This window comes from Simochromis diagramma, unplaced genomic scaffold (genome assembly GCF_900408965.1).
Source record: "Simochromis diagramma unplaced genomic scaffold, fSimDia1.1 OVJJ01000205.1, whole genome shotgun sequence".
Classification (NCBI taxonomy): domain Eukaryota; kingdom Metazoa; phylum Chordata; class Actinopteri; order Cichliformes; family Cichlidae; genus Simochromis; species Simochromis diagramma.
The window spans coordinates 14083349-14656786 of NW_024386782.1; the positions used below are offsets into that span (position 1 = coordinate 14083349).

Genomic DNA, 573438 nt, shown 5'->3' on the forward strand with positions numbered 1-573438 from the left:
TAAGTTGGAAGAAAAGAGTGAAATGACAAAAACGGCTGTGTAAAATAGAAATACACAAACATGTCTGGAAGCATCTCCACACCTCACTGTCACACATGTGGTTTTACTGCTAAAGCTTTTCAGTGGGGTTTACTGGTAAGCGGTTTTACTGGTAAGTAGTGTTTGTAGTAAACCCAGCAGGAAATTAGAGTATCACGTGTAAAAGGTCAAATCCGTTCATATGCTCATGTGGTTCAAACACTGAAGTCTGTGATTGTCTATGTAATCCTGCGATTGGAAAACAACTTGTGTGATTCCATTGCTTTTTATTTTATTGAAGGTAAGGTTAAAAGTCTCAGGACTTACTGTTTAGTTTACTTTGAGACTCGAAAATGCACATAGTGCACTTAGCAACAAAGAAAAGAAGGTGTAGACAGAGCTTCTCCACATTGTAAAGAAACCATATGAAGAAGGAATATGATAGCGTGCCGAGAGAGGAACTATGGTATTGTATGAGGAAGGCAGGAGTGGCAAAGAAGTATGTGAGGGTGGTGCAGGACATGTATGACAAAAAGACACAGGTGAGGTGTGCGGTAGGGGTGACAGATGGGTTCAAGCTGGGGTTGGTATTAATTCAGGGATCTGTTCTGAACACCTTCTGGTTTGCAATGGTGATGGACAGGCAAACAGATGAGGTCAGGAAAGAGTCTCTGCAGACGTTGATGTTTGCAGACGACACTGATTTGACAGGTGGACAGGTGTGTGCGAATGAGAGGGAGACAGGTATAACAGTGAAGCTGCAAGGAATAGAGGTTGTTAAGAATAAATTTCTGGGGTCAACGATCCAAAACAACAGACGGTACACTGAAGAAAAGAGTAAAGAAGACAGGGTGGAGCAGGTGGAGTCAGAGGTGGTTTGTGACAAAAGGATACCAGCAAAAGTGAAAGGGAAGGTTTACAAGAGGATAGTGAGATAAAGAATCTCCAATATGGAGCTACCAGACTGGATGAAAAGAGGAAGACCACAGAGAAGATTCAGGGTTTATGTGAAAGAGAAGCATATTAGGAATACAGTAAGATTTAGACAGGTGATCTGCTGTGGTGGCCACTAAAGGGAACAGCCAAAGGAAGAAAAAGACATTTCTGTATTTATTCCTAGTTTTTGTGTTTTTTCCAGTTAAGGTTAGTTACATGTCAGTTGTAGAGTGAGCTTAGTAGTTTACCTCAATCTTTAACTCAATCTTTCCTAGTTCTTTTTTTTTTAATCTCTCCTCTCCCTGTGTAAGCGTGGATTTGCATTTCAGACAGACTATTGCAGTTTTGATGTTTCCTGTGGTTTGCCTACCTGTTTGGCCTGTTATGGATGTGTTAACATCTTCTGCGTTCGAGGCTTCTGCTAAAACAGCTGCCTCTTTATCAGATGAAGATTTAAGTTGATAATAGGTAGATTTTGATAATACAAACCACAGACTCAGTGACTGACTCTGTAATGTAGCTGTGCCATTTAACTATAGGGTTTATCATACAGTACTCTAGTTAACACCTCTAAGACCCTGCAGATGACATTTCTACAATTATCATAGCACAGACAGATAACATGCCATAATAGGACTGCTAGTGGAGATACTGTAGTAGGTAGCTGCCTTATCAGTGAAAACAAACACTGCTCATATCTCTCATAAGGACACCTCACCAAGGTCAGGGAGATAAATTCTTATCTATTTTTAAACAAACAAAAAGTAAAATAAAGTGTGTGTGTTTTTTGTTTTTTAAGCATGAAAATAAATAATTGCTACGTCATCTACACAGGACATCGAAATAAAGTCGGGCTGAATTCATAGATATTTTTAGAGCAGAATTCAAACCCACAGGTCTTTGTTGTTGTTTTTATAATGAACATTCTTTATTGATCTGTTCCAACAATGTGTAGCTCGGGGTGTCATCAAAAACTAAAGTGACAGTATTACTAGCTGCTGTGGTATTTGTAGTATGAGCAGTGGGATAGTCGCAGTAGTGTAGTACTTTTACTAACCGCAGTAACAGGAGTCTCAGAGCTGGCACAGGTTGATAGCTAAACCAATTTACCGGCCGCACCTTCTTTTTTCAAAGCGCGCGCTGTTTCGTTTCATTTTCCGACACTTGTAGCTACACGTCTGAGCGCGAGCGCTGCGTCTTGCTCGCTCACTGTACTGACGTCAAACCAGCATGGCGGTCAAGGTGACTTGTGGTTCGCTCTCCTAGCGTTTTTCAAACCTCTACTTTGCCGTGTTTGCATGTTTTCTGTTCGTTTTCTTGTGTAGGAGCTATCGAAGCTAGCCTTTCTGCTCCCTTCCGGGTTGGCTGTCTCGGGCTCGGTGTATACCGACGCTGTAGCATCCCTGCTAGCTGCCGCACAGCGGAGGCTGGCCTTGACGAGACATCCACGAAGCCCGGAATTAGCGAAGCAATGCTATACAGCTATCGGACTACTATTACTGCAGTGATTAAACAAAATCACTACCGCTAGCTGAACTCCCATCTTTTCACAGCAGTCAACTCTTAGTTTGCTCTCATCTTGTTGCTCGTTTTAAACTATAACAATGAAACTGTTTGTGTCCTTTTCACATCAGTAGAGTCTGCTTGCTAGCTGGCTACTGGATAACGGTAGTTTTGATTTTTGTAGAAGGGCTTGGCTTGTTGGCTGGTGGGCTTTCCTACATGGCTCAACTTAAATGTACGCCACGTCGCAGTTCTTAGCTTTTATGTATTTGCCGCAGTGGGTCGGTTGTCCTTCACGGCAGTGGACGCTTTCAAGGAGACATCACCCCCTAAAGCTTTTTTTTTTCTTGCTCGCTTTGCTTCTTGCTATGTCCAACTCTCCGCTTGCAAAACTTGCTTTTGCTTTGTTGGTGTTTTAAAAGCACTTTCGAAAATGTCATCGTTATTTTGGTGTCTGCTGTTTTAGGTGCAATCTACCAAACGCGGGGACCCAAGTGAGCTTAAAGCAATCTTCCAGCAGGTAAGCGCTAACAAAAATAGTATGTCATCTTATGCATAACTGCATATTAACTCGATATATCTGTTAAACAACTGTGTTGTTGCGTGGGGGGTAGTCTGAACTGGGGGGTTTTTTGGTGAATGAGCTTGTAAAGTTGTGTCATGAGGTTTAAGTTACAGCATAAGCCGGGGTGTATCTGAATGGCACATTCATTAGTTAGCCAAACAGAGCTTTATTTTTCCTCACTGAAGTTAAAGCATAAAGTCAGTTGTAGCTTATTCTTGTTTGGTCACTAACAGCGGATGTGAGTGGTTGATACAGCGTTGCAAAAGTGTAATATGTTTTTTTCCTCAGCTGTCTGCTCGTATTATCAATATGTGTCACGCTGTCATACTCGGTGGTTGCTCTCCGAGCCTGGTTACCTCATTTAAGCGATCAGGCTGAATTTAGTTGCATGTCCGAGGATACTGGTCCATGTTTGACCGTGTGATGCAATGAGAGACTGTGGTAACAGCAGACTTTGCTAACCTTCAGCTTCCTCCACTGTCTTCTGCGTGGAGAGTGTGTGACCTGCTGCGTGGTTGTCCTGCCGGTCAGCAGTTTTTAGCACACTGACAATACAGAAGGTCAAATAACTTGGAAACTCCTGCCAAAAAACATTAGTCCACGTGTGCCTGCTCGTGCTTGTGGAAATGTGTCTCTGACATGTCATGTTGTAGCTGCATGATTCGTGACCTTGGTGGTTCAGGTGCAGCATAAATAGTCATTACAGTTTGGTAAGACGCCAACAAGTGATGCAGGGTGGTTAACTTGATAGCGTTTATTAATGATCTGCAACTGTAACAAAGTTTGTGTAGTTTCCTGCTGTATAATATTTGCACCTCATGACTTGTGATTTTAATTTGAGGTAAACAGTATACAGTGTGTTACTGTCGTTTTCCACTGCTAGTGTCCCTGTGAGCTCCTGGGAGGAGACACCAATTCCTTTGGGTTTGTATGAAGGGCTTGTGTATAATTTAAAAAGGAAAAAAAACACCAAATGAAAACACGTGGAGCTATCCACTGTGACAACCCTTTGTGAAAGTAATCACTGTCATGCTCCACTTTTGTCTCCAAGCACTGTGGGCACGCAGGTCTTTGGTTAGGGTTAAAAAGCTGTAATGTCAAGTGTCATACTGGTGGATTGGGTGAACGTATGAATCAAAATGGCAATACCTGTATTTGTTTAGCATGTCTTTTAAGGCATCCAAGATGATGGTATGTTCTTTCTCCTCTCAGTATGCCAGTGTAGAGGGCAAGGATGGAGAGAGGTTCATGACCCCAGGAGACTTTGTCCAGAGGTATCTAGGACTACATACACAGATTCACCACAACCCCAAAACTGTTCAGCTCATCGCTGCTGTGGCTGACACCACAAAGGATGGGTATGTACTGATAAAAACACTGCATACACAAGCTCTCAGTTTATCAGCACTAATTGACAATTTATTGAGACATGTCTGATTGCTATTACAGCTACTTTAGATAAGATAAAATACACAGTGAAAAAAAAAAAACCCTCTGAAAAGTGTATCGCTTTATTCAGAAATGAAAGATGGTGTTTCTGTCAGTCATCGGCTTGCCTTCTAATTCATACAGAAACATAGTTTGTTTTTTTAATAGGGGTGATAAAACTGAGAAAATGTATTGTTCCTTGAACTAGTATTGCATGAGCTCGCCTTTGCTTCATTCCACAGTCTTTAATCTCTTAATGATGCCTTTAAACGTTAAACCTTCTTTTTTCCTCTCTCTCTAAAACCCACACACCTTTGCAGGCTGATTTCATTCCAGGAGTTTCTTGCATTTGAATCTGTGTTGTGTGCACCGGACGCTCTCTTCATAGTAGCTTTTCAGCTGTTTGACAAGTCTGGAACTGGAGACATTTCCTTTGGTATGTGTGCATTTATGCCTTATTTCACTTAATATTTGTAAAGACTGAGCTTCATGCAGTTTCAGAATGTTTCAGCATGGAGTTTATTGCGCTGCACTGAATTCATTCCTGTTTGTCAGCAAAGAAATTTTCATGCTTTGCTGCAGTGTAGAAGTAATTTCCCAACATGACATTGTTAATCAGATTATTCCTTAGGCTTAAGCATTACACATGGATGAGTTTATGTAATTGTTCCCATGCTGTCTCCCTTCTTTCCAATGCCACACACGCAAAACTCTGTTGTAGAAATGAAATGCTTTAACCTCAAAGTTTAAGAAAGTCCTGCTAAGATTTTTTTTTTTTTCTAATGTGTATCTGTGCTGCAGAAAATGTGCAGGACATCTTCAGCCAGACCACAGTGCACCACCATATTCCTTTCAACTGGAACTGTGAGTTCATCCGTCTGCACTTTGGACACGACCGCAAGAAACACCTCAACTACCTCGAGTTCACCCAATTCCTGCAGGTATATTGGGGGCCTTTTATGCTTTCATTTCTTTGTTTCACTTTTCCTTTCTCAACATATTGTGTGACTGACTTTATTTACATTATTTACACACTGTCTTGCGATGTCTTTTTTTAGGAGCTGCAGTTGGAGCATGCACGCCAGGCATTTGCCCAAAAGGACAAAGGCAAGAATGGTGTCATCTCTGCCCTGGACTTCAGTGACATTATGTCCACTATCAGACACCACGTGCTCACCCCTTTTGTGGAGGAGAACCTTGTCTCGGTGAGTGTTGCGGCTCTTCAGACTGGTATTGTAACCTGAGTTTGAAATGGGATTAACGTGATGTAAATCAAAAGCTTAATCTTTGCTGAAGTTTTGATCACTCACAAGTAGAAGTGTAACTAGAAGTGTAATCTGCTGTGAGGTACTGAAATTTACAACCTCAGCAGAGGTGAATCCTGTTTAGCTTCTCATCTGGGGTTATTAGCATTAAAGGATAATATGGTTATTTTGAACATGACCCTGATGTTTTTAAATGATCTTTTAAGCGTCACACTCAGGCTGAGTGTTCTCTTAGTCATCGTTGCTTTCAGACCTTCCCACTTTGAAGCATAACCTTTTTGGCCTAAAAGCGTCAGAAGTTCCCAATTTTTACAATATGTCAGTTATTTTAAAGTTGATCCTGTGACCTCATGAAGAGATTATTTTTAAAAGAAAAAACTTGCTGATGAAGCCGTACCTGATGTGCATTGCCTTTCTTCTTTCTGCCAGGCTGCCGGAGGAAGTACCTCTCACATGGTCAGCTTCTCTTACTTCAATGCCTTCAATTCTCTCCTGAACAACATGGAGCTTATTCGCAAGATTTACAGCACACTGGCTGGCACGCGGAAGGACACGCTCGTGACCAAAGGTGCACATATCGTTACATTACTGTGACGTTGTGGCTTTCTGTTTCAAATGACATGTTTCATGGTTGACAGTCATAAATGCTGATGTTTAACTGAAGTGTTTCTTCCTGACCTCTCTGATCTTCAGAGGAGTTTGTTCATGCAGCCAACAAGTTTGGTCAGATCACTCCTATGGAAATTGACATCCTTTATCAGTTATCAGGCCTGCACTCTCCCTCTGGGTAAAGACACACTCATGCCCAAATTCTTACATTCAGTATGCATTTGACTGATATTTGCATACAATGCTGATAATGGGGAAATGACCATGTTTTTCAGGCGCCTGAACCTTGCTGACATTGACAGGATAGCTCCACTAGAGGAGGGGTGCCTGCCCTATCACCTGGCTGAAAGCCAGAAACAGGTAGGATGCTTGTAACAGGCTGGCGACACATCCTGTTATTAATAACTGACCTAAAACCAGAACAAGATTTTACTGTGTGTAAATATTTTCAAACCTCAGTGCAATGTTTAATTTAATACAGTATGAAAAACAATTTAGATGATATTATTTGTGTTTTTCATCAGGCCCACGGAGATACTTCAAGGTCTGTGTGGCTCCAAATTGCAGAGTCCGCCTACAGGTTCACCCTGGGCTCCATTGCTGGAGGTGATCTCAACAGTGCTCTCAAACAGACACATACCAAAAACCTGGTATCTCATTTAGTGGATTCTAATCAGTCTGACTTTGTGTGTGTTTTTTGTTTTTAATAGCCACGGGGGCAACAGCTGTGTACCCCATTGATTTGGTAAAGACTCGTATGCAGAATCAGAGGTCCACCGGATCCTTTGTTGGCGAGTTGATGTACAAGAACAGCTTTGACTGTGCTAAGAAGGTGCTGCGCTACGAGGGCTTCTTTGGCTTCTATAGAGGTAGGCTCACCTCCTGCCTGTTTTATCCTCCTGTCTCTACACAGAACGTCATACGTTTCTCAACTTCTGTTATTTTCTTATCTGCAACACCCAATTTATCTTGCTAAAAAATCAGTGTAAATACTTTTATGTATTTTTTCACATTTCTGTTTGCCCAGTATTGCTAATGAAAGGAGGGTCTTGTAACCCAATCTCTCATAATGCCCCACAGGTCTGGTTCCTCAGCTCATAGGTGTAGCACCAGAGAAGGCTATCAAACTTACAGTGAGTACTCATAAAAGGCTTTTTATGACCAAACGGGTCCAGGGTCTCCTTCAGGGTAACTACCAAGTAGGGTGCTCCACCCTGCGAGAATGAAACGCCTTCAAGAGCTATTTGTATTTGCATTTCCAAACGCTTTGTGATTGGTGTCTACTTTGGTTGCTGTGGGGTTTTGTTTTGTTTGTTTTTTTTAATCCAATTTTGGTTTCATCATGTTCTCTCCACATTGCTTCACTGTAGTTTGGAAACCTCTAGGTAGTTAAGAGGAAATCTTACTGAATGTTTTTCCATTTCCTGTGTCACACACAGGGTTAAAAAGCCTGGACTTCACTTTTGGTACATTTCTGTGTTTAATGTTTAGAGCCGTCTTTCTATTTTTAGCTGTTTGTGCAGCCAGTGTCAAAGTCCTTCTGTGCTAATATTTACATGTCCTTTTTTTCCCTTTTTATATTTTTTGAAAACGTCCGTTATTTTTGAGGCACTATGTCAAGATCAATCACAGTTACATCACTCAGTATTTCCTAATATGCTGGAGAGTACCTGAACTAAAGCAAGAGCTTAAAGGGTTCACAGCAGGGTTGTAGGAACTCAGATTATTGTTAGCAGTTTGTAGTACAGAGAAACCAGATAATGGGGGACTTCCTCTGTAAGTGTTGAGATAAGGTTCTTGTAGTATAACAATACACTGGCTTAAGTAAACATCACTAAATACAAAAACGCTGCAAAAGCGCACACAAAACACAATGGAAAAGTGTTTTCCGTAACTCTTCCATCACGTTACCGTCTCCCCAAAAACATTTCTGTTGTGTCTTTTTCTGTTTGTTGGTGTTTCCTTAAGTCGCTGTGGGTTTGACCTCTCAGGGCCACCATATAAAGATGCCTGTACAGCATTTCAACAGTAGGGGCATTATGTTGAGGCAGCTCCACAAAAGTAAGATTAAGCTGATTGAGTTTGTCTTTTTTTTGTGTTTTTTTGTCCCACAGGTGAATGACTTTGTAAGAGATAAGTTTACCGAAAAAGATGACACAATTCCTCTCTTCGCTGAGATTATGGCGGGTGGCTGTGTAAGTACTGAGTGCCAGACTTTCCCTCTTTTCCTCTTTTTAATGAATGAATGTGTGAATGAATCAAAGAGTACTCAGTAAGAAAATGTGGATAGTCACTTAAGAGTGTGTGCAGTAACATGCATGGAGTCCTCTCGTTTGCTGCGTTAAGTTGCCTGCCGAGTCCGACTTGCATTACTAACAGTGGATGCACTGCTAATTTGCTCCCAGAGTGAACCGAATGTCCAATGCAACATGTTCTTTTTCTGTTTTTGTTTTTGATAGCGTTGTTCATCTTTACACACATTGGCCCAGCACTCCTTACCGTCCGAGGAAATGGCAAAGTAATTGATCGATCAGGATGTAATTGTTACTTTTGATACTTTTTCATGAGAAAAAAAAACTTGGTTCCCATCCCTGAGCTGCATACATGTGAGATGCAGAAGCAGATTTAAAATTGCAAGCGTGGAAAAGTCATCCGTTGCCTTCTTTCCTTGTGTATTTAGGCTGGAGCCTCTCAGGTGATCTTTACCAACCCTCTGGAGATTGTGAAGATCCGCCTGCAGGTTGCAGGTGAGATCACCACTGGACCTCGAGTCAGTGCACTGAGTGTGGTCCGTGACCTGGGCTTCTTCGGTCTCTATAAGGTAACATTCTTTGAAACGTATGAAACCCTCTCCTCAGACGGGAGGTTGTAAGAGCAGTCTGTAACCATGAGAGTAGCAGTACAAACGGTATTCTTTCCTCCTTGGTGGAGAAATAAATTCTTTCACTTAAAGCTTCTCGTATCTATGGACACTTGCCATCTTTACATCTGGTTTTCACTGTTGCATTTTTCTGTCTTTAATGTGTCTTTTTAGGGTGCTAAAGCTTGTTTTTTAAGGGACATCCCCTTCTCAGCCATCTATTTCCCTGTGTACGCCCACACAAAGACTCAACTAGCTGATGACCAAGGCAGGCTGGGACCTTTGCAGCTTCTCAGTGCTGGAGCAATCGCAGGTGATTATAATTCACAACATGAAGTCAGTCAGTGCTCCGTATTAGCATGCCATCTGATCTGTGCTACAATTTATAAAGGAAACCATGAGAGAAATATGTGCATACTGTTTTTCACTTCCACTTAAAGCACAAAGACCACATTCTCCATTAGCTTCATGACTCCCTGTAACTGTTTTCCAGGTATTCCTGCTGCCTCCCTTGTGACACCTGCTGATGTCATTAAGACACGTCTACAAGTTGCGGCAAGGGCAGGGCAGACCACCTACTCTGGAGTCATCGATTGCTTCAAGAAGATTTTGAGAGAGGAAGGTTTCAGAGCTTTGTGGAAGGGAGCTGGAGGTGTGTGGCTGTGTATCACTGGACAAGTAGATGCGCTGTGTCTCTGATTGTTTTGGTGTTTTTTTTTTTCAGTTAAACTAACCTAAACTGTTTGGGGTTTTTTATTTTGTTTTTCTTTTCTCCAGCTCGTATGTGCCGATCTTCTCCTCAGTTTGGTGTGACTCTGGTGACTTATGAACTCTTGCAACGGTGGTTCTACGTTGACTTTGGCGGACAGTAAGTTCTTTTTTTCTTTTAAATATGTGTGTCCAGCTAAGTCTTCTTCTTCTTCTGTTTTGTATCCATATAAGTATTTAAAAATATGTTTGGATAGTTGTCAGCGCTCCTGTGATGAGAGAGAGCAGTGTGCTGTAGCACAGTAACATTGCTATATTACAAAGCATTGTAACACATGTCAGTATAAAAGAGACTTACAGTGGTGCCACAAAGTATTTGGATACATTAGGTATAAATTATCAGAGGAGACGGCATTTATTTGAAATGAGGATATCACAAGCCCAGTTGTGAAAGGGGGGTTCCAATATTTGAAAACATTTTGAGTCATGTTTCATGTCAATCTTGTAATTTGCTGCTCTTTAAAGGCCTTAAATCAACCACTTTCCTTTGTGGTCTAAGTTTTTTTTTACTGCACTCTTTTACCCTATTTTATCTCTTTAGTGATGTTTTTGCCATGTTTTGCTCCCTTATGCAGTTACATTTTTTACAAATTCCCTCAGAAAAAACAAAGTGACACTTAGTCAACCGCTTTGGGGTTGATTAAGGGAGGCCGTCTCATTTAAAAACAGACCTTTTGAAGTCCATTAAAGTAGTTATTATGGATGGTTCAACCATAAAAAATACATTTTGATGCCTACAAAGTTACTAAACAACTTTGGTTGTGAAATGACTCGTCATGTCCTCTCCTCTCTGCAGTCGTCCAGCTGGATCCAAACCCAAACCCAAGTCTCGAATCTCAGAGCTTCCTCCCATCAATGTGGACCACATTGGAGGTTACCACCTGGCTGCAGCTACCTTTGCTGGGGTGGAGAATAAATTTGGACTCCACCTTCCCAAATTCAAGTCGTCCGGTGTGGCTTCCATACATCACCCAGCTCAAGCACCGTAGAGGTCTCGATATCCATATCATTTCATCATCCCTCTCCACCATTACCAGGAGCCAGACACTCAGATAGACACACAAATGAAGCACACACTCCACAAAAAGAGGTCACTGACTTAGGAACAAACACCACTGGCCCATTACTCTCTTCGGGGTAAAAGGTGTGCTTCAGTGGCCACTAGCCAGCCATAGAGGTGGAGAGCTGCCTGCAGCTGTACAACAGAGCAGACAGCGATGGGGACCAGAATCTCTGACTGTGTTCAATCTTCAGTGGCTGTATGCTCCTGGCAGCTTCATCTTTTCTCTTCTTCTCAAAACGGAGCCTTGGGCACTCCTCTGTCTGTCATGATATGATTTTCATTTTGTTTTCTGTCTGATACTCAGTATGAGCAGGACTTCTCTTCTTGGACAGAGGGTATAGGAAATATTAGATTGATCTGCACGGTATGTGGGGCTTCACTGTCAACCTGTCCTCATTCAGGAGGTTTGATACTGTACATATTGTATAACTGTACTGACCAGATGTTACGAGAGAGCTCCATAACATTCAGTCAACAGAACAGTTCAGTAACTGTAATGTTATGGCACTGTGGGGCTTTGGGCCCTCGCCTCTGAGAATCACTCTTACTGATGTACAGAACTTTTCAAGTGTTTTCTTGATTAAAAAGAAGAATCATGAGCAGAGAATTAGTTCTTAATAAATTAAGTGTATCTCATTTGAGTCATTGTATTTTAATGAAATAAATAATCCATATGGTTTTAATTTTACCAGTATGTCTCAAATTTTATTCCAATGGGAAAGTGCAACCATCCATTGTATCAGGAACAGAAATGGAGAAGAATACAGTACAAGTAGTGTAAGCAGAGCACTTGTCTTATTTTACATCAGGTGTGGTTGCTTCAGTGTGCTTTAAGCTTTGTTTTTTGTTTTAAATGTTAACTTTGTGAGGCAGGATGTTGAATCCATCAATCATGGAAGGAATGAAAAACAGGATGGACAAAAAGCGAAATAAAGGACTCCCATTTTGTGGTTAAGTTAGTTTCCAACTTTTGCTTCATGCCTTCATCTAAAACTTCATTTAGTTTTTCTGGCTCCTCTTAAAGAGGATGTGTCAGGGAACTGTTTCCAATAACATTAACCTTTGGTACAGGAAAAACGCATCCCCTTTTCACTGTACTAGTGTCAATAAATTCAAGCAAAGTAGAGTAGCATATTTTTGCTTATTAAGAAGCCTGTAGTGCTAATTTCAAGATTGTACAATTCAAACTTTTAGTACAAAGCAGCGTCTTTAAAATAATACACACAATATTTAAATAAGTACAACCACCGTGATAAATATTAAATATTGTAGTGGTTAAAATGTAAGAATGACACGCTTCTGCACAGGCCAGGTATCTATGTGTGTGAGTGCATTAGCTGTTTTAGTGCTTCTCAGAATAAAAGGGTGTTTTCAGTCTTTTCAAAATTTGCCAGCTGTGCACAAGCGTGTCTGGGAAAACATGTAAAAACACTCAAATGGTAATAAAAAGGTGCAAGTACAAAGGTTTGCATATTTAAAAAAAGAGCCGAGTCTGTTGAGGCCTCAGGAGAAGAGCAGTTTCTGGAGCCCTGAGGATGTTATCAAAGCTAGAAGTTCAGAGTGGACAGCCACATCTACGCTGAAAATCACTTTCCTCTATTCCTCTAAGCTTTCAACAACTTACTCTGGTTTTTGTGCTACTACTACACCTGACATTCATTGCTCCTACAAATGTACTCTAAAACTCTGAAAGAGACATTCAAAAACACATCTAAAGCTGCCACTTCTATCCATTCTAGCTCTGCACATCTCCTCAGGCCAAATGTAGAATGTGGAGAAGCTGGCAACCAGAGAGAGGCGAGCGCAGCTCCTCTGGCAGTACTGTGTAATGTACTATAGGTGTAGCGGACTGGAGAGAATTGTATGAGTGGTTGTGTGTGAGGGTGGGTGGGGTTTGCAACATCATGCATTGGCCAGTTCCTCAGCTTCATCTCTGTTTTCATTGATCTCAGCCAGCGTCCTGACGAAGCGGGTCCACTCATCCGCTTTGGGAACACAGATTTGCTGCAGGAAGACAGATGCATGTAAACGGAGAGGTTTGAGGGGGGGATTTGTGGCATTACATGAAAACACAAAAGGAGCTGACATCTCACCTCGCCAACATCGTAGACCTGAACCTGTCCCTCTGAGTCCCCAGTGGCAATCTCCTTTCCAGTGTGAGACCATCTGACACGGTTCAGTGCCGGAGCCCCATCCACATACACACTAGCAGTTGGAACCTAAAATACACACAAGAGCTTACCGAGAAGCAGATGCATACCTGCTCGGGTACGCTTTGGATTCTCTCTCAAATCCGAAGTCAATTCTGTAACTCAGGTAAAAAATTGGGCATACTTCGGTATCATTGTTGAGGTTCCACAAGTCCAGACGTCCAGCTAGGTCCACACAAGCAAACAGGGCAGGGTGTGTTGGAGACCACATCGCATCGTAGACGTAGTCACAACTGTCCTCAAAAGAGTATAGTGGACGGGTACTCTACAAGGGAAAGCGTGGGTGGAAGTGGCAGAGAGAAACAATAGATTTATGTCTGGAAACTGTTCTAATCTTGACTCATGCTAAAAGTGACTGATTCAGTCTCACCTTAGTGCTCCAGAGTTTGACGGTCCAGTCAAACGAGGACGAGATGAAGAGGTGAGAGAAATCGACAGGTCCTCCAGCACTGTGGCAGCTCAGTCCAGTAACCGGACCATGGTGGCCTTCAAACACTTCAGTGATGCCTGCCTTACTGTAACACACACAGGACAGCTCTGCTACCTGACCTTTTAACCCCAACATTGAGAGCTTTAACACTCTCACTTAAATGGGTACAGAGACTTTATATTTTATTATAGTAGAAATACAGGCATTTTACAGGGTCTTACCTGCCATGGCGACAGGCGGTGTAGACAGAGCCGTCTTCGCTCCCTACCACAAAATTGTTAACGTCACCCAGAGGAAACGCCATGGAGGTGACAGCCACCGCTTTGCTCTGTTTGAACACCAGCTCCAGACTGTCCTGCAGGGAATTTGCACAAAGTCTCAGACAAAACAGCTCATATTTACGTCTGTGTTCATTGTGGCAGCAAAAAAGGTCATTGACGTTATGTCTGCATGTCTGTACATGCGTCCATACATCTCGTGTACCTGTGGCTGGGAGAGCATGTCCAGGCTCCAGGAGCACATCTTGCCATCAGTGGAAATGCTGATCAGGTTGTTGGCATTTTGGGTTCCCACCACATTCACGCAGTAGACTGGGTGCTGCACACAGTGGTGCACAGTTCATAGATTAAAAAGATGCAGGAAAAGAAAAGTGTGTGTAGACAATGAAAGATTGTGTGGTCCAGTGCATTACTGTGTGTGCAGCTGCAGACAGGGGAGTCCTCTGCACAGGGGTGCGCTTGTTGCTCCTGTTGTCCCACAATACTATCTGTCCCGAGTATGTCCCACCCACCACAAGGTTGGGGTGAAACTTTGCAAAGCCAGCTGACATCACTTCAGACTGGGGAGAGACAACAGTAATGTCTTAAGTATTTCTTATTCCAAGTGGAATGAAGAGAAGCTTTCTGTACTTGAAATGCGTCTTTTACCTGGCAGTGGAAAATGTATTCAGGGGTGGGCTTCTTATACTTCATGTTCCAGACCAGTGCCACACCATCAGGCTCATGTGGAGCGTCCTCATTGTTGTTATATGAGGCCACCAGCAGCTCTGGATACTAAGAGAAATATAGCAGTCATTAGTAAGAGCAGACAGGGAGCAATGGTGCCTAGTAAGATTCATTCAGTAGCACTAATCTAATTAGTAGTCAGTCGCTATACACATAATTACAGTTCCTGAATTTTAGTTAGCTGTTACTTGTTAGATGTGAACCTCTGCGTGTGTGCCTGAATAACCCTGAATTCCCACTGAGGGTGCTGTTATGGACACATGAGCCTTCCTACCTGAGGAGACCAGTCGAGACAGGTGACCACTCTGTTTTTAGTCCAACGCTCATCTGCAAACTGTCTGTTCAGAACCAGCTTTGCCCCAGCCTGCAAGTCACTGAAAAGGGACACGAGGAAATGAAATCACTTCATTTCTATTTACAGCATTGACACTTTCTTCTGTCATGTGCCTCACCCCTCCTTGTCCTCTAGATCTCTGCCGCTGTAGTCGAAGCAGACATCCACATGCTCAGCCAGAGCTCTCTCCACAATTCTGCTGCCGCGCTCAAAAAATGATAAGAAATCATCCGAGTGAAGCAACTGCAGCTTCTCTTCCTCGGTCAGCTCCTTGGGGGCGTCTATGCAGAAATAAAGGAAGAGGAGTAAATGCTGATCATTAATGCAGATGTCTTATTTGCCATTTTAAATTTGTTAGGAAATACTGGAAAGAGTAGAAAAAGCCACTAAAACCCATAAAAGTTTAACTCTTTCCCCCCATAAGGACGATATCTGATGACGTTCCCTGTACACATGATGATATCTCAACAAAGATTTGGCTTGATGATCATTTCCAGGTTTTTCCAGGGATAGCTGCATAGGCAGAGACCACCCTCAATAACTTCTAATGCAAACTCAGTCGTTTTGTTCTATAAGCAGACCTGATATATGACAGAAACTGCTCAGTTCAGAAAAGAGCTTCAAGGGTTATGTCCAGTAGGCTTTGTATTTTTTCCATTAGCAGCGTTAACAGCCAGCTCACACAAAGTTTACATTCTACAAATGTCTTTCCTTACCTTCCTGCTGCTGTTCACCCTGCTCATCTTTGTCCTCCTGGTTGTCCTCTGCTGGTGGAGGAGCAGTTATCTCCTCATCCTCTTCCTCATCTGCAAAACACAGATTCACATTCTTTTTTTTCTCCCACCACTCACTTTTGATTTAGCTGGGGTGAAAGTTTGGGAAAGTGTTTCTTTACCTGCTTTTTGATCGGTGTGTGTCATTGCCTCGGTGGGTGTCTGCGTTTCTTTGGAGTAGGACACCATTTCCTTTGGCAGAAAGTCCACCTGGGTCACTTTGGACATGCCTAGCCTCACGGCTCCACGTCTGCACGTACATTGCGGAAATAAGCAGATGCACGCACGGGTTTGCAGTATGAAACAAAAGTGAATGCCAATTTTTTTCATGTACAGACATAAATAGTGATATATGCATGGACATATTTGGACAAATCTAAGATGAAACCACAACAAAAAGCACAATAAAAGTTGGAAGACAAGCTAAAGGAGAGAGGAGGTGCAGTACCCCATCAGCTCAGAGTCGGAGTGGAGTTGCAGAGTAGAGGGGTCAGGATCCCAATGCAATGTCCTTATACAGCCAAACCACCAGATATCGTTAGTAAGTGACAGAGAGAGAAAGGAGCAGGAAAACCGGAGAATGAAACAAAACACAGAAGACAGACAAAAGGTGAGCCATATAAGAGATGTTAAAGATGGGAGATATGGCAAAAGGAAAGCAAGAAAGACAGAGAAAAGTGCGTGTTAATTAAGAAACATCAGCGTGCTGGTGAAAAGGCAAAGAGCAGACAGGTCAGAATTCATCAAAGTAGAATAAACTTGTTAATACACACACCCACACGCACACTTAGCATGCACTTAATGCACACTTAACTGACTAAATCACATAAGAAAGAATGAGAATAAGCAACCAATCCCCATCTCTCTCGCTCTCTCTGACCTTGGTCCTGCGTTTCCATCGCCAGAATCTTGACTTCCTGCATCGCTGCCGACAGATTTGTTGGAGGGAGACATTGGGGCAGGGACTAGGTAGTGAAACAGACATGTATCTTCTGTTACTACCCTCAGGGGCTGAGCTGTGAAAGTGTGTGTGTGTGCGCGTGTGTGTTTGTCAGAGTGTGAGTGACAGGTGGGCGAGTGAGGGAGACAGCAAGTGAGTAAGTGAGTGAACGAGGGAAGGGAGGGAGGTACAGAAGAAGTGTGTGAATGAGAGGGTGAATGCATGCAGTAAAGAGGACAAAACACAAAAGGACAGACAAAAGGGGAGAGAAGAGAGAATGAAAATAAATGGCAGGCAGGTTTTAGGTGTCATGCGCAAAACATGTAAAAACATCCACATATTGTGTTATGGAGAAAGCCATGAGTGTGAGACCGAGCCAGAACCAGAGAGCTTAGAGAGAACTTTGGAAACGCTGCAAATCCATCAAGCACATGAGCACAAAGTTATGGCAGATAAGTGGAGGTGAATGTTAAAAAACAGGAGCATGGTGGCAGCACGCGTTTACCGTGGGGTACGTCGGGGGTGATGCCAACGCTCTGCAGCAGAGCCTCAGCCTCCCTCCTCTTCCTCTCCAGGTCTGAATCTTCATGGCCGGCTGAAGATCCACCCATTGCCTCACCTCCACGTTTAGAGTCTCCCTACAAAGCGCGGAACACAAACAACTTCAGTCTCTCAGTCTGACTGCTGCACTGCCTTTCTACAAAATTTATGTAATAGTTGCTATTACACACATCCTTCTTTTTCTTCTCTTCCTCTTTTCTTTTCTTCTCCTCTCGAATCTGGGCGATCCGTTGTTTCTTCCTTTCCAGCTCAGCCTTGAGTTCACTCTTGTCAGACATGCTGCAGGATGGAGCAGGTCGTTACCACATAACAAATTACTGGTCCACAAATATGAGTCCAGTCGTTTTACCTACTTGTGAACAGCAGACCTTCACTAGTTTAAAGGGGGTTTGAATGGGGTTACTACTAAGCTCTGACCTTAGTATGAAGACAAAAGCCAGGAAAAAAAATATTCTAGTAATGTGATACTAAGCTTGTGGAAAATATATGAACAACTACTTTAATAGCCAATTACTCTACCTGTCATTTTTCAAGCAAAGAAATCCTAAAACTGTCCCAAATTTCCAGACTCTCAAATGTGAAGATTTACTGCTATTTTTCTAGTATGTTGATACACAAAACTTTCTGACACATTTTGTTTTAAAATTGAATTAAAGTGTTTGTAAATGACATTTAATCCATTTTCCCTGAAATTGTTAAACATTCACTCAAAGAACTTGTTCATGAAGTTTTATTGGTAGTCCATATTATGAGCAAGTATTAGCTATTTGCTGGTATCAGTATTTATACCAGCTCATAAATTAAAATTTAAAAAGTAAAGATGAGACAGTAGAAACACCCTTCAACCGTGTTATGAGTCTTGATGTGGCACAGTTTGTCCACTAGTGGGCACTCTGTAGCTCCTCCGTTGGCCACAAAACAACCAGCAGTCTCAACAACCAGCTGATCTGAGCACAGTATAAATGCCGAGCATAAAGGAGTACATTAACAAACAAAACAACAACAACAAAAAACTATACATACATTTTTTTAGGGAAATCTGTCTATGTTACCTGTTTATGGAAGGAAAAAAGATTGGGCGATAATTTTGGAATTCTAAATCACCAAATATCTATACTGGCCTTAAGAAACCATGTTGTTAACAATTTTTCATGTTTTTTTTCTTAACATTTTTTTACATGAACCCTATCATACTATTACATGCCAATTACAGGTATTGCGCACGCTAGTTATATTGTTAACAAATATAATGAAAGCACTCCTATCTTCCATTGTTTACACAAATAAAATTAAGTTAATTTAAGCTTCCCCTCTGACTTAGAAACTTAACCACGGAGTGCATCAGTTTGGCTGTCTGAACTGAGATTTAAAGTAGCCGTGGGCCTATCACACTGCTAACATGTGAACACCCGCCAGTTGCTGATAACAATGTTCTCTTTATCTCTTTTCTCCATAATGTTACAGTCGAGCGCGAACGGCCGAGGTTTCATAAATAGAGAAACAAAACAAAATGCACAGATTATGCATTATCATCCCTTCAGTCAAAACTCATCCAAGAAATAATGGGTTGTTTTTTTAAAGTTTTCATTTATAAGCCTGTGAAAAGTCAGAGCTAGCAGCGTTTTAAATAATAACCTGCACACAAAACCTCCACACTGTGTCCTAATCCGAAGACATTGATTTCTTTGGTGACCACAGCCGAGATGCTCATCACTACTCCACCCAATGTCATAACTGCAGAATAAAACACAAAATTAGCTGCTGCGCCTCTTTTTTTTAAAATCTTTTTTCTTAATCCTCGTCGCGTAACTTGGCTTATTTTTCAGCATGTTAAGAGTTTACATGTAGCCCACCGTTTGTCAAACGCGTTTCTAATGTAATAAACAGCTGCGATGTCAGCACAGGCGGCTAGCTGTGCTAGCATGCTAATCTCCATGGCAGCCGGCGGGCCCGCTGTTACAATAAACCGACTAACGGAAACGTCCCGCAAACCAGCGGCCGAGCTTTTCTGCTTTAATGTCCCCGCATGCGTGTCTAATTACATAGTTATAAGAGTATAATAACGCACCTGCTATCAGAAGTCAAATTTACGTAGACAGACAACAACAGAACCCAGTTTGTTGGACGTTAACTGTGAAGGGAGATGATGGAGACGGAGGGGGGACTGATGATGCTGGAAGAGACAGCGCTTGGCTGCACTTAGCTCTTCTTCGGACACAAAGCTGTTAAAAAGCAACAGCATTACCGCCTCCTGCTGGCAGAATCCCCATATAACCGTCTCTTATTTATATTTATATGGTTATGGGTATAGTTTTTTTTTTTAAATATTTTTTATGCATCACTGTTGTTATTCACAAAGGCCTATAAAACAGGAACATATAACACAATAAAAGTCGTAAAAGATACACACAGTGCTACAGTCTATAAAAAACAAACTTCCTAACTAAGTTTGTGATCAAATGGTGCAAGAAGGAGACAGTGAGTCTGACGGTTTGTGACATCTGGCCAATGGTGAACATCATGCTCTAAATGCAAGGGTAAAGGTACTATTATATTATTATAATAGTACCTTTTAACAGTACCATACTAGTACCATTATTGTATCATATACTTAGAGTCTACCTGAACACTCAGACAAAGCTCCATGCAACATAAATCAGTCTGTTTTGCAGAGGGTGTAAGCTGGGCAGGAAACATGTATTTTTTAACTAAACAAGATGGTTCAGATGTAAGAAAAAGCAGTGGCTGCTTACTGCAGAGTCACTGGCCTAATCCATCTTCACCTTAGTGTCCTGCCCTGCCCCCACCCTTTCTCTAACTTTAATGCCCCTTAGGCACCTTAATTCTTCCCACTACTTGAAGGATTTTACACGCAGTATAACACAGCATAATCCACTCTGTACCTTTTACTTCAAGTCAAACAGTTTCATTGCACAACTTCAGCACTTTCTTCAAGGTATCATGTGTTTAAGGTTATTGTGGAAATTACACATTGTCTCTGGAGCTCTCTACTGGACATAAGAGGATCAGTTCCCAACTACACTAGTCCAAAACCTGGCATAAATGGGGATAAAGCACCCAATGTAATGTGCCATATCTTTCGTACTTTGAGGCCAGCTTGACTGTAATCATTACCAAATTTTCTGATGCAGGAAGAAATTTGCAACCGTTGAATAAAATAAAAAATCTTGCACCAATGACCCCCCCACAGTCACCATTACTCAGCCCACATAGAGCTAAAAAAAATACTGTTCAATGGAGGTTATAAATTACTTACCAGAATAGGACTGTGTTCAGTACACAGATCTTTTAAGCCTTTCTATAGTCATTCAGTGAATATCTAAGCTGATTAGATTGTCATAGTTACAGTATGCCCTGCATAGATCCAGACAGTCACTACCACATTAGTCACATGCCAGCAACAGTCTTGATAATTAAGCATATCAACATGATGTAAGAATAAATTTATATTGTTAGAGAATGAAAAGGCAAGGTCTAAAGATAATACCAGTGATGTCTGTGTTGTGTAATGTACTGGTCCTTGTGACTCATCATGGTAACCTATCTTACTGGGAGGGTTTTATACTGTGACAATGCTTTATTTACTTGAGTAAGAGGGTAAGTAGGAAATTGTGTAAGAATATAACCAGGGTAGTATGACAGTGCAGATCACACTTAAGCAAAACAAAGAATAAAATTTTCGCCTGCTAATTTGTGAATAGCAAAGAAAACACAGATATTCATATAAAACTGTCAAAGTCATTGGAGAGATGTGTAGATAAATAGCTGAAGTTACAGAAGGAGGTGGGAGAGATAAGAAGCAGGAACTCTAATCGGAAAGAACAAGAGATCGCTTGTAGGCTGAGAACAGGACGCAGTCATTTACACTGAACATTTTTTACTGCAGGAAAGCATCCTACTGGTTGTTGTAATCAGGAAAGAGAAAGTGTGCAATGTCTTAATCTTGTGCAAGAAGTTTTACAAAGCAAGAGAGCTGATAAGAGACATGCAAAGTTTAGGGTTATACATTATGCTTAAGTGTGGGACACAACAGAGAGAAGGAGAATGTTATTTATTGAAAGGGATCTTCTCATTAGGACGACTTAGAACGAAAGGACAATGACAAACTAAAGATATAGAAGGAGCGATGCAACGTAAAACGATGCCAGCTGCTGGCAAACACCAGAAAAAGATGAAGTAGAAGAATAATTCCAGTAGGTGGCAGTCGAGTACAGATACGGAAGCGCCCGTTGTTGTACCAGTTCCTTTAAGGATGTCCAAGTTTTGTAGTTCCTGTGTTGTTGACCTGTCAGCCTTGTAGTACAGGCTGTCACTGCTGAGAATTTGTCTGTCCTTCTGGTTGATGCGGTATTTTGACAGCGACACAGAAAATACTGGGACGTTGGACGCACAGGATTGTTCATCTTTACCGTTGTCACTTGTGCTAGCGAACTAGCGAGCTAACGGCTAAAGTTAGCTAATAGGCGGCCAACTTTAAAAGGTAGATTGGTAACTAGCAACTGAGGGTGGCTAGCAGCGTTAGCTAGCTTTCTTGCTTTCAGCCAGCTAGCCTGCTGGCACTGCGAGGGTAGGAAGCCGCCCACTTGTGCAAGGCAGCATTCCGAAAAAAAAAACAGCGAAAGGTAAGCAAGCAGAAACTTCAAACAGATACCTGACGTTAGCTAATGTTACGAGCCGGGATTTTTAGCCTAGTGAGGTTGGGAATTTCAGTGAGAGGCGAAAAAGTCGGCACAGCCAATTTTTTTTTTTACTGCTGTACTTCACAACTATTATCACCAAGCCCTCTGTCAGCTGTTGGTGTCTCTCCTGTCAATAGTTGAGGTTAGATGCCTGTTGCACTCTCTGTGTCAACTTTGCATGTGTTTGCAGCCTTACTGAACAGCATTATAACTTCCCAGGGATACTAGACATTGGGAACATTGTGTTAAATGCTGTGTGGTTTTCAAAGTGTGGTCGGAGGACCTTTAGTGAGCCGGGCCAGGGCCGAATAACTTCTGTGTTTAAACCTTACTGTACGAGCGAAGACAGCGTTGGATGTGCACACAGTTACTAATCTTAGATGTGACCCGAATTTGAACAGGTAACTTCCTGTAATCAATGATTAATCATTTGAGTCATTTGTGGAACAGTGCCGCAGTCAGTGTCTCATTTCAGTTTTTGATGTGTTTCTGGAAGATATGCAGGTTTAAGCCTGATAGTTGGCTTAAGAAAGATATCGAAAAGTCTCTTTTAGCTTTGAGAACGTAAAGAGAAATAAAGATGATTCTGTACTAGGCTAGCCAAGTATTTATAAAGCAGTTACAAAAAGAGCAACCAAAGTGCTGGACAAAGCAATAAAATACAATTTGAATAAAGTTTAAATAAATAAAAGGCTAGAAGGCTAAACTTATAGGGTTAAGGTAATCACTACAAGTTTAATACATTATATTGTTTTCTTGGATTTGCTGAGAAGCATTGTGTTATTTAATCATTTTACAGGTTTGATCATGTACCTCATTTGCACAGCACTTATTCACACAGTGCTTGGCACTGGCCTCTTTGTTGCGTTCTTATTATAGCAGTCAGTTTCAGTGATGATGACATGCGCTCTTCATCTAAATCTTCTCTGTCACTGTGTGGGAGCGCTGTAGGACTTCTCAGTCCCAGTGTTCAGCTGCTGGCAGGAGGGGGGCGTTTGTGCAAGTGCCCAGTGTTGGATCAGGTAGCTGTCACCACCAGGAATGTTGAGCTGCCATGTCCTTCACTCATTGTACTGAGTCACAGTTTCATAACTGACACAGCAGCAGATGTCCAGCCGGGGGCTATTATGACCTAATCGCAAGTTAAAAGAAACCTTTTCTTTTGCTTTTCCATTTCTTCTAAATTTATTGTAAAACTTTCAGATAATTAGGTCAGTTGTTAATGCTCTCAAATCTGGATACCAATGTTGAACTTTATTCATATATCACTTTCCAAAAACATAGTTGTGAAGTGCTTTTCATGACCCAGCAAAATAGATCACTATTAAAACTTAAAAAGAAAAGTACACACAACTATAAAAACAAAACAGCAAAAACATGATATGTACTTGAACAGTGTGTGAAATATGACGGGTGAAATAAATATATGCAATAAAGCATCAGGTTTTTTAAGTATTGGTGTTGTCTGCATGAATTTGTTAGATGAATTTGACATAAAAGTGGTCATAAAGGGAGAACAGATAAAAACTTGTTTAAGACACAACTAGTGTTAAGTAAAAGGATAAATTGGGATTATCCTAAACTATAAACAATCCACATCTACTCTAGTTTAATAATAATATGGAGCTGGATATCTGAGTATGTCTCCTTTAAGGAAGTGCCATGGTTAATCATAAAATGTGAATATCCACTTTAATGACGTGTGGTTTGACGGAATGTGTGGAATGAGGCAGAGCCTCCACCCATAACACTAGCACACTTAGATTATAGACTTGACTTTTTTCTATATTCTGACTGTCGGGGTGGTTGGAACGTCTTTGTTTTGAATGAGTCGTGAAGCTAAATGTCATGTGATGCTAAAGAGTCTCTTTTTTTGTTACAAGGGCACAGACACACTGCAGACAAGATACAAACACAAGACCTTCCCATATTTGTTCTCTTCTGCATGGTTGACTAATGAACATACACGTATTCGGTTGTCATTTTGGCTATGGATTACTCGTTAATCATTTTTGAAAGTAAGCATTTCTAATGTTTAATAACTTTTATAATGTGAGCTTGTTGGTTTGATAAGAGAAGCTGACTGAAGTCTCATGAGGGGATTATTCATCTTTGCAAGAAGTATTCCTTTATAGCTTCCTCCAAATATCTCAGGCTGTGCCATAAAGTTGTGGAAAGGCATCCAGCAGGCTCTTATGTGTATCACAAAGTCAGCTGAAGTCTATCAGCATAGAGTATAAAAATACGCCTACTTGTGGTGACCTGCTGACACTGGAGAAACGGGGCTGGGTTTAATGTTCCCACATGCGAGGCTAACTTGATCTCACACGAGGCATCAGATGTAAAGGCTGAATGGGGTTAATGTTCTGTATGTTTAGGAATTAACTATGGTATGTTGTAACAGGTGGTGTTTGCTTGATTTTCACTTGACCTGTATCTCTATGGATGTGAGAATCTGTCATGGTGGTTCATACTGTGTTGTCCCAGTTTCTGGGTCAAAGGTGACTCGGCATATATCACCTGTCATAACACGACAGCTGTATAAATTTACAGTCTGTCCGTGATGTATATTATATTTTGAGTGTGCTTGTGTGCTTTAATTATGTAATACAGTTCCTACCCCCAACATAAAGTGTTACTAATAGGGCTGGGCTATATCATAACGTTCACGGTAATACCGGTGTAATGTTGGGCAACGATAGGAAAATGAAATATCGCGATAGAATATGGGTAAAACGCGCATGCGCAGTGCCTTTGTTTACATACGCACATGGCGGCGATGCAGAATGAGAAGGGCGAAAGTGGATCGTTAAATGAAACGGATGAACCAGAATTGGTTTGTATAAATGCTGCAACTTCAGTGGTGTGGAACTGGTTTAGGTTTCATCCGTCAGATACACAACAAAGCACTATTTTTGGTAGCGCATGCTAGCAGGCCGTCGTTATTACCGTGTTTTTTGGAAAATACAGCACACTTAAAATCAATCCTTTGATTTTTCTAAAAATCGACAGTGCCCTTTATAATCCCGTGTGCCTTCTGTATGAATTCTGGTTGTGTTTACTGACCTCGAAACGATTTTATGTGGTACACGGCGCTCGAAAATCTGTCAAATGTTTCAGTACGACTTTGCTAAGCTACGAAGCCGCACTGCTTGATGATTGTCGAAGCATTACGGCTACCGTAGTCAGGCGCCTCGCGGAGTGATACGTACTGTGCTTCAACATAATATTACCGTATTGTGTGTATAACCTCTTTTTAAGTTTTGTGGATATTATACATGGTTATGCTGAGGATATGTCGGCCAATTTCCACTGGAAATGCCTTTTGGTTAAGCTGTCAGCAAGGAATTTGTATTTGCACTGTTACATTTTTATATAACTTTAATGCACTTTAAAAAAGCTGCTTGTTTAAGTGAAAATACATTGATGGTTTTTTTTTTGCACTAATAAAGTTGAGGAGTTGTAAAGTATTTTGTCTAGCGTCAATTATATCGTCAGTTATATCGTTATTGCAAATTTTCAAATGTATATCCTGATAAATATTTTTGGTCATATCGCCCTGCTCTAGTTACTAATTAACCTAGGACATGGAAAAGAGTTGAATGTGAAGTGTGGGGTGTTTAAATTGCACTTGTCTTAACCTTTGACCCAGATGGAGGCCCAAAGCTCCAGCACACTGCTGCTGTCAAGAAAGAGAAGAAGAGATGGCTCCAATGGGGAGGCCGAGGAGGGTGAACGGTTTGGGAAAATCCCCAGGTGTACTGTGGTGAGTCTTTGTGCTTTAACAGCACCGTATTTGCTGTGCAATCTTTGTGCGTAATGCTGTACAAAGTGCACACCAATGCAAAGAGCCCCAAGCAATAATACTGCAGTGTGAGATATCAGCTGATGTTTGCTGAGGAAATGTCATCCGTTCACCCTTGATGTCCACATCAGTTTATGCTGTAAGAGTCCAGGAAAGAGCAATTACATCATTTTAAAGATATGACGACAGTTTTTCTAGTATTTGTGAGGAAATTAATTTAAATAAAAAACAAAAATGCACAATTCATCCTTTATATCATCTCATTCTCCTCCAATGTCTCTTTCAGGGGCTCAGGCACCCTGTACCCTTTGCAGATGAGCTAGAGCCAGCTGATAGTAAAGCTTACAAAAGAGTCAGCATGGAAGAGGCCAAGAGGGGAACACCACGTGAGTCTGAAAACTTAAATCTCTCACACTTTGATTGCCTCTCTGGTGCCACAGTCTTCAGTAAATTCACAGATGTGGTCAAAATGAAACCATTTGATTCTCTCTGTCCACCTCCTAATATCTTATCTCATCTGTTCGTCCAGCTGAAAGACCTGTGAGGGTCTATGCAGATGGCATCTTTGATCTTTTCCACTCAGGTCACGCCAGAGCCCTCATGCAGGCTAAATGCCTCTTCCCAAATACACATCTCATTGTTGGAGGTAAGCTTGAGTGTGTGTTGCTGCTCTCAGCTGCTGGATGTTGTTCAATAGCTGGATATTCTTTCAGCGTTTCGTTTTTATGCTCTGTGAGCGTACGTCACATTCTGTTCCCAACTGTCTAATAAAATAAGAACAAACAGTGCGGTGGTGTTTTTAATGGCAATGCAATCAGAGATTGTTACATGATGCTCCTTGAACTTTAGTCACAGTAAATCCCTCAGCTGAAGTGTTCGAGTATTTTCTGTCTCTATGGCTTTCCCTTCTGTTTAAATCAGTTTTTCAAAGCCTCTTTTTTTTTTTTTGTGGAGAAACTTTAAATCTTCACTTCTTTAAATATTTCCTGTCAGTGTGCAGCGATGACCTGACTCACAAGTACAAGGGCTTCACAGTGATGAACGAGGATGAGCGATATGATGCTATCAGACATTGCCGCTATGTGGATGAAGTAGTGCGAAACGCCCCCTGGACGTTAACGCCGGAGTTTCTTGCAAAACATCGTGTGAGTACATGACACAGAATTAAAAACCACGACTAGAAACTTTCAGTCCCTTCACTCAGAACTTGGAGTCAGACTGTAGACATTTTTATAGTGCTAACTTTTTCCCTACTGTTTTGTTTGTTTTATTTTGTTTTATTTTTGTACAGCTTGTAGATCTGAATCTCCTGTGTTTATCTGTGTTGCTTGTAATGACCTCTCCAGATTGACTTCGTGGCCCACGACGACATCCCATACTCCTCAGCGGGCAGTGATGATGTTTACAAGCACATTAAAGAAGCTGGTGAGCAACAGCATAATGGAGATTAGGAATGTGGTATGCAGTCAACAAGGATCAAATTGGATAAGTCCAGAAACTCTTATCGCTACAGCTTTTTCTGCTTTCTTTAGGTATGTTTGCACCCACCCAGCGGACAGAGGGCATCTCCACCTCTGACATCATCACTCGCATAGTCCGTGACTATGATGTATATGTCAGGCGCAACCTGCAGCGAGGGTACACAGCCAAGGAGCTCAACGTCAGCTTTATCAATGTACGAAACGTTGCTTTGCTCTAACCGGACGTTAAACAGACAGCGGATGTGTTCGTTAACCTGTCTCCTTTGTCACGTGCACCCTTAACAGGAGAAGAAGTACCATCTCCAGGAGCGCGTGGACAAGGTGAAGAAGAAGGTGCGTGACGTAGAGGAGAAGAGCAAGGAGTTTGTCCAGAAGGTGGAGGAGAAGAGCATCGACCTGATTCAGAAATGGGAAGAGAAGTCCAGGGAGTTTATTGGAAACTTCCTGCAGATGTTTGGCCCTGAGGGAGCCTTGGTGAGGATGCTGGTTTTGTTTGGTCTTTAAACACTATTTAATGAGGAATTTGATTGGAAACATGTGCTTTTTGGCAATGTTAAACGTCTGGGAGACTTTTTCACTTGAAAGAAAGGCTTTATAGCCAGTGATGCACACATCTGCGAGGTGAGAGTATTGTTGGTGTAAATGAACAAAGCATAAACACGGTAGAAATGGTGAAGACTAAAATAACATGACTTTGTGATAGTAGGCTTCAGTCACACAGGACTGTAGACCAGTTACTGACAATGTAGGAACCACCAATGTGAGGGGAAACTGTGCAATTTCTGCAAGTGTCTGCTGTGCAGCCGCTCACAGTGACGTGGTATTGTTTTGATACAGGGACACAAAATATCACTATTTTAATAAATAAATGTAAATACTCTGGGAATACTATGAACAATAGGGCTCATCTTATGCATCACCAACATCAGTTGCCAACTGGTCGGGATTACACATTTTTCCTTAGCGACTAGAGGTTACCAGAGGATGGTTAAGTCATAGATGTCTTTTATCTTTATTTTAGGTTATTAGCTCAGTCGGTTAATTCCATTGTGCATAATATGTGTGATCTACAAATCAGAACATTTAATTTTGTCCTTCAGTTGTTTGAACTCACAGGCAGGCAAAGATCCAAACTTATTTTCACTTGTCTCGGCCAAGATCTTGCCTGGGACTTTTAAATCTAAGTTTTCAGCTCATAGTTCTGATATCAGGTCGGGGTCCCAAAACACACGTCTTCCCATATGTGACATGATGGTACTATAGAAATGAAATGCAGTCTTAGTGTTTTTTGATGGTGTCTGGGATTTAAAGCAAAGATATAAACTTGTAACAATGAAAAAAGCCGTCAGGAAATGAGACTCTTAAAGAGCTTTACTTTGAGAGTTGACTTCCTTTCTTTCTTGCACAACTTTAGCTGAAAGTAAATTATGTAACTTCAATCAAAAAGAGCTATAAAAGCAAGAGACCCACATGGTAAAATTATGCACTGTTACAAACAAGTTTCCTCTTTGCAAATATTTCAATGGCAGAAACCACCACCTGGACCATGTGTACTCTGTGTTTTTGTTACCACTGTATGTAGAAAAGTCACACTGACTTAAAATCACACGGCACAGCACATTATTCCTGCATTCAGCTGATTTGATCATCAGCTCATCTGTTCCCGCCTTTGTCTCGCCTCCACAGAAACACATGCTGAAGGAAGGACGTGGCCGCATGTTGCAGGCCATCAGTCCCAGACAAAGCCCCAGCAGCAGCCCCACCCGCGAGGAGCGCTCTCCCTCTCCCACCTTCCGTCTCCCCTTCTTCTCCAAGACCTCCCCGCCCCCCTCACCTCCCCATCACAGCGGGGCCCGCGGATACCTCATCAGCGAGGACGACGACGACGAAGACGACGAGAACTAGACTTCGTTCGCGCTCTCCGCTGTCAGGTCGCAGTCAGCTCTGCTAAACTGATAGCACTGTCGAGTAGCGTGAATTTCATTGAGCTCCTGCTTTAAATGTCTTTTTGTTTTATGGTTTTACTTTGACCTTTAGGACTTCACTGTCATTAAAACAGCCAGGTTTTTTTTTGGTTTGTTTTTTTTTTTAACAGCCAATTTTATCCTATTTGTTCCTGTGTAAGGATCAGTTAAAATTATGGCTGTAGTCACTTGAGTTCTTTACAGGTAAGTTTCATTTATCTTTCACTTTGTTTGCGTTGGGGTTTTTCTTTTTTTTTTGTGTTGTCTTTTTTTAGTCACTCACTGTCACAGATATTTCACGCGGTGCACTCGTCTACCACGGTATTATTAAGGTTAGCATTGTATTGCATTAGGAGTGGGTCCCCCCGCCATGGCTTTGACACCAAATTCGGTGTCGGAAAGGTCAGCCGAGGAATCACGAAGACACTGTTGGGTATCTCAGGCTGCAGGTTGTCAGAGCAGGTCAATTAATTGAAGTTTTACGTGCCCTGGCTCATGCAACGGGGCAATTTATATTCTGCTCATACTAACAAAACAAAGACCTGGCTCTTTTTTATTTCTCATTGTTAAAATAACCAGGAAACTCCAGATCCTGTGTGAGCTGAATCTGAGAGTACATTTGTTCTACTAAACAGCAGCGTTTTTCCAATGTGTGTGTGTGTGTGTGTGTGTGTGTGCGCCTGCCTGCCTGCCTGCCTGCAATTGGGCCTGTTTTTGTCAGTGTATGCGCATGTCCGTGTGTCAAAGCTCTTAAATTGGCATGTTTGAAATGTGTTCTGTCAATATTTGCCACCTGTTTACAGATCTGGTGTAAGCTACGACTTTAATGCATATAGTAATAAATTTGCTTTTAAATCGTGTCTGCAGACGGGAAATCGGTCTTTGAAAGACTAGTTTGGGACTAGACGCCTTTCAGTGGCGTAAACAGAGGAACAGCAACAGTTTAGATGTTGATGTAGATACTTAAATGCTTATTTTTGTAGATTTTGTTTTTCACCTGTGCTGCTTCATTTTGAGCAGATAATCAACATGAGCAGCGGTGGAAAAAGTAAAATACACAACAGTCTGGTTGCCCATCTTTACAAATAAGTATTCATAAGCACAAAACAGGTTTCTTTGCTGAATAAAGCCTCCTAATGGGAAGCACACTAACACAGCAAATCATAAAAACTTAAGACAGGACTTCCACTTTGAGCTGGGCTTGTGTGCACCACACTTATGTAGCTACCTCCCTCCCTGAACTGATTGTTTCCAAAGACAAGCACAAAGTATGGGCATAAGGTTTCCTTTCTAAACAGAGCCATTGTTCCTGCACTGAAGCAATGTGACTTGCTCAAATATTTAAGTCCAGCCTCTGTGTGTCTTATGTCCTGTATCTTTGGGGATAAATCATGTTTTTTTTCCTCCCCTCCTCTAACTGTGACTGAAACATCACAGGATATCTGAAGATGTAACGCAATACTGTTAAGATGACGCTAATATAAATGTTGACAGATGTCGATTGATATGCTCTAGGCTTGTTGTGGGTGAAATCTTAATTGGAACTTGAGGGAAACAGCTGAGCAGGACTTGAGTACTCACCCTGCATTATTCCTTGAGGAAATCCAGCCTAGTCTTTGGTGCTGATCTAGTTTTGGGAAGCCTCGCTTTGTTTCTTCTGGAAGCTTTTCCATTAAAAAAAATAAAATCAGTGAACTTCTGATTAAGAGCAAATCCACCTACAAGGTGGTGGAGGCTCGAGTGGCAAGCCAAGCCAATAATAGCCACTATTAATAAGAGGCATGTAAATGTTTTAACAGGAAGTGTTTTTAATCGTGTTATTTTGCTGTTTGGGGCAATTTTGTTTTATGTCCTGTATGTAGAGAAAGAGCAAGGCAGGAAAAATGTATTAAAATTGTTGGCCAAAGCATTTCTGGATCATGAGCCATCATTTGTCTTTCAGTATTTTCCATGTTAACTGAATTCTTTGGCATTGTATATAACCTGCATTGAAAAACCAAACCTGCTCCTGTTACAAAATCTGCTGTTCCCACAAAGAAGCCCATCCTTATTTCAAACAATGAGAAAAGGAAACTGGTACAATAGAATTCAGACAGCCTAAAATAACATCAAATGAAAACAAACAGGTGGGTTTGGTTACAGAGTCAGATTTAATTGGACAGAACGGTCACCAGGGCTACAAACATGAAGAAGCAGACAGGTGCAAAGCAAACGCCAGGGGGAGACCTCACCTCACTGCAAACACGTCTAGGGCCTCGTCTTTGAATCCCAAAGAAAACCAAGTGTGCCAAAGTTAAATTTGGGTGTGAATTTGGGTCACGACTTGCTTATCATGATGATGGTCAAGCTTAAAAACTGTCTGGAATGTTCCCTTATGTTTTAACTTCACTGACTGAATGCCAGGGAAAAAAAAGTGAGGGAGAAGTAGTGGAAAAATACCAGGGAAATCTATCAAAAAAACAAAAGGCTTGCACATCATCATTTCTGCTCTGCCTGCTTTTGAGATCCGAATGAGCACTCCTGAAAACACGGATCACATATCAGTCAATTCATTCAAAAGGGTAGATTCTACTGAGAGACGTTTGTATACAGGAACTACATCAGGATTCATTTTAAACCACAACAGCTACTAATCATCTTAGCAGGGATAACTCGAAGATTTGGGACTTCTAAGTGTAGAGTAGATAGTGGAACAATAACACTGAATAAACACAACGGGGGGGGAAGGAGGGGGGGACCCTTCAAGCCTCTAGTTCGCTCCCCCGGACACTCCCGCATCACTCGTCTTTTTCTTTCAGACACCGGCTGGTTCATGTTTACTCATCACAACGAGATATATACGATACAATGGTTCACATTTTGCATATATCTGTGCATTATAACATATTTACTTTTTTTTTTCTTTGACAATGTAAATTTCAATCTTCAACACCTAGTTAGGGAGAGGTGGGAGGGGGTGAGAGAGAAGTGATAAGGGTTGAGGGAGGAAGAGGAAGGAAAAGGAGGGGGGAAAAAAATCTTAACAGGATAGATGGGAGGGGAAGTGGTGAGTTTGCTGCCTGGCAGGGGGGAGGTACAACTTTAGCAGCGGGTTTCATAGATTCCAGAGCGGCCGATGTACCGCACCCATTTGATGACATCATGGTCACTGTAGTTGAGTTTGGACTCAAACACCTTCAAGTAGCGCACCTTCAGGCCGGATGGCGCAAAAGGAACCTGCAGGGACAAAGGAGGAATGTTACAAACGTGCCAAAACATGCAAGGTGTAGGTCGCGGGTTCTTGCAACAGGAAGTGTATTTATGTGGAAATAGTAAGCAGGATGTGATTTGCATGGAAGATAGTAGGATTTAATCCAAAGTCCATTTTTATGGCTAGCAGCTCTATAATAAGGTCCACTTAGCATTCAGAAAAGTAAGGCTCATGCGCCACTCCAGTGAGCAATCTCACCTCAAAGTTCATAGAGATGGGAGGCCTGGCCCATTTCTTCTTATCGTTGGTTGGCAGAAGCTCAATCTCAGCACTGATCTGAGACTCCTTCATCCCAGCCATCCGTTTGATCCTAAACAAGCACAGAGAAAGATGTGAGACATTGCATTTTCACTCCAAAAAAAGAGGGGAAAAAAGGAAAAGCAAAGAAAATATGAGGTTGTTAATCATCAACTTTTCAGAGAACATAAAAGCAAATTTGCTTTTCCCATGTGCAGCAAAGTTGATACTCACTTCCAGACAATGGCGTTCTCACTGGCCTTGTACTTGGCTTTTCCTTTCATACAAATCACCTGCACACCGCTAGTGTTGAGGGGTGTTGGGATACGCACCTGAGGAGCGACGATAAAACAATAAATAATTAGAGCAGGTAAACTTTTGACCCATAACTGCACATTTTCTCTGATTTAAGTTCTTAGAATTTAAAACGTATTTTCCTAACATCTTCTGCATTTCTGAGTAAAAAGCTACATGTTGAGAGTAACATGAAAAAAAAACAAACAAAAAAAACAAAAAAAAAAACAGCTGACCTCAATCTTCTGAGCCAGCAGTGATGGTTTGAAGTTGGACTTGATGACCACTTTCACCTCCAGTTTGGTGCGGCCCACCTCCCTTACTAGAGGAATAACTCGGAACGGCAGGATGATGTCCTTTGTAGTGCGATATCTGCAAGAAATAGCACGAGAAGAAACGGTGTAAATTAGTAAAGCAGAAACAAGCCTAGTCAGTGTCTTCAGTGTTCATCCATGCCAATTAATGATGCTTTTAATGTCATTAGAGCCAAACAATTTCTCATGACTTCACGATAAAAAAGAAGCTAAAAAAGAAAGAAAATTTTCATCTACTGACCTCATAAGCTCATACTCTCCATCAGGGGGGATGAAGCTGATGCTACGCTCAGAGTCAAACTTACTGAGGCGCACACACTGGTGGAAGGTGCAGTCATCGATGGCTATGGACTGCTTCCCACTACCAGGAAAGAAAACACATCAGACACCACATGAGATGAAAGAACAGTCCACCTGTTTATTACTAAAAACATACAGGAAAAACAAAAAAAGGTCCCAGTCTCCAAAAGCTAAAACTACAACTTTCCCTCAATTAAGGTTTATCATATGACTACACAAAGGGACACAACTGCTTAGTACCAAGACATGTGCACCTGGTTGAGGTTAATGTCATTATTCTGCACTTAAAACAAATCACAGTCACTGTTAGGTGTTTGGGTAAAGGATTAGATGTCAAGCAGGTAGGTGTGGGTGCAAAAAAACAAACAATTCTACCAAAAGAGGGAAAGCAACCACCAGGCAGCACACTCAAAAGTTAAAGACGTGTTTTGTTTGTGTTGACTGTGTGGGGAGCAACAGTGCATGAGATGTACAAATTCTTAATTTGCTAAAGGGCTGAGATGAGACGGGAGCTGGTGTGAGTGTGCGTTGAGGTGGCAGAGGGTGAGGACACTTGTCAGTACAGTACCTTCCTCCCCCTAAATCACTGAGGTACAGCACATAGAAAAGAAAGAGAGGGAAAGAAAGAGATGCATCCAAAGGAAAGAAAAACGAAAAAGAAATTGTAAACCCTGTGTCGTTGCAAGCAAGACAATATTAACACAGACAAGCATAACTTAGGGCTTTTAAAACTTGGACAATGACATTTCCTGTTGTGGTTTTAAAAATAAAATGCATATCACTCACCTCTTCCCTGCATCATCAGAAGCTCCTCCTTTGCCCTGCTTGTCGATGACGATCTTGTCGTTCATGCCAAATTTGCACTCGGGCATTCCACTCAGGTAGCTCTTCATCACGACTCGGCCGGACACGTGAGCACTCAGGACCTGCCCTGTATGGGAATGCTTATGTTAGGCAAAGACATCACATGAAGCTCAAACTGTTTTATTTGTGGGATCTAATGCTGCTCAATATTAAACTCTTACTTAGAAATTTATGTCTCAAGTATGAAAACAAGTAGCAGTGTTATCACAAGTTTAGAGTTTATCACTTTCAAAATAAAATACATGCATTTCCAAGACAACAGTAGAAGTCTAAACATGTTTTCTGAGTAATCGTTGTAAACATAAGGACCCATGTTTTGGAAATTTGTAACTGAGACACCCATCTCAATCATGAGTTGCAACTGTAAACGTTAATACCTACTGCTGCTGGGGAAAAATGTCTGATATGAGACAAGAAGACAAAAACAAAAATCTGCTTTATTATTTTGAATTTGCATGATTTGAACGAGAAATTTACAGAAAGACAGTGCACACTTTATTTTCATTGTCACTTTTTCTAAAGGCGCCATAAACGCACCTTGTGGTGACATAAGCAGGTTAACGCTTTCCAGTACGTCCAGGAAGAGCTCATTGCGGCGATACTTGATGCCCTCGCGACGCCAGCCAATCTGCCCCGTCACCTGGCTGGTGATCTGAGACTGCTCCTCTTTTGTCTGAGAAACAGGGAGGGAAAATGTATCACTACTAACAAAAGTCAAAAGGGGATCATCAGCTCAGATTATCAGCATGGATCAACACATTTTCAGTATGCCGTCACCTGGTGCTGAAGTGTCCAAAGGTTGCAGTTGAGGGAAAACAATGAGACAAAAACAAAACAAACAAACAAAAAGAAGAAAATTATTTACATTTTAAAGCAGTGGTCAGCAAGTTTCATTTTATACATTTTATTTTAGTATCGTGACACTGATTAACCGCTAACCCTCTATTTATTTTTCCTACATGACAAGTGGATACGCACTTTTTCATTTCTAGTGTTTCATATTGTGACACCGACAGTCTGGGAAATGGAGAGTGTACCCTTGTTCTGTCAGAGAGGGAGCATTCATTTATACTGACCTGTCCCTTAATGCCCTGCTGGGTTATGAAGGTCTTCAGCGCCCCAGTCTCTGAGTTCTGGGGGTAGCCAAAGTCCAGGATCTCTGTATGAACAAACACATAGCTTGTTGGGTAAGAAGGGAAAACTAGGACATGTAGGGCCAAACACAACCTGTTGACTCTGCCTTGACTTTAACCTGGACACAAACATAGTGAACAGACTAAAGCAGTGACCTCTTTTCCCAAAAATAAAACTATTTACACTCTACCATAACAGAAAAAAATATGTACATATTTAGAAAATTTAACTGATCTCTCACACGAGCGCTTGTCATCACCTACCATCCAGCAGCTCATAGATGAGCACAAAGTTGTTCTTGATGTTCTCCTCGCTGATCTTGCCGAAGTAGGCGGTCATGACGTCACACATTTTGTAAAGGAACTCAAACACCATGGCGGCGTTGACATTTTGCTTGGTGACGGCTGCCAACCAGATGTTGGAGCGCTTCACGTGGAAGAAACTGGTGCGGGCAATATTGGTTACCGGCGATCGAACCTGCTGCCTGGCGTGGATCACGTTCACGCGGAACGCATCCACAGCATTACGCCTAAGATGCAAGGATGAAAGATAGAAAGAGGAGAGGAAGTTGAGATAATTGTTTACAACAGTGTGACATCATGTGAAAGTACTCCTGCAGTTTAACTACAAGTTAAGCTCAGCCCAGACTCATAACAAACAACTTCTTAATACCTCAGGAACATATATATTCATTGAATAGATACCAGTTACCACAAACACATTCAACCAACAGAAAGGGGGCATGTTAAGTTGGTGTTGTTTTGTGTAAAGTGGGATAATTACCATGAAGAGACAACTGAGACATCAACGCAACAATGTCATAATTAACTCAACTTTCTAGGAACAAAAAAAAAAAAAAAACCTAACTAAATCACACAGCTAATCTTGCACAATCTGATCTTTGTTTTAATGTCTTTTTATTAAGGCAGAGAGAAAAAAAAAAAGAGCAAAATAATCTGAATTGCATTCTACATTAAGTATACTGTAGCTTATTGCCGAAACTCAACCATGATTAACATGGATTTATAGATGACAGGGCTCTGTATGAGGGATGCAGCAAGTTCTGACAAGAATTGGCAAATCCCACTGTCCCGGGAACATCTTCAGGGCCTTTTCCAGCCAAGATCTCCCACCTTTACAAACCCCAAAATAAGTAGATAAGAGAGTATCTCCTAACCAGGCAACATTGCAAATAAGCCTTTCAAACACTGATGTTCTACTTTTCTACTGTACAACAGCATGAAGGTTGTTCGATTTGAGTATATTTGCATATCCCCAAATAAAAAGCTGAACTCTAACGATGCCCAGCGCTGCGGTTAAGAGCTGCCTGTCAAATACAGGCCATGTAAAAATAAATGAATGATAACTAAACGCAATCTTGTCTTGTTGCTGCTGCATATACAAGCAAATGTTTCACTTAAACAACAAAAAACCAAACAAAAAACTCTTAAGGAATGAAGGGTTTGTAAAACGTTCTAAATGCGGAAGGGTTATAAGAAATGCGAGTATGTACTGTAGCATACTGACGCGGCATGTCGGAGAAATTCTAAGTCTGCAATTGTAGAGCTTATTGATGTAGATGCTAAAAAAAAAAGTTTGTTGGCTAATGTTAACCTTGCCTCATGACTTATTTCATGTTTAATAAGCAAAGCTGTGACAGCATGAGTGCAGTGGGTAGCAGGTTTAATCATCATCTGCGTGTTAACACAAATACATGTGCTCAGAGCAATAGCCTACTATTTGACAAAAACAACCATGTATAGAAACTCCAGTCACTACTCACTTCCATAACCACAGTGTAATGTAATAACTACTGGGGCAAACAGGAACACATGAGAACAATGCGTTTTAGCATGACAGTTGCACTGAACAAACAGAGGGAGTTAGGCCTGTGTTTGGCAGTCTTATTTCTGCTTTCTTATGCATTTGAAGTACATAAATGCCCCATCCACTGTTTGAGGAAATAAAATGGGGAGGACTACTTTTGCAATTCAAATGTAGCGAATTCCAGTTACATCAACTGTCAATTCACCCAGATCACAGTGTATTGAACAGCAGCTATATCACAGTTAACTAGACGTTCCACCTTATTAGATCAGCTTCAGATTTAAATCATTCCATCTATTAAAATTTATACACAAAAATCATTGTTAACATCTACAAAAATGCCATTAGATTATTTAAAATCATTTGTTCAATTTATCTAAAGGGAAGAAAAAAACAATAATTAGGGCAAAGGATCAGAGGACTATCTAACCATGCTCAGACTACATGCTTGGGCATCAGCAGAACTGACTGTGAGCAAGACTATTCACTGAAGTGGCCAAGTTCTTTGGCTATGACTGATTTGCTGTTATATTTCAGTATATGGTGGTTTATTTACCACTGTAATGGCATGACGGGTGACTCATGCTTGGAGAAAGTATCGGGAGTCTGACTGTGGAGTCAATGGGCATGCACTTTAGGGGATCATGGGGTCACTGATTGGTGGCCATGAGAAGGAGAGGTCATGCTTTAGAGGCTCGAGCATCTCTTACCTATTCCTACAGGGGCCAAGATGAACAGATGGAGGAAAATGGTGATACAGAGGATAGAGAGGAGACACGAATGAAGTAAAAGGACACGAGAGACAAAAATGCACAAGAGACATTTTCGTGCATCATGTAGACAGAGTGAGTAACACGGTGGTATTATGATGCCATCACTATAGCTGAATATGTTGGGAAAAGGTCAACAGTATCATACTGCTCCTTAATCTAGTGCTTTACAACACAACAGCATGGCAAGTGAAAGATTATTTATGCCACTGCATTACCGAATTGTTATTTCAAGAAAACCAAGTTGCATGACAGCTTCAACTAAAAACTCAGTTCATAATGTAGCTGTCAAAACAACAATACTGAGCAAAGCACCATGTCTGGTTTACCCTGCATTCTGCAACAGTGAGGATCACCAATAGCAACCGATGCTGATGAGTTCACACATCAAAGATAAAGGACGAAATGTGCAAGCAAGAACATGACATTAGAATTTTCTCCGGCCTTTCCCCCCCCCCGTAAGCGTAATACGAAGTCAATACCTTTCCTTATTCACTGCCATTCTGTAGGACACGCAGCGCTGCGTTTCAGAAAGCACAACAAGCAGCTGTGTTTGTGCTACAGCTGACAAGGAAGGAGCAACCATGAAAAATAAAGAAAACTATTACTTTACTGATCCTGCTAAAAACAGCACAGAATGAATATACAGATCCCTGCATGACACTGCATGTAGCCAACTCAGACCATTAAGTGGTGTCTGAGTGGCTCAGTTTTTCGAGGCAACAGGTCATACTGAAAAGTTCTGCAATGCAGCACACTGCTTGCTATTCAACCCATTTTCTCCCCGACTGTGTTTGTGGTGTCACCATGTCTTCAATAATTAGATTAAATGTTAAAAAAGGTCAAAAATGTATCTCTTCACCCCAAAACAGGAGATTACGAGTGTATCAGTTCATACACTTATCCCTCTACAGCTTGTCAACCTTCACTGTGTAAATCTACAAGGGCCTGATCTGCCAGTCCTGGAAAAGAGCCTACTTGGACTTCAAAACAATCAATGAATGTGAATACACAGAATTTAATAGGCAAATTTAGCTATTTTCATTGGTGACTCTTTCTCAGTCTAACTCTGTAGAGCTAAATATGATACTACAAGCACTCAGCCAAGTCATACCAGACGTTAAACAGCTCTTAGTACAAAATATATGTCATCCCAGGTGGCTCGGTGTGAGAACTGAGCGTGTATTTGTCCACCAAAGTGCCGCATGCTGCCTGATGGATGAAGAGCATCACCCAGGCATTGCTACCGAAATCAAACAGAGTAGGACAGCGAAAACACATTTCAAGCAGACCATCTCCTGCTGTGTTACAAATATACGATGAGGCAACTGTGGCTGCCTGATGTAATTTTACATGTATTATCTAGGGTGTTTAAATTGAGGAGGAGGAGGAGATGTGGCCAAATCTTCTGGCTACCAAGCAGAGCCCTTACATGGCACATTTGAAACCACGTAGGCAACCTGACACCTTCATGGACATTATTACAACATGGCGAGTATGCTGTCAAAGGTTTCTCTTTACAACTGGCTTAAAACTGCTGTGTTAGGATAAGTTATGGTCTTCCAATAACATAAAAGTTGCTTTGTAAAGGCTTTCACATAGAAAAAACTTTTTTTCTGGTATATATGTTCCACTCCTAATATGAGAATCAAACTTACTTTCTGTGATTTTACAGAGAGTAAGTTTGAGGAGGGAGAACATGAACTCACAAATGAGCTATGCAGTAGTAACAGATCTGACCTGATCTGCCTAGAGTCACACTTTATGTCTGTATAACAGTTTTCCACAAAATTTGCAAAATACATTTCAAATTGGGACTCCATGTTAGGATTAATTAAGGATTTTTAAGCAATCTACAGCACGAATTTCTTCATGGCTTTTGTTTTCCTAACATGTGCTAGATTTAACTGACCTTATGTATTGTTATAAGCAGCGAACATTTCAGTTCAGCATACATCAGATATTATGCATTCGGTTTAAGACATTTCCTGACCCCAGAGAGTAACCTTCTGTTTGATTGAAGACTTTAAAGTTAACATATGTGATCACTGACTAGTAAATGAATGTCTACAGGATATTAAGCAATCTTTATGGGGAGGAAAAGAAGGCTTCCTCTCTCTACCTTTCTGCCATATGGTAAGAATTAATAACTTGTGTCTTCAAGGGAGAGTCGACAGTGAATCAATTTGGAAAAGCTTTTCCCTCAGCTGCACTTAACCTTTTTAAAAACAAGGTGTGGTTGGATAAGCTTGAGTGAACCAAATGATTACCTCAGACAATATGGAAAAAGAATAACTTTTTTCCCTCTCAATTATTCTTCTCTGTATTTAGTCACTTATAAACCAAGTCTGTAATAAATATTTTTGTATCCATATATACATTTGAATATTTAAAAAAATAAAATAAAATAAAAAAATTGTACTACACAGAGGCAGTAACACTACTCTAAATTTAATCCTGGTGCAGGTTTGTATTTGGTCAACAACAGGAAAGACACGTGTGAACTTAGCCAAGAAGAGACATAATCCTCTCTCATCCTGGATCAACTGCAGGCTCTCCACCCACACTGCATCAGGACCTTCTCAGTGATCTGGAGTGTCTCAAAATCTGGGAACATTAGAGCAGGGTTTCTCTCAATTGAACATACCCTATGTCATCTCGGTAAACTCGGGAGATGAGGACCTCCCCCTTGTGGTTGTAGATGAACAGTCCTCCAATCATCGTGGCTGCTCTTCAATCCCAACCTGCCATGGTGAAACCAAAGCCCTCCTGAGAAAAGACAGAAATGACGACAGGATATGTGGGAAGGAAAAGGAGGAAGAGAAGTAGAGAAGTGAAAGCAGCAAAAAAAAAAAAAAAAAAAAAAAGTGAGGGAGTAAGCAATAGTACAGAGAGGCATTTGTCCCTCACATCCGCTTTTTCTGTCCTTCTCACTCTCTCTCTCTCACACACACACACACACACAAAAGCCAGATGGATACATCCTGCAGCTGCACCACTGTGGTGACTCATTTTTCCTGTAAGACACGCACACATGCATACATTATTTACTCCGTACAGGCTAAAAACCACTGCAACTACTCTCACCACAGACAGTTCCCCGTTTTCTTCTAAAGTAAATAAGATTATTGACGAGAGATTAGCAGCTACCAATCTGACGCCGGATGCCACCAGACAGCCAGCTAAAAATCTGATGGCCTAACTAAAGTGTCGTCTTACATGTGTTGTCCGAATCGGGTTATATTCTAAAATTAAAACATATCATCAAAATTATTCTAAAGACATTTTTGTCGTTTGGTATTTAATTCTTGCAGAAATGTGCCCTCCTTAAAGAATGAAGATTCTGGAAAACAGAGGATGAAGGACATGCCTGACATTCCTCGAAGATAGAATCCAGACAATTTACACACACAACAGCATTCAGAGGAAAACCACCGCACAGATATAAGCCCGCAAGTGAGAAAATATCTCCTCGTTAAAGCACCGCCGAGTCGTGACAGAATAAACCTCGCACAGAAGCCGAGGGCTTTAATCGCCCATTTATCGGCGAAGTCAAGATGTCTGCTCACTCGGGCCATTTCCTAACGTTCATACATTTTTCATATTTTTCATTTTTTCCCTCGGCCACCGCGCGGCCGGTTAGCTACCATTTTTTTTTGTCTTAAATATTATTAAGTGGCTTGACTGTGGTTAGAGGCTTGACCTTCAACTAAGATCGAAGTGATGGAGAATACACCGAGTGAGATATAAGCTAGCTAATTTAGCTCACGATAGCGAGCTAGCTGGCGGTGATATTCAGCGAACCGGAGTCGAGCCGTGCAGAATTTTAAATGGACTTCCGGTCAAAAGAAAACCAGTCAATTTGACGGGACCTTAAAGAGAACCATTAACTATCATCGACAACTTACGAGTTAGCCATGCAAATATACATCACGGGTTATTCAACAATGTTGGGTAATATATAACGTAATAAGAGATATTAACAAGGGGACCCTTGCTTGCTTTTAATTTGAAGGAAAAACGAGTCCTTTCCGTTATCAGTCTAGTTACTGCTAATGGATTGATGTTAGCTAGCGCCGCGGCGGCTAATGTTGCTACGTTAGCATCGCTCACGAATGAAACAGTTTCACCGGCTTTCCGTAAAGGTTTCCGGACTACAGTTACCCTAATTAACGAAAAAACTGCAGTCCTTTCGTCTTTAGTGACCTTACCCTAGTTCTCTCAAGAACGCCACCAGTCTTTTGCCTCTCCGTTCGGCCTCGGATAGCTTATGTCAGGATCCAGTAGGTTCCCAGTTCACACGCCCGCTAATTCCGCTCCTTCCTCCTGGTCCTCTGATAGCTGTCAGCTGACCCGCCGTCCTTACGCACAGCCGTTCCGCCGTGACAGGAAAAGGCGCGGCTGGAAAGATGTGTAAACCGCACCCAGGCCTCGATACGATAAGCGACATCGGTTACTGGCCAGTTATTTCAGTTATTCCGTAAAACATTTCACGTTTTACGGGAGATAATGGTTATGTTTAATAACCGGAAAGTGCGCTAGAATCCCTTAAACAATAGACTTGAATTGCGCTCACATGTATTTGTACTTGTTAAACATCGACAATTTCTCATTGGCTCCAGGAAGTTTAAGAAGAAGAAAAAAACACTATTGCATTTTGTTTATTTTTTCCATGGTGGTAGTATGGGTGGTCTTGTTCTACCCTGTCCTGCAGAGTCAACTTCAATTTTATTTTCCAAACTGAACCGAATCCCCTCTCAACAGGAGTTTCCGCCTCAAACCACAGGGAACGTTTTGCATAGAGTTGTTCAGTCTGGGGCAAGTCCAAATGTACACAGGGTGAACGTTTGCACACTCTCACAGCGCTCCCGCCCCACTCTCTCACTCACACACACACACACACACACACACACACACACACACTCACACATCTGTACAGCAGACTGCCCACCCTTCACATTCCTGCGCCTGGACGGTTTGCAGTCCACTGCTTTTAAATGCAAATATAACCTCAGGTACCATAGAAGGGGGGGGGGGAAAATAAACTCACTAGGTTTCAGTTTTTGGTTTTGCAGAAAGGTATACACAAGCAAACAAAACAGAAGCAGCAGATTTAAGTCATAAAACTATATTTATAAATAAAAAGACATTTTCCTTGATAAAAGAGTAGTGTGAAAGTCATGGTAAGAATTTTTTTTCCACTATACATTATCACAAGACAGTCTGAAGATTCGCTGGTTAGCAGATGAAAATGTAGTTGTGCCGTATAAAAACGACTCTGGAAACTGGATGCTCATATTAAGCATTAAAAAGAAAAAGAAACTAGTTGTGACCAGCTACAAATATAATAAAACAAATGCATTCTCAAAGTATGGACTGTAATTCTCTTGCACTACATACATTTCTTTCTTTCTCTCTTAAGTCAAGCAAATACTTTAAAAGTCTGAATAAGGTTAACAGTTAGTGTTCATTTCAGCTTCTTTCAGTCATTCTTTTTTTCTTGTTAGAGGTCAGCAAGTGGGAAAAAAAAAAAAAAAAAAACAGGAAGAGGGAAGAGGCTTCAGTCTCTCTCAGTTTTGACGTGGACAGGGGTGGGGGAGGACAGAGAACATTAGATAAGGAACCCAGAGGAGGGAGGGAAGAGTGAAAAGAAGAACAAATGAAAAACATCCATGTGGAAAAGCACTGAGTCATCTTCCCCAGCTGACCATTTCCACTGCCTCCCTCCCTTCTTCTGCTCTTTGTCCTTGCTAAAACTCTTCCCCACCATGGAGCGGAAACTGAGAAAGGCGCTTTGGTTCCATCTGGAGCAGGGTGGGGGGGTGTTTCTTCACTGAAGAAAGTATGACCACTACAACTACTAAGAAAAAGTACAAGAGAGGAGGAGCATTTTCTCTCAGCATACACAACAGGGTGGTTTCCATTTCTGCCTTTAGGTCTCTATAACCGGTGTCACATCACATCAACAAAGAATTCTCCGGCGTTGCCCACCGCCATTCGCAGAGACTGCCGTGACGCAGTGAGCTCAGGGGGCACCGAGGCAAGCTCTCTGCCTGGTGGGGCACCAGGTGCAGCTGTAGAAAGATGTGGTGGCTGAGGGGGCAGGCCAGGGGGGCCGTACACAAGACCAGGCCCATAGGCTATAGAGTGGGAGTTGGCACTGCGGTGGCTCACAGAGCTGCGGACGCTTCGTTCACTAGGGGGAGCCACTGAGCGCTCACTTGGTGCCCGGTGGCTCCTGATGTCTGATTCGCTGCCACTGCCACCGGATTTTCGGCCCTCATTCTTGCTACAGTTAGAACCGCTGCTCCCTGTGAACAGAAAAAAAGAGCAAAATTATTATGCAAGTGAGATGTATGTTTAAAAAAATAAAAATCACATCTTTTTCTAATTGGGTGCCAATGACATCACGAAGGCAGCGCTGACCCAGTTTGCAGGAGACTCTTGGGAGAGCTGCATGACTAATGCTGACATAGTCTAGGAGCATTCAGGCCAAACAGTTTAGCTATTCCTGAAGGCAGTCACAGGTCTTTATTTTATTATCCCACTCAGACTGCTTAATTTTAGGGCAAGTTCCTGAGAGTGATTAATTTAAACCAAAACAGCTCATCTGATTAAAAAGAAACTCGATGTGGAGGATGCTTTGGTCCAATGCATGTCATCAAATCCAAAAACATAGGAAAGTATTCATGTCAGTTTAATTTTGTGTCTACTAAAGAGCGCGAGAGAGAGGTATAGGATGTTACCCTGTCTTAGCACAAACACTGGAAGCATGGGGAAAAAAAAAATCTCTTCTCCACCAGAAATATTAAAGCAAACCCAAACCCCAACACTTTGTCTTTTACATTCTGCATCCTGCTAGTTTGTGCACTACTCACCCGTGCATTTAAGTTAAATGAGTACAGAGCATCTAAGATGTTGTCTCAGTGGGCCCAGCTGTTGTTGGTTAATAAATATCTCCAGTGTGTAAGGAAACTGCACCTTAAACCACTATGTCTGCTTTTCTAGTTCCACACACATTAAACACAGAAACACCAACATCTGAAGACTTTGGGGGTGATGGAAAGAGTCCTTTTTCACTACTCACAGAGCTAGGCTGTGTCCTTCAAGTTTTTGAAGTCAGCTTATTAAACATACACTGTTCCTATAAGTGAATTCAAAGTGTGGAGGTAAAACTCCACACCTCATACACTGCAGAGATGTTGTAATATCACTTAATATATCCCTTTCACACAGAATCTGTCTACAGGCTTATAAAGTCTTACAGTGAACTCTTTCACAAAAAAGCAGCTATAGCAAGCCCTAATGAACCTCAGCAGCAATGGCTGGTTACCTTCTTGTGAGCTCTGCATCTTTGTAGAAGCATAGTTGTTAAAAGTTTTAGGGAAACCGTGTGCTACTGACATGAATTTTGATTTTTCTTTGAGGAGAAACTGCAAAAATTAACATTGTAATTTTATATGAAGTGCTTGAAATTTATCTGTTGAGGACTTAATTGGTGGCCTCAGAATCTCATCTCTGATTTTTGCAGATGATGTGGTTCTGTTGGCTTCATCGGGTGAGGGCCTCCAGCTCGCACTGGAACGGTTCGCAGCCGAGTGTGAAGCAGCGGGAATGAGGATCAGCACCTCCAAATCTGAGGCCATGGTTCTCAGCCGGAAAAGGGTGGAGTGCCCACTCCGGGTCGGGGATGAGTTCCTGCCCCAAGTGGAGGAGTTCAAGTATCTCGGGGTCTTGTTCGCGAGTGATGGGAGAAGGGAGCCGGAGATCGACAGACGGATTGGGGCTGCAGCTGCAGTAATGCGGACGCTGCACCGGTCCGTCGTGGTGAAGAGGGAGCTGAGTGTAAAAGCGAAGCTCTCAATTTACCGGTCGATCTACATCCCTACCCTCACCTATGGCCACGAGCTGTGGGTAGTGACCGAAAGAACGAGATCGCGGGTACAAGCGGCAGAAATGAGCTTCCTCCGAAGGGTGGCTGGCCTCTCCCTTAGAGATAGGGTGAGAAGTTCGGCCATCCGGGAGGGGCTCAGAGTAGAGCATCTGCTGCTCCACATCGAAAGGAGCCAGCTGAGGTGGTTCGGGCATCTGACAAGGATGCCCCCTGGGCGCCTCCAGGGTGAGGTGTTCCAGGCATGTCCCATCGGGAGGAGGCCCCGGGGCAGACCCAGGACACGCTGGAGAGATTATATCTCTCGGCTGGCCTGGGAACGCCTTGGTATTCCCCCTGGATAAGCTGGAGGTGGCGGCTGGGGAGAGGGAGGTCTGGGCCTCTTTGCTTAGGCTGCTGCCCCCGCGACCCGGCCCCGGATAAAGCGGATGAAGATGGATGGATGGATGGATGGATGGACTTAATTAAACTGCACTAACCACTGTGCTGGCTCCCTGCGCTGCCAGCTCCTGGTCCACCATGGAAGGGCTGCGGCAGATCGTAAGGGTGCGGAATGGGGAACTGGTAGGGCAGGGCCATGGGCCAAGGGGCTGACCCAGGATGGGGCAGAGGGGGGAGGGTGTCCTGATCTGAGGCACCACCGCTGGATCCATCATGATCATGCAGAGACAAGTGGGTCATGTCTGAGGGAAAGAGAAGACAACTCCGTTAGATTTTCAAGTCGCATCCCACTTAAACTTTGGCGAAACTTGCTGTTACTGCTCACGCTCTAAGCAGATCAGTGAGCTCAAAGTCCACTTACTGCCACAGAGGTCTCCAAAGACATAGTAGCACTGTTCAGAGAAGGTGATCTTATTGACTGTGTGCCGGATGTACCCAGCCTTCAGCAAATTGCTGGCATATTTACGAGCTTCACGGCGATCTGTGAATCCTTCCACATGATGGAAGAGCCAGTCCACCACATCAGAACCTGAAGCACATGTTTTAGAAATCAAATCGTGAGGCTACAGCTTCACTGATCATATTTAAAACTTTTTTGGCAACTTTACATAAATCTGATGGTGGTCAATTTATCTATACTTCAATTTAACATTGATTTTTGTTGAGCTCTGGTAACCTGGTAATACACCTTGGTATAATAAAGGCAATTCGAGCTCATGCTGAATGTTTCTCAGTTGTTGGAATTTAAACATTTTTTTTCCAAAATGTAAAAAAGTAAAAACAACAACAAAAAAACAACTGAATTAATCGAAGCAGTATTTAGGTATTGCTTTGGCATCAGTGAAACACTCAATCTAAAAGCTGAGAAGATCTGTGTATGTGTGCGTGAATACTAGTGCGAGTAATTTTTAAAAAGCCCAGTCAAGCTCGCTTTGACAGACGTACCAATAAAGGCATTAGCGATGGTTATCTTGAGCCACATCCTGTCTCGCACCTCCAGACCTGATTCTGGGCAGGCCATCGCCTTAGCAACCGTTGCCATGTCACTGTGGATCGAGAGGTGGAAGTCATCGAATCCTAGGAAAGATGACATGAGCAAGTTAACATGTGGGCGGTGTTAAATCTTTTAAATCAGAAATTGAAACATTTTGGTTTAAGGAGGTCCGGCTCCATCAAGTATAAAACTGTTGAGCCACATTGTGTTTTGTTTCCAAAACATTTAAAATTAAAGAACTACTGAGTGCTGTTTTCTGGGGTTAAAGAAAAAAAAAAAAATGTTGGCCTGTTTTGGAATTTGCCTCAAAAATATTTGGTTTCCTGTGGTCTCGGCTGTTATTTGACCCCGTTCTGTTCTAATCGTGAATCAAGACTGGATTTGACTGGATCTTTGTTTGAAGTGGACTGCAACTGACTTGGATTTGATAAATCCCCCAGATGAGCCAGACCACAGTGAATTACATGTCCTCCCTAGAACACTAATGTATCTTACATATAATCTCACTGAGTTTCAGTCCATTCTCAGACCAGCTATCATGACTAAGCGTCACAGTGTCCCTTCTCATCTGCCTCCATTTCAATAGACTTTTCATTTCTTCTTTAAAAACAAAAAAAAATCCCTTCACAATACATTGTGGATATGTAATAAGATAAAGGGCATTCATATTTTCTATTAAGTGAATTATAGACATGTAACTAATAGGTAAAAGGCAAGTTAAACAATGTTTCAAGAGAAAAGGAAATTTTTCTCCCAAAAGAAAAGGCATCGCAAAACTTCCAAAGATTAAAGGAGACACGAAAGTTGTGAGTTATGGCTCTATTTGGACACGAGTTACCGAGCAGATGGTAGCTGAGGCTGAACACAGCAAAAGCTGGAACAGATAATAGTCACAGGAATGTAGTGAGAGGGAAGGGCCGCACTTAACACGGAGACTTACTAACAGAGGTTTGGTGGTCACAAGGAGGGAGAGCTGAATGTTCCAAGCGGTATGACAAACCTGGAGTTATTTTCTTCCTCAAATGCTCAAATTTATTTATTTTTAATAAGCAGGCTATAAAGAGGTACCAGGAAACAAAGGAGAAAACAAAAAAAAAGAGGAACAAAAGAGTAAAAAGAGGTAAATTAAAAACTCAAAAGGTGGTACAGTTTAAATGTGGAGACCATGTGGTGACAAAAAGAAAATGAACTAAAAACTGTGACTAAGAGTTAATGGAGGATGAAAGTTGCTTTGGATAAAAGTGCACTGATGACAAGCTCCAACGGGCAGCTTCGGGGGGTGATGTGACTCACGTTCAGTCTCAGGGATCGAGCTGCTGATTGAGGAGCTGGTGGAGGTGACTGTGCTCATGGAAGGGCTCATGCCATATGGAGGGTACACCCCAGTCATGGCTGCCGTGTGAGACACCCATGCAGCGGGGTCGATAGGCCGGATTGGCTCACCTGTTAAAGAGAGGGAAGGCAGCTGAAATTAATGAGGTTATTACAAAATCTTTCAAGTAAAAAATAAAAAATGTGTCACTGCGTATAGTTATTCCAGAACAACCACTCACTCCTGGGCAGAGCAAAGCAGCTCCGAGGGTTTGGGTCCCAGCACTTTGCAACTGTCAGAGTAATGGGGCTGGTAAAAAAGACACATAGACAGTTAATTATTGGTCTTTTTGCACTCCTGTGTTATAGATGCTGCTTTTGCATTCGCTTACCCCGGCTTGTGCACTATGTCTCTTAGTACTCGAACAGCATCATCATTGCTCATGTTCTCAAAGTTTATATCGTTCACCTAGATCAATAAAAACAGAAAAATATCCCAATGAGATGCCAAGTTAGAACTAATGTGGAACTAATACTTTAAAGGAAGCGCTCAGATAGTTCAAAGGCAAAGAGACTGAGCTGGTTTGGACATGTGAAGTGAGGTAGTGGGTATATTTAGAGCAGGATGCTGAAGACAGAGCTGCCGTGGATGTAAGAGAGGAAATGCAGGTGGATGGGATCACAAAAGAGGATACAGTGGACAGGAAGGAATTCTTCAGTGTGCTTGAAAGATATATAAAGAGAGATAAAGCAATATGGCATTAAGAAGTAGCCCCAGAACTACAATTTTTCCTATAAACAGAAATATAAAAATTTCACAGCCCCACAGCGATTCCAGTTCTACTGCAGAAAGACATCAATATGGGGTCCCAAATAAGCAATTTTCCTGGGAAGTATATTTTACAGTATGATAAGATTGGATTAAAAGAAAATGTGTATACGAAGAGTAAAAACACTAAGAATGATGTCAAGCGATGACATTACAGCCAACTGTATCTGTGACACATGCACAAGAACAGAAACCCTTGACATCATTCATTTCAGTAAAAGTGCTGGTCTCAGTTACAACGTGTACATCCACTCACACTATGTGTCTAAATTCCAGATATTCAACTGTAAACTGTTTTCATTTTGTGCGCATCAGTCTCCTACTTAAGACACAAACACAGACACACACCTGCAGCAGCATATCCCCGGGCTCTATGCGTCCATCTGCAGCCACAGCTCCTCCCTTCATGATGGAGCCGATGTAGATTCCTCCATCACCTCTCTCATTACTCTGACCCACAATACTGATGCCCAAGAAGTTATACTTTTCTGTGAGGTGGGGAGGAACAGAGTATATTCAAAGAAATGAAGTATTATTAACTTCATATGCTCGCTGAACAAACATCTAACTCCTGTGTGTGTGCAAATCACCTACCCATGTTGAGAGTCACAGTGATGATGTTCAGCGACATGGTGGAGTCTGTGATGCTGCTGAATGACGAAGACTGAAGAATGAAATAAGGACAAGAATTAAGAGTAATGCAAAAAAAATACATTAAGAGCAGAATCATGACTTATAACATGAAAGATAATTTTAGGTAACTTTGGTTGAGTTATTGTCCTTTACAACTAAGAGTGTTCTCACCCTGTCCATATTGGAAGCCTTGGGTTTCCTTCGCCGGCGTCGATGTCGTCTCATTAGACGAGAAGAGCTCTGCTCAGTGGAGCTACTAAACCTGAAGAGGAGGGGAAAAAAAACAAAAAAAACCCACACGATTTAAAATTAAATAAATAATAACTAAATAACAGATGCAGATCAAATTGTCTCATGGGAGTCTTTGAAAGTAGCCACGATCTAATCTTTGAAGTTTCTGGATGTAAACTTCCCCCTTATAAGCAAATATCTCTAATTTTCTACATACTAATCTTCACCAGTGTACCAATATTTAGTTATAATATTGCTGCAACAACTGAGGCTCTGATGTCCATCCGTTTATGACCACAGTGTACCCATTTCCAACAGGAAAGTGTGCCCATGCCACAAACCTTAAATCATCTCAAACTGGTTTCTTGAACATGGTCATGGGTTCAATGTACTTAAATGATCTCAACAGTCACCAAATCTCAATCCAACAGAGCCCCTTTGGGATGCGGTGGAATGGAAGATTCATATCATATCATGCGCATTCGACAAATCTGCAGCATCTGTGTGATGCAACATGAGCCACTATTGCTGAGGAATGTTTCCAGCACTGTGCTGTGCCACAAAAAATAAAGGTAGTTCTAAAGGTAAGCAAGAGTCCAAATGGGTAGTAGCAAGGTATACCTAACAAAGTGGCCAACAAGTGTATGTGCTTCAGACACAAAGAATACTTCCAATTGAAATACATTACTTACAGTCATGCTGCCTCATAGAAATTTGTTTCTATGAACATGAATAAACAGATAGCTTCATCGTGACCATTTCAAGTTTGTTACCAGGGCTCAAATACTCCAGTCTACAGTAAGAATAAATAACCCACTGCTGTTTAATTTTACCATATAAATTTAGTAATCAAACGCTAACCATACTACTACCTACTTAAAAGAAAGGCATTTGCAAAACTGCTGAAGCCTCATTGATCCATCAGTACTGGTCTTGTCCCAATCTTGTCCACTTCTGGACAGAGGTTTTCCATACCCTGTCCAGGATTCTCAGTGTGACGCTGGCGCCTGACCCCCTTCTTGCTTTGTTTGGCATCAGTGGGAATGAGATGCCTCTACCGGCCTCTAAAAGACAGGCGCTATCTTTCTGTTCCCTGTTGGCCAGGAGGGCAATTCTACTGAGGTGGCGGGGACGCTGCACCTCCCACTAACAAACAGTGGTTATATGACCTCATGTCTAAAACTGGAAAAAATAAGACACTCCAAAACTCTACTAGATAATTTCAAAGCATGTGCAGTTCTTTCCTTGATGCATTTCAAAATCTATAAGAATCTTTCAGGTGCATTTACTTTTGTCTGTGTGCAACTCCCTCATGTCAGGTGAACAGGTCTAGGGCAGTGACCTGGGTGGGAATTAATGGGATTATTTTGCAGGGACTATGTTATCTGGGGGACAAAAAAAAAAAAAAGGTTCTTTATTTTACCTTTTTTTTTTTTTTTTAACCTTAAGTGTATGGGCTAATTGCCCCAAATGAACAAATCATCCGTAATCCTTCTATTCTCAGAACCTTTTTTATATGCATAAAGGAAAAACTCTTAATAAAAAGACATTGTTTAAAAGGAAGCCATTTGAAAGCCAGAAGGAAAACAGTTCTACAAGTCAGAATGAGCTTTAACTATAAGACAGCATCGAATTACATTTGAAGGTTACAACATAATCAACAAAAAACAAAACAAAACAAAACAAAAAAACTCTGATTTCTTTCTGCGTCAGAATCCCCCCAAATACGTAAGAGGTTTTTAATCCAGCTCTTTTGAAGCTGATTAAACGGGAAAAACATCCCGTCAGATGCCTAAAGACTGAGACCAGCAGAGTCTCTGCAGTGGGCTGCAAGGATTACCGCTGGAGCAGAACCCTGAGGTTACCACAAAAACCAGCACACAATTAGACAGTACTAATCTTTGCCATAAACCATCAACTATAACTCCACATGCATTCCTGAAGCCAAATGCATTTCTTCTTTTTGCAACAAACCAGCTCAACAGCTATATAACACATCTGACCTGCTGGTTGCATCGTCATCATCTGAATCAAAGCAGGAAGTGGACTCCAGCTCGCTGCTCATGAAGGACGAGCAGCTGTCGTACTCGGCGCCTCCGCGTCCCATACCCCGCGATGAGTACCCGTTCTGCCTCCCACCTGCAGCAGGTTTTTAAATGAAAAACTTAAGCTAGAAAAATAAAACAATCAAAGGATACTGCATGTCTAAAGTCAATCACGCTACACTTACTTTTTACCAACAAGATAACTGTTATTCATAAGTTGTGAAATACATGGAAACAACACTGATACGTGCAATGAAAAACAAGAATAAGCAGCAAGTTTCTTTCTGACCATGGTCATTAGTGTGTTTCCGTCGCGGCCTCTCCCGCTCTCTCCTCTGAGACACCATGGAGCCGGTCTCTGTGTCATTGTCCAGGCTGTCCCGACCACTTGCTGCTTTCCCACTTCAGACAAGAGAGCGAGTGTTAAAGAGAGACGGAGTTACAAAACATCATGATCAGGGCATTTGAGCTTATTCAGCAGCCACTAAAACTAATGTTTATTTTAAAAGAGCTTTATAAGAATCAAATTGCTGGCTACTCTGGTTCACTGTGGTTAAGAAAGCGATCTGTACCTGAATATTTGGAAAGAATTGCAGATGTTGTGTTGATGGATTTTCAGTGTGGTGATAAAAATAGTCTCTTTTTTTAACACTTTACTTGCAGACATAGCATATTTCTTTAGATAGAAATATTTTTAAAAAACAAAACAAAACAAAAAAACAACAACTAGTAACCAGGGGCTTAAGTATGATCATAATAGCCTACGGATAAATGCCTGCAAGAATTAAGCTAGATTTTCTTTCCTCCAGGGCAGTCACAAGATATCACACTTTTTTGATTTAATTTGCTCTTTCCTGTTACTGTTCTTATTTGGCAACACAGAAGAACTCATTCAAGACACTCAAAAAACACACAGACACACACTAAGCACAATATATTTCATTCTCATTCACAGTAAAACAAAATATAAAGTATCAAAGTCCACAAAGTCTCGTTTGAGTTCACTGACTGGTAGGAAGGGGGTCTCGAGTCTCCAATGCCCCCGGTCCTCTCCAGAGGTGGTGTCGGCTCTAAACTATCCGCCACCGAGCCTGCGTCCGTGTGCGCGCCGTCTCCGGAGACCAACTGTCAACAGACAAAGAGTCGGGTCATTCAGGGGGATGAGTATCTCTCAGAGAGAAGAATTTACAGAAAGACACAGAACGAGTGAGCAGCAGACCTTCATTCACATCCACATTCAAAGGCTATACACTGTGTGTCATGTTTTACTCTAACTTCCTAAAAGTATGACACAAACATTTCAAAATCTCCTGCAGAAAGGGACTACAGTCTCTTGCTAAAATTCAGACTTAATCTGCCTCCTACTAGTTTCCTACTGAGAGAGCAAAGCTCTACAAAAGCAGCTGTGAATTCAGCAAGTTGAAAAAGAAAGAGCCCAAGCCAAGACTTGTGGTTTGTGTACCTGACAGTGTTGCCTAAGTTACCAAATTGTAGGGGGAAAAATGGTCTCCAACAGACCAGAACTAATGTTTTCTCAGAAATTAAATTACCGGTATGCATTTATTTCCACTTTTACCACATGCTAGTGTTTGTTAGCTTGAGACAACAAAACAATATAACTTAAATCCTGCTGTGGTTTTTGTGGAATCTTGGAAGTCATCCATATCAGAAATGAAGCATGTATTTGCATGCAAAAACAAGTTTCAACGATGACATGAGACCAGTGTGAAACTGTAGCCATCAACAGCAACCTGTGGTGCTGAAAAAGTTCAGATTCAGCAGCTGCTGACCTCAATCTTAAGGATCCAATGTAAAAAAAAATATTTAAAAAAAAAAAAAAAATCAGGTTCAATTTCACACAGCCATTATGTGTATGCACAGCCATTATGCACTTGAGAAATCTCTTTCGTTCAGTGCATGTTTATTAGAAATCAAGCTGTGACATCTAAACTAAATTAAATTACAGCAACAAAGTGAGTGTGAAGATGTTGGAAAGATAAATATGTTGTGCTGAAACAGGAAATCAGTATATCAAATCAAATCACCTGTACTGTCATAATAATTCAGCTATATTACTATGTGGCAAGATAGCTAAAATTAGTCTTCTGCTCTTAATCACAATCACAAGAGTCTACTTTGGTGTGCACTAAAGGGAGCTACAGAACAGGAGATACAGGGTGCTGGCTTGTTGTAATGAAATGATGTGCAGCCAGCCAGGCCTCTGGACCCCAGAGAATAATCAATCAGCTCACTGAAACAACAGACGAACAGCGGAGACAAACAAATGGACATACTCTAACAGAAATAACATTTGACTGTATGTGGAACATTGCAACAACCCTCAAGAGATAACAAACACTTTGGAGCAAACGCACACAAAGGGGAACTGGCTTTTAAACACATTAAACTAAACCTCCGCGCAGTCTAATGAAAACGACCACAACAAAGAGACGCATTAGGACGAGCACGCTGGAATATACGCTCCAGAATGGAGCAATAATGCCATGTTGATGATGCTCGAATAATTAAAACCACACTGTAGAAATTAAGCGAGTGCTTTAGCCTTTCACATCACGACACAGAGCAGTCTTTCTCTCTGCTTTATTCTCTCCTGCCTGTGAGATTCAATCTTCTTGTTAGATGACCTGCAGTGAGGCCCTTTGTTATGGAGTATTTTCCGGCTATCCTGTGATTTCACTTGCTCTTAATCCAATTTCAATGTCGAGAAGAGAGGAAGGGAGGCCGTGCACGAGCGCCAGATGTCTCGAGTGTTGTGGAGACAGGAGTATTATTGCTTAGAGGCTTTAAATAAGAAACTGCATGTAAGTACATGTATGTGCTACATGTGCCAATTAACCTGTGTGCTTAAAAAAAAAATTATATTTTACAGTGAAAAAGACAAGGTTTAGGAAAAGCAGTGTATGTATACTGCTCTGAGGATCGTTATGTGATGATGATATTATCACACAGATGTGCAGTGCCTCCCCCTACGCTTGAGCACGACTGGGGTAAGAGCCCAACAGATGGGAATCATTGTTACACATTCATGTACGCCACTTAACCACACAAGTTATCGCACACAAGCAAACAGCAAAAAATAAATAAATAAATAAATGTTATTGCAGCGTGTATTTTGGACCTACCCATGACACCACACGTCCATTGAAGCAGGGCAGCTTAGCATTGTCATCAGATATTTCTTCCTTTACCACCCTGTAAAGAGAACAAGGCTTTGTTTCAGTCAAACATTACCAACACAAAAGCACTCCCTGGGCAATAAAACATGAGGGTGCATTTAGAGGAAGTGGAGCTGGACAATATATTCCACCAAGCAGGACAGACACTGACAACTGGGGACAGTTGTACACATTAAGAATCAATGACAATGTTCAATATAACCAAATGTTTGAGACTACTGGCACACGCACAGAAAACTATTCAAAAGATGGCTCACTTGTCCATTTCATATATAGAAGTAAGCCTTAATGCGTTACAGACTGGTGCAAATACACGAAAGGCATGTGTAAATGTAACCATGTGAATTTCGCGCAAACCCTCCCATTCATTCAGTCCTGCTTGCAAGGATCAGATGGCAGGCAGATCTTAACAACACCTTATTACACAATGAAGAGGACAAATAAGGCATGTATCTAACAAGCGCCTCAGAGTATTGGAGATGTCAAGATTAGCCGGGTCTTTGACAGGGAGAACACTGATGGTCAGTGAGGCTTTCCTGGTAAAGATCACAGGCTCCAAACCAGTCTAACAAGTTCCTAAAACACCACCAGTCTAGACTTTAAGGCTTCAACAGTTAATTTAGTGCATGCACCTCCACTCTTGAAACAACACAAACAGCTGCGGATCCTTTCAAAACTCGTCCTTCCTATCTAGGTTGTTGCCCCACCCTTGTTTGAGTTTAGCCAGAAAAACTTTGGCAACCTGGCTCGAGTTTTAAAAAAAAACAAAACAAAAAAGTACATTTCTCCCTTTTATTTAACTCTGAAGAAGGTAAAGTGTGGAGGATCATAAAACGTCTACTTTTCTGGCCATGTTTTAACACAAAGGGACACGCTCATAAAGCTGCCAAAGTGATGAACAGGGCATTCCTGTGTCCAACTTTGCATTCCTTAGGCTAATAGACAACAACAGCAGGGGCCTTCTGGTCTCACTCACTCACCAAGTGTCCGGTTAGATCCATTCATTAGCCTGCTAGCATAAGCGTTTCATATATTAGGCAGCAACTGACAGCTGTAACGTCATTAACTAGTTAGTAACAGTATGAATTGCTCCTTGTTTCATTTAGTCTTCAATAAGTTTAAATGCGATTAAAGGCTTTCTCTTAGTGTTCGTGAAACTGGAAATGACCAAACTTGGTAAGACAGTACAGCATAAGCTAAGCACGAGCAATGTAAACAAACGGGGTCGGGACGCTGAACAGACCTGCTAACGATGCGACCTGGACGCTAGCAGCTAACAAAGGAACGGCAAAGCAAACGGCTAGCTGATGACTGAAAGACAGGTAACCTTAGAAGTGATGACAAGCCAGCTCCACGAGGTAACAAATATGTTACAGTTAATCTGAATGGACTGAGGTTAAGCAGTCCATGCCGATTCCACGTTAAACACAATGAACCTTTTAACAGTTACCCGAAGTCATCGTCCATAGATTTGAAGAAGAATTTGTAATTTGGTTTCTTGAGGACATTTTTGAAGTCTGCCAGCGTGACTTTGTCCGCCGGCACCGACAGTTTCACCAGATATGGTGTCTCCTGGTCGTCGAGGTGGTAGATAATTTTGGTCTCCCCCATCTCGGACTGCGGCTAAGGCAAGGCAGACTGGTTGCATCAAGCCAAGGGCCTGGCAGGCTCCCTCTCGGGCCCCGACTCCCCGTGGCGCTGGCGGCTGCGGCTTTGCCGTGGTCCACCCGGCTCTCTCTGGCTGACCGACCCTGTTCCGTAGTGCCCGGTTCTGCCTTTTTTCCCCCCTTTCTTTTTTCTTCACGGCAGCTTGCTAACGTTACGCCTGACTCTCTATTACAAAAACACCTTGCTGTTCCACAAAGCGTCCAAACACGGCCCCAGGACTGAATTGCTTTAGTTTCCGTTTGTGTAAAACGTACAATATATCACAAAAACCTTAGAAATACGTGAGGAAAAACAGTTTCAAAGCGGTGCAAAAATAAACAATCTCAGAAGGGTCCGTACTCCCTTCTCGCTAGCTGCTCGGCTTTACTTTGTTGCACACGAAACTGCATAAAATCGTCCAAGCCTGTCTCGGAGGAGCGCCCTCCGCAGGTGAGGAGGAGAGTGACAGCTTTTCGAGGACAGCTGGGGCAATTTAACGGCTCCCATATTGCTCTGGTAAGGCCATTAAACGGCCTTTAGCAGTTTTGGAGCCCCACAGACCCACAGTTATATGATGGTATACTTACACAGAGCTTCAATATGTTTATACTCCAATTTATAGCTGGAACCTTTATATGGATTGCAAAGAATAAGACCATCATTGTCAGTTATCATTTTACTCTCTTAGAATTTGGATCTTAATCACTCTAAAATTAAAAATTTCAGCTGTGACACGAAAGACAAATGGAAAATTCCACTTTACATTTTAAATTTGCAAGGACGAGGTTGGGGGTGCAAGAATGTAGGGCTTCCCATCATACAGCAGAGAACTGGCATGGAGGGAGAGGTTTTGAAATCAAACGACTCCTTCCACATTTTTATTTGTGTATTAATTTTGCTGACCCCTTGTAATTACTATCATAGCACCACTCAGACTGAGAAGAAGTCCAATCAGAGTGATTGAAAGGCAGAGTGATTTGTTTTTCCCACATCAGCAGGTCAAAGAACTTAATTTATGACTGTGGATCATGGTTAACATTCTTCAGTTTATTATATGGTCACTGATCACACTTTAGACAGGTTTTATAGCACATGAACTTGTAGACAGGTGTTACCGACATTGATGCCGGTTATGCTGTATTTAAGCACAAAGCCGTAATTAATGTGGTTAGTAACATCTGTGTTTACCTGCTATTCCAGATAAAAATGTGTCTTATTACTTTGAGGTGTGCAGTGAAATTTTACACACAAACACATCTACACTTTAGATAGCATACATCTGGCTGAAGGATAACATACTTTTATAGTCCTTTCTATACAGATGCATTGCATTTTGATAGAACAAATGCTGTAAATTGCATCTTTATAAATGTAACTGTCGAAATATTCCACCTTTACTTTTGCTACTTATCAAAATGTCATAAATAACAAAGCAAGATATCAAGTATCAAACACTGCCTTTTAAAAACTGAATTATGAACACAGAAAAGCACAATGTGGAAAGTGTCTGATTGGCAACAGCTGACTTTTTTGGCATGACAATGGCAAACACACTGTCAATGCAGTTAAAGCAACATGACAGTTTAAAAAGTCTGAAGCTACAGTTAAAGTACTATAAGATAAAAGTACTCTTTATGGGGAATAAATGATATCTTTTCATACTAATATTGCACCTTGTGCATGTGGAGCAAGTTTTAACTGCTTTCTGAGATGCCAGTTATTGTGTCAATACTCAGAAAACAACCTAAAAGAATGCACTTAAGTGCACTGCAGTAAAAATGTTTTTGTTTTTTAACATGTTTACGGGCATAAAGTCGTTTAACCTGTCCAAAACAGTTAGAAGATGCACAATGGGCCTTTCTCATACAGAGAGTAACAACTTGAATCTTAGTAAAGGCTGCATATTAGTCGAGTCTGACTTACTGCCACACCTACATGGTGCAACAGAGACACTATTAATGTTAATTACACAAATGCTGCTGGTGCCAAAAGACGTTTGTAGGTTTTCCTGTTTTTTTAAAAGCAGGTCTGTTTTTCTGACAATTACAAGACTTGCATCACTGGAACTTTCTAAATAATTATGCATTATTATGCTGTTTATTATGCAGCGATGCATGTGTGTCTGTGTAATTTATACAGCTGGCAGTAGAATGGGAGGATGGCATGGGTCAGGCCAGCGAGAGGAAGAGGCTATGATATCCTAAGTTGAAAACGGAGGTGGAACAGTGAGGTTGGAGAGCAATAGTTTGCACAGTGGAGATTAACAAACTACAAGTCTAGTCTGTTTCTGTTACTGTACTGGAGCATCTGTAACCCACATAATTTCCTTAGGGATTAATAAAGTATGCTGATTCTGATATAACCACCAAAACTCCTTAAAAAGTTAGAGATGCGTGGCCAAGCCGTACACCACACCATCTCAGGAATTGCTCAGTGCTGCAGTAAGTGGCTGCAGATGATGAGCAAAGACCCCAGCTGGACCCTGACACACTCAATGCTGCTGAGGAACTTATTATTGCTTCATTATTAAAAGCTGCATTTGTTAGTTTTTGCGATAACTATCAAGAGTAAGACGCTCTTTAGTCAAATGTGAATATGTACAGAAACCAGTTTATTGGACTGAATGAATGTTCACTTGCCACAACAGAAAAAAGCAAAACAAAAAGCAAAGAGTAATAAAATACAGCCCAGTGGACAGTTTTTCTGAAATTCTCAAACAATAAATGGTTTACAAAATGAGGGAGTCTGTCTACCTTTCTTCTGTGGATAAAACATCACTGATATCATGATCTGCCACTCAAACACTGCAGTAGGCAGATATGACAATATAACATTTTACGGACAAATACAAAAGAAAAAAAAAGTGGGGAAAAGGGATTTGGTCTCTCTTTTTCTTTTAAATATGCTCTATAGAGTGCTTGGGAGCAGACTGTTGGCAGGTCTCAATCAATCATCGAGAAAGTCATCATCAAGGTTAACATCTGTGGTGTCAATGTCATCCAACTCCATGTTGTCCAGGTCCACCTCGAGCTCATCCAGAGTCTAGGACGGAGAGACGCATACAAAAAAGGAAAATCCTTTTTTAAACAATGTTCCAGCTGAATTTTCATTTGATTTCACTTCATCAACTAAGAACAGTATGTGCTACAAGTTGTTCTGTATGAATAAAACCTAAGTCATCACTTCCACACTAGAAGAGGGATTGATTGTGACCGCATAATAAATCAAAAATAAGGAGCAAAAGTCTTCACCTTATCTTTCTGTGAGAATTCATCGATTTCAGCCTCTTTCTCTTTCTCCACTGCTGCAGGAGGAGCAGGCTCAGGCTGTGAAGGTGTCACTGCAGCAATGGGAGCTGCTGCCTCCTCTTCATCTTCTGTCTGCTAAAAAAGTGAATTAAATAAGGGAATTTTAAATTTTACTTGCCACTAATTTCTCCAGCTTTTATTCATTTTTACAGCCTACAGAAGCTACAGAACAATGAACAGTAATCAGGATAATACAAAAGTACTGAGATATTGATACTGTATGCAAACCTTAGAGACAGGAGGTAGGAAGGTTCCTTTGGGCTCGTATCCCTGGGCCTCTTCAAGAATGTTTCTGTCTTCATTGGGCTGAAAATGTCAGATACAAATTCAGAAGTGCTGCCATATTAGCAATAACACAGTTAATTCACCCAAAACTAAGCATCTTTTTTACTTAAGTCATCAAGGACTTTCAGTGAGTACTTTAATCACCGTCTCCTCACTGCATAATTTAAGTATTTTAACCAAAGTCATTCAGCTTACTGTAACAAGTGGATAGTCTTTAGCAGGCCTAGTGGTGCCCAAGCAGGTTTCTCTCAGGTAGTGTTCAGCTGCAAAGGCTTCTTTCAGCCCGGGGAACAGATTCTCATACTCTGTAGGGTCTGCTAGGGATTCAGCCGCCTACAATGAAGATGCAGGTCATGACCAAGAACAGATATCTAGACTGATGCTGATTGAGTTTAACAACTAAAACAAAAATCTCAAAGACGTAACTAACCTTCTGGTTGACCTTGGCCAGATTCTCCCTCCATAATTTGACCACGCGGGACACCTGGCTGGGTAGGTAAGTGCGAGCCAGGAAGGCAGCTTCAGGTAGTCTGTTTGTTCTGATCAGAAGCTCCAAACACTGATCCAGTCTGTGGAGAAAGCACAGCAGCAAGGCATGAATTACCCTGGTAGCCTTATTTTCAGCGTGAACAACAACATGGTTCTATTCCACAATTCGCCCCTGCAGGCTCGTACATCTCACACTTACTTTCCCTGAAGGAAGTAGGTCATGAAGGCTACATTGTTTTTGCCATCCCTTTCTGCTCCTTCAGCCAGCTTGCCCACCATGACAGCATTACCGGAGGCTGTAGCGAGGAGGAGCAGGCCACCGTAATCCTGGGCATGGTGCAGGCACTCTTGGGCCAGGCCAAACTGGCACTTACTGATAGCCAGCTCTGCTAGCTGCTTCCACTTCTGCTCTGACTGTAGAGAACAGAGTAAAAAATATCAGAAATGTACTGGACAGAAAACCTGATCCATTGTGACATCAAATTACAATTTAGGTCAAGCCTTTGATACAGAGTTTGCGTTTGCTTCTGTGTCCTTACCTCTGCTTCTACAGCCAGCTGGTAAGCAATCTTCAACTCTCCCAGCTGCAAGGCTAACTCAAACCTGTGCTCAGGGTCTGTGGACACTGCCAGGGCCTGCTGCTTGAAACCCTGATGAGCCAAAGAAATTGAAACCTTAACCATACTCACAACTCAAAAGACAACCATTAAAATAACCTCTAATAGACCAGTTTTCTACAGCTCATGTTTAAAGTCCAGTTGTGTTTCAAGATGAATGAATCGCCTTTGCTAACCTGTTTCTCCAGGAAGTGTGCCACCCTGGTCCTCTGCTCTTTAGGGATAGTGGGTAGCACCTTGTCAGCCATTCCAAAGTCCCGTCTCATTACAGCAGTCTGGTACTCCAGGACGGAGACCAGCAGGGAGTAGCTGACGATATTGAGCTCCTTGTCTCCCAGATACAGACGGTCATCTTTAGGTATGTAACCCAGTAGGTACATGGTCCTGCAGAAAAGGAAGTAGGTGTGAAAAAGCACCAAGGCTAATTTTAGAGGCCGCTTATTCTTTTTGTAGATTACATATTTACTGTAATCATCTGCTGAGTTTCTGCATTGCTGGACTGTGTTTCTAATAAAGTCGGGAGAGCAATTCTATTCAACTCGAGCCTAAATAGTCTGCATTCTTACCTGTCCAAGTGTGCAATTGTGACAATCTCTCCTCCAACGTAATAGTTGAGTCTGTTTACAGAGCTGGTGTAGATGAAGCAGTCTCCAACCCAGAGCCCAGTCTTGACAATCTCCTGGATCTCTCCCTGGACCTGAACATGTCATAAAAGGTCAAATATATTTCTTAGATCAAGTATTACATTATGCTAAGCTATTCTAAACACTGACTTCCAACAAAGGATGTGAATGCACTCACATCCACACACCTACCTCAAAGGCATCTTCAATACCATCCTCTGTCACTCCCTCGTTGTTCTCTTGGGAGGCAGCGACTTTATCTGCCAGGTAGCGCAGGATGAAGAAGGACTCCTCTGTGGCAATGCAGACCAGTTCACCAGAGTCTGACCAGAAGATCTGAAAAATATGAGAAAAAAGAAAGAAAAAGGTAACCCTACTAGAATTACTGGACAAGAGCTTCTGACAGTCACTCACTAACTTATTTATATAGGCCAGTGCTAAAAATAAGGTTAGAGAAGCACAAAAGTAATTTGTGGTGACTTCAATTAAAAATGCACAGAGTTTCCAGACTGATAAACAGGGACCAGGACTGAGAACAAATATCTAACTCAGTAGAAGAAAGCCAGTCTTACATGCTTGGGCTGGATCTCAATGCGGCGGATTAACTCTGTGTTCTCCCAGTCGTAAAATGCCAGGCCGTTCACCGACCTCACCCCAAGCAAGAAACCTCCATAGATACCTGTAGAGCAGAAATACAGGGAAAACGTCTGGTGAGAAAGACAGCCAACATACTTCCACTTCCAGTACCACAAATCCACCAGGCAGCTAAGATTTCATTACCTTCAGCTCCAAAGTCGGGCTTAAACGATTTCTTTTCTTTGAAGTTTTTAAAGATTTTGACGACACTGCTGCTTTCTCTGATGGCATATCTTTAACAAAGAAATACAGATGTTATTCAATAAGAGAGTAGCAAAGGATTAGGGCAAAGTTACGCTCAAGTTACGTTTTAAAATGTTCACTTACTCAGAAGAATCGTGTGCCCACACAAACTCCTGTGCCGAGCCGAAGCTCTTGTTTCTCAATGCCATAGCGGTGTAGATTATGTACTCTCCATCTCCACACACCACAACAAACCTGGTAAATGGAAAAAGTGCAAATGAAGCTCCTCTGATAGAAATGTTATTATAAAATGACCAGAAACAAACATCTGTGATGCTCATTTCTGTGGATTTATAAAAAAAAAAAAGAAAAAAAGGGCTGGACCAAGTGCATGTCTACCTTCCATTAGGGTTGTGCTGGATGGTTTGAGGGTAAATCTCACAGCTGCCCATGTCTTTGACAGCCAACGGTAGCCTCTCTCCATCCTTGATTTCGGCATCACCCATGGCCTTCAGGTTGGCCTGCTGTATTTCACTGTGTTTGGCCCAAATGATTTTGCCATTGGTGTCCATAGACATGGCTGGCTCCTCCCGACCCACCTACCCGGGAGTGGATGACGGAAAAAGAAGATAGATTGGAAGAGGATGAAAATAGATTTAAGTTTTGAACACATAATTCATTTACAAAACATGATAACCTTGATAAAATTCAGCTATAAATTAGTAAAGTTCAAATTCATAGTGAGTCTTTGTCTTCTTCCTTTCCCTCACTTTGATAATGATGCTGCCTTCATCGTAGCCCAGCGCCACATTGTTGGAGCCCCTGAGACCCGACACACACCACACTCGCTCCATGCCATAGTTCAGTGTGCTCTCAAGGCGGTAAGTGCTCGAGTGCCAGATACGCACGGTCCCTGTAGAGGGAGAGAGAACACAGTGTGAAAAGCAATAATTAATGAGATGGCAAAAGATGCATTTTGTGGGTGCACAGGTGAGGAGGAGTGGGATTCCTGCTCACCATCCTCTGATCCAGTAATGATGATGGGCAGCTCTGGGTGGAAACTGACGCAAGAGACATTTTGGGCGTGGCCCTCCAGAGTTTGAACGCAGGTCTTGTTCTACAACACACAGCGACAAATGGGTGAAACACTCACATGCACACAATGCTAAACCAACTCTTACCGCAGTAGCACAAGCAAATAATCACAACATTAGGAAAATCAAGGGAAATTCTCCTACCTGGTAGTCCCAGATCTTGACTTGGCGATCATCAGCCCCAGATATCAGGTAGGGCTTGTCTCCTCCACTGTAGTAATCAATACAATTTACTCCTTTCTCATGACCTTCCAAAGTGAAATTGGGAGATGAAGAGCCAAGCTGCCACACCTGTAAGAACCCCAAGAACATGACTACAAATACTTCAGGAACTTTTAACTACATATGTGTAATTTATAGTCATAAAGGAACCTACAATAGTGTATGACCCACAGTTCACAATCCACGGTGCAGATATACTATTCCTCCAGAACTTTCCAAAACATTTAGCTCCTAGGACTAATTTCCAGAAACCTTGAAGTGAAGTAAATATTGCTGTGGGATTTCACTATAGTATAAAACCGGAAAAGCAGACACTGGCCTGATGACATTTTAAAAAGAAAAAGCTATTTTACCACATAATTTCTGTGCACCATCACAAAATAATAAACATTTTACCTTAAATGCTGACAAGTTGTTTTTTTTTAAGAGTATAAGCTCAAATTCCAACCGGATACCCTTGTCTGCATAAATTCTTAAAAGATCATGAACCTTCTCAAGTCTTACCACGGGAAACAGGACTCAGCTTTAGCAGAAGCAGAAGTGAGAAAATACAAAGCAAGGGGCTCCTACCTTAATTGTTCTGTCCAAGGAAGCACTGGCAAACTGATTGTTGTCCTTGGGGTTGATGACAATCTGCATAACATAATGAGTGTGACCCTCAAACACCTGGCTGCATGACCACTTCTTCTCCCAGTCCCAAAGCTTGATCAACATGTCATCTGCAATGACACAAAAACACAGTCATGCATAAAGACAAGTCTTCATAGTATGATCTGTGAAGCATGTGTATGCAGAATGCCACAGATTTACAAAAAAAATTAAATGAAGAAAGAAATCATGAGTTTACTAGCGTACCGCTGCTGGTGAGGATGTATGGCTGGGTTGGATGGACAGCAATGCAACGAATGTAGTCGGAGTGTGCCTCAAACATGTGGACTCGCTCCAAGGTGTTGTAGTTGAACACACGGATCTGCATGTCATCCTACACAGGGATAATAAAAAAGCTGAGTTACTACTTGAAAACACATCATTTTAAGATTTTGACAACATTGGAAAACAGGATATGATCATGTGACTCCCTCAAAAACTTAGTGCACATAACATCTGAAAGATAACAATATCCTTAAAAAAATCATGTCATTAGTTTTTAAAAGTATTACTTAAAAGTTACTATTTGGCACTTCTGTTGCTTTTACTAGATGCAGGTGGATGTCTCCCTAGTGACCTGGTAGTTGACTATTTGAGTGGCAGACCACAGCATGTGTGGGATCAGGTAGGGTGATGAGGAACTATGCTGTGGCGGCAACTTTGTTACATAGTGTGAGCAGAACAATCTGCATCTTAATGTGACAAAAACTACAGAGCTAGTTGGGGAGGATTGGAACACTGATGATTCGTATTTCTATACATGAGATCTGGGCAGACACAAGGAATGACCACAATAACAAAAAACTGAACTTCAATAAAAATACAGAAGACCCCCTACAGTAAGTGCTAGAGGAATATCTACTTTCTGAAATGACTGAGCTCTTTTAATATCTGCTGGATGATGCACAAGATTTTCTAGTGGCCAGTAGCATTCTCTATTCTGTTGTGTTTGATGGGGCAATAAGCTGATCCACAGGACCAGAAATGTAGCTGATTTGGAACTTGACACTCTGAAAGCAGTTTTTCAGAAAAGAGGATGCTATCTAAGTTATCGAGAATACTGGTCAGTCTTTTAACCCCATCCATGACAGTCACAAGAGCATGTTTTCATTTACCATGTCTTGTTTATAATATCCATAACATTTTAAACTTTTTGGAGTATTTCATTTAACATACAGCACCTTTGAATTTGTCAGCTTTTTTTTTTTCTGAGCTGTGATCCCAACAGAAACAAGTAAATATCACTCACCGCTCCTGTGATGACCCAGTTCTTCCTTGCCACAAATTTAGAAGCTCTGACAGGCAGGTCGCAAACTTCGAAAGTCTTGACAAGAGTCTGAAAAGAGAGCCGGCTTATAGTTTGCAACATATGGATGCGACACATCAGTGTTCATCTATATGGATGTGAAGTCAGCAGTCTTTTTTATATAAGCAATTTGGCACGACTGTCACACTGGCTTCGTACCTGAGTTTCATGGTTCCAAACACAGACGCTGCCGTTGTACAGACTAGCCAGCATCCATGGCTCAGTTGGGTGAAGGTCCACACTCTTCACCCGGTCTGACCTGGCTGTCAGCCTCCGCTTAATGTCCAGCCTCAGAGGCTGAAAAGACGGAAAGAGATCAGTGTTTCCAAGCGCTGTTACAGGAGTTATATTGAACTTAAAGTGTATCTTAAAAGCAATGAAGCTTCAAACAACAACTGGTAGCAAAACCAAAGCATCGATTAGCAGCTAGCATTCAACTCAATACATTTCGTTTAATCAAGCTAAATCTGTAACTGTGCATCCGTTAGTAATAACTGCGCAACTAACTCAACACAAATGTACCCACATGCTAACACTGGAAAAAAAAGCTTAGGTTAGAAATCCTAAAAGGCCGTAAGCTACAAGCTCTCGTGCTAACTCAAGCTAATTAGCCGCTAAGCTAGCTGCAAGATATTATTATTTGACATTGATTCACGGCTCTTTTTAAAACAAATAAGTTGGCATGTATACAAACAAAAACACACTCTGGGATGTTTAAAATGCCTCTTACCATGTTTTGTCCCCGTGTTGTCACAATAAAATCAGAGAAATGTGTTGCGAACAGTTTCACTCGGGGTCCAAATGTTGCGTTTTTCCAGTGAACAGCCTAGTGGACACTGACGTGGAACTTCCTGAAACGCAATCTCGCGTGAGTTGAGCCGTGCAAGTGCTGACGTGACAACATCCGTGAGCTTTGCTGCAGTCAGTCGTCAAGCTGCCACGGTGTCATTCTATGCTGTGTGTAAAGACTATATCCTATGTCTATTTTTATTCTATTATATCAGTTGCTATGCAAATATAACTTCACCACCATCCATGGTTAGCCTATAAGATAAACAGAGCGCCTTTCCAATGTCATATTTTAAGATGAGTAATTTGTTGTCAATTATTTGTTTCGAAAGCAACATGAAAATTGTCCTAACCTTGTTGTCAGCTCAGCCTTATGTCCGTTTTATAATAAAAATGTAAAAATATGTAATTTTTTCTCCATTACTATCACATCATTGTCTGTTGTTAGATAGATAAATACAATATGGTTCTCAAAGCATCTTTATTCATCAATTCATTCTGCTCATATATTTAACAAAACATGTCACGTTCATTTAGAAGCATTGACTTTATTATTCTTTTTTCTTGAACACCTGACGACAAACTACACTTTCACATGTCAGCTCCTGTGGAGGAAGAGAAATCTGTTAATGTTATTCAGCAGAGGGATCAAAAGAACATTAAGCAATGTTATAGCTGGCCATTTTATACTTAACAGTCACATCCTGATTATGCAACACCTCCCACTAATGCAGTGGTTCCCAAACGTTTTTTTGCTAGGGCCCTCTTTGTTTTACAAGCAAAATGGGTTTAAAAACATAAACAACTGTGGGATACTGTTTGTCCGTGATTTGAACAGGGGGAACAAATTGTGGCAGAATCAGCCTGATATTATTTGTATCCCGCTGTAACTTTACTGTATAAAGAGCTAACATCTCCAAAATGTCAGGAGTAGTTAGTCATTACAACAAGTGTTTGTGAACTAAAAATCAAGAATGTGGGATACTGTTTGTCCGTGATTTGAAGAGCCCAGCGCCTGCTCCCGACGAAGTGAAAACCAATTTTGCAGGGGAGACCTACCTTGGCACTTGTGCAGGTGAAGCCAAAGGGAGGATATGCTTCATCATATTTTCTAGTCTTTGGCTTAGAATGAAGTTGGTTTGGAAACATATATAACTATGCTTCATCTCCTGCTTTGCGTGTGAGTAGGCGCCCCGTGCTAGCAGTGTCCAAGCGTTTTTTTGGTTTTTTTTTCCCTTTTCATACCGCGCCCCCCCCTGCAATGGCTCTGCGCCCGACCTAGGGGGCAGGCCCCACACTTTGGGAAGCTCTGCACTAATGGGACACATTTCTTTATTATCATTCAGCACACGCTCAGTCTCAAATCTTTCAAAAAAAAAATAAAAATCTAAATATCAGAAGCACTGTTAGCCCACCAGGTAGAGTTTGTCTCCTTCAGTCCAGTGCTTCCAGCCACGGTTGGCCTTCTCGCCTTTCTGAGTGCACACAAGCTTGTCCCCATCCCACTTCACCAGACTCTGAAGACAAAAGTTAAACAGTTAAGCCAGTTTTTAGCTGGCGTAATGTCATTTTGTCTGAACATTGTGATAAGGAATTTCATGTTCAGATAAGCTTATATCACTGCTGCTCACATGCTCGGATTTATAACCCGAAGGCTAATGAACACTAACCAGCTTATCCTTGCTTTTATGCTAGTTTTTTAGCACTGACTTATCATAGGCCTATTTGCTCATTTTTTAAAACATTAAAGCATCAGCTAGTGCAGAGTATTAAACGAAATTTGACACTGATAAGCTTATAAATCAGTCTGAAATATACAGGACTGAATACTAATTACAGATATATGAAATGAATCACCAGTGTGTGTGAATGTGTGTGTGAATGGGTGGATGACAGGTTGTGTAAAGCGCTTTGGGGTCCTTAGGGACTAGAAAAGCGCTATACAAATACAGGCCATTTACCATTTACCATGAAAGATGGATTCATTTTTTTAAGAACCTTTTGTTTCAGGTACCCTGGACACATATGGGCAAGGACTGACTTATCACATCTGGACTCCAGTGGTTATCTTACCTTGACATTTCTGTTGTCTAGTCCCTTGGTGTACTCATCAAACTCCACCCCTACAGTGAAGGCCAGCTCATAATTCCTAAAGGTGCTCAGTGTTTTGAAGTCAAACTTGTCCCCATCTTGGAAAACCACTTTGGTCTGAGATAGGGAGATGGCAATTTTCCTTGTAGCAAAGTCAATATCTAGGAGCAGATTACAGAAGATTGTTCAGGCTGTATCTGAAGAGGAACAGATGATGAAGTGCGGATGAACTGTGGTAACTCCTTAGTTACATATTAGTAATATAGCTAGCTGTGATTTTATATGTTGCGGTGATGTGAAAAAGTATTTGCCCTCTTCCTGATTTCTTATTTTTTCCATATTTTTCACACTTGTTTCAGATCATAGACAAAGAAAACCTGAATAAATGCAAAATGCTGTTTCTGAATGATGAAGAAAGAGGATAAGGATCAAAGCTGGTCCTATGTTAAATTAAATTTTTTGGGAAGGTTTTAGTCTCGTTACATTTGGAATAAAACTAACACAGCATTGTATTGAAAGTACAACAAACCAACAGTTAAACATGGTGGCGGTAGTGTGATGGTCGGTGGCTGCTTTGCTGCTTCAGGACTTGGACGCTGATAAAAACCATGGTTTTAAATGATAAAACCATGAATTCTGCTCTCTACCAGAAACTCCTGAATATCTGACCATTAGTTTGTGTCCTGAAGCTCAAGAGCACTTGGGATATGCAGCAGGTAATGATCTGAAACATACTAGTAAGTCCACCTCTGAATGTCTCAAACAGGCCATTCATGCTTGAAAATCCTCCAGGGTAGCTGAATTTAAACAATTCTGCAAAGAAGAGCGGGCTAAAATTCCTCCACAGGGATGTGAAGAGTCTTTGCCAGCTATTGCATTAATTCTGTACTTGCTGCCAAGCGTGGCACAACCATTTATTAGACTTAAGGGGCAATTACTTTTTAACATGTTTGGATGACTGTTTTTCCCTTAATAGATAAGATCATTTTTTAAAAACTGGATTTCATTTTTACTCATGTTACCTTTGTCTAATATTAATTATTCATTGATGATCTGAAACATCTAAGTGTGACAACTAGGCAACAATTTAAGAAATCAGGAAGGGGAGCAAATACTTTTTCACAGCATAATATGTATGTATGATGTATAATCACACTCAGTTTTACTCAACAAGAATCTGTAGTAAGTAGCTCAAAATTAGACTGTTGTTCTGTTAAGAAAAAGATTAAAAGTATTAAAATCTTTTAATCTTTCTTTAATCATATAACTAAGACATTTTAGTCTAAAATTGAACATATCAGGATGTAAGTTTTCTTACTCAGTACTTTCAAGTAATCCTCAAATTTCTCACTGGATTCCAGTATCCATTTTCCACTAAAGTCTGCTGGCATGGCTGCAGCTGGTGAAGCTGACATGTGACTGAAGAGTGTAGGGAGTGGGGAAGAGGCAGGGTGTCCTAATGCTGTGTTGCTTTTATATGAGTGGGGGGCACGGGGGCAGAGTGCAACTGATAAGTGAGTTTATAGCTTAAAGAGGATTGGCAGTGGCAGTTATTTCTGAGGGGGAGGACGTGCTTTCTGCGGTCACTGATGGAGGTTACCACAGGCACATCTGTGGGCATCCACGTTAAAGTGTACCATCACCATCGCTCTCAATGCACATGTGTAGCCAGGAGAGGCTATTCTGTTTTCAGTGCTAACACTGTTTGGTCTGTTTCAATGGCAAACTCAACCAGAGCATTTGAACTTATGAACAGGTTTGAAGGTTAATAAAGTTCAACCCAACCTTTTTGTTTTCCAGAGATCCCCTCCAGAAGGTTTAATGCTACAGTATAATCACATTGAGGCACATATAACTGAAACGCAGACTTGAAAAGAGCCCACCTTCAGCAGATGACCAACAAATTTATTGAGAATAAACACGCTTCTCTGGTTTTGTGTCGACACCTCACTCCTTCATAAAAGAACTTTTTTTAAACCACCCAAAGCAAGAGGACATAAATCAATAACAGCTCCTCTGAGGAATGATAAGTCAACAGAGCTTGCAGGTATACGCTGGCGAGGTGCCTGTGTGTGAATGCACAACAAGCAGCAGGAAGGAGTCAAAAGAGCAGCGCGATCTGAAGCAGCAGCGAAGAATGAGCAAGTGAGTTGCACAGCACGTATAGATTATGCCCAATTGGTAATGACATGGCACAAAGCGAGGTGACAGATTAAGTGATTCAAAGCTAAATGTGACCTGAGCTGTTTGGTTCATTCGCAAGAGGAAGCAAAGAGATTTCTCTCGCATGGGAAGAGAGGTATTTTCATCTCAAAAGAGCTTCTGGTACACTGGATGGTTTAGAACGGCTTCATTTATTGATTGATTCAACTTTCACAGCCACAGTCTTAAAGGAACTGGGACAAATACATGTAACATTTTTATTCTGGAGACTGAGCATCTCAGCCAAGTTCTGCTCTTACCATCGTCCTTCAGCTGTAATCATTTACAAAACTAAGTCAATACATTTCTCTTCACTGCATCCACAACATTCCCAGCTGGCTCGCCCATCAGATCAGCTACAGCTATGGCACTTACGCATGCGTCCAGCACATCTAAACCTGCTAATCAAAGCACCCACCTTGAAACAAATACACAGTATTGGATTTTGTGGTGTTATATGTCAACTTGCCCATTTGTGCTACAAAGAAATTCCTTTGGCAAAATAAGGCAACAGTATGATGGAACAGAAACATGTGTTTGGTGAATTCACTACAGTAACATGAACACACGGACAGGCTGGAGGGATAAAAGGAAAGTCGGACTGTATGTTAGAGGAAGAGGTTGTTCCTGATGTGTCTCTCTGAGCCAGTTTTTGGTGCGGGCACCAGACTGTTCACTGAAAGCTGCTTTAAGTCTTCTTGAAGACCTGCTTGGAAACAATTCCTGCAGCTCTCAGCTCCTGGAGAGAAAAATACATGTTTGATATGTTTATTCAGACATGTGAGAGACTCAGAAAGTAATGCTGACCAATGAGAACCTCTAAGCAGTAGATGGACAAGGATTAGTGTCATCATTAACCAGAAGTAAGTGGTGTTTCTTTACTTTAATCATAAAAGGTGATACAAAAAATTACCAACTTGCAGTTAGTAAGGGGGAGGGGCTAAAAACATCAGAGCTATCACAAACACTGGCATTCAAGGTCACATTGAACCCTGTTAAAATAACATGCATGTCTCAGGACTGTGGGAAGACGCAGGTAAGAACCCAGGCAGGTACAGGGAGAATGTGAAAAAACTCCACATAGAAAGGTCCCTGCAGGCCGGTGGATTCAAACCCAGGACCATGAGGCATCACTGCTAACCACTGCACTACTACACGCCCCCCTAAAAAAATTAAAATTTAAAAGAAAAGAAAAAAAAACAAGGAAAAAAGATGTTCAAGCTTTAAAAGTAAAAGAAAAATAATACCCTGTAGTTTATTTCATTTTAAAAAGACCTATCAAGTTCTGCCAAGATAAGCACGTAAACATGAAATATGGCAGCACTGTGGACTATTGCAAGATATAAACGAGAAGAACAAAGCGGTCTCTTTAATCACGACAAGATTGTTGGTTTGTGTCCGTTCAACCTTGTAACACAGAGATCACTGATGTTGTTTTATTTTATTGATCGCTGATTATTTATTTTCCCAAAGACATGGGTGAATCTTATTGACCCACAAAAGAACACTGAATCCTTCAAATGACCTGAAAAAAGTCGCCCCTCTTTACACTGAATTAATACACATTTCCAGTTGCAGTTCATGTGTCAGCCACCAGGGGTCTCTGTTGCTCTACACTCAAACCGGCTCTGGGGAGCTCTCCACTGATACTGTAACTAATTTCAGGGAAGCTGATTGAAAACATCTGCTAGCATCACTTAAACCAAATAACTTGGCAGATTATTTTTTGTTTAGCTTTGATGGCCGTAATCATACACAGGAAAATCTGATAATGCTGTGCTAATGAAAACACTAATGGGCTACTTATTGCGTTAATGTATTTTCAGATGCAAATGTGCTTTAACAGATTTTATAAAAGCATTTATGATGCATTTGTTGGCTAACTCGAAGGCTCTGCTCCTAATGACTGACAGAGGTGCCAACTACAAGAGTAGAAGAATTTGGATGGCTTTTAATTTCACAGTATGCACTTTTTTTTTTTTTAATCATGCAGTTTGCATCTGGAGGGAACACTTGGGAATCAAATATGTGAGCAGAGCTATTTAATTAAGTGGAAATAATTATTTGGCTGTGAGTCAGTTGTGTAACTGTCAGAAATCCTCCATACAGACTGTAACGTTACTGCAGCTTGAGCTGGTAGTTAATTCATACTAGAGTCCCACATAAAAATCAATGCTCTTCACATACAGCGCTGAGAGGCATTCTGGATTTGGATTAAAGTGTCTAAATTGAATGCATTAATATTCATGGCAGGGACTGATGTTTTCTTACCAGATGAAGCTCATCTCCCTCCACCCAGTGGGTCCAGCCTCTCCCTTCGATCTCTCCCTTCTGCACACACACCAGCCTGTCCCCCTCCCAGGTGATGGTGGTCTGCAAAACATCACAAGACAGAGAGAGAGAGAGAGTGAAAAAAGCATGAGGTATCAGGGAAGGATCTCTTACTATTCTTAAAACAGAGCATATTGATTTTAGTATGCAGAATACAATAAGCTGAATGAGTGACCCAGTTCTCACCATTTTCCATAATTATTCAGATAGATCTTTACACACAAACATGTGAATTTCCCTCTTAGCGGCACTCCAAACAGCTTAAAGCTTAACTAAAATCAGCCTATAAGCATACAAAAAAAGGGCTTTCGATGGGGACCACAAATAATCTGTGATCCTATTCAGCAGTCAGTGACATAATCTGATTAAATATGAGTTCTATCCTCGACCAGTTCTTTCCATGCAGCTTTTGACATTGTTCCTTTTTACAACAATTTATAAGAGTTTGTAAAAAGTTGGAGGAAACTTTTATGAGTGGGTAGATTTTTTTTCTGCTATTGTATAAAACAACCAGTTCTTGCAACACCATGTGCTCATTATGCTGAAGGGTGGAAGTCGTTTACACGCCCACAGAATCTGCACTCCTGTGTGTCACTGCCCAAGATCCCAACACCTGGCAGCAGTGTGGTTCATCTGTGATGTTTAGCTAAAGTCTCAGCAGGTTCCTAACTACAGATGCATTTAAGTACAAAAAGTAAAAAATCTTACCATGCATTTCCTGTCGTCCACTCCAGACAGATCCTCCTCAAACTCTTGGCCCACGTAGAAATCCATGTTGTAGTTTTTGAAGGTGCTGAGAGTCTTGATGATTATGTGGTCGCCCTCGTGAACGATGTCCTTGTCAGGCTTCAGCAAGGTGGCAATTTTCCTGATGGCAATGTTTACATCTGGCCCGTGAGCAAGGTGACAGAAAATGAATTGAAAACAAAGAAGCAGTGAGGTTTTATGCATATATGGACACACAAAGAATTGCCTCAGATTGTGTAAAGATCGGGTTTATAATGTCATCATTGCTTTTTCGAGCTGTACATTTGTGATCTGTGCCTTCCTTCTCTGGGCTTGACTCCCTGCTGAACTAATAAACTCACCCAGAGCTTTCAGATACTCCTCGAAGTTATCATTGAAAATCATTTTCCAATATCCGGTCAGATTAGGGACCATGTTGGCTGTTCCTCTGCTGGTTTCTTCACTTCCAGAGAATGAGGAGGTCTGTTGTGGACATCTGCTGGGGATGGAGTGCAGAAAATACTCTCAAAAGCCCCAATTTGAACCAAACTCATTTTAATCCGATTACCCTGCTGGGTTTCACTTCTTTTTTTTTTTTAACGGAAAATGTTGCTGGCACCTCCCACTTCCCTCCCAATGCCAACACCACGTAATCTCTCAATCCTCACCACGCTTTTACTGTGCTGGGAACCAGCGGTATGCATGTAAACACTTGTGTGCCTTATGTTGGAGAATGCTTACGTGTTTAGGTGGGATTAGGATCAATACGCCTTCTCTATTAATTGACACAGGCCTGTTTATTTATGAAGCCACGTGTGTCAGGCCTGAAAGCTGATTCTTTTGTATAAAATGAGGCCTGCTTCAATGATGTTTGAATCATTTTTTTCTTTTTTTTTTTAAATTAAATATCGGAGCCATCGACAGTCAGACTAAATGGGTACAAAAGAAATCACTCAGAGAGCAAGTGAAAATGGCTGAATGGAGCATGCTAAGAGGATAATATTCACAGCACAAAAGCAGAATCACCTGAGCTTAAAATGATCCAACTCAAACAATTATCTGTGGTACAATATGTCTGTCACATCTTCTGTCTCGCCTAAATAACTCAATTAATTTGATAATCTCTCTTTTGGGCAGCGCGCTGCAGCCAACACACCGCCTAAATCCTTTGCTGACTGAAAGACAGGCAAAGACACACACCATCATCATAATCGCCACTATTTAGTATCAATGGAATAGCAGCGCTTTCAGCCATTGGTCTCAGTGAGAAAACACCTCCCGTAACCGAGCAACTGTCAGGATTACTTTAAATCCTTTGGTGGAAGAAACGCGGGCCTCACAGACACAGTGTGTGGATGACAATGGTGAAAATGAATAGAGCCAAGAAGGAATCGCTGTTGTTAGGAGAGGCAGCTGCTGGGTAGAAACACCCACAGTGACACTCACATAAGAAATACGAATGAAAGAAGAAGAGAAAAGATGCAGATTCAAGTCTACTTACCTAGAAGCCTAGCAACTAAGATGTACACTCACTGGCCACCTCCTTTTTGCCTTCAGAGTTGCCTTAATTCTTCATGGCACAGATTAAACAAGGTGCTGGACACCTCAGAGACTTTGTTTCATATTGACATGAAAGCATCACACAGCTTTGCTGGCTGCACATCAATAATGTCAATCTTCAGTTCCACCACATCTCAACGGTGCTCTATTGGATTGAGATCTGGTGACTGTGGAGGTTGTTTGAGCACAGTGAACTTATTTTCACGTTCAAGAAACCAGTCTGAAATGATTTGAGCTTTGTGACATGGTAGGTTATCCTGCTGGAAGCAGCCAGTAGAAAATAGGTGTACTGTGGTTATAAAGGGATGGACATGGGCAGCAGCAATATTCAGGTAGGCTGTTGCATTTAAATGATGCTCAGTTGGTACTGAGGGGCCTAAAGTGTGCCAAGAAAATATCGCTGGCACAATCACACCACCACCACCAGCCTGAACAGGATGCAAGGAGACTGGAAAAACTGGTGAGAAAAGCTGTCTGTGTAACTGGAGCCACTTGAGATGGTTGGAAAGATGCAAACTAAAGATCTTAGAAGCCATTCTCAACAACTCTGATCGCCCACTTTACAACATCTCTATGGAAAAAAAAGATTCCTCTCCCTTCAATGTAAAATAGATAAAAGTCATTCGCACCCACAGCCAACAGGCTTTTCAATTCTCATACAAATAGCAGACGAGCCAACGCAGACATGCGAATTTCCCTCTGGGATCAATGAAGTTGTTCTTACACGTCTTATTCTACATGCCTAAATGCATCATGTAGCTGTCGTGTAATCGGGTAATAAGATATTTACATTAATGAGCAGTTGAACAGCCGTGAATCAAAGTGTATTCTTGTGATATGTGAAGCACATCATACTTTATTCATGATTTCTTTTCTTTTGTGTCTGAACTTGCGTTTAAAAAAAAATATAAAAATTTTCATATAATTGAATTGTCTTGACTTTCTTTGTTGAAGTGAGTGTATCTGTCTCTATGTCAACAAATGTTTGTGAACTATATAAACATCTGGCACATAGATGGGAAATAAGACTTCAATATAAAAGTCTTTTTAAATGTTTTAAATAAATAAAAACCCCAGCAGTCATTTTACAGCCTTTTTTTGTCGCGTGTGTGTTTGTGGGACTTGGGCCGACGAAAGCATAGAAAAATAAAATAGTCATGAGGGAATACAAAAAATATTTATTTGAATTAATAGAACTGCCATCAAGTCCAATGAGTAAAAACACTGAATGGTGAAAAATCTCTAGGAAAAAATGTAGGATGAAGATGTGGCTCAGTATTTGCATCACTTCTGAAAACACCATGTCTGTGTTTGGATGCTTCTTACTAAAAAAAAAAGAAAAAAAGTTAAAGTGATGCCTGGAAAACACACTTAGGCCAACAGAGCTTCCATTCCCTGAAGACAAGCACTCATCTGTGAGTGCATTCACCCTTCGAGGGCTCCATCAGTCATCTAGACTCTTTACCGGCTCTTGTGCCTGCTTAACGAGCGGCCTCAGCACCGCGCTCTTATTTCTCATCTCGCTGTCTTCTGTGTAAAGGTTGTGCCGGTGAATATATTCTATCACAGAGTCTGGAAGCAAGTACTTCACACTCAGACCCCGTCTCAGTGCCCGGCGGACCTCCGTGGCGCTCGTCTCGTTCTTCACCCACTCCCTCACGTGGAAAATGTTGTGCCTGCGGTAGGACAGCAGGTCCGACTCGTGCACGGCCCGCTCGGGCTGCAGCTCCCCTCGACTGACGCAGACGAGGCCAAAATGCCCGACCAGCTCCTCGACGTGGTCGTCCCGCCACAAACCGGGGATCTTGAAGGTGTCTAGGAAATCTGCCCCACACAGAAGCTTCAGCTGGGGAGACAGATCTGAGTGGGGTGGCAGAATAAAACAGAGAAGATGACTATTTACACACTTTCTAACCAGTTTTTATGATAAAACAAAAACAACGATAAAACACGGTGTGACAAATATAACGAACTTAGTTTATTTTCCCTCCAGAGATGGCTTAAAATATGCAAGGGTCTATTTCAACCCCTCCAAATTCATTGTTTTTATATCCATCTACACAATTTTAATCATCTTCCAGCACTATTGGTAATATGTTGTCCTGCAGCTGGATATGCCAGTCCTCTTTCTGAGCAATCACAACAGCAAAGAGTGACACAATCCTCATGTGCTCCTCTTTTTGAATACAGGGACAGAGTTCAGTGGGTTCCTGCCAACTGCCTAGTCCACAACCAAGCTTAAAAAAAGAAAAAAAAAAAGTACTTTACTGAACTGCCTCCTCGAAGAGTCCACACACTAATAGGAAGCAAAATGTAAAAATTGAAGGCACCAGTGATGTGAATATCAAAGTAAAAGAAAGTGAACATTTTGTGCCTGGACAGGGCAAATAAAATGCACAACATGACTAAAACGGACTTGTTCCACAAATTACACAACTTAGATATTCATATCGCTCGAGGCTTAAGAAAATTATAACAAGACTAATTATTCTAGGAATTCAGCTTTCACATTAAAAACTTAGAAGGTTTGCATAACCCTGATAAACTGCAATAAAAAGGAGACTGAAGCAGCAGGCTTTTTTTCTATTAGATATCACGAGTTTCTGTGTTCATTTTTATTTTTTGTTTCTCACAAAATGTGTCATCTTTATATAATGCGGTGTGCAAAAGCAGTAAACCCCAGAAGGCATCCCTGTACATGCACCGTTATAAATCAAAGTTAATCCATGAAAATGGGCTAAGAATTCTAATTGACTAGCTTTCATTTATAAGATCTATCTATCTATCTATCTATCTATCTATCTATCTATCTCCATTTCTAGTAGCAAAGTCAGCATACTAACAGACTGACAATAAAAAAATTCAACATCTTCATGTTTAACAGAAGAACACAAAGCCCAGCTGATGCAGAGGGCTGGCATGAATGTTTCACTCTTCAAAAATACTACAAGTTTCACTTTGAGCTGACGGTGGAAGAGTCTACGAATCATTAATACTACAGCATCACTAGTGAAAACAGTAGTGGGAGAATGCAGCATGGCCAGATTTATTGCAGTTAGGTGCAATGAACTTGTGATCTTGGTTGCCCCGAAGACGAGGACCGGGTCTGCAACTACTCACAGTCTACTGCCATCTTTCAAAGCAACTTTGGTCCGTCAAGATGGCAATAAAACAGCAATAAGACTGCTATCCATTTGTAACTGGATGGGCCCAAGCTTCACAATTAGATGCAATCTATTTTGACAATTTGGCAGTTAACTGTGATAAATTGCCAAAAATCACCAATCTGCATACACAAAAAATCCAATTAAACACAAATTCATTTAGAAAAGTCTTGAATGAAGGAGCAATAGTAGCTTTCTCACATGCAAGGACTTAATCGATCTGAACCCCTCCCCAGTTGCTGCCCGATGGCAATTTAACTGCAAAATGACATAAGCGCTCAGCAAGCTTTTATATAGGAAAATAACCACAATACAACCATCTGGCAACCATCAAGTCGAGTCCCCTATTGCGAAGAGTGTTGCAGACAAGTCGTACTCATTGATGTAGACTAAATTACGTGGTAATATATGCAAATGCTTCACAGTCTGTCTGAGAGTGACAACACTTAGTCCAAATGGGACCTCACTGTCTGGAGAACAGGCTGCCTCCCACCAGGTGACCCATGCAAATGTATTGGAACTGAAAGTAGTCTACCAGAGGTTGAAGAGGTTGCATGCTCAACCTAAGGGAACACGTTATGTTGGTTTTATGGTCCCACAAATGTGTTAGTCCACACACAAGATTTCAGTCAGAAAGAGGGGGGAAGAGATCTGAGATGCGCTCCTGTGCAGTCCTCCAAGACCTCGACTGTGCACCTGCTCTTCTCTGCAGCTGGGTGACTGACCAACAACAGCACAAACAAGAGTCGTACCACATACTTGACTTGGGCAGCCATGCTGGCCCATAAAAACAGCTTTTTCTCATGCTATTTTCACTGTAGAGTGAGGAGCCATAAAGGGACAAGATTTCATTTTCTGCAGCTGTCTTTAAAATGTGCATGTTTTGTGATAATAAAAACATCATATAAATACCTCTAAAAATCCTGATAACACTCTGTAGTCAAGAGTTTCTAAGCTGAACAATAAGAGACTCTTACTCGAGTTGTTGTGCATTCCCACGCTCCGCTCATACTCCTTCAGAATACGCCCGTAATGATACCTGACAACCAAAGGAAAAAAAGAAAAGATACTGATACTTTGTTTTTTTAAACAGTTATGTGGTAATACATGCAGTTTTCTTTCATTTGTGTTTGTGAATCCAACCATTTCCTCTTTGTCCTCAGTTTTTCTGTTGTTTTATTCATGTGCAGTGCATCATTCCTGCTTTGTGCAGTAACTTACTGTTCATGCATGTGCTGAGGTAATCCACTGTTCAGTCTAAACATGTCAATAAAGCTTTACTGAAGTGATTAGAAAAAGGAAAAATAGCCACGACTTATAGAAAAGCCTTTAAAAGAGATGAAAACCTTCACTGTTTTCAAAGCTTCTTAAAGTTGTTCTGTATGTAAAAGTGTGTGCGTTGAATAATGTGTGACGTGGCCTGCTCACAGACTCATGACAACAGTCCACTTCATGGCTTGATCAGCAAACATGGCTTACAGCAAGAATGAGACACAACTGGGCGTGTGCGTATAAGTGTCAGTTGTGGTCAGAAGTTACTATCCACTCATTGTGGGCATGAATTTCGTGGTAATTTGGAGCTTTTAATAATTCCTCTGAACTGTTCTTTTACCAGGGTGGAACGATTGTACACCGTACATCTTTAATGACTTAAAAAACACAAGAACTGGGTCCACAACTCTGAATTTTCTCTAGTCTACAAAAAGTCTAAATTATACACACAGGCTCAAATATATACATACATTTAATAAAGGCTTTGCAGTGTCTATTGACTTGACAAGGGCTATTAACTTCTCGTCGGTCGTCACGATTGACTAAAACTGGTTTCTAGTTACAAACATAATGGGATTTATTTGAGCACTAATTTGATTAACCAATACTCAGAACAATTGGAAATTCCAATGAATTCAGTGAAGATTGATGAAAGAGATTTGTAGATTTACACAAGTTGAGAAGGTCTCTAGGAGTCATTTCTACATAAATGTAGATTCAAGAGCATCAGTTCAAACAACTGTACCCAAGTACAAGTTATTTAGGTGGAACAGCACTTTGCCAAGGTCTGGGAAAAGATCTGGACTGTCACCATCAGATAAGATGAAACTGGTTTGGATGACCAGCCTCAATCCTGGTCAAGAAGTTGCTCACACCTACGGTAGGCTAACGCCACCCCCCCTCCCCCATCCTAAATTGGATAAGCAGAAAAGAACAGATGGATGGATGGATGGTTCTCTTGGGTCAAATAAATATGAAAATTCTGTCCAGTTAACTTATGTGTTAGTGAGCGAGCAAATACTCAGTGGGGCCTCTTTCCTATCCTTTCGCTCAGTGCAGCACCTCTCTTCAAACATATTCATCGCTCAGGCAGCCTTTTGCCACTAAACCGTTCCCAGTTGGCCAATGAATTTAACAGCCCGTGGTCCTAATTTCACCCCATGAAAAAAAACAGACCTGATATGGATCCAGTCTAGTCTAGCAGCCCCCAAGAGACTAAAACCATAAATTAGGCAGGAAACCTGGTGGCACTCTTACATAAACAGCACAAGCTTGCATGATAAAGGGCTCACAGAGGGGCAGCAAAGGACAGTGGATCCCTGCGAACTCTGCTGGTAAGACTAGGATGATCTGATCTTCTTGCACATTAAAAAAAAAAAATCATACATATGACATGATATGAGACTCTCTAGCTATAGAATGCAGTTATTATGACAGGAGATATAATATTTGCCTGGAAATACACAACACAATGTTTCAACCAGTTCAATGTTTCTGATTAACCATCGAATTGCCAGGGACTTACTGACTGTGCATGTAATTGTCTGTGAGGTGTGTTCATAAAGGGTGACAGGAAAGAGAAAGAAAAATTGTTTCAACCATTCACTTTCTTGCACAATATCGCAAGAATTTTTTTTATTTTATTTTAAAACTAATCTCCGGCAGTAAAGATGGTTTATACCTCATAGTGACCACTGTCTCCGTCCAGTCTGGCTGCTGGCTCTCCCATTCATCAACTGTGACCCAGTTGGAGCTCTGAAGCGCCAGCTCTGCCATAGCAACACGATGCTTAGCCAGTACTAGGCCTTGCTTTCCATAGCTGTCACTCACTGGGGACACAATGCCACCCACCACTTGGTACTGGCCTGAGGGGAGAGAAGATTAACAGAGTTTAACTGGGTCACGACAGAGAAAAAGAAATGCAGCTGTCATGTATAACAGAGATAGTGGCGTTGATACAATTAATGGTTCATCAGATCTCACATTTGAGGACAAATAAGACAATTAATCTCTTTATAACGGAGTGAGAAAGGTGGGTGATCGTGACAAGGTGTCTCAAATCATACTGTGTCATCAATTTTAGAAAAAGGTGTGTTTATTTAGCTGACAAAGTTGGAAACCATCAGACACAGGAGGAAAAACATCTACTGTGATTTCTGAATGTCAACCTCAAGCTAGTCAGCTGATGCCTTATAGGTAAGGGGGTCGAAGGGAAAACTGTAAGAGCATTAATGTTCCTGCATGTTGAAATGCTGCACTGTGCTCAGAGCATCTTTACGATGTAAATGTCCTGAATTTATATAAGGAGGCTGTGTCTGCTGAAGCTGGGATTGTGTGGCAGAGCAGATCAGAACATAAAGCTTAGGGTGACTAAGCGTTTTCCACACAAGAGCCTCCAAATCACGGAGACGGCCATATATTAGCATTGTTTGTATGATTGTATGGGATTCTTCGTACTGGGGTCTTAAAAGATGCAGCAATTGATTCTTTTTTTTTTCGGCCACTAGGGGGCAAAAGACCTCCACTGCCTGCTGAAAAAAAAAAGAGCCTAATTTCGCTTGCGGCAGACACAGAGCACATTAGCATTCGTTTGGAGTTGTGTTTATGGCAACTTGACATAGGTATTCAGCTCTCTCTTCTCCAGCTAGTCTTAAAGTTTGCATGTCTGCTCTTTAGCGCTAGAAAGGTCGTAGGGAGTTTTATCAGGGATTGGTTGCCATCGCGGCAAGGAACAAGACAAATGATAGGGCGACACTCAATCAAACAGTAGATTTAAAGGCCACAAGTGATAAACAATGAGCTAGTCTAAAGAGCTCTGAAAAGTGGCATAGTTGGGTTGTAATACATCACATATATAGTACTGTGCAAAAGTCTTGAGCCACCCCTCATTCCTTTATATTTTGCTAGGAAATTGTTTCAGGGATTTATTGAAATACATAGAATATACATGGAAATGCAGCATATGAGGCACAAACAGTTGGTACAAGTCTGATGAGCTTCAGAGTCAATGTTTCGTATGAACACTTTTATTCTTCAACACAGCCTGAACTCTCTTAGGCAGGTTTCTTTGTAATTTCTTTAAGCAGTCTTCAGGAATAGTTCTCCAGGTTTCCCGAAGAACTATAAGCTATTCTTTGGATTCTGACTGACTTTTGCTCTGTTTTCTGTCAAGATGATCCCACACTGCTTCAGTAATGTTGAGGTCCGGGCTCTGGGGAGGCCAATCCATGACTGATAGTGTTCCAACGTGTTTCTCTATGCAGGTATGCTTTTACTGATTTGCCAGTGATTTTTGGGAAAAAGAAACGAAGCGGTCGCCAATTAGACGCTATCCAGATGTTTATAATTCCATCAATTTTTACTTTTTGACAGTCACCCTTCTGCTGAGACCATTTCTGATGGGACTTCATCATGAACAGTAGATGGATCAACTGAAGGGTCAGGTGCATCTCTCAGGTCCTGCTATACTTATTCCTTAAGGACACGATTTTCAGATACTGTTCATCTGCTGTAGTTTTTAGGCCTAACATGTGTGGGTCTGGGCTCCACTTGTCCAGTTTCCTCATATTTCCTCATATTTCTTAAGGACACCATACACACCATATGCCAACTTTACAGCTACTTGCTCTTTTGGGAACCACCTTGTTGCAAACATAGTATTTTAGGTCTGTCTAACAGTTACATTTGGCATTTTTTGTAGAATCAGTTAAGAAAATGAAAACAAATGATCTGTTTTGCAACAGGCTATTAACAACGTACCTAAAGGCACGTGAGTGGGTGGCTCTTGGGTGAAGAGGTTTAACAATCAAAAAACATTCCTCTGAAATTGGGCAGGTACAGGGACTGGACTGAGTGAGTGAAAAAGCAGTCAGTGTCCAAAGAAAAACTTTGAAAGTCCTTCAGAGAGGCTGGATAACTATTACTCATTGCTTGATTAGTTGTAACTACAAAGTCTATTAATCAGTGGGCTTTATGGAGGAGATCTTACAGAGGCTGGTTTTCTTTGAAGTCAAACGATACAGCGATACACAAATGATACGGGGACGTAGTGTTGTCTGTATCTGACCTGTGCTGTGCATGTGGTCTCTGGCCAGCTCGAACAGCCTCATGTGCTGGTTGGTGATTGGATTAAACGAGCCGCAGGCTAACAAGACTAGTGGGACACGGCGGGCGGCCATCTTGGTTTAACCTCTCACACCGCAGTCAAAGAACCTTAGAGGAAAGTGAAACAGAGTATTAGCCAGAGTCACGTGATGGGACAGAAGATGACGAGACTCAAGGAAGACAGCAATGAGAAACAGTCCTCTTCTGGAAACCTCTGCATGTAATATAAAAAGAGATTAACACCACACACACAGATGAGCACAGTCTAACCCCAGAGAAGAAAAAAATAAACTCAGGTTCCGATCTTCTAACAATTTGTCATTGGGACACCAAATCCACTTCCAGAAACACCGAAAAGAATAAAGGATGCGGTGTTTTTCTGAGGCTGAGCACTGGACGAAGTAAACAGCTACAGTGCAGTTTTGTTTTACTGTCCGTGTTTGTGTGTGTAAAGAGCCCAAAGGGAAATTAACACCAGCCACTGCTCAGCCAACTCACCACTCACTCTGCCAGGAATCCAGCCAACATTTATTTCACTTTAAATTAACTTTCTTGACCAAATTCAGTGAGTAGTTTATCTCAACATTTAGATCTAAAATGTTATTAGTTTGGGATTTCATTCTAATAGGCATCTGTGTGAAATTGCTCATAATTAGGAAATTAATTCTTAAGTAAAGGTCAAAAAATGGTTTTATGAGGTCATACTGAACTCAACCTTTGACAATGAAAAGAGTAATGACTCTATCCTTGATTGAGTGTTTGAAGCGCTTACATGAGTAGGATGAATGTACAAAGACAACAAAATGCCTCTGGCCACAGTTGTTGGCAGCATAGAAGCAAATAGCAATCCTTCTGGATTTTGGGCTTGCCTGATACCACAAAGGTATGCACCACTCTACTATCTGTGCCTACACAAAAACGCACCGTCAGTGATAACACTAAAATCCGTTTTTTGTTTTTTTTTGCTTACCCAATTCAGGGTTGGGTTGGAGCCTCGACAGGCTGCCAGTTTGTTTCAGGGATACGCTCACATTCACATCTACACCTAATTTAGAATCACAGATTTCCTGAGCCCAGAGATTTCAAACATAAGGCCCGGTGGCCAAAGCCTCCAGCAGCTGTTCACAGGACGGCTTGAAGATGTGAAGCAGAGTGTGGATTTTTTACTTTTAGTAAGCAAGTCAGTAAAATGTATTATCTGTATCATCTTTTGAGACAAAGATAAAAAAACAACAACATAAAAATACATAAAAATAAAAAAGCAAGTCTAAAAATATAAGTTTTTAGTAGTTTCTTGAAGGTGATCACTGAGTCCATAGATCAGGTCAGAGGGAAAGATTTCCATTGTCTAGGGGGCCACTGTAGCAAAATCTCCATCTCATTTAGTTTTCAGCCTTGTATGATGCACAACAAGTAGGCCCTAATCACATGACCTCAGGGACCCACTGGGGATGAATGGGTGTAAATGTTTACTGATGTGAGCTGGTGCTTGTCCAGGAAGAGCTCTAAAAGTCAGAACCAGAATCTTAAAATATACTCTGAATTTAATGGGGTACAGTACAGCTGTTCAGCAACAGTGTGACTTGAGTACAAGTGAACAATGAATTACAGTAATCCAAATAAATCCATGAATAACAATCTCCAGTTCAGTGCAAACCAGAAAAGGCCAAACAGCAGCAGAGTCTGGATGAATCCTCCTGAGGTAGTACGGTCTCAGGCGCTGCGTATCCAAGCAGGGACATAGAAGAAAAATTCCTCTCCATGGAAACTCGCTAAACACAGGTAACCAGAAATGCTCAACGTCACTTATCAGCCAGTCCCTCACTTCCAAGAAAAGTCTTAACTTCATCTGCTCTTCTCACTCTCCTCTTCTGTGGTCTGTGTGTACCCAGGAGGGCACCAATGAGGACGCCAAATGAGGCAGTAGGGGATACAAAATGCAAACACAGGAGGTTGAGGCACATCCTGTGTTTTATTTTTCCCACTATCTACTATACAAATGCCTGTTTTTAAAACAGTGTGTCGATGGTTTAAAAAAACAAACATTTTTTTTCTGTAAAATAATATAAACTTTATATTTTATAACTACAGTACAGCCTGTGCAATGAGCTCCGTAATCACTCATCTGCCTGCTTTCCTAGGTGCTCGGCTGCTCTTCTATTCTTTACATCACTTCCACGCGACCTACCTCCTCCCTATCCTCACCTCACCCAAGTCACTCAGACTCACTCAGACACTCAGCCAAGCCTTCATCCTCATCTTCACCACAACCACCATCTACACATCCGGTGTGTCCTATCCTAAATCGTGTCCTGCTAGGATTACTTTCTGCCATGCTGGGTCACCTGATTCTAATTGCAAATTAATGGCGAAACAAAATTATTTCTCTATTTCACTAAATCATGTTCAATTCTTCTAAATGTTCTCTCCTTACTGTGCTTATATTAAGACATGTCAGGGATTGTTTAGCTTGTTTAGATACGTTTAGTTAAACGTGCACCATATAAATTGATGTATTTAACTAGTAATTGTAATTTTGCGTATGAACAACAACAACAACCATGTTGAAAGAAAAAGAAGCTTTTGAAACACAACTTCCTCTTTGCAGAAAGCTTTTAGTTTGGATGTGGACACTTACTACACCCTGCCTCACTCTGACAGAGTAATCAGACTCTTCTAGGTCATCTGACAAATTCATTTTCACAGTTAGTACACTTGCACGCATTTCTACAATATCAACTTTAAATAAAGCTATGCAAGCAGGATCTCACAAGCTCACTCCAACCCTAAAGTGTGTTTTTCTGTGAATACTCTACAATTCACATCTACTGGCAAGGCAAAATACGCCCTTTTTTTAAATCTAAGTTTCTAATGATGTTTTTAAGGCAGAATAACGTATGTGTCATAGATTGTAACATAATGAAGTTAATGAAGTAAGTTAAAACGCCATCAACATTTGAGGAAGCTGTGACAGTCCACCTTGACATTGAGCAGGCAGCTAACAGTCGCTAGCTTAGCGGACTAATAAACCAGGCGTAACGCGATTAATCAGTTAAAACAGAATAACAGCACAGTCAAGCAGGCGTGATACAATCCACACAGTGATTAAAGACAGTAGCGATAGTTCGTTTCATTACCTTCTTTTCACATTGTTGACATTTGGCGAGTGTGTCACACTGATACCACTCCCCCCTTCCCGTGTTTGGAGAGGTGCTTGTTTGAAGGTTCCGCAGATAAAACCTGGCTGAAGTGCGACCCCTGGTGGATGAAGGTTACAGCGACGGAGCTCTCCGTGGTACTGAAGTACGTGCAAGTTGTTACCAAGTCTTTGTAATTAAACGTAATAACGGTACCTTTTCATTTATTAGATGCACATTAAAGAGCAGTGTTACTTTTTTTGCGCTCAGTGCTGCTGCATCTGTGGGCAATGACGGCATCTTCCCAGAACACCTTACAATTAGAAGCTGACCTTTACAGCAGTGCAGCATCAAACACCTATGAGCTCCAGGTAACCTTTCATTCTATTGTTGTAAACTGCTTGTCAGATGAAAGGGGAGAGCACTGTACAACACTAACTGACTGTCTGTAGAGCAACCTGCAACTGATTACAAAAATGGCCACAAATCCCTTTTCCAATAACTCTGCTTTGCAGCGGAGGTACGAGAATAACTTTAAAAGAATGTAAGCTTTCAAAGAAGTGACATGGCATTTAGCGAGCCATTGTTATATATCACTATAAAAATAGAGCAAGCCCTTTCCTGTGGGGACAACTGCACCAGTTTCATATAGGGAGCAGTGTGTGTCAGTTAAAACCAACAATGGAGGCTTTCAGATGTGTTCGTGTTCACACAAATGGATGGAAGTTATCACTGATCTTATATTTATTGCTGTTTGAGGTAAAAATTAAGTTATCGCAGTGAGAATCCAGTCCCCTAATGAATGAAACAACTGTTTTCTTTCAGTTACATGAATCATCTAGCAGTGATAAACTGTTGATAAACTATTGAACAGTTTATCACTGCTAGATTATGCCATGACTGCTCATAAACAGGAAAAAAGGAAATTAATCCAACCTACTTTGTGTGAAACATTAAGATTAAAACGAGTATTTGTCAATAACACAAGAAGCAGTCTTTTAGTGATGCCACAGTGATTTTCTCCCTTTCCCTATACTAAATAATTGCTGACCTGATGGCTTCACAGCAATTAGAAAGACAGCCTGCACACCATCTTTCCCCTTGTCACTGCTCCGCTGTGACTTAGCTCCCATTAGCCATGGAAACAGCCAGTCAGGAGCATGTGTGTGTAAGTAATTGCATGTGCATGTAAATGTGGCCCTTCTTGGACTTGTATGTGTGTGTTTTCTGTCTTTGTTATCCTCTTAACTCTCCTGAGGTCTGCCCTTCTCTCTCTTGCTCCCTCTAATCCCCAGAACACACACCCACACCCAGCAGAAGAGGAAGCAGGAATATGTGTGTGTGTGTGTGGGGGGGGGTAATTGAAGAACATGTGGTCCTCGCAGAAAACCAGTGATTCTGCCACGGGGTGGAAAGTGAAAGACTCAAATCTGTGAGGGGGAGTATAGCTGTGCTCTTCAGAGGCTCTTGTTAGGAGGATACAGCTGGAAAAACATCTCACTGTGGCAGCTGGTTCATTCGATTATAGCTCTAAGAAAATACACTTTACTTCTTAATTAACATACATTTCCCAGATGTAGCATATCTAAGATAACTGAGATGATTAAGGGAGGGTAACTGCTAATGACCTCACTCAAAGATGCTCGTGGTTGCTCACTAATCTAAACACTTAAATGGTCAGCAGCAAGGTGTGGCAACTGACACTCCAGTGAGCCTGGAAACATGATGTTACATTTACATTGCATTAGTCACTGGCAGATTGCTCCAGGGGTTTCATTATCAATCCTCACCCCGTCTTGACACTAAAATACTAACACATTGACACTCTTCTCAGACAGATCCTCCCTGCATCCCTCCCTTCACATCTCCTGCTCCTTCTCTCTGAGAAACATTTTGTTTTGTCAAGTTTGTCAAATAAAAGCCAAACTGGGGTTTTTTTTTTCAACATAAAAGCGTGCAATTTTTCAAAATTTTCGCAAATCTATTTTTAGATCCGTGCAATAAAGGAAATGTTGTCTAAAAAAGATTTTCTACTCCATGTAATTACAATGCTGTTGTAGTATTTGAAATGCTTCAACCTTTACAGTCGGTTGCTTTATTTTATTTTGAAAAGCAACTCCCGGAAGTGTTGGCGCGTTGACGCTATTTAAACGCCAGCCTCTCTCTCCCTCTTTGCTTACATTAACACCGACTGTCTCTCGACCTGTCGACTATCTGTCGCGCGGCCGGCCAGCTGAGAACATCCACGCGCTCGGGAGGTGAGCGAGGATATTTGGAAGAGGACAGGACGCAGAGACATCTCCTTCACGGCTCGACAAACATGCACACACTCGGGGTCCCATTTCTGCTGTTTTGGCTTACCTGGGGCCACTCCTGCGCGCTCGGTGGAAAAGGTAGGAACAAAAAGGAAAAAAAAAATTAGAAAGCGTGAAAAAAAACAACAACTTGGTTTCGAAAATCTTTGCCCTCTTTTTTGCCTTTGAGTTGCACAAGTTTGCAATGCGAGCGACAGCCGTCCGTCCAAGAACTTCGCAGTCAGGTTTAGCTGTCTTGAAGTTGAGCTGCATTTAAATGATTTTTTTCTTATGAATTATTGGCCAGTGGTTAGCTGAGGTTTCCTGTCTTGGCTGTCAGTTACTGTGGCAGGTGTTCAGTTAATTGGAAGTTACCAGCGTTGAGTAATTTAAAAGAGAAATGTGTTTACATGAAACCACAACGTTAGCATCAGGGGGTCACATATGATAATTTTAATTTATGGCTAATGGATTTGCCTAATCGTTTGCTTTTATAACTCTTCAAATGTGTGTTTTTGTACAAACAAAGCCTTAACATTCATTCAATTTTTCATTCTAAAAGAACATTTAATCTAAAAAATGTTTATTATTGTGTTGTATCAGACATGACTTCAGTTACATTTTACAGGTGTTTGCATGCTGTTGAACTGGTCTTCACATAACCTCCTCTGTTCTCAACAACTGTACTTGGCCTGGATGCCTTTGAAATGCAGGACAAACATGACATTTATGGCAGTTATGTTTTTGGTCATGATTGGTTGGTTGGCCAGTGATCTGAAGATGATTTCTGTCTACAATTATCGATCAGTGCTCAGGGAGGGCAGCCATGGTTGGGATGCTGTATTCCATCACGTCTTCACCCTGTGATACTCACATCTTTCTCCATCTCTCTTTCTCCGGCTCTCTCCCTCTCCCTCTCTCTCTCTCTCTCACACACACACACACAGCTCTGGCTGTTGTTGCCTATGAAGGGCAGCATTGGTTTACAGTTGTATTAATTGGGTCTCTGGAGTGAGAGTGCTGGGCTGACTGGCTGTCTGCGCTCAACCAAACATTATCATTATTTTTCTTGTTTATAAAAGACCTCCATATGGCCTGGAGCCAGAAGGAACGCTAACTAGGTTTAGATTAAGTTGAGAGAATTGACTGTTTTCTGTAGAGACTTCAAAGACTCATTAAGTTTTCAAAGGTGAGTATAAAATGTGTGAACTCGGCTTTGATTGCTACGTATATAGTAAATCCGTCAGTCAGTGGTGACTATGCAGTGCATGCTTGGGTCGTAGCTCTCTTTTCTTTTTTTCATGCTTTAACACCATAATTTCACAAATGCATGTGAGGAAAAAAAGTAAAAGGTTTGAAAGGAGTTGTTGTCACACAATCTTGAACCTTTGGGAAGTGAAGTGTCAGCGGTTCATATCACTTTATTGCACACTTCTGCCAACAAATCTTCAATGCAAAGTAGACAATGGAACAGACACTCGTGCGAGCAAGAATCTATAATCAGTAAATTTTATCTTAGGGAATGTCCATACAAATACATTTTAATATCAACCCGTGTAGCTTTTGCTACATTATATGGAGAAAAGCTCTTAGTCTTTGAATTCAGGTGTTTTCAGTCCCTTTGCTGCAGGTGTGGAAAATCACATACATCAAATTTCTCATCAAATTGTGAAAGAATGGGTTGTCCTAAAGAGCTCATTAAGTTTGATAAGAGCCCAATGTTAAAACAAGTTAGTTTGTGATATCTCTTCCCTCTAGATATTCCACAAGCAGCTGTTAGTGGTATTATTGCAAAGTTTAGGAACCACAGAAACTCAACAGCAACTCAGCAATGAAATGGCAAACAATGGAAAGTTACAGTGCAAGATCATCAAGTGCTAAGGAGCAGAATCTGTAAAAGTCTCCAACGCTCTGCTGACTCAATAACTACAGAGTTACAAACCTCCTCTGGCATTAATATCAGCACAAAAACTGTGTGCCGAGAGCTTCGCGGCGTGGGTTTCCATGGCCGGGCAGCTCCTGGAGGGGCAACGTGTAGGTGGCCCAGTGTTTTTGTGTACATAGTGTAAGTTTATACCTGGTAGAAGTTTTGAAAATGCTTATGACACAACACAAAGAAAACACTCCCGGATTTGGTTTTAGCCTGGATTTGCAGAAACTAAGAGGTTTTGAAAGATGAAGCAAATATCTGTATTTTTTTCTTTTTGTCTGGGTATTTTTTCCACATTGCCCTGTTTTTTCTGGCAGTGGATAATATTCCCCATACAGCTTCAATATGTCATGATATTTTCTTTCAAAGCACTGAAAATCTGTCCTCTACGTATACTTTCAGTAACAGTTCCAGCTCATCATCTGACTTTGGTCCCAGCAAAGAAACCATGATGTACATAAAAGAACATGCATTTATATTTAAAAAAAAAAAGCTATTCAAGTGTAGAACCAGAAAGTAATATATCATCCTTTGGCTAGCTAATATAGGTATAGCATACCTCAGTTTTATTGTGCACTGCTCTATACCGCTCTTTGGCTGACTCATCTGTATCATTAGACCTTCTAGCAAAATATTCCCATTTTTCTCTTTTAAGAGTCCCACATTCCCACCGGGGCTTGGCATTTTTCTCAGTTCAGTTTCTTGCCTGCTCCAGTCGCTGTTATCATAAGTTATAGCGGCACATGTTTGGTATTAGAATATGAATCTTTGACAATCACAGTAATATTGCCCGACCTCAATGCAGTGCACAGTGACTGAAGGCCAAATATCGTCTACTAAACATTTAATGCAACAGCTGAAATGCCTTTAAAAATGGTCTCTAAATGTCAATGCGATGTCCTAACACGTGACAAGGCGTTGTATTGTGAAGTACCGTTTTGAAAAAGAATAGATCAGGGCCTGAGAGTGCTGGTTGGATGTTTGCTTGTTGTTTAAACAGACAAAGAGCGATTTTTCTTTTGCATTCTTGTGCGTCTGTGCAGCTTCTTTGTATTTACAAGCTTTACAAGCTCAGCAGAACACATTATATACATGAAACAAAGGCTTTCAGCTGAATACCTTTACATAAGAAGTCGGGGAGAATAGACCAGAGCAGACGAGCGCCAAGAGAATCTGAAGGGTGCTGGGAGAGAGAGAGAGGGAGAGAACGGCAGGAAGAAATTGAAAACAAGACCAGATTTATGGGTGTCTTTTCAACAGAGCCATCCAGCTGCATTATCCCCGCCAGAACATAAATCGTGAAAGCGATGTGGAACGCAGAAGCATAACTCAGGTTTTCCTCTTCTGTGCAACGACTGGTGAAACAATGACTAGCGGGAAGTGCTCTGCCCATCCTGTCGCTCTTTTCCTCTTTACTGTCATTCATGCCCATTCTATTCCCTTTAATTCCCCCTGTTTCTTCCCGGTTGTGTTTTCTCTGCCAGCCTCTCTCTTTCTTCCTTTGACTCTGTATCACTCTTCGCTGTTCTGCTCCGCTGAGCTGATGCGATTCAGAGGGCAAATGTCACAGAGAGAGAGAAGTGTTTCGTCATTCTCCTTCTCGCTTCTTTTTTCCATGCTTGAGCAGCCTTCGTTATGATTTCCAGAGGTAGCGCTGCTCCCTCGCTCTTTCTCTCTCTCTTTCATAGCCAGGATTCAATTCCAAAGGTTTATGGGCTCAAGTGAGATGTATAAATGAAGAGGCAGTCTTCTTTCTGTCTTACTTTGCCTTTTCTCATTTGGCGTGTGTCGCATTCTCACTCTATCCCGGCTACCTCTATTACTGGCCACCTCCTCGGTCCCATTTATATTTGCTCTCTTTCCTGTAGCTTGCACAGATTTGACTTCTGCTCTTTTATTTTCCCCTCAACTTTTCACCTCTCTGCTTTGCAATCATGTTTTCTAAATGAGAAGGTACAATATGTTTGCTGTGCGCAGTAACGGTTAGGTATTGACTTAAAAATGTCCTGAGCACCAACGTGTGAAGGAATGCTCGGTCCGACTCCTGCAGAGAGTATATGCAAATGAGGGTAGATATGCAAATAATGTCCTAATTTGGGTGTTAATTACTCAGCACAGCTAATTATAATATGTCTGATGAGGCGTAAGGTGGAGGAGAGGAGGGAAATGGAGGGGCTGCCATTGGATGATGTATGCACGGCGATAACAGTGTGTGTTTGCGGTGTGTTTGTCCGGGTGTGAGGGGAGAGAAGTGCTGGTGTTTAGCACTGTGTGTATGCCAGTATTACACCAGCTGGTCCAATGGCCCCGGTGGGGCTTTCTGGTCAACACGGCTCAATATGTGGAGGATAAACATTGCATGCAATGCTGACTTCTGAAAGACAACCTCCTGCACTCTTCCCCTGTTATTTCACTAATGAAGTGACACACACATTCACACACCTAGACACTCCTGTACTTTAAAAAGTACAGGAAGTAAACACTTTATTTTTTTATTTGCACACAGTAATTAGCAGCCACTGAGCTGGTGCTACAGAGGAGACTCAGAGTGAAAGATGAAAGAGGAACAATAATGTGCAGATGGATTTTCTACTGTAACAATAATTCATTTTTATTTTTCTTTCATTATCCTCTCAGCGTATGTTAGAAATAAGAAATATATGAGGCTTTATGACACATATAATCAACTTGGACCTCACATTTCACAAGATTGGCTTCATTTGTTTGTTGGCCTCAGTAAAGGCACCAGTTTGAGTAATTTGGACTTAATTACATCAAGCACCAAAGGCATTTTCGTTTCTCAAATGGTCCGAAAAATAACAATAAAATCCAAATTTATGTCAAATAAGGTAACACGATCATTTCCTTTGATGTGTCCACATTGATCGTTTTCACTGTTTACTGTTAATCCTCCGTACCCCCAGAAAAACCTAGATGTAAAGATGAAATCAATAACAAATTAAATGTATTCGAAAATACTTGAATTTCCTGGTAAATGATTCCAAACACAGGGGAAGTTCATGCTTAAAAGACTCAAGCTGCTTCTTCAAAAATAGCACAATGTGTGTACCTCAAGTCAGATGGTCATAAATCTTTTGGACATTAGCGCAGTGAACCAGAATGAAAGCTGCGAGCAGCAGTTATGAATCCTGTGACACTTTAGGTTCGTTCTGTTTGTGCTCATGTGTCACGTCTGCGTGGCAGTTTTCTTTGAAACAGTCCTTGCCAGCAGAGTAAGACCGAAGTGATACTTTTATCATCTCGGCTGATTATGACAGTGATTGTGTTTATATTCCAGCCAGAGTGTAGGATTATAAATCCTTGACTCTTTTTGTTCATAACTAAATAAATGGATGCATTTGTAATTTAGCAATTTAATTGCTTAAGTGCAATTGTTTCAGTGAGTAATTCTGTTGCTTTGATGGCTTATTTGTTCGTACTTACCTTTCAGGAAACATGGGAAACGTGGCTAAACATTTGCAGAAAGAGTAAACAAAGTTTGAGTTCAAGTAAGCTGTGTTTTTAGTGCTTAGACAGCCATGCAAAACTACCAGTATTGAAATGGCTTGTCCTCAGTTAACATTTAAATAGAGCAATGTTGAACAGCGGCTTACAACTTGAACTGAAATGCCGTGCCTTTGCTGTGTCCCACGAGCCGGTGTCAGTAAAGCGTTATCAATTGTCTCTATGTACACAGGCCTAGCAATCCCTTATTAAACAATAGACTGTGGTCTATTGTGACTCATGATAAAGCCTGAAGTTATGAAGACATGCACCACTGCGTGCTGTTTTAATTATTATTCCAATACAAACTTATTAGCCTGCAGTGTGTTTGCACACCTAATAAAATGTGTTAGCATTGTGGTGTGTGTTCAGTTCCAACCAAATATAATATAAACCCCCTACACACACACACATACACGGAGAAACACACACATGCATACCCACTCACGCACACAAGGCTCTTTTCATGTTACCCCGAACTCGACTGAGTCATCTCCTTCATCTCTCTTTCAAGTTGTCTTGTGTGGGTCTCTTGTACAGTCAATCCAAAGCATCGCTATATGCTTTGAAATGGCTTTATGTTTGATTTTTTTTATTGCTTCTGATTCCCTCTTGTAGAGACCGTGAAAGATCCTTGTATTTTCCTTTGTGAGTTATGACTGTGGGATACGGGTGAGGTGGGCTCAAAGTGAGACTGCACAGTTCAACATCATAGGTGCTCTGGGAAGCCATGCCAAGGGAAATTCTTTTAGGTTTTCTAATACTTTGTGTACAAGGCAGCTGAATGTGTGATTGAAAAACAAATCACTTTGAAAACAAAGAATACCTTGAGAAAAACCACAACTCTGTGTGTGTGCGAGAGAGAAGGAGAGACAAGAAAGAGCGAGAGAGGGAGTTTGTGGGCTTTTGCTCACACCTTTCGTCGGCATGCACGCACAGATGCATGCACCAGGTGTACCTGGAGCTACGATTGCTACTCAGTAAAAAGGGATCACAGCAGGTGAGGGGAAATGAAAGCATGTCGCTGAAAAGAAAGGTTTAATTTTCATGAGTCATCAGTCACAAGAGCTATCTGTTTCTCTTTATCGGTCTTCCACCATCCCACCTGTCTCTATCTGTATCATTGATTTTGCCACATATTCTCCTACTAGCAGCACATTATGAGTGAGTTTTGTATGTGTGTGTGTGTGTGTGTGTGTGTGTGTCATTACAAATATCCCAACTTCAGATCACTTTCAAATTCCATTTTCTCCTTCCTTTGTAAAGCTGCCAGTCTGGGGCCTCACCTCACTACAGAGAGGTTGTTTTTGCCTCTGTCGCTGCCTTTCTTGTCTCCTCTTTTGTCCTCTTCCATTTCTTCTCCATATCCCCCTTGCTTGCCTTGTCTTCGACTGCCATTATAAATCATTTAGATGGTGTAGTTATAAAATGTAACTGTGTTTTGAGGTGACATTGCTGTGTTCAATTTTGTGTGTTCGTGCATCACTTTTGTACAGTGTGTCTCTTTGTGTGTGTGTGTGTGTGTGTGTATAATAGATTGTTTATGCAGAATCCCTTTATAGCAACTTGCTATTTACCAGGAGCTCTGCCTGAGACGCCGACAAATTTTGATGTGCTTCTTGAGTTTTGGGCTTGGATTTGTAAGGTTTGACCTCACTGTGTAAAGTGCCCTGAAATAGCTTGTGATTTTGCAGCGCTTAGATAAACTCAAATAGACTGCGATGTTAAAGTTGCATGAAACAAAATGAACATTTCTCTTACAGGCACATCAAAAGTAGATTAGTTTTGTTACTTGAGAGTATATGTTCTCTTGTATAACAACCGAGTTTGCAGTTTTCCCACTTTAATTTTCTCCCATAAAACAATAACCTCTTTGATGAAATATCAAAGGATTTCTTCTTTTCATTGATTAAAGTCTTGTTGGGCAAATTTTTTTTTACTTAGCTGCCTAATAACACACTCAAGTTTCAAAGTCGTATAAAGAAAAATAACCACAGCAGTAAACATCAAGGGCCATTTTTATATTATTGAACAGAGATAGGTGCTCTTTAATTCAATTGCCTTTAAAATTTACACTTCAAAGAGTTGAGGACCCAAACCCGGGTCAAAGAAGACCAAGTAAACGTTCAAACTAGGGATGCACTGATACCGATACTGGTATCGGGTATCGGGGCCGATACTGTAAAATGTGTGTGTACTCATACTCGTAAAAGTTAACCGATACCATGAACCGATACTAACTTATTTCATTAATCAGAGGGTGGCTTGTCATTTTTGTTGTAGTTTTTTAGATTGGTCACTAGGGGGACATCCCGCGCTAAACAGGCACGGGGTTAGACGAGTCAGACTGGCAGCTCCAGATAAAAAAAGAGAAACTGGAGGCTGCTGTAGCTAGGCTAAACAAAATGTCAGCAGTGTGGACCGGAACAGCCAACTTTAACTCAGGTTTTGGAAAAGCGATGAAAAATGTCAAGAGAAAATCCACGGGCAGTTAAAATAACAGAGACTCTGACTCATTTTATCGCTCTGGATGACCAGCCAATGCCAGTTGTGGAAAACATAGGATTCTTTTCAGCATACTCGAGCTGCGATATGAAATTCCCAGCCGCCCAGGCATCAGGGAGATAATGGTGCCAAAACTTTCTAAAGAGGTAAAGACAAGCAGTGTGTGCGCGATGTCAGTCCTTGGTTTAACGGCACAGTGGACTGATGATCCACGGGCAGATGGGGAGTTCGTTCGCCAATGCCAAATACTTTCGTTATTTTGTTTGTTTGTTTACAATATGGACACTCTGCAACAATTTAAAAGTTTATTTTATTCTCAAACCTAATTTGTATTTATTTTATTCCAAACAGAAGTGTTTATTTATTATTCCGAAAGCTCGAGACAGTGCCAATAGTTCAGAGATATTTTGTTAAATTACAATGTGGAGACTCTGCAATAATTTAACAGAAGTGTTTATTTTTCACTTGAAATTTTTTTGTGGTCATTTTTATTAAGATATTATTTATTATCGGCAGAGAATAAAATAAAACCTGTCTTTCAATTCATTGCATTTGTGTGTGTGTGTGTGTGTGTGTGTGTGTGTGTGTGTGTGGTAGAAGTATCGGTTTTTGTACTCTGTATCGGCAAGTACTCAGATCCAAGTATCGGTATGGTATCGGTTTGAAAAAATTGGTATCGTTGCATCCCTAGTTCAAACCCTTTAATTTAAGGCTTAGAGTGCTACACAAATAGGCTGTCCATGAGGTAAACAACAGAGAAATATCAATGTTTTAAAAATGAATTCTGTACAATTATTCATCTAATGTTGAATAATAATGTTTTTATTACTTTGCTCCTCTGTGATTAGCCAAAGTGCCCATGGTTTCTGGGTGTGTGCGTAACTATATCAGCTGCTGCGTCGATTTGAAATTGAGATGTTACTGTTTCTGTTTCACTTGATGAAGATGCAGTTTAATTGAACACCATGTGTTTGTTTTAAAGCACAGTTGTCTAATAATGTACAGGTTGGACACACTCACTCTTATGAATGATTAAGTGTGATCAAGCTTTTGACTGTATTTATGATAAAAGTGTAACTTGGACAGAAACAAGATTCCTGATTACCTGAAAATGTTGCTTTGATCTTGTTGATTAATGCAACACCAAAAGTCCAGTGTCTGTAAAAAGAAGGTATGTTGAGTTTGTCTGAAAGGTTAGAGGAACAGTCGTGATTCAGCTGAAGCTGTAGTTGTGTTGACACAATAGTTGTATTGTGTTTAAGCAGCAAAGCCTACAAAGCTCAAAGGTAGACCCTTTCTAAATCGTAGCCACGTTAATGAAATATTGTGAGAAAGAGCAGCACAGCATTCAGCATTTATATATTTACTAAGGTTAGAGTCATTATGCATATCTTTATCTAACACGTGTGTTGTCTCTGTAATGGAAGAATTCATGGTTAAACTAGTATTGCGTTCTATTTCATTTAACAAGTTAATAAAAGTTAATAAGGCCGACTGGGACTCTTCCGTGTGGAGTTTGCATGTTCTCCCTGCGCCTGTGTGGTTTCTCTACGGGGACTCCGGCTTCTTCCCACAGTCCAAAGACATGCCTGTTAGGTTAATTTGTGTTTCTAAATTGGCTGTCGGTGTGAATGTGAGTGCAAATAGTTGTCTGTGTGTCTGGACAAACCCGGTAAATTAATGTACTAAGACACACCAGCAGGAATGTGCCATCCGGCAGTATTCATTATTGTCACGCAGTGGAGGTAGGTGGACTGCAGCTTACACATCATCTCTTTAGTATGATCATTCCTATTACAGGGAACAGGTGGTGTTTGTTCCATTGTTTATGTTTCTGAGGCATTGCAAAGCCCACTTTGTAATGCAGTGTTTGTGTATTATAGATATATGTATGTATTTGCATTATGGTGACTTGGCAAGTTCAAGCAGGCACACAGTGCAAACACAAACACACACAGAAAATGCGCTAACAGTGAGGAGGTGCAAGTGAACACATAAAAGATTTACAGGTTGAATCGAAGTAAACAGAGCTGTCTTTTATTGTGTTTACTGTATTTGCTGATCGACTCTGGAAACCCGGTCACAGGAAACTCTCTGTGTGCCAGAGGACAAAAAGACTGCACAGAGGAGAGTTGGGGCTGTGTCTTGTTTTAGGTGCATGCTTTTGCTCCAACCAAATGAACACTTATTGGGGTTTGACAAACAAAAAATGGCACCTGGTGTTGGCACCTGGACACACACACACACAAATGAATGATTCTGATTCTGCTAATAGGTTCGAGGCTATTTATCCACTAATGTTAGTTTTGGTTAATCAGAAGCACAAATATTTGGGTTTTTGACAATTCCTAGTTACTGTTTAACAAGAACATACATAATTACATAATTACCTAATTTCATCACTCACTTAATAGTGTGACGTTTCCTCTATTAATACACATGAAAGATGAAGTGTGGGCATAGGGTTTATTAGGCTGTTCTGATTTGTTCATTCTGCTGTTGGTTCACTTTCAAGCTCTCCTAACATTCAAACAGAAACTCCCTCTCAATGGAATAAGCAGAATTTTGACACTCACCACTGTTGTGTCAGCACAGCAGCATTTCTCATTGAGTTTTAATTTTTACGTACTCTGTTACATTAGCATTTTCTGCTGTCATTTTATTCTTGGTTCACAGCTTTTGCCATTAGAACTTTGTTCTCTGTCAGCAAAAAATCCCATTTTCTCTGCAGAATCAGCATTGTGTTTGCACACTCTGATAACGGTGCTTTATGTGTGTGTGTGTGCTTCCAACTTTTTAAAAGTCATCATTTTGAATCAATTTACAAAATGAAACAATAATTTTATTGTAAGAGGGTGTTATTTGCAGTTCACACATAGTAAGGCCTTTGTGTATGTGCTGTTAATTTGTTTTGATTGAAACGCAGTGAGGTGCTGGTGTGCTGTGTTGGACGAAAGCATGTTCTGACAAACTTTTTGTTATAATTTTGTTATTTATAATCTTCCTCCTTTAGAGTTTAGTGCTTTTTGTAATATTGTTAAAGCTACTTAGTGAAGCTTAGGTTGTTGCAACAATTTACTCACGGGCTACTTTGTGAGGTATACCTGTTTAACTGCTCGTTAATGCAGATATTTAGTCAGCTAATCACATGGCAGCAACTCAGTGCAATTAGGCATGTTCATATGTACAAGATGACCTGCTGAAACTCACACTGACCATCACAATGACGAAGAAAGGTGATTTAAGCGAAATTGAACATGGTACAGTTGTTGGTGCCAGATGGGCTGTCTGAATATTTCAGAAACTGCTGATCTACTGGGATTTTTCCACACAATCATCTCTAGGGTTTACAGAGGATAGACTAAAAAAGAGAAAATATCCTGGGTGAAAATGCTTTGTCAAATGGCCAGATCACACAGGGTGATATTCAGTCAGCTAAGAAGAGGTAAAGAGTCTTGATTTCTGCTTTGATTTTGAAGATAGTTCATTGTCAGACTCTAACCCTAACTGTACTCAAATGGCTACCACAGTCACCACATCTCAACCCAGTAGATGTGGATGTAGATTTGCATCCCATCCTGGATGCACAGCTGTCAAATCTAAATGGTAAATGGCCTGTATTTATATAGCGCTTTACTAGTCCCTAAGGACCCCAAAGCGCTTTACATATCCAGTCATCCACCCATTCACACACACATTCACACACTGGTGTCTACAGACATGCTATCATGTCAATATAGACCAAAATCTGTGAGGAATATATCCGGCATCTTTTTGAATCTATGCCATGAAGAATTAAGACAGTTCTGTAGGCAAAAGTAGGCCCAACCTTGTACTACCAAAGTCTACCTTGGTAAAGCATCCAGTCAGTGTATAAGTACTATTTATACTATTTTCCACTTCCCGCCTCAATTTGTGAAATTTTCTGATAAAATCACAAAGCATATGTTTAGATTTATTTTATGTTTTCATGAAACAACAAAATAATTCTTTCTTCATGTTAAAAAAAATATTTTTCTCCAGTCAAACTGAAGAAATGACTGTCTTGCAAAGAAAAAAGCCAGGCAAGAATTCACAATGAAAGTAAAGAATGTCTTCTATAGTCTACCTGACATAATCAACTGACGAGTGAACTGGCAGAAAAATGACAAAGCTTTGTGTGTGGATTTCTCACCCCTACACACTATCTATAGCACTTTTCCTCTGCAATTATAGTCAGTTTTCTTTGCAAGCAGACAATAATGTCATAGTGTGAAAAATATCTGAGAATAAGGACATTCTTAAAGCCGTTGACCTCTTTAGTGTGCGGGAAACCTGCAGTTAGCTGAGACTGAAGAAGTCACTTGGATGAGTGATGAAACGTTTTTTTCACTGAAAACACTATGTTCAGATGAACAGAATAAACTTTTTAGGATTTCCTTATTGAGCATGCATCAAGACATACTTGATAATAAACTCCTGAGACTTAATCACTGACCTTTCTCTAAAGTCAGAAGCGAGCTTTTCTCCTACGCAATATTGGTTGAGAAAATGAAACTCTTCAGCCAATAAAAACTTTATAGCAACACTTAAATTTTACAATTTATTGCAACATATTGAAATACGTTGGACATTTACTAAGCAGTAGGTTGACTGTGCACATTTCCATGATCAGTGTTCCAATTGTAAGTCTGTTATGTTGTTTTCAGCATCATTTTCCAAGCTGAAGTCGCTGCAGTTTCGAACCTGTACTAACACTTCATTACATATGACCAAAATGGACATTTAGAGAGAGCAGACTGGGGATTCTCTAAAGCAAATAAGGAGGTAGTTGAGGGGGATCAAAAGGTCACCGATGGAAAAACCAGAAGTAAGGTGTGTGAAAGTGAGGGCACTGACCACAGTGCATTCATTTGGGACTCTCTTCGCCCCTCTTCTCCTCTTTATGGCCACTCAACAGTTATACTTTATCCAAATTGCCTGGTCAAAATTTGGTTTTAAGATGCCATCAATAGTGTAAATGCAGCGATGCTTACAAGCTAGGCCTGTAAATGCTATTTGCCTTAATTGGACTTGAAAAAGTTATTTGTCTGCCTTGTGCTTCGTACTTTACCCTGAGACTGTCTTCTGGTTAAGAAAACTCAACAGGTTGTTTGTGCAAGACCCTTATTACAGCCTCCAGGTGCATACATTTTAAAACTAAGCAACTGGAACAGGTTTGTGTCCATGTTCTTTTTTCACCTAAACCATAATCTTTTCATAACTAAGTATCTTTAGTGAATAAATGTAACAATCGGTGATTACATTTAAAAATAGTCCTCCGAGAGACTTGAACCAAAGTCTGCTGGATGGAAGTCACGTGTGTCGTCCCTTTTAGACTGAAAAGTAGTCATACTGGTAGCGCCAAAGATGAAACATCATACAATATTAAAGATCTGCGGTGTTTACTTCTCAAGGTGATGTTTGCCTCTCCGGCATCATTTCTTTATTTAGACAGCAGCCTAGAGGAGCAGTGTGGAAGGGGGAACACTAGTAATTGCTTGGAAAGTCTTGACAAAAATTCACAGACTTGGATTTACCAGCTCTTACAGACCTTGTTTACTAGTATCATTATATTCAGGGTCTTATTTTAGTCCCGTGCTGTTTTTTTTTTCTGTCTTTGAGAAATGAGGTCAATTTTGTAGCTATGCTATGATTTAAGAAAAAAAAGGGGAGGAGGTGATGCTACCCTCTTCGTTATTGCAGAATATGTAATTCATCCCTGTTGTCAGATATTGATTTTTGGAGAAAAGTGATGATAAACAATGTTTTCTTTCCCACCCTGATCCCTGTGGTAGATTAAAACAAACTGCTGAGAGTAATATGACTTGGCTTAGTATTAAATTCTGAAAATGCCCTCCATGGTCTTCTGACTTATGACACTATGAAAGTGTAATACTCCAAATATATCGAAATCCCTCCTGAATCAACCTCACTACCCACATACTTTATGCTGAGGGGTGATGAAAACAAATGCCATGAAAAAAGTATTGGAGACTAAATAAAATTCCACATAAATATGGCTTTCCCGGCTTAGAATTACAGTTCAGATTGTCACTGGAAAGCAAAGTATTGAACTGTATATTATTAGAAGACGTCCAAAGGAGAACAAATAATGTTTAACATTCTTTGTCATTGCTTGCTGACATTTGCCGTATAGTCCTTTCAGTCCTCAGTCAATCCACATGTACAGCAGACTTGCTGAAATTGTCAAATAACAACAGACAAACTATCATTAAACTGTCCAAAGCTTGCACAAGTCACCTCAACTGTCCTTCTGTGTATTGAACCTCCAGGCTTCCTTTCTTTCTTTGGTGTCTGCCCCCTGTGTTTTGAAAGAAGAAATGAAGGACAGCGATGCCTCAGAAAATACCAAAGAGAAGGAAAAGAATCAGACCAACAAAGACGAGGAGGCCTAAAAACGAGACAGTGCGGAGAGCATACAGAAGGCAAGGACAGATGAAAGGCGAGATGTTAGGAGAGAGGCAGAGATAAGCAAAGGAATGAAAAAAATGCGAGAATCATGACAGAAAGAGAAGGAAGATAAAGGGGGTAAGGCTGCATGGTGTGGCCATGTTTGCCATTGCCACTCATTGTTTGGCGGCGTGAGCAGTCTGTGGTTGGTACCAGGCCCCAGAGCGATTTATCATGATTATGTGCTGGTAGGCAGGTAATGTCACAGCAGGCAGGGCCAGGCACACCCGAGGTGGAGGCTGCCGCTATTTCTGAGCATCTGTCTTTTCCAGCCAGGATCTAGTTTGTCGCATCAGCCTGTGTTGTGTTTCTGCCGTGCCCCCTGGATGCCTTTTCTCTCTCTCTTTCACTTTCTGTTTTCTTTAATTCTCTTTGACTCGCACACACATCTGCTTCGTGGGCTGTTATAGTTGTTCTACAGGACCACATAGCAGATGTGCATGTGTTGCTTTTAGATTAACAAATGGACAGAATGTTTTGAGCTACTCTGTGCTGATGTTTTAGGATTTTTCCCCCTCCCTAATCCTGTCTGGAGGAAGTAATTTAAACATACTTTTAAATGTTAGATTCTGCCTGCACCTGTTTGGCAATCACCTCCCCTCGTTTCATTCTCCCCTCCCTCTCTCTGCGTCTCGCTCTTTTTCGGTGACTTTCTATCTTGATACTTCTCGTATCGCTAAATTCTTCTGTGGCATTTGAAGTAATTTGAATTCCTAGCCTTGAAGATTTGCATCTCTTTTATGTTTCAGTCTTTACTTATCCCAGTCAGCCACCTTTTGCTTCTTCTAAAAACAGCCCGGCGTGCAGCGATGAACAGTAATGCTTGTTTGTTTAAGTGTTGGCAGTTTTGGGTATAATCCAGTTGGTGGTGGTTTCTAAGCTTGTGAAAGAAGTGCCACGTGCTTGTAACTTTTGTTTGTGTTTGCATGCTTGCAGTTTTTCATGTTCATCATACAGTTGTGGGTGTTGTTGGAGCAGAAAGACAAACACACTCACTCATACATAAACACAGTCTATGTTATGTATTCTTCTTGGCTTCCTGTACACCAAGTCTCTAATGCATTGTGTGGTGGCGGGGAAGTCTGAATGATTAATGGTCGAGTCTGTGGTGTGTCTGCGGAGGCTGCGACTACAACCAGTGTCATTCTCACTTGCTGCTGTCACTCCATGAATATTATATAGGTTAGGTCTTGCTTGCCTCAAAAATATGTCCACACCTGTTCGTCTACCACCAGTTGGACATGTTTTAAGGCAGTTTTAGGCAGTTGAGCCTTCACTAAGACAGGAAATTGCTTTAATAATAGTTTTGAAATATGGAAGAGAAGTTAAAAAAATCACTATAATATGGACTGGAGAGCTAAAAATACAGTGCAAGGCTATTTTTAATAGAAATGGTATTAAAGTCAAGGGAGTCAGCACCTGATTTGTTGACATTTTGTGTGAAGGAAAAACTTAGACATGGACAACATGTTCTTGCACAGCACGGTAAGTTAAGTTATCATTGGTAATAGGGAGGGTGATATGACCCAAAATTCATATCTCGATATTTTTTTAAGCCATAAGGTAAGAACAAAAAGAGAGTTCTTAGTCAAAGCTGTGTCCCAGATGTCACACAGGCACTTTTATTAACATACAGCGTAGATGTACATGAAAAAATTACTCAAAAATAAATTATGAGCATCAACTTTTGAGAAAATGAAAGGATTTTAGGCCATGCAGCCCACTGGGGCTGCATGGCGTTAGCGTGGTTAGCTCGTTAGCACGGTTAGCTCGTTAACACGTTGACGCCGTCCAGCCCCACACATGGGGCGATCCGCGGTAACTCGTTAACGGAGATCTGCCGTGTCCATCTTGTCGTTGCCTGCAGGTGAAGCGATGGGGGAAGGGGAGTTGTGTTCAGTGAAGGAGAGGCGAGGTAGAGTAACGTTGCGTAGAGACAAAAGTGGATGAAAGAGAGGCAAACTTGCGGCTCCACAAGTATAGTTATGACTTAACACAGACTATGTCGATATAAACGATATTGTCACATCTTATATCTCGTATAAAAATATATCGATATTTTTTTAAAACTCGATATATCGCCCAGTCCTAATTGGTAATGTTTGGTACAGATTTTTTTTAGCCTTCATTGTTGTCTGTTTAAAGTGCACCTGGCTAATCAATGCAGACTGCAAACCAGTTATTGTTTGATCCATATCTGACATCTGGCCTCTTCAGTTTTTGACTTTGTAACTCCCCTCAGCGACATAGCCAGGAAAGTCATTATGAAACACTATGTGAAAGTCTTCTTTACAAGCAACTTGTATATGTATAGGTGTCCTTCACTGTAAGCTACCTATTAATATGCTGCAGTACTTTATTCACTATTGGCTCATGAATTATTTCTGAAGATGGATCTGGCGTAGAACACAAGAAGGCTTAAAATAAGAGATGGAAATTACCACTTCATGTTGACTATGTGTGTTAAACCACTTGTCCAACCGGGGAGGTACTGTCAAAGTCATCATCTACTATAATCACTTAGTTGACAGTTTACATTACTGAAAAGTATTAGAGTGTCAGCGTGCTGCTATGTGCCTCCAGGTGCTCTGGAATATGATTACCTGTCTGTAGAGTTGCTTTGTCAGCAAAATCTTAGAGGGAAACGAAGCAGAACAACATTTAATTTTTTTTATGTCGTCACATCTTCCGCTTGGACAGCTTTTTAGCAGAATGTTTATATGTGCACTTCTCTCTTTGAAGTAGTAATACACGGTGAAAGCCAGTGTTGTTTTGATTTTTTAGATAATACTGGCTTCCCAAATGTTCATATTCTTTCCTTGTCCTTGGACAGCTAAACACATAAACAGAAAAAATAAGGCTCTGTGTTAATGATGACTTAGATTCTATACTTAACAACCACACTGTAAAAAAGAAAAAGTTGAGAAAACGTAAAATTTCAAGGCAACATGATGCAAGAGATTTTTGAGTTTTCTCAACTTTTGCAACTGTTGTTGACTTAACTAAGATTTACAAGTTCTGCCAACTTGGTTCTTCCTGTTTACCTAATTAGGATAATCCTGGAAGTCTAACAAAGAAATTCTGGTTTCAATGCCATGTTTTTCTGCCTTCACCAAACAAGGATATTCTTGTTGAGTAATCATACAATTCTTACTCCAGTGAGTTGAAAATGTACCTATATAAACAAAGGAAAATGTATGCTGTGATTATACTTGAAAGAACACTCAATAAATAGATATAGAATAAAACAAAGCACAATTCAATGTTATCTAAAAGCTTATTTATTTTGTTCAACAGTGCTTTCAGTACATTTCAGAATGTCATGGGCAGTAGGGTGAATTTCTGTTAAAAAAAAAAAAAAGAAAGAAAGAAAAAGAAATAACAAAAACATGTTGCCAGTTTCTTTTGGGTGCTTTGAGCACCCCAGCAGAGACGTTAAAATTCCAGAGTCCAGAACCAAAAAAGAAAAGTGTCCAGCAACTTAATAATTCACGCACACACCCTGACCGTCTTGTAAAAGCTGAACATAACTATTGCACCTTAAATAGGCAATCATTTGTGGAATTACCCTATGTACCCAGACATTGACATTTTACATGGGCTTACTATGATGAACTATGGAAGTTAAAAGTTATTAGAAATGTTACCATCAATGAAGAGGAAACTAACAGGTAAAACACCAGTTCTATGCTTCATGTGAAGTGGAAAACACTATAACAAATCTTTTAAAATACTACAAGACAAATTTTCACCATATATTCTCAACAATACAGATTCATCTGACTAAAATTTACATTTCAAATAATGATTTATCCACTTCACCTTCATAAAGTCCGACCAGGTCCAAATAAGATGGCCTCAATTGCTTTAAAGGTGTAACTCATCTGCTTTGGATAATCAATGTTGAGGGCATACAGAAGGCCAAAGAGGTATGCCAAGGCAGTAGAGAGATCTGGAATGTTATGTAGCACGATGTCCCCTTCCAACACAACTGCATGTTCTCGCACAGATGTATCGGCATCGTCATCTTGTAGGATGGTGAGGATGGCAACTGATACACCTTTCAACACTGGTTCCAAAATGTCAGTGTCCTGAAGAAAAGTAAAATATGAATTATTGAAAGCTAAGAAAAACTAAAGACCAAACAAATTTCTAAAGATTTTAACTTTAACCTCTATACCATGCTGGTCATTTGACTCAGAGGTTTTAAGAAGAAAAAGCTTATTTTCCTTTAATTAATGCCACCTTGTGAGTTTTGTACAAAAAATATTTTCTGCTATGGAACACCCACTAACAATGCCCAGCTGCTGCTCAGCAGAAAAAAAAGGAGTGAGAGTTATGACAACTGCAATCCCCACTATAAAATTATCTGGACTGCACTGAGGACGTGTACATTTCCATTTTGGATTAACTCATCCTTTTAAAAACATCTCATAGCAATTAGTTTTACTTGCATTACTTTTTTGTACTTACTAAGCATTTCAGGAAAACCTCTGTTGCATCCTCTCTGAGGAAAATGGGCTGGCCTCTCAGTGCCGGTGGGACACAATGTCAGATGCCTAAAAAGTATTCAGTGGAAAACAAGAATTCCAATTAGTGTAGTAACATGGTGTACTATACACAATGCAAAATCAGAACTCTCATAGTAATGAAAATAAAGCACAGGTCAGACCCAGCAACACACAAAACTTACAAAAAAACCCAACAACAACAACATCATGTTAACAATTTTACTTTCTATTTACAAATTAAATAGAAATACTGCCAAATAAGAACAAAGCAATGACTGATGACATTAATTTTTACTGACATGTCCACTGATGTGTTTTGTTTGAAGCCAACATCTTTTTCAGTTTCTGTTAAAAGTATACTCTCTTCTAAAAATGTCAGCTAAAGAAGCACTTCACTCACCTGTTCATCAAGTTTATCCAGGAGGTCTTCCATCTCCTCACAAAGAGCTCCCTTCTTAGACCGGTACAGTTTCAGCAGGCCAGGCACAAATTTGTCAAGGGATGCATTGAAGGTCCCCAGGAGATCTTTGCTTGTGATCCGATGAAATTTTTCAGATATCTAAACAAGACATTCACCAAAATATTGTCATTTATTCAGCACAGAAAATTCCTGGGTAGCGGTCTTGGACAGTCTGCACCATGTTATATGCCTGACTGTGTTATCAACAGCAAAACCTACTTCAAAAATCTCTCATGAATACGTATTTTGCACAGGAATAGAAATACTCTCCACAAAACCCAGTATCAATATGCAAATACATATTATGTTCTAAGTTGCACCAAAATCTGTGACCAATCAGATTCTGTGACCTGCCTTAGTATTCTTTCCCTAACCATCTCAGTCTATAGAAGTCCTATTTCTACCACTAAAAGAAAAACAACAAAAAACCCAAAACATGCCAAGTCAAAATTATGAGATTCACTTTCTGTTTCACAATTTCGATTTAGCATGGGGACTCTTTTCTTGAAAGAAATTTCTTTACACATTTTCTGTGTAAAGAAAAGTTCAGGGTAAGGATTTCAATGTAACACTGGCAAGGGTCTTGACTGGAATAGTAGCACAATATAATAAAGTTGGCCAATGCATTACCCCAGCAAATACTGCACTACTTCAGTATAGTCAATATAGTATAAATCATGCCCAATTTGAATAATAATTAAATTATAAATAAATTAGGACAGTCTTACCTCCTCAGAGTAAAACAGCGCAGGTCATCTCTCCTGGACACACACACACTGGACACCATAGGCTGACACTCCACGACCTCTCTCCGCCTGAGAGAAAATGTTTGCAATAATGAATAATGAATAATGCATGAATAATGCATTTCAATATAACGTAGAAAAAAAAAACCGAGAAAAAAACCGAGTTACGGATCGGACTCCCTGATCCTTACTGCGCATGTGCAAAGTCGGACCGTACAGATCGCGTCTACCCGTGGAATTGTACATAAAATCAATACTCCACCAACAAAAAGGTTCTCAAAACAATACAATACTTTCCACAGCTTTGAAGGATGGGTCAGGTGTATCCTTCGTGGCCCACCCTATGCCAGAATTCATAGCGCGGCCCAGCCGATTCTAGTCTCCAACAATACTGGTGTCAAGCCAGCCTCCAATTCGAGACTTGCAGTCAAGCCAGCCTCCAGTTTGTTTTACGTTCCCTGTGTATTCAAAGTATTACGGGAATGGATGTGGAAACCGGATTTCAAAATAAAAGCCAACTTCGAGTGAATTAACAGATATGTTAAGAACATAATAACATATAATTTAGGCTTTTTTTTTTTTTTACAAACTCTAATGTTAGATCTATATGACACAGCCTTGTACCCTAATTGTGCCCTGTCACTATCAAGGCCATCTTATTTTGGATTTCAAAGTAAAAGCCCTGTGAATCTTCATTTTTGAACTACTCTTTCAATGACTTCATAATGCTCTTAAAAGCAAAAGTCGTATTTCCAAATACTATTTGAACTTTATATCAACACTTTCCAACCACAGTCTTTTTCACAGTAATACCATATCAATATCAAGTCAGTCTGATTTTGCCTTTCATAGTAATGGCCCTTTGAAATTGCCGATATTTGACTTAATCTTCTAACGATTCAAAATGCTCTAAAATGAAAAAATCTTGTTTCCACAGGGTAATTCCACTTTAGATCAACAGTATACAGCCCCACAGTGATACCATATCAATATCAAGTCATTCTGATTATGCCTTCCAAAATAAAAGCCTTTTCAAATTGTCCATAATTGACCTACCTTTCAGTGATTTCAAAATGCTCTAAAATGGAAAATTCCTGTTTCCACAGGGTAATTCCACTTTAGATCAACAGTATACAGCCCCACAGTGATACCATATCAATATCAAGTCATTCTGATTTTGCCTTCCAAAATAAAAGCCTTTTCAAATTGTCCATAATTGACCTAACTTTCAGTGATTTCAAAATGCTCTAAAATGGAAAATTCCTGTTTCCACAGGATAATTTCACTCTGTATTTACAGTATAAAGCCCCACAGTGATACCATATCAATATCAAGTCATTCTGATTTTATTTTCCAAAGTAATGGCCCATTGAAATTGCCCATATATGACTTACTTTTGTAACGATTTTGAAATGCTCTAAATAGAAAAAAAAAATCGTGTTTCCACAGCATAATTCCACTTTAGATCAACAGTATACAACCTCACGATGTTACCATGTCAATTTCAAGTCAGTCTGATTTTGCTTTTCAAAATAAAAGCCTTTTCAATTTGCCCATATATGACTTACTCTTGGAGCGAATTCAAAATGCTCTAAAATGGAAAATTGCTGTTTCCACAGCAGAATTCCACTTTAGATCAATAGTATCCAGCCCCACAGTGATACCATATCAATATCAAATCAGTCTGATTTTGCCTTCCAAAATAAAAGCCTTTTCAAATTACCAAGATACGACCTACTCTTTTAAAGATTTCAGAATGCTCTAAAAATGAAAATTGCTCTTTCCACAGGATAATTTCACTTTAGATCAACAGTATACAACCTCACAATGTTACCATGTCAATTTCAAGTCATTCTGATTTTGCTTTCCAAAATAAAAGCCTTTTCAAATTGCCCATATACAACCTACTCTTTTAACGATTTCAAAACGCTCTAAAAATGAAAATTGCTGTTTCCACAGGATGAATCCATGTTAGATCAAAAGTGTACAACCACACCATGGTACTATGTCAATTTCAAGTCATTCTGATTTTGCCTTCCAAAATAATGGCCTGTTGAAAATGCCCATAACTTACCTAACTTTCAGTGATTTCAGAATGCTCTAAAAAGGAAATTTTCTGTTTCCACAGAATAATTTCACTTTAGATCAACAGTATACAACCTCACGATGTTACCATGTCAATTTCAAGTCATTCTGATTTTGCTTTCCAAAATAAAAGCCTTTTCAATTTGCCCATATACGACCTACTCTTTTAACGATTTCAAAATGCTCTAAAAAGGAAGATTTCAGTTTCCACAGGGTAATTCCACTTTAGATCAACAGTATACAACCTCACGATGTTACCATGTCAATTTCAAGTCATTCTGATTTTGCCTTCCAAAATAAAAGCCTTTTCAAATTGCCCATATACGACCTACTCTTTTAACGATTTCAAAACGCTCTTAAATTGAAAATCGCTGTTTCCACAGGATAACTCCACTTTAGATCAACAGTATCCAACCCGACAGTAAAACCATGTAAATTTCATGTTGGTCTGATTTTGCCTTTCAAATTAATGGCCCGTCGAATTTGTCCATATGTGATATACTCTTTCAATTATTTCAGAATGTTTTAAAAATGAAAATTGCTGTTTCCACGGGATAATTTCACTCAAGATCGACAGTGCACACTATCACGGTGATATCAAGTCAATTTGCCTTTCAAAGTAATGGTCCATTGAAATTGTCCATGTATGGCCCACTCTTTCACTGACTTCAGAATCCCATTAAAAGCAAAGTTGCTGTTTCCACAAGATCATTTCACTCTACATTGACAGTATACAACCCCACAGTTTTATCACGTCAGTATCGGAATTATAATTGTTCATTTGGTACTTTTAATAATTAAACGCGGATGCTGTTAACAGGACAATTACTGTTTCCACTAAGTAACTGGAGTTCATGCAAACCATACACAACCTCTACAGTGGTAACATCTCAATCTCAAATCAATCTCGTTTTGGATTTCAGAGTAAAAGCCTTTTGACTTTGTTTATAGGAGCTTCTCTTTCCACAACTTCAGAATGGCATTAAATGGAAAGTTCCAGCTTCTATGAATTAATACCAGTTTGTGCCAACACATATCATTGCATATAATCTAACAATGGAGTTGGTGACCATACTTTTCGGTGACATTAGAATGCTGTTAAATAGGAAAATCCCTGTTCCCATGCAATAATTTTTCTCTAAATCAATAATATACTCCCTCAAAGTTGTACACTGTGAAAATCAAGTCTTTCTTGTTTTGGATTTAAAAATAATCTGCCAACATCTGCCCTTTTGCACCTGTGTTGGCCAACAGCACAAGAGACAGTATTTGTGACACATTCTTGAAAACTTGGGCACTGAAAAAAGTAACATAATGGAGCAATAAAATTTTTTAATAAAAACAATAAATCTGAAGCCTACATATTTTATTGAAAGACCGCAGGTAGAGTAAGTCATTTTTTAATCAGGCTTTGTTTTGATCACAAATATATGCCTGCTTTTTGAGTGACTTTATATTGTTTTTCCTGAATAAACCAAGAAGCTATTGGAAGAAAAGAAGCTTTTTGGCTTATGAAACAACATCTGCGAAGAATGTATTAATTATTTCTTTATTATTTAGACTCTACAAAGGTAATATTTTAGAATAAACATGAGTAAAATTATATCTATGTCCATGACTTGTAATTTTGTGTTAAAAACCATTCAATGTTATGATGGTTAAGCTGACTCCAGAACAGTTTTGTTCTTTTACCATCCCATTAGTTCAAATTACCAATCTGGTTTAAAGCATATATGTCTTTCTTCTACATGTAATAGCCTTGTATTTCCTGATTTATCCTTAAATACATCTTTAAAAAAATAACTGGTCTGGTTTACATTATATGTAACTTTTAAAACTCCAATATCAGTCATCTTTGTTTATCCATGAACTTTCTCTGAGGTCTTTCCCAGATGCCTGAAAGCTACAGCTTTAACACTCACTGTCCAATATATCCATTATCCCTCCTCTGCACATGTGCAAATCATTTGAGGATTGCTTCTCTAGCTTTGTCTTCAAAATGCTCAACCTGAGCTGTCTCTCTGATATATTCATGTCTAATCCTATCCCTCCTGGTCAGCCAAGCTCCGCCTCCTATCTTTCTGTCAGAGCAACTGTCTCCAAACCATACATCATAGCAGGCGTCACTGCTGTCTTCAATTTCATTAAAGGGTAAATGAGTTAACATTACATCATTACAGTAAATGTATGATTTTAAGGGTAAAATGTTGCATATTTAATCTCATAGATGAAAAGAATAGGTTAGCTATAGTCCAATTAAAAAAAACTGCAATCTAAACTAAAATGGGATGTAGTTGAGTATTAAAAACAATTCTTGTTATGTGTTTTCCAAGCATGTTCCCGGAATCATAAAAGTTGTGCGAGGTCAAAGAAATGTTGAAGAAAAAAAATGTAAACGAGGCTAAGTGATTGTGTAATAAAACAGCAGATTTTAAACAAAGAAAGAAATCCATTCTAACAATCACAACAATGAAATGAAAAGGTCATAAGACTGATATTGGTCCCTCACGTTCCTGTCCACTTATGTCGACAATTCTGAAAAGTAAAGGCCTTACTCAATCAAGCAAAGACTGGTGATGGACGCCTTGGTAACGTGTATATCCCAACTAGTTGGCAAGTGGTTGCGGGAGGTTGCGTGCTTTCACTGAGGAAAAACTTGTTAACTACTTGCAAAATGTGACAAGTGTGACAAAGTGTGCAAAATTGGAAGCTGAGACGGTTCACCTTCAAAGTTAAAGTTTCAAAAGGTACAACTTTTACTTTGCAGTTGACTAGTCTTGATAACTTTTCCTGACTGGTTAGTCAGGAAAAGTGAACTTACATGAACAATCTGTATTGTTCATGTAAGTTACAGCTTGTGACCAAAGCAATCACCTAGAGCTTTTTAGTGTAGCATCCACTTTGCAACAATTTTACCCAGCCATAGCAAGCTACCACTCTCAAACTGGTCACAGAAAACATATTTTTCCATCCTGACCAGAAGTTGCCAGGGGATTGCCAACCAGTCTTGATGCCTGTGTGATTGAGACCTAAGATTAACATAATATGTTAGGCTTTGGATCTATCTCTTTCTCCTCTTAAAGATGGGTTCAGTGTATCTTACACTAAAGCAAATAAATAGGAATCATCAAAATAGCTTTTTTTTTTGCATTTAGATAATTCAACCAGCTCTTATCACAGTTGCCACTTAGATGCTTCCAGGTCATTTGACTCAGGAATCTTCCTAAGCTAAAAAGATTATTCAGCCTCAGTCCCAGTGTTGAAATGTATGAATTAATCATGCCCACAAGATTCCTGTACACGTCTAGTTTATCACTTTGGAATATTGGAAGTCAGCCATAGCCTTCTCTTCAAGCAAAGAACATAAAAAGGTCTAAGCTTATCAGAGTTTTTAATAGATGAAGCACATTTGCCTTAAGTGCCTTAAAACTGATTAGCTATTCATCGTGCTTCACCCCTGTTAAGGCTTCAAACACCAAGCTACATATCACTAATGCAAAACAGTGCGAGAGGGTGATCAAATTCAGGAATGGTAAAAACTGAAACATCTTTCAAGTCCTAATTTGAGCAGATGCTGAATGAAAAACATTGTCACCCCACTGCTTTTATGTCCATAAACACAGTAAGAAAATACAGAGCATCCTTCCTTTCACTGATAATGGCACCATTTTATTTCAAGCAGTTAATGGGCTATTTGGACATGGGAGTTGTTGTGGAGCATTGAAAGGAAACAGCTGTGATTACCTTGATTATAGTCATTTAACTGAATATTATCAGGATTTTTTTCTCTGTGAGTACCATGTCAACAAGAGACATTTACTGAACCTGTTCCTTCTAATACTCAGGTTAAAGGGGTGACAGTTTTCACAAAATTTGTTTATAGTGTCTTAAATATTGCCGTTGTTTATACCTATGTCTTTAAACGCCTTTGTGTATTATCGGAAAGCATGGTGTCCGTCTCACAGCAATTAACAACTTATAATCGGTGTCATACTCTCCCGCACATACTCATCTTCCTCTTTATATATTTAAATTCACAAGGCCATTTTTGGATTGTTACTCAAAAGTGAACTACTAACGTGGCTTTCCTTTCACTTCACAAGTGGTAATACCTGGTCCTTCAATTGCTCTTTCAAATTGTATTTAATTTTTCAGCTAATTAAAAAGAAAATAAATGAAGCTTAGCTTTAGAGGGGCATGAGGGATCCGTTAACGCACTACTTAAGAAGTGTGATCTCTTGCAGCCAGCTTATTGCTGTGTGAAGAGAGAAAACGTCAAACTTTCAAATGAAAATCAGTTTCCACTTATAAATGCTACATGAAAACTTATAATCAGAAACCATGAAAACCCTCTTTGTATATTTCAGATACTGCTTTGGTTCAGTGATATTTTTTGTACATCAAGTAGAAACTCAATAAAAAATGATAACATTATTAACTGCCTTAATAGTTGGACTGTTCTATGTTTTTAAATGTCAAATGTATTACATAGACAGTTTGAAACACAATTTCTGAACATTGTAGTTATTTTATTAGATATTACAGCTCTGTTGTACAGTATTAAATTAAATGTTGAGGAGGAAGAAAAGATAGTGGGCTTTCAGAAATCCTTCCTTGTGTGATTGTTTTGTGACACTAATGGATGATATTTGCAGCCTTATGAAAAAGTTCACCACACGATTAAACCACTTGTACAGCCAGCTTTAGCAGCAATAACTTAAGTAATAATTTTCTGCATGACTTTATCTGTCTCTCACATTCTTGTGGAGGAATTTTGGTCCACTCCTCTTTACAACATTGCTTTGTTTTATTGAGATTTGTGGCCATTTGTTTATGCACAGCTCTGTTAAGATCCCACCACAGCATTTCAGTCAGCTGGACTTTGAGTGGGCCATTGTAAAACCTTAATTCTTTCGTTTCTTTTTCAGGCATTGTGTTGTACGCTTGCTGCTATGCTTGGGATCATTTTCCTGGTGTAAGGTTAGATTTCAGTCATGCTGTCAGACAGATAGAATACTACAGGGTGGGCCATTTATATGGATACACCGTAATAAAATGGGAATTGTTGGTGATATTAAAGTCCTGTTTGTGGCACATTAGTATATGAGAGGGGGCAAACTCCTCAAGATGGGTGGTGACCATGGTGGCCATTTAGAAGTCGGCCATCTTGGATACAACTTTTGTTTTTTCAATAGGAAGAGGGCCATGTGACACATCAAACGTATTGGTAATGTCACAAGAAAAACAAGTTCACGCAGAAGATTTTGTTCAGTGATGAGGCAAACTTTTATGTGAATGGTGAAGTTAACAAACAAAACCACCGCTATTGGTCTGACACTAACCCACATTGGATGGATCCCTCCAAGACTGTTGGAACAACAAAAGTGATGGTTTGGTGTGGTATATGGGGTACAGCGATAGTGGGTCCATTCTTCATCAATGGAAACCTCAAGGCCACTGGATATTTGCAATTGCTACATGATGATGTGTTTCCCTCTTTATGCACTGAAGCTGGCACGTTCCCTGAGTTTTTCCAGCGAGATGGTGCACCACCACATTATGGGTGCCAGGTCCGAGCATTCCTAGATGAACAGTTTCCTGGAAAGTGGATTGGTCGTCGTGGGCCAGTTGAAAGGTCTCCCGATCTGACCCCCTTAGACTTTTACCTTTGGGGTCATCTGAAGGCAATTGTCAATGGTGTGAAGATACGAGATGTGCAGCACCTGAAACTACGGATACTGGATGCCTGTGCTGGCATTTCTCCTGCAGTGTTGCTATCAGTGTGTGAAGAGTGGGAGAAGAGGGTTGCATTAACAATCCAACACAATGGGCAGCACATTGAACACATTTTATGAGTGGTCAGAAACTTGTAAATAACTCATGAAAGAATAAAGTTACGTTGAAACCAAGCACACCATTGTTTTTCTTGTGACATTACCAATAACTTTGATGTGTCACATGGCCCTCTTCCTATTGAAAAAACAAAAGTTGTATCCAAGATGGCCGACTTCTAAATGGCCACCATGGTCACCACCCATCTTGAGGAGTTTGCCCCCTCACATATACTAATGTGCCACAAACAGGACTTTAATATCACCAACTAGGGATATCGGTCTCGATACCACATTTTCTAAAGTACTCGTACTCGTTAAAAGTCCCCCGATACCGAGGGCCGATACCACGGTCTGAGACCTGTCTATGTTTGAGCGGCATGTAAGGGGTTAATCACAGGCGCCGAGTGCCCGCCCCCAGGCCACGAGTGCCCGCCCCGGCTGCAGCTCAGAGCGGGGAGAAAGCGAGGCGAGACATATCAGCTGTGTGGAACTATTTCAAAGTGAACCAAGGCGCGAAAACAAAGGCGGACTGCAAATTGTGCTCAGCGAAATTGTCCAAAGGAGGCTCTAAAGGTTGCGCATTTAACACAAGCAATTTAATCAAGCACCTAAAATCCCAACACAACAACGAGTACAAAGAGTTTACCCACGCTCATTTACCCACGCTTATTTACCCACGCTTTTACCCACGCTTATTAGCACAGAGGAGCATAGCTGATGCTATAGCAGTGGGACGGAAAATAGTTGGGCATTTTAAACATTCCGCCTTAGCTTACTCCCGCTTCGAGGACATTCAGGGACAGCTCAACCAGCCAATAAAGAGACTGCAGCAGGACGTACAGACGCGCTGGAACAGCACGTATTACATGCTCCAGTCCCTCATTGAGCAAAAGCGAGTGCACGAACTCCCTGACTATCTCACCGCTCACCAATGGGCTCTTATGGAGACGACTGTTGCCATCCTCGCCCCCTTTGAGGAACTAACTAAAAAAGTGAGCAGCTACGACGCTCTAGCTTCTGATGTCATCCCAGCTGTGACTGTGCTAGTGAGACTTCTAAACAGAGAAACAGACGAACAAATTTAAAATTAAATTTTGTTCTTTTATAATTATTTATTCGGTAATATGTTGCATACAACATGCTTTTCATTTTGTGAAATGAAATGTGACAGCACTGAGCAGCTCCTTCAGTGGGAGACTGCGGCACCCACGGTGTGGGACGGAGAGATTTCGCAGGTCTTTCCTCCCCACTGCTGTCAGACTCCACAATAAAGACTTTAACTGATCAAACACACATACACACATGTGCAATAACACCAAGTGCAATAATCTTTTCTGGCATCGTTGTATTTTTACTCAGTTGTATATAGCATTTGTATTCTATTTTTATCTTATTGTATATTTTATTCTATTTTATTCTACTGTATATAGTATTTTATTTTATTCTATTCTGTACAGTTGTGTACTGTATTTATTCTTATTGTATTCTAATTTTTGCTTCATAACTTTGCACTGTCCACTTCCTGCTGTGACAAAACAAATTTCCCACGTGTGGGACTAATAAAGGTTATCTTATCTTATCTTATTTTAAATAAATGTTCTTAATTCCAAACTAGTCCCTTGTTTGTTTGTTTTTTGTTAAGTTATAGGACTAAAGCTGTTACCTGCAAATTTAAATCATGTTTTTATTAAGTACTCGGTATCGGTATCGGCGAGTACTGAAATGCAAGTACTCGTACTCGTACTCGTTTCCAAAAAAGTGGTATCGGTGCATCCCTATCACCAACCATTCCCATGTTATTACGGTGTATCCATATAAATGGCCCACCCTGTAGAATACTTTGATATACTGAGGGGTTCATAGTCAGCTCAATTACTGCAAAGTGTCCAGGTCCTGTAGCTGCAAAATAAGCCCAAACCACCCCTCCACCACTGTCCCTGAAAGCTGGTATGAGGTGTTTGTGCTCATATACTGTGTTATAACCAGACATCCCCACTTTAAGAAACAAGATTAGCCCTCATTTATTAATATTTTCATTGACAAAACAAGTGAATACACAAAATTACTGTTCGATTTTACCGTACATGGTGTGTATTTTTACACATGGGTGTGTTAGTGGATCAGATGCAGTCTACACCAACAGGCTTGTGCAATCTGCATACTGTATACCACCAGACTCCCATTTCTCTATATAAGGAAAAATGTTCCTCCAGGTAAAAAATTGAAAGTGGTGACAGTGTTATAAGTGAGAATTCTGCACCTCTAAGGCAAGAAAGCTGCAGAATGTTAAACTGGAGAAACTGAAACAACAATGTCTGAGGAGGAACCTACAAAAGGCGCACCTTTCCAAAGTGTTTCCACTAGAGTGATGATGGGTTCACAAAACAAACATGAAAACAAAAACAAAAAACCAGATAAACAAACAAACAAAAAACAAATGCAAAGTTCAGGCTGAAAGAATGGAGGTTCTGAAGATTTCTTTACCCGGAGACACTTCACTGTGGGTCAAGTAAAAAAAGAGGTTCAGGCATCAATGTTCATATGAGCATTACAGCCCATAAGAAAAAGAGGAAAACAGATGGAGGACAAAGGAGCACATGATCTATCAGCCCAAAGAATGATCAAGATAAGATAAAGAATATTAGAATATGTTTACATTAAAAGCTGACAGAGTAAATGTTAAAGACTTTGTGAAAGGGATGTCAGTTATCCAAGCTGTCCAAGGTATATATTAAAAAAATTAAAATCCCAAAATTGAAACTGAATACCCGTCAAACTAATAGATATTCTAATAGTCTTGGAGTCCAGCTCTTTCCAGCATAAATCCATTCCCCTATAAAGAAATGAGAACAACAGTTGCAACACTACAAAGAGAGACTCACATTCAGACTGAGACAGAGAAAGGCTAGCAGGTGGTGGGAAGACAGACAGCACAAACTGTGAGGATGGGAAGGGCATCCAATGTTTGACTTTCAAAGAGTCAGAAGGACAGAGATAGACAGCACAAGCAGATGAAACGTTGCTCTCAAAAAACAAGCACACATACAAATTGGCACACTTCAAGGATAAGAATTCCCATTAGAGTTATTTTTGGGTGGTAATTGCTTTCAGCTGACTGAAGATAATGACACAAAAAAAAGCAAAATATGAGCATTTAAAAGTGAGTTCTCTTTTGATCTTATACCAAGTAATAGAAATGATAATATTAATTTTTCTTTTCTACCAAAAAGAAGTCTAATCTTTTGAGGAAAAACTCCTAACATTAATCGTCTAATAGTGTTTTGCTGGGAATAACTTGAGTCCTGCATTTATGTGGATGTTATTTTGACATATATCATCCAGCTAAACACTGATGGAGGCCAAGAATTTCCCTCTAGCAGGCAGGACAATGTACCTAGCCACACTACAGACACTGCTTGGGGCTGTTAGTTTTTCTTGGGCTAGTGTTGCCACTCTAAAAGAAAATAAAACTTTCATTGTGGCTTATTTCCCAGTTTGCTTTGCTGCAAAATGCTGACTGTACAGGACTGCCTAACAAGCCTAATCTAGTTACCAAGTCTAATCTAATTTGCTATCTTTAAACTGTACAGGTAGCAAATATGATGCAATTTTCTAGGGGAAAACACAACCTGGATGGATTTGTAATAGAGTGAGGTTAATATAAGGGCAGCTGACTTTGGCAGTGCATTTGTTTTTATAACAGGTTCACCCTGATCATTGGGGTTTTTTTGTTTTTTGGGGTTTTTTTTTGCTGGTATATCTGATAGGGGAAAACAGCTTTGTGTCCTGTGCACATACAGTAGTTCAAGCCAAAAATATACAACAACATGTAAACCTCAGATTCCCCCACTGAAAAAAACCCTTTGATTTGTATATAAATGTCCCAAAGGCAAAATATCAAAATATGATGGTTGTGAATCTATTTTGGATGCAAACTACACACCCTTCTCTGTGTTCTTCCTTCCCTTTTCTTCCTTGTGATATTTCTCTGTCTGACACAAGATAAGAGCAAAATATATTATTGGACAACTGAGTGATTTCTGATTTGATTTCCTTCCTGGAAGAACGAGTTAGGCGGACCAAAACAGCACACGAGAGGAAAAGAAATAATCCTCTCCCACTCGTTGCTTTGCTTCCTTCCTCCTAAAATGCTGTTTCGTTTCCTTTGTTTGTTTCTTCACTCTGAATGTTGGGTTGTCACAGTTAGAATTTTGGTGATGGGTTGTCTCGCTGTTGTAGAGTTTGCAGATGCTCTGTTTATTTCACTCATCAGTCGAGTTAAAATTAAGAAAAATACAACAAAAAATCCTTTTCATCTCAGCATGCTGCCACTGCCTAACCACAACTTAATTTGCTTTTCCTTTTTAACTTTTAATTTGTTTTTATTAGTTTCCTTTTTATCACACTTTGCATAAGCTTTCTTTTGTGGATTTGATTGCCAATTAGGAATCTTTTGAAGTATGATCGAGCAGCTCTGAAACTTAGTATTAGTGTGTTTTTGTCAGCTCATGTTCATGAGTTATAGAAAAGTACAGAGTGTAATTTATCATCTCAGTCGTGTTTCATTGTTGGGGTTAACACATAGTCACAATTATTGATGCTCTGTGTGGAAACACTCAGTAAAGTTTCAGGTATTTTATAAGCCTAAATGAAAGACTGCTCCAAACAGCTGGAAGCAACAAATATTACCTAAGCTCCTATGTTTTGCCAGAACCAGATTATGCTTATTATTGGTGATTCTCATTAATAACCTTTTACAGACAGGTCCTACGGCATAGGACCTACGCTATGTGCATATTATGTGCAGGCAGGGTAGAAACCCTCGGAAAGATGGAGGAGGCAGTTGCCATTTTTCATTATATTAGAATCTTTAAGTATACCCCATTTGAATGTCTGTCATCGTAAATTTAAATAATACATCATCATGGTCATTGTGATCAAAGATTTTGGTGCCCTATGCAAAGCAAGTGATGTTGATCCGTTCCTTTACGGAGATTTACCTTCAGTAAATTGACTATCAATGAATAAGTTCCTTAGGCACATCAAACAAATAAAAAAAAATTATTTAGTATTTGTACACTGGACATTTTAACAAACTTGTCAGACAGTCTCTTCTGGAAAAGTTAATTTCCCTGATAAACCCCCTCTTCATTGCAGTGTTGATTTTTAAAAAGCCACGTTTGTGTTATTGATATCTTCCAGTATCAGAGGTGAAGGGTTGAGAGGAGCGAGGGAAAATTAATAACAAACTGCAGGAGTGCATAGCAGAGCCATTGATCATTTTCAACAGGCTACAGAAAAAAACATGTTGCCTTCTGCATAAATAAGTGATCTACAATGAGAAATACAACATTTACATAGATAATAAAATTACTTGTCTTGAGATAAGGCTGGAGCTTCCTCTTTTTTAATTTATGGCTGATTTCCCCCCCTCTCATGCTTCTTTATCTCTTGCTTTATTTCCATTCTCAAGTCTTCACTCACTCTTGTTCTCGCTCACCCTTACTCAACATCCTCATTGAGGCTAAAGAGTCGTTTTACATAATTTCCTTTGGAAAACACTGCCACAAGGAAGAAACTTCCGGTGTTATGTTAGGGATTTTAACTCAGAAATGGAATATTAAATTAAAACGTGAACTGCCACATTTTTCATTCAGTCTTTTTTCTCTCTTACTATAAAAAATAATCTTGAAATGATGACACAAATGTGTCAAAATGAAGCACTTTCTCCTTTAAACCTTTAACATGTTAGTGCAACATTTCTTAATCACTTTCACTGTAGCGCTTGGCGTCTTCATTCCTCTTATCAGCCCAGATTTCTTCCCAGAGTCCTTTTGTTCATTTATTTCTGCTGTGTAATTAAAGTAATATTGCTGGTTCCCTTATGTGGAATTTTTTTGTGCTTCTTACACCTCTGCAAACGAGAAGACTGTTTTCCGCTTGAGGGATAAAATCTGTTGTCTCGCAGCACTGATACCCATGAATGTCAAAGAACCTTGGCTGGACTTAACTGGTATTATAGAGACTTAAGACAAGATTCTCCCAGGATGCTCTGGGGACTGCCTTGACAGTCTGTCAACATTACCTCAAATGACCTCTTAATAATCTTGTCCTCTTCTTTCCTCTGTCTTTACCTCCTATTTCTTGTGATGATACTTTCAGCCAGGCACTGAAATTAACCCCTGGTGAGCACCAAGTATGGGTAGATTTCCTGTTTGGATAGTAGCTCTTGGAAGGCAATCCATTTTAGTCATTTAGTGATTTTCCCCGTAGTCTGATCATCCTATCATCCCGTTGTGGGATCGCAGATGACTGATCGTATTGCCAGCAAGGTGAGATATGTTATTAAAGTGCAGATATTATGGTATTGCCTGATTCCATAATCCACAATGCTCAAAAAAGAAAAAGAAAAAAGAAAGAAACTCCTGATGTGAAACACCATGAATTTATTTATTTATTCACTTTAGCATGAAGATACCTTGTATGTATATATTTTGTAAATGCCTTATCTCCTCCTTAACGGGTAGGCCAATCTGAAGGAATTTGTTTTTGCATGAATACAGTAAAGTCTATAGCAATAACGGGTAACTTTTAAAGATTTTTTATGAATCCCAATTTTTTTTATTTTCATATATATGTATCACATTCATTTTATCATCCCCCTGAAAATGCGATGTGACATTCTGTGTTTGTTTCAGGTGTCAGGTTCAGCGTACATCACCAGTCGGTAACTTAACCATCACCAATGTTTAATGAAGTATTTAAATAATGCCACATATGAGATCAGTAAAGAAAAAACAACTTGTCCGGAACTGTTTTTATCATTTAAGAAACATTTCTAAACTCAGACTACTGGTATCAAAGGCAGAACTTGAGATGATTATTCATGCTTTTATCTCTTCTCGTTTGGATTATTGTAACAGTCTTTTTACGTGTCTCAACAAATCAGCTCTGGATCGCCTTCAGTCTGTACAGAATGCAGCGGCTAGACTTTTAATTGATACAAACAAGAGGTCACACATTACTCCAGTTTTGGCTTCTCTTCATTGGTTGCCAGTAAATTTTAGTGGTAACTTTTAGAGCTCTGCACGGTGAAGCTCCCCAGTATATCTCTGACCTGTTGAAACCGCATGCTTCATCCCGAGCACTTAGGTCTTCAGGTCAGAGGCTACTGGTGGTCCCACGTACTAGGTTTAAAACACGTGGGGATCGGGCTTTTCAGGCACTGGCACCTAGGCTGTGGAACTCTCTGCCGTTGTCTTTACGCTGTCTAGACTCTACTGACTCCTTTAAAAAGCAGCTGAAGACATTTTTATACAAACAGGCTTTTAATTAATTTTAACTTGTATGTCTGATCTTATTGTGAAGCACTTTGCGATTTTCATCTGTGAAATGTGCTATATAAATAAATTTTGCTTACTTACTTACAAAAAAAGCAGTCATATTGAATTAATAACAATAATATTTTATTTTCCTTTTAAAAATATTATTATGGCAGCATGTTATAACAAATCACCCTGCTGGACTTGAACTAGACATGTTCATGGTGAGAATTTTAAGCCTCAAGCTTTGGTGGTATCCTTTTAATTCTGTTATTTTTTTTATGACTGCGCAACATCAACAAACTTGTTTCAACCAAAATTTCATCACCCAGCCCTAAATAAGCATGCCTAACACAAAACCAGTAATGTGTGGTTTTCATTTAAAAGAGCATACAGTATAGTATTTCTGCTGTAGAGCTATTTTGCCTAAAGACATTTTTCTTTTTCAACTTTTCAAAATATTGGGAACAACTAAGAATATGAACTAAAAACATTCATTCTGACTACAGTCAAAGTGTTTGCATTTGTATCACTATTCACCATTCACAGTCTCGTAAATGTTCCTCTGTTAATCAGAATTCATTGCACTGCATTGTTAGGAAGCAGGATGTTAAATCTGTGACTGTGACTGGGTTGAATTTTGGAGAGGTGTGTTGAACATGTTTCACAACAGCATGGAGTCACTGCGCATTAGAGTGTTAAGTTTCTGACTTCATTAAAATTTAATTTTTTCCCCTAGAAACCAGTGCTCCATTTTTACTTTTCTCTGTGCTCTGCACACACCTTCACTATCTAGGCCAATGCACCCCATGGCCCCGGACTAACTGCAAGTGTCGTATTGCAGGGAAACAAAAGACTCATACACCGTTGTGTTGGCACACCTGAAGACGTTTGTGCTATATTTGTGAGGTCCCTTCTAGTTCATATCTATTTTTTAAGACCAAAACCTTAATAAATAAAAACAAGTGAGAATCTTCAATGGGTGTAGAAGTGATGAGCGGCCCCAAAATGCCCTCATTTTGCTCTCAAGGCCTATAGCTTACATAAAACATATGGGCACACGCACACAACCTGCAGTGTCAGCTGTCCTGCTGGCAGTGCCAGCCAGACAGGGCCAGCACCTCGGTCTAGCTGTGTCCAAGAATAGCGGTGTGTACGTCGCTGTGTTTGTAAATGTGTGCACACGTACACTTTGCACCAATAGAAAGAGAATGTGTTCCTATCCAGGAATAGATTACTGCTGGATGCAGGAGCTTTATCATCTGCAGGATGTTTACTCAGAGTTGCCCATACACTCGATTCGTCTCCCAGAACCCCTAATATATCATGCTGGACTATAACGACACACGGGGTATTACAATAAAAATGAATGCAGTGCAGCATGTATGACACACCAATATTTTAATCCACTGTGCAATATATTTGTGTGTAACAGAGGATGTTCTCTTTTTCTGATACTGTCCTGCTAATATTATACTATTTTGCCATTTCAACCATTTCACTTTCACAGTATGAAGGGAAAACACTAGTAAAGTTGGGATGTGTTCAAATTTGGTTGAAACAGCTGCGTAAATAATGGGCAGGAATGCAGTGTAAAGCTTCCTCTGTACTGTGCTGCCTCTCCTACACCAAAAAAAGTCAAAACAGGTACAGGTTGTTGCAAAATGTGGCACAATGACCACCTCCACAAGTTGTACTGAGTTAATTTTTTGAAAGGTGGAGTTATTTTTTGGACATTTTGTTGACTGTTTAACTATTTGTGAGTTTTTGCAAAGACTTAGCGTGCGCTGACTTTATTCTGTACACATGTGTACGGAACAGAAACGATTTTTCATTTCTGCCAGCGATTTAAAAATTTGCTACTGGTTTTGTATGTGAAAGATAAAAACTGGGCAACACTGATATAGGTGAGTTAATGCATATAAGCAAAAACAAATGCATCACCACTGTAAAAAATTGCTATACTTGAAATGCAGGGGGATGTTTACTTCTAATACCACAGCCTAAAATATTTTAAGAAAGCTGAGGTGACCGATGATTGCATTGTTGCCTGAGGAAAGCAGGAACTGTATAATCACAGGAAAATACACACAGGAATGCTGTTGCAGAAATATTACACATTATTTCCTCATCCCTCCTCTCCTATGTGTTTTTATCTACAGCAGTGTTGCATACAGTTAAATGTTACCATGACAATAGCAGGTTAACTGTTTGACAAGAAAAAATCAGTGTGGCAGAAGCGCAGGAACGATAAAGACTATAAACATGTGCATGCACAGAATGTTTGCTAATGTAAACAGTGTGGTCCATCAGTTTTGGTTTATACACTATGTGGACAAAAGTATTGGGCCACACCTCTTAAATTTAGAATTCAGGTTTAATATAGAATTAAACACTTACCATTGCAGTCTTCCTTTAAAAGACTGTTATGAAGGATTCTGGGCCATTCTAAAGAAATCACTGAAACCAAATTAAAATTAAAATTATAAATGCTGATTATAAAGATGAAAACCTTGAAGCAAACCTCATTTTTCGATTTCTAATTAAGGTTTTTTTTCTGAGCTATGACAAATGTAGTTCAATTTGTTTCTTAAATCTTATATTTAAACTGAAAATTATTTTAACACAGGCAGTTGTTTTACTTGTGTGTACGATCGCTATGGACAGTAACCTTAAGCTAAAAAAACATTTACAAATTAGGTTTTTTCAGTTTTCTGTTAATTGCTTTTTCAGTTTCATTTTCGTTTACAAAACAGATCATATTTAAGGGTTGTATTAAGGAGTTAAGGAGTGTTTTATTAATATCCCATCTTCGTAAATCTGGAAACATTTAAATAAATGGGTTTTCTTTTCCACAGCCAGCCATCGTGCTCCTGCATTTTCACGCACAAACACACAGACAACATTGGCCATGGTTCACCCCTCAGGCAGCCATAGACTAAAGTTGATATGGCAGCTTTTAAGATAATGTCTTAGAACATTAGCCTTTATGAGTAACATCACTGCATGAAAGGAGAGCTATAAAGGCAGGTAGAGAGATACCGCACTGAAATCATCATCCTCTGTGAAAATCATGCTTCTGGAGGTATTTTCTCCAGTTTTATCTCAACAGGGAACCACGAGAAACTCTCTCCATTTCCCTGCAGGATAAAATCTAAATAAAGAATTATATCCTGTGTCTTTAAACCATAATGCTATTACTCCTACATTAATACTACATCTGCTGTCACTGATAATATCCTGAAAAAAAATCTTTGCAGCTCAGTGCACGTGCACCTCAACAGTAGACTGACAGCTCAAGCAGATTGTAAAACAATCTCATGGAGAGTGAAAATCTGGAAAAAACCCATACTCCAGTTTTTACTCTAGTTTTTATTTTTTTATTTTGTTTTTTACAGTACTGGGTTGACATAACAAATCGGTTTTGTGTCAAAAAAGTGATTGGAGCCATTCAGTATAAATCATGCATGTAAACTTACACACAGTTAATAGCTTCCAATCAAATGTAAAGTGGGATCTGTTAATGATGGATATTGATACTAGTGCAGCCATAAATTCAGTTTAAAGGTTTCTTTAGTGATTCCTGATTTATTTATTTTCCCACATGGGGAAAACAGTAAAACAGGTAGGCTGACAAGTCTCCAGTTTTTCAGATTGTGGGGGGAAAGAACAAAAAAACATCACCAGCTCTGTCTGTCAAGTGGCAGAGAACACAAAGCTGGATTTCTGCTGCAGGGGGAGGTTAATGGAGCACTATCCACCCGCAATACCACATACTGTGTGGTAAAGTCACAGCAGCTGTGTAGCGTAGGCCTGGATGCAGCTCTTGCTGATTTAGACTCCACTGCTGATGGTGAAGAGAGAAATCAGTGGGAGTCAGGGGAGAGAGGCTTTATCCTACCTTAATTAGGAACATAAGTGAACAGAAAGTGGCTGAACAACTGAAGGTAAAGGTTAAGTCATAACATGGATCCTTTTCCCCAATGCTCATGCCCAGCGAGGGGTTAGTTTGGTGTGGAGTAATTGAAATGATGGCTGGGAGTTCACAACCCATCTCGGCTCCACAGAGAGCAATTTACAGTCTGAGCCCTCCTTTGAAATATTTAGGATTTTTGGTCAGCAGATGGCCCAAACTGTAGAAGTTTAAGTGTGCTGACTGAATAATGAATTGTCTAGTGATAAAAGCTTCATGCAGCACAGGTCCTTGATGGTTTGATTATTTCCTATCGGTTGAGTAAAAGATAACTGTTGTTCCGTGTTTTTGCAGCAGAGCTGGATTATGGCATCAGATGTTTGTTCTGTGTAACCTAAACAAGTTATTTTATTGGTTTATTTTTAACGTATGTAGATGTTTTGCAAAGATCCATATGTTAAAATAAATGAGCTAATACCAGTAGTTCTATCTCTCATATGGGTTTTTCTGTTTTGTTGTAGACATTTTAATGTCAGAATGGTTTCCTGTGAGGAGTTTTTTTTTTTTTTTAAAAGAATAATCAAATATTCAAACAGTGCAGAGACAGAATACATTAAAGCCTTGCATGGAACACAGGTGCAGAAAAGCTCCACTGCCATGAGTATGACGTCAATGATTTGTCATTTGTAGCTATTAGAAAAACGTGCCAGCACTGATGAAGGGAATTGATAAGTTTGGAGACAAACAATTCCAAATGACAGATCACAGCTGGAACGTGTTCTTAAATCACATTTTGATTATTTTTCCTAGATTAAAGTTTACAAATTCACCAGCTCTTGGTAAATATTCAGCCTTTAGTGTGTCATCTTTCTCTTTCAGCTATTTTTTTCTTAAGACTTATTGGGTCAGTGTCAGATTGCATGAAAATACAAATATGTCTTTTGACATTAGAGAAGGTTGTATTGAGTTTAGGCACAGCAGCACACTGGAGACCTAGATGCATTGACAGTTTTCTCGGTATATAAACCGTATATAAACCATATAACCCTGGAAGCTGTTAGCCGTCAGTCTTGTTAAGGTCTCCTGAGGTAAATTGGTCCCTGCAGGTGGCCAGACACAAACGATTTCAAAACCCCTAATTAACTGCAACCTTTGGAATGATCAACCTCACCTGGACTAGTGGGAACAGGGCCCTCTGCTGGAGCCTGACTTGGCACGGGGGCTTATGAGTATGAGTGCCTGGGACTGTACCGCAGCCCAAAGGAGCAAAATGGAGCTGCAGCCATATGGGCACACCACCTGCAAGGCAAGGTGCTGAGATGTGTTGCATTGCCAATCAAGTGACAGACAAAAGCGGGATATTTGGCATGCTGACGCAAATCTCTGACAGAAACAGACATATCCTGCCGAAAACTGCTGCTTAGGATGCAGAAGCTTGCTACTGCCAAGTTTCAGCGCTGATTAATTGAATTAATACAGTAAGGAAGAAAGGAAGGGTCTACTAAATGATAATAAATTGGTCTGAAGATAAATAAGAAGCCTAAAATGAGTTCTGCTCAGCAGGGGAAAAAGAAATCTTGTTTCCATTTGCGTGTCCAGTTCTACCAGACTCTACCTGCTTATCTGAACCCATGGGCTACCTATTATGTTCAAACTGAAGAGTTTAGAGTGATTTATTCTCTTTTGATCTTGCATCATTGCTCTCTCCCCGTGGCCGTCGGTGTCAGTGAACAACACCAGGAGCCTGAGCGCATCAATGAGCTGCGGCCTGAACTCTGCTGAAGCGTGAGTCACCACGGGCAACAAAACTTTAAAGCTACTTTACACCTTTGATGAGATGCAAGAAAGCATGAGCTTAATAATCTTCTGACAAATGCTACACTTAAAATATTTTGGCTGTAAGCAGTATTTCATTTTAAAAAGCCTCTGCTCAGATTAGGATTACTATGACAATCAGAATAAACTGATGAAGTTTAGCATTTGATGAGAATTAAAATCCACAATTAAAGTAAAAAAAATAAATTCATTTAAAAGAAATGGGTTTCCTGATTAAGCCTGTCTGCAGCTTAAGCGTAGCAGATATCAAAAACATATCTGTCTGCTCATTTTAATGCCTCTGAGATTGAAACACACAGCACATTTAGACATATAGGAAAAGGAGCAACACATCTATCCTTTTCAACCAACATGAACAATGCAGGGGAACCGTGTGAGCTGGTGATAAGACTCTGCATAGATCTTCACTGCTGCCATGTGGCAGAGCCACTTACACTCGCACACCAACACGCCACCTCAAAACCAACCCAAAATGCACTGTAAATATCCCAAAAACACAGGCTGGGGATGTGCTTAAATAAATTAAAGAAATTGAAATTTAGTTTGGGGGAGGAAGATAACACGCTGTTGCACAAATCATCGCTGGTGGATATGAAGAAAGCGGTGTGTTACAATGAGGCTTTTCGCGAATGCACCAAGGCTACTGTCAAGTTCTTTTTTGTAGAAAATCCAAAGAACAAAACTTGATGTGATCAAATATTCAGTGCCAGAAATGTTTAAAAAACAAAACAGTGCAGGCATACCAAGATGCTTTTAAGCTAATTTGAAATGTCTTATTGAATCAAGGAGCTGGTGGCATGCTGCCAGGATGTAAGAGGATTCTAATTTGCTTTTATCATGGAGGAACATTTCTGTTCTACTCAGCATGGTGAAACTAAAACATCTGTCCTTTTCGAGGTTCCGAGCTGTGATCGAAAAGAACAGATTCTTCAGATTTTTAACAACATTGTGATGTTTTCGCTGCTTTTTGTGAAATAAAATGTCTAAATGTGTTGAAGAAGGAAGATCACTGGCTCTCTACATTTATTGCTGCTTGCCCATTAATGTGCTAATCATACACATCATGAAGAGCTCCTTCAATTATACATGCAGTAAACTGAGGAGTGGATAATACGTTTGTAATTAGTATGAAGTTTATTTAAGTTGGCAGGTGCAGTGTTTATACATTAAGAATAATTATTGCATTTTCATCTGCTGTACACAAAGCACCAGCAACTGAGACTGTGTGTAACTGCGGGCAATAATTCCTCACAGGGAATATTTCCCAACACATTCGCTTCCTCCCTCTCTCTCTCCATCTGAAAGGTCAGAGGATGAGAGCCATTTTCTTTTGCAGCTCTCTGCTTCCCGCTATTTTTGATCCAGACTTATGAATCCATTCTTTATCATCTCTAATAAAATTTGCCCGCGCTCCCTATTGCATTACTTTCTATCCCTGTCTGCTCTGTAAGACGACTCTGGTCTGATAGGGCATTATCAGACAACAGCTAAGCCCGGGACAATTATTCAACCATTAGACCAAGCAGGAAGTCTGATTAGCTTCGCTGTCAGACATCTGCCATCCCACCTGCAACCCAAGGTCTAAATAACCTCAGCTACAGCAGAGAAGACTGCTTACTGGGCTGAATACTAGATGGTCCTTCTATGACTTAAACTCGCTTCATTTGTATATGATTAAAGTTAAATGCGTATATTTTTGGTACATTTGAACTGGTAAACGTATTGTTATTGCAAAAGTCCGGCTTTATAAGCGGTTATGTATGGCTTTCGTTTTGAAAGCTCAAAATGAACGTTACATATATATTTATATGTAAGAAGCTTTTCTGTCCCCCACTCGTTACCTGTATGAATGGCACCTGTTTGAACTCATCATCTGTATAAAAGACACCTGTCCACAGCCTCAAACAGTCAGACTCCAAACTCCGCCATGGCCAAGACCAAAGAGCTTTCGAAGGACACCAGGAAAAGTATTGTAGACCTGCACCAGACTGGGAAGAGTGAATCTACAATAGGCAAGCAGCTTGGTGTGAAAAAATCAACTGTGGGAGCAATCATCAGAAAATGGAAGACATACAAGACCACTGATAATCTCCCTCGATCTGGGGCTCCACGCAAGATCTCATCCCGTGGGGTCAAAATGATCATGAGAACGGTGAGCAAAGATCCCAGAACCACACGGGGGGACCTGGTGAATGACCTGCAGAGAGCTGGGACCAAAGTAACAAAGGTCACCATCAGTAACACACTACAACGGCAGGGAATCAAATCCCGCAGTGCCAGACGTGTTCCGCTGCTGAAGCCAGTGCATGTCCAGGCCCGTCTGAAGTTTGCCAGAGAGCACATGGATGATACAGCAGAGGATTGGGAGAATGTCATGTGGTCAGATGAAACCAAAGTAGAACTTTTTGGTATAAACTCAACTCGTCGTGTTTGGAGGAAGAAGAATACTGAGTTGCATCCCAAGAACACCATACCTACTGTGAAGCATGGGGGTGGAAACATCATGCTATGGGGCTGTTTTTCTGCCAAGGGGACAGGACGACCGATCCGTGTTAAGGACAGAATGAATGGGGCCATGTATCGTGAGATTTTGAGCCAAAACCTCCTTCCATCAGTGAGAACTTTGAAGATGAAACGAGGCTGGGTCTTCCAACATGACAATGATCCAAAACACACCGCCCGGGCAACAAAGGAGTGGCTCCGTAAGAAGCATTTGAAAGTCCTGGAGTGGCCTAGCCAGTCTCCAGACCTCAACCCCATAGAAAATCTGTGGCGGGAGTTGAAAGTCCGTGTTGCTCGGCGACAGCCCCAAAACATTCTTCACTGTTTTACTTGAAAACACAAAAGGGATCAGAAGAGGAAAATAACCTTGGATAGTTTAGTGCAATTTTTGTTGCTTTAAAATACTTATGTATATATGCCTTAAAGAACAAAACGTTCAAATCTTAAGATTTGTGTCTAATCTCTGGGATACCGTAGAGCATAGGTGTCAAACTCTGGCCCGCGGGCCAAATTTGGCCCGCAAAGCCATACCAAATTACTATTAGAGCTGGCCTACTGGTATTATACAGCTAATATATATATTGTTTAGTATTAAGTTTTGTTTGTTCCATATTCAGTTTTTCAGCAAAACGTGTTTGAGTCCATAAGAAAAGATTCATTCTTATATCTGGAGGAATAAATATATTTCAATAAATAAATAACGTTAGCCTGCGACTTTGTTCCAGTTTTGAATTTTGGCCCACTGTGTATTTGAGTTTGACACCCCTGCCGTAGAGTGTGTTACTTGAAAAAGAGCTGTAGACTTAGTTGATTTTATGGAACTGGAGCTCTCTGGCATTAACAGCAAGTTAAGGACAAAGTTACCGTTTCCAGTCATTTGATATCATTGATTGTTGTTAATTTCTTAAAAACACATTCAGTAATGTTGCTAATACTAAAGCTGGTTTGAAGCAGTAACCACAGACGGCAAGTCCACGCTGGTTCAAATCAACTATTAATACAATATTTACACATTTGTTGCTGTTCCAATGCAGAAAATTTACTTCAAAAAAAGGTCCAATGTGGTACACACTGTTTTTGTTATGCATGTTTTTTGCAGCTCTCTGTAGGACTTCACGGATGTGTTAACAAGCTTCACAGCACCAATTTGAATTCTAGCTGTCCAAGCAATTTTACAGAAGCGAATGATCTTCCCTTGGAAATGCCTGCTTGGCTGACAGTAAAGAATCTGCAGTGCTACTTATCAATGTATACACACTTTAATCCACTGCATGAATATCTGGTTGAGTAAGTGGCCTATAGGGCAAATGTTACATCACTTCATTAAAGTTCCACAGACAATAAACACAGCCCCTGTTATGAAGAGACTGCACTGATCCCCTGCATTTCTATAATTAACCAGCAAATTAGCAAGCAGCAAACAGGGAAGGAGGGTGAAGAGGACAGATGGTGGGGTTGCCACCCATGCCGATGCTGTACGAGCGAGAGTAGGCAAGAGCCTGAAAATAGATCATTAAACAGAATAAAGGAGGATGAGGACAAATCATTGGCATAGAAGAATGAAAAGAAATAAAACCACAGGCGCAGTATCGCAGCAGATGTGCAGCCTGAAGTAGCACATAGTTTAGACTGATACATAGACACTTGTGGTCCTGCAAAGTTTAAACAGTATATGCAGTTTTTTTGTGAGTATTCACTTATGGGGTAGATTTGTAATGATATAAAAACTGGGGGTTTCCAATTTTAACAAATATTTATGTAGTTTTACTTATATTTACCATTTAAAAAGTAATACAAAAATACAACAAATGTGTTAAACAAATAAATATAATAAATAATAAATATAAGATCCTGTGTACCAATGGGAATTGGTACATAGGATCATCTGATCACTTAGGAAGCATTCCCACATCACCGCTCCAATGTTTGACAGTAGGATTTTGATATTTGAGGGCGTATATCTGCTGGAATGATCCTCATAGCAATAATCACCAATTGTCATCACAAGTCAAACTAGCCAAGCTGAGTTAGCATTAGCCAGTAACATGACATCACCCGATTCAAAGTAAATGAAAACCGAGGGTTTTGAATCCTGTGTGAATCCTGCCTTAGGCCCAGATGAGCGGGTGTTTTTGACAAAAAGGCTCGTCTAGCAGGGGCAACTACAGGTCCCTGCCAGCCCACCACAAAGAGCTGAACCTGACAACCAAATGACACCTCTTTTGCGTGCTGCTGAAAGCTGAGTGGGTGAGAGCCTCCCAGTGATCCGGAGACAAAGGTAGCTGCAGGCAGCTGTTACAGGCTTTTAGAAGTGAAAATCTAATTAAAATTACAATCTGATTACTTTCCTAGTACTTAAAAAAAAAGTACGCACCTCTGTCTGTACCACTCTCATGAATGCAGTGTGCCTTGAATGTCTTGAGAAAGAAGAAAGAACTTATTGTAGTTGTTAAAGGTCAGGATCCCTGTGACACCATGTCCATCCCGTTTTTGTGAAAAGAAAATCTCAGAAGCAACCTTAACTGACTTTCATTACATATGGAAGAAGTGATCTGCTTAGGATTTGGTTTACACCACAAAAATAAATTTTGTAGCCAAAAGTCAAGAATTCTTAATTATGCATGGATGCAAACTGCAACTTGATTTGTTCGCGGAGGCAAAATAACTGCAAAGCTGTAACTCTAGTCTGCAAGCTTTTTTAAAATTGTTTTTCTTCAGACAAAGCAGTAACAGAAGTAGTTAAAAGCCTTGTGCTTCAAATGAGTATGCGGTTTGGGGAAAAAAATGATACAGTAATATATTGCGATATTTTGTGTGGCAATATTATTATTGATACAGGGACACCAAATAATATTTTATTAAATAAATTAAAATACTCTGGGAATACTACAAAAAAAGAGAGCTCATGTCACCTATGAGCTGAGCCCTCTTTCTGCAAACAGTCTGATTTCTACTGACTGCAATCATCCTCAGAGAGACAGTTGAAGGTTTGCAAATAACGTGATAATCTGCAGGGATGCAGATCACGTGTGTGGAGAAGATGACCCAAAAGCAGAATCTCAGGCAGAAGAAAAAAGGAGACCCCCCCCCCCCCCCCAAACAAGCCCTTTATTGATGTCCATTGTATGAAAACACAAAGAACCACAAAATAAAGGAAAAACGGAAAACTGCCACTTACTGAAGCGGCTCTACTCTGAGCCCCTCCCGAATGGCCGAACTTCTCAGCCTATCTCTAAGGGAGAGGCCAGCCACCCTTCGAAGGAAGCCCATTTCCGCCGCTTGTATTCGCGATCTCGTTCTTTCGGTCACTGCCCACAGCTCGTGACCATAGGTGAGGGTAACCGTGACCGTAGGTCGACTGGTAAATTGAGAGCTTAGCTTTTACGCTCAGCTCTCTCTTCACCACAACAGACCGGTACAGCGCGCGCATAGCTGCTGCCGCTGCACCAATCCGTCTGTCAATCTCCCACTCCCTTCTCCCATCACTCGTGAACAAGACCTTGAGATACTTAAACTCCTCCACTTGGGGCAGGAACTCGTCCCTGACCCGGAGTAGGCACTCCAGCCTTTTCCGATCATGGCCTCAGATTTGGAGGTGCTGATTCTCATTCCCACCGCTTCACACTTGGCTGCGAACCGTTCCAGTGCGAAGTGCTGGAGGCCATCTACGCCTAGAAATTCTGTCCATAAAAATTATGCGCAGAATCGGTGGCAAAGGGCAGCCTTGGTGGAGCCCATCACCCACCAGGAACAAGTCCGACTTATTGCCAGCTATGCGGACCAAGCTCTTGCAACAGTTGTATAAGGACTGAATGGCCCGTAGCAATGGGCCAGACACCCCATACTCCTGGAGCACCCCCCACAGGACCCCCCGAGGGACACGGTCGAATGCCTTCTCCAAGTCCACAAAACACATGTAGACTGGTTGGGCAAACTCCCATGCACCCTCAAGTATCCTCGAGAGGATAAAGAGCTGATCCAGTGTTCCACGACCAGGACGAAAACCGCATTGTTCCTCCTGTATCCGAGGTTCGACTAACGGAGTTGTCGAAGAGGATGACCTGCCAATCTCTGGGGGCGAGGTCACTGAGGAAGTTAAACAACTCCTTGGTGGCAGAGCCCCTGGGGTGGACGAGGTCCGCCCCGAGTTCCTGAAGGCTTTGGATGTTGTAGGGCTGTCTTGGTTGACACACCTCTACAATGTTGTGTGGAGATCAGGGGCAGTAACCCTGGACTGGCAGACCGGGGTGGTGGTCCCCATCTTTAAGAAAGGGGACCGGAGGGTGTGTTCCAACTATCCGGTTGTTCAGTGATGACGCGACGAATCCTACTTCCGGGTCTAAAGTAGTCTGCGTTTAATATGGCTTTTGTGTTGTTAACATGTTTAATGTTATGTATTTTCTTCTATTTGATCTCAAAAAGCTCCTAAAACAGTCAGTGATCACTGTTGACCTCCCTCGGCTTTTATTACCGCTAATCATTTATTTAAGCTCAGTTTTTAAAACCTTAGGATGTAACTACAGCCCAGCCCATGCAGCAGTATATGAATGACTAACCTCGTATTGTGGATGGATTATCTCAGTTGTTCTCCTGGCTGAAGTTTGGTCCTTTTACAGCATCCTGCCATGCGATTACATTTGTTCCTGACCACCGAGAACACTCACGTTAACTTTTATCGAGTGGAAAAAAAGTTAGCTTGTTTATATTATTCTAACATAGCTGTGTCGCTAGCGGTCACGTAGCACATCATTATATACCAGCTAGCCCAACTTCAGTAACCCTACAAACGTCACTGCTGTTTAGTTTTCTGTCTTCATTTATGCTGGAAGTGATAGCAGAGCTGTAGGTTTTAATTTGTTTCCAAAACCCCGCAGTCAGGACATGCTATATTGTATTTAGATAGAAGCTAGCGAGCTAACTCCCTGCTAACTTCTAACTCCGTTAAATGTCATAAATTCCGTTTTCATGGATGCCTGGATGTTAAACTCAATTGTTACACCTGGTAGAGCAGAACGCTGATCATTTTATTAAAGATGAAAGACTTTAGACAGTTTTTCAACTCTCAGTAATGCCATAGTGATCGTTTGATATATGATATATGAACTTGATATAGGCAAAAGATAAACAGAGATGTGACTGACTTCACACAGGAGATGCAAATAACTAAAGACGGACAAGTAGATACAAGAGGATGGGAAATATTAAGGCAGGAGATCGATAATAAGAACTAAACTCTAGACTAAATATTCAAAATACAGGAAACAAATATATAGACATTCAACAAACCCAGCATATTAGAATATTCAAGTAAACATTAGAAAGTCCAAAAAATGCAGTTTGCCAACATGTTGCCACCGATCTGAGTGAGTTTTTATCAGTGAGCATGACTTAAGCACACTTAACTCAACTGGCTGCCAGCTTGTTGCATTCTGGTGATATTCTGATAGAACAGGAAAAGTGCTGAGTGCAAATGTAAGCGTTAAATGTGAATCTCTGTCTATTTTAACAGCAACATGTGTGATTTTCACTGATTTATCACAGGTAATTGTTGTATTATCAGAAACAAATTGCATATAATTGCCAAACTGACCCATCAGACTGATAGCTGACCAAGTCTGTCTTTATCTTATTGGATAAAACTGATATTGAGAAAGTTTAAATTTGAGGACATAAACTAGAGTTGAAAACGGTGATGAATTGCTATATGTATTACTGCAATACACAATTATATCGGATTGTGAGTGAAGTATTGTGATAACATCGTCTCGTGGGGTGTCTGGTGAGTTCCATCGCTCATATGCATCCATAAATCACAATCAAAAATAAAAGTAAACACATTTAAAACAACAAGAATGAAAAGCAGACGTCTCGTACATCATCAATATAGTGAGATTTACACATGTTGGCTTAAAAACACGAGTAAATATCACTTCTTTTTGAAATTCAAAGAGAAGGGTTTGACGTGTATTTTGTTTCAGGCTTGGGAAAGAGTAGCACAGATTGCTAATGGTCCTGTCCCCCCAGCAACATCCTCTCTTATGACTCTTAACAGCTTGGTTTGTGTCAGTTCATCTGGACATCACAGACGGATACTTAGGGCAGAACAAGATAGAGCTTTTAGTTTGAGGAATAAACTTTGGTAAATTATGTTGAGAGAAATGTATGTGTGCAAATTGCCCATTGCGTCTCTGTACTCCATATTGCATCCCTGTGAAAATGGTCAATTTATCCCCATTTTAATGTATCCACAAACCCCCACACATGCACATACAGACACATTAGCTTTATGGTTGTGACCTTTCCTGATAATGGTCAGATGGCTATCCGCTGACCTTGCTGTGTTAACAGTTTGTCCCCTGGCAGCTTTTTTTCTCCTTTTCCCACTTAATGGATCCCCTAATGTGATATTTCTAGAAGAAGGGAAGTGTGTGTGTGTGTGTGTGTGTGTGTGTGTGTGTGTGTGTGTGTGTGTGTGTGTGTGTGTGAGTGAGAGATAGAGGGAGATGAGGAAACAAAATTGATAGTGAGAAGGAGACAGAGAGAGAAAATAAACTCTGACTGAGAGATGACACTTTTGTCTGAAAGTTAATGCTATTTTTAAGTACACTGAAAAAGAAAACAAAACTAAAAATAAAGTATGCAGCTGTCTCCAATTCTCTGCCTAATTTAACAATACAAGCACTGCAATAGACAGAACCAGCTCTGTAGTTCTCACTAATGCGAGGTCATGGCTCAATTTCTTTCACAATCCATGGGCACAGAAACAAAATTATAGGCTTCCAGAGTTTAGATTTATGACTTCATTGCTTATTTTAAATGCTGTATGTGAGGGTATTATGATTCGGGGTCAGTCCTTTGTCATAAAGAGTTTGATGGATGGTTGTTGAATTGGATCCACTAATGACTAACCGTTTGGCCAGTTCATAGCTGCTAGGAAAGCATAGACTCCATGCAAAAACACATCTCCTGGCCCTGCCATTAGATGCATTTCCGGATTTTTTAAATTGGGTGACACTGGGAGAACCTATAGGTAATGGAGTTAACTCCATAACTGGCTGTAACTATAAATATTTGTTATTCTGTTGAGTGGCACAATTAAAGAACAGTGTTTTGCACATAGTTTAATTCCTGCTCTGGCTCTACTCTACAGCTCCCTGATGGCTGAACTCCTTTCCCTATTTCTATGGGAGAAATAGGGAATCTCCCCTAGATGGATTTCTGCTTCTTGTATCCGCAGTCTCTTTCTTACAGTCACTAACCAAAGCTCATGAACATAGGTGAAGGTAGAGACGTAGATCGACTGGTAAATTGAAAGCTTCGCTTTTAGGCTCAGCTCTCTCTGATGGTGCATCCGCTTCACTGCAGCTGCAACACCAATCCATCTGTTGATCTCCCACTCATCTCTTTCGTGAGCAAGATCCCGAAATACTTAAATAGTGCCCCTGATGGAGAGTAGTCTCTCCACCCTTTTCCTGTTGAGGAACGAAGCACCAAGTCCGACTCATTGCTTTGGCTTCTCTTAATATCGACATGTTTGCTTTGTTATGTTATTTGTTTTAATAGTTTAGACATCATCCCAACTTTTTGGGAATTAGGATTGTATATGTGATTTTGATACAAAGTGCAGTGGATTTGAAATGTTTAACCGGAGTCAGCTGGGTGTTTTGCACCCATTCAAAGTTGACGGTTTTTCCATAGCTGGTCAGATATTTATAGTCTATGTTCAGTGTTTCAAATGATACCTAATGCAATGCTTCTCTAAAATATCTATAAATTGTTTTGAATTGAAATGTTAGACTTTTTTGGAGACGATTTTGCCTGTCACTGCTGCTCATGTGTGAACTACAACCCTCCACATTAACTCCTGTTTGCAGCCATTTTTTGAGGCAGAGCAGGGAGAAAGTTTTGTCTAAAAAGTCTTTTTTTTTTCTTTTGTGTATTGTCCATTTTTTCATGTTGTGGAGACATTTAAAATTGAGCAATGATTTTGGGGAATTTGTGCACACAACACAAATGGCTGGCATTCAGTCTTTGTCATGGTGTCAGAGATAATTGATGTTTGAATAGCTGCTGGTCTGAGCAGTTCTTTTACTAAAGACAAAAACTGCATGTTTCATTCACCAGATTCTTTGTTTCCTTACCAAAACCTATTTTTGAGCATCACAGCCCTTAGCATGCACAAAACACAGTATGTGTTTGAAATCAGCTACTTTAAATTATTAATGCAAACCAAACAACTCACAGTCTTGAGTTCTGGCTATAAAACCTACTCTGCTGTTTTTCGAGTCTATCAGAGGGCAGTAAGAAAAGTATGATGAAAACATAAGAAAGATAAGAAGTATGTAAAACAGCAACAGCAAAAAGTAGGAGCATTTTCAGACTCCCACCTCAGGGGAAATCTATGAGTTTAGTTCCCTGCCTGGGGAAAATTACCTGCAAATGATTAGTGTCTGTTGCATTCACGAAAGTTATATCTGCAAAGGTATTTGGACCCACCGGACAAGTTCTGAAGACCAAACCGTAGAAAACTGAGGGTGCTCAGTTTGTGTGGAAAGGAGCAATGGACTGCCCCAACTGATGTCTTGTAATATTGAAGGTAACACAAACTGAGCGCCGTTTGTGTACACGTGGATGTAGAAAAAAAGCAACTTGGAAGACAGGGAGGAGGAAATTCAATTTGATTGTAATCTGATGTACACATTCTACTGTTTGTGAGTTAAATTAGATTTTAGATTTGTTTTCTCTGCCTCTCCCCTATACCCCTTACAGTATTAGAGGGGGGATTTATCTGGAAAGATCTATGGTTGTGCCTGATTGAAGAATCATGCTGTGGGAATAGTGGGCAGATGGTAATCTATCAAACAGACAACGAAATGTTTTATTTCTTGTTCCGTTGCCAAACCACTGAAGAACAAACATCTTATTTTACCCTCAATTATAAAAGCCTTGGTTCATGGACAGGCTGTTTTCCATGTGACTGGCTTAAAACGCATAAGCTTAGCTTTTGGTTTAGGCAGCGTAGTTCAATATGTCCCATTAGTCCATTTTCTTATTGTTAGTGTCTCTCTCTGTCCAGATCTTTCTCCAGATCTTTCCTTTTTTTCATTAACTAACACATTATACTATAAACCAGCATGACTCCATTTAATTTTCATACACTGTTATCCGCCAATTTCCACATAGTGTGTAAATTCAATGCGTTTCAGTTAGGTGCTGAACCATCTTCTCTTATGCGCAGTATTGGGGACTCTGGCACAGAGGAGGCGAAACTAAATTAAAATGCAAAATTGTTTGTTTTAAAACAATGTAAAAATTGGACTGAGCCAACGTGCTATCAGTCACAGGTTTTCATTGTATAACTTAACATTAGTGTTATGGAATGTTGGATACTTTACTTTATGAACGCATACACCGCTTCATACACATATGTCTAAACAGTACAAAGTAATTGGCTAATAAAATACTAGAATTTCATTCATCAGAGCTCAAACAAAAACTTCTTGTTGGGCTTGTATCACAGCCAGTCAGCAATAGTCATTAAAAATGCTCCAAAAGGCACCAAGAGCACACACACAGGGAAGAGGTCCAGTTTAATGACTCAAAGGAACAGATGAGGCCTGACAGACTCTGATTGGCTCAATCAAAGCGGCCGTGCCTCTACCTCAGTTATCCAGGTTAATGAGTTAAAAAAAAAGTTCACTCCACTCATAGATGTTATGAGGGTTAAATTAAACATTAAGGCTGAACCTGACTGTATATTTGCTTGTTAAAGCTGTAAAGATGGTCATCGTAACATTGGAGTCTCTGGGGGTTGACGCCCTTTTTGCAGCCAGCCTCACGTGGAACCTAAAAGTACTATAGGTTATGCCACTTTGGTATCACTTTTCAGCATGCCTGTAACACAAAATACAAACACCTGTGAGAGAAAAAAATTAAGGACATCATAATGAAAATTCCTGAACTATGTTTAGTGACATGTCTTTCGGTGTCTTTAAAGATTTATCTTTGAAAAATATCTGGAAGTAGAATCTAAGTGGTGGTTGCAGACTGTGGTAAAAGCAAATAAATTATACTTTGACCCGAGATTTCTACACTTGAAAGAAAATGCTTGTCGTTGTTGATATTTTCAGTTGTTTATTTAATGTTTAAAAAACCTAAAATTGAACAGTTGCAAATAGTAGTTGCATGGCTCAAGGTGAGAAGGTAAGTGTTTGGGATTTTATGCCTTTATATCTTAAAATCGGTGCAAATATTAATCACGAGGACTTAATGAAAACCTGATTAGATGTTGTTGACTAAAGGTGACTCTTAAAGGACACGGGGATGAAACTGATTAGATTTTAGTGCTCATTGTTCAAGATAACAGTGACCACTAAAATGTTTTTGACCTTGGCTTAAGAATTAATTTGCTAATTTGCCTTCACAGAAATAAAGTCCAGACACTTTCTCCATGTAAACGTTTGCAATATCATAATTCAGCAATAAAACTTGGTATTATTCAAGTTTCACATCTGGGCAAACACATTACTGGATTGTTGATAACCTATTAAATTCCTTCAAATTCTTCAGTTTATGGCATCTGGACGGAAATTGATACACACAACAAGTTTACAGTTTGGTGCGGGCAAACTCCATCTTAATTGCTTTTTTCTTTCTTCACATTTCCACATCGACTCATTTACAATTAAATGGTAAATGGCCTGTATTTATATAGCACTTTACTAGTCCCTAAGGACCCCAAAGCACTTTACATATCCAGTCATCCACCCATTCTCACACTGGTGATGGGAGCTACATTGTAGCCACAGCCACCCTGGGGCGCACTGACAGAGGCGAGGCTGCCGGACACTGGCGCCACCGGGCCCTCTGACCACCACCAGTAGGCAACGGGTGAAGTGCCTTGCCCAAGGACACAACGACCGAGACGGTCCAAGCCGGGGCTCGAACCGGCAACCTTCCGATTACAAGGCGAGCTCCCAACTCTTGAGCCACGATCGCCCGAATTAACTGTTCTTAGACACATAGTTAATGTTTTTTCACGCCTTTTTTTGACGACATGCTTTAATCTTAGTCAAATGAAATAACATCTTTTGCTTTTAAGCAAACAGATGATCATATAAAGCTGGTTAGGAAATGAGGAGAAAAGAATAACATGCAACTAGTGTCCCCTTTTCAAATTAAATCACTTGTCAGCATCTTGAAACTCCACAAATCTCACCTGTGCATTCCTTTCTGTTTCTTGTCTATCTGCTGCCCAGCCTGGCTGGGGGGAAAAAAGCCCCAGAAATTCTCTCCTTCTGGCTGTCTCCAAGGGTAGTGGGGACAAATCACCTGCTGTAAACCTCAGCCGTGCACTCTGCTCACTGTTCCCTGTCTAAATTCAAATCAAGAGCCAAAGCTGGCGAAAATTTGATGGGGCAGTGCAGGTGGGGTAGGAAATGAGGACAATCGGTGAGAGGAATTTTATGAGTAAAAAAGATTTTTTTTTTACACTTTGCTTTCTCTCCTTCTACCTTATGTCCTCCTGTTTTCTTTCCTGTGGTTTCTATCACATTGTCCTTCTGACCTTTTCTCTTTAGAGATCTCTTCTGACCCTGGTTGCAGAACACCTCCTATAACTATTTCCCCCATAAAGATAACATTCGACAACCTCCTCCGTACCCTTAATGATGTGTTTTGACACCTCAGAATATATCATTATATTAAAATCCTGTATTCTGCCAGAGACCAACCCCCACTAACTTCAGACGCACATCCAGTCATTTTGTTCTGTAAGCAGAAACTGCCCAGTTCAAAAACGAGCTTCAAGCCTCACTCCTAGCAGCGGTAAAGAGTTAAATTTTACCTCATGTTTTTATTTCTGACCTCGCTTTCATGTATCATACTTTTTCACCACATGACAAGATTCATTTTCATCCAGGCAGTTTAATAGGAATTTCTTGTTTTATATTTGGCCTGGAATCACAAAGGTACTCCTTTTTTCCCACTTTCTTTTAAATTCACTTATAAAAGTTTCTTTTTTACCAAAGGGAGAGTCTTACCTTTTTAATAACTGTGAATTAGATGTTGCCGACATCTAGAGCTATAGGTTTAGTTTTTTTTTTTTAAAAAACCCCAGCATGTCCCTGTTTACATGCAATAGAGGACACCGAGTGATACCATATAGTCCCTGGATCTCCCTCATTTTTCTCATTAAAGTCAAGTCGGCTTTTTAGCCTACACAGCGTCTTCGTTAGCATAAACTGAAGTCAGCCAGAGATGGATTTAAAGACCTCTGTGCTGTGAGACTAAAACAGACACAGATGTCAGATTTAAAAGCTTGATGCACCGGCACCGTATTGGAATAAGTGTTGCTGTTGAATCACTACATCGCAGTGCTTCTTTAAAATGTGGCTCCACTGTGAAGGAATCATCCTATTAAAAAGACCTGAATGACCTCATATCTACACATCCAGCACCACATGCGTTGTCACTATCTCCAAACCATACTTTATTATAACCTGGCCTTCCCTCATTTTTACTTTTTGAGTTATCTGTGCAGTTATTTTGTTATCAGACTACAACTACACAATGATTCAGTGTCTGCAATTAATTTGACTGAAACATTTGAAAACCCCAGGCCTGCTTTTTTCTAATGCGGATTCTGGTCCCGATGCCTTTTATCAAGTAACTGTGTCAATTGCCATGCAGTGATGCTGTGTAGTGTGCACCAACACAATGTCCTAATGACTGCAATACAACCACTGTGCTGCTGTGTCAGGAGCGCAGAATGAATCAGCAGGCTAAGCATAATTATAGAAAGGTGCAAGGTAACAGCATCATGAGTACCAGCTAAATAACTTTGTTTTGAGTCGCACCATCGTCCCATTTTGTTCACATGCAGTTGTAGCCAAATTAAAGTGCCAAAAATGTTTAATCATCCATGTTTTTTTCTATTCTCTTTCATGTATTGAGTAGATATTTCTACCTTCCTCAGTTTGTGTATGACTGGCTATAGATATAAGCCTGGAAATCTGTCAATAAGAATAGCCGGCACTGCTAGATTGATTCATTGGACAATTTCTCACACAGTTGATGCTCATTTAATTGATCATAAAATCGTTGAAAATGATGACAATGACACCTGACAATGACGGATGCTCATGTTAAAGATGAACAGAGTTTCATATAATGAGGTGAGTGTATGTAAGAGTAAGCTTCTGTGAGTCAAAATGTGAGGTTTCAGACAGATTGAAACACTATATGACTTCAGAGAGAGGTTATTCTTAATATGGTATTTCAGTCACCAAGCACCCCCAACATGCTATTGACACCTTGGGTTTGCATTAGCCAGCCAATCAGAAGAAAGACAGACGCTCAAACTATCATTGTGAATTTAAAAAAAACTCCAAAAAGAGTCCAAAAAAAAGTATAAAGGAGCAGGGATGCTTTAATTTTAAACTTCTGAAACATTGCAAATATTGTTTAAATCAAAGCAAACAAGCAATTATTGTTACAAACTATTTATTTATATATATATTCTTTATTCTCCACATTAATAATGCAGGTTTTTTAAATTAATTTATCTTCACAAGCTAATGTCACGGGCTGCAGGTTTAAGCCAGAATTTAATTGGTACTGTGATTCCATTGTGACGCTATAATATAAATAACGTATGACTTAAAATATCATTTATAGAAATAGCACATCACTTTACTTACTTTTCTCATGCCTCGCCTGTGTACCACCTTTTACTCCCCACAGACTTCCACTGTCGAGAGACTGGATCTCATTATCATTTTCTTGTTCCCCCGAAACATGCGGATCATCAAGAATGCGATTTCCTTTTTCCTGATAATGCATCCTGGAAATGAACACTCCAAGCGGAGACAATTCAGCGGTAGGTGGGTTCAGTGTCATCCATTCTCTGTACAGTAAAAGCCAACAGAGATTACATGGTAAGAAAAGACAACCCAAAAAGAAAATTACTGCATTGATATTATATGCTGTTTATTTATATATAAATGTTTGACGTCAAAAGCAGATATCAGTCAAAATGTGGTGTTTTTTTTTCTTGACTCACCACCTTGTGAAAGTATAGTTCAGTAAATTTATACATTTCTAATTTATATTTCTAAAACTTGTTAAGGCGGTAGGTGCCACCCTTTAAAACAGATGTTTTTTAAATATAAAAACAATGAATCGATCAGCTTGATTTGATACTAATGAAAGTGAGTGTATGAGCAAACTTGAGCAAACACTCACTTATGCAAAAGCAATTAAGCAGTCTGCACTATAACATATGCACATGAGTTTTTTTCTTTTAAATACCCCCACTTTGATTCTCACCAGCCTCTTTCCTCTCACATCTGTACTCTTGCTTTTGTTACTTTCTTTGTGCTCTCTGTCAGAGCACAAAGAAAGTAATTTTTGGTAAAGATTGGAGAGAGAGTTGGTGAACAGAGGGTGCAAGCAGAGAGCAGGCTAATACCATACCGTGAGGTTGAGAGTTGGGTGCTCGAAAGAGAAAAATGACTTCAAATACTTCTGTTCCCTTCAGTGCTGCACCTCCCCTGGATAAAGCACTCTCTGGTGATGAACACTGCATCTGTGTGACCGGGTCACTCGTCACTGACTTTCTCTCGTCTGTCCTTCTGCTTATCGGATTATTGACCGGTCTTCACACTGTGCCTTGGCCCCCTTTTTTTCCCCCTCATAAATTTTAGGGGAGCTGCAGCTATCTGAGGATCTCAAGGTCACGTTGAATTGCATGTTCATTTTCAATAAGGAAATCTTTTTAGAAGAAAGAGCTAAGCCTGATCTTATATAAAGAAATAAGCCCACTGTATATCTAATTTCTTGGTTACACTCGGTTTTCACTGTGCTACTGTTTGCTGCTGCAGGCTTTTTAACTTAAAAAAAAGGCAAAGAGGATTACCCACCTTCAGCTTGACGACGCCCAGCAGGATGAAAATTTTCACCTTTTTTTTTAATATTTAAAAAGAGAGAAAGAACAAAATATGGACATTTCAGATAGGAGACACATGGGCAGATTTGTTGTTGCTGGGGCAAAAAGACTATAAATACAAATCATTATTGAAATCATTATCAAAAAATATAATACGTTAGCAGGTCTATGCTCATGTTAATGTTTCTTGGCTTTGTCTGAGAAACACTTTGTAACCTGATAATGCAATACAGCTTTCCATAGGAGCAGGTTATAGTCATAAAAGTCATTAAAAACTCAGAGCCACCAGGTAAATTATAATTCACTTTTGCTTCTTGTGCTTCTATTTTCTTGTCAAGAAAAACATGCTTTGCGGTGCTGTGTGGTAAATATCGAAGGCTTGCAGCTACACTTCCTTTACTGCTGATGAATCATGCTATATCTGCCTGTAATGTAACAGGCTGGCACAAACACAGCTATAGGTGCATCCAGGTCAGTTAGCTTTGTGTTGGACCAGTGTTTTTTCTTCCAGGAAAACAACATGTCCTCATCTCTGAGATTACATTGTGATGGGAAAGCAAGACTGTTTTTGCCCGAGGGGTGGAGTTTTAAAAATGCTACTGAGAGTGAGAAAGAAGGAAATAGTTTCCAGAGTTTCCAACCTCATATTGTAAAAATGGGCTTGTAAAATATAGTTAGTGTCCTGTGTGGGCTTACTATGACAAGGAAAATATGCCCTCCTTCACTTCTAAGGTTTCATGTATCAAAAATTATCTGGTCTTTTTAAAATTATTTAAAGGCAATCTCAGATGACATATTACACAATGGCATTATTTATTCAGGAAAAACTGAGGCAATGTGTGACAAACTGATTACACCCTTACTGCTTCCATAGAAATTAAGAGTGTAAGTAGCATCTAGGTGCTGATAATCAAAGGCACTTAATTGATCATCAGTACATGTGAGAATTCCTATAAAATACAATATAATGCAGAATCTTATAGAACAGGGTTTAAAAGCAAAAACTCTTTTTAAAAGAAGCAAAAATATTTTTTCTGCATGACTTCATCAGTCTCTTATATTCTTGTGGAGACATTTTTTTGTCCTGCTCTTGAACATTGGTTCAGTTTATTGAGGTTTGTATGCAATCATTTATGCACAGCTCTCTTAACTCAGCACTTACTCGGGTTGAGGTCTGGACTTTAAATGGGTCATTGCAAAACCTTGATTCTTATCTTTTTTAACTATTCTGTTTTGGATTTGCTACTGTGCTTGCAAACATTGTATGACAAAGGTTTACTCTCAAGCTGCCAAGTTTTAGCTGACCTCACAATTGATTCAAAACTGTTTTGTGTACAGAGCAGTTTATGAATGACTGAATGACTACAAGGTGCAAAGATCCATCAGAAGGTTGGTGGTTTGATCATTGTCTGCCCCAGTCTGAATGCCAAATATCCTTGGGCAAGATACTAAGTCCAAGTTGTTGTCCGATGCGTCCGTTGGAGTGTGAATATTAGATAGAAAGCACTTACGTAGAAAGAGCATAGAAAAAAAAGTGCTTGGGTGCATGAGGTAGTGTAAAGTACTTTGAGTGCTCAGAGTGGAAAAGCGGCATTTACCATTACCCTCCACCACTGTCTTTGAAAGCTGATATGAGCTGTAAGTTCTCATATGTTGTGTTTGGTTTTTGTCTAAACGGTCCGGCCGCCATGTTGTTTTAGAGAAAAGAGGCTTTCTACCGGCAACCCCTCACACAAGCCACACTTGTTCAGTCTTTTTCTGATTCGACTCTCATTAACATTAACATTAAACATGCTAACTGATGCCTATAAAGTTTGAAATGTACCTCTGGGGTTTTTTGCAGTTTCTTTGAGCATTGCATGATCTAAATTTACATCCACTCCTGGGAAGACTGACAATAGTCTTGAATGTTTTCCTTTTGTGGATGATCTTTCTCATGGCAGAATGATAGATTTTTAAACAGTTTGGAAATGGTCTTATAACTCTTTCCAGACTGAGGGGCAGCAATAGTTGCTTCTCTCAGATCATTGTTGACGTCTTTACTCTCTGGCGTTGTGTTAACGCGCACCTGAGTGTTCCAGACCAGCAAACCGCCAAACGTCTCCTTTTATAGAGGCGTTCACACTCACTGGTGATCAGGTAATCAAGTCCAATTGATTAGCGGCACCTGGCTGCTACTTACCCTCTTAATTCCCATGGAAGCAGTGAGGGTGTAACATATCATGTGTTGTTGTTCTTTAAGGATTTTGTATCTGCTTGATGGAAATAGCACTCTCACACAAGAAATGATGAATAAAATAGTTGAATTGTGCTGTACTGGTGGTGTAAACTCACAGTTTTGGGGGTTTCTAGTGTTTCATGCTTTATCTGACTGATGCTTACTTTGTTATTCTAGTTATTCCGCTCACAAAGCTTTATCTCTGTTATATTGGCTAATCGAGGCATAATGGCTCCCATATCCCTACTTCTAGCCTAAGAAAAGAAAGAGAAAAAAACTTCAAGAAACAACTTGGCAGCTCAGTCCTTTGACTCCTCTCCCTTCCTGACAACTACAACTCTACGAGCTGTGTCAAAAGACAGAATAGCCTAATAGTGTTTTAGCCTGTTGTGTGGCCCACCATAACAAACCACTTTCAGTAGACATGCTCCCCTGCTAGGATATGGCCATACCTGTACTTTCGTCGCACAGAGCAGATCCAGTGAGGAATTATTATACAATATAAAGATGTTCAGGTTGAAAACTTAATGCTTTGAAGCCACTGAAGTAATTTCATGGATAGAGTTTAATTTGTAACCCTGACCCAGGCATTGCTGTGGTGCAGTGGAAGCTATTGTGTTTGAGCCCAGAGGGAAACATGATGTAACACTGCGTAAATGTTTCTCAGTGTTACTGAAGGTTGTTTTCCATATATATGACATTAGTTCAGTTGATTGTTATTCAGACTCTCAGTACTTGTGAGTCTCATGGTCCCTCCAAGTAGAGGCTTCCTAATTAACTTCCCTTATTTCTTCCTTCCCTCTTTGTCTGTATTTTCTTTATACTTCGACTTTCTTTGTGTCAAAGTTTGTTGCTGTTGGCAATTGTTACCTTTCTCCCCGACTCCCACAGCTTTCTGAGCAGCTAAACAACTTTTGAAAAATGCCAAGGGAGTAAAATCACACTGCGAGGTGTGTGAATGTGTCATATGCCCATGTCAAGAGAAACTGCTTTTTATAACCCGTGTTACACAATCCATGACAAATACTCTAAATGACGTTAGTAGTGTTTTTGGACCCAGCGTGCTTCTGAGTGTTAAACCTACAAAAACATGAGGTTTTCATTTGAGCATATCTTTGAATGTGGATGCACTAAAGTACTGTGTAAAAGCTGCATGTAGTGTGAAGCGCTCTGAGTGGTCAATAAGTTTAGAAAAATGCTATAAAATGCCAGTCCAGTCCCTTTTTTTATTGTTCCTGAGAGGAAGGCTGTTGTTATTAAGTGCAAGGCATATTTAGAAATATTTTCGCACTTTGAATTGCATGCCAGGAAGAAAAATAGTGTCAAACAAGCTAAGACAGGGGGAACAGAATAGAGGCCACGGGGTTTTTGCAACTGCATAGGATGCTTTCCGGGCCTCAGCCTACCATCCATGTTGATTACACATAAAACAGCTCTGGTTTTTGCATTATTGAATAAGGAGCAGGGCAGATGTTATGACTTGTTGCTGTTTAACCCTTTTGCCCATGGGTTCAGGTAGCTGTTATCATTCTTTGCTGTGTGTGAATAGGGTGATTGTGTTCTGTCTCGTTGATGTAACCTTTCCTTCTCTCTCGTAACCTTTTTTTTCCTTCACCCACTATTTCTTTATATAGCACAGGCTTAGTTTGCACAGTGTGCAGATAGGTCCTCTATCTGCCTCGAGTCAAATTTGTTGTTTTCTGTGTTTTTACTGTATCTGTAAAAATCACTATAATTGCTGGAGGAAATTAGTTTGCTTGACACAAGCAAATGAAAGAGCAGAGTCCAGTTTTAAAAACTCATTAGTACTGGTTGTATTTCACTGCCTTTTTGAGTCATGCTGAGTACAAGTGATGTGTTCAGTGCGCAGGAATCTGAGATAACGCTGCACACAACTCCTGGCGTGTTGCAACTACTGTGTGGTTCAAGCAGTGTATTTGAACACAGAGAACATATTTGGACTAAACTGTCAAAATAAATTGTATTTGAGATTACATTCCTTCAATATGTAACTTTCTTAGGTAGAGGCCTTGAGGCAAAGTAGCGCATTGTCATGCCTGCACTGCGTCAGTTGGTTGTCTTATCCCATCACATGTTGCTTATACTGAAGTCTAGTCATAGATACTGTACCGTGCAGCCTAAGGCAGAGAAAATAGCTGTAACATACACAAAAAAGTGGAACACAGCTAAAGCTGTATGTTATATAACACAAAATACTGTACAAACGTCTTTAGCTATCCCCCATTTCTATCTATTTTACTTCCAAGGAGCCAGACTTTGGGTATTCATATAAAGTTGTCTTGAGAAATAGCTCTCTTTTCATTTTCAGAGGAATGTTTTGTTTGCTCGTAAAGCCCCTTTCTACTGACCTATGAGTCAGGTGCCTCTTTTATTCTTGACTAACTCAACAGATGAGCAAATGAGATGAATAAATAAAATAAATAATAAATAAATAAAAGAATAAACCAATAAACACCAAATATTGACTTTCAAGCTCTGTTTCTGCTGTATATACTGCATTTCCATGTATGTTTGAGCATTTCTTCCTAATATGAAGAAACAAAGGTTTGTGCAAGATATATATATATATATATATATGATATTACTTGTTGGTGCTTTAGTGTTAACATTTTTTTGTCTTTTTTGGTTTTAAGAAACATTTATGCTCCAATTATGTAAAGCAACGCTAGCATGGTAAGGAAGGAGGGTTTTCTCTTCCTTTCCACCCAACTGGATCCAGTATTAGAGGGCTGCCATTGGATTGCAGTCATTTATCTTTCAAATGTGTATATGGCATTATGAGTAATGGTACTTTCACGCTTTTTAGCTCCCTTGATTACTTTGGCCCCCACTCCTCCTCCCCCATGCCTTTTTATTCCAATGACATATTCTTTCGACTGTAATTCGGACAACTTTGACAAAGTCAGATGCAAAATGTGGAAGATTGAAAGTGAACGTAAGGGCGGCTGGGGGAAGCAGAGGTTTTGGAAATGAATCAACCTTAGAACAACAAGAACATGAATGTGGTTCAGCTGTTTGAGTTCGGCGTCACTGAGGAGCTGCTGATTGCCTTTTCTTGAGTTTTTATACTAGAAATCAGTGTGTGTGCGTATTTAACATAAACAGCATTCTGTTACATTCTCACGTTGTTAGTTCATCCTCCATTTATCATGTTATTATTGGAAGACTGGTACTGCCTCAAACCGTCCTAATGTTCCCCGTGTGGTCGTTTGTCTTTTTAACAGTGATGACACCTAAAATGCAAAAAGCCATTCTCAGGACAGACATGCACAGTTTTCAAAATGAAGAAAACACAGCTAAAATAACAACAAAACTTAAACTTGATTGATGATTCTTCAATCAATTGGCTTTCATCATTGTTATGACTGGAAAGTTGAACCAGCGCCGTAGCCATGGCAGCCTGTTTAGTTGGCTGACCAACTGCTGGTCAGTGCCCGCTTTCTGGTGCTGCTCTGGAGATGAAAAGTGCCGGAGAAAAGCCTGATTAGTGTTACTGACAGCTCATAGATCTTAGCTGGCTCATCCTCAGCCCAACCTCCCTGCCTCTCTTTTGTCTCATCTGCTTTCTCTCTCGTGTTCACGCACATTGTACACGTGTGTGTGCACAAGGCCAGCCACTCTATGGAGATGTTAAAACTATACCAATTTGGATTCTCTGACAGGAGCACCAACATTAAGTCTCAAACCTAAAGAAGCCACGCCGGCTCTGCTCCACAAGTATTTAGAGGATGACACATTTTTACCCCTCGGCTGTAAAAGGCTGATAGGGTATTGTTGTTGTCACCCAGCTGGGTAGGTGGATGGCATGGACATCCGAGTTTGAGAATGTGACAACTTGACAACGAGGCGATGTAGGGTTTTGAAATTGATACCATAAGTGCATCTGCTAAAAATCTTGGACAAGTTCAAATCTTAGTTACACTGACCTCAAGGTCAAGGTCAGAGGTCAGGTTTTCTGAAAGTCTTGTGAAGCCAATAACTCAAGAAGGAAGTTGCCTAGGATTTTCAAAATAATAGCACAGGTACATCTTCTTCAGCACTGGGGGCCACAAGTTTTTTTATTTTTTTATTTTTATTATTTTTTTGCAATCTTGTAATATACTCGATCACTTTGCATTTTAAATCAAACTATAAAGGTATGATAGAAGTGTAGAATTTATGCTTTAATGCAGGTGGATTTACAAAAATGTTGTATTAACTGTTTAGTAAATAGAGCACCTATAAGTCCTGCATTTTCAGAGCCTCTGTGGTGTTTTTTTCTTCTTCTTTTCTTGCTTACTTAACCAAAAGCTGTAAGTTCAAGATTGACGGCAAAAGACATTTCTGACCAACAGTTTTGGCTTGCAGTTAATTCAAACTTGAAGAAGACCTCAACTCTATACGTTTCTCTGTTGAGTTCTTCTAGAGAGCATATCATTAAACGACTATAAATCAAGTCACAAATTATTCTTGAAAAAATAAAAGAGGAGCTCTGAAAAGAGATGTGCCTGTGTTACTTGAGCACAAGTGTTCCCAGCTATTAACATTAGCATATGGCTGAAGAAAACCTGTCATCACACTTTAGCTAGAGTCAGTAGACTTGGCTACACAAGAAAAGGTTACTTGCAGAAAGGGTAGTTACACTAGAAGCGTACGGTGCTTTGTGGGATTCCACAAATGGCTCTGAAACAAGGCGGCATTGGCCATCTTTGCAAACTTGAACTTGTTTAACAACAACTGCAAAAGACACTTTCTTTTTATTGGTTCTTCTTTGTACCGAGTATGAAAATCAAAATAAAAAGGGTTTTACTGCCTGGAGGTTTGTATACAATATTTTAGTGCAGTGGCAGCATAAACCCATAGATTTGCCATATAGTTTTACTATCAACATAAGGATTAATGGACCTTTCTGCACATTATGCAGACATGAAAGGCCAAACCTGCTGAGAAAGGGGATGAATAATGGCATGTGTACGTCTCGGGCAAACACAGTGTACACAAACAGTCTGCAGTCTTTTACTGACCTAGCAGGGTGCATTCACAAGCCTATTAAGTTTTCTTCTGGTTTGTGTTTGTGCGCCAGTGTGTGAGAGAGAGTGTTTGTGTGTGTCATCCTCTATTGAGGTTAAGGCCCTAATAGTGTGTGCTCTTATCTGTGTTGGTACTTAAGGCTAAAGGGAGTAGTGGCAGCATGTGGTCATATGGATTAAATGTATCAGTGTGTCTACTTAAGATAGTGTAAAAAGATTGAAGTCTCTTACTGCTATGACACGAGGGTTCCTGATATTTTTATATATAATCCTAGTCTTTTAACTCTTTTCATGTGACACCTGACAATGTATAATAACTGGATCAGTGGCAGTTTCAGGTTAGAAGTCAGGGATGTCAGTGTGATCCAGTTGTCTTGTGTTACATGGATCAGCTGCTCCTGTCAGTCCCAAAAACCCAGCTGAAAACTCAGCTTTTTCAGTTATTACCCCTAAATTGTGGTATGATCTCCCTGCACATGTTAGGATGGCGATTTTTAAAACACGTCCTAATCTTAATGTTGTTGTTGATGATTTTTCTGTAGTGTTTTGGCACTTTGTACAGCACTTTGTCAGACTTTGTTGTAAAAGGTGCTCTATAAATAAAATTGGATTGGACTAGACATCAGAATAATGTCTTCCTTGTCCACATTTTATTGTGTATTAAAATTTGCATCATCTATTGGATCATCTAAAAACATGAGGCATAGCTTGAACTCCCTCCCCTCCTTCTGGTGCCCTGAGGTGGTGGTGATTTATCTGCTGCTCTAGCTTCTGGTCCGTAACAAATCCCCCCACCCTCCAATCTTTCCGTCTCTTTGCAGTTACTGTACATTCACTTTCATTTTTATGTCCCTTTCTTTCTTGGTCTCTGTTCCACTTACTCATCAAGCTCTCCTTCAATCCCATTTACAATTTATACTCTTTTTATTTAACACACCACCAGTGTGTTTTGCCATACTAATTACATATACAGGGAGTGCAGAATTATTAGGCAAGTTTTATTTTTGAGGAATAATTTTATTATTGAACAACAACCATGTTCTCAATGAACCCAAAAAACTCATTAATATCAAAGCTGAATGTTTTCCGAAGTAGTTTTTAGTTTGTTTTTAGTTTTAGCTATTTTAGGGGGATATCTGTGTGTGCAGGTGACTATTACTGTGCATAATTATTAGGCAACTTAACAAAAAACAAATATATACCCATTTCAATTATTTATTTTTACCAGTGACACCAATATAACATCTCCACATTCACAAATATACATTTCTGACATTCAAAAACAAAACAAAAACAAATCAGTGACCAATATAGCCACCTTTCTTTGCAAGGACACTCAAAAGCCTGCCATCCATGGATTCTGTCAGTGTTTTGATCTGTTCACCATCAACATTGCGTGCAGCAGCAACCACAGCCTCCCAGACACTGTTCAGAGAGGTGTACTGTTTTCCCTCCTTGTAAATCTCACATTTGATGATGGACCACAGGTTCTCAATGGGGTTCAGATCAGGTGAACAAGGTGGCCATGTCATTAGTTTTTCTTCTTTCATACCCTTTCTTGCCAGCCACGCTGTGGAGTACTTGGACACGTGTGATGGAGCATTATCCTGCATGAAAATCATGTTTTTCTTGAAGGATGCAGACTTCTTCCTGTACCACTGCTTGAAGAAGGTGTCTTCCAGAAACTGGCAGTAGGACTGGGAGTTGAGCTTGACTCCATCCTCAACCCGAAAAGGCCCCACAAGCTCATCTTTGATGATACCAGCCCAAACCAGTACTCCACCTCCACCTTGCTGGCGTCTGAGTCGGACTGGAGCTCTCTGCCCTTTACCAATCCAGCCACGGGCCCATCCATCTGGCCCATCAAGACTCACTCTCATTTCATCAGTCCATTAAACCTTAGAAAAATCAGTCTTGAGATATTTCTTGGCCCAGTCTTGACGTTTCAGCTTGTGTGTCTTGTTCAGTGGTGGTCGTCTTTCAGCCTTTCTTACCTTGGCCATGTCTCTGAGTATTGCACACCTTGTGCTTTTGGGCACTCCAGTGATGTTGCAGCTCTGAAATATGGCCAAACTGGTGGCAAGTGGCATCTTGGCAGCTGCACGCTTGACTTTTCTCAGTTCATGGGCAGTTATTTTGCGCCTTGGTTTTTCCACACGCTTCTTGCGACCCTGTTGACTATTTTGAATGAAACGCTTGATTGTTCGATGATCACGCTTCAGAAGCTTTGCAATTTTGAGACTGCTGCATCCCTCTGCAAGATATCTCACTATTTTTGACTTTTCTGAGCCTGTCAAGTCCTTCTTTTGACCCATTTTGCCAAAGGAAAGGACGTTGCCTAATAATTATGCACACCTGATATAGGGTGTTGATGTCATTAGACCACACCCCTTCTCATTACAGAGATGCACATCACCTAATATGCTTAATTGGTAGTAGGCTTTCGAGCCTATACAGCTTGGAGTAAGACAACATGCATGAAGAGGATGATGTGGACAAAATACTCATTTGCCTAATAATTCTGCACTCCCTGTATGAATGCAGCACCCCTTTCACCCAAACTCTGATGCTAGTCGGCACTGATGCAGAGCAGACAATAGGTTCTGTCTGTTGTGCTGTTTGGTTTTGGCCCATTTTATCTGCGTCATACATCCTACCAGTCACCCTCACAATCTTCTGGGCTTTCCATCAGTCTGCAGCAAAGAACACAGGTTACACACACACACACACACACACACACACACACACACACACACACACACACACACACACACACACACACACACACACACACACACAGAGTAGTAGAAGTTTGCCCAAGGCTGTTGCTGAAATGACTGGCTAACCACCAAGAGTTACATGGACTGCTTGAACTCTATCAGTCAATAGGCCATCACCCCAGGTTCTTTCTACCATGGTGGTTTGGATGTAGCCTTAGGCTGTGTGAGTTAGCCTGTGTGTCTGTATTCTGGAGGCATAAAGTACAGGTATAAAAAGAGAGGGAGACAGAGAGTGAAGGAAATACTAAAATATTTATTAACAGATTAAGAAAATAGTTTTCCAATAGTGTGCGCCTCAATCCAGTGCTAATGGCTCCACATAGTATCTGCAGTGTTTATTATGAAAGCATGGAGAAATGGGCCTTTGGAAAACAAGTAGTGCTGAAGTGAACATAAAAAAAGCACAGAGTTGAAACCAGGTTAAAACTTAATACTTCTTCTCCAAGAAAAAAATAAAATCATTAAATATACCTGTATTGGTCTTGGTGGTCACCTTTGTTTACCTTTTTGGATCGCATATCCATAGCAACACCAACACACAACACATGACCAAGCATTTGTAGATACAGGACACATGCCCAGCACTATACTGATTTTTGAAATGTGCTTAAGTGCATTACAGATTAATGATAAGGAAGTCACCAAGTGGACTGTCTCTCTAGGTCATAACATTCATTCTCATTCACTAGATGAGGCAGGATGCTCTGTATCTGTCAGATGGCTGACTGACGTCTCCTTCACACATGAATATCCAACAATGTCTACATATCCAAGTTGAGACATTGTCAGAAGTCTGCTTTGTAGTGTTGCCACTGTAGGTATTTTGGCCAGTATTGGCATTTAGAGCGGTCATGAGGTGGCACACATTCACTCCCTGCGTATTTACTGTGCATCAGACAGACAGTCATATCGGCCTGTTTGACATGTACCTTCATCTGGTAATGTCTAGAAAACGTTAGGACTGCAGTGCATGTGCGACTGTGTGGCTGTGACACTGACTGTGTTGTTTGAACTTGTGATTTATTAGAGGAGACTGTACCAGGATCATGTGAGGGTCAATACGTGAATATGTCGGAGTGATTCAGAGTACTTTTCTCTTCAGATTCAATTCAGGATCTAGACAATAACCTAAGGATTTTGCCTTGTTTTTAGTTTTTTTAAACCCAAACAGCTTTACAGATATTAAACACATCACCAGCCTTTCCACTAACCTAAAGCTTAGAAGAAGACTTCATTTATTTGCTGAAATTGAAACATTTTTGGCCTGAGCAGGGCAATCTGTGCTCTATTTCATCTTTGCATTAACTCTGACTGTAATTATTCTGCCTATAAAATGCTTTCCCCCCCAAGCTGTTAGGCCCCAGGGGTCAAATGCGTAGGCTGATTATTGCTCAAATGAAAGAAACCAAGCAAACACGAATCAGTCAGAAGTGACAGAAACGTTTGTTTGAAATGCAAGTTGGATAACTTTTCAGTCAGTTTAATGTAAAATCTATGTAATGCATGTCTCTCTTAGTATTTCCCATATAAAATGGAATGAGTTTTACTATTTTGTCTCTCAACACTGAGAATTTTAAAACTGTGTTTGTTCATTATAGTCACTGTGGTACAAAATATTAAGTAGTGTATCTTCTAAATTTGATCAAATCAAGCTTAGAAGACGCACTAACCGCACCACACTGTGATCTGTCTCTTTCACTCATATTTTTTCCCCAAATTAGGGCCAATACGTATTGCTTAACTTAACAGTGAACTCCAGACTGATTTTATTATCATGACAGGTCTTCAGCATGTAAGTCCCAAATTTCCATGATGAGGGTGTGTAGGTTTTAAAAAGGACAGCAGAAGTGAAATAAAATCCACACGCTCGCACACAGAGGGAGAAGCTGACAGCTTAGTTTGAATCACTGTCCATTTTCTGTTTTTCAGCATCAGCGTGTTGCTCAGCAATGAGACAGGGAGGAAAAAACATTTTTACACGCTGATTATTTTAGTCCTTTGCTGAAAAAAAGACACCATTACACATAATTATGACCAGAAGACTTTTGAGAAATGGTGCTAAAATTGTACTTAAAAGCTCTAAACCCTTCTTTCCCAGTGGTGCAGTATTTACTAAGTCTGTTTTGTTAAGTTACTGTGTGTTGGTGTGTTGGCATGCACATTTGTGCGTACGAAATGAGTCCTCTGTGGAAAGTAACTGTTTTTCACACTCGTACTTTTCTAGAGGGGCTTATAGGCCCCTTCAGCCATGACTAAAGCTTTTCTCTCGCTTTAAAAGTGCCTCTGCCAGCAACTTTAACCTCCCTGGGGTGATTTCTCACTCTTTATCCACAGTACCATAACGTGGATTTGCAACTATTTTCCAGCCACATGTTACACCTTTATATTTAAAGTCCTTTAAGCTGACATGTGCCTTCTGAAGGAATTCCACCCATATTTTTGAAGTCTGATTGAATATGGATGGATAAACTTATAGAAAAAAGCATGTCTCAAGTTAAGCCGAGGAACGTGTTGTTTCCTTGAGAAGGATGCTTTGTGGACACATTTTTTTTATATCGCTCTAATGGCACCCAGATGACCCGTGACAGCAAATTTAATTTTTATTACAACAGCGAGCAGTCAGCAGCTCCGGAGAAATATTCACATTTACACTGGAGATCATTTTATAATTAACTGCATGTGTAATGTGATGTGCATTATACTGTTTAATCCAAAAATAACTGCATGCTCTTTGCAGAAGAATAGGAAGTGGTAGCTTTAGGATGTATTTTCATCTTTTACACAAAGGGAATAGACTAACCCCTTTGAGACCTTCTCATGTAGTCACTGCACTGCTCTATGAGCTGCATTGAGGACACCAGTGGAAGTAATTTCCTGCTCCCTCTTGTTAGAGCACTATTGGAACAGATTTTTTTGCTGTAATTGAATCAGACATCTTGCTGCCCGGACATATGTAACAGACTTCCTGCTCTTTTCAATCCATTATTCCTCTGGTGGGCGTGTAGATTTTGGCGATTGTCGAAAGGAAACTGAACTGACAGGCCACGAGGAAGCAGGTTGAAGGTGGCTAGTTAAGTTCCTGTTGTACACTTTGTTTTTAAATTTTAAAAAAAATCCTTAAGAAACACTTTAGTGCTGTCTGCTGCGTTTTTCTTGGTCTTAAATCACATTAGAGCTAGACTATTCAAATATTTACTTCTTTTCATTGTTGCCAAATTAATGACATTGTCACTAGATTTTCTTTTTGGACAATTAACACCAGCATTGTTCTGTGAGTGGAAGGTGTGTGAGTGCAGGTCCGCTACACTACAGGTAGGCTGCGAGGGACCACGGGAAAAAAGCTTATGGAGTAAAATTAAAGTCTAGTACTAAAGTTTGCTCATGTGATCGTGCTGACCTTTTATTAAAATGTTTCTGAATTGAGGGATGCAGGGAAGGGTTTGACAAACTTACAGTTTGTTAATGAAGCTCCAAGCCCAGAAAATGATTCTAAGTTTGTTCAGAATTTTAATGTTTGGCAGCCCTATTTTTAAAATCTGTCACCACCTGTAAACATGGATTTCCAATGTATGTTAAATATTAGGTTTGTGGCCCTCACCTTTCTCAGGAAGAAAAAACCCCAAACAAAATGATCAGACTGACGGTTCACATCTTTTCCCTGATAACAGTGACAGGTAGTGAGAATGAGAGACGGCAAGCAAAGTAAAGCCACGGTTAAATGGCTCTAGATGACATATTTACCGCAGCAGACAGTGACAGACAAAAGATCTGAGACAGACGGCAAGAATCAAGACAGTCAGACTCACAGCTGATGCCTCTAAGGTGTAAATTGGCACTAAAAAGGGACGAGAGCAGCAGCAACCAAACAGATGTCTGCTGCCGGAGTACAACTTTCATGAGTGGATTCACTCGGAGTTTTAAATGTCAGATTATCCAGGCAGAGCAGGGAGACTTTGTTTCATTTGTGGTGATCAGTGAGCTTATATGGCACAGTGGAGCCTGCTAGTTGATTATAAAAGTGTTCTGCACATGTGATATAATCATAATTTTGTTTGGGTTTTCGGATAAGTTCACAACTGTAACTCTTTTTCTTCCCAGGCATCTATAACTGAGGTTAAAACACATTGGTATATTTGTTATTATCACTTTTTTTCTATAATATTTCTAAGAAATGAAATAAAAGTTATTATTCAGCGTAACAAAATGTGAACGAGAGGCCAGACGGTTTGGCCTGTTTTGCGTCAGTCAGTGCATTTTTGGAAGCATCAGCAGCCTCTATTTTCCTCAAAGAACAAGCCCACAACTTCAGAAAATGTCTGCACTGAAATGGCCTTGCTGACAGCAACACAAAACACCTCAACAAAGCAGAAACCCATGATTTCAAAAGACTCACAAGAGAATTACATTCCTGCGAGTGATTTTGGTAATGCAAACTTGATGCTTCCACCAGGAAGAACCAGGAAATGAAATGAGTTTACTCCTGTGATATGCTGGCATTTCGTATTCGCCTTGTTGTGTGGGGGGGTTTTGTTTGTTTGTTTTTTTCACAGTGGAAAATGTAACCAGTCCACCACATTTAAAAGTGCTGAAACACGTTTTTTCACACCTTCAGTGGAAAGCAGGCTTAAAAGTTCTATTGAATGTGCAAATCTAGGCCTGAACAGATGGAGGAATCATTCATTCCAGCCAGTCAAGGTGTGAAATTTTAATTTAACATTTTTTGACGTTTAGCAGATTGTTGCATTTGAAGGGTGTTGAACTAAGTGCAAACTGTAGACTCTTTATGTTGGCTGATCATCACATGAATCCAAAGTCTGCAAAAGTGGAACTGTTTCTAATTGAATCCGGTCCGTCACACTGCCATCCATTCCTCCTCACCGTGGCTCCTCTCGTCTCCTGCTGCTTTCTGTTAATGGAGATATCGCCTCCTCCCTCCTTCTCCACTGTCCTCATCCCCTCCTCTGTTATCTCTTTGTTGTCCTCCACTCCACTTTCACTTTTCAATACTTGCCCTGTGCCTCTTCCTTGGCCCGCTCCGTGAAACTAATCGTCAGTGTGCTGTCACTCAGAGCGCTGCATCTTTTCCGCTTTCCTGCAAAAACTAATCAGTCGGCCTTTGTTGATTATTTAACACGTGCTCCCTCCTTCTCTCATTATACTGTAAATCAACAAATGATTAATAACAAGGCGCAACCAGAAAGAAAACAAATAGGGTTTATTAGTGAGTGTGGGTCTGGAAGGCAGGAAGACTGAGTTTCTTTTAGCGAGGCTTAATATTCCCTGTAGTGAATGCCAAGCCTCTAAAGGCAAACAGTTGGCATTTTGAGATCCCCTGAGTATCTATCTTTCTGCAGTGTCCTGAAATGCCCCAGCTTAAAGTAACTAAAACATTAAGCAAATGTTAACTTAAATTGTAATGATGATCATTTCCTTTTGGCACAGAGCTCGATGGTATTTATGATGAAGTACATACAGAAGCTGGCTTGATAGCTGCTTTGACCTCCAAGATACCCTGAAACTTTCAGACAGATGACTTGCTTTCATTAAGTTGAAGGTTTGCTTGCTTGGGTTTTGAATGATTACGATGCCTAGCATGTTATGTGCCATGCTTTTTATAGTCATTTGATGCCTTAGGTCTTTACCGTCAAGGCTGGCCTTCAGTCTGTGGTATACCTTTTTGCTTCTTGTGGTTAGACTGGTAAATATTATATTGCCAGCATGAAAAGCAGTGGTTTCTATTTTCTGTTTAAATGTGAATAATATTTTATTTCATTAGATTTGCACACTAGGAATCCTCAGTTATGACAAATACATATTCACGTTTACCTATAATTATATTACTTATTATTTGGGCAGTGCTGAGGTCATGATTACTCATTAACTTTGTAAACTCTCTCTCTCTAACAGTTGAATTTAAAATGCAATTCAGCTGAAAGCTAAATAAATCAATGAGAATAAATAACAGTGGAGGTTGTTGGGCCATAGGGTTATCTGGGGAGGAACGAGGCCCAAACAACAAGCTTTCCCAAATGGGTAACATGTGGTCCTCGCTGCATCATCTATAATGGAAGGTCTCCAGGTGCAGACGGGGGTGATGAGGCCCAGGAAGCACTGCAGTTTTTCCATAGGTTCACCTGAACTTTATAGCAACTTCTGCTTCCTCTAGATAAATGAAAGACTAGCAGAAGCAGTCCACTGTAAAGAAAAGGGGTGCCCTGGTTTTCTAGTACAGGCAAAGCAAAAGTTATGAATGCAGCATAGCAACATTTTATCTCATTTATCTCTTTTATAATTGTTTGAAGCAAAAATACTCCAAAATAACCCCACCGACACACTCCCTGTAGTCTCTCCATAGGGTCCTGCACACTTTTTAGATCCTCCAGAAATTTAAACCTTTCATCTCAAATTTATCATTTTCAAGTTAAATTTATCATTGTATTTTATTTTCCAGTCGCACAATCATCTGTCCAAATACCACAACTCTTCAGTTGTTTCTTTTGAATGCCTATAGGCATTGTGTGCAGAAAATAAGAGTTTTCAATTAAACACAGAGGCTTTTTCCCCCCCTGTATCAGTTCATTTTGATGAAGTCAGCAGCAGACAGAGAAGGGATTGTGTGTTACAGAGCAATTATGGCACATCTGTATCTCACATACTGCTGTTAAGACTTGAAAGCAACCATCACATCGTCTTAATGGAATTGTGGGGACAGCTAAATCTGATCAATATTTCCGTGAACTAATTGTATTCACAACTACTGTTGTGGGGGAGTTTATGTTTCCTGGTTGATGGAGACCAGAGTTTATGGCTGTTTTAATGAGTTAAGGAAAAATCAACAATACTAAAAAACAACAATATTGCCTGGAAATCCAACTGTACAAGGCAGAAAGGTCCTGAGAGAATGCAACTGAGGAGAATTAATGCTCTGAAAATGAAGCGTTGATCTTCTACGACCCACTTTTGCTTTGAGTGCACAGCTTAGATGCTGCAGTCAATATGCCTAATTACTTTTGTACTTGCTAACTGCAGCTTACACTTCAGCAGTGGGACTGTAAAACTCACCGCCGATGCTCACAGTACTTATAGACCTAATGTAGTCACGCTGTCTCTTTGGCATTGGAGTTTCTTATGTCTAATCTACTGGTGCTGTTCCCTTCTCTGAATTTAACTTTTGCATTCGTTTATGTGTCGGTGTTTCCAAGAGCTGTCTCCTGAACCCACTGATGAATCTCTGAGTTGCTTAATTTACATACCAAGTAATGCATTTTGCTTGTGTATTGTCCCTCTGGGTTTGAATACTTTCCAACAATGTTATACCTATGGGGAAATCTTATTATAGGAAGTGCAACTATATGTATATATTCCTTGAGGTGAAACACTAGCAATCATTTCCAAGTAGTTTCAAATGATTAAAGACTGGCTGAGGCTATGAAAACTATCAGGTATTAGTATATATTATGACATGCCTTTTGAATAGAGTGAGCATGTTTTGTGGTTCTCATGTACATGTGAAGTGAAAAGTAATGCCATGTCCAATAGTCAAAGCAGAGAAGAGGAGGGGTCAGAGGTTAGAAGTTAAAATACACTCGCTGAGCACTTGCTAGTACTGGTTTGGATCTTTCTGGCAAGGCGCTGGAAAACTTCCCAGATTTTGGTCCATATGGACATGATAGAGTCACACAGTTGCTGTTTCTTTTAATATTGCCATGTTGAAACCAGCTGATTTGAGCCTTGTGACATGGTTCGTTATCCTGCTGGATGGATACATTGTGGTCATAAAGGCACGGACATGGTCAGCAGCACTCAGGTAGGCTGTGGCATGTAAACAATGCTCAGTGGGCACTAAAAGGCCCAAAGTCCAAGTCCAAGAAAACATCCTCCACACTATTACACTTCCACCAGCCTAAACCACTGAAAGAAAAGGGCAGGATTTTATGTTATTTACAGCAAATTATGACTCAAACATCTGAATACTGAAGCAGACTCATTAGCTCAAGCAAGCCGTAATGGCACGCGGTGTGTTTTTTATACAGCAACCTGTCTGCTTCAAGGTTGGATATGTTGTGTTGGCAGATTCTCTTGTATTGGTATTTGAGTTGCTGTTGCCTTTCTATCAGCTCAAAGCTGTCTGGCTATTATGCTCTGACCTCTGGTATCAACAAAGCATTTTCACCCAGAGAACTGGATAGTTACTCTTTTTCATACCATTCTCTATAAAGATGGTTGTATGAGAAAATCCCAGTAGATCAGGAGTTCGTGAAATACTCAGACCAGCTCGTCTGGCACCAACAGCTATCCAAGGTCGGAGTCTCTTAAATCACCCTTTTCTCATTCTGATCCTCAGTTTGAACATTAGTTGGTTGTTTTGACCATCTCTATGTGTCTGAAGGCATTGAATAGTTGACACGCTATAGGCTGATTAGAATAAGCAGTCGAACTGGTGTAGATAATGTTGGACCTGTTATTTTTAGCTGCAGGAAAAGATCAATAGCGTTTCAGTGTTGACACTATCACCTTTGTGTAACTAGAAAACCTGAGTTTAAGCCTAAAGATAGCTGGATAACGTATTAGCAAACAAGTACTGTATTACATACGCAGCTGAATGAACTATAATCAGAGTTGGTGTGTCATGAGCTCATGAAGGGGCTCTTTCTAGATGCTAAAGTCATCTGGGACTTGCTCATGATTTCTTCCTATAATGTGTTTTGCAGTATAAAGTTTCTGGAGATGAGTATTGCGAATCGGCACAATGAATTTAATTGAAACTGAACCAAAATATTGTTAACTTTGTGTAATGTTTACTCTAGGTAGTGTTTTAACAGGGCCTTTTAATTAGCTGCAGGTACCACATGAGCTGTTAGTTTGAGCCAAAACAAAATATTTCAAATGTTTTATGCTGTAAATCTAAAGTAATGAGATGCAAGACACTGAAGTCCTCTGCAGATTTGGGGTAAACAACAAATGTTGCCTTTTAATCAAAAAAGATTAATCTTTTTCCTCAAAAAGTGGAAAAATAATCAAATGAAAATAAAAAAAAATACAAAATATGAATCATATTGTCCATTATCTTTTATCATAATAATAAAATAAAGTAATGAATTAAGTATTTTAAGTGTATTATTATATATAGGTAACGTAACTTTGTGGATATTTTCAGGCACACTAACGACTTTGATTGAACTGGTCTATCATGGCTGCTAATGCTGCGTTATTACTAGCAGACATAAACTCCTACATATCTAAGCTATTAAGCTGCCATCAATTACTGTTAGAAGTGTGATATAATGAGATCCACTGTTCAATGCTGAAGCAATTATCACTTTCTAACCAAGCTGAAAAGCTCTGAGTCCGCAGTTTTAATTCTCTGCCCGCTTTTACTGTTAAACTAACAGCATCATAAACACTTTCCCACATGGACACATCGCTATAAAAGAGTAAAATAAGATGATTTGTTTAACTGCCTCATTAGAGAAAGCAAGAGTTAAAAGACAGTGTTAAATATTGTGCTACATCTCGTGGTGTCAGGGAGAGTCTCAGCGTTGCTGTTTTCTCAAAGGTGGGTAATTAATGTGTAATCTCCTTTGTGCGAGAATATGAATAACACGCTCTTGCATGCTCCTTAATTTGTGTAAAATGAACATGAAGCCAGTTAACAATAATTGGATACAAGTCTTTGTTGTTGTTCTGTTAATGAAGCAAGAATCAGGGTGATGGGGCAAAAAAAAAAGAAGCGATGTATTTAAATCAGCACTAAATCTAATGTATAGATTAATTAATGTATAGTTTAAACAGTATTTTACAATTTGAAGAGTTGAGAACTTTTTTCCCCCCAACAAATGTAATCAGAAATCGTTTTAACAGACTCAGTCTAAGTTATTTTGACAGCAGTAAGTGATAATCAGTTTATTTTTAATGCCAGGGATGTATTTTAAAAACCTGGCCTACTCAGAAGCCTCTTTTCTTTCTTCGAGAGATGTGGCGCTGCCTCGATTCAGCGCTGTTATTCTGGAAGTGCATCCTATAGGAGTCCAGTTTAATAATTTAATAGGAGAATAAATGGAAACATTTGTAAGGTTGTACAGGCAGCAGTCTATTCTTCTGTCTGTCTGTGCCTGTCCTCTCTTTTACCACTTTATTGCCCCTCTTTCTCCCTCACCCCACCTTCCTGCCTGCCACTCCTGTTATCTTTTCTCTTGTCAATCTCCCCCCTTTTAATTTCTTCTTCTTAGCTCTCAATTTGAATTTGTTTTTCGGTTTTCACATTCAGGTAATACTTTATTACTTTATCTTTGTATTATTCTACTTTTCCTCACCGATGACGGGCGGTGTTGGAGTGAGATTTTAAGCCAGCTCCTCCTGTATAGACACATGAACTCTAAACCAGTCTGGATTCTCTGATAGGAGCTTTACCAAGTCTCAGATCTAAAAGGAGCTCCTCAGATTCAAAGTGTCCTGAATGAGAGAATAAGCCTTCCAGAATCAGTAAAAACCATCTTAGACATTTTTCATTTTAATCCCTTTCTGCATTTTTCATTTTATCTGTATTGCCCTCCTACTTATTTTATACTGCTTTTATACTTCTTCTTATCATTATTATCACCTCTTGGTAGTCTCGCCTTTTTTTCTACTGTCGCCAAAGGAAAGATGTCTTTCACCTGTAATCAAACACACAGTGAAAAGAAATGGATTTGACGTGACTTAAACCGATCAATACTGGCACGCTAACGCAGTGTCTTACAATATGAGCTGGGACTTAAATTAAATATAGATTATCATCCAATTGTGTCCCTGTAGTAATATATTTTCATGAGCTTCAGTGACCAGGGGAAGACAACACAACAGATATTTTGATTTCAATAGCAGGATGGATACAAGTTAATAATCTTTTCCACTAATGTTATTTACAGGAACTCACTATCTTGTTTCTTGTGTCTGTCTCTATATTACTGTCATATCAGATTTTATACAATGCTCTAAACACACAGATCGACTTTAAGACTGTTTCTTCTAGTAAGTCAATTAGTCTTCCATAATGTGAAGTCTAATTCTGTAATGGCTGCAGATGGATCTCAGGAAGTGGCCAAAGACGCCATGCACATTGTGGCCATTGACACATGTAACCTTATTAAAGGGAAGCCTGAGTCTGGGGATGGCAGCGTCTGTCTCTCAGTTGTTCAGTTCACTGTTTTTTGTCTGGGCTCCAGGCCTATTACAATGATTTTAACTTAATTTTAGACATGCAAAGCATGAATCCCACTGACTTTGGTGAACTACTGACTTTTTCTCTGTGCCGTAACATACCATTTTAAGGAGCTCGACAACTAACTGTCTTGATTTTTCATGCCAGTCGTTTGATATTTAGCTCTGTGTTATCCTGCTGGAAGCAGTCATCAGAAGATAGGTACTCTGTGGTGATTAAGGGATAGACATAGTGCAGCAATACTCAGGTAGGCTGTGGTATTTAAACAATGCTCAGTTGGTACTAAGAGGCCCGAAGTGTGCCAAGAAAATATCCCCCATGTTATTACACTACCAGCAGTCTGACCTATAGATACAAGCCAGGATGTTTTCATGTTCATTTTGACCCTGAATATCAGAGCAGAAATCAAGACTCATCAGACCAGGCAACACTTTTTCAATCTTTTATTGTCCAATATTAGTGAGCCTGTGAGAACTATAGCCCCAGTTTCCTCTTCTTAGCTGACAGGAGTGGCACCGCGTGTGGTCTTCTGCTGCTATAGCTCATGCATCAAGGTTGCATGTGTGAACATTCAAAGATGCTCTTCTGCATGCTTTTGTTGTAATAAGTGGTTGTTTTAGTTACTGTTGCCTCCCTGTTAGTTCAAAGCAGCCTGGCTATTCTCCTCTGACCTCTGGCATCAACAAGGAATTTTTACCCAGAGAACTGCTGTTCACTTTATTCTTTCGCTTTTTTCAACACGTGTAAACCCTAGAGATGGATGTGTGGGGAAAATCCCAGTAGATCAGCAGTTTGTGAAAAACTCAGACCAGCCCATCTGACACCCCCAACCACACCATGTTCAAAGTCACCTTTCTTCCCGTCTGCACTTCAGCAGGTCGTCTCGACCATGCCTACATACTTAAATTCACTGAACTGCTGCCATGTGATATATTAGATAATTAGATATATTGATATACTGTGAACTTGATCAGGAAGTAGGTGGTGACTCTAGAATATGACAACAATAATATTTGCTTAAATTTGTGGAGAAATTGCTCAAACATTGGGAAAAAACCCCCAGCGTGTACGTACATGTCCTCCAAAATCAACTACTGAGTATTATAATCAAAACAGCTGTCTGTCCCTGTTTTCTGGCTTAGAAGTGAGCCCTTTTAGCTCAGTTTATAATTTCCTTTGTATATGTGTGTGTGTGTACTAGTCTGGACTGCAGATTCACATGCACACAGTTAATGATATGTCGACACGTTTTTACGGATGAAAAACTGTGACTACATGACAGCAAGAATCTGGGCCAATGTTTGTTTATAGCAGCTCATCAAGCAAAAAGGAAACACCGCTTGTGTTAATGTACAATCTTTATTTTCCTGTGCTTTTCCTGTGTTTTTCCTGAGTCTGTACAAACATGCAACAAGGTACTTGGATTAGCGATGAAATTGACATTGGAAGAACACACATAAATGGAGAGTATAGACAGGTCTTTATTGCTTTCAGCTTTGAGAAATTGTCTTATAGAAAGCTGCTGCTGTAGTTTAGCTGATCTTCCCTAGAAAGTTGTTCCAGACTCTTTTCTTTTCTCTTTGAATGCAATTTTTGTTTCATTACTGTGGCTCAGTACAAGGATGTCAAGGATGAATACTTTAAACGCATCACTAATGGCTTTACAGTACTTCATGTCATGAAAGCCAGTATTGGTAATAGCCCATTTCCATGGTCTGATGTGTACTATTTTGCTAATATATAGCTCCAATATCAGACTACCTTTAAAAACTCCCAGCTCTGCTGCGTCAACCACCACCCAATTTGTTGGGGATAAATGTAAGACCTTGAGCTAGAAATTGAACTTGCCATCCATGAGTAAACTGAACTGGCTGTGGGCTGCTATTAGACTTACTGAAGACATCTTCAAATGTAAATGAAATGCTGTGTGAGCATGATGGATTAATATGTATTTATGCATGGTTAGTGCAGGCACACAGGAATGAAGAATCACTTTGGTACTGCTCATTTTTATAGTCACCTCAGCACTTCACTTTAATATTATCATGACTTTCGAGAGTCTCTCTGTAACATTGTTTCAGTTCATTTCATGTCTACTTTTTTATGGTAATTTTACACAGAAGAGTAAATCCAAGGAAATCTGAAAAACATAAGGATCAGGCTGTACCTGCATTAGGACATAAAAGTGTATGTGTTTTAATGTCCTGGTTAATGCACCATTGGATCCAGCATTACAAGTAAAATGTTCCTGAAGTAAAGATACCTAAATACCACTTGAAAACAGACCTCCACTTTTCTCTTTTCGCATTCCAGCAGAGCAGAGTCATGCTGTGTGCTGCAGTGCTTTCTATCTACTGCATGAGCATAAGATGACACTTCTTCCATGAATAATGTCATCCCTTGTGGTTATTTTTCACTGCTTATGATCCACTCTGTACTCTCTCTCAGCATGGTAGGAGTGCCATCTAGAAACATTAGATCCTTGGCAGCACAATGAAAGATTATAAGACAAATGTGACGAAGAGTTAACACAAAAGGTCATGTAGATGAAGATTCTTAGGTCTTGCTTTTATGTTATAAATCTAATAATAAAGCTTTGAAAGCACCGTAAACTTGTTCCAGAGGCTTTTATATAAGCCACTCTTTTGTCACAAGCTTAAAATGTGTTTGTCTCTGGGGTTTTTTCTCCTTCACATCAAATGTGTTGCTTTAAATTTGTGTTTCTTTTGTTCAGACCTATTTTCTAGTTTTTGACCCTGTCCTCTCAATTCAGTGACAAGCAGGGGAGAAAATGGGATAGTAGGACAAAACTACTAAGATTTGTTCAAACAGATGAAAAGTGGCGAAAAAGCTTTAGGAAGAGTTTGATGCATTTTAAATCACTGCCAGCTGGACATGTCATCTGCTCATTGGCATGAGACAAAGTGTTCCTCTTCAATGGATTGAAAGGTCGGGTTGACATCCCAGCTCCCTGCAGGGACTCACACTTGTGCACCAGAGATGCAGTATGTGTGTGGATACACAAAAGTGGCCAAGCGCATATGGTTTTTCTTGTGCCACGCTGGTGTCTGTGTATTTGTGAGGTCCTGCTGCAATGAAGCAGAAGAATGTCCAATTTAAAGAAATCAGTAATTCCTGCATGTGTGATTGTGATCTGTTAACCTGTGATTTGCAGCATGGTGGTTATACTAGAAATTGTATAGTAATAAATAGAGATGCACAGAGTAAGAAACAGGGAAACAGACAATTGTAAGAAGCTTGAAAGTCAATATGTCCAAATATTGTTATTCTTCAGAACTTTCTTGGGCAATTCCTTCAGATCTGTTGTCACTGATTTTTTTAAGTCCAGTTCTTTTGAAATTTGGCGTACCTCAGCTTTTTCTCACTATTTTGCTTCTTTAAGAATGGCTTCTTGACAGTCAGCCTTCCACCTCAACCATTTCTGATGAGGCTTTGGCTGATAATGGGTGGATCAGGTGAAGGGCCAGATGCATCTCTCATGTTCTATGTCAGGTCTTTGCTGGATTTTTTCACAGTTTCTTAAGGACATGACTTTAAGATGCCGCTTCTTTTGTCCTCCACTTGCTCAGTTTCCTTCAATTTTTAAAAGACATGATGCACACAGTGCTAAGCTATGCTAAGCTTTTGGCAAAGCTAACTTTGGGAATCACCTTGTTAGTATGAAAATACAATTTTATGCCTCTCAATTTGTGTTATGTTTGCACTTTTTTGTAAATTCAGCTAATGAAATGCAAACAAAGGATGTTATTTTGCAACAAGCTGCCAGTAACAGTTCCTAAAGATATTTTTTTTTCTTTTTGCTAAATTATCTATTAGGTGTAGACACCGCACTGGTTCATCCCTTTAGTTAGATTATTTTTCCTTTAAAAGCAATAAGCATTTCACTGCATATCGTACTGTGTTTGACTGTGTATGTGACAAATAAAATTAAAACAAAACAAAACAACAAATTCCTCTGTAAAGGGTTGGGGGTTTGGGTCTGAAAATGAGAGAAAAAGTTGCCAATGTGCAGAGAAAAACCTAAAAGGATCTTCTGAAAGTCTGTAGAACTTTTGCTTAAGACAACTTTAAGAATTACAAGAAAGTGTGGCTGGAAAAGAAATAAGGGGGACCTCGCAACTTTTGCACAGCACAGTACTGGAAGTCAAAGTGTAGTTTACAGCTTTGCTGCAATGCTTTATCAAAGAATCACAAATTTCATCCAACAAACAACATTTTCTTTCCACACTATTCGCCTCTTGACTTTTATTGCTCCTTTTTGCCACCTGTGAAAAAGCAACACTCCAGTAGAGGGTTATATCCTTTTGCGTCTCTCATTCTGAGTCTGTCTGTTGAGGTGACATGGTCATAAACTGTAGAATGAACATAGCATTGTACTAATGAAAGCACCAGTCTTTGCAGTAATGCTGTTACTTTCTGCTCCTCCCTTATTCACAAGGCATCACTATAGCAGGCAGCTCTGTATTTGTTTTTGTTTTTTGCTTTCCCTGATGTACTCCCAAAGGAATTTGAATTTCCTCTTGGGATCCAGGGATCTTTTACTTGTTAGGGCAATGTATAAATGGCTACACTATGTCTTTGCAGTAATACTGTGAACAAAATGTGCATTGAATTTCTCAAGTACAGCTATACAAACTAAGACAGTATCATTTATCCTTCCTCCTCTTTTCACAGTCAACAAGCACAAGCCATGGATAGAAGCCTCTTATCATGGAGTGATCACAGAGAACATGGACACAGTGCTGCTGGACCCTCCGCTGGTAGCTCTAGACAAGGATGCCCCGGTGCCGTATGCTGGTAGGAAATGCAAATGCAAAATAACAAACACATTAATATCTGTTGTACAGCAAAGTGCACACATTTTAATAGAATGCAGCATGTTTATATACACACATAGTACACAGAGTGTTTCTCACTCTCACACACACACAAATAGAGAAGACTTTGACGAGGACGCTTCAGTGCTGTGTGCAGGCAACTGTGGCAACTTCACACCCCAAGACAAAAACAGATGATCCACCAGTTCTCTGTACTCACTGTTTGTCATGGAGACTGAATTCCATTTATCACAGTTAGCAGTGTAAAACAAATGGCTTTCTTTTTAAAGAGAACAATTTTCTTGCCGTTGTGCAGAATTACTTTACATGGCCCCAAAAAAATAAAAAAAAAATAAAGAGTTTCCTTTCTTTCTAACTCAACAGAAAACTTCTGGCCAGGATTGAGGAATTTAAATTCACAAACGCATAGACCAAGGTATTCAAGCTTACGAAAATAGGTTTATTTTATTCTCTCACAGCCTCTTCGGTCTTCCTGTCAGGGATCTTTTCGTGGCTTCTGCTGAGGCAATTTTTTCCCATAAGCTGAAATGCCCCATTAACCTCAACAAAAGGTTGCTCTTAAATATTGAAACATATGAATATATCTCTCCTCAGCGTTTCATGATGACAATATTTATTTCAGAAGCAAAACAATGCTCTGTCATTTTCACTATAACACTCATTAAGAATTTAAGCGGGGTTTACTTCACTGAATTTGCATTGTAGTAAACAGCATCTCAGCTCCAGTTTTATTTAAATTAAATTATAGCTATTTGTATTCCGCTATCATACATTTGCTTTAATCCCAGCCACTGCAGTATTTAATATTAATTAGTTTATTATATATTTACAAAGATTTTAATACCCTTAAGGTGTCTAGCATGTGCCCTTTAGCAATAACTGATTGCAGCATCTGCATTCACTTGAAAGTCTGGTTACTGAGTACTCACTGTGAGTTTTTGCAGGAAAAAAAAGTTCTCTGTGTTGTAGTGCAGTACAAATCTCCCGGGTAGCGTGAAAAACAACTAAGGAAGTTCGAGCTGCCACACAAACCACAGTCTTTAACATAGACGTGGATGCTCTGGGTGTAGCACTCACATGTGACACATTTAATAATGATGGTGCAACATCATTATGAACCTCATCTCCAGATCGTAGTTTCTGGAGCTGATTATATCGCCTAACAAGAGCTAAAATCAGGCAGGCGTTACACAGGTACAGCAGTGCTGACAGTGACAGGAAGAAAAGGGACAGAGAGCGCTGTTATAATTAGACAAAGTATTCTGAGACTCAAAGGCAAACGAAGAGGCTTTTGGCAGCTAACGCTTAACAGCTCATTATGGCGAAATGGCTGCTATTAATCCCAGAGCTGACAACCATGGAAAACTGATACTCAGCTATTTTTCTTCTTCTGTTTTCTTTTTTTTGTGTGTGTTTGTGCCAAAGCAATCTTTTCTGTTGCTTTCGGTGTTTCTCGTGAGCTGTTCTGTAAATAATCGGTAAATACAGCTGACTGTAAAGAGTGTGAAATAGCTGAAATTCATTTTCAACAGCTTTTTATACTTAACAACGTTGTACATGTTGTGTAGTACTCTATGTTGTAGAATCTGCATTGTAAATGTACTGTATAGAGATTTAACGATCCCCTTGCGGGGGAAAGGAAGACTTAGTTTCACCTCAGAAGAAAACGCAGAATATATTTAGCAACAATAGCAACTACAGTCATATTTTATTCATTACAAGTGAAGACACTGAAGAAACCGCTTCCAGACATTGTTTCTGTCCACCAAAGCAGCCTTACAGTATTTTACAGCACATAACGTTTCCTGGTAACCAAATCCATGATGCGGTAAAGGTTTAATGACACCGTGACAAGTAGGCAAACAAAAGAGGAAATTAATTGTAATTGTTTTTCTCCATGATTAACATGTGGTTTGTTTACTTGAGAAGGTCAAGCTTTGTGAAATATTGCCCCAGAGGAAAACGCAGAGCTGTACACTGGCTGCTGACTGCTGATATTTCTCTCCCTGAATGTTTTTCATTGCATACGGTCTAATGAATGAAACCCATACAATAGCTACCAAGGAGACTGAAAAAATGGCCATAAAAGAGCAGCTCTGTCCCAATTTATCTCCCCTGGCAATTGCTACAGCTCACCCTGGGTTTTGCACACAATGCCCTCCTTTGGAGTTGAACTATTCTCTCAAATCTTTATCTCGATCTAGACCTTCATTTGTATCTTTCTCTCCACCCGGCGCCACATTCTTTCTCTCTCAATCCAGCTATCCTTCTTCCACTTCACTGTGTCGACGCTTTGCTCCTAGCAAGCCCATATACAGCCAGTCACTTGCGCATTATATACACTCTCATCAATCCTGGTTTCGTTTTACTGCTGAAAGGAGAGGGATATCCTTCTGGCTCCACATCATTTGCAATGTGGAAACACAAATGAAGATTGCTAGGTACTTTTCTTCTGTAATTCTTTATTTTTAATCATGCTGACTGTCTCACCTTCGCTTCTTACCCCATCTCACATGTTTAAACATCTGATTTTTTCTCTTTACCATTTCGTCTTTGGCTCTGTCCTGCCCTCGTCTGCAGCACCACATTTCACTTTGATGTAAACTACCCACAGTGGGCCTAACTTGAACATTATACGCTGAGACAGGCATCCTGGAGATAAATTTGTTATTACTATGTGGCTTGATGGCATCCTGTACCCCCCCACCCCGCTCCACCACCTACACGTCCCTTGAGCAAAGGTGTGTGGGTCGAGGAGTATGTGCTGATAGAGCGTTCTCAATCAAATTAGCATGAGGAATGGTGACAGTGGACTCTGGGGTGCAGCAAGCCAAGCAGACAGTTTCATTTGCCTACTCTTTATCTCAAGGCCACAGTCAACAGACACAGATTCTTACCATTCATCATGGCACCAGAATAATCTACTATGGTACATTGTTTCCACTGCAGGACTCACACGGGGTAAAGGAGCACGAATTGTTTGAGAATGAGAGGCAAAGTGTGAATAGTCAGATGACAGAAAACAGAGAAGCCAGATGGACAATGACAGTGAGAGCAGGCTATCACAAGCAAACTATTTGTGCCAAAAAACATGTTTGATCATTCCCATTGGCTGCATTTGGACAGTCATGGTTATTATTGGCAATTATCACTTTAAGTTTACTGTGGTTGGTTTGTTTGTTTTTTTAAATATTGAATCAAATCATCATCTGTTTATTTCTCCTAATGAACTGTTTGTGTTTCATTTTCTGAGGCCAGTCTCTCTGACCGTTAAGTATCTTAAAATATATCTGCATAAACAGAGAGGTTGATTTTGGTTTCATCTGTTCAAAGAATGTTTTTCCAGAACTGTGTTGGCTTTTTAGCAAAGTCCAATCTAGCTTTTCTATCCTTGAGGTTTTTGTGTGGCTTCTGCCTTGCAGAAAACTCCCTGTATTTACTTTAATGCAGTTTTCTCTTTATGGTACACTTGGATATTGATAGACCTACCATCTGCAGAGTGTTGTTAACTTGGTTGGCTGTTCTGAAGGGGTTTCTCTTAAACCATGGAAATCATTCTGCGATCATCCACCACCGTTGTCTTCCATTTGCATTGCTGAATTCACCAGTGCTTTCTTTCTTTCTTTCTCAGGATGCACCAAACTGTAGCTTTTGTCACTCCTAATATTGTAGCACTTTCTCTGTTTTTTTTTTTCTGTTTTTGCAGCTTAAGGGTGGCTTGTTTCTGTCATGTCTGTGTGCGGGCAGGCAGGAAAAAGGACCCAAAATGCAGACTCGTGGAGGTGGAGTTTAAACTCAGAGTCCACTACTTTATTGTAGGCATAAATCAGGAAACGGAACAGAACGATGAGGGCATGAAACTGAACTACACAGGCCAGAATGAGGGTACGACGCGACGACGAGCAGGAGCAGACACAGACATTAAATACAAGAGGAAAGTAGGGCAAAGGGAAAACACCTGGAAGACACAGCTGACATCGATCAGCAGACAGGACAGGGAGAACACAACAGGTGAAAAAACAAATCTTGTTGTCCATGTTCCCTTTCATACATGATTCTTACTCAGGCGTGTGAGTGTATACATTTTTTGTAATTTTAAGAAAAGTCCGTTTGTGAAGATTCAGCCCTCCTGTTCCCCCCTCAGTCTGTCTGTGTAAGTTCAGTTTCAGCTATTTATTGCTGTGTGAGCCATGGACGGTCCCCTTTAACCTCATTACTTTCCTTTGTACAGCAAAAATATTACCAGGATAATAACAGCCTATTGATGTGCTGCCTAATTGTATCAGTGTTTGCAATACTTATCATCTGTTCCAAAACAACAGGAAAAGACTCTATTTCAAGCCAAGACAATTCTTGATCAGTTTGCCAAATCCAAAACTACATAAACCAAGTACCTGAAAGTAAAGTTGCACCTTGGTGACTAAAGCAGAGATGATAATTAAAAAGTGGAGCCCAACGAAGCACAAGCTAAGTGAAAATTTAAAGGTGGCGAGAAAAACAGAAATTGGAACAAGGAGGGAGAGAGGCAGGAAATGTTGGAGGGGAAAAAATGTGAGGTAAGAGAAGGAGATGAAAGACAGAAACAAAGATCCATCCAAGATGAGGATGTGAAGTATATGTGTGTGCGTGCGAAAATGAGACTGAGAGAATAGAAAGAGACGATGTGATGGATCATCAAAGGATAAGAGAGGATATTGAAGGCAAAGTCTGATCAAACCTGCAGGTGTCTGTTTCTCTAAGGACGAGAGGAACATATCACTTTGTCTGCCTCTCTCTCTCTCCCGTTCTCCCTCTTCCTTCTGTCTGTCCTCTTTGCCTTTGTGCGATGGTTAAATTTCTGCAGTGGGCGCTTAGTTGTGAGGTAACACCGAGGCAGGTCTGAAACATGAAACAGAACATCAAAGATTCTGCATTCTCTTCAGCTTTGACACCTACAAACCGGATTTCACTCTGCTGCAACCGCCATTAGCACACAGCATTATAAAAACTCATTTAATTCTGTCAGCACCGTGTCTGTTAGCTCCCTGCATAAGTAATCACAGAGCACACAAAGCCAAACTCACTAGCTGAGTTATTATGAAGTGAGTATTAATAAGTTAAAATTGTTGCTTATAGAAAGAAACCCACTGGGAATGTCACCTGTTATCTTGCATGTTTTTAATTGAAAATGTTTTAATTATCTAAACACAATAAGATATGCATGAGATAAGATGAGTAGTTATGCTTATCAGTCAAAATTTAGCACTTTCACTGGAGCATAAGTGGTACAACTCCATATAGTTTGTGTACTTTGTCGACACATAAACAAATCCACAGTGGAACTGTAGTATAGCTGTGCTACTTAATTTATGTCTTATAGGCTTAATTTGGCCCAAGAGCCATAAGTTGGCCCATCCAGCTGGTCTCCAGAGCATAATGTCTAATAAACACTAAACAAAACTGATTGAATGGCTTCCAGCTTTTTTTAATCATCTGTGAAGGCTTTTACATTTATTAAAATATGATACAGGCTCTGCAGTACAGGGTGGCACAGCGATGCAGGGGTTACTGTTACCTCACAGAAAGAAAATCCCAGGTTTGGGTTTGCTGGTTTCTCTGCGTGGAGTTTGCATGTTTTATCCCTCTGCCTGTGTCGATTCTCTGGGTACTCTGGTTTCCTTCCACAGTGTTAGGTAAACTGGTTATTCTGAATTGGCTGCAAGTGTGAATGCTTGATTTCGGTGTGTTAGCCCTGTTCAGAGACTTTGAGCATGAACAATCACCAGTAAATCCAATAAAGACATCCAAAGTTGTTGCTTTTAAGAAAATAGATGGATGGTTGGTTTCAGCAACTGAATGTACTAAAATATATGATTTGTTAGGCTTACTATCAAGGGATTCACTTATTGCACTTAATAGCTAATTTTAAAATATTTAAATATAAAACAATGAGTTATGGCTTTTATTAATTTTAACAGATAAATATTATTGATTTTTTTAAGGCATCCAATACTGCATTGATAGTTGGGGATTTTTAAATAGCACTAGTATTGTAAGGAGTTGCCTTTACAAGTAAAAGTTGCCTTCATTGCCACCTGGCCTGCAGGTGATGTGGGGATTTTTGTTCTCGTGTTTACAGGTGGTCATTTATTTTCAACTTGTAGCGTTTCGTTGTCAGTGACCATAAAGGATGAAACTAACTCTTTCCTCTTTATGTCCCACCTGTGTTTAACTGTACTGCCCATTCTTGCGCTTGGTTATAAGACCTTTGGTTCCTGTCTACAGAATTTAAAGCTCAGCAGATGTAGTCTGTTTATGGTATGAGGCTGATTTCATCCTTGGTTTGTTTCAAGGAAACTGCAGCGTGTGTATCATAAACTCAAATCATCTTAAATGAGTAAATTATCTTAAATGCCCTGTTTCTGAAAAGATGCACTTATGATCTGGTACTACCCTTTTATCGGAAAACACTGACAAACAGTGAAAGAGTCCATTTATATCATGGGAAGTGCTATGTCTCTTCACTGTTGAAGGAAGCTAATTGGATCCATATAAGATGGTCAGAGTAATTACACATCCAGTAATGCTCCACTGGAGCTCTGTCGTCAATGCATTGTCAAATTGCTCACGGCGTCAAGCAACCTCTTAGCCTCTGATTGATTTTACAAAGGACTCAGACCCTTCTATTATCACCCTATTACCCAATTTTTTTCTATTTTACACTGGATCTGTCTCTCAATTCTTGACACTATGCGATGATTTTCAATTTCCCGATTACTCTCCATTTCTTTTAGTGTGTGTGCGGCTGCCCAACTTGTAATGAGCTGAGGTTTTGAGTGTGTTTTTGTGTGTGCTTGTGTATATCTATGGGATGTGCTGCACCGGTGACTGCTTTTTTTAAATGCAGAATTGTTTCATTCATTAAAGGGACAAATGTTGCTGCTTTTATATTCATGCCTTGAGGGGTCAGATAATTACCTGTAAAATAGACTGTACCATAACAAACAGAAGAATTCATCAATGCACTGATTATCAGTCTGTGCTGAGCTGACTGCAACGTGTGTCTTAGCAATAGGAGACTGAAGGGCTTTCTATCTGGTATTCTGGTTATATGCTTATATAAAGGCAAGGTTGCTGAGTGCCCACATCAGCTTGCAGTTAAATCACCGTCTTGCAGCAACTACGTAACTATTTATTTAAAGTCAATGAGATTCTGGCTGGACTCTGAATGTAAGTAGTTTAGTGTGTGCAGACTGATTGTAGACTGAACCCATCGTATTGCCATTTTATCACCATTGTGGCAGACCTATTCCACGTCTTCAAAGCAACCATTTCAAAGTTTTGCAAAACTGCAAGTTCATTGCACACAGTCATTTTGGTTGTTCTACAGTCTCCAACAACTGCAGCTGTAGCATAAGTTTGTAGGATTATAAGATGTGTAAAAAAAAAAAAGTCATAAAAAACATTGATTACATATACCTGTAGGTAATATAGTGTGGAAACAAACTCTTTAGATTGAAGGTTTTCACTCCACATTAGCTAAGACAGTGGTACATTTGACAAATACAGTGGTTTTACGTGACACTAAAAGTCTTTCCTCGTGTACTTTTGGCAGTAAAAACACATATTATGAACAAGATTCAGCATTATTGTTTTAGATCTTTGGCTCTTCCTCATGCTTTAGAGTGAATGACTGGATAACTTTATGCTGGAACCTAAGAGTAAGCCTATTTATTTATTTATTTATTATTTTGTATCTTCCGCTGTACAGGGCCTGTAAGTTAAATGTTGAATTTTTGCCTGAAAATCCACATTTAGTTTCAGTATTTCAACCTTATATCATAGCCATCAGATATTTAAATATATTGATATCAAAGGCCGCTTTAAAAGGGTCATTTGGTGTGAAATTACAAATTCACTCAATAATTAAATTTCTCATAATCTTGAGTGATAAATCTTCTACAAGTATCCAAGTAAACCACACATGTCATTGGTAACACTGTAGCTGCTAATGAGCCGGGCTTAGAAAACTCTCCCTACTCACTAATAACCTATATCAAATTAATTTACGTATTGAATACTACGAACACAGCTCCACAAACTTACCCTGGTATTACTAGTCAAAGTATTGATGAAGGGGAAAAAGAGGAGAGACTTTTTCTTTAAATGATTTTGAATCTGTGAGGGGATGAGGATGTGTTGCTCACCGTTTTGTTTCCTAATGTTTTCTTGCCACCTTTTCAACACTTGAATATGCCTTCCTGGTACCATCTACAGTGAAGGGAAGCTCGTGAACGCTTGTTTACTGGCAGTATCTGTGTTTTTCATTGAGCCAGCAATGTGTGGAGGAGGAAGGCAGGGCTGAGATGTGCTGCCTCTCTTGTCAAAATGACAGCTGAAAAATCTGCTCTTCAAGCATGGAGCACTGACCCATGGTCCTGGTGTGAGCTGAAATTGCTTAACGAAATGGGCAGTGAATAGCAGCTGAAACTAATCCAGTAATTCTTTGTGTTCCCTGGCTCTGGCCCCTGCTCTCTCTCTTTCTGACAGTGGTTTGACAGGGCTTCAGAAACCTGACAGGCCAATTAGAGAGCAATTTGCATATCTTCCTCACTCCATTTGCCTTGTTCATGCGACCATAAAATAGGATAATCTGGCTTTTAGACCTGTGTACAATATCAGAATTAGTCAGACTAACTTTATCCTCCATCATCCATGACCCCTACACCCTCCTAACGCCATCCCACATCTCTTTTGTTGTAAACCACTTAAACCTCTGTTGTTCTGTCACCTGTTCTTGCAATAATCTGGATAATGACCAAGATAAATGTGAGACGGAAGAAATGAAATAATGAGAAAACAAATTGCCGTTTGGTGACTCGCTTTAACTGGAGATGTTGATGTTGCTGCCTATTTTTTAAAGAAATCCTTCTGTTACAGTTTATATTTGTATGTACTGTTACAAGACCAACCACCACCTGCATATAAACACTTTCTTAAGGAACTGGTAGGCTGTGGTTATGGTCAGAATGAGTCAACACTATATAAAATACTTGATTCCCTAAAACTTAACTCTATGATTAAAAATTATGATAATAAATCAAGTGTAAATCTACTGAATTAGAAATATTTGAGTGTACTTCTACTTAGAGTCTGACTCATTTGTTGGTGGTCTGACATTATTGCCAAACTTTAGCAATTTGCCAGTTGTAACACCGCAATAGACGGTCAATAAATGAAAATTTTAAAAGTAAATAAGAGATGGGAGAAACACCCTTCAGCTATGATACGAGTGTTGAGATTGCATAGTTTGTCCACCAGAGGGCACTCTGTAAATTCACTGTTGGCGAGGTTTGGCAAAGCATAAACAAGTAAATAAATAAATACACATATCAAATGTTAGGGAAATTTATTAATGTTTTGTTTACTTTGAAAGAAGTACAACATGAGCTGATATATCAGAATATCAGATTATTAAATCACCAGATATCACTATCAGCAGTGTTGGTCAAGTTACTTGAAAAATGTAATCAGTAACTAATTACTGATTACTTCCCCAAAAAGGTAATCCTGTTACTTTACTGATTACTTGTTTTCAAAAGTAATTAATTACTTAGTTACTTAGTTACTTTTTAAAAACACAATTTACAACCTGAATAGGTGATAAATCGATAGATCTTTCAGCCCAGTTCTACTTTTTCTGCATAATCCATCATACAAAATGTAATCAAATGGAAAAGTCTCTTTTTAAAACTTGTTTTATTAGTTTTAACCAATTAACTTTATGCATCAAGCAAAAAATTTAATTATATGCAACATTCTCTGACTGGAAGAAATCTGTTTAACATTTAAACTTATTTTCTGCACATTCCAGCACATAAAATAAAATATTTTTTGTGTTTACACTCAGTCTTTCAAATAGATGCAAGTAAAACACAGCAGAAAATAAATAACATCAAAGACTAGTGGTCCTGTTGCTCTATTTTCACCTGTATAGCAGGAGTGGGGTAGGCGGAGGTTTACCCTGGTGCAGGTGTGCCGCAGCGGTCAGTTGAAGAATCCGCGAGTTTCTCTGTGAGTTTCCCATTACATGGTAGCGCACTCGGTGCTTGCTTGGAAGTTTAGGGGGTTTTTTCGCTGTAAAAATAAGTTTTCTTCCCATGCACAACGGACGCTAATGTTTTTGTCACTTTTTATGGAATCAAACTCAAAGTAAGGTCAGTACTTCCACGCTTTAAACGCTGCACGCTCATACTCTCTCCCACACTCGATATATGATCCATTGTTGATCTGCACACAGCTGTTGTCACGAACGTCACACTTGCTTACGTCACTGTCATGAGACATTCTCGCAAAAAATCACCTTTTAGGTTTTAGTAACGCAGTAACGCAGCGTTCCTACGGGAAAGTAACGGTAATCTAATTACCATTTTTGCAATAGTAATCCTTTACTTTACTCGTTACCTGAAAAAAAGTAATCGGATTACAGTAACGCGTTACAAGTTATGGACGTTACAAGTAACGCGTTACTGCCCATCTCTGACTATCAGTATCAGTCTTAAAAGTCAGTTAGACTCCACTTCTGTATTTGACTCTGTTCAATTCCATGTTTTATTCTGGTAGTCACAGATATGTAATTCGCATATTTTGCTCTCTTTGGTTGACCTTGCTGAGTGCTGCTCCTGCTATTTCATTAAAAGTCCATGTAATAGGCTAATTGAATATTTTGGGGGACACAGGCACAGAGTGCTTGAATTTGCATCTTGTCTAAATGACATAAGACTAATTATGGAAGTAATTTTATATTTATATGAAATAAATTCTCCCCTGTCCAGTTTAAGATGGGTATGAACTGGAATACCAACTAAAAATGATGACTAAATGACTAAATACTGATTATGCTTGGATAAAAACAAGCATCAACAGATAATCTGGGCCTATATTACACATGATGTTATCACATGATAACATCATGTGTCATGTTTTGAATTGATTAAAAATTGATTATTTGATACCTGTGCAAAACAACAACAACAACAATGACATAAGCATATATGATGAGAATGGAGGAACACAAGTACTTCAATATCCAGGACAATATATGAGTACAGAACCACTCTTACTCAAGGTAAGAAGAAAAAATATCCTCTGTTGTTTGTGAATCTGACAAGATTCACTGAAGTAGTCTGTCATTTAATAATTTTATTAGATTAGATTTATTAGATTTATTAAATTTTTAATCATTTTAATTTACTGTTTTAATAAAACTTATACATGCCAATGCTACACTATTGTTTGGCTAATTCATGCTGTTTGAACAGCATGAATTAGCCGTGATTCAGACATACTTAATCACAATGAAAAAAGATTTAAAAAAAATATATGTGATAGATGTTGTATATATGGTAAAAATTGGTCTTTTTAGCTTTTCGGTAGGTTCTTGCTAGACAACATTACAGCTTATAATATGCCACATATAATGCAACTTTTGTGACTATTAATGACATGCCACTGTAATGCAATTAAAACGATAGGATGCTTTTATAAAGTGTTGTAGTGGCACAAATGCTAAGAATGGCACATTTTAACCCATTGCTAAGTGATGTCATTATAATATCTCAAATAGTTAAGAACTTTCAGGGGCCTCGGATGCACCTGTGTGCCAGGTTTGGTGGTTCAAGTTCTCATAGTCTGGACAGGGGTGGGCAATCTCAGTCCATGAGGGCCGGTGTCCCTGCAGGTTTTGGATCTCACCTTGGGTCAACACACCTGAATCACATGATTAGTTTGTTACCAGGCCTCTGGAGAACTTCAGGACATGTTGAGGAGCTAATTTAGCCATTTAAATCAGCTGTGTTGGTTCGAGGACACATCTAAAACCTGCAGGGACACCGGCCCTCGTGGACTGAGATTGCCCACCCCTGGTCTAGGATGAGATTGCAGACAAATAAACAAACACAAAGACAGACAAACAGAACGAGATTTGTGGTGTATATATTAAGATATATAGTGTATATAGTAAGATTAACTGCAGATCCATCCAGTGATCTTACATTTGCAGGAATAAAAGTTATCAAGTTTAATTAGTGGAGCTTATTTCTCAGCAACATTTGTCCCTTTAATAAATTGTCAGCCTGTCAGTTGACAACTTTTGTCATGACCTCAGCTGCAATGTAAGAGCTATAAAGAACCATCATACAAGTCAGTGTTTCCGAAGTTCTTGGATTTCCAGAGTTTTGTAATTGTAAAAAAAAAAGAGAGAAATATTAGAAATAATACATATACAAATACATATATTTGTGCCTTGCTTTTTCAGGCTGTCCTATCCCTGTACATTGTTATATCTAACAATTTTCCCTTCCATGCTTTTATGTTTTAAAATCTTTTAACGGAGAGTAGAGCAAAATCATTTGAGGGTGTCAACAGTCTAAGACTCCCTGTTTACTGCCAGTTAGCTTTGAGTTTGCTGCTATTCACTAAATTAGATTCCATCCTCACGGTCCAATATACTCCTAATTAAGAGCCTCACACACACACACACACACACACACACACACACACACACACACACACACACACACACACACTACCTTAAGGCTGATGTGTACTTCTGCACATGGGTCTCAAGGGTCAATTATGGCAGTGTAATGATTGTAATTTGCTAATTTTCAGCCCATTATCCAGTTTTATGTCTCATGCAGTGGGTTGTAATTTAGTGAAGGAGCAATGACTGCTTTGGCCGTTGGTTGATAGATGATAGTCAGCACTAGAAAAGGGGAGCTCTGTCATTAATAGTGCCTAGGAATGAGCTGTCATGTCACCACCAAGCCCACACACAGGGACAGAGCAGAGGACAAGAGGAGAGACTGCCCTTGCCGCATTGCCTTTGGTTGCTGTGAGCTTATACTGTATTTTTTACCTTATGGATGAACTGAAAGCTGTAAACAAAATTCAGAATTTCACACTTGAACCAAGTGAGTCAGTGTTATTTGTGCCATCCAGTCAAAACTGCAGTTATGTCATTCAAATATCTTTTCTTTCTTTTTTTTGTTGACGAATGTGCCCACTTTCCCCCCACTACCCTTGCTAATTATTTTTGCCCATTGTGTTTTTCACACATGTTGACATTCGGTCCACAGCACAGGGCTAAATCATCTCTGAAGTGGTCGCACAGGATCTGACAGCTGAGCAAGTAAAATACGATTTTTGTGCATCTTCGCATGGCACCATGGCTTCTATCTGCTGTTAGGAGAAAAAGGAGGAGAACCCACTTTTTCCTGAAGTGCCAGAACGTTTGAAAGGCAATTTCAAACAAGTGACAGAGTAATGGATGAGGGCAGCGGCGGCCATCAGTCAAGTGCTGCACAAAGCTAAGTCAGAGTTCCAGCTAACATATACTTATAACCACTCTCCTACCTCTGCACTACCTGCAAATGACTCAATTTCCCTCCCGTTGTTGGAAATGACTTTGAAAAAATGTGCAAAATCCAAATACCTTCCATGAAGATGCTAAGTATTTCAGAAATCCTTTGGCAATGTCACTTGGCCACTGAATTAATGCCAGGTAGTTTGTGTATGTATTGATGTTATGACGTGCTCATGAAGCAAATATTTTGGAGTGATTATTGACATTTTCTCACTAACATGATCTTAGTGCATGCATATATGGCTGTATTTTGTCTATGACTTTCTCAACAGGACGAGATAGGGTCAGGAGATGCACAAACATTATCACACATACAGCATTTATTAACATGTTTTTCAGAAAGATTTTTAATAAATCCCAGTTCTTTGGATTTTCCTCTATATTATGGTCATTTTCATTTTACATCTCCTTCACATAACTTTACACTCGCCAGAATTTGAATCCTCGATGGAATTTGTTTCGACAAACAGAATGAAGAAATTGAAAAGCACCAAAGGTCTGTGTGAGTATTGAATAATAATGATTTGTGACTGCTGTTTCAGTTTAAATTCTAAACAGACCAATTAAAGAATAGTAATAATACACAGTGTTCTTATTATTATTTTTTAAATACACAGTGTTCTTCTTCTTATTTTTTAAATACACTGTGTTCTTATTATTATTTTTAAAAAGTACTGTATTACATAATGCAGCATTTTACTTAATCACTTGCCAAAGAAAGTAATTTGTTACCAAATGCTTACTTTCTTTACGTAAGCAGAAGTACAGACACCTGGGTTAAAAAATACTCCAGTAAAAGTACTGAAGCAACTTTTTTTACCCAAGTAAAAGTGAAAAAGTACAGACTCTGAATTGTACTCAAAGTAAGAAAGGAAAAAGTTGCTCATCGAAGGATGTTTCTCATAACAATTTTACAATTAAATATTCACAGACCACGTAAAGTTACAGAGTAGGGTCGCTGAGGTGAGTAAAAGCAACACTCTGCTGACTCAGTGACTGCAGGGCTCCAAACCAGGAGCTTCATGGTGTGGGTTTCCGTGGCTGAGCGGCTCTTTTTGGTTGCCCTGTACTTTTGTCCATGTCATATATTCACTCAAGGTAAATGCAGATCAGCTGCCCTTTAAGTGTACACTTTCAGGTAAATCTCAATGAAAAGATAAACTGCACGAATCACAGATTTGTTTTCATTTTATTTTTAACAAAGATGCTTGTGCTCATTTACTTACATTAAATAAAGATAGCTCACTTCCAGCAAGATTTAGGTTGTTGCAGTCTTTCAGCAAACTAATATCTCCAAAACTCTGAAAAACTAAAGCTGAGCACCCTCATGTGCTAATACTGTTAAAACCACCTGGAGCTCTGCTGAGCAGCTGCTGAACTAATTTATCATTTCCAGTAAGGTTATTAGTATTCATTCTCAGGTTTTATCTAATGTTACACCCCTGAGGATTTCTTTGTCTCTGCTAATTGTGAGAGGGAGGATAAAGCCAAAATGAAAAAAGAGGACGGATGGGAATAAGGAGGTTCCTCCTCCTCCCATGGCACAAAAGGATGAAGACAATCTAATATCAACCCGTTCCTGCCCTTCTAAGACCTTTTGCTGACCTTTTCTTGTCATTTAACTATCACGAGTGGGGCTGTCGCTGTGAGGTGATGAATCTGTCAACTCGCAGTGCGTGCGCGTTGGGTGTTATATATGATGATTTTGGCATAATGGACGAAATTTCATACAAAATCTAATTAGTGAGACATCACTAAATGTGTTAGTGGGTAGTCATTCAACGGCAAAATATGGATGGAAGTCATATCTCTGTATCTATATCTATCTATATCCTTCTATTTCTACAGCTATCTGTCTATCTATAACAAAGTAACAAACTGTTCAAGCTACTAAACTATTAAATGCTAGTCTATCATATGGAATTGATAGTATTTTCTATGCTAATGCTTTACATCATGATTAAAATGTTATGTAAAAAACACTTATTCAACAGTCGCAGAGAACAAAGAAAACCAACTGGGATGTTGACTCTTTTAACACGCCACCGATCAAACTCTGTTCCACAAGCAGGATGTGCATTTATGTGCTTTGTGCATATGCATTATTTTCCTTTAAGAGAAAATTGTGTTTCTGTCTAGCTAATTAAATGCTGTTACAATATTCACAATAGACAAAACAGATATGACAGTTATGACAAACTCAAATCTATTGTTACTGCTGTTCCAGTTTCACACTGTGATTCATGGCTGTATAAATGAATGGAGCTGTTCTCTCTAAAAACAAAAAGACACTTTTACATTTACTTCAGCTGAGGAACTGCCAAATGATCAAACATGACAGCGGCGCATGCATGAGCTATTGCCTGCTGTCTTTTACGACTAACATACGCAGCATGCAGAGATCAATGAAAGTTGACAGATTAGGTTATCTTAACCTCTGCAGCATATCAGAACTACACTGCTCATTACCTTCTCTTGAGATGTTTTCTCTGAATTTACCGTCCTGATGAATGCTACGTGTAGTCTCGCCCCACAGGCGACCCCCCTGCTGGCCCGCCTGACTGATGGTTCAGTGATGTCATTTTAATAAGTGTGTATTAGCATGCAAAAGGTCTCCTGTGGATCTCAATTGGCACCTGTCAGATTTCATTGATGTTATGTTTGCTTTAACGCGTTCTATAGTTAAACATCTATAACATAATGTGTAAAATGATTATGTATCTGTTCTCACCAAATAGGAGGAAGACAGAGTGCCTGGGGAGATTAAACAGAGAAACAAATGAAATGGATAAATCTATCTGCTTTGTTTTCCATGGTGCAGTCTGTTCACAGATTGCAAAAGCCGACGAGTAAAACCTTCTGTTTGTGTAAAACCGTGTTCAGATTCAGCAGCTCTACAGGCATTTGGATAGTAAACAGGAAACAGAACATAAGTGTACGCTATCTGATAGCTCAGTGGGTTTTGCAGATGACCACACGAGTTTAAGTCCGACCTGCAGCCTTTTGCTGGGTTTCTTTCCCCTCATCCCTCCCCACTTTTCTGTATATCTTCACCACTCCACTATCCACTAAATGTAAAAATGCCCCCAAAAATGTTTTAAAAAACAAAACAAACATCTAGTATAAAAGATAAGCCTTTATTTGTAGTGAAGATAAAAACCACAATTCAAAGGATGGTTAATAATGGACCTGCCAGTGGTAGAAAGAGCATTTAAATGAAGGAATAAAGACAGCTGTTCATTTACCCTTTCATCATAGAGGCCTGATAGGATAATTTAATAAATGCTCTTGCATATTAAAATATGCTTTTAGTAGGTCTTACTTAATATATACTCACCGGCAGCTTCATTAGTTATACCTTTATAATACTGGACTGGACTCCCTCCTGCCTAAAGAACAGCCTTATTCTTTGTAGCACAGATTCAACAAGGTGCTTGTTGATTTCGAGCCATACTCATATGAAAGCTGCAGATTTGTCGACTGCACGTCCATGATGTGACTCTCCAATTTCTCCACATTCCAAAGATGCTGTATAGGATTGAGATCTGGGAGGTCATAAGAGTACAGTAAGCTTAATGTCAAGCTCAAGAAAACGTTTTGAGAGGATTTAAGCTTTGTGACATGGTGTGCTAGTGTGTTGGAAGCAGCCATAAGAAGATATGATCATAAGATGATGGACATGATCAGGAACAATACTCATGCGTGCCGTGGCATCTAAACAGTGCTCAGTAAGTACTACTGTAGGTTGCCCAAAATCCATCCATCCATTCATCCATCCATGCATGCATCCATCCATCCATCCATGCATCCATCTAGTTCAGGATTAGAGGCTGGAGCCTACCTCAACCAAATAGTGAAGGCAGGGCACAACCTGGAGAAGTCACCAGTCTTAAACTTCTGTAAATAACAGCGCAGGCTGCCTGGGGTTGTGCAGTGCATCTTTATCTTTTTAGTGAGAGAGCAGGCCTTATTTTGAGAGTTCCTGGATCTCAACATCAGTTCAGTTTTTAAACTGGCTTTGACAGTTATGCACTTGTCTTACATTTAAGAAAGATGATAGCACAAAGGCCAGAGAAAAGTTAATTATTAGCTGCAGCAGACAAGCACAAATTATTGCATGTACCATGGATTTGTGTCATGTGTACCAATGTTCTGGTTCTTATATAGTGCTTTACTCTGAGCACTCAAAGCTCTTTATACAACTTGCGTCAACTTGAGCTGGACTGACGTCCAAAGAATAGCAGGGATCAAAGTGAATCAAAGTGTCCAGCATTTAGACTAAATAGTCCTGGAAAAGGCTGGCAAGTAGCAGAAGGAATTCTTGTTCCTAAATTTCTCTGTCTTTTAGCTTTAATAGTTACAGATCTAACATAGGCCCTGGCCACTGAGTAGCATGTGAATAAATAAATTATGTCAAACATGCATTTATTGAACAAAGTCAGCTGTTTGAATACTGAGGGTGACTGTATGGAGCACGTAATTAAACTTTTCCGATACATGCTTTTAGTGATGTGTTTATTGTCACAGAGACGATGAAAATGTGATTTAACAGTCATGAAATCCGTTCATGATAGGAGGTTTGTGAGAGCATCTGTGTCAGTGTGTCTAAGCTACTGAGCCATGTCCTTCTCTTCTCAGCGTGCCGCTGAGCTGACGGAGGTCATAGTCAGAGCCACAGTGACATTTACAGCTCAGAGGCTTATGGAAACTCCCTGCTGTACCTGGAAATCTGTAATTATCTCACAACTAGCCTGCCTGCAGCCCAGCAGAAGGGTGTCAAAAAATGCACAAAGAAACAGAAGCACAGTGATTTGAACGTCACTCATAAGAGGTGTGATTTGGTTGAAAAGATAATGAACAGATGATGTTCAGTACAAAAAGGTTAATAGGAGAGCAGGTAGGCTTCGGGGAATTGGTTCTTTTTAATGAGAGTGTGTCCTGTGTCCTGCAGATTTATAATAATCTTTTATAATTATAAAACAGAAAAAGAAGATATTACTTTTATCTGCTTCTAATATAAGGGGAAGAAAATGCTTGAATGATTTGACATACGATAGCAACATGGACCTGCCTATTCGGATGTTGGTCAGTCGAGTTTCTGTCTGTCAATTAATGCATCATATTCAGCCAGAGGCTGACTCACTGTCTCTGCTACTACTGACATTTGAAATGTCTTAGCAAATATTGAATGGGTAGCAGTGAATTTTGGTACAGATATAGCCTCATCAGGGTGAGTTGCAGCAGGTTTTGTGATGCCTACATAGTCCTGTGAAGAATCAAATACACCCTTATTGCTTCCAAAGCCATTAAGAGGGTAAGCACAGCCAGGTGCTGTTAATCCGTTACACTTGATTAATTGATCGTCAGCAAGTGTGAGCACCGCTGTAATAGCAGAATTTTTCAGTTTGATGAACTGGTCAGGTGTGTGTTAGCACAATGCCGCAGTCCTCCCAGGAGTGGACGTCCAAACAAATTCACCTTAAAGTCAGGCACGTCCGACAGATGAGACCGAAGTGGAGATGTTTGACCATAATGGATAGCACCATGTTTGAAGAAGCCCAACAAGCACAAGAACCTCACACCAACTCTCAAACTTGGCGATGGAGCGATGATGATTTGGGCTTGTTTTATAGCCGCATTGCCTGGACACCTTTCGGTGATTAAGTCGACCAGGAAGATGTGATGCCGTCTGTCTGGCATCTCAAGCTTGGATGAAATTGGGTCAATGTCCCCAAGCACAGCATCAAATCTACAAAACCAAGTGTTGCAATAGTCCAGTCAGAGTCGGGACCTCAACCCGATGTGTCCTTAAGAGAGCTGTGCATAAATGAATGCCCGCAAACCTCAATTGACTGAAGAACAGTGGGCCAAAATTCCTTCACAACAATGTGAGAGACTGATCGTTTCACACACAATGACATTCATTAAAACATTGTTGCTACAGGTGTTTCTACAATGATGGAGGGGGCACTTAAGTTTTAACAGTACTACATGAAACCTTATTTTTTTTCACATGACTAGATTTCATCCATAACTCTTTAAGCTTGCAAAGCTGGAGATGCTCAACTGTTGTTTCTGTCAGTCCTAATTCATAATAGATCTGTTTAACTAAAATAAATTTGGCTGACATAAAAATGTGCATTTTTATACCTTTGACCAACAATTTAGGTTTAATTTATCAAAGAAAATCTTGAGAGTTGACATGAGTGCTTTTTAAGTTGTAAACCTGTCTAGTGAGGCTTAATTGGAGCCTTTTGAAAGTGTTAGGATAGAAAAAGAGAGAATCTGAATGGATTTATGGTTTAAATTGATCGGTGTTGCACTGTTTTTGTGTTCCAACCCGGAGACAAACAGCGTGGGATAGACTCCAATGCCCCTGTAACCCTGAAATTGATAAGTGATTAAGAAAATGGATGGATGATCTTAAAAAAATGTCATATATTATTATGACTGTAAAGCAGCATGATCCTGGCCAGGAGCGTGTTTAAATATAAGCTGCTGCGTGTGTGATCAGTGAAAGAGCAGGAAGCTATTAAATTGTTAGCTGGTGACCTATATTAAACAGCAGCTGACTGAGGTGCAGAGGAGGAGGTGATGAGGGTGAGTGAGAGTGTAGACACATGAGTGTGTGTGAGGTGTGTCAGGGGTGAAGGAGGGCAAGGCTGAGTGGTGCATCTGAGTGCTGTTGTTAAGAGCTAAATAACTGCTTACCGCTGTGAAAGCTACTGCAACGGAAGGGAGATGAAGCATGGGGAGGAGAAGGTGGCGAGGAGGAGGAGGAGTAGAACCATGATGAGATACTCAAGAGGCTGGTAGTGTTATTTATACCTGCTTTAGTTATCTCACACACTGGTATTTCTCTGTATACTTCCTCCCGCCTCCATCTCCCCTACAGGGTCTCTGCCCGCTCTGCCTCACTTTTTAATCCACTTCTCTGACCTCTTCTATTCTTATGCTATTGATGTAATTCAACTTTTTTTTTATCTACCCATCTTTACTGAACAAGTTTGCTGTAAAAGCACGCGGCTGAAGCATATAGTACTCAAACTATCATCTTTCTATCACAGTTATCCAGATGTTTGCGACTGTGCCTCACTCAGCGGTTAATGGTTTTAGGCACTTAGGCCAAAATGCTCTCCTCTTCAGCATTAAAGTCACAGCTGCATCTTCACTGACAGCAACAGTTCATCTGGTGAATTCCAATCCCACAACTTCAGTTTCCAATAAACACTAATTGCATCACAGACCTCCAAAGCCCCTAGCAGAATGAATGTGTATTGTCTTTGATAATGAATTCTCCCCATTCCTATATTGTGTTGTCTAAGGCATCAGCAATCCTGGGTGAATAGATAACCTAAATGTGTGTGTGCTTGTGCATTTGCGTGTGTGCGTCCCATTTGTGTAAGCTTTTACTTTGTCACCCTGAGGTCAAGTGGATGGTGCGACAATCTCCCAAATGCAATTAGGAAGTGGCCGGCTATCTAAAGGAGACTCTGATGAATTACTCCTGCATGTCTTTCTTTAACTGACTTGGAGTTAAAGTGGCAAATAGATTCACCCATACACAGAGACAAACTGCACATTGTGTGAATACCGAGCTTTTTACTGCATTTCAGCGTGCCAAACAGGCTCTAAAGAATTTATAGCATTGAGATTGTTATCTCCTTAAAGTGGGACTATTTATTGCAGAATTTTCTGGAGGAGAGTGAGATGAGAAAATCGATTCTGGTGCGTTTGCATTAGAAGACATTTCAGAAGTAATTTTAGCTCAGTTTTAAAGAGGTAAGAACTCTTCTTGATTTATTTTCCCAATTGTCCTTGTTTGCAGTATATGTAAAGAGATGCTTTCATTCACTATACCAACCAATGGAGGCTTGTGAATCGAATACTAAGCTTACTTAACAAGCCTTGGTTACTTTCTAATTAGTAAGCCTTTCTTCTAGCAGTGTGGTCTTTTAGTCTGAAGTAGTGGAATAAAGCTTGGACTGGGGACCTAAAAATCTCTATAAAATGCAGTGACAAAAGAACCACTACTAATATTGATAACATCGCCTCCCATCCACTGCCAGGTGCTCGGTGTCCTCTCTGTGTCTTCACCGAAACCTTCGGAGACAATCCTCTTAATGCCAGCAGGGAAAGGCTTATTGTAAGGCCATGAACCTTCATCATCCTCTTTCTCTCTTTTGCATTTTGCTCTTCCAACCCTACTCTCTCAAAACAACAACAGTAAAATAAAAGTAGCTGGAGAGGAGAGCTCTTTATAATGTTCAACTACTGCATCTATATTGAATCACTTCGATATGTATTTCCAATAAAACTAATGTGTGTGTGTGTGTGTGTGGATACAGAGCTCTGTCTCATCTAGTATTTACTGGACTGCATTAGACTGTATAGCTTTGAATTGCTGAGTACAGATGGAGCATTAGGGGTTAAAATAATGTCCTTAAAAGTACAGTTGGTAAGTCTGAAGCTGGCAAACTAGTTGGAACATCTTAAACAGTTCACAGCTTATGGTGACAGAAGACTTATAGCACATTGTTTGCTCAGTCACTATACAATCATCCATGTGTGATTCAGAGCAAGCTCTGTCTTCATGAACTAATTTACAACTACAATAAAATTCACGAATGTTGTAAAAATCCAACCAGTTACCAAGGATCCGGTGACCTTGCTAGACTGCAGGCTACGAAGTTCCTAATTTAACAGAAACATAAATCCCCTTTTCTCAGTGCATTTCTATTATTTGCAAACTGCTACCAGATACCTGACCAAAGGCACACAGCTCAAGCTCTTATCTTTCTGCATGAGAAAAAAACCCTCATAGCGAAGGAAAAACCAAGTCCCATTAAAATCTGACACTGAATAAAGCATTCAAAATGATTTCTGATTTTATTCAGTGGGTGTTTTTTGGAGCACACTGTGCATATTGGGCAGCATGTTTGTACTTAATTCATAGAATATTTGCAGAACATTGGGTGCATAAGGAGGCGTGAGGACTGTAACACTACTCAGTTACACACACAGGTCTGACTGAGTGTAGTGTTAGAGTTTATCTGTGGGCCAGTAGTGGGATAAAGTGTAATCCATCCATTAATTAAACTTGAGGGGCAAGGGTGACCGTGAGATCAGTGCTGAAGGCAAGAGAGTGAAGGAATCGAGGCTTAAAACCGCCTGATACTCTGCTTAGAAACCCTCTTTAATCAGGGTCTTACAGCTTCCTACCACACATACACACACACACACACACTGTCACAGTAAAGCTTTTGTGTTTCCCGCTCTGCACAGAGTCAGACAAATGTGCACAGACACACCAGATGGAGTCACAACAGTATTTGATTAAGAAAAGGAATTAACATGATTGAATTTTCTGTTTCTCTGTTGAGGCTTGACTGAGAAAGTGGGTTCATATAAGGCTTTCAGTACTTTAGAAGTCACTACTTGAATTTTTCATAATCCTGTGTGCATTGCATTATGAACCTAAAGATGTTTTCAACAGAGAGGTGACGATTGTTTGCGTGCTGTCTTTGGGTGTCAGAATGTGAATTTTCTACAAGCTTCCAGATGAAACCTATGACCTATGGTTTGAAGGTATATGGAAATGCATATAAAACGATCACCTCAACTCAATATTGTATTGCAAAAAAAAAGCAGAAGAGTGTGCAGAACAAACTATTATGATGCCACTAAACCAAACTGCTGAATACGTAGAAATTTGCTGAATGAAAAGATTTAAAATTATGCTGATTATGTATAAAGTACAAAGCCATCAATTACCTCCAGGTGTCCAGGATTTGTTCCAGCTGAGAACAAGCAATTATGAATTAAGAGGAGTATTTCTTTTTCAAAAACCTATGATAATAAATAATGAAAAAAAAACACTGTATTTCTGTTACTGGGATAATTTTAGGGAATAATGCCAGAGATGATCTGAAGTTATGCAGCACTTTTGTTACACTTAAATGTTTTACTTAAAAAATGTGTTCAGTAAGAAATACATCAAAATTTGATTTACTTGAAATTAATGTTATTATGAAATAACATCGTCACTTTGTGATTAGATAACCCTTTATGTATAAAGGGTAATTGTTGTTTTTTACTTGTTTATTGTCTATTATTTATTTTCTGAAATGAAAAATGACATGAAAAGGAAGAGAAGAAAGAAATTTAAATTGCATTTCTTGAATGTTTTGCTGTAGATTTCACGTTTAAGCGTCAGTGTTCGTAGATCCTGATTGCTGCGTGTATTTAAAGTACTTAGTAACAGTCACTTCTGTAGTAAGTCATTCACATCTGACATGTTACAACTCTTCCACTGTTGCTTAAATTTTGAAGCCCCGTTAATTAATTAATGTATCAAAATGAACTGTCATTTAGCTGCATGTATGCAGTCACCAATCACATCTGATTTCTTAAAAAAACTCTAAAAAAAAAGTTTGCTGACTTTTAAAAAGCAGTAAAAAACAAACAAACAACAACTTCAAAAAGCTTTTTTCTCCCTAACCCTAACCCTGTTATTTTCACAGTGCTGTTTTAATTAAGCAGAGCCATTATGAGCCACGGGGTCATAATAGAAGAGTCCGGTAAAACCTGTGAGTGCTTTTATAGCACCTAATGTTCTCGTTTCATTAACATCCATGTGGGTTATCAATCATCCAGTTCATGGTGAGTGGTTGAAAAGAAGGCAAAGAAGAAAGGTTTTAGATCTTCAATTCTTAACCCTCTCGAGGCAGGCGTTGCCGATTTGCAACAGTTAAAAACTAACATCCTGATTACCCCACATACATATTTTATGAGGTTTTTTTTACTCAGAAGTACCACTGCAGGACTTGGTTGTGCATTAGCAACAAAAAGTTTAATTTAAGCCTAATTTAAGCCTGTGTTGTCGAAACCTAGATATTTTAGGGGATAATCCAAAGTTCAGCTGCCTTCTTTTTAGGCGCTCAAGAGTTCTTGTTTCATTAATCTGGATTTTGTATTCTATTAAGTGGCATTAAGTGTATTCTATTAAGTGGCACTGTCTCTAATTCCTAGTTTTTAAGGAGTGGTGTAACATGTTTTTTAATACAGACCTTTTGTGATGTATGGTTTGCAAATAGTGGCACTGACAAAAAGACTGGAGGTGGAGCTGGAGGTAAAAGAGCTGAAGATATGAAGATTTTCATTAGCAGCGACGAGAAGGGACAAGATTAGAAATGAGCACATCAGAGGGAGAGCTCAGGTTGAGCGGTTTGGAGAAAAAGCTAGAGAGGCATGGGTGAGATGGTTTGGACATGTGCAGAGGAGGGATAGTGGATATACTGCACAAAGGATGCAGAGTCCAGGCTGTAGGCAAAGAGGAAGACCTCAGAGGAGGTTCATAGATGTAGGGAATGATGCAGGGGCAGAGGGTTAATGTGACAGAGGAGGATGCTAGGGATAGAGTGAAGTCGAGGCAGATGATCTACTGTGGTGACCCCTGAAGGGAGCAGCCGACAACACAACAGTCTGTAAACGAATCTCAGTCAGTTGAACCATTTGTTATATCTGATTCCCCTGCTATCTCTCTCAACTTTTCTTATGAATAAAGGCTCAAACAAATACACAAAGTTTCTCGGTAAGTCTATATCTGTGGCACACACACACACACACATACACAGAGGAACTTTGTTTAGCAGTGATTAGTTATCATATAGACGATCACATTATCACTTTACAAGTGATAATCAGAAAACTAGAAAACTATGCAACAAACAGACTTATCTGCAAAACATTTAGTGCACAAATTCAATTTAGAAACTTTACAAACTCAGTACATGAAGTGGAGGAAGTAGAGACTATAAGACATTCAAAAAGATTCAAAAATACATGATACAGTGATGACGATCTGGGAGGAGGAGCAGAAAGAGCTGATTTAGCCATTTGGACCTAAAGTTAAATTCTTATTTTAAACAAGCTGCGTTTGATGTGGTTAAAATGAAGATTGAACAGAAAGTGTGAGCAGTCCAAAATATAGAAATGAAAGTTAAAAGAAATGAAATGCTGTGTCAAGTCATGCAATTTGCAGCGGGAATGTGCAAATTTGTTTTGGCTCCTTGTGACAACGTGTTAGCTTGCAGGGAATCATTTTCTCATTAAATGTATCCTTACTGTCCCTTTCCATTATTTTGGCAATTTAACATCCCAAGAAATACATGTTCCCCGACAGCTTGACATTTTGTGTCGATGCAGTTTATGCCGCTGAAGCATGCAGTGGAGTACCATCTATTTTAGATGATTGTTATTATCGAGCCATTTTTTGCTGACTCTTGAATTTTCCTCTCTTCCGTGGCGACGGGCCAGCTCCCTGAAGCAAAAATCTATGCATTTGGATATTTACTTTGAAAACCGACCCTTTTTCGCTCATGGTGTGCACGCCAAAAGATTGGGCTTCATTTCATCCATGCATGGCAGAAGGTTGAAATTATAGCATTCCCTCTGCTGATGAGGAACAAACTAAGTGGCGGGAAAGAAAGTCTATATATGCATGCACATTATTAGGCTTGCATGGATGGGTGTGTGTGTGTGTGTGTGTGTGTGTGTGTGTGTGTGTGTGTGTGTGTGTGTGTGTGCGCGCAAAGTACTTGCAGAGAAAGTAGGAATCTGCTTGAAATCTCTGTTATTACCATTAACATATACACATCTTATTCCTCCTCTTCCCTCGCTCTCGCGCTCTCGTTCTTTCCTTGCTTCGTTATAAAGCTCTGTTTGATTCTCGTTTAAAATGTAATCCAAAAAAACGCATTGGTCAAAACAGATGGAGCGAAAAATGTATTTCTATCCAACCTCCAAACTGTTAAGTGGAAGTACCTTTTCCTTCTTCTACCACTAAGTCAGCACTGTATTAAAATCACCCTATCTGGGCACATCTGAGACTATAGGCCTGCCTGTGCATGTACCGGCATGCTTATTTCCCTTTTTCAAATATTGTCTTTCTACAAATGCAAATTGTGTCCCACTGTGATATTGAGAAACTTGTCATTTCTACAAAATTTAAAAGGAGGACAATTCAGGGGCTGGGCATCTTGAAAATTCATAAGGGATCAAACTTTGAAGAGGACTATGTTTGGCTTCACCCTAAAGCAGATTTGCAGAGTTGAATCAGGTTAAAAGGATCTGTGTGCATGAGAGTGGAGAGGAGCTAAAGTGGAGAGAAGCCAGCGATGACAGGGAGCTTTGTCTTTGTGTTTGTTAGTGGCGTTTCCTCTATGTCCCACTCTGTTCTGAGATATCAGCCAGCACAGGGTCAGAGCACACCAGCTTTTCATTGCCTCTGCAAAAAAGATTTCCCAAATCCCTGAAATGAACACTTGTGCCGGGGGATGAATGCCGCAGACGAGTCTAGAGTCACAAACACACAACACAATACACTGCCAGAGTGTGGTGTAAACACTTTGCAGACAGGACAAATTCACTCCTTTGTTGAGGTGGCGCAGCTCGACACAAATCAGAAATTATTTTTTCTCTTAACTACACCCCAGGAGCTCCGCAGTGTGATTTTTGTGAGCTGCTCATGCTGACAAAGATTCCTGTGTCCAGAAATGGACTGAAATTTGAAGTGATAGCCAATCTGTAAAGAAAAATGCCAGCAGTGTCTATTGTTAGTTTTGCTTCATTACCCGCAGTTTGAGTCATCTTTAACTATCTGAGCTGTTGGGTGGCTACTGCTGTGTTTGAGAAAATGGCTGGGAGGGAAAAAAGGCAGAAACAAACAAAGCAAAATAATAAGATTTTTACCAACAGTGTCATGAAAGAAAATTAAATGAATGAGGAGAGAAGAAATATTTCCCAAAGCTTTCTTTTTTTGTTGTTGTTTATTCACATAATGTGGACTTAAATTGCTTGTAGGTCTGATAGTTGTGCTGACTGCTTTCATGTTAAGTACCCATCAGTGTCTGTCCACTGATGAACCACATGCTGCGCAGATGTTGACTCTGTGTTGCCTTTGTCTTCTTCATCTTTGTGTCTATTTTTTAAAAAGAAAGATCAAAAAGAAGGTTTTTATTAGCCACCTAGCTCCTACTCGAAACTATCTAAAAATCAGTGTCTTTGCACTTCAAAAAACAAAAACAATTCTCACTACTTCTGACTGTGTAATCCTTTTAAATGTAACATTTCCTCATTTCTGTTCCTCTTAGGGGAGATTTGTGCCTTTAAGATCAACGGCGATGATGCTCCATTTGAGGCCGTGGTGTTGAATCGCACATCAGGAGAAGGAGTGCTGAGAGCCAGTAGCCCTGTGGACTGTGAGAGCCAGAAAGAGTACACCTTTATTATCCAGGCCTATGACTGTGGGGCCGGCCCAAGTGGTGCAAACTGGAAGAAATCCCACAAGTAAGTCAAGCTGCGACTGTTCATGTGTCTGCATTCGATTTAGCTTTAATCAATAAAACGTCATTATGTTAAAGATTCTTTTTTGTAGTGCGCCAAACATTTCAGGAAGTGTCTTGTTTATTTGTGCTTTTGTGAAATTCTGTATATTTTCTGAAAACTCTCTTATGAAAATGTAGTATTAAAACTGTCACATACGGCGCTGCCTGTTATTATTTATCACAGTGTGACTCATTTGTGTAGCTGCAACTATAGCTGATTTATAGGGGGTGGACAAAACAACGTCTTACAAATAATAGATGTTATCTTCAAAATATACATGTCAGACTTACAAAGGAAGCTGCTCAAGTGAGTCACATTAACTTCTGGGAAGCAAAAACAACAAAACAATGCCAGTGTTTAAAAAACAGAAAAACATCTCCAGCAAAGTCGTTGTCATAAATGCAAACTGTGCAAATGTTTTGAGCCACCCCTGATTTCTTTATATTTCTTAGGTGGTAACAATAATAATAATAATAATAATGATAACAGTGGTGGTAGTAATGGGAAATAAGTGCATATAGGACTAAAAACAGAGTTTGTACAAACTTAATGAGTTTGAAAGTCAGTATTTGGTTAACCATCTTTCGACGCAGCATGAACTCTCTTAGGGAAACCTTCTTGCAATTTCTTAAAATAACTTTTAGTAATAATTCTCCAGGCTTCTTGAAGGACAGTCAAAGCTCTTCCTTGGATGTTGGCTGCCTTTTGTTCTGTTCAGAGTGTCTGGGATCGTTGTCATGTTAAAAAATGAAGCCGTTGACAATCAGATGCTTTCCAGACTGCTTATTGCTTATAGCTCTTTGGGAATGACCTTGCTAGTGCAAAAAATAATATTTTATGCCTGTGTCATTTTTTATAGATTCAACTAAAGAAATTTTAAAATCATTTATACAGTTTAAAATTTACATTCCTCTAAAAATGGACCGAAAAAAGGTCTGGACTGATAACTGTAAAAAAGTAGCCAAAGTATGTCGAGAAACTTTGAAAAACTTAAGACCACTTTTAAATGTTGCAAGCAAGTCTGGCTCCTTGGAAACGAAATATTTAAAATAAAATGAGGGGTGACTCAGTACTTTGCCACAGTACTGTGTTTATGCAATGTCTGTGGCTTTGCATTCATTTGAATCTTTATTTTGTTCTAAAAGTGTAATATGCAAGTAAAAAGGCTCCTGTAGGTTTAGCTCTGTTTATAAATTCCTTCATAAATTACACTGCGAGTTACAAAAAAGAATAACTGTGATAATGAGATTGAGTCTTTCTTTTCCTAGTTCCTTTCTTCTGTTGTTATTGTCTCTCAGTCCTTTATACTCTAGCAGTCACAGCTGTTGCAGATATGTCTGAAGATATGTCCTCCTAATGCTTTGTCAATATAATGTCTGTCTGTAAACTGTGTAGCGGTGCTATGTGAATTAGATTGACAGACAGGCAGACTGGCGTGGACAGCAGCAAATCAAACCCTCTGGTTCTCCAGTCAGAAGCACCAAGCGGCTAAAATAAGACACCGCTTATGGGAGAAGAGCGAGAAATGGAGAGAAATTTATCAGCTCAGGGATCTGTGATGAATTTCTTTAGTGGGAGATGAATGACACAGACTGTACCCTGTGTGTGTCTGTGTGTGTCACATTATCATGGCGTGACATTCTAAATAGGCCTCATTAAGCTAATGTCATTAATTAGCCAGATGTGCTTGCTCAGATACGGTGGGCGTTGCTGGCAGCAAAGGTCACCGGTGAAGAAAACTTCATGATACATCTGCGTTATTGCTTCATTTATATACTTTAGTGCACAAATGTTATCTGAGAGCTGCGTTAACCTTCCAGCTGATGATATTGTGAATTCAGAGTTGAATGTAGGGAGAGGAAAAGCAGGTGCGAGAAAAATTTGAAGCTTGAACAACAACAACCCAGCGTTGCAAAACATTCAGGGGATGAATCTGTGCTTTTTCCTTAGCCTTAGTCTTCCTATTTACCCATTTTAGCTCCACATTAATTACATATTTTACCTAGTGTGTAATCCCTCATACCAGCATCTTCTGGCTTCTACTTTTTCTTACATCCAGAGCTGTAGTTCACATCCAGGTGGATGATGTCAATGAGTTCTCCCCAATCTTTCGGGAGTCTCTGTACAAGGCATCAATAACAGAAGGAAAGATCTATGACAGCATTTTGCAGGTATCAGTTTTCTGTTTTTATCATTGCTTTATTGTTAAAATCAGTATGTCAGATAAATGAATATGGTCTAACAATGCCACAAGAAGCGTACACAGCAACAATGTTATTAGTAGTGTTTGTGTTGGATTAAAGTGTATGTTGGTTGTTAAAGGTGGAAGCCTGGGACCAGGACTGTTCACCACAGTACAGCCAGATCTGCAACTATGAAATTGTGACTGCCGGGACACCATTTGCCATAGACCGCAATGGTAAGTGTTTTTGTACATGCGTGGCTTATTGTCTGGCTGGAAAGTGATATGATTAGGAGCGATCACATAAAAAATAAAAATAAAAATTGGTCATTATTAACATTTCTTTTAAATCAAAAACAAAAAATGATAAAAAAAAAAAATGTTTTGATGATGAAGGATTTAATTAAATCGTAAGAACATAAAGAATTGACCGAATAGGTTCAGGCTGAAGCTTTAAGTACTCACACCTGCTGTTTTCTAGCTACAGTAAATATCACCAGAAACATCCCAAAGAACATAATAAATCAAGAAAAAGCATTAAACAAGTAGAAAGACTAATATTTCATAAACAGTGATAATCATACCTCACTGTTATAAGTGTTTATGACCCGAGTTTTAAACACACAGATTTTTAATCCCCTATCACAATCACTCAACGTGTTTACGCTTTTTACAGATATACATCTTTTTTAAAATATTGATCTTGACCTTGCTTTTTTAAACATACCTTTGAAACAGCCTCTGAATACGTCCTGGAAAGAGATTATTTTGTGCTTTGTACATTATCAGTGCAGTGCAGAGATCAACTAAGTCATAAAATATTAAAGCATGCAATTTAATAAACAGTCTGTTGGTTGGTTTATAATAATCTGATCTATTTATAATTCATTTAGCTTTCTTCTGTAGCAAATAAACTGAATTGATGTGTTTTGGATGTGTTTCCCCATACCTTCACACAATAGGTAATTGTGAAACTTTCAAGGAACAACAGAGTATGTGTATATAACTTTTAAAGATATTGTTAATGTTATATAATATTACAGTTTTTAAGGCTTTTATGTTGAACATTTGGGAATTGTTTGTGTGAGCCTGTCGACATAATTTAAAGTGAATTACCACACTCAAAAATGTAGTGTGAGCCACTCTTGTGAAATTCTTTCAGATGTTTATGAATGTTTAATTCACTTTTACTATATTCAAAAGCTGTTCCAAACCTTTCCCCAGTGCAATATAAATCTGTGTCATTAGCAAATAAAGCAAATATTAACAATTTCGACATGCTACATATGTCATTTATGTACAATATAAACAGCACAGGGCCCAGCACAGAACCCTGTGGAACCTCACAAGTAACCATCACTAAATCATAGTCAGCATTAATTATACATCTATTCTGATATCATTCATCTAGGTAACAATATAAACATAAGATGATTGTCCCTCTTAAACCATTCCAGTTCTTGCATAAGTATTTTGTGCTCTAAAGCTTTTTGAGGTCACACAGTGTATTTCTTGTTATCCAGTGCGTGTGTTACATCTTCTACTCATTGCATTACAGTTAAGGAGGAAGACCTATTTGCTTTAAACACAAACTAACAGTCACTTGATAGAATAGTGTATTTCAATGCTTCCAGCTCTGGGAAGTGGAGAAATTGTTCTTTAATTGGATAATGTGTTTTTCTCCACTTTTATATATTGGAATGGCTTTTGTTGTGTTTTCTTGGAAATATACTTGAAACAAATGACTGTAGACACTCTACACAAGTTTGTATTGACAACATCTTCATCTACACCCTCTCTTGACACCACAATCTTATTGGCTAAGCAGTTACGATAGTTTGCTGTTTAACTTCTTTTTAAACTACTTTAACTCGTTATTTTTAAAAAATGAGACTGTTAAACACTCATTTTATGGTAATAATCAATTTAATTTAGTCTAATAGCTCTTGTTAATTTACTTTAGATGTCATATATATAGAGCACAAAAGCATTTATATTTATTGTAATACTGACCTTGCCTTGTGGGATTAAGGCCTTTTCACACTTTTGATGTATTAACCACAAAACAGTTAAATTCATGCACTTTCGGTGAATAACAAAATATAGTGTATATAGTAGTGGCTCTCCACCTTACACCTTACTGTATTTGTAGCACAATCTCTTATTTTGTTGGTAAACATCATTTTTAATTTTTATCATATGAGAAATTTTTTACATTTCCAATACAGTTACTCTAACTCTAACGGCTGTGAGGTTCTTGTCCCACTTGAACACAAACAGAATGCCCAATGTCTTGAAAAGAAGAAAACAATTCCTCAGCCATACATGTAATACTGTGATCTCAGCCAGCTGAACTTTGCCAAAGACGAACATGAGACAGCCCGAGAATACTCCGAAGACTTTAAAATGAATAATGGAACAGGCCATGGAGAACAACTTTGTGTAAAGGCATAATATCGAGGATGATTTTAAAGTAACGCTGTCTGCTCAGCAGATTAATGTTAATGCAACAATAAAATACATCTTGAAAAGGGAAAAACAGACAACTGTGAAATATTCCTTTTTATTGTAATAATACTGTAATCCATGAGGTAGCTTTTTATTGGTTCATAGCTCAAAAGTTACTTGACAGATAGCTGCCTTCCTCTTAAATTGTTTTGAGTTTTCCCGTGTTCCTTTGTGGCTTTACGCCAGTCCTACTTGACTGGAGGAGTGTATTTTATTTTTGATTAAGTGCTATTCTGAGCTTATCAGCCTATATAAAATTTCAGCTTTGGGATTTGCACTACTGTCTCTCTGAGCCTGCACATCCACACTGCGCTGATCTGTGTAATCCAAACAGACACATACACTGCTTTCTTTACTGTATCTCCCCCTCTTAGGTTCATATTTAATATTTTGTCTTATTACTTTTTGAGTTCAACCTCCTGGTCTTTTTCTCTCAGTCTTTTACCGTTGTCTGGCTCATTCAATTTAAAGCCCTTACAGGCACAATATTATTGTTCGGAAGAAACATATTAGTTAGACTTTCTTTATAGAGAAATGCTAATTTTGTGAACTGAGAGAAGTGCAAGACAAGATAAAGCGTAAATGGGCTGCAGCAAGTAGTTCTGCTAATGGATGTGGCGTAAACTGTAATCTTAAAATTAGACAGTAAATTTAGAATTAAAAATGATTGAACCCAAAGCACCATTGTTTAGACTGGTATAAATAAATGGGCTTCAAGCCAATGTTACAGGGGGTAAGATGTTGCAGCAGCTCTTTAGAAAAGAACATCCTGTTTTGTGATTACAGATACTACTTTTTGTACTCATTCATCCTTCTTTAAATGAGTTCAAAATCATCTGTAAGGAAATATTTTTTTAGGTATTGATAAATAAAATTAGAAAGTTTTACTTCATATTCTTTTTGACTGCTGTGCAGACATACTAGCAATTTAGAATGACCAGTGGATAATTTATTCTCATATATAATACTGAGCATTGCTTTATATTTTACTGGATAAATGGGAAAAGACGCAGGGAGTTTTGCAACATGTGCAAGCATATGTGCAAATACAGAATATAAGACAACAGTTCTAACAAGCTTGAAAGTCAACATTTTGTATGACCACCTTTATTATTTCCTAACATTGTCAAACTGAGGAATGAACCTGTTGCTTTCCCCCGACGTTTTTCCATCTGCTTTAGATTTTTTTTAAGGCCTGCCATGTCTTACTTTCTCCTTCACTTGTTCAGTGTCCTCAATATTTTTACAGACACACTGCACACCACACTGAGATATGTCAGTATTTCAGCTGATAGCGCTTTAGAAATCATCTGTCATCTAATCATCTATCTATTTATTTCATGCCTGTCAAACTGTGTTATCAGCCCTGTCAAAGTAATGCAAACCTTAAAGGGATATTCCAGCCTATTGTTACTGTATTTTAAAAAGCATCATAGTACTCAAAATCAGTGCAGGACAAAATATCAAAGTATTAATAATATGACGACTCATTAGATATTGTATTTATATGACATATTTAAATAAAACTATTTTTTTCTCTAAATGTCTTCATTTTTAACCTTCTTAATGTTTAACTAACTTTCTTAACTCTCCTGGCTCCTCTTCATATTAGGTCAGTAAGTAAATTAAAAAATTATGTTTAATTTGCTTATTTGGCTTCTCTTTAAAAAACAAAATATGAAGATTGTTGCTTTAGGTCACATTGATGCAGAGTCATTACACTCATTTTATTTCATTTTGTTAAACAAAACTATTACCAAACTGCTAAACTAAACTAACCGATAAAGTGGTTAAAAAAATTATAAATCAGCCACCTGGAGAAAGGTTCTCTGCTAATAAACAGAGATGGGAAATTGTGCTTTACTGTTCACACCAGCAGCAGATCAAACACTCACTGTTGGAGTTTTTGGTAAAAACTGTCTGATTCTGACCTCCTTGCCTTTCTTCCGCTGACATTTCTCTTTTTTTCTGTCTTTCTGTTCTCTGAACTGATTTTCTTCTCTGCCAGCAGCCAAGCCTCCAGATGCAGCACAAAAATAGTTTCAGTTGTCTTCTGGGGTCTGAAAACACAGTCCTTAATGCCAATGTTACAATAATCTCTCCAAATCCAAACCAAGTTTCCCAAATCAGTAAATATGTACACATCAAGCTGTCACAAGCTGTCAAAAAACCATCATAAAACAGAAACATTCAAAAAGCTTAAGGACAGCAGTCAGTTAATGGCTAATCTATAAGGGACATTATGTCAGAAAGGTACATTACCAGCGTGAACTTTAACAGAGAACATCAGAGGAAAAATGTGAAATGCTAATAATTATCTTTTACAGTTAGCTGGCAGTGAGTCACCCAAGGCCTCTTATTGAAAATGTACAGGCTTGTGGCATCTCCTCTTCTCAAAGCGTTACCCTGGTGACAGGTGAAGATAATCCATCAGTGTGGTTTTACATTTACTGTTTACAGAGAGGTTTTAATATTCAAATGTAATACAAGGTTACTGGACCTTGAGTTTTCAGTAAAAGGCTTCAATAAGTACAAAGAGCAGTTTCTTTAATGCCAAGTCGTTTCCAATTATTGCTCAGTGGGAAGCGCTGCTTGCTTTGTTATTGCCAAATACAACAACACAACAGCTTTTTTTCTCCATGGTGAAAAATCATAATTATATTTCCATTGTGTTTTTGTTTTCCACAGGTAACATCAGAAACACAGAGCGGCTGAGTTATGACAAACAGCAGAGCTACAAGATTATGGTGACGGCCTTTGACTGCGGTCAGAAGAGGGCGAAGGAGGATGTGGTGGTGCATATTGAAGTAAAGCCTGTCTGCAAACCTGGATGGCAAGGTTAGATGAAGAAATAGTCCCTTAAGTATTTGCATGCTACCTTGATTTACCTGCCAGTAATAGACAAAACTGACTTTGCATCTGTATTTGGATAAAATATGCTTACACTTCCCCTAAATGTTAGCAGTGGCATCAAAATTGATGGAGGCAATTCAGTGCATTTTCTGTTTTTTGGCATATCCTTTCCCTCAAGGGAATTCTCTTATTTTAGAATCAGCATCTCTCGAGGAAATCAGAGACCTGACAAAAAACCTCCGAAGGGAAAGTTGACTAGATTGTGGGTTTTTTCTTCCTCCTTTAACATGGCAGCAGCTTGGCATTCGACTCAGCCTGTCTCCCCTGCTGCTTCACCTGTCAACACTGACAGCATCTCAGGAGTCAAGTTCACACAGGAATGAAAGAGGAAGACAGAGAAAGATAAGAAGAGAGAGGGGAGATGGGGAAGAGGAAGGAGGAAAACTCGAGGGAGGAAAGGAAGAAACAAAGTTACAGTGAGGGAGAGAGGTGATGGGTATTCTTACAGCTTTAATCTGACCAGTATACAGCTTACTGTGTAGCTGATGGTAGGAAACCTCAAAATGTACCAGGTAGCTGTGGTTCTGTCTGAAAGAATGTGTTTCTTTAGCCCGAGTTGGTTGTGTTGTTTTTATATCTACCACAACCATATCTAACATCTAACCCATCAGGAGCTTAAATTGATCCCCATCATATTCACAAAGGTTTTGCAAAGCTGAAAGATAAAGTAAGCCAAAACAGCTATTATTTATCCATGAACCAGCCTGCTCTTTGCCAATTTCTAAGTACACAGAAAATCCTGTGGGGGGCTTATTATTTTCTGAACTATTTTTAGGACATTTTAAGCTTGTGTTACTGACAGTGCAGCAAGGACAGCAAACAAGAGACACAGAGTTCATGACCATTGTCTTAAATCTGAAGCCAAGGACACAAGTTGTCTTTGTATATCTTGAGAAAAATGTGGTATTTAAATAAAAAATACAAACAAAAAATTGCAGAGGTGGTTTATGAAGTTTTTCAAGCCGTGAAGACTGCAGGTATGAACATCAGGGGGGCATCACAGGGAAGCCGAGTAGCTTCTTTATATCTTGCAAAGACGGCAAAAGAAGCCAGCAGATCGCTAAGTACTGTAAACATAACTAAATGAAAGTGATCTAGATTAAGAGATTACATTACAGACGGCTGAAGATCTTTAGTGTGAGTCCCGTATGATTCATTTTGACCAAGGAACTGCTTTGGCTACAGTTTAACAGTTTAAGTTATTTTTGTGTAACTTTTTATGATCCAAAACACATTCACGTTTGGTTTATTACTATAGATAAAATATTGGTGTAAGCAGATCTTTCATAGATTAAAGTCCAAGGTAAGCAAAATCCATTAAAACCAGGAAACTAAAATCATGATGAGAAAGACCAGGCAGAAACCAAAAACACAAAGGGCTAGGAGAAACCAGGAGGAAAAAATTAGAAGACATAAGGGAACAGACACAAGTATAAGACGGGACTATAAATACACTGGGAGCTGACTGGCGAATGACAGTTGGAGATAATCATGTAATCAGGGGGAAGACAAGGACGGGAAGGAAAACTGACACAGTTCATGAAAGAAATCTAACCTTCAAAGCAAAACAGGAAGCGACCAAGAGACACAAACTAAACAAGGAGACAAGAATAGTCACTTAAACATGAAGACGGGGAAAGGAAGCACTGGAGGACAAAGGCATATGACAAAGAAATGAATCAGAGGGGGCAACGTATACAGAAAAGACTGAAATAACAAACACAGTGTAGGACCCAAGGCCTGATACAAGTCAAACACTTAAAACTGGAACAGGAGCCAGAAGGCAAAATATACTGCACTAATGTACTCAGCATACAGGTCTTCAAAGCCTAAAGTAAGTATAAAAAACCTCAAACACTAGAATAACAGTAAAACTGAGACAGAAACACAAATTCATATATATTAAGTAAGAATGTAAAACCCCAAAACAACACAACACCTTCAGGCGACGACAATCACTTTGACATAAGTTGGCATTAAATACATCATACATTAGTCCAAAGGGATCACACAAAAATAAAAAAAAATAGTGTGATTTCAAGTGGTTTTGGCTGTAAGGGTAATTTATTGAGGGATGTGTAATACTGAGCGCAACATCACACAAGATAAATATAATAGAAACACTAATTATTTCTAAAGGTCATCTCCATGGCATAGGCATTAACACAACAGGACTAAAGAAAAAACTAATTTAAGAATACAGGAGTCGTGTCTATTTTTATACCAAAACATCCAGCATTGCTCAACATGAAACTACTGACAGGAAAAATGTCTCCTGGAGCTGGAGGACTCTTCTTGTTGCTCACAGAGAAAAATAGAGAATTATTTTTAAGCTGCAGATGGTATCAAAGTGTTATCATGTCGAATCTCACTTGATCTCATGTGCTGCTAACATCCTCATCAAAGTTGCATTATTCTTTGTAATTTGGCTCATAAAAGAGCCCATACTGCACGACCATTAACCCACGTTTAGCTTAATGTAAAACCATTAATCCATAGTAGCTTGTGAATAAAACATAATGCAGTGATGCATTCAGGCCAAGTCCTCTGTACACATAACCTTATTTATCATCTGTGTGTAAAGGTCGGCTGTGCCTCTGCAGCTGCTCTTTTGAAGAAGTCTCTCTGGCATTAATACAAGCTCCACCTCACCTCTCACTTCTCTTTGCCTACCTTACCACAGTCTGTTTCTCTCTGTGTGATTTTTCTCAGGAGACTTGATATCATATTGTGTGGGTTTAGCAAGAGCTACCAGGTTTCCACCACCAACACAGAGATTTCTATAAGGAAAAATCAAAGTTATGAATCTCTTTCACCACCATGATTCAGTAAATATAAGTAAACACCTTGTTGGATGACCCTTCCCATCCTGTTTCTAAGATGTGATTTAATATCAAGCTAATTACAACTTGTGTCATGATGGCTAATTTCCTTCATATGTAATATGGGGTGAAAAGATCATTCAGATAACTCCAAAGAGCAACTGAATACCTTCAGGTTCACAGCAAAAGACCACTGATATGACTAAATAAACTCCCTAAGGTTTACAAACTGTTGCAGTGATTTTGTCCTTTCAGGTTGGAACAAACGGGTGGACTATGAGCCTGGGACTGGGAGCAAGCAGCTGTTTCCCAAGATGCACTTGGAAACGTGTGGAGGTCCCTTATCTGGCGTGAAAGCAATGGTAGAGCTGCAGACAAATCACATTGGAAAGGGCTGCGACCGCGAAACATATTCTGAAAAGTCTCTGCAAAAACTCTGTGGTGAGGAAAAAAGGAGTGTGGGTGGAGGGTAAATTAATCTAAATGGAAGTGAGGAATGTTGATGCCCTGTTGAAATAGGGTGGTGCCATTTTAAATGGACTCTGATAATAATGAGAGACATGGAAAACTTTAATTCGAAGAATGAAAAACTTCTTGACATCTGAACTCTCATTTTAATAAGCCAAATGCCTGCATGCCATTTTACTATTCCGGAGTGACATTACATCCCATTAAAAGCTTGAGGCAAGTTTATACAGTAAATGTGAAAACGCTGTGAAACTGTGCCTTCAAATCTGATAGGTAACTTTATTCATTTGTAATTACTGCCAGAAAGGGGGAACAGGTAATTGGATTACTTTTTTACCAGAGAAAAAATAAGCTTTTAAAGGTTTTGTGCATTAAACATTTTGTGCTTTTTGAACACCCACTCCCAACAAAGAAACAAAACTCAATTAAAAACAGTCCATCGCATCATTTCAACCAAGCACAAAATTAAATTAAATTGAAAGAAAAACACATACAGATGGCAGCTTTACCAAATTGCATTGACGTTTCTAATTATGCTGTGTCTTTGTTGCAGGATGAATGTTGACTATATAAGTAGACTGCATGCTACATTAATCATGGCTTTGTGACTTCCAGGTGCAGCATCAGGCAGCACTGACCTCCTTCCTGCCCCCAGCCCTTCCACAAACTGGACAGCTGCTCTGCTGACGGACAGCGGCAGAGACAGCGACCTTATCTACAGATTTGATGGGCGTCAGGCTGCAAATGTCCCAGATCACGTGGTGCCACAAAACCTGACAGACCAGTTCACCATAGCAACATGGATGAAGCACGGGCCCAGTCCAGGACTCAGAGCCGAGAAGGAAACCTTACTGTGCAGCTCTGACAAGACCGGTGAGGAAATCATTTTACTGTGCTCACTTATAAGATCCAGAATACACGAAACTAAATGGCAAATTAATCTTTTCATTAGATTCAGTTTGCTGACATTTGAAGACCAGTATGTTCCTCCTGCAGCACTACTGGAAACCACTGACGTTTCAGTGACACTTAAACATTTTGTGCTTTGTCCTACATTGCAAAACATACCATAAGCATGAGCCCTATCGCAAGTCAATAATAAAACCCCCCAAAAACATTTCAAAACAACCGGGTAATTAAGCTGAGACCAAAGCCCACAGTGGCAAATGCTCTTTAAAACTTTTTCCCCACTGCATCTCTGAACTGAGCTGCCTGCACTGTGTAATTAAACAAGCCATCTGCACATTGCACGCGCTCACAATGGTCTCACAGATGGCTTATTAGCTTACGAAATTAGTAGCCTGATCTTGTAATGCAAAACTGCAGAGCAGTTTATTGTAGACCACCAGCATCTTTTAAACCACTTTTTATTTGTAATCTTTTTGCTTAAGGATGTGAAAAGTACCAACAGTTTCAATGTGCAGACCAGCTGTGAAATAAAATGCCCATGTTTTGAATCCCATCACTCCTCTGGGTGTGCCAGATGATATGCAGGGCCGGTGATGAGCCATATCACAATCACATTCATTTTCATGCCATTATAGTAATAACTCATGTATGAAGAGTATATAATATGTTCCTAAATGCATGATCGCACTGAAGTCTATCATATTCAATTGATTTTTTTTTCAACAAATGTTCCTATTTTTATATTGAAGAGTTGAAGAGTAATAGAAAAACAGAAAAAAACAGAAAAACACACTATAAATGAAATTAGCTAATTCTGACTTCTGGCAGAAAACTGTATTAGAATTAGAAGCAATTGCCCCTTTTACACGTCTTATGACTTAATCACACTAGAGTAAAAATGGGAAGGTAACCTCTTTGCAACAAGGAAAATTGGTGGTTGGCTGGTGATTACGTTGATTTATTTATTTTTTTACATTGTTTGTTAATAGCTGCCGTGACCAGCTCGGCATGCAACACTCACTGCTTTCACTCACAAGCCAATTGCACAGGTCGCCTTGTGGGAGGGAAGTTGCAGCCAAACAATCGCAGTCTCAGACAGATTGGCAAATGTTTGCAAATAATTTTCATCTAACTTAAAAATTCCATTATGATCTCTGTCTTTGAAGTATGCATTTTAAAGGCAATTGAATTGGAAGTTAAGTCACACAGTCACGGTAATTTGGTCATCCTGCAGTCTACAACCACTTCTTTTCCATAGTGTGACTGGAGCATTGGCACTGCTGTGATAAATATCTTCATTATATGATTATATGCTAAATAAATATTGGTTTTCACACCAGTGAAAGACTAAAGTTGGTTCTTCCATTAAAAACACCAAAATCTATTAAGTTAAGTACCAGCTCCTCAGTGCGGGTATGTGTCCATAAGGAAAAAAATGCAGATATGCAAGCGGCTCAGACCACACTCACTAAACTGCCTTTGTTTAGTTGACTGATGTGGAAAACCCATTTGATGTGAAAGTAAAAAGCTGTACTCTATGCCAATTTCTGAACTGAAGGGAAAAACAAAATTACTGACATGAACATGAGCAACATCAATTTTCCTTGAAATAAACCTGCTGATTAGAACATTGTGTAATTTAAAACTGCACTATATTCAAATGTGTGCATGTTTTTGTATGACCATGCCTCTTCTTGGTCTTCCCATTGTAGAGATGAACCGCCACCATTATTCTCTGTATGTTCACAACTGCCGCCTGGTGTTTCTGCTCAGAAGAGATTTCACTCAGCTTGACACTTTCAGACCTGCTGAGTTCCACTGGAAACTGGAGCAGGTATGAGTACATATTTGTGTGTGAGTATGTGTCCTATTTAAATCTGAATATAGATTCAGGGTGATTCTGTAGAGCAGATAAAGGGCTTTTATTCATTCTATAGGGAAGGGAGAGGCTTTTCATTTTAATTATGAAGGCCTTTCATGGCTTTTGTCTGCTTGGTGCATGATATAATAAAGTAAAAGACACCACTATCCTACACACGTACTTAGACTCACGCAGAAGTACAGACCAAAAGAGGAAAGTCTGTTTAGTTATGGGTAATAGCTCACCCAGCAGCAGATCTCTACTACCTGGCATGCCTCTGGAGAGTTGTTGAACTAATTTGCACTGAAGGTATGTGTTTCAGTCCTGCAGGGAACCTTTAAGAGGTAAAAAGTTGCATCATGCAGTATAGTGTTGCGTCTACTAGAAGAATGCGAATAAGAGAGGTTTTTTTTAATCTCACTGAATGTTGCAGGCAGTAACTATTGCATTAAATAAAATGCACTGCAGGGAGGTAAAAAGTTTTAGTCTTCAAAGCGACTTCTGTTTTTAACCCTGTCTGTTTAGAACAATGCAGGCTGTCAAACTGATGTTTAAAGGTCAGGTACATCAGTGACAGGGACACTTAAATGAGAATCATCTGGATAAAAGGAAGCTACTCCCCGCAGCTCTTGAAACAGGCGTTGGTGAGAGTTGCATTGAATTCAGTTTTATTTACAGAGCACCAAATCACAACATCTGCCTCATGGTGCTTTAAACTTTAAGGTAAAGGTTAAACAAGATGAGAACAAAACACAGACTGATGGCAAATTTAATGATATGTAACAGCGGTATGTAAACACCTAGAGAGTGAAAAGAGATGAGTAAAAAGAAGTGCTCAGCTTAACACAGCACCTCAGCAGTCTCAGCCTATAGCAGCATAACTAAGTGATGCTTCAGGGTCAGAGAATCTAGCCCTAACTATAAACTTTATCAAAAACGTGTGGTCTTAAAAAGTGTAATCTTAAAAATGGAGCAGCTGTCTACTGGGAGCCTCCCCCCCAAACTGGGAGCTGTTTCCAGGCTGACAGGGCATTGGCAAGAGTTGCATTCAAGGCCTCCCATTCTACTTTTAGAAACTTTAGCAGCCACAAGTTGCCTGGAGTATGAGAGAAAGGACCCTATTAGACTAATATGGTCTTTAAGATTGGATGGAGCCTGATTATTTAAGACCTTGTATGTGATGAGAAGGATTTTAAATTAAATTCTGGATTGAACAGGGAGCCAGTGAAAAGAAGTCAATATGGGTGAAATGCATTCTTCCTGTTTGTATTCTCACTGGAGTGTTTTGGATTAACTGGAAGCCTTTTCAGGGAACTTTCAAATAGCCTGATAGTAATGAATTGCAATAATTCAGAGTAGAATGAATGCCAGAATTAGATCTTCAGCATCACTTTAGGATATTGCACAGATGAATAAAAACACCCCAACATATTTGTTTAATCTGCATCTTAAAGGACATAGGCTAGCATTTATAATGTGAAAAGTATTGGTCTCACCACTTAACCTTGTGGAATTCCATGGTTAAGAAGAAGACTAACCATTTACGTAGAAAAAAATGGATCCGCTAAATAGGCACGATTCAAACAAGGGAATTGCAATTCCTTGAACACCAATAGCACGTTTTAGTCTCTATAGTAAAATGTACTTTTTTTTAAATTTTGATTGAAAATTTAGAGTCAACTCCAATTCCAAAAAACCAATGGCATACTTGGGAATGCAATAATTTTTTTTCATAAACATAGAAAAATATTGAAACTAAGAAAGTGTTCAATTTTAAGAAAAATAGTTGATTTTGAATTTGATGGCTCTAAAAAAATGTCTAAAAAAAGTTGGGACAAGGCTATGCTTAGCACTGTGTAGCATCCCCTCTTCTTGTAACAATAGTTTGTAAACATTAGGGAACTGAGGTGACCAGCAGCTGGACTTTTGGGAGAGTAATGTTGCCCCATTCTTGTCTCGTATGGGATTGTACCTGCTCAACAGTCCTGGCTCTTCTTTGTCATATTTTTATTCACAATGTGCAAAAGGCCCTGCCCAGACTCAAAGCCATGCTTTTGTAACAGGTGCAGTATGCGGTTTAACATTGTCTTGCTGAAATTTGCAAGACCTTCTCTGAAGGGAAGGCCTCGATAGGCTACTTTAGTGCCTGTATATAACTTTCAGCACTGATTGTGCCTTTCCAAATGCGCAACCTGCCCATTCCATAGGCATTAATGTACCCCATAAAATCAGAGATGCAGGCTTTTGAAGTGAGCTCTGATTAGAAGCAATTCAAGGAAGGAAAAACTCCCTTTTAACAGGAAGAAACCTCCGGCAGAATCAGGCTCAGGGAGGGGCGGGGCCATCTGCTGCGACCGGTTGGGGTGAGAGAAGGAAGACAGGATGGTCCGGCTCCTCCTGATGTGGCGTCCATGTTTTCTATAAAGATTCAAATGTTATTTTAAATGAACGGAGGTGTTTCTTGATCATGTTCACATACAGCCTCTTTTCATGACAGAGCTTTAACCTGCATTTGTGGATGGCACGGTGAACTGTGACAGCGATTTCTGGAACGCTATTCTGAAATCGTGAAGATTGGTGAACCTCTGCCCATCTTTACTTCTTAAACAATCATGTGTCTTTTTTTCCACCACTTACTTTTCGACCCTTTTGTTGCCCCAATTTTCTGCGACGTGTTGCTCCCATCAAATTGAAAATGAGCTAATATTTTCATGAAATAGCAAAATGCCTCCATTTAAATATTTGATATGTTTTCTATGTTCTATCATGAATAAAATATGGCTTCATTCAATTTCCAAATTATTTCTGATTTTATTTACATTTTAAACAGCAGCTCAACTTTTTTGGGAGATCGTGTTTGCATTTACATATTGTCTGTTACTGAAACAGCGTGACATTTGCAGAGCTCATGAATATGTGACTCATTTCCCTTCCTTAAAGGCTGTCTTTCCTTTTTAACTCGCGTTTAATCAACTCAGCGAACGATTGTCTGTTTGGCGCCGTTGATGTTGTTATCACGTTGCTCTTATTTCTTAAGCGTTTGTATTAAAATCAAGGCTTCCACCAAGTTTAGCTGCAAAGTTTGTGTTTTGTGAAAAGGGCAGAAGTTTAATCGCCCAAATATATGTGCAGAAAGAAAGCAGCCAGAAAGTAATGTAGTTAAATCATTCACATGGTTCAATTTTTCATCTGATTATTTTATCAGAAGGGTTGTTTTCACCCTCTGCCACCATTTTGAGTCAGTTTGAGTCTCTTTATTGTGTCTGCATGGTGTTTTTTTTATTATGTTTGGGCTTAAATGTAACCACTGAGTAAAGGAAGTCTCACAGTATAGAAGATCATAAAATCCCTAATGTCTAAATAATTTTGATGATAACCCAGCTCACCACTGTAATAATGAATGCTAGCTGTATATCTAATCTAATTGTTTACTCTTGGGATGGCACATTTATCAGCCACATTTTGAAATTATTAGAAAATGCCTCATAATTATGGAGAGTTCTCAGAAGTTTCCACTCACAAAGCAGATTATAAGAGATTTGTATTTGGTCTTTTTGTCGGTGCAATGGTGCATCTCAACCCTGGCTTATGGTTTATATTTTATCTGTAGGTTTGCACTGAAAAATATATGCAAATTCATTTTCTTGGTTTTTTCCTTCTTTTTTTTTCATTGTGAGGGCATATGCGGTAATTCCCTGCATTCATACAAACATCAGTGTATCTTTTGGTTGTCATCTTTGTTAGTGGTGGTGTGTACCTTCCAGGCAGAACAGTTGTTTGTTGCAGGTCACAGGTACAACAAAATGTGTTTTTCTCAGGTGTACCTTCCAGCCAGGTAGCTGTTTGTTCTAGGTCAAAGGTAGATTGAAAAGTGCTTTCCTCAGTCCACTGTTATTTTCTCCTGTGGCCCACAGAGGTGGATGTGACAAAGAGAAGGGCACCCAAGCAGCAGATTGCTAAGTTTTCCAAGCAAACAACCTCAAGACATGGTTCTATTTCTGCTTTGCTTTTTCTCATTCTCTCTGCATCTGTTATCTTTCTCCTATTACCTCTCTCTCAGTCTTTGCTATTACACGCACACAGACACACACACACACACACACACACACACACACACACACACACACACACACACACACATATAGTTCATAGTTCAGATAGTGGGGATCCCATTTGCTCCTTTAGCTGGATCTTGTGAAAGACCTTGGAGGGAGTATGCTGTACAGTCAAAGAGAATTTGTGATGGTGCTGCTCACCACTACAAATCACTTGTGCAGAGACTCTCATTAAATATAAATGGAAACTGGTCTGAAATACCAGAGGTTAATGAGAGGAGTACATAAATGAATAGAGCAAAGAAAAAAAGTGCTCTGTGATTATCGTGAACTGATTATGACTGTGATTTGCTGCAGTTTTTTTGTCATGTTTCTTTATCAAACGCCGGAGCATAAGTTTAAGGAGATAGAAATAGAAATACATGCATGAAACTGATGTGTTATTGTTAAATCTAAGTGCAAAATGGTCATTTTAGAAAGAAATGCTCCTCTTTAAAACTTAAGAACAGATATTAAAATCTGATCTGTGCCCTGAAGCAGTACACAGTATTTTATATGTGAGTACGGCTGATGCCAACCGTCTACAAAAAAACCCTATTTGGATTTTTTTCAGATGGCAACCAGGGACCATCATGCCAATTAGTTCTCAGACCAAACCCATCAAAATATTATGTTTACCGGACAGCCATGTGTACACACGCATGCATGCACGCACGCACGCACACGCACACACACAGAGAGAGAGAGAAACAAAGTAACAACAGTAGCCATGCTGCAGCACTGGGGCGTTAAAAGGTTTGAGGGCTACTTCCACTGCCCTTTATTTTGCAGGCATTAGTGAAACCACACTTAGCTTTAAATTTCATGCTCAATTTGATCTTCACTAAAATCTTTTTGACAGAGAGACATTTAGGCTACGTTCACACTGCAGGTCTTGATGCTCAATTCCGATTTTTTGATCAAATCCGATTTTTTTGTCTGCGTGTTCACACAACAAATAAAATGCGACAGCAAACGCGCTCTAGTGTGAACGCTCAAAGCGGCCCGCATGCGCAAAAGAAGACTTCACACACAATGCGCTCTGTTTAGACCCAGAGCAAACAGTATTGTTTGACAGATGGCCCTTAATATAAAGTCTTCGGACTTTACGTTTCCCAATTTTTGCTTTAAGTTATTTTGTTATTTACATAATACTGTAGATAACCTAATCATTATCCTTATTGCTGTTTAAGAGAGGAGCGGTGCTTCAAAGGATAGCTGCAGATTTCTGTCAGCATCTGCAGATTATACAGTACAAATAAAATGTTCACGTTTCCCCAACGTTGTCTTCCCAACAGTTTCACTGACATCTACACGGGATGGCCAGGAAGCCTTCGCGATGTCTTCTCGGGCGCTTCTCTGGCGCTGATAATTGGCGTCTGTCTTGTGTCGGTGACGTAAAAGACATGTATATTTAATGCGACAATACCGTTCAAACAGCAGTCGCTTTCTAAAACATCGGATATGTATCGGATTCAGTACCACATACGAAAGTGACCCAGATCGGATTTGAAAATATCGGATTTGCGCCGTTCACACTGTCATACCATGATCGGATATGGGTCGCATAGGGTCAAAAAAATCGGATTTGTTGCGCTTTCGCCTGCAGTGTGAACGTAGCCATAGACGCAAAACTTATGGCTACGACACAAAACTAAAACGTAATCAGTAGCTTTAACTGGACTTCATCCCAGCAGTGACAGAGAAGGCTGTTTCCAGCTAAGGTAACAGAATGTTACTTCCTTCCACAAGTTTATAAAAACACAGAAACAATCATAACCGGATTCCTTGGTTGCAAATAACATTCTACTTTTACTGTACTGAACATAACGGCATAGACTAACAACAAGCTGGAAGTATCGCTAAAGCAAATGGAGACAAAGTGGAAAGACACTGTCTGACCTTTCTTCTAATTTCTTTAAGTAGTCTTCTGGAAAAGTTCTCCAGGCTTCTTGAAGGACATTTAAAGCTCTTCTTTGGATGTTTCTGCATTTTGTTCTGTTCTCTGTCAACATGATCCCACACTGCTTCAATAATGTTGAGGTCTGAGGTCTGGGGAGGCCAATCCCTGACTGATAGTGTTGCACTGTGTGTTTTTCTATCCAGGTATGCTTGCATTGCATGGTGCTTGGGGTCATTGTCATGCTGAAAAAGCTGTTCCCAATCAGATGCTTTCTAGATGGTATGAAGTCCCCAAACCATGACAGAGCCTCCACTGTGTTTTACAGATGTCTGTAGGACACTCACAGCTGTACCTCTCTCACGGCCTCCTTCAGTACATAATGATGATGATTGGAACCAGAAATGTCAAGACCAGAATTGCTATTGTGTGTTTATACCTTGAGTTAGATTCATAGACCCGTATTAAGTGGGTTAAACTAAAAAAACATTCCTCTGAAAATGGTCAGGTATAAGGACTCGACTGAAAATGGTTGAAAAAGTGGCTAGTGTACAAAACGGCCTTTAGAAAGCCTGGAGGACTTTTGCTCAGCACTTTAAAAACTTTGCTTAGGCTGCTGCCCCCGCGACCCGGCCTCGGATAAAGCGGATGAAGATGGATGGATGGATGGACTTTAAAAACTGCAATAATTCTTGCTCCAGCAAAATATAAAGAAATGAAGAATGGCTCAGGACTTTTGCACAGTACTGTGGATAGGAAAAGTAATAGAGTAGCAGTAATGTTGTATTAAGATTTTTCTGGAAGTGCACAGAGTGTTAGACAGGATCATGAGTTTGAAGCTGGAAACCGAAGGGCTGATGTTGAAGGTTGTGAACACCATAAGTAGTCGTCAATTAGAAGAGAGAGGAATTCTGGAGTAATTTGGATGAAGTGGTAAAGAGCATTCCCAGTAGGGAGACAGCAGTGATTGAAGTGGACTTCAATGAAGATGTGGTGAGGGGAACAGGCAGATGGTCCGCTTTGGTGACTGCTAAAGTCAGAAGAAGAAGGTTTGACTGAGTGACCAGTGACCACCAGGATGATGGTGGCTTCTCAAACGTAAATCATAATTCCACTAATCTTCCTATTAGTTATCCTTCACAAGCCAAAGGGACTATCACTGTTTAGTGATCAATGAAGTTCATCTCCTAGATTCAGATGTCATGTAAGCAGAGGACATGAAATAATGAGGTATGCTTCATTTCTTTCATATAAACTGGTTCAGCAAACCAGAGATTGTCCTTGTCGGCTCACTGCATGGAGTACAAAGTACTACTAAAGATAGATTGTACCAAATGATAATGCATTGCACTTGTAGGCTGAATCACACCGAAACCAAATAATGAAATTAAGTCTGTACTCTCAGCATTAGCTCTACTTCCAAATGCCTTTCTTTCGCACTACTGAAATAAATTTTAACATTCACTGCTGAATGTTACACAGTGTATTATATATTAATAGTGCATATTAATACTTATTATTTAGTATCTCAGAGTGCCTATAGTGCTTAAAACAGACTAAACTAAGAACAGGAACTGCCAGAGCGCCTTGAGGTGAATAATGAGTACAAGAGTAGTGGAGGCTGTTGGAAAAAGGACTGTGGTAAGAAGAGGAAGAAGAAGAAGGGGTGACTGTGGAGTGTCACAGCTGCTTCATACTGTCCTTGTTCCTCCAGCACTTAGAAAGGACACCCAATGGCTTCCGCAGCAACTCCATTTAGCTCTATTGATTTTGCAATTCTGAGCCTAAGAGAGGAGGGGTAGAGTGTGATGAAAGCAAGCTGGCAAAGAGCGAGGGAGAGAGAAGCCTCCATTTTCCATGTCGATCGAATACTCTGAAGGAATGTCACATTGGACAGAAACCGTTATGCACGCATCTACAGGCACTGACTTATTTATGAGTTTATGTGAATACAACCATCCACACAAACTCACACAGACACACAGGATGCCTGCTTTTCCTTTCAACTTCTCAGTGTTGGTAATGGACTAAAGGATGAATCACTACCCTTTCTGAACATTATTCACTCTCCCGAGTCTGGAGAGCCTATCGGTACAATCCAGCTGTCGTTCTTACCAAGTCCTATACAAATCAAGAAACACTCTCTTTAAATTTCCTGCAAGCCAAGAGTGTGATCTTTAATGTGCACCTACACCTTTCTATATTTCCCCAAAGTCAAGAGCGTGTCCATTAAAATCAAATGCTTTATAGGGAGAGCACAAAATATAGTGTATTACAGAAAGGTTAGAGGGGAATCAAGTACCCAGTATTTTTCTCAGCATAGTTGTGAGATTTTGAAAGGATTAAAAGATTTCTTTTTCTTTTTCACATCAATTCAAAATAACAGTAAATATGACAGGGCATGGTGAGAGCGCCCATGTTGTGAATCACAAAACCAGCTCTCCGATTTCACCAATTACTCCTCTCACAACTTCTGCAGAACCCCTGCTATTTATTGTTTATGTCTGAGATCAATAATGAGGACTGAATGCTGGAGTTAGAGCAGAATTGCTCTTGTTGTTTGTCTCTAAAGCCATCTACAGTTATCTGCCTTATCTGCCTGTTTCCACCATGCCTATCGTGCCATGGCTTGTTCTCTGCCCTGTGTGGATTAAAAGGCCCCGTTTGTTTCCCGAGAGATTAATTGGATGATGTGGGTGGTTGTGGTGTGGCGTGCATTGCCTCCCCTTCTGTTTGTAATAGATAGCGCCTATGCAGAGTGTGAGAATTTTTCATCTCACACACAAGAGACTAATAAATGTTTCAATTTTACGTCTAATTATGCATATCCACGTGTTATTTTCCTACGTGAAGTCTCGGGGCGTTGCAGCTGGAGTGAGTTTTGTTTGCTAGAGCAGATTTTTAAAGCAAAAGCATCTGGAGTGAGAAGACAAGACAGAAAGGCAACCACGCTTTGTGATAGATGAGAGCACTTAGTTAAAAAAAAATCAGACTCCATAATTTCTTTCAGTTCATGTCATGTTTTCTCTCTTATTTACCATGGATCACTTTCATTTTGCAATTTAATCTACTGCAAGGACTCATATGCAGCATGTTTTTGACTAGACAAACACAAGTTGGCACTGAAACGTACATTTGTTCCTTTCTGAGAGTGCAAAACAGAAAAAGACAGTAAGCAACTGAGGAAATGTTAAGAACTGCCTTGAGCAAAAACACTCAGTGTTTATTTCATTTCTAGCCTCTATTTTTCAAATGCCTTCATTTGAGAGCTCAGCTGGACTTTGTCCGCTTTAGGTGCTCCCTTTATCTCTCTAAATGTAAATTTCTTTGCGCTCTGTGTGTGCTCGGGCCGGAGGGTGAGGGATAGCAGGAGTATATGTGTGTGTGTGTGTGTGTGTGTGTGTGTGAGAGAGAGAAAAAGGCTTCTTAATGCTCTTTATTGAGCACTTTGCATACATGGTGAGTGCTCTACATAATGTACTAACAGCTTGTTTCTTCCATCGTTCTATTTACCACTTCCAGTCACTCCACACGTCTCTATTGCTTGTCTGTTCTCTTCTCCTTCTCCAATTCCTGCCTTCAGTTCATAAAAAAAAAGTCTGTTCACATCAGCGATGAGGTAGAATTTAAATTATTTACAGGTATCATATTGCTTCATTCATCAAGTAAGAGCTCCTGGAGATATAGGGGAAAGATAAAGACAGGCAGATTTCAAACATTATGCTGAAAGACGGTATTTTAAAGCAGACCTTTCACTTTAAGCATCTGGCATGTTTTTGCATTGATCTAGAGCCTCATATCTTTCTTTCTTTGGATTGTTTTAGTTGTAGCACTAACACAAATCAGATCTTTATTAGATATCAGATATTTTTCTTTTTTAAAATAGTTTGGCAGAACTTTTCAAAGTAGAAACTGATGGTTTAGAAGTTTTAGATAAGCACACTTTGCTTTATAACTTGTGGAAAACTTGGCAACTCTGTATTCTCTTAATTGGACAGTTTTTTTTCAGTGAGTGTTCTGCATAGAAGTTTGCTAGATTTGCCCTTTCACAGAAAACTGCATGTTTTTTTATGCGCATGCCGTTGCGCATGTTAGCAAAGCTCGTTTCCTTTCTTCCTTTCTTTTGCTTTGTGCCATTTATTTATTTATTTCACTATCCTTGTCATTCCCACGGTGACACATAATACGCTGGCATCAAAAGTGCGGTGCTGCATCTGTGTCAGAAAAGAGATGATCAGAGGAGAGGGGTGCGAAAAGGAACAAAAGAGATGAAAAGGGAAAGAGAAGGGAACTGGAAGTTATGACAGATGGATGAGGTGGAGGTGGGGAAAACAGGGGAGGGGAAAAATAGTTCAGACAAAAGGGCATAGAACGGGCCGGATGAGAAGTAGAGAAAAGGAGGGCTCTGGGGAAAAACTAGACTTCCTAAAATTATCTGGTGAATGTTTGAAGAGAACGACAACAACACAACTTCCAGCATCCACGGTTATTTTACCCAGTACTACAGTTATCATGTCCATCACACAAGCTAAAGTACTAATAAATCTGATCAGACAAAAGGTTAGTTTTCACTTGAAACAGATAAAAACGCCATCATATATATTTTATAAGATTGTAAGGAAGTCCCCACATCCGAAACCTCTCCAGTATATCGAAATAAACTTGACCTTATTAAAGGGCTCCTCAGCAGCCAGCACAATGTCCTCATTATTCTGTCGATGTCAGCAGATCTAAAAAGCACTAATGCTGTCTGTGAAACTTTGCTTTGGTGTCCTCCTCAGAAAAGGTTCACATAACCTATAACCTCTGTTTGGCCCAAAAATAAAAGATTCGAGGCCGCCGCTTTCCTCGTTAGCAGCTGGTCTAACGCAGAGCTGGCAGCATCGAATTGTTTTGCCAGGGATCTTCTGGGTGAAAAACCTCAATTGAGTCCGTGTTGAATTGAGACTGTGCAATATTTTCTAGGTCCAAGTGGCTCTTAAGATCTTCCTTCTTCTCTGCTGGTGTGTAGGATGTAATAGCCTCTCGTAAATACACCGTGGCAGATCTCCACAAGATAGACTGGCTTATCTCCAGCTTTTTATCCTCAGCAATAAAACACTGCCGCTGCAGCATGGTAATATTCTCTACAAAGGAAATCAGGCTGAGTAAGGTAAGGCTTAGTCACCACGGTCTCCAAGATGAACCTTTGTCAGAAGAGACCTACTCCATACTGTGATAGAGAAATGATTAGAAAGAGGATACTGTCTGTACAGTCCTTGAATCTATGCAAAACAATTAAGGACATAATCGTAGGCAGCACACGTATTTTTCTGTCTAATTGATTGAGCGCTCTAAGTGGGGGGGTTTTAATCCGATTATTTAAAAAAGCTGAAGCGTTGAATGCTGGGAAATGACAGTCACATTGTAACAAAGCCTTTTATTTTTGCACACAATGTGCTGGTCTTTCTGATGAAATTAAACAATAAAACAATTGTTTACTAAAATTTCCTTCCTGTTAGACTGATTCATAGCAGGTATTGGTTTGGAGTAGCAGAGAAAAAGAGAAACTAATTTTGTTAATGATGGCTTTATGCCATCAAGGTTCCCAGTGAGCCTTGACAGTGAGCCAGTATTTAAAAAACCCTTAGCTAACTCAGTTAAATGGAAGACATTGACCTTGTGTTTTTCCTGCAGTGGCATGCCCAAATGTTCTCTATATTTGAAAAATGTAAAACAAGCTAACTGAGCAAGCACAAGAAGTCCTGACAGAAATACTGAAAGCACCTGTGTGACTGTGTCAATAATGTAAATATGGTTTGAGGTTAAAATATTCAAAGTGTGTCATACCTAAAAGCCACAATCAGCACTTTTACTTGCACATTCCCTCTGCAAACACATGAATTCAAAAGGGTTTCATGGAGGAAAACGACAAAAAAATGATGTTCTGTGGAGGTTGTTAAAGTGATTTTTGAATCATTGGACTGTTTGTCTGTCCTCTGTGTCTTCTGTATGTCCTGTTTCTTATGTTTCTTTCATTCAGGGTGAAAAATATAACCTAAGTTTTTATTTTTATTGGTAGTAGGAAAGGAAAAATTTGCAAAAATAACAACCGCCAGGTAACCGACCTGAAAAATATTTTCCAAAAAATGCCCCAATTTAGCCTGGTAGGAAATCCCAAAAGTTAAGAAAACTGTAAATGCATTTTTAACTTCTATGTTAGTGCAGACGTGATGTTTATGTCTCTGCACTTCAGCCTCTGTCTCTCCTATTTTCTCTCTTTCTGTGCTGTGATGATAGCATCCTTCCTAAACAGGTCTGCAACCTGCCCGAGGACCAGCTCATTAAACTGTTTCAGCATTCATTGTCTCGTTACTTTGATGCAGAGGAGAAGTACTTTCAGGCTCACACTAACTAATATGTCATCAGACGAGCAATGCGTATACAAACATGGCTCTGCAACAGAGAATTGCTGATGGTATCTGCTAATGATGTGCGTGTGTGCATTTTTAAATATGTGAGCACGATTTATTTTAGACAGTTTAGACAGTCAGCTGCATAAACAAAGTCAGTGAGAGATTGGATTCAGAAGCTAATCTTTCTTGGATGAAGTAGTCAAGTATATGTGCAAATAAATTTTCGCACTGAAGCTAGTCGAGAAAGTTGATCTGTAACAAAATGACTTGTGATCTTTCTGTAATATTTCTAGTCATTTTTTTAGCTTTCAGGTTCAGGTTTCAGATTCAGTTTTACATTCTCTGTCATGCTTTGGTGCTGAGATATTTCTCAAATACAGTCTGATTATGCGTGTGCTATTTATTTTTCAAGCATGCAGTCACTGTGCATGCGTTCGAAAACTTGCATATAAAAACAGATGTTATTCGTCTTTATTTCTGTTTGGAAACCACTCCATCAGTTATTATAATCAAAAGCAGAGAAAAGCAACAGCAACACACAACACAATATATTTCCACTCAGCCTTACAGCAAAACTTTTTTATAGTTTGTCTGGAAATGGAGAGTTGCCGAAGGGATTTGTAGCCATGCTAACTCTGTTCATGTCTGTGCTGTGGTTCAGTCTGCTACTTTGACCTGAAATATGAATTCAATAATGAATGGATCAGCATAAAATGTATTGCAGATATCTATCTGTTCTCCCCGAGGATGAATCATTCACTATAGCGTCACCAGGATAGATTTCAGTTACAGGATTTAGGTTTACTAGTTTTGTTACTCATTCAGAACCATTTGCAAACTAATGCCATTTTCATAATCCTTAGCTCTTAAGCTAAAACAATCCTGATAAACTGCATCTTTGCATCTGCTACGTGGCATTGATATTTGTACAGAAATATACAGTCTGTAGGCAAGACGCAAAATTTTGCACCAGAAATTTTCAGATTTCTGTTTGTTGTCTGCTTGTAGTCTGAGCAGTATCGACCAATCAATTCAATAACAAGTCTAACAACATCATTTGAGCATGTTTTTTCCCCTTTAAATCTATCTGTAGTCAAACTGTAATCATTGACAAGAGTATAGAAAAGAGCCTTGATAGGACACAATGGAAGCCAAGAGGCAGTGGCCATTGCACCCAGAGGGTAAGTCATCTGGTGTCCCAAACTGTGCTTTTATAAGCTCCACATAGTCACAGCTCTAGGAAAATGCAGTATAATGCCATATAAGTGGAGACAGTCACCCACATAAACAGTGCTGATAATTGTAGAGGCATGCACTCACCTCTGCAGGCAGTCAGCCAACCAGCGGCTAAATGAAAGTGGCAATTCATTCTGCCTGTCTAGTCAAGTACCCGTGCAAATCCTGAATGCGAGATGATGAAACTAAAATACACTGTCATTGTTAATAACACACGGGTGACTTGCCCGAATATTTCACTTAATGTACAGTAAAGGAAGGTTAAAAAAAAGAAGAAAAGAGGCATGACGTGAGGAATGTCATGCTACCAAAATGTAGGTTGCGATGACTACATCCGAATAAAACATCTTGAATCATCACATCTGAAGGTGGTTTTAAAAAGTGAGGTCTAGTGGGTAGGAGCGGTTTCTGGGCTCTCCTTTCTGTCAGCATATCATGTTATAAAGCTAACATCCCTCGAGATTCTTAGTTGCTCCAACAAAGGTTTCGTCTACATTAGTTTATATGTAAGCTTAAGCAGAAATTTATTCTCCGTGTCCGTGAGTGTGGCCACTTGGCCTTAATGAGAAATCCTCCGTCCACCTGTCATGTTTTCTCTTCGTATCTGAAATTAGCAGATATTTTTCTGCTCCGTGCAAACCAATCTTTTCCTCCATCTTTAACCAAATCCTGCCCACCAGACTGATTCAACTAAAACAGTCTGGCCTTTTCTTGTCTGAATACCTTTGAAATTATATTTACCTCAAGTGCCCAGAAATAATAACCTTTAAAAGAAAGTGCAGTTTCATTTGAAAATATTTATTTTAGAAAACAGCCACTGTGGCCTCATTATTTGGGAAAGAAGTTGTTCAGGGCCCCATGCAGTGCTGCTTGTACCATTATTGCTTTGGGCCATAAACTATACTTGTACTCCCCCATTTAACAGCATAAAACATGAAACTTTGTTTTTTTCTCATTTCTATAGCTGTTTACTGTGTTCGGCACTGTGCACGACGGCAGGTTGTCCTAACATGCACTAAGAGAAAATGCCAGAGTCTTGTCACAGTAAAATATGCTAAGAACGTATTGATATTTTAATTAGACCTGTGACTTTTCTTGGAAGCATTGCAGTGCTCTTCGAGGTTGAAGCCATTCTTTGAATTCACTGGTGTATTGTTATTTTTAAGGCCTCTGTAAAAATTAGATTTCATTAGATGGCCTCTAACAGCTCCAAATTAAAGCAGCTTTTTTCTGTAACTGCCAGATGTGTAATAAGAAGCCACTTGATACAATATTGACTTAAAAGAAAATATTATTTCATTATTGTTTTTAAAGCTGGTTGTTGCTGCTAAAAAACACGAGTCGTTGCATGTTTTATTAGAAAGCTCCATTCTGTGTAACAGGAACACATACTGGCTTCTTCCCCTTGTCCAGTTCAGGGTCACTGTTGGGCCCAGCTGTCACATGGCGACAGGCAGCGTACATCCTGGATGGATCACCAGCGTGGCAGCTGGAATAACATACAGAGACATCCAACCATTCACACCTACATCCAGTTTAGGATCACCTGTTAAGCAGACCTGCATGTCTTTGAACTGTGCACGTGAAGAGAACCCAGTCAGCATGTAAACGCCCCACAGAAAGGCTAAAGCGAGAGAACAGGCTCTGTCTTTATAAGTTCTCACGATCGAGAATGTTTGTGAAGGTTGATAAAAGTTGTGTGACGCGCGACTCTTTCTACAGCTGTGTTTGTCACTCACCGTGTGCCTTTAATGAACAGCTCATTAGACGGAAACCTCATTAGCGGTCTGACGACAGGGAGCAAATGATCCGGGGAAAAGAAGAGGAATTTGATGCGTCTCATTTATTGGAGGTAGAAAGGCAGGGAGCATTCAAGGATGCGCTTTTGGGTTTGGAGTAAACATCATCATGTTCATAACAGCAGCCCTATAAACATAATCCCCCATGGCAATACGCTCCATAATAATACTAATAATAATAAAAAACACCAAAAAAGACGTGTAATTGCTTCAGTAATGTATTTTTAAAGCTGCCCCTTTTTCATTTCTGTTTTAATCGGGCCTGTTGTCGTGTTTCAGTGCGTACTAAGAGGACATATAATTTACTGGCAGCATAGCGATATGACAGTTTTTCTCTGTGCTTTACAGATCTGTGACAAGGAATGGCACTATTATGTAATCAACGTGGAATTTCCTGCAGTGACTCTTTTTGTGGATGGCGTGACTTACGAACCCTACCTAGTGACAGATGACTGGCCGATCCACGCCTCGAAGATCGATACGCAGCTGACCGTGGGCGCCTGCTGGCAAGGTCAGTGTGTGTGTGTGTGTGTGTGTTTACCATACATAAGCATAGAAAAATAGCCATTTTTAATGCTTTATTTAAAAGCACCAGGGTTAATTAATTGTTTCAAGGCTGCATACATCCCTTTAATGAGATAAATAAAAAAGGAAATGATATGTTGTCCTGATTTTGTAAAGCAGGAAATTGAAAGCAGGTCTTGCGTATTCTGATACAATGTAATACTCAACATGTGACATAATTGCACTGTGCAGGAACGCTATTGAAAGCAATACATTTCACAGTGTGTGCATTGCAGGCCACTGAAATGCATAATGAAATGCATTATGCTCCAAGAAACCGAATAGTCTGTGCGAAAAACTGCAGGTGCAGCAGTCAAAAACATGTTTTCTTTTAATGTGCGGTTGTTACCAGCCTGAAAAATGCTGACAACATATCATAAGCATAAAGAAACCGCATCAATAAAAAGGCAGAGCAGCCCAGAGATGTTTAAAATTACATTTGAATCACAAAGGGAGATAGTGAGAAAGAAGGCGAAAATAAATAAAGAGACTAACATTTACATCCCCGGCCTGCGAGCTGTTTCCTGTGGCACAAGCCGAGCGGGTATCAAACAGGAAATTCTGCGCCGTCGTTTCCAGCGACAGGGAACGGGAGCGTGCAGAGATCGCGTTGGACTGAATAAAAGCTACCCTGCTGTCATGTTTATTACTTGAATAATTACAAAAATAAAGTGCTTCATATGAGAAAGAGACAGTAGTGATCCTTTTCTTGCTGCCTGCCTAAATCACATTCACAACCCTTGCCAGCATCATCCAACGCTTCAATCCTGATGGCATTTTGGTTGCTGCTTAAATTTCGTTTCATCCTGTGCCTGATTGCAATTTTCTTTCTGTCGTCATCATTTTCTTCCTTGCTTCATACAGCCCTCTCTTGCCGCCTCTTTCCATGAATCTCTGATTGTGAGAGAAAGCCCTGAAGGAAGGATTAGCTAGAGTGAATGGAGGACAACTTTGCCAGCTATTACATCCCAATGAAGCCGCTTTAAGCTTCACTAAGCCGCAACTGATAACTTTGCAGGCCATTAGCGAGCAAGATTGCCTTTCAGAGTCTCTCATTTCTCCATCCTCCCTTTCACCACAATCAACAACATAATGATGAGACATGTTGAATAAAAAGGCATTTAGACTGTACTTTTCACTGCCCCGAGAGCAAAAAGAAGATGCGTGTTGTTTTCTTTACAAGGTTAACCCCAGAGAACGGTTTGGCTGTTGTTGGGTCTAAACAGTTTTCTGTGGCATTAATTTGTCGTTGAGCTTGAACGGCAAATGTGAGTTCGCTGTCCCATTTCATTTAATCTGCGACACGGCCGTGGGTGTGGACTTTTTTAAGCAGCCCTCACAGTATTCAGAAATTTTAGCAAATAAGAAGCTTTAAAAAGAGCGTGGGGTGATTTTATGTGGGAAATGAAAGGCATCAATCAAAAGAAAGCAGCATAATGTACTCCTTTTGAAATCCTTTGAGAAGGCAGCAAAGAAACATGTATTCTTGGACTGGAGGTAATCCACCAGACCTTTCTCGTTTTGACTCGTCATAATAGGAAACGCGCAGTTGTAACTAATAACATTAATTATGGGTCTGCTCTTTCAAGGTGTCGCAGTAATGGCAGCGAAGCAGCGGGAGCAAAACAAGAGTGAATGAAACGCGTGCGGCTACTGGTGTGATTAGTGTGTGTGCCTTTCAAGAGAAAGTTGAGTAGGAAAACAGAGTCAAACAAGATCCAGTTTTTTGAAATATTCACACATTTTCTAATGTTGATACGCATGCATTGACCTAGAGCGCGCTAATGAGTCAGTTTGCCCAAATAAAATGCAAGAGAATCACAATGAAAACAAGAATGGGACATGAGACAGGAATGAAACATATTTGCTTAAAAGCATCAGTCCAAGGGCAAATGTGTAATTTAATGCAGAGTATGTCTTTGAAATCTGGAGATCTCTCCTGAGGATTTTTAAGAAAATGTTTTCTGAATGATCTTCCAAAATGTCACAACTCATGTATCCAAGGTCTGCTAGTTATAGTATCTGGCATTGTACTCTTCAGTGTCTACTCTTCTCTGTTTTATTTCGTTTTGATTGATTGTGCAAATCTATGTAAAATAGATGCATGTTTGGATGTCATTTTGCAGGAAAACATGTCTTGGCGATGAAAAACCTTTACACAGGTAGAAAGAAAGGGAGATGATAGACAGGCAAATTAGGCCTTCTCTGCTCCCATTTACACCTACCTGTGTTCCAAAATGCACAATCCTCACCATCTCTGCTCTGAGTGTATGGGTTTAAGAAATGTACTATAAGAACAACAAGAGTCCACCTATATATGGAAAATAAACTTAGATTGCATTTTGTATGTGAAGGAACACTGTGCCACTGTAGACACAGATTGTGATATATCTACTAAGTGTCACAAAACTATAAAAACATAGCAAAAGAAGAAGTGGCAGGCCTAAAAAACTGTCTAAAAGAGATGACCAGTATCTGAAAGTCATATCCCTGAGAAATAGGGGGGCGGGCAATCCAATAAAAGACCTGACACAGTACCTGTGAGATATATCTGGCCCTTCAGCGCATCCGTCTGCTGCTCACTGAAGCCTCATCAGAAATGGTCTCAGTGGAAGAGTGGCTGTCAAGAAGCTGTACTTAAGGAAAGGAAATGGAGAAAAGGCTGAAGTATGCCGGATTACACAAGAACTGGACAGAAAATCAGTGGAAACAAGTCTTATGGAGTGAATGAATCCAAATTTGTAATTTTTGGCTCAAAAATGTGAATCTGAGTGCCTACAGCTATCTGTAAAACATGGTGGAAGCTCTGTTGTGGTTTGGGGCCAATTCAGCCAATGGTGCTGAGAAAAGTATCATCAAATTTTGATCCATCTTGAAGCCATCTGATTATTAACAACTTCTTTCACACCGTCAATGCAGTACAAGTATATCTTAACAGACATACACACAAAATGTGCATGGCAACAGGTCTTACAGAGCGATTAAGCCAAAGTGAAATATTTCCAATAAATTGTCAGAAGAGAGCTACAACAATAAGTCTGTGAAGCACGATGGAGGCTCTGTCATGGTTTGAGGCTTCATTTCAGCCAGCAGTGTTGGAGATCTTATCAAAATTGATAAAAACACCGCAAATTACGGCCAGATTTTGATCCACCGTTTGGAAAGCATCTGATTGGCAAAAGTTGAATTTTTCACTATGACAATGCCCAATGATCCCATACTCTGCCAGTACAGTAAAAGCATAGTTGGATAGAAAAACATACAATGGATTATTATCAGTCATACATTGGCCTCCCTAGAGCTCAGATCTCAACATTATTGAAGCAGAGTGCAATCAGCCAACATCCAAAGCTCTGTTTTTTCTCTGATATACTGTATCCACATGTTTGTTTGCAAATCGCTCCACATGTTGTCCATTTTCCATTTGCAGAATGTAAAGAAATGAGAGGTGGATCAAGATTTTTGCATGTAGTTTTTGCATTTTTTCATGTGAAACATTAGTGTAGAATTGTGATAACTGGGGAATAATTTTAAGTGTTTTTTCATCTATGTCATCTATAAAAAGTTGAACACTAATGATTCAGCCTGTTTGTTTTTGGACTAAAGTCTGAGGTAGCACAGCACACAGACATATAAGACATCCAGATCAATCAAAGGTTTATTGATTTGGTTGTCGTTAGGTTAATTGAAACAAAATCTATAAGTTTAAGCATGTCTGCTTTCATTTAACTTATTCAACTAACCTTCTACCTTCAAAGTTAAAGTCAGAACATCGTGTCATACAGACCTCCTCTTACACATACCAACAATACATTTTCTGTTACAATATGTGATGCAGGAACTGCTGCTGAGCATTCTCTCTCAGCTCCACATGTATACACCCTTGTATGATTCACACTGACTGAGCTGAGGGAGTAGATGCCTGCAGCCCTGTGCAGGCCATCTAGTTCTGAATATCATCTGCAGTGTCTGTCTACAATTCCCCCGAGCGCCTCTGTACAGAATAGCTCTGTCCCAGGAGAACCTCCTAGCTCTGCTAAACGAGTGAGCAACTTTAAATAACAAAACTGCTGAGTCAGTATTCTGCAATGCTAAAAAGTTATATTCAGTTGGAAATGAAAAGGGGGAGAAGCACTGAATAAGAAGCACCAGTAGAGGACCACTTCATACATACACTGTTTTTGTCTGGGTTAATAAACAAGTTAAGTCATTTTCCCAGATAAAATAAAATCAATATGTTTCAGTAAAAATAATAATGATCAAATTCTAGAACTGGAAATTCAATTATTCAATTCAATTAAAGACTGTGTAAATATTTCATTGCTACTGTGACATACTTGTTCGTGACACTCGGTTTTTTATTATGAACTACAAATAGAGCGACATCCACCATTTTTGCATTACTCTAAGAGGAGCTGTCACCTTTTACGAGAATTTTCAAACACGTAAGCCATAACTGGCCTGAAAGACTCAGGCAGGAAGTAATTTACCTTAAGGGGGGGTTAGACCTGTATGGAAATTACACCTGTCATGAGAAGTGGTAAAATTGTACCACGGGGCAGAGCTGACAGGAAAATCTGCTACGCTCTCCATATGAAAAAAGTGCACTCTTAAGAAGATGTCAGGGCTTGACAGACCTCCACAGCCTGTACTGCTGTGATACCTTTTACACAGAGGACTGTGCCAAGGTGTTGGCTTCCACTTACTGGTTTTATTTAGCTTATATGAATGGTTAGTTTGTATTTCCCACCCGCTGTGGCAGTTGCAGAACATTTTAGGTCAAACTCACACTACCATCTGTCAAAGTCATAAATCCAATGTGACAAGCTGTCAAAATCAGCTGTTCTGTTGTGTCCTGCGATGTTTCCTTGAATACTGCAGACTATATTCTGTAGGTCATGATGTCTGCTTTTCTTGCTTATCTAGAGTGTACAGCACTTAATGTATGTGTACATTTCACATCCCTAACCTAAAAATTTGTACCTAAACCTATTTAAAGAGCAATGTTATTTTCAAAGTAATCAAAGTACTTTTTTTCATGCTGGAGCTGATGTAATTTTTTTTCATGTTTTTCTTTTAATCTAAAAGTTTGAGAGAAATAGCTCTCCATGGTTTCTGTATATTTCCTTAGAAAAGCACACACATTTTCAGTATTTTAGCCCCTTTTTCACTTAGCTTTCTTCTCCATATTGTTACGTCTGTACTTTCCTCTTCTTTTCTCTTCTTTCTCCTCTCATATATCATATATCTTCTCTCTTCCCCACTAGGTGGTGAGGTAGCAACCCCAAGGTTCACTCAGTATTTCCGCGGTAGCCTGTCGGGTCTGACGATCCGACCGGGTCGCATCGAAACCCAGAAGGTTATCTCCTGTTTGCAGGCTTGCAAAGAAGGTCTTGATATTAACTCCCTTGAAAGCCTCGCTAAGGACATAAAGGTGCGTGGAAAAAATGGATTCATTCAACTTATTTCTCCGCAGTAACAGCCAACTGCATTTGCATTGGTCTAAAAGGAAGAAGGAAAGCACCATAACTTATTTATGTGCCGCTTTTAAGTTAAAGCGCTTTCATTTCCATCTCTGGAATATAATGGAGTTGAATTTAAGGCGTCCACATCTACATGCTTTTTGATAAAACCTCCACTCATCATATTATTGATTTACTTTTGAATCTGAATGGGAACAAGTCGTTTGTTGGTTTTTCCCAGTTTCATTTTAACCCGGCCCAGTCTGTGCTGGTGGTGGAAGGAGAAGATGTGGACAGCATCAACACGGCCATGACCAAGGTCTCCTACATCAATTCTCGCCAGTTCCCCACACCAGGCCTCCGACGGCTGCATATCACCACTACAGTACAGTGAGTGCACATTTACTCTGACAGTGCGTTTTTATCTCAGCTATTTAAGAGACGAAACACACGCCATGGCTTTTAAACATCCAGCTTTCGTGCACCTGTTCATAACTGAGGAGCTCAGCTTTGGAGCAGCTCTGCTGGAAGTACTGTGAGTTAACATCTTGCTCAGGGGTGCATTGACTTTGAGAGACTGGTACTCGCTGTGCAAGCACGCACACATCTTGTGGAAATCTCGTGGGACCAGATTTATTCATGGAGGAGGAATACTCAGGATGTTTTGTGCACAAACATTTACTGGAGACATAAAACAACCTGTCATAACATAAAGCATTAAATCTTGTCCTGAGATGTCTTCATGTATAGTGATTTGGTCATTAGCTTAGCTTCCTGCAGTGGAAATCACACCTCTGTAGTTTTCAGTACACAGGCTATATAATTATTAGCTAGATAACATACTGGAGTATGTCACCCCACATTAGCCTAATGAGCTTATCCCAGCTGCAATGGGGAAAAGGAAAATATTCATGCAAACACTGAAGGAACAAGCAAACTCATCACTAAAAGGCATGAGCTGACCAGCATGTTCGAACCTAAAACCTTTCTACCCAAAAGCAAACCACAGCATCAACACGCCGCCCCCTGCAACTGTTAAAATTAGATAGCCCTTCTTACATTCAGTGTGTAATGGAGCGATTTAGGGACCTGTTTGATGTGCAGAACAGCTGCACATTTAATGCTTCTGCGTTTTGTTTTCTTTTTTAATTTCTGCCTGTTTCTTTAGACATTTAAATTTAAAATTTAAAATTTAAACTCTTTCTGACATTTTAATGTTTGTGAAAATCCCCAGAAATCTAACGTAAAATGTTTAAAGAAGGTGGTCAGCATAAGATGAGTAGTGGTCACAGGCAATGCAAACAGCTACAAACAGAAACAGTGGTGAGCAAAGCAGCTGCCAGAGCCGAGCTCTCAGTGAGATGGCGTAGGGTGGATCATTAGTGTAAAAACTATTAAACCAATAAGCAGGCCAGCTGTCCCTGGTGATTGCAAAGACCATATTGCTAGAGTCTATTTTGTTATGTTTTCCCTCTTCTCTCTCCCTCTCTCTTCTTGTGCTTCTATCTCTGCCTTTGATTTGATTTGACTTGATTAAATTGACTTTGTTCACTAGTAGCAGCAGCACTTCAGGATGATGATGCCAGTCACTCAACCTGCCGCTCTTTCAAGTACTTGTCCAGAAATCTCCTGCATGTTATTATTTCCCAGTACTGCAAACAGACAAACGTGTCCATGAATTTGGATTCATATTCGGTTGGCTTTTGGTGAGCTGATATTTTCTATATTTTCACCACTAGACCGAAACCTTACATTATATATTAAATGTAGTTGATGGAATAGACAAGTAGTAGGCTGATTATTTATTTTCCCGTGCATAGACCAAGACAGATGATGTGTACCTGTATGATATATATATAGTGTGCATGCACTGCCAACTGTTAACTGTTAACAAACTAAAAAAGATACAACTGAGGGTTTTGTTAAACAAATTCACAGAGAATTCACTTTCTCTTTCCCTTTGAGACGAAACATTCAAATAATCTTTTTTATCTTGTGCGATAATGAATAGTGAATTATGTCTTTTTTTAAGATTTCAGTGGTAATTGTAAGTGGCACCCATGTTTGAATTACTACTTTGAGACTAACTCATTCCTGCGTTTCCTATTGGATCATTATTACATCCCAGTACTGATATGGATTTCCTCTACGGGGCTCATGTCTGACCCGATCTGCTTCAAAGCACTAAGCTGTAGCACATTGAATGCAACATGCTTGATTGCATATATAGATATTGCTTACTGTCCCAGAGAGAGAGACTTGTGTCTAGCTTGAGTGCTTGGTACATGTTCACGTGTCTTACGTCTTGTCTCCACAGCCATGCAGCACCTGTTCGTTTGTTGAGCAGCAAACGCAGGCGGGTCAAATCAGCTTCGTGCTGGTCGATAAAGTGAGGCGAGCTCCAGGAGCAACAATAGAGGCTGTCTGACTCTGACAACACTTCACTGGGCTCCTCGAGATAACGGCAGATAGATCCGCCTTTGCACTCAGCAGATATGTTGAATCTGCAGTCCGTGAATAGGGAAAAAAACAACAATATGTAGTCACATAACACAGACAGTGTTCAGAAAATTCTTTAACACGTGTTGTTTTAAAGCCGCGGGTGTTTGCTCCATGTCACAAGCCCTGTCTGGCAGCATAAGTAGCTTATCAACATTTTCTTGGGCCATATCCATCTTTAAAATATTGCCTATACAACAGGTACAAAAACACCTGATATGTGTAGTTAAATTAAAAATGATGTTGGACAGGGGTGTAAAGTTCTGAGATTTCTGGCACCCTTTTGTTAGCATCCATGAGTTGGACTGTGTGCATCTTGGAGGCTGCTTCTTGAAGGGTGGCAACCCTGTCGCGCTGACAGTGTACACACAAACAGACTGAAATAGTACTCAGCGGTTGTACCCACTGTTGTGGGAACTACCACACTGCTGTGTAGTAGTTCCCACAGCAGTGTTGTTTCCAGGACACACACACGGACAGATTTCAAAGTGATGCACTAGAGGCCATGTGGTCAAGGCAGGTAACAAGCCAAGATTGATCTGAGACCTCAAAAGCTAACATCCCCTTTTGTGGATTTCATTTTTTTATACGTAAGTGGGATGTTTTTATGTGCAGGTGAGAGTTCATGGTTGCTCGCTTTCATAATCACACCGATTCAACTTAAGTCCAGTTGAAACTGGGTTTTTCTATAGTGATATAATCTACTTACAACACAATAAAACCGACATAAAAATGAAATTCACATCCTTTCATAGAATTTTTGTCCAGATTAGAAAAGATTTTCTCGTGATAAAGCGATGGAAATGATTTTTAACAGGAAAAACTGAAAGAAAATCTTTTGAATTAATATGCACTGTACATGTTTTCATAAAGCAGCTGGCCTGTTTGATGAGTGGGTAAAACAAACTCAATGGAGAATTTGGTATTCTTGCCAGTTTTTCTTTTTTGTTGCCAGCCTGTTCTGGCAATCCAACAAACCTCAGAAGTGGTAATCAATTATGATGCCTTAGTAGAAATTGATTGCACAAACAAAGCACCTCAGCGGCCACTTAAAGCCCCTGAAAACGTATTTTCTAAACCAGTTTTTCGCTAAGAGGGATTGAATATGCATAAATTTCTAAGTTTGAACTGTTAGTTTTTTTCTTCATACTGGTGTGAAATGGGCAGGCACTATTAGCACTGCAGAAATCTTCTTACAGCCCCCAAAATTATTATTATTGAAATTAAAATAATCTTAAAAAGCTCTAAATACATTTAGCACTTAAAAAGAGGTTTTATTGCATGCAATCCTACGCAAAAGTCTAGAGCCAACCCTTTATTTCTTTATATTTCGCTAGGAAGATGGGCATGACAATGAAAAGTGCAGTGATCCAAACATACATGGGAATAAAGCATATAGTAGTTCTTAAGCTCTTCTTTGGATGTTGGTTGCATTCGGTTTAGATGATTCTTCCTGTTTCCTCCCTTATGAATGGCTTCTTCCACTGAGACCATTTCTAGCTTTTTTTGGTGTGTGTGCCACTTCTTTTGTTTCCACTTGACACACTGCACCCCACGCCAAGATATGTCAAGCACTTGGCTAACAGCTCTTTGGAAATCACTTCATTGGTACAAAAAATACGATTTTATTTCAGACTGTGTTGACATTTTTTGTAGAGTCGACTAAACAAATGGCAACAAAATATGTGTTTGTGTCAGGCTGCTAGTAACAAAGTGCCCAAAGATGCAATTTAAATTGTTTCTTTACTAAGTTGTCTATTACAACACTGGGTCATCCCTTGAGTTTGGTACCTTTGTATAAGGACTGAAAATGAGTGAAAAAGCAGCCAACGTCCAAAGAAAAACTTTGAAAGACCTTCGGAAAGCCTTAAAGTTTGAAGTAAAATATAAAGAAATGAGGGGTGCCTTGAAGCTTCTTCACAGTAACATCAGAAGTGAAATGTTGTAGGGGTAAATTTGAAATGTCCCTGTCGCTCCCTGAGCCTTTAATTCAGAGCTGCGGTACTTAAATTATACAAAAGCAAATACGCCGCAGTGAAATCAAGAGACGTAAGCAGTGAGGCAGCAACACAGGTGCTGTCCTACCCTGTAACCTTTTCTTCTCCTCTTCTGTGTGTGTGTGTGTGTGTGTCTGTGTGTGTCTGTGTGTGTGTGTCAGGTGTTTCGGAGAGGACACATGTCTCTCCATCCCAGACATCAAGGCAGTAGTTATGGTGCTGCCGCCCAGTGAACCGAGAATCACCATTGCTGGATCTAATCGACTCGTCAGGCCTGCCAGCGACCTCCGGGGCGCGCTGGGTGTGGCACCTTTCAAAGAGCTTCACATCACAAGCACAGTAATGAAGGGAGATGGCTTCGGTGGACGTGAGTGGGCTGTTATAGATGCTCTCAGCTTATATGTGCATCTTAATGATGCTTCAGTTAATTTACAATCATCTTTTGCTTTTCTTTCTGTTGAGGTGTTTTATATTCGACCATATATGTGTTGGATATTTGACATCTTATCATTTCAAACACTTTCACACTTGTGTGATTTTGTGTGCGTGCATGCAGCCCGCAGGCCAGGAGTGATGGAGGTAATGCACAATCTGGACTACTGTGATGTTCTGGTAATTGGAGAAGAACTGAATCCAGACAGAGAAAGTCTAGAGATTCAACACAGTGCTCTGCTGGGAAAACACCTTGATGCCACCAACTCCACCTCTGGAATATCAATTTATGGTAGGCTGTGTGACCTTCTGCAGTCTCATCTTAGGGAAAAATCTGGAAAATGGCGTGCCCTTTAATCAGCAGTCAGACGATCATACATTAAGAAAGATGTAAAGGTCCCTGAGACATGTCCCTGTCGTTTAATTACAGGCTTATTTATGTCGCCAATATGCAGTTCTGCTTCATGACATGTGTTAGATATTAGTAAGGCATAAATCTTTTTCTGTGTTACAAGGTGTGGACTCCATGGCTCACTATGAGCAGGCACTGAGGCAAGTGCGCTACAGGAACTGGCGACCAGCCAATCTGAGTGAGAGGAGGTTCAGACTCACCTGTTCGGAGCTCAACGGTCGCTACACCAGCAACGAGTTCAATTTGGAGGTGAGTTTGATATATATACATTCTTATCTACCAAGTGTCTCTGTCTTATTTTTATGATTTATTTGTTTTATCTTTCAATGTTACCCTGTTTCGTCTTCTATTTGTTCTGCATAGGTCAGTGTTCTTCACCACTCGGCACCTGTGGAGCACGCCAATCACATGGCTGTCCAGCCCCAGTACATGAGACCCGTCCATCACCCACTCATGATGCACTCGCTCAACTCTCACATGTCAGGTAAGACACAAATAGAGTCCAGTTCATTTATAAAGCGCTGGTCCTTAACAACGGTCGCCTGTGGGTGACTGTTTCTCAGGAGGTAGAGCAGGTCGTGTACTAATTGAAAGGTTGGTGGTTTGATTAAAGTAGTGAACACTCAGTTGCTGCTGATGTGTTCACTGGAGTGAGAATGTGTGCCGATGTGAGATAGATAGAAAGCACTTAGATATAGAAAAATACTTGTGTGAATGAGACATGTTGTCTTTTATCCTGTCCTGGAAGACAGGATAAAAGCTGAGCAGTAGTTGGTCACTGTGGAAAGGAAGAACTCGCTTTAAACAAGAGATGTTTTCCAACCAGGGAATTAGGTTCCCCCGTGAGGTACTTCTGCGTGAGCTGGGGGGGAGGACATGGACACAATAGCTAAACTAATCTGAAAACAACTGATTGAAAGCTTTGATCAGGAAGTTAGCTTAATGTAAAAACTAACAGTTGGAATATAGCTAAAAGTATAAAAACCAAGTGTTTGATAAATGTACGCAAGCTAGCTAACTGTGTTGTTTAACAAAGAAGATACATAAGATAGATAACATAACAGTAAATAAACAGTTGAATAGCAAACTTGTACATTCAGTCACTACTGTGGCCCCACTGCAATTTCTAATTTATGATTCTAATGAACATTTAGTTTACTTGTACTCTGTTACTCCGATGTAAAGCATTTTCATTCGTTTTTTACAGGATCGTTAGAGAACTTAAGGGAAACGATGAGTATCATAGGAAACCACTGTTATTATTATTATTGTGTGTGTGTGTGTGTGTGTGTGTGTGTGTGTGTGTGTGTGTGTGTGTGTGTGTGTGCATAATGACTTTAATCACTGTTTTTTACAGGATCGGCACCTCCTGCAGCCACAGTTGTTATCGTGGTTTGTATCGCAGCACTGGTAGTGATTGTGGTTATTGGAGTCTACAGGATCCACGCCACACATCAGGAAGGGTCGAGAGAGGACGAAGATGAGGTCAAAGATGCTGAGGAAGAGTGGGACAACTCTGCGCTCACCATCACTGTCAACCCCATGGAGGTAACTCTGAAAGATGTGGTTTAGCATTTAATGCCATTATCAGGGTATTTTCTTTAGAAGAAGGACAGAGTGGAAGACTGAAGATAATGTCAACAGTACTTGTTAACAGTATGAACGTACCTGCAGCTGTGTCGTTTATACGCTGATTTTTGTTTGTTGTTCTCTAGAACATAGGAGCACCTCAGGCTCTGGGTGATGAGGTAAGGCAAGAAGAACATGAGGAGGAGGAAGAAGAGGAGGAGGAAGAGCTGGTGGGAGGAGTGACAAGTGTTGAGTCGGAGAACAGCGATGAAGAGGAAGATGATGATGAAGGGAGAGAAGCTGCTAAAGAGAGAAAGCAGAAGGGGAAACTCGGATGGGACAGTTCCTCCGTAACATACTGATCACGAACATGTAAACATTAACACATATGTGCACAAACACACGCTCATGCACATTCTCATCGGACACACACATAAAAATACACAGCACACACGTATCAACCAGACATTCCTTCATGCTCTGTAAAGGTATACACACACACACACACACTCTGATGAAATAATTTACAATCTGTTGCTGGAAAATACTCTTCTAATCTTCCCATGTTGTCACTTTTAATGTAACATCTCCCCCTGCTGGACGCAGTCAAACATGGCGTATGACTGAATGGAAATCGTTGTCTGTGTGTGCATCATTATTCACGTCACAACCAGTAAAGCAGAGAAAAATATGTCAAACAAGCACAGTCGAGTCATTTATTATGTGGGCACATTATAAATTCAGTCCCAAACTCTGAGCCACGAGCCAGATCTTAAATGATGTGACACTGATACGAAACACAAGCTTAAAATTGACTTTTATCCCAGTGTTCAGTATGTGTATCGTATCCTCCGTTACTTTTAAATCTTTTATCCATCAAACTGATTGTTTTTAACAATTTAACAGCAAGGTCTATCCATCTACGCATCAGCTAGTTCATGTATCTGTAACATCTTTACGTAGAATTCCCATGGCCCTGATAGTAGGTATGACATAGCTGTGCTCTCTCTGTGTTTCCTCTCTTCTCAACCACAACACGTTTGATGTCCTTAAAGTCTGTGGTTCTGTGGCCTGGACACTAAAGAGAAACATTCCACATTTGTCCTGATTTACTGCATGTACAGAACAAAGTAGAAATATCAATTTTTGAACTGAATCTTTCATCTTTGAGTTCCTTGGATTATCTTGAAGCTAAAACAGTCACTTTTCCATTAGCTTAGAAGCTGATTGTTTGCATCTGTGTGTGTGTGTGCCAGATCTATCCGTGCTGTGGCCCAAATGTTTACTGTTTAGGAGTAGCTAACTTTGGTTTTTACTCAGCACATGCAGTGATACAGAAATGTTGCAGTTTGCCACTATGATCCCATGTTTCCTTTGGTTTTATCCATTGTAAAGGGAGTCCTCTATGCAATTATGGACCTACCATAAAGGATCGGTGCACAGAAACAGGGGTACTCCAGATATAAGAGACAGATATAGAATTGATGCAGAACAGGCTATAATATCCTGACTTTAGTGCCTAGTATTGATCATTTTCCAGAAACGATATACATTGCACCTCCCATCTATCAGTCAGTAGCATCTCATCTTAGACCTGCCGGTTTCACAGACACCTAACTTGTCACGAGTTTATCTAGTTGGACTTGTCTCAGAGTCAGGCCGCTGTGATGTCTTATGTTGTGTACAGCGTCCTTGAGCAAATAAAATAGCTTTTGATGCCAACAATTTATAATGAGTTATATACTGTAGGATCTCGCCTTTAGCAAAACCAACAAAGTAGGATTTTCTTTCCTATTTTGTTCAGTTGCAACAGGCGCGTCTGTGAAACTGGCTGCAGAACTCCACATCTGCAGCTTGTAACACAGGCTTTCATGTCAAAGCAAAGGACACCCACAGATATCAGCGTGCTGTTTTTATCCCTCATGTAAAGGAAAGTAAATTCATTGTGCAAAGTTGTCGGAGCGCCCGTTTGAAGTCGTGCGTAGATGTTGACAGAAACGGTGGTAAATTTAGGAGAAAAGAAGCAGCGCTTATACAGTATATCCACATTCCTGCACAACTTCACCACAGCTACAAGAAGAAGTGGATACTTCACTTACAGTCATTCCTCTTTGTACCGGCGTCATTACTGATTAACACTCACTCTGACAAAATTAAATTCCAGTTTGTTTTAAAAGCTAAAAGAAACCGTGACATTCCCATCTCTGCTCACAGGAAAGCACCGGTCACACGTTCGTGTGTGGACAGTATCTATGACGACCTCTCTCACTGAGCTCTCTGATACTATGTGTCCTGCTCACCTGTCCCTCCTTCTGTTGGCCTGTGGTTGTGATGTCATCATTGTGAAATAACTGCCTTGTTTCCTTTTTCCCTCCCTCTTTGTCATAATATGCTTCTGAAGATTAAAGATTAAAAAAAGGTTCTTTTACATATAATAACAAACCCTGTAAAAATGTTCAAGACACTTATTTTATATATCAGTTTCTTTTTCTTTTTGTAAACTCTGTGGTTGGGATTTCTCTCTCTTTAGTGGTCATCCCACTGCTTCCTGTATATTGACCAATAAAGACTTGTTTTAGACTCTACAAAGCTCTCCTTCCTGTCTCTACGCTATATACCTGACCTGATGTGCACTGTGTGTGTGTGTGTGTGTGTGTGTGTGTGTGTGTGTGTGTGTGTGTGTGTGTGTGTGTGTGTGTGTGTCTGTCGAGCAGCTTATAAATTGAATAATTAATGAGCTGTCATTGTAGGTGTTGGCCAGCTGCATGAATGCATCATGCTGGAGCTGGCTGCCTGTGTGTTTCATTTGTTTTCATTACAGGCTTACACAGACAGAGGCAGGTGGGGTTCACATGGAATCACTGTGTTTATTCAAATTGCCTCTGAGCCAAAAGGAAGGAAGATGCTCTGTATAATAGATTTTCAATCTGCAAAATGGTTCGTGCACGAGGTGAGCAGTTTGAAAACCCAGAAACAAGAGGTTTTAAAAGGTCCCAAAATAAATTGGGGGGAACTTTGAATTTTCAATCACTTACCTGCATCTTCTGTTTTTTGGAGGGGGGACAATCCTGAAATGATCCTTGTCTTCATCCCTTAAAATAATCACTGGACTGTTTTTCATATGTATGCCCAGAACATACTGTATGTGCATAGCAGGTTATTATTAGCAAGGATTATTTCTGCATATTCAGTCGTTTTAGGACCCCACGTGCCAAAACAGCTGGGTCATACTGTGCCACAAGGTGCAGCACTCAGCTGACGCTACAACATTTTGTCAGCCTCTCTCTGTTTCTGTCAGCGGGTGCAGCTGTAATTGCAAATACTAACCTTTATTTCCTTCATCATCATGGTGTATCCTCTATCAGACTCTTATTAGTCAAACCATTTCCTGATTCCTTTCTGTTGTTTTTCATGTTTCTGCCTTAAGCACTCTAGTTTTACCAAAGGATTGAAGCTTTTTATTGTGTAACCTTTGAGCTATTTGCCCGTTTTTGTTTAAATTTGGAGTTTCAGGTTTCACAGTTTCTATTTTCATATGCATAGTAAAGGCACAGGCACAGTTAACAGCACACTATGATGGGACCGACTGTTTCTTCTTCACTGAACTCTTCACTCTGTGTGTTTGTATTTAATCATTACATCTAACGGGGGTCATTTGTCATTTATTAGTTGAGGTTTTCTCTCATATTATTGTAAGGTCTTTATCTTACACAATAAAGCACCTTGAGGTGACTGTTGTTGCGATTTGCTGCTATATAAATGACATTGAATGTATGTTCTTATAACTTTTTGGAGATTTAATCAAATATGTCATATATATCAATATCAACATGTCACAAAAGTGGTGGCACCATTATTGGGAAAACGCTTTTTCCTTTGGTCACTAGAGGGCGCTACAGCAACAAAAACAAAAGCACCTTGCCCTAAACAGCTCGGCTTCACAGCTGCTTGTTTGATCAATTTCTTAGATTAAAATGTTTATTTGTTTTTTGTTTTGTTCTTACTTTTTCATTAAAAAAAAGATAAATATTAATCTAAACTCGTGTAATATTCATTTTTATTGAATTAGAAAAAGCTAAATGTTGTGGTAAAGATTCTCACTGATTGGGATAGTGTGCGTTCAGTGATGCAATATTGTGCAACTGGGACATATTGAAAACACAACAGTTGTGAATCACTGTGCGTGTCCAGAGCGAGGGAGAGAGCTGCTGCTGCCCTGGGGTGTGCAACATGTTCAGAGACACAGCTCTGAACGTGATGTAATGATTGTGCCACAGGACAACAGCTGTTTGGAGAACAAGAGCAGGTTTATGCTGTATATAAAAATATAGATGTAGCTGCTCAGTGTAAGGTAACACTGATCCGATCATCTTGGTTACCTTTTATAGTCGCTTTGTCTTATCCAGGAGTTGGGAATCAGTCATACAGCTCATGTAACATCTACTTATATCTGACTTCAGCTGGCTAAATCCGCAAAGAGCATTAAATGTCAGCGCAGCAGCAGGTCAGCTGATCACAGCCTGTACACAAAGAAAAGAAATCGACTGAAGCGCCCAATGCAACATTTTTTACTTGTTTTTTTTCTTTATTCTCGCCCCCCTGCCAAATCTCACATTAATACAAATACATACTAAATACATGCAAACCGATCTTACAAGGTTCAGCTCACAACTGTGAAGCATTACTGCCCCCTGCTGGTGGAAGGCCTAACTCACCTTCCAATGACTGCACGTTGAGAGATCAGTTCTGCGAAAACTCCACAAAAAAACAGAAAACTGTTACATGCATGGTTGTTGGCTGATGAAGAGGAACACATACCAATATGAATTTATGCGCTGTTAAACAGGTTGTAAGTTTAATCTTATCTTGCAATATTTTAAAATGAAACAAACAGCCACTTGTCAGCTTTCCTGCAGAAAGCCAAACTGTACATGTAACTAAACTTCACACTTGGTTTTTGCTGTAACGATGTTTCTTGGCAGTAAATCTTATATTGTTGGAAAGCCAGTTTATTTCCCCTTAAATGATGCCACATTTGTAAGACAAATGCATTTGTGAGTTGAGCAGCAGAGTTGAGTGTGTGGGCTGTGTCCATGAAAAACTTGCCAAATCTTCTCTGCCAATGCCAAACAGCTTATTCTGCTACTGACTCTTCTTCGGTGTCGTTAATGGATTGGATGATTGAAGTCTGAAGAAACAAGAAACATATTGGCAATTTTAAAAATTGATTCATTTAGCAAAAAGGGGCCTGAGTAGCATATGGACAAACATACACCACCACAGCAGCCTGCCACAGTCTACTCATGCTGGTGACCAACTTGGTCACACACTGCTGTGGGATGACATCCCACTCTTCAAGAGTTTGGCACAAATAGCACGCCCAGACTGATCACACAAGTTTTCAACAGGGTTGAGGTCAGGACTGCAGGCAGTCAAATTCTGGAGGTAGTCTGTGATAAACATGGAGGTCAAAGTTTGGTTGTCCATGGCGACGAGATATGGGATTGCCTCTGGTTGCAGATATCTCTCTGCATTGAGATTACCTCCCATGATTAAAAGCCTTTTTTTTCCAGCGAGGGAGATGCTGCCCCACACCGTCACACTTTCTCCACCTAAGGTGTTAACCTATTCTCTGCGTCTTCTCCACCTTTTAACCTTATCATCCAACTATTGTAGGCAGAATCTGGACTCCTTACTGAATATAACATTGGCTGTGTGAAGTTTGTTCCAGAGCTTCTTCGTAGAGAGCCGTCGGTCATATTGTCCCACAAACCTTGACTGCAAATCAGTGGCAGACTGCCCATTCGGTCTTCTTAGGACGCCCACTCTGCAGCCCGTCTCTGACATCGCCCATTATATGGAACTCATTCTTCAATCTGGAGATGGTACTTGGGCTCACTCCAAATAACACTGCTCGAAGATGGCCTATTTTGCAGGCTCTATCCAGATCAGTCAAACGTGGCATGCTTAGAGGAGACAACAACTGACTGCTGTAGCAGGGTCCATGCTCACAGATGCTGACTAAAAGGTGCTAATCAGACGCCTGATAGTCAGCCCCAGGTGGGAACCAGAAGCTCAAAACAAGGTTCAGCAGCAGAATAGGCTGTTTGGCAGAGAAGATTTGGCAAGTTTTTCATGGGTGCAACCTGCATACTCAACTCTGCTGCTCAACAAATGTGGGACCATTTAAGTGAAATAAACAGGCTTTGGAACAGAATATGATTTATTGCAAAGAAGCATTGCTACAACAAAGAAATAATCGCACAAATACAAATTTCCTTACTTTTTGTGTTAGGCTCACACATGCCAACACACATGTGTTGGCATGTGTGAGCCTAAACTAAAGCATATTTAACTTTTGTCATTGGCGCTTTGATGTCTCATAAGCATCCTAAAATGACTCTTAATTTGAAGTTTGCAAGAAGTGTTCAGAAGCCTCAGCGTGTGGTCAGTCAGTGGTGATCCCACAGAGCTTTTCATTGACCGGCACTCATTAAAGCGGATCTATTAAACACTAAGATCTTGTGCATATAAAGAGTTGCAGCTTTGTTCTGGCTTGGTGTTCACAGTATTGCTGACTGTTCACTTCTGTACACACTGGATCCCTGAGGATGAAGAAATGCAATTGACTAATTAGTAGCTTAATATGCCTTCTTAACTGAAGAGCACCGCATGTTCAATAACACTGTAATGGACCTCAGAGGGGCCAGAATGCAATTAATAGCTATTGACTTTGTTCAGCTCTTTTACTGCAAATATGTGTTGTTGTTTTTTATAGTCTGTAGATCTCTTGATTGGATTTTTCACTGTAAATTAATTTAATATTGTTGTTCCCCGGCAACCTGGCCAGAGTGGAACTGAATAACCGATGTATGGATGGATGTATGGATGGATGTTCCCCATATTTATCCAAAGACAAGGATATGCTAACACTCATGATCAAGATATACAACTTTAACACTGAGGGATGAAACCAAGTGGACAAAAACTGTCACGCTCTGACACACATCAAACACACCCTCTGGAATGGGTTAGGATATTTAAACACAGGATTAACACAGTTTCATCCTGTTGGACTGTTCAAGCGTTGGCTGGAAAAACTAAGGACATATAGTATGTGTGTGTTTCTGTGCTTTGCCTACTAATTTTCCGACGCACTTACAGACTTGCACGCACATGCACACAGTCCCTCGTATGTGTGTCACACACCATAGCAACACCATCAACCCTGTTATCAGGCAAAGGGTCCTGTTTCTCATCCCTGTTCTTTTCCTTCGCGTTTCAACCTGTCCCCTTGTTTTGTTTTTTGCTTCACTAATGGACCGCTGCGTGTGTGCTGATCTGCTGGGGTAGATGAGAGGCTGCAGTGCAAATGCACGTAATTATTATTCTTCTGGCTAAGAAGTGACATTCTCCTTGCTTTAAGGCAAAGTGGGAGTTCCCTCTTCTCTTTGTCTCTCTGTGTTGATTTTTTTCAGGGCTGGTATGAGCACACTGAAAAACACTGTAGCGCCACAGCCAAAACAGCCCATGCAGCCCCAGATGGTCACAGTCATAACAGTTTTATGTGATGAGTGCTCTGGCTCGCTCAGCTACATTGGCAACACATAATGTTTGTTTCCCTCAGCACATTTGTTCAGCGAGTCCCTTTTTTTTTTTTAAATCTAAAAACTGATGACAGGAAAGCAAAATATTGAAGGATGTCGCTGCTGTTTATTCAGATAGCTCTCCACTTTAAACATTTTCTCTTCTGGTCTTTATCGCCACTCCGAGGCCAAACTATCTAACTCGGGGACGAAAAAAGGAAAGGCGCGTTGTGTCGCGGACCCTTTTCACACCTCTGCTTCCTGCCCAAGTCCCAGAATAGAAAATAACAGCAGCTTTGTTGCCAATTCTCTGCTTTAGCGAGCATGAGGGTCAAATGTTTTGAACAGACTGGATACAGCAGGCACTGTATTCCTCTAAGGTCAGATATTTTATTTTAGTATAAGCTAAAAGGATTTGACTACCGAAGACATGATACTCATGCCTGCCTCTGCTGTGCTCTCCAGATTTTTGTCACACCATACATTTCACTAAGCTGCTTTACTTTTTGCTCGGACACTTGGCGAGAGCACAGACGTGGAACTGGAGATGTTTATATGAGGTCATTTTCCAAGCTACACAAGTTTGAAATTGTTGTGTGAATTGATCTCGAATGACTTTTGTGTTATTTGAGAGATGCAAGATATTCTTTGGGGGCAGATTGAAGTGAAAAATCTAAAAGTAGAAGGAAGGCTTGTTGTCTATAATCCATCATGGAGAAGTGCCTGTTGTTGTAATAACATTTCACATAATTTCTACTTCCATCAAAGAGGTGAGTCTCTCCAGGCCAGTCTAAGTAAGGTTGTGGGATTTACTTTAGTTATTAAAATTATTGATAACTGCAAGGATGCAGTGAATAACAATGCTAACCATCCACCAATTTAAATGTATATATTTTTAAATTAAAGCATTGTTGTCTCTGAATGTAAGACACACACAGAGATGTCTTTTTGAATTTACGGTCTCATACTAAAAACAAGATTACCAGATCTGCTGTGGAGTTTGAGCAAGATTTATGCTCATGTGACTCATTAGGCAGATAAAACTGCTGATGGTCTGCCTTCTGTTAGACATAAAGAGTCTGTGAGTGTGTGTTTAAGGATACACAATGTCCTGTTAAACTAAGTGTTGGATCCATCTATGGCAGGATGATGACGCAGGAGCATCATTACATGGTCTGTCTGCTATTGATCTCCAAAACAGTCCCCTGTGTGCTGAGATATGGTGCGCCTGGACCTAATGATGTTTCAGTGGGAGTCTGATTTCAGATTGTGCAGCGGAAATATGACGCCTAAAACTACAGTGAGCCTCGGTAATGTTTGTGTTTGCGCTCTGGACGTTTTAGGGCATCGGTATCTCTCTCCGGCTGAGCGTGAGCTGTATTTACAGCTGCAGGAGCTGATGAGTACAGCATTAGCCGTTTACGTCCTCAAGTGGAAACTGCACACTCGACAAGAACTTACAACTAAATACTTAACAGCCCAATTTTCCCTACCAAAGCCTTGCTTGGGAGATAAAATGCTCCCGGAGATGCAATTAAAGATGCTGAAACTGTCGACCCAACGGACTCGCACCTTATTTATTCACCTTTTTTTCTTGTAAGATGTGTTTAGGCTGACTTTAGCACTGTAAACGCTCCTGCAGTCTGCTGTTTTCGGGCCTAGTTTACGAGATGAAGTAAAGAAGAGAAACACAGAGATTTAGTTTGAAATTCACTTGGCTTTTATTCACATTTCATGTCTGTTGACATCTCAACTGCACTGTCTGTCCATACATTCGACTACGTACGTGAACAGGTCCTTTCCTCCCCCATCCTAACCTACAGAAACAGGAGGTAAGACCACCGCCATCACAAATAATAATAATATTAATAATAATAAAATAATATTAATAATAATAAAAGCAGCATCGAACAAACAATTTTTAATTTCTATCTCCCTTCATCGTCAGCATCTTTGCATTTAATTTACCTGAATGTAACCATCAATGATCAGTTTAATGAAACAAACAGAACTAGCCTGTTATAAATAAACATCGTCTTCCTACCGTCATCAGTCAGACCCCCACACTCACAATAACAATAATAATATTAATAATAATATTAATGAAGGATATAAACCCAAGAGTAAAAAAAAAATCAAACCAAAAAAAAGTGACTTAAGTCATTAATTGGAAAGAAAACGTGATTGGTCTTCAGTGAGCACGTGTGTGGTTGTGCATTGGTCATCTGCATCCTATTATGAGCCAGCAGCACATCGCCCGCGCTGCTACAGCCTCGAGTCGCGGACCGAGTCGGCTTAGATCCGCCCCTGTCAGTTTGTCGTTCGTGGTCATTAAGACAGTTGTGCGGCGAGCGCGACGGATACCGTCCGCCCGCGGTGAGCTACAGCAGGGTGCTACAAACAGCGGCAGGTGGCGTCTTCGTGCCAACAGCGTGTCCGGCCCGCGACCTGCAGCTCGCAGATACATTCGTGCACTCTGCAGCTTCCTGTGATATACTTTGGTTGTGAGATGACATCGTAATACATGATCTAGTGTCTGGTGAGGAATGGTTCGCAGTGCCGTAAAAAACAAAACAAAGAATCAAAAAGAAAGTAAAAAAAAATTCCAATACTTTACACAACAAGCATGATTGGCCCCTTTCAGACACGCAGAGCAGTTCCACTAAACTAAAAATCTGATGACAGGCTGCTGATTATTGTTGGTGATCGTCAGCTACATCTGCTACAACTGAAAGCCTCATTGCTCCAGAAGTTTTGGGAGCTCCATATTCAAACAATCTGCAGTTTGTAGTGAAGTACAGTTAATGAGCTAAATCTAACTTATTAAAGTTGTTTATACATTAAATAATAATCGCCCTTAATTTCTCAGCTTTTGTTCAGGGTGATCACGATGATACTACCAGATTCTGTATGTGAAATATGCAAAATCAAGGGACAAGATTTTGATTAGTGGGAGCACTCCGGTTTCAGTTAGTAGTGCACATGTTGTTGGAGTTCTACTGATCAATCACAGAGCAAGCTTTGGTTGCAGAGACTTTGCACACAGCAAAGGATGAATCACTTTACTTTTTTATAGCTTTTTGAAAATTCTGCACCATAAACAAAAATCGGCAGAAATCTCAGCCTAAACATCCGTTTGGTTAAATGAGTCGACTAATTCATTGATTTCCACACATACAGGATCAGAAACATCCTGTATGTAAAACGGTTTCCATATAGCTCTACTGGAATCTCATAAAACAAACAGTAGATTAAAATCTGTCATATGTTAAAACATCTTAAAACTGAGTGAGAACTGGTGACTCCCCCCGCCTTAAGTTAATTTTTACTATCGGTGCAAGAGAGCACTTTTGCTTCATAACGTGACGAACATTATATGTGTGTATAGTTGTTACGAATATCTTTATAAGTCTTCATTTAAAAGGGCCAGAAATGCTACATGTCTGAAAAGGGCTCATCTTTTAACTAATGTCTCTCTGAAGCCAGGACATATCTTTTGGCATACTAACTTTCAAACTGTGCATAGAGCCCATTAGCCACACTTTGATGTGCTCTGTATGCAGTGTGAGCTTTTGGTCGCGGCCCGATGTCAATCTGATAAAAACATTAGTGCTAAAATCCTTTTGGACATCTGGACTCTGCAGCCTGCGCCAGTGGAGATCACGGACACTCTCTATGGGATCCAACAGCAATGATAATGGTCGCTGACTGCACGTCAGAAAGGCCTCCGTGGATGGGTTTAGTGTGCTTTCTCTGTGCTGTTTTTATTCCCGTCACTAGGTGGCGGTGGTCGTCTTACCACAGTCTTTTCGACTGCTTAACCACGCTGTGCCATCTGAGGATGGGCTTTTATTCTGGATGAGTGAGACACTGATGGGACGCCATCATTAAGAATTTATTTCAAGTTCTGCGCGAATGAAAAAAAGCAGCTCAAAATCCAAAAGAAGCTGGTGCTGTCCTATTCTTTGTTTGACCCCCATCAGTTCAGACACCATATCTTTATATCCATCCTTTTAGAAATCTGCAAGAGCTGTGGCGCTCCCACTGTGGACATGCTTGCATCGATCATCCATCTTCGGACTTCCTTGTATTCCCAGCTGGCTCTACCGATGTCAGTCACTGGTACTGGAGGTAATTTTTTAAGGACTGGGGCAGAGGAAGGCGCTCGATCTCTTGAAGCCGGTCCCGACCTAACGCCACTCTGGCCGCACGCCGACACAGGTCCATCAGAGGAAGAGGCTCAGCTGAGGAGAGGGGAAAACGGAGAGGTTTTGTTGAAAGTTAGAGGAAAGTCAACATATTTGACACAAATAACTGAAAACACGACCTGCACTTAAAAAAATGCCCTTATGACCATCTGCTTGATGTCCACGTTAATATACCTCAGCCATTTTTTCAGGCGTAACACCTCTTTCTGTTTGTTAAACATGAATAGATTAGAAAAAGGAGAAATGGGTCATAGAGGGTGACGATGCACTCCTTTAAATATTTACACTTTCCACACGCTGGCGCCATCAATGACACCTTAAACGCGCCCACTACTTTAAACCCACTGAAACAGAGACACATGCTTCTCGACTTGCTCTCCCGCTGATTAAGAGCACATTTGAAGCAGGCTGCTGGGTTATAAATACACTCATATCTTGCACAAAGTTCAAACTAGTCCACATCGGTGTGACACTGTTACATCTCGTCTACAGTCAAGGTTCCTGGTCAACCTTTTCTCTGACCTTCAGCTTTAGTTAAGGAGGTAACGGATACTGGAGGCGGCGGTCTGAGCAGTTCGACACAAACACAGCAGAGGACGAGAGGAGACTGTCTGAACTGTGCTGCTGTTGTCTAAGACACATGAATTATATTTTATATGTGTAATGAACTTGATCACTTTTCCACCTAAAAATATTGGAACTACATAATGATGAGAAATTTCTTAAAAATTAAAAAACAAAAAAACAGATTCTCTAGTTCTACGTTCTCTAAATTCTGTTTTTACTTGATTTTATTACTTTTGTAAGCATAGAGTAAACACAATATCTCTAGGCTCTGTGATTTCATCTGATTTAAAGAAATCCACAGTACTGTACGAGTCTTTAGCCACCTCATAATTCTTTATATGTCGCAGGGAAAAACAGGAAACAAGTGCAGTGACTTATTGAAGCACGTGCAAACATACGTGGAAATACAGCACATGAGACAAGTTGTACAATTTGAATGAGTTTGAAAGTCAATATTTAGTACGGCCACCTTCATTCAGTCTGAGCCTTCTTTTAAGCAGTCCTCAGGAATATTTTTCCAGGCTTCCTGAAGGACATTTAAAGCTTTTCTTTGGATGTTGGCTGCCTTTTATTCTGTTTTCTCTCGAGATGATTAGACTGATTCAGTCTGGGCTCTAGAGGGAGGACAATCCATTCCAATTTTGGGAAAATCCCAACACCACTGGCTGAAATGCAACCATAAACCATGATAGAGCCTCCACCGTGTTTTACAGATGGCAGCGGACCCTTACTGCTGCACCTCTCTTCTGACCTCCTCCATGCAAACTGATGACGATTTGATAACCAGATATTTCAAATTTGGATTCGGCCTTTTCTCCCTGTCTCCCTTCCTTAAGAATGGCTTCTTAACAGCCACCTATTATTTCATGTGTTATACATTTCTGGAGACAGGGTCCAGTCTTTTGCACAGTACTGTAGTTTCATGAACTCAGCCTATCAACAGATTTTTAAAAGCTTCTTTTCAATTACAGACAAAAATATTAACCAGGTAACTGATAAAATAACTTATGTGTGAATGTCAATAATGGCTAGTTATATTTAATGTAGTGGTTCATTATTGTTATAAAATAAGTCAAGAATTAAAAAAGAAATGTGATATATTAAATGTATTTGCCTCTAGAGATTAACACACAGTGTTGTGAGCTTTTAGCAGCTTCCAGAATATTAACCAATGACCTCGTGTAGAATAAATTGTAAGTTGTGTGAGATGCAGGTAGGATGCAGTTGTTATTTCAGTGTGTCATCTCATCTCATTTTCAGGTGAGATACGCTGTAATTAGACTGTCAAGTTGTGGGTTCTGCCTTGCAGACAAACAATAATTACAGGCTGGTAACTTCTAAATGTTGATACTTAAGCCATTAACAATTGGTAAAAGATTCAAATATACCACAATCATACCCAGGTTAGCTGGAAGTCAGGTAACAACAAAATATTAGTCAGAAATGTCACAACTAAAAATTAGAAACTGGGTCACATGCACCAGTTTACTGAAATGTCCCCATCAGTGAATATCTCCTCTTATTTAAAAGGATCGCTATGTCATGAGCTGGAACAGGAAATGAACCAACAGCTTTTATGGGAATTATTAGAGACAGATGTGACTTCACTTAACGAAGTCTGACACCTCGACATCACGAAAGCTCTGCAGCTGCAAGCAGCATCTCAGAAGCAGGACATGACTAAAATTAAATTGAGAAAAAAAAAATCGAATGCAACTTGGAGTTGACGCTCGTGGTTTATGCAATCAAATATAAAATAAGCATTTAAAAAAAACCACACTGCTGGTTAGCTAAGTGCTAAATATGAACTTTCTAGACTGAATGTTAACAACTTAACCTCACACCCTCCTCCACACGGAGCTAACAGTATCATCAGTGTCAGTTAGTGCTGATGACCATATCTGACTGACCTAATCATACAGTAGAGCAGAGTGGGGCATGAGTGGGAGGGGGAATTAACTTTGCAGTCAGACAGACATCCTAAAACTCCTCCACCTGAAGAAACATTAGTCACATAAAACACAGCTTATTGCATTGTGCTGTTAATGCATCCACCTTCCAAAGTAGTACTGCACCACCACACAGTGACAGCTAATCATCAGTGCACCAACTGGAAGGAAAGGCAGGACCATGAGTCAGAAAAATTAGAAGGGCACTTTAAGACTTGCACCAAATGCCTTAACTCGCACTTTTAAAGTGATCAGGATCCAACATTTATCGGGTTCTTACTTCGCCCCATGCTTCACCTCACCGCACGGCTTCGTTTAACTTGGCCTTACGTTTTCTTTTGTTATAATCCACAAAACTGGAAACATCTCCGCCACCAAAGAGAAAAAGGCTTAATTAATACCCACAATAATTTCAAGGTGTAAAGTGCAATGCAAAAAAAATTCTGGAGAGACATTAAAGCACTGCTACCCTGCGAGTCTGCCTCTCCCCCTGCTGTTCTTCCTGAAGACAAAAAACACACACGCTGACCTCCCTTGTAAACTCTGGATGCCCTCTACCATCACGTCCTCTGTAGCTGTGTGTGTGCGTGAATGAATATGTTCAAGGTTAAGCCAACAGGACAGCAGACAGGCCGTCTTCCACACCTTGCTGTGTAACTGTCACATTAATGCCCATCCACACTCGCTCTCAGCAACAGCGTGTTACTTATGCGCAGTCACAATGACGACGGCGGCGCCGACTTCTACTTTCACCTCTGTTTGACTCTCGACCACTCTGCCATTATGAGAGCTGCTCGCCTTACAGTAACGGAAGACGCTGTAGATGAGCGCTGCTCTGCGGCGGTATCAGCATCTGATACGATGAGCTGCACACAACTGTTTTGAGTGACATGTACGATTTACATGCACTGATGTTTCATTGATTATTTCCCCTTTTTCTTAATTCATCATTTCAACGTTTTGTTTGTTTTTAACTACAGCTTTTAGCGGCTCAGATTACTGTTTGGGATTTTAACGTATTCACAGTTTGAAAGCTCACAAACAAACACAGAAGGTTCTCAGTAAGCTACCTAAATATAGAGCTATCAGGGATGCTAAGCTGGCTTTACTACCTCACTGGCTGATGACCAGAGAGACAGAAAGAGTTTACTGTGACTTGCTTTTTAATTAGTTATTCCCCCAGTCTCTGATGCAGGAATAGAATAATGAGACAAATCTTCTCAAAGTATTTACTCACTGGGATTGTGTACTGTATTTGCAATGAGCACTTAAGTAAAGGAAATGTCAACAAAACAGTGTTTTAAAGACAAAAACTAACAAAGAGTGAAGCTGCTGGGGAAAAAGAAAAAGTTTCAAAAACCTTGTGAGACTTTATATAAATATGGCTTAAAATATTATCCAATGAAACTAATGAAATTTAATCTGATCAGGTATGTTTGAGGTTTTTTGCACTGAGTTAAACATCGGCGTGGGCTTTAAAATCCCTGCGATGCTCACACTGTCTAATGAGTTCAGAAGTGTGTATCTGACAAATCCTCTGTGACATGTGCTGTTTTGTTGCTAAGAAAACAGGCGGCTAGTGTATTTATGTGTTACGGCGAATTAGTGGATGGCTACAGATAAAGCATCTTGGATATGTGAGCGTTACGTAACGCAGTCGAGTATATACGCAACCTCCTGTCTTGTCATCGTTACTGTCATCATCTTTATGGAGACTCCACTTTGTCCCGGATAAGATTAATCCCATAAACGTACGTGATATGAACGCCTTATATTCTTCTGCGTTCCTTCAACTGAAATCGAAGCTGGCTCGAGCTGCATCCCAGCATTTGTTCTGCCAGCAAAAACCTATTTGGGTATTCGAGTCATCTTAAGGCGCGAAAGACTGGATCTGAAAATGTCAAAGAGACAGTTACTGTGGCTACAACATGTTTTGAATGCCAGTCAGTTAACGGTGTGTGTCTCTGTGTGTGTGGGATCTGCGCCTTCACTTATCAAAGGCAGCAATTTTACACCACATCCAATTAATTTGTACATGCTTGTAGGCTTGTTTATTGCAGTTTCAGTTACGACGCAACAGCACTGTTGCTTGCTCACGGAGGGAGCCCCTGTCAGCTGTACCTTTCCTCTTTCCTGAAGACTTAAAATAATCAGACAAAGAAGTAAATATTCACTGGTTGTGCCATTAATTTTTTTCTGCTACAACAGAGACTTAATTAGCTGCTGTTAGTTAAATAACAAGGGGAAATCAAAGCACCTCGAGGAAGAGTCATTTTTACTTCAATAAACTGAAGGATCCAACACTGCACTGCTTCGGCCTTACATGTAGCCGTTACGCATGATGGATTATTAATTCCTTTGCAATGAAGCCTAAAGATTGGCAGTGAATCAGGTGAATGATAACCATAATGCATTAAAATGCCTTACAGCTACAAAACATCCTAGAAAGTCTTTATATTTTATTATTTTTCTCTGTTTGGTCTTTATTAATGACAGGACAGTTTCAGAGTAGGTAGGAAAGGTAAGAGAGCAAACAAATGGCCCAGGGTCCAACTGGGATTTTCCAACAGCTGTGCAGCACACAGGTGAATCAGGTGAGCTACACTGGTGCCTGAGGAGGCTTTTAGACAGAAACAACTTGAAAGCAGTAACAATTTATTTATTTTTTAAGCACTCCAGTAGGTAAATGTACTTGTATCATTAGCATTCATATCACACTGGTATTTGACACTCTTATATAATCTTTTACAGTGTATGAGGTATTTATAGGCCAATAAATCAAAGGTGTGGACTCAATAGGAGATATAACACAGGTGCCTGCTCATATTATTATGCTTGCTCTAGGTGGTTGTGCGGCTGCTATTTACTATAAGCTGAAAAAAAAAGCCACATAAAGCATTAGACGCCCTCCAGATGTGTATAATAGCCTTGTATTGCATTACAGAAGTAATTAGTTTGGCTTAATAACTTCAGTGGGAAAGCTTAGTGTAGTAATGACAAGATTTCATTCTTAATGACACATTTTCCATCATGTTTTATCCTATAAGCTTCTCCTCGAGTGTTTAGAGAAGCTCATAAGGAGATTCAGTGCAGACAGTGAGTAGTAGGTAATTTCCCTCTGTGTCATTACACAAGAAGAATCACGCTTTGAACTGCTGCAGGAGTGAATATCATCGCTAAATATTGCCAATATATCACCTGAAGTCCAATTACATCGGAAAAGTGATTTCCTTCAGCGATCTGCTTTCCAAATTGAGTCTATAACACAGACTGTGTGCGCTGGGAATCAAACCCGCAACCTTTCAGCTGCTTTTACTTCCTCCACAATCTCATCTATTTTCTACAAAGATGTCAAACCTCGTTGAACATTCAGCGAGATGGTTTACTGATGAAAGTGACTAGACGATATCAGATTGATGCGACATGTGACGCGACCCCAGCCAGTCTGGAACTTGTTCCCTGATTAGACATTTTATATGGATATGAATGGAGACCCTGGGTCTGATGCGATGGGAACAAGCAGTAATAGGGGCACACAGTGGGACATGGCGCCTGTAATGAGATGCGGCGCACAGCGACGGAGAGCAGAATTTATTGTCTGTAGAAAATGATAATAGGAGAGAGGGTGAAAATGGCAACAGCAGCATTACTTTTATGATGGATGTAAAAACTGACCTGAGGGGACGAGCAGATGCTGAATAAATTCTGACAGACAGATGAATGCTGAAACGCTCGGAAAAAAGGGTCTGAGGCAGGAGGAAATACTTTTCAGTATTGTGTCTCAGGAAAAAAAACACCACGGTGACCTGCAGCTGCTGTCTATTTTTTTTGTTTTTTGGTGAAACCTTTTGAATATATTTCTGGTAACAAAGCTTTAACACTCCGTTTGGGCGTTTCTCACAGTTTTAGCCGTCTCACATTTGAGAGCCTGCTCTGAAGGAAATGGCATCATCGACTACCTACACAGCTTTGTAACGCCTACAAGTGCTGACAGAAAATGAAAAAACTTCCAACATTACATTTAACATCTGGATGGAAAAGTTTGCTTATATTTCCCTCTGACTGGAATCCAGCAAGCAAGTTTAGCTAGTTAATACTGATTAATGGATGTTTTAAATGTTATTGTGCATGTAAAACCAACAAATATCTGCTTGGATGATATGGCAGATATGTCCATATCATGCTAGTTTGTCTTAAAACTTCTGTTAGCCTGACACTGCAATAACAAGATGCTGTCATCACACAGACCCACATAAACCACTATGCTTTTCAGTAAGGAAACCAACAGGATGCAACTTTTGTGTTACATTACTTCACCCTGTACTGAGTCATCTCAGTCCCCTTTCTGTCCTCATGGGTTGTGGTAAAGCAGCACACAAGGGCCACAAAGGTCTTATCCATTTGAATTCCAGGCACTCATCTGAGAACCTTCATCAATTTCTCAAGTCTAACGGGGAGTTCCAGCCGAGGTGCGACCACACTTTGGCTCCTCTGACCGTAAAGTCCTCGACTCGATTCACACCTCGGCTCATGCGACCCTTAACGAATCATGAGGGGAAATATGGTTCTGCAGAGTTGTAGCTTTTTTTTACTGTCACGGTGTTAAGTACGTCAAGGTTTTCATCAACGGCCGCTTTTTCTTGCTGACAAAAACAACAACTGAATAAAAACTAATGCACGAGCACAAACTATGATAATATGTACAGATACTTTTGTCGAGGAATAAAAATTAGATGGAAGTGTTTCGGAGAGATCATGTCAAAGCTATGCAGAAAAGTCTTGAGTTTTAAAGTCATCCAATCAGAAGTGCTCTCTTTTTGCAGTAAGGTTGGATGTGCTTCATTTGATCTGCCACTGAGAAACGGGGTAGGAGGCTGGGCACAACTAGCTGCCTGCTTCTCATGAAAATGCGACGAAATGCCAACACTTGTTGGGAGGAACAGAAGGGTCGACATGTGGACACAATTTGCATTTGATAAACAGGAAAATAAATCTGTGTGTACACTGCAAATCTCTACACTTTATATTTTAGTCCACTGAATCAACTTTAGATAGGGTCTACTATAATCTTCTGATATTTAGTCGATTTAAACTAAAAGAATTTCGCTCTCTAAATTATGACTAAAACTAAATGACATTTTAGACTGTGACTCACACTGAATCGCTCAGCTGAGTGCTGTTTCCAATAGTTTGGACGGCAGTGCGGTGACATCACTTCATGTGATTTGAATGTTGATAAAGAGGAATTAGAGAGTGCTGAAACAGCTTGGGCTCAGAAGCAGCTACAGTAGTAGCTCTGGCTCCTCAGCAGGTTTAACACCAGTGCGTACGTTTAAACTGAAGTGATATAAGAAACCACTGAAGGTATGAGCGCTGGCTGCGTTTATACTTGCGCGATGCAGTAACTGCACTGCTCTGCTATCATGAGTGAAACTGAGAAGAAGCTTCTTTTACTGAAACGCAGGAAACACAGAAGACTTCTTGAGTTCATGCATGTACTGTCAGAGCTGTGAACACGGGCTATTGCATTAGCAAGATAAGCAATCTTTACACTTTAAACCCTATTACTTTTTATTGCACAGAGGTTTAACTAGGTGCTAATCAACACAACATATATATATATACACTTAGATTTGTGGGAGGTTGCATCTCAGGAGTGTTAAGGAGCACTAATGTAGGGTTGTGGTCACTGAAGAAACCAAATTTCCTCCTTTTGGTGACCACATTTATACTTGCATGCTATTTTCCCAGCATTATTTTGCAGTTAACTAAGTTGTGTAAAACCACAAACTGCATAAACCAAAGTGGGTGGAGAAGACAGATGCACACATTACACAGAGAGGAAACGTCTAACTAAAACACGATCCTTTCCTTTGTCTCTCCCTCAAGTCTTCCTCCCTCCATTTGCCACGGCTTCATCTCATCTGTAACAATACACCTCTCCGCTCTTTTCTCCAGCGACGCTCTTCTATCCGCAAAGGAGAAGCCCCTCTGCTTGCTTTCTTCTCTGCTTCCACTTTCACACTCTACAGTTTATCCTCTTCCCTCTTCATACCCTCTAAGGTCACCGTGTTTGATCTTTCCTGGCATATAAGAATTTATTGCTGTTGGGTGAGAGCAGCATTATCTCAAAATGTCAACAAGAAACAGAAAAAAAAAAAAAAAAACAGGTCTGCATTGTGCCTGATGACAGTGCAGTTTTTAATCATTATCCAGCTTGTTTAGGAAGTGCTTTCTAAGCCCAAGAGGTTGAAGAATTTAGAGGAGCATGTAATCCTTTAATCCTTTAATTAAAGCCAATACAATATGAAAATGAATAAACTTGCAGTTGCAAGGTTTTCACATGGTGGCAGAGCTAGAATGTGGGCTGATGCAAAATCCCAAAGCTTGCTCCTAAGCTTGTGTACATATACACAGAGTAACAACAGTTCTATAATGTGACCCCTTGGTATATGTCACACCTGCTGGGTTTTTTCCCCCTCTCCTAATCTAAAACCAAACTATCACATAGCCGCAGACTGTTTTCCTGTTAACATGAAATACAAAAACAAAACCACACATTTACTCAAAGGAAACGCACAAACTGTCTTGCAAAAATGTTGACAGGTAGAAAAACGGATGCAAAGAGCACACATTACCGAGGGAAACACAAATGCAGGAAATCAAAGTGGCAAACAGACACACATCCCCCAAATCACAAAAGATCAGAAACACTCAAACGGTGTGAAGAAAACAAATACAGAATGCACACGCACGTCCACATGCACAGACTTTGAGCTTGCTCAAGGGCAAATAAGTCCACTCAAGCACATGGCAGGGGTGGGTACTGATCTTAAGTACATTTTAACACAGAAGATAATTACCATAACTTTTGACTTTCTGATTTAAATAGCCTCCTCGCTAATTTACGCTTCTATTTTCCCCTTGTAGAAAAGGCTGTGTAAGGCTGCTTACATTCACAGTGCATATAACGTGCAGATGAGATTCTTTGAGGTTCTGGCAGAAAAACATATTTACATCCCTGAAAACTAAAAACTTCAAAAGCCTGTCAACATATTGATCTTTGGCCCATGAGTGTTCACGTGATCGCTACGTGACCACGCTTCACGGCCTGATTACGTATGCACCAGGTCAAGCCCATCTGTATACTCAACCTTCACTCGAGCTCATGGGCAAGGTTGTAAAAGTATTTGCAGAATCTTTCCATAGATACCAAACAACTCTAATCCATCTCTGCGGTGTTTTTGCAGCAGTACTTCTCGTGCACAAGCAGACACGACAATGTGAGGATCACGTTTTACAGTTAATGTAAATGCATGACAAACTCAAATTACATCGTGGACCACATAAAGCCCATATTGATCAACTGTGGGCTGGACCCGTTCAACTACAGAAGTCTTAATATAACAAAAGAAGTGAAATTTCAACAGTATATGTTAGTTTTTCTTCAATGATTTAAAAAAAAAATAAAAAATCCTGCAGTAGTAAATAAAAGATATGTGCTAGTGTGGTTCTTTGTGCTTAAAATGTGAGAAGAAAATGTGAAGAATTACCAAAACCGTCCTGGCAGCTCATTTCCCACACTTTGCTGTAATTATAAAACAGGATTGTGGCCCAAAAGAAAAAAACTGCTATAGCCTATGGTCATTAAATAGTCATTTTGTCATTTAATTTTTATTTTTTACTTAATTACTTTGATGTATAATGAATGGCCATGGGAGAGGTCTTTATCAGCCAAGAAAAAAAGCACCCATAAAAATTATTAAAATAGATTTTTAAGTCCAGAGTTTTCCAGAGTCGTCCAGTGGGCCGGACTGGAGTCTTTCCCGTGCTGTTTCTTGTCCTCAAGCCTAAACATAAGGCTTGATATGCTTAAACTACTTTTTACATATTTTAAATATTTCTAATAGTGGGCCAAGTTTCTGTCTACATCAAACCAGAAAGTCAGCAGATTATCACGACACAGACACAGAAGCTTTAAGTTTCGAGACAGAAAGAAAAAATTGATTCTCGAGGCGCTGAATCTTTATCCCATTTAAAATCCAGTCTATCAGATACTTCCCTTGTTTTAACAGCCCTGCTGCGCAGCTTCCTGCCCGGTCTGAGTCTCAGTGCATTGCTTTTACTATATGCTCCCCCCAAGAGTGTGACTTTCACATTGTATGTAGAACAACTCAGTGCAGAATATTAAATATAAAGCCTGCTTAGATCTTCTGGGAGGCGAGCAGTGCAGTAAAAACAGCTTATAAATATTTAAATTGACAAATCTGAGCCTAGCCAGTAATGAGAAAGTGGGTTTAAATTATTCGTTATGACACAACAAAGAGAATTTGTATAAAATAACCAGATTCAAACCTCACAACAAAAACAAAAACAGCAAAGACGAGGATTAGCGGGAGGTGTTTCTTTATTCTCCGACTCCTCTGCAAACACTAGAAACTGAACTTTGCCAAACATCCTTCACAGACATGGAGAGAAGTTACTAATGTACCTCCGGTGGCATCCTGTATCTGCTTCCCCAGTTCATTGTGTGACACCAACAGTTTTTACCACTATCACACTTTAGGACACACTGAAGACGCCACTGTGCAGAACTAATGCTGTAATGTTGCAACAATCCATGGAGGATTTGTTAGAAAACGCTTTCATACTAAAAAATGGGGGGGGGGGGGGATGCAGCCACGGGGTGGGAGGACTAATGGCTACAAACAAAGTTGTTCTAAGCCCGTCCCACACAGACAAATCCTTTGTGTTTCAAGTCCTCCTAGAGCAAACTCCTCCTTGAAATGTTTGGGTAACTTTAAATCGTCTGTGGTATGACTCACGTCTTACCGGCCACATTAGTGTCACGCAGAAAGATGGGCACTGTGGGCAGAGCTGGCCGGTACAGCGGAGCTGGTGGTAACACAAGCCACAGTGGTGCTTCTTTTTTAAGCCCTGCTCTCTTTTTACCATTACTGTAAATCCACTGTTTACTGTCTCCTCTGGGAAGGCAGGCAGAGAGATAAGAGAGAGGGAAGAACAGAAGATGTAAGAGAGCGGTAGACAGGAATAAAGGGAGCAAGGGAAGGGGTGAAGAAGAGGTAAAAAGAGCAAAGTAGATGAAGCAGAGAAAGATGTGAAGAGGTCGTGAGATAGGAGGGAAGGGTGGACTCGACGGAGTGAGAGTGATAAATAGGTAGAGACAGAGCACAGTGGGCCTGTCTGACCCTCAGATCCCCTTGAACTGCAGGAAGGCGGCTTTAGTCATACAAATCTCAATTTTAGAGGAAATCGTTGGCATAATTTACTAAGAACATCTTAAATTAAGAGACCCAGACCTTGTGTGTAAAGAGACTGAAGACTCGGGATTTTTCAAACTGTGCATTTAACCTGTGTAAGATATGTCAAGGACATTATTACTTCAAGCCAGAATAACCAGTCTACACAGCATTTTAGCATCTTTTAGCTACTTTTTTGCTTGAATTTAACTCTTACTGCTTCAATTTAGTCTTACTGTTCCCATTAACCTCGTTAGCATTTAGCTAATTAGCCATGGTTTTCATAAAATGCCGTTAAAGTCGTACTTACAATAGCCCAGTGGCCAAAAACATGTGTTAATGGTGTGAAATGGTGCAGTTCACAACAACTTATTGAGTAACATGATGACACTGGATCACTTACACACATATCTAATCTGAGTGTGCTACAGTTGTAACCTGCGCAGGGTGTCCTATAACAGCTTGTATAGGCTCCAGCTTAAAAGAGTAGATGGATAGAGGAACAGCCAGAGAGAACAGATGACAAGGAGTATCTGTGGCATATTATTAACTAATTAATAAGGGTATTAATGTAAAAGTGGATATAAAAAAAATCTCTTTTTAGATGAGAAAATACCAAAGATGCAACAAACATAACAAATTCACAGAAAGACTGAATAACTGTATAAATGATTGGCTGGTGCTACTGGGAATGTTTCTATGGTTCAGACACCAACATCTGCTATATCAGTGTATTCCTCCTACTGCTCACTGTGGCTGTGATAATAGAAAGCTGGCGTTCCCTGTAACACAAACCAATCAATGGATTATAGGAGAGTCCATAATCTCTTTCTTATGGATAAATGCTTTTAAAACAACTGAATAATTAAACAAACCTAGACAGAGAGTGCCTGGCTTTAGCACATTAACAGATGTAATGTGCTGTGTAAACACTATTTCAGAATTTCAAAGATGGGCAGCCTCATTAGAGAGAGTAACCTAATTATATACACAATTAGGAAGGTCGCTGTGTGTTTGTGTGTGTGCCAGAAGAAAAGAAGGAAGACAGAGGGAGAAAAACAAAGCAGTAGAAGAAGAAGCAGATCAAAGTTCAAAACAAATTAAAAAAAAGAAAAGAAGGAGAAGCGAGGAAAGTTTGGGGACAGCATACGTGCGGAAAAGGCTGCTGTTCCTGTAGCCTCAAGGCAACTCAAGGATCATCTCACACACACACACACACTGACACTTCCTGTAAACAAACATGAGTTCTTACACGTGCACACATTCAGCAGGCACTCCTTTGCCACCGACCTAATAGAAACAGACTGAGCTAAAAACCCAGCTGATCCTTCACTGGCTTAACCTCTCAGGTCAGAGCATGGATTCCCCCAGCACACACACACACACACACACAGACACACACACACAGAAGCATCAGGTGCAAAACAAAAAAGGGGATCAGGTGCAAAAACAGAGAGGTAAGAGAGACAGAAGTGATGGAGACTGAACCGTGGAATCTAACCTGGGATTGTAATCCACCTCTGTGGTTCTAATTTAGAAATCAGCTAATTTACAAGAAAAGTTAAAATATCTTCACTTGATTATCTTTAATGTTGCGCCTCTATTTGCACCTAGAACACAAAATGCTGCTAAACGCAGCAAGTCCATGTTCATCCAGCACAATGGCCTAAACTGTGAGCAAGACCATTTTAAAGGAGAAATGCAGCACATCTCAGGTTTCAGAGCCTTATAATATACTATTACTGATCATTCTGATATCATGTTAAGTTTAGCTGTGCTGACTTTAGCTTTAGATAATGGAAAACTGTAACAATCAATAGTGCTGCTGCTCACGCACAAAAACAACACAGGCTGACGCAAAATTGCAGGCATGTGTTCACAGTCCGAGTACACCGTTATCTGTGAGGTGCACGTGCTCAGATTAAGGTTAGAGACGCACAGCACGTGAGCCCGGACATTACGCAGCAGAGACAGAGAGGTTTATGATCAAAACAAGCTGTAAAATCATAAAACCTGTAAGACACAAAGACAAAAAAACGGAAGTAAAGCGGGGCGAGTAAGTCGATGAGCAATCTGTCAATGAAATGAACTTTTTTAATTCAGGTGATGAGGATGTTTACCACTTCATATATTAATAATTTACTAAGACAAAAACAAAAATAGCAGTAATACGAAGGACTCGTTTTGGCCTTTAGAGTAAAAATGCAGCGACTTTAAGTATTAAAACGTTTTAGAAAGTTATGCACGTAAAACATGTAAACCTACATTCGATCGCTTATAGTAAATCTGCACATGCTGTTATTGTGCTGCAGCTTCTACTGCAGTGTCCCTACATACAGGAAGCCATTCACATTTAATTGATGCAAGCTTACCATCTCCATTATGCTGTGTAATGCAACAACGCTGCTTGTACATTATTGTACATTTAAATCTTGGTGTAGTAAATAAACAAATTTCAAAAGTTAAAAAACAAAAAAAATTGTTAAAAACAAACTGACGGGAATCATAAACGATTTGATGGTTTAATCATTCTCAGGAATATCAAGAGAGCAATAAAAACTGGGAGGTGCCTTTGTCAAACTTCATAAGTGGATGGAGTATCCGCTCTGCCAGACTGCACTGCTCAACACTCTTCATGTTACAGGCTGTTTATCCTGGGAAGCTGGATTCAGGAATCCCCGCTGTGGTACCAAAGTTGTTATGGAGGAAACTTATACTAGCTACATCTGGAAATCACCCGCAATGGAGAGCTGGTGGAACACACCTATGCATGCAAGTAAGTAATTGCAATCCTAGAAGGCGTATTTGTGACGAGATTTCACAAAAGTTAAAAAATAATAATAATAATAAAAATTTCTGCAGGCAAATCTAAGACCAGAATTTGTGCATGATGTTTTGACTGAGCGGGCTTTAGTTTTTCAGATATTGTTTTGCTGTTAAAGATAACAGCAGGCATCTGTTAGTAACAAACCTCCAGTGTGCAAAACACTGGAGGGAAGAAAGATGCAGAAAAGCCTGAGTGTTGTTTCAAATCTCTCCAAGACAGTGAAATGGATATGATTCATATGAGGTGTAAAATATGATTACAAGTGGGCGAGTATGAGTCACTCCTGCCACTCACTGCACTCTACCTTTCTTGACTTTAGCAATTGACAAATCTATAACAAGCACACTGAACTCAGGCCTTTGGATTCAAAGTTTTCTTGCCCTTTTCTTTCCAACAGCATCACGCGCACTCAAAGCTTTGCTGCTTGGTCCCAGGAGGACAGGGAAGAGCTCCACGGGTAACACCCTGTTGGGTCGAGGGCGGGTTTTTGACACGAGAGGAGGAGGGGCCAGTGCAGTAGCTGGTGCTGTCACTGCTGGACGCCATTTAACCGTGGTGGATGCACAGGGTTGGGGAACATCTGAGGAGTTTGTTCCCAAAGAGGAGAAAATTGAACTCCTGAGAGCATTATCGCTGTGTGGAACTGAGGGGCCTCATGTGGTTCTGTTAGTGATTCCTCTTATGGACTTTACCGAGTCTGAGAGGAAAGCAGTAGAGAGAAGGATGGAAATCTTCACCTCTGCTGTCTGGAGACACACGATGGTGTTGTTCACTTTTGGAGACTTGCTAAAAGAAAAAGGCTGCAGCGTACAGGAGCACATCCAAACAGGTGGCCCTGCTCTGAAGTGGCTGATGGAGAAATGTCACTATCGATACCATGTGCTGGATAACAAGGCAGCTGTTAATTGCACGCAGGGGGGACTAAAGCAGGAGGTGAACAGAAGTGGAAGGAGACAGGAATGGACTTGGCTGAAGAAAACTGACAAAGAAGCACGAGGGGTGAGCACCGGAGGCGAGCTGGATAGGAGACGAGAAGGAGAGCAGCAGCAAGTGAGAGAGCTGCTGAGCAAAGTGGAGGATATGCTGGAGGAGAATGGGGGGTGGCACTTCTCCTTTCACATGTACCAAAGGCTGGAGGAGGAATGGAAACGCAGAGAGCAGCAGCTGAGAGCTTTGCTCGAGGCACAGACAGAAGTGGGAAGTGCGAGGAGAAAACAAAAGACGGCAGAGACAAAGGCAGAAGTGGAGCCAGAACAACAGCCGAGTTTGGAGGCTGAAGAGCAGGAACAAAGCCGAAAGAAAGAGCTAGAGAACAGGGAGGGATGTGTGCAGAGGGAGATAAACACAGGGGAAGAGAGAGAAGAGGGAGTCGAGGTGGAGCTGATGAGACTGAGCAGTGAGGAGGAGAGGTGGGATACGAGCTCGGAGAGCGGGAGGGAGAGAGAAGAAGAGGAGGAGAGAGAAAAGATGAGGGGGCAGCTGGATGAGGAGAACACTGAAGTAAAGACTGGAACAGTGACTTCATGTTGGCCCAGTGGGGGTCCAAGGTTAGTTTTAAAGCCAATCAGGAGGCTGGCCTAAGGCAGTAATAACCACCAACTCCAACAACAACATCTGGTCATTTACTCTCATGTGTTGTAACAAAAACTCTTGTCATGTGATCACCCATGAGAAAATAAACAAGAGAACAAATCTGGATCTTCACAGACCTACACGCAGCCACAGGCCGTTCACAAAGACTGCCTTCACAAAGCTGAGCCAACTGGCTTCACATTTATATTTAGTATAGACATGAGAGTGGGAAGGAAGTGTATGTCCCAAAAAAATGTCAAACTACTCACCGAGTGTATTTAAAGGACTAAAATGGTATCAAGTCAATAAATAAATACTGTTTTTGTTTTTTTTTCCATTTGCATTGCGTGCCAGTCATTGGTTCCACTGGTTATAACTGCACATATACCAGTTTGCTTCTAAAATCATCAGGAATGTGAGACACTGTGTGATTTCAGTCCTCACTTTTCTAATTATGCACATCTCCAAACTGTTGCAACAGTTCCTAATTTTAAAAATATTTGCAGCACTCTTGCACTCGAGTAATTAAAATCCAATTTCCCTTCTTGGGGTAAACAGACACAAATAAAGCAACTCTGCTATCTGGAGAAAAAGTTAGCGGATGAACTCTGATAAAGGAGGATGCTTTCTTAACACCGCTCTCATTATTTTCCCCTCTTATATTTTTAGATTTTCAATTTGTAAATAAAATTGAAGCACTGTCACTCCATTGGAGGTTTTCAGCCTAAGCCGAGGGACGTGTGCTGTGCCACCCATTTCATTAAATCTCAGCAAACTGTCAATTGGCTTCAGGGGATTGCCGTCTCTCTTCGACTGACAGACTGTTAATTCTCATCTCTGGCTCGCAGTCATGATGCCGTGAGAGGTCATTTGTGCCGTAAGCAGCGAGGTCACTGTCTGCCCAAGACACCAGGCGTGACCCGAAAAGGCCATTTCAAATGCACATATTCAGATAAATATTTCATTAGGAGAGCTCCAGACTGTTCAGATTGTTAAGAAAAAATAAATCCAACCCAACTATTCATAAAAATTAGGGGTTTTTTTTCAATTTTTTTGCCATTTTTGAAGCAATGCAAAGATTTTCAACACTGTATTAATTAGTGAGCGTGCAGACGCTGCATTTGTTTTCGTCCTGCCGCTTCTTTTAATTAGATACAGAAAGCTGCTGTGATATTAATTTGGTCCAAGAAGTCTGCTGTCTCCAGACATGAGCTGCTGAGATTTGTGTTTACAGAGCTTCACTGGAACCAAACGTTACACCAGATGCTTTCAGCAGTCACCTCTTCCCGGGCAGACTGTGTGATCTATCAGTGATCGAGTTTACGAGTTTAAATACAAAATGTCATAAACCCCTTTTAATAGAGATTGCTTTAAAACTAACCCTCCTTGCTACCTCTGAACATTGATGTCAGAGGCCCATTAAAACCAGTTATTTTAGGATGAATGGTGGGCCCTAACATACAAACTCACTTGCTAAAGTTAAAAAAAAACGAACGAACGACGGAAAGTTTTATTTTTCCAAAAAGCACGACTTTTTGAATCAGTCGGTCCAACAATAAAAGCTTTCAGCTGACCCCGCAGCCGTGTTCTTAGAGCTGACAAAATTGTTAGCGTGTAACTGCTGCCAGTAATCTTCTATTTGATAACACAGTAAAGTTCCTCCTTCAAAGTCTCTGTGTTGACATCTCTGACGAAACTGCAACTCATCTGGAATTTGATACCTTGTTATGATTTTTATTGGACTTCGTTGCACAAGATGAAGTCTGACACACGGTTGGGTGAGCACTATCAGCTCTAAATATGCCGTGAAATTCCTTATCAAGATAAATCGTGCCTGGGAACAAAGTGTTCTGGGAATAGTTGCCAATTAGTTAATGAAAGGTTTATCTGCAATCTGTGTTATGTAATAGCAGATCGCTATTGGTCAGGAGTCCACACTTCAACATAAGAGGTGCTTGTGAAATGTTAAAGAGTACAAGTGAAATTATTAAACAGAAGAATTGGAAAGGCGTTCACCTTTAATAGTAATATAGTGAATGACGTGGAGCTATAAATAACCCTCTGCACCTTTTATTTGTCTGGCTCCAATAGCTGCTTGAGGTGAGCACTCGTCTAGGCCACTGCTGTTGCTATGAAACAACTGACAACCCATTTAATGTGCAGCACTGGTGAGCTAAAAGCTGAAATATCTTTGACTTTTAGCGCTGGAATGTGCTCCGCTCGAGCAGCAAGAGGCGTGAGTGGCGTCCGATAAAGCTGTAGCCCGGTCACAAACTCATCTTTAGTATATCTGCACAGACTCACTGTCAATGACAGGCTCAGCGTGTACTTAAATGCTAGTGCTCACCTCAAATGACATGGTCATGACTACGACAGTGTTTCCCTAACATCTAACATAGCATCTCCCTTAACTAACGTTTAATGTTAGTCGTCTTGTCTCTGTGGTGATTATCTCACATTTGAGTTTTTCCTGTTTTGCTGTGATTGCTGGTTTTCCCCATACATCTCTTTTGATCTTTTTCAGAACCTTTGATTTTGTTCAAATATGCCTAATCCTTTAAAAGTCTCCAATTAATCCCCTGCGTATCCGTAGTCAGATCGTCCTCTTCAGAGGGGTTTACTGTGAAGCAAGATTAATGGGTTAGCAATCTATGTTGAGCTTGTCTGTGTGACAAAAGTGCCCATCTTTTTACATGACTAGGCGAGCTGGTCATGTAAAAACAAAACACACGCGCGATGAATACCTGTTCAGCCGTCACATTAGAAACGAACAGCAGCACTGAGAGCCCGATCGGCATTAAAATAACTCAAACTCAATTGCTTATTTTCTCACTCTGTGATTTCTGGCAGCATTAACCTTTTGTCTTGTTTGTAACTGTGTTGCTGTATTATTTTTTATAGATTTTTTTTTAAACCCCATTTTATTATCATTACCTGATAACATCTGTGACTGAAGTAGGCGGCACTCATAAGGATCATTTTGTGTGAAAGAAGACTCATATGACGTGTGAAACGCCCCCATTCATGCGAGCAGACAGAGAGACTGAAACAGAAAGCCCGACTTGACAGAGAAACCTGATAATTGCTGTTGTGATGCCCATTATCTCTGACTGGAGTAGGAAAGCCTGGCTTTATTGAGCCACCTTTGTAGTATACCCCTCTAGTTATTTTCATGATCTTTGTTTAGGATCATGTTGAGGCTCCTTGTTTAGGCTTTAAGTTTTTATCTTTTTTTGCTGGCTTAATTAAGAAGGGTTTTTTTGTTATTTCTTGCCTCAGTGTCCTGCCTTTGGTTCCTATCTAAAACCATATTTTTGAGACGTTTAGCTTTGCAAAGGTGGGTGAAAAGTGTGAAAACTGAGAAAAGCAGGGCATCATTTTTTTCTCCTTTCTCTGTATTTTGCACCAAAAAGCATGGTGCTGCAAGTCATTAATAATGAAGAAGGTGTCAGAGTGTTAATTTGAGGTCTAAATCTTTAGACGTTACCCATGACCGGCCATACCACACCGAAGTAAGACAGTTAAGCAGAGGTGTGAGGTCAATGTGTTTCTTCGACGTCCAATATCAGTTCTTTGTGATTACAGCGACTGAATGTGGAGAAACAGACGAATTTGTTGAGACTTTTTTTTTCTTCTTCTTAACTGACCTTAAGCTGCAGTGTGCTTGAGATAAAATCAGCCTGTATGTGACACATGAACTAAAAGTGAGTTTGACACCCCCGTTCTCCACACATGTCCCACAGTCTGGTTGATAAATGGACTCATAAGAGGTTTCTAGAGGTTTCTGATACTGCTCGTTGTCCTTTGAAGTCGCTACCATCACTTAAAAGTTTCACAGAACTGCTAAAACTTTTGCAGCCACCAGGATAACAAAGAAACAAACAAAAAAAAAGCGAACTGAATCAAAGCTGCTAATTTTCTCATATTCTTTTTCTATTGTTTCTTCCCATGATCACAAAGCACTCACCACAGTCGTTGAGATACACAGTTTTACATGATAACCTGGCCTAGAAACCTAGTAAGCTTGAGGCGCTAGTAAACCACAGCTTTGGCCCTTTAACAAAAAACTATACCTTGATGTTACAAAGTGCATAAGTTGCAGCTTTTTTGTCTTTCTCAGCAAGTCTACAAAAAAAAAAGCCACAGCTTTTGTTGACCTTGATGCTGAAGTCCATTCTTGTTTCCTCACTGGTACAAAGGTGCTTTCAAGATGTGATTAGCTCAGTCTAGAAGAGACTGACAGACAGACAAAACCAGTGAGCTTATTTGACCCCAGCTGAAAATGATACTCTGCCAACTACAAAAAAGAAATTGTTACTAACCAACACGCACATAAGTCATGATTACGTAAATGCTCACGTAAATGCAAAAGTGTCCGACTGATCTGATTAATGCGGTTCTGTCTTTCCTCTCTTTGCTGAGGCACTGCTGTGTGCTTATGCAGCCTTGTATCCGTGCATGACGTGACAAACAAAACAAAGACACTAGCTGTGTTTTCTAGATAAAAGAGATGAGCTAGTAATGGAAGAGATGAGTACCAAGTGAATGCTGCATATAACTGTAGTTTATGTGAGGTCATGCAGGCCTCTCACACACTGTTCAAGGATTTTTCTGGCATGTCTCCATTTACTCACTCACCTTCCCCCTAGCTTCGGGCTCATAAACAAGTCATACGCTAGTCGGCTTAACACTGCTGAGCTGAGACGACCCACGGTGCCGCTTCATGCTCTAAAACGATTCAGTGCAAGGTGACTTTTTCGGCTATTTTTTCGCTCTGATGCACTCTGCTGTGGATCTTTACTCCATTACATCCATCCATCACACACCCACTCACAAGATTAGAGTGCACTGACAAACTTTTGTCACTATCTGTTCTTCTTGGAAGTTGAGTCATAAACTGAACATAAAATATAAATTTACAGAACCGAGAATTACATCACACTGTGTTTTACACCGAGTAAGTTACCATTCGGTTTACACATCAGCACCTGATGGTATATTGTTAGTCAAGCATCTGAAATACTAAGTAACTATTTCTACACAACACTTTAATTAAAGTAGGATTACACATCTCTGACAGCCTCAACTGAACATTTTGTTCCTCAAATGTAACTTCTGCAGTCAAAGCGTATGACGGAGGACAGGCAAGCAGTGTGGGCTTGGACCAGATCACAGCAGGATCGGCCAGCAGAGCTACAGTAACCGCCCGGGCACAGAGCCCAGCTGAGGGTGAGGGGACCACGGGGCAATGTGAATTAGATACACAGAGGAAGTGATGGATAACTAAAGAAATAAGAGTAACAGATGAAACACGGGCTGTATTAGGAGAGAGTTACATAGAGGGCAGCAGAGGAAGAGAAGGAATAGAGAGTGAAGAGTGAAAGCAGCGAGTGTAAAGAGATCTACTGGTTGTCAGAAAAAAAAAAAAAAAGATGGGAAATGGACGTGAATTGAAGCTCCACAGCTATTTTTTTCAGAGGGGTGAGCATCTATGGTATTAAATATAGACTTTGTCCCAGTATAAAGATTTAAATGTTTTAAATCACATGAAAAGAAAACAGCAACAGAGATAGAGCTGAATAAACTGGTGTAATTCAATTTTAACATACAAGTGATATATGCAGGTAGAAAAACTTGAGACTATGGTACAATTCATCAGTGAAATATCGGCATGAACATGTTTCAAATACACTTTTCCCATATGGCTCTTCACTTAAAAGAAACATTTTCTGTGTCTGAATCATGTGGGAAAACAACTCCGTAGGTTTTTCTGTGTCCATCAATTTTTGCATGCTTGGCAGCAGATTTCAACAGCGTTCCCAAGCAAAGCACTTAAAACACGACAGGTCACACGGCCACAAATGCCGCACTTTCTATGGTGTTTCGCTGGAGTTACAGTAGAAAAAATATGTTTGGGCGGGCAGGCAAAAATGTTATCACCCGAGATCTCTGATGCCACGAAATGAAAGAACACATCCGCTGTGGCGCTCGGCTGGAGGGCAGACAGGGCATCAGCAAAAACACTCTGAAAGAATTACCTCGTATTGACTCAATGCGCAGTGAAATCAAGCTGAGCAAGTGCATCATTATATTACAGTCATTCAAACAAAACTAAAAAAAACAACTTAAAGAAGACATGATGTAAATTTTACGAGTGTGAAAGCATCAAATCAACCGGTGACCTGCGTTAGTCGAGAGCTGCTCGATGCTTCGTATCACCTGTGTATATTTGTTTTGTTGTGCGTTTATTTTGAAAGAGAACAGTCATTTCTGCCACTGCGAAGTTTATACACGACAGGCATGCGCTGCTGGTCTCCAAGGTTACCATCGAGCACAACAGTTGTTGGATTTCATTGTGAAATCGACACTAATTGTAGACATTAGCAAATGGTAGTCTTGTGTGTACAATGTTTGAAAGCTCAGTGAGCTCAGAAAAAGCACAAAACAAATGAAGAATGCAGACCAGCTGCGCACTGAGTCATACACATGCTTTTAAATACGTGTGCTGATACACCTAACTGACGCAAGCAAAAGTACCGAAGTGCATTATTGCAGCTGGGTTTCTTTTGACTTACAACATCAGTGCTGCTCTAAGAGATGCTGATGATTTAACACATTAACTCATAATGAGTGGAAAATAAAACCCTGGCACGAGCTTTGACGTTTTATCATCTTTATGAAAGCAAAACAGCAGCATGAGAGTTGTTAAGAGTACTCGATGTAAGTAAGCATGTTATGGATCCAATAAAATGTTAGAGGAAACAATTCGTTAAACAGTCACACTACACGCTGTTGCCTGAGTGGCGACACATGTTGTTCAGGGGAATACTGCAATGGCTACCTGCACTTTATAGTGGTGCAAAAAAAAAAAAAAAAAATGGTTGGCCTCTTTAAAGCAGGTCTTAGTTGCTAAGCATAATATTTTGTGTAGCTGCAACATACGCTTAGGGTCTCCCATAAGTCTCTAAATTAAGAGGCAAACACTATGGTTGGTTGGTTGAGTAAATACAATAAAAGTGCCGTTGTTTGGCTCGAACAGCTAATGATAACTGGTAGAAAAGTAAAGGTTAGGACAGCCTATTGGCTAGCTAGAGCTAGGATAGTTGTGATGCTTATGAGTTTATGCAAGATAAGATGATTCACCTCTGAAAACGACAAATCGAATCACAATGGTAAATTAACAGTTTAGAGTTCAGTAATATGGCCTCATGTTACAGTCAGTTTTCTGCAGTAACTTGATTTCATACGTGTCCTGTATACACAAAACTAGGTTTATGAAATCGTGGAGAGGAATTGAGAAAACTAATTTCCCCAGCCTCAGTTTTGTGGCCGTTTAACCCCGGCATAACAAGGTTTCTAATGAGCTTGTTCCCTAACGAGCTTGTACATGAGAAAAACGAACTTCTAATGCGACCTGGGAGTATCTCAATTTAATGTAACAGTTAAAATAGGTGTGTAATTCTTTCCGAATCAGGTGGTGGGCAGGAGGGAAATCTGATTATGGACCTGCTGTTTTTATAAACAGTGTTAGGGAGACCAGATTGCCACGGTACATCTGTTTTCTGTAAGTGCTTATTTACGTTTCCATGAGTGACCTGGCTTTTTAAGTGGATGCACGCTGAATCCCTGACAGGGAAATTATGAAAACATGAGTAATGTCACAAGCTAGTCAAAGAAAAATGAGAGTGAGGCAACTTTAAGGACTGCACTCCACCCAAAACAGCTCCAGTGAAGCTGCTAGGTGGCAAACAAAAGAGGATTGCACATGTGTGAAGGTGGCAAACTGCAGGAGTGTGAATGAGGAAATTGCTTAAAGACCAAGTGAGAGCTGCCAACTTTCCATGATTAGAAACATTAAGAGGAGGTATTCCAAGGGCATAAAAATTAATCCATTACATCACGTCTCTGCTGTTTTAAAGGCCAGGATTCCTGAACACTAATGCAAACCCCTTGACCGAAGTCATGACATCGCTCTGACAAGATGTGCAAACAGGACACATCTGAAGTTTTGTCATCTAAACAGTGCGGCTTGCTTTTAACAGGAACAGGTGGACGTAGTCCATGGACAGACTTTAGCTCCTCTTCGTATGTCACAAGGGAAACCGCAGAGGAGAAACATCCAGATCAACAAGAGAGATGGCGGCGTTCGGACTATCAGTGCCTTCAGGTACCTTTAACTCGGCTAATAGCTTGGAGCGCAACAGCAGTTGTTCTGCAGTGCCGCAAAAAATAAGTCGAGGAAATGAACTGATAAACAGTTGAATAAGCTGAGGGAGTTTCATTCATCGGGGAGGAAAATGCCGAAAAGACACAGAGAGAGGGCCGAGAGACCTTTAAATAGAACTGAATCCCTGAGAGCGCACAAAAGGAATCCAGCCTGTCAGTAAATTGGTAATGTCAGGAGGCCAAATTGAAGTGTTGATTAGCGGCTGTGCCTACAGCTTCCTGAACAAAGAATGAAGGAGACGAAGATTGTGGAGGATTATCTTGCTCTCATTCATTACTGCTCTCCTTCGTTACAAAGCCGGGGAGTGATTGGATCGCCCTGTTAATAACATCGGACCTGTGGGCCTCACTGTGTGTGCGTTTGTGTGTGTTGGTGGCAGATTTAATAAATGAAAACAATGCTGTTCGGAGTCATCAGAGCCTGAACACTATCAAAATCATTCCTCTGGTTTATTTTATTTATTTATTTTCTATTAAAGTGGAAAGATTACACACGCACCCAAATAGTTTTGTGCATTTACCTACAAGTAAAGGCAACAGTCTAAGGTAATATTCTTCTTCTATGTCACCCAAACAAGGCTCCAGTGTCTGGGAAAAGCGTGGCTCACAGTCATAGTTTTGTCTGTGGCAGCGTTAAACATGGGATTTATGGGTTTGTAAAAGGCAACTGCTGAGCTTTCAAAACTAATTTTGGCTTCTAAGCTTCTCATGCTTGCATAAATTTGTCTGGTGGCTGGTGATGCGCTGCATAAGAGGCTGCAAAGCAAAACTGATTCACCTAAAGCCCTTTCCCTGGCTTAAAAGTAGACTTTTAAAAGTTAATTGACGAGGACTTGTGTGTTTCTACAGTTCTATCCCCTTTCCATTAAAGGATGGCATCTTATGTTGGCTCCATGTCCGAATGAGCGCCCGGGTCGCCTTCTTATAAGAACTCGAAAGGCCGTCATGTAGCTTCACCAAGTCTGAACATGTACAAAATAACAAAGCTGTCTCTCTGGGGTTGTTCGTGTGGGCCGTGCACACCTGCTTTTAGTGACCATGCACACCGTGGCTCTCTCCATCATTGTTTCGGGTATGTCTGGATGAAGATGTAAGAACCGTTAAGTTAAAAGTGATCCCCTGTGTGAATGACAAAATGCCATCACTTAATGAAGCCTGCAGCGTTCTGTATCCCATGCCGGGGGAAAAAAGCCTTACGAAACACACACAAAAGCTCAGGACGGGACAGACAGGGGGAAATGGATCAGTCCTGACAGAGAGGCAGGATAAATGGGGAGATAATCAGGTGTGAAATCACAGTGATTTCTTTCTGCAGTAATTCAGTCTGTCTCTCATCTTCTCTCAGCATGAGGGCCATTTCTGTTTTACACAAAAACCAACACAACTGATAGCAGAACTTTTAACACGCATACTTGGTGGTACAGTGGGGAAATGTTAATGCGCCGGCTCCCTTGGCTATGTGACTATTCACAGATTCACAGGGAAGCATTCAGCATTTGAGACTTTTTTTCTCCTCGCTGTAGACTACTTCAGACTGTGTTTGCCATTAGTTAGCGATAGGAAAGCTATAATTGAGCTTTTAAAGTTGCAAAATGCCACCAATGTTGTGGACAAGGTGAAAAGTACACGTGTAACACTTCATCCTGTGTTGAATTAAAAATACCTCTTTGCCCGTTATTGACCTTTTTCTCCGGCACTAAGTTACACAAAATTAATGTCAAGCAGCTCTTACATTAGTAAGAGCAGGTGTGCACGGCTCTGGTCTTGGGGGTGTAGATCGATATGAGCCCATTAATGTGATGGAATCAATGAAAGAAAAAAGAAATAAACAGAAAGAAGGAAAAAAAGCAGCCGAAGAAAGAAAGTGGGAACAGAAAACAGTCAGGAGACACATACTCGCTGCAGACACGCAGCACAGTTCAGCAGACACGCAGTCATACTCGAGTCTGAAACCATCTAAAAAAAACAACTCGAGTTAATCTGGTTTTACAAGTAGGCAATTAAATTGCAGTGCAGCTGATCTGCTTAAATAGTCCACTTATTTTGAGAAGTTTAGAAGCTGAACCAGGTCATCGCTGTAACTGAAACACTGATGCTGGACTTGGGATTCTCAATTAAAGTTGTATAATCGACTCGGGCAAAGGCACCACTCGACAGCAGTTGAGCTGTTAGCCACGGTAAGGTCATTAGCTATTTTAAGTCGACAAGCTTAAGCCTGGAAAAGGTTACCCCAGTTTCTCTCTAAAGCTCTTTGAATGAAGCTGCATAAAAGCCAGCCAGTGATTATTGCTGTGAGATCATAGATTATTGCATTTTTAGGCCCAGGAACAGCTCTTGAGATAAGCTAAGTACACTGATAAACAGCTGTACACTGATTATTTTAACTAAATATTTTAAATATTCACACGGATTAAGATTAAAAATCTCAAATCTCGTTATATGCATTAGATTGTGTTTGAGTATGTCTAAAACACTGATTCATATTCCAGCACTTGTCCTTTTACTAATCAGACCGACGTTTGCCCTGGAGCTCTTCATTAGCACCCGGTTTCAGCGCTGCTCCATGATTCCCACATCATCTATCAGTTTATGTGACCAGAACCGACACCAGTGGCTCGACATGACTTTCAATTTGGCCCTCGTTCGCTCTGCACACCTCCCGTCTTCTTCATCTCTTCATCTTCTTTGCCTTTTATCAGCCCTGTCTCTGTCAGTCCTCATTCTAGCTGCCAATCTGTGATTATTCCCACATTTCAGAGCTGCCTCCATCGCACTTTCCATGCACTTTTTTTTAGCTATATTTATCTGTTCAGTTCTCTCTATTCTGTTCTCTTTTTCTCCTTCCTCACTCTTGTTGCTTTTTTAGTGCCTCTTTTTTCTTAAAGCTTTGACACTAGAGAGCATAATAAAATCACCATCCTCACTTTTTAGGCTCTGTTTAGTTCATGTTCTCTGTTTGCCTTTTATCTCTCGCATGTCGCTGGTTTCCCCTCCGCTCTTCTCCAATTCTTTACTTTGTCTATCTCCGTTTTATTTTTTTATGTTTTCTATGCCTCTTTCTTCTCTTCTTCACTGCTCATCTCTGCTGTTAAATATTTGATTGTGAGCACACTGAGATGACACCACCGTTCCCCGCTGCAGCCGAGGGTGTTTAGATCTCAAAGCAGAGGATGGAAAAAGAAACATGAGGCACTTTCAAACCTCCATTTGAGCTTTTTCTGTGTCATTTAATCTTGTTTTGCAGTGTCAGAGCAACCAATCAGAGGTGTTCTTAATATTATATATCAAGAAAAGCAGAGTCCCAGAACATATCAGAGGCATTCGGCCACCGAGGACATTTAATTTAGGCAGAACAGTTGTTGACGTAGCTTCTTCTGAGACAATTTGCACAAGCTATTACCGTAAGCTACTGCGTAGGCACTACAAATTAGCCACGAAAAAAATTTGCACAATTAGCAGAGCAGGTGCAAAAACAAAGTGCTCTCTCAATTATGGATGATCAAAATATTTGGAAGAAATTCAAAATCAGTGTCGGGTTGTTTAAAGAAAAGCACAAAGTATAACTTTTCTTCTTTTTCTCCCCCTCCCCACAGTGTGTGGGCTTCAAAGAAGCTGCTTATAGCTAAATGTGCAAAGGAGCAAACACTTCGGGGGAAACGAACGAACAAGACAGAAAAACAAACCAGTGATGCATGCAAATGTGACAGTAAAAAGCACAGGGAGACATATCAGGGAACCATAAAGAGCAGGATGCAAGCCTAAGGCTGGCAGCCAAGTTAAGCTAAATCACCAACCCAGTGACCCACATATCACAGCCAGCAGTTGGTGCGAAACTCCACGCACTAGCTCAGGAAGCTGAGTCACTGCTCCTAACATGAAAGCTAATGGTTCAGATACTGGCATCCCGTCCATCCATCCTGGAGTGAAATTGACATGCAAAAGCCAAATAATAAGGAAATTAACGAGCGCTAAAGTACCCAAATTAAAAATGCTGGGTTTAATTTTATATGCTGTGGTTTTATGACACCCACCTTTAAATTTCCCACATGCCACAATGCTCGACTTCACAGTGATCTTTGAAACTACTTCAATAGAAAGTAGTCACTTCCTTGAGGACGAGTTGCTTTTCTGTTTTCAAAAATAAACATTTCCGTCCTTTTACCAACACACAATTTTAAAAAAAACCCTCACCGTATTTTAGCGCCTGCAGAAATCTGAGACGGGAACGCCTCAAAACCGCAGCAGATCTAAGAAATCCAAATGTGCATGACTTAATATCACAAAGGAGGGCAACGGAGTTTGTGCCGACTTTGTTTTGATCTGATAAACCAGCACTTGAACAAAAACTGCAATCATTACTATAAAAGCTCTGGAAAGGTTAAATACTTTCTACTAAAGAGTGAATTCCTGATCATTTATGAACCTGAAAAAACCAGACATCAATTAAAGCGTTCCTACTGACAGACAGTGCGCTTTCTGGGCATCTTAGGGTGCCATGATCTTCATGTAAACAACCCAGACACAACTAAGACCGCTGTGTGAAGTTCTAGTGAGTAGGTGGCTGCAGCTGGTTTAGGTCTGACCTGGAGTGTGTAAGCTCATGTGATGCAGACTAAACAGTAGGAGAGAGGGAGGGAGGTCAGGGTGTCAGCTCTCAGCTGGCTTACAGGAAAAAGAAACCGGGTCACTTCATGTCGACAGATCTGCTGGAATGTGAATAATCCTGAATAAGCCGGCAGTTGTGATTTTGACTGTGAAGTATAAATTAATGGCAGAGAAAACCCTGTGGTAGTGCCGGTGTCTGTGAAGTGCTGCAAAAAGAAAAATTCAGCATTTAAATATTTTAAGATTCATTTTTCATCATTTTTAATGCGTTTTTTGTGGCCTTTTGTGGTTTGTATTGCAATACCAACAACACCAGCTTTTTCAGCTCAGAGAGCTGATCAGCTGTGCGCCTGTCACACATCCCTTACTGTGCAAACCCTTCTCTCTCGCTGCCTTTGTGCTCTGCTTCCACCCTTCTCCTGATAAAACTTCAGTATGCTCGCTGCGACTTGCAGATGTTATCCTGCTTTTACCAATTCTCAGCTGTAACCGTCTCTCTTGGGTTTTCTTCCATTCTGTCACTCTCTCTCCCACCTTATCTGCTTTTCCCCCCCCCCCCAACCTTTTCAACTCTGTTTTCCCCTTTGCTTCCCTCCCAGCCCATGATGCAACAATGACTGGTCGGCTTAATTGTCTGTATGGATAAATCATATGACAGCTGTTGGACGGGGGAACTATTCAGCCACGTGAGAAAACCACGCAGACATTGGCTTCACCGGCAGGAAAGAAATTCTGGACAAGTAACTGTAGTGAAAACCATCCCCTGAAATTGCATTTATAAGCTGATAACAGCAATATGTGCCCAGAAACTGCATTTAATTATTCAGAGAAAAAAAGGAATTATACTCTGGGTGGTTTGTAAATTAGCTGTTAAACTACCAGATTTTGCAGTGGCATTCTGCATAATATGCGCTGGAGTACAAAGACAGGAGAGAAAATGGCACATATCAGGGCTAAAGGTCCCATTTTAGCTAATCAAAGTGCCACTAATTGGCACAATTATAGACACAGGACAAGAGAAAACTATGAGCGGAAGAAAAAGAACCAAGGAGAAGAAGGAGAGTCCTTTAAGGTTGCAAAGAAATTAGCTGCATATGTAGTTTATGTAACATAGCATCTATTAAGTTAAACATACTCTAACTGGCAAACAGATCAGTTCACATGTTTATGGAGGAATCCTCTGAAGGAAGAGGGCTCACATGTGCAGGACAATGCAGACTTAAGTTCATATCCGTTTCTGGTCACTTTGTGCAATCTTACAAAAACTGCCATGAGCCTGAAGTGCTGCTGGCTTCCTCGCTCTCCTGTGTGTCACTGCAGGAATGGGAGTAATGATCTCAGGTGGAGCAAAATGACGATCACAGAGCAACAGGGGCCTGAGCCGGAGTGATGAGAAAAGCAAACAGGGTGACGTGAAGACGGCGCACCAACAAATCTCTTTTTAATACCCGGCAATCGCGTTGTTTCTTCCTCCAACAATAATTTACAAACAACCCAACGGTGGCTTCTCATAGGTCGGCTCATTAGATACAGTCACTACCGAGCGATTACCGTGAAAAAAGAAAACAAAAAGGTGAAACAACGTCTGTTCTTCGGCTGACCACACAATCATGGTTTGCTGTGCACACAGACACTCCTTTACTCACAGGCAGACAGCAATTATGACTTCATTCTCTCTACTCGAGTCATCTGCAGGGCAGACGAGCCGATTCAATCCAAAACTGATACTGAAAGAAGCTGCCGCACAGACTGTAATCACAGCCTGCCCTGCGTCAAAGAGGCCCTGCTTTAGGCTATTTACTTCACCTTTTCACTAAACCCTTGAAATATCACTCACTGCTGTCTTTGTTTGGAATTCAGAGCGACGCCTGGAGCGCTAATAACCCAAAACGACGTCTCAGCAACAAATGAATGGAATCAGAAACCGAATGAATTGTTACGGATTTGGTAGTCCGAGCGGACTTCCCCTACCTTAGGCCTCTCTCAAACACGCTTTTGTTTCCGTGTGTTTGCGCACACATTCACATGAGATTTCATTTACTTTGTTTGGGAAATTCTGAATGCATGGCTGTATAATAAAGACCGTATTCTAATAAAAGCTGTGACTGGTTACAGTTAGTTAGATATTTCTTGCTCACTACAACCAGTGTCTTCCCAAGATCCCCTGATTTTTGAGTCTTCTTCATTCTGTTTTGTACTCTGACCAAAAATATGTATTTTTTTAATTTCATGCCGTGTCAGTGTCTATCTCTCATACACACATCTCAGCCGGCTTGCGACGATGGGCCTCTACCCTCCTCCCTGCATTAAGCTTTACACACAGCCAAACCTCATTTCACAGCATGAAGGCTGTAAGATTGTAGAAGCGAGTGCTTTAAAACGGACTCAATATTCTACATAAATGAAAAATGACTGAGGTACGGTGCTTTTAAGCAGTCAAACAATGTTTAATAGTGACAGGTTGGAGATTAAAAGATTTAAATGCACACATATAACAGGAGTTAAACTGAAGGATAGAAAATAAATACAGTTCAGGCAAGAGGGTTTTTTTCTGATTCATATTCCAGTTGGCCAGCTGCAATGTTAAGGCAAAAAAAAAAAAAAAAAAAAACCCAAGCTGGAATTACGCCTGTTATTTTTTTTAGAGAAGAAAATGGGCTCTTGGTGTCATGGTGTCCCTGGAGAGCAGAGAAGTTTTGAGAGAAAAAAAAAATTCAAACAGAAATTTGAGATGATTGGGCAAAGAGAAATGAGATGTAACAAACTACAGAGAGCGACGGGTTTTCCTTTGAGATTGCTGTTGGGGTTACACACAAAAGCACACCCTGTTGTGAAATCAAATAAGACCCACAGGGCTCAGCGAACTAAAAGGGAGGGAGATTATAAGCCTGTTGTCACAACACACCCTTTCCCTTCCTGGCAGGTGTGTGTTCATACGTGTAAGTGTCCGTGATGTGCGTCTAAGTGAGCTTTTAACGAGATGTTCAAAGCGTTACTGTTTAGACTGTGACGGGGGAGCCTGTCTCTTTTCTTTTGGCGCGCACATGCAGACAGTGGGAGAGAGTTCAGAGATCAAAGAAAACAATCACAAGCAATCTGTTTACCCAATCAAAACCAAAAAACCTGCAGAAGAGTATTTTAAACTACTCTTTTTTTTCATGCGTGCACCACATGTCTGCTCTTCCACAGCAATTTGAAACACCGTTAGCTCATGATACACTTCTACAGCCGGAAAAAAAGCCAAATCACTGAAAAATATAACAAAATCAACCCAACGCATCCATCACTAACATCTGACTGCTTTGTTAAAAAACACCTTCTCTGTCTTTCTGAAATAATTCAAGACTCCTCTCCGCCTTCAAGCATCGCTAACGAAAGCACTTCAATTTAAAAAGAAGAAGAAAAAAAACAGTAGAAATTGCACACTCAAACCGCTGAGACACTAATGCTTTCAGTACTGAGTACTGAATAATGCAGAACATGTGGACTCCTTCCAGTGGTACTCAATTTTCACCCTGTTTGCTGCCAAAGAAAGTGTGTCAGATTTGCAATCTCAGAAGAGTGACACAACAAACTGAAATTCTTACAACACCATGAAGGTATTACGACACCGCCACATTAGTTTAGTTCAGTGGTTTCCTTTTTTTTCCTTTTCCTTTTTTTTTTTTTTATATCAGGCATTTTTTGTAGGTAGGTCATCTAAGGCAGCGGTCCCCAACCCCCGGGCCTCGGACCAGTACCGGTCTGTGAGTCGTTTGGTACCGGGCCGCGAGAGTTGAGGCTCAGGTGTGAAATGTATGGTTTTCAGGGTTTTTATCAGTTTTCAGCGTTATTTTGTTATCGTTTTGATCGTTAACTGGGTTTTCCTGGGTCTTTTCACGTGTGTTATGAATAAATCTTCTTTTTTCGGTACCGATACTAGCTTTATTTTGTTGCATTTATCCACGACACCTTAAAGGCCGGTCCGTGAAAATATTGTTGGGCATAAACCGGTCCGTGGCACAAAAAAGGTTGGGGACCGCTGATCTAAGGTCTTGTGAATATGAACTCTGAGTAGTCTCCACTACTACTATTACTGCTGGATTATGTTCATAATGTGTAAATAGTCACCAAAAAGCGGTTACTTACGATCCAGGCCGTTGATGTACTTCATGGATATCTCACAATGTCCCCACACGGCGCTGACGATGGGATACAGTTTCTTTCCTTTCAGTCCTCTAAATGCCACTCCTAGATACTGTCCATCCACCATAAAACTTAAGGTCCCTTCGTCCATGTCCAGTATCACTAGCAGAGAGTCCGGAAGGGTGAACGACTCCTCCGGCTCCAGGAAACAAGGGTAAGAGGGCAGTGAGCTGTGCGCCCTGTTCTTACTGTCGTGGTAGAGCCTATTACGTCCCAGATCCCAGCCCCAGGACTCGCAGTCTGACCCCACTAACGCTGTGTAGCCAACAGAATGTAAAGGAGCTTCGGAGGTTGCTACGCCGACCACAGCGTGGGTGCCTCGCTGCCGGACAGGCCAGTTGATCTTCCATACATGGAGTCCCCTCGTGTATCCAACCCGCCCCCGGATGCAGTCCGTGCTCTGAGCGACAGGGTGGCGATGAAAAGTTAACTTATCGTCCTCTTTGATGAAGATGTTAAGCGACCGGTCATCGGCGTTCCACGCGTGACGGAGTTGAGTCTCCAGTCCAGCGCACGGCATGTCCAGTAGGAGATCCAGCCTGGGAGGTTTGAAGAAATCCGGGCCCCTTAGCTCAGGGTGCTGCCGACGATGAGTCAGGGGTCGGTAGGACGGGGAGCCACCGCTTTCCCCGCGACCATCTACTGATTTAATGCTGCCAGAGATCTTTTGGCCCATGGCTGCGGTGCAATGACTGACAGAAGGAAGAGGAAGGAAGAGGGGAAGGAGTCGCCGCTGCAGGTGGGTTCTTGCACGGAGCCTGACGTTACCTCATCAATGCAGTGAAGCTGAGGAGTGTGTTTCTAACTGGAGAGTGGTAAAGGGAGATGAAGGTGTACGAGAGACCTGTGTGATCTGGTTTCATGCCACAGATTTCTTCAGAAAGACAGAGCCGCTGTCACTCCTGTTGAGAGAAGCACAAGAGGAAAAACACGTAAATAAAAACAGAGATAGCAGATATCAAAAAAAGAAAGAAAATGTAGAGGAGCTGAAAGAGAAGCACAGTGATGGCAACGGGCGTCAAAACTTATTGTTTCACAGATTTTGTGTGGCTTTGATTTCATAGAAATACACAATGAACAGGACATTTACTGGCACAAATACCCATGTATTTCCTCTGACTCATCATGCATCCTACCAAGAAAGTCATGCGCCTGTGCCAGCACATGTATGTTACCGTGCAAACATTGCCCAGTTGTGCAACATAGCCCAGATCTGAACCTACCACACTCTCATTTAGTTAATGCAAATTTAATGGGTATTGCCTGAGTCTGCAAAAATATCAACAGAAGGCAAACGGAACGCACAAGGTAATAATTTATCTCCAATCCTCTGTGTGACGGAGTTGAAAACTTCAGCTAGTCTGCATGCCGAGGCGTTTGGTAAAATATGATGAAACATGGCTCCAGTTCTGTCTTTGACGCTCATGTGTGTGACACATAAAACAAGAGCGAGCTGTAACCACAGTTAATGCTTTCATTTTTAGGAAACGGTTTTCGTTTTCATTGGTAAAAATCAGTTTCCACTGTAGACGCTTTAAGTTTTAGTTTAGATTTTAGTTCGTTTCTTGTTATTTCACTTCCACTTTGGGAATCCAAATCATTGATTTCTCTCACTCCGGTCACCTAATTATAACATTCCTGTGATATTTCTATTTGATTTACGCACATCTAAATAAATTGGAAATTGGACATCTAAATAGACAAAAAATTAACTTGTTTATTTTAGTAATTATTTTTAAAGTTGTTGTAGTAAACGAATTGAAACCCTTATTTCAGGCTGTGAAGCTGCTCGTTGTCACACGCACACAGGCAGGTTCGGTGCACTTCAACCAACGTAATGATCTCTTCCTGGAACGACAACTTCAGCTTCCTGTTCACAGGAAAACAGCCACACTTCATGCAAACGGGGAAGTGAATCACACAGCTCCCTGCATGTCTGCTGCTTGTATTTACCTCATCCTGAATAAGCCACAAAGTGACTGTCTGTGTGTACGTGTGTGTGTGTGTTAAATGAACTGACGCTTCTTCTGGTAAGAGTGTCTCACACTTCAATATGAGTGATTCACACCTTATTTACCTGTCAACACTGCACTGTGTTACAAAAAAATGCGAAAGCACAAAAGGCAGCTACCGAAGATCTAACCTCGTTCTGCTATTGACAATACAAACTGCTATTTACAGTTTACATGAGAAGCTGCTCTGCTACTGTATCAAAATTTCTAAATAGGGTCTATTGTCTCATTTTTTTATTCAAACTAGTTACTTAAGCCTAAAAAAATAACATTGAGTTAAAAAATATTGCAATAAAGTACATTTTTACAAAAGCTTCTCAAACTCTGTTTTTTTTTTTTTTGTACTGTAGATTAAGATTGGGGACTGAATGGCAAAATAAAGGTTAACAATAGCAAAAAAAAGTAAGGTATAACTAAAAACAATGGTGAAAAACTCATAGTCTGTGGACAGGGCTTACCCTCAGCCATCACAGCTGAAATGCCTCACCCCAACCTTAATTCAAACCTTTTAACTCCACACAGGATCAGTTCAAATGTCGTCATTTTCCCCAAAGTCCTCACACCCGAGCCCTAAAGCTGGTCCTCAGAAAGATATTCCACAGCACGAATACAAGCGTCTCATTTTGACCACGTGCATTTTCCAGTTCTCTCTCTTGCTCTCTTTCTTTTTCCCCTCTCCGTGAAGGTCATGGCACCTACCAGCCACACCAGCCAATGTATGCCACTACTCAGTTCACTCCTCAGCATGAAACGACTCAGCGCTCGGACACACACAGACACACACAAACGGACAGAGCACAGACAGCTGCCTCAGTGTGTGTCATCACTGCTGGCAGGTGGGTCAAGGGTGGACGCTGCATGGAAGATTTCAACAGTCATCGCCGCCAAACCTCAGCCAAGGAAAACATATAAATTCGTACGCTCTCAGCGTCTTTATACATGTGTCTCAGCTGGTTCAGTCTGGCACGGCGCGTGGCATTACGGGGCCGTCATCAAGGAGGCACTTGACCTCTGACCTCCATATCGTCACGGTCACCGTTGCATAGTAACCTCGCAAGAAGCTGGTGGTGGGCTGGCATACTGCTGCGAGTAGCAGCAACATGCTTCCACCATCTGTTGTTTACTTTCCCTCCCTCCATCTTCCTCTTCTCCTGCTACTGGCTCCTTTAAGACTGCACTCATCCCTTCATGCAGTCAGTCAGAGTTAAGCAGGTATGGAGTGGACAGCAGCTGACGTAGAGCTACGCACATCCCGAATACACACACATGCAAAAGAAGGCAGGTTTTTTTCTAATAACTCCATGATTATTATTTTCTTGGTCAATTAATCATTTGATCTATAATGTCACAAGATAGTACGTGTTTGTGCACCGCCACTATTGTGGTAGGAGATATCAATTTTCTTTTACAAGTTTAAATTAGGGGTTTGATTAGCTTTAATATGGAAGGAATATGCAAAGGTAGGATAGGATAGGGAGGATCAGAAGAGAGACCAGAAAGAAAAACGAAGAACAAAAAGCTAAAAAAGACGATCGGCAAAGTCGTCTTTAAGATATGACACAAAGAGAAAAAACTATAGAAACCTGAAATTCCACTAACAGCGAGGTGAAAAGTTGGGAAAGAATGAGATAAGAAGGCAGGTAGAGGGCAGTGCAGCTGGTGTGGGCTGGCTTCATCTGGCTTCTCCTGCTGTACCACTAACAAGCTGCAGCCACCTGGAAGCTCGGGGGAGGTGTGTGTGTGTGTGTCTGTAAGTATGTAACATTGTACTAGAGGCGTGCACTGTGTGTGCGAGTGCGTGTGAGTGTGTCGGCCTGTCTCACAGACTGCGTTTCATTTGAAACTGACCAGCAAGCTCTGACTGGGCAGACAGGCTTTGAAGTCACACACTCAGACACACGCATGCAGGGACAGCTCACACACAGGGAAAGGAAACTGCCGAGGAACCTCTCACTCATACTGCACCACCCTCTGAGAACAGACTAGAAACGTCTGTGGGCTTTTCCACAAAAATTACGCCAAGAACCCTGAGTGCTGTGTTTAAATATAAAACTGTGATTAACAGAAACAGAGTTGTCCCGAGTCTTCAGCACAGTCTTTAATGCGGCGGTGTTTACTGTGAGTGTGCAGTTAATCACAGACTTTTAAAGAAACGACGCAGAAGTTTACAAAGGATAACGGCTAATAGCTTCCTGATTATCGGCTCATTCATGAATGTCTAGCCTGAGAGTCACAGCCACCTTTAGACAGCGACAGCAGAAGAAATCATACGTATTATCGTATTATTATATTCTTTGGAAATCTACTTACTCACCTGCCTTGCCACAAACACCACTTATATCTGTCTGTTTAATATAAGGAGTGTAATCAGCAGCTGGTTAGTTCAATAGTTTTTTTCTTTTCTTTTTTCTTTTCTAACTATACAGGCTGCTCGCTGTAATTTTCTATCAGGGGCGTTTTCAATCTTAATTTACTTCATCTGCAAGAAAGCAAATGAGCCTATTTGCCAAAATGCCAATTTAAGACATTCTCATTCATTTAGTGCAAAAGGGTTATGACATGCAACAAAGCCAGACTCAACTTCAGTCAAACAGATCCATTCGTTTAAACACAATGAGCAGCGAGCTGAAAGTTCACGTGTCTGTTTCAGTTACTGAACAAGAAATTCAGCAGCTTCCTCCTGACATATTGAGGTGTCTGTTTTTCCCTCTGAAGGAATGTCAATGGGTTGGCTTTAAGAAAAAAAGAAAAACAGTTAAAATATCTATTAATTATTCTTTAGTGTCAAATTCACCACGCAGCGCCACAGAAGTCTATCAGTAAACAATGTAAAGCTTTGGAGCAGGCAAACAAACTTCATGTGTCTCATGATTTTGTTCTGCTCAACCCTGCTTTGCCTTTTTGTTCGAGGCCCAAATGTGAACCTTGCCTGTCACTCCAAATTACCGCAACTTTGCATCATTCTCGTGACGTCTGAAAATGAATCACAAAATGGTCACTTCTTCCACTTTCCACTCCTGGGAGGACATCTGGGCACCACAGCGTACAAAACCAGCACTCACACACAATCCCAAACACACATTTATAACATACAGCATCTCTTCATAGCAACAGCTGTACCCACTAGATTAAACAAACTACCATCCTCTCTACATTGCTGACATTCATTCCTACTGAGGGAATCCCTGGGTAGATGAAGATGCCAGAGCCAGACATAAACTGTACCGTCTGGCTCCTAACATGATGTCAAAATACAGACAGAGACAGTGGACTGGGATTTTACACTCCTCCAAGCTGATGACACCTCTGGACTTATTAGGCTTCAGCAGAAAGAGACGTTACCACTCTCTATCGCAGTCACCCTTTGTAGGTTTGACCCTCTCGCTTTCCTGTCTCTTCACACAGCTGTTTTCAACAGCTTTCCTGTATTTGCTACACTCTCCTTAAATTTTCTCTCAGCTCTCATTCCTGTTGCCTCACCCATTTGTCTCTGCTACCCTCTTTCTGCCTTCCAGTGCCACTAAATCCAGGGAGACTAGCAGAACTGACACCCTATTAGTTTGTAATGGCGTTTAGCGTGTGGCATTGCAATGCAAGCTCAGCAAGCAGAAAAAGCCCAGGTTGCAAAACTCCGGACATAGCTGCATACTATTGCACATGCTCACTGTCACAAACACTCTCTCACAGATAAAATGACACATGTACCGAGAAAGTTAATGGCTGCCTTTTTTTCCTTTTCCTTTTTTTTACTCTCTCTCTGATGCATTGCTCTTGATGGATTCCCACTCGCTCTCCTTCTTTGTTCCATCAGTGTGTTAACTCTTTACAGAGTTAACTTTACAGAGACGCTGTCTGGAACCACGTTCCCTAATGAATCATGTTCCATCTCCTACATCTTCCTGCTCGGTTCACATTAATGTGCTCTGCTCTTTTGCCTTAATATTAAACAGAATCACGGGTGACTTAGGAACTGAAACCGATCTACTTTCCAGCATTATGAAACTCTAAGATGCAGAGGATGCTGTCTGCTTCTAAGCTGCTATGCTTCTTCCATGCCTGTCGCAACACCTTAAAAATCCATGGCGCCCTAAGGGAAGACCATTAGTGCTACAGTGATTGAGCACCCCTTTATGGACAGCTATGCAGAACCTAGGGTTGCACGATTAATCGTTAGGAAAATCGCGATCTCGATTCCAAATGACAACGATTTAAAAAAAATAAAATAAAAAAAAAGACGACGACGACGTCCCGGCATTTTGATCCAGGACGTAATCTGCATGAAAACAAGCGCTCACTCTTCCTGCTCAACAAATGACAAGGGCGGAGCCTTATACCACGTGGTAGAGAAGCTGTGCCGTGTGATGCTAAAATTAGCAGGGAAAAAACAACGGAGAGCACGTCAGGGATGACGAGAAAGTGACAGGAGAAAATCCGTCCCCGTCAACCACCCAAACATCAATAACGGGAACCTTATACAGCGCTTCCCTATATACGTCGAACTCCCGCAGGCACAAAGAAATTACGGAGGCTATCACTTATCACCTGACCAAAGATATGGCTCCCATCAACACTGTGCAAAACGAGGGATTTAGGAAAATGATCAACACCCTAGACAAACGCTACACAGTGCCGTCCCGCAACTATGTTTCTATTGTTGCACTACCTGCTCTATACACGCAGTGTCGAGCAACGGTGGAGACGGAATTTCAAGCAGTACAACATTTTGCGGCAACAACAAAACGTGAGACATTTGTTGTTTTTATGTTTATTTATTGTTGTTTTTATGTTCAGTCTCAACTGTTACGAAGTTTATGTGCAGTTAATAAGTGCAATAAATATTTATACTGGAAAAGAAAATCGTGAGAGAATCGTGATCTCAATTCTAAGCCAAAAAAATCGTGATTCTCATTTTATGCAAAATCGTGCAGCCCTAGCAGAACCTATTCACCCCTCTCTCGCAGACATATGGACACACGTCTCCACACACAGACACGGCCTTGGCAATGCCATACATAAAGCTTTCTGGGGCAGCTGTGGCAGATTCACAACCCCAGCAGTAAAGAAACTGCATCAAAGTCTGTGTGAATCGCACTGCTGCTGCCTCGCTCACTTAGCTGAGCCGCTTCCACTAGTGTGATGAAACGTGTCACACCCACACAAGTGAAAGCACAACCCAGGAATTTTTGAAAACATATATACTTATATACCTCGTATGATGTAATGATGTTGAAAACTCTGAGTCACAGATAATCTGTTTATACAACTACAAAACACTGGGGAGTTTTTTGGAGCTAAAAGTTTATTAATTAGTCAACCTGCAAAACGCGCATTTAGAATTCTAATAAAGGAAAAACCCATAGCAGCATGTTAACATACTGACATGCTGACGTACAGGAGTGATGTTAACTTTTTAGCCACACTAACTAAAAATTGGCTTCTGGGCTTTAAAAGTGACATCAGCGCTCAAGCGTCTGGCATGTGTATTCTTTTTACCGACCAGCAGGAGGCGACACTACTGACTGCAAACAAAGCTCAGCACTACAGAAGCATATGGGAAAATGACCTCCAGCTCCCACGATCTGTGAAGCCATTACACTCTTTGCTGGTGACCTGATGGCTAGGTTGAACTCTTAATGCACACCCCCATTAGCCAAAAAGGACAATAATGCAATGCACGCTTTAGGGTTGGCCTATCATTGTGACCAGCTCAAGGCTTGATGTCTGGAGGACGTCTAGTTGCATCTCTTAGATGCAGTTTATGGCTAACCATTTTTGCTAAGCAACATTTGGTAATGAGGATAAACCTCAAAATTCAGCTGATAACAACGGGGCTGTCATGAAATAAAAATATTGGCTGAATTACAGTTTTTTGATCTAATGATGGCAACCAAAGCTTCATGGCATTTCACTCAGTTGTTTATGCCATCTGAGTTAGGCAAAAGTGCTGGACCAACATCCTGACATTTCCATCTGATCAGCATCGTGTAACAACTTGTTATATTTGAGATTTAGACACCTGGACTGGCAAAACCAAAATAATGGAAACTGTATGTTTTAGGATTGAGACACAGCTCACATGGTGCTCTGCTCGGATATCTGATTGAGAAAAGTACACACACAGAGTGAGAGAGAATGAGAGGGACACAGCATGACACTGAGAACCCTCCCCACTTCTCTTAGTTTTTAAGAAGAGAAAGACAAAAAAAGGAATTACAAAATCAACAAAAGGTATCAGAAAATGTTAAATAGCAGCGGCTGCGAAGGAGTAAAGCTGCATGGATCTGCATCTGAGTGAAATAAAGAGAGCTTAAGGGAGCAAAAAACAATGGAAGGGTTGGAGGAGAGAGAAAACAGCGGTCAGCAGCTGACAAAACAAAAGGATAAAGTCAGAAAGGAGAGCTGCTATCTCTCTATCCCAGAATGGACTACACAAATACGCCCTCCTGCCCCAATCCATAGACTAAACACAACAGTGAGAGAAATGCTACTGCGGAGCGAGCACTCAGGTGCTCACAAATATATAGACAAACAATAGTGTTTAAAAATAGAAAGCAGGATCTATCTTATTGCATGTGAGCAGGGGGGAAATCCAGAGGTAGTTTATCTGAGAACTCGCAACTGTCTCTCTCCCAAACAAAAGCTGACCCCCCCCCCCACACACACACGCAGACACACACAAATACACATACACACACAGGGGTATCCCAGCTGACCAGCTGAGACCTCGAGACCATTAAGAGAATTAAAAGCGACAGAAGGTGAGCAAGAAGAGGGAGAGCCGGAGGGAGGAGAGGCTCAGTGTGAAGCAGCATCCAAAAGAGAAGGAAATGTTTCCAGCAAAAGCAGCAATGCGTAGGCTCATCACCGTCTCTCGTAAACATGATGAAAAATGAATCATACTAACAGCGACTTTTAACCTTCATCGTCTATCCCTGTATGAACTGTCACAAAGAGCACTTCATCGCTCTAAGGCTGCTGTTTCTTCCACAAGTACACACACTCCTGAAATAGCAACAATCTCCCTCAGCGGGATATTTGAGCAAAGACACACTTCACCTTGTAGACATCAGATCAGATCAAGCTGCTTACGGGGAATCTCCAGTGACTCTTCTCACAGCTCAGTGCGCGTAGCTGTTCAGCCTGAGTCCATGTTCAAATCCGAAAGGCAGGCGAAAAACAAGCTGAAACTCCTCCAGCCAGTCGCCGGCAGCCAGAAAACCCAAGAAGACAGGAGGAAGAAGAAGCAGCAGCCGGCAAGTCGGACAGACAGAAAGAGAGCGAGAGAGAGAGACTTCTTTCCTCTGAGAGCTTCCCACCTCTCTCTCCCTCCCTCTTGCCTCCTCCTCCTCCCTCCCTCCCTTGTTCCCTCCCTCTTTTCTCTCCCTGGAGCTTATCTGTCCTGAGGCTATCACTTCTTTTCTTAGCCCCCACCTTCCCCCAACTCACTTGTGCTTGAACTCCGACGAGCGTTTCCAAGGCAGCACCGTCACGATTTCCTCCGCCGCAACTCGCAGCTCCACGCGGACTTTTAGCACCACTCCAGTTTCAGTTCCACTTCAGCCTTTCCGAGAGGAGAGCTGGGGGTGGGGTGGGGTAGCGGGAGAGAGGCCTGAAAGCCGATCCGTTGATCTAATCAAGCAAAGTTACCAACAGCAACCAGACCAGCAGGCAGCTGAGAGAAACACCCGGTACACCCCCCCCCACGACTCCCCACTTCTCACAAAGAGCTCACACAGAGCCAACCAACCACACCAACCCCCGCCCCGACTGCTGGAGCCACACACAGACACACATGTTCACGTACACGTTCACCCCGACATGTGCATGAGCGGATCGTGTGCACATTTCAGGCGATAAGGTGAGAAAGGCAGGTCGTGTCCTACGTGCACTGGTACGTGGAAAGCTACAGTTAAACACACGAGGACGACATTCTTGCAAAAGCTATTAAGCAAAAGATCTTAAAAAAAAGGTTAAAAGAATAAATAATTGTTTTCACTGTGTTTGATTACTGTTGCTGAGTACCAAGTGTTCCTTTTTGTCCACTTTCCATGTGTGCAATTAGCACATTAGATTCAGTGCTGTCTGGGTGATGACCCCCGCTCTCTTTTGTTCTGCTCTATTACACTCTGTGCCGGCTGCTCTTTCCTGTTGTCACCTCCTTTATCTGCCCACAACTGCAAATTACAGCATAACTACTGCATAACTCTGAGGTGATGCGATGACTATGTTCATTTATCAGCCTTTTCCTGCAGCTACATCAGTCAATTAAGAAATCAGGAATGTAAATAGAGTACTACAGACAAAACAAGCACATTCCGGAAAGCTCTCACACAAGCTCCTCACACTCTGTCCTCGGATCTTTCTCTCATCACCGTGTGGCATTTAGAAAACACGGCACACACGTGTTTGCTGACTCACACGCGCAGACACATTAACACATATATAGTCGTGTAGATGTGCAATCCTGCAGGACCGGGGCCCTGCCAGCTCACTTCCTGTATGAGCTTCCTTTCTCCAGGACTGGTGTGACCACCGGGGAACTAAAACCCCCATGACAACACATCTCCCACTGTATCATTACATCACATGTCAGCTCAGGCATTCAAGCGCAATTTGCAATAACAGAGAGTTGTGTGAGAGTAAATCTTGGTTTGTATGACTTTTGTTTTCAGACATCTACAACTAACAGTGAGGTCGCGTTTAATGAGGAGTTCATGTACAACACCACCACCCCGCAACAAAAACAAACGAGACTTCAAGGGACAGTTCAGAGTTTTGGGGACTATATTTATTACTTTGCTGTGAATTTAACCATTTAATGCATTCACTGCATCCCTGGATTTTACTAGACATTACCTGATATCTAACAACAAAGACTTGTATGATGTTAGAATGCACCAATTTGTTCCAAGGTGAGAATAATGCAGGTAGCAGTTCAATACCAGTGAACGAAATATGTTCTACCCAGACGACACCTCTCGCCCAGGGCAGGGCGTGGAAATACTCCAGTAGTGAGAACACGTCTGAAGTGGATTGCCCTCTTTCGTGTGTACATGTTAGAAATAGCAGTTTCAGAGAATGTGGGACAATGTCCAGATCTTATTATCCCTGAAGTGTCTATATTTCATGTGTGAAAATGGTTTTGGTGCTACTGCTGGATGGCTTAAGAGAAGGATGGCTGTGGCTCAGGTGGAAGAGACGGTCGACTGGATTGGTCCCTGATGCAGTGTTCAGCGTGTGTGCGTGTGCGCGTGTGTGTGTGCGTGTGCGCGTGTGTGTGTTAGATAAAGAAAGATCAGATTAGATTACATGAATAGCTTTTGGATAGCTGCTATGTTTTTTGTTTTTTTTGATCTAAAACATTCTGTTATGGGATTGAATCAGGAATTCTAAAGTCTCTACAAGATGTTCCATCATTGTTAAGAGTCAAGGAAATATCTGGCAATTATGCCCACTAAACCAGCAAGTTGCTGTTTTACACATTAGTTATAGATTAAAAGAGATATATAATAGTAAACCACAGTCACACAGGCCTGGATAACGGGCAGAGGTTGTCAGGGGGTCATGACAACACTGGTCACAAGGGAACATGTGTAATCCTTAACTAGTTGGAGAGTGGTTCCTGGCGGTGAAAATGACTGCTTTAATTATATTGGAAACAAATTGCCAAGAGGAAAAACTGGATATATTTATTTATAACTTTTATTTTGAAGGTGAACGTTCTCTTTTTCCTGTTTGCGCTGTCACTGTGTAACTTGCCTATGCTTAAAAAGTCTTTAAAATGTTAACATGAACATGGCTCAGAGTGCTGAGAACTACCCCCCCCCCCCCCCACACACACACACACTTACGTCAGAGCCAGTTAACTGGCTTCATTCAGGCTGGAGGTGGAAAAGAGGAAATGTACAGATGTGTATAAACACACTGGGGGCTATGGATCACCTGAATGGGTCACAAACATTACCTTTGCCCTACACAGTGTTCATACATCTGCATGTACTCAAACCAGCGTCTTTACTGACTTGCCACTATTCTAAATACCATCCACCGAAGGTCATTGGTTTTGAATGTAAGCACTCACTGCAGGCTTCAGGTCACTGTAGGCTAACAAGGAAGGAGTGAGAAAGGAAAGTCAGAAATCTGGGAAAGAATCTGAGATTTCATTTCCACAGAAAGCTTTTTTGTTTTTGTTTTTTGATAAAAGTGTATCTGACTTTGGAATTTCCCCGTGTTTATTTTTAGACAAACTCACATGAAATAAAGTGGAACTCCTGATTGCTTAATTTCTGCAATCCTTTGTATTCTGTCATCATAGTCTAGGATCAGCTGTAAACACAGTGCGTCAAATCACAAGGTGAAGGTATATTTTCTTGTTTATTTAATTTATGTACTTCTAATTTGCATTTAAAATACAAACCCCCGAACTCAGCCCCCTAATTCTCGTGGCTAAGAGGCTTTTCCGGGTTTTAGTTTTGGGAGGCTTTGCTTCAAACCAGTGATCACACAAATTGATTGCATTTGTCCAGCATGACAGCAATAACACACTGTATGCAAAATCCAAGAAGGAGCGATAAAGTAACATTAGGTGTTAAACACAAAATCTTTCTTTTATTACACTATATAGAGATTTCATTGCTTAAGTAATTGTGTCTAAACCAAGGAAACGAATTGCCCTGAGTTTGATCACTTTAATGTTTATCCTGCTACAAAGAGAAATGTGCAGGGTAGGAAGATTTCTGTTAACTGCTTTCTATATTTTCTGCATCTCAGGGCTCATATCCATCAACGCCACTGAGAAAATTGCCAGTACACCTCACTAAAACAAATTCTTGCATGTTTGTCCATTAATACACCACAAGACTGACTTCTGTCATCCTAAATAAGAAACCAAAGAAACTGTTTGACATTACAGCTTCAAGCTGAGGACTGCGGTACATCCCCCATCCCCAAACGGACCCTTTCGTAAATTGCCCCTGATTTTCTGCCTCAAGGCACATCCACTCTAAAAGGGACCCCATGGGGTCTGAGGACACATGTGTGTGTGGGTGGGTGTGCGTATGCGCTAATCTGCAGGACAATAAGGGCACTGTCCTTACCCCACACAATTAGGGCTAGGGGCTTCACAGCTGAGCATCTTATTGACAATAGGAACTGGAAGTGTGTGTGCCCATGCATTTGTGTGTGTGTCCTACCAACACGCGTGTCAAACACAAAGCCATCCAACTGTCCACATGGCCCAGGGGGGAGGGATCAACATAGAGGGGGAGACGGATGGATGGAAGGGGAGAACAAAAGTGGGAGCAATGGGAGAAAAAGGGTTTTGAAATGTGCCGCCTCAGGGTGAAGGGTGAAGACAGTCAAAGGGACAGGGTAATTATTTTTATTTTTTTATATATATATATATATATATATATATATATATATATATATATATATATATATATATATATATATATATTTTTATATTTTTTCTTTTTTTATTTATTTATTTGATATAACCAGTAGAATTACTATGTACTGATGGAAAAGCGACAGGAGTAAGGTAATAAAAGTGCGCTGATGGAGGACAGATGAGAGTCAGCTGTTTTATATGGATCCAAATCACAAAGAGGATGTAGTCCCACATATAATCCTTCATAAAACCACAATATGTTATTTTTATTTGGGGTTTTGTGGGAATTAAACAAAACACAGATAATCTGAATTAGTGAGATTTAGAGGTAGGTGGATGCTGTCTGTCTTCTGTCACCAGTTTCTCTATTAATCTCCATTTGCTGGGTGCGGGCTATAGCTTTATATTTAACAGACAGACAAGAGATTGACATCAGTTTTCCCATATAACTCCTAAAGTAATAAACTGAGGTTGTTTTGATTTCTCCTGGAGGTTCTTGGTACCAGTTCACACAACCTGCCATCAATATTGAGTAGTTTCCATCATCATTTAACTAACCTCGCATCCTTGAACCTAAGGTGCAATTACCCGCAAAATGTCCTCATGTCTGAGGGATGTCCACGTCTTTAAATCTTGAAGGAATACGTCCTTGAAGGTGGACATTTATCGTCCCTAGTGTAAGAAGAGTTCACCAACACTTAGCTGTCATACTGCGTGAAATAAAAGGCTTACGGGGGGGGGGGGGGGAAGAGGGTGCACAGTTCCTTTTCCCTCTTGCACACATCAGTGCTGACCATCTGAGTACAGCAGGTAGGCGTTAATTCCGACTGGCTGCACAATCAATGATGGTAAATGGAGGCAGCAGGAGGGACAGACAGTGATCTGCTGCTTTCATTTCCCTCCCATATCTCTTTCTCTTCCTCCATCCATTAAAACACAACCATACCATGTCCTGTTTCACTATAGGAAAGCTCACTTAATGAGGCACAATCTCAGTTTGCAGTGCACTCATGCAGTTTTCTCCCTTTCAGGCTCCTCACTTTACACCGTCAGTGCCAGGTAGCTTTACTGTCCAGCCTGTACCATACACATTTCTCTCTTTCTAAGGCCAAACCTGACTGTTTTGTTCTTTTGTAACTTAATTAAAGCTGGATTTGTCTCTCTTTTTTTTTTTTTTTTAACCTAATGGTATTTCATCCTTCACAGTGCAAAAGGTACAGTGCAATATTTACCTACTGTTATTATTATTGCTACTTAGTTTAAAGACTGCTAACATGGAGCAGAAATTTCTTTATTCATATAAATTCTGGTAGCAAACCGAGAAACCCAGAATCTGAAAACCAGATTTGTTTGTAAAACATTTCTCTTAAAACATGGATTGGAGATCTTTGCACAGCACATTTTACAGCTCAAAACAGTTCAGGTGAGGCTGGAGGTGAAAGTAATGAAAGGTATAGGACAGAAAGCCTCACGGGTCCCCTGAGGATTAAGTGAAAAGGTTGCTACACCCAAAGGACCCTTTCTGATTGAAACTAGTTTTGATTTTTAATCACAGTAAATAGCTAAATAGCTTCAAGTTCAGTCAGTAACAACAAGAACACAGAAACCAAAACAACATGGGCTCCATGGTAACACCTGGGTAGTGCTGTCACTATCGCCTGATGATTTTTGAACAGGATTCTCCAAACACAGTGTTTACCTGGATATTTCATTTCTAAACACCAACCTGAACCTACAAGCATCTCTCGCTATTTGCTGTGACTCGACGAACGCTTTGGAAAAATATCGACAGCTAAACAAGTGTAACAGCGACTCTTCAGTGTTTCTGAGCCCAAATGGACCCAACATTTGTCTCAGAAAATCTGGTAAGCTTTTCTCGTGTGAGCAGGCAAAAGCATTTTTTGAATTTTTTGCTCAAAATGTGTCTAAAGCTTTCATAATCTTCAGGAAGCAGAGTACACTTTGGAGTTTAACTTTCATTTGTATTACAAATTAAAGTTAAACATTTGTAAGCACTTTTAACAAAACTCTGTGAACATTTGTGTTTTTAGAACATCTGTAGGACTCAGTTTTTGCTTTTTCTTGTGTCACCTTAAAGTTTTCTAATGCCACACATCACACTGTGTGATTGATTTTTCTAACTATGGACTACGTGCATGTTTTTATCATTCAGGCATCTTGGCCAGTGCAGACTAGCGCTGCTGATATGAAACAGCAGCAGGAAGCTAACAAGATTGCTGAAAGTGAAACGGTGCAAGAATTAAAAGATGCACTCCATTTTGCCACTCAGGAGTTGAAGACTGCAAAGGAGGAAAATGCATCTTTGAAGGAGAAGATTGCAGCCCTTGAAGATGCTCACAAAATGGAAGTGAGTAGCCTCCAAGAAGAGCTCAAACTCAAGGATGAGGCGCTTCAAAGATGTGTGAAGAAAAGAAGAGCTCGAACCAAAGCCTGGGTAGAACTCCTCCATGAATCGACCATAAAAGACATGGAGATAAACACCAGGGAACAACACTGGAGCAGCAAGTGGCAATCAATCGAGAAGAGCCTGAAAGAGGAGAAGAAGAAAGTGGAGGAGCTCCAAATTAAGAACAAGCTTCTGATGGAGAACTTGCAGGAAAATCTGGACAAATGGAAGAACGTCCTTCAGGTAAGCTGTCTCGGCTATCATTTCACTTTACCATAATGTCATGTTTGGTCCTAACAACTTCTGTCAGACTGAATCACAGTTCAGTGAAATACATTTTACTCTGTCTACATAGGAGCTTGCACCTGACGCTGACCACCAGGAAGAAACCCTGGAAACAAATTCCCAAGAGGAAAAGCTGGAAAACCACGAGGGAGAAGAGGAGGGAACGGACAAACCAAGAAAGGACAAGAAAAAGCAGGAAGAAAAGGAGGAAAAGCAGGAGACAAAAGAGGACATCGAAGAAAACCTTGAGGGAAAAAGTGACGAGAAGATGGAAGATAAAAGAGCAACTGAAGATCTAAACCCAAACCTCTGCCTGGTTCCCATCCCTCTCACTCCCTCCGACTCTTGCCCTTTACCCCCTGTCCCTACACCCCAACTCAACCCCTCTACCTCCTCCCTACCTTACCCACCCTCTCGTGCTCTTTCCTACTCTTCACCCAGCTCTTATTCTTTACGCAACACCCTCAGTCTCCACACCTTCCCCCAATCCTCCTCCCAACCTTACTCGGTCTCTCGTGCTCCCTCCTACTATTTACCCTTGTTTTCCAAACCTGTGCAGCTTTTTTGTTCATTTTAAAATAAACGTGTGAAATTTCATTAAACTTACAGTCTTTGTTTGGATCATTGTTTTTTACCTATAACACAATATTACACTTTTGTCCAGAAGAGATTTATTAAAAAAGTATAAGTCTCATTTAAGTGATCAAGAGTCTCCTGTCAAAAAGGTTTAACAGTTTATAAAGGTTAAGTTGACAGTGACAGACTTTATTTTAAAGAGCCCCAAGATAAGAAACATGTTGCAGTTAATGACCACACTTAAACTGGATACTGGCAACAAACTAGTGTGTAACTGGTGAGATCCAGCAAGAAAAAAAATGTATTTTCTTTATTAATGTGGCTTTCGGATGCTAAATATCTAAACCTTCTATTCCATATTTGATCTTCTTTCCTTTTAATGATCTACATGTGAGAACAAGACAAAATTATCAAAAAGGATTTATTTAATAATAACAACAAAAGACTGTATATAAAAGATAGACATAACCCACGTCAACAGTTGCCTTCTGTGTTTTAGGAGCTAGTATTGGACTGTATTTGACCAAGATGGTGAAATGCTAAGACAGCTGAAGCTGTCTGGCTTGGCTAATAAGTGTATCAAACACATTTTGGGTCCAACACACAAACATGGATGCAACGCAAAAAAAAAAAAAAAAAAAAAGGACTTGAGCATAACAGACTTCCTGGATGCTCTGTTTCTACAATTGGCTGCACAGTAAGCCGTATTATGTTAATTAACTGCATTAAAATGCACCAAGAGGCACCATCACCACAGTCAGGAGTCGACGGCTAACATGGAGAAGAAATTTCTTCATTCATATAAATTCTGGTAGCAGACAGAGAAACCCAGAATCTGAAAACCAGATTTGTTTGTAAAAAGTTTGTCTCTATTTCTCTTGGTTATCCAGTATGAAATATTCACACAGCTCTATTTTACTTGACGCTCCGCTTTTAAACACTGAAAATTTACCACAGTCTCAATTTGAATGTGCCTGCTCTTGTTTTGCTCTCTCTAAACCAATTAGCCCCTACACCCTGTTCTTTAATGACCGTTCACCATTAAAACATGGATTGGAGATCTTTGCACAGCACATTTTACGGCTCAAAACAGTTCAGGTGAGGCTGGAGGTGAAAGTAATGAAAGGTATAGGACAGAAAGCCTCACGGGTCCCCTGAGGATTAAGTGAAAAGGTTGCTACACCCAAAGGACCCTTTCTGATTGAAACTAGTTTTGATTTTTAATCACAGTAAATAGCTAAATAGCTTCAAGTTCAGTCAGTAACAACAAGAACACAGAAACCAAAACAACATGGGCTCCATGGTAACACCTGGGTAGTGCTGTCACTATCGCCTGATGATTTTTGAACAGGATTCTCCAAACACAGTGTTTACCTGGATATTTCATTTCTAAACACCAACCTGAACCTACAAGCATCTCTCGCTATTTGCTGTGACTCGACGAACGCTTTGGAAAAATATCGACAGCTAAACAAGTGTAACAGCGACTCTTCAGTGTTTCCTGAGCCCAAATGGACCCAACATTTGTCTCAGAAAATCTGGTAAGCTTTTCTCGTGTGAGCAGGCAAAAGCATTTTTTGAATTTTTTGCTCAAAATGTGTCTAAAGCTTTCATAATCTTCAGGAAGCAGAGTACACTTTGGAGTTTAACTTTCATTTGTAATACTTAAACATTTGTAAGCACTTTTAACAAAACTCTGTGAACATTTGTGTTTTTATAACATCTGTAGGACTCAGTTTTTGCTTTTTCTTGTGTCACCTTAAAGTTTTCTAATGCCACACATCACACTGTGTGATTGATTTTTCTAACTATGGACTACGTGCATGTTTTTAATCATTCAGGCATCTTGGCCAGTGCAGACTAGCGCTGCTGATATGAAACAGCAGCAGGAAGCTAACAAGATTGCTGAAAGTGAAACGGTGCAAGAATTAAAAGATGCACTCCATTTTGCCACTCAGGAGTTGAAGACTGCAAAGGAGGAAAATGCATCTTTGAAGGAGAAGATTGCGGCCCTTGAAGGTGCTCACAAAATGGAAGTGAGTAGCCTCCAAGAAGAGCTCAAACTCAAGGATGAGGCGCTTCAAAGATGTGTGAAGAAAAGAAGAGCTCGAACCAAAGCCTGGGTAGAACTCCTCCATGAATCGACCATAAAAGACATGGAGATAAACACCAGGGAACAACACTGGAGCAGCAAGTGGCAATCAACCGAGAAGAGCCTGAAAGAGGAGAAGAAGAAAGTGGAGGAGCTCCAAATTAAGAACAAGCTTCTGATGGAGAACTTACAGGAAAATCTGGACGAATGGAAGAACGTCCTTCAGGTAAGCTGTCTCCGCTATCATTTCACTTTACCATAATGTCATGTTTGGTCCTAACAACTTCTGTCAGACTGAGTCACAGTTCAGTGAAATACATTTTACTCTCTCTACATAGGAGCTTGCACCCGACGCTGACCACCAGGAAGAAACCCTGGAAACAAATTCCCAAGAGGAAAAGCTGGAAAACCACGAGAGAGAAGAGGGGGGAACGGACAAACCAAGAAAGGACAAGAAAAAGCAGGAAGAAAAGGAGGAAAAGCAGGAGACAAAAGAGGACATCGAAGAAAACCTTGAGGGAAAAAGTGACGAGAAGATGGAAGATAAAACAGCAACTGAAGATCTAAACCCAAACCTCTGCCTGGTTCCCATCCCTCTCACTCCCTCTGACTCTTGCCCTTTACCCCCTGTCCCTACACCCCAACTCAACCCCTCTACCTCCTCCCTACCTTACCCACCCTCTCGTGCTCTTTCCTACTCTTCACCCAGCTCTTATTCTTTACGCAACACCCTCAGTCTCCACACCTTCCCCCAATCCTCCTCCCAACCTTACTCGGTCTCTCGTGCTCCCTCCTACTATTTACCCTTGTTTTCCAAACCTGTGCAGCTTTTTTGTTCATTTTAAAATAAACGTGTGAAATTTCATTAAACTTACAGTCTTTGTTTGGATCATTGTTTTTTACCTATAACACAATATTACACTTTTGTCCAGAAGAGATTTATTAAAAAAAGTATAAGTCCCATTTAAGTGATCAAGAGTCTCCTGTCAAAAAGGTTTAACAGTTTATAAAGGTTAAGTTGACAGTGACAGACTTTATTTTAAAGAGCCCCAAGATAAGAAACATGTTGCAGTTAATGACCACACTTAAACTGGATACTGGCAACAAACTAGTGTGTAACTGGTGAGATCCAGCAAGAAAAAAATGTATTTTCTTTATTAATGTGGCTTTCGGATGCTAAATATCTAAAGCTGACATATGGCACTATCAAGGCCTTTCAATTGGTGAAAACTAGCAATGAAAAGGCCTCCTACTAGAATGTATAAAAAATGAAGGCATATTAAGCTTCAACTTTTATTCCATATTTGATCTTCTTTCCTTTTAATGATCTACATGTGAGAACAAGACAAAATTATCAAAAAGGATTTATTTAATAATAACAACAAAAGACTGTATATAAAAGATAGACATAACCCACGTCAACAGTTGCCTTCTGTGTTTTAGGAGCTAGTATTGGACTGTATTTGACCAAGATGGTGAAATGCTAAGACAGCTGAAGCTGTCTGGCTTGGCTTATAAGTGTATCAAACACATTTTGGGTCCAACACACAAACATGGATGCAACGCAAAAAAAAAAAAAAAAAAAAAGACCTGAGCATAACAGACTTCTTGGATGCTCTGTTTCTACAATTGGCTGCACAGTAAGCCGTATTATGTTAATTAACTGCATTAAAATGCACCAAGAGGCACCATCACCACAGTCAGGAGTAGACAGCTAACGTCTATAACTATCGTGTCTCCACCCACTTTTCATTTAAAGCAGCCACATCCTTATTAAGGTGTAAATTTAAGGGATGATACATTTTAAAAGGGTAAGTTATAAAATCCCCCTCCCCACATTTGCTGAAGAGCCGGCCATTTTCACCTGGAGCTGCCTTAACCGTTTTTTTGGAGAACTACAGATTTTAGCTTCATCCCCCGAGGTTGCTACTTGGATAATAGGTGGCTTAAGACCATCACAGGCAATCACATGTGTGAACACTTGTTTCCATTACACGAGCGTTTGCAAACATATGCAGCACAACTGAACGGTCTCATTTCAGCTCTATAATTGCCTTCTTAATGTGTTTGAACTAAGACTGAAAAAAATATTTCAGATCTTTTCATTTGATACCGTCTCTCCCTCTCTCCACCCACTGGCCTTTTTCTCATTGTCGTTTTGCTCTCCAAACCCTTCATCACAGCCCTTTTCACCCTCTAGCTCTGCCCAGCCATTCATCACTCTAGCACTTCCTCTTGCCACTCCTCCTTTTATACTCGCTTTTATTCCTCCCCTCCTTCCCTTCCTTTAACAGCTGCTGGCCTGCGTCTGTCACCGCTGACCCCTCATTGCCACGTGCCGTCTCTATATCCCACAGAGACCCTAAATCATTAACTTATGCATATACATGCACAGATCCGTGTCTGATTGGTGGCTGTCTCCTGTCCACAGAGAGCTAGAAAATCATACTCCTATGTGACCGCAGGCCCTCAGTACACTTCAGTATCGCCAGTCAATTAAATGTCTTATGAAAACCAAGTCCTTTGCAGCAAGAAGTCATTAAGTGTCACCTAAGACGGCTTTGGACATTCAGCGTGTGCTCAGGCTACAACGTCAACAACATCAAAGCTATATTACTAGACGCAGCACCTTGTTTAAAACAACAGAGTTGTGTCCACTAGGGCTGCCACGATTTGTCGACTAGTCACGATTACGTCGACTATCAAAATCGTCGACGACTGATTTAATAGTCGACATGTCGTTTGAAGCTTTGTAAGATCGCAAAAGACGCAGAAGTAGCAGGATTTAAGAGTGTAATAACGGACTGAAACAGAAGATGGCAGCACTGCATGTACAAGGATGCCAGCTGCCGTTAAACCCCGAAGAAGAAGCAGCTGTGTCCCAGAATTCATAGCGCGGCCCAGCTTAGTTTCCAACAATGGCAGTAGCTAGTTAGTTTTAATATTACTCTTATTATTCTTTCTGGGTCACAAAATAAACGTTTAACATATTTTCAGGCGAGAATGTAGCTGTGTAAACCTCAAATATCGGCTCAGTTTATCAGGACACCACATATTTTCAAAAGCGCTCCGACGTTTTCGGAGACGTCTGTTACCCACTAGCTCGATAGCTAGCCGGGGGCTAGGTCACTAGCGCCGTGAGAACACCGGACTCCCGGCAAATTGTTTTCAAACCCACCGCCGTCTTTCGCGACTCAGGTTAAATATATATGAGTCACTTAGATAAATTAAAAATGTTGTTGTTTGGCTTTTTTTTTTTTAGTATTTTATTTGTTCCTGAGTAAATCGGTTTGGCTGAGATTAAAGTTATAGTTTTTACACAGCTGTATTGTGGCAAAAGTATTCAAATGGAGGCTGATGACTTCACAGGTTCCCACATGCTGACTTTTAGTAAAACGAAATCCATACTCTGTGTTTAGCATACATTAGGGCTGCCATGATTAGTCGACTATCAAAATCGTCGACGACTGATTTAATAGTCGACGCGTCGTTTGAAGCTTTGTAAGATCACAAAAGACGCAGGAATAAGTAGCAGGATTTAAGAGTGTAATAACGGACTGAAACAGAAGATGGCAGCACTGCATGTACAAGGATGGCAGCTGCCGTTAAACCCCGAAGAACAAGAAGCTGTGTCCCAGAATTCATAGCGCAGCTCAGTTTCCAACAATGGCGGCAGCTAGTTAGTTTTAATATTACTCTTATTATTCTTTCTGGGTCACAAAATAAACATTTAACATATTTTCAGGCGAGAATGTAGCTGTGTAAACCTCAAATATCTGCTCAGTTTATCAAGACACCACATATTTTCTATGCGCTCCGACGTTTTCGGAGACGTCTGTTACCCACTAGCTCGATAGCTAGCTGGGGTTCAAGGCTCACTAGAGCCGTGAGAACACCGGACTCCCGGCAAATCGTTTTCAAACCCACCGCTGTCTTTCGCTGCTCAGGTTAAGATATATAAGTCACTTAGATAACTTAAAAATATTATTGTTTGGCTTTTTTTAGTATTTTATTTGTTCCTGAGTAAATCGATTTGGTTGAGACTAAAGTTATAGTTTTTACACAGCTGAATAAACGTCAAGCACACAGCTGATTATCAGAAGTGTGAGATGCTTGAGAATATACTCCGGTGTCCTGTTATATTTTAGATAGCAAGGAGTTTATTAAACTTCACCGAAACAATCCGCAAATTTCATTAAAATTTAATAAACTATCATCTTGTCTTTATTTTTAGTTAGCACATACCTTAAACACTTAAAGCTGTAAGCTAATGATAGTTATATAAGAGCAGATGCTGCTGGTGCAATAAGCTGTACGTTTTACATCCAATGGATGCATGAGCTGATTAGTCGACTAATCGCAAAAATAATCGGTGACTAGTCGACTATCAAAATAATCGTTTGTGGCAGCCCTAACGTCGACTAACATCGACTCTGTATTCAATGTGGAACTGACGAGGCCGGGACCAGGGTGAAATGTCTGTCAAACGCACAAATGTCAAGGTTGACAGTCATCAATAAACCAAAAGTTATCAGCACAGCTCTGAGCAAGTATAAATAATATATTTATATACACAGACTACAGCATGTTGAGTTTTCCTAAGTGCCTTTTCTTTCATCTTTGTGTTCTGCATTCAAAACCTGTGTAGGTCATATAATCTGTCAGAGCACCATTAACGCTTCCATCAAACCCAGAGTTCCATATTTTCCATTTACCACATGTCACACTCAGCAAAGGGACCCATTTACAAAATGCGATATTAGCCCTGTCACAACAGGTGACACGCACTCTGTTCTTGTCATACTCTGCGACAACCGCAGTGTTAGCATCCACAGACAGGTCTTTTCTTCCCCCTCCCAAGTTTGGTGTGAGTGTTGTTTTCACCTTTGTTGCTCAATGTTTCTACATATTTACATGCAACTGTAGGATTCAAGGTCACAGGAGCAACTAAAGACTGCCAACTATTGCACATCACCGCAATATATGCTCACCAGCCACTTTGTTAGTCACACCTGTTCAATAATACAAATATAATGGTAGCAATTCAACACATTTAGACGTGCAGGTCAAGATGACTTGTTGAGCTTAAAAATTAAGAAAGGTCATCTGAGTGACTTTGAACACGTCATGGTTGTTGATGCCTGACGAGTTGGTCTGAGTGTTTCAGAAACTGCTGATCTACTGGGATTTTCCCACACACCATATCTAGGGTTTACAGAGAATGGTGTGGAGGGAAAAAAAATCCCATGAGCAGCACTTCTCTGAATGAAAACGCGTTGTTAATATCAGAGGTCAGAGGAAAATGGCCAGACTGCTTTGAGCTGATAACAAGGAAACAAAACTCAAATAAACTAAAGTATGCAGAAGAGCATCTCTGAACAACCTGGCAGTACTAGCAAGATGTACAATATGTTTTTAATTCATATAATAAATTAAAAATTTATAAAATACTGCAGGGATCAAAAAGATTTTGAAAAAAATTGTTCATATTTTATAAGGATTCATTATAGCCTGTTGAGTTTTCCTATACACAAAATTATGTGTATGTGTAGTTTGCTTTCATGTTTGTCAGTCATCTTCTCCTTCCATGTCTTCCCGTGTTTCATGGTGCATTATTAACGCAAACGGGTACTCTATGCTATCTGTGCTGATGTGCATGGGTGCAAGCTAATCAAAACTCAATACTGCTATTAGTGTATGTTTTCGAGACTTCTACATCATCACCCTGATGATGTAGAAGGTTTCAATAAAGTTTCAATAAAAGGTTCAATAGACACTCCATTTTCAAAAAATTTTTTAATTTTCTGGCAATTATTTCACAGCTCAGGCTTTAAAGGGTTGAATTCAGTATTGTCATGACTCAGTTTTCAGTATAGATGGGAAACATTAAATCTGAATGACCACAGGTTGTTCAATAACTCTCTGCTAAGGTACTTTAATAAATGTGTCTGTGAACTCATGCGCGGTACAGACTCGAGATGCAGCAGCCACACACTCGGATACTATATCGACACGTAGGCGACGTCAGAACGATTAAAGAAGAGTTTTAGTGTTGAGTGCTATCGAGCAGCATTCTGGTGAACACAGCAGCACAGACAGCAGTTTATCAGCCCACAGCAATTTAGCAGCTTACGGCAGCTCCATTTCCTCTAGACAGAGTGGGAGGGAGCACGAGGCTGCTACGGTAATCCACTTTACTCTGGGATTAGCATCTCTCTGCAGGTGTCACTCTCTGTCCATCTCAGTTTTTGACCTCTCTAATAATCTTCATCACTCTACAGCTCATTCAGTTTTCTCTGCTCCTATTTTTACCATTGCATTGAAACCAAGGTAGTGATATTACGCTCAAATTATACTTGATTCTACCAGGAAAAACCCAAACCACAAATGTTTGGGAACTTTTAATTCTCAGTGTTTCCCAAAGGCTTACTAAATTAATATAGATTCATGCAGTCCATCAATTTTTTCAACTATTCCACTGAGTTTTTAAAAAAATGGTTTTGTATAAGGCACCATAATTATAAGAACTATGTAACCATTATTCTATTGAGACAAATGACAATCTCATGAGCAAATCAAAGTATTAGACAAGTCTTTTAAAACGTGGTTATCACACATGTTCATAACTCGCTCGCTGGTTATACAAATTCTGATTTATCTAGCTGCTCATCAGTGCAATAGGGCTGTCTGGGTAAACTGTTTGAATTCCTTTTCCATTTCCAATTAACGTGCAAAATGGAAATTGTTGCAAAACCAATCAGCACTATGTGCTCTGTTGGAAGGATGTCAAATATTTCCATTCTGTGTTAAGGACAGTAGTAGTTGTGCTCTTCTACGTGCAACTCAAGTGCTAAAAAATTAACTCATTAATCAGTCAACATGAAGTCAATATTTTTAGTGATAGCAAAACATTTTGTCTGATTTTCTTTATCGTTCTTCTTCGTTGGGTTTTGGAGAAAGTTGTATTGATACATAACCTTTCTACTACTATTTCCTTATAGCAATGAATACATGTTTTGAAACAATGTCTGTCCTGCTTTTTGCACACTCAGTCTAGTTTCTATACAAGATCCTGTTGAGCACCCCCAATGTTTGTGTTTCAAGGTTGTGGCTGCTAAAGGAAGATGAGCGATGACAAGTTCTCGACAGTCTGTATCAGTATTGGTAATTGTGGTTTACATTCTTTTTAAACATTACTCATGCCGTTCTCTTTGTCTCTTCCTAGGCTGCTATATCATAATATGACACAAACTGCGAATGAATGAAAAGCACAGAAAAGCTTTCTGTTCTTGTCACACACAGGCTGGTTAAAATGTTATCAATTGCTGCCAATGGCCTGAGCACCATACTTTGAGAACACTGGGAGAAAATTTAATAAATTAAATAAAATTTAAAAATGAAAAACGATCAGGTGACAGTGTGCATCGACTCTCTCCTCTCACTCCACGGGCAGGAACGAGAAAGAAAGAGAGAAAACGCTGAGCGGCAGTGGAGGATTAGTGTGTCAGCAAACATTCAAACACTACAAGCTCCAAGTGACTGTTTAGTTTTGTGCTGGCAAGTCAAATGAAGGCGGGGCTCACTGCAACGAGATGAGACCAAAAAATAAAGAATTCTAAATGAAGGCACCTCAAACATTCGCACTGCTGATCTGGTGAGGTGAAAGGTCAAACTGATGAATATATCCTTCTGAAAACAAAACACCTTGGCTCCTTTTACATCAAACCCACTTAACCCCCCCACCACCACCATATGCCAGAAGATGTAATGTTGCCATGACAACTACAGAAGTACTGAGGAGGCACGCGCACAGATACAAGCACGCCGGCGACAGATTTCAGTAGGCTGTAGGCCTACACAGAGGATGTCTCCACTGTAAGAATAAGAGAGGAGAATATAGAGAGCCAAATATAGGAACAGAATAACGAGCTCCCTATCAACTGCTCCATCGTTTCCATATCTCCTCTGCCTTCCTCAACGCTCCAGCTCCCTGTCATTTATCCATCCTCTCCTTCAGCCTCGACAGGGCCAAATATTTCCCTAGGGCCACTCTTCTGTATACAAGAGATGCATTACACCAGAATTTTTCTTTTATGTCACGACAGCAATGGGGGAAAAAAAAAAGTCTCTTTAAAAAGGTAGTGAAAACATATTGGAAAATTTCCCCATCTCAAGCATGGGATACCCAAACATTTCAAATAGCTACTAATCCTTTAACCACACAAAGGACCGACTGGATTATGGAAGGTGTGCACAAACATCCTCAAACCTCTCAACCCCAACAAGACTGCACGCAAGGATTATTTTTCCTGTCTTTATAAAATGAACTATTTTCTTAATCATAAAGCAACAATTTTGTCTAGAAACCAGGATAGGTTTTCAAGGTTGCATTCCTTCGCCAACCAACAGAACAAAACCCCCAAATATTCCGCTTGCTTGCTCAAAAAACAAAGAAGCAAATCTTGAGACACTGGCACAAACTTGCATTTAACTTCCTTTTGCCTAAAATGGGTTCAAAGTAAATGCTTGATTAATTAATTGCTCTGATGCGTCACAGATGCAGACAAATCAGCCAGAAAACCAAAAGTGAACTGGCACTTACTGCATCCCGCCGCCACAAATTGCCGGCATCTGTCGGCCGAATACAACCACCTGTTGTATCGTGGAAAAGATGATGAGGAACAGCTGACAAACAGCTGGTTCACAACTGTCTGTATCGCTGAATGGCCGTCTGTCTCAATATCTCTGTACCTGCTTCATGCCTTGCATCTGCCCTCCATTTGTCCATTCTTGCTGCACATTTATTGGCTTCACAGAGTCCTCAGCAGTGGTATTTTTCCTTCTTCTCTTTTTACTTTGCTTTTCCTAACCTTTTTTGCTCTCTGTGCCCTCTGAACACACAAACTTTGTTTTACCCAGAATAATGTCAGCAGTAAAACACAAAGTGCTGACAGGATGACATACTGTTTCTGTCCTGAGTGTTCTCCAAGAGCTGCAGTACACTCGTTATGAAATGGAGTCTAGTGTGTGCTTGAATGCTTTTATAAAAAAAGAAATAAATATAAAAAGATGAGTGAAAATACCACGCTGATGTTTTTTCCCTTGAGCAACAAGGTGAACAAAGAGAAAAAAATAGAAACAACAGTGACTCTACAAACTCTAAAATAAAGACAACACAAGGCTCCGGATGAACCTGACAGCTAACAACACATGAAGGAAGAACCTATCAGGTACCGTTTTTATAGCAAGGACACTGGACAAGGAAACTGTACGTTCTTTTCCCTTAAACAAATCAGAAGATAGCAGGGAAAGAGATCGCAGGTCTATAAGAACAGATAAGAACTAAGATTGAGGATGTAACACTCTGCCAGCTGGTTATGAAAGCTACTTTCAGCTGCTCCCCTATTCACAAGGGCTCGCCACAGCGGGTAGCTTTATATGTTGGAGCTGGCTTTTTTTATGCTCTTTCTGATGCAATCCCAAAGGGTTCTGAGTCTCCTCCAAGCATTGAACTGGGGATCTTTTGGTTGTTAGGCAAATGTGTAAAATATCTCATGGAGCCATCAACTGGTCCTGATCAACCAAAATGAAAATCTTTCTTTTATACTGTTTAAACTTGCGTAAGTGTGTGAAAAACATATTTCAAAAGCTAAATTGAGGTCTATTTATTCGTCATATTGGTTGTTTTAACCTAAATATATGAAAATAACAGGTCTATGTAAACGCTAAACTTAATTACCATGAATTTTGACACATTCCAGGCAAAAATGACAAAGTTATATTTGAGGTCATTTAAAAACACTGTCGTAATTACACTGTTTGTCCGCCAGCGAGCAATGTACCATGTACAATGTTCAACCATTATCATTGTTTATGCACTGATTACACTTCGTGTGAAACGGATTGCTGTTAGTAATGGACCCCCGGGGAATTATCACCCAACTCTAAAGTTGTGGAGCATTTTAGTGTCTCTCAGCTCAGCAATGTGGTTTTCGGTAATGCAACATTAATGTTTCGATTCATTCAGACAGCTCTCAATTTAGTCACAGCAGGCACCTATTCTGAGGGAAATGGTTAAAAAAACCATTTTAGATCTTGCAAATCACAGAAGTGCAAACAGACAAAACTCCAGTCGATACTTTTGGTCCATAACTGCTCGGTGTGAAGCTGAGCCACTGTTATCTTTTATCATAGTTTTGCAAAACATTAAAAAAAATCCCAATATATACATAATAAATGTTTCCCAGAGAATTAGATTCTACTCGTAGAGGAAGCTGGGTGCACATGTGAGGGTATAAAAAGGGTGCACGTCTCCTTCCTTAAAGGCATGAATTCATATCCATGCACCCATCTCTTATCTTCTGCTTATCAAAGTTGGGTGGCAGTGGCAGTAGACTGAGCAGTTTATATGTTCCTCTCCCCGACAACATTTTCCAATTCCGTGGGGGATCCACAGGTATTCCCAGGCCAGGGGAGATGTATAATCTCTTCAACAGATTCTAAAACCTCCAAAGGGACTGGTAGGCGCCTGGGACTAAGGAGACCAAATGTTTTAAAAGTAAAATGTTCTCTTTCTCTTCATTGATTCAGGATTTCATCTGCTTTGCATTTCAGGGTCTCCTTTGTTCTACTTTTTGTTTTATAGGCCAGGCCAAATGCTTTTATTGCCAAATGTGGGCAAACGGTTTAGACTGCAGGCATGCCGGTTTAGTGCTGGGACTGTTACTACAGAGCCTTTCTGTTGCAACACATGCAGACTGTGGTTAAACACTGTCTTGCCAAAAGAGTCCAGACCTTCCTTATAAGAGATATTCTCTGAATGTAAGTTAACCCGACACCTGTACATGGTACCCACACACATGTGAAAGAATTCACACCCATACTATCATATCTGATGCCTTTAACAGTGCACTGGTGTGTCATTGGTATCAAATTTAAAATGTTTTGTCTGGCTCAATATTCAATATTTTAAATAATAATAATAATAATAATAATAATAATAATAATAATGATACATAATAAATGTAAAGACATTTTCAATAAATACAGATTTTAAATGATTTACAAACCATTGCATTCTGTATTTACAGAATGCAGTTTCCCAACTTTCTTTTAGAAATGCTTTTATCAAATGTTCTTTGGGCCGTTTCAATAAAAAACAAAAACAAAAACGTACATCTGTTCCATACCTTACAAATTTACTGACCTAAGTAAAGAACAGCACACAGGTACAAAAGAGCAATGATCACACATTTTATATTTAAATAGTGCCATGCAGGTTTTTCTTCACCCTTACCCAAGAAAATACTCAATACTTGAATGCATTTGATACTAGAAGGCATTTATTGGGAAAATTATGAACAAACTGATTTTCGGCAAATCTATTTAGCTAAAGCCCCGTTTAGTTCCTCTCCATGTGGTGTTTTGGTACCATATTGTCATTGCTGAGCATGTAGCTGTTAAAGGTTAGACTACTACCGTTTCTGTCTAGCAGGAAGGATTTCCTCTGCTTCAGTTGAGGACTTTAAGAGAAACGCAACACAAGTACCTGTGTTATCCTATTAAATTAAGTTAAGGTGGGTGCTGGCCAGGTTATCATTTATATTAACTGTTAAATACTTCACTGTGTTTGAAATAGGAGCTTTATTAACCTCTCAAAATTCTTCATAAAAACCGGGGGTTCAGTCTTTAAAATGCTTTGGCACATTTGCAGGAGTGCTGTGTGAAGTTGTGCATCAGCAGGAGGCAGCAGAGACAGCCTCGCTGGTATCGACACTGTTGTGTTTGATCTAAATGTAATTTTTTGTGTCAATTAGTATCCAGGTATCATTTTTTCTGACAACACTAATACCAAAATAGTATCTATGTTGATATTAAATGATACAGTGTACCCAGCAAGGTTAAGTATTGGTTCTGGTGACAGCTTTAGAGACAATTCACCAGTTTCCCTTTTTTCTGAACCGTACTAATGGCTGAAACTGTTGAGAAGGGAGAAATGAGTGGCATGTATTTGACATGACATGTACTGTTTGACAAATGTAACCAATACTTTTCCCCTCTCTGGGTTCACATATGTCCACCAACTCAGGTTTAAAAATGGAAACCAGGGGAACAAACCTTCCTTCAAATTTAAAAGCACCAAATTAAAACAGGAATCTCACAAACCACTAGAACACTTATAAAGGCTCTGCTAGGGACTGCGGACCACACTGAAAGATATTGTTTCCACAGTTGTTTTCTGCCTTCTACTGGGAGTGAAACAGATGCTGAAAGACATCACAAACCCGTCTAATGCAGTGATTGTCTGTAGTGGGAAGATGATCGGTGATTGCAATTCTGTGATAAAGTGATTACTAACTGCTAACCAACGCTCTCTCACTCACTCACACACACATATGCATAGTGGGCTCCACTCCTCTCAGACTGGTGACACACCTCATCAAACTGTGGTCTGTTATAAGTGGTGCTGACACGTGTGTTTGTGTCTGTGCGTGTCTGCCTGTGTTCATAATCATACCCGCGTGTGCGTCACTGTCTGTGCGGCGGCAGCGTGCCTTCACAGTATGCGCCGGCGGTGGTCCGGTTTCCGCTCAGAGGGCTGTGAAGTGGCCTGATGAAAGTTCGCACATGGTGGCGGTGAGAAGAGCCCCGATCTCTCGTCGTCACCACAGAGCTCAAAAGACTGGACGTCAAATCCTCCCGGTCTGTCGCAGATGTTTAACAGTGATGAGAAAGGAAAGAGAACTTTAGTAAGTTGTCAAGAAAGTTTGCTCGGCTTTCATCCCAGATGTTGCCATAGGAAAGGGCCTAGATTTTTTTTTCCCCGTCTTCAGTCTCCTATTACCAACTCAGCTGCCTGACAGAGGACACATACACTTTTCAGGTCAACCAATCAGGTTTTGCCATGCCCCATACCAATCGCATTGTCAAATCCCTGCTGTCAGGTGTCATTTCAGTCCACCTCCATGAAACCTTCCGCTGAGCTCATTCTGGAGCCGTACTCCGCATCCCATCTGCACAAATCAGCAAAACTCACTGTCCACTCTTTCACACCTCATCACGTGACTACCCAAGTAAGACTGTAATGTCACGATGGGGTATAACTACCACGGCATTCTTACATATCTTTTTAACTTTTCCTGCTGTGAACACTATTTCATATAAATGAATGCGATTATGCTCTAAGCTTCTTTTTCACTAAGTCTCGGCTGATTAAAATCTATTCACTTTGTTGTTCTTATTTCATTTTTATCCTCAGGATGGATTAGTGGTGGAAGGGAAGGTCTGCATTGCTAAAGCGCATTCTTTAATAAAAATCACTGGAGGTACTGAAAGCTTTAAAATGCCAAACTCTAATACTGTAAAAAGAAAAAACAAAACATAATTTAAAGCATGATGAACTATAAAAAGGTCATATAGAAGGCATTTATAAGTACGCTAAATTTGGGAGGAGAGTCTAGCTTGCAAGAGCAAGATACATAACCATATTAAGTATACTAATGGGTCTTGGCTCTGATGTTATCATATACTGGAGAAGGGCTGACTGAATAGTTTAATGAAAAATAATCAGGATCGTATGCAGTTTTTTTTCATAGTCACAGATCTCAACCCGACTGAATGGGTGTAGGTAATTTAGAAGTGACATACACTTTATGAGAGAATATGTTTTGGATATCTCTCCTCAGCAGAGTCAAGAGACTCTGGAGCACCAAAGCTGAACTGGAGATCTGCTATCGCCTAATCTCAGTGCGTCTTTTAATCTGTCGACCATCTGGGAGGTTATGTAACACTTATAGAGTAGCTGAGGCTAGCGGGCTGATGTCACTGTAGACTAGATTTATGCCTAGTGAGCCCCTAGCAACATGTGGTCGCTAGGGAAAAATGTGTATTCCCTGACTGGTTGGTAAGTGGTTGCTGGAGATTCCTGGCTATTGCTGGGTGAATCAGACACTCACCAAATGCCATGGTGCCATGGTAAACTGGGAATAGAGAAGTGAAAGTCATGCATTACTTGTGAAACCAACACATTTCAAAAGGTGCAACTTTTATTTTGAAGGCAGCTGTTCTCCATTTCTAGTTTCACTACTGTTTGGCAAGTAGTTTGCAAGTATTTGTAGACAAGTCAGTACGGCTGGGCTATGCTGTCCTCGCCCTGAGTCTCTTGGTTTCACCAGCTAGACAGCGAGATAACGATGCTCCAATAACCAGACTTATTTTCCTTTTTGCGCTGATTTATTGAAGAATGGCCTCTGACCATTGCCTTCTCTTTGACCATCGTAAAACTGAAAGTACAAAATACTGTATTAGCTAACTAACATTGTAAACTAGCTTGTTACACTCTTACTGCAAGCTAACAAGATAAAACTTTCAAATGTACAAATTATCGTACCATTTTTACACAAAATAAAAGATAATAATTATTTTTATCGACACTCATACTTACAGACATATCTTGTCCAAGGCAACAACATTTTAAGGTCCGTATCAGCTTAGAACGATAACATTACGGTATCACTTTCCGCCATCTTTTATTTCTTCTTCACGTTCTCATTTTTTCCTTTCCCAAAGTAGCCGAACCCATATTACAAAGCAGCCTAGAGGGAGCTCTAGGGCAGTTTACAACTATAATATCCAATTTAAGTTATTAAAAGGCAGAACATGGGCCATATCATACCGTTCACAGTAATACCGGTGTAATGTTGGGCAACGATAAGAAAATGAAATATCGCGATAGAATATGGGTAAAACGCGCATGTGCAGTGCCTTTGTTTTCATACGCACATGGCTGAAAAAGCATGGCGGAGAATGAGAAGGGCGAAAGCCAATTGTTGAATGAAACGGATGAACCAGAATTGGTTTGTAAAAATGCTGCAACTTCAGTGGTGTGGAACTGGTTTAGCTTTCGTCCGTCAGATACACAACAAAGCACTATTTTTGGTAGCGCATGCTAGCGGGCCGTCGTTATTACCGTGTTTTTTGGAAAATACGGCACACTTAAAATCAATCCTTTGATTTTTCTGAAAATCGACAGTGCCCCTTATAATCCCGTGTGCCTTATGTTTGAATTCTGGTTGTGTTTACTGACCTCGAAACGATTTTATGTGTTACACGGCGCTCGAAAATCTGTCAAATGTTTCAGTACGACTTTGCTAAGCTATGAAGCCGCACCGCTTGATGGATTGTCGGAGCGTTACGGCTATCGTAGGCAGGAGCCTCGCGGAGTGATACGTACTGTGCTTCAACATAATATTACCGTATTGTGTGTGTATAACCTCTTTTTAAGTTTTGTGGATATTATACATGGTTATGCTGAGGGCATGTCGGCCAATTTCCACTGGAAATGCCTTTTGGTTAAACTGTCAGGAAGGAATTTGCATTTGCACTGTTACATTTTTATATAACTTTAATGCACATAAAAAAAACAGCTGCTTGTTTAAGTGAAAATACTTTTTTTTTTGCACTAATAAAGTTGTGGAGTTGTAAGGAATTTTGTCTAGTGTCAATTATATCGTCAGTTATGTCGTTATCGCAAATTTTCAAATGTATATTGTGATAAATATTTTTGTCATATTGCCCTGCTCTACAAGTCAGCATCTTGAATGCAAACTACTGGTAACCGTAGCAACCTGCGAGCAACCAAAGCAGTCGTAGACGCTTACAGAGGTGACCAATTTCATACTAGCAGCAACCACTCACCAACTGGTTGTGGAACACACACATTCTCTAATGACCGGTGGATACCAGGTGTCACCGACCAGTACCTAGGGCTAAGTGAATGGGGCTTTAGCAATCGATTTTGTAGAGACTGCCAGCAACCTATGGCAACCACTTGCAAAGAGTCAGTGAATACTCATTTTGCCCTCAATACTGGTTGTAGATGGTTGCCGATTAGTCTGTAGGTCTGTGTAACTGAGACCTAAGAGACCATTTTTAACTCTTGATCTCAATTCTCTGGCAGTATCTGAGCTTCCTAAATGAATGCAGTTCTGTACATATCTGCCTGCATACTTATACTTCAGAACTGAAACCAAAGCTGTACTTGTGCTTAAATTCACCGCCCTCACTTCTCACCCTTACACATACATCACCATCGGCAGTGACACACTCTGTGGAAATACTGGTGTATTTCCAGTTCTCCTATCCTCCCTGTGTGCCATTTAAGTCTCTCATATTTCTCCCACATTTCCTTACACCTCTCTTCTCACCAGTCACCTCCATCCCTCACCATTCTGCCACTCTGTAATGACTCACAATACAAGCCTCTTTTTTTTTTTTTTTTTTTTTAAATGCAAACCTGTCTTCCTCTCACCTTCACAGCCTTCTTATTCAGCTCCTTCTCGCACTGTTCACCTTCCTCCTTTCTCCCTCTTTACTTCCTTTTGCATATCTCAAGCCACCACCCAGCCCCTCATTTCCTCTCTCTCTCTCTATCCTTCCCCCTTACACCACCTATTAACTTTCCACCTTCATCCTTTTTCATGTGTTGCTGTATAGGTCTGTCACTGCATTCTTCAATTCTCCTCAAGCTTTCCACTCAAAAAACGTGACTGCCTCCTCCTTCTTCCCCCTGACTCAGTAGTGTCCATCACACACTCAGTGAGTCACATTTCTGTTCATCCTTGTCTTGACTTGACACGGCACAGAAAACATCCCAGTCCCCAGACTGCTGGCTACAAATATACACAAAGACAGAGTCGCATTTAGTACTCTTCAATGCCCATGCCCATCATTAGCTTACTGTTAAACAACACAGTGAGCAAAAAGAGCCAGCTCAAAGCTACAACCAGCTGTGCCATTATCATCTCCCTGCCGTGTGTGTCTGTGCATGTGTGTGTGTGTACACATACATCCATTTTTCTGAATTACCTTTGTTTAAATGTATAATGCAGGCTTTCTTTAAGCCTATATTAACTTTTTTCAAATTGGGAGCTTTTAATCATTTTCTGGCTTTTGTCTGTGTGTGTGTGTGTGCGTGCGTGTCTGTGTGTAGGCCCATCTCCATAATTAGGGCAGACCAGCCACACATGGGTCTCCCCTGACACTTCCCCTCCAAGATTTAAATATTCATGAGACTCTAAACGCTTTCATGAGCTCTGTAATTATGGACAGAAAATAGTCAGAGAGAGCCAAAGAGAGAAAAAGGGAGAAAGTGGGAGGCAGAGTCGGAAATGCCCTTAAATTAAAAAGAAGAAGAAAAAAAAAGAAAAAGGCTGACCAGCAGTATTTACAGATAAGATCGATACTTTTGTGCAGTTGTGCGACCAAAGCCAACGGACCTGCTGACACACCGGAAAGGACAGGTAATGTTTAAGGAGATATCTCCTGATTCTTGTTATTTTTTTAACATAATTTGCAGTGATTGTTGATCATTCTGGTATCTCATTATGCGAGTTTACATCATTAAGAGCTCTTGATTTGATAGAGAGAGCTTTATCACTTTGACCATTGCTATTTAAGTGCATGAGCAGATAATTTAATTTGTTAATTCATTTTTAATTTAACAGATACTGCAGTCATTAAGAGATGTTTCTTGTACTCTAAGCAGCCACAATCAATGATCATTAGTTTTTGTGATTATTTGAAAAGCAGATTATCTCAGTTTATTCCCTTTTAGGTTAGAATATCTGCCAAGCAGACTTGGGCAATAACCCAAATATGTACAGAGGCTGACATGAAGAGTCGACCTAGATGTGATTCGTCTAATTTGAATCACGCAAGTATGTTCGCTAAAAGCTTTTGCCTGGATATTCTAGCGACCTCTTTGCTCTCTAGACGCAAGCCTCAAAACATCACGTGTTTTAGTTATTGCTGTCATTCAACTATGTGTAACATCAAAAGTGTTCATATTGCTTTCAAATGGTTGTGGAAAGGTAGTGAAATTGGAAAACAGTGCTCGCTTTTGGGCAGTCTTTGCAGGTATGTAAACAAATGAAGTGATCAGTAAATTGTATAGATATTATAAAAACAAAAGAAACAGGTTCAAAATCAGATGCTTTCCAGATGTTACTGTATGGTGGATCAAAATCTGACAGTACTTTTCTGCATTTACCATTGACTATGTGCACGTTAGCATATGCTACTTCCGGTGCGGAAACTCCTGTGGGGAGCTTTGTTTCCGGTGTCCTATTCGCGCCTGGTTTACGGTCCAAAACAAGTTAAGCAAATGAATGAATCAAGTGGCGATTAACATTTCTATAGATGTCTCGGGCATTTACCCAATATATCTGTAAATGATGTTCATCGACTTGTCGATATTTTTTCCCCCGCGCCTCAGAGCAAAAGAGAAAAGGGATTCAAATGTTATATTTCTCAGCTGTCCCTCGTTTATCGCGGGTGTTATGTTCTAAAAATAACCAGCGATAGGTGAAATCAAGTAGCCAATTTTATTTTTTGACGGTGCAAAACGTTTCGTGGACATCGTGGACATACAGTACTGCACTTCAGAGTCACACTGCTAGCGATCAATGCAGCGATTCTGTACTGTACAGGAGAGACGTCACGGAGGAGATCGTCTGCAGCGATCAGAACGCAGGACACAATGTGACGTAAAAAAAAAAAAAAAAAAAAGCATGCAAACTTGCACTAAAAAATCCGTGAAACAGCGAGGTGAAAGGTGAACGTTATAGCGAGGGACCGCTGTAATTTTGAAGGTAAGTCACAACATACCCTTCGTAAATACTAATGTATAGAAACCCTTACCATTCATTTTTTGTGTGGCTTTTTTCACGGTTTGTTAACATGCTGTGTGTGTGTGTGTACTTGACTATCTGATATCGACATAACGGGGGAAACATCTGGTTTGACTATTCTTCACCTGTAGTTTGAATGCTGAACATTTGCCTGTTTGAATCATAAGACCAGTCATTATACAGAGATACTTCTGAATGTGGACGATGTGTCTTCTGCATGCAGTAATGCAGTTCTGCTTGTGTTGAGTGATGTAAACGACTGATCGATCTAAACGCTTTAAACGTCAAAATTGATCATTAGATTTTTTATGACACAACAGCGGTGAGTGTTCCCACCTTCTGCTCTTTGTAACTTAACGCGATCTTTCCGTTTTCGAGTTTTGGACATGATTTTGGAGTATATCTTCGCAGTAGCGATTGACCGCAAAGTAAAGCTACCGGAAATGCACAACCCCACATCCGGTCTCAAACCAGGAAGTTAGCATTGTCTCGTGCACATAGTCAATTCTATCAATTTTGCAAAGATCTCCAACACTACTGTCTGAAACGCAGCCCCAAACCATGACAGAGCCTCCACTGTGATTTCAAAGTGTACCACTCTCCTCACCTCCTCCATACATACTGATGGCAAATTTTATTTCATGACTCCCTCGGGCGCGTTGCCACAGATTTTCAGTCAAATTCTTGTATACTTCAGACTTTCTTAAGAATGGCTTCTTCACCCTTCCACTGAGACCATTTCTGATGAGGCTTCAGTGAACAGCAGATCTGCCTGATGCAGCCATCAGGCTCTGTGTTAGTTCTTTGCTGGATCTTTCTTAAGGACATGCCTTTCAAATACAATTCATCTGCTTGGGCTAGAGTTTCAGGCTTGCCTCTTCTTCTTTTGTTCTCCACTTTTTAGTTTCCTCACACAGTGCACACCACACTCAGATAAGCCAGGCTTTTTTGTTAGTAACACAGTGTCTACAGATACAACTAAAAACTGGTTCTTTGCCAATTTGTTGTTACGTGTGGACACAACACTGGTTCATCGCCCTAGTCAGGTGCCTTTGTAATTGATTCCTTAGGTCAGTTTTAAGTGGCTTAAAGACACACACAAACAAAGCATTCCTCTGAAAATGGTCGGGTACAAGGACTGGACTGAAGATAGGTGAATAAGCAGCCAAAAGCGTGGAGAACTATTACACAAGAGCACTTAAAAAAAGAAATTACAGGCATGTCTGGTTCCTTGGAAGGGAATTAGAAACGAGGGGTGAGGACTGTATTTCCTGGTTGGACTGGTGACTGGCTCATTGTCAGCAGAGGAGGGACAAACACAGAAATCACCTTCAGATTTCTATTCAGGATTCCTTGAGTGCCGTGTGCATTTTTTGATAAGAAATGCAAACCTTTACGCTTGTTTTATCACGCATGGTTCTGTTATATTCCACAGCCTCACAGACTATAACAATAAAACATGTCATTGGCTGAATTTCCCACAAGTATTTCAGCACTTTTTTTTTTTTTGAAATTGCTTTCGCATTTAAAGCCTCAGGACAAATCTAACTTCAATATTTGTGCAAATGTGATGTGTTGTAACTGGGCCTTATGATTCTGTCTGGTCTATTTTTACTTTATAAAGAAAATAGTTGGCAAAGTCAGCAAGGATTCCAGTTACAACACCACTCAGAGATGATATGTGAGAACCCTTCCAGGATTTCAAAGAAAGGCTCTGACAGGAAATTCTTTAGTTTCCCTTTTTAGTAAAACAAAATATCACCTGTCATCGAAGCCAACATTAGTAAGTAGGCCCTCTAGATTTTCTTTCCATTTCATTTTCTTCACAGCTATCTGATGTTTTGGGGCTCTAGACAAAACAATCACATGCCTTCTTTGCATTCCAGGATGAGTAAATAGATTTTATCCTCCTGAAAAAGCCATCAGTCCCGTGGGAGACATGAAATCACAGTCAGACAAAAGCATGAGGCAAATGATCCAGAGCCGATTGTCCTCGCACCGATGCAAACTGATGCTCAGCTGACACATACACACACAACAACACAAGGAAACATTTATCCTGAGCAGAAACACACACTGGCAAACCTCACGGACACTAAATCGCCTTTAAAATGACAAATAAGCAGGGGGACAGAATCTCAGACGCTGTCGTCATTTATATGTAAATGAGCGCACCGCTACTTTCCTCCACACAGCCCTCTTGGCTCTCAAGAAACCACAAGATGGAGCAAACTTTCAATCAGATCAGACAAGATGTCAGACAAGATGATTGTAAGCGACAGGAAGCCAAATGATGCGTGACAAGACAGGGCATGATGAGGTGAAATGAGCTAAAATGACAGGGTTTACGAAGAGCGGGCATTAACTGAAAACCCAGGTATTTGTCACAGCACTAATGACTGCAAGTTTCCCTGTTTTCTTCCCAAGGACTCTGAAATTACGGGCAGCTCGTCAGGGCTGTGTGTTGACCACTTATTGCAGCAAACTCCCTTAAACAGACACAAATCACCCAAAATGACAATAAAATGACAAGAAGCATCGACTGCGTGCATCCTGATAAACTGGTGATTCAACTAAGGTGCAGTTTGTGGTAAAGATGCACGCAATGGTTTTAGGAAAATAAGGCACTGTGACTGCATCCCTGACATTCCCATACAAGGAGGAAATCTGCCAATATGACTATAAAGTGCACCATTACTGGAGTTACCCTGTCACTGTAATGGCCTCTGTGAGTCACAAGTACTTATCGACACAAAATACCACCCACACACACACACACACACGCATAGACAGGCACGAACACACAGGTGAATGTGCATACACACTGCTGCATTTAAACACTAAGCACATGCCAAGGGCAGGAGGAACACACCATCTTCCTTTCTGCTTCTCGCTGCAGCGGTTAATGTCATTGACTTTAGAGTGCAGCCCTGCATGAGAGTGCAGATTTTACTTGAGTGATGTCTGTGTGTTAAAGTATAGGCTTGTGTGTCTGTGTGTAAGCATTTTTGTAAGCTCAGCAATCCAAGAGTGACTTAACAAAAGGCTGCTGAATATAAATCTATTCCCTCTCCATCTGGCAGGGTAAAAAAGGCACATATTTACATTGCTGTCCAAAGCCAGGCAGAGATAAAAGGTTCAAAATACTATTAGGACTCTTAACAGCTAAGAATTAGCCAAGCAGGAAGCTCCCTGGCAGAAAAATGATGCCACTCTCAAATAAAATTAGGAGAACACATAAATCGCACATCTGAACTTGATGAACAAAATATTCAAGTTGAAAATTTTAACAGTGTAACAAGCGGTCAGCTGTTAAATTAAAATCGCCAACCCTGCGAAATCATGTCAAAAGTCAAAGCTAAAAACTGAAAGCTGATCCAGCTTTTGCAATAATGTGACTCATGAGTCTGCATGGCCTCCACGTGCTTCCCAACAATGTCTCGGCATGCTCCTGATGAGACAGTGAATCTGGGAATTAGAGGATCTCCTCCCAGTGAACTCCAGGACAGTGTGTGGCACAATTTGGTAACGTTGCATGCGCTGATTCAGTGTCACACCACACCATGACCACTTGAAGTTAGCATCATTCTGGACCAGCTGGAATCCAGGGCCTTCCACACCAGTGTAAGGTCTGACAGTGGGTCTGAGGACTTCAGTCAATGTACTATTGGCTAATGGGTGGAGGTCTTTGTGACCCTCTGTGGATACACCTCTCCAGATCATCACTGACCCACTGCCAAACTACTCATGCTACATGAGTAATTTATAGTGTTGTACGTAGCATAACCTTCCCCACTGCATCTCCAGTGTCCTTAATGTCTGTCATGTGCTCAGTGTGAACTTGCTCGTGACAAAAACAGCACTAGTGACAAACCAGCCTTTCTGGTAGCAATGCCAGGCAAGCTGCATGGTGCTGAGCTGTGACCAGAGGTCCCATTAAAGGCCATCTGGCCCTCATCCAGTCTGTTTCAGTTAGTTTGATCATAAAACCAAAAGTGACTGTTGGAGGTCATTCTGTAGGAGCGGATACCAGTCCTGCTGCTAGATTGATGCCCTTCTAGGGGACTGTCTAGATGTCCTTGTGCAACAGTCATCTCCTGGTATCACCTCAACACTCCTGAGACGGTTCAGGAAGTAACAGCAAACGCTTTTCTGGCAGCACGCATGGACGTGCCATCCAGGAACATCTGTGCTACTAGTGCAGCACAAATGGGCTGCTGGTACCATCCACAGACAGTATAAAAGATGGAAGTAGCTACTGTGATGCCATTCACCGGTTTTTGAAGTCATCTTTTAAAGCCTGTTGTTGAGTGTTTCCTCCATCATTATCTTGGTTGCAAAAAACGCAAAAAAAATGTTCGGAGGAAGGGCAGATATGGTTGAAACCACATTGGTTGGCTATGACTTGTGAGCGAAAGCTTGTTGGCCAATGTGCGTGCAGTTTCACACCACAGATGAGCCTTTTTGAAACATGGCATGACCATGACACACTTTAAAGAGGTCGAGTCAGACAGCCTTTCTGGTGGCCTTTAGCTCGATTGTTTTATTTTATTTTAAGTTTATTTTTTTGGGAACTTACACCATGGTATCATTTTTTTTTCTCAACACAGAAGCTATGTCCATGTTTAATAATGTCTAAGGTATCCATAACATGCTACTTTAACCCTCATTACAAATAATTAAGAAGAGTAAAGAAGCTAAAACCAGACCAAAATCGTAAGCACTAGGAACACTAAGAACACACATACTCCAACTTAACTAAAGCAGCATGTTGGATTCATAGAATTAATTTACTTTTAAAGTAAAACAATCATGATTCCTAGCCATTTTGCCCCCCCCCCCCACACACACACACAGAGCATGAGGCAGCTGTTAGCTTAGCGGCTAGGGAACTTTTCCGTCACACTATTTAAAACATGAATAACGAAGTTAGCTGAGTGACTTTTTCTTACTCTCTGCTAAGCAGGGCAAATGTGCTTAAATAACACACTATTTAACAAACCCAAAGCACTGTACAAACCCGAACACAACTGCGACTGCAGGAAGTAACGTGATCAAGGTCAACAGCAAGGGTCGCTGGGAGCTCTCTGCTGATTGGCTAGGTTAGGCAAAAAAAAACAAACAAACAAACAAACAAAAAAAAAACCCAAAGAAAGAAACAAAAAAAGCAACATTTTACAACAGATCACCCAATTCATTGATCTCTTATCAACTAAAAAGACATGTCTAAATTATCTATTTATATCACAAAATGCCAAGCATTACTTTCTACTTATTTTATTTCCCCGCTGAGGCTACACTACCAAAGTGACAAGGAAACTATCTAAAAGCAAAACTGGAGAAAAAACAGGTGGGATAGAGCGCAATAATCTGTGGTCACCACCTACAAAACCAGTCCCTTTTCGGGCGTCATCCTTTTCTTGCCCAAATTGGCTAGTTTGGCATTCCTGAAGTTAAACTTGCTTTTGTGTTATACTATGATGACTATTCCCTTATTTTTTGAGCAGTTTAGAGTTACCCAAGTAATACTATGCCTTCCCATTTTGCTTAGGCCACAGATACACAGACCTAGAGGTCTGGTAACCATGTGTTGCTAGGGAAAGATGTGCACTCCGCATCCAGTTGGTTTTGATAGCCAAAATACCAAACTAGAGACTTCAAAATATAACATAATTCATTGCGAACAAGCCAACTTTTTAGTTTGGACATGTGACATTTAAGTACAATTAGAAATACAACATTTTGTTCATGCAACAGTACATACAAAGGCAGGATAAAAATTATTTCAAAACACGTCGTTTTTACCGCTTGCTCATGTTTGCCAAAACATGACTCTCTCCACTAGAGCCGCAACCTTCTGTGCTATGTCCTGTGATCTATTTTCAACCTTGATTTAGTTTAATTTGAGACTTCACAGGTTCACATCTTTGAGTCTGCTTCCTGTCAGAGCCTGCTTCCTGTGGTACAAAACAACCTCAGTGGGAGAGGCGGGGAAAGAAAGTAATTAAAAATAATGATGGCTGATGGAAAGCCGCTCATACTGACTACAAAATGTTGTCTATCTTGTCACCAAATCGCCTTGTGTCTCACCGAATAATGAGCACAGTGACACATTGGGAGCTGTGCAGAATGCAGATGAGCAATATGTTCAACAACTGTCGAAAGAAATGAGCTAAAATCAGATTTAATATTTGCTTCTGTGACCAAGACGTTGATTAATTAATGAGCAATAAGGCTGTTGTTGAGTGAGAAACTTCTCTATGAGTTAGAGAAAGTCACCCGTCAGTAAGCAACAACTCTGACATCTTGATTCACAGTGAACTTTCACTATCTCAATCTGGGTGATTTTTACCACTACATCCATAACGCTAGACCCTATCTGTTCCGCTTAAACACCAAAGACAGGGAGTGATGAGAAACAGCCAAGCTAAAAAAAATCCTTATCGGGCTACAAGATGAATCCCATCTGCCTCTTTCCTTACACTGACTCATAACACAGCTTATTAGTCCCTCTGGACGGATAAAAAGGAGCTTTTTTGAGCCAGGAGAAAAGCAGGAAATAAAACAGAAAATAAAAAACAAAAACAGATTAAAAGTAAGAGAGCTGAATGAGCAAAAGAGGAGAGAGAAAATGTATAGGAAGTACAGGATTAGGTTGCATTCAGTAGAATTTAAAGTGCAGATGTAAACAAGTAAAATCACCTGATAGCTGAAAGCACCAGGAAACAGTTTAAGTACACTTTTCTTCATACTTCTTTTTATTAAAGCCCATTTAATACTTACTACCATACTTTAGAAAGTCAAAAAAACTGAATGGAACTGAACAGAATTGGAAAACAAATTTCCTTCAAAGTAAAAGTTGTGCCACACTTTTACCGAGGTCCTCCACTGTTCAGTGAGTAGTTGCCAAGTGTTTGCAGACAAGTCTGCATCTTCCAAGCAAACTACAGTAGACTGCAGCAATTTGCTAGCAACCACTTCTGCAAGTGATTTCATCCAGAAATCACTCACCAACCGGTTGGGGAATACACATTTTCCTTAACAACTGGAGAATCACCGACCGATCTCTAGATTTGTGCAAGTGAAGCCTGGAGATTCTCATATGGTTGAAGGTGTGAATGTGAGGTTAAATGGTGATCTCGCTAGCGAACGCTAGAATAAGATGGACGGTATATATTAGCCTGCATGATAGAAAAGTACATCTAAAAACTAGGGGTGCAACGATACACAAAATTCACAGTTTGGTTCGTTTGATACTTTGGTGACACGGTTCGATATATTTTCGATACAAAAAAAAAAAAATGTTCATGCCTTTTTAATTTGTCACTTATTAAAATTATAAATATATATATTTTAACTCAAAAGTACAGTTTTTAAATGTAATGTTGCTGAAACAACAAAATAATAAATAAAAATAAATCTGATCGCGAAATCACTCATCTTTGGAAAAGAGAGTTTATTACAGAGAAATGGCTCTTTCCAAAATAAAAGCTATACTATACGCTTCTTCTGGGCTATATTCTCAGCAGCATATTAAACATATCAGGTCCCCATAAGGAGAATCATGTGCTAACGGCTGTCTAAATGACTCGGGTAAAGTTTGTAGCATGCGTGCTTGTTGTTTTTGTCTGCTTCCACTTGACTTTGCATTAGGATGATGTCAGCGTAAATGTGCTGTCATATTCGTTGTGTTCCCACTAATGCTGTCAGCGTTAATCTCGTTGAAATGACATTAACGCCATAACACGGCAAATCTCCGTTAACGAGCTACCGCGGATCGCCCCGTGTATGGGACTGGACGGCGTCAACATGTTAACAAGCTAACTGCGCTAACGCACTAGTTCCCACCAATGTAATTGAGCATTGCGTGGCACATCTGACATACTGTTTTGCTTTTGTCCATGACACGCTTACCTTCAGGGTCATACTTCACATGAAGACCAAAATAGCTCCAAACACCAGATCTGAATGAGGGTGGGGGAGGTTCAATTTCGGGTAGCGTTGAGGCAGCTGCCATGTTGCAACGAGCTTAGCTTCTGTCTTGCTAGTTTGTGCTGCGCTCAGTGGATCTGCACTCGACAATGCAGCCTAGGCGGAGTGGAGTAGTCGAACGCAGATCCACTGAGCGCTCAACACAGACAGCATCGTCAGAAGAAAAGTTGATAAAATAAATATTAAAAAAATTGTATTGTTCGAAACTATGGAGCCCCGCAGGGGACACGGGAGAAAAAAATTAAGACGGACTTTTGCGAGATCTCGTATAACTAACTCGGGATCTCGCAAAAGTCCGTCTTAATTTTTTTTCTCCCGTGTCCCCTGCGGGGCTCCGTACGATACATATGCGTACTGAACCGAGCACTGTATGAACGGTTCCAGTATACCAGTATCCGGTTGTTCAGTCTGACGTCACTAGCCGTGTCTGGACCTAAACTCCGCTGCAGGTCCATGTATCAAACGATCACTATGGCATTACTGAGAGTTGAAACACTGTCTAAAGTCTTTCATCTTTAATAAAATGATCAGCGTTCTGCTTTACCAGGTGTAACAATTGAGTTTAACATCCAGGCATCCATGAAAACGGAATTTATGACATTTAACGGAGTTAAATGTCTATCCGCTCTATCCGGTAAGTCCAAAGGTGGAGGAGTCTGCTTCTACATCAATAGTGGCTGGTGCACAGATGTAACAGTGATTGCTCAGCACTGCTCTTCCTCTCTGGAATACCTTTTTATTCACTGCAAACAGTTTTATTCTCCGCGGGAGTTTGCTTCATTCATCCTGGCCGCTGTTTACATCCCGCCAGACGCGGATGCGCAGGCAGCTCAGGGCGCACTCGCGGAGCAGATTCTCCACATGGAGCGGACATACCCGGACTCTCTCATCATTGCTCTTGGGGACTTTAACAAAGCCAATCTGAGCCATGAGCTTCCCAAATACAAGCAGTATATTAAATGCCCGACCAGAGAGGAGAGGACATTGGACCACTGCTACAGCACGATCAGCGGGGCCTATCGCGCGGTGCCGCGTGCTTCACTCGGACTCTCTGACCACGCCATGATCCACCTAATCCCCGCGTACAGACAGAGGCTGAAGCTCTCCAAACCTGTCGTGAGGACAAAAAACTGTGGAGCAACGAGGCTGTGGAGGAGCTTCGCACGTGTTTGGAGACCACAGACTGGGACACAATGAAGGCTGCTTCTAACAGCTTGGACGAGTTTACGGACACTGTCACCTCCTATATCCACTTCTGTGAGGACAGCATTGTGCCATCACGCACCAGGGTGAGTTATAACAATGACAAACCCTGGTTTACTCCTAAACTCAAAAAGCTGTGGCTGGAAAAGAGAAAGGCGTTCAGAAGCGGAGACAGGGACTGCTACAGAGAGGCCAAGTACAGGTTCACTAAAGAAGTGGACATTGCTAAACATCAGCACTCTGAGAAGATGCAGCAGCAGATCTCAGAGAATGACTCGGCCTCTGTGTGGAAAGGTTTTAGGAATATCACCAACTACAAGCCTAAAACCCCCCACTCCACTGACGACTTGCTCTTAGCCAACACCCTAAACGACTTCTACTGCCGTTTTGACGAGCCATCAGGCAGCCTTCACACCTCCAACGGCCCCAACAATAGAGACACTTTGGACACTAATTCCCCCACCTCTCCCCCCTCCATAGAGCCATCACCACCTTCAAACCGTTCACCTACAACACCCCCCTCCTCACCCCACACAAAAGAGGATTTCACACCACCTCCTCCCACCACAACTCTTCATATTCATGAAGCAGATGTGAGGAAGCAGTTTAAGAACCTGAATGCTCGGAAAGCTCCCGGCCCAGACGGCGTGTCTCCTGCCACCCTCAGACACTGTGCAAACGAGCTGGCCCCAGTGTTTTCTAGCATTTTCAACTCTTCACTGCAGGCATGTCATGTGCCTGCCTGCTTCAAGTCCTCTACCATAATCCCTGTCCCCAAGAAACCTAGGATCACTGGACTAAATGACTACAGACCCGTGGCTCTGACATCTGTGGTCATGAAGTCATTTGAGCGCCTAGTTCTCTCCCATCTCAAGACCCTCACGGCCCCCCTCCTGGATCCCCTACAGTTTGCATATAGAGCCAACAGGTCTGTAGACGATGCCATCAACATGGCCCTACACTTCATCCTTCAGCATCTGGACTCCCCAGGAACCTACGCCAGGATCCTGTTTGTGGACTTCAGCTCTGCCTTCAACACCATCCTTCCAGACCATCTCCGAGGCAAGCTTTCCCAGATGAATGTGCCTGATCCCATCTGCCGGTGGATCACTGACTTCCTGACGGACAGGAAGCAGCATGTGAGGCTGGGAAAGAATGTCTCGGACTCCCGGACCATCAGCACCGGCTCCCCTCAGGGCTGTGTTCTTTCTCCTCTGCTCTTCTCCCTGTACACCAACTGCTGCACCTCCACCCACCAGTCTGTCAAGCTAATCAAGTTTGCAGATGACACCACCGTTATTGGGCTCATCTCGGACGGGGATGAGTCTGCCTACAGGAGGGAGGTTGAACGCCTGGTGTCCTGGTGCAGCCACAACAACCTGGTGCTGAATGCCCAGAAGACAGTGGAGATTATTGTGGACTTCAGGAAGCACACAGCCCCACTCCCCCCCATCATCCTGACTGACACCCCCATCACCTCTGTGGACTCATTCCGCTTCCTGGGTACCACCATCACCCAGGACCTGAAGTGGGAGCCCACCATCACCTCCGTCATCAAGAAAGCCCAGCAGAGGATGTACTTCCTGAGGCAGCTGAAGAAATTCAACCTGCCAACACGGACGATGATGCAGTTCTACACTGCTATCATCGAGTCCATCCTCACCTCCTCCATCACCGTGTGGTACGCTGGAGCCACTATCAGGGACAAACAGAGACTGCAGCGTGTTGTGCGCTCTGCTGAGAAGGTGATTGGCTGCAGACTCCCATCCCTGCAGGACCTGTACACCTCCAGGACATTGTGGCGTGCAGCTCGGATCTCAGCTGACCCTTCTCACCCTGGACACAGTCTGTTTGACCTGCTCCCCTCAGGCAGGAGGCTCCGGTCCATTCGCACCAGAACCTCTCGCCATAAGAACAGTTTCTTCCCCTCTGCTGTTGGACACATGAACAATAACCATATGACTGTTCCCACCACTAACACATGACCCTACGCTGTGTCACTGCATCATTCCATGTTTGGCACTGATCACCACCTGCACTAATGTATATATCTTTCTACGTAGCACTCTTAATTCTTATTCCCATGTATATATCTCATGTATATCTCATGCACATATCTTTCTATGTAGCACTTTTAATTCTTATTCTTATTTTTATATCTTATGACACTATGTTTGCACTGAAGCACCGCAGCAATTTCCTAATGTTGTAAACCTGCTCAACATTTGGCAATAAACCCCTTTCTGATTCTGATTTTGATTCTGATTCTGAGTTAGAAGTCAGCAGGGAGTTAGCTCGCTAGCTTCTATCTAAATACAATATAGCATGTCCTGACTGCGGGGTTTTGGAAACAAATTAAAACGTACAGCTCTGTTATCACTTCCAGCATAAATGAAGACAGAAAACTAAAAAGCAGTGACGTTTGTAGGGTTACTGAAGTTGGGCTAGCTGGTATATAATGATGTGCTACGTGACCGCTAGCAACACAGCTATGTTAGCATAATATAAACAAGCTAACTTTTTTTCCACTCAATAAAAGTTAACATGAGTGTTCTCGGTGGTCAGGAACAAATGTAATCGCATGGCAGGATGCTGTAAAAGGACCAAACTTCAGCCAGGAGAACAACTGAGATAATCCATCCACAATACGAGGTTAGTCATTCATATACTGCTGCATGGGCTGGGCTGTAGTTACATCCTAAGGTTTTAAAAACTGAGCTTAAATAAATGATTAGCGATAATAAAAGCCGAGGGAGGTCAACAGTGATCACTGACTGTTTTAGGAGCTTTTTGAGATCAAATAGAAGAAAATACATAACATTAAACATGTTAACAACACAAAAGCCATATTAAACGCAGACTACTTTAGGCCCGGAAGTAGGATTCGTCGGGTCATCACTGAACAACCGGATTGTTGCACCCCTACTAAAAACCTCTAGGCAGCCGTTTCAGGCTACACCAATCCTTCATGTAACTGAATGTAAAAAATAAACCTTTTCAAAAGTCACTGAAGAATTCAATATACACCTGTGTTAGCACAATGTTTAAATTGTCCAAGCACTTCTCATTGTTATTGATAGCGCAGCAGCTACAATGTCAGTTTGAGTGTTTGGGCCATTAAATGAAAGTGTAAACAGCTCAAGTGTCCATAATTCAATCAGCAGAATAGGACAACAGGCAGGAGGGGAAAAAAAACTGTGGCAAGAACAGCAGAAAAGTGCAGGAGATGGGAATTGAGGATATGAGATGAAAGGAAACAGAAGGGAAGAAGCTAGTGAAGGAAAATGCTGGTAAACAGTCTGATCCCCTGTAGTGACCAGCTGGTGAGATCCAACAGACAGATAAATGACCCCCTGTCACTCTTACAAAGCTCCGTCTCCTCCTTCTGCTTCATCTCTATATCCTCCCTCCTCTCCTCCGCAAGCCCCCACCCTCCCCTATTTAGACAGGTCATCCATCAACAAGCACACTCCACCGACCACCTTTCCACACCAACACTTTTGCCCATTACTTGTTAGAAAGCCATATGCAGACACACTGCACCAGGCACACGTGTCCTTGCACTCTTGTCTTGTCAAGTTTCCAGGGCCTTCTCCTCTCTCCTCCACTCTCCTCTCACCCTCCATCATCTACCCTTCTTTTCTCTCCTCCCCTCCCACCATCTGCTCTCCATCTTCCATGTCCTTGTCACCTTATCCAGCTTAATAAATGCCAAGGTGTGAAAACACAGATAAATCAGAGTGCAGCGAGGAAAAGCGGTGTTACTTTAACAAGATGGATTAATCTAACTGACACCTAAAATTCGCTATCAAAACAGCATTTTTATTGGGCTGTTTTCAAAGTTGGGGGTTATATATAGAATTTTGAAACAATTACCTACTGCGTTAATATAAATGTCGATCACTCAAGTCAAGTGAAGTGAAGAGGCTTTTATTGTCATTTCAACCATGTATATGTACTCATTTAACGACCTACACTAATCTCTCCCTCTGTCACACAGATATCATCTGTGTCACTCTTTCCATCTGAGCACTCTGCGATGATGTCAAAGGAGGTGAGATGGCAAGACGTGGACACTCAGGTGAATTCATGCACCCTGAGATGTCACTGCACCGCGGAGCAACAGAGGAAACTTTATCACACGACTGAACTACAGCAATGACTATAAGTTTAAATTGTGGTACTGTTACGTAAACTTGTGCAATCAGTCAACAGTACAAAGAGAGCTGATGACACGTAATAAAGAAAACCTCACATTTTGCTCGCATGCAGGAAACCCAAATCCTGCGGGCGGTCCAGGATACACGGGGATAACACTCACCGACCAGTCCTCAATCAGTCCACAAATGATAGTTTTCCCGGGCGAAATCTCTGCGGGATACGAAGAAACGAAGTACCTCGCCTCCTCCGCTGACGACAACAACGTTATTCCAGCGCTGTTACCAATGTTTTTGGCGATTAAGCGACGGTTTCTTTGTTGTAGTAAACAGGAGCTCGACACATCAAGGTAGCCAAGCACCCAGAGTCCGCTTACTCCACAGAACGAGCGCCGATTGGTCGCTTCAGCCACAACGCAGCTTTCTGCTTTGTCGCGATTGGGTCAAGATGGTGCTTTCAAAAGCTGCTCGTAAAGTGGGAATCCCGAAGTGGCAGTACATGATATTATACAAAACGATGGCAAACCCCACTGCTGACACAGTTCATTGTGTCGCTTATAAAAACAGTTTAAATCGTATCTGTGACGTGTCCTTCGAAATAATTACGCCACTCAGGCTGTAAACTGAACTTCTGCTTGTACTGAAATTTCAAATGCTGTTAAAGCCATTTGAGCTCATCTCTTTAAGATAGTTGCTGCCACTTCAGTGTTTAGAAAAGTGAGTCACTTAGTTCCTACACGTATTAACTGCCCCCTTGTGAGTTTCAGGTTGTATGACATGGTGATATCTAAAGGAAAAAAAATCTGAAGCTTTACCCAGAAACACTCACTGTGTGAAACCTTATCCATGTTTAATATATGTATTATACTGTAATGTAGTATATATAGTTTACATACATATATGACACATAATGTGAAAAAGCATTATATATGTGCTATGAAATCTCCGGAGCACACTGTCTTTGCAGATGAATTTGCCAACATATTTTCTAAATTTCTCACTGTTTGTGAAGGCATCGCTACCCCCATGGTTCATGTGATTTCTTGTATTGTGGTTTCCATCTGAATGTTTATTACCAAACAGGTCACCAGGCTGTTAACTGGAAGTCAATTAAGATATTTCACCGCAAGAGTAAGTGATGTGGTCCGCTGCGGTAACTTCGAGTCACATTATTTTGTGTAAGTAAATCAGAGGAGGGCTGATTGATCTGCACCCACTCATAAAAAGGGGCCACGTGTGATTGTGCTAGTTGTGCTGAATAGCCCAAACAGAAAAACGGTACAGAATCAATAGAAACTAATGTCTTTGGGCCATTTTTTATTCCGACCAGCGAGTGCGAAGATGGATTATTTCAATCATCGTTTACTTACATTTTATAGACACTTTTGTCAGGATATGTGCGGAGTCGAATCTACCTCAGCATGATGGATAGAAGAGATTATGTTCTTTTTATTTTACACCGTGGGATTAAATCACTTAAATTATATATTATTCACGACATGAAACAGAAATATAATATTAAAGAACTGAACGGTGCGCTGATCAGTTCCATCGGAAGAACTTTAGCTCCCCCTGGCGGTGAAAATAGTCAACTGTTTGCATTTACCTGAGTATTTCCCAGTGCCTTCATGATCCTTTTTCTATAAAAGTTATACACAAAGCGACCACTTCATTGAGTACACCTTGCTAGCACTGGACTCCCTTAATTCGTCATTGCACAGATTCAACAAGGCGCTGGAAACATTCCTCGGAGACTTTGATCTATTTTCCCCAGAAACCAGTTTGAGGTGATCTGAACTTTGTGACATGGTCCTGCAGCCACCAGAACATGGGTACACTGCGATCATAAAGGGATGGACATGATCAGTAACAATACTCCGGCTGTGGTGTTTAAATAATGCACAGCCTGAGTCATCCAGAAAATATCCCCCACAGCTTTACATGCGATTACATTACAGCCAGAATCATCCATACAAAGCAGGTTTGATCCATACTTTCATGTTGTTGTTTTTGCCAAATTCTTACACTGCCATCTGAATGTTTTCTACAATCCTCTAACGTCCAGTTTTGATGAGTCCTTGTGAACTATAGCCTCAGTTTTCAGGAGTGGTGGTAAAAAGCGCTTGAGTTATTTTTACCCCCCCCTGCAGTCTGGCCATTCTCCTCTGACACCAACTCACTGGATATTTTCTTTTTCCAGAGAATTCTCTGTGAACTCGAGAGATGGGTGTGTGGGAAAACCCTAGTAGATCAGTAGTTTCTGAAATACTCTGATCAAAGTCACGTAAATCACCGTCATTCTCCATTCGCATGCTCGGTTTGAACTTTAGCAGGTAGCCTTGATCAAATTCAAATTCAAATTTTATTTGTCACGTACAGTCATACACAGTACGATATGCAGTGAAATGCTTAGACAACTGCTCGTGACCTAAAGAAAAAAAAGAAAAGGCTATGAATAAGATAGGAAATAAATATGAAAATTAAAAAGGGTAAATTTAACTAGGAAGGAATAAAATAAAATATAAAAATTCAAGTTAAAAATGAAATAACTGTACAACACAAATTAGACTGAAGGGTAAATTTAACTGGGAAAGAATAAGATAAAATATATAAATTAAAGTTGAAAATAAAATAACTGTACAACAAAATACACAATACACAGTATAGAAATATAAGAATGTATGGAGAAATATAAATATTATATACACAATAACAGCAGCTGTACAAGTATTAACTGGAAATGAAGAATATAATGACCAGTGTTGTGCAATCCACATTATGTCTTGTGCAGTGCAAATATGCTTAAAGTCATTTAAGTGATGAAATGAAAACAATGTCCAGAATGTCCAGTGTGTGTGTAACAACTATATGTGTGGGTCAGTACTGTGTGGTGGTGTGATTGAGAGACCGTATCGCCTGCGGGAAGAAGCTCCTCCTCAGTCTCTCTGTGTTGGTCTTCAGGGAGCGGAATCGCTTTCCTGACCTCAGCAGAGAGAACAGTCTGTTGTTGGGATGGCTGAGGTCCTTCACGATCTTCCTGGCCTTGGTCCAGCACCGCCTGCTGTAGATTGAGTGCAGGTCAGGGAGCTCGGAGCGGATGGTGCGCTCAGCTGATCGCACAACCCTCTGTAGAGCTCGTCTGTCCTGCATGGTGCTGTTCCCGAACCAGGTTAAGATGTTTCCCGTCAGGATGCTCTCTATGGTGCAGGAGTAAAAGTTCCTGAGCACCTTGGAGGGCAGTTGGAAGTCTCTCAAGCGTCTGAGGTGGTAGAGACGCTGACGGGCCTTTTTCACCACGGTGTTGATGTGACAGGACCATGACAGGTCCTGCGTGATGTGAACTCTGAGGTATTTGAAGCTGTCCACTCTCTCCACTGGGCACTCGTTGATGACGGGGGTCTGGTAGTTCCTCTCCTGCTTAGTGCTGAAGTCCACCATCAGCTCCTTTGTCTTACTGACGTTTAGAAGGAGGTTGTTCCTCTGGCACCAGTTCTCTCCATCATGTCTACATACCTAAATGAATTAATTTGCTGCCATGTGATTCGCTAATTAGATATTTTTGTTTACAAAACTGAACGTTTCCTTTTTTTCCCCAAAACAAGACATTCAAACAAGAATGGGAATATTTTTAAGCTAATATTTTTGAAGTGGTGCATATAATCACCTGCCTAATATCATGTAGTTTCCCCTTCAAGAGGCCCAAAGAGTTCTGACCTATCACCTGTTGTTCCAGGATAATATAATCCAAAGACAACAGAAACATCCACATGAATGAAAGCGTCCCACGACAGATGCTTTTTGGAGCTAGTACAAGAAATTTACCAAAAAACAAAACAATAGATACAGGTTTAGTTGCAAATGCATGTTTATTTAATTTTGCTTAAAAAAAACAAAAACAAACATTTTCATGACTGAGCTGGAAAAGAACAAGCTTCAAGTTGGGTTTTCAGTAAACCCAGCTTGAGTCTGCATTCTGACCGAGCACACAGGCTAGAGACAATAAATTGCATACAGCCTTTGAAATGAGAGGTAACAAAATGTAAATGTTTGTACTGTTTGTCCAGTTGTCTGAAGAAAAACAGCTAGTTAGTGTTTTTAGGAAAAACGTGGGATGTTAAAATTGGTTAGCATGTTTTGATTTGTTTTGTTTAATTAGGGGGAGGGGCTGCAACTCAGTGGAGACTAAATATCAATAACAAGTTACAACACTTCAGTTTGCCTCTGAAATGATGCTGCAACTCAAATGAGGGAAATGAGTGTTCAAGAACACAATGCATCAATTATTAGATTTTCTTTTCTTTTAACTGGAGAAAAATACTTTGGGGAAAAGCACAGTGCTTTGTTAAAGATGACATAATTCTGTATGCAAGGGAAATTCTGATTAAAGCTTAAACACAATTTGAAAGATAATAAGTGCCAAATTTTACCAAAAGGTAATCTTTTCGTGAACCTCTTCAAGTGGTCAGTTAAACGGGCAACTTCACAGTCTCACCAATAAACCTTTCCCGTAACAAATTTGTAACCATCCTACGCAGCAATGGTACCATCACAGAAAGATGATTCCAGTTTTTAAGCTCACAATAAATTAACTTCCATTTTTATATTCTTAAAAAAAAAAAAAAAAAAAAAAAAAAAAACTGAGGAGAACCAAACAAAATCTGATAGAAGGTACGAAACAATGTAAACAGACCAAATGACAGAAACATCCAAACGTTGCAAACTGGAACACTTTGATGGACGACAAACCAATACTGTGGCTCATATGCTTACATTTTATATTGGTTGAGCAGCTTTTGCAAGCTACGTGTAAGCATGTGATAGCGCGACAGCTTACAGCAACACACAAACACAAGAAAAATCAGTCAAGCAACATCAATATTCATGTCAAAGCCATGAAAACAATCATTTGCTAATGCAAACTACAGCATGATCAGAAACGGGTCTAAGGGTGGGGAAAAAAAGGAAAAAAAATTTGATATGCATACACAGTATCTATATTATTTACAAACATGTGGACATCCTTCACAACTACAGACAACTCTTAACTGTACAATAGATCTGCTCTAGGAACAGTTGCGCAAAATACCATTTTGATATACAGTAATACTTTTTTTCCTTTACAATGTACAAGTTTAACCTGTCCACACAATAAAAATGCAAAGCACAAGCCTAAAAGGCCACAAAAGTGCATGTTATCGGGTCAGTTGGAAGCCACTGGAAGCAAGCACTGGCATGAGAGTGGGAATGAAAGCTCCCAGTATCATAAAGGAGATTCTCCGTACTCCAAACCAGTGTCTTGCAGGATTAATAGTTAGTGGAGGGAGATCTGGAGTAGTTATTATTTATTATACATGCAGGCGCAAAGGCCTGCAAATGCACGGACACAGAGATCATGTAAATTGTTCAAACACACACACACACACAAACATAAAGACACACTCACGTACAAACAGGCTATGGGGTGATAAAACTCCATCACTCTGCTCCGACTCCAATATTTCCCCGAACCGTCACATTATATTCAAGTAGCAACGCTAATAGAAGATACTTGGTACCTTTTGTTGCGTTGCATGCTTCACATCAGAAACAGGACACGTTGGTCTCGTGTTTTTATCCAAGATTTTTAAGCCCTAAGCAGTGACCGGAGACAAAAGTTGGCCTTGGAAACAATCGGATTTCAATTTTCACCAAATAGTGCACTAGTAAGACCGCCTAAGACTAAAAACTCACAAATTTCAAAGAAAGTGATCCCAATCAACACCCAGATTTATCGTGTTTATACCTTTACCCATGCTTCATGCCCCTTACAAGTTAAATAATTTCAGCTGGGTGGTAGTTGTGAACAACGAATACAAACAAGCGACACTGAAACGGTGAAGGCCACCTTCAGCAAAAACATGTCACCACCAGGCACTGCGTCACAGAGGAATAAAACACTGAATGGAGGCCAGCGTTTTGACATAGTCTTCATCAACACTGACTAGTGTCACAGTCATGTGCTCAAGTGACAGTCACTATCACAAGCTCATCATTGTGTTTCATTGTATTTGGCCAGTTTGTGCATGGCTGTGTATGAGATTCAGGCCCTCTAGGGGACATAGGAGGAGAATGCTTGAAGCCACGCTCTCTGTAGTGCAACGGTGTGTGGCTCAGGGGACGTCTTTACATCATACGAACTTTCCTTCTAACATCCTGCCTCAGCTGCTAGTCAGTTAATCGTACCGGGGTATCACAGCACTAAGGCAAGTGCAGACTAAACATACCAAACAGAGATTTTTGGATTACTCAAAGTGACCTACATTTAGTTTCCATCTGTCTTGTCAAGTTGAGTTGCCTCCAAGCATTCTCCTCCCACGGTATCTCTACAAAAGTTTTAAAAAAAAAAAAAGAAGTTTATCTTCTGTCTAAAGAGAAGGATGCCAGCTAAATCCTTTCTGTTAAGTCCACTGAACACTGCATAAACTTTGAGTTGACACAAGGTGCCAAACTGTTTCTGTGGCTTCCCTGTCAGTGCCTCCTCACTTCTGGCCATGTTACCTCCTCTGCCAACATTACTCTATATCCGTTTCAGCAGTCTAACAAAGGGAGCTGGTGGGGATGATGCCGATATGGTCCTGTCTCTTTCTTCATCTTTTTTCCATTTGTCATTTTCTGGTCCACACGAGTGTCTTCGGGTTTCCTTTAATCTTCATTTTGACGTTTCATAGCCACCGTTTTCCAGCAAAAGGTCATCTTTCTCAGTCACTTAACGGTCTCTATGTTTAAACAGAGCAGAGACAATCACGATAGGCTAACAGCCAAGTAGATAGACCACCACCTCATATGTGCACATCATGATGGCCGTGTTGGGAATCTGTCTGACGAGATGAGTGGTTAGGCCGCGGTACAGCGCCCGGTATCCCTCTTCCTTGGGTACTGTGAGCAGAGTGTGGAAGAAAGAGCGGTACTTGCTGCCTTCCTCTCGTAGTCGTGTGCGGATCACCTCTGCAATTAGAGAAGAGGAAGAAACTTGAGTTACATATTCCACTGGCCACTGGCTGTGTCAGACTTTGCCTCTGAGTGTTGTGTAATTTCCCCATTCATGAGACACACCAAGTTGAATTTCTCCAAAGTTAAGACAGGATACTAATGATTTCCAATCTAATACGTTTCACCTGTCCTTTAAAAATACTAATAATGTTCCATTTGTACCAACAAATGGCAAGAAAAAACTAAACCAGTTATCAGACTAACTACAGTCTAAATCTTGTCCAAGTACAGAAAAGCCTTATATTTATTTCTACATTTTGCGATAGAGCTTCATGTTTATTCTGCAACAATTACAAAATATAAATAATCCACAACCTTGCACTCAGCTTTGGCATAACATGTTTTTTCTGAATGAGTCCCTGGTGCTGTATATAACCATCCAATATTAGTCCAAGACTGAAAATAATTCCCAGTGACCACAGCTTTTGCCCCCTGTTTGAGTAATGGTACAGACTGCATGTTTAATTTACAGCATGTTAAAAACAGGGTTCTTATTTTGGTTCCAACAACTGGAAACTATTTAAAATAAAAGAACTAAAAACATAAATAGATAATTAACTTTATGCATTTGTTATTTACACATCCGCCTCAGTTGTAAGTGCTGAAATTTACTGAACTAAAAGTCTGCCCTCGGGATCCATTTGTAAAGATCACTTCTTTGCTGGGAATAAATATTCTTAAGGCTGAACCACAAACAGTAGCTGTGTCCCAAAACCTAGGTCACATCCTTCGGAGGACGGAAGTGCAAGGCTGTGAAATAGGACGGTCTAGCCTTCAGATTTGTGTCACCGCTGTCTCGGTGGAGTTTAATACACTCAGCCGTCTGCTCCTTGCTATCTAAAATATAACAGGGCACTGCCGTAAATTCTTGACCATCTCGTACTTCTGTTTAATCAGTTTTCTGTTTGTTTGTTTATTCAGCTGTGTGAAAACTCCAGAGGAACCCACCCAAGGGATTAATAAAGTTTATACATTTTTATAAGTTTTATTTAACCCCCAGCTAGCTATCGATCTGGTGGGTAACAGAGGTCTCCAAAAATGTCAGAGCACTTTTGCAAATATGTAATGTCTTGATAAACCAAGCAGATAGTTGAGGTTTACACAGCTACATTCTCACCTGAAAATATGTTAAAAGTTTATTTTGTGACCCAGAAAGAGTAATAAGAGTAATATTAAAACTAAGTAGCTGCCGCCATATTTGGAAACTGGAATTGGCTGGGCTGTGCGATGAACGAAGGATACAGCCCACCCATCCTTCAAATCTGGGGAAAAGGAGGACGCATTTGTCAGCCGCATTCGGAGGAGTCTACGAATTGGGACAGCCTTCGTTGCGTCGCTGTGACATAATTGGTCTACAATTGCGGCCTCAGGAGGATGCAGCCTACGTTTTGGGACACAGCTAGTATGAGGAAGGGTACAATAGAAGTATTAAATATTAAGACCTTTATCCTTTAACTACAACATATGAAAGTGAGTGAGAAGATTACCATGAGGATAGGCGATGGAGGTGGCACAGGTCTTGGAGGTGGCAGCTGCAAGCATCATCCCCACAAAGTCAGAGGCATCTTTGACAGATTCCTCCTCTTCGTCCATGCTGGCCTGAGCCTTGTACTCAAGCCATTTTCGCTTGATACTTTCATAGATGACAAAATGGATAACAGTCTCAGAGATGCCAGCGTATGAGGCTGACATACCTCTGTAGAAACCTCGTAAGCCATCCATCTGGTACACTCGTCGTATGCACTCAAAAGCACTCATACGCCGCTCGCCGCGATTCCTGCCAACACACAGACACTTTCAATTAAAATTAAATAACTTTTAGAATAATTTACTCTCATTAGTTTAACAACGCATTTTTCCATCATTTTTACACTTATCAGAAAAATCCTCCTCACCTGGAGTCCAGCTGCAGACGGGTTTTAATCAGCCAGATGGGATTGGTGGCTGTGATGGCGGTGAACCCTGGCAAATTTAGAAGAGGTCAAAGGTTCAGACACAGGCAAAGACACTCATTGTAAGAACACATTAAAATAAACTAGATTAAGCTACATGGTACAAATACAGTGAGAAAGCACTTCAGGAAACAGGATCAACTGGCTGAGGTGTTTAACTTAATCTCATTACAAGTCTTACATAAAATACATCAATATCATTAATTCAGACAACAGTATAACAATTAAATCTGAATTTTTTTAAAAATATTTTGAGTTACAGACACAAAAAACATCTAATCTGTTAACTTATTGATCCTCTTCATATGAAATGCTACTCAAGTGCATATAAACAACAGGTAAACAGTTCTCCTTTTGAAGTAAAAGATCTCAGATAACAGTGCATGAAGGCAGCAGCTTTCAGCTATGACTGTCTAGATATTGGTTTTTTTTTTTTTTTTTTTTTTTATGTATGGATCTGGATAAAAACTAACTGCAAACAGCAGCAAATGTAGGCAAGCAGCAAACTCATTTTAGGCCTTTACATGTGGCTGATAAATGAATAAGAGTTTGTAATTAGAACTTATCCTCATACGTTTTTATTAACATAGCATTACACACATCACCTTAATCAGTGTATACAAACAAATCTACCCATACAGAAATAAACATCACAACACAATAGGTTTGACCCTTAGCTTTGATTAGTCTCTAGATTTTCTACAATGGTTAGAAATGCTCATTTAGTCTTGGTCCCTAAAAACACATGTTCTTTATATTTATTCTAATATGAACCAGTGGTTAACTTGACTGGACACTACAGACAGGTTGTAGGCCATATACTAGCACAGCTAGCACAACTACAGCATAGTGAAGAAAAATGTTGTCTAAAGGAGATTCTTTAATTATTTACTAGTGGAAAGTCACTGCTAGGAAGTCTAACCGTTACTTTTTAATCGTGGTGAGTAAACCCTGTTTCACTATCTGCCTGCCAACACACTTGGTAGATGTTAGCTTAATTTGTAACTGATCGCAACTATTCTTGATTAGTAGAAATGCTAGATAATGTACAGTAATGCAAAGCTTGCTGTGTATGGTATAAAGCTAATTAATCTGCACTTTGTGTCATTTCCTAATGATACAAAGTCTCTTTAAAAGTCTGTGCTAAACGGATATACCAGTGAGAAGTAAAACATGGCCTTTTGCAGAAAACAGCTAAGACCAGGGCAAGGCTATGAAGAGACCTCAGTCACGTCTAGTGTATCGATGCAGCAGAGACCTATGTTAAGGCAACTGCATGAAGAAGAAAGGATTACACAGGTCTGTTGAAGAGAAGAGGAGAACAAAAGGAGGAAGAAGAAAAAAAAGGAGGAAGTAGAATGAAGTAGCTTCTATGGCGTGTACTCACGAGGGAGGGGCAAAGCTCCTCCAGCTCCTCCCCGCTGCAGCTAGTAGCCTGCAGATATGGGGGGCTCAGATGGCGGGGATGTCCCACCCAATCACGCAGGGGTGAAAGCTTTACAGTAAAGCCCTAAAATAGACACAGGCTTTTCTGTACCACAGTCACACACAAGCAGCAGTCACATCCACCCCAAATCCCACCAACCACCCACATCAACCCACTTTCTGAAGTAGATGGAGAAGAGATGGGGGGTGAAGGACTCATACCACCCCCCATCTTTCACCAAACTATGATCCCAACTCTGTGCCCCAACCCGTATAATTTACCCATCTTTAAACTGCTTTAATTTGTGTTACATTTTTATTACTTTTACTTTATCCCCACTTTTTGCAGTAAAGAAGACGACTAATCAGAGGCCCAAACCAATCCAAGCCTCCAGCTCTATCTCATGAGAGCAAGCTAAAAATCACAAGAACACAAAGACATAAAAAAATGAACTGGAGAGGTATTCCTTATAACCATTGAGCCAATATCAGTTTTTAACCTAAAACTCCTTGTCTGAAAATAAAAGAGGCCGGTGGAAATGCTAACCTTGCCGTTCTGTGTAACAGACTTAACACTTTATGTGACAGGGATAAAGAGAATGAAGAAACTTTGTATGAATATGTGATAAGAATGAAGAAACTTTGTATGAATATGTGATAAGAATGAAGAAACTTTGTATGAATATGTGATAAGAATGAAGTGACTGATGACAATGAAATAATGGATGAAAATCAAAAGGACGATCCTTAACTTACAGATGTGGTGCGCTAGCATAATACACTCGATATTTCAACCACAACGCAGAATGTGTGCATGAATATGGGTGACAGGAGAAAGACCACCAGGACTTTATTTCCAGCTTTTACCTCGATGAGGAAACGGCGCATGCTATACCAGTGGGAGTGCATTAAGTCACCATTTACTTCAATGACACAGAGCAGTTAATCTTTAGTCTAAAACTGTATCAACTCACAATATTTGACTATTTGTTCAAGTGTTAAATTTCTAACAACATAATAATGATTATATTTTATGTAAATTTAAAAGCAAAAAGTGTGTTCTTGGGCTCAGCAGGCCACCAGGCACATGGAAACGCTGCCGCATGTTGTATATTATGATCCTTCAATACTCAAATAATCCCTGTGCAATTTTTCCTGAGGGGTTTGACCTACATTCAGGGACAGCAGCATGCTTTAGATTAACTGCTGAAACGAAACCCAAGTCTAAAGCCGTTTTTCCACACATGCACTGCAGCCGTGAAGTTTTGTAGAACAAAAATATCACAGTCAGCTCCCAAAAATATCAGGTAGACCACACTAAGAATTACAGTAGTGAGAGTGCTTATGAAGCAGATCATATGAGTTCATATGTTAAAATAGCTTAAGTAAAGAAATGGGATTTGAATCCATACAAAAAGTTCCCATTGCAGGAGCAGTGAAGCTATAAAAGACATTGACTTCACAGAGTTAGTTTATAAAACTGAGCACGAATTCACAGCATCAGTATCAATTAACTGTCCCTGAGGTTTTGGCATTGACCACCGCATTAAATCTATTACTGATAATCTTAGAGATAATAAAGATGAAAAAGCGAGAGAGGGATACGTTTAGTATCATAGCAAAACATTTGTGTAGTAACACAACAATTTGTCCACAACATCATTAAAACATCTGAAATTTTTAAAGCTAGTTTTTAAGCACTTGCGTGGTAACAGTCAGACTGTATTTATATCCTTACCTGCATTTCTTTGAGATTTACAAGAGAAATTTATGCAACTGTTATAAGTATGAAACAAAGAAAGAGATGGACCTTGGTGTTTAGTCTATGTGTGTTGATGTGTTCCCGTTTTATCACTTACATGTGTATGTTTTCACTGCATTTTATCCACAATAATGAATTTATCTTTAAGTGGTGCCAATACTGATGGGGTCAAACTGCTAAGGCAATTAATTGTCTTCAGGAAATTCAACTAATTTAACAAGTGAACACGTGAAATGTGAAAATACCGTCAGTCCAGTTCTCCTTGGAAAGAAATGACTGAAGTACTCAGTGTCGATGAATGATGATAAAACACAAAATGAAAAACACACCGAGTGCAGCCTTCTGTGGCAGTGACAAGGTTAGCATTTCGTTTGTGCTGACAACAAAAACTGTCATTACTTTACCTTTAATGTATTGATGAAACACGTTAAAAGGGGAGGGGGAGGTGTGTGTTAAGATTAAGGAATAATAAACTTCATCATGAATCTAAAACTACACACCAGCAGCAAACACTGCTGTAAGCAATGCTAATATCATTAAAAATGAATAACCATTATGAATTTAATTAGAAAAATCACCATGGTTTTCATCATACCAGTGTAAAGAAATGGGGTGCTACCTGACGTGTCCGCCCGAGTGCCAGGGGCCCCGGTTGACCTTTGGGGGCCGTGTTCTCTTCTCTATACACACACAGAGCAAAGGGGAGGGGGGCCCAGACCACACTGTTTAAGTAACAACTGGGATGTTAAACCATTTACAGTGTCCTCTGGAGAGGCCTCAAAATTAAAGAATTTAAAAAACAGAAAACAAAAAAAAGAGAGGAAAGAAGGGCGAGGAGGGGATTCAAAACAAAAAACTTTAACGAAGTACATGAGGGACAGCGGGGCTAAGAGAAGAGGAAAGCACAACCCAAACTTTGAGGACCGTAACATTTTTCTCTTTTGTATAACAGATAAAACCAAATACAGATCAGCAGTTGGGGAATTGCAGCCTGAAATGTTTCATCTGGTATGGGTACATGAAATTCTGGCACTGCTGATATCAGGATTTGTCTCCTCAACTATTCGGGGACTATCAAGGCTACCATGGAGAGATAAGATACTGCATTATCGGCCCAGTTTAGTTACAGAAAGGATTGTTTGCAAAGAAGCTGGTATGTAATAAAAGATGTGATAAGAACCTTTCAGCTCTTACAGATTCAAGGTCCCCTTAAAGTAGAGGATGAACTCTGAAATACTGTAGAAACTGCAGTATTTAAGACATGAATAACTTATCGCGACATACACAATAATCAAGGTTAGTTCGATCCCAAGAGGCTTAAATTGTGCTTTCTGATAAATCAATGATTGTTTATATTAATATTTCTATACAAGAAATAGCTAAGTAATGCCGACTTAAAAACAGACATTATCAGTTAGCTTTAGCATGCGTCAGGTCTGGGGGAAGGGTGGTGTCTGGGATACTTAAATTGTACAAAATAAAAAAATAATGAAAGTTGTTTGATAGAGAAAAACTAAATAATTATTTTTTCTTTTCTTTTTTTTTTTATAAATAAAACCCATCAGTAAGAAACACTGCCCAGGCAGACTGACAAACAGTCAGACAGGCAGATAAAACAGACAGACAGACAGAAAGGGGGAGGGGAAGGAGCAATCATTACCTGCCATCCCAGCCGACACCATATGCACCTGGGTAGAGTCTGGCTCCAGCACTCCATTAAGCTTCTCCTTGGCTGTCGAGTAGGCCGCAAAGTATATCGCCCTGTGTGACGATTAAAACGGAAGAGAGAGAGAACTTTAATTACTAAAAGACTCAGGAAAGGAAAGAAGTTAATGACGTGTCCAGGGAGTAAATATAAAACAAAAGCATACTAGCTGTGACTGTACCTGCAGAGCTATTTAATGTGTAAATGATTAACAAGTTAGCTATATTAAGTACAAACACATTTCAGTTGCACAAAATTAAATACTGCCCAAACTGAACATGGGGAACATGCAGTAAATTCAGCTAATTTTAAAACTATACAACACTATAAATAAAATCGGCGTTTTAAATTCTTGTGCTCCATTTAAAATGTCATTATACACATTTATGAAGCTAGTTCTCGCACATAAAAACCACAGAACAAAAAGGCGCACAATGGCCACTGCTGTCAGTAAATGGCATTTCTTATTTTCTTTGCTGACAGGCCAATAACAGCCAACAAGTCAAATACACATCAGTACTGATGTTCGGCTGATAAATACGTGCCTCTCTAGTCTGCACATGCACAGATGTCATGCTTTAGAAACAGATTTTTCCTCCCATGATTCTAGCTGCTCTTCTATAAATGAAATCATAGGATTTAATCAACACTGACTGGAATTAAACTCCGTGACCTCTGCTCTCAGCCCTCGTTCTGGATTTGAGAGCATGCATGCAAAATGTAATCACGCTGCTCTGTAGACGAATGATATGATTGGCTCTGAAAGCATGTATGCAGCTCACGAGCAAAGAGAGATTTTCGTGGTGCAAGCTGTGTAGAAATCGGGCCGAGTGTGTTGTTAATGAACGGCAGCAGCATGCACGGTGGACTGTTGAGTGTCAGAGGCTTTGCAGCATCAGAGTGTCGTTTCGTAAATATCACAGCAGACAACAGCGCTGGAGTTCACACCTCCGCCTGCTGATAAATAAAGTAATAAGATGTTTCATTCAATTATACTAAAGTCGCTTGTTACAATTCTGCATATACGATTATTTTGTCGGACACTAATGGTGGCATTTTGATCAGTGTATTGTTTGTACTGTGAGCACTAATGAATCTGGCTGCTCTGAATAATGAGAGTAGCTCATAAATCCATTTTAAATTATTTATACTAACATTTCACCACGTTACAGCCAATGTAATTTGTTTTAAACTGCATCCTAATATGCTTCTCTACATTAATGGTTATGAATGAAAACAAAGTGAATAAAATTAGTTAAAAGCTATTCTTTATTCCCACAAAACACAAAGCAGTGGAACCCTAAAAATGGTTTCTTGAGGTAGTTTTTTTTTATTTATTTTTATATATGGGTTAACTATTAACCACCATGTTTCCTGTTGTCATATCCTGTCTATAAAGCAGTGGAAAACCACATAATTTTCCAGCGAGTTCATCAGGTTCACCTCTTATGTGATAACATCCTCCTATAGCACTACTTCCTATAGCTGTCATGGCCAGCCATTTCAGTACAACAACACAGGACTGACATACACAGATGCACTGGATGGACCCAAAGGACAAAGACAAAGAGTGAAAGGCCCACGAGAAGAGAAAGAGTATCATGAAATCATGACACAGACGATACGCAAAACTAACCAGAAAAGGAAGAAGACGTCGGCGGTGACACAGCAGTAACTACAGAGAACTAGAACGATCAGGGAGGGATTATACACAAACACAACTGCCTTAATTTAGAAACCTCATTTTAACAACAGCAGTGGCTGTCACATGATGAAAGCGTAACAGCTGGCCGGCGTCTGCTGCTGCTGCTGCTGCTTCATGGCAATTTGATTGACTGCATCCAGACGTTAGGGCAGATAAGCTAAGAATTAGGGAACCTTCTCATTTCCGTACAGATTTGAAGCACAGATTTCCATTGTGCTGCTGCTGTGATTGAGAGAAGTTTACATGCACATTCCTGGTCTTCCATTATTTCAGACATTCTCAGTGTGAAAGCAACTGAATTACAGTCCTGCACTCTTTGTCTCACTTACTGCTTACATACATATTAAATTGCAACATTTCAGTCAAACGAACCCTTATAAGGAGAAGCAGCTTGACCTCAGCATATGTACAGTGTGCATTTATATACATAGGTAATGAGCACCTTGCATCCATGTGCATCAGCACTTGTATTCATAGGACCACAAATACCTCAGTAACATAAATCTGATGCTAGAGTAATTATAATGTTATATTTGATGAATAGCTTTTTTACTTTTTGTCCATTTTGAGTTTTTCGTATTGCTTTTTTCAGTTAGTTTCTAGGTTTTCATGTTTCTGTTTATATTGACTAAAAATATGTAGCTTTAGTTTTTATTTGCTGTTTATTTATTTGTGTTTAATTTCCTTAAAACCAATAATGTGAAGGGTCAGGAGCAAAATGTCAGCACAACATAAACAACACTTTGTTCAGGCAGCTAATTTAAAGTTGTGTGGCATTCCAAGTCTCAATAAATAGAGGCACCAAAGCCTCATGAGACCAGTTGTGTTGACGAATGTGACCACATTTTTAAAGCCTAAAAATAAAAAAGGTACATTCTGTATGTTTTAGTCCATTTTAGTTCGCTCTATGAACACTCAAACCACTTCAGTTCTCATTCAGTCTAGTTTTATTTCTGTAGTTTTAGTCAACTATAACAAAACAGAAGGTAACATTCATCTAACATCTGTGAGGACAGAATACGTAAATCTGAATGCTACTTTTGGGAGTTTTTTTGAGAGCATATTATGCATGCACAATTAACCCCACTGCTCCTTTGTGTTATTGTATTTAAGCCTGAATGTGTTAAGACTTTGTGGTTTAAGCAAATAGAACAAACTGTAGAACATGTGAAACTAAAGATCCAAGGTTGATGAAGCCAACTTTCTACATATTGTGACTGATCACAAATTAACATGGAAACAACACACTGATTATATTAAATTTCAAAGTGGTCAGTAATTCTTTATAAAACAAGTGATGTATTAATTTCTAATGCCCTGCAACATAATTCATTCTTCATTTATACTTCCTTACTTTTCTTACTGTGTGGAACATTGAGGATTGACTTAAATGAGAATAAATTCAACAGTTATGTTACAGTAAAAGAGCAAAGTCTGGTTACTATGATCACACTTAACCACAGTGTCTAAGGTCCCACATTTTGTAATTAAATTATTCTGTTTATTTATTTTTTTTTAAAAAAGCAAATAATGCTTAAAGCATTAAAATTGCCCAAGTAATTTCTTGCATTAAAACAAATGCTCTACAAATATGTTTGAGGGTTATATTTGAGAACATTGTGGTTTGTTTGTTGTCGTTTTCTTCTTCTACTTGGAAATGAGGGCAGCTTTACTGATAACAACATAGGCCAGGCATATCCAAGTGCCACTTCAGCCTGAGCCTGTTCATTCACGATTTGTTATAAAGGCTGCAGATTTTATATGAGCTGTTTTACACTGTGTAAAATGCAAGCCTGAATAAAAAAATAAATAAATATCAGGTCACTGTATTTAATGTTCACACAACTGGGCAACACTACAGCTCACCTGAACAACCAGGGGAAATATGCTGAAGGGCACTGCAGTGGCTCAGGTTGGAGTCCACTCCAGAATATTTCCTGTGTGTCATTGCCCCATTCTCTCTTTGCTTTTGTGTCTCCTCTACACTGTACTGTCAAATAAAGTCTGCAAATACTAAAAAGAAATCTTTAAAGAAAAATGACTGCTGTTGAATGATATTTCAATACATCATTTTGAACAAAGTTGTACTTCAGTTTTTGACTTGGTCATAATGAGTTTGTTATGGCTGATAACACTGTAAGGTTTTAATAAATCAACAAAAATCAAAAAACCTTATTTGTCTTTTGGATTCGGAGACTTTTGAATTTATGTGATGCTGATGAAGAACAACATCAGCCTGAAGTATATGTGACGCTACTAATACTACTGGTTGACTGGCAACCTATTCTCAGTAGACAGATTGAGGCACTTACTATCTGTATTTCAGCAGTAAATAAGAGTTAGATTTAACAGGAGTTAAATTTAACTGCTCAGCTGCTGCCCATAATACAGCCTGAAGACTTTCCTCCAGGAAAATTGTCTCATAGGGTTTGATTAAACATGTCAAAATAAATTACACAGGCATGCCTTTAACCCGATAGCAGGGCAGTGCTAGTGCGGATGATACTGCTGCTAGCTAACTGCTTCTTACGCAAAAAAATAAAAATAAAAAATGAATTACTCATTCATGTTGTTATGACACTCATGTAATGGAAGTGAAGGTTATTTCCCTTACTTTGGGCTCTGTTTCTGTGTTATTCCTAAAGAAATCGTAAAGCAGTTTTAACACACAACACTCCCACATTATTGCAGATAATACTGCACATACCTGGAAGGTGCCACACCTACAAGGTTAGGACCCAGTCCTCTGAAGAGTGAACGGGGTCCCTCTCTCTCTAGAATTAACCTGTCGAAAGAGCAAACACATGAGGAAATATTTCACTTTATAGTCAAAACACAACATGTACATTATTTTAACACTAGAGCATATTATACAGTGAATGGTTTAAAGATAACTCGTAATCTAAATTGTTTTCACATTTAATAACAGTTGTGAATTCATAATTACCACAAATCAGATTAAGCAAATTTGTTTCATTAAGTTAATTTAAACATATTCAATAAAAATCCAGCAATAAGAAAAAAAAAGACATAGCTCGGATCCTTCTGGAAGAAGTTAATTAGCTAAAAAAATAATTCTATTTATAGACTTTGCCTTTCTGCCCCACTTATGTGATTTCCTCATTTTATTATTTCATTATTATCCATTATGTTATCTGATTCTTCATTATTTATAGCAAATGGCACATCCTCAAGACAGAAATGGGTCTAAAACCAGACAACACACGTGATTTGGAGTGAAGGTGTCCTCCGCCCTAAAAGGGATCTTGGCATGCACCAAACTGCACGTTGACCCACTTTGACGTGTATCCTCCCACCCCCCTCGTTAGCTATGCTGCAGTTCGTGCTTTCATCCTTCTCCACTCTGTACCATGAAATAGTGTTGCTGTACTTCTGCTGCAAGATGCTGCTTATTTTGAAGACAACACAAGAAGTTGACTTATGTTGCCACAACACCGACACAGAGCCCAAAACAATGTCCACATGAGCTGCAATCTCTCCAAATGAAGTATTAGTCAACTGTTATTAAACAAAATCCTGACAAGAGCACTGCCTGACAGCAGTCTAACATCCCAGACCTACTGTCAGAACAAATCCATTTTTAGGCTCATTGTTAAAGAACGTTATAGATAACCCCACTAGTGACAAAACAAAACCTAGGGAACTGCAAAAGTGCAAGATCAGCATGTTGCCTGTGTAGCCTGCCAATTATAAATACTGTGATACAGAACCAAACATAAGAGGCTTGTCAAATATAAAAGTATTTACAAAATAACTAACGGCACCATTCAGCAGTGGAAAATTCCACACACAGCCGCTTATGCATTATGTAAGAGTGACATGCTCTTGTATAGCAGCTTGCCAAGGTACAATAATAGAGGTCCATATTTATAAAGGCAAGCTGAACATTTACTTGCTAATCCTGCAGTGGTTAATGGTCATTACAAGTAGCCACATCAGCTTCCAGCAGGTTCTAAGCAAATGCTGAGTTCCCCTCTACTCTCACTCTCACTTCATCTTTCTGACAAAATTCCACTCTGCCCAATGACAAGATGACTTACTTGAAGAAGGACAAAAAAAAAACAAAAACAGGAACTATTCTTTGTGGATAATGTTTATCTTCTTGTCTCGGTTAAAGTTGCTCTCTAAAATAAACAAACAAAGAATCCACCAAAAAACAAAAAAAAGGCACTAATAACAACAATAACATCTATTAAAATAAGAAAGAAAAAGAAGCACATTGGCAATCCAAATAAACTCACTCCCCAGGAAAGCCCAAGCATTCCTGAAGAAAATATTTTCAATTTGGAGCAACTTGACATCAGTTTGCAACTCACAGTGCACATATTAAAGGAACGGTGCAACAAGATAAATCTGTTATCAGTGTTTCTGAGACATTTCAGTTTTGTTTGTTATTGCAGTGATGGAACGTTCCAGTAAGGAGTCATTTTATTAGAAGAAAATAACTCATTACATTAAAGTTACAATAATATGAGACGCACACACAGACCTTTTAAATGTAAGCAGCCAACTAATGGACAAAATAATACTTAAACCAAGAAAAGACAACATTGAAGCCACATCATAACTGTTTATGTTAATTTCAGTGGATATCAATTAGGCACAGCTAATCTTTCTCCTTACTTGAGGCAGTGCAGAGGCCCCGGCGGGGAAACACGGGCAACACTGGCTCCGTTGACTGTGCTGAGCTGAACCTCAGAGACGTAGAGTGTAATGGAAGAGGACTGCAGCCTGGTCTTCACCACTTCCAGAGGACAAGTTAAAATGGCGCCCACTGTACCACCGCATCTAGAAAAGAAACAGCAAGTATTGAGAAAAAAGTGAGGAAATAGAACAGAAGCAAGACCAGGAAAAAAGTTTGCTGTGGCACCAAATACGTCCCCCCCCCCCCCCAAAAAAAAAGAAAAATCAAGTTATACTGACATAAGCCGAGTCACTTGAAACACTAATCAACAGAAACACAATCTGTTGTTCCCAAATTATCTATGAGCATGGGCACATACACACACCGTGACCTGGTTTTGTGATATCCAAGATACTGACATATGAAAACAAACAGCTGGTTCCATGATTCATTTCAGAAGAAACTGACCACAGCTCATTTGCTGAGTTTTGCCACCTGAGAAGCCCAGAATAAGAAGTCATCAAATTAGATTGTTGTTTAGCTCACTTGATAAACATAAACAAAAACCAAGTTGGTCACAAATACAAAAACATATATCCACTTTATATCATAACACATCAAGGTGTGCAAATATAACTGCATCACGACTGTTTTTTTCCATCATACAAACATTTTTGGCGCCCACCAAACAGGTTTTGGCCTTCCCCCAAAGGAAAATCACCAGGCCTCTCAAAGTATTTAAATAAACACTATGTTTTTTAGCGTGAGGTTTAATTTAGTCAAACTTAGCCTATTTTTAGTCATCAAATGGGTTTGAAATTAATTAATTAATTTACAGAGACCTTTTTGCACTAACCATGGGGATAAATCGTGTTTATGTGCACACAAAACCAGGAAAACTCTCATGTGATATAAATTAGTGTATTATTTGATAATTCATACGCTATAGTGTCATTTTTGTTGATCCCCTCTGCATTCACCAAAGGCTCAGTGCTTTCCACATGTAGACAAAGCTTCAAAACCAAACCACCGCACAGCTGAAAAGTGCTTCCTGGTGATTGCAGTTGCAAGTTATAGAACTCGGCTAAAGGTTACACAAGCCATGGCAGTATGGTAGTATATGTTGACATCCTGGCAATGAATTTCTCTTGCTGCTGTCTCTTTTGAGCAGCACCAGCTATATTTACCTTTCAAAAGACCAACCCACATTCATGCTCAGAGGCAGCGGTGACCCTTGGCCTACTTTCTCGGCAACACTGGCTGTTGCATGCGTGCCTCTCTAATGCGAGGCTGTGGGAGGCAGCACTAGGCTGAGGCCTCCAGCTCAAGTTTTTGGGTAAAGCTGATTCAAAGTCTCTTGGGTAGTTCTCAGATTTAAAAGCAATAACAAGAGACATAATGAAGAAGTGCTGTGGCATGGTGGGATCACCCATTCTGAAGGTCACAGACTAAATGGGAAGATTAAACAAGTGAACTAAAACTAAAGACAGTGGATTAAAACAAAAATCTATACTGGGCCAATCCACTTAAATGTCACATTTATGCTTTCATTGTCCTTAATGAACTGGTTGTCAGGCCTCTTTACACAACTATGAATCAGAAGGATTGCTTTACTACCGTGTGAACTTCAACTTTAAGATTTGAAGTACAAAATCCAAATGCTCTGTTACATAATGAAAAGCAGCAGAGAAACTAAATTTCATCAGTAAGTTTCTCTTTAAACCATACTTCCATCCAGAGCCAGTAGTTATGCAACACAAACTTCAAAGTGTTTTATTTTTTGCATTTAATTAAGCCTTTTTTGATTAGATGGATATCTGCAAGACTGTAATCTAATGCTTTAACTGAACCGACAGAAAAATTGTGTGTGTGTGTGTGTGGGGGGGGGGGGGGGGGATGTCTCAGTATGGATTAGATGTAAATGTTCATTTGGGAATACAATAAAGAAATTATTTAATTGGATCCACATAGATGAGCATTATGCAACTACTTCTTAAATTACAAAATAGCAGCAGAAAAATAAGCGTCAATGGCTGTTGTTGCAGATGCATTTGGTCAAGTCATTCAGAGAAAGCTACAACGAGCCCGGAAATGAATTCCACTTGTCATCAAAATAAAAGGCTCTCACTTGTGCAGAAACAGCCGGCATTTAAAGGACGATGAAATAAGAGGCGAGCTGCTCTGTGCTGTCTGGGTATAACGAGCTCGAATGCGCTTTCTGGCACATTCACATGAATGCTTTCAGCAACACTGGTCATATTTTAAAGGTTAACCGGAAGTTCAACTAGAACCGTTTTTGACAGTCGCGTGCGCACAACCGCCAAGGTTGGAAGGGCACGCACGCGCTGCCTTAAAAAATAAAAATAAATGGCGAGTTAGCTAGATAAAGCAGACGGGGGTCATGTTTCAAAATATATATTTCAAATTAGGTAAAAATTTATAGAGGAAACTGATGTGGCTTACCCTCCAGCGAACAAATGAACCAGTGTGTCCCTTTGGGTCATTCTTTAGCATACCCTGCCAAGCAGCGCAGGGTAGTCAAAAAACGGCTCTTTCCCCCGTCCCCTCCCGGTGCTCTTTGCCTCTGAGAGGATGCGCAAGTCCACAGACAAACGACGTCGACGACTAACCAGCGGTGGGGCGAGTCTCCGGTGATTCAGACTGCAGCGGGCCGACAAACCCCCCTCTCCCTCTCCCTCTCCCTCAGATAACTCAGGTTCCCCTCTGACGCAGATATTTTCTATCTTCGACAAAAACAGCGGGGAGGTGCGGGCTCACCAGGCTTCTTGCTGGCGGTAAAATATCTCAGGTCTAACAAACGGTTTTATAGCACATCCGCGGTCTCATCTCCTTTCATCGCTGCACCAAGAGGAAGAAGGAGGCAGAGCTCATAGTATGTACTGTACGACCATAGGCTGGAAGCACACGCTGCCATTGGCCACCCTGCACTTAACGTCACTTTGTCTCCGCCTTGATCATGCACTGTTCACATGCTCAACACTGAATGAATCTGGACTGCATGTTGCTGAAGTGCAGCCATCCAAAAGAGATCGTTTTCACAGTTTGTGCTCTAAACATTTCAGACGTATCTGCTTTTGCTTTTGTCTCATTGAACCTCTTCAAAGTTAGACACTAGACCAAAATATGACAGAAAAACACAATTATCAGCATAGAAACCCACCAGACAACCTACATGCAAACAATTTTACAATAATGTTTACTACCATATATATCCATATATAGTAATGGAGGGTCCTACACCAATGATACCAAGGTAGCTATACTTTATTATTTATTATTTATTATTGTTCAGTGTATTAATTCATAGTGGTATAACTCTGCATGACAGTTGGGTGACCTAAATCTTTTATTAATAAGACTCCATATTTGACTTGTAACATTTAATATGTAAAGTTTATGTATATTAATTTCCAGCCATGCATGTACATCTATTCATGCAAATTGGCTAGTTCAATCACAGTCTTAGAGTGCTGGCTACAGAGCATCAAACAATCCAGCTCTGACTTGCAATCATATTTTGGCTTTTTCAAATGAGCTGGAAAGTCTTTTCTCTATCAGGTCTTAACCAAAACTGCATGGTGTTGAAAGCCAGCTGGTGATTTAATAATGGCATTAGCTACATAGCTTTGTAATCGGATGTACAGTATGATAAGTTGGAGTCATGTGCAGCGTTCAAACTGGAAACATTAAAACCAATAATGTCATGTCCTGCATTAGGAAGGTTATATGGAGTAACCTTTCTAATGGCATTTAGAATGATTTAGTGTCTGATGAAAGAGGGTGGTCTGCCTCTTATCTCATTAAACAACATTAAGGTCCAATATATGCCTTCAAATTTATATATTTAAAGAATATTTTGATGAAAAAAGCACTTTGTAAACAGAATCTCTTTAAGAATAATGTGTATATTTATTAATGACAAGGTTTTTCTCTCGTGACCTTTGACCTTAATTTGGAAGGGCATTCAATTGTACAAATCATACACAAAGATGTATCTGTAGTATCCCATGTTTTTTGCAATTATCATTCATTACTTACTTTAGGAATGGGATTTTTTTTTTCGTATTTTAAAATCGTGCACTTCAGTGGTAAATGGTGGTGTGTGTTTTTTTTATTTACTGCATTATCAACCACTCTATTTTTAAGCACATTAACACAGAAGGTTTACTTGATCTGTCTTAGTTGTAATTAGTGCGAGGATCAAACGTGCTTCGGGATGATGTTTTGTTTATTTGCTGTAGAACTATCTGATTCTTTAAATCGATATTTGCAGTACAAAGTAAAAAGCATCAAAATCCCTCTGATGCACTGATAAACATGGGGTACAGTGAAGTTCCACAGCAGTCATGTTTCTTGAGTATAGAAGAAGTAAGCGATAGTTAGAGAGGAAGCAAAAAAGTTAAAAGCCACAAAATGCCCTCGATTAATGGACACAAACCTTGTAAGACAATGGAATTATGCAAGTTTTTATAGGTGATCCCAAGGCCTGTCAGCACTGCAGGGTAGCAGCATGTCTTCTGGACATGAACTCGTAATAAATACTGTAGGATTGCTAAAATACTGTAGGATCTTAAATGGTCAGCAGAAGTCAACAATTGGTCAACAAACATAAAATGAACCTATTCCCCCAGGTTCACTGGGTGCTGAATATAGATTTGCACGGTGAGTAAGGCAGCGCAGTCAAGTGACCTTTCATTAGGACAAGAGCGTATCAGAAAATGAGAGAAACTAAATTACTACGTTCCATTAGCACTCACGAGGACGCCTGCAGTTTAAGGGATCACGAGAATGAAGTGCAGCAACTAAATTATACTGTTATTGACGGCGAATCGCTGTGAATAAGTTATGCAACCAGTCTGTCTCTCCCTGGCTGACTGTCACACCTCACTTCTCTCTCTGATGGCTGAGATTAAGTCACAAATTAAATCTCTGCTGTGTCATATGAAATGCATCAGACTTGTTTCAGAGCATTATTTTACTTGTGACAGCAGAAATGAGTCATAAATCAAGCAACTATTGCAAAAACTCAAGGAGAACCAACACACATTATTTTAATGATAGTAATAGCTTCCCCTTTGAGGCTCTGTCAGGATCTGGTGGACAACTCTGCCAAGTCAAACATGCAAAGCTACCTGCTGTGACGACCCCTTGTGACAAGAGAGCAGCTGAAAGTAGCTTTTTACTAATAACTTATACATATTTTAGAAATACTGATAAGTTATATAACTGTTACTTTCACACAATTTAGCATCATGGCTACCCAATTTATAAAGCTAATTAACTTGACAACCAAACTATGTTAAGTAAATGAGTTGCAAGCCCATGTGTGTGTCGGTCTGGGTTAAAGTCCACTGATGCATGTCTCATGACATCCCATGCATGCACAGAGGTACTGTAGCATCTCATGATCTGTGCTGAACTTTGACCAAATGGATGGGTGGGAAATGATAGAAAGGCTCTGAAGTGTGTGCACGCGTGTGTGTGCGTGTGTTACAACCCCCGCTCTCATTAATGCTTAGACATCACTATCACCGCGACAGACCCCTTTCACTATCAGTGTTTGGGTTCAAAGGAAGAGGCAACGATCGAGAGGATTAGACAGGGTGATGTGACAAAAATAGATTCTGTTTAAAGAAAGGTTAAAAATTACATTTGGACGCTGCTATTTTAGGTTACACCATATTGGGAAATTGATAAATCAGAGTATCAGTCTTGAAATTTGCTACAATGCAGAATTACATTAAGAATAATAGTTTCAATACAACAAAACATATCAAGAGTGAACCAACATAAAGAAAGCTACTCTTTCTTTATGTTTTAATTTCCTCATATTTTGACATTGAATGTTTTTTCACTTGTATTCAGTCCTTGTACCTGACCTTTTTTTATAGATAAATAATAATACATTTTATTTTCAGGCTCCTTTCGAGGCACTCAGTGACATCTTAAAAGCAATTAAATATCAAAATCACAACATGCATAAAATAAGAGATGTAAAACATCATCGAATGAAATAGTCAACAATATAAAAATCAAAAAGCGTAGCAGGTCAAGATTTAAAGGATTAGATTGTTAAGCCACTTAACAATGACTGTCAGGGACCAAGCAGTAAAGCATAAAGTACACAGGTGTTTAATTCAAAAAAGGGGCTTTATTGACCCAAAAATATGAAAAGACATTTAACAAAGACAAAACTTAAACAGGCAGACCAATAAAAGAGGTCAACTCAATAGACTAAACTCAAGATAATAACTATCAAAACCTCAAACAAACATAAGATAAACTGGGGGAACTTAAATACTGGTTTAGCTAAACCAAATGGCACACACGGGGGAAAACAAAATGGCTGCCATATAACCAACTAATACGAAACAATTAAACAAACATGAAACACCCCCCAGGCAAGGAAGCATGTGGTTCTATCCAATTAGGCTGTCAGTGATACTTCAGCTCTCCCAGCCCTTTGCCAGACAGGAGAAGCCAAACCCCCAGGTAACATGTGTGGCATGCCATCACAATGACCTATGAATTTTTTACACCACTCTGAATTTAAGCATAGGTATTATTAATCGCTTGATCTCTTCCACAGCATGTCTTTGGTCCTGTCTTCCTTTCCTCACGTCCAACCGGTTACAGAAGATGGGCGCCCCTCCTTGAGTCTGGCTCTGCCGGAGGTTTCTTCCTGTTAAAAGGGAGTTTTTCCTTCCCACTGTCGCCAAGTGTTTGCTCATTAGGGGATCATCTGATTTTGGGGCTTTTCTCTCTATTATTGTAGAGTGTTTGCCTTACAATATAAACCACCTTGAGGCAACTGTTGTTGTGATTTAATAATAATGGATTGCATTTATATAGCGCTTTTCAGGACCCTCAAAGCACTTTACAATTCCACTATTCATTCACTCTCGCAGTCACACACTGGTGGAGGTAAGCTACAGTTGTAGCAGACTGACAGAGGCGAGGCTGCCATATTGCGCAATTGGCCCCTCTGGCCAGGGAGGTGAAGTGTCTTGCCCAAGGACACAATGACCAAAACAGATCGAACCGGCAACCTTCCAGTTACAAGATGAGCTTCCCAAGCACCTGAACCACGGTCGCCCCAAATTTGGATCTATGAAAATACAATTAAATTGAATGAATCAGTGTTGTGTCTAAACATAATAAACAAAGAACCAGTAGCGGGCCTAAAACACTATCTAAAGTAGAGGGACTGTATTTTAAAGTCATGCACAAATTTTATATACACAATATTAAAAGTACATTGTTGTTCAAAAGTCTTGAGCCAAGCCTCATTTCTTCATGTTTTACGAGGAAAATGGGAAATACGTGCAACAATCAAAAATGTGCAAGCATACCTGGAAATAGAGTATATGAGGCAAAAACAGAGTTCTGACAATTAAAACAACATTTGGTGTGACCACAGGTTTTCCTGTCATTTTTCATGTCAAGCTTTTGGCAAATACCTTGAAATTGTATTTTTGCACCTTGTTGGTGTACAAATGTATATTTATTTCTATTTCATGTCAGTGGAATTGGGTTACATTTGGCTTTTTCATAGATTCAACTAAAGAAAAAGAAACACCTAGAGATACCGTTTGAAATTGGATCTTTGGTTAGCTTTCTTTTATGTGTAGACACAACACTGGTCCATCCCTTGAGCTATGTACCTTTGTATGGTTGAAAGATTCATAGGTCAGTAGTAAGTGGCTTCATAAACAAATACATTCCTCTGAAGATGGTCAGCTACAAGGAATAGATTGAGAAAGAGCGATAAAAAAAACAGCCAGTCTAAAGAAAACCTTTTAAAGTCATAAAGCCTGAAAAATTATTGTTCAAGACCACTTAAAATGTGCAAGAAAATCTGACTCCTTTAAGCAAACTATAAAGAAAAGGGGGGTGGCTCAGCAATTTTGCATCATACTGGTATTTATATGCTCACTTAGGTTTTCCAAAGCACTAACTTGAGAATGAATATAGGGAAGTAGGGAAAACAACTTTTTCTTTATAAAAGTAGAAGGAGCAGCACAAATTTTAGATACTTAACAATAAAAGTAGTGTACCTGAGAATTATTTTTTGCAGGTGTCAAATGGCTATTTTTAGGTGTTGTTTCTGGAACAAATGTTGAATTTCTTTGGTTGCGCCACATCTTCATCCCGTTTCCACAGGTTGGTTTAGCTTTCAAGATTCAGCTGCAAAACTGAACAAGCCATTTTGACTGTTACTCATATATTTTATCATGACACGCAAGCCTAGAGTCCATAAATCAAATTTACCCATGTTTTTCCAAGGCCCCCCTCAAAACCCCTGTGGAACCTTTAAAATTTCCGTGGAATGAAATTTTGGAATAACAGCGCCACCACCGGTGGACCAGGGAACAATCTGAGAGGGTTAACTAAATGCTGCCACCTAACGGTTTTATTCTGACATAGTTTAATACAGATGTTTCCAGGACGAGATTAATAACTGTTCCGTCATTGAAATCAAAAAAGTAATGATAGTTTAAAAGAAAAACGAAAGGGAAAAGAAACTGAAACACTTTAATAAAAAGTACATTCAGAACTTGTATTGTTGGAACTGTAGAGCATTTAGCCTGGTTTTCTAATCGATAAAACGGTGTTTGTGCCATAACAAAATGCTCGGAATATATATCCCTTTCGTTTTAAGTTTCTTTGTGCTGCTGAGTAACTTTGAGTTAATAAACAAAAGACATCACATACACTATCTTTATCATCAAATTTTTCAGCAGTCCCACTTTTACTTACTCACTCTGACAACATATTCCATCTATCCCTATTTTGATACTATGTCCCCGAACATGTATGTAAACATGTAGCACTAAAACATCGCTAATGACGATGAAGGCACCATTGTGTCACGTGACTAATCCACAGCTGAGGGATACCGAAGTAGGCTTGCCCGTTGCTAGTCAGTTAGCCTCGTTAGCTGACTCCAGTGATCCTGGCAGCCGTGTATTTTCCGCACTAAAAAAAGAGAAAATTACCCCAGTGATTTGCACTACCAGCCATGGAGAGGATGCAGCGCACACGATCGTCTTCTGTATCCCCTTCTATCGTCAGCTTCTGTTTAGACGTCAATGTCATAGTTTGTAGCTAGAGCTGTCCAGTTAGCTCAGCTAGCTTGTGTCTGGCCAACGCAGGGCCAAGGCCAGCCGAGAAAAGGCAGGCCGTCGGGTGAGTATATTTACGCTACAGCCTGTTTGTGTTTTTGACCACAGCGATGGGACTTTCTATACAAGTATCATATCCCACCTTGTTCGCTGGCCTCTGGTTATGTTCTGTACACGTACGTTGCTTTATTAAATAAATTAGCTTTCGTCGGCGCTGCATGTTAGCGTTACTGTATCGGGGATATGGACATGTACGGCATAATTAATGTCAGCTGGGAAATTTTAAGCAACTCAGTCATGTACCAGAAATAGAGTCGGATTTTGATCTAGCCTTTGATGTGTAACGTGTCGATAACAGTACTAAGTCATCACGGTAACATCAGGAAGCTTGCTTTGTGCACCTTTAAATACACGAGTATATTGGCACACTGTCTTTTGTGATTTGTCTTTAGTCTTTTTTTAAGGTAGCTACATAAGATTGCGTTGTTGACTATATCACATTGCACGACTATTGCAGGGACAGGTATGGGTAACACACGGCCACCCTGATCCCACTCCTAGTGTCCTTAAGGTCTATCTGAAATGTATATCTACACCGCAGTGTGCTTCCCTCAGAGTTTGTTGAAGCCAGTTACTAGTTATTAAGAGACATCATTTTTTGGAGTAAAATATTCAAACGTTTTTTCAGGGCTGCAACTCACATCAGAACCTAATATGTCACGTGTGGCACTTTTTGAAAACCATATGACATTTGTTATGTGTAAGTTGAAGCTGGGTTAATATTACAATGTAATTCGTTTGACGAGAAAAAACAAAAAATCCATAAACATCTGAAAATTTAACAATATTAACAAGTTTAAAAACTACCAAAAAGTATATAGAGAGAAATAAAAAATTTGAAAAGTCATAAATATGTAAACAATTTTCAGTTTAAATGTGTTCATAGGGTGGTGGTTTGTGGTATGCTGTGTTATTGTACATGGGAAAAAGTGACAGGTTAAAGTATTACAGTATTTCTGATTATTCTGTATTTTAACATTGCATTTTTTTATTACACTATTATAACATGTTTTTGTATGTATGAAGTCTTAATACTAAAAAGCAAAACCAAGGAAATACTTTTTAGAATCATTTTTGTTATCAATAATTGATGGGATAATATCACTAGAATTCATAGGCCTGCTTTGAATCAGAATAGCTGTAAAGCTTTGCAGGCCACTTTAAATCCTGCCTGTGATTGTGCAGATGAATTGAATTAAAAGTAGCCAACCTTGGTCATAAATAAAGTATACAGCAGCCTAATAGCTTTAAATATAGTACAAGCTTTTATGTTATTCCTTTATTTTTTAAAAAGGTTTTTATGTAATTTTGGCTAAAGTCCAGCTGCAGCTCAAGAATACCAGTGAGCAGTGTTGGCAGTGAAAGCAGACATTTATGTGCATTTATATGTGCATGTATTCATGCTAACCATCACTATTCCTATTCGGGAAAATTAAGAGCATAAAGTAATAATCTAAGCCAACCATACTTTGTGTCTTCATCTTTTCCAGCATCCACTAGGCGGTAGCTTTGTAGGTGGAGGAGAAGAAGTGGAGTTGGACATCACCTTTTGGATCAGAGCTCCTTTCAAATTCGCCTCCGCCTTCATCTGCGTCGCTGTCACCTTCAGCTGACTATGTCTTCGTCAGGTTGCTGTCACCTACCCGGCTCCCTTTGTGATTATTCTGGCACTGCCGAATCCGATGCCTCCAAGGATTCCGAGGAGACTGACTCCACCGCGCAGGCCCAGTACATTGCCAAGGTTACGGCTAAAGATGGCCGCCCACTCTCCACCGTGGTCAAAGCGGTGAGCTCACAGAGGTAAGGGAGTGAGAAACACGCATGGTAGCCAAATAAATGTAGCGTAATTAAACTGCGTATATGTTATTGTTACTTTTCTGTCTTCAATGCTCTGCTGTCTCTCGCACAGCGACGTGGGTATGTGTCGGATTTGTCACGAGGGAGCTGGAGGAGAGACGCTGCTCTCGCCCTGTGACTGTACTGGTACTCTGGGTAAAGTGCATAAAAGCTGCTTGGAGAAGTGGCTGTCATCCTCCAACACCAGCTACTGTGAACTTTGTCACACTGAGTTCACTATTGAACGGCGACCACAGCCACTCACTCAGGTTAGAAAAGTTTTACTGTGTGAATTCATTTCTCTACTTTATGGTTTTTTTTTTATAAAAAGCGGTTAGTGTGTGGGTTTATTCTGGGCGCTCCGGTTGCCTCCCACTGTCCACAAACGCTTGTTAGGTTAATTGGTGATTCTGAATTGACTGTATGGCTCAGTGCGAGCATGAATGGCTGTTTGTTTCTTTGTATGAGACCTGTGATTGACTGGGTGTATCCCACCTCTTCCCTAATGTCAGGTGGGATAGGCTCCAACCTCGGTTCAGTAAGAGGCTAACGAGATGGATGGCCATGAGCTTTGTCTAAAGCAAGGAGATTATTTCTTCTTTTGCCTTGTACTGATATTTTCAGCTTTGTAAGCATTTGGAAGATTTCATTTAAGCCATTAAGTATCTGTGCCAGCAAGTAACATGTTTAGCAAGTGGGATCATTTGCGTGTACTGAGGATTGTTTTGCTTGACCTTGTGTGAATAGTGTTCGGTTAGAATACTCTTTTTATGGCTTTATTAATTACTTCATGCAGGCAGCTCACTCCTCTTTAAAGCTCATTCTTGTTTTTATAATCTAAGACACATCAGTTAATCATTTAATGTGCTCGATTCAGGCGCATCATTGACCTCCCCATTTTGGTGTTTTGCAGTGGCTGAAGGACCCGGGCCCTCGCAGTGAGAAGCGCACTCTGCTCTGCGACATGGCCTGTTTCCTTCTTATCACACCCCTGGCAGCTATCTCCGGCTGGCTGTGTCTGAGGGGCGCACAGGACCACCTGCAGCTGAAGAGCAGACTCGAAGCTGTTGGCCTTATTGCCCTCACCATCGCCCTCTTCACTATCTACATCCTTTGGACACTGGTAACCAATTGCAGAATGGTTTTTTTTTTTTTGGGGGGGGGGGTTCCCCTCTTTGGCTTTTGTAGATCCATAAGTAGATCCAAGTGTTTATAAGGTAGTTTAGAAATCAAAGCCCCTTTTTTAATAGTTTAGATATTTAAAGCTTTGATTTTCAGTTATGATACCAAGACAAGCACACGTCCAGGTAATTGTTCTTACCTTGATTATTGTAGACATTACAGTATCGTTTCTGGGTACAGCTTCAGTCAGTTGTGGAGACATGTGAAGGCATGTGGAGTATATTGTGGCCTGGAGCAGTTTATTTGAGTGTTGGAACAGAAACAGAACGCCTGCACATACATGCATAGCTGACTGCGAATACTGACAATAAGTTGGCTTTATTCTACACCTTTCGTTAGCTGGAGTTTTTAACAGGGTCTAAAACTGGGCTTTGGTAAACTAAATGGCTTTTTTTTTTTTAAAGTATTTTCCTTTTATTGTTATTGAAAATGTCAAACTGACTGTGAAAGCTCGGCCTTTCTACTCAGGTTTCAGTTCCCTGTCGTGCAGTAGTTGCTGTGCTGCATCTGTACTACTCTCTCAGATATCTTTGTGCTAATTTTATTGATATCTGTCTTTCTGTCCTTTGTTACCTCTTGTCTCGCCCCCTCCCTTTTTCTTTTCATTCACTCTCAGGTGTCATTTCGGTATCACTGTCAGTTGTACTCGGAGTGGAGGAGGACCAATCAGAAAGTGCGCCTGCTAATGCCCGACATGAAAGGGGCACACACTACCCAACGCTCGGTGCCAACCAAGTCGACCAAGAAAATGACTGACGAGACCATCGTATGAGTGCTGAGCAGGGGCAAGTGGAATATTTAAAATAGAGCCCGCTGAAGCACTCTCTAAAAACAAAATTAATCATATTAATGAACTTTTGCACTTCATATGGACCATTCTGAGGGAAGAACTGCTTTTTTTCCTCCCCCTTCTGTTTTCTTTATTAAAGCACTTGATGTAAACTACTATGGTATTGGCTAGCCACAAAAGTGGTTTTGAACTTTTTGAACTCATTCAGGAGTCATTGTTGATGAAAACGAACAGTGCCAGGATGCGAATGCCTGGACACATGGAAAACGGACTAATCAGCCGGACTTTAAGTCATTGTCACAAACTTATGAAATACTAAGACACAAGCTAATGTAGCAGAATATAACTGATTCAGCATGCTACTACAGTATAATATGAAACATATTCACTACCTATAATTCCCCCAAGCCCCTTCACCACGTATTTAGCTGTTTTGGAACAATGGGCAAGCAATAGCCCGGCGGAGGATAATAATCTAAAAAAAAAACAAAAACATTTTTTGACAAACTCTGTGAATAATCTTTTCTTTTGTTCTGCTTTTAACAAGTAGGGAGCGACATTTGTTCATACCACTGTCCTTGTCTATAATCTGAACCCTTCTTCATTTTTCCAGGAAAAGCTTTTTTCTTTGTTCTTTTTTTCCATTGCTGTCTGAAGAGTGGAAACCAAATCACCTTCCTGTTGATGCAGGTCTCGTGTATTAATCACACTTGTCACGGGGGCCAGTGAGCATTGTAGTATATGGGATAACACTAACTCCAGCTGGTGGATGGCGGTGCAGTAACGTACAGGACACGAGTGTTGAAGGTGTGGAATCATGTTTACATTTTAATCGGATTATGTTTCTTCTACTGTCATAAAAGTGCATTAGCAAACAGCCCTGCTCCACTTGTAAATGCACCATTCATCAATTGAGCTGCCTAGCAACGACCAGTAGTAATGTCTTACATCACAAGTGATGCAATTTTAAAAAGAGCAGAATACAGCTTTGGGAAACGTGACATTAATGGGTTAAAAACACAGGTGTACCAGAGCAGACTGGTGCTTCGTAAAGGTCCACAAAGGCAAGCGTGTTCTGAGATGTCAATCGATATATGCAGCATTTGTTAGACAAAGTATTTTGTGTTATTGTAGTCTTCCTGCTGCAGTCCCCTGGAAAATTGGGTTATTGTGCAATAAAACATGAGGGACTCCTGGACTCGGATGTGGGTGATCTTTGTGCTCTCTTTTCTTTTTCTTATTCCACAGAGAAGATGACTGAATAAACTGTGAGTTATACCACAATCTAAAAATGAACCGATCTCCTGTTTAATATGTTTGTGTTGGGAAATTGTGCATGTGCATTTTGTACAGTGAATGTAACCAATGATCGAAAGTACATTTACTGAAGTACTGTCTGAAGCATTTATACTTCCTTTTAGGCTATATTGTACTTCGCTATATTTCAGAAAGGAAGTTCACTGAACCTGTTTTTCATGCCATAGTTAGGGTTTGACCTTAAACACATGTTTTTAAATATATTTATTTGCCAAGTAATACAGTCGTGGTTCCCAACCTGTCTTTAGACACCCCCTCACCACCACCAAATAAAGAAGTGTTTAGCTGTTTTTCAGACTGAAAATGAGTTAGTGGTTACCTTAAATAGCGATTTCCTCTTTTAGCTACTCAGATGACACAATTTAAATAACTCTTTCAGACCTGTGTACACCCAGTGTACTCTTATTTTTAATTCAATTCAATTTTATTTACGCATATAGTAAAAAGCCTTTCCTATTGTACAGCCAAGGCCTTACAATAATACCCGACGTTCTTGGATCACTTTTATTTCCCGTTGCCTTTAGAACTGTGTTAATTCAGTGTTAACTCTTCATGGCATAAAGTCAACATGTAGGCTTATTTTGTTAATCATTTGGTACCAAGTGTCCCAAGAAAATATGCCCACAACATTACACCTACAACACCAGCCTGAACTGTTGATCTGAGGAATGATGGATCCATACTTTCATGTTGTTTTCCCTGGCATCTGTATGTCACAGCACAAATTGAAAGTCATCAGACTGTTCAAGACTTTTCCTGTCTGCTGTTGTCCAATTTTGGTGAGCCCGTCCTAATTTTAATCTAAGTTTCCTGTTTTTATCTGACAGCAATGGCACCTGGTGGGCTCGTCTGCCACTACTAGGTTGGACATGCTGCGTGTTTAGAAATGCTCTTCTGCATACTTTGTAAGATGTGTTAATTTGAGTTACTGTTGCCTTCTGGCTGTTTTCCTCTGACCTCAACAAGACATTTTCTTCCAGAGAACTGCCACTTATTGGATGTCTATCTAGAGATAAATAGTCGCGTGGGAGAATCCCAGTAGATCAGCAGATTCTGAAATACTCAAACTGGCCTGTTTGGCACCAAAAACTACCTTTCTTCACTAATTCTGATGCTTAGGTTGGATTACAGCAGGTCATCCTGACAATTCTCTAAATCACAGGTAGGCAACTCCAGGCCTCGAGTGCTGGTGTCCTGCAGGTTTTAGATGTGTCCTTGAGCCAACACAGCTGATTCAAATGGCTAAATGACCTCCACAACATGTCTTGAGGTTCTCCAGAGGCCTGGGACTGTACTAATCATTTGATTCAGGTGTGTTGACACAGGGTGATATCTAAAACCTGCAGGACACTTGAGGCCTGGATTTGCCTACCTCTGCTCTAAAAGCTGCCATGAACTGCAATGTGATTGGATAATTGTGTTTAACGAGCAGTTGAACAGGTATATGTAATAAATGGCCAATGAATGTACAAAAAGTAGCTTCAATTTTACCCGAAGCAGAAGATAAACCCTGCTAACAAAGGCTACTGATGCATCAGCAGTCAGTAATGTGAAGTGAGATAGTGGTCTAGACATTCAGCATGTCACTTTGTGTATATTGCTAGAAAAAAAATACAGAGGAGGCAGTAAATAATATTGTAAAATTTAATTTCATGGCATTAATATAATGTGTGTGAGCAGACAAGCTATCAAAATCAAAACAGAAAAAGAATATATTTTACACAAATGAAATAAGCGCCAGCAGCGTCACAACCACTTTTGAGATGACTGAAGGAGGAGGAGAGAAGCCCAAAAACAGGACTGCTGATACAGATCAAACAGGATTGGAAACCCAGACCTCCAAGTGTGTTGCATTAACTGTCAAACAGGCAGATGACTAGGCTTATAAGGTGTCAGGAAAGGCTATTCTGCTACGCCGTCGGGGTTAACTGTGGCAGCTGCTTAGGTGGTACCTTCAGTCCTGTTTTTGCACTTGAATGTAGCAGACTGATCCTGGGTCAGATTACAACTTGAAATCAATTCAAACACTTCTCTCTGAGATTGATCGTTAGTGGCATAAAGGAACTGCTTCCACTGATTTCTAAAAAGTGCAGATTCAGACAACATTGCATCCCGAGCAGATGGAAGCATGTCAACACTGTCGATTTCAATTAATAACTGACCCAGGTAAGGAGGGGACCGTTGCAATGGGTTACAGGTTCTGACAGCACTGCAGTTTGCTTCCTCTCTGGCCATCTGTGGTCGGCGGCACGCTGATGTCCACCACGTTGTTTCCCGGGGACTCGTCATGGGCAGACCGCTCGGCAATCTGCTTCTGCGATACGATGCGGTAAATTTCTGTTTTTTGAAAAGATGAAATGGAAAACATCAGCTTTCTCTCTCAGTCTAAAAGCTTGCATAATTTACCTTTACAACCACTAATGTGGGATGTGAGGAGGTAGTTTTACAGCTCCTCACTCGGTACCCGACTAATACAGTTTATTATTAAAAAAAAAAACATTTATAAAGAATAAAAAAGTTAAGCTACCAAAACAAACTATCCTCTCTGAATCTACTGCATATCAACCAAAGGTTTCATGCCTCATTGTGTGTGTGATTTGATCTTTTTTTAATATTCTAGTGACGTGTGCTGCTGCTGAGTGACTGCTGCTCGTCAAACAAATTTCATTGCAATGTTGACCCTGTGCTAACTTGCATATGACAAATAAAACTGAAACTGAAACTGAACGTGTGGAGCTCTGGCATTCAACCTCCATTCACAAGCACACCTACCTGTAAGGATATTTTTGAAGGCTTCTTCAACATTTGTTGAGTCCAAGGCTGAAGTTTCTATGAAAGACAGATTGTTCTTTTCTGGGGAATGGGAAAGAAAACAGATTTAGTAAGAGTGAAACATCACTGTACCAATAACCTTTCTGCAGCAGTACCTGCAAAGGCGCGGGCTTCGTCTGTGGGCACGGCTCTGAGGTGGCGCAGATCACTCTTGTTGCCAACCAGCATGATGACGATGTTGTTGTCGGCGTGGTCTCGCAGCTCCTTCAGCCAGCGTTCCACATTTTCATATGTCAGATGTTTGGCTATGTCATACACTAGCAGCGCTCCCACCGCTCCTCTGTAGTATCTGTAACAGTACCCAACATGGATGTTAAGAGTGAATTCCCTTCGTTGATTGCAATGCAGAGGCGACGTGCAGATGCATGTGCACAACGCTACATCGGACTCACGCTGAGGTGATGGCCCTGTAGCGCTCCTGTCCTGCTGTATCCCAGATCTGAGCCTTTATCGTCTTGCCGTCCACCTGGATGCTGCGCGTGGCGAACTCCACCCCAATGGTGCTCTTGCTCTCGAGGTTGAACTCATTTCGTGTGAATCGAGAGAGCAGGTTGCTCTTCCCCACACCTGAGTCTCCAATTAACACAACTGTGAAGAGAAAAAAGAGAAGATGATTGTATTAGTGTGGGATAGGAGAGGCAGCGGATAGGCCCTGTGTTCTCAAATCCAGGAAATGTTACAAAGCAATGGGCAGCACAGCGATGTGGTGGTTAGCACTTTTGCCTCAAAACAAGGTCCTGGGTTCAAATCCAAGTTTAATGTTGTCCTTTGTCTGAGTTCTCTCTGGGTACTCTGGCTTCCTCTCATAGTCCAAAGAGGTTAATTCTGATTCTGTAGGTATGAGTGTGAATAGCTGTCTGTCTCTGTGTGTTAGGCCCTGTGACAGATTGGCAACCTCTCCAGGGTGAACCCTCCCTCTCACACTATGATAGCTGGGATAGGCTCCAGCTCCACCGTAACCCTGAAGTGGATAAGTGGAAGAAGATGGATGGATATAAGGCAATGACTCTAAATCCTGGTGTCAGTGGAAGCCTGGGGCTTTCTATTTTTGTAAGGCCAAAAATCCTTTCTGAATAATGAAAGAAATGACAGAATAAAACGCTAAAGTCAAGATGCTTAGTGTGTTATAACTCAATAGTGTTTAAAAATGTGTCGGTTTCATTTATCTTCATCACACATTTAAACACGAAAATAGCATTTTTGGGCCTTCATATACCTGATGAAGGTCAGATGGAAACATAAATGTACCAGGGTGCAGTGTGCAGCAGTTCTATGTAACTCTTTTTTAGAGCCTCTGTAATATGATTGGGTTCTCTGCCACATGTAGCAACAAAACAACTGCAAAGCTTGTGTACAGACAAAAAAAAAAATCATCCACACAAAAGAATGCAGGTCTTGTACTTCCTGAGAGGCGGTCCACTGTAAACAATGATGTTGTGATGCGTGAACATTCTATATAAAACCACCAGGAAACGAAACAATACTATCAGCCTTTTTTTTTTACACTGATGAAAATACTAAACATGTGATAAACAAAATAAACTGCTCATTATCACACCTTTGAAATGATTGTGGCATTTCACCAATCCAGAGGTTAGTCGGGGTAAAACACAGTCAGGGCTGTGATATGAAACAAACCGCTGAGAGCACTGAGGTAACCAGGCTTTACTCGGTTTATTCCCCTGTCCTTCGACAAACGGAAAAAAGAGCCGAACTTTGTCCCTGACGACACCACGCTGCTCCGGGCTGCAGGAAGCTGATAACAGGCTTCATCAAAACCTGAATCGACAGTTTAAGGCCGCCTTGCCCTTCCTGTTTCGGCCGTGTACACAGAAGATGGTTGGAGCATAGAGAGAGAGAGGGAGAGAGAGAGAGAGCCCTCGCCTCCGGCAGATGCCCTATTCATCCCACAGAGGATACTTTGTTACATCTAAATGGCCTTTTGGCTTATACAGGCCTGGGATGTTAATGTGCCACAGGAGCTGATATCACGATCAAAGGAAGGCATTCTGGATCCATCTGAGAAGATAAACACTGACCCGAGTCTGGAGTCTGGTACCGCTTCAGACAATCCACCAGGCCCACTGCCTGACATGACAACAAAAGACATTAAGCTGCTGCATTTACAGTGTCAATAAGACTGTCTGAGGACCATCCTGATCTGGCGATGAAGCGTATTGATCAGTAAGAGGTAGAGGCTAATAGGCCTTCAATCAGCCTCATGAACAGGATTGAGAAAAAAATTAAATATGATCCAATAAAGGTGGAAATTCTCCAACGTGCAATCATGCTATGCTCGGTTATTTATATATTTTTAAAAAGCTGAGCACGCGCAGGGTGTTGCGTCCTTTACCTATAAATATAACTGCGGGCGCTGTAATGTCACAATGACAGCATTATATTGTAATAACACGAACCGACTATCATCCGGGCAGTTTCCCAGAAAAAACTCCGTTTCCTTTAAAAAAAAAAAATGCACACAGCTGCTCACAGCACAGACACAGTAAGACATAAAGCATTCATAAAGCTCTGCTTAGTCGATGTGAACCTGTGTAAAGGGGAATGCAGTCATCTTTTTTTCCTTTCTTTTCTTTTTCTTTTCTTTCTTTTCTTTCTTTTTCTTTTTTACCTTTGAACAAGAAATCGTATTCATCGTCTCGGTTCCCCATTCTAGACGAGGCCGCTGCAGCGCTTGTCTCCGGAAGAGGATGTGTGGAAAGTATGGGTATGAATTTTCGCTATATGCCAGAAAAATATGGTAAAGGTTTGTACTCAGACTCTGCGCCAGTGTTGGCTGTCAAGGCGAGCTGACCGCAGAAGGGGAGAGCTCCCAACTCTGCAGAGGGAGGGGAGGAGTCCCTGCAGTTCGCATAGTTTCCTCCGGGGGGCGAGCTTTACTGGTATGCCAGCAGATATCTACCATTCATCTGGTCCCCACATTCAGAGGAGTGTTTAATTCTGAATGAATAACAAGGTCAAGGCACGTTAAATTATCTTTAGACATTATGCTAACATTATGTGGCGCGTGTGAGAGTGTGTGTGCAAAACAGGGGTACTATTCACAGCACACAATAATATAATTAAGGCCAACAATACATTACTGGCTACTGAAACATTTTAGGAGATTTGAAAGCTAAATTTTAGAAAACGTTATGCTGCATAGAGAGAGAAAAAAGTGAGAAAATGGGGATTGTGCATTTACATAAAATTACCTAAAAGTCAATGTAGATAAAATAGATATTGTAGATAATATGATATCTCATTTGCATAAAAGAGAAATGTGATAAGATGTGTATTTTTTAAATAAAATGTTTATTTTATGTAATTGTTTATTATTGTAATGTTCTGTGTCTTTAGATATTTTTTATAGACATCTGCACATATTCTTCAGTGGTGATTACACGTCGCATACATTGGTGTGCTTTCGCATTAAACCCATTTAGACCCTATGAGTCCGTGGCAAATATTTTTAGTTTTAACTACCAGTAAAATGTGTCTTTAAAAAACACAAATTATTAGATTTTCCTCTAAAAACATAATTAATAGTTGGGGGGGGGGGGGGGGGGTATTTTTTTTGAGTGGCTTTCCCTTTAATGTCCTTCTGACACTTGGCCCCGCCCCGCCCACCAACTCTGCTCCAATTGGTCGAGCACAGCGTCAGCTGCCGCAGCAGGAACGCACGTGCTTCTCCGCGCATTTCAAGATCAAGATGGCAGCCTCCGTATGTCGGTGCTACGAGGTTAGTGAGATTCATGTCCTTCGTTGCAGTCGCCGAGCCTCGGGCCCGCTCTCTGGTTAAGGGAATAAACTCGCAAGGCTTCGCCATCAGTCTCTTTATGCCCGTGACGTGAACGCGCTTTAGAGTGTGTGCACTCTGGTGTGTTTTACGCAAATTGAACGCGAGATGTCCGTTAGAAAGGGCCTTGTTTCATCAGACGCACGGCAGAGGTTTACTGATGTTAGTTAATTCCTGGGGTCTTAAAATCATCCCATTGTATTGACTCAGGTTTTGACTCTGTGTGTCTGTGCTTGAGTGGCACATTTAATTTAAAATGCGACTTTTAGAAGCCTGCATGCAGTCAGGTACTAGAGCAAATATGATCAGTGACCTCGCTGCTATAAAACCACGAAAGCTGTTACAGTTTTAATTAGAGCAGCGGTGACCACTTGTTTTAGCTTCTGTCTCCTGACAAATAACCGAACCATCCTTTCAATATAAATAACTTGATCACGCTTCATTTTACACTGACAGCGAACATGGTGCGTTCGTCGTTTTTAGAAAGGGTCGAAAATTGTAATACCGTGTGTATGCCATTGTTATAAGCAGAGGATAAAACGCACCAAAACAGATCGTTGCTGCCACAGCATGTTTCACCTAATTTCTCATGTTTAAATGTACAACCATCAAAATAAGTTATCAAATAAAGGACAGATATTAGCAATTAGAGGGGAAATCTATTAAGACTGGATCATGAATTTTGAATTTGTCCTGGTCAGGATGAAAATATCCCACTTAGGGCAGAAGACATTTATTTATTGACAGGATGATGATGTGCTGCATTAGTCACAGTCACCAGGTTTTAAGCACACTCATGGAACATGTTAGAGCTTCACCAAATGAAGGGATATATTTTAGAAGTATGGTATTACGTGCCGGTTTACCTCCCAGCTAACTATGACTGACTGATTCTGTGTGTCTGTTGCAGCTGATTGGCAGAAATGCCTTGGCTCTCAGCTCCCGGACTCTGGTCTCCTCAGTGTGGAGGGGAGATCATTACAGGTTGCAGAGGAGCCCAGGTGCAGCTGTGCAGGTACCCAACAACACCTCCCATTCACCCTCAAGATACTCATTTATTAAATCACTGCTAATGTAGAGTTGTGCCTGTTAATTTAAACAGTTCTTTTAACTTAAAGTCCTGGGATTACTTATCTTTATGCCCTTTTTTAGTTTAAGGTTTTATGAAAAGCAATGCATAGGTTCTGTTTTTTCTTATTCTCTCTTTTCATTGTTCCAGTCGCAGCATGTGCTTAATCTGTTCACTCTATTGGTGCACGTGTTTGTCCAGCTAAAGTCCTTCTCTGTGTTTGTTATCAGGTGCGATATGCCTCAGGACGGAAAGGTTTTCTGGGAGAGTTTGTTGATAACCTTCGTCAGGAGTTCAGTAAGAATCAGGAGATGAAGGAAAACATAAAGAAGTTCAGAGAAGAGGCCAAAAGGCTCGAGGAGTCCGACGCCCTTCAGCAGGCCCGCAGAAAATATGTAAGAACATTAGCTGGTTTGATTTATATTATATATAAAGATAAACATCAAGCTTATTATATTTAATTCGTTTTCTAGAATTTTAATGTTGTTTTTTAAAAATTTCTGATCAGAAATCGATAGAGGCAGAGACAGTGAAGACATCAGAGGTGTTTAAGAAGACCTTGGGCTCTCTATCAGACACCGTTAAGGAGGTAAGGCCAACCTGATTGACAGCCCCAACATGAAAATATAATAATTTAATTTGGAATCGCACACTAAGAGTTCACATTAAGTTGTAATGTTGTTAAAAATGCTTTCCAATTAAAAAAAACATTACGTGGATATCATTAAAAAAATGAAACCTGCTGTGTGCTTGCGTGCCATTTGGATCAAAGAGTCTCGAGGAAGTGAGTCGTAGTGACATCGGGAAGAAGATCAAGGAAGGTGTGGAGGAGGCCACCAAGACAGCCAGAGGCTCTGCTGAGTCTTTATCCAAGGGAGGAGAAAAACTGGGCCGGACCAACGCGTTCAAGGCCATCTCACAGGTCAGAAAACGAAACGAGACGTCTATAGATGTCCAAATTAATGCCTCTCATCTTCATCTTTTGTACGTTGTCGTTGGTATCCAGGTGTCTGCCAGACTTTATAGATGTTTTGACTACAGCAGGGGAGAAAATGGAAGATTTTGGAAATTAGCATTTAGCCGTTAACACATCTTTCTTCACAGGAACATAAGGGCAGATTTCAGACACCAGTCAGTTGTTGGTTAATTCAGGTCATATATGGCAAATAGTTGTTACGTTCTGGGCTTTTTGTTACTGCTTTCTTTAGAAACTGTTTCTTTAGAAGCAGCTTAAACTTTTAAAATTTAAAATTTACTTTTGGATGTCATTAAGATTTTGGTTTAGACTCTGATTATGTTTATAATTAAAAAGTGCGAACTCTCTGCAGGGTGTAGAATCCATGAAGAAGGAGATAGATGTCGGTGACGCCGGCCCTTACAGGGCTCCTTCTCAGCTGAGGAAGAGGAGCGATTTCTCATCTAAAAGTGCAGATGACGACACCAGAGTGTTCGAGGCCAACGAGTGAGTAAATGTTAGATCTCAAAACCAGTCCAATGACACAAGCTGTTGTACACCCACCTCTCTGATGCGGCGAATTATCTCCATTTTTAAATCTCAGAGAGGCCATGGGTGTCGTTCTTCACAAGGATTCAAAGTGGTCCCAGCAGTGGAAGGACTTCAAGGACAACAACGTCGTTTTTAACAGTAAGAACGTCTGGTTTTTCCTGCTTTGTGTGGTATCTTTATATGTAATTTCTCTTTATGGCAGCAGGGGGCAGTAGAATGTTTACTGTAGATTCAATGATCAGCTAATAATGAAGTGCAGTCATGAGCTGTTTGCACAGGTGCAGAATGTACCTGCCGTAATCAGTGGAGACATGTCTAACCTGTTCAACCTCCATTTTTGTTTCATTCAGGAATCTTCGAGATGAAGATGAAATATGATGAAAGTGACAATGCCCTCATCAGAGCATCCAGAGCTCTAACTGACAGAGTCACTGACTTCCTAGGTAATGCTCCACCACATTCAATCCTGAATTTGGAGTTCCTTTTCTCTGTAAAAGCCTTTTATCTGATTGTTCTCGCCAGACCTCAAATCTTGTTCTTCTTATTTAAAAAAAAATAAATCCTTTTTTATCCCAAAACCTATTAATCTTCTGATAAGTCAGGAATACTATTAACTACATGCTCCATGGTACTGACAGATCTTCTAGATATTTGACGATGTTCACCAGCTTCGACGTTACACATTTAATTTGTGGTACTGAGTGTTGTTGCTGCTTCTGATTTTAGCCTTTGTTTCCTAGGTGGTCTCTTCTCTAAGACGGAAATGTCCGAGGTGCTGACAGAGATCCTGAAGGCAGACCCCAGCTTTGACAAAGATTCTTTCCTCAAACAGTGTGAGAAAGACATCATCCCCAACATACTGGAGGTAAACTGGTTCCTCCAGCCTCTGTCTGTGTCTGTCTTCACTCTCGCTGTTTCCGTTAATGCTTTTCTCTGTGGAGGTTAGGAAGAGACTTGATGAAAGTCTTGGTTCATTTAGCCTGAGTTTTCACTCTAGTTTGGATCAGATCCAGTAATGAATTTCCTGTCCTCTGTTTGAGTTCAGCTGTTAGATTACTGAGTTTAAACCAAGTTCAGCAGCTAAATACATCATTCAGATAACTGAGGGGATCCAAGAGCTTATGATACAGTTCTGTAAGTCTTGCATGCTTGTTATGTAAAAGAGATAAAATGAAATAAAATGCTGTTTATGATTATATCAGGAGGAGAGCACTGAGTGTAGTTGAAGTCTTGGTTTAGAGTAGCAGAAAATGATCTCAACATGTTCTGATTTTGAATGAATTCACTAAAGTTTACTGTGCTCGGTTAAATATGAGATGTGGGATTTGCTAAAATAATTTGAGCATCCTGTCTAAAAGTCACAAGAATACCTGTGAGATTTGTTTATGTTTTTAAAGCTATAATTCGGTATCTTTGTCCTTTCTGCAGGCGATCATCCGTGGCGAGCTGGAGGTATTAAAGGACTGGTGCTATGAAGCTGTGAGTTATTAAACACCACTCGGTAACAAAAGCAGTTTCTACAGGTGTTGACATAATACAGGGGACATATGTGAAGAAGAAGAGCTTATTACGTTGTGATGTCTACAAAAAGACACAATCCTATTTTTTAGTAATTGCATTTTAGCTGGCATACAGTATGTGGGAAGCATGTTTTAATGCTAGATGTGTGTTACGTGTATTTGTACTCAGACCTACAGTCAGCTTGCCCACCCCATCCAGCAGGCCCGAGCTCTGGGGCTTCTCTTCCAGTCTAAAGTACTCGACATCGATAACTTAGATGTAAGTGCTCTCCCTGATGCTCGGTAACCATCATGCAGCTTGTATTACAAAGCTCTTTCCCTGTTTTCTGCTTTTCCCTTTCTCCTTTCATTTGTCTGTTCATTTTGTAACCCTGTGTTTCAGCTGGCGATGGGTAAGATGATGGATCAGGGCCCTGTGCTGATCATCACCTTCCAGGCTCAGGTTGTCATGGTGATTCGCAGCCCCAAAGGAGATATTGTGGAAGGAGATCCGGTCAGTCAACTCACAATCACTGTGCTAGAATAGGGAATCCAATGGATACCATCAAAGCTTCCTCAAGGAAGTAAACAACACTAAAAGGCTGAAATCAGATCAGTGGTCTATAACAGAGGCCCATTTTTTTTTAAATGTCTTTCAAATTTATGGGTTTGATGCAGCAATATTAACTTGTCTGATATCATCGGATTTCAACTGTTAGCAATGTTAGAGGCCTCAAATATATCATCATAAGCCAGATCATTTATTAACTCACTACATTTAAAGTTTGAAGTCTGCAAAACTCTTTGAAATTCACTGTTTCTTCTCTTCTCCTCCCTCAACAGGAGAAGGTGATGAGGATGATGTATGTGTGGGCGTTGTGTCGGGACCAAGAGGAGCTGAACCCCAGTGCTGCCTGGAGGCTCCTGGACATCTCTGCCTCCAGCACTGAGCAGGTCCTCTAAGAGGAGGAGCAGGAGTACAGTGGCTCATCTGGGGAACACAAACTGAGATACAAACACATACCTGGAATAGCTGCACATCCTTTATACATTAAGTTGAACAAAGAGAGAAGAGGGAAACCCTGCTGCTGTGTGAGAGAGTACCATTTCCCCATTTGTACCCAGAGGATTTATGTGCAAGCGTGCATATTTGACCACCCTCTGACATGTAGATCCAGTTAGCTTTGGAGATAGTTTATGACACATTCAGTTAAGTTTGTCTGTGCAGTCTTCTGTACTGGTACGCTCAGTGTTTTGGATTGCCTGGAGTATATATATACTGCATAACTAATTAATTTCAGCGTGGATGGACCTGCATCTTCACCAGGAGCCTGCATAGCTCATCAATACTGGACGGCTGGTGGGCAGATTGTAAATAATCCTGTTATGACAGTGGTAAAAAATGGACATGCAGTCTGTGATATCTGTTGGTCTTTAGGGGGATGTTTTATACCTAAATTACATTAATCCTGGTTAAATAATGGAGCTGGAAGATGAAATTGTTGACTGTGGTGGGGACCTTTGAATCATCTGTGCACAGGAGACACTTTAATAGAGCAGCTTCAGTTTTACTTTTGTGCCCTCGGTGAATGGATTTGGGCACAATGTTGAGACTAGTGCATTATGGGTACTGTAGTGCATGTTAAAAGCATAAAAATATGCTTCAGTTTTTGCAGCAGATGAACCACAGCTGCCTCCTGTGTAGCATCAACAGCATTGAACAAGCAGCGACCAACTGAGCTGAGTTTGACAGAGAGAGTATTTTTTCTCAGTCAAAGCAAACCGGCCTTTAAAGAATGGGGTTTTTTTTAGGGCCTAATATTAAAATATGAATTCTCAAAATCACCATGAAAGAACGGATGAGAGCTGCAAGGGCTTTAATGTTCTTCAGTGTCAGTGTTTGAAGGGCTACTGACGACCAGAAAATTTAAACTCAATTTTCAGATCCTTCAGCGCTCACTTTGTTGGTTTCTGCTTTGCTCCTGCTGGTTTTTACATAAGAGTAATGGTGAAATGAAAAAGTAAAACAAGGATAAAAACATACGACGTCCACCCTGTCATGCCGAGACAAGACTACAGTTTACTGGGACTTGAAATCAAATTGAGAAATCGAGGAGATAAAGCTCCCAGTGGGACTCGTATCTACTTATTAGTGTAAGCTTATATTCAGCGTCGTCATGCTTGTGAGCCGAAATGGGACCACCTTACTTTTTCCAGTCATTGAGGCAGCTTTGATGTTTGAGGAATCGTTGCACATTTTTCAGCTGAGCTGTTTGGTTTACATTTACGTGGCTTTGCGAGACACAAATGATGACGATGATTGACACGTATAGATATCGTTGTTCATGTAAGTAAAGATTACACACATTCTGATCGTACTGTAACGTTACAGCTTCATTCAGTTCATAATGAATGTCTTTAAGCTTCATGTTGTACCTCCTCTGTAAAGACGCTCTGAGTTTGTGGATGTGTGTGTTCTTTAAGCACAGCACTTTCCATTAAAGGTCAAACCGCACGAGGCGGTTTATTGCAATGTCCGAAAGTCATGGATGTGTCTGATGGCCACACCGTGCTCGCCTTCTGCTTCTCATGAGTCGTGGTTGTCTAATCCATCACATGGTTGCGATAGTGTTGAAAGAAACATGTGACAGTTGTGTTGGAGTCATTCCTGGTGATTAAAACAACACACTCGCCATAAAACATGCACTTTTATTTATGAGGACGACGGGTGAGAGGACTCGTATTTAAACGTTATTTTTTATTGAGCATGTGTCTTTCTTTCTGAACTGAAGCCATGCTGTTTTGGACTCTGCTGCCACCACCAGTCAAAATGTGATTACAACAAGACACAACTGTTTCTCATGATCCCACATTAAATGCCAAAATGTCCCAGGGGAGAAGTTTCTGTGATTTGGAGAAACTTATTTTTTTGCCCTGACAGATAGTGATGTTTGCATCTTGAGTTTGTTCTGTGCAAACCTTTAACGGCAGTAATGATCACTCAAGGTTTGAAGCGCCACAGGCAGGACCTCAGTTTCAGTCATGTTGTGTTGCTGTAAAAACTGTCCTTGTACATACTGTTTTTATTGGATCCGAATAAAGAGAAATTCTAATAGTTCAAGTCAGACTAGATTGCTTTACAGCGAATGACAGCAGACCCACGATGTATTCAGATCTCCTTTATTTCTCTCTCTGTGTCAGTCAGCAGAATAAAGAGTGCTGTATTATGATTTGTTTCATCCAGCCTCTCCCCGAGTCAGCACATCTGAATACTGTGTTTGTGCTCGAATGAGTAAATTAAAGTCTGCGCATTATGTGTGTCTGCTTTCTCATTTTAAAAACTGACCCGCTTTGATAGATGCCTATTGACACTGGTTGATAAACCTATAGATTTGATAATACAGGGCTGATAGATTAGCTTCTACCCCGGGGTCAATATATCAGGCGGGCGGGGGCTGATCCCTCAGCTGTCTGTTGTGATGTACGAGTATGGATGTCCTCATATCAACTAACCTCTTTCAGTTCTTTGGAGTCTCCTTGCTTGTCTGACTGCAGCTGAAGCCTACGAGGGAACGAATAACCATACGTGAAACGTCAGAATTATTAATGTATGATGCCATTATCAGGTTTATTATGTTCCTACAGTTAGGTTTGTACGTTTTTGGACACTGTACATGAGCGCAGTGGGTTTTAAACCTACATGTGACTGAAGTGCAAAATAAAAGAAACATCTTCCATGAACTGTTGAGGATCTGCAGCCATTTTCATACACAGTCCCAAATTTTCAGAGGCTCAAAATTAACTGGACAAACTAACAATCTTAAATATATGGATTTTTCTAATACTTTGACTGGAAAGTATTTAACTTTGACTTTGATTGTCATCCATGATTACCTGAAGTCTGCCTGGATCTGAGGAGCATAGCCTTGTACACGTTGCAGTTCATCCTGCTGCTCCTATCAGCAGTCACATGAAGTGTTTATGTGACTCTGGCGGCCGTACATGCCAACATTCCTTCATTCATGGAGGCATCGTTTAACGATGCTATGCCTACCTACTTGAGAGAGTTCTTGACTTGGCTAAATGATGTGATGTTGTTTTTCTTACCCATGGAAATTACATTATCACACACTTTAGTCGTCTCCTGTGAGCTTTCAGGCCTGTTTGTGTTGCAGTTTATTCCATCTTTTTAAGAATGAACCAGATTGTAGATTTGGCCACTCTTACTCCACTCCTTGCTCTCTCTGAGGTTTATTTTGGCTTCCTTAGCTTGGATCACCTTTGGGCCTCATATTGACAGATCTGGGTCATTTTCTAAGTTGAACTCTTGGAAAACGACCCAGATCTTTCACCCTGTCAGATTCATCAGTAAGAAGGGGAAAGGACACACCTGGTCATGAAACTGCTCGTCCTTATTGCCCTCATACGTTTGAGCCTCTGAAAACAGACTGTGTGAAGTACTTTTGTTGAGCCCCATGAGTTAAAGCTGAAAGTCTACACTTCAGTCACAGCTCGATTGTTTGACTTAAAATCCACGGTGTTGGTCTACAGAGGCAAAATTGGAAAAACTGTGTCATTCTCCAGATACTTGGATTTAACTGTATGACATGCACTTTCTGTCAATGTGGAGCATGAGTGAAGAGTAAAGCCCTCACTATACTGAGAGTATCTTACTGGGGAAAGTCCCTCCAAGCAACAACACACTTACTGCACCCAAGTGAATGGGATTAAATGCAACAACACAATCACCTCAGAAAGGAAAAGGGTCATGGAGGCAGAGCAGAGCTTTCTTTTAACATCGTCTTGGTGACACACTACCATGCATACATCAAGCTGTAATCTAGTCTACGTTATAACAGCGTTATCATAATGCAGGCAGCCCTTCAGGCATTGCCCTAACAATGGCTAAACAATTTCAGTTTTTTGGTTTAGGTTTATTTTATTGAGGGCGTTTATATGGTTTGACCTCAAATTGAGATGGGTCCAACCCATTCCCAGACTAACTGCTAAACGTATACTGTACCAGTGGCTTCTGTGTTTTCTTCTTAAGACACCGATTGACCCAGTGTTTCATGTACAGCCCCGATTCCAAGAAACTTTGGATGCTGTGTAAAATGTAAATAAAATCAGAATCCAGAGAGAGTCATGTTTATGTAAGAAAATCAAAGAAATGTGTAACATTTCTGAAAGCACTCTTTTCAGATAAACAAACTCAACTTTCTCCGGAATTACACATTTTAGTTTGCCTGCATTTTAAATGAGCGCCAGCATAGAGTCAAAGGCAGTGTTTTTAGTGTTAGCATATGGCTTCTTCTTTGCATGATAGAGCTTTAACCTGAATTTGAGGATGGCACGTTGAAGTGTGTTTACAGAGAGTGATTTCTGGACATGTTCCTGAGCCCATGCTGTGATTTTCATAACAGAGTCATGTCTGTTTTTAATGCAGTGCCGCCTGAGGGCCAAAAGATCTTGTTGTGCCGTTCCAACTTAAAAAAAAAACCCAGAAACGTTACTGACATCAAATTTAAAATGAGCTAATATTTGTAATAAAAAATTGCAATAAAAATATCTTATATTTATATAATGTAAAAAAAATGACTATTTGAACATTTGATATGTTTTCTATGTTTTATTGTGAACAAATACGGGTTTGTGAGATTTGCAGTCTGGTTCGTAGATTTGGAGTTGTATAGATAGGAAGGGTAGCAAAGTATAAACACTGAGTTTCATCATCTTGTGGGTTGGAGACTCTTACCATTTATGACCACAGTGGGTGCACTGCTGGAGCACTGCTCATTGTTATGAGATTATGATCCCCTTCAGGGCAGTGTTACAATCCACCAACTATTAATTAAACCTACTGGGAGATCCCATGCAGCCTCAGGCAGGGGAGATGTGGCTGTGTGTGGACTACAGTCTGCAGCAGTGTTTGTAGAGTTTTAATTGTGTCAATTAATTACTTCTCACAGTGAGTTCGGAGCTTATAGCCACAGGCACAATCAGGTAGACCCGCTTGTTTTGCTCCACTTCTTGATCATGTAATTTTTTGCAGGTCAGCAAAACCTGGAGTGCAACCTGACATCAAATTTAAATGCCATCTTATACAATATAACAAAGGAATGGGTTTAAAAAAAACAGCAGATTCTCATGGTATTAATGAATACACCCTGTATTTAAAAAAACTCTGTCAATGCTAATATTTTAATACAGGAAACATATTTTTTTAAAGAAGGAATACCAGTTATCCATGAGGCAAACCCTACTTATAGTCTTATTGTCCAAAACAGACAATGTGTTCATCTGCAGTTTTTGTACATTTGCACAGATCTCTTAACATCACTTAAAAGAAATCTAATCTAGCTTCACAACCCATGTTTTGTTTAATAAGAGCTTTAATCAGAATATTAGACATAAAGAATAGAATAGAAAAGAACAGGCCAGAATATGAAGCATTTATTGTGATGTTGAGAAATTTAAGAAATACATCATTAGATTTGGTCAACTGTTCTGTACAGTGAGCTACATAAAAACAGAAACGGGGAGACACGCACACTCACACAATGAGGGCATAATAGCACTTAAATTGAAGATATACCCCAAGGAATAGCTGTTGCACTTAAAATGACTTGTTTTTTCCTGATTTACAGGAGTTGAGCCTCCTGACATCCCAGTGGAAGAAAACTAAAAGTTTCTCTGAGGTTGCTAAAACACCAAAATTCCCACAAAATCCACAGAAGGTATGTGGTCAGTAGTGGATCTATGTTTGTCTTTACTCCTCTTATTCCCCGCAGGATAATATTCAACAAAATGTCATCGTGTTTGTTGGTGGTTCAGCCAGACGCACTTGTCTCAGGTGCATTTTTAGTTGTTAAAAAAAAGGAAAAAAAGAAATGTAAATCTATGAAAGTGAAATATTTGCTGTCAGCTGTCTAACACAAGTCTTCTCTGTGCAGCTGCTTTTATTTGCATGGCATGGAGCATTAAGGTAATTTGATCATTTAAATCTCAAGGAAAACAACAACAGAACAGGCTGTTCCATAATGGCTGTGTGGCTATCAGGATCCCTGACTGTCCCCACGTCATGCACTCCTCTTATATAATTCAAAAGCCACATGTTGTGATTTACTCATCCAAACGAAAACAGTGTGTGTGTGTGTGTGTGTGTGTGTGTGTGTGTGTGTGTGTGTGTGTGTGTGTGTGTGTGTGTGTGTGTGTGCATGGCACAAGGGCAGTCGTTGGTGGGCGGAGAGGGAGGGAGGTGGGGCGGATCCGTGAAACTGAGGAGACCTTAAAGCCCTCAGAGAAAGCAGAGTTCAGTCTTGAATCTGTGCGTGCAGCGTGAGTGAGCACAGAGCTGTCCAAGGTGCTGAAGGGCTACTGCTGCATCATCATCATCATCACCATCATTATTATTACACAGTCCTCACCTCAAGGTAAGTTCTAATCTCTTCTGATCGTCCTCCAGTTTGTGTTTCATGACAATGGTGACTGTGCTTGCTTCGTTAAACTTTTGTTTGTAGGAGTTATTGTGGTCCTGCATGTCTAACTTTTTAAATGGCAACGTCTGCGAGCTGTCAGAAACAGTAGCAGGTGTGATTTGTGAGTTCTTGTGTAACTTTATGACACCCTTTAAAACATGTTCAATCCTCTCTGTGCTACTTATATCAATAATGTTTTAAAGGAACCATTAAGAGGGGGGCACCTTAACACCTCACATGTGATACAAAGATACAAACCATAATCCAGGCGATTTTCATCTTGTGATATATTCTACAAAAACATATATAAAAATATATTTATGAAGGAAGTTAATTCTTTCACTTCTCAACAAGCCTGGAAAATTAGAGCTTTTTAAACCACTGCAATGTTCATCTTACGTCTTTGATTTTGAAAATCTGTGAAGTGTTTAAAAGTTACAGCGTAGTAAGAAGTTTTAAAAGAAGTTACAATCAAAAAATCCTTCACTGAAATTCAGTTAAAAACTTCTAATTTCGCTGTTTTATAATAAAAGAGTGGGAAAATTGCAAATTCATTTAAATAATTTGTGTTTTAATATCCATTAAAAATTGTTACCTTTTAATGGAGAACAAAAAAATAATTGCATAAGAGGCCGAATATGAAGATGTTTTAGGGCTTTAATCATCTTAATGACACCAAACACAAGTTTAACAGCAATGTGCTCATTGTTGGGTGGAGATTGCTTCCCCTTTTCACAGTCTGACAGTCCAACTTTAAAGATTTACTTTAGTTTTCAGACAATATCCGTTTCATTTGTAGAAGTCCTTGACATTTTCAAAGCTGCTGTCATAATCCAGAGCCCTAAATTGGAGGTATTACAGGTATTAAAGGCACGAGGAATGCCATATGTCACTCAGTGTGTCGTCAGATTTCACTGGCACAGCTGCTTAGTGCTTTCATCAATCTCTTTTTTTTTTTTTTTTTGCTTTATTGCTTAAAAAAAAAAAAAAAGCTTCAGATTTTATTACAAATCTGGAGCCCTGAACTGTCCACACCAGGCTTTCATTTCGCTGTTTTGCGTAAATCAGATGGTCAGGCAATAAAGTGTGATTTATGTGCTGTTTAGGAACCAAAGCAGGTCACGCTATGAAGATCAGTGATCCATGAAATTGATGTGGCTTATTCTTTTATATTCTTTAAAGCTTTTGTGTTTGCTTTGATTCTCAGGGAAAATGAATTTTCACCTGTGCTCTTGGATCTGTTGCTGTTTGTTTGTCATTATGACCTTGGCTAATCTGCAGAGCTGTGGAATGACCTAAAAACATAAAACATGACTTCTCTGGTCACCTCTTTGAAACCCCAGACCTGCGACAGACCCACATATATGATAATCAGTGCTTTGTCTCACGCCTTGATTTAAATAAAGGTGGGGAAAGGATGCAAAGTGCTGAGTGATTCCTACTTCATGCATTTAGGAAACTGGTAAAGCTGCGCTCCAGAGAGCCATAACTTTGGTTGTGTTGCATAACTACTGGTTAAAGTGTATTTTGTCAGGGCAACTGCTCAAAAGGATTTAAGAGAAAGCAAATCTTTAACTTTTAAATCCAGTTAATCTTCTTTTGTGTTTACAGCCAGCTGCTAAAAATCAATCGAATCCTTAAAAAAATGGAAACGGTGAGAAACTGCTATCCCTGTTTTCATTATCAGCCTTTTTTCAAAGTGATTTCTGTCCTGCCGTGTAAACGTTATGTCTGCTCTACTGACTGCCGAGCCCGTCCTGCCTATTTAGCCTCTTTTCTTCTTCTTCTACACATGGCTATTCCGTGCTGTCCAGACCTGATGCAACCACAGGCCATTTGATAATTGATACTGAGGCAGGCACTTTCTTTCATTGTGTCCAAAGGTCCCCTATTAAACCTTCATTATGCCCTTAAGTCCCATCATTGGGTGAGCAAGAGTGCTATCAGCGTGTCTTTGTGAGGATCTGCGGGGTGTTAAGGAGGAAGAGGAAACCTCCTGGAATAGAATCTGCTGACGGGGGAATTCACCTATCGCAGGAAAATGTCTCTCCATTAAAGAAGCTGTGCAGGGTGTATCCATGCAAGAGTGCAGCAACTCCCTAAGGGTTTTCTCCATATTTCTTTTTCTTTCCCCTCATCAGTGCCTGATTTATTTATCTTCTACTAAGCTATATCTGAATTCAGGAGAGATTGTTTTTCTCACACAATTTTTTTTTTTGTGCTTGCAGGAAAACCCCCAAAATATTCACTTGGTGCCCAGAAACAAACAAATAAAATTGAACCCTGGTTGAATCCTGAATCAGTGGGTTTTCTCTACATCCAGGAAGTGCATACTGGAAATTTACTGAGGTTTTATTGCTTCTTTTTTCCTTTTAGGTATCCTGATGACTGAAACCCCAAACGAAAAAGCTCCTCGTGACTCCGGATGAAGAAATAGACACAAAAATACAAGCTTTGCTCAGTAACCAGGCCGACACAGTCAAAACAATTTGAATGCAAAATAATTCTGTGAAGCAGCACGACACACATCATTTCCAGCCGGCAGGCACTTTGATTGATCCATGGGACATCTTCAGTCACTCAGCTGAGATTTATACTCACTTTGTAATTACAATAAAGGCTTCCAGAGAGCTGCTATTGGATGACAGTTAAAATATTGACCAATAACACAGAATAAATAAATCAGGGACCTCTACTTTTGTATTGTTTAGATCTCTTGAGAACAAATGAGTGCTATATAGGGATCATGCCAACACCAGCCAGTTCAGTCTAATTTGACCATGCTGAGCATGCCCCAGCTTGCCACACCATTTACCAGAGGACTGATTAATTTGCACTGCTAATTTGTGCTGTGTTATTTCTGTTGCCCTGCGGCTTGTGGAAAACACTGCATTTGAGCTCAGTCAGCTATTAGCTGCCAGATTTCACTACGTGAGCTTCCTCCATGTTTAGAAACCACGAACATTAACAAAGACGACCATGTGGAGCAGTGCCACTCCTCAGAGCTTCTGACTGCAAAGAAACAGTCATTTAGTTAAGCGATTTCAATCTCCAAAAACATTTCCCTCACTTCCAAGATGAGCAACACAAACTACTGGCTCATGGACTATGATGTTTCTTCTCCAGCTCCGCCCGGGTATCCCCGGGGCCCCACCGTGCTGCAGCCCGTGCCGGGTCACCCAGAACAAGGATCAGCCCTGTGTTTTGTTGGCCTCCTCGTGCTGCTGCTGCTCTTCCTCGTGGTTCGTTGTGTCCGCATCATTTTAGATCCTTACAGCAGCATGCCATCGTCATCGTGGACGGACCACAAGGAAGGTCTCGACAGAGCACAGTTTGATTACGCCATTGTGTAACAGCGGAAGCGGCTAGGGATGAGAGAAATATCCAGTGAAAAGCTCGGTTCCTGGTGTAAAAGGAAGCTCTCAGTCCTTATTGCATAACAATATGAAAGCACTGAACAGAAACTGTATGAGGGCAAAATGCAGCACAGCAGAGAGAACAAGCAGAAACACCAGAAGCTCAGTTTCCATTTTACTTTACAGACATTAAGTGTGTGTGTGTGTTATGTACAGTGCTTTCAGTGACAGACGCTGCAGGAAGAGAAGGATCCATATCTCCGCATGACTCGTGCTCATCATGTCATTTTATAATTCTATAATGTTTTTTTTTCTTTTACAAATTCCAGAAAGCAGATCTCCGCAGGAGATGTCCTGATCAAATAAGAGAGAAACTAAATGAGTTTAGGATAGACATGGAAATCATTTAGACACAACTGCACTCACTTGCAAGAGCTTTAGAAAAAAGGAGCATATGCTTTCTATGATTATTAGGTAAAAGGCTGGATTAGTTTAATTGAAAAGATCAGGAAAGAAGGTCTGAGTTTGCTTGAAACTGTAAACTTGATTTTTTCTAAATCAGCTTTGACTCATGCTGGACATTTGGTGGCTTTTGTGCCACCACTCTGATGACCCTCAGGTAAAGTTCTTGACCAATTAACCAAAGCACCTGTTTTTAAAGATGTAATTTAGATTTCCTTCTGAAATTGAGCTTTAGCTTCTATTTATATCTTTTTCTTTTCAAATTCACTTTGTCCTAAATTCAATGTCTATAAAAGCTACATTTATAATGAATAAACATCACAAAATTTTCTTCGGGGTTTTGCTGTTTCACGTCACCATCCCTTTAAAAGGCTTATGAGCCTCACAGCTCTGACTGAATGCGTGTCATATAAAGTTCTGATTATGAAATGCAAGTGCACCAATGTCCTCCCGCTAATCCTTTTTGCCTTTAGGCCCCATCCAGTGAAACACCAGCCAAATCTGTTCAACAGTACCTGTAAAAATAGATCTATTTCATACTAATACTGCTCCTTTGGCCTCTTGTTTTATATTGTTTCTGTCCGTGTTATACTGTAAAGCCCTTTGGAACGTGGCTCTGAAAGACTTTATAAATAACGGCTAGTACTGATATTTCACTGATTTTTCTGTTTCCATAATGATTAAAGATGAAATATCAAACTGCTGTTTGTGATCAAACTTACTGGACGTGCACACTCGCTTGTTAAAAAAAGAAGAAGAAAGAATGAAAGTGGAATTCATTTTTTAAAATGAAATAAAAGCTTTCGTCTTGCCCTGCTTTTAGAAACACTAATTCATTTACAGATCTGCAAACTGCACGTAACTACATGCACACAAATCCGTGTCAGCTACTAACTCATACACATGAACCTTTCCTGTGCAAAGGCTGTCCTTGTTGCTGTGCTAAAATCGATAGCAGGAAGATTTAGTGCGAGAGACATCAATCGAATAATCAGTTAGGGGCTTGCAAAGAGATACACAGAGTAGGGTGGAACCTAATCGTACCAGATGAACCTCCAAATGAAATGTTTTTGCAGTGGCGTTCTTTCTAAGTTTCTAAACAAACCACTGTTTAGCTGCTTGCACAGTAACGTAGCTCTGACATGTATGACAGGAGATGTAGTTCAGTTTAAAACTCTTACTTTGAAATGATCAAAATGACATCATCACTCAGTAGAAACACTGTATGCTCACATGTCTAATACAGCTCTCCATCCTGCTAACATAATTAACAACCAGTCAAATACACATGCGCATATCTTTATATGTCATGTTCTTCTTATGCAACAGCTAGAAACTGATCATGTAATGTGTATAAAATGTAAAATAAACTGCCTTCTTGTATTGTGGCTATAACAAAGAGTTTTAGGACATTCAGTGTGTGATTCGGTTACAGGGAGACGGCTGGACTTGTGATGAAAATTAATAGTATTCCTTCCCATGGATTAAAAAGACTCCATTTCAGTTGAGGTGGAATCATTTTCAAAAGTATTTCCTGAAGGCAATACCATTAATTTCCCAGAGGTTTCCTTTTACTTCCAACTTTCCCCTTCCTGTCAGATTTTCTGCTTCAGTTTCTGCCCTCTCCTGGTTACTTGGAGAACAACAATCTATGTTCAAACAGCTTTGCAGCACCAAGGAAGCACACAAACACACACACACACACACACACACACACACACACACACACACACACACACACACACACACACACACACATTTGGGATAAAATGGAAAATAAGAAACGTGTAACTTTCAGAAACACCACATGGTCATCTACAATCCTTTATTCAGAAGGATAAATTATAGACTCTCTCTGTGGACTTCATTTTGCCCGTGCTCTCTTCAAAGAATATAGAAAATCTGTATAGTACTTTATAGATAAAAAACCAGCACTGATCTAGGGTTTGTCTGCCTCTGGTCCACCACTTTGAGTGAGCATTAGATGAACTGCTGACAACCAGGGTGTCTAGAGGATTAATCCTAATGACTACTGTGATCCCCAGGGAGGCACAGTGGAGTGCTGGTTAGCACTGTTGCATCACAGTGACAAGGTCCTGGGTTTGAAACTATAGGATAGCTGGGGCCTTTTGCTGTGGAGTTTGTATGTCCTCTCTGGGCACTCTGGCTTCCTCCCAGCATGTTAGGTTAACTGGTGACCTGTCAAGGGTCTACCTTGCCTCTTGTTCTATGACAGTTCAATTCATCGGCAGCCATCACCTCAGAGCACTTTATATTGTAAGGTGAAGAACCTACAATACAACAATGGGAACTGCTGGAGTCGTCGTAAAATTTGGTCCCGTGTCTTTTGGAGAGTGAAAATGTTGGAAACATCGGAAACATATTAAAATAAGATGCTACTGCATATATGATCTCGTCCAGTGCTTTTAGTTTTTAGTTCAAAGTACCACTGAGCCAAATCCAGAGAACAGAGCTGAGATGTACAGCTGGAATCTCCCTGAACTGAACTCCTCACAGCAATTTATTAGTCAATATAGCTGCCTTAATTACTCAGTGGGGAACTTGTTAGAGATTTAGCACAAAGAGTGCAGTCAGACTTCTCTAACCTGACCAAAACAGTCCAGTGCAGTCCAAGAGATGGCTGGAAACACTGTATAACAACCCCGACCTCATTAGTGTCGAACTGAGCTCGACAGATTTTGCTTCACTGAGTTCTGACAATTTACTTCCTTGCCAACACAAAAAAGGCATTCAGTTCCCTTCACCCTCCCGCAGACTGTCTGCAGAAAAACACATGTGCACAAGCATGCAAATACGTCTGGATCACACACACACACACACAAAACATTGCCTCAAATCTGGCTCAGGTGATATGACTGACTCTCTTTTTAATATATTTCACGTCTGACCTTTTAACAGCTGTCCTTTTTTCCAGCTCAAGAACATACCAACTAAATGCAGATCAGATCAAACCTTCCTGAATATGCAAACATGAAATACACAGAAAAACACACCTGCGTGTACCAGGATTCCCACTGATTTACATTCATTTCTTTGTTTGACAGTTGACACCTAAAGCTTAACTTTTAAATATTTACATAATGGAAATATTTGAACTCTTAAAAAGGGGGAATTAAGTCTTTGGAGTGCAGCTCCACAAAGAGATATTATTAATATTGCATTAACACGAGTAACACAAGTACACTGGTGTTATTCATACACTCATACACTTCAGTGAAGAACAGCCCACACCCAGCCACATGCAAATCATAGTAATTTGTCTGCTGCATAATGTACACAAACTCTCCCCTTACTGCCCGAACACAAGTCATTTAAACACCTTTTACCTGTATGTGACCGAATATTGCACCTATATGCCTGAGGCGTGACACACACAATTCTAGTGTGTCATGCACAAGCTTATTGCCAAACAGCTCCCCGGCTGAGCTGTTTGGCAATAAAGACCGGTACATTTGCATAACAGTGCTGATGTTATCTGCTAATCTTGGGACATGAGGAGTGTTGTCTGCAGTGCTTGAATGTGGAGGAGGACAGTGTGAGGAGGACCACAGTGTGGCTTTGGAAGAAGTGAACCAATTAAAGTTGTCCTGAGTTTTCTTAAGGGTAAAAGTTCAAAAGGTTTGCCTGCCAGCCTGTGCAGAGAGGTGTGCTTACCTTCGAAGCTCGTTGCTATGGGTTTCTGGAGCTGCTTTCCCAGAGAGAGCTGGTGACCCGGGAGAAGTCTGCCATGAGAATAATCTACTAAGGAGTAGAGGGAAATGTAATCAGGCATGTTTCCCATCCATGATATTCAATCAAGGATTTAATCAAACAGTTTTTACAGTAAAACAAAGTGTAATGAGATGGAATAGATCACAGCTTTTGTGCCATGGTTGCCCCAGTTTGTGTTATCCATATAATGTTTATATAGTGGAACATCATGACAGGTTAACAACTATAAGGCCTGATATGTTAAAGACCATGCACACTGAAAATAGGCCTATCCCTGCTTTCCCAGCTATTAACCACTTATCCTTCTGCTTAAATTGTAGCAAGCAATCAGCAATAGTCTGCCCACCCACTATAACTTAAAAGGTAACCACAGAGCCCACTTCACACTGTGAATCATTCCCCCTGAGCCGGAGACGCCCCTGGTGCGTCAGTCCCCCCACAGCTATCAATCATTCAGACAGACAGAGCAGACCGGAAGTCTTCACAATAAAGGTTCACTGCTACATTTTTGAACCTACCACGACCTGATTGTATTTGGCTATATACAGGTCAAAAAGCATGAGGTGTTAATAAAATATGCTTACATTAATTAAAAATGATATTTAAAATAAATAAATAAATAAATAAATAATAATAATAATAAATTTTTCTATTTGAAAGCGTCTTTCAAAACACTCAAGACACTGTAGACAGCAGAATAATAAAAGCTACATAAAAACAAACAGTTTACACAATCATAAAAGCATAAGACATAAAACAAATTTAAAATAGTAGAGTGAAGAGGTTACGTGCGATAAGCTATTTTGAACAAGTAAGTTTTCAGTTTGGACTTAAAGAGAGAGAAGTGATATTTCTTTATTTACTCTATATTTATATAAATTTATCGGCGGGGGGGGAGGGGAACTAAAACTAAGTAAATAAACTACTAAAAGCTACGACATACTCTTCCGAGGGCTTTTACTTTTGAAGGTTGTCCCACAGCTTCCTTTCCCTCTTCATTTTTTTTAAACCCCGTCTGACTTAACAACCGTTGCAGATCGATGATGACCGAGCGGCTCGGATCTGCTGTCGTCTTCAGGACACAGGAGCACCACGGCGCATCGTCAGCCACGCAGGGCTCAGCCTGAAATCTCGGTTTAAGCTGGATTTTCTTTCAGATTCCTGCCTCATTAATTCGGTTTGTAATTCACACGGAGGTCCTGGTCGGTAGGTTTCTGCTCTGGATCCCGTTTCTTTCGGCGGTCTCATTGCAGCTTGCTGCGTTTATCCATGGAAACAACCAACTGAAGTGCAGTCGGCTATTTCTCTGCACTTTGTTTAAAAGAGATCGTTATTCACCTGACCCGTGCTTTATGGTTCTTAGGATCATTGATTCTGATCTTGTAGGACAGGAATTTTCTTATTGTGGGACATTTTTATTTATCTAAGAGTTATTATTATTGTTGATTTTTGATAACATATTGTAGTTGAGGTGACAGATGTAGGATCATAGGATGCTTAGGATGCACCAACATAGTGCTCTTCTTGTTGTAGCTGCTGTCTCTCTCACGTGACACCTCACCTGCTGTTATACCTGGATGAATTCATGTTTGTTTGCGCTCAAGCTTAACTGTGTGGAAACCTCTAATGTGTACTGTACATAATATAATTGGTTTGTGCATTTGTGTCTATGTGTGTGTTGTATATTGTATATTATTTGCCCTTCAGATTAGATGCCAAACTTAATTTCACAGTTTGAGTTATATACCTTTAAATGACAGTAAATCTAATCTATTCTTATTTTGTTCTGTCCACCAGTGTTCTCTTATTCTTCTTCACCTGTGCATCAGAAAAAAAATGGAGATGCTGCCTGATTTATGGAAGGAGGACTACTGGCTTCCTCCTGGTGTGACCTGGAGAGACATGGAGCAAATGGGGGACTCCAACCGCCCCAGACCCCTGGACCTTCTCATCGCTCTGCCCCTCGCCCTCGGCTTCGTAGCCCTCCGCTACATGTTTGAAAGGTAGCACACAAGCCTTCTTTGTTTTGAAATGGGTGAGTGAGTGTTTGAGATAGTGAAGGGTCTGCAGCAGAGCACACAAACATTTCACTCCACTGAAGCTGAAACAGCATTTACAAGTCTTTTCGAAAATACAGCAATCATATGAGGTCGTTGTCACCACTGGGGAAAAAAGTAGTCGCACCGCATTTGCTGCCTATAACCAAGCATCCACAGTATCAATAGAGAGGACTTTGTAAGAGGATCCGAGCTGTGGGACAGTGAGCAGGTGTTTTTGTGTTTTTGGTGAGTGGAGCTGGCATTGTTAGCATGGGGGGAGAAAGACTCTGGAAACTAGAGAAGGAAGATAAACAGAAATGAAATGAGGGAGAAAATTAGAGATGTTCAAACCTAAATGAAGGTAATTTAACATATTAGCTGTGAGCAAACAAGCAGAAGACGCGTCAAGAGACTCAAATTGCTTGTTAATCATACTTAAGATGTCATGTGATTGTCAAATGATCTCATGTTCCTGGAGTGGAAAAAAATCATGCATGGCTATGATTAACTAATAAAAGCAGGCTTGTTTGCAGGTTTGTAACAATGCTTTAACCTAATGTTTTTTAACTGTTGTGTTGCTAAGTGAGTGGTAATACAATGCATTCATATGTAAGTGCAGTCACACGCTGCTCACCCAGCGCTCTATTTACAGCTAAACAGTGACTGCTACCCCGAGTATCCCCCGTCCTCTTTCTAAGATACCTTTTGTTCTCTCTGCCCTCAGGTTTGTTGCCCCACCCATGGCCAGGTGTCTTGGGGTGAAGAATAGATTTCAAGTGACCGCTGCACCATCGCCGAATCTGGAGTCGTTTTACATCCAGAACAGGAGAGAGCCGACACAGGTGAGCCTGAGCAGGCCTCTGCACGCATGCAAACACGTGGCTTAGTCTTTGAATTTGTATTTTTTTAAAGTCAGGTGTTTTTCAAATGATTAAACTGGCGTGTTTTCATTTGAAAGTTAAATTTGTGTGTAAAGGCACTTTGTTTTCCCTTTCCCCCACAGCATTAAACACACAACCCCACAAGGTCATCTTGTGACCTTTCACAGGCTTCTGGCTAAATAGAAATGAGTCCAGCAGACATTTGCTTTTGCTCTAAAGACTGAAAAAATATGGAGGGTCATCTTAATGACTTATTGGCAGAAAACTGACAAAAAGCCTCATAACTTAGAAACTATGATTCTTACAAGTGTGGTGTGTTCTTTTAACATATAGACAAAGACTTGAAATAGCAGGTCACATTTGACCTCTGACCCCTGTAGATTGATCTGAAGGTCAACATGTTAATAATGCTATATAGAGCTATTTAAAACTATGCTTCAACTATGATATGTAAATATCAAATGATTTTTTATGACTTTGTTATGTACAATATAGTAACAGGTTATAACTTTTAAAATACTGTTTAGATACATATGCAAAGTTTCTGACTAAGTTTATTTTGTTTTTGGAAAGCAAAATGAACATGTGATCAAGATTATTTAAACAAATTTCACTAAACAATGAAATGAATGCTACATATGCAAACATTAATAAGAAATAATAAAATAAATATACTCAAAAATGATGTCAAATATATTCAAATGGGTTTGAACAGGAGAAATAAATCGAAGCGTGCACGTCGCACTTACTTTTACTGCACTACAAACTTCTTAAAGTACGTTTTAAAAGAACAATACGAACACGTTGCATTCGAGCGTCGCTTGCTCCACCTCAACTCATTCTGTGCTGGTTTTTGTTTCAGAGTGAAATGGAAGGCTTGATGCTGTCGTGCCGCAAAACGCAGAGACAAATAGAGACGTGGTTCAAGCGTCGCAGGAGCCAAGACAAGCCGTCTAAAACCAAGAAGTTTGGTGAAGCTGCGTAAGTATTTCCCCTCCACGCCTCCGTCATTGTCCAGTTACTGATGAGTTCCTTCAATAGAAGATCCTCCACCAGTCTCCACAATGACCGATCCTGGAAAAGCTCGCAAGAACTCTGACACTGTCCAAAGCTTTGGCTGGTTACATTTTTAAAGTGCTTTTTTAAATGGCCAGAGTTTCTCATCTCAGTCGCTGTCTTTCAGTTGGAGGTTCTTCTTCTACCTCACAGCTTTTGTGGCTGGATTGTCCTGCCTGGTTGATGTGAGTGACAACATTTTATAGCAATGACATTTTACTCCTACTATTGATGCTAAAACAATAAGTAAGTGAAAACAAATGAATTTAACCTTTGTGTTGCCCTGGGGTCATTTTTGTCCCAAAAAGAAATCTTTTGCTATCAAAAATGTGTTTTTTATTCATTAAATGGTCTGAAAATAAGTGAAGTTATTCAGTACTATGCTATGCATGATTGGAATAAGTTGGAATAAGTAATTTGATTTATTTATGGGGGTTTTATTGGATTTTGTAACACCTGTTGTCCTTGGGGGTCAAAAACGGCCCAAAGTACAAAGTGTTGCAAAGGGCCGTATTTTCATACCATATTGCTTTCAAACATCTTGGATCACTGATGTGTGGGGTCATGCAATGCTCATAACAACAACAACAAAACAGGAAGCACAATGAGGAGGCAGGTGCTCTACATTTAATTCAATTTTAATTATACAGCACCAAATCACAACAACAGTCGCATCAAGGTGCTTCATATTGTAAGGTAGACTCTACAATAATACATACACAGAAATGATCCCACAAGCCTCTGGGATAATTTTTTTTACCATGTTGTGGAAAGGAATGACCAGTAGAGCAATGCATATATTGTCCTCTAGTGTAATGAGGAGGAATAATCAATGTTCAGGAAGATCCAGGGTTAGAAGATAAAGAAAATATTGCCAATATTTAGATTAAATGCTACCTTTTCTCTGAAAAATCACATCACCCACCTGCAGAAGTGGAAGAAGGCTATGAAGTGAAGGAAAGTGATGAAGAATCTGAAGTATGTTCAAGTAGGTTATCAGGCATCCAGAATGTGGTAGTCTGAAGAGCTTGGAAAGAAAGTGACTGGGCTTCTTGAAGTTTCTTGAATTTTCAGAATGTGAAAGTGAAATAGAAGATGTGTCAGAGGACTACACATCTTCTATTTCAATTATGATGAAGATCAAGCAAGAACGAGGAGTCAGCTGAGACAGGAATATTTGCAGTAATGTGAGGAAACATTGATCTGGTCTTCTATCCTTCCCAGTGACAGACGATGCAGGACTCTCTCGTGCGTCACAGAGAAAGACAATCTACCACGGCACATATGCCAGGTCCCATACTGATTACCTAAAATCCTTAGATTGCTTTTCTACGCGAGCGCTGAAAGCATTATACACCATGTATTCTGCTTTTTAACTTTCACATGCCAGTAGATGCATCAGAGACCAAGTTGGGGTTCAGTAACTTGCCCAAGGACACCTTGGTAAGAACTCCAGACTAGAGCACACAGAGATTGAACCAGCAACCATCCAATTAGTAGATGACCTGCTCTACAGCCAACTCAATGACAAACAAGGAGGGACAACAAGAGAGGAAGAAAAATGGATCAAGAGCAGCTGTAGGCATATGTGGGTGTGTTGATTCTTACTGCCGTGCACCCAGTAGAGTCGCTACGGCCAGTTTATGACATCCAGAGTCTTTTAGGGCAGTTTTCATGCTACTGTGACTGACACAAGATTAATCACAGAATCGCAAAAAGGATATCATTTCTTGATGAAGACACAATAGATGATCATCGTTCATGACACAAACATGCTCCCATTGGAGGTGTATGGAACAAGTGGGTGTTTCTCCTGCTGCTGATGTAAGATCCAGGTACTGATGTGACTGTGTGAGCACCAAGTCCCCTTCAGAGGACTCTGTCCATTCCAACAGAACATCCCAAAGTAAACCAGGGAACTATGTGATAAAAACATGGGCAGTATGTGATGTCAGGTAATGAGTTGGAATAAAGTTGTATAACTTAAAACACTACTTTCCCAGACGGTCCCCCAGAGAAACCCCGTGAAACCTTGAAGTAGTTAAACAAGTCCTAAAAACTGACATAGCGTCCTGTGGTAAGAAACAACTCGGTGTGAACGGAGAAACATTCAGGGGTTTGGACTAAGGGGAGAAATAGTGTCAAAATGTGAATGAAGTTTAATAAAAGTGGGGGAAAATCCACTTATTAATTTCATCAACCAGTGGAGTCATTTTTGACCCCTGAGGACAACAGGTGTGGTTATGCGCTGCCATTTAAAATTTTTACATGATTCAAAAAATCCATTCTCATTAAAGTTCAAAGTTCAAATTGTAAAATGAAGAGTAAATTTTGGGGTAATGTGTTGGTCTTAAGTAAAACTAAGGTGTAACACTGACTTGATTGACAATTTATACTTTAAAAAACACTCAAATGAAGTGGGGTCATTTTTGACCCCTGAGGACAACAGGTGTGTGGAAATCGGGAGGACATTATGAGGGATAATCTGAAAGTTATTTCTGTCCTTTCATACGTTTCCACCTCTTCAGGTTTATTCTAAATTTTTCCCTGTCTGTGCAGAAACCGTGGTTCTGGGACCTCAGGGAGTGTTGGAGGCAGTATCCATTTCAGGTGAAAACATTACATACACCACATGACTACTTCAGTAAAACAGAGTGTGCTCCATTAAAATAACCGTTGTGAAAGTCTCATTATTTATGTTGAAAGTGTAACCTGTGTACGGATAGGTAATCCAATTACACCTATTTTACAGAGGAGCTGTAAAACAAGCACAATACAGTAAATTCATGTACGGCATTCAAACTGCAGAGAGTTAACCAGGTTATTTATATAGTGCCAGGATGTCAGAAATGAAGTTAAAAAGTTAAATATGTGCATGTGTAGCTTTGATTATATTCAGTTACTCAAGATGGGGTTAAATAAATCTAAACAAGCCAAGAATTAGAGGCCCTGATAATTAACGGCTTATTATAAAGAATCACACATTTACCCGGTTACTGATTTGGCTTGGTCGTTAACTTTGGCCATGAAACTGCATTAGTTTGATATTTAACGCATCCTGGTTCTATATTTAGAAAATTAAACTATTTCATATTCATATTTACTGCTACTACTACTAATAATACGTAATAAATTATGTGTATAAAAAGTCTATGATAAATACATTTACAAGTTTCTAAAAGTAAGCATAATAATCCCTAAAAATGGAAAGTAAAACACACATTGTGCCACACATACGAGAAATTTCACACTCTGTAGGCATCCATTGTACTTTTGATACTCTTTAAAGAATGCTATTTTGCAAATGACAATGATGATAAATATATATATATATATGAAAAAATAAATAAAAATACCGTCATGGCTGAGAATAGTTTCAATCCATCTAATTGTAGTTTATAGGCAAAGAGTGATCCATTATACCGCCTAGTGGGACTAAAAACAAAATGAGTTGCTCAGATTCTTAGGCTTCGGTGGCAAGCGTAAGGATAGCGACACGCTAGAATCATTCATGATAGTTTCCCTTCCTTTCTTAAACAGAAAAGCTTATAAATACATTTCAAATCCTCCAGGTGTTCCTGTGTAGGCTGCAGTGCTCCCTACTGTTCTGCCAGTATTTAAAGTCCAGGTATTTTATAAAAAATCACCTTTATATTTGTCCTCCTCAGCCCATGGAGAGCGCTCACTACTGGTACTACATGCTGGAGCTGGGATTTTATGGCTCTCTGCTCCTTCGGATCTCTGTGGATGTCAAGAGGAAGGTGAGGATGTTACACAACAGGCTGCGTTCAGCCCCGGCGACACGTAGCAAAGTGTTTATTTAAACAGAAGCGCTTGTGCATTGAACGGCCCGTTTTGTTACGCAAGCGTTGCATTGAAAGCAGCTGATTCACTGCGTGCGCTGCCCTTTTAGACACGCCAGAGTTTATATACAGATTGCTGCTGACTGAGTTGCATGTTTCACACACTCCACCACAGAGTGCGTTGCCAGATTTCTTCCTGTCTCACGCAGCAGATGCCCTTTACAGAAGTTAGCTGTTGGGATGATGTTGGTCTAACTGTGGTCATATTTCATGTTTCTCTCACTTCACTTCTGCTTTAATGAGAAACCTGACCAGCACATGGTTAATGAGTGACTGTCTTCTGTTGACATCTGATGGTTCTTTTGTTTTGCTCACTGCATGTTTGCCTTTGCAGGATTTTAAGGAACAGGTCGTCCACCACTTGGCTACCATCTTCCTGCTCAGTTTCTCTTATTGTGCCAACTACATTCGCATCGGCACCTTGGTCATGCTGCTCCACGACTCCTCTGACATCCTGCTAGAGGTAACCTGCAGATCCTTTTATTTATGCTCTAAAAGTAAAATAAAGGTCATTTACGGTCATTTTTTTTTTTTACATGTGCAGGAAAAAACGTCTTGGGAATCTTTAAAAATATAATATTCACTTTGGCCAGACATCCTACATTAATGTAGAAAATTGAAAGAAATGAGAAAAACTGACTGTACAAAGTGCAATCAGAAGTTCAAACTGCACTTTAGGCTATTCTTAGAAAATTTTTATCTAAGACCTCTGCAGTAGCCTGCAGGAAGCAGAAGGATCCTGTGATTGTGCCATGATAGCTAGCAGTGCTGACTGACCTTTGTTAACCTGTGCAAAAGACACAATTGTGAATAACATCAGGCTTCTAAACCTGAGCTGCTTGATGCTTTTTATTTTTGCACTGAAAATGAGAAAACAGCAGGCGTTCTTAGTGTTCTGCTCTCTGCTTGACTTAAAGACTGAGCTGTTTTTCCCCATTCTGAAAACATTTAGTTTGTTATTTTATTATCCTCATATCTACATAGCACTATTGTTGGGATTTGCTATGTGACTTTATTGCACGGTTATTATTTCTGCAGCCTGCAAAGATGTTCAACTACGGCGCTGGCTGGGGGAGATCGTGTGACACCCTGTTTGTTATGTTCGCTGTGATCTTCCTCGTGACTCGGCTGGTGATTTTTCCCAGCAAGTAAGAGATAATTCTCCTTTTTTTGTCGTTAAATTGCTTGATAACTGTAAAAGAAGTGTGGATGAATTTGAACTCTCTCATCAGCAACTTGACTCTAGCTATTCGATTACTTACAGAATCATTCACACCACCCTGGTACTGTCCATGGAGGTGTTTGAGCCTTTTGCTGGCTACTACTTTTTTAACATCCTGCTGATGGTGCTGCAAGGTCTGCACATCTTCTGGGCCAAGTTGATCTTGCACATGCTCTATAAGTTCCTGAAAGGCGAGGTGAGAAAGAGCAGTGAAGCTATAGTGCGTCACGAGATGTCTCTGACATGTTTTCAATTGTTTTGCAGTTCTAATTCTTACGTGATACCACTTGATGCAAACAAGCAAAGAGTCCAATTAAAAGGACGACAGGGAGCATCCAGAAAACTGAACCACAGTCAGCTTTATGTCCTCATTCACAGCCCTGTGGTCACAAGAAAATAAATCAGTGTCACTCACTCATTTGTTTTTGGACCTTCTTCGTAGTTTGTAGTGTGAAACCTTCTGTTTTCTTCCTCAGCTGGAAAAAGATGAACGCAGTGATGAAGAAAGTGAGGTTGAAGAGGAAGAGGAGGATAAAGGGGGAGAGGAGAACAAGGACCCAGGAGTTGACTGTTACTGGGAGAAAAGTAAAGACTCTCTTAACTCCAAACTGTCTATGCTCACCAACAGCTGTGTCCTTAACAACCTGGCCAACCACAGGTCGTCTGTGGTGGACAGAATGCGTAAAGCTCAGTAGAAACGTTCTCCGTCTGTTGTTTTCCTTTACTAATGTGAACTGGGTGTGTTCAGTCAGAGCGGTGTCTGTGAGTCAGATGATGCTACTGTCCTTCACTTTTAACTGTGAGAAACTGAAGCAGAAAACATTCTCTTTAAAGCCGGTGTCATAAAACAGGTGTCATAGCGCCCTGCTACACACAGGAAGCACAATCCTGAGCCTCAGTAACGCTGTACAATGATCCATAATGATTCACTGTCTTTAAAGAGGGACGGCAGCCTTCATTTGAAATGTTTTGTGCTTGCTAATGTCCACTGTAGCCTTCACTGCACATGGTTTTCTTTTTATTTATTAGGCTCACGAAGCAAACATTTAAAAGTACAACAGAGATTATTAACACGGACATAAACCAATATCGAAACAAAAGAGCAGGTTGATGTATGCTCATGCGTAGATAGAAGTGCTCTTTAATTACTGTAAAATACTGTTACATTTAAATGCTGAAAATAAAATGATCATTTAGTCTTTCTACCTTTATTTCTTTTTTTTGTTTAAGATTTTGAAAACCACCTCAATCGGCTCCTCATATCGAAAGGAGCCAGTTGAGGTGGTTCGGGCATCTGACAAGGATGCCTCCTGGGCGAGGTGTTCCGGGCCTGTCCCACCGGGAGGAAGCCCCGGGGCAGACCCAGGACACACTGGAGAGATTATATCTCTCGGCTGGCCTGGGAACGCCTTGGTGTTCCCCCGGACAAGCTGGAGGAGGTGGCTGGGGAGAGGAAGGTCTGGGCCTCTCTTCTTGGGCTGCTGCCTCCCTGACCCGGCCCCGGATAAGCGGAAGAAAATGGATGGAGGGATGGATTTTGAAAAATATTTCAGTATGTGATTTTGTAGAATTAAAGTGCTGTGCAAAAGTCTTCAGCCACCCAGGAAGATGGGGTGGAGGTGCAGCCATTTAGTCAAAAGTGTTTACGCAGAAGTGGAAAAAATTCATAGAAGGAAAAAGTTTATTGCTTTAAACCTCTTGAAGGGCATTCAAAGTTCTTCTTTGGATGTTCGCTGCCTTTTGTACTGTTCTCTGTGTAAAAAATCCCACACTGCTCGAATAATGTTGAGGCCCGGACTCTGGGGAGGACAGTCCATGATTCATAGTGTTTCATTGTGTGCCAGATGTATTTTTCTTAGATTCTATAAAAGAAATTGGAACAAATTATGTGTTTAAGTGGCAAAAAATACAATTAAAAACTATTTTGTTGGTAAGCTGTGTAGACACAACACTAGTTCATCCCAATGATTATAACAAAAAATCAAATCTCATACAGTCACTGATTCATCATTAGGTTAGGTGCCTTTTTAATGCTTTCATGATTTATAGAACAGTAATAAGAGCCTTAAATAAACACAAACACTTTGAAAGATCTTCAGAAATCTTGGAGAACTGTTTGTGTTATTTTTCCAGGATCACTTTACACAAATAAGTAAGGGTGGCTAACGAGTTCTGCACAGTACTGCAGTCTAAGGAGCGTCTGGACTTCTTTAAGTTGCTTGAAGATGTTCACCTCTCATCCAAGAAGCTTCTTCAGTTCTAACTGCAAATGGTGGAGAGTCCCAGATTTAAGCCCTGTGGGAGTTTCCCCCCAAGAGAGACATGGACCCCCTAATGATCCTCTACCTAATTACACAAGCCAAGGTGTGAAGACGGGTGTAGGTCACAATCAGCCAAGGTTTGGGGTGAGCTCATTGTGAAACCCACTTTCGTGTGAGGTGAGATGGCCCAGGATGAGAGTGGGCGTTAAGGTATCTGGGAAGGGAACTGGACTATAGATGGCCGACAGTTGGTGTCGTAAACCACCGCCTCTGTTCGAAGATGGTCGCTCACAGTGGACAGAGATGTCTTCTTTCAGTCCTCTTTCAAACTGTCCAAAATGTGAACTTTGGCATCCTCGAAAGCGTGACCTTTGTCCTTTAGATGGAGAAGCACCGCCGAGTCTTGTCCAGCGGAGGTGGCTCTTCTATGTTGTGCCATGCATTGTGAAGTGGCTGTTTGGTCTCTCCAATGTAGAGGGTCTGGGCATTCCTCGCTGCACTGCACAGCATACACCACATTTTTGAGTTTGTGTTTAGGAATTTTGTCTTTGGGATGAACCAGTTTTTGGCTGAGTGTGTTGCTGGGTCTGAAGTACATTGGGATGCCGTGCTTGGAGAAGACTCCTGAGTTTTTTCCGAGCACCTTGGACTATGATGACCTGGATGACCGAGAACCTTCACAGACACAGTACTGTAGATTAAACAGTGTCACTATCACCGCTGTTGTGCATCGCCATCTACTGGCAGCTTCTACAACCACACTAAGGAGGTCCACAGACTTGAATTGCAAAAATGTTTAATGACCATAATGTCACTTTTATGTGAAACCTCTCTCTCTCGTGAAGGAGTTGTTTTTTTAAAATGCACACATAGTTACAAATGTTCCAGCAGAAGAAGAGACGAAAAGCATTATGGTCTGTGATGGAAGTCTTTCCATGAGCCCTTTGTTTTGGAATAAAATGTCCGTAGCTCCTGATGGGTGGATAGAAAGATTCACTCTAGAAGTAATTCAGGCGAATACATCCATTCAGTTTGTTCACAAGAAAAAGCTCAACTTCTCTCTTTTATTGTTTCTCATGTGGGCTTAATGATGACTCATATTTTATTAATCAATAGTGTTTGACTTCATTCTTATATTATCAATGCTACTAAGAGCAGGACTTCTTTTCTATTTAGTTTAAATCTATTCGTCTTAAATTAAATATGTAGAATAAAGTTGAAGGAATTTCTGAAAAACAATATTTAACTGGATTAAATCATGAAACTTAATTGTCCTTGCTTTTCTCTCTTCCTCTTTTCTTCTATATTTGTTTTTTTCAATAATTATTATTTCATTCTTATTGTACCTTTGTGTCATTCATCATAGCAAACACTTGCAGTTAATCTGCGACCTGTTAGTGAGTTTCATCCCAACGTTAGTTACTCCCTCTGTACAGCAGTGTCAGCAGGACAGATTAAAAACAAAGCACTGGATAAAACTTGTTCACAGCGCTCTGCTCACTGAGTTTCTGAGCGGCTGGTGAACAGAGAGCTTATAAACTTTCTTCTCCTTAACTTCTGAAACGATCATTTTTGTCTGGGAACTCAGTGCACAGTATTACTACATTCATTTTGCTTTATAACTGGATTGGTGTAACTAACAAAGCTCTGTGCATGTAGTAGTCCATGCCCACAGTAGCTGTAACCATTAAGTTACTGTCTCACGCTCTTTGCTGGGAAACAGCTTGAGGATGGACTCACCCTGTCAGAATATAACATCCAAAAAGGTGGATTTCACCACGATGGAAGAAAACTGCTGTTTGTTTAATGTTTTAAAGTTGCATTGATGGTTATATACCCATGTCTTTCTCTCAGATTCCAACCCTCACCTTGTCCTGCGTCTGAGAGGGGGCATCATTGAGCCATCACTGAAGCAGCTGGCTCAGAAGTACAACTGTGACAGGATAATCTGCCGCAAGTATGTATACAAAACCAGCACACACAAATATTAGCGAGACTGAACTCATCCTCAGAGAGGTGAGGGGATAATTCAAAAGATGTTTTGAGCGGATTGCTAAAAACTGATTCCATTTGATTTCATCTTTTTGCAGGGTGCATGGGAAAGGTCTGAAGAAGTAAAACCTTTAGTTGCTCCTTATGCACATGAGGTTTGATTTTAGGAAAAAATGCATTATTAGCAAGGCTAAATAATTACTGAGTGGCTGATTAAATAATTTTCCTCTTTCAAAGAACAGTTGGCAGAATCAAATTCAGTGGCACATTTTAGGTTGACTGGGAATAAGCTCTCCCAGAGCTTTGATGGCTCCAAGTTGAGTGTTAGCAGATACATATCACAGCCCTCAGTAAAGCAGCGATCTACAGATTCCATCTCACTAATCTAAACATTTCTGTCATCCGTCTTAGGTGCTATGCTCATCTGCATCCACGTGCCATCAAGTGTGGACACACCCGCAACATCAGACGGAGGATTCTGTAATCTGATTACACAATCCAGCCGTTAAAAATGCTCCATCAGATTGAATAAAACTCTTTTAATACTGAAGAAAACCTTTTTTACCTCTTATTTTGAAATGTGTTAAACATCAAAATTGAAGAAAACGTGATCGTAACACATTTAGTGCCATATTTAGATCTTTTCCAAAGTTCAGCTTAATCAGGATGTGAATATGAGCTGAATGATTAAAAGAAAAAAATAGATTATAAAGTTGGCCAGTATATTTTTCAAAAGCACATCAGATTTATCTATAGTCTGTAGAGTAAACCAACAGCATAGCAACCCTGTGTTTTTAATTTTTATTTTGAAATAATATTACTGGATTGAATTTATAATTTTTTAAAAAAAAATAAAGTGTTATTGAATGTAGGTAATAGTATTACATTTTGAGTTTGGGTTTTGAGTCAGTCGCACCTGCAAATGATGGTAAATGGACTGGTTCTTATACTTAAGTACTCAGAGCACTTCCAAGACATCTCATTCATTCTTTCATACAAGCATTTTTTTCAGTGTCCAAGTATTTTCTATGCAATATTCACCAAAGAAAAACAAACAAACCCAAGAAAAAAAAAAAAAGACGAAATGCTGCATAAAGTGATTTTAATGTTTGCTTTTATTTTCAAACCACCATGACGCGGCCCAGAGAGCCGACATCACTGTTCACATTCATCCTCCGTACAGTAAGGCTTAAAAAATGTCATACGATACAGTCTGTGTGATGAAAAAACTCTGAAGTAGACATTCAGTTTTTCTTTTTTTAACGTATTTAATTATTCATACAGTACGGCCACAATCTCAAGGCCTATGGCATACTGTCCACAGCTAAAGGTAATGTGCTCAAAAGTAACAGAAGGCAGAAAACATCTTACATTTCTTCAGATGCATCACACCAATGAGAGAAACGTGTTCATTAAGATGTGAAGCTATTGTAAATAAGTTACTAAGTTAGTGCTTTGTTAGTAGATGATGCACAGCATATCATTCAGACTGGACAAGCTCAAAAGTCACTTATATTTACCTGTAAGACTAAGTGATGCATTTTAATTTCCTATGGTTACTTCTTAAGTGCAGCTTATTGATTTATATCATTTGGAAAACCATTGTTATGCTAACTTTAATTGCTTAATATTTCCTACTTACTATCATGTACTTAAGTAGCTTACTGAGGAATCAAAAGTTTCCTAATACAAGAAATGAAGATGTGATAAAAGACGCGCCACGGAAAACTCTTTTTCCCCCTCTGCTCTTAACATTTGATCTTTGGTGTCAATGTTTAGATGCTGTTGCTATTCAAGTTGCATGTCCTAGATTAACCACATTATCGACAACTACGAGCACACGCCTTCACTATCCTTGAATATTCCTTTGAAAAAATAACACTGGTCCTTCACATTACACAATATAGCTGCTAGATTACGTATGGGTAACTACAAGACCTGTGTGAACTGTTAACCCAGTAATAATTATGGCGTATGCAGGCTCTTAAATAAGCTAAACTTCTTTTTTTTTGTCTTGTGCGTTCACTTTTCAGCTCCTCTGTTTCTAAGCATGGACTCATTTTGTTGTAAAGATGAAAAACAAGGCCTCTTATTGTTCATATTGACACTGCATTGTGATTTTGGGTACAAAGGTGATCCTTATGAAAGACCAGAAGCACCAGTTCTAAATCCTAAATGACTAGCATTGTTAAGCACTTACCTTATAAGTTGGTTTATTGCACTGAGTGTTACCCTCGAAAGCAACATGAAGCGTTACGTTAAGTCGGGACAAGCTCTACCATATATATGCTGCTGCTCAGAGTCAGCGCGATGTTGCCGTCACTGCTGTGACACAGACCTTCCTGCAGCCGAGGTGGGTTTTGTGCTTGAAGAGGACCGGGACCAGCTCCTTCTTATTTTGTTTACTGCTTCCTGCCGGAACCCCTGTCCTCTCTTCCATTTCTCTTACAGGTTGCACTCTGCCGTGTTTCACCCACCCTTCCTATTTGTCAATAAGTTTAACAAGGCTCTGGCGGAGGTCGTTAAGGTCAAAGATCTTGATGTCCAGAATTTCTATGGCTCTCTGGATCTCAGTATCCAAGCGATCCCGGTCCTCCAGAGAGTTACTCAGGTTCTGCTCCGTGTTCTGGATGCGACGTTCCAGGTCCGAGTTTCGCATCTCCATCTCCTGAAGTGAACGGTAAACAGAGAAAAGGCAGAGGGAAATATTAGAAGGTTTACCAGAACCCGATAAGCAATGAAAACATGCCGAGTTACTGTAAAAACGTCACTCCTACCCGTAATCTGTGGATGGCCTCGTCACGCTGATGCTCCATTTCGTGGTAGTCTGCTTTTTTGCTTTGCAAAATGTGAATTTCCTAGAGAATGAATGAAAGGTACTCATCAAAAAGTCTGTTTTTGTATGTTTTTGTTGATGTGTCATGTCATTCCTTGTTATTTAGCAAATATCCAACCTCATCTTTAGCCTTCAGCAAGGCCTCCAGCTCCTCCAGGGACTGGGTCAGCTCATCCTTCAACAGATCACTGGGGCCGTGGGCTTCAAGGTCAGCCACCTTACAAAACACACCAATGGAAATGTTGTGTATGTAAGACAGCGTTTTAAAAAGCTTTTATTTGGTCCAGACTATTACTGGTTTGATTCAAATTATTTTTCCCTGGTCTACTTAAAATAATTGAACTATAATGAGAACAAAGACAATGTGAAATGCAGATCAGAGTGACCTCATGTTTGGTTGGGTTTCTCAGATTGGTTGAGATGTAGGGAACACCTTGGTCAGCCATTCATGCTCACAAACACACCTCTGACCAGCTTAAAATTAACCTTACATGGATGTTTTTCGACATCTTTGCAGGCACAGAGAGAGCACGAAAACTCCACACAGAAAGGCTCCAGCCGGCCCATCCAGCCTAGTTTAACACTCTATCCTGTGCAGCTTTTCTCCAACACAACGCCTCTTCCTCCATCTGCCTTGGTTTCATAAGAGTGCTGTGGAAGAGGACAAAATGCCACAAAGACGAATTCGCACGCTGGCTGGCACTTCACCATGTGTACAATCCAGAAATAGCTTTGGTGGGCAAACACAAACAGCAGCGCTGCTTTCTATGCACTGAAAAGGAAGCCCTGAGCAGTAAGTTACACATTTTTGCACCATGCCATCCAGTCTAAGAGCTGAAATACACATACACACAGTCTAAGGTGGAGGTTATGGCTTGATCACAGCTGATAGAACATTATTTAATACAGCTAAGCAAGAATCTGTGGACACACTGCTATCTCTGAGATCAAATAGCAGAATAGCATGCTAACGTGCAGAGTTAGCACTTGATATTATATAAGTGTAATGTTTACCATGTTTATCATGTGCTGATTAGTCTTGGAGGTACTTAATATTCAGCTAAATAAACTGATTTCTGACCTGATGATGTCACTGCGATCAGTTATGACACTCCATCCTAAGGGAATAGCTATGCCAAATTTTATCCAAATCATTGATGACTATTGCTACGTCAAGCTATAAATATTAACCAAAGTGTGGCTCTAATATAGTATCTGCATAGACATTAGAATTCACCAGGAATAAATGTAAACATGGTTACCCATCCCACTGAATTTTACAGTCTGGATTAAGGTGAAACACAACCAAGATAACTGAAGCACAGCTAAAAACATTAAAAGGACTTATTCTAGCATTCGTCAGAACGTTTTGATGATGCACTCAGTTTGGACCATCCATCTATTTTCTTATCGGCTTATCCAATTTAGGGATAAGCAGGGCTGCGGAAGCCAATCCCAGCTGTGCCAGGGCAAGAGATAGGATGCACTCTGGACAGGTCACCAGCCCATCACAGAGATAACACACAGAGACAGCCATTCATGCTTACTTTCACGCCTATGGCCAGTCAAAATCACCAGTTAACCTACAGTAACATGCATGCATTTGCACTGTGGGAGGCAGGATAACCCTCTACACTGAAAGGCCCCAGTCCCTGCACCACACTATAGTAATTCAGACATAAAAGCCTAAAGATTTTAACAACGACATGAAACGTAAAGGTGAATAACAGGAAAACTCATAGACTTTTAACACCTATAACTCTTATCAAAGCTAAAGAGCTCATCGGCGGACAGAATTAAACTTATCACAGAGAGCACTCAACTCTGTTTGCTTTCATTCACACCTACAGATGGCTCACAGCGTTCACCTGCAACAATAAGCGGCTATTTCTACTATAATGAAGTCGTAGAAGAGCAACACTTTAACGAATGAAATCCTCATTGCATTGCGTTTCATCTGAGCTCCATGAATTAGAAAGAAAAACAGAAGGACACCTCCAAAAACACCCCGAATGCCCCGTTGGATTATTTTAAACGGCGTATGGTTTAGACTCAAAAGAAGAAAAGAGGGAAAAAAAAAAGAGAGAGAAACAAGTGGATGCCAACTCCCTCTGGTGATTTTTCATTTTTTCCTAACTGGGGCATTGAAAGTAGGATATTGCTGTCCTACAAACCCCCCTCTCCCTCTCTCTCACACACACACCACCCCGGAGACATGAACCATTTTCAGCCACCTGGTCCCCTTCCTCAAACAGTAGGAACTAGCTCGGTCCAAAGGAGACGGGGTTCTCACTTGTATGATTTAATCAGTCGATGTGGACCAAAATAGTGAAAGCTGTTTCTTGCTGAAATACCAGGGGAGCGCTTACAAATGAAACCGTAGTGATCGATACTGTGAGGCTGGGCTATAATGGAAAGGGATCGAGGTGTTAAAGCATCAAATCAGAGAGGTTTGTAAATGTCAGCCTGAGGCGAGGTCGTCCCCAGAGGAATCAGCTCCCAGCAAATATGAAAATACCTTTTATTGATGAGCGGGTACATGGAGGGCAGCGGCATCTGCATCCACCGGAGCCTGAGAAGTAATTCAAGTGTAAAACCCTCGTGAGGCTCTCGGTGTTTAGACCGAACTCCCTCGTGGCGAAACGTGAAATTTGGCGTGTACTTAGTGAACCGCTTCAACCAGCGCAGATAACGCCTTGATTAAAGCTTCTGAGGGAAAAAGCCTGAAGCACAAGTCAGAGATTGATGGAGTGTGTTACCAGCAAAGCTTCTTTTTTCCGAACAACCAGTTTCAAAACAAGGAAATGAAGAGTCTGCAAAGGACAACCCAATCAAAAGCAGCAGGGCTTCGCTCAGCAGCGTAGAGGCACACAACCCCGGATCAGTCTTGCAGCAATATCTCTCTGTTGCTTGTGCAATCTTACTTGTGTTCCTGTTCCACAGCTTTACACTCCAGAAATGATCACTAGGTGTGACCTTAACCATTAGTTTCTACTCCACAGGTTACTGCAGAGTTGTATAAGAGCTTCAGAGGCCAGAGGAGAAAACTTCTCAGCTTTTAGACTCAGAATTTTAACTTTTTGTTAACCGTATGTCTCAACTTTTAGGTCACAGATGGTGCATTATCATGAATAACTAATCGCTCCGTTCTTTAAACTCCTTATTGTGCTGATAGTTGGTGGATGGAGCCTTCTCAGCCAGAGTGCATTAGACAAGAGGCGATGTGAGGCAGTGGGAAATTCTGAGTGTGTCTTTGGACCACTGGAGAAAAGTGAAAACCCAGAGTACAGAGATATTTTAATCTGCTTTTTTGCTATTGAAAACAAATTATTATGAAATAAAACAATAAGATCATTCAGCCAATTTCAGCATCTGACTCCAGCACTCTTTAGAAAGCATTAACAGGATTTAAAGGGAAGGTGATGTTTGCATTGCTACACTCACTTTACAATAAAGCTTCCATCACCCAAAAATGACTCTTTTTAAAATGCAGTTTCAAACCATCTGCTTTAAAATGATTTCGTTTACAAGGTGACTTTCTGCTTAAGCATCCAAAGCAAAACTCACATGTGGGATGTTATAGTCTCACATAAAAGTTGGAGTGCAGGGATACAAAGAAGCTATGAAGACAAAAGCTACTATACACAATAAAAAAGTGGGAGGTTAAAAAGTCCTGGGAATGAGGAAGAAGAATTTAGTCTGCAAGCGTGTAGGTGTACTCAAAATTAAAACATGTACTCTGTTGAGCTTATTGTAAGTTTATTTTAGGTCATTATGTCTTCATTAGATTCTGAAAGTTTTAGACAGGTACATGGGGAGAGATGGGGGCGTGACACGCAGCAGGAGTCCCAGACTTAATCCAGATCTCCTGCTGCATGAGCTCAGCAAAACAACACTTTTTTCCAGCTTTTTTAAATGTATCTGTGGCCAGCAAATGCCAGACAATTTTGGATATTATTGGCATAAAGCTTAGTAATGGATCTCATTGTTATTGTTCACTGATGAAGTAGTAGTGATGTATACTCTTAGTGGGGGTTTTTTCCAGTTCAGATCCAAGGAGTTTGATTTGTAGCAGTCATAAAGATAAAGAGACAAAACCAATAGTAATAGTAATTACTGCTTTTAACAAGAAAAAAAAAAAAAACATCCTGTATTTCATATGTTTCTATAATTTAATAGGTGAGACTTCAGGGTGAACACACTTCATCAGAGCATCCTCAAACTCCCTGAGGCTCACCTGGTCTCTGAGTCTTTCGGTCTCCTCCTGATATGCTGTCAGCTGTTTCTTCCACTGCTCCACGTTAGCATTCGCTTCATGCAAAGCTGCCACCAACTTAGAGTTGCTGTCCTGTAAAGTGAAGAGCTCAGCTTCCAGGTTCATCTCACAAATAGACCTGAAAAACACGAATACCAATACACATCTACGTCAAATCCAAAACTACGCACCCTGCCTCCCGCCCTATGGCAGCTGGGATAGACTCGAGAGCCGTTTCATCAGTTGCTGTTTCAGTGAGCTGGACCTTAACTTTCAATCAGAGTTTAAAAAAAATGTTAAAATTCCTCACAAAGAAGAAAAACTGTTACTTAATAAAACAAAAGCAACAATGCTTTTTAGATTTTAGATTTCATTAAGTGGAGTCATATCTGACTCTGTATCCCGCTATATAAAATTGAGAAAACTGATCAAACAATGCAGTGCAAATTTAGCTGATTCTGATTCAGGTACTTACAAATCTTTACAGGGAAAAAAGCTTATGCAGTGTTAGTAATAAACAAAACTGCCACATGTTGATGACTTCAATATTAAATCGAGTCTTGTGTCAAGCACTGCAACATGAGGCTAAACACAATAGCTGGTTGTGGAGTAACAAGCAAGCTGTACTGCTGCCAAGAGTCTGGAACATGATGAAACACTGATGGCCTGGTTAACACAATCACAGAGCCACTACACAAGTGTTGAGGAGGCTGTAGCCTGCAGCCGCACACCTAAAGGGCAGACGGAAACTTATTTCACAGGTCTGGTGACAAAGCAAAGAAACACTTATTAAAGCCCCAACCCCGACCCGGAGAGCAGAGATCAAACTGACCGACTGCATCAAGAGACTTTGGAAAGGTTCTTCAAAAAACAACTGAGGCTGACATTTGTTTCCATCAGGAAAAAGACAAACGGAAGATGACAGATGATGATGACAGATAAAGATTTGTGTATTTTTCACATCTTTCCATCACAGTTCTTCAGTCCCCACTGACGTTTGTTCCAGTTTAAAATGATGTGACCTTGAAACTTCTTTATCTCTGTGGCTTTAAACTGAATTTCCTGCACATTTGATGAATGCATGACTTGTAAGCGAGTAAGACAAGCCAGTTCCCACTCCATGAGTCCACTTTTATGCCACCTGCACAGAAGACATATACGATGATTGAATTTGATATGCTCTCTTCATCTTTGATCCTTTTCCTTTGCTCTGTCCTACATCTCCAAAGCTTGATGTTGTAAACTGGCCACACTTTGCCATGGTAACCGTTCAGGAGCTGCTTTCTTCGTGGTAATTGGACTATAGGGTATAAAAGCATTGTGGGTGGCTCAAAGCACTGAATGGAGGGATGCTTCCAAGCCTCATTCAGTGTTATGTATGAGTCAACACTTCGACAATGGCCTGTTCATTTCCTTAGGAGCTTCACAAACTGAATGACGTCAGCGGTGTTAATTAACACAGAAAAAATGAAAACCACGATAACACTCAGGAACCAAAAGGTAATGGATTGTCTGGTTAAGTGCAGCCAGAAGCACAGTCCACTTGAAATTTGAAAAACCCTCATGATGTTACAAAGACCGTTTGTAAAACACAGTGCGTGGTTACAGCAAATACTAGATTGTTATGCTGTATTTTTCCGCCGGGGTGGCCACGTAGAGCGGGTCATCGACCAATCAGAATGTCAGTGGCTCAATCTCTGACCCCTATAAGTCCACACGCTCAAGTAGATGCTGGATGTCGTTGAACCATTCAGGTATGTTTTAACGCAATTCTACAATCTTCCCAGGATTGGATGTTCAAGAAAATGAAACCCAAGATCACAATGTGCAATACTCACAGAAGTTTCAAAAACACCAAGAGTTACATCTCAGACTCATTAGAGGTTAGCATGGTAAATGCTGACGTTCATGACAGCACACTGGGACAATGTGTTGTGGATAGACGAGACCAAAGCGGAGAAGTTAGAAAACCAAACACAGCGTGTCAGCACAAACACCTCATGCCAGCTGTTAGGGGTGATGATTTGGGCTTGTTTTGCACCTACAAAGTTATTGAGGGGACCATGAACTGCTCCGTATATTAAAGTACTCTAGAGTCAAATGTGAGGCTGACAGCTAAAACTTGGCCCAAACTGAGTCACACAACAGGATAATGATCCTAAACACAGCAGCAAATATACAACAGTATGGACAAAAAAGAAGGTGTTACAAGAGGCCCAGTCAAAGTCCACCTTCAACCTGATGAAATGCTGATGTGAGCTGTGCATAAATTAATGCCTGTAGGCCTTAATGAGCTGAAGCAGCGGTATAAGGAAAAGTGGGCCTGAATTCCACCACGGTGATGTGAGAGATGACAAATTAAGTTATTCCACTTCCAAAAACTGTAATTCTCACATGACTGTATGTATCTGTAAATACAGTCTGTTCATATTCTAAAAAGCCAGTCTTCCTCTTCATAATGGCTAAATGCAAAAACATAAAACTAGCCATGTTGCGCTGAAGCAAACCCAGGTATAGTGGAACTGCAAAGACTTGGCATTACCAACATGGCTGTCGAGTTGTGAGATTTACCTAGAAAACCTTTTTCCACTGAAGAAGGTCATGAGGTGTGTTTGAAATCAGGCTGTTTCAGCTCTCAGTAATGAAACTTCAAGGCTTCCTTGGTTTCATTTCTGTGTGTGTGTGTGTGTGTGTGTGTGTGTGTGTGTGTGTGTGTGTGTCTGTGTGTGTGTGTGCGTGTGCAGTTACCCCTCAGAGAGCATCTTTTTAATGCGCTCCTTCTCAGAAGACAGGGTGATGTCTGCGCTCTGGCTGCGAAACAGCTTGTCCTCCGGTCCATTCACGCACATCACCGGTGGAGACTGGAGTTCATCCGAGAGGTCCTGAGAAACACATCAGTAAATGGACTCTCATAATAACTAATGCAGAATTATTAAGAAATAAAAAAACAGACTCTGCATTAAATGGATTTATTCAAAGTGAAGAGAGACCGCCTGCTTTTAGATGTTAAAATCCCATTCAAGTCAAAGTCTGCGTATAAAATCAAGCAAAGCTATACAGCTCGTGATAATAATAAATGACTCTCTCTTCGCGGTCTTGTTCTCGATGGACTGACTGCTGTAACACGATAGTTTTAGCGTCTGATAAATGAGAAGCTTAGAGCTGTCTGCCCATCAGAGAAGGTATAAAATGTATAAAACTCAGAGGCAAGAAGAAAAAATAAAGATGCTTCCTGCACAGGTGTTTTACATTTCCTCTAAATAATGACTCACCTGTGAGAACTGCAGAGGAAATCCGTGAGGTGGAAAAAACGGAAAAGAAGAACATATCACCACGAAGCACACAACACGAAACGACCTTTTCAACACATCACAGTCAGAAAGCGTGCTTTGCGGACTGATCAGTTATGCAGTGCAGTGCCACTTAGCAAGTACAATGAATTGAAGCAGTTGGCAATTTTCTGGAGCTTTGGCTCTCCCAATGTGTTCGTTAAATCGATCGGGAGTGAGAGACGTCACTTGGAACCTGCTCAGCCGTAGAATTAAAAAGGAAATAGGCATGTTCCTCAAGATCAGGCAGATGTAACTGAAGGCTGATTATTCTTTATTGATGGAAAAGGGCCCTGAGCTGACTACGTTTTCATCATTAGAAGTGTTTCAAGTCAGAGGCTTCTGGGTAGCTGTGGGGAGAAAATGTGAGTGTGGTGTACTGCTGAGCAGCATCGGATAATTTTACCATCGTCCTAGTTTTCCTCATTTTCACTTCCCTCTGAGACAACTGACCCAGCTCACATTTCTTTTGCTTTTCGTTCCCCTCTCTCCCCGTCCCTCCTTTGATTTAGTCACAGCGGCCCTGTCTAATAGCTGAGCTGCAGCAAGTAATACAGGTGCATTCATCTAATCATCTAATTTCAGTCTTGAAATGCCCAAAATGTGCATGAATAACAGAGGTTTCACATTTACAGCTTCTCGGTGACACTCACAAACCTTTGCTCTTCTTTCATGCTCACGCTTTCTAAAAGGACGGCGCTCACCTGAGGAGCAGCGATGGTGAGCGCAGTGTTGGCCAGTTCTTTGTCCTGTGACTTTTCTCGCGCCAGACGAGCTGCATCTTTCACCTCCTTAAACTTCTCTGCAAACTTTACAGGAGAGGGCAAGTCATGACCTAGACAATGCAGCACAAACCCTCTACAAGAAATGGATGGCACATTTTTAAAAGTGCTGTACTTTGACCTACCTGATGCAGTTGCTGCTCTGTGGCAAAGCCCAGACCGTAGACCGTGTTGGCGCGGCTGTCAGCCCACTGACCAAACTTCTGAGACGTCTTAGTAAATGTCATGCTGGGCGTAACAGTGCAGTTGATAATTGCCTGCAGATAAAGAGATAACAGAGGTCCTCCCCTTAGGTGCAGGTGAAGAGAGCAGATGGCTCTGGGAGCAGACGCTATCTTCCTTCTTAGACTATGGCAGCAACATGCTCTAACTGAGGCACTGCAAGTTATTTTTATTTCTTATGATAACTTATGACACATTTCACCAGTGAATGGTAACATTTTACTCTTACTTTACTAAGAAAGTTATCAAAATGCAGTTTTAACCGTAGATGACCTCTCCACAAATTGGGGCAGAATATGGAGGAACAACTCGATAAATGAATGCATCAACTTATGGACCTGGAGGAATGCTGAGAAGAACCGGATGAGGAAGAGCATGAAGAGACAAAGAAGGAAACTTTGGAGCAGCTGGATGAATTCAATGACTTATGTCAGGAGATGAGATCATTGTGGATGAGCTCAGTGGCTGATGAGCCGCTGGAGCTTGGCTGATGCCTCCAAAACCTGGGAGTTGATACAACTCTTTCCTTGAAGCAGCCGGGAACGAGTGAGAATAAGACAGGCAGAGATGGACCCGGATGTGATGATGGGGAAACTGTTACCAGATGTGTACACGCAGCAGAAAATTTACATCCTCACAGCCTTGAGAAAACTTGGAGAGAGTCTTACTCCAGAAGATGAGACTTTTCTCACTGAAAACACCACAGCGACACTCAGACTCAGTTTGAAAAAGTGACTGCAAAACAAGGGTTTTAATAAAATTAAAAAAAAAAAAAAAGCCTTTAGTTAGCTGTGGTGTGAAAACCAATTCTACAGATGTGCCTCTGGCTGCTCAGAAGATCCACCAACTGGGAGGTAAGTGGTTCCCTGGCTGATTGCTGACGTATCCCTGGGCAGATGTAATGATATTTATATAGCAGTTCTTCTACTCTGAGCACAAAAAGTGCTTCATTCACTCAAACACATCTCTATTCTTAAGCACCGTATCTATTATACTAAAACACCCCAGTAGATGCAACTCCATGTCAGTATCTTGGCCAAAGATACTTCAACTTGAGGACACTGGAGTAACCAGGAATTAAACCACCAACCTTTCAGTTGATAAACAACCCGCTCTACCTCCTGAGCCTCAGTGGAAATGTTAGGTTTAAAAGAACTAAGGCGAATGGGTGAGAGCAGTAAGTAGAGTAGAAAAGTGCTATATAAGTACTAGTCCATCTATGATTTAATAACTAGACAACACCTCAATATGCATTTTCCTACTGAATTCCACTATTTTTCCCATCCTAATAAATACCGCATGATATTCACTTTGTAAATTACATTTCCATTTAAAGTAAAATAGAAAATAAAGCATGTCAAAGGGAAAATCCCTCTGCAGACTTACAGTGAGCACTGAAGGAAGTGAATGTAATATCTGAATGTATAAAGCGGGACATGTTTTGGGAGTAATGCCCGGCAGGTGTTAACGTGTTTGTTTGTGGTCAAATTTAGTCACACCAATGGAGTCACAGCAGAGCGAGATCGATATTAGTAACTGAAGCGTACCAAGATCAAAGTGAAGGTCGAGTGCGCCAGTGTGCCCCACCAAACCATACGCACTCTCTTTACGTCCCCATCACACCTTCTTCTGAATGTTTAATGCACCATGTAACTCCCCATATGAAGACTGTTTACTGGTGTGTAAACAGAATGCTTTAAAGGATGTGCGCAGATGTTGTAACAGGGTTCACATTTTAGCTATGTCAGGGATGTGGCATCCAGCTTGGCATTTAACTCTGTGGTCCAAAGTTAAGTGTTTCATCAGCCACGGCATGAAAGGGGTGGTCTTGGACTTTAGCACTGACACTCACGGTCCCTACTCACTTTGTTTATTCCCATCAGTGAGATTGAGAGTTTTAATGCTTCCACAAGCATCTGGACATGTTGTTATTACATTTGGTTCACATTTCATAGTAAATCTTTGCGCACTAACATTAGAGACTTATGCTGGAGCATTTAAATGGAAAATAGGCCTCAGCAGAGCCTCACCACAGCTATAGATGATATAGTAGCAAGGCCATGAACTGGAGTATTGAGCCGCTGTATTTGTATTACTGAACAGGTTTTTGTTAAAATCAGCGGTTGGTTTGGCATGAACATTAATAGGAGGTTACCAGGATGCCATTTTCACGCATGTTCTCCCTTGAGACCTGTTTCGGCAATTGCTCACACTTCTGCCAAAAGGGCAGCAGCTGCACAATCAAAACATATCTACCAGGTTTATCACATCATTCTCTGGGAAGTTGCCAAAGCTGGCTCTGTCCTTCCTAACACATGACCCCAAAAAAGAAAAAAAAGAAAAGGAAAACACACCTATTTATAAACCTTTTTTATTTTACGTCATCTCCTGTGTTAGAGTAATGGAACTGAAAATACTAGAACTGCAGGCAGCTTAAGAAGAAGCATCCCCCACCCCTTTCCCCTCCAACCAATGATTACATGAACTCTGCGCTCTGCATTTGTGTGCCGACGTGCTTGACATAACATGCTGGATTCTAGCAGCAGGAGCAGCAGTGGCAGAGAAGATTACTGTGGAGCCAGACACCAGCCCTGGCAGGATTGGGCTACTGAACGGCCAACTGCTGCCTCGCGCTGCCTTCTGGGAGGCAGAAATGTGGGTCACACTAGAGGTGCTAAGATGAGATCAGATGGGTCCCCTCCCCACCCGCCTAATCTAAATCCACAAGCCCGGACCAAAGATGCTCTGGCTGCTGATGTGTTGAGCTTCGATTTGGTTTAGTTTGTTATATAATTCTTCACCTCACAGGACTTCTGGTGGGAGTGTGGTTGATGAGTAAAAATTCAATCTCAAGCTGCTGTTTGTCTTGCTTTTTTAGACCTGTGGCATTATTTCAAAACCCTTTTGATTCCAAAGCCACCAACTTTTACTTATTACTTCTAGACAGCAGATCTGTATTTGTTTGTTGTTTCTCCCCCTGTCCATCTTTAATCTGTCTTCTTTGCTGAATCTAAAATTTTGTCTACACCAATTTCCCACGCACTCACCTTTGTCCCGCCCACACTAATGATGCGATACACGTTGCGAGTAGCATCGTAGAAGAAGGACACTGTGACAGCATGCTTGCTGGCCGGTATCCAGTTCCTCTTGGTGGTGGGGTCGATTTGGAAAACATGGGCCCGGGCGCTGAAGATCGGCTGCTCCCTGAAGGAGGAATCACAGAGGGATGATGATTAGATGCTGTGAGAAGGGAATGTCAAAGTAAAAATCCCTCTGCAGACTTAAAGTAGTGTGCACTGGCACTGAAGGAACTGAATGTAAAGTCTAAATGTATAAAACGAGCATCAAACCATTAAAATATGGTCCATTAATAAAACCGTTTTTGCTTAAAAATCCTTTCTTGTTTACATGAAAAACACAAATCTGTCTTTTTTTTTCATAACAGGACATCTCTGTCTCCCCTGTCATCCAGGGACAGATCATCCTTTGGCTATCTCCCACTATTTTTCCTGCGTCATCCACCAGTCAAACAGGGTTAGCTGGCAAAGCATGTTGACTAGAACTCTCTGAACCCTCTCCCGAGTCGTCACCCTCCACGCTCTGATCTGCGCCTGGCAGGTTTTGCTCCGATGTATCCTGGATACGAGGTAAATATATCAAAGCAACACAGTCAGTGGTGCCGGGAGGTGGTTTAGCCACTGCCCTGTGGTGTGAACAGCAGCACTGCTAACCCCTCCTTTCTCCTCAGCAGGGGTGAAAGTGAGTATCACAAGAAGACGCTGCTGTCATTCACTGGTATAGAAATGCAAATCAGAAGAGCTGCTATGTAGTAAAATAATGAAATAGTTCAAAAAAAGGACGTGGATTCTTTAACTATAGCTATTTCCAGTGGAACTGCATTATTTTGGCTAGTCTTGGTGCAGTGACCTCATTGCAAATACAAAAACCAACAATGGTTTCTCTGGATGCATTTCATGTAGACATGGTTGAGATAACCTGCTATAGCGCACACTGACCATCAGAATGGAGAAAGGTGCTTAAAAAAGGGACTTTGCTGTTGGTGCCAGACAGGCTGGTCTGAGTATTTCGGAAACTGTTGATCTACTGGGATTTTCCCACACAATAATTTCTAGGGTTTACAGAGAATGGTCTGAAAATATCCACTAAGCTTGTTGATGCCAAGGTCAGAGGAGAATGGCCAGCCTGCTTCAATTCTGACCCTACCTGGGGGGCAACATTAATTCAAATAATCACTCATTACAACCAAGTTAAGCAGAAGAGCATCTCTGAATGCATAACACATCTAACCTTGAAGCAGATGGGCTACAGCAGCAGAAGCCTAACCCTTTCAACCATGTTCCAGTCTGATAATAAGCCATGCTGCAATTCTGCTTTTCAGTCACATTAACTCTCTGCTGCCTGCGGCTTTTATGCTTCCTGATTAAGACAGGAAACAGCATAAAGGTCAGCCCGCTGTGACCTCTGCAGAAAATGGTAAAAACAGGTCATTATTTAAGCCCAAGGGGAATAAAGCTACTAACCAGTTATCAGAAAGTCAAGGGACTATCAAATAATCTGTCATATTTATGTTATTCTTTATTTTCCATGAAGCCCATGAGTCAGTCAATAAGGTCATTGATGTCAAACAATCATAAAGTGCTAGTTTTACACAGAACATAAAATGGGTGAGAGTGAAGGTGGACCTGCTATTAACTCTAATATCATCCCATCACTGCCACGCTTTCACCTTGCCTGAGGTGACGAGCTCTGCCACATAATATCTGGCATCCGACCGAACAACACGGACCGCTTTGCAAACAGAACGAACCAGGAATCAACCAAACGGACAAACACAGGCTGCAAACGTGTTTGTGTCAACATGTTTAGTTTCCTCTCTCAGAAAACGTTTGAAACACAAAGGTGGTCAAACTAGTGTATGTATATGCTGAAAGAAATGAACAGTGTAGTTTTTATGGCAGCTGCATTTTAACAGAGACAAAATATGAAACAAAAACCTTATGTCTGGAGCTGCATGCATGATTTTGACAAATGGGGTGAGGATGATTGTTGAGGAAGGTGGTGGATCAGCGGGAAGACATTGTTAACAATCTGAAGGGAGTTGGAACTGCAGTCACCAAGAACACCATTGGTAACACAGGATGTTGCAATACATTGAAATATTGCAGCACCTGCAAGTTCCCCTTCTCAAGAAGGCACGTGCACACCTCTGTCTTCAGTTTGCCAGTGACAATCTCGATTTAGAGAAGGTTTGCGAGAAAACCAATATCGAGCTCTTTGGAAGAGAAATGCTGAGTTCGACTAAAAGAACACCATCCTCTACAGACAAGCACAGAGGTGGAAACAGACGGGGCCATGTACCATGAAACTGTGGATACTGCCAAAGCACCAAAGGAGTGGCTAAAGAAGAGGTCATAAAGTGGTGCAGCCAGGCTCCAGACCTCAATCTTACAGAAAACGGTTGGAGGGAGCTGAAGCATCAAGCTGCATAGCAGCAGTCAAGAATTTCACTCACTGATCTGCAAATCAATTATAACTTTTATGTGATGTTTACTTTTCTTGTCGAATGAAGTGATTCACCAGGGGATCGAATAATTATTTCCCCCTCTGTATAGTCTGTTAACTGAACAACAGAACAATTCAATTACTTGACCTTCATCCTCAGTAGAGGGGGTGGCCTACTTAATGGAGGTCTCTAAGCATGATAACAAAGCCTGGGAGTGATTAGACAGGAATTAGTGTGTTCATCCTGAGGCGTAGCTCTGACCTCTGTCACTAACTACAATATCTAAAATCTGTTTCACCTGGTTTCTTTTGATCTAAATCTTCTAAGAGAAATGTTAAACACTACACAGTCTGATTAATAAAAAAGGGAGTGAGGCAGCAATAGGAAATATCTACATTAACGTGAGTGAAAGTAGGATTTTGTCATGGTAACACCTGCTCCCCTAGGATGGCCCCAGAATCTATGCTTCTCCTCCCAATCAGCTGAAAATGGTTTTAAATAAACTAAGCTGGGGCCACATGGGACTACATAACAATATGTCTTAATTTAACAGATTCATTAAGTCTGAAATGAAACCAGAGCGCTGCTCCAGATGTGCTCCACAGCCAACATCAGCAGAGCAGTGATAAATGTTCATATGCAGCCTTACTACTACAGTTTTAAACTCACTACAAATGATTGCTTTAAATCAAAGCTTAAGTCCCGCCGATCTGATAACAAGATCTCAAAGTATTTGTGTTAGATTTATGTAAAGTGTCTGCCATCCCAATGCCACATGCAAGTACAAGAAATCTAAATAGATAAATAAATAAATAAATAGAAAAGGACAAGCTGGTAGATGGCCATACCTTTCTCTGTGGTGAGGAAACATCTTAGAAGATCACCAAGACTTCTTTTCTGTAAAAGAAAAGACTGAGGATTGGTTAGACAACTGTTAACGTAAATTACTTTAATAAAAAATTATACCAGAAAAAACCCCCCGGAATAATCATAAAAGTTTGTCCCTGTACTTTAACATTTTCCCCGCTCTTAATTCTTACTTAAAGTCTAGTTAAATCTGTGTCATGGATAGAGAGGCGCTTACCCCATTTCGGTGTAAAACCTCGTCGAGTCTGTTATCTAACAATATTTTGCGTCCTGAAACTGCTGCTGCTGTCCCAGTTGGTCTCCTCTTCCTTTCAGTCACAGCTACCAGATGCTTTATTCTTGCTTTATTCTCCAGGGGGGGGGGAGGTTTCACCGCAAGGCGCTGCACTCCGCCTGCTGCAGCCCGCCAAGTGGCACCGTCCTGCCCCGAGCAGCTCGCAGAGTCAGAAGCCGGGGAGAGCAGAGCTGCTGCGGACGGCAATGGCTGAAGTGACCGCGGGCTGCTCCGAGTCCATCTTCGTCCTGCCACAGAACACGGGACCTCTCTTTGTTTCCTCGTCTTTCACTGCTTATCCTGTACGGCCAAACCTCTCTGTTCTCCCCTTCAGTTGTTGGCTCTTCATCCGGCCGGCTGTTGAATGCGAACAGCCGGCAGTATAGTACCACCTGCTGGCTCTGCAGCCTCCAAACACCCGCTCCAGCTGTGTGTGACAGTCAGGTATGGAAACTATGTCAACGCGCCTGCATGTGTGCAGTGCAAACCAGAGCTTTAAGGTCTGCCTTGACCTAAAAAAGAAAAAGAAAAAAAAGTGAAGAGTCGTGCAACAGCCCATTTAGGACCTATTGGTGTAATGAGATTTTGCAATATGAGAATCCTCCTGTTGTTTTGCCCTCTTAAGCAGATTAAAGAGAACTCCACATGCTAGTAATTCATCTCACAGGAGAAATAAAAGACTCAAATCAAGCTGAATGAGCAAAAAGAAGCAAACTTTAATTTTCCAAGATTATTAACACAAGATTTTCTTTTTGTGAGTACACTTTTTAAGCACCAACATCAGTTAGTGGGAAGAAAACAAAAACAAAAAAAACAGTGCAGCAAACATAAAAACATTGTTCACTTCAGCTTTAAACAGCAATAAGCCAAACAAGGTCACAGCAAAAGTACAGAGGAAGAACTCAAAAGTTAGCCTCAGTTCATAAGACATGCAAAAACCACGTGTAGGCTTGAGATGTTTTATATGTTGGTGAGTTTTATGTAAAAGGTAAAGCAGAGCAGTTTTCAAAGTTGAAGATGTGGAGTCTAAGAATAATTTAGAGCAAATCTACAGATATATAAATGGGGTCAGACTATTAATTTGATGTCCTACACAGCATAAAGACACACCTACTTAACTTGACTATTGTAGCATTAAAGAAAAACCAATAATTCACGCTTCGCAGGTTTCATTCCTGTGGATGCCTTTTCTCTTTGGCAGCCTGAGCACTCTTCACCACACGCTCTGCCCTCTTAGCATCTACAACAGGATGTTAAAATTATTAAAAGACGCTTTGGCTCAGAGTGGAAAATCCAAAGCCATTACCGCTCAGAAAAATGACAAAGTTCTTCAGTATAGTGGATTCAACAACATAAAAAGGAAAGCTTTTAGCATCACATGGATAACATGAGGCGGTGAAAGATACTGATGTAAGCTTCACTAGTGCGAAGCGAGAACTTACAACACCGAGTACTGAAACAGAGATACAAAGTTCATCATAGACCAAACTAACTGCTCTGTCCTCAACATGATTGTACTACTGCTTTAACAGTTTCACACTCTTCTATAGGTTAAAGACTAACAAAAAGCAAAGAAAATCAAGACGAATGGGGGGTGGGGGGGTGCTTATCTACATAAATGTTAAACTTGGGTTACATGTGTTCGTAATTTGAAGGTAACTTCACCTAAGATGTGTAACCTCTAAATGTGTCATCGGTCGACTTCTCAAATGCATCATCAAAACATCTGTGTCCAACGTGGTGAAACCAAGTTGTCCGTTGTACAGTTGAGCCTTACATGTTTTCACCCTCCTTTTCAGTGAGCATTCATGTCAAGTACTCCACCACGTGTACCATTTACACCTCTGTCTCACCGTCTGCATGTTTTATGACGTCTGACTTCAGGGCAAGGCTCTTTGGGAAGTTCTGCCCTCTTGATTCGGCTTATCAGGCGCTTTCAGCTATATGTGCTTGGCGACTGCTATCTGCTAGCTTTAGCAGCTTTGGGGGAGGGGTCAGCAGAAAAGAATGACAGCTTTATTCAGTTACAAGCTGGTTACAGTGCCCTCACTCGTCCTTTTGCACTATTAAAAAGACACAAAGAAGAACAACAAAACAAAACAAAAACAAAAAACAAAAACAAAATTATCTCACGATCCGCAGGTCTTTGGAGCTCAGATTTGGAGACAAAAATGTTTTTCTTTTTTACGTTTACACATTTAAGAGCTTCTTCCACCACTTTGTTCTTTGCAGACCACCTAGGGAAAGACCCGCCTTGAAAGATGGCCAACTACACTAGCTTGCGTCACTGAAAACCCTCAATGAAAACAGCCTTTATTTAGAAAACTTTCCAACTCAAAGCTGAGAAAGCAAAGCAAATGACCCATAACTGGTTAGTCCTCAAATTTCTTTTAAACCTCTGCGGCACAGCACCACAAGCATTTCTGAGTTCTGTTGAGATGCCAAACGTTTCTCCTGGTTGCTTAAAAATGTGATCAAATGCAGAACCTCGATTCAAGCTTTGAGTTTAAAAAAGTTGCCATGTCAACTGCTTCAAGAGCTGCGTCTCCATTTATTTTTCTCTCTCACTCCAAGTCACAGTGGACGTCCTGTTGTTAGCTTGGAGGACTTGTGTGAGACACCTCTTCTCCTTCTTTCTCAGCTTTTGGAGCAAGAATCCCAACCACACCGCCTGGAGATCCGAGGGTTCGGGGGCACGCGAGGGACAAGATGACGCAGTCGGCCCCTTTCCCCTCTCCAGAATGCCTCAGATCTTTTCGCCCTCCTCGACCTGTTGAAGGTCTCACCTCTCCCAACTGCGCCGCTCCGAGGACAACAGCTTTCTCCTTTGCTATGTCTTCGCGTGTGAGCAGCAGTGCCTTCTCTCCTCTACCAGTCTCCCACTCTTTCCGTCTTGCTCTCGTCCTGTCCAGCTCTACTCCCATTTTTACTCTCACTCTTGTGATTGGTTGGTTTCTCACGGTCTCTCTCCTGTTACTTTCACACAGTGGTGCTTCGGTTGTAGCAGTGGAAAACGGGTATCCATGTTTGTTCTTTTTTGTTATTACCCAGATTAAAATACCAATGAACTAAGCTTCACACAGGCCTAGCTCCTTTCCTGCAACCTGCAAGACAAACACACTTGTTTCAGAGAACATTCATTTAGCTTTTCAGTGCACTGCAACATACACATTTTATCAGACTCTGAAATTAATCCAAGTCTCTTAAATGTTAAATAAAAAGTTGGAGAAACCCGTTAGTAAGTTCAGCTTAACATAAAGATAAAAACGGCTTGCCTGATGTGCAAGGGCAACAAAACCCACACAACAGCACATCGAGCTCTGGCACGTGTGTTCAAAGTTAAAGTTAGTTCTAACCTATGTGTTAAAAGCTCATGATAGCATAATTTAATCAAAAAAGTTGAACTACTCCTTTCATTTTAGTGAGTCATCTTAGCCCACAGTGGAATATCTTACAGTCTAGTACTGGGACAGTCCAGTCACACCACCATGGTAGGCCCGCTCCCCCTGGTACGTGGAATCCTGGGACAAAGCCACATCAATCTGAGACTTGAACTCATCTCCAAGGTAACTGTCCTATAACGGGACAAACAAAAAGAGATCAGTCAACAGTTATTCCTTCATTTCCTTCCATGCAGTAGAGAAATCTTGGACATGTTTTTAAGAGAAAATCTGGGCAAATGCTGGACTAGGTCAGAAACAGTTTTTCAGATAAACAAACCAACCTGGGAGAGTTCAGGCTGGGAGAGCCCAGGCTGGCTCATCTGTGACGGCTGGCTCATGTTAATGTAGCCCTGCGTCAGAGGGCCCTGGGAGAACGGCTGGGAGCCCTGGTCCTGGCTAGTCTGGCTTGTAGTCATTTGACCTCCATGCTGTCCGCGGTCTGTTCCACCGCTGTGGTTTCCACGGTTTCTTTGACGGCCACCTCGAGTTCCCCCACCTCCTCCGCTGCCCGATTTGCCCTTTAGACCGCCACCGCGACCTGTTCGTAGATCAAGTCGGGTAACAAAATTCCATTAAACAATTCCTAGCTGCCTTAAGGGGAAACTGGAGGTAGCAAGACAAATGTATGACTTTCTCACCTGCTGTAGGTCCATTCACCTGTCCCAAGTATCCTGGTGGAGGAATCGGAGGCATCACAAGGTTGAAGGGGATCGGGATGTTCATGGAGGACATGGGATTGGCACCTGTGCCAATCATACCGATCTGGTCATGCGTCTGGAAATACATGTTGGACGAACGCCCTGCAGTAGTACGCATGTTAAATGCACTTAGTTAATTATACTTTTTCAGTTGGGGGAAAAAGGTGTGTATGGGGTAAGAAAGACATCTCACCGTTGCTGCTACGATCGTAAACAGATCCAGGAATGAGGGCCTCCCTGGCATCATACATAGCTGTGCTCATGAATCGGCCACCCTAAAAAAGAAAACAATAAGAAAGCTCGTCTTTGCGTCTTTGCAGTGATGTATTATACTGGTTTATTTTTAAGTCCTCAGTTTAGGAGATGACCAAACTTTAAAGTGCACATCCAGTTTTTCATGTACCAAAGCAACAAATATTCATAATCGAAAAACAACAAACAAACAAAAAAACTTTACTTTAGCATCAAAAGCACTGTGTGTGTGTGTGTGTAACTAGCACACAGACACACTAAACTCACAGGGTTGATTGTGTTCACCAGCTTGCGGGGCTTGCTGAATTGCATGAGGCTCTCCCTCAGGTTGTTGAGCGGGCCTTCAACCAGGACCTTCTGCTCCTTGTAGTAATTGAGCAGGTGGTTCCACAGAGGCTGCTTGGACAGGGCTTTGGGGTTTCCCACAATGATCACGCCATATCTGTGACAGAGCAAAAGACAGTAACAAATTAGGGTACGTTGTCCTCACAGTGACTGTTTCAAAAAGCTGGTGAGGTTTCTTGCATTACCTGGCCCTGGTGAGTGCCACGTTAAGACGTCTGGGATCATTGAGGAAGCCGATGCCCTGGTGCTCGTTGGCCCTCACGCAGGAGAGGATGATGAAGTCTTTCTCTCTCCCTTGGAAAGCATCAACACTGGCTATTTCCACCTCCTGCACAAAGTATGAAGACATCCTTGGGTGAGGCGTTTTATATTTTATTCCAACACTAAACACAAGTGCCTGAAATTCTTTGGTCCTGTGTCCTGCGTAGGTGCTACAACAGGTGTTTGGCCTCTCCTTTAAGGATTCAGGTATTTCATTAGTTTAGACTGAATCAATTTAACATTCATTTGAATTTTGAATGAAACATTTCTCAGTCTACCTGGTAGAGTTTGGTGTGGAGGGAGCCACTGAACTGCATGTACTGGACCAGATAGGACCTCTGACCCTCATAGGGAGTGATGATACCAATCTGATCAGGTTTTGCTCCAGCCTTCAGCAACCTCGTTGTTATTTTCTCCACATTGGCTGCCTCAGTCCTGCATGAACAAGTAGAGTGAGTAGAATGATTTTTCTTTTGAATATAGAAAATCTGAAGTAACACAGGAATCTATTAACCTTGACTATAAACAGATGAGACATCACTTCAAGCATACAGTGTTTCTGAACACCTAAGTCATCTACTTTATATCAGGATTGTTCGAAGTGATTCAGAAAATTTATGTCTGTCAAATATTGGCTATTTTCAGGCATCATTTAGACACTAAAAGGCAGACACAGGCAACAGAGTCCAAGAAAGTTGGCACCTGTTCAAATAAGATGTTCCAGAGCTAGCAATTTCCTCTTGGCCTTGGGTGACATAGAAGAACATCGGCTTGTCTGGTTGGGGCCACTGGAAGTCGAAGCCTTTTTTCACACGGTCCGCTGCAGAAAGAACAAACAGATTATGGTGTGCAGTCTGGTACACTTAATAATCACATTAATAAGCTGGATATGATTAGCGACAGGCTGTGTTACATCTATGAGTCAGCTGCCAGATGACTACATTTTAGAAGAGCATAAAAAACAAATGCAAATGTTTTACAGCCTAGAGTGGGTTTTAAAGAAATATCCAACACATAAAGTGTCACATAAAGCAGCATATACGGACGCTAAAGATCTCTATTTACTTTTAAGTGTCTGTACTGGTAAGAAATGAGGAAATGTAAGGTTGTATGTCTTTCTTTCCATCTCACCAGCAGTGACTCCGTTCTGCAGAGAACCCTCATAAAAGATGTTGGAGGGGAAGGCACTGAGGGCCGGGTGCATGCGGTACTGGACCTGCAGACGGATTGGTCGGATCCCCAAAACTACAAGACGCTCGAACAGAGACTGGGACAGACCTGCTTTAGCTGCCTTCTTACACATCACCACAGGTCCCAGCTGGCAGTGATCACCCACAAGAATCAACTACGAAGAAAATAAACACGTCGTTACAAATTGCAGCAGTTTAAGCTGATCACTAATACTGCAGATTACTGATCAAGTGTTATTTTCACTTATGGAGCTTCAACCTGCTTGGCTCCAAGGACTACAGGCACCATGCACTCTGGCTCGGTGGCCTGGGTGCTCTCATCGATCAGGATAGATCTGAACTGCATCTTGGCCAGACGAGGATCTCCTGCCCCAACGCATGTACAGCAGATCACGTCAGCATTCTGGCAAAGAGAAAAGAGAGAAAGTTGAGTTTCATTATGATGAAGTATCACTTACTTGTTTTTTTTCCTTAATAAACCATCACAACAATAAATAATATTTTAGTAAAAAGTTAATGGAAAGTCTCATCATACAAACTATGACAAAGAAAATATGGATGAATACACATTACTGTGCCTAGCACTGTCATAAACAGGACATATTTAGAGTTCAGCAAGTCCAAATGACACACCATAAGCAACTCTCTCTCAGCAGTGCGCCTCAGAGCTCTGTAGCGCTTCTCATCTGAGGAGGACAGCTCTCCAGTCTCATCCTTCAGCTGTTGGAGTTTCTGAAGCTCTGGCATACTGCAGGCATGAACACATTTATCAGAGTGTGAGATCAGTGTTGAGTTTGTGTGCAACGATTGTGTGCTGCTCTGACACAAACTGTTATAATGCAACATCATAATCTTAGTTGTGTTTCCCCTAAACAGTTTTAGACTGACTGTGTAAAACTAAAGCATGTATGGTAGTTTTATTGAATCAATACAGACCAACAGCTAGTCCAACTCTTTAAAAAGAAGACAAAACAGGCTAATCACAAATGCACAAAAAAGATAGACAGATGTGTGTTACCTGTCCATATTACGGGTCTGGTTGTGCAGAGCCAGGAATGACACTGGTGAGTCTATGGCCTCTCTGCTCTTGGCACAGAGTCTCACCACCTTGAGCCCTGTTTGGTGAATCTTCTCAGTGAGCTGATCAACTGCAATATTACTGGGAGCACAAACCAGCACAGGCCTGGGAAGACAATTTTAAACCGTATTAATGGTCTTTTTTCTAATTTTTTATTTCAGCCAGGACTAAGGTCATAAAGACTTCAAGGAATATTGTAAAAAAAATAACATTAAGTTAAATGTAGAGTAAATAAAGAATAAAACAGAAAGGTGGCATTACAAAAAAGACTAGAGTCAAGTTTCGTACCCATTTCCTTGTCTGGCCAGGTGGTACACAATGGTGGCAGAGGTGACCGTCTTTCCTGTGCCAGGTGGGCCCTGGATCAGACTGAGGGGGCGCTGCAGCACTGTTTTCACAGCGTACACCTGCATCACAAAACAAAAAAATCCATGTGATCTCTGACAGGACAAAGTCCAAGAGGCCAGGTAGCAAGCAAAACTCATTTCAGTCATGTAACACGCCTTCTTCTCCAACTCACCTGGGAGTGGTTAAGGTCAGGGAGGCCTTGAGCAGTGAAGCGTTTGGGCAGCTGGCACTTGATGACCACATCCTCTACCTCATGTCCCAGCAGTTTGTGGTAGATGTAACCAGACACTGAAGTCTCATCCACAGCAAATGTCTTCAGAGCACTCTGCATCCTGAAAAGAAAAACATTTTTTTTAACAAAACACTGTTATTGTAACTGATACAGAACTTTAGGTTTCAGGTCTTTATTGCACTAATCACATCAAATACAAGAGTGCACAGATTTGAAATACCTATCAAAGGAAGTGGACTTCCACACAAAGTCCACCTGAAAGATGTGAGGGATCTCCACTGGAGCCCCGGCACTGCTCCTTAACTCGATGGCTATTTCATCACCATAATCTGAGACAGAAGGTCAAGGAAACAGCTAACGCTTCCATATGTACTGGAGTAACAAAAACATTTCATTTCTGGCACTGTATGTCTTACCCAGATTATTCCCCAACTGGACTCACAGATATCTAAAATGTATCATTAAGAATAACTTCCTATTTTAAAAGTGCATCCATCCCAAAACTCCAAAATTCCAATAATTTATGAGCGGTCTCTCACAAGTACTGAGGGACAATCACAGTCTTCTTCTGCATGTAAAATTGTAAGCAGCAGCTACTCTGTCCTTTAATGAAATGCAAACCCAGCTGCACAACAGTGCATGTAGAATGTTTTGGGTTTGGAAGAAGTGAATAAAAAAGTCTGCATGAAAGTTTTACATAACTTTTGCCTTTCTGCAATTCATTTTTGAATGCAAGTCATGCAAACACTGCTTTGCATTTCTGGTTAAAACACCTAAAGTGATTCAGTCTCTACTTCGTGTTAGTTTCATTAACACTAAATGTTCAAACTGTGGAGGAGAGTCACTAAAAATGCAATGATCCACAGCCTTGGATTGTACTTGTGGTGTAGTGTAAATTAGAAATTAAGAAATTATCCTGTATAAACAAGATCTAAATATAGAAATTGTTTCCAAAATACCCTGGAGCATGAAGGAAGACAAGTTTGTTTATATGGTTGTAGTTTCACACAGCCGCCACTAGGTGTTCCTAAAGATCCATACATCATCTTACCTGTAGTTTTAAATGTGTATAAACAGATTATATGGTTAAACTGTAGTGTGTAGCTTGGGGATGGTATGCCTATTCAAAGTCATAAGGATACTGTCAGGGACTTTGATGACATGTCCAATGCCTTTCCAAGGAGGGGCCAGGTCTCCTTTGTATCTCAGGCAAATTTCATCTCCCTGCATCAGCCGCATATCTAAAGGACGGGTGATGAGACAAAATATTTTTTAAAATGCACATTAAGAAAAAAAAATGAGTGCAAAGGATTATAAAATCATACAACCGAATAAGTTTAAAGAGTGCACACACAAATCACAAAGTCACATAGTATGAAGTGATGGCTGTAAACTTCACAGTGAAACTACTGCTACATACCTGAGTCTGTCTTGGGAAGGGTGAAATAAGCAATCCTCTTCTTATTCAGGCCCAAGTCCCATCTTACTGTGATGTTGTCTTGTGTCTGTTGAGAAATAAATTAATAACAAAATTATAATTAATATATAAATATATAAATTATATTATAAAAATAATAAATGTAAACAACAGAAACAGCAATGACGCTCATCCATTTTTCAAAATTATCATACACAATAAAAACTATGAGTACGTTTTGGTTACAAAATCCTCAAGAAGTAAATGCAGAAAATCCCTGGCTATAGATCTAAGCTTTTAAGTCATACAGTAAAAAAAAGAATTCACTTACAAACAAAACAAATAGCTAAAGTACTGTGACAAGAAATCATACAAACTGTAATCAAGTTGTTTGTTACCTGTGACTCTTTGAGTTTCTTATCATAGTCAGCTTCCAGCTTCACAAGAGGACCAAAAATGTTTTGGTACTGGTAGGCATCCTCATAGCGAAGCAGGACATGTTGGGGCTCCTCATCTACTCCAGGCTTTTCCAGGTCCTCCAAGGTTGCTGTGGGATTTTCCTACCAAGGAATAAAAAAAAAAAAAAAAAAAAGAAAGAAAGAGAAAAAACAAACCCACCCACACGTCAGATCGTGCATGATAAGATTAAAAATGTGGATAGAAAAGCAAAAAAATATTTAGAGATGGGCAGGTTCCTTTGTGGTGAAAAATAGTAGATTCAAACTAAGAAACATTCAGATAATTTGGTATGTAAGCACAGTGGAATCCATAAATCTTATGATAGATCATTACTATTTTACTGCTTCAGTTTTAGGTTCCTGCATTAGGTCTGCTGGCTCACTACCTTAATGTTAGTCTATTTGAACACATGAATAGAACCAAAGGCAGTATTTAGTACAGTTATATATTTGCAAATATAACAAGTCAAAAACATCTGGAGGAAAAAGATTAATGTTCTAGCACGCACATGAAACAGACAGTGCAGACATTTCTGTTACATTATTTGCATAACAGACAGCTGTATAAATTCATCTGGTTAAGTGTAACTATATAGATAAGTCTGATCCGCACTCAAATTCGTGCTGTGGAATATTTACATAGTGAAGGTGGTGTGACAGTACCTTCCACAGCTCCTCCAGCTTGTTGATCTGCTGAGCAGTGATCTGGCGTGCCCGGAGCTGCTCCTGTTCTGAGGGAATTTTGACCAACCAGGAAAGAAAGCAGCGGTCCTGGATTAAAGGCTGCCACTGTGAGCTGTCCCAGTTGATGTCTTTCAGGCTACTCTGGCTAGCACATGGCTGCCTGTGTTAAAATCAAAACAAAAAAGTCAAACATAATTTGTTTAAATGACCCCTATGGGTGAACAGTCAGCTACTCAGGTTTTGCCCTTACCTGCACAGTAACACCACAACTGAGTCAGCCTTGGCAGGAATGAAGCCAAGCAAGAAGACGTTGCGACAGCCACAGTTGTAGCACTCCAAAACCGTTTCCCCCAGGGGGCCATCTTTATGCAGGGTCACCTCCTTGGACTTTGCCCTCACCAGGTGGTTAACAATGTGGCTACAAGTGAGTAGAATAGCAATTAAGGCACTAGCTGGAAAAAAAGCAAGACTGTGCAGTCAGTACACTAATAATTCTTACTTTCCAAGTCTCAGCTCAACATGTTCTAACCATGCAATTGTCGTCTCAAAACCCCACTGTGCAGTGACAGAATTATGAAACCTGATTTGTCTATAATGTCAAAGCAAATACACTGTGTGTGTTTACTAAAAGAGCTGAATGAATAGGGAATGCTTTGTATGACAGAGGTAATCCACAATAGTCTGGTTTTAACTGTAGCAGTTCAGGAAATAATACAGCACTAGGTTAAACAGTTCTTTACTTTGGATTTCAAAATTAAACATTAGCCTAAGTGGCCTTTCACAGTCAAACAATCTTCTTTGACTTCTGCCTTAAGTCAACAATGAAACTATAGTCATCCATTTTTAATAGCTGTTTCACAACAAAACAAACTCATTATTACAGTCACTGTACTCGTCTAACTAAAGGATAGCGCACCTGTAAAATGATCCCCTCAAGTGTTATTTAGTTAAGACCCAACATAGGACAGAGCAAAAAGAGGCTGGTAAGTGAGTGCATTTTACCTGCCAGAAGTGTTTCCACGGCCGTTGCAAAACCACTTCTTGCTGGTGTTGCAGTAGACCACACAGGCTGGATCGTGAATCCCACAATAACTGAAGGAGAGTCAAAATTGAACAAGAAATGCAGAGCATTTTTATATAAAAGACCACACAGAAAAAAAAGAGCCAGAAAACAGGGAAATTGCACTTCCCCAACTTATACTCTTACAAGACCTCTGGTGTGGCAAACCCACATATTAAAACCAAAAATCAACTGGCAGTAGCCTTTTACAGCTGTGTAAAGCAACAATGCATGCACAATAAATCCAAACTGCAAACAGAGACCATAAAACAACAAAATAAAATGACACAAGCAATGGATGACAGGCAATTCAGAAACATTAGTCTGGTCCTTTACCTGCAAGCATGCACAGGAAGGTCCTTGGTATAGTAAGTGTCCTCCTCATCCTCCTCAAAGTTCAACTCTGCCAGTAATTGGCTGGCCTTCACAACAGGGTCGTCTCCATTCTGTAACACACCATCAGGGCCATTGACCTGAGGAGACAAACGAATTTAAGAGTCATGAAACGAAACTTATTGTCGACATTGTGCATTATATGCCACAGGATCACACATCGTCAACTGATACTGGAAAAGATGGGCGCCAAACTGGGCAGTCAACCAGACCGATGAAGTCTTATGTAATGTAATTTTTCCACAGCAGCAGTCATACTGTCCCATCATTAAACGGACTGTTGACAGTATTAGAATAATTGCCTCTACTGACCAGTCATTGTTATTTTTCAGTGACAATGTATTCAGTGCATATAACTACAAGTAAGAGAAATAAATAACTGCCGGTACATATATGTATGGGCATTTTTGCTGGTTTACCACGCAGAAAATTCAGTCTTAGTTCATATAGCAATAAAGTCAAGTGGCTTTACATGCTAGTTATATCGGCATGCTAGCTATGTTAGCCGTGAGCTAAGCTGGCTAGTTGCCGTGCTAGCCATTAGCGGAATAAAAGCATGGTAACGGAGGCAAGGCGTCAGATGCTAACGATGTTGTTAGCCATCGTTAGCTGATTCACGTTTTGTCAACACAGCAGGACCTTCATTCATGCACAGAAACGGCGTGAATAACCACACGAACCTGGCCGTCTAGCTGACTCTGGGTTTGGCCTTGAGTCTGGGTCTGGCTCGGCAGGGTAAAATCGGTGAAGTCGTACTCGGAGCCCTGAGTGTCCGCTCCCAGCAGCTCGGCTTCCTCGGTGTCCAGGAACGTTAGAGTCTGCGAGCTCGGCCCGTACGCCTCGACACTCATGTTTTTCACCCTTTTGTCAGCGGTATTTTGGCTGTTGCTACAATATTCCACAACTGTTGATGCTTCAGATCAAACCGAACAACGGAGACAAGCTAATAATGAGAAAATGACAAACAGTGGTGGCAAGAGAGAAAGACAGGGGGAGCCTTGATCGCGGCGGCGTTCCGTTCGTCTTCTCCACCCCCGCTCCTTTCCTCTCATCCCTCAGTACCACTTGTCTCCTATAGGAAGTCACCTGTAGGAAGCGAGAGAAGGCAAGGAGACAAGAAGACAGGTGCCGATAGAATAGGGACAGGTGTCAACTGATTGCTCAAATATCTATATATCTATAGATATAAATGTATAGATATATATACTCTTTGAAAAAAGTTTATTATTATGCACTGTCAAACTTTATGACTCCATAAACTGTCTTACACTACATTTAACCGTTAAAATTAAATGTTCAAAATTAAAGATAAATCAAGAATGCAGGAAGCACATTTGCAGCATCACAACTTTTATTATATTTTGAATGTATCTAGCAGGAGGACCTTAAAGGGAAAAAACCCATCAGGACTGGTTTGCATAGCCAGCAGGCACCATGAAAATGCCTTCAAAACAAAAGGTTTTGATTTTATTTATTTAAAGATGTATTTGTTTGTCCTTATTAGTTAACACAGAGAATAACAAAACAGCGTTGTTCTCTCAGAAAGATCTGCATCTGTGATACCTTCATCCATCCATCCATTCTCTTCCGTTTATCCAGTTCAGGGTCACAGGGCTGCTGGAGCCTATTCCAGCTGTCATAGGGTGAGAGGCAATGTACGTCCTGGCAGTCTATTGCAGGGCTAACACAGAGAGACAGAGAACTGTTCACACTCATGGGGAAAAATGCCATACAAAACCATGTACAAAACAATAGATTTACACAATAAAATACAGTGGACACTTTACTAATGATTATTACAAAAACATGCAAAGACACGATTCAATCTTTTGTAGGCTTGGTTTGTTTTAAGTAGTACTATGATCATACTAAAGTTTCTTTCCAAAAAAGTTGGGATGCTGTGTAAAATGTAAAAACAGCGAAGCATTTGTGTTTAAGACCCACTGATAATGCAGCAGGATAGTGCATTTTGCCCAGATTTTCACTGCAGAAACTCAGAATGGTATAACCCTCACGTCTTTGTATGCATGCCTGACAAATCCCATGTTTTTAGAGAGAGGATCTCCTTCCAGATCTGAACCAGGGCATCACTGCAATCTGGTAGCGCTGGATGAACTGAAACATAATGTCCCAGAGATGTTCTATTGGATTTATGTCAGATCAGTCAGTGGTATCAATTCCTTTATCTTCCAGGAACTGCCTGCATACTCTCACTACATGAGGCGGGGTTGTTGTTGAGCACCAGCAGGAACCCAGGACCCACCACTAAACTGGTTGTACTGAACGATGATACGGGCAGCAAAATGTTCTCCACAGCTTCTCCAGACCTTTCCACGTCTGTCACATGTGCTCAAGGTGAGCCTACTCTCAAATGCTTCAATATCTAAAAAACAAATCACACTTGTTGATAGGGAACAAGTGTGATATGGAAGACGAGCGAGTGGTGGCTGCAGAGAGGGGCCGGCAGCTGTCAGAACAGCTGGGTAAGTCATTTGGTCAGAATGAAAACTGGACACTGTGTGTGGTGTTGCATCACTCTGGGTGTGTATCTCCCGTTTCCAAGAATATTTACGTTTATTCCGATGGCCAAGTCTTGATTAGACTGTTTGTTTGTGAGGCTGTCGTTATGGGAGCAAACATAACGCTTAATATCTGTTTAATGTCCTCTTCAGCTTTGCTGCACTGCATCGTTTCATTTGTGTGTGAAACTGATGTTTGCAAGAGGTTAAAGCTGCAGCAGCTCTTACAGAGAAATGTTATTGTTTTAATGTGTGTTTGGGCTTGTGGCCTTCATCACAGCCATCATAAAACATTGCATTGTTTTAAACAGGATGAGAGGTTGTAACAGTACTGGTGTAGTACAGTGCTGTGCAAAAGTCTTGAGCCAATCCTCATTGCTTTATGTTCTGCTTTGAATGAACCAGAGTTTCTTGTATTGTTTAAAGTGCTCTAGGGTAATGGTTCTCCAGTTTTTTGAAGGTCTTTGAAAGTTTTCCTTTGGACATTGGCTGCTTTTTCACTCATTTTCAGTTGCATCATTGTACCTGACCATTTTCACAGGACGTTTTTTTCTGTTTTAAGCTACACTGATCTATTAACCATTCAAACAAAAGAATGATTCTAATCTAGGGATGGACCAGTGTTATATCTGTACATAACAGGCAACTTGGTAAAGAGCCAGTTTTAAATTGTGTCTTTAGACTTTGTCAATAGCAGCCTGTTGCAAAAACACATAATTTGTTCCCATTCCTGTAGTTTAATCTATAAAAATGTCAACAGCATAGTTTGACGGGCATAACATCCTCTTGCATCAAGGAGATTCCCAGAGAGCCATAAGCTAAAAACTTGGCACAGTTTCTGCCTGGGGTGCAGTGTTTCCTTAAAAAAAAAAACTGGGAAAACTGAGCTTGTGGAGTAAAAAGAAGAGGTGGCCTAAAACAGTAGCTACAGCAAATAAACATTATCTGAAAGTCACGTCCTTAAGAAACAGGATTTTTTTTTTATTTCGTTGTACCTGTGACATTTCTGAAGTGATTCAGTGAGGAACTTACACAGGATCTGGGAGGTGTATCTGACCTTTTAGTTGATCCATCTGCTGTTCACTGAAGCCTCATCAGAAATGGTCTCAGTTGTCAAACGGCCATTCTTTAAAAAAAAAAAAAGGAAGCAGGCAAAATGCTGAGGTAGGTATAATGTTTGCCGTTTTACATCAGGAAGAATGATTCTTGAATAGTTTGAACCATTTCATTTAACCACATAACAGTTTGTAGTTCCTCCATCAGGTGGGCATTTTTCAAGCGACAATAAAAACTTGTCATCTGCAACATCAGATCTATTTTTTTACTACATTAAATTAACCTCCTAAGACCCAAACTCTTCCACGGCATGCATTTTTAATTTCTCTTTGATATTTGGGCATATTGGGTCCCAATGACTGTAAAAACAAAGAATTGCCAGATTTTTTTTTACCTTATTTTTGTTTTTATGAAAAATAAGAGCCACATATGAGGATATTTGTTTAAAAGTTTGATAGAACAGTAGCAGTATAATGTCCTCGTAAGTGGATATCAGGCCCTTGTAGAGCAAAATTGAGTATTTTGGTCTAAATAACCCAAAATGTGATGTCCACATATGTGGATGCCAGGTCCTTGGAGGTTAAATATAGGGTTTTAATACACACTGTTGTACTTTATCAGTTACTAATTGCTATGAGGTCCAACCAGGTTATAGCATTTATGAGGTTCACATAAATCCTTGCACTTTCTTCTGCTATGGTATTTTAACGATTTTCCATCAGGGAAGTCAAACTCATTTTACATTGGGGCCCACATGCAGCCCATTTTGGTCATAATAGTGCCAACTGTGAAAACTCTGTAAATAAGTTTAACCATACATTTAAGCCCTGTGTTATCTCAATATAAGGAAAAGGAGTGCAATTTTAACAGTGTCTCAGTTTTACAACATAAAGAAATGCAGCTCTGTTTAACAAAATAAATTAGTCAGCATGACTCTTTGGGCTTTAATTGTAAGAAATGTGTGAAATTACAAAAATTATGGTTGCTCATTGCCCACACTGTCCTGTAAATATAAAGCAGAAAAGTTTTAATTATCAAAAAAAAATGTCCCATTTGATTTTTTATTATGGACACATTGTAAAAGAAAGAACTTTCTGCTGTAGATGGTGAGGGGGGGGGGAGAAAAAAATAAAAATAAAGTGCATTAGAACTATAGGAGCAGGTTGTTTTTAATCATGAGCTTTCTCCACCTTCCCCCAATCCATCAGGTCAGAACAGGTTCAGCAGGTCTGTTTAATCACGCCCAGCATTACCGTAACTCAGCTGAGCATCACAGGAATCTGAGAGTACGTCAGTTATGAAAGAATTCAGTGTGACGAAGTAGTTAATTGTCTCACCGAGTACACTTCACTGTCTCGAGATGAACTGCAGGCCTAAAACTTCTTGCATTTTCAAGAGGCTGTACAGAGACTGATGAACAGCTGTTGAGGAACGGCCTAAAGGGAAATGGTGAATTTAATGACTGACATCAAGATCTGTCTAAAAGTTTGCAAGTGAGAAGTTCATAAATAATCTGACCAAAGATTTCAGATCAACAAGGACAAGACCAAGTCTGTATGAAGCTTTTTTTAATTATACACAGTGTTCCATTCGTTTTCCTTTGCAATCCTACCATACACACACACACACACACACACACACATTAAGTTAATCACATTACTGATTGCATTTGCAATTATATTCCCTGAGATGAACACATTTTTCCAGGTTCACATTTTGAAAGTCATCACATTTCTGTGGGTGAAGTGCAAAGCGACACGGGGGAATGACAATTTCCAGACACCAACCTAATTGGGAGTGTTAGAGGCATAATATTTCTAAGACACCACACCCAGGTGAGGCACAGATGTGACAAACAAATGTGAATATCAAGCCCTCATTTTCTGCAGCTCCAGGTCGACAGTTGGCCTTGGATGTCACAGGTTTGGGAGCCGCACAGCTTCCCTCAGATGAAAACATTACATCTTGGCCAGTTGTGCGTACCCTCATATTGTAAGTCAGTCAAAAGTGGTCAAGTTTTGTTAAGGATTATCACTGCTGTGCCTAGTGCCTTTTTGCGCCTCCTCACTGTGACTCCCCTCCAGCAGTTTCAGCATTTCCTGTATGACAGCCTGGAGGGCCCTACCCAGATCCTTGCCGCTGTAGGGTTTTGCTAGAGGAGGCACATGGACAAAAGCAGCACGGCCCTTTCCCAGGTGCAGAGATGTGTAGTAAGTGTAGTCACACAGGTACCTGCCAGGGGCCAAAGTAGGTGGATGTTAGAAATAATTGCACTCTGAAGCAAAAGTCAGGAGGAGGAACTGATGGGAGATGCACTCAAAGTCTGTGTGCCAACTCTGCAGTAATGGACGTATCCCCGACTGCAGTTTGTAGCACCAGCTTTAAGCATTTAAATAGAATAATGTGCACATATGCCTTCATTTTGTGATGAGATAAAACACACACTTATCGGCCCTTGTTATCAGCTACGGATTCTGTCTGTTGGGCCCGACTGCAGCATTCAGAACAGACGTGTAAACAAAAGCTGTGCAAACACACCGCATGTTTGCTGACTGTATGGTACCGTTTACTTTGAAAGATATCTAATTGTGTTCCTTTGCTACAAAAGGCAGCCACCCATATACGGTGGCTGAACACACCCCGAGTGTGCAGGTGAGTTATTTATGAAACATTTTCAAAAACATCACTAACCTTCCGGCATCCTCAGAAGTGGACACAGTGATGCCAATGCCAGAGTCATTGACCCTTTTACAGATTGTATCCATGTCTAGGATTGATTTTATGCAATCCGGGCCGTTCTCCACGCAGCACTGGGAGGCTGGGCAGAAGCTGCAGTTGTCTGGACGCATGTAGCCCTTATTATGACCGCACCGTTCAAGAGTGACTGTGGTGGCTAATCCAGAAACACCGACATGCACCACCAACTGTTCACAGGAAATCAAACAGGAGACACTGGTTCATTTGGGCATTTACTGTATACTGTGCAAAAGTCTTTTGCTTCCAGCAAGCAAACTTCTCATATTTTAAAGTGCTCTGGAGAACTATTACTCAAGACTTTCGTTGAACATTGACTGCTTTTTCACTTATGAGTCCAACCCTGACCATTTCCTGATTAACTAACTCAGACAACTTGACAAAGCACCACATTTTAAATTTTAACTTTTGGCACTTTGTTTACTAGAGGCCTGTCACAAGAACAATCGTTTCGATTTCTGTATATGCGCTAATGATGACAGCTGACAGGCGTAAAAAGCACTGTTGCACCAACAAGGCGATTCCCACTAGTTCTCCAAATGGTGTGCAAATTTTGAGGACAGTGGAGATGAAAGGGTCAAAGTGGCAGAGCCAAAAACAAGGACTGAAATGATTCGTATACCGTTACTGAAGCCACAGAAATAGTTGTCAAGTAACCAGTCTTTGAAATGTTTGGTTCAAATCATTGTCAGCGTGGAGAAGGCCAGGAGAGAGGTTCAACAGTGAGAGTCAACAGCCTGTAAAACAGTAGACACTCTGCTATGATTCGAGTCTAATCAAAATTTCAATACCACCTGGAAAGTGTATGGCCACAGTCATGGACTGGCCTCTGCAGAGCAAGGACCGCAACATTTTTGAAACTGTGTGCGATCATCTCGATAAAGACTGGAACAAAAGGCAGCCAACATTCAAAGAAGGAAAATGCTTTGAATGTCCTTCAAGAAACCTGGAGAACTACTCCTGAAGAAATAACAAGAACACTTGCTTAAAAGAGTTCAGGCTGTGTTGAAGAATAAAGGTTGTCACGTTAAAACTTTACACAGTTTTTGCCTTACATACTGTGCTTCCACATGTTTCTGTTAAATCACTACACTCATTTCCAGTTTTCCTAACAAAATGTAAAGAAATTAGTGGCTCAAGACTTTTGCATAGCACTACATGCATACAAAACTCAATCTGTAAAATAGTGTGCATTTCTTTGAATACCTGTGGCTGATGCTCTTTCCACAGAGACGGCAGTAGGCGCTTAACAGCCTGGTATTCAACGGGCACCTCACACACATACAGATCTACCGCCCCACCCAGTCCTAACCGCTCCAGCTCCTGTGAACACACCCAGTGCTTATGTACAAGATAATTGCAATTAGCTTTCCAGGCAATAAACAAACATGAGCACAAAGTGACAGACCCTTTAATCCACAGCTTTGTGCTATATGTATAACAAGCCCTTTGTGAATTTACTAAAGCATTTTTCCATATATGTTCATTACAAATTCACTTAATTTCTTACACTTATTCAATTCAGGGTCATGGTCAAGCTGGAGTATAGCAATTATAACCCCTGATCTGGCCTTTTAAGTGTAATTGGCCAGTGTATATGGTGTTCTTTTGTATTCATTTGTTGCATTTTATTGAGGCATCCCTTGCTTCAAAGCAGGACTTTCCCAACTTTGGAGATAAATTAAACCGTTTTCTTAATCATTAATCTCTGATTACCTGTACAGCAACCCAGCTGGAGTTCACGGTATGCTCAGCAAATGGCTCAAACCCTGCAGAAAAAACAAATAATAAAAAAAAAAAGAATCAACTAATTAACCACATCTGTGGCGAGGCAAGCAACAGAGAGGGTGCTTATCTTTAATGGAGAGCAGGTACAGGACTGATGTTAAAAAAGGGACCCTTCATTTAAAGTGTAAAGGTTACTTCAAGTTAAAAATTAATTGCAGTAAAAGCACGTGACACAGTGAAGAGAAACGGGGTGATTTCGTTGCCATTATCAAAGCCAGGAGACAAAAATCCTTTATCCCCGACAGCGACATTACTCTCTGCAGCGCGTTAACTTTGAAAGCAGAGCCATCATCCATTCATGATGTATTCACGACAGCTCAAGTGCAATAGTAACTGTGCAGCTCAGACATAAAGAACTCTGAGATATAACAGCTCTGCAAAAAAAAAAAAAAAAAAGACTTGCAGACACACTGTGCCTATCTCCAGTCCGCTGACCAATCAAGAGCTCTCACCTGTGACAACTATTTTCTTCTTACTGGCCATTGTCCTCGGTTAATGTGACTGGAGCTGTGTTAAATGAGCACTAACAAGGATCCCAGGATTGTCTGCGCTTTGTGCTGTCTTCTTCTTATTCACAGCTGAAAGGAAACGGCACACAAGACGTGGATGGATAATACTGCCATCTATTGTTTGGGCATGCATCTCACTCTCTCCGCAGCAGCTCATACTAGACATAAACGGGGGGGGGGGGGGGGGGGGGGGGGATTTAATCGGGAAATAAATCAGAGACAGGAGGAAGCTGACAACAGTCGTTTTTAATGCGTTTTAATGAAAGACAGTGCAATTCGAGCCACGGGAATACTGAAAATGAAAGCCAAGCATCTGTTTTGTATTTATAGATTTAAAGTTAGAGAAGTTTCAGTTGAAGGGAATAACAAACATGAACACCCTCTCTATTTTTTTGGAGCGGGGGGGGTCTTGCCAGCCCCCAAGCCCCCAAGTGAACATTTAACCCCCAACCAGCTGCTCCGGTGGAGCTGCTCAGACGCACGGTGAGTGGAACAAGGTGTTGCAGAGCCTTTCTCCCCAGAGAGTCAAAGTCAAAGGACACTTCTCCGTGACTTACACAACCTCTGACACAGTCTGTTTACCTGAGTGTAGAGGACAAGCTTTCTTCTCAGTTTGTTGTTAGAAAGTCACGGCTAATCTAATTTTGCCTTGCAGGAACAGCCCTTCTTTTTTCATTCTCGCTACACTGTGCGGTCCACACCCCTGGGTTGCGAAATGACTCACACATTCTGGACACTGCATCCTGTGTGGCTGGCACAATGAGGAAAATGCGCTCTCCATCGGTGTTGGAAACATTATAAAACGAATGCTTCACAAGATGTATCTCATTCATGTTACTGGCGCTGTGGCTACAGTCTCCATATCAAACACCCACACGCACAGGACACCTCCACAGACCCCCTACACAACCTGCACTGCAGTCGCTACCCCGCCTCTCCCTCTCTCCTTCTCCCGCCTCAACTCATTCACCTTTCTCTCAGTCTTGCCTGCGTCACTCACCGTGTCTCTGTTGCCACGGAAACTAACGATGCCCTCTCTGCTCTGGTGCTGATGCAGGCGGGCTGTTGACGTCACCGCTGAGCGGTGGGCGGAATAACAATGTTTTGCTCGACCGCAGGGTCTCAACTCGCTGATATACTGTACTGCAAGGATGCTGTATTTGTCTCTCGTACATCTCTCTGTTTATCCCACTCTGCTCTGTGAGGCTGTGAGGGTCTAAAGTACATTCGCCAGCCATATGAGTCATTTCATGTGGGTAAAAAAAAGAAAAAATAATATTATAATTGCAAAGTAGCTGCACGCATTTTTGTTGAACAAATACATTCGGCTTTGGAGACCTCAGAAAAATACCCTACATAGAGTTTGTTTTCCAGCAGCCACTGATGGACATGTAAGGGCATTAACATTTCCACAAGTTACTTTCAATCACAGTGCACACTGGTTTCCTCCATTTACTTTCAACGTTTCCTTCCCTTTTCTCGTTTATGCTCAGTTTAACCAGGAACACCATGAGACATAATGCCTCATCTTAAGTCTGGTTTATATGAAAGTTAACCGTGATCTCTGAGCCTCTAATCAGGTCTAATCAGAGTGTGATGAATAAATAACGTTGTAATCTGAATTTGAACTTTAACCAACACAACGAGATAGCAAGCCTGCTCTGCTTCCACTTTTCTATTCATTTTCATCTATTAAAAACCTTCTTTTGACTGAGTTGGAGGAACATTTTCAGCAGAGCCTGCTGCGCTCTGCTCCCTTTCCTTGGCCTTCGCCTCTCACACCTTCCCCGCCCAGTCTCTGCTCACTTCTGGCGACCCTGAGCTTTTTTATGCTATGACATCAAACCACAATGCATTGCACTGTTTGGAGTTTACCTAATGTCTCCATGGCGATAAAGGCCGGCTCTGCCCCTTATTCAAATTGAACCGGAAACCAACGTCATTTTGGGCCAATCTCCGCGCTCTGGAGTGACATAATGGAATTTTTAGGGCTAGAAAGCGAGCAAGGTCTGGCGCTGCGCATAGCAGTCGTGCCATCGGGAAAAGACCATATCATATAGAGGCACATCAGAGCCCCAACAGGCACAACAGCTTAGTTGAAGTGGTCGACTGAGTGATAAGACGAGAAAGGAGATAAGGAGACCGGAATACACCAAGTAAGAGTCAGCTGATTTCCTCATGTTTGGATGTGACTGTTGAACAAACGTTAATGCCTAACGCTCAACACTCCCTCTTATGAGGGTGTAGAATGGAAACAAGCCTCTACACAGGCACCGTGGTGAATACTTCGAGGGTCTCCGGTATCTATTCCCAGAACACGATGATGAAGAAGGACATTAATCTGAACCTAGACAATCAGAACTCCGAACTCAAATCTAACCCGCTCCGGGACGCAGACGGACTTCTCAACTCCTCAGACTTAGGACTCCTGAAACTAACCTCTCCGGACCTAGAGCGACTTATTATCCAGTCCAACGGTCTAGTCACCACCACCAACCCGACCTCCCAGTTCCTTTACCCAAAGTCAGCCAGTGACGAGCAGGAATTCGCGGAAGGTTTCGTAAAGGCACTGGAGGATCTTCACAAGCAGAACCAGCTGAGCGAGACGGGGTGCGTCTCTGTGGACAGGCTGGAGCTCCTCGGATCATCCAGCGCAGCAGGCTCTGCCAGCCTTCAGGCATCAGACCTCCCTGTGTACACTACGCTGAACGGCTACGCGGCCAGTCCGCTCGGAGCCACCACCATCAACTATTCCACGGACACCATTCCCTTCCCGCCGCCGCCGTCTCATTTGGCTACCGCGCAGCAACAGGCGGTCGCTGCGGCCGCTCTGTCACGACTCCAGTCTGTCGGCGCTTTGAAGGACGAACCTCAGACCGTGCCGGACATGCAGAGCTTCGGGGAGAGTCCTCCTCTGTCCCCCATCGACATGGACAACCAAGAGCGCATAAAGGCGGAGAGAAAGAAGCTGCGCAACAGGATAGCCGCCTCCAAATGTCGCAAGAGAAAGCTGGAGAGGATCTCTCGGCTGGAGGACAAGGTCAAGACCCTGAAAACGCAGAACACCGAGCTGGCATCCACAGCCAGCGTGCTCAGGGAGCAAGTGGCCCAGCTGAAGCAGAAGGTGATGAACCATGTTAGCAGCGGGTGCCAGCTTTTACCAAACCAGGTCCAGGCTTATTAATTCCAATAATGGTGCTCTTTAGTTGATGTTTATTACTGCTACAAATGTGGCCCGAGGATACAGGCCTGCATTATAAAGAACATTTGTGCCCCGTGTAACAGAAAATCCCTTTCACGAGACGCTTAATGCGAAGCCAGTGTGGATGCATCCTCACGGCTATGGTTGGGAAGAATAAACAGAGACGTTTACACGGAAGTGAACAGGCCTCGATAAGAGCTGCAGGTCAACTGGAAAACGAAAGCTGGTGGGGACTACAGCTTGCAGTGTTTTGCAGCAAACAGACTCACTTTGATGTCCTTATTCTGGGAAAGCCATGTAGCAAAGTGCAATCCACTGAACTGGTGTGGCACTTATTTGTGTGTAAGCTGGACAATCTCAACGTGGGCGCAACCAAAACACCGGGGTGTCACCAAGTGCTGTCATCCACTGTGTAATATAATGCCTTACTTGTTTACAAGCACTTAGAAATGACAAATATCTATATTTTATTTACTGAAACATTTCTTATTTTACATATGGTCTTATTTCATTGTTTTGTTTTTTTGGAAAAATGAACACTGCATGTCTTGTCGCTTCTGTGTACAGTAACCTTTGTACTTTCCTTTATGATGGCTACTCTTGTACTTCTACTTGCCAAACTTCCATGAATGTATGTGTATGTGCTGAGAAACTCCATGTATCATGTGTAATGAACGAGTCTACAAGACATTATTAAATTCACTACATTACTAGAGCTCAAACGTTTTGTTTCTTAATAAGAAGACAGCCTGCTGATAACAGTTTAAAGGACTTACACGACATCTTTTCTACACATCTCTTTTTGCACAGTTGAAACTGTGGGTGTTGTATTAAGTGCTGTAGAGAAGCTGAATCAAACCATAGATGGTCAAACAACTCAAAGGGCAGAAATGAACACATCATTGTAGTATTGTGCCCTCTGCTGGGCACAGTACAACTTACTCTAAACCATTTCTGAGCCATCACATGTGCACTTCTTGTAAATCACCCACACTTTGGGAGAGGTTGTTGAATCCACACAGAACTCCAGCTTTGAGAAGTTGTTTATTGATTCCTTATTTTTAGTAAACCTGGCATTACACAGTTACAGCACAATTCACATTCCTAATGCCTGACGGGCAGAAAGTTCCTATTTACACAGGTTATATGTAACAGGGTGAGGAAAGAGGAGGAGGAGCTGGACGGGAGGATGTGTTTTCCTAAGTTATTAGCAAGTTTACAGCTGCAGTAAGATACACTAACCAAAATTTAAAAAAAAAAAAAAAAAAAAAAAAAAGGACAAATGTGGTAAGAATCACTTTTTAATCAAGTGTTCAGCATATTCACTTTATTCCCAAAACACTTTTGATGTTTGGAGCTGCTGCACAGAGTAGAAAAACTACCAGACAGGTTTGATAGCACAAGTCCAACAAGCAATGTTTTTGGCTTTAAACACATCATCAAGACCCTCTTTATAGAAACTGTACATTCAAACGCCCGAGTACAGTGCTCAAAAACTTTCAGCGAGGCTTCACTGTGCTGACGATGGTCAAAAAAACAAAACAAAAACAAAACTGTTCTATGCTCAGCCTAGCCTTAAAAGTTACATAACTGATATCAAAAGACAAACAAACTTCCCACCAAAGTCATGTGGACATGAGCAGAGGTTTTACACTGGAATGTTTAACTTTCCTCTCGAGGAATCATCTTAAGCTTTGTACACTGTGCACTGTAAACACACATCTAAAAGCTGGGACAGTTTAGCGATTGAATACTACTGAACATCTCTTAAAAAGTTGAGTGCAGAACACAACGCGTAATCTAGGAAGAATACTACAAATAAATTAAGTTATAAATAATACAAAATAAATAATTCATGTGATGAAGCTATGTCTTCGCATGCCTCAGCATATGTCTGAATGCACGACTTACAGGTTTGCACTAAATACACAAGCAAACAAATCCCTTAACTTGAGCCTCACAGAAAGAAAGGGAGAAATAAGAGTCACAATTTAACATGCTCAAAAACATCATATTCTGTCAAAAATAAATACGTAAAGACATAAATATCATCTACAAAGACATAAGAGGCTTCCTGGATATGGCAGGACTGTGCTGCACCAGTGCTCACACTGAATCACATGCCTTTCTAGTGAGTGCACGCTGCACATTGTACGCATTGAATGAAAGTAATACAATGTGCAGGGGGCTGTGGGCTTAACATCTGAAACCTTTAGCCCCACCGGGTACCTCCAAGTATCTTAACTGCATGATAGGTGGGATTTCAAATCAGACAACAGCTCATACAGATAACCATCCAGTCAACCAGAATCCATTAAAAACATCAACGACATGCACCTCTTACTACGGCACAGGAATGAATCCAATATCCAAAATCATTCTCACTTTAATATATTATATATGCATTTCACCTTTAAAACATTTATACACTCTTCAGTTAGCGAAATAGATCCTGTATCCTTTTATTTTGTCCTATGTGTTAAAAAGCAGCAGTAACAAAAAAGGTTAAAAAAAAACCAAACAAAAGAGGCTCTGTTGCTTTTTTTTTTTTTAACGCCGCATTAACATACTCTCTGAGTCTGCTAATAAACATTTGTTTAAAATTTCTGAGACAGGCCTCAAAGTAATTATATATCTACACTCATAGAATAAAGAAATGCACTTCTATTACTACCACTTATTTTCAAAGTTAACATATTTCATAACAAAACTAAAACTGACACACTGTACGCCTATGAAAAGTTTGCACCCAGGTGTTTCCAGTGTTGTAATGGTGAAGTGGTAAAGACTTGGTAGGAGAACAATAGGCTCCTGATTCTCTGTCATGGTGCTGAGTACAAGCCAGCCGAGAGTTATTACAGAACAGTAAGAAGTTGACACATGTGCACACTAGCTTAAGTCATGGGCTTCTTTTTTAAAGTTGTACAACCACGGTTCCTATGGTGGCATGCGCATCTTCTACATTAGTCAGCTATACCTGACCATATGATCAAATTCAGAAATGCCTATACCTGCATCTTTTAAGGTGGAATGCACAGGTTCTCTTAAGTGATGTACGAATTTCAACCAGATTAAGCGTCCTGTTAATCTTGGATGCAAAATGTTATCAAAGTAAATGAGTCATACCTTTTCTGTTGACTTTTGTTTTGTTATGAACTACATTGGGGATAAATAAAGTCTTTCTGATTCTGATCTGATTTAGTATAAAATCTCCCTAAACAACAGGATCAGTGCATTTTTAGACTCCATGAGCATAGATGTCTTGATTGGTTGAGTGATATGCACAACTTGCTATTTTTCCACTAATTCCCTAAATTAAAGAGAGAAACGAGCTCTCAAACAACCCTGTAAGGACACCAAACTAAAACACAACTATGACAAGATGATTTCACATGCTCAAAACCACACCTGACCAATTCAAAAAAAAAAAAAAAAACCATCAACCAACACAGCAACAAACATATTTTCAGTGGAAATAAATGTCGAAGAATTGCCAAATGATTGGTATCTATTTAGGTCTGAGGCATTGGTGCTGAATGGGAGTGGAGGCTGGAGGAGAATACTGCTCCTTCACAACCTTTTAGAGTTCAACCCAATCACAGACACATTAAAAATAAGGAATGATGTAGTCTCAGCCTGACTGGCCTTTTGCAGTTCTGTTATAGTGCGTGTGCAGCTATTGAAGACTTTTTACGATGGTAACCATGTTAAATGTTCTTTACCCCTCTGACCAAATATGCATAATCTTATAATTTCTGTACTACTGACAACAAAAACTTTAAGAACACCACATCTTTGGGGGGAACTGGCTGATGTGGACAGTAGTTGTGGTGTAGTGAGAGGGGTGGAGAACTGAAGAGCCATCTTGCGTCTGTCTCTATGTATGGCAGTTTCTGTGTGTGGTATGAAAACAAACAAAAAGAAAGCAAAACTCAAAAATAAAACCTAACAAGGTGTGTGGATCTCATGACAGCAGGCGTGTGTGTAGCTGTGTTCAACAAGCACAATCCTGATGGGACCTCTGAGGCTGCTCGCTGAGCTGTGGCCCCTGTTTAGCTCCGGTGATGGTGGGGTCGTTGTTATCCAGACTCTCTGCCATCCTCTCACAGATGATGTCCACGAGCCGCTCGAATGTCTGCTTCACGTTAATGTTGTCTTTAGCGCTTGCTTCAAAGAACTCAAAACCTGGCAGAAGGGGTGACAGAGACAGATGCGCTGTGGTTACACTTATTGTTTCAATGTGCAGCTTATCCTCTTAACCCAGTGATCTCATCGTGGCAAGACATATCAAGACTAGTCAGGCAGGCAGCTCAAGTCTGATGACATTTTCCTTTATATCAGAGGACTGAAGAGATTTTAAAACCTGTCTGCCCTTTGACTGGTGGTCTGAGATTGAACCAAATAGTCTAAGAGTATAAAAAAAACATCCTTCTCAAAGCTGCAGCTACTTAGCTTCTTTGTGCATTTCCATGTTTGTAATTTCTTAAGTTCTGATGATCTGATCTCTGTTAAACTTCAGATATCTTGTGTAATGCTCATGTTAGCAGTTCACTTTTGCTTAATTGCCTTTAATTTAGAGTTACAGTACTGTGCACAAGTCTTCAGCCACCCCTCATTTCTTTATGTTTTGCAAGGATAGTGGGAAACATGCAAAAATACACAGAAAAAAGTATATAAAGGCAAAAAACAGAGTTCTCCAGGCTTCTTGAAGGACATTCAGAGCTTATCTTTGGATGTTGCCTGCTTTTGTTCTGTTATCTGTCAAGATGATCCCACAATGCTTCAGTATTTTTGAGGTCTGGGCTCTGGGGAGGTCAATTAATGACCAACAGTGTACTTGTTCTTGTGTATTTTGGCACACCATGGCATTTTATAACATGTTTTCCTTCCTTAAGAATGGCTTCTTGACAGCTGCCCTTCCATTGAGACCATTTCTGATGAGGCTTTAATAAAAGGCAGCTCGATCAACTGGAAGGTCAGATGCATCTCTTAAGTCCTGTGTTAGGTCTGTGTTGATTTTCCTATTTTTAAACAACATAATCAAGGATATGATTTACCTGCTGCAGACATTTTAGGCCTGCTACATCTTCTTGGGTCCTCCACTCGTCCAGTTTTCTCAAAACATTTTTTGACACACTGAACATCACCTTGTTGGTGAAAAAAACTATTTTATGTCTGTCAAATTGGCAGTTTTCATAGATTCAGCTAAAGAAATGGTGACAAATGATGTGTTTCTGCAACAGCCTGCTAGTAACAAAGTGCCTGTCCAAAGAAAAACTCAGAAAGCCTTGAGGACTGTTGTTCAAGAGCACTCTCAAGTCTGGCTCCTTGTATAAACAAGTGAGGAGTGGCTCAAGACTTTTGCACAGCACTGTATTATACTACTACTCTTACAACCTCTCATCCCACTTAAAACATTGTCTGTAATGTTTTATGATGGCTGTGATGAAGGCCACAAGCCCAAACACACATCAAACGATAACATTTCTCTGTAAGAGCTGCTGCAGCTTTAACCTTCTCCAAACATCAGTTTCACACACAAATGAAACGATGCAGTGCAGCAAAGCTGAAGAGGACATTAAACAGATATTAAGCATTAAGTTTGCTCCCATAACGACAAACTCGCAAACAAACAGTCTAATCAAAACTTGGCCATCGGAATAAACGTAAATATTCTTGGAAACGGGAGATACACACCCAGAGTGTTACAACACCACACACAGTGTCCAGTTTTCATTCTGACCAAATGACTTACCCAGCTGTTCTGACAGCTGCCGGCCCCTCTCTGCAGCCACCACTCGCTCATCTTCCATATCACACTTGTTCCCCACCAACAGGACCTGAGCGTTGTCCCATGAGTATGTCTTGATCTGGGTCGACCTGTTTGCAAAAACAGGATGGTTTAATGTTCTGACTCACAGAATCTCACAAGCATTTTTTGACATTAAAGCAATTTAATCAGAAAATATTTTGACACATCCCTTCAACACAGAGCTGTGTGGATCTGAGAAGAAAACTATCTAACATACGATCTGCTGCGTTTCTTTCTCGTTCAGCAGTGACAAACACTTCTTCCATCTGTGTTGCAAACACAGAGTTAGAAAAACCAACGGTTATTTTTAACATCACTGTGCATTTGTTTGCCGATTTCAATAATGACCTACTGTAGTCTAATGATGTATTAGACTATCTCCATGTAGTGGAACCACAGCTGTACATCTCAAATTTAGATGGAGGATACGCTGAACTCAAAAGGAAAGCTGGGCGAAATTAAGAGAAAATAAGATTGCAGCTTAATGAGTCACCACTCTCACAGACAGACAATCAGCCGTCCCTCACCAGTCTTGCACAGCGTTGAAGGATTCCTCATTGGTAATGTCATACATGAGGATGAAGCCCATGGCACCCCTGTAGTAGGCTGTGGTGATTGTCCTGTAGCGCTCCTGCCCAGCAGTGTCCTACATTCAGAGACATTTTTGAGAATATGCAGGATTATTGTGATCAGAGGACAAAGAACACTGACGAAGCACCTGCAATGGATTTGTGGCTGTGCAAGAGTCTCCAAACTCCCATGAGCATTACACATTCTTGTGGCGTTTCATGTAATGAGTACTTGGTTCCAGTGTCAGGCTTTATGGCTCGTATTAAGTACCCTTCAAGGGTTTACACAACAAATAAAATGAATCTAGGCACAGAAGAGGCCAGTTCTGGTACTGATTAGCGACACACGATAAGACAGACTCCACTGTCACTAATACGATGGGCAGGAAAAATCTGTATTTTAATAAGCAATAAGGTAAAAGGGAAATTCATGATAACTCTGAATATGATGAAATCTAATTTGTTTGCCAGTTTGAAAAGCTGGAGGAATTCATGTTTAGTGTTAGCTGGCAACGTTCTCAAAATGGATTTATCATTTTGCACATTTCAAACAAAGTATCAAGCTGCATGTGAGCATGCTAGGATCTGATTGGCTCAGGCAGTGAGTGTGAGCCGCCGCTCAGGTGTCAACGTTCTCTTAATTATAGTGAAACTACACAATGATGAACCAACTATGTGCGAGGCCTTCAGGCGGACTTCAAACAAGTATAACAAGTACGCTTACGGTAAGTGCTGTCTCCATCTGTCCATGAGTATAATTAGTCAGATAAATAGACTTCCTTTAACTTTGAGAAACTGGATTTGCAATCTGCTGTTGTTTTATATAGAATAACAATCATGTAAAAATATGAGTGCAAGTGTGTGCAGCAGTCATATGGACTTAAACCACTAAAATAAATAAATAATCATAAACATGCACGCACTGCAGGCTGCATTTGGTTCAATTTAATTAGCTCTCCAGCTGTCCAACTCCACTGCAGCATAAGAAAATCTTGATTTCAGTTTGAACATTTAAAAATTATGTAATGTAGTGGAACTTATATTATAGTGCCTACTGCAAGTCTCACTCACCCTATCGCGCATACATTCAAAACTCAACTCAATTCAATTTTATATACATGTGCAGCTCCAAATCATAACAACAACAGAAAAACTGCAAAAGAAAAGCTCCCTTTTACTAGGAAGACCTTGTGGTTCAGCTTCTTGCTCAAGGATACTTCATTACATGGAATGGAGACGCTGGGGATCAATCAGTGACTGGCAGACACCTTTCACCAGTTACCCTCTCATTTCCCACATTTATCGTTTTAAACCCAAAGATCTGCTTTGGTAACCACTACACCATCTGTACCTACAATCTCACCTCCTGAAGTTTCACAAGGAGCTACAGCGGTATGTCGGATACAGGTTATTACGTCAAAATGGGATTGTAGGAGATAGTAAGAACTTATAAAATTTGCTTTCATTTTCAATCAAACACTGACAGGAGTTAAGTGTGTTCCATAAAGACATACAAGTACTATTTTTGTGCTATTCGTTACATTCTCACCCATATCTGAAGCTTTATCCTCTTGTCATTCCTGTAGATGGTCTTGACCTTAAAGTCGATGCCCACAGTGCTGACAAAGGCTGGCGTGAATGAGTCATCTGCATAGCGGAAAAGGAAGGAAGTCTTTCCTACGCTGCTGTTGCCAATGATGAGGATTTTAAACATGTAATCAAAGTTTTGGTCCGTAGACTCCTTCTGCCCGTATGTGGCATTTGCAGACGCCATCTACACAAGGATAAGCATAAGTAAGTTATAAAGAACAAAAGCTTGAGCAAACAGCGTGCAATGTTACTTTGCATGAAACAGCAGAAACACGTTACAGTATGCACAGTACAGCAACTTAAAATACTGCAAACTACATTTGTGCAACCTGAAAAAACGCCAACAAATTTGTTGCAGATGTGTTGTATTTGTTCTATTTACTTCCAGCAAATTTGCAGGCCATGTATTCATGACAGTAATTCCTTAATTAAATAAACAATTCCTCTGCTGGTGGCTGAGAAACTTTATGGTTGGTGCAGTACCCATCAGAACATTTGGGTTCAGTTTATCTACAAGAGTAGAAAATTATTTATTAGTACATTTATTTTGCATTATATTTACTGTAAATCTATATCAGAAAACTAATTAGTAACTATATTTTTTTTGTAGTGAAATAAATACTGTGTCCACTCTTTAGACCAGGAGTGTCAAACATAATGCCTGGCCCTTTGGATGGCTTCCAAAATTGTGAAGCCGGATATAAATTCAAGACTTTTAACTGTATTTTCACAAGTTTTACAGCTTTTTTTTTACAAATAAAGAGGTCTCCCAGGGTCATTCATACTACACCAAAGCAATGAAGTTATAGATTTCTGTAGTTTTACAAGTTAACTTCCTATAATTTAAGCTCAAAGAGTTACACTGGCAGATTTCTTTCATTTACTATAGCAGCATTTCTTTCTCATGCAGAAAAACTGAAACATACTTCTGAAACGGTGCTTCTTTTTCTTATATTAACATATCTGATTATATTAGCATATCTCTTTCTGTTCACTGAGAGAAAGACACATTTCATTGCCCACATAAAAGCGAGGTGTATGTGGCCTCTGATGTAAAATGAGTTTGACATCCATGCTTTAGACTCTCTCCTGCAAGCTGTAGGTACTGTTGCTTGAAAGAGAAAGAGGAGAGTTTCTACCAGCCTTCAGCAAAATTTAGTAGAAATCTGTCAAACTGAAATATGCTGGCACATTAAAGAGCTTTTACTTTATTTTTTTCATTCAGATCACTGCGTAAAAGAAACCCTTAAACTATCTGATTAGATGGTCTGGTGAAAGACTTCTGATGGTATTAAAATGTGAAAATACTGACTGCAAGAAAAACTACAAATTAGTGAGGATTCAGGTGAACTCAGCCGATGGAAACACTGGGACAAACAGGTCAGCAGCAGGCCAATCAACATGGTCAGCAAGCACTTCCATCTAGCTACTGTTCTGTTGAATCCTGTTGAACATGTTGAATTCTATAATTTTCATGCATTTTCCAGTTAGTCTTTAGGTGGTGAAATATTCACAGTTTTCTGGCTAAATTTTAACCAGATCAAACAGACAGGAAAAGCATCAGAAGAAAACTACAGACGCACAGAAAAGCTAAATCAATCTATATTACCCACAAACATCCTTTGAAGCCTCTTTTTTTTCTAAACCAACATTTGTCTGAGTAAGGAAGTCAACAACTCAAAGGCACAGAGCTCTGAAATGCATGTACTACACAGAGATCAACTCTATTGCAGAAAGTACCTGAGCTCTGAAAATAATATGATGCAACAATTATGGCATCATGAACTCAATAAGATGTGCCTCATTTCATCGCATGCTGACATCTCTTGTGCATCAAGTGAGCCTTACAGCAGACATATATGTCCTGAAAAGGAAAACATAGCCATAAACTTGTGTAAGTTTCCAGCACTACAAGGATGGTCTGATAGAGGGTATTACTGCAATCTTACATGAGATCATAACTAAAAACAACCTCATGCATACCCCTGATGGGGCTAGATAATTGCATTACGGTCTGTTGCGTGAGATTTTAAGCTACTGCCTTGGATGTATCAGGACAGGAATGAAAACTGATGCCGTTTCGCTCAGATGCTGCGTCACATCCAGCCAAAAACAGATCAGAGACACGAGCGTTTCTACGTCATATCAACACAGGTTGGATAAGAAATGCACGCCTCCACTCCACACAGATAAGAGGCCGGAAGTACTAAGGCTTAGCAGGCTAAGCGTCAGCTAAACTGACTACCCTTTCCCATCCAGGGAGGGCTGGGACCTGCGCGAAGCGCTTGGCTGTACAGCCAATTATGGATGCCCGTATGGTGGGCCAGAATGTGCTTCGTAGGGCATTGTATTTTGGAAACGGCCCAAACAGTAGTGCCCTCTCACATCACGTCGCTAATTTAAATGGCTTGAACCACACCACCAATTAACACCGGATCTTAGCTCCGCTGAGAATAAGCCAGAAATTGACAGGTTGGTTCACTTTAGCTAGAGAAATACATGGTAACACTATAACGCGCTTTCATGCACCTTAGCCACCACGAAAGGTAACAAAGGGGATTAAAATAAATTAACGCATTGCGCATAAAACGGAGGTGTTTCTACAAATAATCTGAATTCGGCTAGCATCGCTACCTTTAATGCTAACACAACAGCCACCGTTACTAGTATTTATATGTGGCAGCAGGGGCTAGCTAAGCATCCCAGCTATGTCAAATGAAGGTTACTCCTCTTAATTTACGGCTAAACACGCTATCAAAATCTCAGACTATATAACCGATTTATAACCCACATGCTTTCTGCTGCTACTGTCACACTTGACAAGGCCTAGAAATAACAAAAAACGCAGGGATTTACCATGAAATGTGTTTTCTCTTCGGCTTTACTGCAGCGGCTAGCCCTGCTTTGCACCTGCAGTAGCTCTTACGGTTCTTGATTGGCTGCCTCCGGCATAAGCAGTTGCTAAGTGTAAGAATGATTGGCATGAGACTTGACCAATCAGAGAAGAGAAAAGACTTCAACATTGCCAGAGTGACCATACAGCGCTGCGTGCGTTTTCTTTCTTAAATTGGCCAAAAGAGAGGACAGACTCTAATAAAACAAACTCGGAGAATTTGAGAGTTACATGAGAGTTAACATACATGCATAAACCATCCTGTAGCTTGATAAAGTTAAGTAAAACTCTACTCTAAGTACCACTGGGTATTCTGTGTCTCGAACTGATTAAAGTTTGGTGCAGTACTTAGGTAGGATAAAATACAGAAATAAATATTCTTCTTACCACTCCTTGATGTATTGCATTGTGTTTCTTAAATTTTTTTATTACTACATTTTAATTGCAATGTATAATACATATTTTGCACTAATCTCCAAAACTCGGCATTCAGTTCAATACATTCAATTAAAATGTATTCAATTTAGCTTTATTTACATGACACCAAATCACAACAATAGTTATCTCGTGGCGCTTTATATTGTAAGGCAACAAACCTACCATAAAAGAGAGAAAACCACAACAACCAAACGACCCCCATGACCAAGCACTTGGTGACATGAAAAACTTCCTTTTAACAGGAAGAAACCTCGAGCAGGACCAGGCTCCGTGAGGGGAAGGGAGTGAAGGGAGACAGAACAAAAGACAGGTTGTGAAAGAAAGCTAGAGATGAATAATAATTAATGATAAATGCCAAGTGGTAGGGACTATCCAGGGTCACCTGATCCACTCCCTAACCATAAACTTTATCATAAAGGAAAGTTTGAAGCCTTATCTTAAAAGTCGAGAGGGTGTCTGTGAATCACCTAAATACATTACAAACTGGGAGCTGTTTCCACAGAAGAGGTACCTGAAATTGAAAGGTTTTGCCTCTCAAACTACTTTTAAATGTATTAAGAAGTAAGCCAGCAGTCCAAAAGTGAAGTGCTCTGTTGGGGTGATATGATACTATAAGGTCTTTAAGATAAGATGTCTTTAAATACAACCATTTATCATCTTAATCTGTTATCCACTTAAGGTGACACGAGGCTGGAGCTTTCACAGAGCGAGATCCACCCTTTGGAAATTAGAACTGAAAATAAAATTAGCATTGAACAATGTTTGTCTGCAGTGTCACGTAGAAACGCATTCTCTTTGGAGCTACTTTTAAAAAAGCAGTAATCAATACTCATTTCCTTTAAGTGATAAATGCATTTATGACTTGCTTTTCTCATAAAAGGAGAAAACGGGACATCACAAAGTGAAGAGCTTTTCCTTTATTGGCAAGGCATACAGTTCTAGTTGGACAGAGGGCTAACGCAGCCACAGTTAAACAGCAGAGTTGGATTGTCAAAGCTGCAGAGTTTCAGTTTATGACACACATTCATAAAAATCTCCACGCACAGAAATACTGGTCTTGGTTGGCTGTTGGGACTGTTCGACAACGTGACATCTTCACTAAGAGTCAAAGAGCTTTCAGATGAGCGCACGTACTCCGAGATCCTTTATGAACGCGTGATGCGATCAGATCAGTGATGACAGAGGAAGACAGGCGATAGGACGTGATCCAGAAAACCCAGAAGGAAATCTGTCACTCAGCAATTTTTACACCAAGAGAAAAGTGAAAGTGAGTATTCGCTCATGTATAATGTTATATTAGAAGTGAAAAGGAAACGTTTCTCACACATGAAGCTACGTGTGAGTATTAAAACCTTAGACTAAAAAAAAAAGCTACTTCTCTGTCACATCGTTTCTGACAGGTAATACAGAAGCAATAAATAAACTGTACACAAAGTACTGTGAGGAAAAAGAACACAATGAATTAGTGACACAGAGAGACACACACTGACTCTTTGCATGTTGTGCTGGTTATAATGTTGTTAAATAGTCCTTTGGTGTTGAAGGCATCTTTGAGAGTTGAGTCGTCGGCTACAGAAAAGATTGCACATGTTGTACTCCAGCATGTCAGTGACCAGAAAAAAATTCCAAGTTAAAAATAAGGCTTCAAAAAAACAAAACAAAAGGAAGAAAGAAAGCTCAGTCACACATTTAAAACATAAGTTACACTGTTTCATGGTAATAAAAAAGTTTCTCGACAGGATGAGTTTGGTAAGTTCTCTGCATTACTTTCATAGTGTTTGAATCCGGCAGCTAATGTCACACATCTCAACAAAACACTTCTTTTGCACAGTCAATTAGTTCATTATAAAAAGGACCAAAGAAAAGAAAAGACAAGACAAGGAACTTCAGCCCTTCTGAGCGTCAATGGTCCAGCTCATCCAATTCAATTAAACTACCAGGCCGTCCGTCAACAGAAAAGTGCAGAAGTGTGAGAGAACCGTACAAAGTGCTTTGAGTTTTTTTCCTTCTTTTTAGCAAATACTTCAAAAAAAAGAAAGAAAAGAAAAAGAAAAACATGAGAAAGAAAACTCATTCACCCGGACAACAAACACGTCACTGTTTTAAGACAATATCAGTTACTGTTACGGTTCGAACAGGAGTTCAGTGAGAGAGAGAGAGAAAAGAGCAGAGACACTGAGGTCAGATTGGCACACTGGGTGCTACAATCAACCAACTTTATCAGTCACTGATGGAAAGTAGCCAGTGGCAAAATGGAAATTACAGTACGGGTTGTGTCATGCTTGCTTGGCACTTGTTTTGTCATTGACTACTGGCGTGTCCCTGTGGAGAGCAAAGTACTGATCAATGAGAGGGGAAAAAAAGAGGGGAGATTCAGGCACAGGGAACTGGCTCTTTGTAACCTCCTGGGTTTTTACAGTTACAGCGATGCTAACATCTGTCATTACAACCTCATCAAGACACTGCCCTCATTAGTGCAGTAATCTATGCTAGTGGATGTTACCAAAAACACTATTTCAGTAGGTAGATGCTGTGTAGTAAGAATAATGGAACTCTAATAGCTTAATGTACTCGTAACTCTACTGTGACACTGAGGTTTTTTTTTTCTTTTTTCTTTTTATGTTTTTTTTTTTTTCATGATGTCTGTGCTAGTTAGTGTTTCTCAGTCAAAAGCCTCCAATGAGTTCATGTTTTGGCTCGAGCCCTTAAAAACAGACAAAAACGAAGGCTACCTATGAACAAAACTGCAAAGTGCTAAAACTTGAAGGCAAACTGATAAAATGGGCGCCAAACATCAAATCAAATAAAAATAATCCAAACAATAAAGCAACAAAAACAGAAAAATAACCGACATTTTTTTTGGGTAGTCCTACAGTTAAATATGTTTTCAATGTAAGAACTTGCAAATCATTTACCACAGTACCAGAACTTTAGTTCCACATGTGGACACTGGGAGGCACCATAAGCACAGCCCACATCGCTCTGGATGGAACTCCTAGAGCGCCTACCGCTACACTGACCCTGGCTCAGTTTTGTTGCTGACTATATCTCATTAAGATTATTAAAAATAGAAATAATACATCTGAAAACAAGAAAAATAATATGCGGTGCCAGCTCAGTCGTTATAATCATTAAAGCAACTTGCCTGCTGAGTACAATTAAATCGGCTGTGCAACACCAGCTGAAAGGAGTGCTACTGCATGTATACAAACACAGTGATAGAGTCACTTCAAATATCTGCTACATTTAAGGTGTTTTGCAAAAAAAAATCCTTCATAGCTCTTCTTTTTGTGCTATGAATTTGCTTACACTTCTTTCAAGTTTGCTGTTAGCTGTAGCTTCAATTTACTGTGTGTGAATCTAAATAACAGACAATGAATTAAAAAAAAAAACTTACTAAAAATTAAAAATCAAAAAAAACAAACCAAAAGGCAGGCAAACCAGCATTTGCAAGTTTGGCAAGAAGTCTTAAAAGACTTTGTTGTGTTTTCGCAGTCATTCATCACTTCCTCGCTTCTTTCACACAAAAAAAAATACTCCGTTAGAGGAAGACACGTCTGTCTTTAGTCGTAGCGGACTTTAGGCTAGCTGGTAGAAAAGCGTGTATTTTTCTAACTTCTTATCGTCTCTGTGGAACTTCAGCCACAATTTGTCTGAGTGAGAGACACAGATTTCCTGTCCTTACTGGAACAGCGACTGGGCCTATCTGTCTCTCTCCAGTGCAAGTGACTGCTGTGTAAAACTGCAGACTTTCTCAGTCCTCCCCCACAGCCTCCCGCACTCCCGTACTCCCCACCTTGAGTCCTGCTCTTAAACCCCATCTGCAGAAAAACAGAGGTGGTGGCGTTTGCTCGAAGTGGAAGGTGGGGTGTGACAGAGGGCGAGGCACTGAAATCAAGAATAATTAAACGAAAGAAAGTCGAAAGAGTCGAAACTATTGACTGGTGCTATGTGCCAATTCGAAAGCGTGGAACCCCAGAGACGCCTTCATCTGTTTCTCTTTCTTCTGCCATATCTTTCTCAGAGTCTAAAGAAAACGTCCTGCCCGAGTCACTTGTAAGCATTTTGGGAAGCCTTCGAGATGCAGGAGAGGCCGAATCGGATCTGTAGATTTCATGCTTCCTGCTGCTGCTGTGGCCCTCCTCTTCCTCCGGTGGACTCTCTATGTCAGACTCCCCCTCTTCTTCTAAGGTCAGCTTAAACTGAAACTTGTCAGCAGAAGCAGACCCGCTACTCCTGACCATGTGCCGAAGCTTCCCCTGCAAAGGCATCTTCCTCCTCCTCCTCCTCCTCCTGGCCCTCTGGGTGAGGTGATGGGCTGTGGGGGATCATGCTCTGATACCACTCTCTGTTATCCTCCAGCGTGTCCAGGATGTCCTGCGCATCAGGGTGCACCAGGTCGGCCCATGTTTCCCACAGAGGATGAACGATGTAGTCGATGAAACCCACCTGAAAGAGAAAGCAATGTTTAAGACTGCGAATAACAAACTCAGCAGTAATGCTTTGACTTAATCAAAGAACTCCATCTTTCCGTGAGCGGTTTTGTATCCGAACTAGTTTTCTTCCTGACGTCTACATCCATCAACCACAGGAAGCATGAAGCTAGATATGGCTAATTTTTACAGGCTGTCTCCCTATCATTAACCATCATAAAATGTATTTTGAGGATCACTTCAGTGCCTTTTAGTTCCATTATATAAAAGAGAAGGGATCTCCAAAACCACCTCACAACAGAACAATCGAAATCTAGGCTGACCAACAGCACCAAGAGGAAAAATACATGAATTTGATTTTGAGGCTAAGCTCGCGGTTTAGGTTATTCCCCACCTGGTTCTTTTCTACTGAAGCATTGTGCTTGTCGCACATGGGGCTGATCTCCATGCCTTTCTCTCTCTCTCTGTCTCCCTGTGTGAAGAACTCCACCATGATGCGGTCTGTCCACTGGCGGTACAGCTCGAGAGGTTTGGTCGGGTTACTCAGGTCTGCACAGTGTACCATGTTCTGAAGAACCTGCAGTGGCAAATTAAACAGGTGTTGTCACATGTCAAATATATAGATTAGATTAGATTGATTCTATCTTTGTATAAAAAGAGTTCTCACCTGTATGCGATCTGAATAGTTGTCTAAAAGCAGGACTCCCAGGCTGGTGACTTTCTTAGTCTCCACCATGGTCTTCAGGTCTGCTAACAGGTTCATGTGTTTGGACATATCTGTGGCGAGCACCTGCAAGAACAACATTAAACACATTAAACCAAACAGAAGTCACTGGGGGAAAAGAAGGCTTAAGCTGAGATAGAGCTACTGCACGTCTACGATCTTAATGGTCCACTCACCATGTCGATGACCATTTTGCGAAGCGACTGACGCTGCTTTTTGTTGAGATTCTGAAAAATATCACAGTTGTCTTCCTGCAGAAGCTTAAAGCCTACAGCCAGGTGGTGATTCTCTAGCACTGACAAGTCATTGTACATCAGGGCCAGCTCTGAGTCTGAAGACAAAAAGGCATAAAAAACTCTGAATGTAAAATAAATCACGATCTCGTCAGCTACATAGTTAAATACACTCAGCACCCACACACATTCAGATAATCCCTGCAGAGCTACGAGCAAACTCACTGGTGTTGATGAGAAACTGATTGGAAACTCCGGGGTGATCCACGTCGTGGATGGCGCTGGCGAACAGCGCAGCGAGGATCTCCAGATCAGTAAACACAGCCTTGGATGACACACAAAGAGAGACAGTTAGTTTTCTGTGTATGCGTGCGTGTATGTGAGGGCATCAACCTGGACTGTGTATTTGAGCGATTACCTCCAGTGCAGGTGTGGACAGCAGCACGTGTGTTGATTGGACCACGTCTGCAGCATGGATGTTGTTGTGGTAGGCCACATCAGCATGATAGTGGTCCTCCAAAGTCATCGTGAAGGTAATGAAAGTATCCACTGGAATCTTAAAGGACTTCAGCAGCTCACGTTCCTGCAACAGCAGAGGAGAGGATGGCTCATCCAAGGTAAAGATAAATGACTGATTACAAATTGTTTGCTAAGTCATTGCTTCATTGACTTCAGTAAATTCATTATGCACTTGTTTGCTTTGCCGTGTTTGAGGCTATAAAGTACAGGAGCCATACAGTACGCTGTGTGCTGTGATGTACCTGGAAAATGGTGTACATGGTGACTGTCAGTGGGCGATTCCCAGAATACTCAGAGACCTTAAAGATGTCAATACCCCATCGATTTATATCCTCAAGTTCCTGTCAGTGAGAAAGTATAAATACGTATATTAAACAACATTCAGTATGCGGGAAAAAATAGAGAATTAGCCTCAGGGAAATAACAAATGAACTAGTCCTCACACCTTAGCTAGGAGTCCTTCCTGGCTAGCATTGACCCCAAATCGAGGAATGGTTGAAGGAGCGAGGCTGGGACTGTGGGTGGCCTTCTTCACACCGCTGATCTGGGACATAGGACGCTTTTTCTTGTCTTTCTCCTTGGTCGGGGGAGACATGATGTCCATGTCATGTTGTTTCTCTGCCAGTGAAAGTCATCCAGTTAACAGTGATGAAAACAGAAATGCACCACTAACACTAACTTTCCTGCTGTTATGCATTTCAACTACTCCTGTCTGAGCACTGTCCTGTGATTTACATGCATATCTACATGTATGTGCAGCAGTGTGTAGCGTACAAAGACGGCATATTTACCCAGAAAGGTGCTGGAGATGAATTCAGACACCTGGTTCCCTGAGCGGCTGGTTTCTGACAGCTGGCTGAGCTCTCGGTTCAGCATCCTCTTGAACTGAGGACAAACACATGCAAGCATCAATGAGCTTGATCAAACACTCTGTTTGCTAAACTGTGGACAGACTAGGTCGGATCAACTCAGCCGCCTGCTGGAACAACAGTTATCTCTTAACAACAACGTAGAAAAGAAACACTTTACAAGCAAATCACTCTCTCTCAAAACCTGCAAACGATTCAGTCAAATACAAGGTAGCAGATGCCACAGATCATGCTGACATAAGACGTGTTGAGTCTCAGAGAAAGTCAGAAAACAAGCAACACGTGAACCTCAGGGAGTCTCCTACCCTCCCACCCAGTTCATCCCTCTCCTCCCCTCTCCTCACCTGAATGAACATCAACGAGATGGAGATGAAATAAGTCACTTCTGGCATTTCAGCGTAAAGTCAAGCATGGGAGCAAAAATAAAACGAGTGAGCTCTCAGGCTTAACACGCCTGTTCGACAGAGCTGCCTGTCTCGGAAAAAATCCACCAGCGAGTGCTGCAGAAGCTTTGATTATAAGTCTGTGGAAGAACAGGAGAATCGAAGCATATGTATGTGGGAATGCTGCTGGATGCCAGGATGCAAGGCAGAGAAGGCAGACTCTCCCCGACTCTCCCTCATTCACTCAGTTACTGCCTGCCCACTATGTGTGTAAACAGAGGGAGAATGGGGTACTCTAATCTCCACCTCCTTTCAAAAATGCCTAAGAATAGCAGCCAATCAGACACCCGCTGCAGCAGCGTGTAGTGAAACAGAGAGCCGTCATTGGCCACGAGACATACACAGTAGGCAGGGCAGAGTGAGGTTGTGAGACACACCATGTGCACCAAGTTTGAAGGTATGAAGGAAAAGCTTTGAATGGATGGGGAGGAGGGTTCATTCTTGTAGCCAAAAATAAAAATAGTACATCACGCACCACAGAGACTTGGGTGCCCTGACCATTAACACAATCAGAGGAACAAAAGACAAAATGCTTTGACAAAGAAATGCTTAAAGCGGGCTCCAAAAGTTCACTCACAGCTAAATCGTGCTCAGAAGCAGATAGAAAATATTAAAGGATAATTACAGTGGCCCTAATGTTAAGCTGATTTATTCACTTTTATACAAAATTCAAACTTGGTAGTAATTACCATCAGAGGAGGAAAAAAATGCCTATGCGGGATGTAAAAAGCTCTTTCTTAAATACCCTACTCACATATAAATAACTCAGTGATTAAAAGAGGTTGCACGATTCCTCAAAGACCCTTTCTAGGGTCAGTAAAGATCCAGTTTAACAAAGCGGTTCGATAAGGTCGTCAGGGATGCAGAAACATTGTTCACTTCAGCCTCCCATGCACCTGTCTTTGTTCCCAAGGGCCGGCATGGATAATTCTTCCCCAGTGACTGAAGCAGCTCATTGACTGATCTGCAGCAATTGTGGGGGCTGGGGAGAGGAGTGGGCGTGGGAGGGGGGGTGCGTCCAGCGAAACTCCCCTCCACTGCCACGTGAGTGACGTGTGGAATGGTGTATGCATGAAGCAGGAAGCAGGCGCGGTACGTGATCGGTTAATAATGTAATTCAGATTTATGTGATGAGAAGAGGTCTGTTTCCTTATGTTTGGACGCTTCTATGAAGTGGGTGTTTGTGAGTGCTGATCGGAGAGGAGAGGGAAGGATGGAGGAAGCATGCACGGTGAGGATTCCATTTCATCCAGTGCAACATCTCTCCCACTCCCACTCCCACTACTCATTCACATGTTTCTGCATATGATTCAGGGAAAAAGGTGTGTCCCTGTTTCTAGTCCCCATCTGCATGCCGGGAATCATCCTATGCATGTAAGCTTCTTCCATCTGCGGACAGATGGGGGCTTCTATTCATATTTTCATGATGGATTCTTTGTGTTAATGAGCTTTCAGCTTGGTTAAAGCATCGGTGATGGTAATTGTATTTACGGCAGGCCACACACAATCCTTGGGTTTAGTGTCGTATTTGGTGCCTTTTCTAATTTGGGCAGCAAAAAAGCACAGCCAAAGAATACATCCATTCATAAAGCATGAAAATGAACATGCGTCATGTACTGTCTATATTATCCATTCTAAAAAGAAATCGGATGCATTTCATTTCAAAAAGGGGAAATGACAACAGTAAGCTGGAAGAAAATGACCGCACGGCTGCAGATTGAGCACCTTTCCCAGCGGTGAGGTCTAAAAATAGACATATACAGGAATAATGGCATAATCAGCCTCCAAGGTTTGTTCTCTGGTGCTTTCTATACCAAAAGCCCTCCAAAATATACAAGGACAGTCCAATAAGCTTCCAACTTGCAATTAGAGCAGGACCAGAGGGCCCTGTCTTCAAAACTCCATCTCTCTGACCCTCATACGTCTTTTAAGCAACTACAGCAGATGTTTAAGCTCCCAACCTTGCACTTAATCCATTTTCTACAACTGCAAGATTCACTCGTGTGTGTGTGTGTGTGTGAAATGTCCAAAAGAGCAACAAACTTTCATCCAGTCTTTCAGTTGCCTAAATTACCAGCTTCTAACTTAGCAGGCTGTTGGTAGTGTGTTAGTGTTTTGTTAAAGTACCTTGTTGGAAGCCATCTCACTGACAGAGTGTCGGGTTTTCAGCGTCTCTAGTTGCTCCAGACACCAGTCCAGCTCATCTAGAGTCTCTATGGCCAGCTGCTGGTGAGGCTCCTCTGTATGTATATCACACACATATATATATATATATTAAATTTCATCGGGGAGGAAATGTTAATGGTATTTCCCTCTCAAATATTGAGCTGCATTTTGTTTCATAGTATTTGTATCCATGGGATGAGGATACAAGTGACTTACAATAAGCATTAAAAAATCATCACTACAGGCACATGGCTGGAATACTTGCCCACCACTGGATTTCATGTGTTGTTGAACAACATTCGCTTACTAATTAAACAGCTGTGATGTGTTTCCAGTAACCCAGATTTCCCAATTCACAGATTTAATCGTGTTAATATCCTTGCCATCTGTGTGTGTTTGTGTGTGTGTGTATGTGTTTTTTGTTTGTTTGTTTGTTTTTTAACCAGTGTGTATTTTGGGCTAATAAGTAAATATCTCATTCCAAAGCCGCTACCAACCTGCGAGGCTGGTCTTGCACATGGATGGTGGGTTGCTGCCTGAAGATCGTGTTCTGTAGACAGAGACCATCCAAAGTGAACATATTAAAGACACAAGTCAGGTGTGGTGGTGAAAGAGCAAAAAGACTTAGGAAGTCTCCAAAACGCCTACTTGCTGGCCGTGCGATCTTGCTGGCCGGTTATGACGGCGAAGTTACTTCGGACCGTCCTCAGGCTGGCGAGGACCTACGAGAGGAACAAAGGAGTGAATGTACGAGTTCATCAAATGACGCATTTGTAATGTGATGAAGTGTAGCTTTAAATGCTCATAAAAGCTTCCACTTTCATTGAACAAGAGCTTCTCAACACAAATCACTGACTATCATTTGATACTCTGGCTCTCCACTCTTGGCAGATGTGCTACCCAAAGGCATCCCCCACTCCCTTTCTGATGTTTTCATAGCATCACTGACACTCCTCTAGGTCACGTCTGCCACTGCATCTGTCACCAAACACTGACTCAGCATGAGGAGAAAGCCCACAGAGTATCAGATGTCCAGACTTGATCCATGCATGAGCCTTATCTGCCACCATGCATATCTTAAACAGCATGATCCAGCAGTATTGGATTCTCAGCTCCTTTCACTGTGTAAAGTGAGCACAGGAGTGACGCACATCCCACGCAAGAGCTAGGCAACACCAGCAGGATGCTGATCCTGTCGCAGGGCCAACATGATCCTGAGGGGATGTTCCGGTAAAACCCAGTCTCATACCATCTGGAGGCTGTTTTTTTTTCTTTTCTTAATTTGTCCATCTGCCAAATTTTCAAATAACACAATAAGTAAAACAGGCTGACTGGAAAAGATTTCAGAGGACTCACCTGTGCAAACGGTGTGACTATCATGTCTTCTGTATGTCTGCAGAAAAGACACACAAGAGGAAAAAAGCATGAAAAAACACAAAATACTGAGAAGCTCAACTATAAATCCCTAAACTGTGATACCAAAGAGTGATAAAAAGAAACCTTCCTCGTATCTATTATAGTTTATTCTAATTTATTAAAGACATGCACTGCATCTAGTGAGGCCGGTGAGGAAACAGTCGGGGTGAGGTGGAAAGGGTGGGCGACACGTTATGAACAGTTAAATATGAGTAAATAAAAACAAAAATGGGTTATTATACTTGACTCCGCTCTGATTAAGCGTCGCATGCAAGAACAAACAAAAAAAACAGAACGGGGTGTTTTAGAGAGCCTGACAGGGGTCACAAGAGAGGTTTTTGATATTTAGTCATCGGGAGAAAGGAGGGAAATGATCATGAAGCCATCCAGAGGGAATGCAGAAGAGGCCTTCAGGGGACAGAGCCAGTGTGGGTTTATTTTCGCCCTAATTTATTTTGTTTATCATGTTCTTCTCACCGAGATGACAACCAGTTGACTTCCCAATGCTTCAAGCTTTCTTCCCTTTAAAAACAGATAGGCAAGAGGTTGAAGAAATCTGTGACTGCTTCAATTACAAAACTGAAGGTTTTCTTTCTTTCTTTCTTTCTTTTTTTTAGATAGCATGAAATCTATAATGTCTTGCTTGGGGATGTAACTGAGACACACAGAAAAACAAACAAAATATTCCTTTCTTTAGAATCCCAGTGGAATAGATTTGACATTCAAGCACTTTGTGATGGGAAAACAGCTGCAAGCAATACATAGCATGTCCTAATAAAGTATTTGAGAAAGCTCGGTCTTCTCAAGGTGGACCTTTCTTAACAGTCCTCCTCACTCTATGAAAAACAAGTAAAAAAGTTAAACTGCGTGACAATTTGGCTTCAGAACTCAAACTGCAAACAGGTAAGGGAGCCAGCACGTAAATCGAGGCACAAAACTGCTTCTCCAGCCCGGAAACCTCTGAGCTCAAACAGATAGAGAAGAACAGAAAAGCAGAAATGCAAATATGATCCATGTGATCCTAGTGGTATTCCTTTAGGATAAAAAGCACAGCATCAGGAATGGCTGTTGATACTTTGAAAACTTTTACCCGTGTTTTTCAGATGTAAAAAGCTCTTTTTTACTTTTAGAGAACTTGATATCAACAGATTACTACATGTAAAGCAACAAGATTCCTAGGCGGGGCATTGGATTTATCCAAAGGGATTGTTTTAGGCCCCTCTCAATACATAGAGACAGAGGATTAACAGTTTCAACTGGTGGACTTACAGGTCACTGGCAGTGGAGGAGTTTCTGGAGGGACCTTTGGGTGAAAGGTCAAAGTCGGAGTCAGAGCGGTAGAGGAAAGATTCCCTTCGTTGGCTGTGAGGGAAATTGGTCGGTCGGGCCAGACCGGAGTTAGGGCTGGCCTGAGGGTCCAGTGGGCTGCGTCCCACAGACAATCCATTCTCCACATCAAAACTAAGAAGACATAAATGCAAAGAGAATTTATTAAGGTTAGATGGCTTAAGAGGCTATTTAGGAATTTACCAGCTTGTAGATTTGGTCAGGAAAGGAAATAGAAGAAATGAATCCATCCAAACTGTCCATGCTTCCTGGAAAGCTTGTTTTTCCATTCTTAGACACACAGTGCCATAAAATATCTCCCACAGAATATCTGCAATGTGTGCATTTATGTGTACAATAGCTGGTGTGTATGAATATATCCCTGAGTCTGTCACACAAATACAGTTCAGCACTTTGTGACTGTTTGCAGCATCAGGCAGGAGCAACCGAAAACCAGCTGTCAACAGCATTATCGGAAATACACCGAGTGGCTGGTCAAGTGGGTCAGCATGCACTGAGGTGAGAAAACGAGCTCCATTAAGAGCTGCAGGCAGTATAAATGCAACAGCCATAAAATAAAAAGAATAAGGGAGAATAAATGTGGGAATAAGCATTTCCCTTCAGACCAAACTGACAGACAAACCTTTTACAAAATTCCAGTTACAAGTTAACCAGACTGCTGCTCCTCTGGTGCCAATAACATGGACACAGTTACTAAAAGATGGAATATTCATATCTAAAACATCGCTACAGACCTTATAAAGACTTCTATCACACAAGCTTTCAATCTGATATTGTCCTTTCTTGAAGAGGAAATAGTGTAACATAGAAGTAAAAAAAACTCAAAATTCAAATTTAGAAGGGTGACAAAAAGGATAAGACATTGTGATATATATGAGCTCAGCTCACAGCTCAGGAAGTAAGCTAAAATCAGCACCACAATTCAAGCCGAACAACAATGGTGGATAAGAAAACACATCCAAGTCAGACTGAGACCAAAATGAGGAGGTGATGAGATCCAAAGAGGAAGAATAGCTCTCAGCACTGGTGGCTGCATGCAATGCTATAGCTGATTTATAAATAGGATAACTAACCGCTAAAATCCATTAAGTGTGTTATTAGAGTGATCCAAAAAAGAGCAGCTGATTGGCAGGATGGACCCATTTTTCATTATTAATATATTTAACATTAAAAGATAGTACAGCATTTGAAACAGCGAATCAAGCGAAACCTGAGGCTGTCAGGCAGCCAGCCTGGACGTACTTGAACTCCACAGCTACACAATCATCATGCGGAGAAACAGTAAAGGCATGAAATGTGTTTAGATAATGTGATGCTCTCGTGATACAAGTATGTGTATGTGTCCGCGTGCGCGCGTGTACATACAGATGAATCCCGACTGTGAGCGAACAGCAGAGATAAAAATAGCAGCACAGTACTGACGTGGGTTACACGAGAGAGGCGAGTCTAAAAATAGCACAGCGTCAGGTGAAGAGGAGTTCCTCCTGAAAAACACCGTCTGACTACAGAGGAGAACAACAAACGAAGGCACGGCAAGGTCCTTCTTCACAGTCTAGGCATGTTTCTCCTGTGATCTACATTTCTACTTTCCCACAGCGTTGCTCTGAGCCTCGGAGACTTTCGGCCAGCAGCTCCGTTTGGCAACGCATCTCCTTTTGCTAAACAGCGTGAGGAGCTCCAGAATAGAAATCCACACTTTAGTAAAACAACCATTAGCAGAACATGAAGGATTTTGCAAGGGCAGATGCTGAGACACACTTGATCCCTTTCAAATAAACAGAACGGGGAAACCAATATTTCAAAATAAAAATCTCATGGCGTAGGTATGGGTTCCAAAGTGTTAGAGAATAATAACACACAAACCCAAAATGTCAGTGATACAATTACCACAAAATCAGATTCTTGTGCAGCTGTGTGGGGTCTAGAGTGTAACAAAATGCACACATTGAAAGACGTTAACAACTGCCATGTCGCATATATACTCACTGTACACTGTGTTGCATACAGCAGTTGATGCTCGGTTTAAATGTTCGACTTCAAAGTGACCATGGCTACACGCCTACCTGCACCAAGTTGTTGCCATTCAACTGGCAGATGTTTCCATTAACAAACAGTTGAAGAGGTGTAGCTAACAAAGTCGGAGGTCAGTGAGTGCACAGTATAGAAGGTGGGGAGTAATAATGTGTTTTTCACATGGTCAACAGTTTTTGACATTTGACACAACCTGAGCAAAACCACAACTATCTGCTGGCTCCATGAATGACTACCTTTTACTCCAATCCATGAGCGATTGACCAACTTTGGCATTTGCAGAGTTGTGCTGCTACAATCCAGCCTTTACAGTTGCATGAAAACACTGCATTCATTCCTCTCTTGCTGCGTTCTGCAGTACTCTCCCCCCCAAGACGTTGGTGTGTTACTGGCTATTACATAACAGCAGAAGCTGATTTCCATGTGACAGATTCAGACACACTGACTGCATCACAGAAGTCCAGGGACTCAGATAATAAGGCCAAGAAAGTGCGAGTGACTAAAATGTCAGACACAGTACAGTGGGACTGTGCCAGCGTGGCTGCTAGAGTGAGCGTGCACGAATGACAGACAGGCTGTGTGTGCAAGGGGTAAAAAAAAATCATAATTTTATGTGTAAATAATACAAACAATGAGTCCCAATGATGTACGCCTACAATGTGTGTATTTTAATCTCAAATTACTGAGGTGAGGAGATGGTCATGCTCTCCTCACCTTTTCATGTTTCCAGTTTAACCCATCTCTCTCATCGTATCTCTGTATTAATGCTGCTTCCTCGCGTGCTCTGATTATGAATCTGTTTGTATTTCCACACGTCTCTGTCTGTGCAGCTAAATTTAACCTCCGTTCGCATGTGAATCCAGAAAGGCAACACTGCAGCTAAAAATAACCTTCAGGTAGAATTCAGAGCCCTCCTCTCTCTCTCGCTCTCTGTTTGTCATCTCCGCCTCACAGAGCAGCAGATTCTTCCCTCCATTCATGAATATTTATGGAGGAGTTTCTATTTGAAGCCGATACCGAGCTAAAATTAGACCGCGGATCAAAATACCGCCTACGCCATTCCCCCACTGCTTTTTTTTTTTCGCTTCCAGTTTTTTTCTCTTTATCTCTCGCTGAGCTGTTGTGAGCCCAGTGCAGGGAAGGGAATCCTGACTCACTCGTGACACTTCACTGCTCACCTAGTACTCCAGCACCCCAGCAGACAAAACACGTAGTATTTTTGCATTGTGAAATCACAATCTTCTAGTTGTGGTTCATACAGTTTTATAACAAATCCTTTAATTTATGTGGCAAAAAAGAAGAAAAAAGAGGGGGGGGGGAAGTAGCTGTTACCATGGAAACAAGCGATGGAGATCTAAATAGGTGATAAAGTAAAACAATAACTCAAAAACACATGCTATTTTTGAAAAAAATTAGTTGTTGTTGAGGCTGTTAAGTTGTGAGTTACGGATTTTATAATTTTCTAAACAGCTGAATTGAGATATTCTATATTCGAAAAAAACATGAAAAAAGCCGTTTACAGTTTTTCCCGTAATGTCGTTTCACAGTAAGAACAGTGCAACCAGAATATTCCAGTATTTTCTGCACACCTCCAATGTGCACAATCTTTAACTATACAGTTAACAAAATGTGCATTAAATCTGTCAGCTGAGGCATTCTGTAGTCCTAAGAGGTCAAAGGTCAAGGTTCAAGCCCAGTGTGCGCATCGTCTGAACAGGAAGCTCCCACAGAAGCTCCGTGACTGGTTGGTCTTCAAAAATGACTCCTCCATTGTCTTTTTGTTTTTCACAACTGGCACCCACCCACCCGCCTGCCCACCTCTCCTCCTTCTCCGGCACCCTTCCCACTCTCCACTCTTCTCTGCTCCAAGAATAAAAAAAAGGGATTTTTAAAAAATATCCCTGTTAGTGTGGGAAGGTGTTAATTATAGACCCGATAAAACTGGTGATGAGTGATAGCTAACGTGTATTTTAGGTTCTTCCTGCCGAATTAAAATAATCTATTCATTCTCTCTGAGGACAGAGTCCCTCTGCTGGGCCTTAGTGAAACTGCTACAGCCAGTCAATGTTCATGTCTGAACAGAGAAAACTACGGCATGTTATTCATTTAATAATTTATTATTCAGATATTTGTATCATTGTAGCTTCAGCACAGACAAAACATGCATTCTGACGATTTTGGGGCGAGTCTTTGAACTTGCACATTGTATGCATTGTAAAATAATGAGGTAGAGACGAAGTTTTCTGCAGATAAATCAAATTAATCACTGAACAAAAACCCGAGCTACTTTTGTTCTTAATTATTGCCACGCTGTAAAAAAAAAACCCTGACTGAAAAGTTTTTCTACGTGCAGAGACGGTGAAAATAAAATCTCATATAAAAGCTAAAAAGCCAGCTGAAATGCGTAATGTGCCACCTGTTTGAGATTGGATATGGTTAAATAGAACATCCTAATTTGGCATCTGCATTCGCACACCAAGCTTCAAAGGTGGACATGAATGCACATGCACTCGCACACTTAATTACTTCTCTTGTCTAAAGACCAATTAGAGCCAGCATTCCTGGACAAGGCAAAGACTTTTAGTTAAAAAAAAAAAAAAAAAAAAAGGTGTAAAGAGAGAGGTGTTACCATGTTTGTTATTTAAGTGGTTGGCTGGTAACAAGTGTGATTGATGGCAACCTGTCAGTGGCCCTGATACTTGACACCCCGCCTGCGTCACCGCCTGTCATGGCAACGTCAATCCCATCTGGGGAGCATTAAAATACAGGAGCAACGGCGAGCGAGAGAGGGAGAAAGCAAGGGCGAGATAGGCCTGTAAACCAGGGCAAGCTGTCATCTGAACCTTCATTCATCACTCCCAGGCCTTTGCTGTGACACAGCCAGAGGTAGAATTAGTTGCACCAAAGCCGAGCTGCGCGACGAACTGGGACGTTTATTCAAATGCTGTTTAAACTGATGCACAGAGCATTCGCTTCATGCAAGAGAAAATCGTGCTTTTGTAAAACTTGGGAGATAATCTGAAATGATTTCTAGTATGCGACAATGTGTCAGTGTGAAACAAAAGCAACAATGCTGTGAAATTATTACAGCACAAGAGGCACGAGAGACATTCTCCGCCCGGCTTGAGTGAGACCACAAAGTTCACACCAGCAACTAAGAGTCCACACGCTGTAGCTCAGCACACAGAACAATGGGAACAAAGGGAGAACAGATGTGGTAAAAGTGGTCACAGTAGAAATCCACAGAGGTGATTTTGAGTATGGTGAATCAGCTCTATTTATCCCAGAGCACAAAGTCATCAGTTTGTGCTCTGGGATAAATGTTGGTTTTGTGTGGCCCTTCGCACACACAGCCAGGACCACCCTGTTGTTTGTCTTGCGCGTCTTCTTCTTCTATTCTGTAACATCACGTTACTGAATCTGGCCGTGAAGAAACCCGATGGAGGTGGTATGTGTTTACATGTCGACAGTGTAGCTAGATTAATTCACAATTGCCTTATCTTTTTCCCAGAGCACCAGCTGCAATCCATCTCTGAAAGTACACTTATATTTTCATTGGTTTCTTGCATCTTCTAAATATTTTCTAAAAGCAATGTCATGATTATTTTATAAATCTGATTATGTTATACACTGTGGGTGGCTTAAATGAAGTATGGTAAAACAACACGTCTCATGGAAAATGTTTCCTTTTTCCATGAGTACATCTTATCAATTTACCTTCTCAACCATGCTCTGGAATATGGCGCAGTTAAAGTAGTGTGTTTGAACATCATGCAAGGACATTTGCCTTGAATTGAAGATGATAAAAAATTCTAAGCATCCAAGAAAATCCACCAAGTAATGGCTCAAAAAGAAAAGGGGGTCATGGAGAGGACTGGACTTAAATGCTGCGAAATGTGGATTTCAAACAGAAAAAACAAACAAAAAAAACTCTTTGACTTGTCAGATCACTAAATGAATGTTGCATGAAAGAGTGGTGAAATAAATATCAGACACAGGTCTGACAAATTATGCAAAAAACCTACAGGAAGTAAGTTATTTATATCTCAGTTGGCCCAAAATAAGCTTCTGAGGCTATGGGTACATTTTCTACAGGAGAACACTAAATCTATTGAGATTTTGATATTGACTGAAAAAAGCGTGTGGTGTTTCACAGAGGATCAAATGTTCCTCATTTCACATGAATGTGTAATAAAGACAGTCACAACAGATTTAAGGAAAGAAACTTATCGGTTGTCTTGTCTGTCATGTCACTGACAACTGACTTGTGGACCATTAACCCAAAAAGGGAACAGCCTTGTGACAATTAGCCTAGCTAAACTTAGCTTAGCATGAAAACAAACAAAACGAGAATTTAATCTCATTCGAGGCTCTGTGCTGGACTCATGTTTTAGTTGATAGGACATGTTTATTAGTGAGTTTTACAGGAGCTTATAAGTAGATTTTGTGCCCCTTACACAAAGCAAAGTTAGCTTCTGAGCTAACGTTCAACAACAAAGCAAACGTGTATTTCTCAAAAAGCCAAATTAGCATTTAGCTGAATAAGCTAAATATGTAAGAATGTGTTTCTCTGTTCCTGAATAATCCTCCTAAAACACACACACAGAGCAGTTTTGCTATATACACTGTAGATCTTTCTCAAACCATACAGCAAAGCAGCACAGACATAAACCGGACTGCAGCTGTGACTGCTTAAGAAAGTAGTTGTGAATAGCAACACAAACAATAACCTTTTAGCTATTTTCACACTTTACAGCCAACAAAAACAGGCCCAGCAGGTCAGCCTCTGAGTGACAGAGGAGAGCTAATTATAGACATTGTGCATTGGTAATACAGATGTCTAACCACTGTTCAGAATGAAGTGAACCAGTAAAAACTGGTTTTAAAAGTGTGTAATCCAATGTAGAAGACACACAACAAAGACAGGGACTCAGAATCATTTGCCTTATCTTATCATTGCCTTAAAAAATGAATACCCAACCTATACTTAGATTATTACCTGCTGAATAAATAACATTTGGCTTAGAAGAGGTAAACTTACAATTTCCTAGATGACGTAAAAGCTTTTGTACAGACATACTGTAAGAAGTTACTATTCTAGTTAAGGAAGACTTCACGTTTAATGTGATTAACTATTAACCTAAAACAATGCATGATTTCTAAAGAGGCAATCCTAGATAGTCCTATAGAGGAATATATCTGTTAACACTAAAATTAACAATTACCATCAGCTAATTTCAAGCAACAAAAGGGTTTGGAAGTCAGTATCGGTAAGTAAATAGTTAGGATGTTGTTAGATTATTCTTGTTATGTCTGTAAGGAAAATCTGAACGGTTCTTGCAGGCAAGGAAAAATTTTTGGAAGGTGACTATCTAGTAGTCTATCTAGTATCATAACTCACTTAGCTGCAACCTTATTTTCTGGTCCAGTACTGATTGCTCGGAAATGACTGTGTGCAAAGTCTGGAAGGATGGATTCCCTCCTCACTACGGTCAAGGTGAATAACTAACAGGATTTATACATATATCACACTCATGCAGTATTACATTACATTTGTCAAACAGCATTTATTTAACTTAGAGAAAATGAGTGTCAGAGGTAAAACACTGCAGGTTCCTCAGGACTTTCCCTCTGATGGCTTCAGTCACCCAGCTGTCTTCCCCCAATTTTTTTCTTCCTTTGAAAAACAACATAAAGTCTAGATGTGGAGCTCTGATACCGTTTACAATGTGAAATGACTGCCGAGGACAATCTTGCTGTCAGTCATCAGTTAGCTGATACAGTGTAGGCAGTGGTGAGATGTCACAATCAGAGGTGCTGTGGAAGAAGGAAATACTCGTTTTTCCAACAAATGGTTTTAAGTTACACTTACACAAGCGCTATCAGCTGCAAGAATTCCAACAATTTCAGTGCAGCCAAATTGCCCAGATATTTTTTTTGCATATTTTGTGCCTAATCTATGAAATTGAACTTGCATAAGGAATCTGTCACTGCAAACACATTCCATTTTCTTCAAATGTTCCTCTTTGCCTTTCCTTGAATGAACCCTGAAAGAGAAACTCGCTGTTAGAGCGACAAGCTGTAGAATGATGTGTGGATATCTTGCTGGCAAAAGATAGATATGTAGCTGACCTCTATTTCACTGCGAACTGTTGTTTAAATTGCAAGTGAACAGTGGGTCATACACATACATAAAGGACTCCTTGCATGGGAAAACCTCTAACTTCAACTCCAGATTTTAAATAATAAATAAATCAGTATTTCCATGCAGTTAAAAGCCACTTCAATGCAAGTCCACCTCATGGTATTAACTTGAGGTGGAAGAGGAGGTGGAGGTGGTCAACAAGTACAAGTACCTCGGGCTGTGGGTGGACAACAAACTGGACTGGTCATGCAACACAGAGCACCTGTATAAAAAAGCCCAAAGCTGACTGTACTTCCTCAGGAGGCTGAGGTCTTTTAACATCTGCAGGAAGCTCCTGAGGATGTTTTACCAGTCGGTGGTTGCTGGAGTACTTTTCTATGCTGTGGTGTGCTGGGGGAGCAGCACAGCAAAGAAGGACTCATCCAGGCTGGAAAAACTGATCAGGAAGGCTGGCTCTGTGGTCGGCATGAAGCTGGACACTCTGGTGACAGTGGCAGAGAAAAGGACACTAAAATTGCTGGACATTATGGACAATGCTGGGCATCCTCTGCACACGGCCATAAACAACCAGAGGAGTCTGTTCAGTGACAGGTTGCTTCTCCCAAAGACAAGAACCAACAGACTTAAAAACTCCTTTGTCCCACACGCCATCAAACTGTTTAACTCCTCTCTGGAGGGGAGAGGGAGGGGAAACAGGAGGACAAAGGAGGGGGGGACAGCTAAGCTGTAGTGCCTTTACACTGTGCAATACTTTTTGTTAATATCCAACATTGCAATAGACTTCAATACTTGAAATGTGCAATTCCCTTGTATTCTTATTCCTATTTATTCCATTTATCCCTTTTGTATACTCTTTATTTATATATGTCTCTGTATTTATATATGTGTATATATGGTATTCTGCTCACATTCTGTAACTTCTGTCGGTGCTGTGCTATTTGGAAACCGAATTTCCCAGAGGAACCCACCCGAGGGATTAATAAAGTTTTATCTAATCTCTAATCTAACTTCAACCAAATTTCATTTAATGAGGAAAAGTTTTAAAAACCACTGCTGTGGCCATCGCTCCTCTAAATAACAAACTTGACAGCGAAGAACAGTGATAGGAGCACCTCAAAAGGAAAAAATACTATTAATCAAGCCAAGCATTGGAAACAAACAGTTTTAAGTGAGGCAACAAAGGGTTAAATTCCAGCTTTACTCATAGACGTAATTGTTTCCACATTAAAATGATTCATTAAAACAACAACAACAAGCAATATTGCTAACAACAAACCTCAGACCAGAGGAGGGTGAAAACAACCGTCAGGGACGACTCACAGCTCATTTGAATGTCGAATGTCACAAATGTAGGATGACATCAAGCGACCTACAAACTGAAAATGGCAGTCGGGGTGAAATGCAGGGGGCAGGTCTGGAGTTGCACAAACAAGAAAGGAGGAAAGAAGATCCAGCCTAAGGTTTGCAAAAGACTGTAGGGGACTCGTTTACCCAGAAGGACCAAACCTGGTCGCGTAATTGTTAGGCAGAGAGGCCCGGAGAGGCCTACAAGCCACACAATCAGTACAGGGCTGCATGGATGTGCATCCACGGTCTCTGCAGTGTCAACAGACTTCTGGATAAAAATATAAAAATAAGGTACTTAAAAATATCATCATTAAGTTTGTAAATTCTGAACGTATTTTAATGACCAACAAATCACTCAGTTTGTTAACACAACAAAATACACCTCTCAGCTTTTCGTGTATTTTGAAGGTGTTTTTTTGGAGACCTGGAATGTAAATGTTCCTGTCTCTAAAGCACTTTGGGTATAATTATAAGCTGTAAATAAACTAGACGTGACAGTAAAGACAAAAAACTTTACGCTTCTTCTTTTCCAATAAAAATAATTTATTCAACACAAGTCAGTGGGCTACATACTAATGTATTGCCCACATTTTCATGCCTGTATCAAGCAACCTGATTCCTCTTTATGAAGAAAATGACACAATTTCAGAACCCTGTGTGGTTTTCATGCTTTGTAACAAACTGAAGTGCACATACAGGCCATCCATCCATTCATCCATCCATCTTCATCCGCTTTATCCGGGGCCGGCCGCGGGGGCAGCAGCCTAAGCAGAGAAGCCCAGACCTCCCTCTCCCCAGCCACCTCCTCCAGCTTATCCAGGGGAACACCAAGGCGTTCCCAGGCCAGCCGAGAGATATAATCTAGCCCTGGCGGACTGATCCCCGGCTGCCAAGACACATACAGGCCACATCTTTAAATATAAGTAAACCTTTGCATGATGAATCTTCCTGTGAGGTCATCACCGGCTACTGAAACGAAGTAGTCTGCAACTCATGTGTCCATTTAAAAACAGGTAAGAGAGCGGTTTCACAGCCATGCTCGTCTGTGCGCCTCGGGCCTGCAACCCATCAGTGGACCTGCTGCCTCCGTCTGAGACAGATGGTCCATGTCGCTTCACTCCCCCGTGGGCCACACCATCACTAGGAAGCACTGATGAATTAAGAAATGCTTTGGAAACACTTTCAGGAGACATTTATTACGACAAAGTGGCTTTTGGCTGAGAAACCTCCTCTACTTCGCCAGGACCTGTGAGAGTTATGAAGCGTAGAGGGCACAAGATGAGTTAATCACTTCTGCAAATGAGCGCGGCGACTGAAAGCTTGGATTCATTTATCAAGCCCGCAGTGACCTGGCAAAGTCAGATAATATTTGACCCCGGCACAAGTGTTGTGCGATTATCTCAAAGACAAGAGTCTGTGTACGTAAATGAAGCAGTAACAAGAAACATCTATCTAGAAACTACTTAACAGGAGTTGGCATCTAAAGCGTTAGAGTGGATCCAACATTCACACTTAGAGACGTTGATAAATTAGGCAGATGAAGATTTCTCTTTCCTCCTCCTCTCCTCCCAGGTTGAACTGACAGGGGAGAGTGTTGGGTTTCTAAAAACGCACGTCTAAAGCTCAGCTTTACTGCCAAAACTGTCAGCATTGTAACGCACTTAATTTATATTAAATTACCCTGAGCATAACTCCCAAACACCTAACAAAGCCCACACTTGTATTTGCCATCAGTGGTTTATTTAGAAATAATCTGTAGGATTTTTCCATCCCTTCCATCACTGTCAAACCTGCGTGATATTCCGTGTCACTGTTAATTTTGCGCGCAGCCCTCTGCTGACACGGCTGAGGTAAACTAGATCAACAGCCTGTGGACACACAGCTGCCTGCAAATGGGCTCGAGAGAGGGGGAGAAGAGAAACGGCTCGAATCGATGGAGCTAATCACCCAGCTTTTAATTTTCGACCCGACAACAAGAGCGGGCTCTGTGATTTGTTATGCAGAAAATAACAACGTAAACCTTTTACCCACGAGAGGTACAAAGAAAAAGAGCCATAAACGTCCTGCTGAGGACGATTAACTTTGCAGGTATTTCCGCTGGCCAGTTTAAAAGTTTGCTTTTAAAGTTTGCTGTGAGGGATTCACCCTGAGATCACCATGAATGTAAAAATGTACTAACTGTGACCCACTGCAATAGAATTACCACCATCATCTATTTTTCCATAATAAGGGATGAAGTCACACCACTTTTACCGACTCAGAAATATTGTTACCATGCCATACAATGCAACTACAGTTACCACAGTGTTGCATTTATTTTTACTATAGCTTGACTTGCATGCGAGCTCCAAAACTGTTTGGCTTTAAGTTTGACTAGGGAGTAAAAGTGAAGCTCCCAGCTGGGCCCCAGCATGCTGAAAGGTTGAAGATGAAATTCTGTATTATTAAAATAGTTTGTTGCTGTCTCTGTCTGCCAGTTTTTATATTTGGTCTTATTATTTTTATAAATCCACCCAATTCTTCCATCTTTTTCCACTTCAACTCAGGGTCAGCGTGGGGCTGGAGCCTATCTCAGCTATCACAGAGCAAGAGGCGCGGTACTCTCTGGACATGTCGTCGATCTGTTGCAGGGCTAACAAAGAGGGACAGACAACCACAGCCACTTTGGAATCACCAGTTAAGCTAACATGGAAGTTCTGGACCGTGGGAGGAAGCCAGCCAGGCGGATTCAAACACAGGACCTTCTTGATGTGAGGTGTTGGTGCTAGCCATTACAGCTATTGTGGCCCCCTCTCCAAAATCATTCTGTTCTCAGCAAAATAGAAGCAAATATAATTAAATTAGACGTGCCTAACAGGCTATTTTAATACCTTAAGGCGAATATTACTTCCACAACATTCAAATTAAAAAAGCTTTACACGCCGATGAGCTGCGACTGTCCCATGAATTGCGTGGGAATTTCTCTATCCACGTTTCAGCAAAGTTTAAAACAGTTGAAAGGAGAAACCAGTAACCACCACCGGACGCAAAAATATCGTCAGCACTCACCCACCAACTTAAAGAAAATAGCATGGCATGCATAAAAGCACCAACCCTTCTATCTGCTGCGCTCACAGACATGTAAAAACATGCATAACCTCAGCACATATCCATCTAAGTCGAAGGCCTACTTTCATGTTTTCTTCTGCAGTTAAGTGAGATAATTGGCCTTTAAATCACGCACTGCGGCCACATGAGACGCTCTAAGTTTGGTGTCTGATGTCAAACGCTGCAGATTTATATCCTTCCTCCCCATGCAGGTTTAATTTGTCAGTTCATCTCATGCCTATGTGGGGATCTACTCATGCATGGCTATATTTTATAGACAAAAGGAGCCGAGGCTGACATCAGAGTGTCTGCACTGGCTCCATAGATATCAGCTGTGATCTACTTTATGTGGACTGGCTAAGAAATAACAAAAGGGAGGATAAAAAAAAAGAGGGGAGGTATGAAAAAAGATATAAAGACCATAAAAATGGTTTATACTACCGATTATAAAATAAATGCATATACTTCATAAGGCTGTCTCTGATAATCTCATGTGTTTCTAATCTGCTTGGACTTCCTGTAACAAATTACTGAAAAAAAAAACAGGCCATTTATTGGAACTCGGGCTCCAGCAAGAGTCAGTTCTTCCATCAGCATCACCGGCACAACCTCCCAGATAAAATAACTCAATCCAAATAAAGATCTCTACCTCCCGGTTTCTGATTCCCCTCTTTGGCCACATTTACAGATCTACTCCAGCAAAGACGGCTGCTCGTAAAGCTCTGACCTTTTTAGATCCACGGGTGGAAGTAATTCGAGCAGCAACGTAATGAGCAAACGTCCAGTGTCTCCACAGTTTGACATTTTTAGGTAATTTTGCTTGTTTAAGAGTAGAAGTCAGTTGCTTTTCCTGGCACGGGCCCCCAAGAGCAATGAAATCATATGGGGCAACTGCCCTTTAAAAGCCCCACTGCTCACAAATGTTCTGCATTACATCTGATAAACAAAGACCCAGCCTGAGAAACAGGACAGAGGACAGTAATGTAAACACGGCTTTATCTCCGAGTCCTCCTTCAGAGCCTCCCTGCTGGCACTGAGGATTATGTGTGAAATTACAAAAGTTCTGCGGGAATTTTTCCTATGAGAAGGACAGCAGCATTCAAGCTGCATGTCAGATAGATAAGCTTTAATGAGAAAAAAGTATTGCGTTACGAAACAGGATTTCTCAAACTGATGTGCGAGACACACAGAAAAAACATCCTGACGGTTTCCTTCACACGAAAACTTTGTTAATGTGTAACAGAAACAGGCCGGCTCACTGCTACAGCAGCAAAAATCATGAATTAAGTAAGCCACCATGTAAAATCTGCATCTCTGAAGGGCAGCAGGTATTCGGTAAAGCAGTGAAATCCGAATGATGAAGAGTGTGTGGATGTGTTTTCTCCGATTTTACCATTTTTGTTGTAAAGGTATTAAACCTGTTACATAATTGCTCCACTTCACTACTCCATCACTGTATAGTCTGCATTAAATCTCTCACACACATTTGAAATTACAGTTGGACTTGTGTACTGCTTTCTGCCTAACACATTATAAAACCTTCTTGGATAAGCCACGGTGGTAATTATGAAATTAAAAAATATCTGGACAGCAACCAGAATTTTTGGTTTTTTCCCCCCCCCAACCAGGATATACTGCAATATTCAAATGATCCAAAAGCTATTACTTTCACACGCCCTTTCTCCTCTCTTAGTTTGACCCTTTTTGAAAGTTGCAAGATGTCTTCATAATGAAAAAAAAGACACGACAGCGGGCACTGTTCTCATCTGGAACAGTGCCTGAAAGGGGCTGAAGAGCAAATGTGATTAAAACAATATATATATTTAAGGAAATGCTGATTTGGACCAAAACAACTGATAAAGAAAAAATGTTTTTGTGAATATTGCAGCTGATAAAAATAGTTTGAAGTCTAAACACTTCCATATTCAGATATACAGTACAAAAAAAGAGGTTTGTTTTTTTAATCCCATTAGAGTCACTCCTGTATGTTCCTGTTTGAACTATAAGGATCTAAAAGAAAAAAGATAGACAGTGATACCCTACGAGCGATGCAGTGTTTTAGGTACTTGGAAATAAACTTTGGTTTCAATAAAAGCCAGTTTTACCAGTAGACCCATGCTCCACAACTTCATGCACATCTGCATAATGACACGTTTGCTGTGTATGTCTGTGTGTTTAAGAGATGAAAGAAGACATGAAAAAAAAGGAAGACAAAAGCACCGAGAGTAAATAACATAGCTCTTAATTACCGCCTGCGTTTCTGCATGATGTCAATAGGCCTGTTGACAGCACACGGTGATCCCCATATGTTCCCACTCCGCACTGTGATACTCCGTTCCACAGAGTAAAAGAACCCACAGTTCGTTGGCACACTCATCTTTTCTTTAGCCTACTCTCTGTAACTCGTCCTCACCCTCCTCTTCTTGGCGACTCCGCTTGTCTCCCTCTCTTGGTTCTCCTCAGCTTGTGGCCGCTCTCATCTCTGTAAAGTCCGTCCCGCTTCCTCGTCTGTCTCGCTCGATCAGGCTGTCCAGCTCTCCACGGCTTCCCGGGAGGTGGCATTACCTCTGGCAGGAGTGGACACCAGCACTATGACCAGCGGCTCCAGAGGAGTGCCAGGATGAATGGCACGATGGAATCTGCCGCCCCGGGCGAAGCTGTCGCTCCTGTATTCTGGTGAAGATTTGCTTTCTCTGGGATGATACGTATAAATTTTTGAGTGTAATCTGTCCTGATCACCTGAATTCCTCCAGGCTGCACTCTCCCAGCTGCACGTCTGTCTGCCTTGCAGGCTGTAGAAAAAGCTTTTCATCACTCTCAGCAGAGCTCCATTAATCGGTCCCCCATGTACATCTTGTCTTTGCTCTGGGTCTAAATGTAACGCAACACTGTTGCCCTCTTCCCCCTCTCCCTTTCTGTCTGTCTGCTCTCTCTCTCACACACTCGTCTTCTGTTTCTCTCCCTGTGCTTTCTCCTACCCTCTTTGGCTGCTACACCTTTAATCACCGAACAAACAGACTTATTTCCTTTCCCTGGACAAACTTGCTCTCCTGCTCCAGTCTGTCACAGTAGTCCTGTCATCTGCGTGTGTGTGTGTGTGTGTACTTTTTGTTCAGACGTGCCACAGAATGTGCACAGAGCTGTACAAGCTGGTTGTGTAAATGTGTGTGTTGGTGAGCGTGTGCACTGCTGAACAAGTGTGTATGCAGGCATGTGACTCAACAAGTGTCTCTAGGTGTGTGTGTGTGTGTGTGTGTGTATGCATTAGACTTAAAGGGGAGCAAGTTTCAGAGTGAGGTCAGAGCTGAGAAAAGGGGCGGGAGAAGAGCCAGCACAGTCCCTGCCTTCCCTAAATGTTATAGACATTTTAACCCCTTCCTGCTCTCTCTCTTACACAATCTTAATACCACTGCAGGATCGCACTCTCTCGTTGGGCACAGTGTGTGTGTGTGTGTGTTGGGGAGGCCATGTATGTGTTAGGTAAAGAGATTGATGGCAGGATGAGTGTGATACGGTATTACAATAAGTAGCTCTTGGGACACAGACTGCTGAGAACGAAGAACACACACACAAGCACACACACACACACACACACACACACACACACACACAATATGTACTCATGCACAGGCTTAGGCACACGCAAGGTCACCCATGACCTAAACAGATTGTGTATTTGAAGAGCATAAATGTGAAAAGTAAATATGAAACCTTAGCTTAGGTTAACTTTCTGTCTCCAAACGAAATCTTTCATAGAAGAATATTTAACAAGAAATCAGCAAAATGAGACACGAGGCAGCTATTTTACAGACAGACAGATTAAATGTGGTTGTTTTTCACTGAGGACAAACACCTTTGTAAAATTTTTAATAATTTGATAATTCCTTGTTACAATTTAGAGAGCATTTGGTACTGAATATCAGTTTTAATTGTAATAGTATCCACTGACCAGGTGCTAAAGTTGGACTATAGGACATTGCAGCCTAAAGATATGAACTGTGGTGTTTTTTTAATAAGTATATATTTTTTTAAACTAACTAAAACTGCAAGCAAAGAAGTAGAAGCAATTCATGGACAACATGTGTATCTGCTCTGCCTAACAGATACAAGATATTTAGGACCAATTCAGATATTTGGTGATTTAAATATCTGATATTTCAATATATCCGCTGATATTTTCTGTTTTTTCAGACATAAAAAACAAAAGCAGAGTTGTTTTGTGTACTTTTTCATTTACTCATTTATGTTCTGCCGGCTCTGCTTGGATCAGCAGGTTGGTGCCAGCAGGGAATTTTGCAGAGTGCCCTCTGGTGGACAAACTATAGAATATGAACACTCGTAAGACGTTATCGTCATACCATAAATCATCACATTTGCATTTATGAGCCATAATAAATAAAAAAAATAGATAAACAAATAGAGAATATTTGCTGATAACGTCGTTCCGCTGATAAATCGATCAGCCTCTAATCTGCTCTAACACAAACTGCAGTTCTTAGCATATCCATGTTATTTGTAAACCAAGGAGCTCATCATTAACTATATGCTTGTAGTATTAATACTATTAAACTGTACTGTTTGCAGCACTCATGTGAAAAAGGAAGTCTTCACAGGAATCTATGCACTCCTTTTAAAAACTTAGTACACCCCATGATTCAGCGTCACATTTATCTGCAATAATTTGAGGTAACTGCTTTCTATATGACTTCATCAAATTCCTCCACACCAATAATTTGACCCACTTTTCTTTGCTGTTTCAGTTCATGGAGGTTTGCACAGCTCACTTAAGATCCCACCACAGCATTTTAATCCAGTTGAGGTCCATCTCAACTCTTTTCTCTTTAAGTCATTCTGTTGTAGATTTACCACTTGTGCTCTGGATTATTGTCCTGTTGTGGAACCCAATTCAGCTAAGCTTGAGCTCACAGAGAGATGGCATCACATTTGAGTCTAGAATACTTATATCGAGGAATTCATGGTTGCCTCAGTGATTGCAAAGTGCCCAGGTCTGCAAAATGAGCCCAAATCATCACCCCTCCACCACCGTGCCTGACAGTTGGTATGTTTGTGCTGATATGCTGTGTTTAGTTTTTGCCAAATACTACATTGTGCATTATGGCTTAATCTGTCCAAAGGACATTGTTACAGAAGTCTTGTAGTTTGCACAAATATGCTAACTTTCTCCTGGTAGCTTTTCCAAACAAGGCACACTTGTTCTGTGTTTTTCTAATCATGCTGTCATGAACTTTAACATGTAACATGCTAACTGAAGAGCCTGAAATGTAGGCTAAAGTTGTCATTTTTTTAAGGTTCTCTGAGGATTACACAATCTGACCTGAATTTTCTGGGCTATCCACTCCTGCAAGGTTGTGGCATTGTGTCAAGACATTCAGAAAATCCCTTTTCACAATGCTGCACACCATGTATATGCTTGTTGCATATGCACCTGTGTAACATTTCCCCACATTTCCCCACTGTGTAGCCCCCAGCCTTAGAAGAGGTTAGTTTACACTATTGGTCACCTGCTCATTCTGTTTATGAAATTTTAAAGTTGAATAACCACGGTCGGTGTTGCACGAGACAGCACTGCATTGTTAAGTTCAATGAAAGCACGTAAGCTAAATGACCAAAAGAAGCTATTTTAAGATTAGGATGAATTCATGTTAATGAAATTATGTCAATCTTTTTTTTGTCAATATTTAAATTTAAAACAAGCCAACAGGAGCTATTAAAAAGTGTGATAACAGACATTGCTGATAACATCTTCAAGCTACTTGAATCTTTGCAAAACCACCTGCTGCTAGCTAGAAATCAGAAATGTGTTTGTGTGCCTATAACTCATAGTTACAACCAGAACGAGCGAAAAGCCCAACAGACATAGAATGACCCGAGGCATGACGACATACTGTCAAGCTACACAAAACACATGCCCATAAATGGCGTTGTGCTTCATTCTGCGCTATGATATGCTTCAATTAAATTGGCAAATCAATCAATAGCATCACTTCATCATCATGGAATTCACAACCGTTAGCACGGAGACAATAGGTGAGAATGGAAAAGAAAATGCAAGGAAATAAAAATATCACAATATAGACTCAATAGTTTCCTTTAATATGAACCAGGCTCCTTTCAGAGGCCAGAGGGTTTAAAACACATCACAGGACCACTGCTCTGCTACATACATATGAAAATCTTATTACCCTAAATGCAGAAAGGTCGTTTCATTTTTTTTTTTTTCCACACGCCTTGGTTTTATATTACAACTTTATATTTCCATTGGTTGAGACACACACACAGCACAGACAAATTACAACTGCAGTGTTTGCTCAGTCAAAGTATTTGATATGACCCTTTACTATAATACAAAGGTTCTGTGTCTGCGGTAGTCAAGAAAAACTTCCATTTAAGGAAATCTGAAGAGGTGCACACAAAAAGGACCAATCGTAACCGCAATCTGAACAGACATACAATACTGCTTTGCATTACAGCTGCGGCGAGACTGAACTAGGAACGGTCACAGCTTATAAATCCAATCACACCGACTACGGTGAATTCAAATTTAGCCGTGAGCAGGAACGACTGTGGAAGAGTATTAGAATCAGATCCATCCTTATTTGATGAAGGAGTCACCAAATCTAAGTCTAGTTTCCTGCTTGTATTCACAAATATCCTTTGTGAATTTATACACTACAAATATTGTACTAGCGTCCAAACCAGGCTTATGAAAGGGAAGACTCGATCCCCTGTGGGATGAACAGTGTCCTGATGCAAGCGGGATGAGACTGTGCTATGAATTAAACTTTACAGGCTCTGCACTTTCTGACACGTTTTCATGACAGGAAAATTGTTTTCATGTGCAGTTAGAAGAATTGAAAGTGCTTATACAACACGGTGCAAGAGCATTGTTCTTTGTAATCTAGAGTGGACATGAACACACAGACACACACACACACACACACTTGCTGGTTGGCAGCATACCAGAGGATTTCAGAGTGTTTCATGAATCTGCGTCATTGGTGGTGGAAGAGACTTGATGTCTGAAGAAAGACAGACATTAAATGTTTGGTTCTGCTCAGTGTCTTCACTTCCCCACTTAAGAGAGTCGAGCTCCGAAGCGCTTGGGTGCCAAGGCCGAATCGATGTTACAAGGTCACTTTTGGAACTCACAAAATGGTAGATTCTGGCTGAACTTTCAGTGGTGGATTTAATAGTCCACTATTTGCAAAGCAAGCCTCATGACATCATGTGTTGGACGCACGAACGAATGGTTAACATTCTTGAATAACGAGCTGTTTTGAAGTCATCGAGGAGTACTGTGTGTCAAAGTAGCCGACTGTCAGCGAACACACCGTCTCTGATTTGTAAAAGTAGCTAAAACTAACCAGATGTTTAAATGAATGCAAAAAAACCCAAAATATTTATTTTAAAAAATGCAAAAAAGGACATATTTAAATTGCAGAATATGTAGGACACAGTTCTCCAAAAAATGTACATTTTATTTGCCTCTGTCATCCAGAGATGACAGATCTACACACCTGCATAACATCTAGTCCAAATAGACGATAGAAGCTTCAATCAAGTGAAAAATGACCTTCAAATTGAAAATGTGGGTATGTGTGGAAGCCACACTGTTTCCAAAAAAAGAGTTAAAAGCAATTAAGTAATGCCCTCTCATTGCTCAATGCTTATCATGATCTCATTCCAACAAAATTAAAACAGATGCCACGATGGTTGCAAACAGTTTGTTCTTCTATATCTTGCGCTGTAGAAGCAAGGAAATGCTCTGTAAGTAAACTGCACTGATCGCATCACACAGATGTTAGACGTCACATGCTGTCCTCCTAAATTTGCCGGTGCAGAACATCTGGGTGTGAACACACCTTCACACCCAGACTTCATGTCAAATGTTCTAAATAAAGCTTTTATACACTTTTTTTGTCGTAAATTAAATGTGTTGACTGAGATTGGCACAGCAAAGTTTAGCAGTGTTATTAAAGCAGCTGCACACAAACACACACACACACGGCATGTAACAGGATCACCAGGAAGGAATATTCACAAAACTAACTGCTTCCTTTAAAGGAGTTACATGCTGCTGAATACGTATCAATTACGCATCTTCACAGCTACCTGAACTGCAAAACTGACACCACCCCCTCCCCACAAAAAACACAAAACCCCTCCCCAAAAAACAGGCAGTTCAACTTATTTCTTCACAGGCTAAATGTCATCAAAAATATTGAGCATGTAACAAAGAAGCAGCACCAGGTGTCAGGCTTTGGCTGTTGCTTGTGGCCTATATTTAACTTTCGGCGTCTCTGTGATGTCAACGTCATGCTACACCGTGTACTGTAGTAAAGGCTAGTGTGTCACCTCATGATTCATTAGGCTGCCATCTGCTAGCACGACGGCTTGCTTTTGAGGCTCATTTTATTTGAGGATTGGGTGGATGGCAAACTTGTGCAAACAAAGACACGCACACATATGAAAAACCCACAAATGCATACACACAAAACTCACATTAATAAGCACATGGGCTTGTGTGCACACTCAGGTGAATACTGCTTTACCAAGGATGTGATTATGGAATAAAAAACATAGGAAAATGTATGAAAAAAATAATCTTATTTCTGCCAAAAAACAAATAAATAAATAAGAAAAAAGGGACTTTGCATACGCCCTAAGAGAGGGATGGCAAACTTAAGCCCTGGGGATTAAAATTGGCCTATTAAAGACTCAAATCTGGCCCACTCCATGGCTTTAGGAAATGTAAACGAGGGCTTAAACATGCGGACTTTTACTGTATTTTCACACGTTTTATAGCATTTTCTGCTGATACAGACCTTTTCTTAGTTTTCTAATTACAAGTCAGTCAACCAATGAGTTACCAGAACTCTCTCCTGTAACTTTACATATCTATTTCCTGCAGTTACATATCTATTTCCTACAGTTTAAGTCCAAACAGTCGTGCTGACACATTTCTTTCATTTCCTACAGCAGCATTTATATGTGACGTGGAAAGACTGAAACATATTGTTGGAAATGCACTTCTTTTTCTTAATAATAATAACATCACATTTCAAGGGTTAAATGTGTAGCTAAACTTCTTTGAACAGACAGAAAGGATAGTGTCATCGCTCTGGCCGACTATGTGACCCTCGCATATTCAATAAATACGTCCATGTTTGTAGTGGGTACAATTGTTGCAGTAAGGTTTGTGAAAAAAAATAGTTATACATACAGTAAATTAATACCTCACTGAACAATAAATGTACTTTTTTTTTAGAAACTAAAAATGCAGCCGATCATCCTGTAACTACACTGTTAGAGTTGACCTTTGTTTGGAAAGCAGCCATTTAGTAAAAAGTGAAGTGTGAGGATCAGTTTTGTTTTTTTTTTGTCTGGCAGTGTTTTAGACTCTTAAAACCTTCAAACTGAATAAGAATGAAAGCGATGGCCCTCGATGTGTAACGACTCATTTAGAGATTCAGAAATAAAAGTAGTAAAATTAGTAAAATTGTGAATTTGAAAGACAAAAAGCTTGTCACATAGAGCAATGCGTAATCTAATGTAGCGAATACAGCATCACTACACAATCACAACATGGAGTCTGTTTAGTGGAACTAAAAAAGCCTATAAACACATTTATAATCCATCAAATGCACACAGCTCCCAATCGTTCACTGAACTCTCGCTCGTTCTGCAGCACGTCTCGGTATAACTTAGTCGGTTTCCCCCTCTAGTGGTAGCAAACCATTCGGCCTGGTATTGTCGACACACAGATTGTGTTGGGAAAAAAAGTTTGTGGGGTTTTTTAAGAAATGCCAATATTCATCAGTAATTATCTAAACTTTCTCTTGGAAAACAATCATGTAAGTTGTTTTATTTATTTATTTGGGGTTTTTTTTGTTTGCCGAATGATCCTCTCTGAAGTTTGGATAAAAGAAAGGCCTGTTACGTCCTCTCGCACTCTGAATACAGTAGAGCAGCTGGTGCTGAGTTTCGGCAGCGTTAGTGCTGTCCCAGGCCGCTGCTCGGGAATCGATGAGGCTCTGGAGGCGATTGGGGAAATCAGTCATGCTGAAAATATGGAGTACAGCAGTGACGCACAGAGCAGCTTCACACAGGCCCTATTGACTAATCTGGGCGTGTGTTTGTTGTGGAGGGGGGACGAGCAGCTATATTGGGACCTCTGACATTGACACTGTTAACCTTTGGTTGAGTGACCTTACATGGCACTTTTTGTTTTCCTTTTTATTCTTTCCAACATTTCTAAGCATGTCTACAGAGTATCGTTATATTGTGTTTTCAGCCTGGGAGCCTGCTGTCTCTCTTAGTCTACTACTGCACTCGTTATCTGTGCTAAAAGCCGCCCTATCTCCACCCAAGCACCCTATCGCTCCTTCACCACCCTCTCTTCTTTCCCCCCATTTCTTTAGATTATTTCTTTTTCCACTCGGTCAGCCATTGCTGCTGTATCTCTTACTTTCACCTCACCATGTCTCTCCCCATCACTCCCTGCTTCACATTAATGGCGTCTCCTCAAACTATCTTCTCATGATACCGTCTGAGAGCTCTCGTCTCCGGCTATGTTCGCTTAATGCAGCAACATGATGAGGGTTTTTTTATGCAACACACGACCAGAGAAGCCATAAAAATGTGTTGTGTGTTGTGGAGAAAGTTATAAGGAGTGAAGTGGAGGGGGGGAAGATGAATAGTGTCCTGGTACTGTCAGTACAAAAGACGATGAGAGTGTCATTATTGTGATGGTCACATTTGGATAACACAGACTCCTTTGTCTGTGTTTGTGTGTGTGTGCGTGTGCGTGCGTGCGTGTGTGTGTGTGCGTGTGTGTGTGTGGGGCAAGAGGGCAGAGATATTATTTTTCCTAAAGATTTCAAATATCTATCTAAATTAATTTCAGAACTATTACTCCTGTCGCAATGGCTTCTTCTCATTATCGCACAATAAATAAAGTTGTCGCCGTCTTTACTTGTGCTTAAAAAGAGAAACTTCCGAAATGCTTTCAGGGTTTCTTTTTTTTTTCAATCAGAAAGTTCAATGTACAAATCAGGTAATAAGAGAATAGAGGCTTGTTCTGTTCCCTTCTGTGCTTCTGTATTTCTGGCTGTGGTCTTAAATCTCCTGCTTTGATCTCCTCATATGATCCAAACAGGCTCACAGCTGGAGGAGTTCGGATGACACTCGTGAGGCACATGCCTTATGCCCAGAGTTCAGAAAAGTTTGCTGCAATGCATACTGCACTGTAAAAAAAAAAAAAAAAAAAAGAGTCCACAACAGCTCCAAAATGGGTGTTTTTAGTAAGAAGATTAACCCTCCCCACTACATCTGGAGTCATTTAGGTCCCCAGGTTCCCCACGGTGTGCATCAAAGTTCTTACTTTAACGATTTAAAATCTCTGTTTTGTTTTCTTTGGTTTTTTTATGTCTGTAAATTGAAACAAAGTGTCCTCCGTGGTCTTTTTCACAGATTTAGTAGATCTGACATTTTTCCTGATTACGCACATCTCCAATTACGCCCGGTGTTCGCGTCATCAGTCTCCCCAGTAAGTTATCACGATTGTTCTGTAAGATTTGACAGATTATTTAAAGGACTACATAAAAACACAGATGTTGTCTCCCACATCTGCCACTCGTATGGACATTGCTCTTATAAAACATAAAAGTCCTGCACCACATGATGATGATACCGTGCCTAACGCAGACAGCACAGCTTGGCTTGAGTCCCCCGACAAAGAGAGACGTCAGAGAACATAGACATTGATCCAGCATGCCACCCGAGGCCTGCACCCCAACAGCAACAGCCCCTGGCTCTGGCACACACACAACCACTTGCGTTAGTTTTAACGGGCATTAGACTGGATTTAAGTTAATCCAGAGTTTTAAACAGCACACAGGTGCAGATTCAGCATTACATGCACTGAGTCAAATACATTTTACCTTAAAGCATGAACTATGGCAACTACTGGAAAAAAATACACAACAAAGAATGAGCAGATGATCAAATCGATATGATGCGATGACAGAGACGAGGTGTCTAATTGTTACCCATCAGCTTGTGTTTTATATTTATATACAGCCAGAAACAAGCCAGCTTCCAATATTTCCTGAATGTCTGCAAACTCGTGTTGCCTTCACTGCCCATCACTAAAGATCATCGCAATCACAGTACCCCTGACGCTCAACTGGATACATACCCAATGCATGAGTGCCTGCGGGTGGAGAAGTTGCTGTGCATCTTCCTTGAAAAGCGAGAATCCTTGTTCATCATTTTATTGGCGGGTTCAAAAGAAAGTTTGGCTGAGTTTAGAGAATCGTCAAAGCACCAGCTTCTGCGTCAATAAAGAAAAATAACTTCTGCCGTTCGAGCAAAGCCCCCATACTGTCCGGAATCAGAAAGAGAGTCTGCACAAATTCCTTTATGTCGACTGCCGTCACAAGTTATGGCATCGGGAGGCAGGTTCCCTTGACGGGACGAGCAGGAAAAACAGATCCAAGAAGGACGAATGCAAAACAACTGCAACATGCAAAACAGCAAAACTCATCAGCTGCACCTGACAGGAGCAAGAATGGGAGTGAGAGCAACAATAAGCCAGGCCTGTTGAGTCTGCGTTTATCACATAAAACCTAATTGTTAGAAATGATTCACTTCCACCTCAGTGCAAAATCCATGAACCAAAGTGCATAAGAAAGAAAAAACTGACTGGCTGTTCTGGTTTGGGTCCCAGCTGTACGGATATGTCCATTTGTTTGGAAGGAAAATCAGAAAGGTTCAACTCAGAGTGTGTGCACGTGAACAGCCTAAAAAGGCAAAGAGTCTTGGCTGTTAAAGACCTATCGCACAGCGAGTTAGCATATCGCCTCACTGTATGTGAAAGTATGGGGCCGAAACAAATCTAATGAAACTGAGGATGGTGTCAGCTGTCAGTGCTCATCTGGGACTAATTCCTCACTGGTTCTCCTTTCGGCTCACCACAGATGTGCCAAGATAAAAGCTTCCCTTGTATTTTTTTCTCTCTCTCTTTCATACTCCTAAATAGGAAACACCAAGCTTGAATTCGTCCAAGTGAGCTTCTAACTGTCAAAGCCGAATTCCTCACCAACAACCTCCAGGTATTCTTTATCTTTAAAAGTCAGGTCCGACAACCTCAACACAGTTTTGCCTCTGTGAAAGTGGAATGAGCAGAGTTATTCTGAGCAGGAGGAAGAAAGAAAAAAGCTGGAAAGAGTGTTATAATCCCATCAGATGCTCCCTGGAGTGGGCTGTCCCATGTAGTCCCAGTCAGCGGGCCATAAAAGACTTCTGCTCTCTCTTCTCTTCTCTCCTGAGAGTGGTGGGACCAAACCGGGGCTTAAAACAACAAACAACAACACTGTCTCCACTGAGAGAGCGAGAGAGAGAGGGAGAGAGGGAGGGAGAGAGAGAGAGGTGGGTAGGGTGCTGTGTGGTAAAGAGGGAGAGAGTGAGTGAGAGCAACTTGCACAAAGAGAGAGGGTGTGGACAATGATGGTCACTGCCTGTGAAAGTGGACTAATATTAAAGGTACTTTGTGAAAATGTATTTTTTTATGTTTTAAAGTGAAAAAGAAGAATTTTAAGAGTGCATCATTCTTCTTTTTGTGAAAAAAAAAACAACAACTAAAAAATGGGTTTCCTTTTCCAATATTGAGCTTTTATGATTTTAAAATCATAAATATAAATCCATCTTTTTTTATTTATTTCATTTTATTTATTTATTTTTGGGGTGGGGGGGGGGGGGGGGGTTCAGTGAAACATGTAATTGTGGAAATATTTCAGAGAAGTTTTCTAGTAAAAGAGGAAATATTTCCTAATGAGAAGGAAAACAGATTTGGGGTCATTACTCCAATAACTAATTAATTAAGAAGCGACTTGGAAGTGAAGAATTCTCGGAAACAAAGAAACAATCAAAATGCAAAACTTAAACAACTACAGGCTGCTAAACCTTCTGCTGGAACATCGATAAACTTAAGACTGTTTGTAATCCATCCATTACTCTCAATACTTATCAGTCCAAGACTGAAAGGAAAGAAAGAAAAGAAAATTTCTCTGATCCAGTAACAACATTTCTCAACAGCATCAGGCTAGAAAAACATTTTTCATCTCATTTCCCCCTAAAAATATTTGAGTCCCCACAGAGTTGAACTCCAGCAAAGGAAATGTCTCTTTCCCCGACTCAGATCCATCAGAGAAACACAAATGCATCCTCCGAAGAGGCTCCCTGCCCGCATCTCACAACTTAATGTCCTCTAGTGGAAGAGAAGGGGAAATGCATGTTGAGGATCCTCAGCGTCGCCACACGTTTTTCTTCTGCTATTTTAACATACACCTCTGTCGAGGCTGCGAGCGCAGTTCACTGGGTTGGGCAGATGACCCATATGCAGAAGCTCAACCCATGTTTTAATGGAAGTAGTGACCCAGGATTATTACTTCAGTGGCTCAAATTGAAAGAAATAAGTCAGGATCATCACCTATAAATGGGGGACAAATGAAAATGTGTATTCTGAGAGGAGTAATCTCTTCCATGATGAAAGTGCTCTCATCTGTAGGGCTCGAGGGATCCCTGAACGGTTTATTGAGCATGAAAACAATCACATCCTTTTCCCTTCACACCGGATCTGTGCAGTTTAGCACCTGTGGGAAAGTTCAAAGCTTTCCAGTATTATCATCAAAACAAAGCACAGAAGGAGGGATCAGTTCCAGAGACTTGAACAGTGCTCTTGCAGATCATGGTGGCACAACACCTTGCTAGGATTTAGTTTGTTGGGTTTTTTCCCCTTTAATTTGTCACCTGTCTACACAGCCACTTCTCTAAAAAGAAATACAGTCGACGATCTGCAAACTGAAACCACTTTAGTTGCAAGTGATAACGCTGCTTTATTTATTTTAAAAACTCCTGCTCGAGAAATGAATACATCCAATAAATAAAGCAACAATTTGCGTGTTTTCTGGACAGTTTTTTATTTCCATTAAGATAACGTGACTGAAACACTGAATGGAAAAAAAAAACCTGTCATCCCAGAGCTGGCTTGAAAAAAAGTTTATTGAATGTTTAAAAGTTTTTCATGGAAAAAAAATCCTTTTGACTCGGTGTCTCTGGAGGGGAAAAAGAGACTTCATCAACTTAGACACAAAGTGAAAATAAATTTGCGCGCACGTTCTATATTTGAGCGGCCTGCGACATTAATTTTCCGCCGGACCCCCAGTTTGTTTAATTCTTCCTGCTTGCCAGTCATCCTGCAATAACTCATGTCCATCCATTTATTTGAGCTGTGACACTGCAGGCGGAAACTTCCTCAATGGCCTGGCCTCAGAGCTGTGTAAAACAAAGCCTGACATGTTGAGTATCTGCGCTGCCCTCCAGATATCTGACAATCAAGACTGAGCCTTGAAGTCCACTTGACTTCTTTTCCTCTAATATTTAGATTTTTAACAGACACCCCGAGCTCAATTAAACAGTTTACAATAAACTCTGAAATAGAAACATATCCACCAATGTCAAATACACCACCGTTTAAATGCTGCATGTTTAGATTTCCTACGGGGCACCCAGCTCTCGTAGGAATGCTCCTGCCAATAAAAGTAAGGCAGGAATTTACAGCACCAGCTAGAGTTTCTCTCGAGCTTTTAATCTGATTTCACTGAGGTGGATGTGCCTGACATCAGTGCAACAAGCTGGAGACACCGTGCAACAGCGCCGATTTGCATGGTGCCTACATCTGAGTGTTTATATGCTCAGAGTACACACTGGAGACATTTGCTTTTTAAAGTGCTTTACAATTTTCCACAACAGGTTCTTCTTTTGAGGACACCAACAGGTGTGAGGGAAGAGAAATACACAGTCCCATCAGAGTCCTGTTTATTCTCCCTATCTCGAGAAGTTATGGTCAAATGCAATCTAATTGGGGGACTAGGTAAATGTTTAAATTGCACTGAAAAGAATAAGATCATGGGCCTGACGTGATTCAATAACGGATCATAAAACTAAAGCTATCAACAGGTACCAGAGCAGCGCTGCCTGATAGAGAGACTGCTGCGTTGTTTCCAAAGAGATTTATGACCGCTGCAACGGAAGAATAAATTTAAGGTGTTTGAAACTCGGCAGGAAATATCCAGTTGTTTGAGGTGTGCTTTCGCAGCGAGTGCCGCGATTAAAAAGTGCGGCTGTTAAACAAGAAGACATTGCTGAAAGATTGAAGCGTGTCCTTAACAAGTGGAACAACAAACTGCTGATCCTGTGACAACAAGGATGTCGCTGAGCTGTGTTTACTGACATGATGGAAAGCAAAAGGTGAACAAAGCTTAGGAAAAACACTCCTGGGTGCAGGTAATTCAGCACTAAAGCTGACAGCGGGTTTGGAAAAGCGTTTCCTTATTATAAACTCAATGCTCATCAGCAGCTTTGCTGTGAATGAATTCTATAATTAGCAGATTTCATAGAAAGAAGAAAAAGCTAAACACAAGCAGGAACCACGCACCTATGTGCAGCCAGTAAATAAGGGCAGGTCTATTTATGGAAATGAAACTTTAGCACATTATGAGAACAAAATTTGGATTAGATCTTACCAAAGAAAGGCTAGTTTTATCCTGGCAGAGGAGAGCAGACATGACTGAAACGCATGAATATAAGAACATCTTGTGGTCAGTCTTACTTTAATAAGATAAGCTTCAGGGCAACCATTTTTGTGGTGTGAAACACTTGGACAAAATTACACTTGAACGCATCAACATCTCCAACCGAGTGGAGTAAAGATGGCCATAAGGCTGTTCTTCTTTACCAAATACCAATAGGAACAGCAAAGAGCACCAAACAACTCTTACAAAGCCCCCCACCCCCGTCCATATGCATCATCCATGTCTAAATGATGTGCTAAATGTGAACATTCGATAAGAATAGATGGCTTTTGAATGATAAGAATCCTAGTTGGTGGATTTGGAGCAGAACTTGCATAACATTAACACATCTTCAAAATCTGCAGAAAAATAACCTTTTTTTTTTTTTTACATTATTTTGAGTGAGAATAATGCAAAGTGCAACAGCTGTCATCTATATCATCTTGGCTGCAGTCATAAACTCTACCTGGGGGTGTGGGCCAGGGTGAAGCGGCGCCTCTGGAGGTTGATGCTGCGGTTCATCAGCAGCTTCCTGAAGAGCAGCGGGGAATTTCGAGGAGACCCGCGCGGCGAATCCTTGGGTGAAACCTTTGGAGATCCTCCCGTGGAACCCCCTACGGTCCTGGACATGAGCTGAATCACGGGAAGCCGGGACAGCTTTTGTTCCCGGGGGGTCTCATCGACTTCAGATTGTTCTTCCTCGGAGCTCTCGGAGCACAGGTCGTTCATGATGAATAGATAGATGGTCAGTGGTCAAGCGATCGCTCCCTCTTTGCTCGCTCTCCCTTTGAAAAATGTTGTCGTCAGGTTTGTTTAAAGACTTTTGTGTGACATGACATATGAAACGGGTGAGGATCTGGGCCTGCTCATCATTGCTCCGAAATTCTCTCAGAGATCTCAAGAATAAAAACCTGTTTTCGAAATCTAAAATGGACTAGACAAGACTGCCCAGAAAATCAAAAGCTACCTCTCTACCTTCAGTTGTGCTCTATCAGCTCCGTTGTCTCTTGTCTCTTCCTAAAGACCATGCTGACTGCCGTGCTAGCCGTTCAAACATTAGTGTTGATGATAAACTCTCCCTGCCTTCTTCCCTCCCCCAGGCTTTGTTTACATTACTGTTAGGCCTTCCCTCTTTCCAACTAAATATGGACGTCTGATTTACAGGGAGTGGAAGCATGACAGATTACCTCCTTCTGCTCCTCTATCCCTCTTTCCATCCCTCTACTTCCCCCCTCTTCTCTCCCTTGCAATCCTAAGGAACATATTGTTCATCAACTTCAAACTGTGCTTCATAATTACTTCCTTTCCAAATTCCGCCTGTGTATAAACATTAAGCCGTCGCCTGGCTTGGCCTTCGAGCTCACCTTACTTACTCTCACTCCCAAGTTTGCATACTCAGGCTCCCCCCCGCACTCCCTGAGGTGCTATCTGTTGTGAAGTTGCCTATTTCCTCAGAGACAGCTTCTTTGCCTTTCACATGCTCTGAGCGCACCAGGAAGAATCACATGAAGTGCCTCTGACTATAAAAAGCAGAGGTAGATAAAAGCTATAGAGAGCATGGGTGCTGTCACGATGGCACTCTCTATCTGTGACCAGAGGCAACAACATCTTCTCCCTCACCCAATCTCTCTGTTTATTGCCGGAGAGTGAGAAAAGGTCCTCCTGTGATTAAGGACTCATAACTAAACACCGGCGCTGTCTAGAGTAACTAAAATAACCTAGGGAGCTGGAACATCTGACACAGGACTGAACCTATGACCAACAGCTGTTTAGGGAAAGCAGGAAATAAGAATTGTTTGCTTGAGAGCTTTTGTGTGTGTGTGCGTGTGTGTGTGTGTGCATAAACTCATTAGCACTGCACTGCATTAAATTTGGTGCTGTTATTTCTGCTTATCCATCTTTATATCTAGAAATGAGACAAATAATCTTTTGCAGCTCATCTCAGAATGTGTTTTACTGTCATTTTGTCTCGGTTCACTCTCACTTCGCTCATTAACCCGACCTTCAGGCTCCCCTTTATTAACTCTGTACCTGTATGTTCAGCACACACCAGCCAAAGTTAGTTAACATTTAACATCCAAAGAAACATGTTTTTTTAAGCAGTCACTGGAACCAGGCAAGCAGCAGCAGACTAAAGCACAAACACGATTTGTCTGGCATCTTAAGGTTTCGTTTTTTTCAGAGCGACGATATCAGCGAGCACGGAAACAAAACTTTTCTGGCGTTTCTGCAAGTGGACGGAGCTACAGCACAGCCAGCCGGAGCCAAGAGGACTGTGAGGAATATGGAAATAATACTATATCACTTGGAGATGTGCAATCATGAGAGCAAAATGAATAGATGAATAAAGTCAAATTATGGGCCTGTTATCGTTGTCATCAACTCTCAGAGCCACAGAGGCTTAAGAGCTACCCAGTGCCCAATCAGATTCAGATTTAAGTATTCCTGAGGCACATCTGGAGTGGAGTTCCTCACACTGAGGCCATTCGTGTGTTTCGAGATATTCCCCTTTTTACAGAATCAGACATCGAGACAGCACCATCAGTTGGATGCTTCTGTCAGCATAAAGTTTGCTTACAACTTTTCAAGAGTGGCTCAGACTCGCAGCCTCTCATGTGACTGCTTCTATGATAACTGAGACTGAGTAGTGTCTGGAATGGGATGACTGTTAGTTTGGAAAAAGGCTTTCTGCTTGTTTCTCGATACGAGATTCACCCGAAAGTTTATCCCGCAATGAAGCATGCCAAAGACAGTAAGAACAAAAAAACCCCAGAAAAAACAGGGCTCATAGAAAACATTACGCTGACTCACTGTCTCCAAACATCCATCTGGAGATCCCATCTGCTGTGGACAGAGCATGCTTACAACCTTCTCTTTCAGAGGGATGTTGTAATTCCAGGTTTTCAGGCCTCAGCTGCCAGCAGGAAGCGTGCATCAGACACTTTCAGACATCGAGTATGACACACTTGGAGAAAAGGCTCACACCAGATCCACTTTGTTTGTAAATCATCTGCTTTATTCCGGGTAGGAAATGGTTTGTCTTTTGAGAACATTCTTCCTCAGATGTTTCATAAAAAGCCGCATCCCTCCCAAGCTGCTGAGGTCCGTTCTGGAGTCATTTAATGCAAATTTGATGTATTTGATGTAGGAAAGGAAAAGGGAAAGGTTATCCTAAGATTTGCAGCATTGTCAGCTATAAAGCATCCTAAGACTTCTCTATAAACACTTTCTCTGGCATCCCATCAAAACTGCACTACCAACTGGTAAACAGGAGAGCACATGGCTCTCTTCAAAGAAAGGGAACATAATGAAAGGCTTTCTAGTCCTTCGATATCCCTGCTGTCATGTTTGTAGCCGTGCTACTTTATACCTGCTGTCATATAAACATTTATGAAGTAAATAAAAGTGAAACATCACAGTACTTGCACCTATTTTTTATGTGCTGCGTTATAGCAGTAATCCGTTAGTATAAATCTAGATGTGATGTTTATAGTGCATCTGAAGGTTTTTTTTCTGCATTTTAGGGCCCCGTACGTGCATAAAGAGGCTGGCAGGATAGTGTTTTTCCAAAGTTTTAATTTACAAACCCAATGCTGAAAAAGGCGGGATGCTGCGTAAAATGTAAATAAAAGGAGAACGAAATGATTTGCAAATATCATAAACAGGTATTAACAGAACACAGAAAGCGCATCAAATGTTTGAATTTGATGGCAGCGACATGTTTAAAAACAGTTGGGACAGGGCGATGTTTACCACTGTGCACCATTTCCATCTTCTTTTAAACATCTGGGAACTGAGGAGACCAGCTGCTGGTCTTTTGTTGTCTCATTCTTGTCTGATATATGATTCTAGCTGCTCATCAGTCCTGGCTCTTCTTTGTTGAAGTTTTCACTTATTTATGCTGTAAATGTTTTCAGTTGGTGAAAGGTCTGGACTAAAGACAGGTTAGTTCAGCAAATACAAAGTCATGCAGATGTAATAAATGTACAGAGAACAGAACAGTTTTTCACTTTGTTTCAGTCCATTTTAAACGAGCGTTGGCTCAGAGAAGACAGCAGCGTTCGTGGATCGCGTCCAATTACGGCTTCTTCTCTTCATGATAGAGCTTTAACCTGCATTTGCGGATGGCACGGTGAACTGTGCTCACAGTTCCATGACAGAATCGTTCCTGTTTTTAATGCAGTGCTGCCCGAGGGCCAAAAGATCATAGCCATCCAATATTGATTTTCAGTCTTTTCCCCTGCACAAAGAGATTTCTAACAATTTTCTGAATCTTTTGAGGACACTATGTACTGCAGATGATGAGATATTCAAAGTCTTTGCCATTTTACGCTGACAATCATGATTCTGCAGCTGTTCCACAATTTGTAGACACAGTTTTTTGCAGCTTGGTGAACCTCTGCCTCTCTAGGATGCACTTTTTAAACCCAATCATGTCACTGACCTGCTGCCAGTTAACCTCATTAGTTGTAAAATTTTTCTCCACCCAATTGTTGCCCTCGTTCCCATGTTTTTAGATGTGCTGTTGGAATGAAATTCCAAAATGAGCTAATATTTCTGTTAAAAGCAGTACAGCTTCTCAATTTATATATTTGCCATATTGTTCAATTGTGAATAAAATATCTGTCAGTGAAAAAGTAGTTAAAGCTACTTAACCAGGAAGTATAAATCTTGACATTAAGATTCTCTTTTGAAAGAGTGTCTTTGGCAGGAGAGTGTGCAGCAACTGTGTGCAACTTCCCCAGGCTCTACCCGCTGGGTGGGGATTGCAGCGCAGTGGTAGGGTCTGCAGGAGAGTGAGTCAAGAAGTGGTGAGAAGTTCACAGTGAAGTTCTAGAGCACCTTTGATGGGACGTGTTATGGCCTAAGACTGACTATAGGCTGACCTGACCTCCTACATGAAAAGGTCATGTTTGATCAGTTGACAGTTACACAAACACATGAAACACAGTGTGTGTTGTTGCAGCAGAGCATGCTATAAAGTAAAAAAAAAACAACAACTTATGACCTTTTATAGTTGCATAATATGTGTCAAAAGACTTCAATTTACCAGAAAACAATGAGTATCTTTTCCAGCTTGCAAAGTCTCGTGCTGCAATCAATTGTATCCAAATGTGACTGTAATACTGAGAACTGTTACCGGAGATGACCCACAGAATGCATTTATGTAGTGCTCTTATTGACCACTGAAAGTGTTTCGCATGATAGGCCACTCATCGATCCACATGCAAACATCATAAAGTACTTTTTCTACTCAGTACATACATCGCTATTCCTCTCACACAAACACACGCACACATGTACACAGAGAAAGAGAGAGAGATTGATACACTGCATTAAGCGGAGGGTTTTTTGTGGTTCAGCATGAAAAGGACGAATTGACATGCCAACGGAAGAAGCCAGGGATTAATGAATGAATCATTTCACCTCCTGAGCCACATCCGACCCCAATAACCTGCTGTCCTCGTTGCCATTACAATAATACATTTTCCAATTTTGTTGGCTACTTTTCAACAACACTGAACATGTTTGTGTTCCCTTCTAGATTTCTAGTGAGCTATACTGTCTCACAAAAGTTGCATTTCCTGCGAAAATGCCGAGTAAATGCCATATAGTGGAAATCGTCTTCCGAAAACAGCTGAAGAAGCGGAACAATTTGCTGAAAAGAGGTGAAGAAGCTGAACTGTGTGATGAAGATGGCTTTATTTGAAAGGGTACACTAAAGAGTGTCAAGAAAGCAGAGGGAGCGAGAGCAGGGAAGACATGCGACAACCGCCACGGGTAGGATACGAACCTGCGCCTGCTCTCAAGAAACAGGAAATCGATAGGTTGAATGCCTATGGGATTCACCCAATGAGAACTTGGCAGCAACGTTCCCAGCTCTGTTCTCTTATATCTCCATCTCAACATTGCAGCTGTCTTCAAATATCAGGGACTCACTTAACTTTCAGTAGTCTGTGTACATCAGATCCTGATAATAGAGCCTCTGAAAAGTCCAGAGTAATCCCTCCTCTTTGGATCAATGATTATATTCATCAGGATAGAAGAGAGCACAAAAAAGCTGAAAAGAGATGGGAAAACAAAGATCTCCCTTTTCACTTTATTCACATGAAGAACTTATTAACCACGCTCAACTGAAAAAACGTCCGACTTCACTGGCTCCGTTGAGTGTCAATTTTTTTTATTATTATTTTATCATTTATTTATTTTTTGATAGTAAGATCTATGGTATCAGGTCACAGTTCACGATTGGATCCTATCACCTTGTCCAAGTGTAGTCATCTACTTATGCCTATCTACTGAAGCCTATGGCAGCTGGGATAGGCTCCAGCCCCCCACGACCCTGAAATGAATAACCTGAAAGAAAAAGGAATGGATGGAATGATCTCCTTGATATAGTTTCTAATATGTGCACTTCTTTCTGCCCAGTTGACACTATTTCTCCCAAATTTCTTCAAGAGACTCTACCTGTCATTTCCCCTGGGTTTCTCTCGATTATCAGTCAGTCACTCTTACTTTTAAACAGCTGGTATCATCCATCTCCTTTAAAGACCCTCCATGTATCCCACTGTTTTTAAACAGATTCCAAAATTAATTTCTAAAATTCTAAAATACACTAAAACCAGCCTGAATCATTGATACAAGGCTGGATGGATCCATGCCTTCAAGCTGTTTACACCAAATTCTGACCATATCCTCAGAATGTCTCGGCACGTCTGCTATCCAATTTTGGAAAGCCCAAGAAAATCTTGTTCTTATATAACAAGAACACCACTGTGCTCTTATGCTGCTGTGGCACATCTACTTCATTAATGGTAAATGGACTGGTTCTTATATAGTGCTTTTCTAATCTACCCGAGCACTCAAAGCACTTTATACATGCCTCATACCCATTCACACCCATTCACGCAAGCTCTTTTTTCTCTGCTCAAGTGCTTTCTATCTAACATTCACACACATTCATTCTCTGATGGATGAATCGTAGAGCAACTTGGGGTTCGTATCTTGCCTAAGGATGCCTAGGCATGGAGACTGGAGCAGTCAGGCATTGAACCACCACCACCTACAGCCAACCAAATAATAAACTTTCAAGGTAGTTTCTCATTTTCAGACTCTTCTCTATAAACCTTAGAGGTGACTGTGTGGCTAAAATCCCAGCAGATCAGCAGTTTGTGAAATCCTCAGACTAGCCCGTCTGGCACCAAACTCTAAGCGACGTTCAAAGTTGGTTAAATCACATTTCTTCCCCATTCTGAAGCTCATTTTGAATTTTAGCAGGTCGTCTCAATCATTTCTAAATGGCCAAACGCACAGAGTTGCAGCCGTGTCACTGGTTGATTGGATATTTCATGAAGTTGTATAGGTGTACTTAATAAAGTGGCCAGTGAGCGTATAAAGAGCAATGCAAAAGAACAAAACACCACATCACTCTCGGTTTATCCAGTGTTTGCAGAGGTGCTACTCAACAATGAATTACATGACAAAGAAGAAGCCTGTGAGGTTCACTGTAACTAATAACAATATCAAACAGGTGTCTCCAGATTCCATCAGCAGGTGGAAAAAGAGACGTAATGATGGTACACGTACACAGACGTTCACAGACGCCAACACACGCAGACACGTACACACCCACACACGAAGTTTAGAGAGGCCGAAATTGCTACAGATGTATTGCTGAAGCAGCTTGAATGTTGTTGTGGAAACAATAATAAGAGCCTTGTTTGTCTGATCTTTTATGGCGATAATTGTTCAGCAGTGTGACAGAGGGAGACCGCAACGCCTTAAGCGGGACACTTTGTTCAATCATATGCTCGAGAAGCAACTCAGCTTTTTTCAACCTAAATAAACAATTAGCCCCCGCCCCGCCTAAAAACGGATGATCATTAAGTCCTTAATCTGTGTTGATTTACAAGACCACAGCTTGCTTCACAGGGGCTGGTTTCACACTGAACACATATAATTTTAATCATTAAGCTTGAGAAGGGGCCCAACTGTTGGGAAACTAGGAAAAAATTAACTCCTTTCCACACAGAGCGCTGGTTTTGGGAACACTTAAACTCCAGAGCTTTTCTTTCTAGAGGAAATCAGAGGATATTTAAAGAATGAATTTAACATGTGTGAGATACCTGAAGTATCATGTGTTCCCAAACATGCTTTTGAAGCAGGATGTGTGATGTTTTGGTATGCACATTTAAATTCATTAGCAAAATGCCACTAAACATGTTCAACATCAGTGACTTACAGGCCTCTGGACATGCAGCTGGTCAGAGTCCCGTAACTTCTCGAGTGTTTGATCCTGTAGGTCGCAGGGCCCGATGGGGCGACGGGCGGAGGGCCATCCTGAGCAGAAAGTCTGCAGGAAAGCTTGGGCAGCTGCAGGTTTCCCGAGAAGAGCCTCTTCACAGCCCATCTGATATCACAGTCCTGGAGAGGCTCTACAGAGGAGGTTTGGTCTAAGGAATCCCACTGTCTCTGTAAGGCAGATAAAAGGCAGGCGATTTGTTTTTTTTACTGAGATGATATATGCATACATGTCTAACTGTAAGCTAGAAAAAGAAGAGTGTGATGGTATAAAGACGGGATAAATCTGCATTCATAAAGACTAGATTGGAGACAAAAAGGGGGGCCAGCTTTTTAACTTGTTCACTTTTTTGCACTGAACTCAAAGGTTTGGAGTGAACTGCAGACAAGAAAGGAGATTTTTATGAAATGGAAACTGCTTGGTTAACTCGATTTTCTTTCATATGCTTTGCATGTCACCTTTCTTACTGAAATGAAAGGGATGTGCATGTGCATGTGCTGTGGCGCTAACAAGATTGATTGCTATGCATCACAACAATCAGCAGCTCTGTGCTTTTCAACAGCAAACCCTGGCTCAAAGCTACTTGGCACTCATTCATCCTATAATTTGGCTTACGTGCAGCTTTCTGGGCTATTACTTTGAAAAATGAAAATGATGTTCAGAGAAAATTTGCCTTGTTGTTAATAGTTTATGGCCTGCAATAATTACAAGAACTACACAAACTGGTGACAGAGCAACAATACAGAAGCAGCATTTTAGCAGGGATATCACAGAAACCATATATAAAGGAAAGCTGCATGTTTGCCAGCAGGGAGAAGTTTTTATATTTCCCGAGCTTCTTGAAAAGTCTCTGTGAAGTAAAAAAAAAAAAGACCATCTGTTGAGATCTAAAGGTGAGCCATGCACAGGGCTGTTTTTATGACGCTACTAAAAATGTGACAAGCCTCACAAAAGCCAACTCGGGCATTATTTTTGGAAGGTTTATCTGATTTCAGGTCCTGAGACCAAACACACTATCACCTTGGACACAATAGACGGTTCTTACAGGGAGACAGTGTTTGGGATTTCGCTCTCAGGGCTTCTCTGTTTCAGCGTCAGCGTTGAGGGGAAACAGATAAGAGTCCTTGTTTGCCGCTGTATCCCGTGACCCTATCTCTCCTTCTGCTTGGAAGTTTCACCTTTCCATAAACAAATGTCAACAGACTCTGGAGTTTTATTGTTGACCGTTTCTATCCAAGATCACCACGAGAGGGGCCGATGTGTCAACTTCACGGATTATGAGTTGGATCGATCAAGAGAAAGCTATGCTGCAACACATTAACTTTGTCTTTGCCACCAAATGATTTCCTTCCTTAATGACACAATTTTACACTTTAATGCTGTTGCTTATTTTCACACACAAGCTCCCATTAAAGTTTCCACAACTATTTGGCAACAGGAACAAGAAAGGAAAACAAAACACGTAGCAGTGCAATTACAGAATCCACATTAATCACACATCATAGCTTTCCATTTAGTTTTTGCGAATGTGTAACCAGTTCACTTTCTTTTGAGTTCATAAAAGAAAGCAAATGAAATAAAGAAAGAAAGAAATAACCAAGCCAAGCGTAATAAAGGTTGCCGAATTTCTTAAAACGTGAAATTATTACTCTTACCTCTGTGAAGTTGAAAATTTTTGAGTTATTTCTCTTCATACTTTCAGCTACTGGGAACCAGACAAAGGAGAAGGAAATGCCAACGAGGAGGATACAGGAACTACAGTTAAGATGAGATATGAAGCTGTGCGTGGCACCAACATTTAGCTGGGATGTCACTCAGTACAGACCAAACTGTCTCCCCGCCTCTTCAAAGCTTTCAGCTGTCATCACATCGGTGATAAACAGCAAACTTTCTTAGTAGTAGTAGTAAACCGATTTGACCCAAAAGCGATGTTTTGGAAAATGACGACAATTAGTCGCCAAAACAGAAAGTATGTGGAGGCTGCAGATGCTGGTACAGAGATTGAGGTGGTGGAACAACCTGCGTGGCATGCCATTAGTCATGCGAGTCTGTCTGCAGAATCTGTGGACCTTGCAGATCCAGACCTGCCGGTCAGTCAGCAAAACTCTGGGTTTGATCAAGCTGTTGCCTAAAATCTTCTCATTTAAGCTTTTTTTCTTACTCCATGAACACGGTTTAAATTTGTAGTTGTAGGTGAGTCTGTGTTAAAGATTCAGGAGATTTTGTGAACTTTAATGAACCTGTGCCTCCTGATGCTAAGCCCACATTAACTCAGGTTTAAAAAACAAACAGAACGTGAAGTATAAGATAAGATAAGATAAGATAACCTTTATTAGTCCCACGCGTGGGAAATTTGTTTTGTCAAAGCAGGAAGTGGACGGTGCAAAAGTTATGAAGCAAAAATTAGAATACAAGAATAAGGTCAACTGTGACACATGTTTTCAAGGCCATTAGGCATGAGCTTTAGATTACCTATTATCCTATTATTTACATTAAACACTTACTCTGACGCTGTGGGAGACTCCAAAGACAAAGAATCTAGTAAATAAACTCAAAATATCAGTTTTAATACAGCACTGTGACAACACTGTCTGTGTCTGTGTGTGTCTGTGTGTAAGCTTACTATATTTGTGGGGACCAACGGCCCTTTTGGGAACCAAAATCCTGGTTCTCACAAGTTTGAAGGGAATTTGGAGACTGAGAATGTGGTTTTAGTCACAGTGTAACAATTGGTTATGGTTAGGTTTAGGGCAAGGGTTAGGCATTCATTTTCGATGGTTAGGGTTAGGGGCTAGGTAAAGCATTGTACCCTACTGTGTGTGTTTATTACCTCTAACAAATGACGATTTGTGTTTTTTGGATGATTTGTGAATTTGTGTACCTCAATCTAAACTGTTTTTTAAAAAGTTAAGCAAAAAACACTTTAAATAGGGCAAATACCAAAGTACTACAAAAACCATTTATGATTTTTTGGTTTCCATAGATATTAATTCAATGACAACACAGTCTCTTAAGAAGGTAACGTGTGTTTTTATATTTTGGAATTACAAAGGTGAAGTGATCAAATTCTTAGAAACAAAGTGCAAAAACACAAAAAGAAAAATAAAATCTTTGATGACATTCTTCAGTGTTTCTTGTTTAGAGGCCACACCTGGCTAGTAAACAGGCATGTGCAGAATTGCTCCTTCACACTTTCTGGCAGTAAGTTTTGTAGTGCATCTGGCTCCCCCCGCAGGCCGCAGGCTTAGTGCCCTGAAAAAACAAAACAAAAACTTAAGTTCAAGTAAATTACAAGGCAGATATCTAGTAGACATTGATGACTGTACCTTGTACATGCTGCAGACGAGAGAGAGGAGAGAATTCATGGCTTTGTCCTGCAGGTCGTCTGTATGCTCCTACAAATCAATTAAAATTAATATTCCCAACATTTAAAAATAAGTAACTTCTCATACCTCAGTTACACAGTTTGAATGGTTTATTAAGGCAACAGACACTTAGCAGTACACTTTAGGTCTTAAACCTGGTGATACTGGAATGTAAAACAGCAATAAGAGGCCGTCAGAGACAGATCATCTGATTGACCTCGTTAGATTGCTAGGTGCATGACTTGCAGGTGATTGCAGGTCACAGCAATGTCATATAACTGTAAGGAAGACCGGTGTGAATGACTAAGGTGGTAAGTGCAAAGGCTGAGAGAGACCATTTCCAAAAAGGGACAGGCAAATGCAACAGATAGAGCTGAGCAGCCTGATAACCTTATATTGTGGATGATCTGAATTTAGCATTTGACTTGCTTTTCATAGGAATCCCCCAAAAATATGATTGCCGTCAATCTTGGGTCATGTGATCTTAGCAAAATTGTAATCAGGTGAGGCACACTTACTATGCACCTACTGTCATATGGATTTTGGAAATCTAAATACGAAAAGAAGACCTTAAGTTGGTCCAGGAAGTACAGTACTTAGTAAAACTCCTAACAGCAAAAAGAGTGTTTAACATTCCAATACTAACGCCTCTAATAAAGAAGAGGGGTTTACGTGGGCGTGCCTGCAATCCACATGTGACTTGCTTTAGACAAAACTTCCATTTTTATGTTAGGGTACTGCATGATGTCACGTGAAAAAGAGGCAGCTTTACATGTATCAGTCCCAGCTTTCTTTCACTAACAGATTTGGGCTTTGAGGCAGATCAAGTGTCAAACTCATCACTGAAAAAGTAACAGCGCTTCTTTTGAAGGACAGATTCAACATCAGATCTGGATCATTTCAAATCACTTTCTCCATTCCAGTCTGATGTCTTACAGTTTCTCACCTCTTCATTATGTTTTTATAGAGTAAAGGAAAAACGTCCACTTCCATGCTGTATGTCATTCAATTCTGTCTTCTCTCTCCTATAGTTTGTATTGTGTCCTGTCTCCCTTTTCCTTTCTGCTCACGCCCCAGTTGGTTGCGGCAGATAGCTAACAGTCAGAGAGGAGGAGGGTTTTTTTTCCCTGTTAAAAGGTAGTTTTTCCTTTACACTGTCACCAAGTGCTGCTCATTGCAGGTTGTCTGATTGTTGGGGTTCGCTTACGTCGTAGGGTCTTTACCCTATGAGATAAAGTGCCTTTACGTGACTGTTGTTGTGATTTGGCACTATATAAGTAAAACTGAACACCATGGTATTTGCAGGATAGGCTGTTACTGCAGTAAAGTCTTACCCCATTAATGGTGATCCAGGGCACGTACTGGTGCGGAGGTTTCAGGGCAGCCGTCTCCAAGGCATTTTGATGCATCAGCTGGTTTCCTTGAGGACCATTGACACAGCTCATGACTTTGTCCCAGCTCAAAGTGGGGTCATAGGCTCCAGTACACTACAACCAAACATGGTGGGACATGAAACGGATATTTATTAGTGACCAAAAAAAAAAAAAAAAGTCATGGACTGAAGTGGTCTAGACCAGCGGTCTCCAACCTTTTTTGCGCCATGGACCGGTTTATGCCCAACAATATTTTCACGGACCGGCCTTTAATGTGTCGCGGATAAATACAACAAAATAAAACTAGTACCGGTACCGAAAAAAAGAAGATTTATTCACCGATAAAAGCCATACATGTCACATCTGAGCCTCAACTCTCGCGGCCCAGTACCAAACGACTCACGGACCGGTACCAGTCCGAGGCCCGGGGGTTGGGGACCGCTGGTCTAGACCAGTCAATTGCCTGCATAAATCAAACAAACACGCACACACACACTTACAGCTTTGGCTGAATTGATGACATCAGAGGAGGACTCCATACAGAAGATGATTGGAAAAGCCATATTGGACATGTTCATCAAACAAGTCTAGAGAAAAAACAGAAAAAACAAATATTTCATTCTTTTAAAAAAAGCATTTTGAAGCAACACAGCAAGATGCTTTTGACACCAGACATGACACATTATTCAGCAGTTTGAGTTGTTGGTGTGTGTCTGGGGTGCAACGTTACCTCAATCATGTTGCCCAGACACTCCTGTTCTCCATGCTGGCAAGTAAAGACGTACTTTTCATCCTGTTTGACCTCCTGGAATGGAATACAGTTACCAGTGATGTACTTGGGTAAATTTTTTTAAATTTTTGACAGATATAGTGATGAGAACTCTTGGGTTGCCTTTAACCGTAAATGTCTTTGCACAGGTAGATTTACAATCGCAGTCTGCAACCAAGCTGCTCGGCCGACTGCTTACCTGGGCATTGCCGAAAGGCACCAGGTTAACAACCATGATGTCATTCAGGAGGACCGCTGTGGGGAAGAGCATCATAACGAGAAACTGTCTGCACCCAGGACACAGACTCTCGTAGTAAAGCCCCACCTCAACGGGATCGTCTGTCTGTTGGGACTTTGTGTAGTTGGAATGAAGGCACGACTTCAAAACCTACAGCAAAGAGCAAAACAGGGAGGTCAGCTTCTTCAAAACGCCACCACGTTCAAGACTCCAGAGGAAGCTCAGCATCAGTGAGAGTTATACTATGACTTTTCATCAATAGCATGTGGTTGTAATTACTTGTGATCAAGCCAATTTCAGCTGAAAATGCTACAGAAAGGTTGAAAATGTGCATTAGCTGGTCCTTTTTTGACTTAAAAACAGCATACACAGATTACCTATCAAGTTGTTGCAGCGATCGTTTTTAAAAGTTTGAATTATATTTATATTGTTTATTGCATTATAATTGTGATTGTAATATTGTTAATAAATCTATCACCATTTACATGACTATATCTTTTATTCACTGTATGCCAACTACGGTAAGACCAACTAAACTGGCTGCTTAGTGGTGCATGTAAAGACCGCACAGCTGGCAAAGAACTGGTATTTGAAAGTTTTACTTCCTAGTTCCTTAAAACCTAAAAATAAGTTTCTTTCGAAGTCCAGTTAAGAGACAAAGACAAAAACGGTTACAGAGTTTCAGTGAGTACTTGTTAGCTAACACCGAACATTAGCTATAAATAATTACTTAATAACACACGTGACGTCATTAAAAGATGAAGACAAAGGCAACGCTTAAGGATGACTCTGATTTTTGTAAGAGACTGGCTCCGCTAACTTCATGTGCATGATAATTTTTCACCTCTCCACATTCAGACTATAATTTTGAAGTCTTTATCAGAGGAAACCATTATTTGCGGTCAGGTCAGTTTACTCACCTGAAAACTGACCGCGTATCACATTACAGCGACGCACTCATTGGTGCTGCTACGCTTTCTCTCAGTGGGTTTTTTTTCCCTCATAAATATAGAAACTTTTATTTAGCTATTGCCTTACCTATGAAAGTGGCTAACGTCGTCGACACTTACTATCCATTCAAAATTAGCTCTTGTTAAAAAGTTATGTATAAAGTTCTTACCCCGCACTCAACAGCCGAGTCAACAGATGAACACCAGTTTAATGGCGACTGGGAGCATGAGGAGTACGCGGAGGAACCGACGTACCCAAAAGCCAAAAACAGCAGCAGTAGTGCCTTCATCCTTACCTACAACCAAGTCACTGTTTATAACTGTCGCTAGCACCACAACACTGACCCACAAACAACTGTGCGGGTCCACTCTTTAATACTCGACCGCGCTTCCTCGTGCAGGTTAGCTGTTTTTTGATTGGCTGTGGTCTTAAGCGTCACTTGTAACTAGGAGACATCCATCCAAAGAGAGCGAAGTCTCTGCGGCTGTTCTGAGGAAATAGAACTGTCATATGATTGGCATGTTAGTATGTAGTAAGTTTACACATCCTGAAGTTCGTGAAGTTCGCAATGATTTAACTACGTGGACATTTCAAGTCTATCAATAAAAAAATAACGTGGTGTACAGGCACAATAGCTCACAAGTTTTTAAAAAGAAATACATATATATCTGAGTTATTTATTTTATTCACAAAGGGTTTCAAGGTGTAATTTAAGAACATCCCGTAACTTGTGTGACATAAATTGTATCTCTACAATTAAAACCTAATACTGGAAAATGTTTATTTTACAATAAGGATTCAAAAGGGCATTTTAAGACGATGCAACATCTCAATTTTAAATCTTATCATGTTCTGTAAAGGTTAAGAAGTTCCCTCTTAAGATATGTTAGGGGTTTTTTTTTCCAACAGATGAATGGGGAAGTTTTCTGTCTATTGTTGTCATTCTTGTTTTGCCTCATTATAAAACAGAGGCGGTCCAAAGGTCTTGCTCAAGAAGAGTTGACATGCAGAAAATCATCACAAACCTTGGGCACTATATAAGGATTACCTGGTGATTCTCACATGATCTGTAACAGCTTTTGTCTGTTTTTGAAAACAGGGAAGTGAGCCATGACTGTGTGATTCACTCAACTTCCTGACTTGCGGCCCTTTATTTTGTATTGGGTGTAGCTGGCAAAACCAAAGCCCCTCACTTCATTGAAAATCAAACCTTTTTTTGTGGAGGGGAATTCCAAATTTTCTTTCCCATATTTACTGTGAAATATGGTTTGTGGTACGAGGCTCGGCCTGAAGACCCAGGGCCAAATACCCAGGCAGGGGATGCAGAGCACACATTAGAGTAGCAAAAAATTAAATATTCTGTGTGTGAATCAAAAGTCCCCCCACACACACAAGGCATACAGAAACTGAGGCAAAACAGAAGTCTATTTAAGGCTGCGGTCTTACACCAAAATTAAGGGGAAAGCATATGGAGGTCAGAGTTCTTCAATAGACAGTGAGTAGCTGGCATTAAAAGCTGGCAGGAAATAGAACAGTGGATGTAAAACTGATGAATTAACATAAATAAAATACAAACATATGAAAAAGGAAGTAGCAGAATCCCTGCAGGTTGTGCCAAAATTACAGAACTCATAGTTTCTCGCTTCTATATGGTGGCATCTTTCAAATTACCCAAATTTAAATGACCACATTTCTACAGTAGAGTACAAAGGTCATCAATATTTTGCCAGGTAAATGGAAGTTAAGAAAAGCAAATTATTATTTAAAAAAAATAATAATAATGTGCAAACATCCATGGAAATACAGCTTGAAAGTCCACTTTTGGTACGACCACTTTATCCTTCAACATGGTCTGAAATCTCTTAGGCAGCTTTCCATTTATTTCTTTAAGTAGTCTTCAGGAATAGTTGTCCAGGTCTCTTGAAGGACATTTAGAGCTCTTTTGTTTCTGCCTTTTGTTCCGTTCTCTGTCAAGATGATCCCACACTGCTTCCTTAAGGTTGAAATTCAACATTTGGATGCCTCTATCAGACCTGTTTCCACTGATTCTCCGTCCAGTTCTTATGTATTTGGCATGCCTCAGTCTTTTCTCTCTATTTCCTTTCCGTAAGAATGGGATGACGAGGCTGATGTGAACAGTTTGTGACAAGCTAGTAATGTCAAATAACACTAAGATACAATTTAAAATTTGTTCTTTGCTAAGTTTTTTGGATTTGACTCTTAAATTAAGACAACCTACCACTTTTATAAACCAGCAAAGATTCTCTTCTCTTTCTATGTAGGAAGTAGGTACCAATAGGCACTGAACTACTGGTTCTGACTTTTTTCTAGGTAATGCTAAGTGGAGTGTCATAACATGCAGCTAATATGGGAGCTAAATGTACTGCTTTGGATGATCAGAAGCAAAACATATTTGGGCTAGAAAAGATTACTATCAGTTTAACTATAGGTTTAAAGTTTTTTCAAAGCTACTACTGTCAGACAGCTCTGTTAGTCAAACCATGCAAACAAACATGGAGGATCCTGCCAAGCACCTGCAAGCCCAGCAAATCCATTAGCACATCCATCATCACATGAACAATTAGCCAGAGGAAAATGTGAAACTTCACTTTGTTGCCGTCACTGAATTACAGCTATTGACAGACTAAATAACTGACTTATAACAACAAAACTCATTCTAAAAATCAGGTCCACCATATTTGATCCAACACAGATCAAACACAGCATTGTGACACACATCGATTTTCACCAATTGGAACTCTGCATCCTCCAAAAAAATGATAAACACTTGTGTTTTAATAATAGTTGATAATTAACTTTTTTTGGCATTTCCTTACCTGGATGATTGAGCAAACCTCTCATGTTGCCTCCCGCCTCATCACCTATGTGCCAGTTCATGACATTTGTTTAGATGTCATGAACAGCATATTCTGTATTTCTACAAATATGCAGTGCCATCACGTTTTATGCCAAGCTGAATCAGGACACAGACATGTAAAAATGTACCAGGATAACACAGGAAGGGAAAAAAAGAAGAGGACAACACATGGCATTTTAGATATCTTTTATTGTCTTTTTAAAATCATTGCATTAACCTAAAGAAATAACCGTACAGATCAAAGAGTACCTGTCTGAGGACATACCACTCTGAAGCAAGCCGTACATGAGAGAGAAAGAAAGAAATGCCGCATCTGAGTTAAGACAGATAAACGGAGGGAGGATAACACAAGAGAAGAAGAATAACCATCTTTTCATGCATCTGGGTCGGGCACATTGCAACCAGTAGGCCCCTACTGGCTGAAACAACAGTGCTCCCTCTGCCTTCAATTGCACTTTGGTGTAGAGTAGCTTTATCTGACGGTCCATCTCTTCACTGTTTTTGAGTGAGAGAGACGGAACATCTTTACTAACTATAATTTTTAGCTGTATGTCTGCTGAAGCCGGTGATTCAAGAGGCAACTCGGTGGGCAACGCTGCAATGCAATGTGTGCTCTGATTAGGGTAAAGATGTGTTGATGCCTCTTAAATTGTTGCTGCTGTGTAACACTGCCCAGCCTGTTGCAACATGGACCACCGTCAATGTTGCCTCCAACATGAAGAGTGTGAGGCAATATAAACTACTGTACACCAGTGAACGATACTACAACATTCACATCAGGTTAATCAAACAAATGCCAACTTTCCACACGGAGGAGTGACAATGTGAGAAGATTTAAAAAACATAAAGGGAAATGAAAGTGCTGCTCTTAGCATATATAGATAAAAAGAGAATGATAAGATTTTGGGCTAGAAAAGATTACTATCAAGATTTTTTTAAGTGAAATAACACACAGGCGGAACAAGCTGCGACTATATTGGCTGAATTTTGGTCTTAAAAACTACTTAACTAACCAAAAGAGCAATCGTTTCAGCTTTTTATTCGACTATCATTTGCTGCGTAGTGCAAAAAACAACAATAGGATGCCTTTAGATAGTCATTCCTGAATTCTAATCTTTGCTTATGTACTAAGCTGTACTCAAGTATTTTTACCAAGTGGCGCTTTTGTTTTTCCTCTTTTTTTGTTTTTTTTACTAATACACAATATGAAATTCTTTGAATCCTTTACCGCAGATACATCAGTCAGATTCATATTCGAATTCACCAAACTGTGCACGACAGAAACAGCAAAAGATGCAACAGGGTCTCAAGTTAGGATTCAGCACATACAAGGCTCAGTGTAAGGTGAAGAAATCAGCAGGTAAAGAAAGACTGACACACAAATAGTTCAACTACATTGCTGAGTAACTATTTTGCAATAGAGGGAGCACTGTTCACAGGAAATTTAAAAAAAAAAAAAAAAAAGAGGAACAAAGTGAAATGTGGGGGGACGAGAACAAGCAGTCATAACATTTTCAAGTTTAAAATGACAGAAGAAATAAAGAAATACAAATCAATCTATCACAGCCGCTTTGAGGGACAGACTGATTCTCAAACGCATATTTACTATTTGGTTAATTACATATTGTAAACATTTGTATTTGTGTTTTCTGTATAGAGAAAAAAAATTCAAGCTAGCTTATTTTTTCTTTATAGGCTCTGTAAGGTTATCATTAAAGATATAAACAAACAAAACAAAGAACACTTGGACAGACAAATCTATCAGCTTTTTTAAAAAGCCAAAATAGAAAGAATTATATTCAGGCACCATAAAAGATCACTTTAATGCCATCATTGTTCCAAGTAGAGGAGCAATCGTGAACCATTGAGTCGTGTACCTTCCTCAGCGTCAGGTTTAATTTTCTTTTCTTCTTCTTTTTTTTCCTCTTTCCTGGCTGTAAGCACATAACCACCCCCCACCCCCAAAAAACCTTCAGCAGCCACTGAGATCTGGCGCAGTAAGACCGAGTGGTACGATGGATCACTTTGTTACAACATCAGTGTCCAATCTGTGCCAGATCTCTGCAGCAGCATCGAGTGTATCTTTTGTGGTGCAACTTTTTAACACTGCCTCTACTCACAAAAACAACAAACAAACAAACAAAAATCAAAAACAAACAAAAACTGTCTTCCAAAAGACAAAACAAGAAAACAAACAAACAAACAACTAACAACTAATATTTAATAAAATGCAAAGCAGCCAGGACTGCATTTAACATATAGACTCAGCTCTGTAAATATTAACACATGTACATGAGCTTGCTTCATCCTCCGAACACACCTGATAATCATGCGTAAAAATCATGAATGTCGATCGACTGTAACCACAAAGTTTTAACTGGTGATCCTGATGAAGCTCGCTGCAGCGGGTAAGTAAATATGTCTGCATTTCAACAACTGCTCGATTTCAAAGCAGCCACGGAGCTAAAAGTGTTCACATCAAAGCCTCGTTCTGATTCGTTTCAAGCGCCAACCAAATCAGAATTAAATCATCCAAAAATATAGATATCTAAGTATATATTTGAAAATATTTATTCTCTAGTATCTCTCATTCCTCAAACCTTAATAGACAACAAATATGTGTTTCTTTGTAGTCAGTGAAAGATGTGCTTTGTGTATGAGGCCGTTTCAAGGTTTATCATTTACAGTGTACCAAAGAATGATGAAAAAATATTTAATTCCTTGAATGATTATGTCTCATATAGAAAAATGTTTTTTTTTGTTGCTTTTTTTCTTTTCAAGAAGCTCCAAGATGCATATCTAATAGAGAAGCGGGATGAAAGCTTTGAGTTTGAGAGTTTCAACTCCATGTCAAAGCGCAATAAAGTCTTCATCTCCTGCTCTTCTCACGCCCGTCTCACTGTGCGACCACATTTCACTGCAGCTAGCATTGCTTCTAGCCAATAATCGTGTAAATAACATGGCGTACCAAAGTGTTTAAGCACACTGCAAAAATGTACATCATAACAAGTGATGCTGGAAGCTGTTCAGTTCTACATTTCTAGTTTTCTTTCAGACACTAAAAAGTTGAGCAAAACGAAGCAGAACCACCTTTTTCATTAACTTGTGTCACACCAACCAGTTCTGGGTTAAAGTTTGACTCCACTAGAAGGACTTTCCCTAGAAATGCTTTACACAAAATCACCTTGAAAATCCCCGACACTGCTTTCACTGACTCCTTGTGGCATCAAGCCATGCATGTAGTTTCACTTCTATGTCCTCACCCGAATGGAAACAATGTTCCATTGTATTCGTTAGGAAACGCTACAGTTGGCCACCTTTTCCATATCTCGTCCACAATGTAATGTTTTCTTGACCCATGCTTTGGAGGAAAATGGTTTAAGGAGGTTTGAAAATACCTCATTTGTAGTGCTCAGAGAACATTAAATAGGATCACTTTTCTAAAAAAGAAAGCTGTGGGTACTCTGGATAATGTATAGAGTCATTGCAAACTGCAATACACTGAGTTTGTGCTGATGTTAATGCCAGTGGAGGTTTGGAGCACCACAGTAACTGAGTCAGCAGGGTCTCGGTGACTTATGCACTCCATGTGACTCTGTAACTTTGTGTGATCTGACACTTGAACTTTGGAATAAAAACACTTACAGCTAAAATCATGGACGGAAGAAATTTCACAAAGGTTGTTTGTGTTGTAACAGTGATATCCTCTTTTGGCACCATGGCCATATTCAGTGAGCTCTTTAGAACAACCCATTCTTTCACAAATGTTTGCAAAGGCACACTGATTGGTTGGTTGATTTTATACACCTGTGTCAATGAGACTGAAAACACCTGTGGTGTTGTGCAATACGCTTGTTTACACAGTGTAGAACCAAATAAAAAGGTAGAAAGAGTGCAATTATTTGCATGTTTAAATACCACAAGGAATAAGTGAAAACCTGGATGAACTGAAGCTTCTTTTTTAAGGAAGATTTATGTTTTTCATGTTTAGCTGGACACTTCTGCTGTGCGGATGAGAATTGCATAATGAGCTAGCAGCTCTCCTTAAAGTAGCTTTGAAAAGTACTACAGAGTTTACACAGCCCACATAGTAAAACTAATTCTATAACGAAAACATTGCAATCAGTCAAAAGCATCAGATTTACAAGACAGTTGTTGACTGCGAAACAACAAAAGCATATACTGTACACTGTATACTCTGATATCATAATGAAAATGTCAATCATTCCTGATATACTGAATGAATAACTATCAACAAAAAAAACACTATAAACAACTCAGCATCACCATTGTCTGTTAGTTTTCGGTAGTTGGGCGACACACTAGTCTGAGTGTGTGAAACAAAAACAAAAAAAGTGCAGTCACAAAAGTGTTGGTCCAACAAACTGAATAATGGTGGATGATTTAATCAGATCATCTGTTTACTAACTTAATACAAAACACTGAGAACTGCTGCATGCATTAGCTTGAGAGCTTACCAAATGAGCTTTAAACAACTGGTCTGGGCCACGGATGTGTACTGTTCACATTTCTATATCTTTTATGAGTTTTATTCAAACACACACCAGACACACAAACAAACAAAAAAAACAAACACTGAAGTAGGCTAGCCTGGGTGCACCAAGCTACTGTACAGGGCCCACTACAGAAAGAAGGAATATGTAACAACTATAAATGCAATACCAAAGAGGCACAGCTAATATCTGCCACTCTCTTAACTATAACATGCTCAGATTTGCTCTAACACGCACACAGACACTCACAATCACACACAACAACTACACTCGTTTGCGAGATACACCTTTGTTTTGATAAATGACAAATGTGTGAACGGTGGGGCACTACATGTGGTTGTGGTTGTGGCATCGTCTTACGCAGCAACGCTCCAATGAAAACAGGGAGACGACCACCTCATCGCAACGACTAAAGGCACTTCTAATCTTTCTCACTCGTACGTTTTGTTTGTTTTTTTTTGTTTTTTAATAGCCCTCTAATCAGAAGCACCTCTGTCACCTCCACTTTAATTCTTGGGGTCCTTTACTTGCCAAGAACTGTGCAAAGTACAGTACAATAGATTCGTCCTGACTGAAATCAAAATGATTAAAACTTTTCAGGTCAAGGTAGGTTTGATCAGAAGACTGGGTTGGTATGTCTGGGAAAAATGTTGCTACCTGATGTCTGAAACTGAACATTTCAGAAATAGAAAAGCACTGCGTTTGTTTGAAGCTTGGGTCTAGCTCAGATGACTTTTAACTAATCACCAACAGAGTAGACGAATATCTCATTTAAGAAGAACGTCTACATTTTTCTCTCTCTCTCTCTCTCAACAAAAAGGAACCAAAATAAGACCAAGATTTTAAAACACATTTTTCCCCATTTTCTATTGTTAATGACCCCTGACTCTTCTATACCCCACTACAAAAATAGTTTTTCTTCTTTTTGGCTTTCTCAGATTACTAAATGTAAAAATGTGAAAGATTCATATTAATATTTGTTCATCCGGGAAAAAAACACCAACTACATGAATCAAGTTTAAAAGCAGCGTCATTTGACGCCTCTTTTCAGCTCCACATTTTCATTGAGAACATCATAATAACTGAGTAACCCTGCATCTACGCCGCTGTGCTTTGAACGTGACATTGAACGGAGGCGGTACTACCTACACCTCGAGCCAACACGGAGAAACAAATAGGAGAAATTCATCGCCACATCACCGGGAGGGAACTGAACCCAAGTCTAAAACATATATGCATACAACCGTGTTGTGCATAGTAAGACCACATGCCAGTGAATACTGTATATTCACTACAAAAAGCACAATTTCAACCACTAATCGAAGTTAAAACAAACAAACAAAAAAAGATAAACAACAACCCAAATGAAGGACTCCATGCATAACATACCAGATAATCTCTTAGACCGCCATGGTCATGCTAAATGGCAAAAAGGACCGTTTCTTTTTTCATTCTTGCTACATGAAAAGACATCCTTCATTTGGCTCACATTAAGATGGATAATTTGAATCCTTAAACAGAATCTAAAAGCATAGCAAATCTTCCGTGAAGGAACCGTATAAAGTCACATACACAGGCTGCATGTGTGTCTGAAATATACTGTACATGATTTATATTACTGCTTTCTTTCTTTCTTTCATCTTTTTGTACATAAATGTTCTACAGCTCTGTGAGTCAAGCTTGTGATGAAATGAACAGTCGAGCGCAAGGGAGAAGAAGTACCGTGAGTAAATTTGCATATAAAAAAAAACAAAAAAAACTCCAAAACAATAAACATCTGCAAGGACACTGTACCACGGAAACAGTCTAATCTAACTAGAGATGAAGCAAATACAGTACACGAGATACAATAATCACATAGGTCAATGCTCTGCAAGTGTCTTTAGCATATAGAAACAAGACACGTAGGAGGAGCACTAACAGTGCCTTAAGTCAATGGCTACAGGTGCTACAGTATTACAGAGGATGAAGAAAGAAGTCTGAAACGAAGAGACGCAGGAGTATTTCCACCATTTCCATTTTAAAAGGAAACCTGAATCACGTGGAACTGCATTTATCAATGTACCTCTCCATCTAGTGTACTGTGATTAAAAAACAATTCTATATTCACAATACACCAAATATGTACCATGCATTTTTATCCTGTTATACAGCAATCACTGTACGTTGTACCTCGTCAGATCAAAAGGACACCCACTGAGAAAGAGAGCAACAAGCCAAAGCTGTTGGAAATAGAGATCATTTCATAAAAATATACCTATGTGTATGTATGTTTTTGTTTAAAGCTGTAGCTTTGTCTATGTCGACAACCGTTTACTCCCCCCACCCCCTTCTCTTTCGGTTTGTAACCTCGACGTGCCCCCTTATTCTAGTGACACAGGCTTGTGGTCATTCAAAGCTATTACTATGGCACTTGAGCAAGCTTTTAACTGAATCAATCTTTTTCTTTTTAAAAAAAAAAAAACCCTGAAACAGCAACCCTCTTCACCCCCTTCCCCTCCTCAGTCTCCAGTGACTACACTCCCAGCCCATTGTTTTTCTCAGCCACCTTTAGGTGTGAAACGAGCAGCCTGGTTTAGGCAAGCCAGTAATTTCCTCGGATGACAGCTCAGGCTTTTGTCTATGGAGAGTTTGCAGGCAGTCTGGGAATGACAGATCGGGCCTTTGTCTGTGGACATTTATCTCGCATTAAAGGCAAAAACAAAAAAAAAAAAACCCAACAAACCCTAAAAACCAAATGTGGCTCCTGTAATTTCTACCATCATCCCACCATCTGGTCTCTCCGCTTTTTAAAGATTTAGAAAAAAACCCCATTGTGTGTGCCTTCCTTTGATGTATTTTAGTCTTTTTTCCTGAATAATGAATGTTCTTGTGAATTTCTCACTTTTTTCCATAACCGACACTGGACAGTGTGGCTGGCTAATGCACCACTCTCATCAGCTTTTAACTGACTGCATCAGCCAGGCTAACTGTACAGTGCTTCGTTATCAGTAGTAGTGTGCTTATTGTGAAGCCATGCTGTTAGCAAGGAGTGCTCTTTGCTGGACTCGGTGGGAAATTAGCATCAGCTTCTGGCCAAAAATACATGATTTTTTCTTCTTTTTTTTTTTTAAATCCTGGCAATTGAGTCTGTTTTACCTGCCACAGGAACAAGCATTGTCCAGAGTTCTTTTTTTTATTTACCCCCCCCCAATGCATATGTCTAATTTTCCCACTCTGGCTGGTGTCCTATGCTGCTGGTGAATAATTCATCTGGGGTGCTGGTTCTGATTCTGGGAGCGGGCCAGGACTGGGTAGGCTAGATTTACATTCAGCTGGTCGTTGTGTTGGACCAAGGAGACATTTTTGTAGTGGAGCACCAGGTCTTTGAGGGACGAATACAGATTGTAGGGCTCGGCGAATCCATACCCCGTGACTGTCTTGTAGATGACGCAGTGTTTGGAGTCACCGTCCACGCTAGAAACAAGGAGAGAGATCGTGTTTAGAGGTGATCTTAGTCTTAAAAGTCTTTCACAAACCCACCAGTAATGTAACTGTTAACTTCAGTGTCTGCAGAAAATTTACTTGAGTTATTCCTCCTTTTAAATTTTATTTTAGAACTTAATGTATCTGAATTGAATTTCTGCATTTCGGTTTTATGAGACTGGATTAATCTTACACTTTGGGTTGTGCATGAATTCAAATTTCTTAATAATTCACCTTTAGAGGTACTGCTCTTAACTTATTCTCTTATCTTCAGAAAGAGCTGCACTAGTGAATTTAGCCTTGTATTTGCAGTAGTGACAGAATAATTATTTTCACATAATTTCTTGAACTTGTGGCGAAAACAAGTGTGAAGAAGAAGAAGTGATTTCCAGCCACATTTTTTGGTACAACCAAACATTTTCAATTATAAATAAAAATGTTTTAACTGCATGTTTTCACACCTGTGCTGTTTAGTCCATTTAAATCAAACTCTGGTTCATTTTCCCTCACTGTGCTGCTCGTTTGTGCAGATAAGATCACAGTAAAAGCACTCGGGGGAGAATCAAAACAACACTGAGACCCTTCGGAGGAGGTGATTTTGGTTTCAAATGAGCTCCAGCGCGCTTTGTTTATGGTGTGAATGTGATCTGACCTCTATCGAACTATACCAGGTGTAGGATGCAGGTTTGAGCTTAAAAAATGAGCAGACTGAACATTCTCACGTAGTTGGTAGTGACGCATTTTGGTTCACTTGTATTCTTCTCTGTGTGAAAACAAACCAAATCACGGGGAAAAGCTACAAGTTTACAAGCTTGAATGATTCGGACCAGCATAAACAAACCACAGGTGTGAAAAAGCCTTTAGACCTCACAGGGTTAAACACAAACTTACACTACGGAGCAGGCGTAAGAGCCCTTCTGTGACTGGCTCTCACGGATGAGAAAGGTTCCATCGCATTTGCCTCTCAGCATTTCCTCAGCCTGGGTGCGCTTGATGTCGCCCACGTACCAGGTACACTCGTCATGGTGGGGTGAGCCCTCATCTTCTTCCAGTGAGAAAGAGCTGAAGATGCAATGAACAAAAACTATCAAGCAGGAAAGAAACTCCGGACAGAACAATGAGCTTAACTACTGCCTTCATTACTGTCAGAGGTGCAGCCTCCTCCACTCATGACAGCACAAGCTGCGGAGCCGTCACTTACTCATCAGCATCGTTCTTTATACCCAGCCATTCGTTGATCTTCTTCTGCCTCGTCCCCTTCTGCGTCAACCATCTGAAAAACCAGAGGACAACAGAATTAATGCTGACCTACAGGTTACTTCCTGTGCACGACATTTAAGGTTCTCACGACTGTAAAAGGAATATATATATGAATGTGTAAAGTTCAATTTCATGCATGGATAAAAGTTTACTTACATTAAGTACTGGTCCCTGATCTTGCGAAGCTGCATGAGATCTGGCTTGAGGCTGTTCATCTTCTTGTCAATCTCTCTGTTATCAGACACCTGCTCTCTCAGGTCCTGCTCCAGCTTACGCTTGCTGTCGTGGATCTCCTTCACACGAGACTGCAAACGCTCCGAGTTGCTCTGGATTCTAATTTGCAAGAATTCGAACATTATACCTTCAACTCACCAAAATGTTGTTTAAATATAGCAGCTTTGTTTGCATCTGTGCTAAAAACAGAATTATGCATACAAACGTACTTCTGTATTTCCTTTTCGTTGCCCTCACGCTGGAATCTCTCCAAAGACTCTTTGCTGTACCGCTCCTGAGTCTCAAACTGCTCTTCGAAGATCTTGATGGTCTCGTTGAAGGCTTCAATGGCTGTGCGTTTCATCTGCAGCTCCTGAGACAGAGAGAGACGTTTCAATCCAGCTCCATTTTATCTTCAGGATAAACTGCATATTGTTACGGATCACATCAACAAACACTACGCACTATGCTAGTTTAGGATTTATAATACTCTGAAATACATCTCTTGTTTGTGGTTGTCAGCATGTGTGCTATTCAAACCTGCGAGGTATGTGTGTACTCCTCGTACAGAGAGTCGTACTCGCGACTCTTCTCCTGGTACTGCTCATGATAGATCTTCAGTTGCTCTCCCACCTCCTCTATGCTGTTCTCCTTCACCAGCTGATTTTTTACCACATGAAAAACAGATGACAGCAAGATCACCACTTACTGAAGATTCAGACCGACTACATTCGCGTGTTATTAATGAATATCATTCTCGATTTGTAAATGGAATGAGGGAAAATTATGAGCTGGATGATTCACATCTTGTGATGACAGCTGATTTATTTTAATGTAATGTGCAGCTTCACCCACCTGCTGGTATTTGGAGATGGGATACAGAAGCTTTGTGTCCAACTTGCCGTTGTACTGGGCCAGTGACTCGTGGCGGTAGTGATTGATGAGCTCCACTACAGACAGGAAGGTCAGAGGCTCTGAGAAACCAAACCGCGCATCTCTGTGATAAATCTTTATAAGCTTGTTGTTCCCCCCCTTCCTGCAGACGAAAACAGGAGCCAAGAGAACATGGTAGTAAATAAGACGATGTACTGTAATACATGTTGTCCGTCAAGTAGCAAAGGCCTGGTTTGTTTCTACTATATATCATTTTCCTATGGCTATACTAAATCTGAAGTGAGTATTGAAGAACAGCTGTTACTTCACCTGAGTGTAAGAGTGTACTCGCCCTCCAGTTTACTTGAAGCATCTCGGACCAGAAAGGTGCCGTCTGGAGTGTCTCGCATTTTCTCATTCACCTCCTCTCTGCAAATATAGCAGCATAATTAGATAGCTGCAAGAAGCAACGAGGAGGCCAAGCAGGAACTTGGTTTTGTGTGTTGCAGCACCCCCCAGTGGTCATTATTTTCTTGGCTGATCAGATGTCCCACTTTTTTCAGGATTTTGATTGACTCTAGTTTTTAAAGTTAACACTGCAAAACAGATACTTTAAATACTGCCATCATCAAAAGTACAGGTTTAAGCAACTACTGCAAAGAAATGAAAAGGCATGACAAAGTCTGGAAGAAGCTTGTGGAAGGAGAGTCTGGCTTTTTTGTTAAATGTTCTCCCCCAGGCTAAGAATATCACACTGAGTCACAAAGAACATAAGGTTAGGAAAAAAGATGGATGCTTAGTTACTGAAATGAAAGATGATCAGCAGACACATCGGCAGCTGAAATGATACTTTTCACCATAAGCTTATAGGAGCTGCTGCAGACTGTATATAAACTGAGCACAAAAATTTAATTTGTCTATGGGCGACTATTTCTTTGTTGTAACAATGCGAATTACACAAAGCCACGACTGCTGTGCGACGTCATTCTGCAGCAGTGTGTGACCAAGCTGGTGACCAGCAAGAGGAAGGGGTGCCAGGCAGCTGTGGCTGTGTATGGGTCTTCCACATGATACTGAGCACCCCGTTTGTTAAATCAATAAATTCTTAAATTACCAATATGTTTCTTCAGCGCTTTCTTCTAGACAACCTCAAACAAGAGTCAGTAGCAGAATAAGCCGTTTGCCATTGGCAGAGAAGATTTAGCAAGTCTGCCACATGCTGCTCTGCTGCTTGACCCACAAATGTATTTTCATTATAAACGTGGCACCATTTAAGAAAATAAACAAGTTTCCAATGGTGTAATATTTATTGCCAAGAAGCATCATTACAACAAAGAAATAATAGACCAAACACAAATTAACTTACATCTAAAAACTTAGCACAAAAAGTAAGTGAAACATTTGAAACATTAAAGGTGTGTTGCTCTTTAAGAAAAGAGGCATTGGATCTTATTTAAGAGCAAAATACTAACATGATTTCACTAATTTTAAGTATTTTCAATAACATAGAAATCTTTATGGATCTGTCACAAGTGTCCATTTAATCAGACATTTCTTTAAACAATACATCAAACAAAATCAATATTACGAGCCCAAAACTTGCCTGGATATTTCGCCCCAGTACCACTCTGCATCATTCAGCAGGCTGCTCGTGTCTGTCATGGCTGATGGTGTCATTTTTGACTTCACAGGCTTCGCTGGGAGAACTGCAAACAGACACAAACACATCAGAAACCCACACCTCCTTCAGCAGTATTTTATAATAAAGGAATGGATCCAAGCAGTGTTAAAACAACATAACTTACCTGGAGGAGTGAGGTCTTGACCTGTAGTTCTCTCTATCAGCAGTTTCTCCACCACCAAGGTGGGGAACTCATCATCCATTGGAAACCTGCCATTCAACAGTTCACATTTCCAACATGTAGATTTAGATTTGCTAACTCTTTATCATCATTTCACCTTTACATATTTGTTACACATTTGTTTCATGAAAGTAAAAAAAACCCTACTTACCAAGCAGTAGAGGGGCCGGTCCAGATAAGCAGGGGGCCAAAGATCTTTCCCAGCGTGTTTGTATCCAGGCCATTGCTGGCCTGTGCCTGAGTGACCTTAGCCAGGTGTGTGAGGAGGTACTGCAGAGTGAGACGGTGATGGAGAGGGACGGTGGTCGAGTTCTCAAGCACCAGGCTGACTTCTCTGTTGTGGCTTCCAGCTACCGCACCATCTGAGAGCGGCATAAACATTGTGAATAACTGTTTAGGCTTCAGTTGTGCATCTTTATTACAGCTGGCTGAAAAAGGAGAATATAAGGAGTGCATTTGATTGTATTTGGTAGTTAAAATGCATGTGATTAGTTCATGTCGCTGAAAACAGGACAAACATGTATATCAAAAATGAAATCAGAGAGTCCTTTGTGTGGAGGAGAATCAGCTGAAGCATATCTAACATGCCTCAGGGAGCTTGCCCTCCTGCTTCCATTCTCTCAATGCTGACATCAGAGTGAACTCAAACAGCAGTGCACAAGGCTGAGTTTAGTCCTTGTGCAATTTTTTCGCTTAAATTATAGTCACTGAAGCACTGAAAGGTGCCTTTCTGTCCACAAAAACAACGGCGGCAGCAGCTCATTTGTGCGTGTGCTGTTCTATAACACTGTACTGCCATTTTGTCTACACCCCATAAAATCTCCATCTTAATCAGTCATTCTGCGTATGTTTTTCCTATAGTTATATGTGAGCCCATTTCAATAAAACAAACAAGAATATACCCCAGTGTGAGATGGTTTCACCTTTTATTAATTATGTTCTTTTGCTGATAATAGAAAAAGATTTGGCACAATGAGGTCATGAATGCAGCTCTTTTGTTCACGTTTAAGCCCATTAAGTACAAACTGTGTGTGCTGCAGATTTTCCGGTGAATACTCCGGGATTTTAGATTCATTTTTTCAAGCTTAAGGCAACACTCATTGTAAGTCATGCTGTCAACGTTTGAACGTCAACTTGTGCAAACTTGACTTTCTCTTGAAACGCCTAATTCATCACGCAGACACCAGTGACTGTTTCAAACGGGTCCTAGGGTTGCTTTTCATACTGCACCTGCATAAACTTAACTCCCCTGAGCAGGCAGCTGCAGAATATTTAATAAATGCACAAAAGATGACACACTGTCCCTGTTGGAAAAACTAAATGCTCAGTCAATACAAGCAGCAACTTTAAGATTTTCGATCTGTGATCTGATGTACCTGCTGACTGCTGTAGGACATGCTGCTGCATGAGAGCAGTTTGTAGGTGAGGGTAGATACAGGCAGGGATGACAGGTGATGGAAGGTCTCTCAGGTACTGCAGGACGCTCTCAGACAGGAAACCTAGATCCCTCTGAACCACGTCACTCTCTGGATGATCAATACATAAAGCAAAAGACCAAAAAGGTGCAGTTTGTTAGAATAAAAAACTCAAACAAGCGTCGGGGAGAAGTTTAAGGAATAAAAAGGCAGTTTAATCAAGGAAAGTACACAAGAGCGAACATATCATGTCAGTGTTTGGTGTTTTTTTCCACTTCTAAGCTATGAAACTAACCCCGAAGCCTAACACCAACTGTATCTTCTGGAGACCAAAAAAAAGGATTTTTTTTTTTGAGGAAAAAAGTTATTTTCCAATTAGCTTTTATTTTTATTTTGTACTGACTTGTGTTGTTTCAGTTATTTTCTGGAGTGGATTTTCTTATTTAAAATCACTGAATTGGACCTGCTGAAGAGTATGCAGGCTGAGAAACCATCCCAAATATACCCAAGTTCTGTTAAAGAAAAGGATCAAATAATGTCTAAAACAGATAAATGACAAATGTAACTCACCAGAGCACAGGCTGTACACCGGACTATCTGAACCTGAGGAGCTAGGTGTCCTGTACAACGTCTTGCAATCCAGACCTGAGACAGACAGAAAGAGCAATTTTAGTAAATGTGTTCAGAAGGAACGAAGAAGCAAAGAGGACACATTTAGATGGAAAACAGAGAAGTAGTGACAGATTGTTTTCTGACTCTATGGCTGTGGACTTGCACTAGATAATTTAACGCAGTGCAACAAGCTGGAAATGGAAAAAGAAGGCAAAGGCAGCGCAATGCAACTATGAAATCTAGAAGCAACAACAACAAGAACGATAATTAAAAATAATAATGATAATGTGTGTCATTACTAGCTGAATGTCTGTAAATACGTGACAGTTCAGTACTGTATCCAACAACAGAGAGAATGTGACCAGCCCACAAAGTTCAAAAGCAACATCTTAAAGACCGAAGAAGGACTCACACGTTTGCAGTGGTGGACTTGAATTTTCAAGTCATCCATTGCTTTTTTAATTTTGGGGATTCAGAGACTTTTTTTCTTTCCAAACTGTGGTCATCTCATCTATTTCACTCTCAGCACTAATCATCACGTTTCAGTTCAACTCATTTTTGCCAAAATAAAATTTATTTTTGGACAAACAGCTTATTGTAGTTCCCTGCGAGTAGAAACTCTTGCTCTCCCCCAGGATTTTGTGTTTTTCTTGCTCTGATGATGAAAAAAAATTTAATTCATATTTTTTGTTAGTGATAATAACTCGCAAATGATATATTCATATTGTAAACATATTAGACTAGGTATAAAATATACTCTGCTCTATACTCTGATACTTTTTAAAAACAGAACAAGCCCGCTTATAAGAGTAAATATGATACAACGAAGCTTAGTACTGATTGTACTGTGTGTGTGTGTGGATACACTGTTTAAAATTACATGTGAGACAAGTATGTTTTATTTTATTTATCTAGCCAAGAAAATAAATATTTGTTTGACTTTTAATTAGCCGTTTCGCTCTCAAGTCAGTGCATGCATCCCAGTATTTCTGTATAAAATTGTATATTATGCATTTTGGTATACTTGATATACTGGATTTTTTTCCAAGCATACACATAAATGTTGAGTAAATTAAATGCAGCTGTCTCATTATCCAACACTATGTAACTCAATTCACAGACAAATTGTCTGATTTGTTCCTGTGTCTCCGCCGTCACAATTTAGCTTTTCTTTGTCTTGCATGAGGGTAAACGCCTCGTCTTGGACAACAAAAGGCCGTAAGAAGCCGTGAAGCAGTTTTTTCACAACTTTTTAACATTCTGTACATGAAAGAGTTTGTGAATTGGTGTGAATGACACAGAAAGTTAGAAGGAAGAGAGAGAAAAAAAAAAAAAAAAAAAAGGCAAAACTGTGAATGGAGTCCCACCGAGCTCTATTTGTTAATAACACTGTGTGAATCAAACCCACTGCGCAGGACTCTTAGCGGGTCTGCTCTCAGTTAAACCACACTGAACTTATATGTACTGAATGTGAATGCGCATGAGCTTGTGAGAGCACTTGTACCTCTGTGCGACTGTCTGCATGTCTGCACATGTGCAAACGCTGGCATGAAAGCAAGAAGCAGATGGCGAGAGGGAGACAGTCGCACGTAGATGAAAAGACAGCAGAGGCAGCGTGACAGACAACAGATGAATATCTTGGCTGGTTTGTATGAATATACCTCTCTTTTCTATGGCTTGTATGAGGCCGACGAGGGCCGGGGGAGCCGTCTCTGGTGGTGTGAACTGCTCGCTCAGGTCCGGCACAGGAACAGCTGAAACAACAACACAAATCTCAGTCACACTGCTACATTGACAAACCCCGCTGTTAAGTACGAGCACTTAGAGAAGCAGAGCACGAAATATGTTCATAATATGTACAAAACTTATGAGGAACACAATAAAACATAATGGATATTTATTTCACAAGCTCAGCCATTTTCAAAAGCCCCGTGGGATTTATTTATTTTGCATTTGTTTGCACAGTATTTAATAAACAAAATACTTCTTATAAATAATTAATGGACAGAAATGTCAAAGGCTGGGACACATTGTCCTCCTCAAATCTGAATGATGGGATATGACAATAACTGCAGAACAATTTACTGACTGTACTAAAGGAAGAAAGGAGATTTCATGCAGGAGTGAAAGTAAAAAAAGGGTCACCAGAAAAAAAGAGGCATCGAGAAAAGAAAAAAAAAAAAAAAAAAAAAAAAACTTTATCTACTTTACAATTCCCCACAGACTAAATCAAACATCTTTTCAGTTGGAGAGAAAGAGGAAAGGAGAAAGCTAGAGGGAGAAAAAAAAAAAAAAAAGGGAGATCCCATTTCCCTCCCTCCCCCTCTTTTTTCTCCCTTTTCTTTTCTCCGCTCTCGTTCTCTCTCCTCCCCTTCACTCCGTCCTGCTCAGTGTTTCGCCTTAGCTCTTTGCGTGAGTGGAGCACAATAAAGGATTTAATCAAAACTCCTGAACAAGCAAAAGCCCTGTGGCAGTGTGCCAGGCTCGGCCCAGCTAGAACAGGCAGGCAGCGCCTCTTATTCGGCCCCAGAACAGGCCTGTGAGCTGGGTCTCTCTTTTTTTCCTCCCCCTTCTCTTTCTTTCTTTTTTTAAGGAGGGGTAGTGGAGGGGGGTCTGGGAGCAGGGAGGGCCTGGCCTGGCCGGGGCTTGGCAGTAGGCTCCTGTTCCTGGCACGGCTCGGCTAAACCACTGCTGATTATTAATTTGGGGAGTTCAGACAAGAAACGCCGCGTCAGCACATTCCTTGCTCTCTCTCCCGCTCCTCCATGTCTCTTAGTCTCACTCGCTCTCTCTCATTTGCTCTCCTGTTAGTGGATTTTTTTTCTCTTGCTCCTTTTTGTTTTAACCCCCTTTAGGCCTCTTTAATTTAAGTTTTTATTCGACTATTCCCTTTCTTGTTTTTTTCTTTCTCGCTGTTTCTTTCGCGCTCTGTGCCACCATGTCGGCTTAAACGTGGAAACTCTGCCTAGCGGTGTCTCCAGCTCTCTCGCAGGCACCGACAGCTCTTCGTCTTCTTTATACTTGTTGGCCATTTTGGATTGCAGCCTTGTACCCCTCTCATCGAGCTCGCTCTTTTTTTTTTATCTGGTTTGCAGTCGGGCTGTAGATGTGTGCAAGTGAGAAAAAACCCAAAAACAGTGTTGTGTGTAATGTAACCACCTTTCTACACACAAAGCTGACAATTTGAAGGTCAGATCAGTGTTGCAAATCCAGTATTTGTATGTTTGCACTGACTCACTCGCTCAGTCCGAGGTAAGCCTAAGACAGGCAAGAGTAGGCTGGAGAAAGCAAAGCTATGTGAAGCAAAATATTTGCTTGATATCTTCTCGATCAGTGTGCTTATGTAATATGTAGCTGGCTGTGCTGCGTTCTCCCTCTCAGACCTCTGTGTCAGAAGCTGAGATTTTTCCGTGTACAGCATGAATTCCCAGGTCGAATTAAACCTCTGGAATTTCCTCGCTTTAGCCTAACACTCATGCAAAACACACTTCATGCTGGTCTCAGGTTAATGTCTTAAGTTAGGGTGTGGCTTTCAAGTGCAACAGCAACAATAATATGTGATAAGCTTCACAAAAAAAAAAAAGAAAAAAAAAGAGAAAAGCATTCATTATTTAAAAACAAACAAATGTTATTTTATAACCATTTACATTAAACACAACATGGACAAAAGCACTGGGCCACCCACACGACCGCGAAGTTCCCAGTGCACAGTTCTTGTGCTGATCTTAATGCATGAAGAGATTTGGAGCTCTGTGGTCATGGGGTCAGAAGAGCGTTGTTGACTTTGCAACTACACCTACTATCGCTATCAACCGACAAGTAGAAAAGGCTGAACTGCTTCATCCTTGCTTATTGGTTTCAAAAAAGTAAAACTGCTGGTTTCAATTAGCCGTCGAAACACTAACTCTGCCCGTCTGAGTTTCCCAACATAAGTAAATGTCAAACCCCAGATAAACACTGGCCTTTGGTCGGTATCGAAGCCTAACTTAAGTGTTTCCATTCCTATAAAAGGTTTGATTGCCCTCCAAATGCACTTAATATTTGAGGCTAAAATGAAAAAAAAAAACAACAACTTTGGGATAGATTTTTGCTCGCATTTTGAACCATGGCAAGTGATACCATGAATGCGTGTATTATGTGCAGTGGTGACAGGGCCAGTTGGCGTCTGGCTCACAGATGGTGGGTAACACTGTGTAAGTTGCTGGTCGTGTTTCACCGCTACATGTCTTCACTGCACTCCAACTATGTTGACAGGCAATGCATCATGACTGGGCACACCATCCACTCCTCTGTCACAACATATTTCAAAGCTACACGTGTAGTAGTGAGCCCCTGAAAACTCAACAAATGGAGGTGATCTGCTCTCAGTGCTCAGTCTGGTTTTACTGGCCTCCAGGCATTACTGGGAAGAACAACAAATGGCACTAAAGACACTTTCTGTGATACCCGTAAGAGTAGGCTCACTGGGAGTTGATTCGTGCAACATAAACATAGCATATAAGATGAACACAGCCGCCACCTCACCACTCAATCCTGGGTGTGATGCATTGTAGCTTCAATGTTAGGATCACACTGTTTATTTGGAGCTAGACGTTACCATATTTAGATGATGGCGTTCTAAGTTATCAGCTAACGCCAGTTAGATTTGTTACCGAGCTATTTATAACCTTTACAGGTGTACTGCAACAGCACAGATAGGCATGCACAATTATTAAAATTTTCAATCTCAATCACAATTTTGGTTTTTCACAAATAAATGAGCATGACTGTGCAATATTTACAATGCATGCTGAGCAAGCAAAAGGGCAGCTGGAAGTTTGTACTCTGAGACTACCTCAAACAGAGTACTAAGAGAAAAGAGACACTATCATCGGGTTACGTCAAATTATATTGTAAGTGCACACTGCTACAGTTTCTAAAACTGAAAATTATATTTAATGCTTTAGTAAGATCATTTATTATTATATGGCTGTTAATTCATAAAGATACAATTAAACAGATCAATGATACAAAATCATTTATCATTATTAACACATTTTAAAAAACTGCCAGAATCGACTACAAATGCACACAAATTTTTTAACTTTCCATGTCAATCCATTTGCAGCCACCATCGATGTGGAGTGGGCACAGCTCGGCAGCTTTTCTTTATCCTTTCACGTTTTTTTATTTTCCCCACAGCATCTTGAGTGACTTCTTTTAGTCATTTACAAACACATTGCCACAATTTGAACGACTTTATTATCTTCCTGTGCTTTCACTAGTCAACAAGGTCAATCAATACATGCTACAAAATAAACGAAGGCCCAGCACTGAATACATAAATTAACATTTGATTTACTGAAGCTTTTAATCGTCAGTAACACAATTTCGCACCTAAATAAGTTCTCCTGTACGGCAGTAACATTTTCTCTAGCTGCAGAATGCCACAACGATCGGCAAAGAAAAGGAAGTACAGCTGGTTTTCTGTATCTGCAGTTGGATAGGGTGGCCTTGGCTTACCCTATAACCCGTGCCTCCCTCCCTTTCCAGCCTCTCCATAACTTTCCCATTGTCTTTTTCTACTGTCTCAACCTCCCTCCCACCCTTCTCGTGTGGGTTCTTTGAAAGTGTTTTCCTGGTAAGGCGCAGAGAAAGTGAGGAGGAGAGGCCTCTCCTTTCAGAGAACTGGCTTCGTGAACATGGTTTATAGCCGCCCAGAGACACTATCAGACGAGTATGTGAATCAGGGCTGCAGAAATGGAAGGAGGACGAGGGAGGAGAGAGGGGTGGGGGTGCGAGTAGGAGAACAAGGGAGGAGTTTGCAAAAATGCCAAGCCATGGTTCACTTCAGCAGGCAGTTAAAGTGAGGCCAGAGAGAGGAGAGAAGGAAGGCAAAGAGGCGGAAAAAAAAAACAAACTTTTTTCAGACTCGTTACCGTCGCAGGTTGAGAAATATCTTGAGTCCATTTTTTCTCTGTTTACATTTAATTTCTATAAACTCAACAACAAAAGAGCAGCACATCTGGAGTGTGAGTCAGTTAGTCTATCGAAGTCCCCCTGTTTCTTTTTGGGTACAAAATGCTTGCACTCTATATGACACCATCTGCCAAGCCTACCCTCGCAATGTCACTTTAAAAAGCAGAAAAACTGTTTGCATATTTTAGCCAGCAAGAAATCTCCGTTTTGCATTTCACTCGCTACTGCTGAAAAACAATGACGCAGTTTTTGCATGTACTTAAGCCAAGTTGTTGTCGACATTCTACGGTAACCCAATTTCTCGAATGCAAATGCGTAACCTGGTTTCTTTCACCAGATGGAGATGAAAATAATGGTTAACAGGAGGACTTCTGATAAAAAAAAAATTAAAAAAAATACACTTGGGTTCTGAGAATTTTACAAGCTTTTGCATGAGGCTGAAACATTTCCTCTCCAGCTGCTGTGTGCAGTGTTCAAATTAATTAAATCCAAATATCTGAATAAAACCAAACACAAAAATACCATACAAGTGTAAATGAACCACTTTGTACACACATGAGAGCAAGGGAGACATATTACAGACTTAGTCCTAAAAAAAAAATAAATGCATAAAAATACAAACATAGCTTTTAGAGCAGGGAAGCCAAACTCATTTTATATTGTGGATCACATACAGGCCAATTTGATCTTAAGTGAGTCAGACCAGTGAAAAATCTCCTTTCTGTCACTGTAACATAGTCTAACTGCATATTTAATCCCGTTTATAATACAGGAAATAGTAGAGCAATTACAACAGCACATCTCAGGTTTTCTACACCATAAACAAATGATGATGTAGTAAATGAAAGACATCAACAGCATGAATCTTTGGGATTAACTTATAAGAAATAAACGTGTAAAATTACTAAGACTGCCCTTTATTTATAAAGCAGAAAGCTTTTGTTAATTCACAGAAATTGCCCGTTCAAAAAAAAATCTTATTTATTTTAGTGTGGATACATTGTGGAAACATGCATTCTATACTAGATAGATAAAAGTTCCTGTTTTTTCACCAAATTATTTGCTTACCTATTATTTAATTCCTTTGATGTAGTATGAATGACCGTGGGGAAGGTCTTTATCAGTAGGATAAGTTGGAAAACTTATGAAAACATAAAGCATATACAAGCTAAACTGTGAAGAAGCATCTCTGTACTGAGTAAAGTTAAACATTTTTTGCCTTCCAAATCACTCCGGGTACTTTACTGTTCACTTATATTGCCATATTTGGAATACTGTGTGGAAATCTGGGGAAATACATACAAAACTTCACTTCAACCACTATGTAAAATTCAGAAAAAAGCAATCAGGATGATTACTAAAGCAGGATTTAGAGACCATACTAACATCATGTTCTTGAAATTAAAAATTCTGAAATTTATGGATCTTATAAAATATAAAACTGCAAAAATTATGTACAAAGCCAGATACAATATGTTACCAGGAAATTTACAGACGATGTTTTTTGACAGAGAAGGGGACTATGAATTGAGGGGGAAATTAAATCTGAAGACTCTTAAAGCACGGACAAAGGTTAAAACCTTTTGTGTTACTATTTATGGGGTAAAACTGTTACTGTGGACCTACAGCAATGTTCAGGCATTAGTCAGTTTATAAAGATGTTTCGAAAACTGCTTTTGGAAGAATATGAAACTGATAAAGTTGATCACCCATTGTATATATAACTATGCTAAATTGTATCTAAATTATATCTATCACTGTAGCTATGTTTATACATGTTCTCCTTGTTTATTGTGTGGGGTAAGTGATGATGGGAATTAGGTGAATAGTGGGATTCAATAGAATGTTGAGCATGGGGTAGGGATTAATAAGTATGTTATACTTCTTCCTACTCCATTTCAGACCTAATAATTGTCATTTCATGTCATTTAGACTTTGTTTTATTTTATTTATTTTATTTTTTTGTTTTATCTGAGCACATACATGTGTGTATTTACATATATATTCGTATTTGTAAATGCAAGTATGTGTACTTGTGTATATATTGTTTTTTCCTGTATATGTCTGAAATAAAGATACAATACAATACAAAATACAATTTAAAGTCCATTAATTTATGCCCTTGTTAACATTTTCCAAAAACATCCAGTGAGCTGGACTGGAGTCTTTGCTGTGCCGATTCTGGGCCCGGGCCTTATGTTTGACACCCCTGTTTTAGAGTCTAAAATTATGCTCAAAAATGACTAGCTAGCCACTATAGTAAGTAAACAGCTGTAAAAGTAGGGATTACAGAGAAGAGGTGAGTGTATCGCATATAATAATTTTCACTTGAGCTATGACCTCGCTTGTTGTGCTCTACACAAATAAATTATAGTTTAACAGCTTTTAGTGAGGCTGAATTGTTCTTAGTTGCATTCAAGCCTGTAAAGCAGTCAACTCCCCTAAGCACCAGGCCTGGTACTGGTAATGTTACCACCTCTGTGAATAGCAAATGGTGCCACAGCAACAATAGCTCTATTCACAGCAAGTCTAGGGCCTCTGTTCTTTCAAGGAAATGAAGATGATATTTGTAAAGTTTGACCATTTCTAATGTACAATGCACTTTTGGTGCAGAGCCAAAGTACCCCTCCTTGAGCCACTGCCCTGCCTCCCTCTCGCCCACACCTCCCCCCTTTCTCTTCCCCTATTTCACTTGCTTCTTCTGCCCCTGTCTTTCCAAATCATAGACACAAGCGCCAGCTGCCCAACTGGTTTGTCTCACTGTCAGTCAAAGCATGGGGATACTTACAGTATGTCCTTACCTGCTTCTGCTGGAGAAAACCCCCTGCTTATTCCCTAATTCATGTCCTTCACTCAGCCTTTATTTAAGTATCGGCATGAAAAAAGCTAATTTGATAGTTCTGCAGACATTTGTGCTACAGCTGTGATACTAAAAATGAAAAATGAGAAATAAAAATGACACTAGTTGAATGAGGCCCCCGTGTATTTGGCCATACACCATGATCAGCCAATTGGATACACCAGAGGTAATTCAGAGTTCACAGCCTACATGCTCAGAGTGGTACTAGCACATCTGTCATTAAAAAAAAAAAAAAAAAAAAAAAGCAAAAAGGGATTACAGAGAATAAGGAGAGGAATGTGTGGTTTTATGTGGAGAACAAGGAGACAATAAATTAACCAGCTGAATCCAAAAGCAATGAAGTGCAAATTAGAAGAAATTGGTGGAAATCTTGGGAGTGTGGAAGAACTTTGGTCACAAATCAAAGTTTTACTTGAACTTGAGCTTGCTAAGGTAGACCAGTGCATGCCAAGTCAATGTTTGACTTGGAAGCTGCTGCAGCTCAGAGCAGATTCTTAGCATTATTAATAAATGCCAGTATTTTAATAAAAGCCATGGGAGTGAAGAGGAGTGTGACAGAGCAGAGCATTATCCCTGAGTAAAAAAAGGCTGTTGTATTCCTTTTACTGTTGAATAACTCCTCATTTGTACAAACTAAAAACACACCTATAAAAATGTCAGTTTGTCAAAAGTGCCAAAAAATCCTCCCAGTATCCTTAACCCAGGCGCGTCCAATTGAAAACAGCATCAACAGGCCCTCCAGCCATTGTGATTCTTGATTACACTCAGAGGGGTCACAGGCATGCATTTTTGTGCACTGCAGAGACAAGTTTTCCTGCGTCAAGAGCCGCAAAGACAGACACAATCAATACCAGACCAGTAGAGTCTGATAGAGTCTTGTCAGTCGACGGATTAGCACTTTATTATTCAACGCAGACTTAAGTTGGCTACGCTTACAAAGAGGTAAAGCTTACTTAGTATAGCTTAAAGGGTCAACTGGCGGTCACTGCCAAATGTGAGAGCCTTGTGAAAACATCAAGTACACCAAACTAGCTGCTGCTAACAGCTGGGCATGCGAGAAGTTGTGTTTTTCTTTTAAAACTTCGGGAGGAAAAAAATCCCCCCCAAAAAAATAAAAATCAAGAAATCTCTACACTGTGAGGCTAATGAAGGAGCACCATGTTTGTGTGTCTCCCCCTGGTCTTTGTCCCAGTTTTCCTGTCTTCTCCCCACTGTCTTATCAAACAAAGACCAAAAAGCTCCCCACCTCAAAAAACAAAAACAAATGCAGCTCAAAATTACCACACATCTCTTAAAAGGTAAAAGGGAGCAAAACAAACAAACTATTATTTAGCAAATTTCTGCATCAATATTTTCTGCACATTCAAGGCCAACTAACAAACTAACACCAACTAACTAATTGTCTAGACATTTAAACTAGAAAAAATGAGACTAGCTGACTAAGAGGCAGAAAACCCTCAGCAAAACACTTAAAACTACTTTAAAATGGACACATTTAAATTCAGGCCCAAAAAATTCTATATTTTAGGAGCTTAATGAAACCATTTATCATTTCCTCGTTAATTAAATCATATTTTAAATGTCGCCAAATTGTGCGCCCAACATACAGCCACTCGTTTTTACATCAAACTACAGCAGAACAGCGCTCGTTAGGGTCATTCCACCTTTACTCGTTCACAGCTTCTATTCAGAGAGCGCGCAGGATGCAGCAATAACTGTCAGGGTGGAGGTCAGCAGCATTGTAACATCTTTGAAACAGTGGCTGTTGTACACTAATAAAATAAGAATAATTTATTTAGTCAGCTAGCATGTCTGGCACGTACGAGTAAGGGGATCAATGATTAAACGCCTACCCGACTAGTCGCTCACATCCCCATATGTGCAAGTTAAATTATTCTGATATTTAAAAAATGCCACAAAGTAAAATTTAATGATATGTCACTCTTTTCTCATTGTTATCATGTTATCTTTTTTACTTTAAAGGCCACCTTTAGTTTACAGTAGTGATGTGCCGTGAGCGTCTCACCACTGGCTGCTAAAAACAAACAAAAAACAAACAAAAAACAGAAAAAAAGAAAATGATCTAAATAGTGCCCCCTACCTTGAGTTGACTCTGGTTTGGGAGCTGCAGGCAGGGGTCGCTGGGACCTTGGCTGACTCGATGGGAGTGCCATCTTGATGGGGCCCACATACTCAACATACGTCCCTGGGAAGTCGCCTCTCTGCTTAGTGCGCTCGTTGTACCCGAGCAGCCAGCCCAGACGCTCGGGGTGCTCCACGCAGCCCTCCTGGTAGTTCTCCATGGACATCAGAGAGGCCTTGCTGACTGTAAGAAGGTCTCCAGGCTGCAGATCCAAGTCCTCGTCCTGGTCCTTGGTGAACGTGTAGAGGGCACGGTACTGGAAACCTTCCGCCGCCATTTTGTGACAGAGGCAAAAAGTAAAATGGCCACCGCTTCGAGGATTTAGGATCGGCCTGAGTCCCGCTGTAACAACAGGGTTAGGCTAGACAGAAATCCACCTCTGAAACCAAAATTGTGGCTGAGTTACTCGAGTCTGGTGTTGGTACAGTGGCTTAGAGGGTCGGGGGGGATGAAAGGAGGGGAAGTCAGCCGAAGCTCAGCAGCATTTTTAAAAGTTAATAACGAGGAGCTCTGCTGCTTTTGTGTCTGCAGTGGCAGCGGCTTTACACCTGACCGGTGTTGGTGGACTGGTGCACTTTCCTCAGCTTGATACCCTCGGTTGAGCCAGATGATGGAGCAGAGGGAGATCGTTGGCAACATGCTTTTTCAAGCAGCAAAAACCTGCTGGCTGGGTGCTACTGGAACAGCCTGGAAAAGGGTTTTCCCAGTGACAGGCCCCGTGTCCTTGGCTCTCCGCGGTTAAATCAAGTGGCCTGATTGGCGGACGAGTGCCAGGGTGGGAAGGTCTCTAATCCTCTCTGGCTCTTTCAGATATCCCACATGTTTGGGGCAGGAATAATGACCGACCTGTAGGAAATAAAAAGTGCATAAATTAAGAAAAAAAATTAGGAAAAAGACTTAAAAATATAGTCGAAAAAATTAAAGTAAATAAAACTATTTTTAAAAAAAAAAAATTAAAAAAAGGATTAAAGGTCAAATCTATTCGATAAATGGCAATAATTAACGCGACTTATATCTATGTGAAACGAAGCCTAAAGCGGCGCATGAAAATGGCGAACTGCGACAGCTCCATGCATTTGTGCAGTCTTCGGTTAGGACAGAGAGCTCGGATGATGCTGCTGCGTCATAACCAACAGCAGACTGGGTCCCTGGACAGGAGCCTCCATTCCCTCCACTCTACATTCACACACTCACAGCCTTAACTGACTCGTCACAGTTTCCACAGGAACAATAAGTTTTCCTGTGAAATGAACGTCTCTTCAACTCACACAACAGCACGTACGATTAACAGAACCCCAAAAAAGGGGTTTTAGCTGAACTGGCATGCAAAGGAAAATAAGGACTGCAACTCGACTGTAGGGCGACCAGAATTTTCTAAGACGTGCAGAACCCTCTGCAACAGTTCACTCTCCATCAGAGAGAAAAAAGGTAGCTCTGTGTTGCCTAAGAAATATTTTGACTTCTGTCAAATTTACTGTACCAAGCCTGCTTCAGATGGGAACGTTGAATGGACAGCCAACTGAGAAACCACAGTGAACCATCACCATTCATATTACACCCCTTGAAGTCACTTATCTCATAGCTTCCACATATAGCAAAAAGGTCAGTCCATGGAAATGTAACGAACGTCCTCTGATAAAGCCGATTGCAAGGCCCAATTAAATGCCAAGCGCAAGTGCGCAATATATATCCTATAAAAGCGACAACAGTCTGAAAATGCTAAATATTATCAGTATTAAAAGGTTTGACTAAAGTAAATAAATGAAATCTGTCGGTCAATCGACCAAAAATGTAAAAAATATCTACATTTTTTGGGAGTACATGTTGGAAACACTTGATTATAAAATCCACAGTAAATCGTGGAAAAATGAATGGGCAATTTTGGCCGAGTTTCGAGCGGCTGAAATTTAAAAATGCTAAATGCTAAACTGCAACTATGCTGGGAAATGAGACGGGGTGGGCGAGAAAGAGAGATTATGGTTTCCAGATTAAGTACGACATCTGTGGTCTGTGGACCAATCAAGGACAATGGTCCTACTAACCTCCCTGGACGTGATGTCAAAGAGGAAAAGAAGCAGGTGGAGAGTGAAGGTGAAAGTGGCACAATGACTGATAGAAGTTTCATCGTGGTATGGCAGTAACAAGGCATTTGGGGCAATTTTCCAAAACGTCCAAATCTCAATAACCACAGGCCTGGTTTGCGAGGCCCGACGCTGTACCAGCGTTTCATAAATGTCCATAAATGGACAGTATTTTGAATAATGTACTGCAGACGCTTAAATACAGTTGGGTAAAAGCATAAAAAATTCACCGAAACGTCCAGTTTGCAGCCGTGAATGCCAAAGTGCATGCTTTTGAACCTTAGTCTAGATTATCCTCTCCACCCCCCTCGACATTCCGAAAGCGAACGCACATTCACTGCAAAGCTTTGTGAATAAGGACGTTGTCTTTTTAATAAAAAAGGTTCAAGAGTTACTGTGATAACAGAACGCTGCACAGTGCAAAACTCACCCCACTTTAGGTTCAGAGGGAAGCCGGACAGGCTCAGCCAGACTCTCGGTCCAACATCCTTCGAGTCGAGAAGCAAGAGGTGCCAGGCTAGACACGTGGCACTGGCATACCCAACCACAGCCCGCAATCCTCACACCACCATTACCCCCCCCCCCCCCACCCCCAACCCTAAACTCCCTCCCTCTTCTCTCCACCTGCTCTCCACTCCCCCCCAAACACACAGAGTCCTGCCTCCAACTGACCCCCCCTCCCGATCCTCAGCCAGCGAAAAAGTCCAGCCGTTTTTCCAGTTGCTGTAATAATTTAGTTCTTTATAGTCCGAGTCCGGCTGCAGTAAAGCAGCAAAAACAAGAAGAAAAGGAGGCAGAGGAAAAGGCAGAGCGCTCTTATTCACCAGTCCTCTTTTAGTATTTAGTTCCAGAGAAGAAAAAGTCGCACAAGGTGAGAGAGGAGTCATCTCTGTTCCTGTCCTACTCTGGCAGTGTTGTAGTAGCTCACAGTTCAGCACAGCAGCAGCAGCTGGAAAGCTCAGTGTCTGTGGATCCATTCGTTTTTTTAAGACTCTGCGTTCAGTCTGAGCAGACAGCGGCAAAAAGCAGCGAGAAAAGAGAGTGAGAGACGGAGCAGTTTGCTATCAGCAGAGTCCAAACGGCTGAGGAAGACCACAGGAAAATAATTAATGAATAGGCAGCGAGTAACCCACTGTTGCTAGAGAGAGGGAAAGCTAATCCCGGCCTCTGATTGGCTGCTGCTCTGGCCATGTGCTCCCCAGTCACCAGAGAAACCGGGCAAATCAAGGAAATGTTCTAATATTAGAAAATGTATCTAGGCAGTGATAAAACATCTGACCTAAACAACTCCACCTTTTCCAGCACCTTTGACTTTTTTCATCTTTGTAACTGTGATGACTGTTTGTAATATTTATTGAAGTGATGATTTAAATCAAGTGCAGCTACCCTGGGAGAAAGATGTAAAAGAAAACATGGAAAAACTCCAGACTAAGTGTGATTGGAGAAAACTCCATGAGTCACAGTGAAGCTGTGCAATGGGATGAAAGGAGATGATGTTTGTTTTTCCTGAGTTCACAGGGAGAGGGATACAGTTAAAAAAAAAATACAATAAATAATACAAAATAAAAATACTTATTAAAAACATATCACTAATAATTTATTAGTCTTTCACTGTGTGGGTTTTTTTTTGGTAACTGACATTTTATACATTACATTTATTATTGGTGTGATTAAATCGAGACCTACAAACTGAAGTCTGCTTTCTAAAGAAAACAAATGATGTGTTTAGTCAGCCAGCACAGTGCTGACCTGTTTGTTGCACCAGCATGCGTATATAAAATGCCAAATAAGCTATTAAAGGCATCACTGACACTGCTCGAGGATCAAAATGCCACACATCTTACATCATCATTAATTGTAAAATCGGTTTGTGTAACTGAATCAGTGGATTTTAAACAGATGTAATCTTTTATTTATTTACTGGTTGTTTTTCTAATTTTTCTAATGTTTATATACAAGTGCAGAGGCATGTGCTAAAACTCAAATGTGAACAAATATTTATCTTTTTCCGGTTATCATCATTGTTTTGGGTTTGGTCATCAGTTTTAACAAAAGTAAACAAACTTGATGTTCATGATGACTAATTTGCCAATTAAGAGAAAGCGATTTCGAGGATGACATTTAAAATAGAAATGTTCATGTAGAGTATCGCTGTAGCCAATTTTTCCTTAGGACCGATCCATGATGGTGATTTAAATATATATAATAATTGTTAGATCATTAGTAATTACACTGTTTGTAACTGGTAGATTAGTTTCTATGTAGATCTAGATGCTGGTGAGCTTCTTTACACTCAAAATGCAAATTTTGATCACTTCAGTCATAGCGAAGAAAAATTATGATTTCATGATGATTAAGAACTTTTTTATTTAACACAGTAAATAAATATATGTAATAGGTAATCAGGTTATTTTAGTTGTGGTAAATAACAGACATGAGGCTAACATTGCCATATGCCATTTTTAGTTTACTACTTTCACCTGAACAGCTCAGTGGTCATGTCTGAGAAAGTTTATTACATTCAAGAAGCTTAACTTTGAGAAGGTCCATCTTTTTGAACATTTGTGCACATGTCCATGTCCCTTAGCTGGTTTAGTCCCCCTCAAACAGTGGTGCAGTGTGACATTTTAAGCTGTTACACCAGATGTATACCACCATGTTGCTGATTATGATTTTTTGTAGTATTAATCTTCTTGAGAGAATGAAAACAAAAAGGAAATTTAATGAGCAGTGCAATAAAAGCTCCTCAAAAATTGACAACACATCTAAAACTACTAGAGAGATTGTGCGTGAACAAAAAGTTGCTAACTGGCAAGATCCCTCACATCTCCATGTCACCAAAATAAGGAAACACTGATTACATCCATGTAGGCCAGAAAGAAAGTAGTTACTACTGCATCTGAAAGTGGCAAGAGAAACCTGTCTGACCAAATAATTATTTTTTAAAAACAGCTGAGGAGTTTAGGGTTTTAGGAATGCACCCTAAGCTTAAAAAAACAAAACAAAAGATTAACACGTCACATTACAGATCACTCCCTGTTCCACAGACAAAGTTCTGGGATTTTTTTTTTATTCATAAGCATTACTATCATTTCTTCTCTTTAAAACTTTCATAATCACAACAACGCAACCAAAAGTTCAGACATTTATGTGGGCACAAACAGTGTATTTGTGTATGCCGTGAAGGCCCTGCTGGGGAAGTACTGACTACAGAACCACCATGCATGCAGTCTGGCCGCAGGCCATCTGTCCACATGGATCTGAAAAATCTGCTGCGCCACAGGCAGATAGGGCGGGCCAAAAACACTGGAGCCTGCAAAGACTAACTTTCCAGACTAAAATTGGTTCTTACGAATTTTATGATTCCAGTTTCGTTCACCTGAATTCTATCTGTCGCAAATGAAGCCGAAAAGCTCACTTTGCTAAATAGAAACATCTGCTAGATTATTTAGCACCAAGACTGCACTGTTCAGGAAAGTCAACTATGCTGCAAGGCTCTAAAGTTAAAGAGGACTCGGTCTATTTATCAGAAGCGATAACTTCAATCCATCTGGTCAAGATTATGGATTTAAACATTTCCACTTCACCAAAGAAATCAAATCTGATAAACCTGCAAAGTCTGCATCACTTGAAAACACCAGACACAAACAAGATAATGTGTGCCTTTATCTCCTCCTCAACTCCTCAAAGAAAAAAAATAAATAAATAAATCTCCCAAACCCTTTCATAACCAACTACATTTGACCGAAAATTGGTAATATGCAGGTAGCATACTGCAGCCTACATCTATAACACATTTATGACAACAAATCTAATCAAATTCTAAAAGGAATCTGTTTAATCTGATACAATAAAGACGTTTTAATAATGCAAGTTATTCCTGGATTGCAGGAAAAAGAAAAAGACAAGTCCCAGATAATTGCAAGTGACCAATAAGATTTGTGTCCAGTGTGTTGTGGTTGGGAGGGTAATCGATTAGGACTTTAAATAGACTCATGATTGTCTCTGGGAAGTTAGAAAAAAATCACGACCCCACAAAGCACAGAATATGCAGTATTTCCAGGCGAGACATGACTAAACTGTCCTTAAAGATGAACTCTGCTGCTCTTTTGATCAAACAGGACCATTTCAGTTTAACTTCGACATCAAACAAAAATAACCACAGCTTTAGTGCCTCTGCTGGAACTTGAGGCTAGTTTAGGTTTTCTTCACCCCCTCTGAGAGGTGTCACTTGGCATTTCAAGAAGCACCACTATTTCCTCTCTTTTTTATTTTGTGTGTGTGTGTGTGTGCATGTGTGTGTGTGTGTGTGTGTGTGTGTGTGTGTGTGTGTGTGTGTGTGTGTGTGTGTGTGTGCGCGCGCGCGCGCATGTGTATGTGGGGGGGCATTTAAATACAACAGCCCTGCCAGTCACTCAGAGCATTTCAAGACATTTGAGAGAAGAATGAAAGCCACAAGTCATGCATCACACCGATAAAGCATATAATGGAGGACTGACATTTGGTTGCATAATGCTCGATTCATAATTACAAGACAGGGGGGTGCGGGGTCTCAGCACAGTTGAGTGGCTTGTCTCATTATGCAAGTGGCACAATTTCCATTAACTCCTCGATGGATGCCAAATCCTTAAACCAGGGATGTAAGAGACGCATCTAGTCAGGCCTTCAGCTACTTTAGGCCTCCCATAGTCTGCAGCCAAGGTAAAGACACTAGTAACACATACTAGCAATGGTATACACAGGGAGTACACTGCAAATATATTGCAAATGGGTCTTTTTAGTAGCGTTAAAATACAACTAAACAGTACTAATGAGACACTGACATTACAGAATATTTTAGCACTAATTCTGGCAAACTTGACAAGTCATTTTTAATCGTTTTCACGTCAACAAATAAGCCAGGGAAAACGGTTTAAACTTTGAAGCAGCTTAAAAAACTTGCTCGGCATTTGTACGTCAGCGAGCGCGAGCGTGAGCACCGAGCAGCGCGGCGCGAGGGCGAATTAAAGTTAACATTTCACCGTAAAGAGCACAGAAACGCACACGAGCGCGACAAAAAAAAGTAGGTCTCCTTTAAACTTTAAAAGTAGGACACAAGTCACCAACGTGAAGCTGCGTGCGCGGAGCACACTTGCAGCACTTCCACCATTTTCCAGTACAGTGGCTGCCGTACTGGAAATGTGCAATAACTTGGAAAAACTCACCACGGATATTTCTTGACTCTTCGCACTTTTGGGTTCGGAGCAAAAGTCGCACACAAGATTCCGAGTGGTGGCTTGTCTGCAGACGACGTCTCCTCTGTGAGCTCTAAACTTCCAGCAAGCCTTTGGTTCACTTCTTAATTCCGCGTCTTTCTTTTCGCTCTTTCTTTCTTTTCCCGTTCATAACTCCCTGCTCCAACACACAGCCATTTTCCAGCTCAGCACGGTGCAGGGAAGGAGGGCGCGTGGGAACTATATAAGAGTGCGCGGAAAGTGACGAACGTGAGCGGAAACGTCCGAACCATCAGTGAAGGGGTCACCGAATAGACTCGGAGACGAAAAAAAGAAACAAACAAAAAACAAAACGGAAATTTGAAGCAGACAGTCTCCAAATCGTGTGTTTTGAGCTGCATTTAAACTAAAGAAATGTGTTCATGTGAAAAAAAGAAAGCGGTGAACCACGCGCTAAATCCATGTGCGTCAATTGTGTCAATTAGCGTAAAATACTTGATCATCATCAAATGTAAATTATTCTTCAGCACAGCCTTGACTCTCTTGAGCTGCTTTCTTGTAAGTTCTTGAAGTAGTCTTTAGGAATAGTTCTCCAGGATTCAGAGCTCTTCTTTGGATGTTGGCTGTCTAGATGATCCCACACTGCTTCAATGATTTTGAGATCCGGGCTCTGGGGAGACCAATCCATGACTGATTTGCTTTTCTTCCCAGGGATACTTTCACTTTGCATTGGCAGTAGGGGTGGAGGAAAAATATATACAGTATGGTATTGCAATATCTTGCATACAGGAACACCAGATATTGATATTAAATAAATGAAAATACTCTGGAAATTTTATGAACAAGAGGGCTCATCTCACCTTATAGAAGGCAACCTTTCCACAAAGAGTTGCTGTCTGGCTTGGACGGACTGCAATCACTAAATGAAGGTTGTTGGAGGCTTGCAAAAAACTTCTAATTTATAAATACAGGCAGAATTCCAACATGCTGCCATGACTGTGAAGGAGTCTTTATAGATTAGCGCAATTCAAGCTCGCTGGCAGCTGGTTGCATACTGGTGATTCCTACCTGTAATTGGCAGGATGTTTGGGATCATTGTCATGCTTGAAAACGAAGCTGTTGCTCATTAGATGCATTCCAAATGGTTGATCAAAATCTGAGGCTCCTTTTTGCATTCATAATTCCATCACTTTGATCTCTAACACAGCCTCTGATGAGGTTTCAGTGAACAGTGATGGATCAACTAAAGGGGATAGAGGTATCCGAGTCCTGTGTCAGGTCTTTGAGGATCTTTTCCCCATTTTTAAGGACATGATTTTCAGGTTCATCTGCTGTAGTTTTTAGATTTGCTGCTTCTTATTTTGTCTCCCACTGTCCAGTTTCCTCAAATGTTTTAAGGACCTGCTGCATACCATGCTAAGATGTTCAAAGTTTTCAGCTACACAACGCTTTTTTTCTTTTCTTTTTTTAAATTGGAAAAAGAAAAAATTCCTTTTAAAATGGTCGGGTACAAGGACTGGACTGAAAATGATTTTTAAAAAAGGAGCCAACGCCCCCCCAAAAACTTTGAAAAGACCTTCAGAAATCATGGAGAACTATTGCTCCAGAGCACTTAAAGAATTACAAGAAAGTTTGTCTCCTTGGAAGCAAATAATTAAGAAAAGGGTGCACGAAGTAAGAAAAACTATAATTTTTTTTGATACAGTACTGTAAATGTGCAAATATTATTATAGGAGGACAAATGACAAGTGCAACGTCTTGTAGTCTTGGACTTTCCAGTCCTCTGGAAATTCATTTATTTCAAGCACTGTTGAGACAAGAGAATAACAGACAATGTCACACCAGTCTGCACCAGATACCCACATGGTAGGCATTTCACAAAGGGCAGTTTTCCACGTAGAGACAAGGGGGTTGAGTGGTGATGGTGGTGGGGCACACCAATACAAAAACACAAGTGAAAAATGTGAAGGGTGGGGGCTGTTACAGTGAATTTGTCATACACATGAACGCACAAGCCGATCAGAGACAAGGAATTCACTCTGACGCTTCATTTGATGCAAAATGGGCTGCTGCTCAGACCTGTGCCTGATTTATAAAAGTTTAACAGGGTGACCCAACAAAAGTCATGGGATACTACAATGAAAAATAAAGCAATTCAACACTAAGAACATATTAAAATGTATATTGCATCAGAAATTTAGTGATAAAACCCACATACACACATTTCTCCCTAAAGTACAGTGAAAAAAGGTCTACGTTTTCATTCACACAACATAACCTTTATCCAAGGTTCAATATGCTGAAATTCTTTGAGAAATCCCTTATTTAAATCTCCCTTGACTGCAAAACATAGATGTGAGCCTTCACAAAAAGAGGAACAATCAACAAATTCCTCTTCTCTAACCACTTTGTTTGATTTTTTTTTAGTTGCTAATCCAAACAGTTCTTGGAGTAAAACAATACTACTAATAAAAAACAAAAAACAAAAACAGGATTAGAAGTTTTTTTTAAAAGTAAAAACTAGTTAAAGAGTACATAATGGAAAACCAAATATCATTTGTTTATATCTCACCGTAAAAAACAAATTTTAAAGCTGAAAGCCTCAAATTCAAGAATTCAAGGCCTATCCAACAAAACTTCCAAGCTCTCAAACCGAGTAAAACCGTGGAGCTTTACTGGGATGTAAAAGATGCACAACTCTTTACAGTCAATCGCAACTTGGGATTAAAGCCATGCCACTTAACTCACATCTTACACGAGTCCATCCACCCTTACATTTCACTGATAGCTGTTATAAGGTCCACCATTGTTTATATGATATACAACAGCATAGGTAATTAGTACTGCAACAAGACTGTTTCCATATCAAAATATACAAAAAGGAGATTACCACTGAATCATTCCTTCATCCACCCAGGGCCTCAGGTCTGCCTCTCCTGCGCCTCCCCTCTCTTTTTTCCCCATACAATAATTTAACAGATTCCACTGAAGTCCACCCACATATTTGCATTGAAATGTAAACATTCATCCATAAAACGCATAAAAAAAACAAAACAAAAAAAACAGCCAAGTGAGCCAGATTTGTTTGTTGCATCCACTGTACAATTTCTGAATCCCACAGAGAAAGAGATCACCCTGAAATATAAATGTACTCTCACTGTTACACGGCAGCTACGACTTGTGCAAACACTTCTGCTAGACTACGCTTGTAAGGAGCTGGACGGAGGTTAGGTTCACAAAGGTATCGGAGGTCGGATGCAGCAGCCGGGAAGGTAGCCACTAAGCTTTATCTACACACCTGCGTGTTGATCAGGTTATAATTTAAACAACTTACAGACGGGTGGCAGCACGGATACAAAAACAAAACAAAAAAAAACAGGACAGCCAGTGGCGGTAGACCCAAGCATACATGAGGCTTCTTATGTACAACTACAGTACCTATTATTAAGCTAAACCATGCTATGGCGCCACAGCTTAGCTGACAACTGTTGCAATGTTGTTATTTTTCTTTTGTCCCGATTTGTACATGCCCTGCGTCGAGAAACAATGACTCCGAATCGTCACGATCACAATCCGCATGATAGATTTCTTCAGAGAGGCAGCAAAAAACGTGTTATGGAACTTTTTAGCATATACAGTGCAGGATGAGCACTACAGTCTGTATATGAAACAACACCCCGTTACACACATACACGCACGCACACACAACAGTATAAAAAAAAGAATCATATGAATATTGCAATATTGACTAATATTATCTTTGTTTTCCCTCCACACCTACTAAGACCACACTGAGAAGTTGTTGCCTGGCTTTTCTCCTGTGCACTTCCTAAAATTAGAACAGCTGAAGCGTCCGAGGCATTTTTAGCAACTTAAAAAAACCCAAACAATAAACAAACAAATTAAAAACAACAAAACAAAAACAAATAATCATTAAAAAGTCATAAATAAGTTTCTTCGTTTAAAACAACAAATATTTACAATTACATCCGTTAGAGGCGCCACAGTGATTTGAGAACCGAGAGAGAAATCGAGCAACTCTGAAGTAAACATCGTTTGGCAGTCATTAATCTGTTAACAGTGTTGGAGGATGCGTGTGGTACTGAGAAATGCAGACTCTTCTTTGTTTCTGTGATGATGTGGGACTTGGTCACAGTTTTCTGGACACATGCAAGGCCTTTAAATGCAAATACGATAGCAGGTCAAAGCCTCATCTTCTCTGACCTGTGATCCCTGCAAAATAGAACTGAACAACTAACGCCCTTCTTTGTCTTTTGACTTGGTTTTCTGCGGTGTGGTACCCTGTGATCCCAGCTTGCCGCTGGGTTCCGACTGTGACGAGTTGATCCAGGATGCCTTGAACGCCTTTGACTGTGTGACAGGAAGCGTGGGGCTTAGAGCCGCCTCCTCCAAGTCGTCAAAGTTCACTTCCTGGACCGCCTCCTGTTTCTTGAAGGAGTCTCTGCGCTCTGATAGAGCCAGCTTCCTCATCACCACCATCTCTTTTGAGTGGTTGTTGGTGCTGCGGTGTTGTGGCAAGGCAGCAGAGCGGTGGTGATCGCTGCCTCCGCTGGCTGTGTCCTGGTGGCCTCTCTGCCCTCCAATGTGTAGGCCCTGGCGGCCGTGCTCGCCTACGCAAACAAACCCTGTAGCTTTGTCTCCCTCTAGGTCCTCCAGCCCCTCTCCCTCAGACAAGGGCACCTCCATAGTGTGACGTCGGGTGCTGTAAGCCTTCCTATCTCCGTGGTAACCCCCAGTCATCTTGTCACCAGTCAGTTTCTCTGCTGACTGAACTCTCTTGAGCAGCGGTGAGCGCGGCGGTTCTGCGCTGCGAGGACGCACAGAATGACGAGCGATTGTAGGAGGTGACAAAGTCTTGCCATGAAAACTGTGCAGGGACTTGGGGTGACTTGGGAGGCTAGATGGCGAGCATTGAGGAGAAAGAGATTGGGGTGGTGGGATACAGGCCAGAGGCGAAGGAGGGATGCTGCTGGTGGACTTGCAACGACCAGCTTTTGTGTAGCGACCCAAGACGTGAAGAGAACTGGGACGAGCCTGCGGTACGGGCGAGTTTGGAGAGCTGGAGCAAGGAGAAGAACTTGAATCTAACAAAAAAAAAAAGAGTTTAGATTTAGTGGATACACTTCCTCCAGAAAGAGACAACTACATCACTACAAGAACGATCGTCCTCTTCTCTCACCTCCAGAGTGGTCAGGGGCTGGGGAGCGACAAGGTGTTGAAGGCCCAGGAGAGAGGCTTTGTGTTGGTGAGCCAGAGAGGCTGTCACTAGATGATTGGTGGAACCCCGAAGAGAAGCTACGACTGCTCTGCATGGGTGGAGGCGGTGTATGCTTAGACAGCTTCTTCAAGATGCTGCGCCGTCTGCTACAAAAGTAAATTAATAAAAAAAAAAAATTGTAAAAAAGAAAATTCACATCATTTACATCTGAGACAAGGAGCCAACTCGTGTTACTATAATGCTGATCAAAGCTTCTCTAGGAGCATCACTCCGTCTCTCTTACAAAAAGCTTTTCGGAGGCTTTAAGGTTTTTAATGCACAAATCAGACTTGCAGAATGAAAAAAAAAAAAATCATTTTTTTTCCATTTGCCGACTTTATAATTGTAAAATCAGCAAATAGGAACTCTGCTATTTATCTGAGATCTAACATGAGGCTTCAAGCAGGAGTAAAACGTCCAATTCTTCAGTATGATTTCATTCTCGCCCGTGTACCTGTCTTGTCCGTCCTTCCTCTTGCTCTTTTTGCTCCGCCGGGCCATCTTGGCCTTGTAGCTCGCTTTTCTAGCAGGTCCAACCTTGATAGACGTGTTCTCCAGAGCAGTGGTTTGGAGGGTCACCTTGTTGCCACTCTGTCGCAAAAAAATTAAATAAAATAAAAAAATTGAAATTTCTATTTAAATTCTTTCTTTAATTTGACAGTTTTAATCCTCCATACATTATAATGATCATTTTAAAAAAGCAACAAAAACCCCCGAAACAAAAACACGTTATCCACATACCTTAAGCAAAAGCTCCACCACCTCAGTGTGTACGAGACCCTGGACCGACTCTCCGTTGACGTGAGTGATGAGGTCACCTGCCCTCAATCCTGCCTCGTGTGCAGGACTGCCCTCCTCAACGCACTAGATCCAAACAGACACAACCTCACAATTACTGGTAAAGCAACCATCTAAATGGCTGTTGCTGCGTTTCACCTATGCAATTAGTAAAACTAGTGTTTTTGGTTTACTTAGTTTAAACTTGTTGTGTGAAAAAAATGCCATGTATAGCAACAAAGTATCATGGCAGCATAAAGGTTTCATGAATAAAGGTATGCTTCTTGAAGAAATTTAAGAGAGGTCGCTGAGTCTGCTGACTTGATTTCATCAGGCAGCTTGTCCTACAGCTTCAGGGCTCTGACAGTGAGTGCACAATTAAAATTTTCAACCCCACCTCAGGACCAGATGAGAGTCAAGCGTTTGTGAATGTTAAGGTATATACAGACTCATATGAAACTAATTAGAGCATCTCTGAACCTTGAAGCAGACCATAGTGGGTGCCACTCCTGTTCCTGAACAGAAAACTGAGGCTACAATTCACACAGGTTTACCAAAACTGGCCAACAGAAGATTGGAAAAATGTTGGGAGATGAGTCTCAATTTCTGCTGCAACGTTCAGATGGTTGACAAAGCATCGATCCATCATGCCTTATAATAACGGTTCAGTGTGGTGTAATGGTGTGGGGAATATTTTTTTGGCTGCTTGGGCCTCTTAGTACTGACTAAGCATCGTTTGCATGCAGCAGCCTGTCTGAGTATTGTTGTTGACCATGTCCATCATATTATGACCACAGAGTTCTCCTATAAAGTGAAAGGCTATGAAGAGGCTTTTATAAAGGCTTTTTATAAAAAGAGTGAGGAGGGTCAATTTTTGAGGTTCTATGAGTCTGACTATTGGCTTTCTGGTTGAGTGAAGCAGCTGTTGTCAAATCACGAGAATGTAAAACGAATCATACCAAATTGCATAAGCTTTGTTTAAAACCTCAGTTCAGTAAAAGAAAAAGTTTGACATGTTCCAACAGGAAACCAGCAGATGGCACAATTTCTTTGCCATGTGCTGGAAACTATTTTCAGTCATTTGGTTTTAAATTATACCTATGCATACCTAAAAACTAGCAAACAGTCCCCTAAGTGTTTGCATGTTGCTGAGCTTGGTGATGCTGATTTCACTCATTTTTAGGGCCAGCGCAGAAAATGAGGCCATAAAGTTATTTAAACATCTATGCTTTTGATTCCCAATATAGTATAAATCTAGTCAGTACCAGATAAGATCGCATACCCAGACCATGTGATGAACGGTGTAGACGTCACTGTCTCCCATGTAGACTCTGATGGCTCGCAGCGCAAACCCAAACCTTTTCCCAGAGCTGTGGATAACCACCGGAGGCCTGAGGCAGCTGACATTGACGGACAGATCGCGGCTGGGAGACGAGTCTCTGGACGAGGGGTTGGATGATAGGGACAAAGAAGATTTGGGGCTCGTAGGAGGACCTCCTGAGTCATCTAGTTAGGAGCAAAAGAGAAGCAGGAAGAAACACAGCTGAGTCTTTATAAAGTGTAAGCACTACTGTTTTTAAAATGCTGCATCCAGTAATTAAAACCAAACAAACACTGTTCTAATCTTGACTTCAATATAAATAATGTGTTTTACAATATTTACAATAATTACACAATATTAGGCTGTAGAGGGCACTGTGAACACATGAACACTCGTTTCTTGTCACCATTTTCTTTTAATTCCAAACACTTTCTATAATGCATTCATCCTGCAAAGATACCTGGGGTAATGATGAGTGAAAGGCCAGAGACTGATGCAGACTTGGGGACTTTTCCAGAGGGGGACCTGGGTTTCTCTGGGGTCTCTAACTGATGTGCGATGCGTCGAGATGCCCCCCTCCTGAAGGATGGCCTCGTACCTGTGCTGTTGCTCCGGAGACGGATGCGGCGCAGGTTGGAAACCATCCCATCTACAATAGTGGGTACAATGTGTGAGTACTAGTGTTTCACAGCAGCAAAAAAAAAAAAAAAAAAAGTAGATAAGGTAGTTTCTGCATTTATTATACTCTTACCCTCCTCATCAGCAGGGATGGCAACTCGAGGCATGATGTCAAAGCTCTGGGTGTTGTTCATTACCAGTGGGCTGGTGCTGCGTTCCGACTGTGAGGAGCTGGATGACGCACGTGGACGGAGACTGAGAAAGATAAAGGTAAAATGCAGATTTTAGTTAAGTTTCTCTTTTAGAAATTGGGCAGTAAACAACAGTTTCCTTCCTAACTACACAATAAATGTCTTTCAACAATAAAAACAAGAACTGCCACTACGTTTTTTAAAAAGTGCATTACTTATAGGGCTGCAACGAGTCACTGAGTAATGTGAATGATTCAATTATTTTAAATAAAAAAAAAAAAAAATGCTTGACGCACATTCTTTGCTTCGATGCACACGGCTCTGTGGTAAACGATTTAACATTTAACAAAAGCGTTTAACATTGATAACACAACAACAATAGTGATGATGACACAGTTTAACAGGTTGATACTGAGATGTTGAGCTCAGGTTTAGTAAAAGACAAAAGTGTTTCTAGTGTCCAAAACAGCAGCTCTGTTCCTGTAATCACCATTAAAACCATTACTGGGAAACAGCTAGCGAGAGTCCTTCATTGAAGCACCTGATCAACAAACTCAGACATTAAGAAAGGCCTCTTCATCCACCACCATTTATTTTACACAGCAAAAAATCAGCTCTAAAGCTACAGAAGTAAAGCTACATTAAAATAGGAGGATGAGCTGAAGGCTGACTCCAGCCGTCCTTTTTATATGGAAGCAGTAAACACTGGGAAGTCTAAAGGGGGGCTTGGGGTGTTCTTATGTCAAGGCTTTTACTAAATTAATGAAATAATCAATAGCTGCAGCCCTAAATATTTTATTCGAAAACTGCAGCAAAATGAGCTTATTTGGTATTTTGTGGTTTTTATCAATTTTCTTCTTAGATATCCTGTTTCTCTTTTATGGTTTAATGGTTCACTCCATTCAGCACCACACAGGGAGGCTTCAGTAAACGCTGAATGGATATATCACTTGTGTTTACACCCTGTGGGCAATGTAAAGGCCTCCATCTGACATGCATGCAAGAAAACATCCAACTGGGGGAACTTTAGAATGGCTCATTGGTTTAATACAAAACGACGTGAAAAGAGCTCTATAAAATTTGCCCTTTTGAAATAGGAAACGCTTCAACCCAATACGAGAGACTATTATATTTTGTGAATACGGAGAGGGCTGTGATAGTTTTGTTCTCATAATAAGGACATCACTCTCCCTCGTTCCATGCTCTCACCTCCCCCTGTGTCCATCTGCCCTCTTGTCTCCACTCGCCAAATGTTTGTGTCCGTCACCAGGGGAAAGGACTCCCCTGCCCTCCCATCGGTCCTCCTTCTCCTCGCTGTGGCTTCGGTCTGATGACGACAGGCTCAGGTTGGATGGAGTGGAGGTGGACAGGTGCTCTGTGCTGCTGTACACCTGGAGTTTAAGAGGAAAAAGGTGGCATGGATTAAAGAAGAAGGGATTTTCTTTTATCCTACAAACAACCAGAGGTATTTCATTAACCAAATTACAACACCAAAACAAAAAGTCTTGCTTTGTTCCATGAACCAGGTATTAATATTGATTATAACTCATGAGTAGTAACGAGTACCTTGCTGAAGCGGTGGGCTACAGAGGAGAACTGTCGTAGCTCCAGAGATGATTCATCATCATTTGTTTCATCGTCATCTGAGCCCAGATGACAGTATCGCTCTGATCGGGCTGGAGGGAAACATGGTGGCATGCAATAAATGATCACAAACTGGGAACAGTTTCCTATCCAAATTAAAACTACCACCATGCTGCATTGCTACAAATTTAGTTCATAAAAGCATCCATTTTCTGAGAGCTCATTTCCAAATGAACGTCTCCTCACAGGTTTTTAACAATGCAGTGCGTCTACTTCATAAAAGGCCCACAGTCAGTAAATCCACATACTGTCAAAGTAGCTGGTGTCCTCCTCGCTCTCTAGCTGTGGGATGAATTCAGCTTTCTGCCTCAGGAGACCATTCCAGTCCAGGCCAAGGAAGAAATTATGCATCTTTACCTCAGTGGCCCCACCTGGAGAAAGAAGTTATTAAACTCAAATATGGGCATCGAGGTCCCCAGACTTGAGTCTGAGCTTGTCTGATCCCCAGCCAGACTCTTTGTTGCACTGAGGCGCCTTGAGGCATCTGTTGCCATGATTTGGTGCTATATAAATAAAACTTAACTGAATTTCATTCCATTCTCCTGGTCTCTGGCTTTATGCTTATTGTAAAACTAGTTTGCTGCTATTTTCTATAAATTCAAGTTAATTAATAAGAAAATTTAAAAACAACCATTTAGTGCTGTGCAACATAGGATGCAATAAGACATTAAATGTCAAGTCTCAGTCAGGTTTAAATGTCAAGAGTAAAAATGAGTTTTCAAATAACTTAAGTGTAACAGACTGCTTCAAAGTTTACCTGCAGTTACAGCAAAGGCCTGATCTGTGGTTTAACCAGCTTCCCGGTACAACCAAAAGCATCTGGTCAGCTGACCTTAATGATCTTTTGAAAGTGTGCATAATTAAAAGGCCTGAAAAGTAAAGAGGTCCTAACCCATACAGTGACCTAAACACAAACAAAGTGTAAAGTGTAAAGAAGTCAAAACAGAGGAAATTTGAAGTCTAAAACATTCAAGTCAGAAAGCTCCAGAGAGCTTATTGATTACTGTGAACTAGTCGACCTCTATGTCTCTATGGGAGGTCTATGGGAAACAATTTTATCAAGCCTGGTTAATGTAAAATTCTATTAATGAATAATCTGCCAAATAAACACACAGAAGACCTCAAATCCTTCCTTATTCCTGTGCCAACTTTATTTAAATTCTTAAAATTAAATTCCTCCACATGAGGCCTTGTGCAGACTATGACCTCCTGGTAAGACACCCAGTGACACATCTGTCACAAAAAGCATGTTTTTGCCTTTTTCTGGCCACCTCAGAGTCACACTGTCCCGAGGCCCAGAGAAGGTTTTTCATCCATCAGCAATCATGCTGTCACCAACCTGTTCCCAGGCGCTCCAGAGGGTTCTGCCTCAAAAGTCTGGTGATAAGGTCCTGAGCATCAGCTGGCAGGGCATCCTCTCCATCCGGCCAGATAATATCATCTGAACACAGGAGAGAATGCAACGAAGGGAATTAAAGGTATCTACAAAGCCCAGGGGACTGATGTGCCAAAATACAGAGATCTATTGCAGAATTTTGAGCGAGAGGATGACAAATGGATTGGATTTACGTGTATAAAAATAACTAACTATGAGTTCAATTGAAAGATTTCCTACCATTAACCACTTGACCAAAGAGCTGCTCTGGTGTGTCTCCAAAGAAAGGCACACAGCCCACTAGGAACTCATAAAGGATGATCCCCATGGCCCACCAGTCCACAGGCTTCCCATAGCCCTGCCTCAGGATCACCTCTGGAGCGATATATTCTGGAGTACCACACACCTGTAGACAGGTTTAAAAAAAAAAACAGAGTTAAAGAGAAAAGGTGGATTTTAGATAAGCTCAAAATCAGAGGAGATGAAAAAAAAAGACAAGCGAGAAGAGACAAACCTGCTTGTCAATGAATTCTCTAGTATCCTTTTCAATGTGTCCTTCATACAAGTTGGTTGTCATGTTCATTAGGCCAATCTTTGAAAGTCCAAAGTCTGTCAGTTTAATATGTCCCATGGAGGTGATCAGCAAACTACAAAGGAAGTAAGCAAAGAAATGTTTCATGTTACATCAAATGCTTGCCCTCAAAGCACTGGAATTTCATCTTTAGAGAAAAAAAATATCAAAGACTCAAAGTTTGAAAATATTCTGCTCTATCTTCAGAAAGATTCCATCTCCCTACAGATCACTGCAAGTTTAAAAATGATGAAAGCTTTTAAGTTATTTAGCGCTGCCTTAAGGCGTTCACAAGAAATATGGGGGAGGGGGGAAGGAATAAGAATATTCTCCTTGTTCATCCGTTTGCCTGACTCACTTGTCAGGTTTGAGGTCTCTGTGTACAATGCCGTAGTTGTGAAGGTACTCTAAAGCCAAGACAGTCTCAGCAAAATACATCCTGGCCATGTCCACAGGCAGAGGTCCACCGATATTCTTCAACAGATTGGCACAATCTCCACCTTAAAAACACAAATGAGGCCACCATGAAAAACGCTTTCAGGTCAGGTGACTTAGACTTAAAGGTGTACCTTGTATGGTAGATATATAAGAGCTTGGTGTGCATGTGTCTCTATGTGTCTACAGTCTGAGCCAACTGTACCTTCCACATATTCCATAACCATGCACAGGTGCCTCCGTGTCTCAAAAGAGCAGAACATGGAAACCACAAATGGGTTTTCAGCAAAGGTGAGGATGTCTCGCTCTACGAACACCTGTTGGATTTCATTTCTAAGGATCAGATTCTGCCTATAGATCTTCTTCATAGCAAAACGCTGACGAGTGTCTTTGTGGCGCACCAGAAATACGGCCCTGTGTGAGAGAAGAGAGGCAAAAGGAAGGGGAGAGGCAATGACAACACAAAGAGAGACAGAATAAATAATCAGCAATCATCAACAAAGAAAGCAGGGAGATAATACAATTGTGGGAATCACATAGTGGTAAATATCAGTTCAGACTGGAAATGAAACTGCCCTGACTAATTCCAGCCTGAACACAAAAATACTACAAAAACACATCCACATTTTAGTTTCCACTTTTATTTAGATCTCTGTGGTTCTCGGTGCGACTGACTCAGTCAAATGCAAACAAAGAAGTCTGTCTTACTCACCCATAGGCGCCGTTGCTAATGAGCTTTATAGTCTCAAAGTCGCTTTCCAGTGGTTTCCTACGAGGAGGGGTGCAGGCTGCACGGCTCTGAATTACGCAAATCCCAACGAGAGAGAAAGAGAAAGGAGGAGAGGAAAAAAAAATTACAGCTGCTGTGTTACTTTTGGAGAATTTTTTTTGTGTTAACGAGAGCTCCATTTATCACTTAAATAGCATTGAATCAAGAATAATCTGCATGCTCTGTCAAATGGCATTTAATATTTCTTTGGTGCATATGCCACAGCCTTCAAGTTCGTCACCCACCACAGTTAATCCTGTCACAGACACAATTCAGCTCTGCTTTATCAACTGGAGCATCTTTTATGCATGCAACACAAAGTGCTATAGAAAAATGATTTAAAAAAAAAAAAAAAAAAAATCCAACAAGAATGATGCAAAGAGTATGCCAAATCCACACAGTGAAAGGCTGAAGGCTGGGATTTTGGGAACCTGCTAACACATCCAGTGCTGTGGAAAGGTATTTGCCTATTCCAAACTTCTTAGGTTTTTCACATATGCGTCACACTTCAATGTTTCAGATCAAACAAATTTTAATATTAAACAAAGACAACCCAAATTTTCTTAATTGTGATTTCATTCATTCATTCATTAAGAAGAAAAAAAAACAACTATCCAAACTTGCCTGGCTCTGTATTTAAAAAAAAAAAAAAAAAGGCAACCCCCCCCCCCAAAAAAACAAACAAAAAACCAAGCACTTGCTCCCTAAACATAATAACTGGTTGTGCCACCCCTGGCAGCAAGAACTGCAATCAAGTGTTTGCTATAAGTGGCAAAGAGTCTTTCACATTGTTGTGGAGGAATTTTGGCCCACTCTTCTTTGCAGAATTGTTTTATTTCAGCCACATTGGAGGGTTTGAGCATGAACCATCCAATGAACGGCCTGTTAAAGGTCATACCAAAATATCTCAGTCTGATTGAAGCCCAAACTTTGACTAAGCCACTCGAGAGCTTTTATTATGGTTCAAGCACTACAAGTGCAAGTGCATTATTTTGTTTTGGTGTTATTGAGCCATTCGGAGGTGGACTAGCTGGTGTGTTTTGAATCATTGTGCTGGTACATAACCTAGGTGATCTTTGGTTTACGCCATGAACTAATGGCCAGACATCCTCCTTTGGGATTTTCTGGTAGAATCTCTTTCTTATTGTTGAATGATAACCTCTGACCTTAACTGAGGCAACTGAGGATTGGATGTCTTTAGATGATGTTCTAGTTTTTTTTGTGATAAGTCCTCAA

General features: G+C 40.6%; 27 protein-coding genes and 2 long non-coding RNA genes across 69 annotated transcripts in view; 10 read left to right on the forward strand and 19 right to left on the reverse strand.

Annotated features, from left to right (window-relative positions):
• The first annotated feature begins 2073 nt into the window (after positions 1-2073).
• On the forward strand, positions 2074-11703 carry LOC120727639 (calcium-binding mitochondrial carrier protein Aralar1-like). The gene is made up of 18 exons (XM_040022029.1): positions 2074-2196; positions 2924-2977; positions 4235-4380; positions 4771-4886; positions 5252-5391; positions 5509-5655; positions 6145-6283; positions 6409-6502; positions 6600-6684; positions 6849-6930; positions 7035-7193; positions 7405-7457; positions 8439-8519; positions 9005-9145; positions 9359-9497; positions 9678-9836; positions 9962-10052; positions 10749-11703. The coding sequence occupies exons 1-18, from the start codon at positions 2185-2187 to the stop codon at positions 10939-10941; spliced, it is 2031 nt and encodes a 676-aa protein (XP_039877963.1). The 5' UTR covers positions 2074-2184; the 3' UTR covers positions 10942-11703.
• On the reverse strand, positions 11693-19469 carry LOC120727640 (dynein, cytoplasmic 1, intermediate chain 2a-like). Of its 4 annotated transcripts, none has more exons than XM_040022031.1 (17): positions 19336-19469; positions 17438-17546; positions 17212-17344; positions 16647-16731; positions 16215-16277; positions 15889-16016; positions 15710-15799; positions 15112-15274; positions 14934-15033; positions 14582-14707; positions 14347-14493; positions 14139-14252; positions 13877-14010; positions 13596-13740; positions 13350-13490; positions 13109-13234; positions 11693-13019 (listed from the first exon to the last, which is right to left on the reverse strand). In XM_040022031.1, the coding sequence occupies exons 2-17, from the start codon at positions 17543-17545 to the stop codon at positions 12918-12920; spliced, it is 1905 nt and encodes a 634-aa protein (XP_039877965.1). In that variant the 5' UTR covers position 17546; positions 19336-19469; the 3' UTR covers positions 11693-12917. The 4 variants fall into 4 exon arrangements, with proteins under 4 accessions (XP_039877965.1, XP_039877964.1, XP_039877967.1 ...); XM_040022030.1 differs by having other exon boundaries at positions 16647-16782; XM_040022033.1 differs by lacking the exon at positions 16215-16277.
• Positions 19470-21523: 2054 nt separating this feature from the next.
• On the forward strand, positions 21524-31132 carry pcyt1aa (phosphate cytidylyltransferase 1, choline, alpha a). Its single transcript, XM_040022036.1, has 9 exons — positions 21524-21910; positions 25620-25733; positions 26059-26158; positions 26302-26418; positions 26766-26917; positions 27119-27197; positions 27305-27447; positions 27539-27727; positions 28940-31132. Exons 2-9 carry the CDS (start codon positions 25620-25622, stop codon positions 29156-29158), a joined length of 1113 nt encoding a protein of 370 aa, XP_039877970.1. The 5' UTR covers positions 21524-21910; the 3' UTR covers positions 29159-31132.
• A 216-nt stretch (positions 31133-31348) lies between these two features.
• Positions 31349-42578, reverse strand: LOC120727642 (AP-2 complex subunit mu-A). 2 transcript variants are annotated; one of them, XM_040022034.1, is made up of 13 exons: positions 42419-42578; positions 40855-40976; positions 35874-36139; positions 35553-35635; positions 35254-35259; positions 35014-35149; positions 34399-34543; positions 34181-34198; positions 33554-33673; positions 33235-33370; positions 32939-33036; positions 32666-32777; positions 31349-32433 (listed from the first exon to the last, which is right to left on the reverse strand). In XM_040022034.1, the coding sequence occupies exons 2-13, from the start codon at positions 40926-40928 to the stop codon at positions 32299-32301; spliced, it is 1329 nt and encodes a 442-aa protein (XP_039877968.1). In that variant the 5' UTR covers positions 40929-40976; positions 42419-42578; the 3' UTR covers positions 31349-32298. The 2 variants fall into 2 exon arrangements, with proteins under 2 accessions (XP_039877968.1, XP_039877969.1); XM_040022035.1 differs by lacking the exon at positions 34181-34198 and having other exon boundaries at positions 42419-42574.
• Positions 42579-43319: 741 nt separating this feature from the next.
• On the reverse strand, positions 43320-57885 carry LOC120727638 (segment polarity protein dishevelled homolog DVL-3-like). 2 transcript variants are annotated; one of them, XM_040022027.1, is made up of 15 exons: positions 57230-57885; positions 55726-55795; positions 53592-53707; positions 52872-52984; positions 52541-52676; positions 50478-50568; positions 50268-50337; positions 50022-50161; positions 49237-49313; positions 49087-49154; positions 48827-48976; positions 47485-47616; positions 46901-47068; positions 46578-46781; positions 43320-44518 (listed from the first exon to the last, which is right to left on the reverse strand). In XM_040022027.1, exons 1-15 carry the CDS (start codon positions 57388-57390, stop codon positions 44160-44162), a joined length of 2055 nt encoding a protein of 684 aa, XP_039877961.1. In that variant the 5' UTR covers positions 57391-57885; the 3' UTR covers positions 43320-44159. The 2 variants fall into 2 exon arrangements, with proteins under 2 accessions (XP_039877961.1, XP_039877962.1); XM_040022028.1 differs by lacking the exon at positions 43320-44518 and adding an exon at positions 44596-45698 and having other exon boundaries at positions 46559-46781; positions 57230-57390.
• A 2129-nt stretch (positions 57886-60014) lies between these two features.
• On the reverse strand, positions 60015-67701 carry copb2 (COPI coat complex subunit beta 2). 2 transcript variants are annotated; one of them, XM_040022026.1, is made up of 22 exons: positions 67568-67701; positions 66997-67134; positions 66781-66867; positions 65739-65865; positions 65454-65602; positions 64806-64952; positions 64585-64684; positions 64338-64480; positions 63967-64166; positions 63712-63822; positions 63529-63617; positions 63321-63427; positions 62941-63084; positions 62692-62822; positions 62302-62509; positions 62048-62158; positions 61708-61922; positions 61450-61588; positions 61215-61352; positions 60963-61040; positions 60678-60806; positions 60015-60468 (listed from the first exon to the last, which is right to left on the reverse strand). In XM_040022026.1, the coding sequence occupies exons 1-22, from the start codon at positions 67568-67570 to the stop codon at positions 60373-60375; spliced, it is 2790 nt and encodes a 929-aa protein (XP_039877960.1). In that variant the 5' UTR covers positions 67571-67701; the 3' UTR covers positions 60015-60372. The 2 variants fall into 2 exon arrangements, with proteins under 2 accessions (XP_039877960.1, XP_039877959.1); XM_040022025.1 differs by having other exon boundaries at positions 60678-60809.
• A 373-nt stretch (positions 67702-68074) lies between these two features.
• On the reverse strand, positions 68075-88323 carry LOC120722852. The gene is made up of 11 exons (XM_040013989.1): positions 88214-88323; positions 85039-85184; positions 82654-82837; positions 80678-80739; positions 77983-78396; positions 74959-75137; positions 74191-74292; positions 71036-71228; positions 69700-69878; positions 69042-69143; positions 68075-68231 (listed from the first exon to the last, which is right to left on the reverse strand). The coding sequence occupies exons 2-11, from the start codon at positions 85148-85150 to the stop codon at positions 68178-68180; spliced, it is 1581 nt and encodes a 526-aa protein (XP_039869923.1). The 5' UTR covers positions 85151-85184; positions 88214-88323; the 3' UTR covers positions 68075-68177.
• On the reverse strand, positions 69797-77985 carry rbp1.1 (retinol binding protein 1, cellular, tandem duplicate 1). Its single transcript, XM_040022037.1, has 5 exons — positions 75339-77985; positions 74959-75137; positions 74191-74292; positions 71036-72658; positions 69797-69878 (listed from the first exon to the last, which is right to left on the reverse strand). The coding sequence occupies exons 1-4, from the start codon at positions 75409-75411 to the stop codon at positions 72608-72610; spliced, it is 405 nt and encodes a 134-aa protein (XP_039877971.1). The 5' UTR covers positions 75412-77985; the 3' UTR covers positions 69797-69878; positions 71036-72607.
• Positions 88324-90405: 2082 nt separating the features above from the next.
• Positions 90406-247581, forward strand: LOC120727645 (calsyntenin-2-like). Of its 2 annotated transcripts, XM_040022039.1 has the most exons (18): positions 90406-90606; positions 175018-175140; positions 202740-202935; positions 205034-205145; positions 205297-205393; positions 210353-210502; positions 213655-213840; positions 214483-214740; positions 216489-216610; positions 232410-232572; positions 237893-238059; positions 238329-238477; positions 242745-242950; positions 243140-243307; positions 243531-243676; positions 243791-243911; positions 244785-244975; positions 245143-247581. In XM_040022039.1, exons 1-18 carry the CDS (start codon positions 90534-90536, stop codon positions 245356-245358), a joined length of 2844 nt encoding a protein of 947 aa, XP_039877973.1. In that variant the 5' UTR covers positions 90406-90533; the 3' UTR covers positions 245359-247581. The 2 variants fall into 2 exon arrangements, with proteins under 2 accessions (XP_039877973.1, XP_039877972.1); XM_040022038.1 differs by lacking the exons at positions 90406-90606; positions 175018-175140 and adding an exon at positions 175152-179192.
• On the reverse strand, positions 108204-110843 carry LOC120727652. Of its 2 annotated transcripts, XR_005694574.1 has the most exons (4): positions 110638-110843; positions 109850-110008; positions 109412-109497; positions 108204-109029 (listed from the first exon to the last, which is right to left on the reverse strand). It is a non-coding gene; the product is annotated as an uncharacterized LOC120727652 (long non-coding RNA). The 2 variants fall into 2 exon arrangements; XR_005694572.1 differs by lacking the exon at positions 110638-110843 and having other exon boundaries at positions 109850-110318.
• Positions 247582-254279: 6698 nt separating the features above from the next.
• On the reverse strand, positions 254280-341354 carry LOC120727650 (SPRY domain-containing SOCS box protein 4-like). Of its 9 annotated transcripts, none has more exons than XM_040022046.1 (4): positions 340951-341354; positions 321263-321449; positions 289925-290883; positions 254280-256826 (listed from the first exon to the last, which is right to left on the reverse strand). In XM_040022046.1, exons 3-4 carry the CDS (start codon positions 290655-290657, stop codon positions 256699-256701), a joined length of 861 nt encoding a protein of 286 aa, XP_039877980.1. In that variant the 5' UTR covers positions 290658-290883; positions 321263-321449; positions 340951-341354; the 3' UTR covers positions 254280-256698. The 9 variants fall into 9 exon arrangements, with proteins under 9 accessions (XP_039877980.1, XP_039877981.1, XP_039877982.1 ...); XM_040022047.1 differs by having other exon boundaries at positions 340885-341354; XM_040022048.1 differs by lacking the exon at positions 340951-341354 and adding an exon at positions 335349-335371.
• zgc:136870 (uncharacterized protein LOC664693 homolog) lies at positions 271169-273259 on the forward strand. Its single transcript, XM_040022040.1, has 2 exons — positions 271169-271342; positions 271791-273259. Exons 1-2 carry the CDS (start codon positions 271267-271269, stop codon positions 272972-272974), a joined length of 1260 nt encoding a protein of 419 aa, XP_039877974.1. The 5' UTR covers positions 271169-271266; the 3' UTR covers positions 272975-273259.
• Positions 304848-306685, forward strand: LOC120727649 (stress response protein NST1-like). Its single transcript, XM_040022043.1, has 3 exons — positions 304848-305250; positions 305559-306035; positions 306148-306685. Exons 1-3 carry the CDS (start codon positions 305221-305223, stop codon positions 306652-306654), a joined length of 1014 nt encoding a protein of 337 aa, XP_039877977.1. The 5' UTR covers positions 304848-305220; the 3' UTR covers positions 306655-306685.
• LOC120727648 (glutamic acid-rich protein-like) lies at positions 307627-309621 on the forward strand. Of its 2 annotated transcripts, none has more exons than XM_040022041.1 (3): positions 307627-308194; positions 308495-308971; positions 309084-309621. In XM_040022041.1, the coding sequence occupies exons 1-3, from the start codon at positions 308165-308167 to the stop codon at positions 309588-309590; spliced, it is 1014 nt and encodes a 337-aa protein (XP_039877975.1). In that variant the 5' UTR covers positions 307627-308164; the 3' UTR covers positions 309591-309621. The 2 variants fall into 2 exon arrangements, with proteins under 2 accessions (XP_039877975.1, XP_039877976.1); XM_040022042.1 differs by having other exon boundaries at positions 308612-308971.
• Positions 341355-344629: 3275 nt separating the features above from the next.
• Positions 344630-363909, reverse strand: slc25a36a (solute carrier family 25 member 36a). The gene is made up of 7 exons (XM_040022062.1): positions 363473-363909; positions 361009-361173; positions 359072-359149; positions 354615-354715; positions 349711-349777; positions 349303-349592; positions 344630-347770 (listed from the first exon to the last, which is right to left on the reverse strand). Exons 1-7 carry the CDS (start codon positions 363511-363513, stop codon positions 347577-347579), a joined length of 936 nt encoding a protein of 311 aa, XP_039877996.1. The 5' UTR covers positions 363514-363909; the 3' UTR covers positions 344630-347576.
• A 5996-nt stretch (positions 363910-369905) lies between these two features.
• Positions 369906-375319, forward strand: LOC120727659 (E3 ubiquitin-protein ligase MARCHF2-like). The gene is made up of 5 exons (XM_040022063.1): positions 369906-370219; positions 371706-372015; positions 372125-372320; positions 372965-373174; positions 373850-375319. Exons 2-5 carry the CDS (start codon positions 371831-371833, stop codon positions 374003-374005), a joined length of 747 nt encoding a protein of 248 aa, XP_039877997.1. The 5' UTR covers positions 369906-370219; positions 371706-371830; the 3' UTR covers positions 374006-375319.
• A 1651-nt stretch (positions 375320-376970) lies between these two features.
• Positions 376971-381022, reverse strand: LOC120727660 (ras-related protein Rab-11B-like). The gene is made up of 5 exons (XM_040022064.1): positions 380802-381022; positions 378565-378760; positions 378268-378461; positions 378113-378193; positions 376971-377677 (listed from the first exon to the last, which is right to left on the reverse strand). The coding sequence occupies exons 1-5, from the start codon at positions 380839-380841 to the stop codon at positions 377532-377534; spliced, it is 657 nt and encodes a 218-aa protein (XP_039877998.1). The 5' UTR covers positions 380842-381022; the 3' UTR covers positions 376971-377531.
• Positions 381023-381796: 774 nt separating this feature from the next.
• LOC120727654 (mitochondrial import inner membrane translocase subunit TIM44-like) lies at positions 381797-389359 on the forward strand. Its single transcript, XM_040022054.1, has 13 exons — positions 381797-381911; positions 382879-382983; positions 383268-383432; positions 383546-383626; positions 383810-383959; positions 384366-384499; positions 384597-384682; positions 384895-384987; positions 385285-385409; positions 385973-386023; positions 386234-386323; positions 386447-386557; positions 386887-389359. The coding sequence occupies exons 1-13, from the start codon at positions 381882-381884 to the stop codon at positions 387004-387006; spliced, it is 1341 nt and encodes a 446-aa protein (XP_039877988.1). The 5' UTR covers positions 381797-381881; the 3' UTR covers positions 387007-389359.
• A 140-nt stretch (positions 389360-389499) lies between these two features.
• On the reverse strand, positions 389500-402113 carry LOC120727662. Its single transcript, XR_005694576.1, has 3 exons — positions 402015-402113; positions 401015-401101; positions 389500-389605 (listed from the first exon to the last, which is right to left on the reverse strand). It is a non-coding gene; the product is annotated as an uncharacterized LOC120727662 (long non-coding RNA).
• A 10-nt stretch (positions 402114-402123) lies between these two features.
• LOC120727655 (ceramide synthase 2-like) lies at positions 402124-414891 on the forward strand. Of its 3 annotated transcripts, none has more exons than XM_040022056.1 (13): positions 402124-402248; positions 402901-403074; positions 403835-403952; positions 404854-404972; positions 405175-405232; positions 407607-407657; positions 408716-408808; positions 409245-409373; positions 409949-410058; positions 410175-410328; positions 410609-410717; positions 414248-414350; positions 414797-414891. In XM_040022056.1, the coding sequence occupies exons 2-13, from the start codon at positions 402908-402910 to the stop codon at positions 414867-414869; spliced, it is 1284 nt and encodes a 427-aa protein (XP_039877990.1). In that variant the 5' UTR covers positions 402124-402248; positions 402901-402907; the 3' UTR covers positions 414870-414891. The 3 variants fall into 3 exon arrangements, with proteins under 3 accessions (XP_039877990.1, XP_039877989.1, XP_039877991.1); XM_040022055.1 differs by having other exon boundaries at positions 402128-402277; XM_040022057.1 differs by lacking the exons at positions 410609-410717; positions 414248-414350; positions 414797-414891 and adding an exon at positions 410397-410546 and having other exon boundaries at positions 402130-402277.
• A 591-nt stretch (positions 414892-415482) lies between these two features.
• On the reverse strand, positions 415483-433043 carry LOC120727657 (homer protein homolog 3-like). Of its 4 annotated transcripts, none has more exons than XM_040022060.1 (11): positions 432418-433043; positions 432182-432230; positions 428857-429013; positions 425713-425844; positions 425510-425614; positions 424749-424757; positions 424225-424337; positions 421459-421615; positions 417340-417438; positions 417163-417243; positions 415483-417053 (listed from the first exon to the last, which is right to left on the reverse strand). In XM_040022060.1, the coding sequence occupies exons 2-11, from the start codon at positions 432202-432204 to the stop codon at positions 416868-416870; spliced, it is 1062 nt and encodes a 353-aa protein (XP_039877994.1). In that variant the 5' UTR covers positions 432205-432230; positions 432418-433043; the 3' UTR covers positions 415483-416867. The 4 variants fall into 4 exon arrangements, with proteins under 4 accessions (XP_039877994.1, XP_039877992.1, XP_039877995.1 ...); XM_040022058.1 differs by having other exon boundaries at positions 424225-424358; XM_040022061.1 differs by lacking the exon at positions 424749-424757.
• A 127-nt stretch (positions 433044-433170) lies between these two features.
• LOC120727653 (regulator of nonsense transcripts 1-like) lies at positions 433171-445388 on the reverse strand. The gene is made up of 24 exons (XM_040022053.1): positions 445014-445388; positions 444277-444413; positions 443883-443972; positions 443131-443298; positions 442860-443040; positions 442137-442298; positions 441742-441826; positions 441464-441562; positions 440542-440650; positions 440262-440421; positions 440030-440148; positions 439682-439846; positions 439297-439411; positions 438923-439066; positions 438605-438818; positions 438176-438293; positions 437752-437908; positions 437398-437540; positions 437135-437309; positions 436809-436890; positions 436556-436717; positions 436199-436455; positions 435930-436049; positions 433171-435578 (listed from the first exon to the last, which is right to left on the reverse strand). The coding sequence occupies exons 1-23, from the start codon at positions 445182-445184 to the stop codon at positions 435933-435935; spliced, it is 3330 nt and encodes a 1109-aa protein (XP_039877987.1). The 5' UTR covers positions 445185-445388; the 3' UTR covers positions 433171-435578; positions 435930-435932.
• Positions 445389-449353: 3965 nt separating this feature from the next.
• Positions 449354-453028, reverse strand: LOC120727664 (pyroglutamyl-peptidase 1-like). Of its 2 annotated transcripts, none has more exons than XM_040022066.1 (5): positions 452903-453028; positions 452379-452431; positions 451869-452003; positions 450600-450832; positions 449354-450140 (listed from the first exon to the last, which is right to left on the reverse strand). In XM_040022066.1, the coding sequence occupies exons 1-5, from the start codon at positions 452931-452933 to the stop codon at positions 449930-449932; spliced, it is 663 nt and encodes a 220-aa protein (XP_039878000.1). In that variant the 5' UTR covers positions 452934-453028; the 3' UTR covers positions 449354-449929. The 2 variants fall into 2 exon arrangements, with proteins under 2 accessions (XP_039878000.1, XP_039878001.1); XM_040022067.1 differs by having other exon boundaries at positions 451869-451985; positions 452903-453026.
• LOC120727663 (transcription factor jun-D-like) lies at positions 452944-456876 on the forward strand. Its single transcript, XM_040022065.1, has 2 exons — positions 452944-452959; positions 454985-456876. Exon 2 carries the CDS (start codon positions 455208-455210, stop codon positions 456141-456143), a length of 936 nt encoding a protein of 311 aa, XP_039877999.1. The 5' UTR covers positions 452944-452959; positions 454985-455207; the 3' UTR covers positions 456144-456876.
• A 639-nt stretch (positions 456877-457515) lies between these two features.
• Positions 457516-467116, reverse strand: LOC120727665 (ras-related protein Rab-3A-like). The gene is made up of 5 exons (XM_040022068.1): positions 466989-467116; positions 464092-464316; positions 462501-462619; positions 461917-462041; positions 457516-460346 (listed from the first exon to the last, which is right to left on the reverse strand). The coding sequence occupies exons 1-5, from the start codon at positions 466989-466991 to the stop codon at positions 460156-460158; spliced, it is 663 nt and encodes a 220-aa protein (XP_039878002.1). The 5' UTR covers positions 466992-467116; the 3' UTR covers positions 457516-460155.
• A 1246-nt stretch (positions 467117-468362) lies between these two features.
• pde4ca (phosphodiesterase 4C, cAMP-specific a) lies at positions 468363-520069 on the reverse strand. 8 transcript variants are annotated; one of them, XM_040022073.1, is made up of 17 exons: positions 509854-517220; positions 509345-509663; positions 479536-479727; positions 478744-478788; positions 478207-478243; positions 477499-477572; positions 477348-477400; positions 476812-476924; positions 474164-474257; positions 473818-473990; positions 473615-473713; positions 473272-473436; positions 473079-473178; positions 472797-472951; positions 472564-472686; positions 472291-472473; positions 468363-471912 (listed from the first exon to the last, which is right to left on the reverse strand). In XM_040022073.1, exons 2-17 carry the CDS (start codon positions 509605-509607, stop codon positions 471694-471696), a joined length of 2088 nt encoding a protein of 695 aa, XP_039878007.1. In that variant the 5' UTR covers positions 509608-509663; positions 509854-517220; the 3' UTR covers positions 468363-471693. The 8 variants fall into 8 exon arrangements, with proteins under 8 accessions (XP_039878007.1, XP_039878006.1, XP_039878013.1 ...); XM_040022072.1 differs by having other exon boundaries at positions 509345-517220; XM_040022079.1 differs by lacking the exons at positions 509345-509663; positions 509854-517220 and adding an exon at positions 504444-505831.
• A 121-nt stretch (positions 520070-520190) lies between these two features.
• On the reverse strand, positions 520191-524268 carry ifi30 (IFI30 lysosomal thiol reductase). Its single transcript, XM_040022081.1, has 7 exons — positions 524046-524268; positions 522887-523075; positions 522649-522723; positions 522419-522505; positions 521880-522032; positions 520507-520575; positions 520191-520432 (listed from the first exon to the last, which is right to left on the reverse strand). The coding sequence occupies exons 1-7, from the start codon at positions 524163-524165 to the stop codon at positions 520367-520369; spliced, it is 759 nt and encodes a 252-aa protein (XP_039878015.1). The 5' UTR covers positions 524166-524268; the 3' UTR covers positions 520191-520366.
• A 7449-nt stretch (positions 524269-531717) lies between these two features.
• Positions 531718-560199, reverse strand: pik3r2 (phosphoinositide-3-kinase, regulatory subunit 2 (beta)). Of its 3 annotated transcripts, none has more exons than XM_040022071.1 (16): positions 560084-560199; positions 551888-552775; positions 542630-542722; positions 540927-541001; positions 540318-540467; positions 539093-539303; positions 538885-538970; positions 538683-538785; positions 537410-537508; positions 537062-537242; positions 536747-536866; positions 536437-536579; positions 536150-536326; positions 535935-536006; positions 535625-535795; positions 531718-534724 (listed from the first exon to the last, which is right to left on the reverse strand). In XM_040022071.1, exons 2-16 carry the CDS (start codon positions 552204-552206, stop codon positions 534517-534519), a joined length of 2208 nt encoding a protein of 735 aa, XP_039878005.1. In that variant the 5' UTR covers positions 552207-552775; positions 560084-560199; the 3' UTR covers positions 531718-534516. The 3 variants fall into 3 exon arrangements, with proteins under 3 accessions (XP_039878005.1, XP_039878003.1, XP_039878004.1); XM_040022069.1 differs by lacking the exon at positions 560084-560199 and adding an exon at positions 559215-559561; XM_040022070.1 differs by lacking the exon at positions 560084-560199 and adding an exon at positions 554441-554563.
• Positions 560200-560981: 782 nt separating this feature from the next.
• Positions 560982-573438, reverse strand: part of mast3a (microtubule associated serine/threonine kinase 3a) — a 30675-nt gene continuing 18218 nt past the window's right edge. For 6 of the 9 annotated variants that reach the window (XM_040022088.1, XM_040022085.1, XM_040022087.1 and 3 more), the window contains 16 exons: positions 572146-572231; positions 571639-571847; positions 571357-571498; positions 570942-571074; positions 570668-570833; positions 570392-570493; positions 569301-569423; positions 568975-569084; positions 568618-568799; positions 567351-567472; positions 567060-567248; positions 566561-566784; positions 565243-565365; positions 564956-565092; positions 564424-564608; positions 560982-564328 (listed from right to left, as the gene is read on the reverse strand). In XM_040022088.1, coding sequence (XP_039878022.1) covers positions 563478-564328; positions 564424-564608; positions 564956-565092; positions 565243-565365; positions 566561-566784; positions 567060-567248; positions 567351-567472; positions 568618-568799; positions 568975-569084; positions 569301-569423; positions 570392-570493; positions 570668-570833; positions 570942-571074; positions 571357-571498; positions 571639-571847; positions 572146-572231 — 3084 coding nt within the window. In that variant the 3' untranslated portion in view covers positions 560982-563477. The remainder of the gene's footprint in view (positions 564329-564423; positions 564609-564955; positions 565093-565242; positions 565366-566560; positions 566785-567059; positions 567249-567350; positions 567473-568617; positions 568800-568974; positions 569085-569300; positions 569424-570391; positions 570494-570667; positions 570834-570941; positions 571075-571356; positions 571499-571638; positions 571848-572145; positions 572232-573438) is intronic. The other 3 variants (XM_040022090.1, XM_040022089.1, XM_040022084.1) reach the window with 1 other exon arrangement.

What these genes read in the sequence shown, in the direction of transcription:
- LOC120727639 (XM_040022029.1), top strand. An exon ending in AGAAGGCTATCAAACTTACA is followed by an intron (nt 7,458 to 8,438) that starts GTGAGTACTCAT and finishes TTTGTCCCACAG; the next exon opens with GTGAATGACTTTGTAAGAGA. An exon ending in TTTGTGGAAGGGAGCTGGAG is followed by an intron (nt 9,837 to 9,961) that starts GTGTGTGGCTGT and finishes TCTTTTCTCCAG; the next exon opens with CTCGTATGTGCCGATCTTCT.
- LOC120727640 (XM_040022030.1), bottom strand. Translation starts at nt 17,545, where the DNA reads ATGTCTGACAAGAGTGAACTCAAGGCTGAGCTGGAAAGGAAGAAACAA. An exon ending in GGGTGAACAGCAGCAGGAAG is followed by an intron (nt 15,275 to 15,709) that starts GTAAGGAAAGAC and finishes ATTTCTGCATAG; the next exon opens with ACGCCCCCAAGGAGCTGACC. An exon ending in ACATGCTCTCCCAGCCACAG is followed by an intron (nt 14,011 to 14,138) that starts GTACACGAGATG and finishes AATTCCCTGCAG; the next exon opens with GACAGTCTGGAGCTGGTGTT.
- pcyt1aa (XM_040022036.1), top strand. Translation starts at nt 25,620, where the DNA reads ATGGAGGCCCAAAGCTCCAGCACACTGCTGCTGTCAAGAAAGAGAAGA. An exon ending in TACACATCTCATTGTTGGAG is followed by an intron (nt 26,419 to 26,765) that starts GTAAGCTTGAGT and finishes ATTTCCTGTCAG; the next exon opens with TGTGCAGCGATGACCTGACT. An exon ending in AGTTTCTTGCAAAACATCGT is followed by an intron (nt 26,918 to 27,118) that starts GTGAGTACATGA and finishes TGACCTCTCCAG; the next exon opens with ATTGACTTCGTGGCCCACGA.
- LOC120727642 (XM_040022034.1), bottom strand. Translation starts at nt 40,928, where the DNA reads ATGATTGGAGGACTGTTCATCTACAACCACAAGGGGGAGGTCCTCATC. An exon ending in CCTGCTTATGTCACCACAAG is followed by an intron (nt 34,544 to 35,013) that starts GTGCGTTTATGG and finishes ATTCCCATACAG; the next exon opens with GGCAGGTCCTGAGTGCTCAC. An exon ending in TGCTGGCTCAGAAGATTGAG is followed by an intron (nt 33,037 to 33,234) that starts GTCAGCTGTTTT and finishes GTCGCTCCTCAG; the next exon opens with GTGCGTATCCCAACACCCCT.
- LOC120727638 (XM_040022027.1), bottom strand. Translation starts at nt 57,390, where the DNA reads ATGGGGGAGACCAAAATTATCTACCACCTCGACGACCAGGAGACACCA. An exon ending in CCGGGGATATGCTGCTGCAG is followed by an intron (nt 49,314 to 50,021) that starts GTGTGTGTCTGT and finishes TTATTGATCTAG; the next exon opens with GTGAACGATATAAACTTTGA. An exon ending in CTTTGGAGACCTCTGTGGCA is followed by an intron (nt 46,782 to 46,900) that starts GTAAGTGGACTT and finishes TCTTTCCCTCAG; the next exon opens with ACATGACCCACTTGTCTCTG.
- copb2 (XM_040022025.1), bottom strand. An exon ending in CAGCACAACCCTAATGGAAG is followed by an intron (nt 63,823 to 63,966) that starts GTAGACATGCAC and finishes TCCATTTACCAG; the next exon opens with GTTTGTTGTGGTGTGTGGAG. An exon ending in TTGAGATCCAGCCCAAGCAT is followed by an intron (nt 63,085 to 63,320) that starts GTAAGACTGGCT and finishes CATATTTTTCAG; the next exon opens with ATCTTCTGGTCAGACTCTGG.
- rbp1.1 (XM_040022037.1), bottom strand. Translation starts at nt 75,411, where the DNA reads ATGGTCCCTAATCTGACCGGATATTGGAAAATGATTTTCAATGATAAC. An exon ending in GGAGTATCTGAAAGCTCTGG is followed by an intron (nt 75,138 to 75,338) that starts GTGAGTTTATTA and finishes CTCACGGGCCAG; the next exon opens with ATGTAAACATTGCCATCAGG. An exon ending in AGGGAGATGAGCTTCATCTG is followed by an intron (nt 72,659 to 74,190) that starts GTAAGAAAACAT and finishes TTTTCTCTCCAG; the next exon opens with GAGCTGAGAGCTGCAGGAAT.
- LOC120722852 (XM_040013989.1), bottom strand. Translation starts at nt 85,150, where the DNA reads ATGGCCGCCCGCCGTGTCCCACTAGTCTTGTTAGCCTGCGGCTCGTTT. An exon ending in GAGACAGTGGTCACTATGAG is followed by an intron (nt 80,740 to 82,653) that starts GTATAAACCATC and finishes TTTGGTTGTCAG; the next exon opens with GTATCATTACGGGCGTATTC. An exon ending in GGATTACTTGAAAGTACTGA is followed by an intron (nt 69,879 to 71,035) that starts GTAAGAAAACTT and finishes ATCTGCTCCTAG; the next exon opens with ATATTGACTTTGCTACAAGG.
- LOC120727645 (XM_040022038.1), top strand. Translation starts at nt 178,814, where the DNA reads ATGCACCAAACTGTAGCTTTTGTCACTCCTAATATTGTAGCACTTTCT. An exon ending in GTGCAGCTCTGACAAGACCG is followed by an intron (nt 214,741 to 216,488) that starts GTGAGGAAATCA and finishes TTCCCATTGTAG; the next exon opens with AGATGAACCGCCACCATTAT. An exon ending in TCCACTGGAAACTGGAGCAG is followed by an intron (nt 216,611 to 232,409) that starts GTATGAGTACAT and finishes TGTGCTTTACAG; the next exon opens with ATCTGTGACAAGGAATGGCA.
- zgc:136870 (XM_040022040.1), top strand. Translation starts at nt 271,267, where the DNA reads ATGGAGGAAACTTATACTAGCTACATCTGGAAATCACCCGCAATGGAG. An exon ending in GAACACACCTATGCATGCAA is followed by an intron (nt 271,343 to 271,790) that starts GTAAGTAATTGC and finishes TCTTTCCAACAG; the next exon opens with CATCACGCGCACTCAAAGCT.
- LOC120727650 (XM_040022050.1), bottom strand. Translation starts at nt 290,657, where the DNA reads ATGGGCCAAAAGATCTCTGGCAGCATTAAATCAGTAGATGGTCGCGGG. An exon ending in GTACATCAACGGCCTGGATC is followed by an intron (nt 256,827 to 289,924) that starts GTAAGTAACCGC and finishes CCCTCTCCTCAG; the next exon opens with CTGAGCCTCTTCCTCTGATG.
- LOC120727649 (XM_040022043.1), top strand. Translation starts at nt 305,221, where the DNA reads ATGGACCCAACATTTGTCTCAGAAAATCTG. An exon ending in CATTTGTCTCAGAAAATCTG is followed by an intron (nt 305,251 to 305,558) that starts GTAAGCTTTTCT and finishes TTTATCATTCAG; the next exon opens with GCATCTTGGCCAGTGCAGAC. An exon ending in AATGGAAGAACGTCCTTCAG is followed by an intron (nt 306,036 to 306,147) that starts GTAAGCTGTCTC and finishes CTGTCTACATAG; the next exon opens with GAGCTTGCACCTGACGCTGA.
- LOC120727648 (XM_040022041.1), top strand. Translation starts at nt 308,165, where the DNA reads ATGGACCCAACATTTGTCTCAGAAAATCTG. An exon ending in CATTTGTCTCAGAAAATCTG is followed by an intron (nt 308,195 to 308,494) that starts GTAAGCTTTTCT and finishes TTAATCATTCAG; the next exon opens with GCATCTTGGCCAGTGCAGAC. An exon ending in AATGGAAGAACGTCCTTCAG is followed by an intron (nt 308,972 to 309,083) that starts GTAAGCTGTCTC and finishes CTCTCTACATAG; the next exon opens with GAGCTTGCACCCGACGCTGA.
- slc25a36a (XM_040022062.1), bottom strand. Translation starts at nt 363,513, where the DNA reads ATGACCCAAAGGGACACACTGGTTCATTTGTTCGCTGGAGG. An exon ending in GTAGGTGTGGCACCTTCCAG is followed by an intron (nt 354,716 to 359,071) that starts GTATGTGCAGTA and finishes ATCGTCACACAG; the next exon opens with GGCGATATACTTTGCGGCCT. An exon ending in CGTCTGCAGCTGGACTCCAG is followed by an intron (nt 349,593 to 349,710) that starts GTGAGGAGGATT and finishes GTGTGTTGGCAG; the next exon opens with GAATCGCGGCGAGCGGCGTA.
- LOC120727659 (XM_040022063.1), top strand. Translation starts at nt 371,831, where the DNA reads ATGTCTTCGTCAGGTTGCTGTCACCTACCCGGCTCCCTTTGTGATTAT. An exon ending in AAAGCGGTGAGCTCACAGAG is followed by an intron (nt 372,016 to 372,124) that starts GTAAGGGAGTGA and finishes TCTCTCGCACAG; the next exon opens with CGACGTGGGTATGTGTCGGA. An exon ending in GACCACAGCCACTCACTCAG is followed by an intron (nt 372,321 to 372,964) that starts GTTAGAAAAGTT and finishes GGTGTTTTGCAG; the next exon opens with TGGCTGAAGGACCCGGGCCC.
- LOC120727660 (XM_040022064.1), bottom strand. Translation starts at nt 380,841, where the DNA reads ATGGGGAACCGAGACGATGAATACGATTTCTTGTTCAAAG. An exon ending in TACAGGGCCATCACCTCAGC is followed by an intron (nt 378,462 to 378,564) that starts GTGAGTCCGATG and finishes GTACTGTTACAG; the next exon opens with ATACTACAGAGGAGCGGTGG. An exon ending in CGAAGCCCGCGCCTTTGCAG is followed by an intron (nt 378,194 to 378,267) that starts GTACTGCTGCAG and finishes CCCATTCCCCAG; the next exon opens with AAAAGAACAATCTGTCTTTC.
- LOC120727654 (XM_040022054.1), top strand. Translation starts at nt 381,882, where the DNA reads ATGGCAGCCTCCGTATGTCGGTGCTACGAG. An exon ending in CCGTATGTCGGTGCTACGAG is followed by an intron (nt 381,912 to 382,878) that starts GTTAGTGAGATT and finishes TGTCTGTTGCAG; the next exon opens with CTGATTGGCAGAAATGCCTT. An exon ending in AGGACTGGTGCTATGAAGCT is followed by an intron (nt 386,024 to 386,233) that starts GTGAGTTATTAA and finishes ATTTGTACTCAG; the next exon opens with ACCTACAGTCAGCTTGCCCA.
- LOC120727655 (XM_040022056.1), top strand. Translation starts at nt 402,908, where the DNA reads ATGGAGATGCTGCCTGATTTATGGAAGGAGGACTACTGGCTTCCTCCT. An exon ending in GATTGTCCTGCCTGGTTGAT is followed by an intron (nt 405,233 to 407,606) that starts GTGAGTGACAAC and finishes CTGTCTGTGCAG; the next exon opens with AAACCGTGGTTCTGGGACCT. An exon ending in GACAGGATAATCTGCCGCAA is followed by an intron (nt 414,351 to 414,796) that starts GTATGTATACAA and finishes CATCCGTCTTAG; the next exon opens with GTGCTATGCTCATCTGCATC.
- LOC120727657 (XM_040022058.1), bottom strand. Translation starts at nt 432,204, where the DNA reads ATGTTTCCTCACCACAGAGAAAG. An exon ending in TTAGTGTGGGCGGGACAAAG is followed by an intron (nt 425,845 to 428,856) that starts GTGAGTGCGTGG and finishes CTTTATCTGCAG; the next exon opens with GCAATTATCAACTGCACTGT. An exon ending in CAGAGCAGCAACTGCATCAG is followed by an intron (nt 425,615 to 425,712) that starts GTAGGTCAAAGT and finishes TCTCCTGTAAAG; the next exon opens with TTTGCAGAGAAGTTTAAGGA.
- LOC120727653 (XM_040022053.1), bottom strand. Translation starts at nt 445,184, where the DNA reads ATGAGTGTCGAGGCGTACGGGCCGAGCTCGCAGACTCTAACGTTCCTG. An exon ending in CCTTCCCAAGACAGACTCAG is followed by an intron (nt 441,563 to 441,741) that starts GTATGTAGCAGT and finishes CCCGTCCTTTAG; the next exon opens with ATATGCGGCTGATGCAGGGA. An exon ending in GTGGCACTCACCAGGGCCAG is followed by an intron (nt 437,310 to 437,397) that starts GTAATGCAAGAA and finishes GCTCTGTCACAG; the next exon opens with ATATGGCGTGATCATTGTGG.
- LOC120727664 (XM_040022066.1), bottom strand. Translation starts at nt 452,933, where the DNA reads ATGGCCAGTAAGAAGAAAATAGTTGTCACAG. An exon ending in CCAGCTGGGTTGCTGTACAG is followed by an intron (nt 452,004 to 452,378) that starts GTAATCAGAGAT and finishes CTTGTACATAAG; the next exon opens with CACTGGGTGTGTTCACAGGA. An exon ending in GGAAAGAGCATCAGCCACAG is followed by an intron (nt 450,833 to 451,868) that starts GTATTCAAAGAA and finishes TCCTGTGAACAG; the next exon opens with TTGGTGGTGCATGTCGGTGT.
- LOC120727663 (XM_040022065.1), top strand. Translation starts at nt 455,208, where the DNA reads ATGGAAACAAGCCTCTACACAGGCACCGTGGTGAATACTTCGAGGGTC.
- LOC120727665 (XM_040022068.1), bottom strand. An exon ending in TTCAACGCTGTGCAAGACTG is followed by an intron (nt 462,042 to 462,500) that starts GTGAGGGACGGC and finishes TTTTGCAAACAG; the next exon opens with GTCGACCCAGATCAAGACAT. An exon ending in GCAGCTGTCAGAACAGCTGG is followed by an intron (nt 460,347 to 461,916) that starts GTAAGTCATTTG and finishes CCCTTCTGCCAG; the next exon opens with GTTTTGAGTTCTTTGAAGCA.
- pde4ca (XM_040022073.1), bottom strand. Translation starts at nt 509,607, where the DNA reads ATGAACGACCTGTGCTCCGAGAGCTCCGAGGAAGAACAATCTGAAGTC. An exon ending in GTCAACTGGTTGTCATCTCG is followed by an intron (nt 478,244 to 478,743) that starts GTGAGAAGAACA and finishes TCTTTTCTGCAG; the next exon opens with ACATACAGAAGACATGATAG. An exon ending in TGTCCACACCTGCACTGGAG is followed by an intron (nt 473,179 to 473,271) that starts GTAATCGCTCAA and finishes GTGTCATCCAAG; the next exon opens with GCTGTGTTTACTGATCTGGA.
- ifi30 (XM_040022081.1), bottom strand. Translation starts at nt 524,165, where the DNA reads ATGAAGGCACTACTGCTGCTGTTTTTGGCTTTTGGGTACGTCGGTTCC. An exon ending in GTCTGGGCAACATGATTGAG is followed by an intron (nt 522,506 to 522,648) that starts GTAACGTTGCAC and finishes TTTTTTCTCTAG; the next exon opens with ACTTGTTTGATGAACATGTC. An exon ending in TCATCAATTCAGCCAAAGCT is followed by an intron (nt 522,033 to 522,418) that starts GTAAGTGTGTGT and finishes GTTTGGTTGTAG; the next exon opens with TGTACTGGAGCCTATGACCC.
- pik3r2 (XM_040022071.1), bottom strand. Translation starts at nt 552,206, where the DNA reads ATGGCGGCGGAAGGTTTCCAGTACCGTGCCCTCTACACGTTCACCAAG. An exon ending in GAGTACACTCTTACACTCAG is followed by an intron (nt 537,243 to 537,409) that starts GTGAAGTAACAG and finishes TTTCGTCTGCAG; the next exon opens with GAAGGGGGGGAACAACAAGC. An exon ending in TCTTACGCCTGCTCCGTAGT is followed by an intron (nt 534,725 to 535,624) that starts GTAAGTTTGTGT and finishes CCTTGTTTCTAG; the next exon opens with CGTGGACGGTGACTCCAAAC.